Source organism: Peromyscus maniculatus, chromosome 19, assembly GCF_049852395.1.
Source record: "Peromyscus maniculatus bairdii isolate BWxNUB_F1_BW_parent chromosome 19, HU_Pman_BW_mat_3.1, whole genome shotgun sequence".
NCBI lineage: Eukaryota > Metazoa > Chordata > Mammalia > Rodentia > Cricetidae > Peromyscus > Peromyscus maniculatus.
Genome location: NC_134870.1, coordinates 54,010,799 through 54,587,514, shown reverse-complemented (window position 1 = coordinate 54,587,514; position 576,716 = coordinate 54,010,799). Strand labels below are relative to the sequence as shown.

The 576,716-nt window shown below is 42.9% G+C and overlaps 3 protein-coding genes across 9 annotated transcripts; 1 reads left to right on the top strand and 2 right to left on the bottom strand.

Moving 5' to 3' along the window:
* The first annotated feature begins 95,058 nt into the window (after positions 1-95,058).
* Piezo2 (piezo type mechanosensitive ion channel component 2) lies at positions 95,059-476,038 on the top strand. 7 transcript variants are annotated; one of them, XM_076555359.1, is made up of 54 exons: positions 95,059-96,041; positions 170,290-170,385; positions 248,533-248,658; positions 302,136-302,178; positions 325,516-325,678; positions 336,566-336,776; positions 338,715-338,928; positions 362,825-362,987; positions 366,286-366,405; positions 368,607-368,645; positions 369,854-369,992; positions 372,323-372,471; positions 377,063-377,293; positions 380,552-380,675; positions 382,491-382,783; positions 384,307-384,455; positions 386,239-386,412; positions 395,225-395,439; positions 397,360-397,520; positions 401,474-401,650; positions 401,946-402,071; positions 403,340-403,540; positions 404,200-404,404; positions 404,519-404,620; positions 406,153-406,318; positions 408,929-409,172; positions 412,010-412,106; positions 413,129-413,288; positions 417,070-417,159; positions 418,848-418,969; positions 420,049-420,120; positions 424,554-424,660; positions 426,265-426,363; positions 429,765-429,879; positions 432,312-432,371; positions 436,809-436,975; positions 439,271-439,437; positions 444,739-444,906; positions 447,404-447,811; positions 448,625-448,883; positions 451,010-451,192; positions 453,546-453,798; positions 454,980-455,112; positions 456,222-456,369; positions 456,478-456,692; positions 458,844-459,002; positions 460,852-460,999; positions 465,783-465,971; positions 466,565-466,657; positions 467,887-468,059; positions 469,721-469,849; positions 471,412-471,491; positions 473,711-473,894; positions 474,511-476,038. In XM_076555359.1, the coding sequence occupies exons 1-54, from the start codon at positions 95,978-95,980 to the stop codon at positions 474,761-474,763; spliced, it is 8,526 nt and encodes a 2,841-aa protein (XP_076411474.1). In that variant the 5' UTR covers positions 95,059-95,977; the 3' UTR covers positions 474,764-476,038. The 7 variants fall into 7 exon arrangements, 6 of the variants coding, with proteins under 6 accessions (XP_076411474.1, XP_042119787.1, XP_076411472.1 ...); XM_042263853.2 differs by lacking the exon at positions 426,265-426,363; XM_076555357.1 differs by lacking the exons at positions 420,049-420,120; positions 426,265-426,363.
* A 13,871-nt stretch (positions 476,039-489,909) lies between these two features.
* Positions 489,910-513,316, bottom strand: Napg (NSF attachment protein gamma). The gene is made up of 12 exons (XM_006985171.4): positions 513,160-513,316; positions 510,336-510,403; positions 508,309-508,393; positions 507,620-507,637; positions 506,808-506,838; positions 505,686-505,795; positions 505,518-505,584; positions 505,182-505,252; positions 497,111-497,189; positions 495,416-495,495; positions 494,702-494,831; positions 489,910-492,785 (listed from the first exon to the last, which is right to left on the bottom strand). Exons 1-12 carry the CDS (start codon positions 513,213-513,215, stop codon positions 492,642-492,644), a joined length of 939 nt encoding a protein of 312 aa, XP_006985233.1. The 5' UTR covers positions 513,216-513,316; the 3' UTR covers positions 489,910-492,641.
* A 25,685-nt stretch (positions 513,317-539,001) lies between these two features.
* Apcdd1 (APC down-regulated 1) lies at positions 539,002-571,006 on the bottom strand. Its single transcript, XM_006985170.4, has 5 exons — positions 570,816-571,006; positions 558,832-559,015; positions 555,317-555,848; positions 543,056-543,377; positions 539,002-540,983 (listed from the first exon to the last, which is right to left on the bottom strand). The coding sequence occupies exons 1-5, from the start codon at positions 570,871-570,873 to the stop codon at positions 540,538-540,540; spliced, it is 1,542 nt and encodes a 513-aa protein (XP_006985232.1). The 5' UTR covers positions 570,874-571,006; the 3' UTR covers positions 539,002-540,537.
* Positions 571,007-576,716: the final 5,710 nt, after the last annotated feature.

The window sequence follows — 576,716 nt, the reverse complement described above, 5'->3', positions numbered from 1 at the left end:
TTGCAAATTCTGCTCTTCGCTCAAACTCTCTACCGTGTTTGAAGTACGCTTATCTCCTTCTGTGAGTCCTTGGAGTCCTATCTGTATGCATGAGCTGAAATGTTCTCTGACCTTCTCCAGCTCTCCCTGCGTCCACATGCAACAGATAGGGGGAAAACTCTCTATCGGATTAAGTGACAGGGTATCTACAATATTCTACATGTGCGCATGCGCAGTGCTGGGGATTGAACCCAGGGCCTCACCCTTTAGATAAAGCGGTGTGCTGAACTTCATCCTCTGCATGTTATTATACCTTACCTGGTTAGCAGCCATTTCTTCCTCAACTTTTGGAGTTCACCAACCTCAACTCAAAGCATTTAGCTGACATCTCCCACTCCCTCTTATTAATTTCTTAGGCGCCGCAGTCTTTGTTTTAACCCCTTCCCTACCACCACTTACCTGCCTGTCTCTAAGCCCGATGAGCTAAGTTTAAACTAAGCTTTGCGATTACACGTAAGTTTCCTGCTGCGGATGCGAGCCAAATGTCTATTGAGTTTATTTTAATAGGATGGATAACATTTATCGTCGAAGGGGATGCTTCGGCAGTGAAAGTTAAGTGAACGGGGCTGTAAAGTGAGTTGAGCTGAGCTGAGCTGGATTCATAGGCCTTTGCTTGCTCGTTGGGTAGTGCACATCTGGCTTCATTTTTTCTTTTCCTACAAAATCTGAAAACAGCATTATGAGGCTAATTATTGAGCTTCCTTACACAGATTCTTCATCTTTTCTTGAACTGTTGTAGTTGCTGGAACATCAATGAAGGGTGTACTGCATACCGAGCATGCGCTCTTTCACTGAGCTACACTGTAGGTCTGTTCCTGGCTCTTCCCAGTGTCTCAAAAGTGATTGACATATATGTGTATTGCTAGTCTTTCAAGGATTCTTTAACATAGGTGTTTTGTTATCATCGCCAATTTACAAATGATACAAGTGAGGTTCTGGAGAATGGTTTATCTGTTAAAGCACTGTTGCTCTTGCAGAGCCTGATTCAGTTCCTGGCACCGCATGTTAGCTCACAACTATCTATAACTCCAGTTATAGGGGATTCAACACCCTCTTTTGATCTCCCCAGGCTCTGGGCACACACACGGTGCACACGAATACATGCAGGCAAACATTCATTTGCATAAATCAAATACATTTCTAAAAATGATAAAAGCAAATGAGGAAATCAAGGCACAGTGAGAGTTCATCATACAGACAGTGTGTCAGCTGGAGGAGCTGATGCTTTTTCTCAGAATCTGTGATTGGCTGCAACATTTTCCTGAAGTGCTGTTATTAAGGTATAGCAAAATATGTTTGTATAACATTTGCCATGTAGCAGATATTTCATTATAGTAACAAGCATTATAATTTATAATTATAATTGAATATATCTAAAGATAGTCAATATAATTATGATTGAATCACACAACCTTCACTTTATCTACAATGGGCGTTTGAGCATGGAGATTTTATATGTAGGAAGGGGTTCGTACATCCTCTTTAACTTTCGGCAATGGTGATATTTTGCAGGGCAGAAGATCCCTGTGGCAAAGAAGCAATGAAGACAGATGTCAGAACATCCCACAGCCAGCTGTGACTGAGGTTTCTCTATTCTCAGTTGGGTGCAGTTTACTTGTAGCATATAGGCCATGCACGGGTCAGGCACAGGCTTCCCTCCCAGGGGACAGTACTTCTTTCTCCCCCTGGTGGCAGCCTAAGGGATCTCTGTGCCCTGCAGGTGGGGGTCTTCTCCTTGTTATCGCCAAACAGCTTTCAGAAGTGTTTGTGGAAGATGTAATGCAGGGCCTGCGGCACGGATATAAAGTGCACAAATCAATGAAGAGAAGCGGGAAGCAAATTAAGAATGCAAGAAATCAGCACAGACCTCAGGAAGTGGGGCTTCCTGCTTGGCCGGCACAGTCCAGTGATGGCGAACACAGAGGGAGATCAGAACAGTAGCTCAGGTGTGGAGCTCCTTGTAGCTTCAGAGTGTTCATGATGATTAGGCTATTTCTCGAAAGATGTTTCCCATCTTTGTGCATATGATGCATGTGTGTCTCTCTGTGTGTATGATGTATGTGTGTGTGTGTGTGTGTGTGTGTGCACATGCATGCATGTGTGCGTGCAGGAATGCATGTGCCACAGTGCACATGGGGAGGCCAAAGGACAATCTCAGGTATCCATTATTGTCTTCCACCTTGTTTGTGATCGAGTCTCTTGTTATTCATGGCTGCATAGACGAGACTGGCTGGCCCATGAGCTTCTGGGGATTCTCCTGTCTCTACCTGCCCCACCCCCACCCCATCTCACCATAGGAGTGCTGAGATGACAGATGTGGACTATGCTGTCTGGCATTACATAGGTCCTGAGGATTTGAACTCAGTCTTCATGCCTAATGCAGCAAGTACTTTATCCACTGAGCTATCTCCTCAGCCCTATTTCTTTTTTTTTTCATTTTTCTTTATTAAGAAATTTTCTACTCACTCTACATACTACCCACAGATTCCACCCCCTCCCACCCCCCAGCCCTCTCTCCCAAGCCACCCCACATCCCCACATCCTCCAAATCAAGGTCTCCCATGGGGAGTCAGCAGAGCCCAGTACACTGAGTCTAGGCAGGTCCAAGCCCCTTCCCACTGCACCAAGGCTTTGCAAGGCATCACACCATAGACACCTGATTCCCAAAAGCCTGCCCATGCACCAGGGATGGATACTGATCCCTCTGCCTGGGTGTCCCCCATATAGTTCAAGCCAAACAACCATCTTCCATATCAGGAGGGCCTAGTCCAGTCTCATGGGGGCTCCAAAGCCACTAATCTATAGTTCATGGGCTTCCACTAGTGTGGCCAGTCATCTCTGCACATCTTCCCATCATGATCTTCATGTCTCCCACCTGCAGAATTCCTCCTCTCTCTCATCAACTGGATTTCTGGAGCTCACCCTGGTGCCTGGCCGTGGATCTCTGCATCTGCCTCCATCAGCCACTGGACAAAGGCTCTATGATGACAGTTAGGTTACTCGCTAGACCAGTCACCAGAGTAGACCAGTCCAGGCACCCTCTGAACCACTGCCAGCAGTCCAAGGTGGGGTTATCCTTGTGGATTCCTGTGAGCCTCCCCAGCACCCTGCTTCTTCCTATTCCCATGATGTCCTCATCTATCATGGTATCTCCCTCCCTGCCCTCCACTCTGTCCCTGTTCCAGCTCGACCCTCTCATTTCCCTGTGTTCTCATCCCCCACTCCTCTCTTCTGCCACCCCCAACACACCCAGTCTGCTCATGTCCATCTCATCTACTTCTCCTTCACTGGGTCATCCATGTGTCCCTCCTAGGGTATTACCCTGTTAGCTAGCCTCTCTGGAGTTGTGTGTTGCAGTCTGGCCATCCCTTCCCTCACTTCTAGTATCCACTTATGAGTAAGTACATACTATGCTTGTCCTTCGGAGTCTGGGTTATCTCACTCAGGATGGTATTTTTTTTTGTTCCATCCATTTGCCTGCAAATTTCATGACATCTTTGTTTTTTACTTCAGCCCTATTTCTTAGAAGATTTTTATCCTAAAAATGTTGTCCTACACTTTATTTAACAGATATGCTTCTATCCATTCAGAAATGAGACCAAAGTATCTATCTACAAAGTGTTTGGGGTCACAGTTCATTCCTGGGAACGCCCAAGTTCTTGCTCTCAACCAGTAGGCACTGTGTTTGTTCAGTGGCTGAAAGTCTTTTCACTCACAATCCGGGGCTATTTCCTGTTCGGTCGAGCCTGCCTGAGTATATGTCCTGCATATTGCCTCTTGCTAAGGAGTCTATTTCAGGGTTTTTCTGTTTACACTCTCTTGGATGATGAGGGGACATATTTAGTTATAATAGGGCTACTTCACACCCTTGAGATTGAGGTTAGCCTCTGAGCAACCCACAAAACACCATCAAGACCCTTTCTGAGCCGTCTAAAGGGCCAGACGCAGTCAATAGTCACCAGTATCACTCCACTTACTATTTGTACCTTCCTTTCTTATTATCAGTCTTCTTGCCTGTTCCTTGACTCTAAAAGAAGAGTTAATTTGTGTGACTGAGAACTTGAATAAGGAAAGTTCAGGAAGAGCATAGTAACTATAGAACTGCTGGAATAGTCCTGGATGACAAGGTTGATTGTGAACTGTTTCTTTTGCTCAGTAGGAATCAAGCCAATCAATAAAGTGTCTCCAAATGGCTGTCTAGAAGAAAAGATCTGCTATTTATTTTCTTGTAAAACTCTAGAACTTTAAAGCACGAAAAATAATTATAAAAGGTAATCTTGAACACATTCTTGTGCCTTCCTAGTCTGGGTGAAGATGGGTCCTTGAGGGGCAGAGAGAGGCCTTCGGAATGCTGTATGTTTGTAGGACTGGCCAACAAAGCCTGTCCCTCCGCCTCTCCAGTCTGCAACTATTGGAAGTGGTGGGCCTGAATAATGCATGCTGTGTTCCTGCCCTGCCTGCATCAGCCAGTGTAATGCATATGCATCTAATTCAACTGCTGAGATCTCCTAGACTGAAGTTCCTTCCTGAGCAATATGCAAATGCCTTTGCAACTTGTTTGGGGGGGGGGCATTTTCATTAATTCCTTCAATCTATAAACATCTCTGTCCCTTTTAACTGCATTTATTGCTTCCACAAGGCTGAGGGTGTGAGCTGTGATTCCTGGTGGCTCCTGGAGCTGCTTTCAAGCTGAGGAATGTTATTTCAATGTCCAAATCCCTGGGCTCAGCAGCCTTCCTTGCTGAATGATTCCAGAGAACAAAGGAGCAACTCAGTCACTTGGGGAAAAACAAAACCAAACCCCAAACACTTAGAATGCTTTCAGGGTCAGACAGCATTCTCTGATGAGAGTTAAATTATTAAAATAACAGGAGTTCTGGGAAAGACCTGCCTGTGTTTGCAGGATGACTTGGCTCTGGTCTAAAACCCTTCACCGAGACCAAGTTTATTTGGTGGGAGAGCCTAAGAAATGGGGATTAAAACAGGTCGGGGTGTGAGTCATCATGGGCGAAACCATTGCAGGCTGACATGGTAGCCAATTTCCCAACCAAAGAACCCACAGGAAAGCCAGGATCAGGGTGGAACCCAGGAAGCCAGTTGAAGACCCTAGGTCTGGATACAACTTTCTGGAAGGTCTCTTCTCGTTGACAAATAGTCTAGAATTCTAGTTACATAGCTCAGTTAAAGAAGCTAATTTTGGGGAAAACTTACGAAGTGTGTCCTTCTTATCTCTCTTGCTCTCTTGTAGCTCCTTCCTTCCTGGAGCGTCCCTCCTGTTCCCTAAGACTATTTTTATCATCCCACCTCAGGCACCACTTGTAACTTTAGGTATTTCTAAAGATCTAAAGATCATTTTGAAGGGTTCACAACACGCCCACATGGTTGGGAGTGTTTACATATGCCCGGTGGACCTGGACACTTCCGCCTAGGCAGTTCCAGGTCAAGATAGCCATTTCCGGGTGAGGGTGTCTTGCGTGACGTGGATCCATGACTTTGCATGTTTACATAAGCGCGCAACATAGCCATGTGATCTACTCACATGCGTGGAGTAGTGACGTCGACCTGTGCATGCCCAGCCTTTAAAAGCTGGCGCCATGTTCCCGGTTCTTCTTCTTCTCCACACACGTGTCTCTTCCACAGGCCTGCACACTCTCTGTCCCTTTTATCTTTAATAAAACTCTAATTAGCGGATTTTGTCCTGTTTCGTGACATTTCCTTGCAGGGTAAGAGCACAGTGCTGAAAAATAACTAACACATTTGAGTACAGTTCTCTGATCAAACCAGTCTGTTGGCCATGCAGCATACCAATGGATGGACAGACCAAGGTTTTCAGCGCCTTCCCAGAGGTTAGGTTTGGGGTATTGACAGGACAAAGAAGCAAGGTGATTTAAGGCATGGAGAAAAGTGATTGGAGGTAAAGTCTGCTTGTACACAAGGGTACTGCACGCAGAGTCACAGTGTGTGGCCTCTCTGAACTGCATGTTCGAAAGGTGTCACCATGGTCTGAGATGGAGTTTTTGACCTCCTGATGTGACAAGGTCACCAATCAGACACGTGGGCCCAAAAGAAAAGTCATTAGTTTTAACAACAATTTTCCAGACCCTGAAAAGTAACATAGTCAACAATTATCATCATGATCTGCCCATCAGAGCTAATTGTAGTTGTCTAGAGCAACCAGTGGGAGACTGATAACATAGCTCATCTCTGTGACCTCCAGAGGCAGATGTTCAAGGTCAACTGACAGTGAGTGAGTAACAGAGAAGCAGAAACAACCTAGGGTCAGTTATCGAAAATGGAAGCCAGCTGTCTGTCCTGCGGCTGGTGATGATCACTGTTAGGACTCTGCCCTCAGGAGTCTGGAGACCTAGGTTCTGTTCCTTAGATGATTACATTCCAGAGCATGACTCTCCTCTGGGCCTTGAGGGACTCTCCAAGCAGAAGATCCATCTTTATGATTGTAGGCCCTTCTTTTAGTGAATGCCCGGCAGACGGTTGCAGCCTACGCTGCCAAGACTTGGTTTTCGTTCTTTACATGCCTTGCTTATGAACAAAGAGGACTTGGCAGCTTTCTTTCCTGTTTGGTTTCCCATCAGTTCATCAGAAAACTCAGTTCATCAGCACCCTCCGTCCCCGAAGGCTAGCCGCATCTTTGCTGCGCTCTGCAGAATAAAAACTGAATCATAAAATCCAACCATGCTGCTTTTGTTTTCCCGGTTTTGGTTTTAATCACCAGCTCCTCCGGCCTTCCTGTATGCTGGACCACTGCAGATACTGCTAGCATGTAATTCAACATGGAGAGCGTATTGAAAGCTTACAAAAACGGGGGTGGCAGAAAGCGTGAGAGGGATGGCACCGAGACAGATGAGACCCCCCCTCTCCTTGAAGCACTGGGAGAGTATTAGGTAAGGTCAAGGTCACACTCCTATTAATTATGAGCTCTTTAAGCGCTTATTGTCAGCGCTCCTGCTGTTCACTTTCCTGTGAAGCAGCCAAGGCTTTGGGGATGGGACACTTTGACTTAGTCTTGCAACCATGGGAGTTTCCCTTGTTGCCTCAGTTTTGTAGAAGCACAAGAAAAATGGCTGCCTGGACTCTTGCGACGACAACCGTGGCTGTTCTGAACACTCCATAGACGCCTGGGGAAAGGACACCATACTTGCAGCAGCGTGCTCCAGCTTCTGAAAGTGTCACCTCAGTCAGGGCTGTCTCAAATGTTTTTTTACCTTTTTTGCTCTCACAGACCTCAGTGAACTGTAGATGTCCACGCAACCATTTCCTAGTAGGCCAAAGGAACTGCCAGAGCTGGTTCACATACAAACATTTGTTTGCTTAAGGGCTTTGCTGTGATGGATGCAAACACTCTCCCCTGTCTAATTAAGTAGGCCTTTTGTCTCACTTGAGTGATACCCCCACCACGTTTTGCATTTCCTGGTGCTGCAGCATTAGACCCAAGGAAAAGATTTTAGTCTTTCCTGCTTACTTTTAGTAGTGCAGGCTGAGCTGACTGGTAAGTATTTTGAATCCCTGGTACTAGGTTTCTCTGCAGACGTAGTAAGCCAAACTGAGCTGAATTACAAGGTAAAGGACCAGGTTTAATCTGAGCGAAGCACTGCTGGGTGATCTTGGGGAAAGGGAGGAAGAGAAATCGAATGGCAGATCTGTGGACCGCAGCTTAAATACCCTGTAGGAGAGGTCAGGAGCAGCTCTGGTGGGGTTTCTCTGTGTGTGTGTGGGGGGTGTGTGGAATGGGGGAGGGGGGCTGAGGTGGCGCTTCCAAGGGAACACTGATAACAGAGACAGTAAAGCAGAGGAGTTGCAGCAACAGCAGGCTAGCCGGAGGCAGCAGAGATAGCTGCAGAAAGAAGCAGGACTGCAGGGCTGGTGGCTCACAGCGTCAGAAGCATCAGCAGCCCCAGAGAAGCTGCAGCCGCCCCCTCCCGAATGCCAGTAACTGTGGCAGCCTCCGGAGCGCCAAGAAGTCGCTGAACAGTTCAAGAGAGCCCATGGGTAACGAAAGCAGGGAAGACAAGGAGCAGAGAAAGGACTCAGAGCTGAGGCTGACAGGTGGAAAGCTGTAGATAAGAACCTGCGGGCCCTGGTCGCGTCTTTGGGACTAAGGATCTCAGACAAAACAGGTGTAGACGCTGTAACAATGACATTTGTCATGAACCGAGGAATCATAATTCCCAGGCCTGCTTGGAAGCTGCAGCTCTAGCTGCTGCCAAGGAATAAGAAGTACTGACCTCTCAGGCCGTATACAGAGCTGAGTCCCTTAGCAGAGGCCTCGAGGAGAGTTGTTAACACTAGAGGGCGCCACTTGAGGCTGCTGGCTCCTGCCTACTGGTGGCTTTGCCATTGTAGATTTCTCTTTTGCCTCATCTCCTGGGGACTGCTTGTCTCCTGTAGGGGGGCACAGAGGTCCTCGTGCTCACAGATAAACTCTAGGGAAACCAGAAAAGTTAAAAACACAGGGTTGTCTCTTCAAAGGAAAAGATACATAAACAGTTTTCCACCAAGAAAGTTGGTAACAAAGATGGTCAACAACCCGGTGGTCTTTGAGCTACCAAGACCACTCCGGATCCTTTCCCAGACTTTTAAGATGTCACGTGTCGCTGATCTATAGAACCCATCTTTATGGAAGAGGTCACATGTACTTAACCATGAGTTTTGATGTAGTCATGTGTTAAGCTTTGCTGCACACACAGAATTGAGCTAATTATCACCAGGAAAATTTCCCCTGCCAAATTGTCCAGTGTCTAAATATGCCTGAAATAAACTATGCCTGGTGTCAGACTCTCAACGTTTGAACCAACACTGGCTGCTGAGTCCTGCTGAACTGGATTGCCTTCTGCCTCACACTGCTGTCTGTGGTGTTTGCAGAGACTCCCACAGTCTCCTGGGAAATGAAGGACAAGGGCAAAGAAGGGTGAGCAAATAGGAGAGTTTATAAAGAGGAAGAGGAAGGACAGACAGATCTCAGCTAGTGGGGACGGATGCAAAGCAGATCTCAGCCCAAGGGGTGAGTTTGTATGTTTTGGGGTAAAGAAGATCCAGGTGTATATGTCAATGACATCAACACTCAGAGGCTCTGCCTATGATAACAGAATCAGGCCGTTGTCCTTGAGGGTCACTTAGAAATTGGGGCCTGTAGTTCCACACAGGAGGGGACAAGTTCAGTGTAGGTAAAAAGGTACAGGATTTAACTTGGGCCACATGGCAGTTCGTGGGGTCGTTCCTCCTCAGGACCCCTTTGTCCCCTTCTGTGAATGTGCCACTCTCTTGTTCCTCTGCTAGCTCCTGTCAAACGCCAAGCCATACAAAAGCTGCCAAAGACGAACTCTTGAAGAGCGTCTCTGTGTCTGCCTACAGTGTCCATCATGGTAGAGCACAAGGCTAGACTAGACGTTTGGTCACAGTGTTGCTCTGGCCTGGTCCTTACACAGCAGGTGGAATGGACCTGTACAACACAAGCTGTGTGACATCACTCTTCCCCTTCACAGCCTGTGAATTGTCTCGTGTGAACTGAAAACTGAAAGGTCCCCTCGTGACCTCTGTGACCCTGCCCGCCTCCCCCACTTAGGAGACCACTGCACCTTCAGGTGTTTGGGAACTTGATGCTTCTGCTTCTTCCGCTTGCAGTTTTCTTCCCCAGATATGTGCTTAGCTGGGTCCTTTGTTGACAGTCAGTTTTATTTCTTGTGTTGTTTCCAGAACCCAGACAATGCCCAACACGTGATGAATGCTTAATTCTTGAGAGATGAATAAGTGAATGGATGATTGTGGCTCATGGAATACAAAAGGAATAGAGATGGGAGGAAGGAAGAAATGTTTGCTTGGCTGTTCAGTTGGTTCTACAGCTCCTTGCTATATCATTCATGTGATCAATGGGGTTTTGTTTTGCATATTATTCCCACCTTGACCTTATGAATTAACAGACTGTAACAATGTAACACCAGTGGGGGTTGTCTCAAACAAGCATTTTCAAATTGGAAACATGGCTTTCAAGAAAGCAATAGGCACACAGTGGTGGCCTATTGCCATCACCTTGCTTCCTTGCTTGCGCAGTAAGTATGGGAATCTGGTCTCTGGCCTGGGACTGGTAGGAACCTTTGTACATGATGCTGAAAACCAGCTGGGTGCCAAACCATCCTCCAAATGTTCTCTTCTAGATCACTATTTTAGTTCACAGGTAAGTGACAGGACTCAGGATCAGTCTGTCAGTCCACTGCAGTCAGGACTGCCTTAAGTTATAGACCACATGCTTCTGGTGCTCCTAATGCTTCTGATGCTCTAGGATGCTATTGAGAACAAAACTGTATATATGCTAGTAGTGTGTAGACATGAACAAGACAGAACATTAAGGACTGCAGGAAACAATAGGAAGGGAGGATTTGGGAGAAGAGTTTAGAGTAATGAATTGGAAATGGCCTGGAGGCCTGTACTTAACGTTCAGCACTGGTTGAGAAAGGACAATGTTGTGTCAGACTCCAGGTCTCACCCAAGTCCTCACTGGGCATATGCTGGGCCTCTGCTGGCTCTCCCAGAGGTTGCTACACTAGGGACCTGCTCAAGATACCAGTGGGAAGATGACAACCATGTCGTCTAGCTTTGTCATTGTGGTCAAGCATTTGGTTCTAAAGGGCTATGAAGACAAGAAGCTGAGTCGGGTAAATGCTACAACACAGCATGGTGGACATTCTTTTCTGGGTGTTCATGGGCAACACCAGTTATTTTCATACAGAATCAAAATTCATCATTGATGTTTAAGTGTTACTGGTGGGAGATCGAAAAGGTTGGAAGAAGCCCACAGCGAGGGTATCTGAGGGCAAGCACTGTGCTGGGCTCCATTCACCATCCACACACTTCTCTGGCTAGCACACATAGATTTTCTTTTCTTTTCTAGAAATTGATATTTTTGTTAGTACAAATGAATTACGTTCAATCACAATATTAAACCCCTGTAATAAATTTGGATCAAGGCCTCATGTTGAAGTAAAATTTAGGGATTTTAAAAGTAAAATCAAGTTTAACGTGGTCCAAGGTTTTAGACCACTTACAAAGCAATGTTATTCTCAGACTGATTTATAAGGCACTCTATGTGACTCTAAGACCTGAAAAGCCATGAAGAGTATTTTGAAATATCTGTTTTATAAAACTAAACACATGTATAAGGACAATGGTCATAATCCAAGAGAATCTCTCTCTATATATATCTTTCTTAGTCTCTGTCTGTCTGTCTCTAAGACACACATATACACTCTCACACACTCACATGCACAAACATACACATAAGGTCTTCCTAAGGTAATTCAAACTACTCTTGAACTTGACATCATCCTGCCTTATCCTGTTATGTGCTGAGATTACAGCTGTGTACCAGCATATCTGGGTAGAATTCTATCATCTTTACCCTATTTCAAGGTCCTATGTCACCTTTTACTCTGGGGCTCAGCTAGGACACTGTGGTGTCATAGGTAGAGACATGGGCCTAATGGTTATTAGCAGCATTGTGCTTATGAGAAATTCTTTTTTATAAAATATACTCTCTGAATTTTTGCTTGGGCATGAGATATGCACCTATTATACTAATTCTAATCTTTGAATATATTTTGACTATTTTAAATCATACTAGAAGTTGGTGGCTAGCAGCCATTGAGCCTAGGATTGAGGAATCTGGAGTTTTCCATTTTCCAAAAGGAAAATATTATTCTTTGAGTGTCTTTATCAACATAATTATTTATTCTGTGTGGTCCAGAAATCTAGGATGTTATGGAAGTATAACTATGTCCTCAAGTAGCACTTATCTTGTAAAATTATTCTTGAATAATCCCTATAAAATATTGAAACATTATTGGGTGGGCTGAAGCACCACAGAACTGCCTGCAGAGACCACTGTGCACAGCTAGGCATCTTTGCAGCCTTTGTGGGATGCCACAGTGTCAAAATGTGTGTCTTCTGTTTATAGCTAATCTTTCAAAAGTGACTCATAATCATATTGAATGTATGATGTATTGTGTGAAGTTTCAACACCTGCTTGACTTGTACAATGAACACATCTGAGTTAGTAGAATGTGGGGTTTGAGGAGAAACTGTCAGTGGGATAATACTAAGATTCTAAAGGAGAAATAATTTCTTGTGTTATCTTACACAATAGAATGACTGACTGTGTATTATTTCTAACTATAATTAATGTCATACATTGTGTATAACTATGTAATAGTCTATATTTCATGTCAACTAGTTTAATTTTTAAGCCACGGTGCTATTATTTTTTTCTGTTTCATAGTGCCCCCTGTGAAAGAATGAATTGATGTTGTTGCTTCCCCACTTTGAGGTGACACTGCTTAGGTGTTCTCTTTCTCCTTTGCTCAAAGTTGTGGCCAAGGTGTACTTCTCCTTTTATTCCTTAGCCTTCAAAGCCAAGCCAAGGCTAAGGCAGATTTTCTACGCATCCCTCTGAGAAACACCCATTTCTTACTCCTGTTCAGAACTGTGGCCACACTTCCAAGTATGGCTGCGGGGTAGGCAGTGGTTCCCACAGTCGCGCACAGGCATGTGACACCAGCTTACCCTTTCCTAGCCGGGATGTTTCTGAACTCAAGCCAACATGTCACAGCCTTCATTCTGAATTTTCTTCTGAAGTGCCTCTGTCCTCTTCTGACTGGATTTGTCCCAGGGAAAGAGTCTGCGGTGATGGGATAGGATGTGGGACCGGTGTCTTCATGCTCCTTCAGTGATGATAAAGGAGTGACATTGCAGACTTCAGGTATGAAAACTAGGACAATGGCGTGTACCTGGAACAGATGTCATTTCAGGGTCTGACAGAGCTAATGGGAAGCCTGTTTCTTCCTATGTAAAAGTCCAACTTCCCTTCAGAGGCCTTGTGTCCAGTGAGAGCACCTTGGCTCAGACTCAACTGAAAGTCTACTTTCCACAGGATTCCCTGGCCTCCCCCTTACACACACCAGGGAGAGGATTTCCTAAAGTGAAGAGAATCTCTTCTAAATGACCATAGTCTGCACTTCTGGAAAGTAAGCGGGTGGCTAAGACTCTCTTCTTGTCAAGTTCTGGGGCCTTTGGTTTTATGCAGGCCCCAACACTCTACCCTCCCAGAGATTCGGGGTTCAGCACTGTTTCTCTGGCTTTTTCAGGTGATAAAGGCAAACTAAGAGAGCTCAAGCCATTTACCTGTGATCACAGAGCTCTGGGATTGGAAGCCAGGATTTCTGAGGCAGGCTATCAGCTCCTTAGGTCTACAGGGCAACCCACTCCCCCAACTTTCCTTGTATTAAACATATTTTACAGATCAACTGCTTCTCTTCTGTGGTATGAAAAAAAATCATATGAAGAGTCATGGAAAGAGTAACTATACAGAGTTTGGGAAAAATGTTTAACAGAACAAAATATAAAGACAGGCATTTGTGCCCCTCTCAATAACAACTACTTATAGCTTCAGAGTGGAGCATTTGGATCAATAGAAGCATCTGTGGAGAGAACTAGAGGTTTTCCCATGAGTCAGAAGTCCAAAGTCACTGCCCAAATGTTTATTATTACTAAATTTATTTAACATTTGTTAAATTGTAGAGGAGAGAGACTATACACGTCTAACTATTAGTAGGTCAGAACAGAGCCAAAGGACAATTTTGGTGATATATTTATTTACAATAAAATTGATTTCTTAAAGGTCCACTAAGATTTTGGCATGGGAAGCCCTCATCAGGTGTTGAGTTGAAGATTTTCTAAGTGAAGTATTCTGAATTTGATTTCATGCACCATTTGATATTTACAACACACAGTGTAGGTATCCCTAGGCTTCTCTTCAGGTACAGAAAGAAGCATCTAGATTGTGCTTAGAATACCTGCGACTTCTTGATAGAACCAAAGTCTCAGAGATCTGGTGTGAAAGAGCTTAGAGATGAACCTCAGCCATAAGTCCTAAGTCTTTTCCAGGGTAAGCAATTGAAGAGAGAAGGATTAGAAGGGGGCAAGAAAACCAACTTTTTTTTTTTTTTTTTTTTATCACCACTGTCCCTTCATGTCTGTTTCCTTCACACTGGAATTCAAGATTTGTCTTATTTTTTCAGTCACTATCAATAAAAGCAAAAGAGCCTTCTCCAGTTCCATGTAGGGCCAGAGCTCTGCTCTCCATTCCTTTCACACATTGGACCCCACTTAGCAAGGAAAGACTGTAGGAAGAAGCAATCTTGGGGCGGATTTTACTTCCTCTTCCTGTCCCTACTTCCTCTTATACTCATTGGTCAGTAGAAACTATCTAAGATTCTAGCTAAAGGCTGGTATGAGACCAAGGGATGGCCACTGCTAACCAAAACTAAAACAGTGGAGGAAATAATTTTAATGTCTCCCTAGCCTTTATATCCTCCTCTTCTGGTTAAAAAGACACTGATTTTTTAAATTGATCTGTTCCCTCCAATCCATGCTTTACTTTGTGAACTACTGATCTTATAAGATTCTTCCTTGCACATATTAATTAATTTTTGTTGCTGTGACTCACAACCTATAGAAGATAGAGTTTAATTTAGCTCATAGTTTCAGAGGGAGAACCATAGTGGCAGAGTAGGCATGGCAGCAAGAGGCTGGAGCAGGAACCATGAAAGTCCACACCTTCAACCCCACCAGCTAGTAGAGACAAAGCTACAAACTCTTAAAGCTTAATGACGTATTTCCTCCACCAAGGCCCCACCTCCAAAAGGTTCCATAATTGTTGTGGAATATTAGTTGAAGATGTGTTACATTTATGCTGTTGAACATTTGTTCAATGATATAAAGATGTGTTGCATTCTTTTATGTTGGATTTGTTTAACTCTGTGAAGCTGTGTCTGCTTGCCTATCTAAAACACTGATTGGTCTAATAAAGAGCTGAATGGCCAATAGCTAGGCAGAAAAGGGATAAATGGGCCTGGCATGCAGAGAGAATAAATAGGAGGAGAATCAGGGAGCAAGAAAAAGAGGAGAGGAGGATGCCAGAGGCCAGGCCACCCAGCCAAACAGCTAGATACAGAAAGGAAAGAAAAGATATACAGAAATAGAAAAAGGTAAAAGCCCAGAGGGCATAGGGTAGATGGGATAATTTAAGTTAAGAAAAGCTGGCTAAAAATAAGCCAAGCAAAAGTCAGACATTCATAAGAAACAATAAGTATTCATATGACTATTTGGGAGCTGGGTGGCAGAACTGAGAGTTAAAAACAAAAAACAAAAAACAAAAAAACAAAAAACAAAACAAACAAACAACCTGTAGCTAGAGTTTTCCTGCCTTGCCCACAGTCAGGACAAATCTTTGTCTCTCGCCAGTCCCACAGCCGCTCAGATCCAACCAAGTAAACACAGAGACTTATATTGCTTCAAACTGTATGGCCATGGCAGGCTTCTTGCTAACTGTTCTTATAGCTTAAATTAATCCATTTCCACAAATCTATAACTTGCCATGTGGCTCGTGGCTTACCGGCATTTTCACATGCTGCTTGTCCTGGCAGCGGCTGCAGGCAGTGACTCCTGCCTTCCTGTTCTTTTATTTCTCCTCTCTGTTAGTCCAGCCTATACTTCCTGCCTAGCCACGGCCAATCAGGTTTTATTTATTGACCAATCAGAGCAACACATTTGCCATACAGACCATCCCTCAGCACAGCCAAGTGAAGACCATCTCAGACACCTGCACTCAGGCTCGTGGTCCTAATCATCCTCTATGCGGATCTGCTGGGTAAAGCCACAAGGAACCCAAGAACGGGCTCCCACAGGACATACAGAACATCCCACAGCACAACCAACTACACATAATCTTCCCAAAGAGCACAACCAACTGTAGAGCAAGTGTTCAAATATTTGAGGCTGTGGGGCAGGGGGGTGGGCATTTTTTTTAACTCCAGTCATCACAAAATATAACTAAGGTTATGTTCCTAGAGTCAAAAATAAATGGCTACCCACAATGGAATATCAATTAACTCTTCATTCACCCATGGTTCTGCCACAGTGGCAGACATTCTGCCTCGCTTCTCTCTGATTGTGGTTGGGAAAACTGTGTAGATTTGGTGGCAACTGTTCCAACATTAAAGGAGAAATGAAACAACTAGTCCAGAAAAGACCAGCGCTGTTACCTTTGGGGCTTTTCAGCAAAAGGAATCCTCTGCTAAAGGAATCATGCAATCAGCTCTTTGGTTTGATAAAGACTTAAAGAAATCTCAGACACAATATCTAATTGGTCTACAGATCAAAGGTTACCATTTCCCAATGAACTTCTTTCTTTGGCAGCATTAATGAATTCTTTAATGATAAAAGCTAATAATAATCGAAGGCATGTGCCCTGATCTGCAGTGGGAATGTATGCCTGGCACATCAAGCCATTGAGCTTGTGCATGTGTTTGCTATGAGAAGTAGAGGCTGGTGTAAACTGGGGCCAGGGAAGAAGATAAAATATAACCAACAACACACTTGATTGTGTGTCTAAAACATGCCAGAGTACATTATTTTCTCTTATGCAGATAGACAGCTACTATGATGAAAGGCCAATAGAAATCTATACCTACCCTTCTTCCTAAACTGCCTGTTCCAATGTCTACCCCTTTTTAATTATCTTTTTAATGTTTTTTTATTTATTTAGTGGTTGTTTGTTTGTTTTTTTCTTTTTGAGGCAAGATCTTGTTATGGATCCTAGGATACCCCTGAATTCTGTATACTGGTCAGGCTGGCCTTGAACTCTCAATTATCCTTCCAAGTGCTAGACTCATAGACCTACTCCATACCTTATTTAAGTTTTTAAAAATTATTATTATTGTTGTATGTGTGTATCTTTGCAGATGGAACCCAGTATTTTGTGCATGACAGGCAAGAAGTGATTTACTTCTGATCTATACCACCAGCTCCCACAACCTCTTTATTCTTTTACGGCAGTATAGTAGCTATCATGTTATAAAATAACCCTGGTTATTGTCCATTGGTTCAGGGCTGGGCATCAGTCCCCAAATAGGTTAATAAACCCACCACTTTAGGAATCTTGTGGGGAAAGAAGCACGAGTATCAGTCTATTCTGAGTTCCTCTCAGGGTATTAAGGTCAAAAGCAGGTAATGTTGTAAACAAGGACAAGCAGATAGAGACTATGGAGATGGTGAGCACCTTAAACTTGAAATTAGACAGCAGAGACAAAATCCTAATGCCATGCTCTCTGTTCTCCATTGAGCCTGGAGCCAACTCTTCCCCCACCCAATCTCTGAAGGTCCCAGTGTCTTTGTCCAGAATTTTGCTTTACAGAGTATGGGGTGAGTTTGTGCCATAGTCAAGGTGGGCTTAATGGCAGGAATGCTTAGTGGCATGCACAGGTGATTCTGTCATGTGTGAACATCATTCAATATACTTAGAATGTTTAGAGAGCTCTGATGTCACTAGGTAACAGGACCCGAGGGTACCACCACTGTTTGTGCCTTCTGCCCTTGGCTGGAATATTGATACAAGGCACATAACTGCGTTTAAAAACTAGACTCCTAAATGATGCATGCACTTGAGCAAATAAAAATCACATGAATGTGACTTCACATTTTGACACTGTATGTCCAGGATGACAGCGGATGGGTGTGTATTTTGTGGGAAGTGAAGAACCCCATTTAAACATATGATTGTTGGTACGGGTTGTGCTTGCTTTTGCTCAGTCTGCCATTTGTACAGCTAGGAGCAGAAATGAAACAGACCAGAAATGAAAGAGACCTCAATGAGCTTGTCTGCATGAAAATTCATGGTTTAGAATTGCCAGAAGCCAGTGTAGAGCAGGTTTAAGAGACAGGCCTCCTGTGTGGAGAGTAACCAGGAAGGGGGAGTTAAATGTATGAGGGTGGTGAGTGTTCCATATCTAAGCAGACAGTTGGAACACAAGAACACTGAAAATGCATGATTCTTGGCTGAAGTGTTTCTTAGACCTGACAAGTAGGAATTCCCAAATAGGAATATTTGCCAAGAAAGGAGTATGTCAAATCCCTCATTTGAGACTTCAAATAAGAAACCTCAACACAGAGCTCCCCAAAGAGCCAAGGTAAGAGATGAGTGACAGAAGGAAATTGTCAACAATGTAAAAGGAAGAGTGCCACAATCAGATCTCAGCACAAGAGCAGTGGCTGCCGATAGCGTTGGGGCAAAGTGCAATGGGTTAGACTGATAGTTGAGTCACGTGGTGCGCCATGTATTCCATGGTGCAGAGGCAAACATTTTGCCCATGACACCAAAAGTGTGTGTGTGGGCATGTGATTTGAGTGTATGGGTTAATGTGTGAGAGAATATGAGTGTGTGTGTGTGTGTGTGTGTGTGTGTGTGTGTGTGTGTGTGTGTAGAGTGAATAGTACATGCATGTGGTAGAGTGATATATGTGTGCAAGTGTACGTGTATGTGTATCTGTCTATGTCTGTGTGTCTGTGTACATGTTCATGGAGAAAGCACTAATGTACAGAAGTTGCTGAGCTTGCCTTTTCACTGGATGCTGGATAAATTGCTCAAACCACTCCTTCTGAGTGCTTTTTCATTGCGGGTATAACATGTTGGATTTTTTTTATAACATCTATCAGGTATTTCCCAGTGTACTCATTCCCTCAGTCATTACCCACTTTTTATTTGACCTGTTCATCACTAAAGGCATGCTATTTTTCTTGAACTGAGGACATTATAGCGAAGAACACAGAGAGCTGAGTGCAATCCCAGCACTGCTGTGGGGCTCTGGAGGACACGGCATGCATCTTGTTCTGTGGAGGGTCACAGAAAGGCTCTTTATGGCATTGCAGGGAACAGAGACAGCCTGAGGAGGATCCCGAAGGGTGGAATGGAGTCATCTAGGGTCTAATAAGGAGAGAGAATGGGAGTCACATTTATAAAATGTCAGAGATGTCAGCATGGATGGCCTTTGTTGTCTGTGCTCCAATGCTCAGTTTGGATAATATGAGGACAAAGAGAGAAAAGGAGGGAGAATGTATGAGAACACTTACAAATGTGAAATATGAATGAGAGATGCATGTTCATATGTCCATGCTGGTGTGAGGATTACACCATTACATGGATTGTGTAATATCCATGGTTACTATAGGGTAATGTATGAGCATGATGTGGGATGTGCGAGACTGTACATATGGTGTGAGATGTGTGAGAGTGTACATGTGCTTTGAGATGTGTGGAAATGTGTGTGAGTATAGGTGGAGAATGTAGATGAGACCTGAGATACATGGAAGCGTGTGTGACATTTAAATGTGTACATGTAAAGAAGCCCAAGTCATTGCTTACATGATCTATGGGACATAAAGGAGCCTTCATCAGCTGCCACAGCAGAGGGTCCTAGAGAGCTGAGGTTTTGTCCCAGTTGGCCCAGGTAATGAATCCTGTTCGGTAGCTCTGCAGTAACTGTGAGCATTTTCATAGCTATGAACTCATGAATCTTTTTCATCAAGAACACAAGAAAATACATGGTATTACCATGTATAATGTAGATGTAAAATGCATCTGCATTTTACAGATGCATCCTTGGAAAATCGGGGAGAGGTGCTGACATAACTTAGCATAATTTCATAGTGGATCCATGCTAGAGGGAGGGAGACAGGCTTGGCGTTGAGCCCTTTGAAGAATCTCCTGTCTCAACTGTGCTGATGCCAAGTCACTGCTAGAAGAGATGTTGTAAATGGAAGACACAGTGTTCCTTATTGTCCCCTCTGTCTCCAGGAATTAGATTCCTAGTGAGTTGGGGGAACTGATGAACCCATGAAGGGTGTTTCAAGACAAGGTGAGTTGCTTCCTGGTACCTTAGCAGCATGATGTCGAGTGAAATGCTTAGATCATTAACTTCTATCAGCTAAAACGTGGTGGTGTTTCAGAGAAATGCAGCTGTGTGGTGGGTACCAGAACCAGGGATCCCACCCATGAGGCATTTCAGCTTCCTCTGCCTGGCTTCCTCTCCAACTACTCATACTTTATCCACTCCATCACATTACATCATTTCTACAAGAACTTGTGGTGAGAAAACTTAGAATGACCCATTTGTTCTCTTCTCCAGTGCCTCTTGGATGCAATTAGATGATGTGTACCCCCTGGTTGAAATGTGGACTTTATCCTTATCCCTGCTATACTGATGATCTTCTTTTCTAGCCCACACTCTTCTCCATGTCCACCCCTAGGCATGTACACAGGCTCGTCTGCAGAATTTCCATGGCCACTCCTACATATGTATACATACACTCCTGTGCATGATACAACTGGGGGACAGTGTGGTTCTCTAGTATTCTTGATTACAGAAGGAGAAAACACATAAGAAAACTGTAAGACACCAAGCTTCTAGAGGGACTACAAGTTAAGTTTGACCTTGGACATGTTATTTATTGACTCTGAGCATCACTTTCCCCCTGTGAAGCCGCGAACGTTTGTATTAAATAGTATTTAATTTCCTTTATGGTTCTGTGGAGTTCACATAAGCAAAATAAACTTTGCACCCCAAGGGCAGGAAGAATTTCCATCTGAGGCTTGAAGATGGAGTGCTCCTGCTTTTGTTCTCGCACAGCTGGAGGTAATTAATTGCCAAGAAAAAGTGCTCTCTGGCCCAGTTCTTGAGTTTTGACACACTAGATGGTATTTCCATGAACACTGCAAGATTTACTGCGTACAGAATTACAGACAGTTGGATTTGCCAGATCCAGGCTCAAGGATGGATTGAAGAGTGCGTAGGGAGGCCAGAACCCACCTGGGGAAATGTGGCATGGATTTGTAACAAAGGGCTGGAAATTTCCCTTGTTAGTGCCTTAGCAACACCTATACGGAATGACCCACTGAGCCAAACATTAGGATGTGATTTGTAATTTTACCAGAAACAGAATAAAAACGCCTGAATTTTCAATAGCAGTAGGAATGTTAGTAAGATACACTTGGGTGTTTCCTCCATCATTCTAGATGCAATTTTATCTCCCATCCCACACAGAGAGGGCTTGAAAATGTGCCTAAGCATATGACAGCAGGGCTGTTCGTGCCCGAAAAAAATGTGAGAAATATCCACTCACTGGCGGTGGTGCAGGTGAGCCAGCCCTAAGGCTTTGAGAGCAGTAGAGCTGACCCCACGCCCCCTGAGTCTGTCCTGTCTTGGCATGGGTGAGGAAAAGATCTCCCTGACTCCTGCCCCTTGCTACTTGCCACAGGCAAGAGAGCTGGCCCCGGGGGTCACAAGAGTGGGAGAACTAGCCATACCCCCACCAGCTGCAGCATACAGGAGAGTCCAGTGCATTCCATGAGCCCAGGGCACGCATCTCCCATTGTACAGCAGTTCTCTCCCTCATAACACAGAAAATACACCCACGTGACCTCCTTCCCCATGACTTCCCATAGCTGCTCCAGATCTCAACATCCTTCTGGAGGCTGCGGAGCCTTCCTGACGTCAACTTCTTCCCAGCTTCCTGAGTATCTGCACCCTCGTGTTACTTAGAGTGCTTTTTAATCTCTTAAAAATCACCTGACTAGCATGTTATCACCCCTGTGCTCCAAACCCTCTGTAGCTTACCAAACCACGGAGAGAAAATCAGGTCTCTTCACAACAGCCTTTCCGGGTCCCTGAAATCAAAAAGCTAAAAAAAATCTCTTAAAGTTCTTAAACATATATGCACATAATATTAAGTGCACGGGTATACTCATGGAAGGTTTGTTTAGGATTTCAGTAGTTATGTTAAACTTCTGTGAACTCTAAGACAGTAATAACAGGAAAAATCCCCCAAATTCTTGGAAATTAAACAACACGCCTTTAAAAAAAAGTGTGTCAAAGAGGAAGTCTCAAAGGAGACCAGCATTTGTAACTAAATAAAATGTCCCTTTCTCTTTTGTCTCTTCCAGCAATCTGTACAGAATTGGTGTGGTTACTTTTTTAATAATTTGGCTTTCCTGAGTTGACCTCTGAATAGAGTTTTCCTTTTAATAATTTTTAAGCTACAAATTTGATTTCTTAAGCAGATATGAAATTATTAAGGCTGTCTGTTTCATCTTGGCTGAATTTTGCTTTAATTTTCTAATGTTGCTACTTTTAAGTAAATGTCTCACATTTTTCTAAGTTGTTAAATCCATGTGAAAATTATTGTTGGTAACAATTCCCTTATTCTTTTTCAAAGATTTTGTTTATTTTACTCTGTGTGTGTGTGTGTGTGTGTGTGTGTGTGTGTGTGTGTGTGTGTGTTTGAGTATATGCCACATGTGTGTGGCACCTGAAGACACCAGGCGAGGACACTGGATCACCTGGAATTGGAGTCACAGGCCGTTGTGAGTCACCTATTGTGGGAGCTGGGAATTAAACTCAGGTCCTATGGAAGAGCAGCAGGCATTTCTCAGCACGGAACCATCTGTCCAGCCCAAGGAGTCCCTTTTTTAGGGTGTTGGACCATGTGTTTTGACGACCTGCAGTTCACTGCAGCAGGGGAAGAGACCAAACAGCTCTCAAACAACTCTCACACCATGTTGATGAGACACATATTAGCTCACCAGTCCCAGAAGCCCACAGTAGGGGGAGCAGCCACTGAGCACCACATCAACCACACAAGAGCTGTACAGGGTTGATGAGACACATATTAGTTCACCAGTCCCAGAAGCCCACAGTAGGGGGAGCAGCCACTGAGCACCACATCAACCACACAAGAGCTGTACCGGGCAGCAGAGGTTGGAGGGAGCTGTGGGAGCGAAGTTTATAGTGAAAGGGGGACATGTTTGTGGGGAGATCTTGTGGCTGGGAAGCTTAAGCCCACTGGACTTTGAACTGGGTTGAAAGCAACTCGTCCGGCCTGCAGAGGCATTAGCCTTTGTGGAACTATTCTGGCTGAGTGGGAGTAAGTAGGTATGGTAGAAATTTGGGTTAGACTTTTGGAGTCCTGTTTGGCTCACAGATGCCATATTAGCTTTGGAAATTGAGAAACAATGCTGACCTTGGTTAAGCTAAGTAACCAGGGCCACACAGTACAAGGATTCTTGTTTCTAAGGTGGTAATTCCAATGTAATGCTATAGGGGAAGGTCAGTGGTGGTTGTCAAGTCTGTTTCTTCATAGGGTGGGTTTTGAAGAGGAACGTTTTGTGGATTAGAGAATAGGGAGCTTATGGTGAAAAATATTGCCTTAGATATATCCAACACATCAGCTAAAATGATTGTTAACTAAAATAGTTATTCATTGGGCTAATTCTATCATAAACTCCATGGGGAAAATGAAATGTTATCCCCTGCTTATTAACCAAGGTGAATACCCTTTTGTGTCTTTGCTTGCTTTGACAGCTCCCATTCTCATTTATTTCTTTTAAAGACCATGGCTTCTCTATGAAGTGCTACTCATTACAGAAGAGTGCTATGGTTTCTGAGATCACTCGAGTGTATTCCAATGGGAAGGTGTCGGAGAGTGCTCATATAGACTCATTCAGGGGAACAAAGCCCACAAACAGGAAGTCTCATAGCAACCTCGTGGATTTTTCTTTCTCTTAATACATTCAGAGGAAAACTGAATTGGTGACTGTAACTGTCTGGTGTACATTTAAGATAGTTTTGAGCAAAGTAATATAGAAATCTGCTTATCCACCCATCTCTTCTGACTTACTCCATCTCAGCACACACCAGACATCCCACACCCGAGTTACCATTTGAGTCTAGAATGTTCCCCCACAAGCTCATGTTTTGAGCACGTATTTCCAGGCTGGTGTTACTGTCTGGGGGAGGCTGTGGGAGCTGGAGGGGATCTGGCCCAAGTGGTGGAAGTAAGTTGCGGGCTTTTGAAGACTGGAGCCTGGCCTCTGGATCAAGCTGCTGTTTGCTGCCTGGTCCTGACCTGAGGTGCCTCCCTCATACCCTTGTCCTGCTGTGAACTCAAGCCATGTTTTCCAAGCCACAGATGGGTAAGACTCTGAAATTGTGAGTCAAAGCATTGGGGGCCGGGCAGGGGAAGGTTCCACTTATGGTTCTATAGCTAAGTACCACTTTCTTTTCATTCTTTGCTTTCTGACTAAGGATGTCATGTGACCATGCCTTCCTTCCTTCCCCTGGTGGACTGAATCCCCTGGAGCTATAAACCTTTCCTGACTTAAGTTGCTTGTTGTCAAGTCTTTGCTACAGCAGCAGACAGTATCCAATACACAAAGAAAAGCTTTCTTCCCAAGTTCAATTTCTCTCAAATCACAAAACCAGTGGATATGCCCACACATCAATCAAAGGTAGATGGTAGCTTTATTCTGAAAAGAAGTAAGGTTAAAATTCTCCACAAACACATTTCAGTAAGGGGAGAAATGATGACCTTTGTTTAGTGTTGGGGATGTACAGATTGCAGAATGACTAATCATGCTCAGGATGCCTTCCACAGCACATGCTGAGGCATTGGCTTTGTGGATCTGCTCTTTTCTACCTGGTACCTCAACTAACCCTGCTGTGTTCCCTGCCTGTCTCTTTCCCCTTTGAACATAGGTTAAATTCTGCTTCTCTTTAAGAAGTTAACCTGTGTTTCATTTTCTCTTATAAATTGCTTCTTGATATTTTAATAGATGTCCTCAGGAGCTTTAGTGGTAGACTCAAATTGTCTCCCTATGCTAAGGCCAACGGCTTTGTTTCAGAAACTCGCTTATGACATACAGTTATAGCTAATGTCAGTATCATTTAACATGCAAAATTATGTAAATATAGTTCTGGTAAAATTGTTCCTGTGTTGAATAATGAACACACAAATAACTGGGATTTGCTGTCATTAGTGTACTTTAGGATATAGAACATTTTGATCTATTATATTTTCTCCATTAAAGATTAGAGAATTATGTAGCAGTACAATAAACAGACCATATTCTACTTGATAATAGTGAAGAGTCTTAAATCATTTTTTCTTTGGAAAAATTGTGTGGTGTTCTAAATCCACAAGTAACGTATATTACTATTTTATAACTTATAAAACTAATCCCAACCTAACCCATGCCAGAAAGTAACAGTGTACATCATGGCAGAACAGTGGAAAATCATCACTGCTCAAGCATTAGAACATCCTTTGAAAAAGTAGGGCAGGAAGGAATGACCCCTTGAGGTGCTAAGGGAGCCTTGGGGGTGGGGTAGGGTGTCCAAAGGCAGACACAACCCTGTGAGTCACTCTGTCTAGTCTCAGGACCTTGGGAGATCTTTGCGGTTTCCTACTCCTTTCCCAGGAACTTGGCATTGACCTCCACATTGTCCAAGGGAGTCTCCAGTCCCTAGCCACAAGGCAGGATGAGGACATCATGTCTAAAGGGGCAGGTCCTGTTGACCTCCCACAGATGAGGGAAGATAAGATAATGGCCCCTTAGAGCTCTGAGGGTTCTCTATCCAAAGCCACACAGGGTAAACTTCTGGCAAGAGGGGACTGCTTGATACCTCCCTGTGGAAATGGAGCTGGGAAGCAATGTGGTATGGTTCAGATAAAGTCTCTCTGTGCCAGAGGTCACCTGACTCAACTGGAGCAAGTGTTAGACCACTTTCTGACTTTTAACTTTCTTTCACTAAGATGATGTGACATGTGAGAATTATGGAAAAGACCAATGTCCTGATGTGGCACATAGGGGCCTTATCATTGATCTCTATTTGACTAAGTTCACAGAGTTATGACAACCCCAAGTGACACCAGGTGCTGCCAGGGATACACAGAAGCCCAGAAATGACCCCATCCTCAAGAAGCTACTCTTCCCAGAGAGGGTCAGTCACAAGCAGGTTGGCTCAGATGAGAACTCAGTAATCCCAAGGAAATACCATAAGGGCAAAATGACTCAAAACCATTGGTTATACCTCTGAATAGATTGATTATTCCTCTGTAAGACGTTGGCTAAGACTGTCCTGGAAAATATATAGGCTCCTTGAGTTATAACCAAAGACTCCTTCTTCTAGACCAGGCTGAACCCTTTGATGATGGCTTTCCTGCCACCCTGAGGTCCCCATCATTACCCTCACTGTATTATAAGGAGCTGCTTACTGATGCCACATTTAATTTAAAACTCAATGGGATCAAAACTGTACTCCTTCAGTCTCCTCTTTATCCCAGGTCTGGGTGTGTAGTTGAAGTTTAATAATGATCTGCTGAGTAATTATAACATTAACCGTAAGTGACAACTACATGCGTACGTGATGATGACCCCTATTCTCCTTCTGTTCACTCTCCCTTCCCCCACTCAACCCACTCTCACATCCTCCCCACTTCCCACCCCAACCCCCTGAACAATGTATTTATTTAACCAAATACACGGGCTCCCTCTGACTCAGTCAGACTGATACACAAACTTAGTCACCATATTAACCCATATGTTCAGTGAAGTGTTTTCAAAGAACAAAACCAGTCCATTATGCTTCGCCAGCAGCATCTGAGCCACAGTGTCAGTATCCTTTGCACACATGCATTCATTACTAAAGGTCACCTTTTCTGTTAAGATCTTTCATGTACTTTATCTCTTTCTCTCTATTCAACCTCTTATTTATTCTAATTGTTACCAAATGTTATATATGTATTCATATGTAAATGTATATGTACGTATGCATGCATAATCAGCTCTGAGCATGATTCACTAAACAACAGTGTTCTCTGATAAAAAAAATTTATTTATTCCACAAGCTTTTCAGTATATAGAGCATTGCGGAGTTCCCGTAGACTTCATCTCTGTTGCCTCTTCCTGCAGTTTCTTCTATTATTATTTTTTAAATATCGAGTTTTATTTTGATTTAAGTGTGTGTTGGGTAGGGAGTGAGCATGTGCATTCCACAGTGTATAGATGGAGATTAGAGGACAACCTGGAAGAATCCATCTTCTTATGGTGATATTTTGTTTGTGCTGAAATGTGATTTTATTTGTATGTTAATAAAGTTGTCTGGAGATCAGAGGTCAAAGCGAGCCATAAACAGAGTCAGGTGGTGGTAGCCCACGCCCTGAATCTGATCACATGGCAGGCAGAGTCTCTGTGCGGTCAAGGACACAGCCAAGCGTGGTGACACAAACCTTTAATCCCAGTACCAACCATAGAGACCTGGAGGTCTGTATAGACGGGCAGTGACGAGGAAGTTATGTGGTTGGGTTTAGAGCCAATGAGAAGGCAGGACAGAAAGGCAATAAAAAGACAAGTCAGACAGGAAGAAGCTCTCTCTCTGGGAAGTGACAGTGGTGAGGTGGTAATAGTCGTGACTCTCTGATCTCTTTGGCTATTTACCTCTGTATTTGGCTCTGTGTTTCTTCTTTACTAAGACTGTTCAGAATTTCATCCACATCTTCTCTTCCTACTCAGGTTGTCAGGCTTGGTAGCAAGTGCCTTTCTCTGCTGAGCCATCTCACTGGTCCAGTATACTCTTAGAACTTACTGCCTAGATTGTAGAATCTCCCCAGATAGGTTCACCTGATGATGACCCTGGTAAATCTTGTCTCCAGCATGCTCTGCCAGTGATGAGAATCTGGGAGCTCTTAAGCCTTCGTGTATCTTTTCTTGACTTCCTGACTGAATTGTGTTGATCCTGGCACCTAGTGTGGCTGACTTGTTTTCTCTACATCTTTTTCCTATCTAGTACTTTTATTTTATTACATTTATGCCCACATAGGGATGCTATATTATATATCTTCAGAGCAGCAATGTTTGGAGATTTGGTTTTATGATTTGGCCAATTGATGGTATCCATTGGATTGGAAATTGCAGATGTCTTTGTCAGGTAAGAGATGATAAAGGATATTTTTTTGTTTTTCTTTTTGTCTCATTGCCTATGTCTGAGTTAAAATAGATTAAGAATTTCATGCTTCTTGGGAAGGTGAGTGAGTCTTTGCAACTCAGACTGGAGAGGTTTTGTGTTTTTATATTTACTTTTTAACTACAGTACAAACTATAGAATTAAAATAAAAAAACTGGGAACCAGGCATGGTGGCACATCTTTAATTCCAGCACTTGGGAGGCAGAGGCAGGCAAAACTCTGTGCATTTGAGGCCAGCCTGGTCTACATCGTGAGTTCCAGGACAACCAGAGCTACAATGTGAGACACTGTCTCAAACAAACAAACAAACAACAATAACAAAGAAACAAAAGCAAACAACAAAAACATAAATTTATGAAACCAAAAAACCCAAAAATTAAACCAAAACAAAAAATTCAAAAACTGGCATGCAGGCACAGACCTGAAATACCAGCTACTGTGGAGTTTGCAGTTGGGAGGATTATGAGTTCAAAGCAGCCTGAGCCACTTAGCAAGACTCTTAGCAATAAGCAAAATTACTAAAAAGCTCCCTATAGACGGGTGTGTCCATAATTTGGGGAGGCCTTTAGCAAGCCTTAGGTGAATATTAAATATTTTCTTAGTGTCAGATAGCAGTAATACATTAAATTGCAGTGTCTTTTAAGTCGAGGAAGCTATGTTCTGGTTGTTTTGTTAAAAAAAAAAGCACACATGGACATGAAACAACCAAATACTACAGAAATTTTTTTTAAAGAACTAATACTTTTAGTGTGATATTCTTTGAGAAATTCTAAGAAGTTATTCTTACAACTGCTAGCTCAAAAATGTTTGAACACATTTAAGTATTGGGAAGACACTGTTTCCTTAGAATCAACCATCCCCTTTGGCTCTTAGGGTCTTTCTGCCTCCTCTTCCCTGAGCCTTGAGAGAAGGGGCTTGATGAAAACATCCCATTTATCACTGAGTGCTTCAAAGTCTCTTGCTCTCTGCACATTGTACAGTTGTGGGTCTATGTATTAATTCCCATCTGCTGCAAGAAGAAGCTCCTCTGATGTGGGTTGAGGCAAGATCTATGGGTATAACAGTATGTCTTTAGAAGTCATTTTACTGTTATGTTCCTTTAGCATAATAAGAGTGTTAGGTTTTCCCCTAGGCCTGTGAGACTCAAGTCTTGATTGCTTCAGCAGTGTCAGATATGGATTCCTTCTCTTGGATGAGCCTTCAATCGAATTAAAAAGTGGTTGGTTGCTCCCATAACCTTTGTGCCACTATTGCATTAGTATTTCCTGTAGGCAGGTCATTCTTGTAGGTTACAGGGTTTGTAGCTGGGTGATATTGATGATTACCTTTCTCCTTTGGTAATATGCAGGAGTACCTTTCAGCAGCACCTATATTAGGCAGTATGGGTAAAGCTTCAGGACTAATACATATATTAGCAGTATGCATAAGATCCACACAGGTTCCAGCCAGACTGGGTTTTAGCACTGAGATGGGGAAGAGGACACAGGATCCCGCCCATAACCCAGAGGCTATTGACAATTGACATCTGCTGACAAAGGGAAAATCAGCTTACTTCAGTGGAGCATCACTGGTTGTATTAACCACACTCCAGAACAGACCCCATGGCCAAGAGAAGTTGGCCAACAGAAAAAAACTCAATGGTATTTTTGTGGCACTTTGTTTTATTTTAGTTTGTTTTGGATTTTTGTTTTGTTTTGTTTTATTATTTTTTTGCTTGTTGGTTTTGATTTTTGTAGAGGCTTTTTTGTTTCTTGTTTTCATTTTTGTTTCTTTTGAGAACATAAAGTTGGGTGGATAAGGAGGTGGGAGTTGATCTGGGAGGAGACTGGGGAGGTGGAAACATGATCAAAATATGTTTTTTGAAGGAAGAAATTTTCTAATAAAGGAAATATCTAAGTGGCGGTGATTCTGCTGAGTAAGATTAACATCAGGAAGCACAGGCACAAGTAAGGACTGTGTTCTTGCTTACCTAGCTGATAAGACTGTAGAGGGGCATTGTCTCAAAGCATCGGACTCCTCTGGAGCAGTAGTTCTCAACCTCCCTAAGGCTGCGACCCTTTAATATGTTTCCTCATGCTGTGGTGACCCCCAACCATAAAATTATTTTTGTTGCTCTTCATAACTGCAATTTTACGACTGTTACAAATCATGATGTAAATATCTGATGTGCAGAATATCTAATGTGCCACCCCCGTGAAAGGGTCATTCAATCCTCAAAGGGGTCACAACATACAGGTCAAGAAACACTGCTTTAGAACATGAGCTTAGAGGGCAAAATAGAGCCCAGATGAATACAGAAACTTGCAGGTTTTCAGAAAGAGAACCTCATTCATTTGATTTTTAGTAGCAAATCTGGAAGAGAGTAAAATGCATTCCAATACTTTCAAGTTGGGTTCATTTTTTTTATGGATGGGTTCATAAGTAGGGGGACTTTTTGTGAAACTCTTACTGGCAAATATTATATTAAAGCTTGAATTTGGTTTTCTCTTTGTTGAGATGATAAATTTGTCTTATAATTCTGAATAAGAGGTAATAAAAGCATTTTAAAAAACTTTTTCTATAATCTATTTGATGGGACAATTTCTATATTTCACTAGAGAAATGCTTGCTTTGTCTGTGGTCTTGTTGGACACTTGCCAGTTTTGTATGTGGCCAGCATTCTTTTGTTTGTTTATTCTTAAAGACAAGTTCTCAATCTGCAGCCCAAGCTGGCCTCAGATTCACTCAGGGTAATCCTCCTGCCTCACTTCCTAAGTATTCAGATCAGAGGAGTGAGCCACCATACCCAACCCACATTATTTTTATCATCTGGTCAATGCTTGGCATACTGGGTATTTTTTGAACCATTCGTGACTTCTTACTGGCTCCTTTTTAAATTAATGAGTTAAATAAAAGTCTTCTGTGAATGCTTATTTCATTTTCATAGGAGAAACATTTTTGAAAACTATGCTTTAACATTTTATTACTAATAAAGAATTAACACACTGGTCAAGAAGGACTTAATCCCATAGTCTGGGTGTGGCTCAGTGGTAGAGGGCATACCTAGCAAGTATCAGGCACTGGGTCTCTCAGCCTCCTGCCTCAGTGGTAGGTCACCGGTGAAGCTCCATCTTTCTGGTCCTGCCTTGCATTGGGCAGAGGGTATCAAGGCTCACAGCTTCACAGTCTAGCAGCTTCAGCAGCCAACCAATTGTGGCTAGACTGAGATTGTTAGGGGAGAGCCAGGGGGAGGGATGCTGTGCATGGTACCTCTGACAGAGCTTAAGCATCCTCTGGAGAGCCACCTGCTTCTCCAGTGAAGTCAAGGCCATCAGTAAGGACATGCCACTCACTCCAAACACTCCCAGACCTGCTCACAGGAGTTTCACAGGGGCAGGGACTTTCCTAATGGCTTAGAAGGATACTCCAGAGGAGTTTGTATTTCAATTCACTCCTGTGTTGATGTAATCTACAAAGACTTAGAGCTAAGTAATAAGCACATGGCCACAGTAAGTTCGCTGGTTCACTGAGCTAGACGTATGTGGCCTTGTGTCTTTGGTCTCTTGTCAGTGCCCTATGTGGGGTGAATCTCTATTGGCTCACATCTCCCCTGGAAAAGCCACACAATACCAAGACAGCCTGAGATCTAGTTTCTAATCTGTGTAAAAGTGAGGCTGATCTTCTGATTGTGTCACCGAGCTGTTACAAGGTCCCATGAATACATATGTCCCATGTGCCATACAGTGGTCAGTACTGGCATTTCACTTTTGATGAGTTCAGAAGTGTTCTAGATACTTTTTGGTACAGATGTCATTTAATCCTCACAGGAGTCCATGAATATGGAAAACTACCCCATGATGGTAGATGAGGATGTTACCACAAACCACACAATTTTGTCCTGGTGGAGCCAAGATTAGAACCAGGTGCCCTTCTCCCTATTAATACCAATGGAAGCTGGTCAACATTTTGTGAGGGCTGCCTTGAGTGTGGATAGTACTATTTCCACTGCTACCACTGCCCTCAAGGGAGTACAGAATAACAAGACAATGACATGGCCAATAGCCACACAGATGATGGCACTGAGAGAGTTGAATGTGACCTGTAATCCCCAACTCTTTCTTTTTGGATCACTTTTGATAACATTTATTTTCTGCCATTGGGATTGTGACAATAGACTTTAGAGTCCTTTCTCAAAAGTAATCTTGTATAAAATTGAATGTGTTCTTTCAAAGACAAAGACCACCTGGAGACGTTAACAGATGTCTGGAGAAGGTCTACCTGCAGCTACACATCTTTTCAGGAAGTGCTGACTTAGGTTTGGGGTGATGGTGCTTTGGTTTGGGTGTAATGCACACATCCCCCAAACCTGTCCCCAGGATGGTGCTAGTGGGAGATGCAGTAGTCCTTTAAGAGGTGGGTCCCTAGAGTTCCTTAGTTCACTCAGAGCTCACCTTTACAGGGCATTGTAGGATCCTGATCTCTCAGTCTCTGTCTGCTTCCTGGCTTAAGATGTGAGTACTTGTTCTAACTCATTCTCCTTCTGTGATACACTGTCCTTTCTAGAAGCCCCAAACCATGTGATTGCCTGACCTTGGGGCTGACTCTCTAGAAGCATGAGCTGAGAAAAGTCTCTCTGCTTTATAGGTAGCTGGTATCAGGATTTTGATATAGTGATGGGAAGATGACTAATACAAAGAAGTAAGCAATAATGTGACACATTTTAGAGCAGGCTTGTACTTATGAGCTTACATTGGCAGTTCTTCCCATGTCACTATGCATGAAAAATAGGCATATTTTAGAAAACTCAGACATGGTATGCCTGGTTTGCAAATGGCCCCCAGATGGGAATGTTGGCATTTGAGGAAAGTCTTCATGCTTCATAGTAGAGACATTCCTTATGGCTCTGGAGTGGTGTCTGGCCAGTGCTTCTGGCATATATTTCAGTGATGTGTTGTCAGAAGAGATCTAGAGATGAGGGACACTCTGGCCAGACTGCCTCACGGATGGCCTATAGTGGGTCTAAATGTCACCAAGATGGACAGAGAAGACATCAGTGATCTTGCTACCCAATCTTGGCTTGAGGACTCTGCCTCATGTCAGGGCTTCTGTCTTTATGATGTTAACTTTTCTTTGGCTGAGTCTCTGCATCCCTTTTCTTGTTATACATAAATCATAAACAATTCCTCCTTCTTTAACTCTGAAGCTAGTTAAACTGCCATCTGTTTCCTCCCTAGGACTTTGGAGTCCTTTGCCTTCAGCTGCAGTCTCAATGCCTGCCTCCACTTCCCTTTGTCCTGTATATCCCAGAACAGTGAGCACCATAGAGAGGAAGGACTGCAGTACCTTGACCCACAGTCGGGTCTCTTGAGATTAACTGCTTTCATGGTCATAGGATACACATTAGAGGCTTGCCATTCATCTTAGAAGGAAACCTGGAGTCCTTTTTCTGACTTCATGGGTGCTACACAGGTAGGTTCTGCCTGGTTGGGCCTGGAATAGCTCTCCTGTCTTCACATTAGCCCCTCAATACAGTTCTCTTCTCACACTAGTAGGTCACAAGGCAGACCTACCCTCCACCTCCACCTCTTTGGCCATGCACATCCTCTGACATGTCCCCACTGAGGGTGGGCAGGAGCCTAATGTCATCACTGATCATTGTTCTGAAGGTCTGCTCAGCTTCCTTGTCTCCCCTTTCACAGATGCAGCTGGGCGTCTATTTGCCTGGCTGGCTAATTATATCCTTTCTTTTCCCCAGGTTTAATCAGCCCAAAGAGGATCAGGTGCTGTGGATACTGCTCTATATAAATAAAACACTGATTGGCCAGTGGCCAGGCAGGAAGTATAGGTGGGACAAGGAGAGAGGAGAATTCTGGGAAGTGGAAGGCTGAGTGGGAGAGACCTGCTAGCCACCGCCATGACAAGCAAGATGTAAGGTACCAGTAAGCCATGAGCCACGTGGCAACTTATAGATTAATAGAAATGGGTTAATTTAAGATAGAAGAAGTAGATAACAAGAAGCTTGCCATGGCCATACAGTTTATAAGTATTATAAATGTCTGAGTGATTATTTTATACATGGGTTGTGGGACTGCAGGGCTTGGTGGGACATAGAGAGAAGCTCTCCAGCTACAATCAGGGATCATTTTTTTTTGGCCCTTTGATTTATCTGTACCTGCCACATGTTTAGCAAACAATACACACTTACAAAATGATTGCATCAATTGATGCCAGGTTTTATAGGATCCAAGGAATGCAATACTTGTTCCATTTGGGACCTCTGCTAACTGGTCCTCTGGCAGAGCCCTGACAGACCTGGGGAGCTTGTCAGGGGTAACCACTGAAGTTTGCTGGGTGCCTCGCAATATACTATTCTCTGTCTCACTTGTTTGATGCCCATAGGAAGCTTATGAATTAGGTTCTAATTTTAATCCCTGTTTTCCTCAGCTAGAAACCAAGGGACAGAAAGATCAAATAAATTCCTCCAAAAAGACAGAGCAGTGCTATGGTGTGAATTCTGCCTTGAGAGTTTGTACATCACGCTACCTATTTTCCTTCAGAAATGAGACAGAATAAAACTGGAGAAAAATACAATAAACTTTTGTGGTTAAAAAGATACAATATGAATTATTTAAATAATGGCTCTCTTCATAGATGCATATTTTATGGGGTTTTTACAAAGGTATTTCCTTAACAATAAAAAGTCTGTGTACAAATATTTTATTGTTTCTGGGAACAGCTTCTCATGTGCCTTGCTCTCTTAGCCTTCAGATGATGAGCTGGTTGCTTTCTGGGGCTGTCTGGGTGGGTGCTGGGTACAAAGTGGTCCTTGGTGCTTTCTGCCTTTCCTTTAGTAGGATCATTGTGCTTTTCACATCCCTGCAGTGTGTCCCGATTTCCAATCATGTTCCTCTTGGATTGCTTTTTGTTTTTGTCTTTTCATTTAATGCTGGAGCCACCTTCCACAGACCAGTCTCCTCATAGCTAGGATAATGTGCCACATATGCATTGAAGTGCTTGTGCTCTTAGCCGTGAGTCCCCTGGATCATAGGCCTTAGTAATGTCTTTCAGCTTCTGCTAACATCAATCCAACTGTGAGACCAGGTTACTCAGATGAGCCTCAGAGTCCAAAATATCTTTCCTCCTCTACTTTGAGAAACTCAGAAACAGCAGTAGGACACCATAGGATTCTGCTCTCCGTGGAGCTCTTGATTTCCTCTCCTCCTCAGCTTTGGTCATCTTAGCATAAATGTTGCTTCTTCACTCAGTAATAGGAAGCTACTATTCATTCATCCAGGGAGCTTAATATATGCTATAGAAATGTGTGACTGTGAAGGGTTTGGGTGAAATTTCCATGTTGGTATCTCTTGGCTTGTAAAGCTTGGAAATATAAGTCCCCATTACATGGATTTAGAAATATAGTTCTTGCTAATTCATGGCTCTATATGCACTATCTCTCTTGAATGGAATGCTTACCTTGGTGACCACAGATTGACCTTGTCTAAAGGCTTGTCATATACAGAGCTCAGGAACTCATCTGGACCTGGTAGTGTTGGCCAGTATCAAAACAGATTGAAGGCAGCAGGTGGAACATCATCTCATGCTTACTGGCATGCTGGCCAGGATGTGGCATACTCATCTAACTCTGAGATTAGTGAGGTGAACTGGTCTGGGTATATGATACTTTGACATGGAAATCCAGAGGACTAACTCAGGATGAGTGATTTGAATTATGATATGTCCATCAGACATAGGCATGAGAAACAAAAGTGATATGGTGGTCCTAAGCTCAGAAGACCTCACATCTAACTAGACCAGTGATTTCCAACCTATGGGTAGGGACCCCTTTAGAGGGTCACATATCATATGTCCTGTATATTGAATATTTATATAACAATACTAGCTAAATTACAGTTATGAAATAGCAAAAAAGTAATTTTATAGTTGGGGTCACTACAGCATGAGGAACTGTATTAAAGGGATGCATTAGGAAGGTTGAGAACCACTAAATTAGACAATGCTGATTGTGAGCCATGGGCCCCCAACAAAGTCACAAAAGCATTCTGCTGTCCTTACCCTACCTCCCACACTGGGATTAATGAACAATATCGTATATTTGAAAATATCTAGTTACTTAGACAATTCAAGAAAAATATACAAATACTGAAAAAAGAGCCACAATGTTCTATTGAGCACATTGGTGCAAACCAGTCTTCCATATAGTATGTGTATCAGATGAAGCCTATCATTATAGTAATTTGAAGATATTAATAATTTATATACCCAAGTTCCCTAAGACAGGTTCCAGCTATCTCCATTGACCAAAGTCACTGTGAAGTCTTGATCCACATTTCTTTGCCCTTTTATAACATGATGTATGTAAATGGATGTTTTTCCTTCCTGACCACCCGGTCCCAGTTAAGCATGCAGAGGCTTATATATGAATATAAATGCTCGACCAATAGCTCAAGCCTATTACTAACTAGCTCTTACATTTAAATTAACCCATTTCTATTAATCTATGTATTACCATGTGGCTCATGGCTTTACCTGTCCATTAGCATCTTGCTTCCCCAGTGGCTGGCTAGTGTCTCTCTCTACTTTCCTTTCTTTATCCCAGTCCTCAGTTTGATTGTCCTGACTAACTTTATCCTGCCTTGCTATAGGCCAATCAACTTTATTAATAACCAGTGAGAGTAATATATATTCACAGCATGCAGAAAGATTATTTCACAGCAGATGTGCATCTCAGAAATGTGTTTTTTTTTTAAATAAAGATTTAGTGTGTGCGTACGCTTGAGGGTGGTGTTCATGAACCTCTACATGCATGCAGAGGCTAGAAGATGGACTCAGGTATTCTCTATCACTTGCAATTTATTCCTTTGAAAAAGAGTCTTTCTAAAAACCCGGGGCTGGTGCATTTTCATGGAGGCTGAAGCTTGCAACCCACAGCAATCCTCCTGCCTCTATTCTCATCAGAGCTAAGGATAAAGGTGTGAGGCACTTATTACATGGGTGTTACATGGGTGCTGGGATCCAGATTCCAGTTCCCTTGATCATGCGGTATTTTGGTTTCATTCTGTTGCACTGACAAACACCACCACTAACAGAAACTCGGGAGGAAAAGAGTTTATTTGGCTTACACTTACAGGTCACAATCCATTATAAAGAAAAGTCAGGGAAGGGACTCAAGTAAGAACTGAAGCTGGCTGGCACATTGTCTTAGGCTCAGCTAACTCTCTTATAGCCCAGAACCATCTGTCTAGGGGTGGTACACCCCACAGTGGGATAGACTTCCCCATACCAATTAGTTATCATGACTACACCTGCACAGACATGCTAATCAGCCAATATGATCAAGTAGATTCTTCATATTGAGATTCTCTCTTCCTACCTGACTTTAGGTTATATCAAATTGACAATAAAAACTAACCAGGACATGTAGAAAACACTCTTCCCTTTAGGATCAGAAAAGCTTTAATAATTTGTATTTATAATAATTATTATCAAATTATAAAATATGTTCTGAGTTTGGATATATAGCTCAATTGTAGAGCTTGAAAGACCTAACTCTATCTCTGCTCCCAAGAAAATACACACATACACCATATATTCAACCATATAATATAAATATATGATAAATCATAACAAGTAATATTAATATAGTATATATTGCTATTTAACTTTTAACTTAGTAAAAAAAGTCTGCCTTTGGTTATGTGTCTTACATTTATATTATAGTTTATCTCATATCTTCTGCCTATTTTTCTTTTTTTTCTTTTAGATGAACACTCTTTGAACAACCCCATAATCAGTGGTGGTTAACTGAAAATTGTCAACTTGACATAATCTAGAGTTACCTGAGAAGAGAGTCTCAATGAGGGACAGTCTAGATTGGTTTGGCCTGTGGATGTATTTGTAGAAAATTATGTTAATTAAGTCAATTGATTTAGGAAGATACAGCCCACAGTTTGCAACACCATTCCCTAGGCAGGGGTTCTTGGATTATATATGAATAGAGAACTGAGCACACACAAGCCAACAAGTGACTATGCATGCATTCATGTCCCTTTGTTCCTGACTGTGCTATGATGTGGCTGGATGTCTTAAGACCCTTTCTTGACTTCTCTATAATTAGGGACTGTAACCTGGAATTTCAAGCTGAAACAAATCCATTCCTCCCAAAGTTCCTTTTGTCAAGGTATCTTAACACAACAGCCACAAAATGAAACTAGAACAAGACACCTTATATGTATATGTTTATAGATATGTAAGGGTTTCTGTAGATAAGGCAAGAACAAGTTTGGAGGAAGATGGCTTGGCCATGTTAAGGTAATAGAAACCACCTCAGATTATGTGTCTGTGTTAAATGCTACCTACCAGCAATATCTCAAAGCTGTGAAGTCCTTACATCCTGGCTTGCATCAAAGGTTAAAGATGTTTGTTTTCTCAGTCTGCTAAGTGACAAAAAAAGGGGGGGACCCATCTTGTTTTAGTGAGCATTTCTTCAATAACTGGTGAGTTCAACATGTGCCAGCCACTCTGTTTATTATTATATTGTTTCTTAAGAGGTTGTGTTATCCATATACAGAACCGTTGTTATAGTCAGGTTATTGATTGTCATCTTAAGACTGACCTGAAGATTTCTGTATGAATCCTGATATTCATTTCTGTATGAATCTGTTACTCATGACTCTGCCACTATAATCCTTTTTATGTTCTACTTTCTTTTTATCTTAGACAGAAACAAAAGTAATGCTCTGAAAAAAAATCACGGAGCGGGTCCACTCACAGGGACACACTGACCGATGGACAGATGACAGAAACTCCAGGGAGGGTACAGGCCACTTAGACTCTCTCCCATCACACCCACGGAGAACTGGGCCTATTTCAAAAGAATATGCAGTATGTGGGCCATTCAGATTTCTGTTGATCTCTAAGATCTGGAAGGAGTGGTTAGATCCATGTGAATAATGCATCTGAGATTTAATTGCTTATGAAAACATTTTCAGGATACAAACAAATCGCAATAATAAGACTTTTTAAAGTGCTAAGGTCTGGGGGGCCGTGGTGGCGCACGCCTTCAGTCCCAGCACTTGGGAGGTAGAGCCAGGCAGATCTCTGTGAGTTGGAGGCCAGCCTGGTCTACAGAGCGAGATCCAGGACAGGCACCAAAACGACACAGAGAAACCATGTCTCGAAAAACCAAAAAAAAAAAAAAAAAAAAAAAAAAGCCAAAAGGCAAGGTCTTGGAAACAGGTTAAGTCTTTAAGTTGACTTCATGTATTTGCTGTGCTGGGAAAACATCTGCAGGTGTAGGATAGGGAGAAAAACATCTTCCAGTTACAACTTGGAGGTGAACTTGGTGAGACAGGTGCTCCAGGCAGAAGTGTCCAGTCAATGACACTGAGCACCTGGTCGTTGACTGCAAACATTGCCTCAGAAGCACCCATGAGCCTTTAGAAAAGCAGGTTCTGAGGCCCATTCCTGAGATTCGTGTTTAGAACACATCTGCTTTGTTTTACTTAAAGTCTGTGACCAGCTATCATCTTCTATCCCCATGTCACTGTGTGGCTGGTGAATCAGCAGGGGCACAATGGACTCACTTTTGCAACCAAACAACTTCTTCCAATTCAACTATTAAAAGTCTCATTTTTCTCCTGGGCATCCAGAACAGAACCCTGTGTCGTGTTTACCGGACCTCTTCCACAGCTTCCACAATGCAGTAAGTTCTGGTGATCTTTTCTATAAGATCTTTTGATTCTGTTCCCCCTTTCCATGATTTGCATGCTTAAAAATCTGGTCCTGAGATTGTCTATCTCGAGTCACACTTGCCACAAGCTTGGTTCCTGAAAGTCCAGTCTTAATGTGTCAATAGCTGCTCTAAAACTGCCATTGCTTTCACGTGATTCACATTTGCACCACAAAGTTCAAGTTCTGTGCTTCGAAGTCTGAAGTCTGCTGCACACACCTGAGATAATCTTCCCATCATTGCTTCCCACGCCTCTGTTGCATGTGTCCTTGGCTTTACTTGGTTGTGTGAAGGCTACCTAGTAATTTACTGTTTCATTTTTTATTTTCTTTCTAGTTTGAATTTGATTTTTTCTATCTTTTAGTCATAGTTGAGATCATCTCTTTGATATCTTTATGCTTTTCAAAGTGGCTCTGTAAATCTCCCCTACATTGCTTAAATAATATCTTGTGTATTTTGATATATTTCACATTCATTTGGTTCAAAGTATTTTTCAAATATTCTTTTGATTTCTCCTTTGACTCGTAGTTTACTTAAAAGTGTGTTCTTTCATTTCCCAAATCTGGATATTTTTCAGAGATCTTTCTGTTATTAATTTTTTATTCAGTTCCATTATGGTCACAGAATATTCTTTGTTTGACTTGGATCTGTTCATCCAAATTTATTGAGTCTTATTTTATGACATAAAATGTTGTTTATCTTGGAACATGCCCTAATGGTCTTGTGTGCATGAAAAGAATGTATCCAGCTGCCCTTGGATGGACTGGTCAAGACATGCAAGTTAGGTCGGACTGATTCAGTGTTGTTTAGCTTTTCTATATGCAAACTGATTTTTCTGTTTGTTCCTTCAATTACTGAAAGAAGGGTGGGATATTCTAACTTAAAAATGTAAATTTGCCTTTTTTTCTTGCAGGTTTGAGTTATTGCTCCTTCTATTTCAAAGCTCTAATAGGCATATAAACATTTAGGGTTGTTACATCCTTCTGACGAATTGCCCTTTTCATTTTAATTCAGTTTTTGGTATAAAGCAGATCTGTTTGCATCATCCCTCAAAGCTTTTCAACTTCTATCACGTGGTTCTATTTTATATAACTGTAGTCTGTGGGCCAATGGCGGCTTCCTGTGTTGAAGAATAGACACCTGAGACTCGAAGACTGCTATAACTGCTCTTCCAGAAAGAGACCTGACACAGAAGAGCTAAGTGTTGTGATGAAAACCCCTCGGGAGCACAGGGAGAAAGGAGGAGGACAACATTATTGAGTTTCTATTCTGCTCTGTGCACAGTAGTACACCACCATTCCTTACTGGCAATGACAGGATTCACGAACTCTCATCCTATTTGCCACCTATTGAGACGAGCACTTTACACAGGTGGTGTCATCTAGTTTTGATGACAACGCCATAGACTACATCTTAATTAATTCCAATTTACAACAAGAAAACTCAAAGCTCATTGAACCTAATGGGCTAGCCTAGAGCCATGTGGTTTTCAAGCCAGTTCCACATGCATGATCCTAAACAACGTGCCTTCAGCATTTTATCCCCTCCTATTCCATCAAACACTCTTTCACAGCCTGGAAAGACTTTGAAGATGCAATCGAGATTCCTAAACAGCTGACTTTAGACAGGAAAAGCATGTAGGGATGCCCAGGTAGACCCAAGGTAGTCACAGGATTTCACAGGAATAGAGGAAAAGTAGAAGAAAGAATCTATTACACTAGGCAGAATAACAGAATTATTGACACAAAACTTATTTTTATGCTTATCCAAAGCAGTTGAAAACATATCCATTAAAAATCCTACATGTGTGTTAATGTATGATACTCCCAGTGTGTCCCTGGCTCACGGTTAAGCATTGCCTTCAGCAATCGCTGAAGTTTTATGGATGGTTTTAGAAGAAGAAGCCATAGGCTCCTTAAGCAGTCCCACCACTTCTTCCTGTTTGCTCACTTGTTCATGCTTGATGATCAAATCAAGAGGTTTCCCTAGATGTCTAGCTCACAGTTTTAGAAGGTCATATCTTGGGCGTTTTGAGCTACATTATGCTGATGTATTACCTCTTCCAAGAGGCACAGTCCCATTGCTCTTGGGAGCATCAGTATCTTCTGTTGGAGTAGACAAAAAAAAATCTTGAAGATCATTACAACCATTAAAACCCTTCAACAGAAAGGCACTGTGTTGACTGAACCAGCAACAGGGAGCCTGTACGGGTCTGACCTACGTCCTCTGCATATATGCTATGGTTGTGCAGCTTGGTGTTCTCGTGGGACTCCTAACAGTGGAAGCAGAGGATATCTCAGACTCTTTTGCCTGCTTTTGGGACCCCTTTCCTCCTACTGGGTTGCCATGTCCAGCCTTGAAATGAGGGTATGTGCCTAGTCTTATTGTAACTTGTTACGCCATATTTGGTTGATATCCCTGAAGGGAAATGGAGGAGGAGTGGATTTGGGGGAAAGAGGAGGTGGGAGGAGTGCCTGGGAGGAAAGAAGGGAGGGAAAACTGCAGTCAGGATGTAATATGTGAGAAGAATAAACAAAAAAGAAACAAAACAAAGATGCCTCTGTCTAGATCAACACTGCTGTTGGCTGAAGATTCATCTTCTCAATCAGACGCAGACCCTTGGAGAGGAATACAATCAGAAGGCTCCAGGATCAGCACAGTCAGCTCTGAGTGGGATGGCCAGGGTTTACCAGCAGGTCATAAAAGGGGGACATTGGTATAAAACTCAGTAGTGAAAACATCAGTTTTCAAGTGACTCATCTTTTATACATTTTACTGGAAGTAATTAAATGGATTAGATATTCATGGAAATATTTTTGTCTCCACTGAACTTATTGCTTGTTGGGAGTCATGATTTAAAATAATTTCAAAAGAGATACATATTTTCACAAGGCAAAGGCATCTCCTCCTTCCCATGCAGCCAGGCGGATGAGTGATAGATATAGCACATAGGAGCTTGGGACCTGGCAGTAGACAGTGGCGGGATATCAAACTTCTGGCAAGATGGTGTGTCTGACTGTCAAAATTACAGGAGCAACATAAAACCTCTGGGTCTGGATGTCCTTTGTTTAGACTTTTTTTTGTTCCTTTTGCTTGAGGATGAAAAGAAAGTAAACCCCATTTGAAAATTGTTTAACTCACTTTTGGCAATGAAGTTGGTAGCTCTGTAAACAAAATGATTCCATTCCTATAACCCCAGCCTAATGCGATGTTGAGAGGTATGAGCACTAATGGGAACAAGGTGGTGGAGTAACACTGGACACAAAGGGAAACAAGCTGTGTCCCTTCACTTTTCTCTGTGCTACGGCTGCACCAAGTGACGAACAAAAGGAAACTGGGAAGTTATGGGCTGGGGGAGAAGGAAATTGCAGTCTGCTCTATCCAAAGTGAAATCTGGTACCTTGAGTGCCACAGACAGCAATCTTGCTGAGTCTTCCCATGCTACAGATGCTCAGTGTGGAGTTTCCAGTGGTGGAGTGTCTGTGAAGTGAAGGGACTTTCAGAACAAGACATGATGCTATTCGTCTAGTACATTAGTCATCACTGTGATTGCCATGGCCTTAGATTTTACAATAGAATGTCAATCTCACCTCAGTATGTATGAAACCTCACTCATTACTAATTGCATCACAGTTATTCTTAGTTCTTGTCTTTTTAGTATTCCGTGTGGTGAAATGGGGACTGAGCTGTCACTGACTCAAATAGGATATCCATGCCCTGTGCAGAGATCATTGGATCACCACGGTGCAACTAGTACTTAAAGAACATCTGATTAACATTAATTATTTAGACAAGTCTGGTCTAAAAGTTCTAATGAAATAAAGTCATTCTGTTATTTTTTTAAAGCAATGTTAAGATTAGAAGCTTCAAGTGAATGTTAGCACTTTTGAAACTTTTAAGAGCTACACAATAATTTTTCAATATTTAAGAATTTATGGTGAGATTTGTAGCACAAATAAATATCAGGCATTTTAAATAATGTATAATGAAATGTAGACACATTTATAAAATGAACATAAATCTTTGGGTTGGTGTTCTCCTAATGCTGAAGCCATGATGAAATATAGTCATATAGATATGAGTCTCATAAGTCTCATTCTAAGTCAAAGACAGATTCATGACTTTTGATGAACTAGCAATATTTAATTGCTGTGTTTACATATTCTTCACTGCTGTTAAACTGCAATAATCATTTGTCAGGTTTGAGGTTGAAGAATATCTATAATAATTGGGAAGATTTATTGAAATAATCTTGCTTCCCAAAATATACTACACATCTCCATGAGGCTGGAGTTTCTTCCTATATTTTATCCAAAACAAGATGAAGTCAACCTTCTGTATCTTGAAAGTACACATCTGTGGATTTAACTAAGGGATCAGTAGAGAAACTTAGAAAGAAAACAGATGTGTAGTGGCATTCTGGAGACCAAGGCCAGAGAATTACCATTAGTTCAAGGCTAGCCTGAGTTATATAGTGAGTTCTAGACCAGCCTGTGCTACAGTCCAAGACAGTCTCACAAGCAAAAATGCAACAAAATATATACATACTGAGCATGTATGAATGATTTATATAGCGTTTACATTGCATTGGGCATTACCTAGAAAAGAAATAAAGTATAGAAGAAATAATATGTGTACCAGTAAATGCCATGCCAATTTATAGAAGAGACTTCAATACCTTTGCATTTGGAGAGTCCTGAAAGTTCTAGAACCAAGGCCCTGTAGATTCCAAAGGACAACTATATTGCCATCTACTGACTGGGTGCAGATATGAGTCCAATTTCTCCTTATTGTACTTGGTGGCTGCCCAGAGAAGAAGCACCCCAGGTGGTCATGAGGAATGATGTGATCAAAGAGCTGGGAGGTCAAAGCATCTAGACTTCACAGGGAAACAGTATCCAGACAAAGGAGTTTTACATGGCATCAGTACAGATGTTCACCCTGAAGTTCTGCTCAGTCCTAGTAAGTGCAAGCACATAAGGACTAGCTATCTGCCCTTGAACTCTCTATTGAGCACCAACCACTATGTGCATGTGAGGAAACTACTAAAGGTTGGGAAAGAACCACCCAAAGAAGAAAAGAGGAAATCCAGGTGGCGCTCACAGCAGGTGGGAGCATTTCCTATTCTCAGTAGCCAGAATGGAACACCTCATCACTCATGGGCATTGGGTAGAGTTCTCAGAAGACCACATAGAATATTTGCCAAGACTGACCATATTCTGGGCCATGAAATAAATCTTCCAAATTTTGAAGGATCCAAGTCATGAAAAACAGGATTTTGGAAAGTAAGTTGAAAGTCACTAGCAGAAAAAAAAATCTGGAAAATCCTCCAAATGTTGGAAACGAAGTAGAATAATGAATAGCCTGTGGGAAGAAGAGGAGGGATCAGGAAGCATTTTCAAGCATTGAACAAAAGTTGACAGCCATTTATTGAGACTCATAAGGGGAAAAAAGAAGGTGTGTAGTATTTGCCCATGTGAGAAATAGGCTTGAGAAAAATTTAAGAACAATTTTTGACAAAATCAATAATGATGGCAAAGTGGGCAATTCTATGAAGAAGAAGACTCAACAAAGCTCCTTCAAGACACTAAGCAACTGAATCCCACTGTTTATTAACATAGTTGAAAAACTTTCCTAAACTCAAATGTTTTTATTGGCTAGTTCTATTACAAATTTTAAAATTTGATATACTTCATTATTTAAAAAAAAACTTGCAAATAAAATGAACATCATACACCAAAACTAACTGGACCTAAAGTCTGTACATCTCAATGAACTTCTATATAGCTAGAACAGCCATTCTGAGGCTGTGGAGCTTCATATTGGATTTTAATTTCATCAAATTTTAAGAGAGAAATAATAATTATAAACAAAATCTTTACAAATTTAAATTAGTATGCTATTTTCTAAATCCTTGTATAACATTAGTATGACTCTTTTGCTTTTAAGACTATGTGCACATGTTTGCCATGTGTGTACCAGTGCCAAAGGAAGCCAGAAGAAGAAGGCATTAGATCCCCTGGAGCTGGAGTTATAGGCAGCTGTGATCTGATAGCCTTGGAGCTTGGATTCTAGGAACTGGAAGAGCAGCAGGCACTCTTAGCCAATGAACCATCTCTCCAGCCCCAAATACAGTTTATCCTTGATTTCAAAACCAAATTATGAAAACAAGAAAGAACCTCAGGCAAATATCCCTCATAGATACAAATGCAAAACATGGGAGGGAAGGTGGGGGGGGATCTCAGAGGAGTTGGTGAAGGAGAAACCATAATCAGAAAATATTGCATCAAAAAAATCTATTTTCAATTAAAAAGAAACATCAAAATTCTAGTAAATAGGATTCAACTATATATAAAACAATAGTGCATACCACAAAATTTTGTATACATGGAGAATTATCTGAAAAGTGTTTGCAAGAACTATGTATCAAAAGCTTCAAGACCATCACTGAGAGAAACTTAAGACATAAATGTATGGGTAGACTTGTGAGGTCACAGCTCAAGAAACAGTATGACTCAGACACCAATTCTTTCTACACTAATCTATAAATTCAATACAATCCTGGCCAGAATCCTAGAATACTCATCGGTAGAAATAAAATAGCTGATTTTAAAATTTATGTGTAAAGGCAAAAACCTAGGACAGACAATTTTTTTTTTAAAAAAAGCACAATACTCAGGACTTTAAAATCTAATTAAAAAGCTGTAGTACTCAATTTACTATATGATAGAGTAACAGAATTGAATACAGTCCCGAAAGAGCTGTGTATGTGTTCAATTGATTTTTAATAAAAATTACCAAGGCAGATTGTTGAGAAAAGAATAGTTTACTTGACAAATGGTGCTAGAAAAATTGGATATCTTCATAAAAAACTGTTATCCCCAATCTACACATTAAACAAATATTAACCTAAAATGAACAGTAGACATAAACATACAGCCTACAACTAAATCTTTTAAGATAAAACAAAAGATAAGCCCTGTGACTTCCACTTAGGTGGAGGTTTGTGTAAGCATAGGTCACTCACTGTCTTTGGAGTAAATGCCTAGGAAGATGTCTGGCAGCTCATATGTGATAGTTAATTTTAAACAATGATCTCATAATGCCATAAACCTAGAAATTTACACAGTTGGTTTGTGTCACTCTGATTAATGCACCGAGAGCCTTGTCTTTATGGCATGCCACCATGCTCTGTTGGAGTTCTGTGGTCTGTTGGGGCTGTTCTCAAGTCCTCAACAGAGCACAGTTAATGCAGACCTGAGAGGAAGCTGTCTTTGACTAAACTAGAACCATGCAGATGAAGAATCCAAACAAAAGAAGAATCTAAGTGACAATCCCCTCAGTTTACAAAAGCCAGGGATCGCTCCTGTTCCAGTCAGCCTGAGCAGAAAGCTCAAGGAGACAGGAGGTTTCATGGGATTTTTTTTTTTATCTCCCAAATACCTCAGAGTAGGAGCTGAAGAGGACCAATTCAACATTACTGAGCAGCTGAGATAAACACACCACAAAAGCTGGGTGTGGTGGTACATGTCTTTAATTCTTGCAGACTGAGGCAGGTGTATTTCTGTGAGTTTGAGGTCAGCCTAGTCTACATAGTGAGTTCCAGGTCAGTCAAGACCACATAGAGAGACCCTGTCTCAGAAAACCAAACAACTACAATAAAAGACATGCGAATTCTACCTTCTCCAGAACAAAATTAAACATGGCAGCAATGAACGGTTTAGCACACATCACACAGTCTGAATGCCAGAGAGGGAAGCAAAAGATGATAGGGCTGTGAAAGTATTTAAATTAATAATGGCAGCAAGCTTCCAAAACTATTCAAAAGATATAATTTATACATAGCCCACAGACTCAAGGAACTGAATAAAACCAGCATAAGGTAATTCTTGAGAGATCCACATGAAAATACAACATAACTAGACTTCTGAAAACTCAACAGAAGGCAGAGAAAAAAAATGACACGCTAGTAAGAGATCAGCAACGTGGGTGGGAGTGGCTAACACACTGGAGAGAGAGATCCAGGAGCTGGCAAGTGTGTCTCAAGGGCTGCCAGGAGGTCCTGCCAACTGTACATTCTGGACCCAGGGCTGTGGTTTGGATGTGGCTTCTCCCTCACAGGCTGGTATCCAAGATGTTTGGTTCCCACTGTGGCTGTATTGAGGAGGTGGGACCTAATGGAAGGCGGTCAGATGGAGGTCAACATCCATGATGGTATCAGTGCTTTCTCAGTAAAGTGGACTAGTTCTGGATAGTTCTCATGAGAGTGGTTGTCATAAAGCAAGGGATCTTCGGTGTAGTCCTTTCTCCAAATATCCAGTTTCTTTCCATCTTCCCCATCATAGTGCAATTCACCAGGAGTTGCTCTCCAGAAGCCAAATAGATGCAGTTAATGACCCTTGAATGTTTAGCTTCGAAAACAGAGAACATAGTGAAACTTCTTCAGGTATATGCTTATAGCAACAGCGAATGGATGAATACATCCAGCAATGCTATCCTTCATGAACTAAGGGAAATAAATACGTTTTCAGACAAAGTAAAGGTATGAGAATTTTTTAGTAACTTATCTAACCAAAGGAAGTTTTTGAACACAAAGTTACGTAAGAAGCCTTGGACTCTCAAGAGGGGAAAAATAGTACATTAGAAAACATTGGTGAATACAATGGAAACTACTTATGAATTTCTGAGCCAGGTTTAATGATTGGAGCAAAATTGCAATGATATTTTACATTGGGCTTGAAATGTATAGTGGAAACACTTGAAAGGAGTTGAACGTACTTTTAAACAGTGGGAATGAAGTAGATGTGAGGTTTTCACCCTTCATTCAAGAGTGGGAAGGGCACCAGTGCCTAAAGCCTGTGGTAAATTTTCTGAATACATTGCCACCCACAGAGAAACCAGTAAGAAAATAGTACAAGCAATTCACTCTGAGACAGTGAAACAGGAGGGAATCTTTCAAGATTAGCGCAAGAAGCCACAGAAATGAGGATAAAACAGAAAACAGAAACAAATAGGACATGACAAGTGAGATTGAAGACATAATACTTCATACCTCCGTAACTAATCTAAGCAAGTCAGGAGGATGACAGAGCTCAACCCATCACATTAAAAACATCCCAAGGTTAAAAGTCTTGCTGTGTGCACTGAAGTCACTTCCTCAGGACACAAGAGGGTTGAAAGCAAATGAGAAGATACATAAGGAGTTGTGTGACTATAAGGAACACATGGATCTGAGAGGTACGTGTGAAGGATCTCTCCACCCCAAGTCACAGAATACATAGGGTTTTATGTACCCGAGATAGTCATCATGGGAGCTTATAGCCCAGAACCTAAACTGAAGTTCACTGACTCAGACAAGAGTTAATGTTTGCCAAGGTGGGCAATTGTTGGGCTTCATGTAGTAGTGTGGAGGGATGGAACTGTTGGTAGAGAGTTAATGTTTCAAGTGTTCCTGACTAAGGAATGTGGATGAAAGGATGAAAAGGGTGATTCATCAAAAAGGAGAAATGCAAGGGAGTTGGCACATAGCTGGTCGATCCAGGAACAGTGGACAAATGTGTGCCAAAGGCTCATTTAGTTAGGAAAAGAACCAGAGAAAATACCATAGGTGAGGAAAGTTCTAGAAAGAACGGGGAAGGGTGTGAACCCTGGACATTCCCAGGGATGAAAATGATTTGGTACGTGAAGGTGTTTGGACTGATGTCGGGGAGGTTGAGGGCAGCTGCGAACCCTGTACCTTACAGTGGCTACTCATGGAGATGATGGTTTGTGAATGTTTGAGACCTAAGGTAAGGTTCTAGTCAGTGTCCGAACTGGCCACTCTCCACACGCTGGAAGGTCCTATATATGACAGCCCCATGGTTTTCCATTACACCTCAGAACAAAGTCTTCCTAAAATAAGATCACCTGCATTTAATACAATCCTCACTGAAGACATCAACACTCAGGGAGTTATTACTAAAAACTGAACTGGAATTCAGGAAGAACTTTGTGAACATGGTGTCTAAAAACCACAAATATCACTTCACCTAGGAAAAATATCATTGCAAGGAACACTAATTATAAAAATGTATTTTTAAAAATCTATATACAGATTTATTTGACATGCATATATTCAACACGCAGGTTTCAGTTTCAAGGCTAAACTGATAATGAAGCTTCCTTTATCCATGGCTTTGCCGGCCTTTTTATAACAGATTAGCAGGCTGCTTGAATTAAAGACGAGCATTACAGACAAGTTAGTGTCAGTCTTAGTTACTTTGCCTGTTGCGGTGAAATGATGAAGGCAGCTTTCAGAAACAGAAGAAAGGTTTATTGTATTTCACAGTTAGAGTCTAGAGTTCATCATCACAAGGAACTATGGTGGCAGGAACTTTTGGAGGCAGCTTGTCACCAAGCATTCACAGTCAAGATGTAGTGAGCAGTGGGTACTTGTACTCATCTCATTGTCTCCTCTTTATACTGTACAGAATCCCAGTCCAGGGAGCGGTGCCACCCACAGTGGGCAGATACTTGCACCCCAGTTAACCTAATCAAGATAAATCCTCATAGATCTCTCATGAGGCCCATCTCGTAGATGTCTCTAGATGTCATACAATTCACATTTGAGATGAACCATCCTAATGTCAAAGATTAGGATGTCTAAAGCTGGGAACGTGCAGCTCAGTTGGTAGGGTGGTTGCCTAGCATGCGGGAAGTCCAGAGTTTGACCCATAATATCACATAAAATTAGGCATGATGGTACACATCTGAGATCCCAGCATTCAGGGAGTGAGTTAGAAGGACCCAAAGTTCAAGGTCCTGCCAGCAACATGAGAACTTGTTTCAAAAAATGTTTAGTATGATGGATATCTGAGTTCCATGGGGAGGGGAGAGGGCTAAAGTGAAAAGGGAGAGGGGGAAAGAGAAAGAGAGGGAAGGAAGAAAGGAGAGGGAGAGGGAGAGGGGGGAGAGGGAGAGGGAGAGGGAGGAGAGGGAGAGGGAGAGGGAGGAAAGGGAGAGGGAGAGGGAGAGGGAGAGGGAGAGGGAGAGGGAGAGGGAGAGGGAGGAGAGGGAGAGGGAGGAGAGGGAGAGGGAGAGGGAGAGGGAGGAAAGGGAGAGGGAGGAGAGGGAGAGGGAGAGGGAGAGGGAGAGGGAGAGAGAGAAGAGGGAGAGGGAGGAGAGGGAGAGGGAGAGGGAGAGGGAGAGGGAGAGGGAGAGGGAGAGGGAGGAGAGCGCTTTCCTCATCATGCATTTTCTTTAGCCCTGTGCAGCTTTGTGGCTGCTGACAAGGCTGCATTTGGCTCTTTTATTCTTCTCATCTTCTAGAGTTACTGCAGTTGAGCTGTGGACTTGAACACTAAAAGCCTCTTTCCTTATTTTTTTTTCATAATCACCTTATAATATAATATTCTTTCTTTCCCAACAAGATGAGGTAAGCAATGGCTGCCATTTGTAATTCTCTGATGCAAACATTTTGGAAGTAGGCATCACATACAAGACAGATGTGCGTTCCTAACACCTTCACACTATCTGCAGAGCTGACATTTTCAGTACCAAAGGTGTTGATCCCAGGGTCTTATCTCCCCTCCCATCACACTCTGCTCTTAAGATCCTTTGGCAAAAAGGACTTGAGGCTTCTTCACCCCCCATTAGCCCAGATATGCACATGGACAAGCATCAAAATGAAATCCCCTCTCTTTCTCCATGCTATTAGGAGTTTGCACATCTCCCATTAATATACACTATTTTCCCCCAAAGATAAATATGAAGTTAGACATTTTTTTTCTCCTTTCTTGGCTGAAAATTTTTGGGCATCTAGAGCAATTTTTATCTATATGTGCATCCATATGCATACTTTATAAGAAGGAAGTTAGCCATCAAAAAATACAGACATTCCTTTTTACAAGTAGAATCGCTTCAGATAGATTATGTAAGCCCTGGATCCTGGTGGAGGAGCCGTGCTGCTGGGTACATGTGTAGCTCAGCAGTTTCCAGGGAGGGGAGCTGAGAAGTCACTGGTATATACTGTGATTTCCCCCCATTTAAAATGCTTCAGGTTCTGTCACTTCTTAGCTCTGGGAAGTGACCATTTGGAGGAAAAAGTCATATCCAGGAAGTTCCTCTTCCTTTTCAAATACAGACACCCAAGCTCTTGGTAATTTGTTAATTAGAAAGATAGTCTGCCTCTGACCATTGTCCAGCCCAGAGATTTCATTGATTTATCAAAATCACTTTGTAAATAAAACTTCAGCAAAAAAAAACAACTAAGTTTCATGGTGTGTTGTGATGTGATTCTCAAAGGTGCAAAAAAAAAAAAAAGAATTCTGAATACATTCGTTTAAAGATTTTTGTATTTTTTGAAATTAAAATATAACTACATCTCTCCCCTTTAGTTTCCTCCCTCCAACATTTTCATGTACTCCCTTGCTCTTTTTCAAACCCATGGACTCTTTTTCTTTCATTGTTGGTACATAGGGGAAGAGGAAATCTCATGGGTCATGGAGCCTCCACCCTAGACAAGGACCACAGGCAACTAAGAAGTGCTGGAAACATGGGGAGATAGTCTTCCCCAGGAAAGAGTCCCCAAAACTGGTTGTTTGATAACAAGCAGTCATCCCTGAAGTCACTTACATTCAAATAATATTATGTGGACTGAGCAGGTTGTAGTTGAAGGTTTTGGGGTATATGTACACACATATAAATGCATTCTTAAAGATAATCTTTCATGAAAAGTTCCGTTGCTTTAGTTAAAAAAAAGGATTGAGTCTGATAAAATTATGTTTAGCAGATATACCTACTAAATCCTTAAAATTATGACATGTAGTTACCACAAATTACTTTGGAATAAAAGTTGATCCAGATAAGTATTACCATATTATAATATTTTAATCTTAAAAATCTTTGCTCACATGTGAGCTGTGGTGAAAGGCAGAAACCTGTCAAGCCAAAATGCTCTGTTATTATGACGAAAGCTGGGGGAAGAACAAAGGCAGTGACTTTGGCCAAGTTAACATTTGCTACAGGCATGCAACCATGCTTTCCACCAACCGATGTCCTTTCTGCTGGGAACCTGTAGTGTGGTCTAAGGTCAGCTTCTCTGGTATGTTTTGAACATTACAATACTAAGAAACTTGACCTCCTGGATGCATGTAGAATCTCCCCACTGGACTGTTTCCCTTCTCACTTCTAAGGAGCAATACAGTCATGTTCTGAGCTCAGATGACATTCAACAGTGACAAGTTTGCTGTGAATGTTCAGAGGACACACGGAGACCACAGTAATGAGAGCAACACTCAGGAGTGCAAATGTCACTTGTCCTCATGGACAATCCTCCTGGCATCTGAACCCTATGTTCTCCTGGCCTTCCTGGATTAAGCAGCCTAAGACTCATCTGTTAAATACTGGGTTCTACTAACTGAATGGGTCTAATATTTCATGATGTTTGGCATTTGCAGGGCTCCAGCAGTACCAATGAAGCTGATTTATTTGTTAGAAAATAGAATTCAGTCACAAACTGTTTTGTAATTTTCACCTCCAGAAGGAGTTACTGCTTGGGTTCGTTGTTTACTGCTGCTATAACAAACTATTACGAGCATGATGGGGTTAAACCAGAAAAGGCTAATTAGCTAGCTCACAGTTGTACAGTCAGACACCCTCATGGGTCTACCTGCAATAAAACTATGGTGTCCAGAGGGTACCATGACCCTGATTCTTTTCTTTTTAATTAAATCTATTCGTTTCTTTTCTTTTTAATTAAATTTATTCATTTATTTTATATCTCGACTGAAGTTTTCCCCATCCCCTCCCCTCATCTCTTCCCCCACCTCCTCTCTGCCACTCCCAATCCACCCCCAATCCATTCCTCCTCTTTTTCTGCTCAGAAAGGGGCAGGCCTCCGATGGGTGTCAACAAAGCATGGCATATCGAGTTGAGGCAGGACCAAGCTCCTCCCCTTGTATCAAGGCTGAGCAAGGTGACCCAGCATGAGGAATATGCTCTCAAAAGCCAGCCAACGCATTAGGAATCAGCCCTGCTCCCACTGCCAGGAGTCCCACTAGTAGATAGACTAAGCTACATGACTGTCACACATTTGCAGAGGGCCCAAGTTGGTCCCATGCAGGCTCTTTAGCTGTTGGTTCATAGTCTGTGAACTCCTGTGAGCCCAGGTTAGTTGTTTCTGCGGTTTCCCATGTGATGACCTTGACCCTTCCACCCCTCCACCCCAGCTTGTACAATTCTTCTTCCCTCTCCTCAAGAAGATTCCCTGAGCTTGGCTGTGGATCTCTGCATTCTGTTTCCAGATATTACTGTTACTGGATGAATGCTCTCTGATGACAACTAGGGCAGCCACCAATCTGATCACAGGAGATGGCCAGTCCAGACTATCCACCTATCATTGCCAGGGGTCTTAGTTGGGGTCATCCTTGTATATTCATGGGAGTCTCCCCTGCATCAGGCTTCTACCTGACCCCAAAATGCCCCCACTATCAAGACATCTCTTTCATTACTCTCTCCCACCATCCACCTCCAACCTAATCCCTCATGTTCTCATCCCCACTTACCCCCAGTATACTCAGGAGATCTCTTCTATTTCCCCCTCCCAGGGAGATCTATGCATCCCCCTTGGGTCTTCCTTCTTACCTAGCTTCTCTGAGGCTGTGGATTGTAATCTGATTATCCTTTACTTTACAGCTAATATCCACTTATGAGTGAGTGAGTACATACCTTGTTTCTCAACCTCACTCAGGATGGTTTTTCTAGTTCCATACATTTGCCTGCAAATTTCATGATGTCATTGTTTTTGATAATAACACTCCACTGTGTAAATGTACCACATTTTCTTTATCTATTCTTCAGTTGAGGAGCATCTAGGTTGTTTTCATGTTCAAAGCTATGAACATTGTTGAGCAAGTGTCCTTGTGGTATGATTCAGCATCCTTTGGGTATATGCCCAAGAGTGGTGTAGCTTGGTATTGGGGTGTGTTGATTCCCAATTTTCTAAGACATCACCATATTGATTTCCAAAGTGGCTGTACAAGTTTGCACTCCCACCAGCAATGGAGGAGTGTTCCCCTTACTCCACATCCTCACCAGCATAAGCTGTCACTAGTGCTTTTGATGTTAGCTATTCTGACTGGTGTAAGATGAACAACAGTATGACCTAGATTCTAATAGTCTCTTTTTTGGCTGGTGGCCACTGCTTCAAGTTGCAAGTCTAACAACACATGACATCTTTACAACTCTATTCAGCCAACATTTCACCTTTGACATGCTCCTTCTGTCTATCTCTCTTACTTGATAAGGTCTTATGCAACCCAGGCTGGCCTCAAACTCACTTATGTAACCAATGGTGATTTCTGACCTTCCCACCTCTACCTCCCAAGTGATAGGATTCCAGTATGCTGCCACATCCAGTTTATATGATGTCAGAGATTGAACCCAGGCCTCACTGTATGTGAGCTAAGCACTCTGCCAATTGAGCTGCGCCCCCAGCCTTTCTTCCACTTTTAAGGACCCTTGAGAGTGCCTTGAACCTACCCAATAATCTCATTATTTTAAGGTCAGTCAATAATAAACTTTGATTTATGCTTTGTCATATGACATTATATGTTCACACATTTGAGAAATTAGGAAATAGACAATGTGAGAGGCCCTTATTCTTCCAGGTAATCAAGATTTTGGAGGTAGGGTTCTGACTCTAAATCTAATGATTCCTCAACTACATTACTAAATATGAATGAAGTATTTTCTCAGTGTATTTTAGTAGTTACAAGTAATTGTAGCCCATAGTTAATATAGCATATCTGTAGGTATTAACAAGGAAGGAAAACACACACATGTGAAGTGGAGCAATGCATCTCAACAATTTGTGGGCTTCTCATGGGGCCACTGTACTTAGATTCAATGACTATAGCAGACTGAGCTCTATCCTATTTGTCCTTTATGCCAGAAAATGCCACTGCCTGTACTGTACAAGCCTACCCTTAGTCATGTTGGCACAGCTCTGAAGAGCAGCCATCCCCAAAATCAGTGAAGTAAAAGCCTACACATTTTTGTTTGTTTTCTTATAATTTTTTTGATTCTTCTCGCTTATATTACATCTTGATGGCAGTTTTTTCTCTCTCTCCATTCCACCCAGTCCCTCCTGCTGTCTTTCTTCTTCCTTCAGATCCACTGCTCCTCCATTTCCCTTCAAAAAAAGAGCAGGTCTCCTAGGATATCAACCAAACATGGCTTAACAAGTTACAACAAGACTAGGCATTAACCCTCAGAATCAAGGCTGCATGAGGCAACCCAGTAGGAGGGAAAGGGTCTTGAGAGTAGGCAAAAGAGTGAGAGACAACCCCATGCCCACTGTTAAGAGTCCCACAACAACACCAAGCTACATAACTATAACTAACTATAACATGTATGCAGAGGACCTAGCTCAGACCCATACTCACTTCAATGAGCCCCTATGAGACCTGTTTAGTTGATTCTGTGGGCCACTCTCCTGGTGTCCCAAACCCCTTTGGGTCCTACAAGCCTTCTTCCTCCTCTCCCGGGGGAGGGCTTTCCCTGGCTCTGCCTAGTGTTTGGTTGTGAGTCTCTGAATCTGCTTCCATCAGTTGCTAAATGATGCCTTGGTACAAAGGCAGTTAGTCAACAGCTTAGGAGTCTCACAAAATGATAAGTTAATATAAAGAGGAAGAATATATAAAGAGTGATTTAAAATGCTCAACTGTACTCTTTTTCCTATCTTCTTATATAATGAAACTCAGGACTTTCCCATTAGTTTCCCTGTATAAACCAAGTATAGGACTATATTAATATTGTGTGTTAGTACCAGTTTAGGGGGCACATCATTAAATATAATAATGTTGGTTTCCAAGATATTATATCAGTGTTTTCATTAGGAAAGAAATCAAGCACAGTCTATTTATCTAATGGGTTCCTTCTAATACATATCCCTCTGTGCTTTCTGCCTAAGGAAGGAAGGAAACATTTCTTAGATTACTGAGTATTCCTTCCTCATTCTCATCACCCCTGTTCCCAGACACATGGCTCCACAGAACTGGATGCTACATTACTTTGCTGACCTTGTAGAGGTCTATAGAGAAAACTGGCACAGGCTAAGAAATCTTCATCGAACAAAGGCAATATATTTTTATGTATTGACTTTTGTGTGATTCAATTTGCAGTGAGCATAAAAGTAACCTTTATAAACTGCCCTGTGAACTTAAAAGCAAGTTTGCATTTTGTGGTTAACTTTTTTCTTACTGTATGACTTCCAAAATGATGACCCAGCTCATTGGGTCTCCTGAAACCTTTTAGCCAAGTAATGAAAATGAACAGTTTTCTGCACACAGAGAATTCTCAATTTAAAGGATGGACAGAGACTTTTAGGAAGGCTGACTCTGTGCTTTTATAGTCTTAATAAAGTTAGATGAAAGATGAATGTTACTTGGTTTGTAGAGGGAGGCAGTGAATGTGTGATTTTTAAACTGGTCATTCTATTTGGTTGGCTTATGAATTTTGTATATATTTATAGGATGCTATGTAGATGCCTGATTATGATAGGCTTGTAAAGTGATGGATTTGTTCATTTGAGAAGGTGGCCTACTTAGTAAATGCTTGCTGCATGAGGACAAGGACCTGAGTTCAGATCCCCAGCATCCATGTAAAAGCTGGGCCTGTTGGAACTTCTAGACAACTGGAGACAGGCAGATGCCTGGAACTCCCTAGGCTAGACAGTCCAGCCAATGGATGAGAGAACTTCTGAGGGAAAAAAATAGATGTGGAAAGTGATAGAGGAAGGCGCTGGACATCAATCCCTCCCTGGCCATCACATAGACACGCAGACTTGTATGCTTAGGTGCATACACATTTGAAGAACTTGCATTAATCATTCAAAACATGGTGCTTTGTTCTTCTTTTCGCCTCTCTGTCAATGTATAAAGTTTTACACACATGTTCAACAGATTATTAAGCACTATTCCAAGTGTACTCCGAGTCAACTTTTCCTCTGTTCTAAGTTGTGAGTTGCACTGGGAATAGCGAGTGCTTACTCTGCGCTTTTAGCTATAGTACTTCTTTTTCTTACAGCTGTTCCTGCCGACCTGTCATGGATTTATTTGGAAATTGTGAGACATTTCTTACTGCTTTATTATTTTCATAGCTGATGAGGCTGTTCTTTTTTTCTGCGTTAGCCTTCAGGGCCAGAATTGATTGAATCAGTTGTGTTCTGTTGCCCACTTTCCGACTTCTTGACTAGATAGCATTTCCACCAGTTTTCTCTCTGGAAAGCAATGGAATATTTTTCCTGTAAAGTCAAGTGACTTTTTAGTTGGATATGGAGAGATGCTGATTTAATATCACAATATGTTTGGAGTTCTGGTGTGATGACTAAGAGAGGAACCCGGGACAAATGTGAGTTATGGGAGGCATGGAGGTTCTTGTGTCCACAGACAAGCTCTATGGGAACCAAGAATGATAAACACACAAGGTTGTCTCTTCAAAGGAAGAGATGTATAACCTTCTAAAAAAGTTCATCTTTGTTGAACATGTATAGGCTTTATCTTGGCATTACTCCCCAAATGAGAGGGTGTAAGGATTTACATAGGGTCTGGACTTCATGGAGCATTATTGGTCATGATTTGAAGCATACAGGAGGCTGTGTGATGGTTGTATGTCAATGTTGTACCATTCCACACAGGGGGCTTGAACATCTGTGGATGTTTGTGTGGGTGCTGAGTCTTGAACCCACTCCGAGTGGGTGCTGATGGAGACAGATATTAAGTTTCATTTCATATCTGATGTTCTTCCAAACTGCCTGCCTCAGTGCCCTTCATTATCCATGTGATTCATGTCATGACACATGCAAATGACTAAAATGTAAAGACCAGGCTTATGTCTCTCAGGCTCCATCAGAAGATAATGAGAAGCTAAACCCTCATGTAGGTTCCCTGAGGCACACCCCAGACATTTGGGTGAGGGGAAATTGGGCAAGAAATTTGCCTTAAGAATTCCAGTGAGGCCGGGCGGTGGTGGCGCACGCCTTTAATCCCAGCACTCGGGAGGCAGAGCCAGGCAGATCTCTGTGAGTTCGAGGCCAGCCTGGGCTACCAAGTGAGCTCCAGGAAAGGCGCAAAGCTACACAGAGAAACCCTGTCTCAAAAACAAAAACAAAAACAACAACAAAAAAAAAAAAAAAAAAAAAAAGAATTCCAGTGAGTACAATGAGGTAAATGATGCATATGAAGGGCAGAGGTGATGATTACAGGGAACAATGTGGGGTAAGCCCACACTTAAGGTGGAGCTTCTCTCTCCTAAGTCCATTCATGGGTCAGACCCCAAATAAAACACTATTCAATAAACAAGAAAACAGCAACAAATCAACTACATCACATTCAGTAAGGATAAATACTATACAGTCAGAGCTCATCTGTGTTTTCGTGTGTGTGTGTGTGTGTGTGTGTGTGTGTGTGTGTGTGTGTGATGTGTTGGAAATAAGAAGTATTTCCTACAGTGGTTTGTAGTTTAAAATGATTGAGAGTGATTATAACAGAGCTTCATGACAATTCATGGACCTGTGATCCATTTTAGTAATGTGCATGAGCCCCACTTAGGTTGGTATAGTGGCTACTGTTTCAATAAGCTCCTACTTATAAGATTAAGACAATTTACTCTTGCAGAATTGATTGAGATAGGGTTGTAATTAGGGAATAGGGTAAAAAAAAAGAAGAAGAAGAGGAAGAAGAAGAAGAAGAAGAAGAAGAAGAAGAAGAAGAAGAAGAAGAAGAAGAAGAAGAAGAAGAAGAAAGGGAGGAAGGGAGGGAGGGAGGGAGGGAGGGAGGGAGGGAGGGAGGGAGGGAGGGAGGAAGGAAGGAAGGAAGGAAGGAAGGAAGGAAGGAAGGAAGGAAGGAAGGAAGGAAGGAAGGAAGGAAGGAAGAAATGATTCCCAAACTCTTGGTCTCCTTTGTTCTGATTCTCGAGCAATGGTCTCTCAGAACCCAGCCAGAGGGGATGATGCCACCTGCTGATCCCTTTGTTTGACTCTAGTTGGTCTTCAGCAAGGACTGGACCTTTCAGAACAGTGCACATCTGTGTAAGCCTGGTTCATGCAGCAGCACATCTGAAAGCCCAGACTTTTCTAACAGGACATGAACTGCATCAACACAGAGTTGAGGGTTAGTAAAGAGCAAACAAAGCCTTCCGTAAGGAGGTCCCTTTCAGAGGTATTTTTTGAGAAACCGCTGCAACTGCTCCTAGGGAGGGATGTTCCACCCATCAGCTGGGCCTGGGATGTAGGAGCTATTGATACCTTAAGTATATTCTTGGCACTCTCAGACCCCTGGGTATCTCACAGTGTCACGAAAAGCACTATTTAGAGGTCTATTATGTGTATGAGCACATGTTTGTACAAGTTTCACCTATGAAGCATTCCAAGACTTTGTTATTCTTCATATATGAAAAGGTGGTGAGATTCGATGGTGATTTTTCCAAAGGCAGACGAAAACTGACAAATTAGTCTTAAGATCCATTGTTATAAACCACACCCATTGATTTAACAGTTTTTTTCCATACATTTCATTAATCCAGACCCATAGTATGCTAAGGGTTTGTGCAGATGGACAGGAAAAAGGAAATCAGGGAGGGTCCCTTGCCATCCTTGAACTTCAAGTCCTGTGGAAACTAAAAGGATTTGATAAATAATTATACTTACTTAATTAATTAGCTCAGTAAGGGGGAAATACAAATTCACTTCCCACTTCCCACTTCCATTTTGTCAACTATTTAGCAGGTTCCTGTGAGAAGAAGGAAGTGAGACAGGGTGGATGTGATGAGGGGCCTCTGCTCGCTCAGCCCACAGCCTGGCTCTTGCTGCTTCCGGTCTCCCTCAGTTCTAGGTCCCCAAACCCAGGACATCTCCAAACCAGCTGCTTGTCTTACTGACCAAAGGTGCTGAGTGTGAAAGGTCATCTCTAGAAGGTGCCTTCTGGAAATCTGTCATCCGTGTTGTGACTGTCATGGACCGGGGACCCTACCCCCCGTATCCTAAATTGAAACCTGAATCTCTTTTCTGCAGAAATGATGCTTTAACTGGTGGTTAGATTTGAAAGCACTGTAATTGAGTTGTATAATGGATTCAGTGATGCTGAATCAGTTCTTCTCATCATTGGTGTAGCTAGAATCCTCTTCGTCCTGTTCTGAATTTAAAGTATGAGTGACTGATGCATTCCTAAGCTGTTTGAAGCTCACATCCTTTTGTTGACATGCCTGAGATGCTCCAGGTAGATGACCCTCAAGGTGACTTTTACTAATGGTGAGAGGTGCATGTGTGTGTGATAGACTTAGGACTGTGACTTCAGATGAGTCTCAGAGTCCTTAAGGACTTTCAGGCTAGGGCATGTGTAGGTAGTGGACCACTCTAGCATGCACAGATTCTAAGTTCTCTACTAAACATCATGCACGTGTGCGTGCGCATGCACACACACACACACACACACACAGAAAGAGAGGGAGGGAGAAAGACTCACACATGTACATACATACTCACACAAGCACACACAGCAGCATGCACACATACACATGCTTACACACACACAAACACAAGCATGTGCATATGCATAGATAATATGCTATGTCTATGAGCTTCTATGTTTTGCTAAGCCTTAAAAAATAAAATGAAGAAAAGCTGTTATCTTTTGAAAACGAAATTGTTTTTTCCTCAAAATGAGCATGTCTGGATCATAAATGAGCTAGAAATGATATTTAGAGCATGTAATTTACTTTATTTCCTGTTATTTAAAATAAACTCAGAGAGGAACAAGAACATAGGAATTTTCTGTCATAGGCTCTGTTGGCCTCAACAAAGAATCCCTGTGAGTACACAGTGATGGCAGGGGGTGTCTGAGAGCCAGCCACCCCCTGCCTGGTATGCAGTGACAATAACTTATGTCCGAGTACTGCAGAAGCTGCTGAGGGCTTGACAGGTCCATAAATCATCACACTCACTAGGTTTGGACCCCTGCTGAGTCACCCACATGAGGTTGAAGCTTTCCATAGAGACTCCTGCTTTATAAACCAAACCAGAAGTGCTGTGTGGTGTTCAGCCGGGACTTTCTTGCCCACCCATGTCATGTTACCATGGATTCTGTAGGGATGCTCCCTGGGTGTCATGTTCTGTATGCCCCTGGTGTGGTGGCATGAAGGGCTTTTCTGTGTGGAAGTTGGCCCCACTCATTGTCTTACTTTAGATAAAAGGAAAGAAGTATGGTTGCCAAATGAAAACAGAGACATGGATGGAGTGGCCAAGCCTTACCAAAAAACAACAACAAAACCTTATTCTTTTCTTTCTCCTTCAATTCACAACGTCTTCCATCCTTTGGCCTTGTCAACAATGGGCCACAAATGGTCCTATGGGTTGTTTGCTCCTCCACTGACACTTTAGTGTGGGGTGCTTCACACTCTTGTCTAGAACAATGCACGTTGGAGATTTGTGCTGTTGTTGATCCAAAGTCGATGCTAAAAAGAGACTGAAAGGTGACCAGGTGTCCCCTGGGCTGTACTAGATGCTGTTTTAATCAGGCTCCTGTGCTGGGGCAGCAAAGGGATCCTGATAGGGGGCGCTACTCTAGAGATGCAAACAAGACTGTGTTGAACTCAGTGTGTAACTCATTTCCTCTGCTGACGAGCTCCCCACCTCTACACTCACCTCTTCCTCACATCCCCAAGTCCTGGGCAAACATTCTCTCATGCTTCTCACATTCAAAGGCTCTTACCCAGGAAAGCTCCTGCAAGGAGCTCCATGTGACAAGGAAGTGTGTAGCCCACATGTGTCCCCTGCTGGGTCACAGCATAGCACGAGCCCTGACTGCAGTCTGTGGCCGTCCTCTGTGTCTCTCCTCCAAGTTAACCCAACCCAAGGGAAATCATGATGAAATGACAAGGGACAGCTAGTGCTTCCGAACATGAACTTGAGTACCTAGTCTCCCAGGGCTTGAAGCCCTCTTCTGCTTCTCTTTGCTTAAAGATGTTGCCCCTGTCACTTCTCTTGGCCCTCCATGTCGTAGCCACTCATCTTCCCAGTTTACCTAGATTTTTCTTTGTGTCTTCAGGGTCCACAACATATGACTGCCACAAGAATCCCCATGAACGGCAAGTCAGATGGGCTCCTCCCTCTCTGTAACCCTCTTGGTAGCCCTGGTGGCTCTGGGCATTAGCTGGTCTGCCTTTGGAGGCAGCCTGACCTTCAGCCAAGAGTGGCTTTTGTTACCTGTGTGACTTGTTATGTGTTTGCTCGCCATGCACTTTTGCTACACCCCCTCTTTGCCCTTCACAACTCCTGAACATTGCCCTTCACAACTCCTGAACATTGCCCGGTTCTCTCCCTTCCCTCCCCATAATGATCAATGATCAGCTCCACCGTGGTCTTCAAAAATCTGAGTGACATATGTCCCCTTACACCTTTTCTCTTGGAGCTCCCTGAGGACAGTGGAGGGAACACCCAAATATCAGCAGGATGGGGTTCTGTTCTGTGGGCAGCCATGCCCATTGATGGAGTCTCATTCTCTCTGAAAAGATTCCTCTCCCCATCATAGATCAGAGAACTTCCCTTGCAGAGCTACTGTTAGGATTAGAGGAAACCTCATAAACACCCCTTGGAACACAGTGCTGGTCACAAGGCAGCTGCTCTGAAATGATTTCCATGCTCAGTGCCTGCAAAGTCCTTCACGGAACACTCATTATTCAACCATGACTTGTTGAGTGCCTACTGTATGCTAAAGCCCCTGCATTCATGTCTATGGGATGGCATGAGTGCTCACAGGGGAGCCACCTGCCATTAACTACTAAGCTTGGGGAGGAACAGAAAAAAAAACGCTCAGGACTCCCTTCTGATGCTGCAGCTGCTTTAATCAAAGAGCAGGACAGGAGGGAGGAGCAGGCCTGCTTACGGCTCTACGGTCTTGCTACCTTTCCAGTTCCTCCTTGGGGGCAAGCCAGCTTTTCTATTTTTCAAGTTGCAGTGCCTGTTGGATGCTTCCACGGGGAATTGCCTGACCCGGACAAGTAAGAGGGTATTTCAGGACTGCTAATCCAAGGAAAATGCGCTATCACCTGATGGTTCTCTTGAGCTTTCTTCAACTTTGGGCGGCCTTCTGATGTGTTTTGCAGGAGCTGAGGGACCAAGGGATGGTCTGAGTCACACGGAATCGCTTCAGATGCTGCTCTGGAGAGCCTACGGGAGAGGCAGGCAAGTTTTCCCAAATCATTATGGAATTTACCAAGTGGCAGAGCTTGAGAAACACAAACATTCCAGGGGACACTTAATAATAACTACTCTGGATTAGGAGGCTCTTGCCAAGATAAGTCTCAGACCCAGTTGTAAATCATGAGTTGCTATTGCAGGTGTGAGTTATTATGAAAAGAGAGCCTGTGTTCCAGCAGTTGCATTACAGACCTCTAAGGCCCATGTGGCAGGAATTCATTGTCTCATGCCCTCCGTCTCTTTTGAACTGCTAACAGGGCTACAGTGCAAATTTTGCTTTGCAGTTGATATGCATCAGAATTTTCCCTGGGGCCTGCCCTGAGAAAAATCTCTCCCAGGGTCCTGAGGAAGACACTACATTCAGGGTGTGGAGTTATCTGAGGGAAAGGAATCTATATATACCATGCTCTTATCTCCATCAACATTATTTCTCTAAGACAAGATTCTATCTATACAGCTTCAGTTCCGTCCTGACTCTCAATTCCTCTGTGTCCCTTCTTTTTCTATCCCCTCATAGCCTAGTAATAAATGAGCTTTTATGCTTTCAATCTCATCTTCATCCCCTGTTCCTTCATCCTCCATCTTTCCTCCCTCTTCTCCTCTCCTGACCTAATTCACCTACAATTTACAACAACAACAACAACAACAACAGTAACAACAACAACAACAACAAAACCCTCTTCCTTGCTCCCCACTCATCGGCCTGAGCCAGTCTTCCTTACCATCTACAGAAACCCTGCCTTCTCTTCTCCCCAGCCACACAGCTCTGCCCCTCCCAGGAATTCCACTCCAGTCCTTGCTGCACCTGGTTATGTAAAAATCCTTATTCTCCTGAATCAATAGCTCTGCCATGCTATTAGGCCTGAAGGTGAGGGGTGATCTGAGCTTCATTTGCACAAGAAACAAAGCTATGCATTTACAGTCTGTCTGTCTCCTAGGCTCTGCAGGGGTGTTTACCTAGTGGATCAGCTTCTGAGAAGCATAACTGTTTGCCATATGGCCTAGTAGTATATGAACACACAAGAATTTCATAGCAGAAGACAGCTGAAATATATTAAAAGCAAAACAACACCAAATATTCCTTGATAAATGGCTTTCCTCTAGAAAAATCCCTTGACTTTTCTAGGTATAGCTGTAATATATAGCTGAATCTCTATAATGTATTCCTGCGACCCGCTGCAGATGTGTGTGAGTATAAGAGTAACTATGGGTGATACTGGTTTCTGGATGCTTTATGTATGCATCTGTTTCTAAATCTAGAACTAGGGGGAATTTGGGGGACATTTCAGTTTCAAAGATTTCTTCATGCCTGAGGTTTCTATGCTGGTCACTGTCTAAAGCTAAGTAAACCCACAGCCTTGAAGGAGAAAAAACAGAGCCAACAGAGAAATGGTCTTCCATTTGACTATCTATGATGTGTCCCTTGGTGGCATGTTGCTGTGCACAATTAGCCGAGAATGGCAGAGGCAGTATGGAGTTCCTCAAGATATCATACAAGGAGCCATCATATGAGCCAGCAATCTGACCACTGACTAGTAGCTGAAGAAAATGAAGTCAGCCAGTCAATTAAACAACTACATTTCCATGTTTGTTGCAACACATTTACTGAATTAAGAGATGAGGGAGCAAAGATGAAATTTTGTCATTTGTGACACCCTGGATGACCTCAGAGGATAACTTAGACACAGAAAGACAGATTGTATCATTCACGTTGTGTTACAGTTTGGATCTGGAGTGTTCTTCAAAGCCCCATGAACTGATGGCTTGGTCCCCAGCTGGTGTGTGTTTGACAGGTCTGGAAATTCAAGGAGGTAGAACCTAGTTGGAAGAAGCATGTCACTGGGGGTGTGCCTATGAACACCCTGGGCTCTGGGCTCCAATTTCCCCCTTCTTCTTTCTTCTCTAGCCTTTCCTGTCCTGGCCATGACAGGGTGAGCAACTTGCTTTACCACACATTGCCTGCCCCACCATAGGCCCAGAAATAATGGAGCCTCATGTCCAGGGACTCTGAAACCAGGAGCTGAGATGACTCATTCCTTTTTAAGTCTATTTAGCTCAAGTGCTTTGTCATGTAGTGGAAAGCCAACTAACCCACGAAGAATATATGAAGATTTATCTTAAATTCACAGATTTAGCTTGTGTTACCAGAGGTTTGGGGGTAGGGCTACAGAGAGATAAATTCTGGTGTACTAGAATATGTAATACGGGTAACACGATTGTACTGTATATTTTAGAGACTAAGTGATTCTCAACCTCCCTAATGCTGTGACCCTGTGATATAGTTCCTCATGCTGTGGTGACCCCAACCATAAAAGCATTTTGTTGCCACCTCATAACTGTAATTTTACTACTGTTGTGAATTGTAATATAGGTATCTGATACGCAGAGTATCTGATATGTGACTCCTGAGGGAGTCACAACCTGTAGGTTGATAACCACTGGACTAGAGTGTTCTCATCCCAGAGAAATGGCAAATGCAAAAAGCAACAGATGAGTTTAATCCCCTGATTTAATCATTACATTTTGTTTACACTTATTGAAACATTATACTGTACCTGTAACTCTGCAGAACTATTATGTGAAAAATTAAAAGTTAAAATTTATAAAAAGAAAAAAGTGATAGATAATGAGGCCATGAAAGAGGGAGAGACAGGCATGGAAGAAGGAGAGGTAGGGATGGAGCATCAGAGGGTGTGGATGGAGTAAGTCCTCACTCTAGTGTGTGGTGTAGGGATGGAGCATCAGAGGGCGTGGATGGAGTTTGTCCTCACTCTAGTTTGTGGTGTAGGGATGGAGCATCAGAGGGCGTGGATGGAGTGAATCCTCACTCTGGTCTGTGTGGTGGGGAAAAGGACTAGGCTGAACATCCTACCGCTGAAATCTGTGTGTGCCAGGCTCTACCACTGAGCTAAATCCTCAACCCAAAATACTTATTTCTATGTGCTTTGTTCATGGCACAATTTCTATGACTTTTATCTGCCCTGTACCCACTTGTGAAGATGCTTCGAAGAGACTGACTGTAAATAAAATCAGTTGTGAATGAAAAGAGAAGAGGAGAAAAGGTAGCAGTGTGATTCCAGAATATGATACCCGTCACAGCCAGGCAGTCTCAGGGCCAAGACAGCCTACTGTCTCCATTCATTTGAGTATAGAGACTGATGCTAAATTACTACAATGGTTTTTGTGTTGTACTTTTGCCTTTTTTCCTAGGGAAGAAAAAACATAGATGAAAAACGCTTTACTAGGTTTCATCTTGGCTGCAGAACAGCATAAAACAATTATGGAATTGTAAAAATATGTCATTAAATACCACATCTCTGCAATTACCAAACCAAAATACGAGGCACGTCCAAGCTGCGGACTCACAGAACAGTACAAATCACACCAACTTCACCAAGCTTTCCAAAAGAGCCTTTGCCTCCTTGCCTTTAGAAAGCGTGGAAAACCAGCCTTCCCCAGATTATGGCTGAGACATAGGAGCCGTTTTAAATCTTAAAAACATTTTGAATGCATCTATATAGGAGACGCAGAATGAAAATGACAGACAGCTTTGTTTGCTGTCCTTCACATGTCTCACTCCAAACTTTTATGGGTCAGATTATCCTCAGAAAATTGAATCCCATAAATAGTTTATCATTCGCCTATTACTGACTTGAAAGGAAATAGCCCTACGTGTGGACTTTTAAAGATTGGTAGACTGTTTCCATTGTGTTTGAAGCAAAAGTATTGTTTTAGAATGATTTAGTTCCTAAAGGAAAAATTTAAGTTTTTACAAGCTTAAAAAAAAATCTTTGTGCAGAAAAATGTTGACAATATAGTAAACCCTTATCCAAGTAGACTCAAATAGTAACGTGTTTATTTCTTCTAGGTGATTCACACATTCCTTTTGTTTATATGTATAAACACAGGTATGTGCATATACACATGCATATTAAAAACACTTTGCTGTTATTAAACATTTGAAAATAAATAGCAAATATTAAGAGACTTTCTCCTCACCAGGTGGTGGTGACGCACACCTTTAATCCTAGTACTCGGGAGGGAGAGGTAGGCAGATCTCTGTGAGTTCCAGGCCAGCCTGGGCTACAGAGTGAGTTCTAGGAAAGGCACAACGCTATACAGAGAAACCCTGTCTAGAAAAAGCAAAAAAAAAAAAAAAAAAAAAAAAAAAAAAGATAAAGAAAAACTTTCTCCTCATTTCCTGAGAATAAGGCCATTTGGATCAGTATGTTGGCTCATGCTTGTAAACCCAGCACTCTGGAAACTGAGTGGGAGGATTAGGGATTTGACGCCAGCCTAAGCAACATAGTGAAACCCTGTCTCAAAATAAATAAACACATTTTAAAAATGAAGAAGACTCTTCTAGATCTTCACAACTGAAGCTAATAAAGTTTAATTTTTAAATGTCTACTATCCACTCTGTATTCAATTTTTCTACAAAGCCCCAAGAATGTCTTTGTATAGCCTTGGAATCAAGTTTCTGGTGTTGTATTTGTTTACTTAGTCTCTTTTAATCAGAATCTGTGTCTGAAGGTCCTAGCCCTAGAACAGAACCTGCTGTTGTTTTCCTAAATGGACACATTGTCACATTGCCTTCTAAATTCTTATCTTAAAGCCACAGAGCAGTGCTGCTCTTAGCCCTCATCACAGAAGCTTGTTTCTGCAGTGGGCAGTGGTTAATGCAGAGACTCACAACTGCTCAGTGTGTGGAGACTAAATGAATACAGTGCTCCCCCCAAACCAGGCATCTATTTCACTCTCTCTGCCACGGTTTAAGGAATGCCACGGGAAAGAGCCACAAAGAATGGAAGAGTCAGAGTTTTGGGGAGGATGGGGAGAAAATAGTGTCTTCAAGATATAACACAGCCATCGAGTGTATGAATTCACTGCAGCTGTGGTTATGTGCACAAGACCTACACACAGTATTGGGCCAATAACCATTTCATCATGCATGAGGGAGGAGATTGTGAGGCCTCATCCTTCACCGAGGGTCTAAGTGGGAAGGTAAGAGGTGCTAGGGGACATGGTATCATTTTCCACAGTGGTGTAGCCACTGATAAGCTGTCCACATTTCAGGAAATATCCCTTCACTCATGCTCATGAAAGCAACCTTAATCAAACTTAGTGAATAATAATAATAATAATAATAATGCCAAAACTCTTAACACATCAAAATAGGAGGGGGATTATTGAGAAGAATTTTAGAGAGAGAGCTAGGGAATGAGAGAGGGTAGTGAGGGACACAAATACCCTGAACTCAGATGTGCATGTATGAAATAGAGCTAAGTATCAGATATGTAATTCTTTGACAGGACAGATGAAAGTAAAAGGGAGATGACTTGAGAAAAGGGAAAAAGAAGGGACTCCCAAGAGGGGTAAGGGATGACCAGAGAGGGTAATGGGGGAATGAATAAGATCAAAATAGATTACATAAGTCCATGACAATGTCATTGTTTTGTACAATTAATACTAATTGCTAATGAAGAACAATTAGTTAACAATAAAAAACAGGCAGCTGAAGGTGAAATCTCTAAAACGCCCAGAGGCCCTTGTGAACACTGATAGATGATGGATGCCCTTACTGGGTGGGGTCTCTGTACTCGCTAGTTTTGGGTCAACTGGACAGAGGTTCGAGTCATCAGAGAGAAAGGAGCCTCAGTTGAGGAAAGGCCTCCATGAGATCCAGCTGTAAGGCATTGTCTCAATTAGTGATCAATGGGAGAGTACCCAGCCCACGGTGGGTGGCACCATCCCTGGGCTAGTGGTCCTGGGTTCTATAAGAAAGCAGGCTGAGCAAGCCATGGAAGCAAGCCAGTAAGCAGCACCCCTCCATATCAACTCCTGCCTCTGGGTTCCTGCCTTGACTGCCTTTGGTGATGAACAGCAATGCTGAAGTGTAAGCCAAATAAACCTTTCCTCCCCAACTTGTGTTTGGTCATGGTGCTTCTTCATAGCAATAGAAGCCTAATTGAGACAGTCTCCAAACCCATTGGCCTCCTCACTGTAGCATCCCTCTCAGAAATATCTTCCTCCATTCTATGACACCTGAGTTTCATGTTGGGGCGGGGTAACTCTACAATGTGATTTACCTTCCAACTGTGCATTCCCCACCTATATACTGAATTTGAGAATACTATGCATATTTTTTCTTATTCTTTTTTTTTTTTTGTCTTTTTAAAAAACATGTTCTTTGAGAATTTCCCACAGTGTATTGTAATCTATAACCTGGAAAACCAGCATAACTTGATGACACCATGTTTTTCTCCCAGGTCACGATGCAGCCAGATCCCTTTGGACCACACCTGAAGTGGCCTCCTGTAGTTGGAGAGCTTCTCTCTATCTCCCGCCAAGCTCAGACAGTCCTGCAGCCCACTTATAAAATAAGCACACAGACTCTTATATTATTTAAACTATTTGGCCTAATGGGTCAGGCTTCTAGCGATTTAGTTCTTACATCTTAAATTAACCTATTTCTATAAATCTATACCTTGCCACATGGCTCGTGGCTTACCAGTGTCTTACATGTTGGTACTCATGGTGGCGGCTGGCAGAGTCTTCTGACTCAGCCTTCCTGTTCCCAGAAATCTCTTCTCTACTTGTCCTGCCTATACTTCCTGCCTGGCTACTGGCCAATCAGCATTTTATTTGTACAGAGCGATATCCACAGCACTTCCCCTTTTCTTTTTTCTTTTTTTTCAAAAAGGAAGGTTTTAACTTTCACATAGTAAAATTACATATAACAAAACAATTATCAAGCAAGAAGTACAGTTACAGTATCTAGTCTATTTATAATATCTAGTCTATTTGTATTTGGTAAAATTAAAGAAGATATCCTATCTATCCTATATTTGTGAGTCTAAGGTTTTATATCATAACTAGGGAAATTATAACTATCTAGTCTTCAACTACATCAAAGACCTCAGAAAGATATAATATTACCTGAGAAATGGGAGAAGGACGCAAGCAACTTTCAGGAGTCGTGCAAGAGTAGACAGAGACTGTTGGCAGCCTGGACAGTCACCTAATGTTCCTTTGTAAAGTTGGGGTATTTGTCTTCAGCCCACAGGCCTAGAGTCTCTCAGTCACTTTTCTCTGTGTCCTGTAGAATGTCTGGCAGTTTCCTCTGTGAAGCAGGAACCTGAAGGGCCATTTTATCAAGCAAAGTTCAGTGGTCACCTTCCTATGGGTCCTGCATGTCCAGTTGATACATTTTTTCAAGCAGTCCAGGCGAGAACAGTTTCTTGCCCAAATGGCTATTTTGTCAAGAAGAAGATAAACTCCATATAGAGTGTCTTCAATGCCCATTCTTCTCTCTGAGGTAAATCAGTGCTGCCAGGAGCAGACATATCTCATTGTCCAGAAAGTCTAAATATTTTTAAAACATTTTAAATGCCATATTTTGTAGGTCTTTGAATTGTTTGAAGATTACCTATGAAATATATGAAATATATCTATGTATACCTAGAAAACTTAACATGACTATATCATAGAAGACTAATTGTTCCATTACAATTTAAATGAGTTGTATAAACATAATACCTTAAACATGAGTAAAAATATACATACAGTATAACAAAATTAACTTTAAATTTGTATCAATAAACTAAAATCCATAGCAATGTAAAACATTTTAAACAAGTTGCTCTTTAAAAGTAGATTCAATAATTTACCCTTTCATCCTATCATATCTTTATCAGCCTCCTGGGACCTGCACAGTCAGTCTGTAGAAGACAGGTCCTGTCTTACTTAGTGTTCTATTACTGTGAAGAGACACCATGACCAAGACAGCTTATGAAACAGAACATTTATTTGGGGGATTGCTTGTAGTTTCTGAAGGTTAGTCCATGATCATCACGGCAGAAAGCATGGAGGCAGGTAGACAGGCATGGCCCTGGAACATTAACTGTGAGCTCACATCTGACCTTCAAGTTTCCTGAAGAGAAAGTGAGGCTGGGCCTGTCATGGCTTCTGAAACCTCAAAGTCCACCCCCAGTGGCACACCTCTTCCAAGAAGGCCACATCTCTTAATCCTTCTGAAACAGTCCACCATCTAGAAACCAGACATTCAAACATATGAGCCTATGGGGGCCATTCTCATCCAAACCACCACACTTTCTAAGCTATTATTTTTGGAGCAAGGTTCCCTAAGGTGCTCTCTTCTCAAGCATTGCCCTTTTAAAGGAAAATCTTTCACGTAGTTTGCTTTTCGACTACACAGACTCTTCACAGGGCAGGGTCTTGTTCTAGAGGCAAGTTACTATCTCCCTGAATGGGTCTAGGTTCATTCTTTTCCATTAATAACCTAGTTTTCCCAGCTTCTTTTGTTAGAGGCTGCATTCTCTTCAACATTCATGTTTGACAGATTTGGCCAAAAATGGTGTGTCTGTAACTGTGTAGACTTATTTCCGCACCCTCTGTTCATTACAGTGGCCCATACATATGTTGCGGGCTGTGTCAGCCCCACGATGATTGGTGATTAGGCTCTAACACAATTTGAGGTCATATGTTCAGATGTCTTTAGCATTCCTTTTTTTTGGTAAAGGATGACTTTAACTATTTAGAGTCTTCAGTGCTTCCATATAAAATTTACGATTTTGTTTTCTGGTTCTATGAAGAATAACATTGGGATACTTTTTTTTCAGTTCCCTTGGTCACCATAGATTGCTTTCCATGTTTGACTCTCAATGTGTGAGCACCTTTACCAACAAGGTGTTTTTCTTGGAGACAACAGAGCGTTGGACCTAGTTTTTTAATCCAGTCAGCCAATCTGTGTCTGTTCTTTGGGGAGTTGAGGCCATTTACATTTCAGGTTTTATAGAGAGATGTTTAATAGTTCCTGCAACTTTATTGCTGTCCGGTTGGTTGGCTTATTGATTGCTTTTCACTTTCTCCCTGTTAGGATCACATATTTGCTGGCTTAGTGTCTTGGACATGATGAATTACCCCCTAGCTCTCCTTTGTTTATACCTTCCTCTCATGAAATTTGTTCTTTTCTGTGGTCTCATTATTGAGAGCACTTTTTTCTGCCTCCTGTGTATATAGTATTACTCTAAGTATCTTCTGCAATGCTGGCTTTGTGGTCATGAGCTGCCTTTGTCTGTGCTTGTTTGAGATGTCTATTTCTCCATGAATATAGCTTTGCTGATTATAGCAATCTTAGCTGACATTTATTTACTTTTATGCCTTGAAATTTAATAATCTATCTTTCCTGGCTTTGAGGGTTGCTGATGAGAGTTATGATATTTCAGCCTTTCTAGGGATTTTTCCATTATAGCTTTTGATATTCTCTTTGCTTTATCTTTTTGACATCTTGATCATAATTTAGTGAAGAGGTTCTTCTATGATCGTGTCTATTTGAGAATCTTAATACCCGATGTGTTTGAATGTCTATTTGTTTCTCTAGATTTGGGGAATGTGCTATAATCCCACTGACTAGGTTCTCTATGCCGTTAACATTATCTCAGCACCTTCCTCTGGCTCATGGACCTTTGGTTTGGGTTCTGGTTTGTATCCTAGAGTTCTCGGACACTGTGGGCATACTTGGTTAATATTTTCTTTATTGATACGTGACCGTAGTTTTTCACCTTGGTCTGTCTACCATCCCTGATATTCTCGCTTCTGCTTGATCTGCTGTTGATTCTTTCCACTCTGCTCTTTATTTCAACCACCGAGGTTTTCCACATTTCTCTTCCTTTCTTTTTCAAAATATCATTTCCCTTGCTGACTTTTCTTCTGTGTTGCTGCTTTTTTTCACCCATTGTGCTCATTTTATCACCCAGCTTGCTGACTCTCTCTTCTATTTTACCAGCTTGCCTCTCTAGGTCCTGGATGAAATCCCTCGGCTTGTGTCGACCCTCCTATAGGTCGTTATCATTTCTACCAGAAAACTTGAAATCTCTACCGACTTTTCACCTGTTTCAGTTTGAAGTTTAGTAGTGGAGGAATTACGATTTTGAGGAGGGGGAATGTGTTGCCTTGCTATTCCATGTTTCTTTGTTCCAATGGTGCCTCTGTTGGTTTGGGTTGCTCTTTTGTTTTAGGGGAGTAGAGGATGTTCATTTTATGCAGCCTCTCTTGAATGCTGACTCTTTAGAACCACTTTTTAATTTACTGTTTGCCACTCCCGCCCAGGGACCTGTGTGGCTGAGGTTATGTTGGGATTACTTCTCTGTATTGTGCCAGTGACCTTTTCTTTCTTTCTTTTTTTTGGGGGGTGGGGGGTTTCAAGACAAGGTTTCTCTGTAGCTTTGGAGCCTGTCCTAGACTAGCTCTGTAGACCAGGCTGGCCTCCAACTCACAGAGATCCGCCTGTCTCTGCCTCCGGAGTGCTGGGATTACAGGCATGCGCCGTCGCCACCACCACCCGGCACTAGTGACCTATTTTAATGACCTTACTCTTAATTCCACGCTTCTGTATTGCTTTTCTTGTTGCTGTCAAGGGTTTTACCTGACACATGCAACCTAATGGGTGCAGGATTTATTTTGGTTCATGACTCCATGTCAGAAGTGGCTGAGCCTTAGGAGGAAGGAGTGTGCGGCTTCTGCTCTTCCCATTATGTGTGACCAGGAAGCAGCAAACAGGACTAAAAGCAGAGACTGTACCCCCTCCAAGGCCCTCACCTCTGCCTGCCGTGCTTCCTTTTACAAGGGTTCCACCGATGCAGGGATCTTTCTGGAATAAGCACTCTAACACTAACAAGAGTGGAAGAGAGGAGATGTCACAGAGGACCGAAACCAGGAGAGCTCCTGAAAGCCTTTAATACTGGGTCCAGTTTGTGTTCTCATTTTATGCTCTAAAACCACAAGCAAGGTAGGGCAGGCAAGCAAGGTAGGACAGGCAGGCAATCGAGTTATCAGGTAGGGGCAACTGCCCATTGTTTTCAGCCATTTCTCTGGGTCATTCTGATCCAGGTAGGAAGTGAAGACATGCCTGGCAAATAGTCAGTACAAGTAGTGCTCTAAGTAAATAATTAAATAAATCAGCATCTAATAATTGGCCTTTTTGACCTTATTCCACTTCACCACAATATCTCTGAAACAGCTGGGGACCAAGTGTGGAAACATATGAACCTGCAGACAGACCCTAATTCTGCCCATTTCATAGCAATACCGTCACATAATTTGTAATCTCTTTAGTCTGGTGTCTTTCCCTTACCCTAGTATTATTAAGATCCATTCACTATATAGTACATATTAACATTTTTTCTTCAGTAGCTAGATAATATCTGACTCCAAGGATATACCATTTTATTTCTTAATAATGAATTGGTGGACAGATGGGCTGTTTCCTACCAAATGAGGAACATTGGGACCGTTACACATAAAACTTCTATCAATGTTCAAGTACCAGTTTTTAAGATAAGTGTTTCATTCTTTTTGAACACATACCTAGGACAATTGCTTGTTCCTGTAGCAGCTTGCGTTTAGCACTTAAGGAAATTACAAACTGTTTTTCAGAATAGGCACTGTCTACTTTTCTAATAGGTAATATTCAAGAGATCATATTTCCTCATAGCTCCCCCAATACTTGTTACTATCCATCTTTTAAATACAGCCATGCCAAGGAGTTGGAAGAAGCATCTCATTGGAGTTTGAATTTTATTTCCAAACAACTTATGGTGCAGATGACTTTCTCATATGCACACTGGCGCTATCTTCTGTGTGAAAAGGTCTATCCAGGTCAGTTGCTATTCTCCAATTTGATTACTTGTCTTTTTATCTTTGGGTTCTTCTGCATCAATTGATAATCAAGATAACCTCCTACAGACATGCCAATATAGTCTAGGCAGTTCCTCAAGGGAGGCGTTCCCCTCAGATGACTCCAGGTTGTTGTGAAGTTGACCTTAGAGCTAACTAGGATACTATTTTTATTTTCTTTGTTGATGCACTTACTCTTCTGCATACTATTAAAAATGCCACCATTTTCCTAATTTCATTCATTCTTTCTTTATGGCTAGTGTTTAAAAGGGTAATTGAATTTTGTGTGTTGATCTTGTATTAACTCTCGTAGTTTCTTAAGGAGCTCCTTGGTAGCTCATACTATCTGCAGCAGAGATCATTTTGTACCATCCTTTTCAATTAGGGTGTCTTTTTAAATTATCTAAACTAGAACCTTCAACTGAGTTGGAATTTAAGGTTTTTTTTTCCTGATTAGAGAAAGAGTGTGATTAGCATCTTATGGTAAGTACAATGCTACTTGTAGCATTTTCATAGAACTTTTATTAATCAGTTGGAAAAAGTCCCTTTATATTCTTGATCTTTGCAAATTTTTAAACATGAAAGGATGCTGGGTTCTGTCAAATGTCTTCTCTGTGTCTATTTACATGAGGATGGTTTTTGTACTTTACTCATATGGTATTTTATATGGACTATTTTTTTAAATGCCAAGTCCACCTGTGGTTCATGACATAACTCTTATGTGGTCATGTAGTGGGCTCCATTGATAATTAATCCATTAATATGATACTGGGTTCAGTTTTCTAGAATTTTAATAAACATTTCATTTTCTCTTTTTTGTCATGTATATAATTTTTTATTATTATTAAATTTTTAAATTTACTTTACATACCAAACACAGTTCCCCCCCCTCCTCTGCTCCTGTTCCCTCCCCCACCTCCTTTCTATACTGCCCCCATACACTCTTCAGAAAGGGTAAAGCCTCCCATGGAAGTCAGCAATGCATGGCATATCAAGTTGAGGCAGGAATCCCACCATAGAGAATAGGTTCCTACAAGCCAGCTTATGTGCCAGGAACAGATCCTGGTTCCACCACTAGGGGCCCCACAAACAGATCAAGATACACAACTGTTACCCACCTGCAGAGGGCCTAGGTGAGTCCCATGCAAGGTCCCTAGCTCTCGGTCTAGAGTCCATGAACTCCCAGGAGCTTGGGTCAGCTGTCTCTGTGGGTTTTCAGTCGTGATCTTGACCCCCCTGGCTCCCACAGTCCTTCCTCCCTCTCTTCAACAGGACTCCTGGAGCTCAGCTCAATGTTAGGCTGCAAATCTCTGCTTCTGTTTCCATCAATTACTGGATGAAGGTTCTATGATGACAATTAGGGTAGTCACCACTCTGATTACAGGAGAAGGCAGCTCCTAGAGGCACAAAGCACCATTTGCACCATTTGGAACAAGATGTGAGGGACTGGTCTCCCAACTAAACTGCCCCAATCCCTAGGCCCTAAGCCCCAAGGCACATCCCCATGTCCCTCCCCCTCCCATCCCAGCCCCAGCGGCCAACCAGCAGGTGAGAGCTCTGCAGGCAGGTCATTATGCCACCTCTGCCACCCATTGGACCACCTAACCTGCAAGACCCACTCCAGAGCAGCTGGCCAGCAACTAAGAGTCCTATGGGTAGGCAGGTCCGTCACTGAAGTCATCCATTGCATTCTGTAGCATTTCATTTCCTTATGGTATCCCGTGGGTGGCTTTACTACCAGAATGACACTGGCCCTTTAGATTCACGTAGGAAGCACTTTTTCCTCTTTAATTCCACGGAAGGCTGTGAAAGGACTGGTACTAATCAGTTCGTTAAGCTCCTTGGTAGGATTCACAAATGAAACCATCTGATTCTGAACTTGTCTTGGCTACAAATTTTTGGCTGGCGATCCAGTCACTTACTTGAGTCTTTTCATTGAAAAACAGCTGCTGAGAGTAACTGATCTAAAGTCTGTGTTTACCCTGACATCATCACTTTCATGGCAAGCTCTGTTTCCACTGGGCTGCCGTTTCTCTTGATATTGTACCAGATTTCACGGCTCTGTTTTACATCTAGGATTTTCATAGCTTACTAGATATTTTGACCCTTCCCTTGTTGAATGCTGGTTTTGTGTTTGACCTTCCGAAAGTGTTGAACTTTGGTTCAGATAGTGAAGTTACTTACCAGGGGACTTGATTCTTTCCAGAACGGTGATGATGCCTGTTGGTACCACTCCAGCGTGACCATGGCACAGGCTAACCTACTGCTTAGTCATGCTCTCTGGAGTCTCACTCTTCACCGTGGCTAATCAGTGTCTAAATGTCTCCTTCATCAGCTCTGATGGCTGTTCACCCTCATGGAATATGTTGTCTTCTGTCTATGTGGTTAGCGGTCAGCAGGAGACTCACACATGCAGATTTCTGGAGGTTTTTTTGCAGCTAATTTTTTCCAGTTTTCTGGCCCTCATAAACCATTGGTCTCATTCTACATGAATTCTTTTTTCTTCATGTGCTATATTCTCCTTGTGGATCTCTAGAAAGTGTCATCAGAGGGACACAGGGTCATCCCAGGACTTATTCCGATTTTCCCTCTTGTTTTATCCCTCTAGTTACTGCAAGACTTTGGCTGTTTAGTTTACTCAGACAATAAAGCTGTGTCTCCCTTTTATACTGTGTGTCTGTTACTGATTAACTGAAGTCTATATTGTATCCCTCAGAGAATGGTGCTAACCTAGAAGACATCAGGAACACCACTGAAGGTCACAAAGAAGGAAGCGGGATTGTGCAAGCTTTTACAAGTCACCCGATGGGCTGCCTAGAAGTACACACATCATTCTTTCTAAGACTTGACTCACAACCCATTGGCCAGAACAAAGTTGAACAACCTGCACAACTACCAGGAAGTGCAACCCTACCACACGCCCTGAAAAGAAAGTGGCACGTGATCAGTATGTCGGATTGGGACAACTTTGATACAAGTGGCAGTTTGTAACAGCTCAGGCCTGATAGGGTCTAGATGATATAGCCAAGAGATCAGGGAGTTTTAAATCCTGCGGATCTCTGTTCAGACACTAGTTTTCCTCTTTGATACAGGTACAACTCAGACATTCCATACCTTCCGTTGGATTTCTTTTTTTTGTTATCGGGAGCACAAGGATGCGAGTGCTTGTGCCCTGGTGTCTGCAGTGACCGAGTGAGCACAGACACAGGGGAAGAACTGAACACGGAGTTAGCACACGTGTTTGGTAAACTGTGGCTGCTGTCCCCTTCATTCCACTTACCGTTCAAAGGAGAGTCACTCCTTTCACTTCTTAGGTGAGTACCGGTGCTCAGGTCTTCATGGTTCTCACCAAGGGCTCAACATCTGCCTAAAGGTTTCCATGTTAAATACGAAATCAGAGTGCCTTTCTGTTCCATGTGGGCCTGGGATGGATGAGATTGAAACATTAAGAATTTATTTGTTTAAGCATTTTCTCTTTTTAAAGTTTCATTAGTATATGTTGATTATGCACAGTGATGGGTCTCATTATGGCATTTTCAGACGTGTACACAGTATGTTTTGACCGGATTCACTTATCTGCCTTTGGCCCCTCCCATTCCTGTTGACCCTGTCTTGCCTTTCAACTAGCCAACAAGCTTCCCTTCCAGAGCATGAGCAATTCACCATGTGGCTATACCCCTGATTGTCTTCCTTTTATGACCTGACCAATGAAAGTAAGTCTTACCTGTTTTTTAGCTAAGAGGAGAAGGAATGGAAAAAGGCATTAAAATGGGTACAAAGAGTGCCACAGTGTCCTTGCTTTCCGAAGTGGCTGGTGCCTCCCTTTGTTTCTTCTGTCTCTCAAAGCCTGGTCGTTTTAACCAGTTTGAAATTCTCTCCCCAACTGCTTCCCTGTATGGGTGCCCTGGGTTGGTCTTCTCTCTGTAAAGGAGCCAGGCTGAGGTAGCTGTCAATCAATGTTTTGTTTTGTTCTTTTCAGAGCAGACTTAAAGAGCTTATTGACCTGCTGTTCTCAGCCCTGGTACAGTGTGTGTCACACAGTTGCAACACCGTAATTGGAACTCTTTGCAGACTTAAGGAACTTAATTTGATGATTTGCTTTCAGGAGCTCTGTGTTTGCTAAAGTCACTAGAATGGATGAAAGGAAAAAGACAGACGAAACATCACTTTGTCTTCAGCTATATTTTGATGTAGTGAGAGAAACAGGCGCTCAGTTATGCAAGGATAAACACTGTTGATCCAGAGCCAGGCATACAGCCTATGCAACAACTAACTCAACTCTGCCGTTACAGCAGTATGTCCACCGTGAGCTGGCTGTGTCCCAGTAAACCTTTTTTGATGACAAAAGCAGCAGACTGGACTCAACTTGGCCCAGAGGCTATAGTTTTCTCAATCTGATCTAGACACCTGACTTTTTCTTCTTTATCCAATAAAGGAGAAAGACAGAAGGACCTTGTAAGAGAGTGTGGGGCGGGGCACTGTATGCAGAAAGAAGGTAAGCACTCAGAGAAGACTAGAATTGGTAGGGAAGAAAGCAAGGGACTCAGAGGCTAGAGAAATGGGCCTGACTCAGAGCCAGTCTTGAATTTCCCTCAAGGTTTCTTTGTTGATCTGTGATCAAACTCTAGACAAAGCTGCCTAAGCTCATAAGTCAGCCCCAGTTCTGCCTTGATATCCCTGCAGTCAGTGTGGGAGACTCTCCTGCTCTGTGCACACCCTTTCCGTGGGCGGGACCTACAAGATTCTTCCCAGAGATGCCTGTTGTTCACCTGCTCTGCAAACATAAATCCTTAGCACTTTACTCTAATGGCATGCTTCTCTCTCTCTCTCTCTCTCTCTCTCTCTCTCTCTCTCTCTCTCTCTCTCTCTCTCTCTCACACACACACACACACACACACACACACACACACATACACACACACACACACACACCCCTAAGGTAGTGATTAAAGAATGAGTGGCCTCCTCAGCCCAGGGACTTTACTTGAGTTTCACTAATATTGAAGTTCAAAAACACTTCCCTTCAGATCAAGAATCGAAGCTCGGCCCTATCTTAAGTTTAGGGAAATCTTTTATGAAGACAAACTGGTCTACTTAAGCAAATATCTTTAATGATTTTAGCGTGAGCAAATTCTCTCACATTTTCTGTTTGGCAGAAGACCACTTAGTTTGAGTCTCATTTGATTTCACAAATGGTAAATATGTGTGGACAGGAATATTTTTCTTTTGTGTCTCCAATAAATGTTATTTTTCCTTTGTGATATATACGACTACATTCGACTTCTAGTGTCTTTTCTTTGCCTGTGCGCAATTGCTTGGAATGCTTCCCTGTTTGTGAGGGTCCAGACAAAGGAAAAATGCCTAGGATTGTAGACAGGAGTAACTCCCACGCATACGCATCTGCTTGTGCATGCGCAATAGGGACTGGGCAGCATTGAGCTGTGGCATCTGCAATGCGCGCATTGAGGATTCTCAGAGTCACTGTTCTACACTAGGAGATCTCAGAGTCAGTGTTCTCTACTCCCTCACGGATGGTGCCACTTTGTGGAGCTTGGGTGAGAAGGCCCAGTGACTGCTTCCTGTGGGTAGTCATTCCCTGGCAGTTTCACGCTTCTCTACCTGCCCTACCCTTGAGCCAAGCTTTCAAGAGAAGCGCCTTGCATTCGTACCTGCTGTATGCTAAGTGCGAATCTAAGCCCTTTCTGTAAACTTGCCTGTTTAAATATCAGAGCAACACAAAAAACAGCGGGGCTATGAACATTCGTATGATACCGATGAGAAAGCATCGAGGCTTAGGAGATTGAAGACCACAAAGCTAAAAAATGGTACTCCAGGATTAACTCCCAGGGAGTCTAATTCGCCTCCATTCTTAACCACCGCCCACGCCTCCTCCTAAATTTGCAGTGAGGATGTATTCCTTGCCGGACATTGTACTGTGAATACAAATTAGGAACAACAACACAAACCACCACCAACAACAAAGAAACAAAAACAAAAAAACATGTTTGCAGCCCTCGGGGCTTCTGATCTAGTATGACAGACCTGTAGAAACACATGAGTGTACATACACACACACATACATGCACACACACACACACACACACACACACACACACACACACACACACACTAAAATGGATGGACAATGACTTACAGTTTGTGTGCTGGAAGCTAGGTTCAAGCATGGTGTTGTCAAAAGTGGTGGGGCCTTTAAGAGTAAGGAGTAGTGGCATTGTCCCCTAAAGACCGTGTTAGCATAATTTTCCTGAGAACCCCTGTGAGTCCTCAATTTCTTTTGGGTCTCATGCCTTGCCATGTAATCTTACTCTCCCGCATACTCCTGCCATGATGGTGCCATCCTCCAGGTGATGATGGGTCCCTTATCAGAGGAGCGTTGTGTATTCTTTAAGTCTTCACAAGTGTGAGCTAAATAACCCTTAAAAGAAAGAAAATTAGCACCTAGTCTCACACATGTCATTACAGTGAGAGAAGAATGGACCGAAGCAGCATCATGTGTATGAAACAAGAGAACAAGTGAGGTCATTGCCGGAGGATCCACTCTGGATGTGTCCAGAGGTCAGACGGAAGACAAAGACTATGGGAGGAAAGAGCTGCTGGGCAGAGAAACTAGCGGTGTGCAGTCGGATGTCCACAAGAATGTGGTGTTTTGAGTGAGACCAAAGTCACTGACCCGACGACATGATGTTGCCAAACACTGAGAGCCTTTGGCATACAAAGGCTCCTGGTGCCTGGCCTTGTCCCCTTGCCAGGTCACTGATTGATGTGTAGCTTGTGGCTGCGGCTGTACCCCTTCCTGGAGAGGTGCTTGTTGTGGGGCAGTGGGACCTCTCCAGGAAGCCGCAACCCCAGTACACATCCTGTGCAGCTTGTGGCAGGCGACCCTGTAACCAAAGGACAGCACGCTCCCCATTCCTCTCTTCTCACCTGCCCTTCCTATACCATTGCTCCTCCAGGAACCGCCCTCATTTGTTCAAAATTCCTCATGGATCTTCCTCTAGGGCTACTGACCTGGGAATGCAGGCCTCCTAACCCTGTGGCAGTTGCCTTGCTTGCTGTCTGGCTGACCCTCATCCCAGTGACTTTTCTCTGACTGTCTAAGAAATCCATGTTACAACCTTGTTCTTGTGTCTGCCTGGAGATAAGGGTCAATGGAAACGTTTCCTCCAGGAACCGCATTGGAAACGGGAGTAGACATTGACTCGGCACTGATTCACTCTCCTTTCAGCCACACAGGGTCTGGTCCTTGGTAGACATTGTTTCATTCTTTCAATACTTTAGTTGTAGATGGCATATTCTTTTTTTTAAGCAGGTCTTCAGTTGGGGTAGTCAGACTGATTATTAATTCACAACACACCCCCAGGGTTGGGCATGGTCGCGTATGCCCAGCAGGACCTTGTCATTTCCGCCCAGTCATTTCCAGGTCAAACATCTCCTGTGACCCAGGACTATGGCTTTAGGCGGTTGTGTAAAGCACGCAATGCAACCATGCGATCTATGCGCATGCGTAGAATAGCCACATGGGCCTGTGTGTGCAGGGGCAGCCCAGCCCTTATAAGCCGGCGCCATGATTCCCAGGCCCACTTTACTCACGTGTCTTTCTGCAGGCCTGTGCACATCTGTCCCTCTCCTTTATCTTAATAAAACTCTTGTTAGTGGATTCTGTTGTGTTTCGTGACTTTTCCTCGCAGGGTAAGAGCGCTGCAAAAAACCAACACAGACCACATTGACTCTGTGCCTTGCTCGATTACAATTATGTCAAGCAACATGGCACACCTCTGACCTCCTAATCATGAAGTTCCAGTGACTCTAGAACCACGTATCCCAACATGAACACATGAGGGGGACTAAATCCAAGAGTAGATCCCAGTTTCCTTGGTGACTCACCTCACCTTTGAGAGGGCCCCCTCGCCCCATGCCACTCAAACACTTTCCTTTTTGTAAAGAGATCCAGGACTAAAGTTATGTATTATTTTAAAAGCACGAGGAATCAGCAGTGCATCTCCTGAGTTGGCAACTTCGAGACCAGTGTTGTCTGGACAGAAGTTTGCCAACTTGCAGAGAGTCTTTCCCTCTTTGGCTCTGAGTGAAGTGGGAAGCTGGAACCCTTCCTCTGGCTGCATGCCTGCCTACCTAACTCCCAGGAATGATTTGCATATTAATGAGATAATGTCTGAGAAGTGCTCTTAAGAGAAAGGAAGCAGATAAAGGCCGGACATCGCCATGGCTGCTCTGCAGCTTGACCTTAGTGCTGCTGGGAAACTGAGGAGCTGCTTTTCCCTTCCCCATTCCTTTACTCAAGTGGCTGGATGGATCCTTGCTCTCCAGAGAGACTGGAAGTTCACCGTTCCCTCTGGCCACACGCCACCATCTTTATTCTAAGGAAAACAAAATACGAAATTTAAGTGATTCACCTAAGGTCATCCAGTTTCTGAGCGCCCAGACTGGGATTTAAACACAGGACTCTAAGACAGAGTTCCCTGGAACCCCATACTGTCCCACTGTACAAAGTACAATATAGGCTCTTCAGTGGCCCCGACTACACAGTGAGGGCGATCTAGACTCTAGAATCTAGAGGAAGCTAATGGGTCAAATATGACCATGAGTCCAGCCGTGGCAGGTGGAAGGGATTCTGCACCAAGCATCCAGAGTCATTCCTGGGGTTTTCTTTTCTTTTTTTCCCCCATTCCCAAAACTCTGTGCACAACAAGCCAGGTGTGGTACTTTAATCTCAGCACTTGGGAGCAGAGTCAGAGGTGGGTGGAACTATACAAGTTCGAGGACATCCTAATCCAAATAGCAAATTCCAGGACAGCCAAGGTTACATGGTGAGATCTGTCTCCAGAAATTAAAAATTAATTAATAGCAAAAAACCCCCTCTGTGCTCAAGAACCCCTGTATAAATATGGGTTGGTATTAATGTATATTGTTGGATGGGGGTGCTCCACAGTTCATCTCCCTTACAGGACATGATCAGTTCCTACAAAGGACACATTTCCTGCAGTTCTGGAGGCACTGTGGGACAATGGAAAGACTTCCTTTAGAGTCTGTCCTTAACTTTGCCTTCATACTAGCAGTGAGACTGTGACTAAACCATGAGCCTCCATGATGTATACAATGCTAATTGGGGATAAAGAGAAGTAATCTGAAGGGAAAGAATGACAGCCTAATAACCCAAGCCTTCTCCCAGAATGCACCTGGAGCTCCCCTGCCACTGTGTTCAAAAAGGTAGGATCAAAGACAGAGCTGATACCTTGCATACATTCAAGTCACAGTGAAGAAGAATTTAGTGGCTCATAATGGATACAGTTATCCCTCAGCATTCCTGAGGATTGATCTTAGCCCCTCCTGCAGTCCTGTGGGTACCAAAATCCACAAAGGCTCGGGTACCTCATATGACAAGGCAAAATGACTGAATGTCACTGAGATGGGACTTCCATGCAGTCCATATCATCTCACTGCTACTTCTAGTATGCACATCATTATATGCTCTGTGCAAACAGTTGCCATAATGTGATGTTTAGACAGTGATGGCCACATGAAGATTAACATATGTTCAGCTCCCAGGCAATTTATTTTTCAAGTGTGGTCGGTTGAATCAGTAGCTACAGAACTATAGACTGGTGCTGGGGGTGTTAGAGTGTTGCTGTACCAACCTGGATGCCCATTCTGGACCCTCAGCGTGAGGAAAATGCATGGCTGTTTGGTTAAGCCACTGTAGAAAGGTTTCCATAACGATAATTATTTCACCAGATCACACAACAATGAATAAAATATTCTCAAAGGCCAGGATGCAGTGGTGCACACCTTTTAATCCCAGCACTCCAGAGGCAGAACCAGGCAGATCTCTGTGAGTTTGAGACCAGCCTGGGCTACAGAGCAAGATCCAGGACAGGCACCAAAACTACACAGAGAAACCCTGTCTTGAAAGACAAACAAAAAACAAAACAAAACAAATCCACGAAGTGATTAAAATATGGCTCATCAGTGATGGCCCTCATGCTAAGTTGTAGTGTGACTTCATTGATTAGGTAAGATACTTTTATGCACATGTGGTTAAAACATATGTGCATAATTATTATCAAATTCAGATAAATTATAGAACCTCTGCAAATGACCTATAACTTGACAGTTATTCATATGTTGGAGTAGAGGCACAAAATGACTCCGAATCTGTGTGATTTTTATAAAGATGGGATGAGATTTTAGTGCAACCACTGTGGGCACCAAAATAATCAGATGTTCAAGTTCTCTGGATATTTTGTATTTCCCCTTTGAACCAGAATCCCCTCAAATGCAGAACAGGAGTCGGGGGTGTTCCTCAGAAGAATCATGGCCTCTCACCTACTGCTGACCTCCTTAGCTAGCTACTGACGTCACAAGCAAAGAAAGAGGGGGCAACAACCGGGTCTAGTCCTACTTTCTTTCAGCCCTTTCTTATCAGTAACTGAGACTGGAGAAGTCAGAGTGTGACCCTATCAGGAAGCAGACGACATATTTCAGTTAACACACTGGTTATTTGTTGAGAACAAAGTATACATGTGTGTATATACCAGCTACACAGTACACACTGATTTCTTTATGCACTGGCGTGAATAAGAATGGCCCTCTTAGTTCACAAATTTAAATGCTCAGGGAGCGGCACTGTTTGAAAGGATTAGGAATTATGGCCTTGTTGGAGGAAGTGTGTCACTAGGGGTGGGCTTTGGGGGTTTCAAAAGCCCAAGTCAGCCTCAGTGGCTCTCTTTCTTAGCTGCCTGTAGATCCAGATGTAGAACTCTCAGTTTTTTTCTCCAGTACCATGTCTGCTTGCACGCCACCATGCTTCTTGCCATGCTGATAATGGACTAAAAGCTCCGAAATTGTAAGCAATACTGTGCCATTGTATGTTGGAAGTATGTGATCTATTTTTTTATTTTGATTTTACAGGGAGTTACAATTAAGAGATTGCATGTGTCTCAAGAAAAGACTTTGGATTTTGGACTTTTTTTTTTTTTTTCCTGGTTTTTCTGAGCCAGGGTTTCTCTGTGTAGCTTTGTGCCTTTCCTGGATCTCGCTCTGTAGACCAGGCTCTCCTCGAACTCACAAAGATCCTCCTGCCTCTGCCTCCCGAGTGCTGGGGTTAAAGGCGTGCGCCACCACCGCCCAGCTGGAGTTTGGACTTTTAAACAGTGTTGAGACTGTGATAGACTATGGGGACTTTGGAAGGTGGACTAAATACGTTTTTGCATTTTGATATGGCTACAAGCATATGGGAGTCAGGGAGTAAAATGTGGTGCTTTGAGTCCCATAAATTCAAAGTGCTTAGGGAGCGGCATTATTTGAAAAGATTAAGAATTGTGACCATGTTGGAGGAAGTGTGTCAGTGGAGGGGGGAGGGCTTTGGGGTTTTAAAAGCCTAAGCCAGGCCCAGTGGCTCTCTCTTCCTGCTGCCTGCATATCCATGTGCAGAACTCTCAGCTCCTTCTCCAGCACCATGTCTGTCTGCACGCCACCATGTTTCCTGCCACGATGATAATGGACTAGACCTCTGAAACTGTAAGCCAGCCCCAATTATATGCTTTCCTTTGTAAGAGTTTCTATAGTCATGGTGTCTCTTCACAGCAGTAGAACATTGGCTAAGTCACTTCATGTGAGTCAAACTATCTTATATTTGTATTTAAAGTTGGCATTTTGGACTACCAAAGTGCATGGTGAAACTCATGCTAAATTTAAGTACTTAGAAAAATGTCAAAATGATATGACAATTTAAGATGGACAGAGAGTTAGAGAGAGAGAAAGAGCAAACGAGTGAGAAAGAGAGAGACGCTGTGGGAAATCTGTGGGGAAAAAGTGAGATGGCTTCTATTTTAGGACTCCTAGCTACACTTTCATTCCTTTTATTTGAACAAAAGGCCCACATTTTATTTTGCAGCAGGGACTGCAAATTATGTAGCCTCCTGGACTCAACTGAGATAGGATAACAAATATCTGACAGTGACTCTGACATTGTCAGTGTTTTGGGGACATGTAACATTAGAAACTCAAGATTCAGCAAAGACCACAGACCGGAGTTAAAGAAGTTAATACCACTCTTACACCGAAGATTCTGCAGGTTGACAGAGACTGACCAGAACTCTGTGCCTGAGACAGTTGCAATGTTGCAGAGCCAAGGCTGAAGGGGCGCAGTGGTGGTGCTCATGGCTGGGGCGGCTATCGCAGCTGCTGAGGTTTGGTCGGCACTGAATACCGCAGGTATAGAGGCGGTGGCGGAAGAATCGCAAGCCATGGTTACCTTTTCAGAGTTTTATTAGGAGGAAGGAGAGAGAGAGAAAGAGAGAGAGAGAGAGACAGAGACAGACAGAGAGAGAGACAGAGAGACCGTGCGGAAGGGAAGTACAGAGAGTATGCGGAGAGAGGGCGCGTGGGAGGGCACGTCCGCTTTTTAGGCTGGGACACTGTTGCAGGCTGATGACGTAATAAGGACAGACTCCTTACAAAGGCTCTCTTTAGTACCCCAATAGTGACTCATGGCTCACCTCTGTGTCTGATCTAGTGTCTTTTTGACTCCAGAGTAGAACCTTTGAGATGCATTCTCAGCAGACCACTAGTTTTCACCAGCCTGCAAGTGAGAAAGGTCATCAAAGGCCTAAACCTTCCAGTGCTCTGCTGTAACCTGCCCATCTGATGCTCCCAGTGCATTTGGAAAATGCCTTGATTTATGACTCCTTTTGGCTTCTGTAAAAGCTACATGGGACCACCTCTTTGTTGGATGATATTATTTGCAGGAACCTGAATCCATGTGTCCAGGTCACGGTCATCGTCTCTGGTTCAAAGATAAACTTTCCTTTAAGCCCTTTGAGGCAAGAGCTGTGTTTTATGTCCCAGATGGGTCATTAGTTTTGATGTTGTAGCACATTGTATTTTTACATGCTCAGGTTTTCCAACTCTGTTAGTAGGATATAAGTAAAAGCAATTTGTCTCACACTGGAAATGGGTCCAAATGATCCTTGGAGCTGCTGATGGCAATAATGCAAGGAAGACAGGGTACAGGGACTATTGCCTGCTGAGGGAAGTAGGGCATGAGACCCTTTCCTGCTGAACAAGGAGGGCCATGAGACCTTTGTCTAACAAGGGATTCTGATCTGGGAGATTTTACCATAAACTTGGGGAAAGGAGACTGGTGTTTATGTTTACTTTAGTGATAGGCCAGTTGCCCACATCCCAATAGAAATAAGAAAAGCACTTTCTTGTGGAGGGTGAACCGAATCTTGGAGAAGCCAATAATGCCTGTCCTATTATTGTACAAACTGAGGAAAGTCTGACACTGACCATGGAGAAGCCATATTGGATCTTCCCTTTTCAATGTCCATCCACACTCAGCTTTGTCTGTTTGTCCAGGATGGCCAAACTTTACTCATGATCCTTTAAGCCTCCCACCCCTGAGAGTGAGAGGGCAACATGAATGTCTTCATACCTATGAAGGAACACTCACTGGGTGTGGTGTTGCTGGAGGCCAGAGGACAAGTGGTTATGCTGGTCTTTGATCAGAGATACAAAGTTCTTACAGATAGCCCAGTAGTGGGAGGAAACATACATAAGTCTGAAAGGTCACATGATCTATGTAGAGTCTTGTCAACAAGAAGTTGCCAGAGATGAAGGGGTACAGGTCTCTCAGCATTCCCTGTATGAACTATGACCTCTCTTCAGTCTTTCTCTGTGTCTCTCTGTGTCTCTGTCTCTGTCTCTGTCTCTGTCTCTGTCTGTCTCTCTCTCTCTCTCTCTCTCTCTCTCTCTCTCTCTCCACTATAAAGAATGGGGAGTAAGAAGCTTCCGGTCGATCATGTCTGCCATTATCACCAGGGCAGGTCTGCCTGTGTCAAGTACCCTGCTTGTGTTTAATTTGTGCCCACTACTTTTACAACTTAAGAGTAAAGAAAACAACCTGTGACTTGGAAACCATATGTCCTGACACATTAAGCTGCATAGAGTCTGTAGGTGACAGAATGGAGCCTCTGTGGCCTCTGGGGTGTTGTCTGTTCCTTCTTTGTGGAATGATGTTCTTTGTCTCCTGATCTAGACAAACTCTTTATCTATTTAACAAATATTCATGGTCTACTCTAGACCCTATCCTGTTTTAAGTTCCTGGGGGATGATGAGGAACAGGGCACAGTGTGGGCGCTCATGGAGCAACAACACTCTGATAATGTCATAGTTGCTCTGCAAGATGCAAGAAGCATCACCTTCTCCAGAGACTGGACTCCTCCACTCCCACTCTGGTTGGTTACACTTCCCCTTAATGTCTAATACTTTTTGCATACAGGTTTTGCTTACTTAATTATTTACACTTACTGGTAGATGCCTGTCTGTCCTTAATGAATGGCCACTTTAAGAAGGCAGGGCCTCGTTGATTCTGCCCACTGCTATATTCCAGAGCCCATCCGCCCGTTTTTTTGGCTTCCATGAATGCTCGCTGAGTGTATCTAGTTGCATACTTTCCCTAAAGGTGGGAGAATTTGAAAATATTTCAGCCAAAAGGTGGCACTGTAGGGAAGTAAAAGAAGCTTCTAACTGGCCAACTCCACAGTTCCTGAGGGTTCTTGCTGGTCCTGGTCACAGGCTAATGTTAGTGTAGTTATTAACCAGGAGTAAGACATTCCTGGCCTTGTAGATGCTTTTATGCTGACATATAGCTGAAATCTCTTAAGAGGATCAATGAATGTAAAGATCTTGCATTTACTAGGAATATTAACATTTCTGTGACTATTAAAGGGGTCCAGACAGACTTTCAAATTGATATACCTGGAATCCTAATTACTCTGAAGCATGTATTTATTAACCATTACTAGGACTAATCTAATAGGATAAGGGCATGTAGGATTTTCCTGTTTCTGTGGTTGTATAGAAAATGAAAAATATGAAATTATTACATTTCGCTGCTAAATTATTTCCCAAATTCCAGCACCTTCTTATGAAACATTCTCAGAGTTTGCTAAGCTCTTCAGGACAAAAATGATGTAATAACTGACAGCCTCTTCAAAGGCTTCAGGAGCAAAGTCACAGAGTGTAGCCAGGCAACCCCAAGATAAAATCTACTCATGATGCAGGCCATAAATAATGAATGGTGGTTTTCATATTTTAGCGTAGGCCACCTGGGTGCCTGTGGTGCCCAAGGCTAGTCACCAACTTTAGCACTGTACCTCCCCCACAAATTCATGATCTTTTCCCCCCTATGTGTTTATTTTACGACAAAACAAATGTATATTTTCTGTTATTTTCATATGAAATCTCACCTTTGCGTGTGCATGCATTTGCATGTGTGTGTGTGTGTGTGTGTGTGTGATGGGAGGATGCTGGTAAAATACAATTCATTTGAAAGCAGTATTTGTTTTGTAGTCCACTTTACAGATGAAATACGGGGCCATTGCCTTGAGGTCTACTAACTAGTTGGAAAGATACTGTACACACCTGTTGGGTGGCTGGCTTTTGAAAGTTCTCGAGGAGCAGACACCAAATCAGCAATCACCTTCCGATTTGGGATCCGTATTATATCATACATTATAATAAAGGCCATGATGTGAATTTTCTGCAGACCCAACAGAAAGTTTGAACAGATGTCAGAGAGAGTGGATTTCATCGCTGATTATTCCGTGGAGACTTTCTGGGGTGACTTCCTAGCAGAAAAGAACAAAAGTACGTCTCCTACAAATCCTTAGAGACTGTCTGGGTCTTTAAAGTTTGAGGGCCTGGAAAATACTGCAGCTGTAAATTTTAAATTGTTAGTCTTAAAAAACTTGTAGCCTCATAATCCTGAGTGACCTCTTGGTAGTTAGTTATAGAAGGCTGGCTCTAAGCACCACCCATGCATACCAAAATCTGAGGGCCTCCAAACGCTTTATAGAAAAAAGCACAGTACTTGCATGTGACCTATTCACATTTTCTTGCCTTAATTTCAAAATTACTTCTCATATCTAAAATGCTACAAATCATACATATTATATTGCATTATTTAAAAATAATGACAAGCAAGAAGCTTGTACCTATTCAGTGCAGACATAATTCTCTTTAAAATAAAATTTAAAAATGCAACTGGTGGTTTTTAGCTATAGGTGCTTTGATCCCGTCCCCATGTTTTCTTAAGTATAAAAGCCAGATCCTGTGTGGCCCTTAACAGAATTAGTTTACAGATGGGTACTTCCCCTTAAAGAAACAATGACAATTATTATGAGAACACAGCAATGTATGCTTCAAAATACAACACCAGCACACAGTAAGGAAAACACATCATCAGCGTGAGAAGGCATCCACTTTCCCTTGGCAAGGGGCGCCACATTCTCCACAGGCTGAGTGGCGCCAATGGATTTTGGCAAGATTCACTGGAGGAAGAAAATGCCAGGTTGACAACTTTCATTTTCCCCTGTGGAGACACCACTCTGTAAAGTTAGCTTGTGGACAATAGCTGCCCTGAACACCCTTTAAAGATGCTCACAGAACACCTGAGGGGTGGGGCTGAAAGAGAGCAGTGCCTCTTGGGTTGATAGAGGAAATTAACATTCGGGATGGAGATTATTTTTCTCTTTACAGATGCTAACACATATAGATATATACATATAGACTAACATATAGATACACACATAAAACACACACACATAACATATATATGTGTGTGTCAAGTAGTATATCCCATGCTATTGCCAGCATATCCTGTGAAAGAGAAGCTCATGATAATTCAGAGATGGGTGCTGATGACTAACAGACGTTTTATAGTGTGCACGTGCTGGAGTGGGGCGTCTGGAAGGCTTGCCTTTAGCTATCTTGAATATTTGCTAGTCCATGAGAGGTGATTTGGGAAAGTGCTGAAAGAGCATTTGACGTCAGAAAGGAGCAGACCCTCTGGAGTCTGAAGAGACAGACAATTGAAGATGCTCCAGTCAGGGGCGGGGGAGGGGGTGGGTGGGTCATGCTGAGCTTTGTGTCTGTGGGAGTGCTTTCAGATGTTGAACCTACCCTCCTGCCATAGCAACGAATCCCTTCTTCCTAGTGGACAGTGGGAGAAGCAGGTATGATGTCCTGGAAGCTGGCTGACTCTGTGGTTCCCGGATCCCCAAAATAGTGGTTTTTTTTTTCTGAATGACATTGTCAATCAATTGCAGCACTAAACCAGATTCAAAAAATATGCAATGTGGCTGAAGAGATGGCTCAGCAGTTAGGAGCACTTGCTACTTTTTCAGAAGACCCAGGTTTGGTTTCCAGCACACATATAACAGCTTACAACCTCTCATAACATTCGTTCCAATGGGTGTGGTGCCATCTTCTAGCCTTCTCGGGCACCAGGCATGCACGTGGTACACATACATACATGCAGCAAAATGCTCATATACCTAAAATAAAAAATAAAAATAAATCTTTACACACACACACACACACACACACACACACACACACACACACACAAGCTACGAATCCTGGTTTCTTTAAGCACTGTGTATACATTTTCTTTATGCAGGTAGCACTCTGTATTAGGTGGGTTTTACTATTTTACTTTTTTTCCCCTAACTGAAACAGTCAAAATCCAAAATCATCAGTAATAATCAGATGAAGGCAGCATTCACCAGTCAAGGTCCAGACATGATCTTCCTCCCTTCTTTGTGCTAAACTTGCAGCCGAGGAGCATGAGTATATGACTGGGAGTGCTGTGTAAGGTTAATCTTCTCAGCGTGGAAATCCAGGGGCACAGGGGGAAAAAGCCACCAGGCAACTGAGATCTTGAAGAAGGAATCCTAAGTCCTTGAAAAATAAGCTGGTCTAGACAACAGGTCCTACTCCTCAAGGACCTGGGAGATGATGAGTGAAAAGGGCACTTGTAAAAATAGTTTTACTGGCTATTGATATTTATGTACCAGCCCATCTATGTGGCAATTCAGCCCCAGAGGGCAGATCTGGTTTGGTGATGATGGTGTGCAATATCCCTTTGGATGCATGTTTTCTGGGTTCTGATATATAAATGAAGTCAGTGAATGGCTCTCTAACTTGACTGTATACCTAAGCACCTGAGAACTTTAAAACTATATGTAGTATTGACCCATACCAGACTAATTAAGTCAAGGTTTCTGGGAGTGTGGAAATGCCTACTAGGATTTTCACAAAGCTCTCCAGGCAGTTCCAACTGTAGCCAGGATGGATTACCTCTATCAGACCTTGTCTAGAGTCCTGGAACTTGCTCTTCAGGGCAGATGTGGGAAGTCTAGTTGGTAGTCACTGTGGCAGAGAAAGCAGGAAGTGTATTTGGTAAGACCCCTGCCGGCCCTGCTGAGTCTCTGTAGGCATCTCAAAGTAGTGATTTCGAGGAAATATAGGCAGTGGTTGGTACAAATGTAGACAGTGGTTGGTAAGGTAAAGCCATAAGGAACATGGAAAATATTCAGAGAAAAAAAGATGCCTACCTTGACACAAAGTTATTTAAAACTAGGGATGCTTCTTTCTTCCTTTCTTAGGATCTAAGAACACAGTATATCACAGCACAATGCCCAGAGCATTTCTTGGTAGTGAAGTAGCTTTTCCTTTTCTCGGGCCTTACTTTGGGGCTCTTGCCTGTATGTGATGTTTCCTTATGATGCCAGCTCATCCAGATGGTCTAAGCTATCAGGCATCTTCTCAGGCTTTCCACTGTTTTTAAATTTCTCTGTATTAGGGAGTTGATGAAGGCATCTGAACTCAAGTTGGAACCTTACTGTGTCTCCAAAGAGACAGAACCGTTTATGCGGTTGAAGTGACAGATGTTATTCAAGAACCAAGAACTGCCGGCTTCCCGTTGATCCACCCCATTGGTCGACCCTTGCAACCTTTACAACCACCACAGGCGGTAAGTATTGCTGGGGAGAGGAAGTCAAATGCTTCCTACCACTGGGATCTAACAGTCCTGAGTGGTCCTCAATCAACATATTCATATCCATGATCACCTCTCTCCTGGTCCCGAGAGCTCTCCAGCACACGCAGCAAAGACTCCATTCTTAAATGTGAAACCAGAGACTAGGTCACACAGGTGTCTCCCATCTAGAACCAGATTTGACTAGGTCTTATCTCTCAAGAGAATACCAATAAGCAAGAAACAAAGCCATGATAAAACCATAGCTCCCTGAAGTACCCAACATAGGTGCAAATCTGAATCTCCACGCTCACTCTGAAAAAAGACCCAAGATCACCCAGAACCTGTTCAGAGTGGCAACTTCTCATTAGGTCAGACGTGGGCAAGGTTCTGGATGAATCTGGCTTCTAGGTCAACACCAGCGAGTAGTGTCAACACAGCCGAGGTGATATACCCGCCAAGGCATCCAAGCTCTTAGCTCTTCTGCCAGGTTTGTACATTTTCCCTTAGGTGTTAAGTATTAGGCTCATGGCCACTGCGCGAGGATGGGATGGCAAGACGCACATGCAGCGACTGTGTGAAGAGCTGCTGGTCTGCGAGGCCAACAGCTGCAGTGGCGTCCAGCGCTAGTCCAGTGCGAGCCAAGACCACACAGCCCACCCGGCGGGGCCTCCTGCTGAGCGCAGGGTGCTGCGGGGACGCGCCCCATGCCTGCGAGCTGCGCCTACTTCTCCAGGCACGCAGGGGCGGGCTCGGCGCTGCTCGGAGCTGCCTTCTCATTGGTCCAGGGACATGCCGGTCCGGGAGTGAGCGTTTGCAAAGTTTCATTGAAGGAGGAGAAGCGCGCGCCCTCCGGGGAGCCGGGGCTGCGTGGCTCCGGAGAGGCTGCTCCATCGCGGGTTGGGGACGCGGGGGTATCTGCACGGCTCCTGAGCTTTCTTTTCTCACTGAAGTCGCGGCTGTGGCGCCGCGCACTGCGTGACTGGGTCTTGGTTCCTGTCCAGGCTCGCGCGGGCGGTTCCTCGCGGTGAGGATTGGACTCGCATCCCCGCAGGCTGGCAGCGCGACCCCGGCGTGTCGGGGATGGTTCTGCGCGCCCCGCAGCTGGCTCCCGGCTCTCCCTGGCCTGAAGCTGGGGGGCGCTGAGGCTGAGCGGAGCAGCGGCTCAGCTATCCGCCCCGAGGCCCGGGCTGGAGGACGCGGCTTCCAGAGCACCCGGCCGTCTTTAGCGCACCGGGAGCGCCGCGGTCCGTGTGGACATCAGAGACCCGGCTGCGCCGCCCAGACACGCTGGCTTCGGAGGGACTCGGCAAAAACTCCTGGCCATCCTTGAACGCCGCCTCCTGAGTAGGCAGAGGACAGCTAGCTTCCTTCATCCCCGCTCCTCGCCGCCCCCATCCCTCACCACTCCCAGAGTGTCCCTCCCTTGGCTCCTTCCCAGGCGACCCCTGAAGCAGCTGCGGCTGGATTGCACACTTCATGGGCGGGCCGCAGGGGCTCGGGCGCCTGGCTAGGTGGCTGCCGAGAGCCCCGTGAGCCGCGGGTCCAGCCCGTCGAGCGCGCCCTCGGGGCGGAGAGCGCCGCGCCAGCCGAGGCGATGCCAGGGTGGCTACGAGCCGCCGGCCTCACGAGGCCCTAGGCAGGCATGGGCCTGACATCCCAACTCTAGGGGACCCCCGAGCTTCGCCCCACTGCTCGGACTAGCAAGGACCCACGACACGATGGCTTCGGAAGTGGTGTGCGGACTGGTCTTCAGGCTGCTGCTCCCCATCTGCCTGGCAGTAGGTGAGTGTGGTGTGCTCACGGAGGTGACTAAAGAAGACGGAGGGGGTCCAGAGGTCTGGGATTCAGTTCTGAGAGCCGGCTGCGCAGTCTGTGTGGCAGAGGCTTCAAGATATGCGCTGTCTGGAGTGTGACAGCCCTGCGCTCTAACTTGGCGATCTAGGGCGCAGGATCAGGGTCTTTTTTAGACAGTTGGGGTAGCCAGGATTGGCACTCAGTGGGGACCCGTTCAGTTGAATTTAGTCTCTCGTGGACTTCCTGTAGAGGAGTACTGACGTGTGTATAAAGGATGATGGTGGGGCTGGGAAGTGATTGTAGACAAACGATTGAACTTTGTTAGAACACTACCCCCACCACCAGCACCGCCAGCACCGCCCGCACCAGCAGCTCCAGCACCAGCATCACCACCCTCCCGAGCGTCCCCAGACGCTCAGCACATTGTGCAACCAGAAGGGGCTCAGGACGTCTCTCCTTCAGCCCTATGCTCCAGCAACCAAATAGGAAGAAGTGAACGATTCCAATAGCAGTAAAAAGAAAAGGCAGGAGGAGCTGCCTTGATGATTCTCTATGCTACCTCCACAACAGCCTCTATTTACAAGGAAAGGGGCTGGATTCTGAGGCTGTAGAGTACCACCAGACCAAACCCCATACTTGCCTTGCCAGCTTTCTCCAGATGTTTGAAGGATTAGAAAATGGGATCTAAAGTCACTCATTGGGACAGACCAGATTAAGAAAGTCCCTTGGGGAGCCTCAGTGATTCTCCCAGGGAGCACCTCCTCCTTCTCCCAGGTGCCTCTAGGGAGTTAGGAGAAGGTGTCAGGTCTGAAGATCACCGCAGCTGTAGGAGGGCAGGAGTCTGCAAGTTTTTGCACTGAGTGTCACATTCAATCCTGGTGCTAACGATGACAGAACTCCAAAGCCCAGGCTTTCTCTCTACCCCTACCAGAGCTAGAAAATACAATGCAATACCAAGCTGTGTTTACAAAGAGATCCTTGCCTTCCCACAAAAGGCAACTGGCTTTTTGTTTGTTGGGTTTGTTTTTGTATCTTGACAAGAGTTAGGGGACTGGGAATTACATTGATGTTATCTGTTCAGGTCATTGAAAGGGAGTTCTGGAGTTTGGATGTCTACAGGAGTCACAGCTTTAGTTAGCCAGAAGCCTCCGGGACACTTAGGTGCCAGAAACCAGGGCTCTGGGGGAGGAGTAAGCAGAAAGAGGCATAGCACCAGGTGATTCTAGAAGAGAAGCAGACAGGCCGACAGGCTGGCATTGACCTGGACTGTGAATTTCCAGGTTCCAAGCAGGGCCATTTGGGCAGTCATCATTATTCCGGTGTGCCGGAGGAGTGTGGCTTTCTGGAAGACCACGGGAACTTCTCTCTCTCTCTCCTAGTTTTGAAAGCAATTCTGAAAAGGTTTCTTTAGGAGCAAGGCACACAGGTGGTGCCACTGTCTCCGTCTCCTGTCTTGATGTCCCTCGCTAGCACCTTGCGGGTTGGGTTTGTTCATTGGGAATAAGTTAGGTCTCAAGTTCACCAGGCACTTTTAGTTTGTTAAGGGGAGGCTCCTCCCCCCCCCAGTGCATAGCCTTTTCGACTCCCCCGGTGCACACTCCCAGCTCCATCTCTGTCTTCACCTACTGCTCTGGGTTGTCTAAGCCCTTGCCTGGGGCAGCAGTTTTGCAGTGACTGTTGGAAGAATTAAACAGGTGGCCATCTACAGCCCTCTGGGGCCACTGTGTGAAGTGACAGCAGGGAGTGGTCCCTCAACTGACTGTCATCTTATCCAGGGTTGGGGCTTCTGTAGGACTCCGATCACTGCTCCTCTTTCTCCAAGTCACAGTGGCTGTGTAGGAGCATTTCCTCTAGACACTGATGATGCACTACTGAAGCCCTTTAGAGGGACAGATGCACTCAGCCATCTAGAGGGAAGTACTATGAGTCCAGAGGCTCCAGGGGGCCTGGGGCAAAGCAAGGGCCCTGCTCCAAAGCTGTGGTCCCAGCTCCATCATGCCTATTGCTTCCACAGCCCCTCCCTGCAGTGCCCCTATGTGTAAGCTTGAGCCAAGGGGTTGGCTCCATCTCAGGATGCAGATGGAGTCTGCTCCGAGGTTGGGACTTTCTTGGGAGGAGCTGGACTTGCAGGGCCACAGGAATAGGATCCCTGGCCCCATCCCGCTTCCTTGCAAGTTTCCTGGACAGCTGAGTCAGTCCAAGGGACTATGGGGGGGGCACCTCCCCTGTTTTACTCTGCACTCCCACACCTCTGTGAGTTAAGGAGATGTGGGAGCATGCTGATGTATTGTGGGTATATGAGTATGTAAGAGTGTATGCTTAGTGTGTGAATACACATGGATAGGTGTTGTGTGAGAGTGTCAGATAATATGAATTAACCCCCCTCTCTGTGTGTGTGTGTGTGTGTGTGTGTGTGTGTGTGTGTGTGTGTGTGTGTGTTTGGTATTAGGTATTGGTGCACTCAGGTTAGCCTATAGTGTGTGACTTCTGCCAGCCTCCCAAAGTCTAATGTTGGAAGAGGGGAGAGAAGTCACTCGATGGAGAGAGAAGAGCTTCTGGGGAGGCTCACACCACGAATCCCTTGCTCGTTGGCTGTTATTTAGGAAAGATGACCCAGGTCCTGAGATGCATGGTACCTTGAATCACTGCCCTCTTAGGAAAATTGGGTAGAAATCACCTTATTTCAACACTTGGTTTCCTTCTACAGGAAATCGAGATTTTCAAGGTTATTGAGAGTTTTTAGGTCTACTTGTTCCCAAGGTGCCACTAAATCAAATGTTCAGATTTCCCTAATATCCTGGGCATGGAGATCACAGTGACCTGCTTGCCATTAGAATCGATTTTGCATTTTCTCCATCTATTTTTATATCTGGGCAAGGCAGCCTTCAAAGCCGAACCTTTATAGACACTCACATATATTTCCGTTAAACCTTTTTCTTTCACAGGATGTTGACATTTTCCTGTAAAAGTGCCCTACCCTTTTCAACTAATGAGTGATATTGAAAATGAACTGCCTTTGTGTTTAGCCCCATGATAAGTTTTTATTTTTTTAAATTGAAGGAATTAAAAGGAAAGTGGTAAGTGATGACGGGTTTCTTGTGTGCAGGTGTTGTATGTTAGCGAATAAACCAGACTATACTAGAATATGCTGTTTGCCATCCACAATGAACCTCTGTTGATAGATGTGTCCATCTCCATAGTCACCGGACATGTCAGATATTTCCAGAATAATCTATGACCACTTGCTAGCCACTTGATTTCTTTTATTTGCATAATATAAAAAAAGAACAACCAAACTCTTTTATAATACACAATCTATAGTAATTGTAGTAATAGCTGAGCATTGACGAGTCCTTTACATATATATTTTATGCTTATTTTCTTTCAGTATGATTCCAATTTCCAACTTAAGCCTTTTATTTTCCTTCTGGTAGTGAAGACTGTTTCCAGGGCCTTGCATATTCTAAGTGCTGAAGTACTGTGCTATATACTTTAGCCTTCTCACTTACCTTGAGGTAGATGACTTGAGGTTATCCCAAGATCAGGAGGGATTAGGATGTGGCCTACTTTGGTTTCTGTTACTGTGATAAACTCCATGACCCAATGCAACTTGGAGGTGGAAAGGGTTTATTTGGCTTATAGGTTAAAATCTGTCGTAGAAGGAAGTCAAGACAAGAACCCAAAACGAGAACCTAGAAGTAGGAACTGAATCAGAGACCACGGAGGAACAATTCTTACTGTCTTGTGCCCACTGGCTTGCTTAGCTACCTTTCTTAGACAGCCCAGGCTCACCTGTTCTGGGGATGGTACCACCCACAGTGGGCTGGACCTTTCCAAATTAGTTAGCAATTACAAAAATATCTCACAGACAAGGCATAAATTAGCCATTAAGAAAATGCATCACAGACAAGGCCACAAGCCAGTCTGGTAGAGGCAAATCCCTTTCCCCAGGTGTATCTAGATTTGTGTTAAGTCGACAAAAACTAACAGCTGGATTAAATCTGGGGCTCCTTTTGATATATGTGTATCTATGGTTTTTAAGGTTTCTTTCTACAGCAAATTTTCACTGTTAGACATCGTTTTGAAATCACACTGTACATAGTCCAAAAATTGGAAAAGAAGCTATTTTTTTATTTGATCTTTAGGAGTCTTTTATGTGATTCATACTGGTCTACTGATTGCTGCTATCATAGCCCTCAGGGGCAGCGAGTTTTAGCTGCTGAAGGATTCATCAAAAGCATTTAAAATACTTTTGATTTTGGTCACATCTTCTCAGCCTGTTTATTATTGTTAATTACTCCTAGAAATAAAAGAGCTTAGATCAGTGATTTTCAACCTTCGTAATGCTGTGACCCTTTAATACAGTCCCTCATGCTGTGGTGACTCCCAGCCATAAAATTATCTTCATTGCTACTTGAAGATATATTACTTCATAACTGTAATTTTGCTACTGCGATGAATCTTATTGTAAGTATCTATGTTTTCCAGTGGTCTCAGGAGACTGCTGTGAAGGGGTCATTCAATTCTCATGGGTCGAAACCCACAGGTTGAGACCCACTGGCTTTGACACTTGCAGTTAATTCTAGAACAAAATATTTCAACTCAGATGAGCATGAGTGACTGTCACTGGAGATGTGGGGGCTGGAGTTCCGTGTAGGTACCTTGCTTTGCAGGAAGTGTGTTTAGTCATAGATTGAGACTAGCATATTGCCTTGGACTGCACTTTTGGTTGAGGACATGTTGCCAGCTGATCATGCCCAGCCTGTGGCCTTTCTATATGATTCTAGGATCATTTTTGTTGTTTTTACTGGTTTCTTCCTCTCTCTTCCTACAAACCAGAGTCGGGAGTACTGCCTTCTGGGTGAGAGTACCTGTACCATGCCTAATAAACTAAGGATGCTGCATTGCATTTGTGAAGCCAGTCAGGAGAACTGGCCTGCCTACTAAGAACTTCCAGACCAGCAGGTAGTGGTCTGGGCCACAGGGAGGCCACAGGAAGATTAGGATTCAGAGCAAAGCAACATAGCCCCTTTGTATCATCTATCATCAAGCCACAAAGATTAGTGTGTTTGTGACAGGCAGTTTTTTTTTTTTTTTTTTTTAATAACCAGGGTTTTCTCAACACAGTAATATAGTGTTTTAGATACCGATCCTCTTATTAAGTAATATAGTCTCTCTGTGATTGTTTTTGGTTATTTTTGTCTTCATGGCCATATGTTCACAGTCCACTTGATGTGATTTTATTTTATTTTATTTTTTTAGTGTGACTCTTTCATTTGTGGTCTTTGAAGTTACATAGTGGTAATGTGTATATTATTATAAATTTTTGCATAAATATTCAGGAGAACTTAGCATGAGCATATCTAGACATTTAAGAGTAATTGATAGAGGCTGAAGAGATAATTCTGTGTTTAAGAGCACTTGCTGATCTTTTAGGGAACTAGAATTTGGTTCCTAGCACCCACATGGGCAGTTCACAACCACCTGTAAATACAGCTTCAGGGAGACCCGATACCCTCTTCTGGACTCCATGGGCACTGACACTCACTTGCGCGCGCGCACACACACACACACACACACACACACACACACACACACACACACACACACACACAAATAATTAAGAAGAAAATAAACCTTAGAAAAAGAGCAAGTCGTAACAATATGAGGAAACTATGTGTGCAATGTATGAGGCAACATTAAATTTTGTAAGATTTGCAGATTAATGTGGGATCAAGCAAATAACATAAAGAAAATGTTCTATTTGGGTGAAGGCTAAAATGTGTTGGAAAAAAATTAAGATTTTTTTTGGGAGGGGTTGGGGGGCTGGGAGTGATTGTTCAGTGATTCAGAACACTTACTGCTCTTCCAGAGGATTGGAATTTGGTCGCCAGCTCCCACATCAGGTGGCTTACAACCACAGTAACTCAAGCTACAAGGGGCCCAAGACCCTCTGCTAGCCTCCTCAGGCACACAGGCGTAGGCCCTGTGCACACAGATACATTTTTAAAAAATGTAAGTTTTGAAAAAAGAAATATCTGACTATCAGTATTGGTGTTTCTTACATTTCTCCCTGTCCACATGGTCATCAAATCCCTCATGACAAGGTACAATCAAATAGAGGAGACCCAAGCATAAGCAGCCTGTGGGGAGAGACACTGACTCGGGGCTTTGAACACTTCCAGACATCCTAAACTGTCCAGTGATTAAGGGGCCCACACGTTTTGCTCAGCCTTGTGTCAATATTTTGTGAGGCTAAGGTCTGCACCAGTTGAACATGTACTCCACCCCTGAGCCACACCTCTAGTCTTTGCTATTAATAAATTATTTTTAAAATTTTAGAGCCATAACGCGTTTTTTAAATTTTTTTTTCAAAGAGTTTTGCAACTGTGTTAGTTAGCTTCCTGTCTCACCTGAAATGACAAACTCACTTGGATTCTGTTTCCTGTCCTTGTTCAGCTGTTCCTGTGGCAGCAGGAAGCGTGGGCTGTCACATGATGCTCATCTCATGGTGGCTAGGAAACAAAGAGAGGGAGAGGGAGGAGCAGGGTTCCTGTATCCCTCACAAAGACATGGTCCCAGTGACCTAACTTCCTCCAACTAGGCCCACACCTCTTACGTATCCTTCTACCGCCTCCAGTTATTCCACAGGCTGGGGGGCCAAGCCATCAATATCTAGACCTTTGGGGGAACATTCTAGAACCAAAGTGTAGTATAGTACACAGTTTACTAGTTTAAGGTGTCTTCATTGTCTCCTCCGTGATACCCAGTTCTTTCCCTTCCCTTTGTGGTAGGATGGTAAAGCTTTGTGGTTATTACCTGCTGGCTTGAAAATTCTGCATTGGAAACAGACCTGCATGAAAGTAGGATTCTGCGATGGATGGACACAGTGGCATGTTCTTGTATATGAATTTTCAAATCTGAAGTACATTTTATAAGAAAGAATTAAGCAAGTGTGTGTGTGTGTGTGTGTGTGTGTGTGTGTGTGTGTGTGTGTATTTTCAGCTGGTGAGTGCCTGGTGTGATTCTATCAGTCATCTGGGGGTTAAGAACTTTTCTAATACTTCCCTTAGGAAGTTATTGATTCCATGACTCAAACTGAGGTGACTGTTGGTCCCCCCGCCCCCCCCCCCCACACACTCTCTGGCCCGTGTTGTTTCAAACTTGAAAGAGTCCATCTTGGCTAACACCGAGCATTCCCCCTGATCCTGCAGGCTTCTCTGCTGTGCGCATGTTCTAGAGCAAGTGGGCAATTCCAGGTGGCTCTTGGCTCCTTACCAGAGCATTTACAAAGAGCCTGTTGTCACTACTGCTTGGCAAACGCAAATCCCACCCACCAAGTGCCTGGATCAGAAGTGTTGTTTAGGCGTGCCATCCATCACTGTTTACATCCTGGTCCACAGGTGTGAACTACTCTGCATCCTCTAAGTCCTGCTGCAGCAGGCAGAGCCTCAAACTCTCTTAGCCTTCCCCTATCTTTACCATGTGTAGAGCTGATGTATATATATCCCATGAATTACCCAAAGTCCTCCAGTTGCCATTCTCCAGAGGAGCAGATTTGCAACTTCTCTTGGGGCTCGGGTCTACTTTTGCCTGAACCGTAGTCAAATCAGGCGGATCACTGCTGTTTTCCCCACCTCCAGCATGGCTGTCCTGTGAGCCCCGGAAACTCTCACTCCTGCCCTTACTGACCAGGCTCTTTTCTCTGGTTGACAGGCTGTCCTTTTGCTTCTGTTCCTCTGACGTCCTTGTGTCCAACGGGTTTCCCAGTGTAATGGGGCTTATCCGAAGCCAGCATTATTCCTCTCAAATGGGAATGGAGAAGTCTGGAGTAGATAACAAACTTGGAAGACATAGGACCCCATTTCACATCAAGGGTCCAGGGCTTGTACTTCTGTACACCACAAATTAGAGAGGGAGTGATTGACTCTGAGTTGGGGACGCTTCACTGTATCAGGCACTGTTGGGTCCAGGGGGCAGGGCCAAAAGGCCGCACTTAGCCACGCAAGGCCAGGTGCATTATTTCTGTTGATGGAGAATCGGAGGCAAATGGGAATGGGGGACAGAGGTCTACAGCAGCCATTGGTCATGGTGTCTTCTAAGTGAATTAGACAGATATCTTCTGAATCTTGACTTGGTCTGTATTAAGGGGAGGATATCTTGTTCACGTGAGAAGTCTAGCTTCTTTGAATCACAAAAACAGAGTCAGAGCTGCAGCCAGTTCCCAGGCATGAGTGATTCACACATCCAAAACTGCTTAAAGGGCTAGGAGGGATCTTGCTGGGAGCCAGTTACAATTGCATTTTGCCTTTCTTACCTTTAAAAAAGAGCTCTCTTCATTTCGAGGGCAAATGTTTGTTCAGTGATGAAATGACTACTCGTTGTCCGTATATCAGTGTGAGTTATTTCCTTTCTATCACCTGGATGCACTTCAGATGAGTGGGGTAAGAGAGGTCTAAGAGGTGAATATGGGATAATTTATGTATCAGGGCACTATTGGGGGTCAGTATATTACTGGGGCTCATTATGAAGACCTCCAGCAGAGAAAGTGGCAAACCTAGGGCTGCATCTACATTCAGGAAATCAAACACATGAGCCATTATTGCACATGGTTTCTGACTTTTATCAGAATTTCAGATTTCTTTGAAATTATTCTGCATAGGCTAAAAGGCTGGGTTGTATGACCACACATCTGGCTTTTTCATGCAGATGTGTGACCTTAATCAAGTTATGGGACATCTCTGCTCTTTGGATATTTTGTCTGCAAAATGAACGGATGATAACTGTAACACGAATTGCTAAATGTTCTTATTAATAAAAAAAAAGTGGACCCAGGTATTGGGGGTGTAAGCTGAAAGATCAGAGAAACAGAACAAGCCACAGCCAACCTCACTTCACCAACTCCTCAGCCTATCCTGTTTCCATGAATCCTCAGACTGAAAGCCTCTGAGTCCTCACCCCTGAGGGTCTTAGTTGAACTGCTTGCTGCTCAGCTCCTGTCTCCTCCTGCCTTATATACTGTTCTCCACCCAGCCATGCCACTTCCTGGGATTAAAGGTGTGTGTGTGCTTTCCAAGTAAAGGCATGAGATCTCAAGTGCTGGGATTAAAGGCATGTGCCACCACTGCCTGACTCTGTTCCCAGTATGTCCTTGAACTCACAGAGATCCAGACGGATCTCTGCCTCCCAAGTAATAGGATTAAGGGTGTGTGCCACCACTGTCTGGCCTCTATGTCTAATCTAGTGTCTAGCTGTCCTCTGATCCCCAAGTAAGTTTATTAGGGAACACAATATATCAGCACAGATAACAGCATTAAGCTCCTAGGAATGCTTCAAGTTTTTGATGGCACTGAATGTCAAGGGCTTTGAATGGTGCCCTCATGTAATGGCTCTTAATATTCTAGACTGAAGCGAGTCATTGTTAAAAGTTAAGGAAATGTGTTGGCTGGTTTGAAGACCTGCTCCCCAAGAGCAATGCAGTTTCATGGGCAGACAACTTAGAGTTCCAGTCAACATTTATGACAGTTACAAAGCATAAACAAAGTTTGGAACATAGGCTATTGAAAGTTGAGCCTGGTGCTGGCCCATACCCGCTCCCAGTAAGATTCACTGGAAGATCCCATGGCTTTGTTCATTGTTACCTTGGATACAATGTGGCAACGGTAACATCCTTTTCTCTTTCTTTAAAACTCCCAGACAAAACACATTACATGGTCCCCACGGCCTCCCCTGGTGCGTTCCTTGTTCACATTCATTACAGTGTTGTGTTTTTAGAACTATACTTTCATGCACCGTCAAGTTCAAGGACTTGTGGTCCTTGTTAGCATCCGGGTATTAAATGACCTAATATGTAGCAGACATTTAGGCTGTCTTTTGAGTTGTAGCTTTAATAACTGAAAAGATTATGTGAGATTATACCCAGGCAGCTGGCCATCAAGGGCTCTAAGAGAGTGGACCCTCAGTCTCATTTTATTTCTCTTGCCTATATCCAAAATATGGATCTAGAGATATAGTCTAGCATCTCCTACTTAATAGTTTCTGAGTTCCTGACTATAAAATTCACAACAGGCTAATTTATGTTCTGTATCTTTCATAAATGAGAATATTATTGTGGTGGCAACTAATATCTGCTACCTCCTGTGCAATAGACAGAGAAGGAAAAACCCAGCTGATAACGTGAAGTTTGACCGGAGTAGCATCCTTGAAGTGCATATTATTTTTTAAAATGCTTTCAGCTCTTCTGGATCCACATACATCGATCTGTTTTCTCTTGTGGTCAAATCCTTTCGGTCAGCAGTTTTGGCCGCAGGTAGAGAAAAGGAGGAAGAAGGCAGAGTTTTAACAAGCTGGTGATTTTTTTTATTAAAACCAAAACACAATGGAAATGAGTTATAATTATGTGCAAGACTGAATGGTCTCACCTCTTTTTTTCTGCTTCCCCAGACTGCACCTGCTTGCTTCCTGCATCTGGCTCTGACGTTGCTGAGGGAATGCAGTCCTTGGGGAAGGGTCCTGCTTGGGTGGTCTAATGAGCAAGTCTGGATCTGGTTAATAGTGAGCCATGTGACTTTGTTCCCTACTCCTCAATGGCTTCGTCTATGGATTATGTTCATGAGTCTCACAGTATTATTTCTGCTCAGCACTTTGGAATGGGAAGGGTGTGGCTAGAAATTACCATTCCCGCTTCAGTTCAAGTGGTTCTGTTCTGTTAAGGGCCATCTTACCTTCACTGCCCTTAAAGCAAGGATGGGGACAGCTGGTGATTTATTTTTAATCATGTAGCTACTTGAGCGAGGATTTTACAGATCCGTTTCTAAAGGAGAGACATTCTGGTTTCGGCTTTTAGTTTTGATGGTCTTGAGTCATGTGGCTTATGCGTTACCAATAATGGCTGAACGTGCAACAAACTGCAGGAACACCTTTGATTTTAAATCAGTAGCATGCATCTTTGCAGACGAAAAGGACTTTCACCATCCACAGCTAGGGTTATACAAAGAAAAAACCAAACTGTTGTAGCAGTAACTGAGGCTGAGTGATCTTGTAGAGGTAGACTTATCTAAGAAAGACTTGAATGAAGAAAGGATATTTTTGAGTAAAATTCGGGATTTAATCAATGTGACATATAACAATGACACCACAGACTTTGAGATCTTTGCTAGGTAAGTCTGTCACCCTAGAAGTGTTGCGAAGGCTACACAGACTCTGCAGAAGTGTCTGGAGTGTGAGCTCTCTGTCCTTTAAAGCCCCACCTCCCTTCCCTCCCCACTTTCAAACTAAATTTAAGCACTCGCTCACACTGGGCTCATCTGTACTTCTCCCATCGGATTTGATGCCCAAAGTCTATCTATCTAGCTGCTAAGCAGCAAAACCTTCATAACTGTGCCAGTACTGCCACTTGCCTGCCTGGCAGCCCTGCTGTGGCACACGGCTCTGGTCACCCATTTTCAGCCAGGAGAGAGGATTACAGATCAGATTACAAGAGTGTGGAAAGAGGGCTTGCCAGAACATGGAGATGTTTTCTTGTGAATCGGTATTTTCCTGAGATCTCCAGTTCCCTAGGACTGTTCATTACTAACCTCAAACCCATTTAGTAATAAATAATATTTAAAGCAGCATCACCTTGGCTCTTGCATTTCTTCGGAGCCACATTGATGGCTTTCATCAGTGGTGTTCCTGCCTAACTACACTCTCCTCACCCAGCTCTTCCCTGGACTTCAGTTAGAAATGTTTGATGCTATTTTCACACCAGCCACACTCAGCTGGTTGTATCTCAATACCCAGGAGGCTGAGGTAGGATGGTGGTGGATTCAAGACCAGTCCGAGTTAGACAGTATATCTTGTCTCACTTACACACACAGACATATACTGTATATACTGTACACATACATATGGGCTGAGGATGCACCTCTGTGGTAGAATACTACCTGTCCACCATGTGCAAGAGACTAACCTTGATAGCCCGAACTGCAAACAAATAAGCAAACCAAAACCAAACCAAACACGAATGTTGATATACCAGGTTTTTTTTTTCTTTTTCTTTCTTTCTTTTTTTTTTTCTATATTGTTTGTTTGAAAGGATGGGACCCAGTCCTTACAAGTGTTTGTTAAGTTGGATACAAGCCTGGTGCAGTGGCATGTACCCATAGTCCTAACCCTTGGTAGGGAGAGGCAGGATGATCGGGAATTCAATACTGTTACATGGGGGGGGATGAATCTCAGATATGATCTGACCATTGCAACACTGGAATGTTCAAGCCAATATAGCCCTACTTGGATTTTCGGGTTAGATGTAGTTCTGAAATGTATATTTTAGACGTAGTGCTGCTCTTTGGAGGAGGAATGCTGGCCATGCAAACCCTGGAGAGTCTGAAGTGCGAGTCGCACTCTCACAGCCCTTAGTCAGTTTTAATATGCGTGGGACGTATTTTCTTAATCAAAATGTAATTGAAGTGAAGTTTGAATAGTCCGTCGGTAGTTTTGTTTCCTTGTACCATTTTTAAAAATCATCCTCCGGTCTGAATCAATTGTCCCTTCCCCCTCCTGAGATCTCTATACGTTTCCCGGCAGTCATCAAAAGCCTGCAGTAATGGGAGACTGCATGCGCCCAGCGCTTGCCTTAAATAGCATTTGCTTTTGTTTACTTCAGATGTCAAAGGAAAGGCATGCCTGACTTTTTCTTGATCCCTACCTCTCTCTTACCTTGGATGTTCCTGCTTTCTAGGTTTCTTTTCTGGCTGCCACCCCAAAAGGGTTGAACAATTTCGGAAAACTTCATGGGAACGTCTCTAAGTGTGATTACATTTCTCATTTGTGTATTTCCACTTTAGTTATTGGCACTTCATTTTCATCTCCCTCCTTAATAGAACCATAAGAGATGGCTTCGTTTGCCTAATTTTATTTTAATTTTTTCTCTTGGAAAGTTAAACCGCAGACGGGGATCAGTTTGAAACAGTGCTTATATAATTCTGTCTGTGGAGTCCATAGCCTAGTGCTGATCCTAGTAGCCTAGCAGTGCCCCAGGTGTGTGTAGCCCAGTACTGACCCAGGAGTTAGTAGCTCAGTATTGATCCCTTTGGGTCAGCTATTGGCCATTCCTCCTGAGCAACTATTGTTAAGGACTCTGAAATTTATAATGTTTGGAAGTGTTTTTCCTTTGTGTAGACTTTCAATATCTCCCTTAAATTAAAAGAAAAGCTTGCTGACAACTCCCTACGTGTATATAATGTATTTTGGTGCTATCCACCCTGTTTATAATGTATTTTGATGCTATCCACCCTGTTTATAATGTATTTTGATGCTATCCACCCCGTTTATAATGTATTTTGATGCTATCCACCCCGTTGCCCCTCTTCTTTGCCTTCTATGCCTGTTGCTTCCTTCCTTCCCCTCCTCCTGCTCTCCTGTATCTTTTTTATATGTTGTCCACTGAGTTTAATTAGGATTACTTACATGAGCTTGGGTGAAAGGTTATTTACTGGGGCACGGGCAATTTACCACTGCTTACACCCCTGTCAGAAATGACTCTCGCTTCCTAAAGAACCATGGCCTGCCAATAGCCCCCCAGCTATGGGTAGGGCCTCATGAACCCCCTGACCACCAATGATAGAATGTTGACCGGCTCCATCTTGTTCAGGTCCTATAGATAATCACTGCTGCTGTGAGGTTATGAGTACAGTGTCAGTGTCATGTCCAGAAGACAGCATTTCCCAGGGCCCCTCTCGGTCTTCTAGCTCCTGATGCTTTATGTCCCCTCTTCTGAGGTGGTCTCTGAAACTCAGAGGGTATGCTGTAGATGCTCCATTTAGGGATGAACATTCAATAGATGTTTATTCCCAGCACTCTGACTAGTTAAGACTTTCTGCATTAACTACCATGCACTGTATAAAGAAACTTCTCTGACTAAAATAGAAAGCAACACTGATCTGTAAATTCAAACAGAAAAAAACTTATAAGGAAGCTTGATAATATGTTCATTTAGCATAATAACAGTAATATTTCCCCTTAGAACCTATAATATCCCCAATCATGAGCCTTTGACCAGGATTATAGTAACAGGTATGAGTTCCTGTGGTGTGGGCCTCAAATCCAGGCAGAAAGTAGTTGGTTACCCTGACAACAGTCATGCCACTATTACCTCGGTGGGCACATCTTGCCTGGCAGGTCAGTGTTATAGCATACAGGGCACAAGACCAGGTACCACTGCTGGTGATGACCAGAGGCCTGCTTCCCACCATATGGAACTTTGAAAGCTAGCCAGCAGAGACGAAGCTTCTAGTTCAGTTCCAGCTTTATTTCTCTTCACTCTGTAAATAAAACGTGTGGTGTCTTTAGCATAGGGTCCTACAACTTAGTTTTGGCAAGTAGCCAGGAACGACGGCAATAGCATGAATTGTTTTAGGGGCTCTAGGACCTCTCTAACAACTCATGAGGAGGTATCTCGTAAGTGGTCCTGGAATTTTCATGTCATAACCCATAGCTTCTTTGGAGTAGTATTATACACCTACCTAGTCAGGGTACCACCATTACGATTCTTTTAAAAAAATTAGATTACAAAATACTAGGCCCCACATATTGCCTTTTTATAGATTCTTAGGTTGGTTAACCTACCCCAGTTCTCTCCTCTGCCCAATATCCCCACACCCTTCCCACTTAAACATTTTCACCACTGGTAGGTAATACGATAGAGGTCCCAGACATAAGTTCATACAACTGTGCCATCTGATTTGTTTTGACAATAATTCTAGAATTATTCTTTGGAGAAAAGATAACCCTGCAAAAAAGTGGTGCTGTGAAAATGGGATGTGTACAGATAGAAATATTTAAGCTAGATCTATATCTCTCATCCTGAACAAAAATCAACTCCAAATGGGTCAATGGCCTCAACATAAAACCTCAGACTCTGAAACTGCTAGAAAAAAAAGAGGAATGCACTTTAAAATACAAGTGTAAGTAAGGACTTTCTGAATAGGACTCTATTCAGAAATTAAGACCAACAGTTGACAAATGGACCCAACGACATTAAAAAGCTTCTGTGCATCAAAACAAACTGTTAATCCAGTGAAGAGTCATCCTGTATAACATTGGAGAAAGTCTTAGCCAACTCTAAATCTGACAGAGGATTAATATCTAGAGTTTACGAAGAAATCAAAACACAAAATACTGAAAAAAACTCAGGCAACTCAATCAAAACTTGTGCTATGAAACTGATCAAAGAGTTCTTAAAAGGATAATCACAAGTGGCTAATAAATGTCCTAAAAAGGGTTCAACATCCTTATCCACCAGAGAAATACAGATGAAAATTACTTTGATATCTCACTTTACCTCAGAATGGTTGTCATGAAGAGAACAAATGATAGTCAGTGCTGGCGAGGTTGTGGAGAGAGACGACCCCTCATTCACTGTTCCTGGGGATGCAGACTGAAGCAGTCACCCGGGAAACCAGTGTGGTGCTTTCTCAGAAAGCCAAATGTAGAACTGCCCTATGACCCCGCTGTACTGCACCTGGACGTATTATCTCATATGGATTCTGTGTTGTCCTGCTACAGTGGTATTTGAACTCTATGTTCCTTCCTGCTCTGTTCACAAGGGCCAGGAAGTGGAGTTAGCTTAGTGTTGTGAGCTAGTGGATAACTGAGAATGAGAATGTGGTCCGTATACACAATGGGACTTCATGCGTATGTAAGGAAAAATGGAATTAAGACATTTTCAGGAAAATGAATGGAACTGGAGAAGATACTAAGTGAGGTCACACAGCCCCTGAAAGATAAACATTTCATATTCTCTCCCATGTGTGGATCCCGGCTGAGAATTTTTAGATTTGTGTAGAGGCTAGGGAGCTTAAAAGGTATCATGAGAGTTGGGGAAGGGAGATGATGCTTTAACAGGGACAGGAGAGGGGAACACCTGTGACTCTCAGTGTCCCGAGCTGTCACTTACGACGTCATTGGGAGAAGCAAAAAGTTTTATGATTACACATTTTGAAACGTGTCGGGGCTCATCATTCAGGGCCTAGGGCTCCGAAACCTGTTCACCAGCTGCTTGTTCTGACTAGAGCTCTGCCATGGGGTTTATATAAATACTGGGTGAACTAGCACCATCAAAGCTTAGTGTCCAGGTTACTAGGTTCTAAGAGGCATGTCCTGTTTTCTCAAACCTGTCTGACCATAGAAGTCCCATTTGTTGCCCTTGGGACTCCTGTTTTAGGATCACCTACTGAAAAACTCTGGTCTTCTGGAATTGTGGGTAACTGGGAGGCCAATGAAATGGTCTTTCAGAAAAGCCCCAAATCTCTTGTGGCATGAATACGAAGCTGACTGACTTTGATTGATGGTCACTGTCATAGAGACCAGAAGAAAAAAAATATTTTGTCATTTTCTAATCCTGTTTGCTGACTTATTAGTATGATTTTTTTTTCTTATCTTAAAAAACCAAACAGATTGGTCAGAAAGGGAGAGACTGTTTTACGAAGGAGGTATCCAACAACTCTAGAGTGCCTGGAAATGCCTGGGATGGGTATGATTCAACATCTGTAGGGTGCCTGAAGTGTCTGGGGTGGGTGTGAATGCAACATCTGTAAAGTGCTTGTAAGTGCCTGGGATGGGTGTGAATTCAACAATGTAAGTGCCTGGGATGGGTGTCATCAGTTCAACAGCTGTAGAGTGCCTGTAAGGGCCTGTGATGAGTGTGACAAATCTACATCTAGGAAGCATGGATGGACCAAACAGCAAGAATTAAACTGAGTCTGACTGCCGTGGCCCTGGACTCTGCAGGGCCCTCCCGGGGGCTTTTCTTTTAGTCATCTATGTAATTCACCTCTGAATGCAGGCTTCAGGGATCGTTGTGTCAGTTAAGTCAGGTGTCATTCTTACGTCTTAAACCCTCCAGGATTTTCTCACTGCATCTAAGAAAACACTGCGTTGCTTTTGTGACTCCGATATGGAGACTTTTGCTTTGTCTGTTTGTTCTGATCATCAGCCTACTAGAGTTTTTGCTGAAATGTCACCCCAGCTTCCAGGCCTGCCTTTGCACTACCCCAATACCAATCACTCTACTCACTCACAGTCCCAGCCTCTTCAGCACACATCTTGCCCTATTTCACCTGTCTCATTTCCTTCATACCCATGGGGTTACTTGTTGCTGTCTGCCTTCCTTTTCTTTTTTTTCCCCAGGCTAATGTGTTTGTTGCTGGACTCCCAGAATCCAGTTTGTCTGCCCCCTGCTGTGTCTACAGCATGGCATGTGGGCCCAGGCAACAGTAAACACTCAACTCCTCAATTCAGTGCCTTTCATGCTCACACAGTAACGATGGAAATGGTACCTTCCTGGTCATTCCTCCCCTTCATTTAATTGAGGCTGAGGGTTTTTTCCCACTTACAAAATAGAGGTGATAATACTATTTAAATTGTATGGTAGCTGGAGAGTTCTAAAAACAGTGTAGGGCTGGGGTAGTAGAAAAATTGCCCAACATGTCTTCAAGGTCTTCAGCATTACAAAAATGAATGAACTAACTAATGTATTTACTAATGTAACACTAACGTGTTTTAATGTGTTTATGTGTTTTTCTGTTAAACAGTACCTGGCATATAGTATGAATTTACTAAATACAGATCCTGTGAGGTTGACATTTAATTTAAGCAATATTTGATGTATGAAGAATGGTGTCTGGCTCTCTGATTGTTCCAGGCATGTCTGCTCCCTTTTTTATTTTTTTTAAAGATTTATTTTTATTTATTATGTATACAATGTTCTGCCTGCATGTATGTCTACAGGCCAGAAGAGGGCACCAGCTCTCATTACAGATGATTGTGAGCCACCATGTGGGTGCTGGGAATTTAACTCAGGACCTCTGGAAGAGCAGTCAGTGTTCTTAACCTCTGAGCCATCTCTCCAGCCCCATGTCTGCTCCTTTGAAGTTGTTATCTATGGAGTTCAGACTTGAGAACTACACAACTGAGTTACCAAAAAAAAAAAAAAAAAAAAAAACCACAAAAAGTTTTATATTGTTTTAAGTAAGTTCATGATTTTGTGTATGACCAAATTTATAAGTACCATTGATCACTTGCAGTCCGCAGGCCATGGATTGGACATGTCTGTCTGTCATAAATCTCATCCCAGACTGTGTCATGCTCAGAGTGGTGACTGCTGATGGTGGTCATTGCACGAGTTAGAAGTGTTGTGGGGGATGGGACAAAGCGACCAGAGACTCAGGTTGGCTATGAGATGAAGCTCTCCTGTTGTATGGTAAGAGGATGTTTGATAGGCTGAGGGAGGGTAGGATGTCAGTCACCGTACTGGCTCCAGGAGCTCTGTCTGCTGCAATACAATGGCATGATCCTACTGGAGAACAAGATAGAGCAAAAGCCATACTGAGCAGGGGCAGAGTACCCCTTAACTCTCCAAACGCCATCAGAAATGATTCAGTAGATAAAACTGTGCCCCCTAACCAGTGTTGACACCTCTGGGAATATCAAAACATGGGGACAAATATTCTAAACAAGAGTGGCCTGTGTTTGGGTGGACGGCTATTTGGGTCAGTTTCTTATTGCTATCCCCCTGCGGTGGGTAGGGACACCGAGAAAATGAAGCTGTCACTTACCCATGCTCAATGTCTCAAGCACTTGACTGCTAAATTCAAGAGTAGTACAGGGCCTCGGGGGTAGTTCAGTGGCAGAGCAAGAGAACATGTGTGATTGGCATGTACCAGGCAGACGCTTGCAACGTGCAGCTCATACAGTGCAACCATGTGTGGCCAGATAGAGCCATGGGGTGCCACAGCCCAGCCCAAAATCATGAATTAACTTAAAACATTATGTTTTCTTCTCCCATTTGCTTGTGCGACTTGACCGAATAGTACTTGAGCGTGAGCTTTGAAGAGGACCATGTTGTGTTGTCATGTCAAAGTCAGACATGCCTCCTCCAGGGATTGGATTTTATTCCTAGCCATAAACCCTAAAATTAAAAATTAAAAAAAAGTGTAAGTAGAGTTCAAAAATAAATACAGACTGAAATATGTTTGGGGGTAAATAACCAGGCTTGTCCCACAGACATGGACAGCAGCTGGTCATGTACGTGTCTGCTCATCTTCCAGGAGGCTATACTGTCCTTTGCAGCTGTGTGTGAGAATTACATGGGAAGCCCCTGAATCAGGGATGTGAAGAACGCTCCTTCTGTGGCTCTTGGCTTATCTTATCACACACTTCATTCAGTCAAGCAGATGAGAGCCAATGCTGGCAGGGACATTGCAACACTTGGTGAAAATTGGCAGTGCTGAAACAGAGAATCCCAAGTTACAGTCGGCTGGGGCTAGAATGTGGTCCTCTCCTAGGCTCTAGGCTCGTTCTCTGGCAGACAGCTTTTAACTCTTGCTTCGAAGTTTCTTCCTTTCTTTCACGATGGTTGCAACATGACTTCCTTATGTCAGATTGCTCTTCCCTGAAGGCCAGTCCTTTACTGAGAATGGAAAGTGTCTTGGTTCCCTCAGGTACGTTGAGGGGGCAGTTCCAAGTTAATGGAACGTGCTGCTCTGGGAAGTAAGCAGGCAACTTGTCAGGTAAACAGTTATTCAGGTGTATATGGGATAGGAATGACTTGTTTCCTTCCTCGAGCATCTTGAGATGTGGAAGTACCATGTTCAGCGTTATAACACTGTGCTGCTGGGATGATGCTCATGACTTGGAAGGAGCTGCTTGTATGTGCTGGACCCTGTTGATATTAATACCTTTTTCCATGACAAGTTCAAGAAGGTTGAGGTTGATACTGTCTCATTACACAGTCTTTCTACCTCCTCTCTGGATGCCTGTAAGCTGTAGGGCTGGGCAGTGTGTGTGTGTGTGTGTGTGTGTGTGTGTGTGTGTGTGTGTGTGTGTGTAGGGGAGAATTATTTATTTACTGCCAACAATCTGTGAAATAAACACACTTCTTTTGAATTCACATGTGAGGAAACGGAATGAGAAAATAGGCTTTACAGGACTCAGAGATATTTTTATTGTGTGATCACACATGGGGAAGAGGTGGGCCAGGACATGGACTTCAGATATTAGTTTTTCATTTTGAATCCAGGCTACATTTGGCAACCAATATATTACCCTCAAGTGCTAGCTCTGAGTCTTGTAAAAGCCTCTCATCTGGAATGTCCAATCTACTTCCTCCATTTCTGCCAGAATGACCTTTTAAAGTAGAAAAACGGACTATGCCTCTTAGCAGAGTCCAGTGCTTAAAACTGAGCCTTTGTGTTTGGACTCACGTGTTTCATCCACTCTGAGGAGAAGATAAGGGCTTGGGTCCTTTTTTTTTTTTTGTGACTTCTCTACCTGGAAGGACACTTCCTTGTCTCTCCAAGGGCTCTTCCTGGAACTTCACTTGAGCAAAGCTCTGCCAGGATCCAGAGGGAAGGCAGTGAGGGTAGGTGACCCTCCACTTCTAGGGACCCATATAAAGGACCTCTAGGGGTTAAGTAACTAACTGTTATGCTCATTTCTGTAGAGATTTGTGTGGTGAGGTGTCATACCTTGTAGGTAGTTTCAACTGGCATTTTTGGATTCTGGTCTGTTGCAAAGGGCATTGTACCAGATGGCCTAACACAAAAGATGGTGACATAAAGAAATGCTGCAAATTCTGAAAGAACTTGGAAGCAACTGCTTAAGACATTGTCCTCATTCCTTCTGGGACTCTATCAAGTAGCTTCATGACTCCGGAGGAAGGGGAATAGTCATATGATTGGATCTAAGGTGGCTCCGTCAGGCAGGCCCACGTTGAGTAACTCACAGTTTCAACTGCAGCTCAGGCTGAAATATCCCCTCTTGGAATACCATTCATCCAGTCATCCAGCAATTATGTGCCAAGTACAATACTACATATGCTTACCTGAGCTCTGAATGGTGTATCTTTTTTTATTCATTAAAGAAGCAAAACTTAAATACACATAATGTTTTAGAATATATATCAATTGCTAAGTGGCTAAATCATTTCACATTACACAAGATGAAAGACTTCGACATGGTGCAGAGATTAACAACACCTTTTTTTGTTCTTGAAAATGAAAAAAACATGCACTCTTAAGTCTTCTAGTGAATCAAATTGAGTGACATTTCACTAAAATGTAGGAATTTCCAAGCTCATGATTGCTGTTAGAGTCGGAATGTCTTTATTTCATTGGCCAGGATCAGCAGCAACTGGAGTGTCTGCTCTGCCTGCTGTGTTTCAAGTTACTACATTATTGGCTATGAAAGCAAAATGTGGTTATTTATGTCTGGAAAGACAGTGTTCCATTTGGTGCATATGAAACCACATGCACAACCCAAAGTGAGCACATATAAGTTGTTAAACCTATATTTTGACTCTCTTGGAAGAAGATCTATCTTACAGAGAGAGAGAGAGAGAGAGAGAGAGAGAGAGAGAGAGAGAGAGAGAGAGAGAGAGAGAGAGAGAGCAACATTTTTAAAGAATTTTGGTAGCTTCAGATGTGTTCAGTCCAATAGATTATTTAATTGCAGTGCTTGGTTAAAACAACATTGGATGGATAAATAGACAGATAGATAGGTAGATGAGATAGATAGATAGATAGATAGATAGATAGATAGATAGATAGATAGATAGATAGATAGATTATAGATTGACCAACTAACTCTCAGAGAATTGAATGAATACAACAGGTCATGCTGATTTCTATTCTGCACTCTATCTCCTTCCATAGTATTTCATTATGTGAATAACCGACCAGGGCCCAAATAGCTTTTAACAGTGAAAATCTCAAGGACAGTTCTTTTAAAGCATAATTAAAGCACAGATTATTTTAAACCAAGTCATAATAAGTCAGTGTACTAGCAATCATATGCAAATGTTTTTTTTTTTTTTTTTTTTTTTTGTGGTTGTTGCTTTTCCATCGTTTACCCAAAGAATTGCTGTCTTTATCTTCTGAATGCATGTCAGTGAGAAGTAGGGTTGATGTTTCCACTTTCCTCCTCTTCCCAACCCGGTTGCATCCAAAGGTTCAAACAGACAAACTGCAAGGGCATTGCTATAAGACAGGATACAAGTGTCCCTAGGGAGAATTCAAAATTCTTGGATAGATTAGCATTTGTATTTCTTGTCCTGGGTTGAACTCTGCCTAACATTCAAGATATTGCAAAGTCCCTCTACAAAACCAAGGGGTTAAGCCTCTTTGGGGCCTAATTAGCCTGACCTAAGAGATAAATGATTTTTTGTTTTGGACTGATTCACACATTGAGTTAAACCTAGTGTAAAACAATGTAACAAATCAAATTTATATTAGTGAAGTATCCTGAGGAAATTATTTTACAATAAAATCAGTACACAGCACGGGTGAGAAATTTCTCGTACTACCTTTCACTCCTCTGCTTGAAGATGTTTTTCCCTCCGGCATTATTTCTGTTCAGAAACACTCCAGCATAGTTGGGATTTCAGTGCAGTCCAAAGGTGAGGTGTGACCGATCATGTCTTCCTATTTTGTCTGATGTTCTGGTGCTGTTTGAAATAGTTTGTTCTCCTCTTAGAAGTAATCCTAACACATCTTAGAGTTTTCTCTCTGGGCATTTCAAACAATTTGTCCAACATACTGAAAAAGAAACAGTGTGCAAGAGTAGCCGAGACAATACCTGCATGCCCCGAGCCCCCCACCCCGAGGCACAGTGTAAGAGACAGCTGGTCAGGTAGAGGAGGGTACTAATATGAGTTGGCTTGGGCTGTGTTTCAGATGTCATTGACTCCAGTACAGTGTGTAGATGATGACTTTACCAAGGTGAAAACAAATGTCACCTCTGGGGAATGAGGCAAGAAGTTTAGGGGAATTAAAAGGAATATGGGCATTATTATTATACATGTGCTGACAACATGAACTTTTAGCCATCCAGAGGTAAGTAAGAGAAGGCTTAGTATTTTTAATGAAAGGGAGAGAAGCCGAGCTGTCGATCTCAGGAAAGTCGTTAAACACCGCCACTATGTCCACTCAGTGGCTTTGGAGCAGCTATGTTGGGGTGCCAATATCCTTGGAGAATTTGGTGTGTTGGAAGCAGAGGGCACTGGCTTTGTGTCTCTCTGCCAGGTCTGTTGATGCCCCTGGTCAAGACTGATAAGTAAAGAGAACCCTGTTGATTCTGCAACTCCCGTAATGCTAGCCTTTTAGAAATGATAGGTCTTTCAGGTAGATGCCACTTTTTTTTTCATTTTATAATTTAATTTCATTTTACATATCAGCCACGGATTCCCCTGTTCTCCCCACCCCCCAAATGGTCGAGAGAAAGCCCAAACTGATCTGCTCTGGTGATAGGATGGCCAAACACCCTAACTGTCATGCTAGAACTCTCATCCAGTGACTGATGGAAGCAGATGCAGAGATCCACGGCCAGGCCCCAGGTGGAGCTCCAGGAGTCCAATCGGTGAGAAAGAGGAGGGATTATATGATTGAGAATTGTTGAGACCATGATTGGAAAAAGCACAGGGATGCCACATTTTGATTCCATGAACAGGCATCAAAAGGCAAACTTACTGTGTATCAACCACAAATGTTCAAAATCTGAGAATGTTAAGACTGACTGATATAGGTGACAGGTGGTATTTAGGGAAAACATTTCTAGAAACATGTTACCTTGAACATAGTACATGTCATCCTCTTCTTCCAGAGTAAAGCTGCAGCTAATGCTGTGATCTAAGTCTTCAGTTCAGGAATTCAGTGACTAATTTAAAATGGTGATGGGCAGTGGAGAGTTCCCAAAGACCACAACACGTATGTATCCACCAGCTGGGTGTATACATGGTGTTTGTTATATGTGAATCTAATTGTGAAATATGTGTACTGAAATACGATGAATCATTTTAGGACCCATGGCCTGTGATGCTGGGTGCTCAGTTAAATCACATCACATACAACTTTAACCATGGTGATTCCTTCATGTAATTAGGTATATCACAGCCCCCAAACCTCAAATTTGGTGATGTCTTGTGATTTAACCAGAGTGCCCTTAACTCTGAGAATCCTATTTTGCTTCTATCCAGGAAATAATTTTCAACTCGGTATCACTTATAGCAGGAAAAATAAGTTTTCAGATTTTATTTATGTCAAGGAACAAAGCAACCCGGCTTCATGAAGCTCCATTCACACACTTCTTGGAAGCCACTTTCTCAAGGATACTGTGTACATTTCCTATTAATGTCTCTGGGATTCAGAAAAATCTCTCCCTTTTATAGAAACCCCACATCTTTATACATTTTTAAAATAATATACCAGATAGGATTTGTAAGGGATAATGAAAGCATTGGATGCACTCTGGACAATAGCCATATGTTCAATTTCTTAAAATCTCTTATTTCCTAAAAATCTTCCTGCTGTGCCGACTGTTGGAAAATTACAGCTATTTTGCATATTCTATGCATATTTTATTAGGGAACCTTCTATGGCTTCATCTGCTGAGATTCTCCCCCTTAAAATAGGTCTGGGTAGCTCATCTAAAGCCAAGCGGAAAGCGAAACTCTCCATTGGTACTTAGACCATTGTCAAGATGACCATGTAATTGTATTTTATCATTTTGAAGATCAAAGCTTCTCTTTATAGTTTTTGTTGTTCATCATTTCTCTTGCCCTGGGTGGGGAAAGACCGAAACTTGTTCAGTTAAATACAGCACTTAAATATTCAGAATGGTAGCTTTATCGCAAACATTTTTATCTGATGTTATTAAATAAAATGCAAAACTCCCACTTAAATTTAAAGTTTTCATATAAGCAATGTACTTTCCTTTTAATATAATATGCATTTTGCAGGCTTTTGGATAGTTAAGATTACATACAGTGTGCTTCACATTCCCATATTTTAGGCATAACCGTGACTTCATATGTGTGTAAATTTTATTATTCTTTGCTAATATGACACCACAATGACTTTTCTATCTTGCTACATGCTAATATTTATTATTTCAGTGGCTATATACTATTATCATGAGATAAATTCTGACCTTATGAACACATTTATTTAGACATTTTAGCTATCTCAAATATTCTTATTTAAACATTAATTTAGTACTTATCTTTCTTGACATCAAAAAGATTTACACAGTATAATGGGAACAGAGAGAAATCAAAACAGAGACTTTCATTCTTTGAAGTGTTATTTTGTTGCAGCCTGTTTTAATCTTAATATCCATTTGTAAAACTCAATTTTTAGTTAGTGGTCATTTAGTAAGTGAGCATATTTAGTTTTGTTTCAGACTTTTGAATTGGGAGCATTTATTTCCATAATTTCAGAGGTCATGAATACTGTGTAAGAAACATTTGGTTAACCTATTCTCGTTATCTCTGGTGAAGACAGAAGAGTAAATTACAAGATAGCTTAGTGATTATGAATTTTATGTCTGCTCTGATTTATTATTAGGTTTAGGAAATAGCAACGTTCCTGGTCATTTAACTTCATAGTCACGAACTCCTCCTCCACTATCCATTTGTAGGATGTTAAAAGCTAAGTCAGTGGAAGTGCCAACATACTCAGCAAGGTGGGCAAAGCTCTTTGAGCATCTTGGGTGCCCTCTAGCCTTACTTCATTCTTCGTGACATACTGTGATTTGACGAGAAAAATTTTCTTTATTAAGTCCTGACAAGTGTAACCTAGCTGTGGGACATGGGCTGTCTTTTCCAGCCACTCTGGGAGGTTATATTACCCCCCATCTGCCCTGATTAGAATGGTATCAGGTGGACCTCCCCATGTGATATAAACATGACTTCATATCTATGTAAAAGACATGAGTTGAGGAGTACTAGGTGTCTTTTCCAGTTACTTGGAAAGAAAGAAACAACACCCCTACCAACTCTTAAGATACATCCCAAAATCCTGGAGGTTTTCAGGCACAGGGAATAGTGGCTGTCAACACTGGTCCAGCAGCATCCCCTCCAAGCTATCAGCTGTACAATTCCTCAGACTAAGCCAGGCCCACTTAGTGTCTGAGAGTTGAACTAGGTACCCATGCCTTCCCAAGGACCCCAAGTGAGTTGAGAACCATCTCATTAAGATCACAAAGCCAACTTTTTCTTATCTTGATTGGGGACTATTTAAATGGGCATATGAAGTGTCATGGGCTTGCCATCTTGGGTGACTGTGACTGTGTGGGGGCAATGAAGGGCAGGGGTACATGGACTTTCATCCTGGAAATGAATCTGTGCGTTGGTTCTTAGAAAAAAAGTACTAGGATCATTTTTTTTTCATCATCTCATCTGACGCTCATGCCACTCCTGAGTATAAGCAGTTCCACAGCCTTCCCAACAAATCAGATTTTGATTCCTCCTTAGGCAGAGGCAAAACTGTGCCTCCACTGTGTATAGACAAAACTCCCAGACATCTGCCAGTACTCTACACATGGTGTCCAAATGACCGGATTGCATTCTGTCCTTGGGAGTTGCCGCATGGGCACTATGCTGAGGGGTGTTGAGCTCTTTTCTGGGCTACCCATGAGGGCTGCTGGCATTGTAATTGAAAGTCTGTGGCTATAAAAGCAATTCCTATGAAATTTCATTTTCTCCAGTAGCCTGAGGAGCATACCACAGTGGCATGCCTCTCCCTTGTAATTGTCCAAAACCCTACTGCCGAATGAAAAGTGAATGTCCCGTGAATAAGGCTGAGGCATTGTAGTTTGAGTAGTTATTTCTGAGGCCCCTGAGTGCTCAGCTATAGAATTTGGAAATTGTTGTAAGAGTCAACAATCATTCTAGAGATAGCCTCCCTTAATCTTAAAATTCCTGATGTCTTTATTTTAAGGACACACAATAAAACCAGAGTAGTTTCAGTGTTCACTAGAAGTCATATCATTTTTTTGAAGATTAGCCATGAAAGGGATGTTTGACTACTTAGAGCATACACTACACTAAAATAATAAGTCCCACTCTACATCAGCCAGGTTGTTAGTCTTGGCTTAGCTGGGGCTGTTAGCACCCATGAATATTTATTCATTAGAATCAGGGTAGTAGCGTGCTGAACACTGAAGAGGTGCAGAGTAAAAACTTATGTCTGAAAGGGTTGTGCTGTCATTCACATGACAAGAAAGTCAGATGACAAATTTTGTCTCTTCGCTTTCTCTCTCTCTCTTTCTTTTCTTTCTTTTCTTTCTTTCTTTCTTTCTTTCTTTCTTTCTTTCTTTCTTTCTTTCTTTCTTTCTTTCTTTCTTTCTTTCTTTCTTTCTTTCTTTCTTTCTTTCTTTCTTTCTTTCTTTCTTTTTTTCTTTCTTTCCTTCCTTCCTTCCTTCCTTCCTTCCTTCCTTCCTTCCTTCCTTCCTTCCTTCCTTCCTTCCTTTCTTTCTTTCTTTCTTTTTCTTTTGGTTTTTTGAGACAGGGTTTCTCTGTGTAGCTTGCTCCTTTCCTAGATCTCACTTGGTAGACCAGGCTGGCCTCGGACTCACAGAGATCTGCCTGCCTCTGCCTCCCAAGTGCTGGGATGAAAGGCGTGTGCCACCACTGCCTGGCGTCTCTTCTCTTTCTGATCTTTCCCCCTTGACACCTTGTGGGGGCAGAAGGGGCGGCCTCCTGTGCTTCCATGTACAGAGAATGTGCTAAGGGGTAGATAGCCTATCTGACAGTCTCCCGGTAGTTCCTTTAGTCAAATAAAATATTTGGTCAAGGGCTGGAGAGATGGATCAGTGACTAAAAGCATTTGTAGCTCTTGTAGAGGATCCAGGTTCAGTTCCTAGAACCCACATAGTGGTTCACAGCCCTCTTTAACTCCAGTCCCAGCAGATCTGACCTCTTCTTCTCACCCCCTACGAGCACCAGACATGCACATGGTACACATACACACATGCAGAAACTCACACAAATAAAGCATAAGCAAACACATCTTTAAAAATTATACTTGCTCAAGTAATTTATGAGCTGAAGATCAGTGCTTGGAGGCCAGGTCTGCTCTGCATTGGTGAATTTGTTGTTTGTGAATGACTCCCCTAAGTTGCCTTGTGGGGAAGGGGCCCTTTAGTTACTTCACTGTTTCTTGGGAGACAGAAGTGAGGTGGGGAAGAAGGGTGCTGTTTTCTTGATGCACAGGGCACAGCCCCCCCTCCCCCAACCCTACCCCCTTCCCCTGGCAAATGACAAAATTGGTTTTGTCATTTTGTGAATCCAGGCGGCTCAAGTCAAGTGTTCATGTATGCTAACCCTGGGTGGGGCCCCACGTTAGATACAAAAATGAGTGAGTAAAATGGCTTGCATCCCTAGAGGTCTAAACACAGAGATCTGCTTCTGAGGTGACAATGGGTGGAAGTTAGAAATGCAGTGGTCCAGAGGCTGTACTTGACAATGCCAGGCACAGAACTGCCCTCTGCGTGCGGCACATCCTTTAGTCTGCCTCAGTGCTGTCTTCATAGGAGACAAGAGTCAGGCTTCCCAGCAAACCCAAGATTTCATGCATTTTACAGGAGAAGGTATAATGCCATATCCATCATCTCCAGGAATTATTTAGATTCATTTCTGTAGTCAGTTTGGCAAAAAGTAATTTTATGACTGAGTATGTGGCTTTTTTATCCCAATAGTGAGATCCTGCCCATGAGTTGCTACCATGGTTTCTATAGCTGCAGCAAGGCCAATCCATGAGAACTCAGGGGATGTGCAGAGGATACAGGTCACATTGGGATGCTTGGGTCTCAATACTACTACATGCTCAAATGCTGGGGTTGGGATATGTGTTGAGGTCATGACACCTATATTCTGGTGGTTTGGGCCTGTTTGACTAAAGCGTTGTTGGCTTTTCTTCAGAGGAGTTCCAGTCAGCCAGTGTGGTTGTGTCAAGAAGTGCTGTCATTGATTTTGAGCTCAAAGGATCTTTCCAATATCCCAAACCCAAATGAACAAGAAAGTGCAGTTAAAAAGCCACCTTTAACTTTGCAAATATCCAAATACTTGATGCTATAGCTGTGCAGTATAGAGGCAATCAGTTGAGCTAGAACTGCATACATAAATATGGAGCTGGAAAGAGGCCTCCCAGGTTAAGAGCACTGGTTGCTCTTCCAGAAAACCCTGGGTCCCATTCCCACCACCCACATGGCTGATCCCCAAAGTCTGTAACTCCAGTTCCAGGGGATCCAACACCTTCTTCTGGATGCCACAGGTACCAACATGCATGTGATGCACAGACATCCATGCAGGTGAAACGCTTATACACATAAAAATAAACATAATAAATAAACATGCTTAAATGTGAACAATCTTTGGAAGCCTAGTCTTCCTTTTCTTCTCTCTTTAATCCCTCCTCCACCCTTTTCTTGTTCTGTGGTACAGGGGACTGAGCAGAGGACTTCATTCATTCTAGGCAAGTGGTTTGCCACTGAATTATATCCCCAGACCTGTTTTGGTTTTTGACATATGGTCCTAGTGTATAGCCTAGCTGGCTCAAACTTTGAAGGACTGTTCATGCACCTCCAAAAGTAGCAGCCTACTCCTGCCATGTACCATAGAAGCCTGATTCTGCTAGGTGGTATAAATTATTATTATTATTTTAAAAGAGGAAATCTAGATTTTTTTTATAAGAACTCTTCTCATGTCAGTCAGTTCAGGTCTTGGTCAGGAAAACAAAAGCCTCTTTGCATATTCCAAACATAGAGGGCCAATATGGGGTGCTGCTGCTGGGAGTTTCCTCCTCTGTGCACAGGGAAGGTCTCCCAGATCCCAGAGATCTCTAGCCCAGGTGCCCAGCATGGCTCCCTGTAGGCCCAGGGCTCAGGGGTCCGTGGGAGCTGCTGTTGGCTGTCTTGGTTGAGACATCACTGTGGGCAATGCCGAGGTACACAGGCACATGGAGACCTTCCCAGCAGGCGTCTGACCTGGTGGCCACCAAACCCATTTACAACTCCCCTACAGGTAGCTCAGCTGTTCCTCCTTCCCAGATCGACAAGGTGCCGTTCTCTTCAGATTGACAGATCAAGTAGAAGAAACGGATCTGGAGATACCGAAGGCCTTGGAGTGGGCACAGGAGCAGGGGAGGAGCACAGAGCAGCACACTCACAGACTTTGATATTCTGGTAATTAATCTAAATTTAAAGCTATCCTCTAGCCAACACTCTGTGTTCCAGAGAAAATGCCTCTGTAGCACAGAGTAGCCTGTGGTCCACTAGACAAGAAAAAATCCAGGATGCCCAGGACCAGCCATCAGGAGGCAGGGAGGCAGCCTTGGTGGACTACATCATCTGGTCAGGAGTCAACATACTGAATCTGCTTACTCTTTCCCACTCAGGCCAGCATCTCCTGGAAACAGGAAACAACAATCATTTTCCTTATTGCTGTAAGCTCTGATTTGAAGAGAGGTCAGGACCCTGAAATGGACCAATCAGTGGACTGAAATCCCATGAGATTTTACTTGATTTAAACAAATTTGTGGCTGTTTCAGCGTGCGTCCTAACGTCCTGGCAGCAGCCACAGTGTTGTGGTGGTCAGGGCTTCACATGGAGTGATGTTCTTTATAGAAAATGTATTTGTTGTTGTTGGTGGTGGTGGTGGGGTATGAGGTGTGTGTGTGTGTGTATGTGTGTGTGTGTGTGTGTGTGTGTGTGTATGTGTTTGGTGTGTTGGTGTATGTGCACACATGCCACAGCACATATGTGGAAGTCAGAGCACAACTTTGGGGCATTAGGTCTCTCTCTTTCACCTTTGAGTGGATTCTGAGGATCAAACTCAGGTTAGTTTCCATGTCAAAGGCTTTTTCCTCCTGAACCATCTTGCCAGGCTAGTCTTTAATTTCTCATTCTGAACACAAGGATTTGTTTTGTCTAGAAATGAATTCATATGAGATCTGTCCTTTTAGGATATTCACCTGCATGCTTCTTAGGAAAGTATAGAGAGAAGACAGTCATTTCCAAACCGTGTTCCCGGGGACTGGTCACTGTCCACCTACCATGCCATGGTGGCAAGTGGGACGTTATTTCCTCTATATGTGTTGTAAAAGTGATAGATCTGTCTCAATTCTTTCTCTCTACCTTACTTCCTGACTAATAACTTTTGTTCCACATTATATACCTATAAAGTCAGCTCTAACTTGAAATTTCAGCCAAAGAAATCCGAGAAAGTAAAATACCTATAAATCAAAGTGTCAGCATTTTACTTTTTTATCAAGAACTGGCTGATCCTTGCCCACAGCAGCTTGCTTCTGCTATGCATTGGCTCATGCACCCAATTCTGAGTCTTAAACTTGTTCTGTCTGTGCAAAGAGACTTCTCCTCACCTAATAAATAGCCAAAGGAACAGGGCCACTCAAGCACGGGCCAATTAAGAATGCCTTTAGTCTTACAGAGGGTTGCTAAGACAGTTTGTTACCATAGTGCCTTTAGCCAAAGAATCCTTTCACCTCCTCCCTCACTGACCACATGGACCATAAAATGCTAGTGAAAGCCCAGCTGCACTTCTGTTGGGCTGTGGGGATGCATGGTTTAGACTGCTCTCACTGTTGACCCAGTGCATTAAGAGAGGTGTGCATGACACTCCTCCTCTGACGTCACCCTTCCCTGGTCCCCAGAGACAGAGGTGCCTCTGGTCCCTGTGGAGGTGCTAGGTTTCACCCACCACCTTGGTAGAGAAGGTGTGATGGGGTATGAGTTCTGCCTGGGGAAAGGGGACCTTGTTACTGTATAAGATGGAACCCACGTGACTCACTCAGACTTCCTTCGGTGTTAGGTGTATTTCACTGATGTATTTGAATGGCAGTATGCCAGAGCAGCAGGAGGTTGGTCCTCCTGGCCCTGTGATCTGTTATTAGCCAGCTGTGACATGTACATGTACCCTCAGTGCTCACACCTATATTCAGAACAGGGCGAGCAATACCCGCTGGATCTTGGTGATGGAGTAAACCTAAGTGGTGGACAGTTGGCCTTCTGAAGGCTCCTCCTCTGGAGGTCAGATGGCCACAGTTGGAGACCACTCTTTACATTTGCATCAGAAATGAATATGTATGAACCCTCCTCATCACTTCATTTAAACATGGAGTTTAATGTAACAGCGTTGGCATTGTAGACCGTATTACAAGCCATCTAGACATGGGAATTTGGGGAGGATGTGCACTGGTTGTGAGCAAAAGTACTGTATTATATAAGGGACCTGCACATCCTTGGTTTGCTCTCACCGGAGTCTCCTGGGACTGATTCCCTGTAAAGACCAAAGGAGGACTGCACATGGAATTCTTTTAAACTAAGGTGAGGTGCCCTTTCTGCTCTTAATAAACTTTCTGTTCAAGAGTATTTTTCTAATCGTATTTTTTTCCTTGTGAAATTTTGCACATGAAATCTAGCTGTGGTTCAATTGAAAATACCGTGTCTTTTACTTGAGGCATATTTTAGGTGATTCACATTTTTCCCTGAACAAATGCATAGCTTATGAGTACTGTTCACTGGATATAGATTCCATGAGAACTTTAAGTTATTTTAGGGGCAGACAGGCCCTAAGGCTTTTAGCAAGTGAGTATTCTACTTTCTTTTCTGTTTTGCTTTCTTTGCTTTTTTCTTTTTCTTTTCCCCAGAGCTGAGGACCGAACCCAGGGCCTTGCGCTTGCTAGGCAAGTGCTCTACCATTGAACTAAATCCCCAACCCCTTTCTTTGCTTTTTTGAGACAAGGTTTCCCTGAGAGGCAATCCTTGCTGTCCTGGAACTTACTCTGTAGACCAGGCTGGCTTTGAACTCACAGAGATCCACCTGCCTTTGCCTCACGAGTGCTGGGATTAAAGACATGTGCCACCACAGCCTGGCAAGTATTCTAACTTCATCAGAGGAAATTTTAACCCCTCTAGCCATTTTGTCTGGAGCCAGAGAATCTCTGATCATCTCTCAAATCTATGGTGCTCTAGGTTTAGAGCAAATTGATAGAAAAAATGTAAGTTTACTCAGGCACATTGTTCCTTGAAGTCACTGTCAGGCCACACGCATGCATTCTGACTTCCCCCTGGTCTGTAGCAACCAGGAACAGGGGTAAGGGGAGCATTGGTTTTTGCTGTGGGTTTTAGTATTGGCCCTTTGTGATTCTCCCCACTTGTAACCTAATGTAAAGTTAAGATTTAGCAATATATGAAGGGAAACCACCAGGATTTTTAGTGATATTATTAATTCCATTACAAAGTTTAAACAGGGCTGATGTTTTGATTTCTGTGTCATTAAACATGAATTTCAGTTGTCTGGGGTATAATAAATGGTACTTTACAGAACAGCTATAGCAAAATCTGTTCTGTTGCCCATAGAATAGTAACCACAGCATTCCAAGATGTCTTTTGCAAAAATGAACACAATTGAGTGATTTACTTTGAAGAGAAGCAGTAAAGTGTTCTAGAGGGTAGGTGTTAGATTGCTATTCATTATTACATCCAAATACTTACCTTTACCTGCTTATTTTAAGTTCCCCATTTTCCCCCTGACCCCAATTTCTAATGTTCAGCAATAAAATACAGCCCAGCATATTTGAGTTTTATATATAAGGAAGTTTATATACTACATCAAGGTAAAATGCTGAGGACAACAAGCATGCTGAGTGCATTTGTAAGCATGTGTCTCATTCTCACTACCCATCAGGGCAATGATATTGACTTACATCCCTTCTCTCAATAGACATGTGTTCTGTCTTCAAAAGATTTTAGATATGTTTGTAATCTGCCGCATATATATCCATAAACTCCAAAAGGAGCCTACAGAGCTGCTGTAATTGAGGTCAGGGGAAAGGCACACTTGAAAGTCAGTCAGTTAAAAATGTTCTTTATTGAACTAGCACCCTGTCCAATTCTCAGTCAGGACCTCTACGTAGGGGTCCCTATTCTTGTGATTAGGGCATTGTCTGAGGTGATTTGCCTCTGAGCTGAATTGTGTTAACTCTTTCCAGTGCCCTGGAATCACAGCATTTCCTGGAGGTCATTTGAGTGTGTGGGAGCTGCCCACTCTGAAGCCTGCTCCTTGGCCATCCATCCTGAGGCAGTGCTCTCTGTGAAACGATTTTCTCCTATGAAGGCATTTAGTCTCCCTCCTTGTACTGAGGACAAACAGAGAGACTACTGTCATAGCTCATGAAAGGAGGACCTGTTGAGAGAAGTGACCGACCATGTCATGTTCATTTTAGGCTAACATGGCATTTTTTTAATGTTTCTAGGCACAGTGGGTAAAGAGAAAGTTAAAATGCATTCAGGAATACTTTTCCATTTTATCTGTTGAAAAGTAAATCTTGAATGTCTTAAGGAAATAGGTTATCATGCCTCCCATAAACTCCCAGACTCATATCAATTAAATAATCCTGCTAAAGAGTGACTAGATTATATGGGAATAGATGTAGTTCACTGGGTCACTGTTTTTTTCCAGATGAATCTTTCCTGGAGAGAGGGTTAATCTAATTGTGTTTCAGGGCTTTCAGGGCTTATAAATGAGCAGAAGACATATGAGAACTGGAGTTGCCTGTCTAGTGGTGGATGGACCCCAACATGGAAGTGTGTTGTGAGATGAAGGCTTTAAAAGCCGAAATGGGTTTTTAAGACAAGCCATCATTCCCTATCCATCAACTTGCATCAAGAATGATGCCCTCCCTTTTAAATAAGTTTAGAATAGTTTCCTTCTGTGACCTGTAAACCAAAGAAATAAGTTTGATCTTCAAGTTCATTTCCAGCCCAAATGGAATGTGGGTCAATATTGATTTATATGTTTGTGTGTGGTAACTGTGGTTTTTGGTTACAGCTTACAGAAACAAAACTAAATCTTGGTTAAAGGAAATAGGTTAGGTAATTAGTACTCCTTCTATCATGGCAATGTCCAGGCATGTAGACTTCACATCTCTCCCTTCCCTGGCCCTATTTTTTTCTGTGTTATGATTATTCTTTACAAAGCCATTTCTTGCCACATGGCAACAAGAAGACGTCATTAATAGACAGAATCCCCATGAAGAGTATTTATCCTTTCCATCGCTCTGTTGACAACTTGAAGAGGACATGCCATGGCTCTTCTGGGACTCCTGTTCCAACCACTATGCTTGTGAAGGGGCTGCATTGGCTGAGTGAGGTCAAACCTAGGGCATCGGATCTGGTCTCCACATCCAAGTTTTAGACCAAGTGGGTGGAAGATCCCTGAGAGAATACACCACTCATGATTTTAGTGATTTGCAACATCAAGGTTGATTTCTTACCTGGCCTGCTTGTTTGTGGCAACATGGTGGAAGCCCTGCCATGAAGCCTCTTTGATGAAGGTGGGCTGATGGGCAGCATGTCATTGAGACCTTCCAGAGAAAAGAAAGCTCCCAACTACTCCATAGTGCTGAAAATGTGATTGTCCTATGCTAGGAGGGCTGTGTGTGTGTGTGGGGGGGGCCTGGTGGTGGTGGTGGTGGTGGTGGTGGTGGCTATAGCTATGAGCATGAACAATCTCCCAAATGTTTGCCAACAGTGTGACAGGTGAAGTCCTCAAGCGTCTGTCAGAAGCCTTGCCATGCTCCCTGAGGCATTGCTGGCTTGGATGGCAGACACACAGCAGGTTCTCCCTCAACAGACACCCTATCACGTTCATGCCTGGGGTCAAACCCTGGGGACAAAGACTCAGTGAGGCATGTTAGCTATGACAGTGAAGGCATATTGAATCTTGAGCAACTGTAGGCACAGTGAGCAGGATGAAGGAGAGATGATTATACTTCTTAATCTTTCATCTATCAGAGCTTCCAGAACCAATAGGGACCTGCTGAATCTTCTGAGACTGATACAAAAGATTTGGGCTAAGTGATCAGAAAAAAAAGCAGGGAGATTTTGCCTCAATCAAAGAAGATGCTTTTTACTATTTTAAACTATATGATCCTTGGTGTTTCCATAGTTCCATCTTCTCAGAGTAGTATGATGGGTAGAAGGAGTTTAGGGATAATGTGAGAAGCTGATAAACTGAGGCCTATTAGGGGTCCTCTCATTCTGAGACTCTTGGACTTGGATTCTTAGTAATAAGTTCATTATTCAGCTATATAAGGCTAGAAAAGATTTTTTAGGATGTGAGCCTGTTATCACAAAGTCTGTTTCCCATGCCTCTGAAAATGCTAATCAATGAACCTTTACTCCAGACCATAGTTCTGAATTTACTATTCCTTGAACTCTTCTGCCAAAGTCTCCAGAGTTCCTCATGGGGAAGGAGTTGTCAGGGAAGTCTTTTCACATAGCATGAATGTTTGCTGAAAATGTTCTTTTCAACACTGGGAAATGTTGACACTGCTCCCTTCAGATCATGGTAGTTTGAGTCTTTAAAAATTCCCTAGGGAGGTACCGTGCAAACAGAACAATGAAAATCTGGCCATGGCTTTGGAGGTTATCTACTGGAACGTGCCTGTTCTAGATCAGGATGTAGACTCCTAAGACTGATGAAACTGGTTAGTTTTAACTCCCTGGTTGACTCTGGAGCCGGTCTAGACCCTCAGCCGATTGACCTCAGGTCTGTGACCATCTAGAGATGCTAGGTACAGGTTTAGTCTATAAATCATCAAGTCAAAAGTCACTACTTGTGTGAATCTGAATCCCATGTCTAGTTCAATAGGAATAGTCTAGGTGTGTATAGAGTCCCAAGGTCATTATATGAATTATTTAAACCACCTCTCTCTTCTTATTGTATAGAACAAGAACATGAAGTTCATTTTTTTTCCACACATAAACCCAAAGGGCCTCTTGATTCTAAGTCACTAGTTTAGACAAAGAAAAGAAAATTCGAGAATATTAATATGACTTATAGTCAGGAATTCTGGGTGTCCCTTTTCTTTCCCTGCTGTTTCTTACCCATCTCTGTATCCTGTCAGCCTTCTTCCTTCCCAAGTTTCTATGAGTTCTAGGGTTTAGCATCTCCCTGCATTGCTACTGAATCCATTTCCTCACCTGTATCCATTTCAGCCTCCTCCTCAGGAAGGACTCTGATGGGTGATTTGCCATCAGTTATCTACCCAGGCCAATGACCCTGGGTTCTGATACGAGCATCAGAACAATCACTAAGAAAAAAGTATCAAGGGAAGGCCGTGGGGAAATGTTCCCCAAAGACAAATGTGTTGATGATGGAAGATGGGAAGGGAGACGTGAGACTATAAATTTGTACTGTGAGGCTGTCTTTATTTAACTGATTCTGGGCAGAGAGGCTGTGTGCTCTATAAGCTGTAGACTTAGTAATCGATGTTCAACTTACTTAGAAATTTCAGACATTTTAGTATGAAGTTTCTTTAAGAATTATTTTAAAGAATTAACACATTCTTTAAGAATTTTTTAAAAAAGGATTTTATTTTTATTTTACGTGTACGGGTGTTTTGCCTGCGTGTTGGTAAGTGCACCACATGTGTGCAGCGTTGTTGGCATTTTCTCTGGGCCACCAATCAGCTCCCAAATAAAGACTTGGAGACTGATTATTAGTTATGAATGGTCGGCCTTAGCTTAGGCTTGTCCCATTAGCTCTTTTAACTTAATTTAACCTGTTTCTATTCACCTACGTTTTGCCACAGAGCTTTTTACCTTTCTTTCATTCTGTATGTCCTACTTTCCTACTTACTCCATGTCTGTCTGTCTGGCTCCTGGCATCTTTTTTGGAGTCTCTTTTCTTTCTTTCTCAAGCCTAAATTCCTCCTCTTACTTAATCTCTCTGCCTGGAATTCTCACCTATACCTCCTCCCTTGCTTTTGGCCATTCAGTTTTTTACTAGACCAATCAGGTGCCTTAGGCAGGTAAGGTAAAACAGCAATACATCTTTGCATAATTGAACAAATGCAACACATCTTTACATAGTTAAACAAATATTCTGCAACATAAGCAAATGCAGCACATCTTTGCATAGTTAAATAAATATTCCAAAACAGTGCAGTACTCATGGAGGCCAGAAGAGGGCGTCAGATCCTCTGGAAGTGATGTTACAGAAGGTTGTTAGCCACCACCTGGGTGCTGGGAACTGAAACCACCACTGAGCCATTTCTTTGGCCCTTGACTCATATATGAAATAGCTTAATTTGATTAACCCATTTATTGAGTGTGGGTTTTGGGTTTTGGGGGGGCACGGAGAGGAGTGGGGCAGCATCTTCCTATATAGCTCGGGATGACCTCTAGCTCAGGATCATCCTTCCTCTGTCTCCTGAGCACTGAGATCAAAGGCTTGAGTCAACACAATCATTTAAAAAGTTTTGTTTTAGGGCCAGTGAGATGGGTCAGTGGGTATATGTGCCTGCTGCCAAACCTGACATCATCCTGAGTTTGATCCCTGGGATCAACAAGATAGGAGAAAACAGACTCTTACTAGTTGTCTAGCCTCTTGTTTGTACCCTCCAAACACACACAAATTAAAATGTTGAACAAAATTAAGTTTTGTTTTAAATATCGAATGGATTTTTATTTTTGTTAAGAATAATGAAGCTTGTAGGATCCATTTGCTTAAGACCTTCTACTGTTAAACAAGATACAATTTGAAATCAAAGATTCTTTATCAACAGTATTAGGCACAAAATAGTTTCATTTTATAATGGATATTGTCTGTATGAAATGGTACTTTATAAACACAGTTACTTTTATATTATCCTACAACTGAAGAGACCTCGTTCATTTCTGTTCTCTGCCTCCCCGACCCTCAAGAACACATCATGAGACCAGTGTGAGTCATTGTGGGGACTTGCATGTAGTTTCAGTCTCTGATAACCTTATGAGTTCTGGATTCTTAAGGAAATTAGGATTTTTCAGGAATATTCTTGAAGACTAGAGAGGGTTGGCAAAGGGTTTGAGCTGGCTCATTTAGGGCACCATGAGGGAACTTGAGTGGGATGAATATAGAATAGTGTGGGCTTCCATTTAGCTGGGTCTGGCTTACAAAGGGTCTGTACTCTGCTCCGAATCTAGGAACCCCTAGGGCTTACCATTAGAGCTGTACTTCCCATGGGAATACCTCCTCACCCACTAGGAACTCCTCAAGTTAATTCATTGTCTTTCTTCTTTGCTGTTTGACCCACAGTTCTCCAGGCTGTCACTGAAGTAGCCTGAAAGGGTAAATACAGTGAGCATGACTTGGGAAAGAGTCAAAGTGGGTGTCTTAGTTAGAGTTCCTATTGCTGTAAGAGACAGCATGAACACCACAACTCTTATAAGGAAAGCATTTAGATGGAGTGGCTTGCTTACAGTTTCAGAAGTTCAGTCCATTATCATGGTGGCGAGCATGGTGGCATGCAGGCAGAGATGGTGCTGTAGCTGTTGCTGAGAGTCTTACATCTTGCAGGCAACAGGAAGTTGACTGAGACATGGGGTGATATCTTGAGCATAGGAAACCTTAAAGCCCACCCCCACAGTGACACACTTCCTCTAAAAGGTCATACCCATTCCAACAAATCCACACCTCCTAGTAGGGCCACTCCTTGTGAGCTTCTGGGGGCCAATTACATTCAGACTACCACAGTGGATATCACGGAGTAGAGTGCAATGCCTCTCGATATGGTGTGAACTGCAGTTCTTAGTGGGTAGGCAGGCTCTTAACATGTGGTTGACCTTCTTCTGGCATTGGCTGAGTTCCAATGCTCTCATCATCTTAACCATCAATTAGTTTCATGACTTTTGCCTCCACTTCTTGAACATTTTTGTGGTAATTAATTCCATTGCTTTTTAAAATGCCTTCAAATGGGAGGGAAAAAAAACCAAATGGAATAATTTGTTGAAACCAATTATTTTAGTAGAAGAATCAAATTATTGTGGATTCAGAGCCCTGGATCTATTCAATTAAAAACCTCATTCTGTGCATAATTGCAGAAAACCTCTTCCAACTCTAAATTTCTTCCCCAGTCTTCTCTGCAGAGAATGACACAGCTTCATATACATTTATTGAGGAGGCAGGACCAGCATGTAAGTGTTTTAGCATCCCTTTTCATCTGAAATTGTTGATTGCTTCCTTGCATTTTAAAATATCCCAACTTAATATAAGAACAACAAAAATGTATAGAGATTGTCAATAAGTTACAGAAAAAGAAAATAAACCTTACTAAAAATGTAAATTAAAATGGTATAAGATAGAAGATGGTATATCTTGTCTTTCAGAAAATAAATAGCAAAACCAAATGGGTTGAGTTGGTGTCAGTGAGGGTCTATTTGACAAGAGGCTTCTTTCTTGGTTTTATTTATTTTTATTAGGTTTTTAATTAGCACACAAAGTAATGTGTTTCATTATGATATTTGCCAAGACTTCTGTATGGAGCATGTGTTTTCTGACTGGTTTTGGAGGGTAGTGTGGTATTTTCTATTAAAATGTTAAAATATGTCCATTTTATGATGCAGTAGGAGGTTGACCAGCAGATATAAACACAGGTGTGAGATATGGGCATAAGACTGATGAATGCAGGACTCAAAACAGGCTGGTGAAATGTCAGGCCAGGCATAGGAGATTGGTTAAATAAATCATAGTAACTACGGAAACTATTCAGTCTTTTAAAATAATTTATTAACACACACACATGCATGATGAAATACTAGATCATTTAACTTAAAATGCACGTTAAGCTTTGCATGCAGCATAATTTTACTCTTGCCCAAGGAACCTGTCTTGGAAGGGTCTACACTGAAATCCAAGTTAAGGACTTGTAGAGAGAGAATGGAATCGATGTTGACTGTGGGAGGGAAACTTTCCTGTGTGAATTTTTTAATTTTGGAATATTTAGTAGAGAATGTTAATTTGTACGGAAAAATCTGAATATTGAAAAATAAGGAGGAAGCATAGGAAGAAATATATAATTCTAATACCCAAGTATAACCATTATTAACATTTTGAGATTCTAAATGTGTGTATATGTCAGTTTGTGTGTGTGTGTGTGTGTGTGTGTGTGTGTGAGAGAGAGAGAGAGAGAGAGAGAGAGAGATCCACCACTAATCACTGTGACATTCATTAATCTACATTGTTGATTATTGGTTTGCTCATAATTTTTAAGTGTTGTAAATAATGCTGATATTAACATTCTTGGTACATGATATTTACCATTGTCTCTACTTATTCCTTAAAATGGATTTCTAGGAGTATATACACTGGAAGACAGTTTTATAATGACTTCATCCTTGTGATAAAATGAGCATATTATAATTAATGCATCATAATAAAATGATGTAACATTAATTATAATTGGCATGGTGTTAAAAATCATCACAGAGGACTAGGGGGTGAGGAAAATAAGAGCCTCATGTTTCTTCTTTGTTGTCCACAAATAAGGCAGAGAATGAAAGAGCATAGAAAACATCTAGGTGGGTTTTGCTTTGTGTCTGTCTTCCATATCACAAGGTTTCAATGCACTTAACTATCTTACTGAGAAAACAATAAGAATGCAGTGTTAAAGGGATTGAAATAGATTTGTGATGAAAAGAAAATACAGAAGAAGCCATTGGGTGATGGTGAATTATTGTGTAGTGGGGTGAGAAGGTCTCCTGTCCTTCCCATGCAGCTTCTGGTCTCTTTACACTGTGCAGCGTGTGTGACCACACCCCATGCTTTCTTGGCAAAGGGCTGGCGCCTTGGTATCTTCTCTGTAGTACACTCTTGATGTGGGCCAGGTGCATCTGGGCCTAGTTCACGCTCTCTGTGAGGAAAAGACTGGAGTGTAACACTGCTCCTCTGTTGTAGCCTCCAGCCACACTCCTTGGCTGCTACAGTGAACGAGCTGCCAAAAAACATTCCTGAAAGGTACGCTCAAAATAAACTAGCTTGATGGACGTTGAAAACTTGACTTCTAAGCTGTGTAAGAGTCTTGTTTTGAGCTCCCCTCCCCCCAAACTAAAGAGTGTGGTAATACTGGTGCAACAGCTCTTCTATCCTCAAGGGCAGAAACTGGTGAGCTCTTTTGCTGACACTTGTCCCTAGAAAATGGAGTTGGGACAGTTGGCATGTCAGGATTATATATGAAAGAACTGTCTTGCAAGGGAGCCAGGCTGCTAGTTACTTTTGTTTCACAGTGTCTTATCACAGAGAAATTAATCATCAAGACTCTTGGTTGGCTTAAGATATTTGAAACTTTTCTGTCATAGTTTTAGTGAACTCTTCCTTGCAGCTCCCCTTCACAGGTAAGGTTGCAGATCCAGGGGCAGGCATCTGGAAGGTCAAGTTTTTCTGATTTCTCTTATAATGGAATGCATGAAGAATGGGGCTTTTGATGGCTTTTTTCATTTTCCCGGGCTTCACAGGTGACTTGCTGTGCCCTCCCATGTTGTCATGTCTTAGCCATCTTCAGTTTTGAGATGTGTCTTGTTTGAAAGACAGAAGGGGAGTGCCTGTGTTTGTGTCTGTAGGTGATGGGGCTAAAGGAGAAGAAATAAACCATAAATATGAGGAATTTAAAGGTCTACCACTTCCTGCTTCTCATGGGGATCCTTATAGAGAGGGACCAGTGTGGTCACAACAAAATCCTTAGTAAAAGTTCTTGATTTTGTCACATAGGGACTGAGACCTCAGCCCAGTGAGGCATTTGTCCCAGCGACTCCCAGGTATGACGCCGAGTAAGGCCCTTGCAAGCTCCTTTGGCTTCTGCATGTGTGCATCCTGCCTTGGGCTGAGCATTCACAACAAGCAAACAGCACAGACACCAAATGTTTTTTAACATGGAACCGAAAGTCTGGGGACAGTAGGGTCCTTTGGAGACTGCTGATCTGGCCCAGGGAATGAGGCTCTCTCCTGAGGTTTCTTCCCTTTAGGGCTCTGTGGAGACTATGCATTGCCACATGGAAGCTGTAAGCCTGGTGTGGGAACTCATACTGGCTGGCCTGGCTTTGAGTTGTGCCACTTCAGGCCAGTCTGTGTGCTCCGCGGTCCCTTCCAGTCAGTGGAACACGGAGTCAAAGCCACACTGCACCCAGAGCCTTTCATCCGGCAACAACACAAGAAAGGTTTCTCAGTGTTAGACTTGGAAGGGTGGACCATTCTCCCTCATGGCATCTGAATTTAGTTTATAATCTTCTACTTGAACTACCTACAAATAAACGACCAGCTGGGCCAGAGTATTATTTTTGGAAGTCAAGGAGACCAGTGGGGGCAAGAAGGGGAGCTCAGTTCATTTGATGGCCCCCTTGTCTGCTGCTGGGCTATTTAGATAAAACGTTCCTGATGGGTCCAGATTTAGGATTCAGGCGTTCCGTGGAGGGGGTTCAAGTGGAGGGTATCCAGCTCGAGAAACCACAAAACAGGTTGTGCCTACTTCTTTCCCTTTCGTGGTTCTTTCTTGGTATGAGTAAAACAATTTTTATTCATAGGCTGTGAGTTTCCTACGGCTCACACGTTGTTCAGAAATATTGTTGGCTGCATGAATTCATTCTGAAGAGGAAAGGCGAAGCAGGGCTGTGATCTGGTCTCTAGTTGAGCCCAGATCAGGGGTGGATTGCTTCCATTTGCTGAGTGTCAGCGTTATCACTGAAAAACTGAAAGCTAGGTTTCCAGGACCAGGCATGATTTCCCTGTGTTGAGTGGGTAGGAGGGAAACCACAGAGCCTCAACCCTACACAAAGAGTTACCGGCAGGCAACTGAGGAATGCTGCCAGTGGTAGAAATGGTCTTCACCGGGGAGGAGCCACCAATGTGGTTATTCATTACCAAATAATCAGCCCTGAAAGCACACATACAAGCAAAATTATAAAGACTGAGAAGGTTATATGTGTGGGTGTATGTATGGGTATACATATGTGCATGTAACAACAATTAATGGAAAAAAGAGGCCATGGACTGGAAAGAGAGCACAGAGGATTTGGAGGGAAGGAAGGAAAGGGGTAATGATATAACTATGTTATAATGTCAAAAATAAAGAAATAATATAAAAATCTGGAAGTTAGGTCAGGGTGGGGTATACAGCTTTTCCTTGTTCAGCTACTCCATGATACCAAAGCCCAGAGTCATGGAGATTTTCCTTCAAAGTAGCTCCTGCCATCATTTGACAAGGAAGGGACATTATTATTTTTTTTTAAATTTCTCACTGGATTAAAAAGAATAAAAGGAAGGAAGCCAATGTCTAGACATCAACTTTGTGCTTTTATTTCTGATCTACATGTGGAAGGCAGATGGCTTACTCGGTGAGTCTCAGTGGTTAGTGGCTCATTTAGCTGACTCCCCGTGGCAAACACCCATCATAGGAACATACACAATGTCCCCTCCACGTGCAAGAGAGACTTTGGATGGTGGGGGAGCATTGGCACTGGCCTCCTAGACTGGAGGTGGTGTAGGGTTGGTGGCACACAAATCATGGTTCTGAGATTTAGATTTTCAGATACGTATTAGAGCTGGGGAGGTCCTTATGGATGTTTTATTAAGTACTTCTAAATTTGCACGCTAATGTTTACAAGGCAGAGACATTTTGATCTCAGCAATGCTGAAAGATATTTTATGATTTATGCAGAATAATCAGCTCTTTACCTAGCTGCTGAGAGCATGCCTTGCTCACCTTCATGGCACTTAGCCTGGAGAAGACTGTGGTGTAGCCTGATAGATAATGCTAAAGGGTGCAACAGATTCTTCTAAGATAGTTTAAGACGTTGAGTGGACAGATTAGATGCCAAAGAAAATTCAATCTTCTGACTACTTTGAACCTGGGAAAGAAAACTTTTATAGAAGACTCTATCCAGAATGCCCATCATATGATCTCATCAGTACAACCTGTTCCCTTCTTGTTGGATTTTCATAGTCGGAAAATTATGGCAAATAAGTGAATCATATTTAGTTATTGTTTGTTTATTTAATCGTGAACACTGGCAGAAAGTGATCCTCCCTCCTTCCCTCCCTCCCTCCCTCCTCTTCCCCGTCCCTCCCCTTCCCCCCTCCCCCCCTCTCTCTTTCTTTCTGGTTGGGCCTGGTCTAGGATCCAAGGAATCCTCCTGCCTCAGCCTTTTAGGTTGCTGGAGCCACAAGAGTGTGCTTATTAAGTGATTTTAGGTATCCATCAAGATTATTATCAATATTTGTCACGGGGAGAGTGTTGGTTGTACTAGCCCATCCTCTGAATTAACTGCTCTGTCTTACTCAGGAGACTCAGGGCTTCTGTAAATGTCAGGATAATGTCTGTGAGGCACCTAAACATCTACTCCACACATTCTGTGAGTGTTGTCTTTGGGAGTGTGAGGCCTTAAATGATACTGGCCCTCAGAGACTCATATACTTGTGTAGCCGGAAGGTTCTCCGGTCCCACCAAGACTCCGAATTTCTGTGGCCCGCTTATAAAATAATCACTCAGAGGCTTATATTAATTATAACTGCTGGGCCATTAGCTCAGGCTGACTACTGACTAGCTCTTACACTTAAATTAACCCATAACTCTTGTTTATGTTTAGCCACGTGGCTTGGTACCTTTTCTCAGTTCTGTCTTCACATCTTGCTTCCTCTGTGTCTGGCTGGCGACTCCTGACTCAGCCTTCCTGTTCCCAGAATTCTCCTCATCTGCTTATCCCACCTATACTTCCTGCCTGGCTACTGGCCAATCGGTGTTTTATTTATCAACCAATCAGAGAAACACACATTTACAGTGTACAGAAAGACATTTCCCCATCATTCTGTGAGTGCTGTCATTGGGGCTGTGGTGGCTTGAATGACGCAGGCCCCCCGAGACTCATATTCGTGAATATTTGGTACCAAGTTGGTGGACTGTTTAGGGAGGATTAGGAAGTACGACCTTTCTGTAGGAGTTGTGTGTGCCGCTGGGGCTGGGCTCTTTGAGGTTTTGGAAGCCCATGGCAGGTGGTTTCTCTTGCTCTCTGCCTGTTCCTTGTGGATCAGATGTAAGCTCTCAGCTGCTGCTCAGTGCTTTGCCTGCCTGCCTGCCGCTATGCTTCCCACCATGCTGGTCATGGACTCACCCTCTCAAACTGTAAGCAAGCCTGCAATTAGATGTTCCTTCCTTCCTTCCTTCCTTCCTTCCTTCCTTCCTTCCTTCCTTCCTTCCTTTCTCTCTCTCTCTCTCTTTCTTTTTCTTTTCTTTTTTTTTTTTTTGAGACAGGGTTTCTCTGTGTCGCTTTGCATCTTTCCTGGATCTCACTCTGTAGACCCAGCTGGCCTTGAACTCACAAAGATCCGCCTGCCTCTACGTCCCAAGTGCTGGGATTAAAGGCATGCACCACCACCACCCGGCCTAGATGTTTCTTTTATAAGTCACCTTGGACATGGTGTCTCTTCCCAGCAAGGCAACTGTAACAAAGAATGTGTAAGTAAAACTCCTAAAGCCACAAGGCTGCTAGAAACCATTTGGTTTGAAAATTATCTGATAATCAAATTCTCTCTGGCTTGCTGGGACTTGGGCTAGCAAGGGTGTTTTGGTTAAGAGGATAATTTATTCACATAGACACATTTTTTTGTGTGTGTGTGAGCAGATTTTGATGGGGAGAAGGCTGAGAGGTGAGCTCTGTTATTCCTTCAGTGCACAGGAATGCAAACTGTGAATAGAAAGGTGGGCTCTGAGGACCACATTTTCTCAATATCCGCCTTGTCATACATGACCTGCTGAAAGGCAGGACTAAACCTCATTTGTTAGCCTCTTTCCTGGGCTTAGGAACTCAGCTCAGTTTCTTCTAAGTTCAACTCACATTGCCCTTCCTGGTTACATTTATTCTTGGTTGGGTAAAATATGTTTTTGTTTTTTTTTTCTTCACGGAAACTAATAACAAATTTAAATTAAGGACTCTCATCCTGGCTTTGAAAATAATTATGTTAATTCTAGGGAATACAAATATAGGCCTGGATCTATAAATACGTAATGCAAATCAATTGTTTTTTGTACAGCGGAGTGGTGATAACTACCAGTATTTTAAAGTGTCCTTACTTGTGCTTTTATCAAAAATCTTAGCAAAGTTGAAGTGTATACTAGGTAGTGCTCTGTAATTTACTGTATTTACTGAACAACCCGTCTGTAAATATCTTAATCTGATCTCTCATGGATGCACAGTGTGCTTTCAGCGTGGCTTTCCTTCATAGGCCCTCAGCCATTTCCTCGTGGTTACTTCTGGTTCCAGTGCCTGTGGTGATGTATGTGCTCTTGATCCTGTAATCAAATATGTGCTGCAATCCCCATTCTTGGATCTATCTCTATGGACCAGGTGTACCTGACACTCTTGAAAATACCACATTAAGCATCTTTCCGAGTGAAATAAAGCCTTGCATCAAAAGCTCTCCAAGAGTCTTTTATCAGGACACTTACTATGTTTCCTAGTAGCCCAGAGAGGCCACAGATGGACCTCTTACCTAGGTGAAATCATAAGCTGCAGGTTTGAGAGATGCAAGATAGTTCTTGGTGTGGTGTCCACACGGTGACTGAGAAGTGAGGTTGCTTCATGACTTGAGTTGGGACTGTTGCCACTGGAAATATGGGTGCAGTTGCTAGCCCCTAATTTGGGGAGCAGACTACTGAGAACTGGAACCTAACAGGTCTGTAGTCCTTAGTGTTGTGAGACTGAGCCCTTCTGTGGTGTTCACAGTGGACTAGCCCTGTGCCAGCCACACTCACACCACCTTCCTAACTCCTCTGTGTCCCTCCGTAGCTTTCTTATTTCTGTTTTGTTGACAACAGTGTCAGAAGCAGTCACAACAAGATGAGTTGCTGCTGAATGACTTGTTCATTAAATCATTTCTGCCTTGGAGTAATTTTCCCATGTTAAAAAAAAATCAGGTGTTAATGACCAAACATACTATTCTTGTAGCTTCATTATTCTTTCCATCTGTTTAATAGAGAAGACTTCTTCTGTTTCAGACAGAGGCTGAGGTGGTAGCATCCCATGCACATCAGCATCTGGTCCCCAAAAGCCCATGTACGCGGCTTTCTCAGCAGCATGGTTTTTCTTCAAATGCAAATGCGCAGTGCTCACTCTTTCTTGTTTTAAGAGTGATGTGCCCTGCACCTACCCTGAGAGGAAGTGGGGGTGTGCTTGTGAAACCCTGATTGGAAAGATAAAGAGGTTGCGCTTCTATTTTCTGCCTGTATTTATACTTTTAACTTATTGGGCAGCTTGCCTAGAAGTAATTGACTTCCGTGCCCTCTCCTTTCCTGTGACTTCCTCACCCTTCAGGTCGGAAATAGATCTCCAAAGCATTTGTGCAGTCTGGCCTGTGGATGTTGGAAAGCCATTAGGTTCTGTCAAATGGTGCCTCTTGTCTTGAGCCTTCTTGCTCATTTACATTTCTAAGATGGAAGCCAAGTATGAAAAGTATCTTTCTCCCCTTCCCTCCCCTTCTCCCTCTCCTTTCCTTTCCTCCCTTCCTGTCTGTGAGATTGAACCTACATCCTCATGCACATCAGTCAAGGGCCCTACCGCTGATCTATACCTCCAGCCCCTCATTATTTTTGCAAATCAGTTATTGTTTCCCTCCCTCCTTCTCGTCCTTCCTTCTTATTTCCCCATCTTTGACTCCTCCCTCCCCTCTCTCCCACTTACCCTTCTTCCTTGGTATGTACTCCGCTAGTGGAGATCTGTCAGTGGATCCTGTAAGGTCCACGTTTCTGTCCCATCTGTTCCAGGAAATGGTGGTGACCAAATGCAGGATCCATGACACCGAGGCACTGTGGCTGCTGAGCTCCTCTAGAGGCTACAGCGACAGAACCATGGCGTCAAGATGCTGAAGCTTCCTGCGACCTATCCCTCCTTCTTTCACAAGAACACTGGCTGACAGGTCCATTCCATGAGGCCCAGTTTCAGAATTCCCATTGTGACTCTTCTACATGCTAGTGAGGAGAGGAGTTGGAAGGTTTTGCCATCTCTGTTGTGACTTCTGGTTGTCTCTTAAGAGAACGTCATTCATGGGATCAGATGATTCTTCTCACAGGACTGCTAATGTTCTTATTTTTTTTTAATTGAAAACATTTCTTTTTATGTAATATGATCTGATCATGGTTTCCTGTTCTCCAACTCTTCCCAGATTCTCCTCACCTCCCCACACACCCAACTCTATTCCCTTTCTTTTTCTCTTTAGAAATAAAACAGGTAAACAAATAAACAACCCTAAAGAAACAAGAGTAAACAATAAGAAAAAACCATGAACACATACACAAACAAACAAACAAACAAAACCCAAAAACTCTACCCAAATCCATAAAAACACAAAATTGGAAATCCTAATATACAGGCATACGACCAGTAAGACAAAAAAAAATACCCAAAGTGATATGAAACAAAAAGTCTATTAAAATACCATTGATTTTGTTTTGTGTTGGCCATTTACTATTGGACATGGGCCTACCCTGAAGTGTGGAGAAAAGTTTTTCTTTTGCAAGTAAATGGTGTTGGTCTTTGATCAGAGTTCAGGTATGTGGATGGGTGCCGGGAGGGATTGAACAGAGCTGGGAGGGATTTACTTGCCACTTTACACCCTGGAGAGCTGCAGGGAGTCTCCTTTTCTAACTCCAGAGGGCACATTGGAGGACATACATTGTCCATCCTTCTGCATCCATGTCCTGCAGTTCAGTAATCCATGCGCTATCACTGGAGTGCACATAGTGAGTGTACAGATGTGCTGGTCCCTGGTGGGGGACTGTGACCACCCTGTAACTCATTCAGGAGCCAATGAGATGGGTCAACAGGTAAGGTGCTTGCTGCCAAGTATGATATCCTGAGTTTGAGCCTCAGGACTCACCCACGTGGTAGAAGGAGAGAACCAACTCTTGTAATTTGTCTCTAACCTTCACGTAAGTACCATGATGTGCTCATGTGTGTACACAACACATACATGTACAACAAATAGATAAATGTTTACAAATATCAAATCACCCCATTTAAAAGGGTTTCCCAGTCAAATTATTATGTGCTATCTTTTTTTCACTCTTTCTGAAGTCCTGGGACAGGAATGCATCTTGGGAGCTTAGGTGGCCCCTTGGTAATTCAACTCAAGGGCAGCCGTCACCACTTGGATGCTCATCTCTTGGGGAAGTGAATAATTTCTTTATTTCAATCATATCTTTTTCTATTGAAAATGTTTGACTGTACATTGTATTCTCCAGTTTTAGCTCAATCTAACATGATTTTAACTAGGTAACTAACTTCTCTCTGATCTTGCTAAGCATTCTTGGTTAGAGACAAATGAAAATGAATTGTACTTGGAGAGACAATAGAGGTAGTGGACAACCATCATATTGCTGGAAATATTCCAGATCCATACATAATCCTTGAAGTTCATGACAGAGCAATACAAATTAAGCTCTGAGAGCTTCAGGAGCAATCACCGACGACCTACTGTTCGCCTTCTCTTCTGATGTTCTATTTAGCTTTTCCTAATTCTAGATCAAACCAGTCAGTGTGGTCCCCTCTTTTCAGTTATCCAGTGCAAGTTTATCTCCTGTGTTCTATTAGGTTGCAATTGCCTCCTTTATTTGTACCTAAGAAATATTATCATTGGTAAAGAAAACAATGGATAAATTGATTTTGTTATGGGATCAAAGAATAAGACATTTGGAGCACAGAAAAATGAACCAGTAAATTCAATCAGAGCACGCTTTCCCCTTTAGCATCCTTCTTAACCTGCATTGCTGAGGGGAGGTATTGACTGATAAAGAAATCCAAAGAGCAGAAAGCCATAGGGAATTTTCTGAATTTCTCACTTGAAGATGTGTGTTGTGTACCTTGCTTCACCTAGATCCCCCAAACCAGGATTTGAAGAACAGTATCAAAGTGGGAGGTGTCCCTTCTCCTTCGGGATCCAGTATTCTATTTCCTGGCATTCATTTCAGGTTTTTCTCTCTGGTTGTGAGGAAACAAGAGTGGAATGAACAATTTTCTGTCTCCACGTGCTTCCAGTTGGTAGAGGAAAAGCCTGAGCTAAGTTTTGGAAGTCTGTAGAGTTCTGTCCAAATTCATGGAGGACCCAGGCAGGGAAATGGCTTCTGGTGGTGACTCCCAGCAGGAGATACTGGAATGACTCCTACAGGAAGCACAGGGAGCAACATCCCTTCTAGGAAGACCAAGAGAGAGGCAGAAGCGGGACACTCAGGCAGGTGGCAGAGCCACAGTTGCAGGGGGGATTAAGAAACTCAGAGTGAGAGATGGTAGGCAAAGCAAGAGGAAAAACATCCTGGGGGTGTCTTGGTTGTTACACCTTGACTAAGATGCAGGAATGGGCTCCTAGGGAGAAAGGTGATGCCTTTACCTGGAGAGGCAGGAGTGGAGGTGAGACCCTCCTGGAGAGTTTTAATCCGTTCTTGACAAGAATCTGTGAAAAGGACAATGGGGTTATAAAAGAGAAGTGTGGTAAGATTGGGGATTGTTGGAGGCAGATCAACAAACTGGGGACCAGGCATGTCTATGTTAACAGAGTGCACCAGAGTATCAAGCTGGTCTCCCCAACACCCGAGGAGACCCTGTTGAACAACACACTCTGAAATCTTACTTATTTACAGAAGGAACATATGGTTACCATCAAGAGTCAGATATGTGAATTTAGATGAGATAAACAAAGCCCTGGATCGCAGCGGAGTGGGGATGGCAAGGTGTGGAGACAGTGGATGGCTCTGTGCCAACACACCTAAGCTCCAAAAGTGCTTGGGCTCCGTGGGGCGCTGAAGGCCATGCTGTCCTCTGTGGTGGCTGCTATATTCAAATTTCATAGAAGAGTATCTTGTAAACAATGGATTTTTTTTTCTTCACAAAACTTTTGAAAAATCTAAGACCAAAGCACCAGCAAATTGTCTAATGAGGACTGATTTCCCAGTTCATAGATGGCATGCTCACATGGTGGAGCAGGGGAATCCTCCAGGGTGCTTCGGTAAGGCACTAATCTTACTTAGGAGGGTTGCATCCTTGTAGCCTAACCACCCCTCAAATACTCCAGGTAGTGCTATTATCACTTTGAAGGTTATGACTCAGTAAATGTATTTTGTGGTAGGGGATGTAGACATCCAGACCCTGGGAAAAGGTTTTGGGTAATTTCCTATCAAGCACCTTTCTAGAGGGATGCCCCAGTTTTAGTTCTTTTGTGGTCAAGTGACCTCCCCCGTCCTCTGTTTCCTTTCTCCACAAGAAGAATGAGCAGAGTCCCTACCTCACAGGACTTAACTTGGATTTCTGTGGGTGAGTGCTGAAATCATCATGGTTCCCAGGATGGCCCATGTCAGTGTCCACAGGTCTGTTCCTCTTACGAACTTCAAGTCTCTCTCTCTCATCACTCTGTGCTGTCTCTACTTTTGAAGCCACAGACATTATGATCTCCTTGAGCAGAGCATTCCTGCGCTTGCCTGAATTTCTTGAGATCATTCACTGTACCTGAAGAGTTTATCTGAGGCAACAACCAAACAAATACAGTTCCCTTTTAAAGAGAAATTCTGACCCTAGCTGTGGCGTGATGAAATGGGTCTGTCTTGCAAAAAAAGCACCGTGAAGCTGGACATGAAATAAACATGGAAGTTGTTCCGCCTGATGGTCTCCATCTCTGACATCCTCATGCGTATCTGAGCCAGAAGACAGTCCATAGGGCAGGCAGCTGTTGGTAAGGTATGAAGAGGCAAGATCAGCATGCAACCCAGGGGGAGCCTAGCTTGTGTGTGGAGTGAGAGAGCTTGGCAAACCCTGAGACTTCTGAAGAGCAAAGTTGCATCCGTCCACAGAGTGTCTGTCTGATTGTGTCACCGTGCTGTGGATGGTCCTAATCAAGTGCGTTGGCCATTCCTCCAGTCTCTGTGTTTAATATGGCTTACTAGAATCTGTTGTTAGGTTCTCCATCTAACATCTGGAACACGTTAATTTTTGTTGCTGATTACCTGGAATGGCAACTTCAAAAGGAAAAGCAAGTCCTTTGAGTTGGCCTTAGAAATACACTCAGAGGCTCCCTCAAAGTCTCTTCTCAGGCCCTCTCCACGACTATAATTCCAGGCAATCTGCAACAAAAATAATGTGTTCCAGATGATATCAGAAGAAAAAACAAGACAAGGAAAAGCAGCCCTGTCGTTTTCTGAGGGGGGAAAAAAAAGAAGAGGAATGTTTGCTCTGTAGGTTTCATTTCTCCACTGGAAGGGCTAGCCAAACTAAAGCAAGGTGAAGCAGCCTCAAAACAGCATCTGTCCTGATGGAAGAAGCTCAGAAGTCACAGTATCACATCTCCCGCCCTTTGCTGTGACTAATGTGAAATCTCCAGGAGATTGCTCCATTTGATTTCTCACTGACAAAGTAGCTAGATGAAATTTACTAAAATTGTCTAGTTTTGAGAGATTTTTAACTAAAATGAAGACGAAGCTGGAGGTCCTGAAGGAGGGTGTGCTACCCTCTCTCTCTCACATGTGAACAGCGACAGCTTTGCACTCAGAGCCCAGCAATTCTCTTGCTTTTTGCATATAGAATAATCTATTTCCAGGCACCCAAGACGAATGTCTGAGCCTTGCTCACGTCTGCAAAAATCTTCCATGTGTTAATCTTTCCATGTTAATAGTCTAAATATGCTAATGTTTATCAGACTGTGTCTGATGCCATTCTAGTCTGCGCTCTATGGCTGTGATAAACACCATGACCAAAATCAATTTGGGGAGGAAAGGGTTTATTTTATCTTACACCTGACAGTCCATCATTAAGGGAAGCCATGGCAGGAACTCCAGGCTGGAGTTGAAGCAGAAACCATGGCAGAAAGCTTGTTAACTGGCTCGCTTCCAGGTTCACATTCAGCTAGCTTTTTTACATAGCCCAGCCACACCTGCCTACGGGTGATACAGCCCACAGTAGACCGAGCCCTTCTGCTATCAAGAAAATGCCTAAATGCTCCCCCCAAAAGACCACAGGCCAATCTGATGGAGGCTGATCCTGAATCAGAATTCCTTCTCAGGTGTGCCACATTGGTAATCACCGATGGATTCTTAGAAAGAAAGTGGTAGAGGAGAGGAAGGACAAGTAGGGACTATAGAGCCAGTCTGACTGGGATTAACTGTACTTTTGCCTTGATACTGAGTGAATTAAATATTGTTTCTGAGCCTTCATTTCCTTTAAATGGGGAATATTCATGGTGTCTACGTCATAGACCTGCTGTGTGATATACAACTTTGCAATCTCCTTTATTTCAGTTTTTTGTGTGGCTATGTTTCCATGTCCCTTTCCATGGCAACAGCCATCCTCTGCAACTGTTGCCCCGAGTTCCGTTAAATGGCAATCCTTGCTGAATCATCCCCATGAAGCTAGACATAGAGACTTTAAAAACAAAAAACAAAAACCAGAAAAAACAAAACAGCACAACAAACTGAGAAAACATTTTATGGAAGTTCTGAGGGCTTTTCTTGAAGAGACAAACACCTGAGCTGGTATGAATTTGTGACATATTGTTGGGCAGAGGATAAGTCCAGGCCAGACAAGAAAGAAATTAGAGGGCAAGAATTTATTTAAACTTAAGTAAATATTTACTGAATGCTTATTATGTGCAGGGACTGGAATAGAAACTGGAAATAAGAGTCATAAACAGGAAACAGCCCCTCTTCCAAGTGGCTGAAAGCTTAGTGAGTTGTATGTCTGGGGAAGAGGTTACAAATGGAGCTGGCTGGAATTGGGGAGGTGGGGATTGTTGTTGCTTGGTTTTTATAGATGATAGTCCAAGAATTGCAGGGCTGGGTGACTTCTGCTCTGGAGAAAGCTTGTCAGGTGGCCTAGCCTAGGTATTTGTTGGGGGTAACCCAATCTCTATGCAGTTTTCATAGAATCGATACAGCTGAGTCTCAATGGCTTGTGTGTTGTACCTGCTTTTTGGAAGAACACTTTTTTGTTTTGGGCTTTTGAGACAAGGGTTTCTCTATTTAACAGCCCTAGCTGTCCTGAAACTAGCTCTGTAGACCAGGCTGGCCTTGAACTCACAGAGATCCACCTGCTTCTACCTTCCAAATGCTGAGATCAAAGGCATGCGCCACCACAAAATCAACCTCTCAGGGAAAGCTCTGAAGCATTCTGCACCAGTTAGTAAAAGAGAAGCCACAGAAATGGGCCAAGAAGCAGAAAACATCATGGGTGTCTGCAAACATAGGCGATCGAAGCATCGTTAGTTTACCAGTTAAGGGTGAAAAACCAAACCAAACCAAAACAAAAAACTCGATTTTTAGCCCAGGAATTGATGTGAACCTGTGCTGGGCCAAAAATGTGGATGCCATCCACATTTTAATGTTTCAAGGTGGAAGAATATGGCGTATAGTGCAAGGAAAAGGGGTCACACAAATTCACAAGGCTGAGGCAGCCTAGGACATGGGGTGATGTTAGATGGGTAAGCTAAAGACCCATTGCATTGCTCCATGTGAGGGGTCCCTTTCCCTACCCCACTGTCAGTTAAGACACATGGTGTGCCACCTGAGTGGACACAGATGAAAGGTGCTAGTTGACAATAAGCTATCTTGTCTTGATGTATGATGGATTTTCTACTCAGTCTCCCCTGGGTGCTTTCCGCACCCTCTTCCCAGGTTATGGCTACAAATCCCTAGACCCTGTGCCCCTGGCATACAGAACATGCTGCTTTGCAAAGGAAAGAACAAGGTGGAGGGGAGAGATGTGTTTCTCATAACAACAATATTAACAAGAACCCATAAGAATTCATTCAGTAACCTGATAGGGCTAGTCTACAGGGCAGGGGCTATGAATGAATTCTCTCTGCATCTGCAGCATCAAGTACAATGTCCTGGCAATAGAGTATCTGCCAACACATATGCTACAACTAACTTAAAAATTATATTTATGATATTATATACAGATCCTTAATTGACTACCAATATGCCAATAATGGGGGAGAAAATTCATTCTATTATCTCTGAGATCATCTTTCCTCCATCTTCAGCGTATAGCACTACCCAACCCTATATTTTCTTTAGAGATTCAAATGGCTGCAGCCTGTAGAAATCACTGCTTTACCTTACAGTTTACTGCAGCGTGGTGCCTACTACTTCCTTGGGGTACCCTAGTATCCCAAGCAGCTATTACTTCCAACTCTTTCTGCTGTTCACACCCTCTTTATGTGTGAACTCAGCCTTCATCTCCACCTGCTCTTGCCATGGTACAAAAGAAAAACAACCTCTGGACTGTGAGGAGCCTTGCTCCCAAAAACGACAATGAACTGGACAAATGCCTCAAAACTGGCTTCTCTGCCGGGTCTCTTCCATTCCCTTCGAATGTCTTGGGCAAAACCTAGAACCAAGCCAAGCCCATTTGTTAGCCCCAGCCCTTTAAGATCCTGCTCCTGCCTTGGAGGAGGGGGTGGTCTCCAGACACACACACAGCTGTTTGGTTTTGTCTTTTCCACTGCTATACACATCAGTCCACAGAGGGTGCTGCCAACAACAATACAGAGCATTCTAAAGCCTGCAGCAGAAGCTTCTCCAAACTCTTGTTTTTACTGAGTCCTTGGAAGATGAACACAGCAGGGGACCATAAATGAATCCCTATACTGAAATCCCATGGCTGTTTAGAGAAAGCCTGTGGAAGGGAACCTGCCTGACCTCTGCCAGCACTGTTCTCCACAGCTGTCTGAAGTGCTCCTGGGTGAACATGTGGCAGGCATCCATCTGGACATGAGCAATCAAACAGGATTAATAGGGATTTCTCATTGCTGAAAGTGAAAATGCCCTGTACTTTCTGCTGTTTAGTGGTGCAGTGGGCAAGTTCTACTTTATTTTAAGCTAAGTCATGTGAGATTGCAAATATTCAGATGTTTTCCACACAAAAACTATGGAATCCAGTCATTCGACCTGTTAGGCTAAATTAGGTTGGGGAATACAAGTTCCAAACGTGGACTTTCTTTGCATTTATGAAGTTGAACTTTGAAACAGAATGTGACATGAAGAGATGTGCAGAAGCAGAAGGCATAGACCTTTGCCATGTTACCCAGGCCCTAAGGCTATGCCTTGGGTTTTGTAGTAAACCACTGATGTAAAAATCACATTAGAGTAAATTTAGAGTACAGTAACTCATATGTCTGGCGAAAAAAAGGACAAGTTTTGGGGCAAAGTACAGAAGAGCAATTAAAAATAAGTTGTAGTTAATAATAAAAACTAATTTAATTAAAAAACTTGGGAAACAAATTTAAAAGTTGTAAAACTAAACTTATTTACTAGGGCTGGAGAAATGGTTCAGATAGTTGAGAGAGCTCACTGCTCTTCCAGAGGATGAGTTCAATTACCAGCACCCTTGGGTGGTTCACAACCCCCTGCTCCAGGGGATCTGGTACTTTCTTCTGCCTTACTCAGGCATCGCCACTCATGTGGCATACACTCACATATAAGACACATCACGTGAACACTAATCAAAGTAAATCTTTTTTTAAAAAAGTAAATTTACTTAGACTTTCTTACCATATTTTTTTTTTTACCTAAGGGGAATAGGTTTTAAATCAGTGGTTCTCAACCTGTGGATCATGACCCCTTTGGGGTTCACATAGCAGATAGCCTGAATATCACATATTTATATTACAATTCATTACAGTAGCAATATTACAGTTATGAAGTAGCAACAAAATGATTTTATGGTTGGGGGTCACCACAACGTGAGGAGTTGTATTAAAGGGTTGCAGCATAAGGAAGGTTGAGAATGCTTTAAACTGTTATGCTTTCCATTGAGCTATAACAATTGTATACTTTCTGGGGTATAGTGTGGTGATTTGACCCATGCATTCCGTATGCACAAATCTACTCCTGGTGGTGAGCATTTCCACTTCTTCACTCAAAGGTGGTGCTGGAGAATTGCCCGCCATGCAGAACAACAGAATATGATCCTTTGTTCTGACGGCACACAAATGCCAACTCAGAATGTGCACCAGATTGGAAAGTGGGACATTACTACCAGAAAACACAGGGGAAACACTTGAAGACGCTGGTGTAGGTAGTGACTGCTGCTTAGGTAGGATCCCAAAGGCACAGTAAGATCCACAAATGAGACTACATCAAAAGCACTTCTGGAGGGTAACGGAGCAGCAGACATGAAAGACATCTACAGGTGGAAGAAAATGTTCACAACTATTCATCTGATGGGATTAATATCCAGACTATCTAAAGAACTCAAGCTTTGGAAACCAAAAAATGTCCAAAGAAGACAAAGACCCAAGTACACATAAGTATTCTTCAGCATAATGGCTCTGTACGGATCATACCCTGTTATAATTGATAGTTAGAAACCAAAGGAAGTTCTCCATTCTGGTGGAGAGGCATGCAGATTGTTCTGTGAATTGTCGAACTCTATGAAAGTTAGGACAGAGTGGAATTCTTCAAGTGAGAATAAACATGTACCCTAAGATGGCTAGTGATTTCTGTGTTGGTGAATGAACCTAGCAGACATTAACCTACAGTCTCCTGGGCTGTGAACATGGACTCAGCTGCTCAACAGAGAAGAAATGGCCAAGATAAGGAGGAGAGAAGCAGGTATAGGCTGCACCTTATCTCAGCCTGGCCTCTTGCTAAGTCTCTGTCCTGGTGATATGGGAGCAGGTTTTGTCTTGGTAAACCCAGGAGCTATGGGTTTCAGTGCAGGGTTTTTATTGTAAAATAAACTGCTTTCCTCCCACTCTCCTTTTTTTCTTTCCACCATTTTTTTTTCTTTTTGGCATTAGGGATCAAACCCAGGGCTTTGTAGAGACTAAACCCATGCTCTGCCAACCCCTCCAATCTCTAGTACATTTTCCACATAGTTTGATAAAGTAGATATTAGAATGTGTGTTATTTGTTCAGTTGCAATCACAAGGGGTAATCAATAGTTTTATTCTTTCAAGTCAGACAATTATGCTGCATAAATATAGTTAAACTTCAATATAAGGTTTTGGATTTAAATTTTAAAATGGGGGTATACATGTACAGAAGTGCATTTATGCAAATTATTCAGTTAGTCATGAGGCACTCAGAAATTTTTAGCATGAACACACCCATATGAAGTAGAAAATAAAATCCTACATTTTTGTATTCATTTAAAAAACAAGGTCCTAGTTTGATAATTCCCCAACAACATAAAAAAAAAACAAAAAAAAACAAATTAAGTAAATATAACAAAAGAAAAAATGTGAAATGTTAACAAAATGAACAAGAGACACTGAGTTTTTAAACCTATGACCAACCACCCACAATCAAATTGTTCTACTATTAGTCTGTTCTGTTTTCCACCATCTGTATTACCAATAGCGTGTCAAGTTGTTTTGAAAAAGTAAAGCTTTTTCAAATACTTTTTCTTTTATATGTAGGAAGTTTTTACCTGGCTTTTCTTTAAATCATTTAATTGTTTTTAGTAGTCTGGGTAGTGGCTCTATTTTTCTCGTACAGTGAGGCCACTGACATTTGTTTCCTATAGATTGTGTCTGTCCTTGAGGCTTTTCCTTAAAATATCATTTGCTAAACTGATTTCTTTAATGAACTTTAGTATACTACAATATGTCTAATTTTTGAAGCCCAAATGTGCATGGCTGATTCAGTGTCCTGTTGACGACCTTATTATGACTCCGACAGCTGTCATCTATCCTGGATTAAGATGTAAAGATATTCTAAACAGGATGCCCAAGCATGAGAGCACATTCTTCTCTGAACATATTTCTGTCAGTCTTTTGTGTCACATATCTGAATATGTTGGGGTGTGCATAATGCATCCGATAGATGACAACAATAATTGGTGAGCCTGTGGCTCTGTCCTGCTGAATGAATAAGAGTTAAGAGCGGACCAGCTTTTGTGTGAAGAAGTAGCCATTTTTGTAATGGCCTGGAGGAAGCGCTGGGGCTAACCTGTCATGGCTGTGGAGTCAGTTGGAGGCAGAGGAGTGCACCCTGGTCTGAACCTTCCCAGAGCATCCCTTTTTGAGAGACTTGTAGTTTGCACCGGACGCATCATGGGGAAAAGACTTTCACACAAACAGACAATGAATTAGGTGACATAACAGCCCCTTTCCTGTCTCTCATTTCTTTGATAGTTTGGCTTCCTCAGGGGGGAAAAAAAAATCTACGATTGTTTAATTCGTTTCCTGTTTCATTGTGTATACTTTGCAGCTGTTCCCCCCTCTTCTTAAGAATTTTTTTTTTTAAATCACCAAATTTTGAGAGGACAGCCTTCAAAAGGCTGAGCTGACTGAACTGTTTTGTCACTCGAGACCGATATTTGCTTTTTCTAATGCTGTGCGCCTGTGCCTTGTGCGCCTGTGCCCTGCACTGGCGACTGCTGAAGTAAGCAAGCCCCCCGGTGCATGAAGGGTATTTAGAAGACATGCAGCGGAATACAGGTGCTAAGCATGTGAGACTCTGTTTCCTGGGCCATTGGTGGGATGTCATTTGGCCTTTGCTGCAGGGAGGGCCAGGGGAAAGCTCTGGGCTCTGAGAGCCAAACACTGAGCCTTAACAGCACAGCCCAAAAGGATGGTTTTGAACTACTGTAGAAGGCTGGCTTAAAGTGTGCACAGACTTCTTGTTGCCCTAGTTTATTAATAGGGAAATTATCATCCATGCATGGCAGCATGAATGTTTTTATAAACGTGTGCAGCCATCTAAACAACTCCATATTTGCAAGAGATTTTTCACCTTTCTGTACTGATAAATTATCCGAGTAAAATCTGCCCTTTTGTTTTCTCCTTATAAACTGTTTTTTACAACCAAGTGCTAACTTTTATTTTTAGAAAATAAAATGTATTAATGAGGCAAGTTGAAATATTTATGGTACAAGGGGGAAGATGGGTGTTTATAGGGCACTTCTCTTCACTCATTAGCTGCTTTTTAATCATGCGTGCTCTAAGCCTGACAAAAATCTTGTGTAAAATAAGAAATTACTATCACCTGTCATAATCTTTCTGAAGAAACCTTCTTATCATTTTGGATAGTTAAAACCAGCTAGGGAGGCAGGAGAGCAGATGACATTCTTACCCAAAAATGATTGTTTCTTTCCTTTGGGCACTTTGATCTGTGTTTTTAACTGCTCTGTCCACAAAAACATTCTTGAGGCAGGAACAGGCCTACAGGGGCCTGGATGGGCCCTTGAGAGGATGGGGTGCGGGGAGCACACTGTGCAGCCACAGTGTGAGAGCTCATTAGTGCTAACAAATGAGCCTCGTCTCTAAGTCCCAAGGACAGGCACATCACATCACTCTTGATAAAGGAGATGGCTTTACCTTCTAAGGCTTTTCTAACTTGAATGTGCCCTATTGCCAAATTCAAAGGCATATTTTGCCCTAGATGGAGATCACTCACTTCGATATGGCATCTCATGCCTTCACAAGCTGGGATCACTCCTGAGATGCCACCTCACACATGCGGAGTAAAGAGGTACATCTAACAATTTGGCTGCTATCATATTCAAATGTGATTATTTCATATTCGTAAATGGGTTTCGTTTGTTTGCTTTTGCTCTTTGAATTTAGTTATTAGTTAGATATTGCTGCATAGACATTAGTGAGTGCTTAAAACGACAAGTCCAGTGTCACCTTTCTTGGATGCAGGCAGGATTCAGAGGATCTGCCCTGGGTCGTCTGGTTCAGTGTCTGTAGCCAGCTCTGCTGTCAGGACAGACAGTACTGAACTACAAACTACAGCTGGACTTTTGGTGGGTGAGGCTGGCAGTTGCTGGGAGCATTGCTTCCTTACCAAACATGAGCCTCCCTCTAGGCAACTCACCATAGGGCAGTTGGCTTCCTTCTGAGTGAACCAGAGATGAGCAGCCAAGGAGATGCCAAAGTCACAGCCAAAATCCTTTTGCATCTCAACAAGAAATCCCAGGATTTTTACTCTATTCATTGGGAGTACATTCAGGCAAGCCTGCCCTCAGGAGGAGGGGTAAGACACCCCATAACAGGCATAGTGGGGCTTGCCAGGATCGGCTTTAAAACCTCGTTTCTTCACTCAACTGGGCTGTCCTAATTTTCTTCCTGAGCTCTTTGGACTGCACTGTAAATAATGGTAATTGATGGATACTTTTATGTCAATGTAGCACAAGCTACATCCGTTTGAGAGGCGGGACCCTCAATGAAGAATGCCTCCATAAGCTCAGGCTGTATGCATGCCTGTAGGGCATTTTTTTTTTTTTTTAAATTAGTGATTGGCATGAGAGGACTCAACCCACTCACCCTTGGATAGTGGTCCTTGGTTCTATTAGAAAGCAGGCCGAGCAAACCATAGGGAGCAAACCAGTAAGCCATACACCTCCATGGCCTCTTCATCAGCTCCTGCCTCCAGGATCCTGCCTTGTTTGAGTCCCTGTCCTGACTTCATTTGTTGATAAACAGTGATGTGGAAGGGTAAGCCAAACCCTTTCCTCCCCAACTCGCTTGTGGGTCATGGTGTTTCATCAAAGCAGTAGAAACACTGACTAAGACTGGAGGATGTGAAGTGGGAAGCCTAAAAGAGGCTTTTAAAAAAAAAATCTCCTGAATGAATCATGGGAAGCTTTGTCAGCACGCATACTTCAGCTGTGAATGCTATAGAATGCTGCAGGTTGAGGCTGTGAAACGCCCACAGCACATTCGCTGTCATGTTCTGAGAAGGGCCAGTGTGGAGAACAGAGGGTGTGTGGAGGGGTCTAGAGCTTCACTAGGGCCTTGACATTTAACCAAGAGAAAGCTATGCACAGTATGGACATGGGTATGGTGCCAAGGTCAACACTTGCTGATGACTCAAACTAGATCACTGGCCACAAACCCACTGGCTGCTCTGCCCACAGCGTCACGTGTGTGAGAGAAGAGCAGGCTCTGTTACAGAGAAAACTGCTCTATAGGCGGTGTGCAGACCAGGGCTTGACAGGGTGAGCGAGCTGCTGCAAGTTTCTGCAAAGACAGATAGGTTAAGTGCACTGTGGATGGATATTAAAGTGGAGTCACATGGGTGACTTCCATTTCTCTCTTGACCCAAACTTTTATAGAATTCAGTAATATGGCTATGTGGTGTGCACTAACATTGAACAACAAAAAAAAAATGTAAGGGCCTTGGGGGCGGGGGTAGGTCAGTTGGTGAAGAACTTCCTTCATTAGCTTGAGGATTCCCAGCACCCACATGAAAAAGCCAGCTGCCACAGCACACGTCTGTAACCCCAGTGTTGGATGTTACAATGGGATCCCTGACACTCATTCTCATTGGCCATCTATTCTAATTGAAGTGACGAGTTTCAGGATCAGTGAGAGACCTGTCTCAAAAATAAACATAGAGCATTAATCAAGGAAAGACACCTGACCTAGACCCCCAGCTTACATATGCCCACATACATGTTCACACGCCCACTGACATGTATCACACACAACACACTACATACAATATTTTTTTAAGAAATAATTTTCTTTCTCTTCTCTTTCGCTGACTCTTCCCTGACTGTCTTAAAACCCTACCAACCCCTCTGTTGGTTTGTAAGGGTTTTAAGCAGCCCACACTGATGTGAGGCTTCCTTGTGGACTGCTTCCATTCAAGTATATCAGCTTTAGGCTTCTGGCTGTATTTTAATAAGTTAGCTTTATTTTCAATTGGAAAGTAAAAATTGCATATGGCAGGTGTGCTGTTTTAAAATATGTATGTGTAGGCTCAGTGGTCAAGTGTTTGCCTTCCATGCTCTGGAAAAAAAATGTGTATGTTACAGAATATCCAGAAAAAAAATGTATGTATGCTAAGGAGTACCTCATGTGAGCTAATTACCATATGGATTACATCACATGCTTAGTTTTTGTGATGAGAACACTTCACAATTATTCAAGGTACAGGGCACTATGCTGGTAAAGGCGTCTTTTAATGCATTCCTTCTAAGAGAATTTTGTGTGCTTGGATTGAAATTTCCACATTTCCCCGCCTTCAGCTCCCGAGAAACACCATCCAACATCCTACTTTTATTATTTCATTTTTATTTTAGGTTCTACATATACATGACCTCATGCAGTGTTTATTTTTCTCTGCCTGATTGACTTCTCTCAATGTCCCCCCTCTCATCCATGCTGTTACAAGTGACAGAATTTTCCTCATTTTAAAAGCAAAATAGTATTCTACACCATTTTTTTTAAAATCAATTCATTTGTTGCTGTGCACACAGTCGTTTGAACCTGTATCTTCACTGTTGGGAATAGTTCTCAGTAAGCATGGGAGATGTCCTGACTCACTGATTTCATTTACTTTTGATTCATGCCCAGTATTGGAATTGCTATACAGTAGATGTAATTTTTGTTTTTTGTGGAGCCTCCACATCATTTTCCATAGGGCTCTGTTGGTTTAGAGTCCCACCACTGGGTACCAAGTTTGACTTTTCCCTGTATGTTCACCAGTATTTTTTTTTTCAGGGGGAGGGACTAGAGGAATTGGGGTTAAGATAGGATCTCATGTAGCCCAGGTTGGCTTCAAACTCATTATATAGCCTAGGCTACCCTTGAATTCCTTACCCTCCTTCCCCCACCTCCCAAATGCTGGGATTACAGGTGTGAGCCGTTATGGCCAACTCTCTTTATTTTTTTGGTAATAGATGTTCTAATGGGTGTGAAATGATATTATTTTAATTTCATTTCTCTAATGATTTGTAATGTTGTTCATTTTGTTGTTGTTGTTATTAGTTTTGTATCTGTTGACCATGTGTGTTTTCTTGGGAGAAATTTCTGTTTGGCTCCTTTGCCTCATTTTTACTTTGTTGCCTGTATTTGGGGGGGGGGGTCATATTTAAGATACTATTGCAGCCCAACACCATGGAACATGAGCTCTGGATTCTTCTGGTAGGTTACAGTTTCAGGCCTCCTTCATAAAATCTTCATCCATGTTAAACTGGTGTGTATGTGTTAGTTTCCCCATTATCCCTGAGGTATACATTTCAACCCCTGCCTCAGTGGATACCTGAAACTGGGGGCAGTGCCAGATCCCCATAGATGAGCACTGTGATGTTATGTTGTCAGTTTGATAGCTGAGGTACCAGTAAGTGACTGTGGGCTGGTAGTCTATACTTGTGGATCCCCAGGGCAGAGGCTGATTCATATCTTAAGTGGGATCATGCTGGGTGCCATGCAGTTTTACCGTGTTACTGAGGATGGAACACGATTTAAAGCTTTTAAATTACTTTTGGAATTTTCCATTTCATATTTTCACACCATAGTTGACCACAGGGAACTAAACCACGCAAAGCTGAAGGCAAACACTGGCACACAACTGTCGAAGCTTTGAGATTAAGATCCAGTAGGTCCAGTTTTATCCACACATGGACATTTGTGGCTTTGACGCCTGTCTAAAATAACGTGTGTGGATTCCTTCCTGGGTTCTCTCTTCTGGCTCATTGGCCAATGTGTTTGTTTTTATGTCAGCACAGTACTGTTTAGATTGCCTTAGCATTATGGGATATCTTTAAGTCAGGTCTGGGATGAATTTAGGCTCTTTGATTATTTCATAAAATGCAGTTTTTTTAAATTTTATTTTTAAATTATTATTATTATTATTATTATTATTATTATTATTATTATTTTGGTTTTTCAAGACAGGGTTTCTCTGTGTAGCTTCGCACCTTTCCTGGAACTCACTCTGTAGCCCATGTTGGCCTTGAACTCACAGAAATCTGACTGCCTTTGCCTCCCGAGTGCTGGGTGTAGGCCACCACTGTCCAGCTAAAATGCAGGTTTTTAAAAAAATTTAATTTCTTTAAAAAATGTCATAAGAATTTGATAGGAATAATATTAAATACACTGATGATTTATACTTCTATAGAAATGTTATAGTTTTCCTATGTTGATTGGTTATTATTTATCTTAACTGAATTTTGTAATTAGTTCTAATATTTTGGTGCCATCTTTAGGCTTTTCTATACATACAACCATGTATGTATTTTCAAACAGAGACAATTTTATTTCTTTCTGAGGTTGATACCTCATCCCCCCCCTCCCCCGTTATAACTAGTTTCTCGCATCTTGACACAAACCTAGACATGCTTAGGAAGGGGAAAGTTCAACTGAGGAATTGTTTCCATCATATGGACTAGTAGACATGTCTGTGGGGCACGCTCATCATTCGTGACTGGTGTGGGAAGGCCTGGTCCACTGCGGTACCATCCCTGGGCAGGTGGGCCTGGATGTAAGAGAGGGAACAGGGAAAACCAGTGACTAAGCAATGTTTCTCTGTCATTCATTCTCCAACTTTCTACCTCCAGGCTCCTGACGGGGGCTTCCTTTGACAATGAACCTGTAACCCGTAAGCCAAATAAACCCTTTCCTCCCCAACTCGTTTTTGACCAGTGTTTCATCACAAGAGCAGCAAAGCAGACCAGGACACTTGCCTCATCTCTCTGGCTCAGACCAAGAGTGGTGTATTGAGGAGAATCGGCAGAGGGGCCATATTTGTCTTAGTCTTCACTTAGAGGAAGTGTTTTCAATTCTTTAATAGCTGAATTTGTTATTAATTATGAGATATTTTTACAAATGTGTAGCGGTACATTCCATTTAGACTTTCTTTGTTGGTAGATTTTTTTCTCCAACATAATATTTTTATTGATTATTTGGGAATTTCATAAAATGCACCCTGATCACACTCACTTCCCATTCCTCCCAGGTCCACCCTCCCATCCTTGTGCGCCTCCCCACACTCCCTGCAAATACACCCAGTACCATTGTGTTGTTCATACATTCATTGAGTACAGTCAAACTCCCAGTAGTAGCCAGCCTCTCAAAGAGTCAGCCCCTTTAAAGATAACTGAGTCCTTTGCCATTCCCCCACCAGAGGCCACCAAATGTGAAGAGCTACACCTCAGCATCCTTATCACAGTTTTTAAGGACTCTCTTTTGGGGAGGGGGTAGATTGTTTCAGAAGCCTTGAATAGCTCTCATTTTCAATTATGAGTCTAGAGTCATTAATACCATTGCAACAGAAGCTTCCTTGCCCATAACAGCCAGAGCAGCATAGATCATGGACTTCCACATGGTTTCCCGTAGCTGCACACGCCATGGACATCCACATGGTCTCCAGTGAGATCATGGACAATGGACCTCATCATGGCCTCCAGACCATGTGCTGCTGCTGGACCTTGGACAACCCCCCCCCCCACCCCCCGCAGCATGAATCACAGGCATCAACATGATGATCCTTGGTGGCAGGATCTTCATTGACAGTTTTGATCATAGAACAGTTGAATTTTTGTTAAAGACTTTTTTCTGTATGATGATCATATGATTCTCTCCATCATTCTGTTACTATGGTGTGTCACTTACAAAGACCATATAATCTCAGAACAATCCACTTGGACTTTCTGAAAGATCCCTAACTTGCTGTTGAATTCAGTTTGCTCTTATCTTATGGAGCACTTTAGTGCCTAGGATAGTCAGCAATGTGGGAGTGCAATTTAACATATATTTTCCTCATCTAGCATCAGGATCAAGGCAATGCTGTCTTCATAAAATAAATTTGGAAGTGTTTTCTTTCAATTTTTAGGAGAATTAATATATCTTTGAGTATTCAATGAATCTAGAACTGAAGCTATCAGGCCCTGGACTTTCCCATAATGGGCAAGTTGTATGATTCACCCAGTCTCCTTCCTCATTTCTAGTTGGTTCAGAGTTTTTATTTCTTCATTACCCTGCCTTGGTTATCAGCTAAACACAGCTTAAAGTCATCTGAGAGATCAGATTGGCTGATGGGCATATTGATGGGATATTTGTATCGACACAAGAGGACCTAGCTCACTGAGGTTCATACCATCCCTAAGCAGGTGGTCTTGGGCTATATAAGGAAGCAATCTTAGCATAAGCCCAGGAGTGATCTATCTAGAAAGCAGTACTCACCCACGGTTTCTGCTGTACTTCCCTGGCTGTGAGTGAGTTCCCCAGTCAGGAGTTGTGTGGAATAACAAGCCATGCCACCTTCGGCTTCCTGTCCTGAGTCCTGCCCTGACTTCCCTCACTAATGGACTGTAACCTGGCAGTATAAGATGAAACAAGCCCTTTGTTCCTCAGGTTGCTTTGGGACAGAGTGTTTTTATCACAGAAATGGAAAGGGAACTCGGATAGCATCTCAATGTTTTGTGTGTGTGTGTGTGTGTGTGTGTGTGTGTGTGTGTGTGTGTGTGTGTGTGTAGGAACTTTCCACTTTCACTGTGAAAGTTTGGCAAACATTGTTCACAGTAGCCTGCCACACTCCCCAATATTTCTCTGGTGTAAATGATGTTGTGTCTGCTTTCATTTCTGATTTTAGTTTTGAATCTTCGCTCTGATTTTTTTTTAGTGAAGGTTTTTTTTTTTAATCACTTTTGGTTATCTTTATAAGAAAACTAACTCTTAGATTTAATATTCTGTTGTTTTTCTAATCTTGTTTCATTGCTGTTCCAATCTTTAGTATTTCCTATCTTCTATTAACTTTAGGTTTAATTTCTTGGTATTCTTCAGTTTCTTAAAGTATATATTGTTAGTGTGAGATCTTCTTTTTGTGTTTACTTTTCTTATAATTACTTTTGCTGCATCCTGTCAGCATTGGTATGAATTCTGTCCCTTTCATCTCAACATATTTTTACATCTCCCCTTTGTCTTCTTCTTTGATTTATTGGTTGTTCAGGGGTACAGTTTTGATGTTCTTCTTTTCAATTTCATTGTTTCCAATAATTTTTCCGAAATTCCTGTTAGCAATTTTGAGTGTTATAACTCTATGGTAAGTAATGATACATGATGAAAGTCCAGTCTTGTTCAAGCTTTTAAGCCTGGTTCTGTGGCATGAGAAGTGTTCTTTTCTGGAGACTCCTTTCTGTGTGCTCGAGAAGAACATATATTTTGCTGTTAGGTGGAGTAGTCTGTCCATGGATAGTAGGTTTGTTTAGTCTACAGTCAGTTTACATCAGATGTTTCATTATTGATTTTCTGTCTAAATGATTTGTCTTTGATGAAACTTGGGTACCAGACTCTTACTGTTATTGTGTTATAATCTCTCTCCTTTATACCTGTCAGTATTTATGTATTTAGGTGTTCCTATATTGGACACAGACACACTTAAAACTGTTATAACCTCTTGATGACAGCCTCATTGTCACTATATAATGACCTTTGTTGCCTTATCTTACAATTTTTGTAAGTCTATTTTATGTGCTGTAGGTATACGTACTCCTGTTTTCATTTCTATTGGCGTATCTTTCCCCATCCTTTCACCCCAAACCCATCTTTCATGTTTTGAATGGCTGAGTAATATCCCATTGTGTAAATGTACCACATTTTTTTAAACCATTCCTCTGCTGAGAGACCTCTAGGTTATTTCCAATTTTTGTTTATTAAGAATAGAGCAGCAGCCGTGTGGTGGTGGCACACACCTTTAATCCCAGCACTCGGGAGGCAGAGCCAGACAGATCTCTGTGAGTTCGAGGCCAGCCTGGTCTACAGAGTGAGATCCAGGAAAGGTGCAAAGCTACACAGAGAAACCCTGTCTCGAAAAAACAAAAAAAAAAAAAAGAAAGAAAGGAAGGAAGGAAGGAAGGAAGGAAGGAAGGAAGGAAGGAAGGAAGGAAGGAAGGAAGGAAGGAAGAAAAGAAAAGAATATAGCAGCAATGAACATGGTTGAGCAAGTGCCTCTGCGGTAGGAGGAAGTGACCTTTGGGGTATATGCTCAAAAGTGGTGTAGCTGAATCTTGAGGTAGATCGATTCCCTTTTTCTGAGGAACTGCCATACTGATGTACATAGTGACTGTACAATTTTGCATTCCCGCCAGTAATGGATACTATTCACCTTATTCTATAACCTTTCCAGCATAAGCTGTTATTTATTTTATTGATCTTAGCCATTCTGATGGATATAAGATTAATTCTCAAAGTAGTTTTGATTTAAATTTCCCTGATGGCTAAGGATATTAAACATTTCAAGTGTTTTTCAGCCTTCTGAGTTTCATCTATTGAGAATTCTCTCTTTAAATCTGTACCCCATTTTTTTAATTAGGTTGTTTCCTTGATACCTAGTTTATTGAGTTCTTTATGTATTTTGTATAATAGCCCTCTATCAGATATGTTGTTGGTAAAAATCATTTTCCATTCTGTAGGCTGTCACTTTGTCTGAATGACAGTGTCCTTTGCCTTACAGAAACTTTTCAGTTTCATGAGGTCCTATTTATTAAGTGTTGATCTTAGTGCCTGTGCTAATGGTGTTCTGTTAATAAAGTCTTTCCTGTGCCAATGAGTTTAAGGCTATTCCCAACTTTCTCTTCTATCAGGTTCAATGTATCTGATTTTATGTTGAGGTCTTTGATCCACTTAGAATTGAGTTTTGTGCAGAGTGATTAGTATGGATCAATTTTCGTTCTTCTACATGCAGCCATCCAGTTTAATCAGCACCATTTGTTGAAAGTACCATCTTTTTTTTTTTTCTAGACTTCTTCATCAATAATCAGGTGTCCATAGATGTGTGGATTTATGCCTAGGTCTTCAATTAGATTCTATTTTTCAACATGTCTGTTTTTATGCCAATACTATGCTGTTTCTATTAATATAGCTCTAGCACAATTTGAGGTTGGAGATGGTGCTACCTCCACCAGTTCAATTATTTAGGATTGTTTTAGCTATCTTATATTTTTTTGTGTTTTATTATGAAGTTGAAAACTGTCCTTTCAAGATCTGTGAAGAATTTTGTTGGAATTTTGATAGGGATTGCATTGAATCTGTAGATTGCTTTTGATAGGCTGGCCATTTTTACTATATTAATCCCACTGACCATGAGCATGGGAAACCTTTCCACCTTCTGATATCTTCTTAAGTTTCTCTAGTGTCTTAAAGTTTTTATCATACAAGTCTTTCACTTGTTTGGTTAAAGTTACTTCAAGATATTTTATATTTTTTGAGGCTATTGTGAAGGTGTTGTTTCCTGTTTTTTTTTTTTTTTTTGCATTCCATTTTCCATTTATATATAGGAAGGACGCTTATATTTGTGAGTTAATTTTCTATCCAGCTACTTTTCTGAAAGTGTTTATCAGCTGTAGGAATTTCACAGTGGAAGTTTTAGAGTCACTTGTGTATACTATCACATCATTCACAAATAAAGATACTGCAACTTCTTCCCTTCTAATTTGTACCCCCTTTATCGCCTTCAGTTGTCTTATTGCTCTAGCTAAGACTTCAAATTCTATATTGAATAGGTATGGAGGGAGTGGACAGCCTTGTCTTGCTCCTGATTTTAGTGGAATTTCTTTGAGTTTGTGTCCATTTAAGTTGATGTTGGCTATGGGCTTGCTGTAAGCTGCCTTTGTTAGGTTGAGGTATGTCCCTTGTATCACTAATCTCTCCAGGACTTTTATCATGAAGGGGTTTTGGATTTTGTCAAAGGCCTTTTCTGCATCTAATGAAATGATTAAGTAGTTTTGTCTTTCAGTTTGTTTATACGTTGGATAGTATTTATTGGTTACATGTGTTGAATCGTCCCTGCATCTCTGGGATGAAGCCTATTTGATCCCAGTGTATGATATTTTTGTTGTGTTCTTGGATTCAGCTTGCAAGTATTTTATTGACTATTTTTTTTGTATCTATGTTGATAAAGGAAATTGGTCTGTAATTCTCTTTCTTTGTTGGATCTTTATGTGGTTTGGTTTATAACCAGCATTTCTCTGTTTAATCTTTGTCTATATGACCTTTCTGTTGGTAAGAATGAAATATTAAAGTCTTCCACTATCAGCATGTGAGGATCAATATGTCATTTTAGCTTTAGTAGTGTTTCTTTTATGAACTTGGTTTCCCTTTGTTTGTTGCATAGATGTTAAGAATTTCAGTGTTCTCTTGATGGATTTTTCCTCTGATGAGTATGTAGTGTCCTTCCCTATCTCTTATGATTAGTTTTGGTTTGGCCTAATTTGTCAGATGTTAAAATGGTCACATCAGCTTGCTTCTTAGGTCCATTTGCTTGTAATATCATTTTACATCCTTTTACCCTAAGGTGATGTCTACCCTTGATGTCAAGATGTGTTTATTGGATGCACCAAAAGGATATTGTGTTGCCTCCATTAGGTCAGTGAGTATCTTTTTATTGGAGAAATGAGACCATTGATGTTGACAGCTATCAATGAGCAGTGTTTGTTGATTCCTGTTATTTTGTGTTATTTTTTGTTGGGGGTAGTGGTAGGTTTTGTGTGTGTGTGTGTGTGTGTGTGTGTATGTGTGTGTGTTCTCCTCTCTTGATTCACTGGCCTAGGATTATTTATTGCTTGTGTTTTCTTGGATGTGGTTAACCTCTTTAGGCTAGAATTTTCCTTCTAGCACCTTGTGTAGGGCTTATTGGTATTATCATGGAATATTTTATTTTCTCTATCAATTGTGGTTGAATGATTTGCTAGGTATAGTGGTCTTGGCTTGCATCTGTGGTCCCTTACAGAGTCTACAGCACATCTGTCTAGGCCCTTCTGGCTTTTTAGAGTCTCCGCTGAGAAGTCAGATATTATTCTAATAGGTGTGCCTTTATATGTTACTTGGTCTTTTCCCCTTGTAGCTTTTAATATTTTCTTTGTCCTGTACATTTAATCTTTTGACTTTTATGTATCAGGGAATTTCTTTCCCTGTCCAGTCTATTTGGTTTCCTGTATGATTCTTATACTTTGATAGTCCTTTCCTTCTTTAGGTTAGGGGAATTTTTCTATGATTTTGTTGAAAATATTTTCTGTACCTTTGATATGGGTTTCTTCTTTCTCTATTCCTATTATTCTTAGATTTGGTCTTTTCATAGTGTTCCAGATTTCTTTGATGTTTTATGCTAGGATTTTTTTTTTTTAGATTACTATGTTCTTTGACTGAGGTATTCATTTCTTCTATCGTGTCTTCAATGCCTGAGATTCTCTCTTCCTTCTCTTTTATTATGTTGGTGAAAATTGCCTCCGAGGTTTCTGTTCAATTACCTAATTTTTTTCATTTCCCGATTTCCCTCTTCAAAGCTCAATTTTAAGTTTTCCTTTCTGATTCTATTTCTACTTTCAGGTCAGGTCTTGAACTGTTTTATTCATTTCCTTCCACTGTTTGCTTGTGTTTTTACAGATTTCTTTAAGGGATTTATTAATTTCCTCTTTAAAGACCTCTGTCATGTCCATAAAGGCTATTTTAAGGTTTTTGCCTGTTCTTTCGCTATGTTGCAATTCTCAGGGCCTACTGTGGTAGTTTGCAGAGCTCTGATGGCAATATATTGTCCTGGGTGTCATTGATTGTGTTTTTACATTGATGTCCAGGCATCCGACTATAATTCTAGGTGCCGATGTCTGGTCTTGTCTTTGTTGGGTTGTGGTTTTGTTCCTTGATTTCTGTCATCAGTCACCCTCTTTATTTATAAGGAGCATGTGGTGGGTGTGTGTCCCTTGGTAGGGAACTCTTCTAGGATTCTGCTAGGTGTGGCCACTGGGGGTTCCTGGTAAAATGTGTTTCTATGTTTTGGGAGCTGACAATTAGGAATGGGGATGGCCTAGGAAAGGGGACTGAGGTGAAAAGCAGGTTGTTCCACCAGGATGTACTTAGTTCCATGGGAATGGGGGGAGAGAGTGAGGAGAGGCCAGAACAGGTGGTCTATCATGGAGCTGGGCATGAGATTTGGGATTGGATTTGGAGGAGCTGAGGGAGAGTGAAGAGCTTTCCTAGCTAGAGTGGCCTGTGGTTCCCAGGGAATGCCTCTGGAACTGTGGCTGGGATAAAGAAATGAATGTAGGGAAGGAAGGTTGAGGAAGAAGAGCTGTATGATCCATCTGAGATATGGGCTGAGAGAAAGGGGAGGTCGCGCAGCAGGTGGTCTGTAACAGAGTTGAAGGTGAGACTGGGGGATTAGATTAGGAGGAGAGGAGAGGTGGACATCTGAAGGTCACCTACATGCTCCTTCCCTTATACATCATACCTCCATCTGTCTATAACCACTGCCCTCTATCTTTTGCCCAGAGAATTTAATGCACTGATGTCTAAGGTGATTGTTGATAGGTAAGACTTAATGTTGCTATTTTGTTCATTGTTTTCTGGTTGTTTTAGAGAGCCTTTTGTTCTTTCATCCACTCTTACTGTCTTTTGTGATTTGATCATTTTTCTTTGATCTTTTCATGTTTTTCTTTTCCCCTTTGGCAAATACACTATAGGTTTTGCTTTATGGGTACAATTAAATTCATGGAAAACATCTTATAGTGTAACAGTCAATTTTAAGCCTGATAACAATATGACTTCTTTTGTTTATAAAACTTCTTCCTCTCAACATGTTCTGTTTTTTTTTTACATATTTTGATATTGTGTACTTATTAATACGTTATTTTTACTAATTTGAATGGAGTTATTCTGTTAAATCTAAGTTCATTCTTAGAATTTAAGGGCAAAGACCAGGTATTTTCACTTTTCTGTTTCCCATCATACTCAATGCAATGGTGAACACAGAACACTATTCATTGCTTTGAGATTGACTTATCTGCTTAGAGAGAGAAACCATGTGATTTTTGATACCATTGCCCATGCTGCTATTGGGTTAGCCCGTGCTTGTTAATGACATTCTCCTCTCTTCTCTCTTCCCAATCACAGCATGTGCATTCCGATACAATGGGCTCTCCTTCGTCTACCTTATCTACCTCTTGCTCATTCCTCTGTTCTCGGAACCAACCAAAACAACGATGCAAGGTAAGATATTTTACGACTCCATAGCAGAGTTACACGCCTTGGATACGCTTCTGGACTTCCGGGTTTGTCTTTCTTCAGTGAGGAGGATAATATCTCGGCAGCAGGGGGTAGGTTGTCCAGCGTTGTAATCCCTATCAGGTAGAGTAGAACAAATTTGTTTTGGATGTACATGTCTTTGTGACTTACACAGCCATTCTCCCTATGTGAGCTTGTAGGAGGACTTTTCTTTCCCACCCACCAGTTCCCAAGTAGCTGACAAGGAGACTTAATATTAATTATAAATGCTCAGCCATAGTTCAGGCTTATTACTAGCTCTTACAACTTAAATTAACCCACTTATATTAATCTACATTCAGTCACATGGCATCACTTCTCTTTCATCTTGCACCTCCTGTTTCTTCTCCATGTCTAGCTAGCCACTCCTCTGACTCCACCTTTCTTCTTCCCAGTGGCCTTAGTTTGGTTTTCCAGCCTAACCTCGACCTGTCCAGCTATTGACCAGTCAGATTCTTTATTAAACCAATCACAGAGACATATATTCACACAATGTAAAGGACTATTCCATGTAAGTTCCTTACTGAGTAGACCTTACTAAGAAAATCTGGTTTCTGTGTTTAATGACAACTGAGAGAACTGTCAATAAAAATAAGGCACATGGTATGGCAAAATTGGCACATACACTTGAATAATGTGTTGTTGGGGATAACATGGTCATTGAAAAGAGCAGAGCAACATCTGACACATTGAAGACTTTTCCTGGGAGAATTAGGTGTTGTTTTTTTGTTTGTTTGTTTGTTTTGTTTTGTTTTTTTTTGCAATTCCTTGCTTGTTCATCAGTTGAGCTTTTGGTTTTTGTTTTTGTTTTTTCCATATGCCTCAAGTACACAGCAAAAGCAAAGCTGTGTTGCAGATAGTATCCAAAGCAGGTTTTATGAGGCTTTTGATCCTTGTTAATTGTTCTGCAAGGCAGAGAAAAGAATAGTGAGTGTTTTCCGGGGGTCTAGTGAGGTAGTGCATTCTGGTTTCTGATCACACTTAATTGAAGATCTTCCACAAATATGAAAATGAAGCTCCCTCAAGCTGGATAAAATAGACTGTTTTTGTGACATGTTGCCATTAGAAGAAATAAGGACCATGCCAAATGTTGTAGGTGAATGAACCAACTGTGTATTTCCATGACAGGAAAAGGAAATTAGGTTTGTCCCGACCTTCAGTGGCGTGGGAAAGGCCATTGGTGGTGACTGCCTTTTTAGTGATGGGCTCTTTGGGAGGAACAGCAAAGACCACGGTTGGGCAAAGGACAGCAAACAGCTTCATCTGTCTCTTCCTCTCTGATTATGGAATTTAGGTAATGCTTTGCACATTCATTCTGGTGGTTGGAGCTATAGATGTTACACCTGTTTTCCTGACCCCAAAAGAATATCGACATTCATGATAGCTCTGAATTACTCATGTGCTTAATAGACCAAATTAACAAAAGCTGTAGAAACAGAAGTTTATGCAAATCCTTATCAAACAACAGTGTTTATGGAACTCCATCCACTGTAACCTTGCTCTAAAGAGTTCAACATAGGATTTCTGGCCTCAGAAAGAAGATTATAATGTACAGGTAACTCCTGTTCCAGGGCTTGAATGCATGCTGCAAAGGGAGATTTTGTGAGCCTTCAGAACACAGTGCTTTTAAAGAGAGTGCTTTTATATATTCAGCTGAATTATGTGTTGCTTCTATTCTATATAGTGTAGGCTCCTGTTCTATCTGGAGGTCAGGTAACCAGAATTTCCTCCACACTTTTGTGACAGCCCTTGGATTGTCCTCCCCTTCCCCAGTCATTAATCATGAATCTGCAGCTATTTTGGAGGTGTTCATTGGGCTAAGCCCAGAACCCTGGCCTCAGTACATTGTTGGGAAGATGGTATATACGACATAGAATAAAAAAACCACAAATCCTTGGCATGTGCAGACATATCCTGTGAAGGAAAAGTTACAAGGTCAGTGCACAAAGAAGAATGCAGGCGTCTGCAGACTCTGGTCTTCTCAGAAGAGAATGGCAGGACAGGTTGGTTAGGAAATCCCTACACCAGCATCCGGAAGCAGCATCCTGGTGTTTCATCTTCCTCTTTCCTGCATCTCAGCACCAGGAAACATGACTGATGTTAACATAACCTCATCTTTTTGTTTGTTTATATAATCTACATGATTTTATTTTCTGATCTGTAAGACTCAAAATCTATGCATTTCTAGTGACTGTGTGTAAAGGCAGAGTGGGTAGACATTTTTAGGTGGTATGAGGTCCTGCATGGAGACCATGTACTCAAGCTATGTACCTGTCACAGAGGAGCAACATGGCCTTTCAGGGCAGACGTAGACCCCAATGCACTGAGCTGTGAAAGTTTGGGTTCATATCCACATCTCAGGAATTAGCTGCCAGGTGCATTAAACGGTTCTCAGCAAGCTCTGCAGTGTGCTTCCCCAGAAAGTCCATGTCCAATCCATATGTAAATTTGAGTTGGCCCCAGGAGCTGATGCAGGAATTATTCCTTGTCAGGATACTGTATTATTAATACAGACACACCGAGCTAGAACACATACAGCAACTACCCCTGAATGCTCTGTCTCTCTACTTGTGTGGATGGACATCCTTGCTGGTGTGATTGGGCTTCCTCTCACTGTGCTTACAGAGATGCCTGTTGTGTGGGAAACATCAGTGTTCTAAGCTAGAGTGTACATTCTTTGATGTAGTCCTTGGACTTACCCCAAATGGAAAATTTAAATTGTTTAGGTTAGAAACATTCACCTGTCTTGACCTTGGTGCCATCAGCAGGATGAAGAAGACTATTTGAATAGGGATGATGCTTTCCCGGTGTCTGGGTTATAAACTGTACTGATGAGGAAGGAGGGTGATCTAAAATCAGTCATATCCTAAAACATTAAAACTTCTGTTTTTAAAAACTAGTTAGGGGCTGGATCCCACAATCCCCTTTGAGGACTTGCTCTCAATTACTCAGTGAAGAGAGCTTTCCTATCACATGTGATGTCATACATTGAGCCCAGGACTACCCTTCCATACACCCAAGTGCCAGGGCAATAAAATTGCCCAGAGACACATTGTACACAACACATGGGGTTATATGATTAGGGAGAAAGGTAATTTATACAGTCAGAGAATTCTTGAGTTGAAATAAAGAGCTTTTAGGGGTGGTGAAGTCCATTTCAGCAGCTAGTAGGGGAACCCTCTGCAACATGTGGTCCTTTACATGCTGGTGGTCCTGGGAGCTCCCGTTTTCTTGGGAACTCTAAAGCAGTGGTTCTCAACCTGTGAGTCATAACCCCTTTGGAGGCCAAATGATCCTTTCACAGGGGTCACTTGTCAGATATCCTGCATATCATATATTTACATTATGATTCATAACAGTAGAAAGATTACAGTTATGAAGTTGCAACAAAATAATTTTATGGTGGTAGGGGGTGGTCACCGCAACATGGGGAACTGTATTAAAGGGTCACATCATTAGGAGGGCTGAGAACCACTGCTCTAAAGTATTGTCAGATAGTCTCAAAACAGACTGAACTGTACTTTCCTGCACTTCCTGGGCATGTTTCCTGCCTAAAGCAACAATGAGTTAAAAGAGATCAGGGGTCACCTTCCAATAATATTGTGAAGGGCTTGTGGAAGGCTAGGCACTTCATTCATTAAATGGCTGAGATCTTTAGATGTGCCATTATCTCCATAGGGCTGAGTCTTTTGGGGTTCTTTCCTAAATCAGGAATGGCTTTAGGTATTTTAAAAAGGAAAATTTAATATAAGAAATTCACTAAAAGTGAAAGGAAAACCAAGAACCCAGGCAGAATGTTGAAGCAACATAGTACTATCAGGCAAGGTGTGTATGTGGTGGTGGGGGAGCCACGTTAGTGGACTTCAGTAACAGAACCATCGGAAGCCGCTAGAATTGCAGAAGCCAGACAATGTGTCCATATGTAAATCAGCATTACAGCCCTCCTCACCATGAGATGTGTCACTCAAGTGCAGCTGTCCCCAGAAAGGGCTCCTGGTATCTAATGTCTGCTGGCACACAGGCTTAGGGATAATGATTCTCAACGTCATCCATTTTTAACTTGGCTGGATATGCCTAGTTCCTCTAGGATGTGAGTTCTCAACTGGTCTTGCAGAATGACCCCCTCTGGAGGCCTCTGGCTGTGTCAGATTCTCCTCTGAAATGCCTTGCATAGTGGGTACTTTGTTCTAAATGAGTTTTCCCCGTCTCAGAGGGCAGACCCCCTTCCCTTGCTATCTGGGGGCTTTTCTGGGGCAGTGCCCAGCAGTCTCTTCTTAGTGGTGCTGATGTCTATCCATGTTCATCAGCTCTCTGCTACTATAACCAAACCCAAGGATAGCTAGTTTACAAGGAGGAAGGGCTTACAGATATGCTTAGTATTTTAGACATTTTAGTCAATGGCCAGAGGACTCATTGCATTTGGTCCTGTAGAGAGGCAGCCTATTGGGACAGGGAGTGTGGTGGAGTCAACTGTTGACTTCATGGCTGAGATGCAAGAAAAAGAGAGCAAGAGATGAGCCTGGGATCTCAGTCCCCTCTGAGGACATGTGCCCAATTGCCTGATGACCTGCCACTAGATCCCCACCCCTCAGAAGTATCCACACCTCCTCCAAATAGTGCCTACCAGGACTATACCTCAACACACAGGCTCACTGGGGACCTTTAAGCCCTTTGAGATGGCTTACATAGACTTCTCCCCATGAACAGGGCAGCCTGGATCCAACAGTCATCCAGTATGTGTTTCAGGGTCCTTAAGGATGGGTAGTCTCTTGGGGCCATGGCAGCTCCAGTCCATCCCTGTCCAATCCCCCTCTCTGTGCATTTCTGTTTTCCCTGCTCCCTGTCAGGTGTGGCTTCAGGTGCACTGTCAAGTCATTCTCTCGCTGTCCCAGATAAACTGGGCCTCAGGTTCTGGGTATATTGTTGCAGATGTTCACTTAGCTTAGGCTGGAAGGCTGGGAGCTTAGTAGAGGAATCCACATGGGAGCTTAGGATTAGATATGAGGATGACCCCAGCACTGAAGTCTAAAGGTGGCAGACACTAGTGCATGACCCAGCCTCTGATGAACTCAACTGGATATCAGTTCATATGGCTCTTTCCCCCTTAACAAATAGGTATCCACATTGGTTGGGGTTATTCGGCTCTTTGAGGACCTATGAGGAGACAGAAGTTTAAATGAAGTGCAAATCCATTCCACAGACAGTAGTTAGCTCTAGAACCCCTGTAGTTCATTTTTATTTTTAATTTGGAAAAAAGAGTTATTTATTTCATTCTAAGAGTATAAGTGTTTTTGCCTGCATGTATGTATGTGCTGTATGTGCATGCTTTATGCCTATGGAGACCAGAAGTAATCAGAACCCCTGGAACTGGAGTTTGGGGTGGTTTTGAGGTGCTCTGTGGGTTCTGGAAATTGAACCCAGGTCCACTGCAGAAGTAAGTGCTCTTAACCACTGAGCCAAATAGGTTTCTTTATACATTACTTGGACTTGGATACTTGGTTATAGCTGCACAGAATTCACTAAGAGTGAGCGCACAGCTATTTCCCTCTACAGCCACCAGCCAGTTCTGTTGACCCTGTTTCTCACCCTGGATTTCTCCAACAACAGCTCTTTGCCGTCTAGTGTGTCCTGCACATTCATGGGCCTTCCCATCGAAGCCCCTTCCCCTATATCAAACTCTTGCAGCTTCTCTGGCATGATTTTTGTATTGTCCACCAAGTTTAAAAAAAAAAACACAGCTTGCAAATAAACATCCTTTGCCATGAGGTTCACTGTAGACTGAGCAAGCATTAGGCATGAAGGCCACCTGGACTTTTAGATCTTATCCTAGGTTTCTGTAGAGTGCTTTTGCTCTCTTTTGCATAAACATCAAGGTAGCAGGGATATACTGATATGTGTACTTTTGTGCCTGGGCTATAGGCAACCAGACAATGTTTATAGAATGAGTGAATTTACCTCAGAGTCTAGTGCTCATGATCATTTGTGAACATAACCACAATCTCTAACAGCAAAATCATACAATAGTTTATTGTATACACAGGTCCTCTGGAGACAGAAGCTTAGGGTACAAAAGGCCATAGGATTCTGCTGTTTTCAATTTAATTAGGATCAGACAGTCATGAGTAATTGAAGACATCAAGTCTGTTGAAATGTTTTATGTGTTCAATTACAATGATGGGCATTTTATTTAAGAATGTAATAGTGAAGGAGAGGAAATGAGGGTTTTCTTGCTGTTCATAAACAGAGTGCTTTGGGTTCAGGATTGAGACAGGCCTCCATTAAATTCTTTAATAGTATGTAATTAATTAAGAGTAGTAACACATGGCCCAGTGTTTCAAATTTAGAAGGCACTAGGTTCTTGACCCAGGCACACAATAGGTGTCTTATATTGTGTATTCCGAGGACAATGTATTGGTCAACATGGTTTGTATTTTGTTCAGATGGGAGAGAAGTGCTAAAACGTATGTGGTTTGAAAGAAGGCAGCAGCCAGTGCTCACTAAACACAGTTTTATGAAGTTCAGCAGTATTTGTAACATTCTCAGGTAATGCTAGATCCAAACATCTGGCATGTAGAAATATTTCTCATTTGCTAATCTTCACGATAACACTATATTAGTTCTTTCTAAATAATGGCAAAGAATTAAGTAATTTCCAAGATTCTTTAATGTTTTGCTCCTAGATATCTAATGATATTTAGGCTAATTGGCCTATTAATAGAGAGCCATTAGCACGGTCTAGTAAGTGCATCTTATTATTTACATGCTTCAGTTAATTGAATTCTCACACTGAAATCTTGAGGGATATATTGTTTTATTAAAATATTATTACATGGTACTGGAGAGGAGGTTCAGCCATTGAGAGCACTTGTCCTTGCAAAGGACCTGAGTTCAGTTCCCAGCATGGTGGTTCAGTTACCACAGGGTGGGTAACAACCATCCATAACTTGAGTTCCAGGGGATCTGATACCCTCTTCTGACTGCTGAGGGTGCCAGGCACATAAATAGTTCACATATATGTATGTGGGCAAAAAGTTCATACATATAATAAAATAAAATAAATAAGTTAAAAAAAACCCTACAATTACTATGGATCTATATTGCCAGTGAAGGCTGAGTTCCAGGCGGGCTGACAGCAAGCCCGGAACACTGAGTGCATGGTCTGGCCATTGGCCTCTATGGTGTTCTGACTCATGCTTTGGGCAGGGCTAAGTCCTCTGGGGTTTTGAAAGGGGAGAAGGAAGCCTGGGCAGTTAGTGAAGACTTTTGGCTGATAGCTTGTTTGGCTCTGAGCACACAGGTCTGGAAAGACACTATAAGCCTACTTATGGGAGGCGTTGTAACAGATATTGGTGTGGACTGACGACATATATGTATGCTCCATAAGACAACACATTAAGTGGGGCTGGTTTTGCCTTTCAACAGATGTTAATCAAGAGACTGTCCTTCACAAGGCACTGTGTTGTGTCTTGTGGAGGATGAAGTGGTTGAGTCTTGTGGAGGATGAAGAGGAAAGAGTGGCATTTCACTGAAGCAGCCTTTTCACACCCTGGGTTTTATGCAGCTGGCTGAGTGCTAGCTTTCCCAGTATAACTGTTTTTTTGGAAACTGCCTACTTAACCCCAGCTCTGCCGTTACTTTTCTATGGTGATTTCAGGGTGCCCCTTTGCACTTGTCTAGAGACAGGGGGATGAAAACAGTGATGGCGAACCGCTGTCCCAGGGAGATGAATCTGAGTTGGTAGCATTCGGAGCAGATGTGGACAAAACCGGTTATTCAACGAATTCTGTTGATTTCAGAAGAAAAGGATAGAATGCTTAGTACAAAGTGGTGTCCAGAGGTTGCTGCTCACTGTGAAGGAGGCAGTTCAATGTTGACTTGAATGAGAGCCATCGTGCTGATATACATGACAAATGCATGTACTGTCATGATGCTCGTGTGGATGGATACATGTGACCTCACAGGTTATCAGGTGGGATGCCCAGGTGGGAAGGCAGCATCCTGAGGCAACAGTTGATCCCAGAACCACTAAAAGACAAGCAGCCCTGTCCTCCGGGCCCAGGTCAGATCTTCGTGTGGACAGGTGTTCTCCTGGAGGATGTTAGTGAGTGGCATGGTCAGCTTTCATTGCCATTTGCTATGCGCCGGACACCCTTGACTAATAAGTGAGAGTTCCAGTACTGTCAGCGACGTGTGTGCCCGCCGTCTGGCGACACACATCCACCTGCCGTGTGACATTAGCAGTACACTGGGAATTGCCGTCTGCTTGCGTAGCTCTCCAGGAAGTCACTTTTGTTCACCTGTGTTCTCACTGCCTGAAGTGAGGGACGGCTTTTTATTCATTCTTTTTGGAGGAGATTCATTTCTCTTTGGGGGGGCATCCCGTTAAAAAGAGATGCTTCCAATGAAGGAACTGTCATGTTCTAGACAGCATCAGCTGGTTTCTGCTGAGAGGACATCTTAGAAGCATCATGTGATGAATTCACGTATCCAGTGGGTATGTCCCACACAGTGAGTGCTAAGGGACAGTGCTGGCCATTGCTGAAGGTAGCTCTAAGAACACAGCTGTCTTCTTGAGCAGGCCCATACTCACGGTGACAGCATGGGCATCTGTGTTATGTTTGGGGCTGGGAGCTGGACTGGCCATGCCCATCTCCTGCAGCCGCTCTCCCACTATAATCACAGCTGCTATAAAGGAAACGAGAACCTCCCTACCTAGAGCCGGCCAGGGAATCTTTGGTCCTCTAACAGAATCTCAAAGGTGTGTGGATTCCGGGAGAATAGTGGGATCCCTGATTCTTCCCCAAGGAAGTTTTTGGAAGTCGAGTTGTCGGACACTGAGACATCAGAGGGCTAAGGATATCACATAACTGTCTGGGCACTGGGTTCCTCTTAACGGAATGTGCTGCCCCTCCTCATTTTCCCATATCCTCTGATTCACACTTTAGCAAGATTCCCTTCCCTAGAACGAGGTACCCCTGCCCCATGCTGCCAGTATGGGATCAGAGACAGGCAGGCTACAAACATGAACCTCCCTTTCCGGTGAAACTTCTAAGAAGGGATCCTATCCATGTCACATGGGCAGTCTTCAACTCTCCTCAGAGCCCTACCACGCTGTTTGTCTGTCTGTCTACATCATTAATACCTCTTCGAACACATCTCTTACCCAAGAGGACAGTGAACCCCAAACCTGAAACCTTTCCATAAGAACCTCATGCCCAGAGGTGGATGACAGACAGGGACTTCTGATGCCTTGTGTGGAGCAGGGTGTGTGTGGGGGGGGACTTGAGGAGCCCAGTTCTTTGCTGATGCCAGCAGCATTGCCAAGGGGATAACCCAAGAACTGCGCATTTGCCAGCTTTTGCAGGCTGTACCTGAAGAGATTTTTTTTTTTAAATGTGTGCCTTACAGTGGTTTTGTTTACCTTCTTTTTTGGAATACTTCCAAATAGCTTTTCTTTTTTGTTATTTGGACCAAGACAGCAGTTCCTCTGATTCATTTACTCACATTTACACCCTGACATTATTACTGATGTATATTTTTTCCTGCTTGGTGGGATCTCTTGCAGCATTTGAGAAGGCAGGGGTAGAGAGGCATAGAAAATGAAGGGCTTTGTTGTGTTCTGTTGACAACCATAAGCAGGCGGAATTTTCAGCAGGCCTGGCTAACACTTGTAAACTTTTGCCAGAATTATCTTAGAATGATCAAAAAGAGAAGTATATTTTATTTAATGCAACTCTAAATAGGAGCCCTATGTCAGCAGGAAGTTGTATTAATCTTACAAATTATCCCCCCCCTACACACACACATACACCAACAGTATCTTATCCCAAGGTTCTGACCCAGGCTACACTTAGCCAGAATACTAACAGCACCCTGAAAAAAAGAAAAATGGTGTTCAGTTTCCCTACTTAAAGAGGCAAAGAGGTCTGTAACTTGTAAAGCTGTGTTTAGACGTCAGAACGGAAATAGTAGCAGATATTTTAAAACACTCCTGCATCTGGTTTTTGTTATAAATAGTCTTTAGGACATTAGGCTTATTATTACAATGTTTTACTATGTCATAATAAACCAAAAGGCAAGAAAATATTTAATTGGATAAATGACTTGGTAAGTGTTTCATTGCCAATAAGATCAGCCCTCCACCAAAAGAAATGCTAACCAAACTAGTTAGAAGGTCATGTCTCCATTTTCAAAACCAATTATAGGATGTTTAGGTTTTTCTGTCCTTTTGTAGGATGGGGCAGGTTATTATCCCATTATTGTTGTGAATTTGGCATGCTGGAAATCAGAGGGACTTTCAGGCAACATTAATTCTTGGTTCAGGAAACAGAAGGTCATGTTATTGCTTGACTACAGAAAAGATTCCCAGAGCCCCAAATATTTCTTTATTTGGCTCAAATGGTATCTATGAAACAAACCCACCATTTTGATCACAGTGTATTATTCATTTGAACTGATTTCAGTATGTTGATCTGTCCTTCAAATTATGATGCTTTGGCTGTTGACAGACATTTCCTATCAGCTCCCTGGTCAGGCCATGCGTGAAACCACACAACATGCAATGGTGAGCAGGACACAGCTCGGTTACCTGTTGGCTCTGCACTGTTGGGCAAGCTACTGAAATTTTCAGCTTCCTGTATTCAATTCTGCTGAGAGCTTGGCATGTCCCTTGGTAGAGTTGCTAAGACACTGTTCACAGGTAACTGCGAGCCAAGGCTGTGATGTGTGCTCAGGAGATGGGGAAGTAGCTGTAGATAAGTCCTTTGATTCCCTGTTGTGGTGACCAAATACCTGAAAGAAATATTTTAAAAGAGGAAAGCTTTCTCTTGCCTCATGGTTTCTGGGCTTTTCTATCCATGGTCTGTTGGATTCATTGTTTTGTGCCCGGAGTAAGGCAGAGTGTCACAGGGTGGAAGTTACGGCAGAAGGAGGTATTTATTTCTTGGAGGCCAGTAGGGGCTTTAAGATACAACCTACAAAGACTCTCGGTGGGTAATTCCTTCAAGTGGATCCCACCTCCTAATTCCCCATTGACAAAGTTAACCTATAATCATTTTTCAATCCCTTTGGTGAGGGGCACTTCCAATCTAAACCAAGGAAGGAACTGTGGCTGTCCTCTGACTTTAAAAATCCAGTTTCCATTTAAGAATATTCTACTAAATGTGCTTCACTTACATATTTTTTTGGTCTTTTCTTTCAGCTTTGAAACTAGCTTGCTTCAAAGCCTGCAAAAGACTAAGTTTGAATTTGTTCCTTAGCCAGGATGGATGGGTTAATTGTGCAAGCTCTCGTGAACATATCCATGTACCTAGATTTGGACAGAGGGATGTGATATAACCTTTCAAGATAAAACCTTACATTGAACTCTCAGACAAGGCTAACTATAATCACAGGAGGGACAAACAGGCGGCAAGGTGCTTGCTAGAACCCAGGCAAGTATTCTACACAGTCCTTACACACCTTCACAGAGTCTGCTGAATAATGCTGGAAACTGGCAGTATAAAAGTTGATCCATCGAGGAGTGCTTCTAATATGAACAATTCAGTGACAGAGATCCATGTAGGTACTTCATCGCCATACTGCACGCTCCTATGAACAAACAGTAAAAATTCGTGCAGACATTATTCATGCCCTCTCCTTGCATTAGAACACACAAATAGGCAATGATTGAACTCTAAACAGCTATTTCGTAGAAGTTTTCAGTATTAAGCAGGTGTAGATGCTGATATAAAGCATGTATTTGTTTGTTTTTGGCTCATTGGATGTTGAGCATCTGAAGTGCGTTGTGCAGGTGACTTGGTAGTGGAGCCACCGTCCTTTCAATCTGAGAGCTCTGGAGCGAGACCCTCCTTCTCTTCTTTCCTTCATCCAGTTCTTAATTTTGCTTATATTCATTTTCCACACTTGAGTTTGCCGACGCTATGCGCTCTGTGAAGTATGTGGGAACAGGTCGCCATAGTCCCGTCTGACAACCCAGAGCAAGGGCTGTCACATTTTAAAAGGTGACATGTGATATTCATCATGATGGCTTCTGTCACGTTAGCTTCCTGTCATTGTGATAAAATACCTGAGATAATCAGCTTACAGTCAGTAAAGGGTTATCTTGGCTCATGTTTTCAGCTCAGGGCTTTGTTTCTCTTGGGCCTGGGATGATGCAGCATGCCATGGTGGGAGAGTGTGGTAGAAGAAACTGCTCACTAATGAAAGCCAGGGGGAAAGAGGAAGACAGGTAAGATAGGGACCCTGGACCTAACTTCCATCAACTAGACCCCCACCTCCTAAAGTTTCTACAAACTCCAGATAGTACTGTGGACCAGAGACCAAACATTTAACAGGTAGGCCCCTGGAAGACACTAATCCAAACTGTAATATCTGTATAATCAGAGTTAACAGTTGCTACCATGAGAGTTCTCCAGGACTCCCATTCCAGGCTCCCAGACCTTTCAGGAACAAGATCTAAGTATGGGGGATGTGCACTCAGGACTACATGCTGGCTTCAGTCTTTGGGATATCTTTCTTTCTTTCTTCCATAGCAGTCTGTCCAGCCCTCGTCTGGACTCCTTTGGGAATTTATAAATGAATGTCACCATCAAATATCAACTTCTTCACCATTGTCACAGCATTTCTGGGGACATATGATATCTGCAAAATTCTTCTCCAGTCGGTGGTGGGGATGTCCTCACTCTTACTGTAGTGGATGCTTGTCCAGATCCCTCACTATTTAAGAATCAGGCATTGGCCCTCCCCCTACCTGGGATATTGGCAGCAGAAGGCTCATCTGTGTGTGCATTGCAACTGAAAAGGTCTACCTCATCCCAGGCTCTCCCTTTCTGCTCGTGGGTATGGCTCATATCCCCATGAATGGTCACTGTAGGTCCCCTCATATCCCTTGCCCAATTCCGGGACAGCTCTATATAGTTCCACTCTAGAGTTTTCTATGAGATCATCTGGTACTTCTGCCACATGTATTAACACCTACATTACCTTTCCTCTGTTCATACTGACTTCCCTCCAATTCCTGGTCCTGAACATATGCTTATTAAAGCACTGATTTCCAACTCTGTGTCTTGAGAGGTCTCTTTTCATGGTTAGATTGGTAATTTAGTAGCTTTTGCATGCTAACATCCTTCTTCTGATGCCAAGGACAAGTAGTAGTAGAGGATTCCTGGGCACCCTGTCAGGGAAGCGTGACAACACAGGTCACACTCTCCATAGAGCCCTATCCAGAGGGTGGGTGAAGGCTGAATTCTGACTCTTGTTTTGCTGACCAAAGATGAATATTCTAGCTTAGAATTGCATGACCTAGGATATTAAAGAGTCCAGTCATAAGAAGATTGGACCATGCAGAAAAGAGCAGAGTGTTTTAGGAGTATATGTTAGTGATAAACAATTTCTGAAAGAAGTTGCCTACCTGTGTCTAATGACCCTGTAAGGGACCCTCTTCGCCTTTCTCAAGGCCCCTTGTGCTGCCTCTCACACTTCTCCATGGGAAAGTTCCTTCCACTTTCCTCAGAAGACCCTTCCTTCCCACCTTCTTCATCCTTCTTGAGTGTTTTCCCCTTCAGTTCACACAGCCGGCATCATCATGGCTGGATCAGTGTAGCAGATCCGGTTGCACACCAGTGTCTGGGAGGATGCCGGCTGCATTGATCTCCGTGGAGCATCTGGTCCATATAGGACTAAGTGGTTGAGATGAGCCATAGCTGTCGCCTCCTGTACTGAAAGCTAGAAGGAGGCCAGGTCTGCCTCTTAGAGCATTAGAGATGGAATAAGGTAGCAGAAGTGCTCCGTGAAGAGGCATAGCCAGGGCAAACTCTCATCAGAGCCAGTGGGGGTGGGGACCACCTGCTTTGCTGCTGCATGGCACCACATGCTCTTCCTCCTTCCGTGGTGATTTTCTAGCTGTTTACAGTACCGGCTAGTTATTTATTTATTACCGGACTCCTGTAACAGCGAGGCATGGTCAGGAAGGAAAGTTGCACTATCAGCTTTTTCATGAAAATAACACTTGTCAGCACTTGCCCAGTCCATCTTAGGAAACACAGAGCACTGCCAAGGTGCTGTCTGGGCTGCAAATGGCAGGAGTAGGTCTATCACTGAAGCATATGCTATTCATCAAATATTCAGCAACTGGGGCTTTTACAATTCTCTGTATAGGCCAGCACATGTACTGCAGGGAATGAGGAACCTAGCTTCTGAAAACTGGGTGTGGCAGGTCTTTGTGCTGGGAAAGGGGAGGCTGGCTAGTTGGAAGGATGAGTGATTGGTGAGTGGTTGCCTGGGAAATTTAAAAATATTTGTGGTCCAGAGGTTTGCTCACTTTTTGATGTTGTGTATAATATTCTGATACAAATTAAGTGTGTACAAAGCCCTGGAAATTCATCTACATGACGATTTAGCACAAGAAGATAGGAATATATTAATTAGTGGAGCTGGATACAATGTCAGTTTATTCATTATCTGACTAATATGTTTGAGGCATCTACATTTTCCAACTAACATGTGGGGAACTAAAAATGTAACAATAATAAAAAAGAAATAGAAGTAGCCATCATAATCTATAAATTCACTGTGTAATGAGTGACCTTGGGGTGTAAGTTTAACTATAGAATACACTTTGAAGTCTAAATACAGCTAAATTATAATTATTCACAGATTCTGTATATATGAATTCATCTCCCTGCTAAATTTAGATTGTAACCTTCAAATCAATGTTCAAAGTGTCTTCAGAGTCACTTCCAGGTGTGCCTACACCACAGAAATTTGAGTTGCCTGATGCCTTTGCTGGGAAATGGGGGGCTGGCTAAGTGGAAGGAGAGAAGAGATGGGGAATGGTTGCCTAGGAAATTAAAAATATTTGTGGTATTGATGAGGTGCTACAAGGTGAAACCCCACTTTCTTAAATGCCACCTTCTTTACATTGTGTATTCTTTTTAGATAATTTCATATTTTAAGATGACTCCTCTATGAGGTACCGATGCCCATGGCTATCCTTCACTGATTTACCTTTGTTTCCAGCATGCAAAACAATGCTGTTGGCTATAAGCCAACTGATGTCATTGAATCAACGATGTGCATTAAATAAGGTTCCTTTAAGCAAAGGCACACAATAACCACATTTTAAGTATTGACAGGTCAGTGAAATATAGCCAGAGGCCTGTGAGAACTAGCTTCCCTCTAAGCAACAATTGAGTTTTCTCTAAGTCTGTTCACAGTAGCCCATGAGCATCTGTGCACATTGTAAGTCAGCTGGACTTGTTTTCTGCTAGAAGATGAAAGTCAGTTAAATTCAAAAGACAGAAGAGGGAGAGAGAAACTTCATGTTACTTGACAAATGTGTGGAATTTTCTCCAAAATGAGGTGTGTTATAGCAATGTGGAGAGTAACATGTTTTAGTAGACCCTCCATCTAATGTTACTTGCTTCCTATTTAGTGATGAATTCTATTTTTGCATTTAGTAGTATCTTCTAAGATTACATAATAGAAGTTTCAAATGTTAAACTCAAGAATCAGGTCTAATTGAAGTATCATCACAGAGTTGACATGTACAGCAATTTGATAAGGAACTTTGAAAGAAACATTCCTTTATCTTTTTATTGTATTTACTTTTCTTCTTACTTTCAATATCTATCTATCTATCTATCTATCTATCTATCTATCTATCTATCTATCTATCTATCTATCATCTATCTATCTATCTATCTATCTATCTATCTATCTATCTATCTATCTATCTATCTATCTATCTATCTGGTATGTGGCTTTGTAAGGGAATTCTTTCCCACAAGTACACATTGGAGGTTATAGTAGTGACGTTCCCATTGCTGTGATAAAAGACTATAACCAAGGCAACTTGTAAAAGAAAGAGTTTAATGAGGCTATGGTCCTAGAGGGGTATAGTTTTTGATAGCAGCGTGACGGCATGGTGGTGTAGGGCTGGAACTGCGCTGAGAGGCCACACCTTAATCCACAAACAGGAAGCAGACAGCATGATGGGAATGGTGTGGGCTTTGGAAACCTCAAGGCTGCCCCTAGTGACATGCTTCCTCCAATAAGGCCACACCTTTTAATCTTTCCCAAACAGTTCCATCAACTAATGACCAAGTATTCAAATACACAAGCCTATCGGGCCAGTTTCATTTAAATTGAAGTACAGGTGTCCCTCATCACCCACCTTAATCTTTTCCCCTCTTCCTTTTCATTCATCCTGTGAATGCCCCTCTACACTGTTGCTTCTGCATTCATATCATATATACATATGTGAATTTGTGTATCTAAAAATCTATGAACCATAAATAAGAGAAAATATGTACTAAATGTCTGCAGAGGTCTCTGCCGCCTTCACTGACAGCAGAGTTATGAGCTACAGGAGGTAAGAAGGAAGTTTGTCACAGCATGACTCAGTAGCTAGTGTTGGTTCAAACTTTGGGAGTCTGATGCCAAGTGGTTTATTTTATGCATATTTAAACATAGCACAATTTGTTGGAAATTATTCTGGCAATGATGAATTCAACCCCACCTGCACAACAAAGCAAACATAAATCTCCTTGAGGAGCAAAGGAAGCTAAATACAGACCAGATGTGATGACATCAAAACTCTTTGTAAAGTAAATAAAAATAGGTTCTATAGATTGACTGAGAAAAAACAGATTTACAATTGACTGGAAAAAAAATTTACAATAAGGATCTGAAGGAAGGTCCAGGGCCAAAAAAGGCACTAGGCACACAGTGCCAAGGTCACCATGCTAGAAAGCATATCTCCTCTAACCTTCTGGACAGAAACCAGGTTTTGCCTTCCTCCTGTGCACTTAACATCCCAGGTTCCCCTGGTGCATGTCAGTGAGCACAAAGACTGCTGGGCCCCCTACGCATGCCTTTCTGAGACTGACTTAATTCACCTAATATGATTATCTCCAGTTGCACCCATTTTCCTACAAATGACATTCCTTCATTCTTCTTTATGGCTGAAAAAACCCTATTGTGTGTTTATGATGTCACATTTTCCTTGTCCATCCCTGTCATTGGATATCTAGGTTGTGAACAGTGCTGCAAGAAATGCTCATGTGCAGTGTCTTTGTAACAAGCTGACTTGGAGTCCTTTGGTAAATACTACAGAATCATAAATGTGCTTTCAGTACCTTAAGGAACAACCATACTAGTTTCCACGGTGGCTGGACTGGCTGACATACCCACCGGTAGTGTCTAAGCTTCATTTTTTACACACCCACCGCAGCATTTCTTATATTTATTTTGTTAATGACTTCTGTTGTAGATGGATTGATGTGGAATCACAATGTAGTTTTAATTCACATTTCTCTGATGTCTAATGAGGTAGAACAATTTCTCACAAGCTTATTGGATATTTTCATTTCATCTGAGAATATTCTGTTCATGTCATTTGCCTATTTCTTGACTGGGTTGTTTGAATCACGTTATAAAGACCCATTTGTCATTTTTTGGTCCTTATTTCCTGAGCAATCATTATCATATTCAGAAAGTCCTTGTATACACCTTTCTCTTGAAGTGTTCTTCTTATCTTCTCCTTGAATAGTTTAAGAGGTTCAGGTCTTGCATTTAGGTTTTTGTTACCTTTGGAATCGATTTTTGTGCAGAATGAGAAATAAGGACCTGGCTTCATTCTTCTGCATTTAGACATCCAGTTTCCCAGCACCATTTGTTGAAGATGCTGTCCTTTCTCCAATGTGTATTCATGCCATTCTTGTTTTTTAAAAAGTGGCTATAATTGCATGGGTTTGTATCTGGGTTCCTTCTTTGTTCTGTTGATCTATATGTTTGTTTTTACACCAGCACCATGCTGTTTCAACCACCATGGTTTGGTAGTATACCTTGGGATAAAGAACTACATTTTTTCATTTTATTCAACAGTATTTGGCTATCTGGGACTCCTTTTTTCCCTATGAATTTTAATTTTTTTTCCTGTTTCTGTAAGGGATGGCACTGGGATTTTGATGAGGATTGACTTGAATTTACAGATCAAGTGATTTTCACAATTTTAACTCTTCTAATCCATCAGTAAGGGAATGCTTTTGATCTTCTGGTATCTTCTTCTGTTTCTTCCATGTTTCAAAGTTGTCCTAATAGAGGTCTTTTACTTCCTTGAATAAGTTTATTCCAATGTAATTTTTTTTAAAGATTTATTTATTTATTTTGTATACAGCATGTATGACTACAGGTCAGAAGAGGACACCAGATCTCATTACAGATGGTTGTGAGCCACCATATGGTTGCTGGGAATTGAACTCAGGACCTCTGGAAGAGTAGTCAGTGCTCTTAACCTCTGAGCCATCTCTCCAGCCCCCTATTCCAATGTAATTTTAATGAATCAAGAATTCCATGTGTGTGCATGTACTGTTTTGTTTAAGCCCTATTCTCTGCCCCTCCAAATTCTCCCTTATCCTTCCTACTACTATTCCCTCACAATTCATGTGGGTTTTTTTCTTAGATCCATTGAGCCCACTTAGTGCTTCCAGTATGTTGTGCGTATAGGGCCATCTACTGTACAGTGGTCATCTCTCAGGGCCTGTATCCTTGAAGGAAGATGAGTCAGTCTTCCTCTTCAGTGGTCATAAGCTGACAGTACCTCCTTAGTTGGGGTGGGATTTCCTGATCACTTCCCTCCTCCATGTTGGGATTTAGAATGGTGTTGTCTTGTACAGATCTTGTGCATGCTGTCATAACCACTGAAAGTTTATTTGTATCTGGAAAACACTGTTCACTATATTCACCTACTGCCTCTGGTTCTTACCATTTTTCTTCTTCCTTCTTCTTCAGTGACTCCTGAGCCTTGGGAATATGGGGTATGACATAGATGTCCCATTTGTTTTAAGGTATTTAAGGCAATTTGAGTGAGGTTGATCCTCTGATTTCTTTCTTGGCTTTCTTATTTTTTATCTACAGGAAGGCTATTGATTATTACTATGATTTCTATCTCAGCATTCTTGTTACTGATATATAGGAAGGCATTGTCTTTTGTACGTCAGTTTTATAGCATCCCACTTTGCTAAATGTGTTTATTAGATCAAGAGTCTTTTGGTGGAGCCTTTAAGGGTGTATATAAAGTTTTCTCATCTGTAAATACAGGTTCTTTGATTTCTTCATTTCCAATTGTACCTCCTTTCTCCCCATTCTCTTATTGTTTAGCTAAAAATTGAAGCACTATATTGGATAAGAGTGAAAAGATATATACCTTATCTTGTTGCTCATTTTGGCAGAAATGCTTGGAGTTTTTCCCCATTTAGTAGAATGCTAGCTATAGGTTTTTTGGATATAGAATTTATTATGCTGAGATACACTTTCTCTAGTCCTAGAGGGATTTTATCACAATGAGATGATAGGTTTTTAATCAAAAAATATTTTCTGTACTTATTGAGAAGATCATATGATTTCTATCCTTGAATCTATTTCTATCATGTATTAATATTAAATTTATGAATTTGTTTGTGCTGAACCATACCTGTGTCTCTGGAATGAAGCCAATATGATCATGATTAATGAATGTTGTTGAATATTCTTGAATTTGGTTTGCAAGTACTAAGAATTTTTGCATCTATATTCATCAGGAAGGTCATGTTTAGTTTTTTTCATGTCTTTATCTGGTTTTGGTATTGGGGTAATAATCAAAATAGGTTGGTAGTATTCTTTCCCTTTCTGTCTTATGGAGTAATTTGAGACTCACCAGTATTTTTCTTTAAAGATTTGGTGGAATTCAACAGTGAGTCCACTGGGTCTGGGCTTTTTCTATTGTTGCAGATATTTTTATTACTACATCAATGTTGCTTGTTGTATATCTGCTTAAACTGTTTGTCTCATCTTGGTTTAGTTTTTGTTAGTCAGATGCATTCAAATATTCACCCATTTGACTTAGGTTTTCCAATTAAGTAGGCTATGTCCTTAAGGTGTGTCTTAATAATTGTCTGGATTTCACTAGTATCTGTGGTAATATTTCCCTTTTTCACTTCAGATTTTACCTTGGATCTTCCCTCTCTTGCTTAGTGTGGTTAAGAGTTCATGGCTTTTTAAAAAAATCTTTTTAAAAATCCAACTCTGTTTTATCAATTCTTTTTTAAAAATTTAATTTCTGGTTCATTAATTTTTGCCCTGTTCTTAAGGGTTTCTGTCTACTGATTTTGAGATGGTTTATTCTTGAGTTTTCAAGGCTTCTACGGTACATCATTATTTGTGTTTTTGTCTGATTTTTTTTAATGTAGGCACTTGCAGTTAACTTTCCATTTAGCATTACTTTTACTGTATGTCAGGGCTTTTGGTATGCTGTATTTTAATTTATATTGGATTGGGTAATTTTAAAATTGTTTTTTAAACACTTTTGAGTGATCTATTCATCAGTTAATAGTGTACTTTTCAATTTCTTCAAGTTTGTATATTTTTTGTAGTTATTTTGTTTTTTTTTTAAATTTCTATTCTATTGTTGTCATATAGAAAACAAGAAACTATTTCAGCTTTTCTATATTTGCTAAGACTTGCTTTGTGTCCTATTATGTGATATATTTTTAGAGAAAATCCATGGGCTGCTGAGAAGAATGTGTATTCTTCAGTGTTTGGACAAATTGTCACGTTGATATCTGTTAAGCTTCTTTGATCAAACTGTCATTTAATTCAAATGTTTCTGTTTATTTTTTGTTGTTGGAGTGACCTTCCTATTTGTGAGAGTAGAGTACTGAATTTACCTGTTATTGTGTTGGTGTTAATCTGTGTTGTTGCATCTAAGAGTATATATTTTATAAAATTGTGTGCATATGTTTAGAATTGTAAATGTCCTTTTCAGGCCTGTTCTTTTAATCACCATGAAGTGACCTTTATCTCTTTTGACTCATTTTCATCTGAAGTCCATTTTGTCATACTGAAACAGTGATGCCTGCCTGTGTCCTAATTCCATTTGCTTAGATACTTCCCCCCATATTTTACCCCTAAGACTGTGTCTGTTTCTGATAGTGAAGTGCATTTCTTGGAGACTAATCTGTGTCTTTTGATCAGGGGATTTAGTTCCTTAATATTCAGAGTTATTATTGGAAGGTATGTGTTAATTCCTCTGATTTTGTTGTGCTTAGTGTTTTCCAATTCCTTACTTGCTTAGCTACTGTCCTAGTGTTTTTTTGTTTTAATGTAGACTCATGGTTGTGTTTTTCTTTGACTTCAGTCTGAAGAGTGTCTTCAGGTATCTTCTGTAGAGCTGGTTTTGTTGTCATACATTCTTTTATCTTGTTTTTCCTGTGAAGAAAACTCTTTCTCCTTTAGTTATGATGGATAGTTTTGCTGTATGTCATTGTAGTCTTCATCGGAAGTTGTGTTTCCAAGGATGAGTACATCGTTCCAAGCTCTCCTGAGTTTTAAAGTTTCCATTGAGACAGGCACTGTTTTATATTTGTGACTTGACATTTCTCTTTTGAAACATACCAGTATACTTTTCTTCAATCTATTTAATTTATTTCAATATACCACCATGTGGATCAGTTCTGTTTTCTATGTTCTATATGCTCCCCGTACCTCTTTTCCAAGATTTGGAAAAAATTCTGCTATGAGCCGGGCGGTGGTGGCGCACGCCTTTAATCCCAGCACTCAGGAGGCAGAGCCAGGTGGATCTCTGTGAGTTCGAGGCCAGCCTGGTCTCCAAAGCGAGTTCCAGGAAAGGCGCAAAGCTACACAGAGAAACCCTGTCTCGAAAAACAAAAAACAAAAAAAAAAAATTCTGCTATGACTTTATTGAAAATATTGACGGTTTTAGCATGAAGTTCTACTTCTATGCCCACAATGTGTGGTGATCTATTGTGTCCCCCAATATATTGTGCACCCTAATAAACTTATCTGGGGTCAGAGAACAGAACAGCCACTAGATAGACATAGAGGCCAGAAAATGGTGGCACACACAGCTTTAATCCTAGCATTCTGGAGGCAGAGATCCATCGGGATCTCTGTGAGTTCAAAGCCACACTGGAAACAGCCAGGCATGGTGACTCATACCTTTAGTCTCAGGAAGTGATAGCAAGAAGCAGAAAGGTATGTAAGATGTGAGGACCAGGAACTAGAGTCTTTTTAAGCTTTTAGGCTTTTAGCAGCACTTCAGCTGAGACCCATTTGGATGAGGACACAGAGGCTTCCAGTCGGAGGAAACAGGATCAGCTGAGAAGGTGGCAAGGTGAGGTTGGATGTGGCTTGTTCTGTTTCTCTGATCTTTTAGCATTCACCCCAATACCTGGCTCTGGGTTTGTTTTTATTAATAAGACCTTTTAAGATTCGTGCTACAACGATGCATAGATTTGGTCTTTTAATCACATCACACAGATCTGAAATGTCCTCTTTGTGCCTTCTTACTTATTATACCATCACATGAATATTCTAACTCCTTGCCTTTGCTTAAAGTCCTGATATTCTGTCCTTCTTTCTCATGGTCAGACTAGCTGCCATGCTTTTAAATATATATATTTATCTTTATGTGTATGAGTGTTTTGCCTGAATATTTGCCTGGGCACCACATGCATGCCTCATTCCTACAGAGGCCAGAAGAGGGCTTCAGATCCCTTGGGACTAGAATTACGATCAGTTGAGAGCTGCCATGTGGCTACTGGGAATTGAACCAGGCCCTCTGGAATATCAGCCAATGCTCTTAACTGTGGAGCTGTCTCTTAAGACCCTGTCCCTGGACTTTTAAATTTTAATTTAATTTTTCATTTCCAGTATTTTTTTCAGTATTTCTCTCCATGAATTCCATTTTCTTGTCCTGAATAGACTTTCTTATTTTATTTAGCCATTTGTTTGTATTGCTTTAGGGGTTTTTTTTCCCCCCAGGACAGAGTTTCTCTGTATAACAGCCTTGGCTGTCCTGGAACTCTATTTGTACATCAGGCTGGCCTTGAACTCACTGAGAGGCAGCCTGCCTCTGCCTCCCGAGGGCTGGGATTAAAGGTGTTCGCTACCACCACCCAGCTGGCTTTAAATTCTTTTAGGAATTTGTGTCTTTGATTTTTTTTTTTTTGAACACATTTGTAATCATTCATTTGAGTTCTTTGTCTGGAATTTCATTCAATTCACTTTCATTGAATGCTATTACCATGTCATTAGTAATTTTGTTTGATTATTTGAGAATCTCATGTCATCTCCCCCTATTGGGCTCACCTCCCGGTCTTCCCATGTCCACCCCCTTCCCCATGATTCCCCCAAAACAACAACAACAACAACAACAACAACAACAACAACAACAACAAAAACAAAAACAAAAACAAAAACCAAGTCCATTTTTGTGGTCCATATATTCACTGGAGCATGGTCAAATTCCTAATGTCCAGCCCTCCAAAGGAAGAGGAGTCTTTCTCTGCCTACATCCATGCCAAAAGCCATCAGCTAAGGGGAGCCTTGCAGTGGTCAGAGTAGGAAGAGGATAGATTGCACTAGTCTTCCCGAGATGAACCGTATTCCTCATGTTCTGCTTCTTAAATCTTCATCTTTCACTTCACTGTCAGACTAAAGATTTTTATCCAACTTTCCTCAGTTTATTCTCTGGAGATTTTAGTAGCTCTTATCTGCCATCCATCATCTTGGATCTCCTACTTGCTCTTATGGTTTTAATGTATAAATTATTATTAATTCAATGCTAATGAGATTGTGTTGGTTTAAATGGGAATGGCCCCAATAGGCGCGTGCATTTGAATATTTGGTTCCCAATTGATGGAAGTGTTTGGGAAGGATTAGGAGGTGTGGCCTTGTTGGAGGAAGAGGTGTGTCACTGGGGGCAGGTTTGAGGTTTCAAAAGACTCATGTCATTCCCAGTTAGCTTTCTGCGGCATCTTTGGGTATTAAGATGTGAGCTCTCAGCCACTGCTCCAGTGCCATGCCTGCCTGCCTGCCTGTTGCCATGCTCCCCACCATGATGGTCACGGACTCTAATCCCTTGGAATTGTAAGACCCAAATAAATTGTTTGGTCTATAAATTGCCATGGTCGTGGTATCTTCTCACAGCAATAGAAAGGTATCTAAGGCAGAGTATTATTTTTTACATTCCACAAAGATGATTTGCTTTCACTATTTCTTATAATATGCAACAGTACCCTAAAGAGTGGAAGCCTACCTAGGTACAGTTTTCCCCTACATTTCTGTATCTTTGTTGTTGTTATAGTCTTCAAGATACTTAAGTGACCTACCACTGAGGTATGGCCCTAGCCCACCTTTTCACTTTTTATTTTGAGACAATGTCTACTAAATTACCTATGCTACCCTTGGATTTGCAATTCTCCTCCATCAGCCTCCCAATTAGCTAGAATTACAGGTCTGTACCATCAGGCCCAGCTCCAATTTTGAATTATAAAGTATGAAAAGACTTGAAAGGAATGTTAGCAGGACTCTTGGAAAACATCAATATTAATATACTGGTGAGGTCATTTTTACTTATAGTAAGGTTCTGTTCAGGAAGTGTATGCAGTATACTGGTTGGTTTCTGGAGAAAATGGATACTTCTATCCAGTGAATTTCATGACATTTTTTATGTTCAATTCTTGTTTACTCTATAGATTCAATCTTTCTCAATCATTTTTATCTCTTAAGTACAGAAAAAAACTCCAAAAATAGCTCATAAATTATACAGTCTGTAGTACAGGTTTCTACTTAATAATTAAGATGGCCAGATAAAATAGTGTATGGTCAACTAAACTTGAGGTTTGGATTTCAAACTATTAACTTCTAGTGTATTGATGTCACAAATGTCATAGAGCATATTTATACTAAAATATGAAATTATTCATTTTTAGATTAGATGCCCTATATTTTCTCTCTGATCTCTCTTCATGTGTATGTGTATGTGTGTATATGTGTGTGTATGTGTGTGTATGTGTGTGTATATGTGTGTGTGTATGTGTGTGTGTGTGTGTGTGTGTATGTGTGTGTATGTGTATGTGTGCGTGTGCGTGTGCGTGTGCGTGTGCGTGTGTGTGTGTGTGTGTGTGTGTGTGTGTGTGTGTTTGTGTTCGTGCACGCGTGCATGCATGCATAGGGGAAAGAGGCTCCCTCATTTTCAAATCATCATTTGTTTGGCTTAGTTTGGGCTTCAGGAGAGAAGCATTTGCAAGCATCGCTCCCCAACCCGGCACAAGATACCTGTCCAGACGAGCAGGTGTTCATTTGACAGATACCATATGCCAGCTACAGAGCACACTAAGACGGTTAGATCAGGCTGGGTGATACTTAGCTCATTAAACTTGTATCAGACCATCCTCTCCCTGCTGTTTATGCTAAAACAGTGCTTTAGCTAAACTATTTTAGGTGTCAGAGTTTACTGATAAAACTTTTTATTTATTGATGGATTCTTCCTTGAAGGAGTGCTTTCTATTTCTCATTTAACTTAGCTTGTCTTAGGAGGTTGGTAGGTCCCTCAGATACTTGATAAGCCTGAAGTACTTAGTGGCATGTGCCAAAGTATTGAGAATTTTAGGGGTTTTATTTGCAGCATCTGTATGCTCTGCACAGCTGAGCAAATTACCTGTCAATCAGGCTTGTTCTAGGGGTGATAACAGCTGTGCTTCGAGTGGACAGATAGCCTCTTGCTGGACAACTGATGAAATGTCACCCAGCCAAGCATGGCATCCCGCCTCAAGTTGCAGTCCTGCCTCCTGCCTCATCCTGAGCTAGTTAGCCTTGGGCAGGTTTGCTCAGGCATCGTTGTTCTGTAGGTGGGGCACTGACCTTGTGTTCATCCTTTTGTGAGCCTTAGGATGCTTACATTGGCGGCAAATCAGCAAAAACTTCCTCTGCCCGTGCTGGCTGTCTCAGACATGGCTGCCAGAGTCAGTAGGATTCTATGTAAAGCGTGCCTATGGCCAGGCCCCAGCCAGCAGGAATGCAAGTGTGGGATGCTGACCCTGCCTCTGGGAGCATGCACATGCCTCCTCAGCTCAGGGGATGGGGGATGGACTGAGACCTAGAGTCTGTCCTCCTGGGGGTCATACCCCAATACCGCTCTCAGGCAGGGCTACAGTTATGCTTGGTTGACTTTAATTCCTAATTCTGAGGGAAGGTGGCTTGAACACATCCATTATTACCTTCCTCAGACTGCTGTGGAGGGCTGGCACCTTTCGTGGAGAGGTCTTAAACAGTGAGTAGTGGTGTCAAATAAGAGCAGTTGGTTACAAATGCCGGTGACTCAGCAGCTCAGGGAATGGCTCTCTCGACAGCAGCTGGGTCCTGACTGTTGTGGGCCAAGTCAATGCCACGCTCTGCTCAGTCTTCCTAACAGTTTTAATGTAGCTTGATGATGCATTATCGTGGTTATTAAGTGAATGGATGCTATGATTTTGGAGAATTGAGTTAAAAAAATAACAATTAATTAATTAATTACTAATTCCTTATAGATGGCTTCATTCAGCTTTCCAAATTAGTGTAGTACTTACATTTTTAAATAAGAAGTTGTAAGGCAACAGTAGTTTGTTGTATTTTCCCACATTAAGACAACCCATACCATTGACACAGAAGAACAACCGGAGCAGATTTAGTCTAAACACCGAAGACCACAGATGTGGGGAGATAATGTGCTAAGATAAACAATGACTAACATCGCTGTTTCCTCCAGTCCCGGCCATTGAGTTTAAAACCCACTGACCTTTGTGAAAACAATGGACGTGGCTGTCTGGCACACAGGATGGATTCCATAATGCTGCTTTTGCTTTGAAATCGTGTCTTTGTCTATTCATGATCTCAGGGCCACACTGCCAAGGTCATTCTCTGCTCTGATCTGCAAGGACTTCCACAGCCTCTGAGCCTGGCCTTTGATGGTGATTTCTCTTTCGTGTTATGGTTTGTGGATGGATTTGGAGACATCAGCAGTCACGCTGTACAATCTACCTGTGGCCGGGGAGGAGCATCTCTGGATTCCAGACCTTGTGTGTATTTGGTACACCTCACTGTTTGGGGTCTCAGGCAGGTTGCTCTAAAATGTTGGCTGGTTCTTCTAACAGGGAGACTGGAAGCCAAACCATTCAGGAATTCAGATGTAAGCCGTTCCGTTCTCCTACCTGTCTGGGTCTTGGTGCTCTGCTTCCTGCTGACTCCTTTCTTAGGCAAAGGATTTCGTCTCCACCAGAGGGAGCCATTTTGTCCAAAATAGTTAAACTGTGGTGTTTCAAGATCCCCAACAGGCCTTTTATCCACTATCCCTTTTACTTTTCTCCTGCATAATTGTTTAGGAAGAAAAGAAATACTTTTAAATGACCCTTTATCGTGGGCATCATCTAGGGTTGTGATTGTGAAGAAGAAAGATTTTTTTTTAAAGGAAACAAATAGATTCAGTTTTCTGAAAAGCCATTTATTGGAAAGAAAAGTGGTTCTTCTGCCAGAAGTGACTTAATGGTGAACTGAAAATGTGGGAGAATGGAGGGAAGAACTCAGGGGGGATGACCGCTCTCATTGTATTAACAAGTGACTAGATGTGGAGATGCCCAGATGATATTGAACTATGTGTTTTCTAGATGAACGATCCCCAGAAATGATACAACATCCCAGGCCCCCAAATTGTCACATTGCCAAGGAATAGCCAGAAAACTACTGCTTACTTAACTCATTTAATCACAACCTGGAAATGCTTTGTAATGCCGAAGATGCCTGTTTTGTCTTAATTATCATCTCATAAAGAGGCTCATCACCTTCTCAACCTGTATTGGAGGGCTTTGTAAGTGGCATCTTGGGACGTACCATATCTTATGTTTAGAATGTCCCCAAAGGCTTCACTGAGGCCTGGCGGCTAGCCTGGGACAGTGTTAAAAAGTAACAGAACTTTAGCAGGTGGGGCCTAGTGGGAAAAAGTTAAGTCACCTGGGTGAGACTGTGAAGGAATACTGGGCACCCAGTCTGCTACTTTAGCTTCCGGGTGGCCACTTCAGTTTCTTATCTATCCCCTCCTGTGTGTGCCGCCTCACCACCCACCCTGGAACCACCCGCCACAAGACGAAGCCTCTGAAACCATGAGACAAACGTAAACCTTTCCTTCCCATGAATTGATTTGTCTTAGGTACTCAGTGACAGTAACAGTGGCCTAACTTGCACAGGACATAAAGGAACATAATAAAACACACCAAATATCTGTAAACTAAAAAAAAAAAATCAACAGTCCAAGTATGATGTTATACTTAACATAATGCTAAGTGAATGAGTAAAATGTTTCAGCCACAATAAGAGCATAAATAGCTAAAATGTGTTGATTTATAGCGAGGAGAAGGATTTGCCATGAATGTTGAGGAGCCGGTGAGAAAGTATAGATTTGGTTTGGCATAGTTCATAGGAAGACCTTGTTTTAGATTGTATACAGTGAACAGCCGCTCCGGATGTGTTCTCAGACTCCCACGTGGGTGTCATCTGTGCGCATTAGACTTGATGGAATACAGTTGATGTAAAGCCAGTTCCAGCTCTCGGTTAAAGAGCAGCCTTTGTGTCTGTGCATGGAGGGAGCTTTTGAAATAATAATTTATCAGGGAGTGATATCCTGAGGTGGGTCTTAGCATAGTCAATATTTTATTTTACTTTAATAGGCTTTTGGTCCTGAGGGTGCTGATGGCAAGAAAGGAAGAGAGAGGGGGCAGAGGGCATCATTAAATCTAACTGAAGGAGTGGGATTAGGCAGGTGAAGGGAGAGGTGAGGAAATTAAGAGAATTCAGACAGTTTCTGAAATGCTGGAAAAGAGACACGCACCACTGAAACACTGTAACCCAAACCTTCCTCCGGGTAGATGGCTTTCAGAAGAAACCTGCTCAAATGACGTCTCTAACACCTTGGCTGGTGGCCTTTTCCCTCTCTCTCTTTAATGGCCAGCGTGTCACTGGCCGCCGAAAATGTGCTGCTGTAGCCTGGACATTTCTCCAGCACAGCACCAGGCGAATGAATTCCTATTTATTATTTCACTGCCTTCCCCCTTCTTTCCTTCTCCCCTTCCCTCCCCTTCCCCCATCCTTTCCCCTCCCTTCCTCTCCTCTCCTCTCACCTCCTCTCCCCTTCCTCCCTCCCTCCCTGCCTGCCTTCATCTCTCCCCTCCCCTCCACTCTTCTTTTAGGTTCAGTAAAGGAGGCAGTGTCTTTGGTTGTTGAAACTGATTTTGTAAATCAGGTCTGCCATGAACACCCCCCCCCCTTTACTCAGTTATTTGGTTTAAAGACACATCTAACCCCCACTCAGTTATTTGGCTTGGCTTAAAGACACATCTGGCCCCCGAACCCGGTCAAGGCTACAGTGGCTTTGAAGCCCCAATTCCCACTGTCTTCCTTTTTTGTCTTTGTATGGAGCTAATTTTGTTTGTGCTTGTTATTTTATTTACATTTGCATTTTTACCAGGGAAGAGACTGTAGTCCTGGTCATTAGTATAATCTTCCTGAGGTCACATGATAAGCAAGCAGCACAACAGTGTGGAGCTCCAACTGCCCCTGTTCTAACTCAGTGTTCTTTCCTAACCACCACGCTGCTTCCTGCTACCCTGTGTGAGCACCCACCTGCCGCGGTGGTGGTCAGTATGTGCACCAGAAGTTTGTGTGGGGACTTCTTACTCACAGATCCCACTGGGTACTGTACAAAGGATGAGTAAACAGAAGGGCTTGCCTTGGACCTAGAACTCTGCAATGGCTAGAATTCCTTAAGTAAGGGTTCCTGACTTACACTTGGCAGGGGAAAACTTCCTTTTAACTTCCTGCCATTGAGTGATCTCAGCTAAAACATTAAGGAAGGAAAATTCAACTTAGAAATAAAATTGCTCAGCTAAGCAATTTGAAGGCTGTGGCTTTCTCCTGCAAGCAGTTCACATAGTGCAAATAGAATATAGTGACTATGTGGATAGCTGTCATTTATAGTGGTGCTGGTAACGGAGTCCAGAGAAAGTCACAGACACTCTGATTTTGCTTACGTATGTTTAAGAGCATTCAGCATCTAATGAGAGATAAGTATGACAGGGTTACTATCACAGCTTGCTTAGATGTCTCTCTCTCTCTCTCTCTCTCTCTCTCTCTCTCTCTCTGTGTGTGTGTGTGTGTGTGTGTGTGTGTGTGCACTTGTGTGCTCGCACGGTATGCATTATTGAACACATGCAATATGTGTGTGTTCATTTGTCCACATGCCTAATAAGAGGACGTTTATTGACTTGGAGAAACTCCGACTTGGAAGCAAACTTTTTATTTTTTTTGTGAAAACAACTAATGTTTAACAAGCTTATTTGGATGGGAATGTCCAAAGCTTTGCGTGCCCTATCACATCTAAGAAACTGCTATCTAGTTATTTTTTTTGAAGGCTTTCATGTTCTAATCCAGAACTGGATCCTGGAAGAAACCCACAAAGGCCAGCAACCTTTTCTTGTCTTTCTCAATGCCACGCTGGCCCGACGGCTTGGGGAGGGACCTGCTGTTTCCAGTGCACTTATGAGCAGAGGATCTTTGGAAGGAGGCCTAGAAGAGAGGAGCCTTTCAGAAACAAACAAAAAAAAGGGACAGTTAAACTCTTTGTCCAATTCCCTCTCCTTCAAGTCCATTACAAGTTGTCCCAGCCTCTGGAGGACAAAAGATCCCACTTCGTTCCCAGCCGAGCACTCATAACCCAGCCCTGATTGCTCAGTTTTTATTAAGTGTGGATTGTATCTCTCAAGACTGCATGCCCTCTTTATACGTTGTGGCGGGACAGCCTAGTAATGGCTTTTCAGTTGAAGCGGTTTGCAGACTGATAAATTACCAATAAAACCTTCGTCTCTGCTTCCTGTTCCCTCTTGTTTGTCCTGTTTTCTAGGACACAGTCTTTAAATAGACACGGTGAGTTGTAGTATACATCTAACTGCTCTGTGAGAAGAGTGAAGTCCAGAGCACAAGGTTTTAGTTTGTAAGCTAAAGGCCAGCAATGTTTCTAAACGTTTGGACTCTTGACAATAGCTTCTACTTACTGTAATACGATTATAAGATTTTTGAGTCATCTTTCTCAATTGTCAGGGATAGGACAGAGCAGTGCCTTGACTTGCAGATACTCGTTTTTCTTATAATCTCAAGGAACTGTCAAATGAGTTCAGTTTTATTTTTGTCCTAATGAACCTTTTTGCCTTGAGTAAGATTAGCCCCAGTTCCCGACAGTTTTATCTGAGGTGGGTCCACAGAAACTGTAAGTGTTTTAGCAGCCAAGGCAAAGAAGGATGGGTGATGCACAGAATTCTGGGTAGTGAGGATAAAAGCATTAATCAGGTTTCTCAGGAATGCGGTGAGTCTCAGTGCTCTCACGATCCCTCTTATTCATTCCCAGGAAGAGTCTGTGTTCTTACAACACCTGCTGTAAGCAGGCAAAACGGGATTTTGTTTTTGTTTTCACTTTTTGTTACCCTTGGCATCAACAGAATTTAAGGCCTTCTGAGAGAACAAAGAGCATTTTGTTGATGATGGCCAAGGTTCTCTTTCCCTGTGGGCTTGTGGTAGTGATCATGAACTTTGACCTGGACCTCCAGTTTGATCAGAGTCCCTGCATGAGAGGTAGAGAATTCCCTTATTCCAGAAGACCCTGTGTGATTCCAGTGTGCAGCAGGCTAAGTGCCCTTGCATGTGGGCCAGCTTGCCTCAGCCACTGGACTTTCTCCAAAGGGCATGAACAAAAAGTACCAGGGGTTTGGAGTTTATGTCCCACTATATTTGGGCACCCCTAAAACTCATTTAGAAACTTCATCCCTACCATGACTTATGAAGCAGTGGGACCAATGAATGAGGCCACTAAGGCATTGTCTTCATGAGCGAATTAAGCCTTTCCAGTGGTGACTGGATGCAGTGCATCTTCAACTAAGAAGTTTCAGCAGGATGGCTTTCCCCAGATGCAGCTCCTCAACCTTGAACCAGACCAGGGGCCAAAATAAACCTTTTTGTTTATAACTTGTCCAGTCTGGGACTTTGTGCTATTAGCAGCAGAAAACAGACCAAGACAAGCCCTCTGACAAACATTTGGAGCCTGAGTATTAATTGATGCTCATTAGAGGAAGGTTGTCTGGTCTCTTGGGGTCAGAATACCCTGCTCATTTTGGGTTTGGCTTGTTTACTGTTGTGTGTACCATCTATTTAGCACATCTTTTCCAAAGACAATTTTGTAGAACAGTGATTTAATCATCAGAATATTAGTTTCCAGTGATCTATGGACATTTTCTTCAGAAGTAAAAGAGACTTCCTCTTTCTACTCGAGGTATTTGCTCTACTGGGTCATCTTACTAAGAGGCCTATGAACTCCCCTCTCTGAGGGGAGCAGTGTGTGTCCACTTATAGCCTTAGCAGCCCCAAGAAGTATCCCCATCATGCAGGCATGACTGCACTGTTTTCTAGAGCAGTGGTTCGGGGACCAGCCTGACCTGTTGAACAGTCCTTGCAGGGGAGGAGTAAAGATTAATAAATAATATATGAAAAATATAGATGTAGACGAAGAAAAGACAGAGACACAGGATATCTTTGGGAGGGCTCTGAGACAATACCACAGTTGCCTCAAAGTTAATTCCTAATGGGCTTTTTATATACCAGCAAGGGGAGAGGCAAAAGACCTACGCCTTTCAAGGTCAAGGTACAAAATACAAACAAGTGTCGACCCTTCCTTGATTTCCAAAACACCTGGTAATCATGCCTTATGGCAAAGCATCTTGTAATTAGACCTTGAAGCATAAGATACCTGGTAACCATGCCTTTGGCCAAAGCATCCTGTTATGCAGCCTTGAAGGGCAAAGCAAACTCGGACTCTCACACCCTCAGTCGAGATGAAATAAGGCCTCGCTATGGAGTCTCTGTGCGCCCCCCCCCCCACTGTGTGTCATGACCCCTTTGGGAGTTGCTTATCAGATATCCTACATATTAGATATTTACACAGCTTATAACAGTAGCAAAATTACAGTTATGAAGTAACAACAAAATAATTTTATGGCTCCAGGTCACCACAACATGAAGAACCACATTAAAGGTGGTTCTCAGTGTTAAGTGGATTGAGAGCCGCTGTTCTAGAGTGAATGGTCTTGGTGTGCAACTAAGTGGGGGGCACTTGCTCTGCTCCCTGGGATTATAAAGGTGTTGTCTTCCTTTCCAACTTATCTTTGGTGCTGGTGAGAAAGAAACCTTCGACTCCGCTGTTCTGGTAGAGGACATGTGCTTGGCCACCAGTGGCAGAATCCCTCAGGAGTTTTCATACCCAGCATCGAGGAAAAGGAGACCCCTGACAAACAAAGCACCATGGGAACTACTCAATTTTTAAAGTTTCCAAATAAAAGGGATACGAACATTTTCCCTTTTGGTTCAACTCAGCAAAGTGCTGGTGCTGGGGGATATCTTTCTGTATGCTGTGAATATAGGTTGTTCCTATTGGTTAATAAATAAGCTGCTTTGGCCTACGGCAAGGCAGCTCAGAGGCAGGTGGGAAATCGGAGAGAGACAGGAAAGAGAGAGGTGGAGTCTAGGGAGATGCTGCTAGCCATCACCGGGAGAAGCAATATGTAAAGTACCAGTAAGCCACAAGCCACGTGGCAACGTATAGATTTATTGAAATGGGTTAATTTAAGATATAAGAGCTAGCTAGTGAGAAGCTTGCCATGGCTGTAGTTTGAAAATAATATGTGTTTCTGTGCATTTATTTGGGTCTGAGCAGCTGCGGGACCTGGCAGGACACAGGAAAACTTACAGCTGCATGATAGCTTCAGTTTATCAGTTGCTCAATTATAACTCTGCAGGGTAAAAGGCTGCAGATGGTATCTATGGTAAGATGTTGGGAAGAAATGCACCAATGTCAGGCTTGAACATTTTCAACATTCAGTGACAATATGTGGTGTTACAGGGTGCAGCCTAAGCCCATTGAGGCCCCATCAAGTGATACATAAACTTGAAATCAATATTTGACTTCCGCCGGGTGATGGTGGCGCACACCTTTAATCTCAGCACTTGGGAGGCAGAAAAAGGTGGATCTCTGTGAGTTCGAGGCCAGCCTGGGCTGCAGAGTGAGTTCCAGGAAAGGTGCAAAGCTACCCAGAGAAAACCTATCTCGAAAAAAAATTTTTTTTGGACATCCTTGGAGAGCAACTAGAGCAGTGTGACCAGCTTGCATGACAGAAAGGGTTTCATCTTCAGCGTGGGGCTCTTCGTGTATGACTCTCATACAGTGTATGTTTTGAGACCAATTTCTTGTTATTTTGACATTAAGCGTCTGAGACAGTTTCCAGCAGTCAACCATTTGTCATGGGAAGTGTTTCTACAGTGGACTGTCAAAAACCGTAGCCAGATGTCACTTTCTCCGAGCCAACATTCTGCTCACTTAGATGATAATCATACTCTAAATGCAAACATAGAGCAGAGAGAAGTCACGTGGACCTCTGCTGTGTCTGTGGCAGGGGCAGGAGAAGCCTTCTCCTCTCACAGAGGCTCCGCCACTACTAGCCAGAAGCCTGTCTTGAAACCCTGGTGATTTTAGGTTTTCAGTGAACCCAGAGTCAAACCCTGAAGGGCTGTGGTAAGTCACTTTGTGCCTCTAAACAGAGACTTGCTTATCCGTAAAATGAAGCTAGAATGCCTCGCACCCCCGTGACATGGAGAGAGGGTTCAATTCTCTGCTGTGCTGGCTTCATACAGGACATCCCCCAAATAGCCACCATTGTTATTCCCCCTCTTCCCACTTGCCCATGTATGACCAAGAGGAAGAGGAAATACCTATTGGCCACTGGTTCCTCAATCCCTTGTCCCCATGTTCTTGACCTTCCAGAGAGGGAGGCAGCACCAGCACCATCCACGTTCTATGCCTGGCACTGCTTCTAGTTAGAAGGCCCCTGCTATCACTCTCTGCCCTCTCTGTGGGTGGTCCAAATAATCCACTTCTTCTGCCACTTAAGGAAGAGGCAGAGTCCAGCAAGAGGTCTTAGTTATTTGAGTTGAAGTCATCTGGGAGGAGTAATAGTCTACCTCAGATTGCTCTAGATCTGTACATACACACACACACACAGACACACACAGACACACATACACACACACTCCACAGACACACACACACTCACACACTCCACAGACACACACAGACACACACACACACTCACACACACAGGTACAGGGATATAGATCTGTTGTACAAACAACACCTTTAAAATTGGCCTCTACTATCCTGGGAGAGGAGAAAGTGTGCTTGGTGGAGCCATGTGCAAAAAAAAAAAAGGTACCAATGGCCAAATCCCTCAGGAATTTTCACAGCTGCTTTCTTGCTTGGAGTCTGTTATCCCTGTCAAACAAGTGAAAACCCATCTTTTATATTTCAGAATCATTCCAGAAGTATTTGTATTTATCCCTTGTACTTTTAAGACCCAGGTTGTTAGAATTCTAGGTCATTGGCCATGTGCCAGTCATAGTGGCCAAGAGCTGTTGAAGAACCTCTGCTCTGTGAGGCAGCCAGTGGGTGGAACCCCACGTCTGTATTCTCAGGTGATGGAGAACAGAAGGGGAAGCCATATATATCTTCATCCGCGTACACGACAGTGAGTTGGCCAGCAGCAGAGCCAACGCCATTTACACCTTTGCAGATATTTCTGTGACCTAGTTAAGAGGCCGCCCAGCCTCAGTTGTTCCTTCTACAGCCCCAAGTTATGGAGGTCAGAGGGCTGTGAGCCAGTGGGTGACGTAGGCTGTCTACTGTGCTCATCTGAGGTTTTACTTCCTGCCACAGAAGCATCTCACTGCCTCAGGGAGTCACACAAATGAAATAAGATAATCGGCAACCCATGCACAAAAACACAAGCTTTGACACATGGCCGGTCATCGGTGATGGTAATGCTTATCGGTATTACTCCCGCCATCATTATTAGAGTCCACTGTGTGTGTGTGTGTGTGTGTGTGTGTGTGTGTGTGTGTGTGTGTGTGTGTGTGTGAGAGAGAGAGAGAGAGAGAGAGAGAGAGAGAGAGAGAGAGAGAGAGAGAGCTTGACATTCAGCTGCCATGTACCTACTAAGCCAAACAGATTATAAGACATTAAAATCGACACATGGGTTGATAGTAGTCTAGAGCTAACACCTCAGTGTGCTGGTTCTCACTCCTCCCTGAACCATAGCTTACAAACTGCAGTGGAAAGAAGACTCCTGACTCCTCTCAAAGCCTGACACACTGTGCTTAGCGTTTGTGGAGTTTTGGTGTCTTTGCCAGTCTGGTGGCTAAGTGCTTTAACTTTATTTTTGGATACAAATTAAAATATGCAAATAACATCAATTTAAGTATCACCTCTATCAGCATTGTTAAAATATCAGAGTGGTGTAAATTTTAGCGCTATATAATTTAGCTATTTTTAAGAAATTATGGACTCAAAATAAAACAAGCAACGTTCAAGCTGTGTTCACTCCTTTTTAAAAAAAATCATACAAAATGTCAGAATTAAGTATGAAGATTAGTTTGAAGAGTCATAATGTGTGAATTTATTTTACTTTTGGGGACAAAATGCAACTTTGCATTAGGTCCTGATGGGCCAATGGAGGAAGAGTGAGAGAAGCAAGCTGTCCTCTCATTGTTTTAGTCCCCATGAGCTTGCTCCCTAGAGTTTCCTAAAAGCAGAAATAATACATGTTACAGGCGGCTGGCGCATTAACTGGAGTAATAATGATACTGGAGTGTTATTTTTAAAAATGATTATTAAGTGAAATACTTTTTTCTAGGTGTTTGTCTTCATAGACAGACGAGGTAACTACAGGTGTCATCCTGAATGTGCCAGGCCTGGATTAGGTGTCCTCAGGAATCAAAAAGAGCACAGTGCCTTGAAAAGCCAGGTCCTCTTGACATGTCAAGAGGCTTTTAGAGCTCTCTGGACATCAAGGAATTGCCAAGGTGGAGCCAAAGTGAAGAAGGGCAGAGAAGCCTGTCCCTAAATAGTGAAGATCCTGAGGTCTTGTGGAGGAGAGGGGATTGCTACTTAGGGAGAGGCAAGGGCAGTCTCTGGGAAGAAGGGCTGAGAGAGCTAGAGTGTGGAGGGACAAGAAGGAGGAAGCACCCTGCAGTGGAAAGCAAAACCTTCAGCTTTTGTCCCTGTTCCCTAAATGTTACCTATTTAGTGTCTTTTCAATAGCTAACATAATCCATATAATCCTGGGGCATGTTTGCGGGGGTGGTACAGACAGACGACTTGATGTCTGTCTCAATGTGTAAGACCCAAATCAGGCTGATGAACATTCTCTTTAAATGTTTATTTATTTTTATTTTTTATTTTGGGCTGGTGTTCCAGGGGTCTCTTGGTCCTCGTCTTTTTTTTTTTTTTTTTTTTTTTTTTTTTTTTTTTTTTTTTTTTTTTTTTTTTTTTTTGGTTTTTCGAGACAGGGTTTCTCTGTGTAGCTTTGCGCCTTTCCTGGAGCTCACTTGGTAGCCCAGGCTGGCCTCGAACTCACAGAGATCCGCCTGCCTCTGCCTCCCGAGTGCTGGGATTAAAGGCGTGCGCCACCAACGCCCGGCGGTCCTCGTCTTTTTGAAGGCAAGAATTCAGTTGAGAGACGCAGAGATTTTAAGCAGAAGTTTCCAAGTTTCTTGAGTGACACATTAACCAAGCATCCCCAAAGAGAGATTGGAATGGAGCAGACTGCTTAGCGATGAGGAGAAGTCCAGCAGGTCCTTTGAGAATCCAGACCCTGTGGTCGAACACATGTGTGAATATGTCCTGGCCTCTTAGAGGAAACCGTGTTTGCGGCTTCAAGCATGTTCACGGCTCTGTCACCATCAAGAGACCGCAGTGCTGTGACCCAGTGGCAATGCTCTGGCCTCTCCTAACTCCTCTGGGACACTGCCCACTGTCCCCCATGGGTCTCGCAGCTGTCTGTTGACTAAGACATTTTGCTGCCCCAGAGTTAAGACATCTCATTAGTTTTGATACTGAGCCCTAATCCTAAAAGCTAGGGTTGGGTTTTCTGATTACTTGTCAGGCTGTTCACATAGAAACGGGGCTTGTGCTATCTTCTAGAACCCTCTCTTTCAACTCTACCCTCACCTGTCTCCTCCCTGATCCTGGGAAACTTAAGATTCCTCTCCCCTAGTTTTTCATAAACTCTATAATACAATTCTGTGACCATAGTCACCTCTGTGCTGTAGACTAGCACCTTCTACGTTTTCTCCTGTGGTCCAGGGTATTTAAGTCTATAAAATAAATACTGGAAATCAAGTGTTTAGTGATAAAGAAAATTATTTTAAAAGGATTCTTTGGCACACACATAATTTTATAATCTACTAAAAGAAAAAAAGCACATTTGCATTCTGATGACATGTATGTGCTTATTTACTTTTACATAAAAAATTAAATCTTGGCTAAATATTTGATGTGGAGCATCTTCAGTGTTTTTCAGAATTGATCAGTGTTTTGATTTCATAATCATGAGTGCTGAGGATGCTGTTTTGCATACATAATTACATAGTACAAAATAGCCCAAGTATGTTAATAGCCATTTCAGAAATTATTGGAAATTCTGGCCTAATTCCACATGAAAAGGAAAGATTTTCTAATGAAACAGGTCTGCAAGCCAAAGGGCAGCTTCAGGTGTCAGACGTCCAACAGTACAATCTGAAGGTCGACCGATTTGGTACGTGCTGAGAAGTGACAGTGGGAAAACATTCAAAGTCTTAGTTTTCTGTGACGGAACCATTATGTTTCTGCAGAAACAGAAAACTTGCTGTACAGCAGGACACTGTAATTCACAGCATACAGTAGTCCCCAGCGGGAGCTGAGTGTCTCACCCAGCATCCGTGGGTATTGAATGAGGGCGTGTCCAGTGCGTCCTGTTGCATGTTCAGAACCAAGGGCTGCGTGGAGTCCTGGCCATACAGCCCAGGCTAGGGCTTCCAGAGACACCTCAGTTTTGTTATGTATTTCTTCTGAATTAATGTGTAGCTATTGTACATTCAGAATCATTTCCCCCTGTCCAAGTTATCATGACTTCCACCTTTCATTGAACACCCCAAGACTCACTCCTCCACTGAGCCTGCTACTTGCTTCCCTCTGACCCCCTCTTCTCCCTTTCCCAGCCTCCAGTAAACACAAGTCTGTGTTTTGCTTCTATAACATCAACCTTTATGGCTTGAGTGAAAACTTGTGGTATTTGCATCCCGGTGACTGGCTCCTTTCACTTTACATAATTCCCCCTCTAGTTCCGTCCACATTGCCACAAGTGGCAGCTTTTACTCCTCTTTTGTTGACTTTAGCCTTCATTCCAAGTGCAATAGAGAGTCATTTAAAAAGCTGTTCACAGTGGGAGTGGAGAAGGTCTGGCTTGCTGGTTGTAAGTGTATCTGAGGGGTTGGAGAGATGCTTAATGGTTAAGAGCAGGTACTACTTTGGCAGGTGATCTGAGTTTGGTTCCAGTGGCTAGTACCTATGTCAGGTGTCCCAAAGCCACCTGTAACTGCAGCTCCAGAGAGACACAGGACCTCTAGCCTGTGTGGGCACGTGGGCACCTGCACTTGTGTGCACACATCCCTACACGCAGAAACATAATTTAAAATTTTTATCTTTTTTTAAGCATGCATCTGAAGTGTGTGTCTGTGTGTGTGTGCACGCGCACATGCATGCGTGCATGAGTGCATATGTACATGTGCATGCATGAGCTTGTGATATTTAGGAGACCCCTGGAGCGAGGAACCCGATAGAACCAGTACAGAGAAAAAGGAACACACATTCCAAATCCATTTTAGAAGAGAAACCATCAGCTTTACAGATGGATTTGATATGGTAGGTGGCAGGGAGAAACTGTGGGCATTGGGGGAAGGCCCTTGGTTTCAGGTTTTAGCAGCTGGCTTGGAGGCAGTGCACACTGACTCAGTCTGGGAGTTCAGCTGGAGCAGGGCTGCTGGAAGAAAAGCCAGAGCTCCCTCTTGGATATGATGTGCTTGACTTGGCAGGAAATCTGCCCAGTGGGGCTGCTATGTGAGCCAAGTTCAGATCAGTCTCAGAGTGAATACAAAGCAGGTCTACACCAAATTTTAACCATGACTGTGAAAAATCAATGTAATTCCCAGTTAATTTGAGGTTATTACACGTTAACACGATTTTCACAGCTAATACAATGCTCCTGCGGTTATTTAAATAAGTGATTATCAAGCTCATGGTTGATGGTGCTTTAGAAGCCAGGTACCATGCTGCCTGGCACCTTATCAAAAATGTTTTCAGCTTTACTCCTGATACCAAACACGTTCTTGGCACCAGGACGTTGGATGCGTATTTTCTGAAGAAGTGAATGAGTAGGTGTTGGTTGGTGATGGTTAATGCTATCAAGGTGACAGGATCTAAAATTGCCTACAAGACAAATCTCAAGTATACCTGTGAGGAAAGTTTTAGTCTAGGTTAATGGAGATGGGGAAAAGTGACCTTGACTACAGGTAGTGCATTCTATGGGGTGTGTGATTCTAGACTGAATAGAAAGAGACTTGAGCACAAGAACTTATCTCCGTGTACTTCCTGACTGCAGACACAGTGTGACTAACTTCCTTAAGCTCCTGTCTCTATGCTTTCTCTGCCTTTCATGAAGGACCTTGCCCTCAAACTGTGAGCCATGAATAGCACGTCTTCATATTCTGTAGAAGCATTCTCAGACATTTTGACAGAAAGACTATTCTTGTCAAACTCTTCATTTTAAATTTAAGGAGGCATTATATTTGGAACATTTTAATTCCCCTCTCTCAAATCTATGATTTACTCCATGCCCACAAAACTTGGTGTTCTTATCATCTCTTTTAGCACCATCAAGTCCCATTAGGGCTGACTGTAGGCTTTTAGATGTGTGACCATCCACTGGAACATGTTAAACCCGCCAGGGGACATACCCTTAAAGAGAACCAACTTTCTCCTGGTAGCAGCTATCAATTGCCTCATGTAGGAGGAAGAATTCATCCTCTTCTGTCCTACTCCACGAATTTATTTGGTCTGGCTTGACCTTGTGCAGATCTCGCGTGTGCTGTCACAACTATGGTGAGTTCATACGTGCAACTGGTTTGCTGTGTCCAGAAAACACCTTTCCTTGTTGTTATCCATCGTTTCTGGCTCTTACAATCTTTCTGCTCCCTCTCCTATAATGACTCCTGAGCCTTGGGAGGAAGGAGCTGTGCACAAAACTCAGCTCCAAATGGATCAAGGCCATCGACATAAGAACTGAAGCTGATAGAGGAGAAAGGAAGGAATAGAATTGAACTCATAGACACAGGAAAGGACTTGGTGAACAGGACCCTGGTAACAGGGATTAAGACCAACTGTTGAAAAATGGGGCCACTTGAAACTGAAAAGCTTCTGAACAACAGTAAACACCACCATTGAAGAGACAGCCTACAGAATGGGAAAAAAGAAATCTTTGCAACCATGTACCTGACAGGGTTAATATCTCACTAAACTCTTATTGGCATATTTAATGATTATATTTAAGTCTATTCTGCTATTTTTAAAAAAAATATAAAATGCAAACCCCTGAAATGGAAAAAGCACTTACCCAGCCATAAGCTGTAATTTCAGCATTGAGCTGGCGCCTAAATGATCTGTGAAGGTCTCATAGTGCTGGAGTCATTGTGAATGGCCATTTTCAGCTAATGTTAATGATTGTTACAGTTATTTGCACAGCATAATTGTGAAAGGAGACCCCAAGTGGAACTTGAACCCCACCGTACTCCCATTTACCCAGATACCCATTACCTAAGACCATTGTTTAAATTCAATTTTCTCCCGTTAAAAAAAACACAGAAAAGAAAATCATCCAAATAAAATATGAAGCCAAAGACAAAGCCAGATGACTCTCAGGGACATCTCTCATGCAAGGCCTGTATTATTTCAAAAATTAAATTATAAATGACATTTCCTGTTTTATTGCCAGTTTAATTCCCTTTTCCCCCTATAACCTCTTGCACCTTGCACCCCAGAACCCCCACCCCCCGACACACACAGTGGCATGCACCCTTTGCTCTGACTGGGCAGTCCCCGTATTAGTCAGCGGCTGAAGAATTTTTGCAGCTTCTTGCTTATGGGCAGTAGGTAGAGGCCAGCCCAGAGCTCTGGCTTGCTCACAGCATCATTAGTCACGCCAGCCACCCACCCTCACTCATCTCCAAGTTTTACCTTCACCTAGAGGCGCTCACTTTCTGTCCCCAAGCCCTGTGAACCGACACCTACTTTTCTTGGTCCCAATTGCTGTGTGCTCTCATTGCAACCAATCTTGCACCCGTGCTTACACAGTCCAGCCTCTGGCTTCTCTACGTCATTCTCTGTGTTGGTTTATAAGATAGTTCCCTGCAGAGCCACCCCTAACACGAGTCCTGTGCAAGACTGGGGGGAGGGGGGCGTGTGCTCATTGGCTTATGTGCTGCCTGGAGATATACTGGTTATTTCTCTCCTTTTCCTCCTCATCTTTCTGTGTGTCTTGGGTCACACAGAGACATTAAATGCCTCTCTCGCTCTTCCTGTTTAGGAGCTGAGCTCACAGAAATGTATGCAATCAGCTTTATTTCCTAAGGCAGTTATAGCCAGTTAGGGAGAGAGATGGGTTGACAGGGCCACTTGGCACATAATACAGATAAAAAAGCAATAGAATTTTGAAAAAGGTGTGCAGAAGGTGCTGGGTGACGATAGCGGGACATTTTAGCCTGATCTGCATATCAAGTATCAGGACAGCCAGGACTACGTGGAGAGATCCTGTTCAAAACCAAACCAAACCAAGACAATACTACCAAAAAGAAAATTACCAGAAGTCTGTGGCAAAACCAGGTTTTTCGTGACATGGAATTTTTCCATGTATGTCATCTTTCCAAAGCTTGAAAGTTTTCCCATTTTGAGCACTTTGGACATCGGAGACATTCAGCGTTGCGTTAACTGTGGCTTCTGGACTAACTCTAAGGCACACTTACAAGGCAGCTGGCCTCACCATCTGGTCTTTCCACCTGTTCATGGGAACATAGTACCTCTGTCACTTCCTCTTTCTTACTCAGCTAAGTGGCTCCATAAAGTACCTTCCACCCCCTACCCTACTCCCACCCCACCCCACCCCACTCCCCCACCCCACTCCTGGGACCAGGACTCATGCAGCACAGGTTGTGGATCGTTAAGCAGCTCAAAGTTACTGTGGAATTCAGCAAGGTCATTCTCTTCCAAGTCAATGAACAGACTGTAGGACCAGGAGCCTCCAAGTCTTCATAGAGGATGTGATATGGAGTATCTTTAGTGTCCGGAAAATTGCCTCTGTGATGTTGAGTGACTTAAGAAACAAACCCTGTCTTATACTGTAACAGCAGATCCTTTCTCGTTGTGTGGGTGTTCAGGAAATGTCAGTGCAAAAAACAGAATTTGGGGGTTCCAGAAAAGCACAAAGTGTATCTGTCCTGTGGGAGGGGCAGAATTCCCTGAGTTCCTTTGCCCAGGTAAGATTGTCCAGAGTGGGGAATAGGGTGACCAGCATTCAGTACAGCGGCCCCTATGCAGCCCTCTGTATCACCCAGGAAGCCTGAATTCTCGCCCAAGTCTCATCAGAAACTGTCTTAACCCCTAAACCTATTATATAAAGCAATTGGTATTGATATCTGCTTTACTTGCCTTCCATAAGCTCTAGGAAGGCCAAAAGTAACAGAGTTGGGGAGGTGGCAGGATGGCTCAATGAGTATAGCATTTGGTGCACAAGCTTGATGACCCATGTTCAATGACTGGAACCCACATCAAGGTGGAAGGAGATAACCAGCTCCACAAAGTCATCCTCTGACCTCCACACAGGTGCTCCCCACACGTATCATGCATGTGCATATGCACACACATACTCACATGCACTCAATATTAATAATTATTATTTTAATATTAGTTAAATAATTTTTAGAGGTGCTGTAGACATGGCTCATTGGGTAAAAGCACTTGCTGCACAATTGTGAGGACCTGAGTTGGAATCTCCAGAGCCCCTGTAAAAGCTGTATGCAAAGAGTGAGTGTCTAGAATCAGCCTGCCTGTGGGGAGATGAGTGGTGGATGGAGGAGAACACCCAGAAGCCGAAAGTTCCATCTAGCACCACACACATGACAAAGAGTTGACAAGGAAACTGCCACAACCAAGGCAGAAGGTGAGGACTGACACCAAGTGTGTTCTCTGACCTCAGCACATGCACCTGGTACACAAGTTTCTCAGGTCATTGGGGGTGAGAGAGAGTGGGGCCCCATTCTTTTCTTCTTCCTGTTGCTTCCTGGTTCACGAGGTGAGCAGCATGTTTTGCTACATGCTCTTCTCCATTACTGCTCGGACATCCTTCCTTCCAGAGGCCAGATGGAGATGAGCGGATCTTCCTGGTCTGAAACTTTCAGAACTGTGAAGCAGAAGAAACCTGTGCTCTTCCTAAGTGGGTTTCTGGGATGTTTTTGTACAGTGACAAAAACTGATTGGCTCAGAAAGAATCATGTCCACAGTCACATGTCTACAGTAGGGTAGAACATTGTAGCAGACAGTTTTCTTTGCATAAGAGCTTGACTGCATGCCAATCACTACATTGTTTCAAATTAACAAATGGAGTTTTCAGTGTTCTTGCCACAAAGAAGCACTGAACATATGAGCTGAAATATAGAGTTTATCTAGTGCATTCTTTTACACATAATGTCTGCATCAAAGCACCAAGCATTGCCTCATAAATATGTCCAATTTCAGAACAAAATGTTTCAAAACCAGTAATTAGAAGGTAAGTCAGTGTCTGGAACCTCCTGTCAATAGTTAGAAGAACTGGGGCTGGAGAGATGGCTCAGCAGTTAAGCACACTTGTTGCCCTTGTGGAAGGGTCTAGGTTCAGTTCCCAGTACTACATGGTGGCTCAGAACCATCTATAACCCCAGTTTCAGGGGATCGGATGCCACCTTCTGAGCTCTGTGGGCACCAGGCACATATGTAGTGTGCATACAAACATACAAAGTAGTCACACATGTAATAAATAAATCTAATTTTAAAAATAAAAAACAGAAGAATGGAGATTCCTGGAGGCTGGGCATTTCCCATATCCACATCATGGCTTAGTGTTGAGGAATCCCAAGTGTTCAAGCACATATAGCAAATTAAATGCATTCCTGAAGAGAGAATGGAAAGCATATGGTTTCCTAATTTATCCTGTGGGCACAGGTTCAACACAGAGGCGGTATTGGACCCATGAGGCTTACAAGGAAAGGACCCTTTCTGGAAGACCTCAACTGGATGCTCTCATTCAAGAATTAAGAACATATAATAAGAACTGGGCAGAGTGGTACATGCCTTTCATCTGTACACTCGGGAGGTAGAAGCAGGCAGATCTCCATGAGTTTAAAGCCAGCCTGGGCTACAAAGCAAGTTCTAGGCAAATGAGGACACTGAGATCCTGTTTCAAGTAAATAAATAAGAAAGAAAGGAAGACACAGAGAGAGAAAGAGTGAAAGAAAGAAAGAAAGAAACAAACAAACAAACACAATGATGAACACAGTCAGACTCCTTTCAAAAAAACAGAACACAGGATCAAGCCCAGAAGTTGTCTCAGGAGGCCAGAGCATCAGGCTTCCTTGGAGAAGGTCAACTCCCATCCCACCACCACTATGAACAGAGTTCTCTCGTGAAGCCTTTGAGAGGAGAAGAGAGTCATTCAGCAACTCTCATGCATGGTCTCCATCCGCAGGAGGCTTTTGTTGAAGGGGATGAAATGAATTCTCCAGAATGGAAGAGACAGGAACCTGGGAGTTAGAGTACCACACAGACACCACACCCACGACAACTGGGTGGATTATTCCCCAGGGACTAGCCACATCTCCAGCCTGTGGCCCACCACCACAGAGGCAGACTGTGACATTGAGGGAGCAAGTGTAGTTCGGGAGACAGGTAGAGAGCAATGGCGTTTCTTTCCTTATGGTCCTGGAGACAACTGTGCTCCAGCGCCATGGGTCCTGGGGTTTGGTTTGTCTCCCTCACTCCAGACAAGCTATTTCCTCCTGTGGCGCCACAAATGTCTGCTTCTCTGCTGAGCAGGGTGCCGGCTTCAGGTAATGGAGTAGCTCTTTCTCCCGCCGGCTTCTTTCCTTACCTTTTCACCTTCTGTGTTCCTTTGATTTTTTTTCCCCCTTCAGGTTTATGTTTATGCTTTGAGTTTTCTAGTTTGGAAGCAGACCAGGAATACCTTAAGGGGAAAGGGCAAGAGGGTATAGAGTAGCAGGAAAGTAACTTCCTTGTAAAACAGCCAATACTGGGTATTCTGAAAATTGCCTGCAAGGCCTCGGGTTTCAACAAAGGAGTTTATGAGAGAGACCAGTTAATTGCTTAGAAAAATAAATGCTCACTTTGTGAAGTATAAAATGTCATTTATCCCGTGCCTTTAAGCTAACTTATATTTAAGTGGTTAGCCAGTGGCTAGAGACTACAAATTTTAATGTCTTCAGAACTGTACTCTGCAATTACTGGGTACTTTGAACAACAGTTGCTCACCATGATCTCGTTCATAACCCTAAGAGTTGTGAGAGTTTATTAAAATACAGTAATTCATCTGTGCCAGAGGCAGGCGAGCAAATGACTAGTCTGTACATGTGCAAGTCAAGAATACCTAATTTTGCATTTTGACTTAGACTAATGATGGGAAATGGCTGCATTCCGCATGCCAATTCCCTGTCAGCCGAGCAAAATGGTTCTTGTGGGGAGTCTGGTGAAGACCTCTGGAGCCAGAAAAAGAACTAGAGCCTTGGAGCTGTGGTGGTGACTTGAAGATGTTAATGCAGCCCATCAGAGGAGTGCTGAGGTCAGATATTAGAAATCACAGAACTGCTTAAAACATAATTAGAAGCCACAGTCTCATCTTTTAAAAGTGACCTCTCCTATACTGTCTTTTCTTGCCAAGGGCCAGGTGTGCTGTGACTTGCCTTCTTCAAATGACTTGTTTTCTTCGATGTCCAAACTTTAAAATTGGGAGATTCAAGTTGAACTTTGTTATTTCTTTCATGGAAGCCTCTTTGAAAAGAAAAACAAGGTTTGGGGGTGCTGCTCAGTGGCAGAGCATTTGTCTAGCATGTGTAAGGCCATGGATTCCATTCCCACCACAGAACAAAGAAAAGAAGGGAAGAGGAATGGAAAGAAGACTGTACTGGGCCAGATGAAGAACAGATAAAATCAGCCCCAGAAGGCCCTTAACCTTGTGTGCCAATCATACAAACACTTGCTGTACCAGTGTGTAGCACGAATCTGAAATGGTCTTATTAATAAGAGCAAACCCGGAGCCAGGTATGGGGTGAATGCTGGAAGATCAGAGAAGCAGAACAAGCCACAGACACCTCACCTTGCCAGTTCCTCAGCTGATCCTGTTTCCTCAGACTGGAAGCCTCCGAGTCCTTATCCGAATGCATCTCAGGTGAACTGCTGCTCAAAAGCCTACAAGCTTAACCAGCCCGAGTTCCTGGTTTTCACGACTTATATACCTTTCTGCCTTCACTTCCTGGGATTAAAGGCTCTTGTTACCACGCCTGGCTGTTTCCAGTGTGGCCTTGAACTTACAGAAATCCAGACAGATCTCTGCCTTTGGAATGCTAGGATTAAAGGTGTGTGTGCCACCATTTTCTGGCCTCTATATTTAGTGGGTGTTCTGTTCTCTGAGCCAAGATAAGTTTATTAGGGTGCACAATATTTTGGGAAACACAATACCACCACACCAGTGCAAGGTACAACCAGGTCAGGGACTGGGGAGCTAGTGCTGATGAACTTCCTGTTTCATGATACTGCTCCCTAGTGAGCCTCAGTAAACAAAGCTGTATGGAATAGTCGTAACATCCTGAGGGAGACAGAAATAAAAGTCCTGGCTCATATATGTGTCTACAGACAGTGTATCAAGTGCTGTCCTCTCCACGGGACACACTGCAAGAGTGTCCTCATGAAACCTGCAGGAGAGTCCAGGGCAGAACCACACAGTCTGCCATGAGAAAAGCTAGAGGAATGTTTGCCAGAAGCAGGTCTCTCTGAGAAGGAGACATCCAAGCTGAAACCCAGAGTGGCAGACCAGCCACTCATGCTGAGAGTCAGGGTATGAAGTTAGCTCACGGGAAGTATGTAAGTCCCAGGCAGTAGATAGAAAAAGACTAACCCGACGATCTAGAGAGATGCTGAAAGAATATAGCGAGTGTAAGCTGAGGTCAAGTCAGAGCATGTGAGCCTCACAGGACTTGGGGGAATTTTTATTCCATTTCTGTGGCGGAGAAGCCTTGAAGAGTTTGATATACGGAGTTTTGCAGCAAGATTCCTGCCTCCAAAGAGCTTTATGGTTCCTGTGTGAAAAGTGTTTGTTAAGGAAGGAAAGGTGTCAACAAGGAGGGTCCTTGGAAGGCTGTGGCCTTCCCTGATCCCTATCTAATGGTGAAGAAGAGAGTAGGAATGGGTACAAGTGTAGCATGGAGTCGAAAACCAGCAAGGTTGGCTGTGAGCTCCAAAGTACAGAAAAAAATCAGGGGCCCTTCCTGAATTTTTGGACGTGGATGGGTGTGGTTACATGAGGAAGTGCTTGGGAATAGAATGAATAGATTTATTTTAGATACTGTGTTTGAGGTTTCTGTTATGGGTTACACTGTGCCCATCAAAAAAAGATTTTGAAGACTCAGCTTTCAGGACATTTGAATGGGACTTTGTTGGGAAATAGAGTCTCTTCAGATGAGCTGAAATGAACACTGTGGTAGCTGTTCCCTTAATCCAATATGAAGGCTCTGCTTTCAAGAAGAGAGAGTGGATATGAATGTGTGCATATGAGCACACATGGAATGTACCAGATGGTGACCATGTCAGAGAAAACCAAGGCCTGCCTGCAACCACCAGAAACTAGGAGAAACAGGCAATTGTAACATGAATCTTAAAAGGTCTTATTAATAGAAAACCTGGAGCCAGATATTGGGGTGAAAGCTGAAAGATCAGAGAAGCAGAACAGCCAGCCACTAGCTTATTTCTAGGAAATCCTCAGCCTCAAGAGAGCAAGTTCCTGTTTTGGGTTGTTAATGCAAATTAGGATAGAAGGTGAATTAGACACAATCCTTTGGATTCACAAAGAGAGGATAGATAATGGAGTATTTTCTCTGATTTTGTCAAACGCAAGTAAACTAGACATTGTTGATGTATTTATCGCCTGTATATATTGTATACACTTAATGTATATAGTTTTTCTTATATTAGTTATAACCTTCTTTTATTATTTTAGACAAAAAAGGGGGAATATGGTGATATATTGTGTACTCCAATAAAGCTTATTTGCAGATCAGAGGACAGAGCCAGCCACTAAATTAGACACAGAGGTTAGGCAGTGGTGGCACATACCTTTAATCCTATGACTCAGGAGGCAAAGATCTAGAGTCTAGATCTTTGTGAGTCCAAGGCCACCCTGGGCTACGTGAGAGAAACAGAACCAGGTAGTGGTGACACATGCCTTTAATCTTAAGAAGTAATATGGCAGGACATAGAAAGGTATATAAGGCGTGAGGAAACAGGAACTCTCACTCTCGAGGCTGAGGATTTTGTAGAGGTAAGCTAGTGGCTGGCTGTTCTGCTTCTCTGATCTTTCAGCTATCACCCCAATATCTGGCTGTGGGTTTTTTTTTATTATAAGCCCTTTTAAGATTCATGTTAGAGGCAATGACCAAGCTGTCCTAGTTAGGATTACCATTGCTGTGATGAAATAACATGACCCAAAACAACTTTTGTCAACTTTGGAGGAAAGCATTTATTTTGCTCACAGTTCCATATAACAGTTCATTATCCAAAGCAGTCAGGGCAGGAACTGAAGGAGGGCAGGAACCTGGAGGCAGGAACTGATACAGAGACCATGGAGGGGTGCTGCTTAACTGGCTTGTTCTTCATGGCTTGCTCATGCTGCTTTCTTATCGAACCCAGGACCACAAAGGGGTGGCCCTCCCACATCAACCACTAATTAAGAAAATGCCCTACAGCCTGACCTTATGGAGACATTTCCTCAACTAAGGTTCCCTTCTCTCAGATGACCCTAGTTTATGTCAAGTCGACATAAAACTAGTCACCACACAAGCCTTCTGAGAGAGAATGACTCCTACTGATAACTGCAGACTTACAGCCTGTAAGAATAATGAGGCAGTCAATCATTTTATTTTGATACACCCAGTTTATGCATTGTTACAGCAGCCACAAGAAACTCCTATCGGGCCAAAACCAGTGGAGTAGTACTATGGCCTGAGAATGATAGCCAGATCTGGCGTAGAAGGAAAGAAATCCATGAAGGCCATGCTGAGGAGGGATGTTCCAGGCAGAGGAAAGAGTCACCCTGTTTGTAGCATGCTAGTCCATTAGGATGCTGATGACTCATCCTGCAGTCCAACCAGCATAAACACCATGAGAAGAAGTGAGTAAGATGTTTACAGCAAGCTTCCTAGCCCTGGAAGGACAGAGACAGGCATTGCATGCATCTATTAAGGGATAAACTGCACTGAACATACCAAGTGGAAAAGCATTCCTGCTTCCCTAATGACTTGATGGTAATAAATACATTATGATGAGAATCAGTTGTCCTTGGAGATTAGTAACATCAGATATTTGGTTGTGTATGATACCAAGAGGCTTTTCCTGAAGAACTCTCTTGTTGATGGTTGGATTTTCTGTACTCTGCCTTCATAATAACCCTTCTTCCACTAGTGATATCAAGGATACAATGGCTTCCAGGGCAGACCATCTAGTTAATTTAAAAAATTTTTAATGTTAGAATTCTTAAGCACGGGGGTAAAAAAAAAAATCATATCCTTCACAATCTGGAGAGCCTTTCAGATGATTGACTATTCCCATGTGCTTGTCATGTGATTCTGTCTACACATGAATACCCAGAATCTTGCATTTTTCTAACCTTGACTGATCAACCTTGTGGCCTCTTCTGAGGCTTTCCTTCAGCTTCTCAGGGTGTGTTGGTTTGTGTTTCTGTGAGAGACATCTCAGACTATCACTTCAGGATGAAGAAAGCTTTATTTGGGCTCCTGGCTGTGGAAGTCCATGGACGAGGCTCTCTTTCTTTGGAGCCTGTGGTGAGAAGCAAATCATAGTGGGGTGCATGTAGAACAAATCTTGTTTCTAGGGGGAGAGAAAAAGAGAGGGGGAGGAGGGAGAGAGGAGAGGAGAGGCTAGGGGAGAGAGAGAGAGAGAGAGAGAGAGAGAGAGAGAGAGAGAGAGAGAGAGAGAGAGAGAAGGGCCTGGATCCCCACATGTCACTGAGTGCACACCCCACCTGACCTAAGACCTTCCACTAGGAGTCACCTCTTAAAGGTTCCATCACTTCTGGGAGCTCCCTGGCCAGGGGAGTTAAACCTTCAACATCTGGATGGGTCTTTTGGGGACTCTTATGCAAACCATAGCACAACATCTTCCCATCCCAGTCTTTGCTTAAGCATCAGAAGGAAAACAAATCTATATGTTTTTGAAAAGTGAGGAAAAACTGTAGATGTAACCAACTGTCTTATTAAATAAGAAACACAGAACCAATGTAAAAGAGAAAGCCAAAGAGGTCAGAGCTCAGAGCTAAAATCTTACTCTTCCTCCTGCGAGCTCCTAGCTTCCCGAAAGAGACCTATTTCCTGTGTGTAAGTCGTTTCATAGTCTTTTGTTCTGCCTTCTCATTGGTTGTAAACCCAAACACGTGACTGCCTCGTCACTGTCTGTATGTACAGCCCCCCAGGTCTTAAAGGCATATGTCTCCAATGCTGGTTGTATCCCTGAACACACAGAGATCTACCTAGCTCTTCTACCAAGTATTGGGATTAAAGGCGTGTGCCACCACCGCCACACTCTTGCTATGGCTCTAATAGCTCTGACCCCCGGGCAACTTTATTTATTAACATACAATCAAAATCATATTTCAGTACAATTAGAATACCACCACAAAAAACAGAAGTAACATTCAATGTTGAGAATGAAAAGACTAGCTGCTTGCAATGGTGACTTTAAGACGAAGCTCGGTGAATGTGTGTGATCTGCATGTGTGTGGACAAAGGAAGACACTGTTCTCGTTAAAAGTGGTGTCCTCTGGGTTGGCGGTATGGCTCAGTGGTTAAGAACATGCACTGCTCTTGTAGAGGACCTGAGTTCGGTTCCCAGAGCACATATCCTGAAGCTCAAAACCACCTGTGCCTTCAGCTCCAGGGGATCTAATGCCCTATTTTGGCCTCTGCAAGCATCCACACACATGTGGCATATACTCAAAAGGATATACACACAATAATATAAATCTTTACAGAGGTGACATCTTTGTTACCATGTGTCTTTTAAATGCACTTTTGCCTTTTCCAGAGCTCCATTCATAATTACGGCTTGTATGACTTTTCCCATTACCCAGTCTGGTGGTTTGAATGAGAATGCCCTGCCCCTCCCATAGGATCATATATTTGCATACTTAATCCCCAGTTGGTGATTTGTTTGGAACGATTAGGAGGTGTGTCCTTGTTGAAGTAGATGTGTTCTTGCTGGAGGAGGTGTGTCCCTAAGGGTGCCATGCCATGCCCAGTCTTGTTCCCCACCTCTGTTGCCTGAGAATTAGAATGTAAAGTTCTCAGCTTCTCTGCATGCCTGCATGCCACCAAGCTCCTCACCATGATGATAAGGGATAGTCTTCTGAAACTGTAAGCAAGCTCACAATTACATGCTTTCCTTTATAAGAGTTGCTTTCACAGGGGTGCAGGTGGTGCATGCCTTTAATCCCATCACTTGGGAGGCAGAGGCAGGTGCATCTCTGTGAGTTCAAGGCCAGCCTGGTTTACAAAGGGAGTTCCAGGACAGACTCTAAAGCTATACAGAGAAACTCTGTCTCGAAAAACCAAAAAATAAATAAATAAATAAAATTAAAAAAAGGTTGCTCTCATCATTATATCTTTTCATGGAAATAGAACAGTGGCTAAGATACCTAGAGACATCACTTGTTTAAATAACCAACTTGTTAATATTCTTTCTTTTTTTTTAGAATTACATATAATGCATTTTGATTATATTCATCCCCTTCCCCAAACTCTCCCATATCCACTTCTACCTCCCCATCCCCTCACACTAAATTCTCTCTCTCTCAACAAAAAAAGAAAAACAAACCCAAAAAACAATAACAAAAACACAAGTTCAATTTGTGTTGCCCGTCTGTTATTGGTATGGGGTCTGCCCAGTAGTGTGGTAGTCTGGGAGTCATTCCATTAAAAAAACTGACTCTCCCTCTCCCAGCAGCTACCAGATGATGATATCTCCCGAGCTAGTGGGGTTTCATGCCCACTTTCCCTGCTCCATGGTGGAACTTTTGTCGGGCTTATGCTTATGTAGGTCTTGTGCATGCTGTTGCGATCAACGTGAGTTCATGTAGGCAACTGCCCTGTTGTGTCCAGAAAACACTGCTTCTTTAGAATCATCCACCACATCTGCCTCTTAACAATGTTTCTGTCCCCTCTTCCAAGAAGGTCTGTGAGCCAGAGGGGGAAAGGTGTGTTATAGACATACTGCTTAGATATGAGCACTCTCAAGTCTCCTGTTTTCAGTTTGTTGCCCAGCTACATGTCTCTGTGTTAACTGCCATCTCTCAAGAAGCAAGAAGCTTTTATGACGAGAGATGAGCAATTCACTAATCTATAGGTATAGCCATCAATCATCAGGATTTATTTTAGTACTGTTACCATTTAGCAGAATAATAATAGTGACTTCTCCCCTATGACCTATGACCTATGACCTATGGGTTCCATCTCATGGAGCTATCCTCAGATCCAGGCAGAAAATGATTGGTTACTCCTATAACATTCATGCTACTATTGAACTGATGGGCATGTCTTGCCAGACCAGTCATTATTATAGCTTCTAGGTTGTACAGCTGAGTAAACATAGTAATTACCTTTCTCCTCTGGTAGCATGCATAGACTCTCTGAGCACTGTGAAAACTAGATCATAGGAATGAAGATTCCTAATTGACACTCACTTGCTATCTCTGTGTTTATCAAGAATGTGGTATCTTGAGCAATAAGGTCTTACCATTGAGTCCAGGAGGATAACCAAGAGTCGTGACAATATCCTGTGATGTGTGGTGCTCTACAGGACTCCATTTGGCCAAATTTAAAAAGAGATAGCCCATTCTGAGTACTGGGATTTTTGTTTGCTAGCATGTGATATCTAGTTGAAGTATTGTCCCTGATTATAGGATAACTCCATTTAAGTTGTATGTGTGTGTGTGTGTGTGTGTGTGTGTGTGTGTGTGTATGTTGGTTTGAATGAGAATGCACCCCACATATGCTCATATATTTGCATGCTTAGTCCCCAGTTCATGATTTGTTTGGAAGGATCAGGAGGTATGTCCTTGTTGAAGTAGGTGTGAATACACACACATACACACACACACACACACACACACACACACGTTTCTATTAAATCCAGTCTCAATATGAAGTTGAGTATGGATTCAAGTGATCAGTTCTCATTTAAATAGTGTCTTAAAGGTGTTTTAATGTGTGTGTGTGTGTCAGTATTTTTTTATTCTAGGAGAAATTTGAATCTTCTGCAGAATACAATACCACACAAAGAAATAGAAGTCAAGTATGAATACCAGGGTTATAGAAATTGCTTTTGCTTTGTAGCTGAGGACATGGAGATATACTGCCACCACCCCACCCCACCCCACCCTGCCAGGGTGAACCAAGGAAGTGAGCCAAGCATGGTGGCAAGAGTCCACTGCCTCTGACCTGAGCTTGGAGCTCTGCATTCGTTACCCCGGCACCCGGTTAGAACATCATAACTCAGTTCTCACATTTTCAGATAAAACCGTCTGTTCTTTGCTAATCCCTAGAACTTTTCAGCATTATCTTATGGGGAAAAAGGACTTTACAAATGTCACTGTGTTGGTTGGAACTGACTTTTCACGGTCCTCCGTAGATGTACTCTCTTGTGATTCTCACGAAGTCAGGAAGGTTTGGGGTTGTACATAGGTGAGAGGCAACAGGCACACCAGCCCTCCGTGATGAGGCTCTGCTAGGCCTTTGAGGGTGCAGAATGGACCCACAGGTCTCTGTCTTGTGGATATCACCAAGCACCTGAGGGTGACGGTACTCAGTGGAGAAGCCGAAGGTCACCCCAGGAAGTGGGCACGTGCTCCCTCTGAGCCTAGAAGCCACCATCTTACCTCTTTGTTCCACTGTCTTCAAATGACCCACGTTGTCCTGAAGTCCCGTCAGCTCTTTGCTGTAAAACTTTGACCAATGACCTTGGAACTGTTTTTGAGTATGACATCTGTTTTGGAAGGAAGCACACCTTTGAGGATAGGAAGAGCTTTCAGCCCCACTCTGGCTCCTTAACAGCGTTTTTGACACGTTTCTCCTAGTGTTCAGGTCTCCCCTGTCACCACTTGAAAGGACAGTTTGGTTCTAATTAGCTTCCACATCAGCTCACCCAGGGGGACTGTCACTGCTCCTAATGAATTAGGAGGCGACAGCTCCCATTTCCAACCGTCGGTGTTCTATCTGCTCTGCTCACCACTTCCCAAATGCTTTTTTAAAAAATGCATATTTTCCTGGTATGTGGCTAACTTTTGACTAAATTTAAGAGAACAATAAAATCAAGATCAGATGTTGGTAAACCACTGATAAACGAGTTGTTATACTCACTTCCTAATGCTGCTGCAACAGACCGTGACTTTAGTCACGTAAGTCCTGGCAGATGTGTTGTGTGACAGCTCTTTCTAGGTGTGCAGTTGAAATGGTCTACACCCAGGAACTGTGGTCCTTCCTGGAGGAGATCACAAGAGGATGTGATTTCTTGGCTTCCAGAAGCCGCTTACACTTAAGGCTCTCACTCCTCTGGCTTCCTCTGCCTTCCAAGTCAGTGGTGAATGGTCTAGTCTTCCTCAGGTGGGAACCAGTTACTTGCCTTCCTCTATAAGCATCCTATGTTTTCAGTTGACCTCCTGGGTAGCCTTGGCAGATCTCCCCACCACTGAATCACACCATCAGAGTACAGTGGGTTTTTGTTTGTTTGTTTTTTGTGAAGAAACGTATTCACAGGCTCCAGGAATTACATAAATGATGAAATGAAAGGTTCCATCTGGAAAATTTTAGAATATATAAAATAGTTGATATCTTGAAAGAATGCTTTGGAGCTGAGGGTAGTGTATGTCTACAAGACCAGCACTAGAGAGGCTGAGGCAGAAGGATGCTGACCTTGAGGCCAACCTGAATTACATAATAAAAACCTGTCAGAAGCAGGAAGAGAGGCAAGGAGGCTTGCCTTCATAATCGGTACTAAACCAAAGACCCCATTGGTCTATAAACATAAAGAATACGTAGCCTATTTTCTGGCTTAAAGATGCCACATGTAAGGCTGAGAGACAATGCAGTGGTTAAGAGCATAAGGAGGCTAATGTGTACACCTACGCCCAGGTAATAAGCTGGGAATAGTCTTGGCTCCTGTATCTATAACCACAGCACTGTAGTAAGATAGAGACAGGAGGATCTCTGAGGCTTGCTGGCTACCAGCCTAACCAAAATCCTGATGTTCCAGGTTCAAAGAGAAACCCTGACTCAAAGGAATAAAATACTGATGCCTTCCTTGCTTCTGGGTGCACACAGGTGCATGCATCTAAACCTACAGGTGAACATGCACTATACGAATGTATATACACACAGTGATGCTGTATTTCATACTGTCATATAATCAGCTCCAAAACTGTACTGAAATCACTGCCTTGGGTGGTATCCAAGAATGTAGAAGGAAAATCAGACACATTTCCCACACAAGTATCGATATCTATTTAATTATTAAATGAAATAAAGTGTAGTGGAGCACTGTTAAAGGCTTTGCACATTGACTCTGTGGAGATGAGATGTGATCATAAAGGGCGACAGTGCTACATGTCATATGTGCTTGGCATACAGGGACAGCTCCTGATTCTCATTTTAAGCGCATCCCTTTAGTTCATGGAAGTGTTATACTTGAGGGCAGTTCTCTTTACTGCTTAAAACACCTGCTCATTAGACATTGTAGGCAAACACTTCAGCTGATGTTTAGAATGAAACTCTCAGGAAGTTGGAGAGGCTGTTAAAAATGATTTTTGAACACTCTCAATAAAAACCACCCAAGCACAAATAGCTAATTTCTACCCCCCAAACTCATTTTCCTGTCAGAAGGACAAGGACAATAAACACGCTTGTTGGTGAGCTACTTGTCCTCAGCAGTGTAGATGCATATTTTTGGACTGAATGTACATAAAAAAGGGTTATGAAAGACGGGAATGTTCTTAGAAACTTCAAGTCCAAGTGCAGCTATTGACATTGCTAAGGGGCTGTTTCTGTTAACGATGTGGAAGGGGCTTTCCAGGCTGGGTCTTAGGAAGTCATAGTGTTTGAGTGTTAGGAAATGACTGTGACACAAAAAGGCATGTCCATAATCATAGCAGAGTCTTGTACTCGTTTTAAGATAAAGTGGAAGCTTAATTGTATGTAAGATATTAAGATAAAATTATTTAGCATATTAAATATATGAACACTGTTTAACTGTATGTGTTAATAATATTTTATTTGAATGGGTTATGGAAAGTAACCCATTCTCTCAATTAAAATGTACATTTGTATTTCACTTCATAGGTGAGGAAATAGACTATTATAGTCTATTTTGATTGCCAGTTTTAGCTAATTTTATGCTGATATGTGTGTGTGTGTGTGTGTGTGTGTGTGTGTGTGTGTGTGTAATCTTAGACTCATTAAATTTAAATTTAAAGTAACTTAATGGAATTAGGACCCTTTCCATGTGATCTAATGGAAGGGTTAGCCACAGCATCCCAAGTGCCTGTGACTAGTGGGTGTTCAGTCCACAATGACTGAACAAAAGAAACCAGCCCTTTGATATGTTCTTGTTGGTGATTTACTAAGAAGGAAAATCTTGAGAATTTAGAAATTGTTTTATAATTACCACTTGCTTTTTGTGTAGTTCCTGTCCACATATCCTCTGCTCTGCTGTAATAAAAATGCCTTAAACTTGGTGATAAACACATTTATTTTTGCATGACTCTGCAGCTGGCATCTGAGAGCCAGGAGTCTGCATTTTGGGCTCTGCTGAAACCCCTGGTCCTCAGTCTGTGTCAGCAGACCCCTGTCCTCATCTCTTCTTAGAAGGGCAACATGGATGATAGAATGGAAGTCTTCACAGGACCTCCTGTGGCCTTAACTGCCTCTCCAAATATTGCCTCATTCTAAGGTCCCAGCATTAGGATGTGTTCTAGATATATTGTTACTCTGTTTGAATATCAAAGAAGTTATTTTAAAAGTCAGGCCTATGTAGATTGTCAATAAAAAATAAAGCATCATGCTTTTCTGCTTGCCTGCTGACCCAGGCCTGTCCTTCCATCGCACAGAAACTCTCATCCCTAGCTCACCCCAGAACTACTTGAGGAGCCTTTGTAATGTACACATGATTTGACTGACCCAGAGCAATGGATCAGAACATCTGGGCTGGAATCTGAACAGCCTGTTTTAAAAGATCTCCAGGCTACTTAAGCCCTGTACTCATTAGAGACTGAGCAGTCAGTCAATAACTATTTGATAAGAACCCTTCTTTACACTGTCCAGTTAAATAATAGTAACACTCACAACAGTGTCCACATTGAGACAATTTCTAGTTTAAGGAGCAAGGGATTGGCAAAGATTCTGAAGGATTTAGACAAAACCCACATAAGTAGTTAAATAGCAGAATTCAGTCTTGAACACAAAGGCTGGAAGAGAAGTTAACAAAAGCAATGTTCATGAAAATGTTTATTTCCTGACTGAATTCATCATCTGGAAGATCATACCAGATGATACTCCAAATATGATCTTTAATTGCTACTGTACACACACACACACACACACACACACACACACACACACACACACACACACACACACTTTGAATGCCCAGCCACCCTTCCTCTCCTTACCTCTCTGAGACATCAGCACTTCACTGTTGCCTCATCCCATGGCCATGGCACCCAACATAACTATGGCACAGAGACCGCAGTTAACAAGTGTTAGAATGGATAAGGAAATGGCTAAGAGACGTGTGAGCATGGGACTTGAGGCTACAAAGGCAATTTGGAATGTACATGATCAGGGTGAGAGGTCTGCCAGCGTCCATCACCCAGGGCAAAAGCTGAAATGCATGTGCAAGCTAGTGAGCTAAACGGAAGAGTGAGTCAGGCCTGTGAGCAGCCGAAGGCAGACATGTATGCAAAGTGGGAGTTGGAAAACTGTTGTCGAGCCAGGAAACACACAGGAAGCTAGGCTGTCACAGCCAAGTCGTACTGATAATGCAAGCTAATGCAGACAAGGGCATGTGGTTGGGATTTGCTTTGCTGTTTCTGGGGCTCTTGGCTCTTTTTTCAGATACAGAGACAACATCTTGAGGCCTCCATGCTAGGTCACTGCTGTGGTGGGAAGACAAATCACAGAAGTTGGCAGAAGTAGTCTGGTCATTGTATAGCCAACCCAGCAAACTCATCCTATTTAGTGAGGAAATCTCCAACTCAAAGGAGTTTGCTGCCTGCTAAGTAAGTGACTGATGGGAATTCTTCATAGAAGAGGTACTCAGTTTATCTGCTCTCATATATATATATATACATACATACATACATACATACATATACATGTGCAGGCCCAGCATCCTTAATCTGATGTTATGCTCAAGCAGTTTTAGAGTTTGGAATGTTTCAGATTAGATAGAGGTGTTTAACTGAAAGAGTCTATGTAAAAACTTCCAGATCTAAGAGACTAAAAATATCTCAAATACTTATAGCCCCGTGTTTTTAGATAAGTAATTCTCAGCATGTATTGGTCACAGAAACACAGCATCTGCCAGTGAGGGAAAAAGTGTGCTGGGCAGAGCATCCAAGAGCCAGTGGGATGCTTTGTAGCTGTGAACATTTCTGTATGCCATGCCTAGATTCATTTTCCTTCCTGCAGAGTAGATTGGCATTTACTGTGACTTTCTGTTACATTCCTGGCTGGGCAGCTCTGGTGATGCAGTTGCGATCAGTTTTTGGGGGGGGGGGGGTGTGAGTTACGCTACAGACAAAATGCCAGTTGAAATCCCCGTTCTTGTAGCTTCAGCACTTCAGTATGTGGTCCCAGGGTCTGCTGGATTCCTTGGTTAGGATGATGTTTGGTGTGTCTTCCCTCTGTTAGGGAAATATCTCCTTTGGCATATTCCTTTTGCATGCTAAGTTTCTTCTCTTTTGAGACATTTGGGAGCTTACCCATGGCCTCCTGGAGTGGTATTCCTGTGTGCTTGTTCTGTCAGGGTTCACTGAACCTTGGTCTCCAGCAGAGTGAGGGATGAGTGAAGGAGCCCATAAAGAGCATCCTGAGTAGTGCCAAGGTCCATGCTTCCGTCCTCAGGGTGAGTTCTCAGGTTCACACACTTGCTAAGACCCACTGGATTGTGCACTGAAGATCTGTGCCATCATATTATTTCTTCTGTATTTTACCCAAGACAATGAAATTTCATGGCATTGAGGAGTATGAATCTTATTAACAAATGAGTCTATTTTGACTAAATCTGGGGATTTTACTTAACAGTTTGTTTCAAGGACACTTTTTCAATCTCTCACATATTTTTATTTATTTCATAACTACTTAAGGTCCCAGTTAAAAGATAAAATAAACTATAGATAACATAGATAATATAATTTAAAGATACTTGAATATGAATTACTCACACAAATAGATAAATAGATAGATAGGTAGGTAGATAAATTGATGGATGGATGGACAGGGGAGGGGCACCTCTGGCTGGTCTGGAACTTGCTGGGTAGACCAAGTTGACTTCAAACTCAGTCTACCTCTAGAGTGCTGGTATTAAAGGTGTGTGCCATTATGCCTAGCTCAATTATATATTATTAAGGAGGGAGTTTCATTATAAGAATATACCCAAAAGCCAAGTCATAAACCTGATGGAAAGGACTGCATATTGACATACATGTACAAAGAAGGAGAGGGAGGAATCAAAGGAAGGGAAAATCATGGAAGAAAGGATGGACTTGAATATCGTGGGATAGAGGACCCATGTTCTTCAGCTACTTTGATTCCCAGCAGTATAAAAGTGTGACATCGAGGCTAATTGGCCAATACAATACTAGACAGAAATCTAAGCTCATGCAGTTAGCATCGTTGAGGCAAGTATTACCTCCTCCCTTCCCTGCCACACACTACCATGCTTACTTGTCCTGATGGCAGTTGAAGATCTTACCTTGTGTGCTCCAAGCTCCCAGTACACATCCCATGCTGATTCATATATCACTTATGAGGTTCTCCAGAGGCTTACACACTCATCCATTCAACCATTAATTATCATGTGCTTTCAGCTAAATACTTTTCTATGAGTTGAGCAAGAACTTCAAATCATGAATATTACATTTAAGAGAGAGATTCAGATAAAAAATGATGAGAATAAGAGAAAGTAGAAGAATAAGAATAAAAAAGAGTAGTAGTAGAAGAAAAAGGAGGAGGAGGTGGAGGAGAAGGAGGAAAAGGAGGAGGAGAAGTAGGAGGAGAAGAAGGAGGAAGAAGTGGAAGGAGGAGGAGAAGAAGGAAGAAAAAGGAAGAGCAGCAGCAACAGCTCTTTCAGAATGGGGAACTGGGATCCAGCACATGGGCGAGGGTGTCCAGCTCACCTTGGTAGCTATGGAAAGTCTTTCTTAAAGGAGGGCATCTAATCTTAGACCTATGCAAAGAACAGAGAGGCACTGAAGATCTGGAAGCAGAAACTGAATTGTCTTCTTGCCAGCATCACTAATAGATGGAAACATCACTATAGCAATGGACCCATTAATTAAAAGTTGCTTTCCTGAGGCATGATGGAGAGAAGCTGGGGACCATCTGTCTTCCCGGGAGACTCCCTGGCAGATGAGTCATCGTCCAGCTGTTTGGGAGCACACACAAGGGACAGAACACAGTGGTGGCCAGCAGCTGCCCTGAACTGGCTTGCACGGCACAAGAGGAAAATCCAGGGTCAGTGAAAATAAACACAATTGGTCCTAAGGCAGTTAGTCATAGTAACCTGGTGTGTGTTCCCTGTGGGAAAATCAAGCAGAAAGTCCCTTCTCTTGGCTAGTGAAGCTGTCATGTCATCATGGTGAACATGTATGTGAAGGTGCTGGTGAAGATGGCAGTGCCCAAGACCAAGATCCATCTTCCTTGGACAGGCAGTGTTTTGAACTGGATCCTGGAACCCCAGCACACCTTCATGCAGCTCTCAATTGGGGCCCCTGGTCCTGGTTCGCATGAAACTGAAGGTATACATTCTTCATTATGTAAAGTGTTGTGCCTGGCAAGTGGTCAACACTGAACCAGTGCTCTCAAAAGATAAGTGAAAGAAGGAGAAAAAAAGAGAGAGCTAATGCTATACCTGGCCTAAGAGAAGGATGTACAGCAGAGGGAGAAACTTTTTCAGGGTCCAAGTCATTGTTTTCCCGAAGGGACTTCAAGACAATGCTGTGCAGTGCACATCTGCTAATTGCTGTGTAAATGTACCACAGGGAACAAGCCCTGCTGAGAAAGGAAGAGATTTCTAATTGTCTACTGCCCATTCGTTTTCATTTGTAGGTCCCTTGGCATAGGACTTGGCAAATGTGGCTTAATGAAATAACCAGAAAGATGAGCTCTTCTTGTTGGCTTAATGTGACACATCCTTGCCAACACATACTGTAATCAGCACACAGGGACCACTTTTCCTCCTGTATGTGATCTTCAATTCTTATTATGTCCCTTCAGGAACATTTAATGGGATCCCTTAAGTGCAGAGCACTGTGATAGAAATGTCCAGAGGGGTGCCCAGGGTTCCTCCCTCAAGGAGCTCACAGGATGACCACTTCAGGAAATGCACAAATTGGCTCTCATGATTCAAATGCCTTTTTTTTTTAAGTAATGAATTTGATTCCATCAACAGAGCAAACTTGTCTCACTGTTTTACTCTACAGGTTCTTCCTTCTCCTTAGCCTGGATGCCCAAGGCAACTAAGGACATTGACCCATATGTCTCATCTTCTAAGCCATCCAAAAAATGACTACAGCCTCTTATTCTCTAGTGGCCCCTCTCTTCAATACGAGTGCTGTGAACTCTGTAAAGGAGATATATAGGGGGCAGAAGGTCTGGGCTATTTGTAAAATCCCAATATCAGAGGTGAGGTAAGGCCAGCTCTCCAATTTGGGAATTTCAAAACTGTGCCTAGTAAACACCCAAGTTACTTCTTCTTCATCTTTCTGGGTGAAGTTCCTCCATGAGAATGTACAAGGAAAGCCATTATATTTTGGTGCTTGGAAATAGATCATCCAGTTTGACTTGCTTTTCATAGCTTGTCTTTTCAGAAATCTAAAGTATGCTTACACAGGTTGTGTGCATTGATGCATTTATATCCAGATGCCCTTCTGCACCCTCTAGTATATCTCCACAAAATATCTAACCATCTGGGAATGTTAAAACTTCAGCATATCTTTGAGAACTGACTTCTAATATTTGACCTTAGTTTTCTTCTGCACCTAGTGAAATTAGAGGTGGTGCAAAGTCATTTTCAGGGACCTGAGCAGTGTGGGCACAAACAGAAACATGGGTGTTAATGACCTGATTAAATGAGATAACCTACAGAGAACAGGAGCATTATCATGGAATCAGTGGGGTGCCATCTAGGAAGTTGCTTGAGTATTAAAATACAGACCTTTCTGTGTATTCTCATAAACATTTTGATTTCAAATGTTCTTTCTTCTGTTAGCACAGGGGTCTGCAAATGGCAACCACCAATCCAAGGCTTCCTACATCCACAAATATTTTTGTGTTTAAAGAATTAAATGTTTTGAAAAATATTTTGTGACATGGAAGCATCTTGAAGATTTTATTGAACCCCAGCTCTGCCATCTTTTCTGTGGTTCTTAACAAAATGTATCAGATAGTTATGATATAAAGACAAAAGGGATTTCTAGTTCACGGTTTTGATTGATAGGTCCAGTTGCTTGGGGCTGTTGTGAAGTAACACATCACGACAGGAAAGTGTACTGGTGAAAAATCAAAGTGAAGAAAAGGAAGGGGATAGGGTCCTTCTACTGCCTTCATGAGCACCCACTCTTACAGTGACCTAATGACCTTTCAGATTCCACAATGTAAGAGCTCCAAAGCCTCCCATTAGCTTCTCCCTGGGACATTTTCAACATTTGGAACATTGGAACATTTCCAACAACAAGCCCTTGGGGGACATTCAAAATCCAAATGATAGTAACAGCCAGAAGCAACATGCCCATGCATTGGTTGTAATTCCCTTTAATTTTACAAGCCCAGCACTGAGCAGCATCAACAGAATGTATCCCACAAAGCCTAAAACGCTTCTGGCCCTCAGAGCTAAGGACCTAGAACGTCCATCTCTGTGGTGAGTTTTGGCTTCTTCAGTCTGCACACACTCAACATGTGTATGTTTTACAAGAGCTCTTCCTGATCATCTGAGGCAACAGTGCCATGTCTAGTTCCTAAATGTCACTGGCGCACTTAGCCTTTGCTCTGATATCAGGCTACATGGTCTTGCTCCATGCTAGAAACAGCATAGTCTGAAGTGTAAAATGCCCAGTACGTGGTAGTTATAAAGCAATTATTTATACCATGAACTAATTATCAGATAAACAATTAGAAGGTCAAGATTTTTTTCCATTGTTTTTGCTGCTTTCCTGGAATTCTCAAATGGTTGACAGAATTTTCTCATTCTCTCCTCTTAAGTATTATTTTAAATTTAAGACTTAAGTCTCTTAAGTATTATTTTAAATTTATCTTTGTTGCTATGTTCTGTGTTTTGGATGAACAACTTAGCAATACCAAGTTCACTAAATTTATCTAGCTAATCTGGGGCTTAGTTTATACAGTGATCAGCTTAAATAATGAAATGAAAATATTTTTATGACTGTGACTCATCTTTTAATGGAATGCCATATTTCTATTTATAAAGAAATGTCTTGTTCACAGGTTAGGATGTGATTTATTTATGGTTTTTTTTTTGAGAATTTCACAGAACTCAGCTTAAATTTATTTCAGTATTTGTCTTAGACTGTTTTCCATTGCTGTAACAGAGTATCTGAAGCTGGGGGCTGTATGTAAGGAGTGGTGGTGTCTTAATTAGGGTTTTATTGCTGTGTAAAAACACCATGACCATGGCAACTCTCATAAAGGAAAACAATTGGGGCTGGCTTGCAGTTTAGAGGTTTAGTCCATTATTGTCATGGTAGGAAGCATGGTTGGCACACAGGCAGATTTGGTGCTAGAGAAGTAGTTGAGAGTTCTACATCGGGATCAGCAGGCAGCAGGAAGAGGGAGGGGGACTGCTCCAGCTTATATGACTTTAACATTTGGTTTCTCCTGGGTCAGAGCTGTTCCTCACTATCCTACATGGGTCACTCTGCCTCTCAGTATTGGGTATCCAGGGCATCTCTGTCAGAGACAAAGAGACAAAGAACCAAGATACCAGTAGCCTCTTGCTCAGCCTCGGGATGACAGTTTAGATTATACACAAACAGGTGTCGATGTTTGCATGGGTCAATGGCAGGAAGTATAGATGTCTACCAGAAACTTCTGCACTCACATCTCTGTCTCAGTGCTGTTTCCAGGTAACCCAACCCAGGACAGCAGCTAATATTACAGGGACATATCCCCACGTGTCAGAATCCCACCAATCTTATTCACTTCAAGAGGCTAGAAGAGTCCCCTGGGGTCAATTTGTAAGGAAGGATGTGGCAGAATCAAGACTAAGTCACAAGTAGTCATCTTGGAGAAGGGGAAGTGTGGAAACATGATGTTGCAGGTTTCGGTCCCCTTCCCATGGTCCTTGACCATCACTGCACTCTACATCAAGAGTACTGTTTGTATTCCTTGCGTTGAGCAACAGATTTTGGAAGAGATTCTAACACTTTAAAAGTTACTAAGGGATTAGTGAGATGGCTCAGGGGTTACAGGCATTTGTTGCTTTTGCAGAGGACCCAGGCTTAGTTCCTAGCACCCATATGGTGGCTCACAAGCATCTGGAACTCCAGAGGAACTCTAGTTTCAGGGGCTCTGACACCCTCTGCGAGCACCAGACACACACGTGGTACACATACGGATATGCAGGCAAATAAAATGAAAAAAGTCTAATTTTTTAAGTTACTAAATAACAAGGCATAAAAGGAGAGGAGGGGAGAACAACTTACTTTTCCTTTTCTCTAATCATATACCAAGAAAATAAAATTCAGAGTCCATCCTGGAGTGGTACTAAGGAGGCTTGAGAGCTAGGGGGCGTGGCGGGGATTCCATGGCTGGGTTGCAGGCATGCCTTGGGAACTCTGCCCTCTCAGGAAGGTGGGGAGAACTGGAGAAATGAGGTTGCCACCCCCTGCCTCTCTTCGCTCTTGCGCTGTTCACAGCAGCTTTCCCACGATTCATTCTTCTCACCAAAAAAGGTTTGGATGTGTGCTGAAGGGTGGCCTCAGTGAGCTGAAGATGGAGCGAAGGGTTCTCTCTCCCCATTTCTGTCAACTTAGTCCCAATGGAACCTCCATCATTTGAAACCAAAGAAAGTGCCGCCAGCTTCACTTGCTTGCCCTAGAAGCTTGGCAGCTTAGTCTACGGCATCTTCTTCCAGCTAGAGGGTATCCACGTCCCATCTCATGCCCAGCTTAAGGAGAACCTTCAGTTTGGTGTCAACACATTTCTCATGTGTCTCTTTATACAGCGTGGTATGAAAAGTTCTTTAAATATAAATGACTTGTTTCTCAAGATATTTTCTCTAAACATTGGTTATCTAATTGAATCGTCATTCCTTATGGCTTTTCTGATCAAGCTGTCAATAAATCGTAAAAATAGCACTTTTAGAATGAGCCACAGAAGATTCCAGATTCTCGAAACTCCAATTTTCGGCAGATTTTGCCTTGGGTTCATCATTGTACCTGGAAACCCATGACAATGAAAATACTGCAGTTTTTATTTTCTTATGAAGGAAAGTGGCCACAAGGTCCACGGCTTCCCTTTAAAAAGTTCCGAGATGTTGGCTTGGATGGCGTCATGAGTGGAAAATTTCAAAGTCGGCTTCAGGGAGCTGCAGCCATCTGGAGAGCCTTGGGTCTTCCATGTTGTGTTCACCACATCAAGTCACCCGGAAGCCAGAGAACTGGAGTGTTGGCAAAGGCAACGAGAAGTTAAATAATAAAAAAAAAATGTTTTAGTATTTTATGTTTTTTAATTGCAAAAAAATTGTATTCAATATATTTTGGTCACATTTCCCCCTCTCCCAATTCCTCCCAGTCATCACACTCATCTCAGGTCTGTATATATATATATATATATATATATATATATATATATATATATATATATATATATATATTGTATATATATCCCAAACAAAGAAAAATTAGAATTGACAAAAATACCAATTATTACATTTTGTGTTGATCAGCTAGTCCTATGTATGGGGCCTGTTCTGGAATGTGGTTAACATGCCCAGTGAGACCCCATTGAAGACAACTGATTTTGTCAGTTGCAAATAGCTTCTGGTTTAGGGATGTGAGCTTGTGTCCACTTCTGCCTTTCACTGCTGGGATCCTCTTTGGCTTGAATGTATGTAGCAGGTGTTATTCATGCTGCTGCGGTCTCTATGAATTCATATGGGCATTATATGAATTCTATGTTATTCCTGGAAGACAATGTTTCCTTGGAATCACCCAGTCTCTCTGGCTCTTACACTCCTTCCACCTAGATCCCTGAGCCCTGAGGGGACAGATTTGGTGAAGACGTCCTATTTATGTCTGAGAGCTCCAACGTCTCTCATTATCTGCACATTTTCAGTTGTGAGTCTCAGGGTTAGTTCCCATCGATGGCAAGAGGAAGCTTCTCTGATGAGGGCTGAGTGATGCAGTGATCTATGGGTATAGCGGTATGTCATTAAGAGCCATGTTGTTTTTCTGTTTCTTTAGTAGAATAATAGTAGTAGGTTTTCCCTAGGCTCATGACCTATGTAATCTCAGGTTCTTGACTTTAGCAGTGTCAGGCCTGTGTTCCATCTCATGGAGTGGGCCTTAAATCCAATCAGAAAGTGTTTTTAAAAACCCAGTTCCTGAATGGAACCTATGGAACAACAATAGTTTTGGGTTGTTTTGTTTTATTTTGTTTAGAGCTCCATTTTAGGAAATTTAATATAAATAAGCAAAACTCTGTTTAAAACTCAAGATAAAATTTATTTAGAAACACTCCACTCTCCTTCTTAGCTACTTAGCCCCTTTGTTAGTTTTGAATTTCTTCTTTTTTGGCATCCAGATGGCTGGGGAAGCAGTGTGCACATAAGGAGTGTCTCGTCTCAGCCATGGGTTACTGACTTTGTCTCTCTGTGGGCTCAGTCACTTTTGGAAATTATCTTGAAGTTACATCTGTTGCTTGTCCTTGTATATATGCCCCATTTCTTCATGTTCCTATGAGTTGACATATTGGATAATTCCAGATTTAAGGCACATTCTTATCAAAAGAAATTGCTGAATGCTTAATATCAATAAGAAAAGTTGAATAAAAACCCATCATTTCAACTGATGCAGTGATAGCATTTGGCAAAATACACTCTGAAACTGTGAATAAACATAAAATTTCTTATCAGGATTAAGAGCCTGTATGGAAGGCCACAACTAACATTATGCTTAATAGTAAGAGACTGAAGACTTTCCATTTAACATCAGAAATAAGATGTGGATTTCCACTGTTTGGAGCTGAATTATATTCTTCCAAAACCTGTATTTTGATGCTTTATTTCTGCTACATCAGAATATGACTTCCATAGGGGGAAAGGCCAACACTCATAAGTTTAACATAAATTAAAATTAGGTCATTAGAGTGGATCCTTAATCCAGCCTCAATGGTGCCCTTATAAGAGGAGGAAATTTAGAGTCATGCAGACACTAGGGATGTGCCTGTTCAGGATGCTCATGATATGAAAGTGGCCAGGCACAGCCCAGGATATAGGCCTTTGATGAAGATCCTCTGAGAACAGCTTGATCTGATGCTCTATTTTTCAAAGCTGCAAGAAAATAAGTTTTTTGTTTAACCATCAGTATGGCTTGGGATGGTTCAGTCAGTAAGTGCCGGCTGCTCAGGTGTGAGGACCTGAGTTTGAAACCCCAGTACTCATGTGTAGTTGAAACTTTCTTTGGGCTACCAACCAGCTCCGAAATAAAGAAACGGAGACTTAATATTAATTATGAATGCTTGGCCTTAGCTTAGGCTTGTCCCACTAGCTCTTTTAACTTAATTTAACCTGTTTCTGTTCATCTACATTTTGCCTCAGGGCTTTTTACCTTTCTTTCATTGTGTATGTCCTATTTCCCTGCTTCCTCTGTGTCTGGCTGACTGGCCCCTGGCATCTCCCTGATGTCTTCTTTTCTTTCTTCTTTGAGCCTGAATTCCTCCCACTACTTATTCTCCCTGCCTGGAAGTCCTGCCTATACCTCCTCTCTTGCAATTAGCCATTCAGCTTTTTACTAGACCAGTCAGGTGCCTTAGGTAGGCAAGGTATAACAGCAACACATCTTAACATAATTAAACAAATGCAACACATCTTTACATAGTTAAACAAATGCAACACATCTTTACATAGTTAAACAAATATTCCACAACATAAACAAATGTAACACATTTTTACATAGTTAAACAAATAAATGCAACATATCTTTACATAGTTAAACACATATTCCACAACACTTATGGAAGAAGCCAGTGGTGGTAGCATGATCCTGTAGAGCTGGTGCTGGGAGGTGCAGAGACAGGTGGATCCCTGAAGTTTATTGACCAGCTAGCCTAGCTAAACAAGGGAGCTGCAAGTTTGGTGAGAGGCTCTGCTTCAAAGAAAATTGAGGAGGAAAGCAATCTAGGGAAGACCTCAAGATCATCTTGGGTCTCTATACACATTTGCACCTTCATGTACATGGGTACATACCAACACTAACAAGTATAGACATATTGACAACTCAGGAAGGCACAAAAATAAGGTAACTTCCTGTTGGGTTTGACCAGAAGCTAGCCCAAATTTGAATTTTCCACTTCTTTTGATCTTCCATTTGTCCCTAATGAAGGGCTTTGCTCTATGTTGTTGGACAGCACAGAAACCATGGCATGGGAAAGGAATGGGGAAGTCTCTACGAGAAATCTTTAAGAGAAGTTTACAAGGGATGAAGCCACCTTTCTGATTCCAACTGACATAGAAAAAGCAAACAAAACCACACAGAGATGTTATCAACCTACATTCACACGTTGCTTCCAGTGTTTGTGAGATATTTGTTGTTTAGGGTTGTTTTTCAATCTATGGGCTGCTTTTTAGCAAATGATTACCACAACACTCACGTACACACATACGTTATTCTGGTTCAGGGTCAAGGAAGAGTGGATAACTTAAGATTCAAGTTACGCATATTTATCTTGGGTTATAACAGCTGAATGAGAAATCCAAGGCACAGTAAGGTTACCTACATTGTTCCCTTAAAGTGAGGTTGAATTTGAACAGGCTGAGCACACAGTAGGACAGCAGGATCATAGTTTTAAATGATCCCAAGGTGGCAAGAGCTGAAAAAAGCCAAGTCCCCGAATGCAAGCAATATTTTCAGAAAAGCACATCATCCCAAGGTAGAAGCCACAAGATGTTTGTGAGATGCATGTTTTTCAGAAAGCTTAAAGTGCCCTGAAGAGACTTGGTGAAGACGAGGTTTCAAGGTGCTTTGGTTGAAGTGTCAGAGACTTTAGAACACATCGCTGTCAACAGGAGGGAAGGGGGTTCCCCTTAAAAAGTGAATGGTGTCCTAATGTTTTGTAGCTGGGAGAACTTGCGAGTTGCAGATAAGCAGGGGAGATTTCTAACCAAAATGTTGAAGGTGTGGCCAGGTTTCTCCTGACGGCTTATAGTAAAAATGCAATAGAAGAGTGATACACAGGGTTAGGGGTGACTCCCTGAAGAAGGGATTGCTGAAGACAAAGGAACCAGAACTTTAATGACTTGTGCAATCCCCATCCAACTATCATTACAAAAACAAGAATGAGGAGAGACCCACACCTGAGACCCCAGCACATGGGGGTCAGAGGCAGGAGGGTCAGGAGGTCAGATTAGACCATATAAGGAAGTTCTGTCTCACAGCACAAACAAACAGGGAACAGATGCTCTGGACAACTGTGGGTTTTGAACAAATATTTAATGAAATCATCACTGTGTGACTTACACACTCAACCAACTATCATAGCAGAAAAACTGCCAGCTTAGAGTTTTAAGGCACAGAGATGGGGCAGAATTAAGGAAGAACATTATTCTTCTGGGATTGTAAGTGAGTTCTTCAGGTTTGGACTTTAAGAAAAGGGGAGATGACCCTAACATCATAACTGATACTGTCACTATAAGCCCCTGGGACACAGGTCTAGAAGACAGGAATGACTCTGTCACTTCAGAGGACAGGGCCACCTCCTTAATTTCAGTGTGCCAGTATGCTACCACCAAGGGCCTTGAGGGGGTGCTGTAGCTTAGGGACTTGGGGGCTGCATTCAAGGCCTCAGGGTAAAACTGCCATGCCCTATCCCATGGTCTGAAGAGCTGGGTACTGATTGAGCCAGAGATGATCTTCTATCCTTTAGCTCTACTGGAATCTTCTACACCAGGTTCTAAGCTTATTGCAAATACATGATTTCTTACATTTTATTTCTTTTAGCTGGGAATATTTGTATTATTTTATCCTGCTGATGCATTTTGGGAGGAAATAACTGTTTTCAATGTGTGCCTGAGGTTCCAAATTTACCTCACTATGGATGGCATATTGGGCTTCGCTCATAGCTGAGTAAGAGTATATTGAGATGAAATTTGAGGCTGAGACTTGATGCTGATCTGGGTTAAAACTTTGGACTGAGCTGAACCTGTGCTGCCAGTGAGGAGGACAGGGGCTTTGAGCATCCAGGGCACAGAATATTAGGGGCTGAATTATGCCCTTTGTGTTAGTCACCTTTCTATTACTGTGACAAATAGTTGGGATGATCAACTTATAAAGACAAATAATTTACCTTGCCTTACTGTTTGGGGGCTCCTGTTCATGATCAGTTGGCAAACTTCTTTGGGACCTGTGACAAGGCAGTGCATTTTACTTATTGTCCAGGATGCCAAAGCACAGACCAATAAAACAAAATTTTATTCTTCATAGAAAATATGTAAGTGTCCAAGAAACACATGATCATATGCTCAACCTCCTTAGGCATTAGGGAAATGCAAGCCAAAGCTACAATGGGATACCACTTGCTACCCAATAGGACAGCAATACTAAAAGTATAATCTAGAGAAGATACCAGCAAGTGTTGGCAGAGATAGGAAGAAACTGGAGTCTCATACATGGCTGGTGAGAATGTGGAGTGCACACATGCTTGCTAGGAAAACTTTGCTGATTCCTCAAAAAAAAAAAAAAAAAAAAAAAAAAAAGTCTACATCTAATTGTTGTATGTTCTAACAACCCCTCTTCTAGGAATCTACATAAAATATATTCAAGCAGATATCAAATCTGTGTGTTTATGTGTGTGTTTGTGTGTGTGTGTGTGTGTTTGCATATTCATTATAGCACTGGTCATAACAGTTAAAGGCCCAGTGCACAAAGGCGGGAGAATGGACAGGTAGACTCTCGTTGAAGAATTGATGGTGCTACTGTGCAGACAAACCTGCAAACATCCTGCCAAGCAGTCATAAAATACCATGTGTGGATGACGAGATCCACTGAGAGTATCTACAGAGTCACGGCGCTGACGCATGAAAGCCAGGTGAGGGAGGGGGAGGAGGAGATATTTGTCTGATTGATGTGGAAGATGAAATCAACGGAGAGTCTGTTTGCACAATGTTGCGAGTGTACTGAATATTATTGAATTTGTCATGAGAATTTTACCTCAATTAGTAATATGTATAAGAAGAGGCATTTGCTGTGTTGAGCCTTACTTCCCTACAGTAAAAATGATTAAAATGACGGTGGAACTGAGAACAAAGCCAAAGGCTATTTCTGTCCGATTTCTGCTTCTATAGATTTTGAGCTTTTGATTATCTCAGGGCTAATCAAATTCAGTTTCATTTATCTGAGTTTTCACTTCCGTGGCTAATCACATTCCCACATGGTATTGGTCCAAGAGTTAGGAAACATAAAGCTGATGCATTATAGAATGGAAAACAAAACCTGCCTTTGGTTTTCTTTATTTATGATGCTTTGGATCTTAAAGTATCATTTCCGATGGCAGTTCCCTGTGTTTATCTGAGGACTGGCCCCTGTGCCCAGGTGTGCTTCAGCAGAATGCCATGTTCTCAGACAAGGTCACAGAGTCCCTGAGGAGAAGGATACAGGAGGGAAGGGGGCACAAGAACGGAAATAAACTGATGGGCTGTGATCGATGACTTTCTTCAGTTCCTGTTTGTTGACTAAGGGTGTAAGAAATACTCGTTTGTGGTAGCTCAGTGTTTTAAGTGAACTTTGATACTTGGTTATATCTGCTGGTGGTGCTCACTCTGGTTTTTGGTTTTTTTTTTCTCTATTTCTTTTGGATCTATTTATTTTATTTTATGTGGATCAGTGTTTTGCTTGTGTATACATGTGTGGCCACATGCATGCTGGTGTCTGAAGAGGTCAGAAGAGGGCCTCAGATTCCCCTGGAACTGTAATTACAGATGGTTGTAAGCCATCATGAACATGCTAGGAAATGAAGCTGGATTCACCAAAAGAGAAGAACCTGGGTCCCCTGGAAGAGCAATAAGTGCTCTTAACCACTGAGCCATCTCTCCAGCCCTCAGTTTTCATTTTGTGATTACCATGAAACTTACATAAAGAATCTTATACTTAAAATAATCTATTGTATATCAATCACAATTTTGTTTCAATCACATAGAAAAGCTATACTTCGACTTGATATTCTATCCTGTATTATTTGTCATGACTTATGTCTTTATAAATTGATGTACTTTAACTCATTATTGCAGTTATACTTACTTTGAATGTTTCCTGCTTTAACTTTTAATATTAATGGGAGTTAAGTTTGATTTGCATACCACCATGACAGCATTACACGTATTCTCAATTTGGCTATAGACCTATCTATGCCTGTGGGGTTTATGGCTTCCTATGCTTTCAAGGAATATTGGTCAGCATCTTTTCATTCCTTTAGAGGAGACAACTTTAGCATTCCATGAAGGTAAGGTCTATACATTCCCTCAATTTTTGGTTACCTGGAGAAGTCTCTGCCTTTCCTTAAGTTTTCACTCTCAGCTTTCCAGGGTATAGTGTTCTTAGTCGGTAGTTTTCTATCCACACTTGGAGTGTGTCATTCAGGTGCCTTGTGGTTTCTGATGAGAAATCTGTCAACAGTCTTCTAGTGTATGAAAAGCTACTTTTCTCTGCTGCTTTCAAACTGTTGTCATTGGTGTTTTTTGGGTTGTTGTTTATTTTTGACAGTTTGAAATATAATATTTTCCTGTAATGACTTTACTCTCAACCACATTTTGGTTCTTTGGGTGTTTTGAATCTGCATGCTCATTTAAATCTCTGTTCTCAGGCCCTTTGTGCCATTGTTTCTTCCAATATTCCTGCCCAGTTCTCTTTCCCTGCTCCTTCTTGGCATCATGAGTCACTTGCTGATAGCTGACAGGTCCCATGGATTTTCCTCACTCTTGTTAATGCTTTTCTATTTCTATTCCTCTATTGGATAACTTGAAATTATTTATTTTCTAGTTTTCTGATGCTGTTGCTTAATCTGATCTGCTGTGGAAGCTCTCTGCTGGGTTTTCTTTCCATGCATTCTGTTCTAGTCTCTATTTGTTTTTCCTTATTCATGCCTCTTTATCGCATGTCTCATTGTCAGTTACTTTTTAATTACTATGACAAAATACCATGACCAAGACAGCTTACAAAAGAAAGTGTTTAGTTTGGGACTCATGGTTTCCAGAAGGTTAGAGTCCATGACCACCTTGGCGGGGAGTGTGGCAGCAGACAGGCAGGCATGGTTCAGGAGCAGTAGCTGAGAGCTCACTTCTCAGTCTACAAACATAGAGAGCGAGCTGCTTTTGTTTGGTTATCTTTCTATTTTTTTTCTTGTAGCTCATTGACCTGCTTGATATTTTTGCATTCTTTGTTAGGAATTTTCAATCTCCATTTATTTGGTGTCTGACACTGGAGCTATGTTTTTTTCTTTTTTTTTTTTTTTTTTTTTTTCCTCCTTGATTATTTGTATTCTTTGAAGCTTGTTAAGTTAACACTTCAGGGAGTGGTCACCTCCCCCCAGCCTTCATTGACAGGTTTCAAGGAAAACAAAAACCACAAACAAGCCAAACAAGAAACACTATGGAGAGTGAGCTGGTTCTGTAGCCTTTAAACCTTCGATGTAGGAGGACCTGCTCACTCTGCTTGTTCCTTCTTTAGATTCTGGGGCTGTCTCTGTCCCTCAGCCAGGTTTGGTCCTGACAGTCTCTCATGTGTTTCCAGAGTGCAGAGTTCCAGCATACTCAAAGTTTCATACCTTATCTGTAGCCAGTACAGACTAATTTCTGAGATATGCATCTGCTGCTGGGGTCGACATGTTTTCTATAGAAGCTGGTGCAGGCCATTGCGCAAGAAGGTACAAGGAGCTGACCTGGAAGGGAGGGTAGGCAACCCAGGGGAGGCATCAGCTGGTTGTGGGCATACTCGGGTGAGTCACACTGCTGGGCTCCCTGGTATGTCTCTTAGTGGAGTCTTCAGGCTGGTTTTTGGGGCCAGCGGCTGGCAATAGAGAGCCACAGGTGAGATGAAGGGCAGCCCCTCCTCTTCTCCCCGATCTTACCTGTTTCTGGCTGGTTTCCATTGGCGTGTTACTTCACTGCTCTCGATGAGGTGAGAGAGAAGCGAGCTGTCCCAGCTAGAACCCTGCAGGACTGTGGAAACTGGGAGCTCACGCCATTCTCGGTTTTTTCAGGGGGAGAAAGTACCAACCCATCCGTTCTCTCCTGTACCAAGCTCGGTTAACTATGGGAGAAGCAGGGACAACCGGAGTGAAGTGAAGCTGACCCTCTCACCCTTTTCATTGTGTTCCCATCTGACTCCTCTCTTCCAGTGGGAAGGTGGAAACAAAGCCACTGGGGCTTCCACAAAAATAGTCCTAAGCGTGGCTTCCGAAGTGGCGTTTCTGTGGGAGGCGACCACAAAGGACCCAATATGGTGCCTTCTTCCCATCCTCCTTATCATTGTCTATTGGTTTGTTGGATCAACATAGAAATGTGTGTAGTTAATAAAAATAAGTTGGTTTGTTTTTTTGAGCAATGTTATTCCATCTGTTTTTTTAACTTTCTCCATAAGGAATGTGAGAATTTGTTTGTTTGATTTTACAGAGGTTTATAGTGTATCTTAATAACCATAAGGGCTCACTGGCCTCATTCACCTTATTTCTCAAGACTAACAGAAGTGATATTATTTTACTCTTAAATATATATTTAAAATGTTTATTGAAAACCTCATAACATCCTTTCTTGTATATATTGAAATCTGATTTTTGAAAGTTTAGTTTTCTTCTGGTATTTTATTTGAAATTTCATTGAACTTACAGATCAAATTTAAGGCAAATTTGTATCTTTTATCATGCATGATGTCTTTTGTGAATGTAAATTATCCCTTTATTCATCCAGATAATTTTTATACTCCCATAAAAGCCTTATACATTCTTTGTTAACTCTTAAATATTTTTATTAACCAAGTTTCAACCAGAGAGTAGTAATGCCATAGGAAATTGATGAACATTTGATTCACATATTTCCCTGCATTTGATTTATTGGCTTATGGAATTTCTTGTATGGACCAGCTGAGAAAGTCCACAATCCTTAGGTAGGTCATCAAAGAGAGGTGATGAGCAGCTCAAATTTATGGACCTTGATCTGAAGCTCAGCTCCACAGGAAGAGTTTCTGTACATACCTTTTGTTACTTAGCCAGACTAGCTGAGGTAGGGCTGTCCCTGATAAAGACTATCCTCTGTGTTGCCTTGGTTTACTATGGACTTTGTAAACTCTTATCAGGACCCAGATTAGTGTTTAATCAAATAAATGTGTTCCCTGTCTGGGCCAGGTTGACATGTTCACAAAATCATTACAAAACAGCTTTGATTGCTAACTAACTTGCATTCTGATTTTGTACCTTGCAATTGCTGATATTGAGGGTGTGTATTGGTTTTTATAAGATGATCTTGTATCTGAATGCCTTCTTGATATTACATGTTTGTTGTCACAGTTGGTCCATAGGCTCAGCTGGATGGTCTGTACTGATACTCAGCATCTGGAAAATGATCTCTTTGATCATACTATCAGCATGTTATCCTTGTCATGGAGACTCAACAGTTTTTTTTTTCCTCATGGCACTGCTTGCCCCTGTAGTGATGGCATTTAGAATTCTCACTCATTCTCTTGACAGTCATGGGTTGATGACTAAATGTCCATCATAAACAGGATGCTTGTATAGTTGCGATGTATTCAACATTTAAAGACAGTTCCTTGCCTTCTTAGGTTTTTTTTAGCTATTTCTTTAAAATCATTAATGCTTTTGTGCTTTTGTATGTTATAGAATGTTTCTTTTGTGGTACCTAGAAAACTAGTATGAGTCCATTAGTAGGTACATTTCACATGGATTTCTCATGTTCAATCTACTTGCTATGCACTCTGATAAACATTACAAGCTATATTTTACTCTATTTCAATGATCAACATTCTTTATTATTTATATCTATGCTCACAGGTGAAATTAATTTATAGTTTTCTTCCTTATCCTTATTTGTTTTTGAAATTGAAGTCACCATAACTTTATAAAATGTCTTGGGTTACTTTCTTGTTTTTGCTTTCTCAAACTACCTTTATAAGAAGATTATGGGTCCCTTCTATGCTGGGGTATGTTTCTGTGCAATTTTATGATCCAGTACTTGTTTCCAATCCATCGTAGTACGCCATATAACAAACAGGAAAGCAAGAATTCCTTTAGGGTGAATTTTCATATGTAAAGACAGTGATATAATAGAAATAAGACGTCTTTGTTTCTGTAGGTATATAATTAAGATAAGAATTACGTTGCCTCCATGTGGGTGGCGTGTGAGCACTCCCTCACGCTCTGATGCTTCCTCCCCAGGGCACACAGGGCGCTTGCTACAGTCCCTGTGCATCACCAGCCTCTCCTTCCTGCTGCTGCACATCATTTTCCACATCACGCTGGCCAGCCTGGAAGCTCAGCACCGCATCGCACCTGCCTACAACTGTGAGTACCCGCCTCGGCTTTCCCCTCAGGTGTGCGCGTAATGGAGCTTACCTATCACCACACACATAGGCATCTGAGACGTGCTTGCACTGTGGAATTCATTCTAATTTTGGTCATCTGCTAATCTAGTATAGAAGAATGTATGTGTGTATGCATCTCTCTCTCTATATATATATATATATATGTATATATATACATATATATATGTATATATACACACATATATATATATAAACTAACTGTCTGTTTTGGACTCTGTCTGGGTATTTCTGTATTTACTTGCAGTGAAGCTTTGCAACAATTCTACGAAGATAGAAAATGCACCATGATATGACAATACAACTTTCTCTTCTCTACATTTATAGAAGTGTTTACTTTGTATATGTTTTCTCATGAAGGTTAGGTAGACAACTTCACACACACACACACACACACACACACACACACACACACAAATATATATATATGATTTGCCATGGAATATGAGGTCATGAGTCAAACAATGGGTCTCCAACTTAGATTAGATATTGAGATCTTATATGATTGTAAAACATGGTCATTGGTCTTAATCTAAAATCAGGATTTGCATAGATCCCTTGGAACTCATCTGTAGGACAAGAACATCCAATCTGTGAGGATAGTATAGAAACTTAGCGGTGTTATGTGATTTGATTATGATGGGCACAGTGTAGCGTTTGTGATGTCTATGAGAAATGGCATAATGCATACCATTTATTTTCAAACTGCGAGTTTTTCACTTGATATTTATGAGGAAGCAAATTGTCTTACTCAGTGTGAACTTATGATACAAGAAAGTCAATATATTTACTCTTTGTTCAGCTGTTATCATCCCAAAGTAAATCATTCTTCAGTTTCAGTAGAATTTGTGTTTGTCTCTTGAAAAAATAAGCACTTCAAGTAGATGGGCTCCAATCCATGTGTTTTCAGTTAAAACTAGAGAGACCCTGAGATATTTGAAATAGACTCTAATAGCAGTTTTGACTTGTCAGTTTTTCTTTGAGGAACCCATTTGTGGCTTTGAAATTTCCTGGACTTTCATGAGCACAAGTATAAGGAATAGGAAGTAAACATACCTTCCCTGTAAAATAAAAAGATCAGAATTCTTCATGTACCAAAGGGCGCTAAGTTAAATACAGTGTAGGATTTTGTGATGGATTTTACAGTCATAAATTATTCATTAGCCTTCTCTGTGCAACTTTTGGACATTTGCAGAACTAAAGATTTATTAGGTTCAAAATTCCTTTAATAGCAATTCCTGCCCAAATCGTATTTTTATTTTAAATCTATATTTTAAGATATGGCGGTTTTTCTTTAAACTGTTATGTAGTGTATACATCATAAATCTGCCCAACTTAAATATATATAACTCAGAGGATCTTTTAGCATATTCAAAAATTCAGGCAATTGTTCAGAATACTAATTAAAAACATAGTCTTTATCCCTAAAGACATCATATACCTATGGAGAGATATCTTCCAAAGTCCTTTTCCAGATGGTGTCATGGCCTTGAAAGACATACAAGACCCACCAGGTGCATCAGCTTAGGAGATAAAACTGACTGTCTGTTTTGGACTCTGTCTGGGTATTTCTGCATTTACCTGCAGTGAAGCTTTTTAACAATTCTACAAAGATAGAAAATGCACCGTGAAATGACAATACAACTTTCTCTTCTCTACACATTTATAAATGTGTTTACTTTGTATATGTCCTTTCATGAAGGATAGGTAGACAACTTCACACACACATACACACACACACACACACACACACACACACACACACACACACACACACACACACGTTTGTTCTCGCTTTGGCTCTTCTTTCCTAGGCAAGGCTGCTTCAAGTAAGACTGTAGTGACATCGATCTGTGCCCCTATTTCTGAGGGCTTGGGAGAACACCTCTTCGATGTTGTGAGGACAGACCTCTTTCCTCTCATTTTTCTGTGTTTCTTGCCCACCCATTCTTGTGGGTTACAGCTGCCTCTCACATCACTTCCCAAGTATTTGGCTTCTCGGTACCAGGCTGTTCCCATGTCCGCGTTGGAGGCATTTGCTGCTCGTGTGTAAGCCACACTGCAGTGTAACCCGCACATGAGTCTAGTGAGACCCTCCCTTCACTTTCCTTCATATTCCCAGATGGGACTCCCCTTTGCATGAATCAACACATGGAAGTCTGAATAGCAAACTTCAGTTTCAAGAAACCAAATTCCAACTTGAAGTTTGTTTGGATCCATGTCAGTGTTCCGTTTTGAAGTTGCAGTGCTTTTGATGAAGTAACCAGTAGAAAGGCACTCAGTTAAAAACTGAGGTTTGAAAACTCGACTTAGTTCTTTCCAGCCATAGGCACCTTGAAGGTGAATTTATAGACGTCATAAATTTCTTCTGAAAAATCTTGCTGCTTCCTGGGCCAGTGCTGGCTCATTGGGCGCTGCAGGTTTGTGTTGGTCCAGTTTCCTGTGGAACATTAATATTAATGCATTCTTGAAAAGGGATTAAAGAGGAATACCAGCTTCAGAGCCTTGCAGCTCGTTTCGTGTCCAGGGTCAGCACAGATGAGGTGAAAGTCTAGAGAATGTTTAATGGTCACATTACAGGAATTCCTGAAGATGGTGTGAGGCTGGGAGATGGGGACACTGGCCTTTCATTCAGAGTTGGCTTTCCATCCTGACATGATTGTTTGCCTAGCAGATGGAGTGATGGTTTCACCGTCAGGGCTGCAAACACAAAGTCTTTAATTTAAACATCCATATTTTAAACGAAAAGACAAACACCTTCCTGGTCATCAATGTTATACACCATGGACACTTTCCCCGTCTTCAAGATGTTAGTAAATGAGAGGAAAATGTCTCCAGCAAGCGGTGTTCAAATCCCAGACCACCGAGTGCTCACTTGGGTGTTTAAACTCTGTTTCTTAATGACTTGCTTCTCTACTTTAAACCCATGCCCTCACCCCATTATGGTAGAAAGCTCTCCCCACTTCTCTCAGGAATCCAGGACGCGTGGTCGGGGGACAGCAGTAGCATTTATAAATATTGAGCCCTCCAAAGCCCTCCTTCCCCCTGAGTCCTGTGAATATTAACTGGAAGCAGTGAAGAGTTTTGTTTTTCTTTAAACCACCACCATTTAGTTTTTTACTGGTTGGCAGATTTCTTAAAGGTGCCATTGTGCAGAACTGAAACATAATATTCTCTCTCCCTCCCTCCCTCCTCTCCCATCTCTCTCTCTCTTTCCCTCCTCCCCCACCTCTTCTCCCTCCCTCTCTTCTCCCCCATCTCTCTCTCTCTCCCTCCTCCCCCATCTCTTCTCTCTCTTTCTCCCTCCCTCTCCCCATACCAAACAGTGCTCCTATAGGTAAGTGAGGAATCAGTGGGACAGAGGAGATGTCTGTAAATCCCCCCCCCACACACACACAGAGTGTTGCGCCACAAACTAAAATATTTTCATTCTGTCAGAACCGTGCTACTTAAATAAATGTGAATCTGGTTTCGATTATGTCACTACCGGGTACACAAAAGTGCTGTGTCTGACTCTGTGGTAGATATGTAGCCATGTCAGGGAAATTTCCAAGCCAGACCGGTCTGGATTCCTGTGCTATACAAAAGCAAAAGCATGCGCTTGATTGAAAGAAACATTCTAGGTTCAAAGCTATGCCAGAGAAATTTCTGATGATGAAAATTGCATATGGAAGCTTACCCACACTATACTAAGACACTAGAGAGCACAGTATTTTCGTTCCAGGTACTACTGTTTTTACTCACTGCAGAGAGGATTTGCTCTTCTCCAGGGAGGGCATTCCAGGGGTCCTGTGTCTTTCAGGACTAGCAGGGCTGTCTATCTGGACAGCTGTGGTCTTTGAAGGCATCTGCAGCAACTGAGGCGGTGAGTGGAGCTTTCATTCCAGGATCTTCCCTAGCCAGGAGGGCTGTCAAGTCATCCTATCCATAGAATGGCAGGTCTGGTTAGCTGGCCAGGCATTGCCCTGTGAGGCTGTTTATTCTACTTCCTTCTCTGAGGATGTCTTTTTCTTGTATAAACACAAAGCTAAGTGTGCAATAATCACTGAGGCAGGGACTGTAATGATGAAAAACCAGGCTCTGTGAGGACAGGAGAGCTGTGGGAAGCCATTGTACATCTGAGCGGCAAGCCCCGCCCTAGCACCTGCTCACCCCCCACACATAACAAAACCTAGTTGCACCCCCAGACCTACCACCTACTCCCTCACAGATACATCACACATCTTAGCTGTACACTCAGCCCTAGCCCCTACTCACTCATACACACAGCACCTACTCACTCACACACATATCACACCTCTGAGCAGCACACACCCAGACCAGCACCTATTCCCCAACCCTGTGCTGAGGTATGAAACCAAGGCCTCACACTGCTAGGCAAGTGCTCACCACTGACTGTGTGTTTGAGCTGGAATCTTGAGTACTCATCGGTTGAGGCCTCTGCTCTCCCCTGTCTTTTTTGGAACTCCCTATTTACCAGGCATTTGGGACGGTTTCTTCCTGTCAAACCTCCAGTGAGACTTTGGATTTTTCTAGTCTCAAAGGACTTAAGTGTCTGGAGTTCATTCCACAGTTCTCTCTTATTCTTATTCTATATCTGGCTTCACAACTCAGCGACTCTTTCCTTGGGGTCTTTTAATGGCAGCATTTATAGTTGTATCTGCTGTCCCCTAATGGTTAGACACCTCAGATCATCTGTGGATTGATGGATACCTAAGGTCTGTCTTCCCTGTTCGAAGAGGACATGCTACTTGGCCCACAGGCAAGCAGCTAATAAAGGCCTCAGCAGTGTTTTCCTCTCAGGATCTTCCATCCCAACAACATGGTCAGCATGGAGACCCAACTGATGAAGCACCTGTTTATATAAGACTGGTGGGATGATGAGGGTCAGTGACATCATCCAATCCTGCTGGCAGTGACATCATCCCATTCTGCTGGTAGTGACATCATCCCATTCTGCTGGCAGTGACATCATCCCATCCTGCTGATTGTGAGTTGGGGGATGGAGGAGCCTCTGTGTCTATATGCAGCTCCACATACCAGTCTGCACTGACGTCATACAATGATGTAGTTACAGACTTCACCTGGGCTCCGCTAATCATTAATCATGTTAGTTGCACCTGGACTCTTGGATTTGTGGTTATCTGATGGGTCTGTCCTGATAAAAAATAACTATCACCAAAGGAACTTTTTTTTTATTTTTATATGTGTGAATAATGTGGGTGAAAGAGCTAATATGGGTGAAATAGGAGGTCAAGTACAGAGAAAGTCACGTACCATGCTTGTTTTAAGTCAGAATAGGCTTTAGGGAAGGGATTGGATCCTGTGGGTTCAGATCAAGTCAATGGGTCAGTCTCTGGGTGGATTCACAACACAGTGGTACCACTGGGAGGTGCGAAGAGGTGTGGCCTCATTGGTGGAAGAAGATGCTCAGGGCTTGCTCTGGAAACATGGGTCTTGTCTCCTCTCCTCTTTCTTTTCCTTCTCTTTGCTTTTTGACTCCTGTGAGGTGAACAGCTTTCTTTTGCTATGTCTTTCTGGCATGGAGCTCTGCCTCATGATGGCCTAGAAGCAAGGAAGTCACCTAACCATGGACCAAAGCCGCCGAAACGGGAAGCAGATTAAATCATCCTTCCCCTTCAGTGGTTATTTCACCGACAGTGACACAATGACAGTGTTACAATCTGTCGCACCCATTAAAAAAACTTGTTGTGTGTTAAATCATACAGACTTTTAAAAATGAAACCATCATGTTTAATTCCTGATAGAACCTTTCTTTAGGTCTCCAAAGGCAGAGATGTCCTAACTTGGATTCGAGTTTGGGTTCTGCCTAGACACAAGATCTCTTTCCTTGAATGTCATCACCCACCCTGAAGTAAGGTGACATTGAAGAGTTTCAACACAGATTGATGCTCCAGTAGGCCTTGTTTCCTTAGCTCTTACGCTGCCTCATGTTTCCTCATACCCAGCACTCTCCTCCTCCCTCCCAAATCCCTGCTCTGTCTGCATGCATGTGTGTGAACACCATGCATGCATGTGTTTGTAAAACATCTTTTAAATGCTAAGCTTTGCTCTAAACCAACATGGCAATCCTGCCCATGTATGATTGCTCACTGTATTCCAGGTGTATTTTATTTGCATCTCAGTTTTATGGTCTGGTCTTACAGCATCTTCGCTGTTGTCCTCATTTACAGACAGCTGTTGAGTCGCAGGAAGAGATTTGCGTTGTCATTAGCTGTTTTTACAAAGGACACATAGATGGATGGTGAGAATGTGATGTGGCCAAGGGACCTGTCCCACACAGCTGCATGCCTGTAGGCCAAGGGCTCCTTGAGAACCTGTGTTTCTGTGTCTCTCTCCACCTGTGGCTGTCTTATCCAGGTTCCCACCACCCAGTCCAGCATGCTCTGAATTTCAGTTTCATACCTCTGTGCCCATCTGTGTTTTGTCCCTGTGTCCACCCTTCACATCATGTGGCCATTCCTTCTCCAGGACACTTCAACAGTCCCTCAGGCAGATAAGCACAGATGCCTGTAGGGTCCCCAAACATTCTAAGTACCAGTCATCAAACTTGCCCTGTCTGAGCACTGATGGCCTGTTCTCCCACTAGAACGCTATTGAATCGAGGACCCAGACTCTCATGCTTTATTCAGTTTTGGTAACCTGAGCTGCTACAGTGGCTGGCGCTTAATGTTACATCAGTTATTGTACAAGAGTGAACCAACAAACTGAAATCAACCCAGTGGGAAATGAACTTGCTAAAAGGTGAGCTTTAGTGACTTTCTTAAAAAGCTGTGCAGTGCTGGCATTGAACCTGTGACCTTGTGCACATGAGGGTAGACTGATATTGCCAAGCCTTGTTTTTACTATTAGTTTTGAGACCATTTCACTGCGCTGCTTAGGACAATCCTCCTCCCGCCTCAGCCTCCCAAGGACTTGGGATTTGCCAGGCCTGGATCCCATGCTTTGTTTGGTGACCTGGTTTTGGTGATATCCTTATCACCCAGGCTTAACTCTGAGCTATGGGCGAGAGCAGTTGCTGCAGACCAAACTCTGTCCCTAAGCACTTTACTCTCAAGTTGGCCTCTGCCCTTCCCATAGTTCCTTTTCTCCTCTTTTTAGGTCAGGAGGAAATAGGTGCTTGGCATATTTTATTTTTTCAGAAGTATCAGATTAAGTTACTCAGTATTCATTTCCTTTGCATAAAGGAAATTCGGTTGCCATTTTGGTCTGGGCAAAACAAGGAGAGGAAGACTATCCTGGGGGAAGACAAGTGTCAGCAAGGAGGTCCGTGAGTTTGGAGGGTGGGGATGCTCGCAATGTGTGTCAGTCATCCCCAGGACTCATCGGCCCCCACATCAAGCCCACCAGTTCTCGTCAGATAAGTCAGAGGACTTGAAGTCCAAAGTGATTCGGGATTGATTTTGTTTGCTTAAATAACAATTTCCCTGACCTCAGTTTCATGATTCAGCATTTCTGGTGTAAATTATTTACAATAAAAGCACTAAGGCAAGTCTGTGTGGTATGGGAGTAAACTCAAACTCAAATTATAGACAGAGGGCACAAAACCATAACTGTATGGTTTTCCAATTTACCGTACAGTTGAAGGACGTTTCAAGGGCATTATGGAAGCCATAAGATTGAACTAAGTACAGTCACGATGTTCCAGAAAGTGTTCACAAGTGTAAGTGTTCTTCAGCCTTACTTATAGACCAGTGTGGGTCCTCAGATGAGACCACTTTCCACAAGCAGGAGTTTGGCAATTTAGACAGACAGTTCTCTTGTTTTTGTGTTTTAGGGGTCAAGAAGACTTACTTGTTCAATTCACATTTTACATTCATTTTCAGAGACATTTAATTGTTCCTTGGTGATTCTTATGCAGAACTTGAAAACATGTAAAATTATATGAAAATATTACTGCAAAATTGCTACATGCATGTATACAAATGACTTTCCACAGACTGGCTTAACATTTAAGTGTTTGTGCACATGCAGGACAGGACACTATTGATGATTGTTGCCTCAAACTTCTTTACCTTCTGCTGCTCTTTAATACACTGTTTGGAATCCCAGATTTCTAAAAGGACACTTTCAGGAGGGGCTTAGTTTTAGAAGTTGGTTTATAGCTGGAGCTGAGGTCTGGCATTGTGAGCCTGTGTCGTCACACCTGCCAGGGAAACCATTCTCCAAGAGCCCAGGAAACAACTCAGTGGGTGACAGAATGTAGTGGGTAGCCATTCCAACCTTGATCTGGAAGTTCCAACCTCCATTGAGGCTTCAGTAACTGTCACGCCTACAAGGCAGGGCCAAGAGAGGACTCTGAAGACCCAAGATCCGGGTGTGCAGATGTGCAGGCTCTCTTGGTTCCTGGACCCTGGATGCTGGAGGTAGAACGACCAGAGTTCTCCAGAGAACACCGCCGGACTGCGACAACCTTTCCCAGACCCTGCAACCTATCTATCCCTTCACTTGTAAGTTACGTCACTAAATAAACCTTCCTTTTAACTACGTGGAGTGGCCTTAATAACTTCACCAATACAGAACCTGCCCGTCTTCACGTGGGATTTCCATCTTCTTCCTGTGAACAGACTACAATAAGAACAAAGCATCTGTGATCTAAACCACAGGTATTCTAATTGGGATAAAAACACATGGAATTTCTTCTGAGAAGTCGACTTGCTTGACAACGTTTATGTTTGCATACTACATTTCACACATCTTAAAAAAATCATTTATTGGTTTCTTTTACATGTATACAATGCATTTTGATCATATCTATCCCACTACCCCATTCCAGCCCCCCCACCTTTATCATGACAAATGAATTTTGTTTTTTACATGTGATCTTGAATTTAGTTTGCCAGTATTTCATTGTGTTTTTTTTTTTTTTTTGGTCTAGATTCATCTGCAAATTTCTTTTTGTGCATATCATTGTCTAGTGTTGGTGTCAGAGTAATGCAGGCTTCATGAAAGGAGTGTGGAGACCGACTTTCCTATGTTTTTTTGTGGACTAATTTGAGTATTATTGTTGGTAATCCTTCTTTGAAGGTCTGGTAAGATTCTGCAGTACGCTTCTCTGGGCCTGGGTTTTTGGTTTTCACTAGGAGAGCTTTTATGACTGTTTCAGTCTTGTTTCAGAGTATAGGTCTGCCTTAGTTAATTTTCTATTGCTGGGATAAAACACCATGGCCAAAAGCAACTTGAAGAGGAAAGGGTTTCTTTCACTTTATAAAACTCAGGTCATACTCCATCATCCAGGGAAGTCAGGGCAGGAACTTCAGCCAGGAAGCTGGAGGTGGAAGCTCAGGTAGAGGCCATGGATGTGTGCTGTTTACTGGCTTGCTTTCCATGGCTTTTCTAGCTTGCTTTCCTATAGCATTCAGGACCACAAGCACATATATGGCACCACCCACAGTGAGCTGGACCCTCCCGCATCAATCATCCACCGATGGCTTGCTCATAGGGCAGTCTGGTTGTGGGCATTTTCTTAATTAAAATTCCTTTTTCTAACATGACTGTGGCTTGTATCAAGCTGACATGAACTTTCCAGCACAAGGTCTGTTAAAACTATTTAATTCATCATGGGTTAATTTTGGTAGATCATATGCATCTAGAAACTCATCCATTTTTTTTGTAGGTTTTTCAGTTTAGTGGAAGAGAAGTGTTTTATTTTTATTTTTTTTTAATAGGCTTCATTGGTATCTGTTGCAATATCTATTTTTGTCTTTTGTTTTAACTTGGATCTTTTCTCTTTCTTTCATTGGTATCTGTTGCAATATCTATTTTTTTTTTAACTTGGATCTTTTCTCTTTCTTTTGGTAAATTCGGTTAAATGTTCATTCTGTCTACCTTTTCAAAGAACCTACTTCATTTCTGTTCTGGTCTTAATCATTTCTCCCTATCAATTGCTTTGAAGTTTGATTTATTATTGTTTGTCCACGGCAATAAAGTGAATCACTCAGCTATTTGAGATTTCTCAAAGTATTTGATGTAGGAAATTACAATGATGAATGCTCCCCATAGAACTGCCTTCATTCTGTCCCATAGTAGAATTTGCTATGTTCTATTGTCATTGTCATTAAGTCCTTTTATTCCTTCCTAAGTTTTCACCTTTCATTGTTTAATCTTTGTGAATTTGCCTGCTCTCTCTAGTTTCTCATTTTGACGATATCTAACTGCATTGCATTGTGTTCAGATAGAATACAAGATATTATTTAAATGTTTCTAGATTTGCTGAGGCTTCCTATATGTCATAATATGTGGTTCATTTGGAGAAAATCCAGGAGCTGCTGAGAAGAGCAGGTATTTTGTAGTGTTTAGGTGCAATGTTCTGTAGATGCCTGTTAGGTCCATTTCACTTATGGTTTTGCTTATCTCTGATGTTTCTCTGCTGTTATTTTTTTTCTGGATGCTGTTATTATTATTTTTGGTGACTGTGGGGCTGAAATCTCCCACTCTTGCTGTGTTGGATTCACATCTAGAAATATTTGCTTTATGAAAATGAGTGTACCTGTGTTTGGTGCATACATGGTTAGAACTGTCATATCATCTTAAGTGTGATGTGAACTTCATTTCTTCTGACTAGTTTTAGTTAAAAATCTAATTTGTTTGGTATTAGAATAGCTGCACCAACTTGTTTCCTAGTTCCATTTGCTAGGGGCACCCTTTCCCATCCATCCTGTGGCTATTATCTATCTTTGAAAGTAAGCTGTGTTTCTCAGTGATAGCAGAAAAGTTGGATCCTGCTTTTTATATCCAATCTGAATCTGTGTCTTCTTATTGGTGAACTGAAATCAGACTCATTAAAAAATATGTATTGATTTTCATAATTTTGTTCATTTTATGGTTTTTCTTAGGCTTGTTTTGATGAACTGCTCTGGTATTGTGTATTTTCCACCTGTTGCCTCGTTGGAGTGTTTAATCCTTTTTTTTCAGTCTGAAGCATTCCTTCCAGTATCCTCTGTAGAGCTGACTTCCTGGTAATGTATTCCTTTAGTCTGTTTTTGTAATAGAAAGGTTTTATTTCTCTTTCACTTTTAATAGATAGTTTCATTGGTATAATAGTCTGAGTTCGGCAGTTGTGCCTTTGCAGAACATGTAATACCTCCTTCCAAACCTTTGGATTTAACAGTTTCCATGGTTAGTTCTGATGGGTTTGCCTTTCACATGACTTGGCCCTTTTCTTTTGCAGCTTTCAGTCACCTTTCTTTCTGCCCCCATCATATATATATATATATATATATATATGTGTGTGTGTGTGTGTGTGTGTGTGTGTGTGTGTGTGTGTGTGTGTGAAAGTTGAGATTCTTCTTGGAAAAGATTCTGATTAAGATTGTAAAACCCACAGCCAAGTAGCAAATGGAGGTCTTAGGTGAATTCAAATGCCAAGAACAGCACCATGAGCTAGCATCTAGAGGTGAGGACAGTCACCTTCAGTTTAGAGCAAGTCATGGTACCTATGTGTGGCTTAGTAACAAACTGTAAAGCTAACTAACTTCTGCCAAGGTAGTAGTATGCTATTTACTTCTTGACTTGGTTTAATTTCAATTTATAAGTCTTTTGATGATCTTTGTTTTGAGATGAATTAAGTCACTGTGAAAATATATCCGAGCACACACCATAACCCTTGTTATTTCTAGAGTATGTGTTCTGATGTGTCCATACACAGCTCCAGGGATTGACCTGATTCTCCATTGTGAGAATGGAGAAAAGAGAAACACATGGACACATAGGAAAGCTGTTGGATTCTGATGGCAAAGCCTCAACAGCCTAGATGCTCAGCATGCTTATTGTGTGTAGTTGAACAGGGTGGACAGGTTACTGCATACAGCAGAACAGGAGGCAGGTTTAGCTAGTTTCCATAGGAACTGTCTCTGTTGGGGAGTAGTCTCCAGGCAGAAAAACACTGTGGCAGTATGGGAAGAGAACTATGGTAGACATGTTCTGCATGTACTATCAACATTTACTTTAGGACCAGGAGATAAGACTTGTCATTTTTCTGAGCTACTCTGGGAAGGGTTTTGCTGTTCCCATGAGTCTGAGGCTTTCGTCCTTGATATGGTCATGCCCGTGTCAACAACACACGTTCACTTGGGACTGCACTCATTTCCAGAGTGTTCTAAGAACCTCAGAGGATGTCTGAAGCCACAGATAGTACTAAATTCTGTGTTTGCTGCTTTTAACCTACATGCACATAGTCTTTATAAAATTTAACTAACAAATTAGGCACAGTAGGAGATCATCAATTATGACTAACGATAAAAAAGAGCCATGATCACAATAGTCTGCAGTAAAATAGCCAGTATCATTACTCTTTTTCTTTGAGGCCATTATTTAGTAAAATAAAGGAATTTGAAAATGAGCCATGTGATGGCGTAACGGCCAGTCTGATGACAGAGGGCAGCTGTATATCTCGTAGGTGCCTAATGTACTGCATGGACATGCTGGTTAAAGAGGTGGTTCATGGTCAAAAGGGCAGAGCAAGATGGTATGACATCACATTACTCAGAACATGGTATATTTTAAAGCCTCTGAATGGTTCATTTCAGGAATTTTCCATTTAACTTTTTCATCTGGCAGTTGACTACAGGTAACTGCATTATGGGCTGTAGATCTGTGGTTAAGAGGGGCTGCTGCATTGCTCCCGACTTTGGGGGCGGGATCAGTGCCTGAGAGGAATTCTGTTCCTCCTCCTCCTCATCTTCTTTTTTAAACACATTTTCTAGATGTTATATGTCAGATAAATCTCTCGATTCTGAGTTTAATGTGTATTTAGCAAACAACTTAAAGTAGATGCAGAAATGTTGCTTTTGGTCCAAAGGGAAAATGCCACTGTTTAAAAAGCTATCAATTTATCAAATTAGCCTTTCTCTTTTTAATGATATTGTTGTTTAATCTTACCCAGAAAGAAGTTTCTGAGCATATGTTTAGCCCAGATACAATTCTAATATTTTAAGACTTTATAAATGGTAGGAGTATATGTTTTTCATGCTTGAATGAAGCATTCATGATTTAAAACAAATAACTAACAGTTTTTTGGTCAGTGAAGGAAAAAAATCTTGTATTGCTGACATGGTCACATAGAACATAAGAATGGAGAGGTTGAAAAGCACTTTAAGAAGTATGACCTTTCCATGCAAATAGGTCACATGACTATATATATCTTGATGATGAAAGTATAAGTACCGCAAGACACTGAAATGATGACTAATGTCTCAGAGGGATGGCTGAGAATTTGTTCATGAAGGCAGTAGCTTCTTCGTAAAGAGAGAAGCAGACAAGAGCGTGAAATAGAACACAGTTGGACAAAGCAGAAGAGATGGGCTCCAGCATATTACAAACTCACCAGAAGTGATGGAAAGATCGACTGTAAAACACTGAAACTGTAAACACTTTGTGATCATTGACCATGAGACCCAGACTGAGGAGCCACACAAGACCTGGTGTGCAGCTCCTGTATGAAACACCTCTGCATTAGTAGATAGGACACTGTGGAAACTTGGAAAAGCTTAGAAAGGAAACACCATATCTGATTCAGCTGCAATTTGGGTGATTAATGTTGTCCCATAATGTAAGAGGGTTGATGTCTAACTCCTGTAGTTAGTTGTTTAGTCCTGAGTCCCTGTGGATATATGAGAATGTAATGTGTGTTTTGATGACCTACCACAGTCTACATTGCTCACCCACAGCTGTACCCACCCTCCAGAGAAAGCCAACATGATTGGAAGCTGATATTATGATATTGTGAGAATATCCCCAGATATTTTCATTAATGGATTCTGTAAGAGAATACCCTGTGGCTTCCTTCTTTGTTTTTGTTGAAGTTTATTTCCCTTTAGACACAATAGCTGTCTAGCTGTGGACCTTTACACTTCAGGTTGGAAGAGTACGGCCTGTGTCATTCATGAGCAAATCCTTTCCCACTGAACTGGAATTTTCTTTGTTGGGTCACCAGCATAGAAGCAAAGTTTCAGGTTGCGTTTGTCATTACTGTCTTAGCATGATCCATGGGAAGAGCATGTTCAATAAGAATCTCCTGAGAATTACGTCATACATAAGCTCCCTTGCTTTGAAATTTCTATACACTCAGCATAATGAACTCTTCCACTAAACAGAACAGTACTCATGGTGATCCATGAGTTTGTTCTTTATCATTTTAGGAATAAGGAAAAATCACAGTCATGACTGTAAAAGATTGTACCAAAATTATCTGGTTGGCTAACATTCATCTAATGATATTACGGATAATATAATTTTAAAATTAGAATTGGAATACTTTTTATAGCCTTTTAGTAAAAGTCTGAAAAGTTAACCCAGCTATATAGTTCATTAAAAAAGAAAATGCATGATTATCATGTATTTATAAAAATGTATTTATTGTATTATAATAGCTGCTTGATAACACCAAAGACTGTGTTTTATAAGTGGTGCATATTAAGATCTACTAGAATATCTCTTTCGTTTTTAGTACTTTTAGAGGTTGAGTGAAGAGAGTTGAGACTTTAGGAACAATAGCCTTCAGACAGAATTAGTGTTGATGATGACATAAGACGCTTTGCTTCTTGTTTTCACCAAGCGAGTCCTTAAGTTACATTCAGAATGCTTTAAATAAATTCCAGACAAATTGTTGGAATAAAACCAAGGCTAATATTGAATGTGCATACTAAATCAAGATGGCATGTTTAGGATATAACTTTCATATAAAGAAGAGCAATTACATTTCTACAATACCAAGCACAGAGCCTTATGATGGAAACTATTCCAAAGTAGATGAAAAGCTTGATTTACCCCAATTTCATCATTACCATTATTCCTACCCATACCCTTAATTTCTCATGTCTATGTCATCTACAATGTATTATCCATGTGTGATCTTTTGACATAGATTGATGAACATGTAACATTTCTTTCAATGCAAATAATTAACCCAACATAACACTGTTATTGAAGAATCTTGATTATTGTTCCTTGAAATAAAGACAGACAGTCCAGGTAGCAATGGAATATCTATAGCATCATTTAGGTTTTTCTGTTGATTCGGGTGTAGTAAGGAAGCCTTTGTAGCAGGAAGACTTTGAAAATGAAACAAGACAGGCGCACTTGCCATTTGGAACAACTGAGCCGTAGCACGCACCTTAAATATTGAGTCAGTGTGCTGGAGAGATGTGTCTTACTGAGACATCTCACTAATAAGAGCAATTAGCAGAGTTTGTTGGTAGAATGTGATCAGTTCTTTCCTCTATGGCATAGTCAACAGTACTTGGCATTTATTTTACATTTAGAATTATAGATTTTGTCTTTGAGTCATGGAAGTAAAATTTTCATTAATGACAAAATTTCATATATATTATGCTTTGGTGATGGAATTAATGGTATTTTGTACTCAACCATATACAATACTCATGGGGTACATAGTTTTGTTTACATTTTAAAGTTTCAGTGACTAACTTTATATCTCAGACTATGTCTATATTTTTAAATGGTACATATATGTGCTTCTGGGTAAAGCAGAATTTTTGTTTCTCTTAGGATGAAACAAATGTATTTACTTTTTTCATAAACAGTGTCTTAGGATGCCCAGCCTGACTTTGAGCTTTTTGTGTATCAGGATGACTTTGAATTCCTGGTTATCCTCCCTGTATTTCAAGTGCTGGAGTTATTCTTCTGGTATTTTTAAAATTACCAAATAATTGTGTGTACTTACAGGGTACAATGGAATATTTTGATCTGTGGATACATCATACACCAATTAATCAGAATTCTAACATACCCATCACTTCACCTGCTTAGGTTTAGTGATAAGAACTGCTAAAAATCTTTTAGCAACTTGAAATAAAGAACAATCTTTTTTAACATGTAGTTATCACGTAGTACAGTAGCTCTAACATGGATTCTTCCTGTCTAACTTTAACTGTATCCTCTGCCCTTTTCCCCATCCTATCCTACCCCTCTAGCCCTAGTTGTGAGATCTTTTCAATATCCCACATCTTTAAGGAATCTTTGTGTCTAATTTACTTCAGTTGGCTTAGTGCCTTCCAGATGTATTCATGTTGTCAGAATTTACTTCCTTTCAAAAACCAAATAGTGTTCTTTCTGCAGTGTGTGTGAGCTGGGGACTTTCTCCACTCATCCACTGATGGACACTTAGGTTGCTTCCATAGCCTGACTTTTGTGAACAGTGCTGGGAAGAACTTGAGATTAAAGATATGTAGCTGCATGCCAGTAGTGGAGGGGATTTGTGGGTCATCCAGTAGCTCTGATTGTCCCTCATTCTCCTTGCCCTCTCTGAGAAGCCTGCATTGTTTTCTGAAAGGACTGTACTAGTTTTCACTCTGACCAGCAATGTCCCAGGATTCTCTTTTCTCCAAACATTTAACCACTCACCTTTTGATAACAGATATTTAGTAAGATGTGAAGTGATGCCCCTTTTTTGTTTTAATTTGCCTTGCCATGATAGGTACATATGTTGAAGTGTTCTTTCTTTCAAAGGCATTGCCCATCTGTATCTCTTTTGAAAAATATGAGTTTATCAGATGTATGATTTGCAAATATTTTCTCCTAATCTGTAGGCTGTCAATTCACTGTTAGTTGTTTCATTTAAATCTATGTATTGTTATAGATAGCATAGATATTTTTATTAAGAACAATTGTAATTTATTAAAGTGGATTTTAACATATATTTAAGCATGGGTAGTTAATAAAAAGGCACTCAGGGAAGGAATACAGTTCCTCAAAATGTGTGAGTGTGGACTTCTCGTAGGAGAGTCACAGCCAGTATGGGCATTTTGGTGGTTAATATTGAGTGTCAGTTTGACAAGATGGAGAATCATCTAGATGATAAACTTCTGGGCATGTCTTAAGGGAGTTTCTAGATTGGATTAATTGAAGCAAAGAGATCTAACCTAAATATGGGTAGCATAATTTCCTGGGTGAAAACAACCAAAAAGAAAGTGAGCTGGGCACCAGCCTTCAGCTCTCTGTGCTTTCTGAGTGAGGATGAAACGTGACCAGCTGCACCATGCCTTCCCTGCTGTGGGGGACCTTCCCTCAAACTGTGAGCCAAACAAGCCTTTCCTTCCTTCCGTTCATTTTGCCAGCCACTTTGTCACAAGGAAAAGAAAAGCAGCTGTCTCAGTCACTGTCCTGTTGCTGGGAAGAGACGCCATGACCAAGGCAATTTTTATCAGTGCCAACATTTAGTTGGAGCTTGCTTACAGTTTCAGAGGCTGAGTCCATTATCATCAAGGCAGGAGTATGGGAGGCATGGTCCTGGGGAAGTTGACAGCTACATCCTGATCCACAGGCAGAGAAAGAAAGAGACACGGGGCCTTGCATGGGCTTTTGAAACCTCAAAGTCCACCCCTAGTGACACACTTCTCCAACAAGGCCACACGTCCTAATCCTTTTAGTCCTTTCAAATAGTGCCACTCCATGGTGACTGAGTATTCTAACATATGAGTCTACCAGGGCCGTTCTTATTCAAACCACCACAGTAACCAATGCAGGCATCTTAACAGCATTAATGCTTATCAACTGATGAACATGAAATATCTTCATTATTTGTAAAATCGGTTGGTCTTCAACTTTTATGAGTATTTGGTAGTTTACAGTGTACATATCTTTATCCTCCTTGATTAAATTTACTACTAAGTATGTTCAATTTGAGGTTATTTTAAATTGGATTCTTTACTTAATTTCTGTTTCAGATAGTTTGTTATTGATGTATAAAAGGCCACAGTGGTTTTGATATGTTGATCTTGTAACATGTAACCAAGGAGTATTATTATTAGATGTTGAGGCTGAGTAGAATCATGGAACTGGATTATGAAAAGGCTTTTCACAGGATAATATATTCCCAGATGGCTCAGTTAAGTTAAGCCTCATATCTGAATCTACAGAATAATGATAGAAACTGAATTTGAAAAGAGAAAGTATCCCCCACACACAAAGGATATCAAACAGCCATGAGAAGTACCGCTCACAGTTATTCAGTTATAATCTGCTGATTACTCACTAAATCCTCTGTGCCATTCCAAATGTGGTCAACATGGAAGCTCAAAAAGAATATCATCAAGAACATAAATCCCTACCTATGATGGGACACCTCATGCAGCCTTGTGGCAGGGGAAGGGCTTGGACTCACCTCTACTGGATGTGCCTCCCCCTGGGAGGCCTTGACTTCTTGTCAGGGGCAATGGGGGGAATGGGAGGTTGGTTGGGGGGCAAGGCTGTGGGTGGGAGGAGGGGGGAGGGGGATCTCTGATTGGTGTGTAAAATGAAAAAAAATTCTTAATTAAAAAAAATGAAAAAAATAAATCCTTGTTCTCAAGGAGCTGATGTTCTGTAATACTGAAGATGTATAAAAATGGGCTTTATAATATTTTAATGTTAATAATTACTGTGGTGGTTTGAATTGAAAATGATCCCCATAGGTTCTCATAGAGAGTGATACCATTAGGAAGCATAGCCTTGTTGGAGTTAGGTGTGGCTTTGATGGAGGAAGTTCACTGGGGACAGGCTTTGAGGTTTCAGATGCCCAGTCTTTCTCTCTTTTCTTGCTGCCTGTTGATCCAGTTGTAAATAGAACTCCCAGCTGCTTCCCCAGCACCATGTCTGCCTGCATGCCACCATGCTTCTCTCCATGATGATAATGGACTAACCCTCTGAACTATAAACCAGCCCCAATTAAATGTTTTCCTTTATAAGGGTTGCCATGGTCATGCTGTCTCTTCACAGCAATAGAAACCACAACTAAGACACTTACTAAGAAAAATATCTGGAAAAGTAGAAAATTGAAATATCAGTGTCAAGCACAATTAGATCTTCTTATAGGGAGGCCATAGAAACAGGTACAAGGAAGCAGAGGTCTTCCTCACATGGTGCCTCTGTCTGTGCAGACCTCTCCCTCGCACAAGGTGCTGTTTATGTTCAGTTTACTTCCAAACCCCACACTCTGTAATGTCATTTACACAGAGAAGGAATGTTAAGTAAAATGAAGGAAAATCTGAAGTAGGATTGCCGCCACGCTACTGACTGTGGGCTCGCACCCTCCTCACCTCAGAGTTCTCAGGTGACAGGTAACAAGAGAAGTAGCATCCAGGCAAGACTAAATGACCTCCATAGAGCTTTTGAAACAGGGGCCGCCAGGCCATGCAGGGGAACTGTTTCAGTGACTTCCTTCTTTATAGTCCTTGTAACTACCAAAGCCCAGACATTCCTCTTCCCCAAGGCCCGTTTATCAGTGGGTACAAATGCTGGCCTGGGGCTGAAGCAATTTGGCTCTATTTCTTTATTCAGTTTTCTGTTTCTGCCTGCATATTTCAATTCCCTTGAAATACAGTCAAGGGGCTTTTGTTCTCTGCAATAAGCTCCTCAAGTTCTCTCCCAGCTCTCTCTTTCATCCTCTTCCTCCATTTTGACATCCTTCCTTTCTTCTACACTTTCTTTCCTCTGTTCCCCTCTTCCCTTCCTTTTCTCCTCTCTTTGTAGAATAGTCATTGTATTCGGAGCATAAACTAAAACACCACAATAATTTTAATGAACTCAGTACATTTATTAAATCTTATATGTTTGTGCAAATCAAAAGGAGAACCAGATAACCAGTAAAACTTGAAAGGAACATGTAGATGTGTTCTTAGAATCTCGTACTAAAATTATTATGCTCATGCACACATAGTTAACTGTTGATGTTTTCCAACCAAAGTTACTTATTAAAGTGTCTTTGTATGGTAGGATAAGCAGGTGAGAGAGAGAGCTCAGTGGTTAAGAGCATGGGCCAGCCCTGCAGAGGGCCTGGGTTGGGTTTCCAGGACTTAGATGGCAGCTACCGGCTATCCTCAGCTCTCGTTCTGGGGGACCTGACACTCTCATCTGACCTCTACAGGCACCAGGCACACAGGTGGCGCATGTACACACATGTAGGCAAAACGCCCACATACACAAAAACCATTTTTTTAAAGTGAGTTTCATGTGTAAATTGTAGGGAATCAGTAAAATGCTTCTAAAGAAATTAGGGATTGGGCTGGGGAGATGATGGCTCAGTGATTAAGAGTACTTGCTGCTCTTACAGAAAAACTTGGATTGGTTCCTAGCACCCACTCTGGGTACCTCAAAACTTCCTGTAACTCCAGCACAAGAGGCTCTAGCACCCTCTTCTGGCCAATGTGAGCATCTGCATTTACATGTACAAACAAATCTGTTTGTACAGACACATGACACACACACATATAATTAAAAATAAAATCTTTTAAAGAAATATCGATGACAATAGTGTGGGAACTAATTGGAGGTTTCCTGACTGTTTACTATGGCTTTGGTGGATAAGAGAGGTTAAAAAAAAAAAAAGAGATTCTGGTCTGCCTTTGTCATTGAACCAACTGAAAGTTCTCAAGGTCCTGATTATTTTCCCCAGACTCTCATGAAGGTCAAGTTAAATCTTGTTTTTTGAAACAGTTTTAACAATGTAAGAAGTCTCACTATATTAAGTGGAAATGGCCACTCGGTGGTGTTTTAAGGTGATCTATGGTTTAGGAAAACATAGCTTAGGAGCTACACCTGCAGCTTGGGGGGAGAACCCTTTGCTAGCTTGTGTGATACCCTAGGTTTGATCCCCAGGACCACAAACTATAAGAATAATTACAACGGGCATCTCCTTAAAGACACAGACCTGGATCCTGTCAACAGAAGGGTAACAGATTACATTGTACATACGGAGAACTGCCCCTTTCCCAGTTGAGGAAATGGCAGAGGACATAAGCAATATGTCCCTGGTGACCAGAGATTTCAGCTGAAATGACAGAAGATAGTGAGATAGTTTCTGCCACTCTCTCTTGTCCTCAGTCCTTGTTTTCCTACCCATCATTCAAGCTTGTGTTTTGTCTGTTTCTATGGCGCCCCTTCCTCCAGAGAAGTATATGTCTCTCTCATTTCCCTATGACTTCTGCTTCAAGCACGGTGCCTTGCTTGTGGAACACACTTAGCTTTTTCAGTTACAAAGTGACCGGTATGCTACCTATTGTCCCAATTTAATTAGCTAGACCACACTAATTCACAACACACAAATGAATGTGTGTTGCTTTCTGCCTCTCTGGCTCTAGTTAAGCACAACTAGCCACCTCTTCCCGATATTAACGCTCACTAAAACAAGTGGGCACGACCAGCATCATTAGAAATCCCCACCAATGTAAATAGAGCGAGTTCAGTCATGGTTTAGTAATTTTTTAAAGTTACATTTATTTCCTTTAACTTTCATAAGATTTGATTAAAGGAAAGCATCTCAACTGCTTCAATCTTTTTAATCTAATATGAAACCCTTGGGAATGCATTTCTTCCTTTTCAAGGACTCTGTGGGAAAGCTGCTTGCCTTTGCTTATTAGGTTCATTATCAGTGACAGTCATTTGGGAGGTTGTAAACTGAGGACTGAAAGAGACATCGCAGACCACATCAGTGTCAGTGCCCTGAAAGCATCTTCCTTCCTGTTAGTAAATCTGCAGTGATTTCCAGGTCTGGGGCCGAGGAGAAGATGCCACACTCCAGCCTCTGACTGTTCATTTGGTTTTGCTGTCCATGCTGAGCAGGGTGCTCAGAGTCATGGCCAGGTTCACGATTTTCTGAAATCTTTTTTGTCTGGATGCAACAGGACAAGGAGGGGCAGTGTTGATGCTGCTGGTTCCTGGGAGGGAAATGGAGTCCTGTTATGTCTGCCTCCCTTCTCTACTCGTGGACTAAGGAGAGTAGGAATGGGGGCGGGGCTTAGAGCCCTTCTGTCACCCCTGAGTTGTGAAACACAGTCCTTAGATGGTCACTAGGAAAAGCATTTAAGAACCAGAGCATTTTCAGCCGATCCTCTTTTCCTTGAGCATTATTTGAGCACAGTGCGGGTGGTACTTATGAGATTGGAGCTTGTTGCGCTGCTGTTCTACAGGGCAGATGGGCAGTCGATTCATCCCTCATAGCCTGCACTAGCGTTCTTTAAACAGATACAAAATTCAGGAAATGAGGGTGAAATGTTGATTTTTCAATTATAAGCCAATTAAAATATCCAAAATTTAATCATTACTTTCTTGGATCTTTTATCTCAAAATGGTTGTAACTACATTTTCTACTACCCAATAAGGGACTATCTATGTGTGAGTACTCAGAATTTTAATAGGGAACCTTCTTTTAAGGGCTTATGGCTTTGGATGAGCAAGATCCATTCCCTCTATTTTCTGGAGTAGGTAATAGGTGAATTTCATCAAAGTGACACTCTTACCAATGGTGACTGTTACTGACAGGTTATGACATCTTACCCTCTCTTCCCATGCCTTCCTGTGAGTGTGAGGGTGTGACTGAGTGTGTATCCCTGTAGTAACATGCCACTTATCTGCATATTTTGTATTATTATCCTTCACTTAAGTTATAGCAGCCATCTAAGGTCAGCTACTTTGGTAGTGCACTGGACCAGAGACTCCTGTCTTTATGAATTGTTAGTAAGAACCACTCTGAAGTGTAAAGAAGGAACCAACCATGGGTTTGTAGCCACTTGCAGACCATTTTGCCAAGGGTTTAATCTGAGTGTATTTTTTCAAAGCACTTGGTAAAGATTTCTACTCTCTCCCAAACCACTCTCTGGCATTCCTCATCCTCAGTAATGAGCACAAGGACCCCGAGCACCCATTCAAATCTATCAGCTTACAAACCTCACCACCAACACAACAAATTAAGAACCTGTCACTTCAGTAGCAATATTTGGCAAAGATTACAATAAGCCAAAGAAATTCATTTTTTTGAGAATTCATACCACATATTTACAATAAATGTTAATGTGATAAAATTAATTATATATAGTGAATAAGATTTGATAAAGAGTTTGGGGTCAGAAAATAAAAGAATTCAATTTTATATAATTGAGTGTAATAATATTATCATGTGATTGCATTAATACTCACATATATTTTAATTGTAGTACCCTGACGTCCAAACACATGCTGTGGCATGCATGTGCCCATCCACCACTCACACAAACAAATACACATTTTTTAACATATGTATATGTTGACACTATGGCTGAATAGTTACCCACATCCTCAAATCTCAGTGTGCCCCTCTGCAGTCTTGAGCACTTAATGTGTGATCTTTGGTGCTGCATTCATTAGGGTTTCTATTGCTGTGATAAAACACCATGACCAAAAGTAACTTGGGGAGGAAAGGGTTTATTTTATCTTGTAGTTCATAAGTCCATGACTGAGAGAAGTCAGGGAAGAAACCCGGAAGCAAAGGCTAATACGGAGGATTTTGGAGAGCTGCTGTTTACTGGCCTGCTATGATGGCTTGCATCAACCTCTTTCTTCTCGTACCAGGACCACTGACCCACGGGCAGCCCTGTCCACAGGGAGCTGAGTCCTTCCATATCATTCACCAATTAAAGAAAATGAAGGAAAGAAATGTTCCACAGGCCAGTCTAGTAAGGGCATTTTCTCAATTGATATTTCCCTTTTCCAAAATGATTCTTCATGTTGCCATGAAATTAACTATCACTGATGTGGCTAAATTTCTGTCATCCATATTTTGTTTTCTATTCATGCCATCTGTGGTGTTTTCCCTTTTATTCCTTTTTTCTCTATTTTTAAATAATTTTATCTCATTTATTGGTTTATTATCTAAAACTGTTTCATTGTTAAATGGTTTTCTGGAACAATTTTCTGTTCATCTTTAACTTATTGTCTGCCTTCCCATGAAACTGAAGCATTTTCCTCAGTGAGAACCGTGAGATGGTGTCCTCATGCTTATTCCCTTTCTTGCCTTTCTGTTATTATTATCATATTTGTTTGTCTATGTTATAAAGACTATGATGCATGGCTATTGTATGATGTGGGCAAGCCTGTGGAACATTTCTTTTTTTCATTTTTTTTTTAAACTGGTGAGTGATGTGGAAGGACCCAGCTCATTGTGGACAGTCAGCTTTCAAGAGGGTCCTAAAATAGGTGAAATCTCTGCTGGCCCACATGATCACCATGGCCCAACACACCTTCTGCCTCTTACAGCCTCATGTTTTCATTTAGCATGAATTTTCTTCTATCTATAGGACTTCTGTAAATTTTCTATGAGGGTCTGCTTGTGAGTTTATATTACCTTATTTTATGTCTGAAGAAAGTTTGCTTCTCTTTGGTGCATGCACACATGCGTGTGTCTGTGTGTGTGTCTGTGTGCATGTAGGTCAACGTCAAGTATCTTTCTGAATCACTCCCCACGTTATTTTTTGATAGAGTCTCTTGTTGAATCCAGAGCTCATCAGTTCGCAGGATTGGCTGACCAAGAAGCCCCAGGGATCCTCCTGTCTCTGCCTCCCCAGCACAAGGGTTCTATACATGCACTACCATGCTTTTCTGGTGGGTGCTGAGGATCCAGACTCAAGTCCTCACGCTTGCTCTATAAGCCCTTGATCGCCAGAGCCATCTCTCCAGTCCTCCAGCTTAGATTTGATTAATATTTTTGTGGTATACTCTTGGCATTTTTACCTGCAATATCTTTATTTTACTTTCATTTGCAAATTATATTTTTACCAGACATAGAAGTCATAGAAATCACATCTGAAGACTTTTTCTTCCTATTACTCAGCCCTTGGAAAATATTTTGTTGCTTCCCTGTGTCCACCATGGTTTGAGATGAAATACTTGTTATTTGAAGTGGTGTACTCTTTATATATGATGACCCTGTTTCCTTGGTTGCTTTTAGTTTCTTCTTTCTCCCAAAGATGATTCATCATGAGAGAGAACCTGTTTATTTAGTTTTACTTACTTATCCACTCTATTTATTGCTCTGCTTTTCAGATGAATTAAATTCTATTAGTTTTTCCTTCATGCTTATCATGAGGACTCAGTATCCTCTTTTCCTTTCAAGCCCCATTTTTTTTAAATGACTTCTAATTCTTTGTTGGTATTTTGTATTATTTCATTTGATATTATTCAAATTTGATGATTATTCAAAGTAATTCATAATTGCCTTTGGAAGCAGATCATGATGCTTTAAGATTATTGTGAGCTACACCCAACAAGTGGTGCAGCTTTGCATTGGTGTACTGATCGTCATTCATTCTTGAAATTATTGTTCTCCCATTTTATATAGAATGAGTGGTTTTAATTGTATCATGGAGATTTTGGATCCCATATTTGAGACTCTGTATATTTTAATATTTCTCCTTTTTTAACCAAGAAGAACATCTGTTAAGTGTAGTATGAGAGGGCTATGTATTCAGCTTCCCAGTGAACACTGCCCACACCACCTCAGCACACCAGAGCTCCACCTTGCTTGTGACCGACAGGCAGGTAGATGTTCAGTATTCCCTGGGACTCTGCTCATAGTGTCTTAATGAATATGAGGCATCATCTCATTCCATCCCATTACCCCCCAGTGTGATGTAAATTTGGTCCCTTGCTGATACCAGGAAGGAAACTGGACACCTTCCTCACACTGTAGGTAGAGGAATTAGAGATGAAGTTATAGTTTGCAAGTAATGTGCTTTCTTTCCATCTTTACCTAGATATAGGGTCATATAGCCAAGGCTGGCCTTTCACACACAATCCTTAACTCCTGAGTGCTGGCATTACAAGTAGGTACCGCCATATCCAGGTTTACCTTTTGTCTTCAAAGATATTCTTATTGGCCTTAAACTCACAAGGTGACAAGTTTTAAATATTTCCTCTAGTTCCTTAAAAATACTGTTTTATTGTCTTCTTATTTCATTGCCTCTGATTAATAACCTGCTCATGGTCTTCACATTATCCCTTTATGTAGCGCCCCCTCTGGATGCTTTTCAAGATCCAACTAATTTTCATTGACTTGAAGCATAATGTGATATGAGGCAGGGTCATTTTCTTCCTTTTTTTATACCTTTTTTTATTGAGCTTGGGAACCTATATGTTTATAGCCTCATCATATTTGGACAATGCTGGGCTCTTATTTTGGGGTCAAATCCTCCAGCTTCTGTGACACTCTGCTGCTCAGATCTCAGTGGTGCAACTTTACTCTTTATTGGTTGTTTCCTTCCTTGCTATGTCTCATTGTGGATAGTTCCTGCCATGATATCTTCTCATTTGCTTACCTGTTATCTTGCGAATTCTAATCTGATGTTAATCCCATCTGGTATTTCTTTTCATGGCAGAGGCTAATAGTTTGTGTCCTAAGTTTGTCTTCTTATATCTTGTCTCTGGCTACTTAACTTTTTGAGTGTGGCGAGGGGATGCATTCACAATAAACCATTTTGATTTTCTTATCTGCTCATCTGAACCCCTTAGAAAGTTCTGCAATTTTGGTTGACTGTTTGCTAAGGAGTCATGCTTTTCTGTTTCCTTCTATGCATGATAACTTCCACTGGATGCCCACTTCGTGTAGTTCTCTCTCTTAGTGGGGGATGCTATTGTGTCCTGGGCATACTCTTAAGCTTTATTTGGAAAGCTACTTTCAAGAGACATTTTAACTCTTTGAAGTCTTGCTTTTAAAAGTCCTAAGCTGGTAGCAATGAAGCATTGCTTGCCCTGTCAGTTGGGTGGGTGCGCTGCTGGGTGATCTCTTCAAGGCTTTTGTGATAGTTTGAATAGGAATGGCCCCATAGATTCCTGTGTTTGAATGTTTGGCCCATAGGGAGTAGCACTATTAGGAGGTGTGGCCTTGTTGGAGTAGGTGTGGCCTTGTTGGAGGAAGTGAGTCACTGTGGAGGAGGGCTTTAAGGTCTCATATGCTCAAGCTATGCCCAATGTAACACACAGTCTCCTTCTGCTGCCTGCAGATCAAGATGTAGAACTCTCAGCTCCTTCTCCAGCATTATGTCTGCCTGCATTTTACCATGCTTCTTGCCATGACAATAATGGACTAAACCTCTAAAACTGTAAGCTAGCCCCAACTAAACGATTTCCTTTGTAAGAGTTGCCATAGTTATAGTGTCTCTTCCCAGCAATAGAAACCCTAACTAAGACAGCTCATTCTTCAGGTTCAGCCGTTTCCTGTCATGTGTGCTTGGTCAAATATATAGGTCTCTGGGCCTTTCTGCATTGCCCACGACATGCTGACACTCATCCCTGTGCAGTGTAATTTCCTTGGTTCCCCTGGATTCTCTGTTTGGCGCCCTTGAAGTACTGAGGAAGCCTTCTAGGCACTGCTTGGCTTCCCTCACCTCCTTACCTCCCACACGGGTGTCCTTCTGTGACAGGAAACAGGCCTATGCTAAACTTGCTCTGTTTGCTGTCTTTAATCTCAGGAACCACCATCATTTGTGGCTCAAGAGCCACTGTTTTAAAAAAATATTTCATATTTTCCTCTTTGCTGGTTAATTTTGTATTGTTAAAGTGAGAGGGTGAGTCTGCATTCTCTAACTACCCTTTGCCTGGATATGGACATTCTCAATGATTTTAAAGTTAACATCCCATCTACTCTTGCCTCTGGGGTTGTGTTCTGCATAATTGTTCTGCCTTTTTCCATAGTCTGATTTTTCTCTCAGGCTAATTTAAAGATACTTTGTCTTTAGTGATCATGACTTTCACTCTGATGCCTGGATCTGTGCCCATTTCTTTTCACTCATTCTTGTTTCTGTTTCATTGAACTATTATAGTAACACTAAACAATGAACATCTCTAGTCAAAGCTGAAAAATATGTACGTAGTATCTGTTTGAGTAATACTTTGATTTGGGACTCTGACAAAGGATTTTGTCCTTCGTGCTTTGATAATTTCTTTTGGTCTTCGATTTGCTAGTCACCTATTCCTTCATGCCCAAAACATGTTGATGATATCGACTATGATATTTAACTATTTATATTTTCATATTCTTCTTGGACTTTTTCTTCTTTGATTCTTTTAAAGGTCCATTGTCATTTTAACCTTTTTTCCCTACTTACACTTATATAAATATGTAAAAGCAACAAATTTCTTACATCATATGTTGTAATTCCAGTGACTAGAGCCTTAGTGGGTACTTTTGACTTCCAGGTGTATTACTTGAGATTCTTGAGTGTTTTGCTATTTTTGCTTTCACCTTTCATTTTGAGAAACTCATCATAGAGAAATATGCAGCCTTCGGAGGACTTTTCTAAAATAATATCTTGGTGTATAGAAAACACCCAGCAGTCTGGGTCTACCTTATTGTCAACCACCAGCCATTCAGACTATGTATGTTGTGTGGATTCTTGGAGCAAATTTGTGTTTGGACATGAGTTCCTGGGCATGATGTTTTCTTCCTTCTGCTAGGCAATTGCCTTGCAGTTTCTTTCATGGTGGCTTCATTTTGAGGGGAACATTGTAGGTAGGTTGAGACCTACCCTTTCGGCTTCCAACTCCATTTAGCTGTCTCCATTTGGACTCCCTGATTTGGGTAGGACCTGGGGTGAGTAAGCATTACAGGAACAGTATTTGGCTATTTATCATTATAAGAGCAAGGCAGGTATTTCTAGAGTCTACTCAGGTTTGGGCATTCACAGATGTTTGACTTTCTTTTCAGGTAATTGATGCATTTATATGACCTCTCAAAATACTGTACTTAACATTTTTTTTTAATGTGAGATTATTGTTTAGGGAATCCAGTTGGATACAATGCCTCTAAATGTGTTGATGTTTAAATTAAAAGATAATTGGTGTATTTCAATTAGTTTTGTAGTGTTGCAGATCCAAGAAATCCAGTCATGTATAACTATTAGGTTATTTTTTAGTAGCTGGCAAAATCTCTTGAATTTTAAAGAAAATTTCAGTGCATGTGTTTTCTTTCTACAACCCCGCTCCGATGAAGCAATAAAAACACATCTCTTTGGATATATGAGCATTGCTGACAGGCACAAGGAAATAAGGAGCCCTGCCCTGTGGTCTTCATAAAATCCCAGACTTCACATTTATCCCCCATGAAGTGCTTGTGGGGAACACCAAAGCCTTCTACTGGCAAATTTGGCACACATGTCTTGGCGTCCTTGAAGCACTGAGGCTAGACCCAGTGACCTTGCAGAACTGCATTGCTCGGTTGCTAATGATCCAGTCTACTGGGGAGAGCACACTGGAGATGTAGTACTAGTTCATTGCCAGGTCTCTGCCATGTGCTTATTAATCCGTACATCTTCAGTACCACACAGGCCACCAATCAACTCTCATTTAAGCATTTCTTGTAATGGATTAAAAACCTTCGTGTTTGTGACAAAGCTAGGGAAAACACCAATATTTCCTTAAGAGTGTGGTGTCTTCCTACGAAATGCTGGCCAGCCCCTCCTGGAATTTTGTATTGCTGAGGCAGACAGCTGGCTGGTCTTGATGAAAATTAGAAAACACATATGTCGCTCACACTGCCTTTGCCCGAACTGTTACAGTTAGAGACTCCAATGTGTATATCCTTCTCATTACACATGGACTCATGGGATGGAGCAGAAATTCCTTTAGTGTTGTCCTCACTGGTTTTAGCTAATCTCTTGGAACAAATGCGTGCAAAGCCATGAGGTAAGCAGTGGTTCAGATTAAAAATTTCAATAGCACATAAAATAAAGGTCGTCAAAGCTCCCAGTTTCTGGCATCTTCTCTTGCAACCATCCTAAGGATGTGAGCTCATCTTAAAATATGAATCGCTGTCGCCTCATTGTCTCTTTCATGCTTTGCAAACTTGCTTTATGGAAAATCTTTATTGTTCAAAGCCAATCGCTGCTTAAGCTCACCCACAATTCTTTTTCTGATCATGGAGATTCAAAGATGTTTATTGCCATCTTCCAGAACAATAGTTTGCTCTTTGTAGATAAACCCTAAATAACTAATTTTTAGTATTCTTTGGGATTGTTCAAAACTAATTAAAACCCAAAGTTAAAAATATAAAATCTGCACCAACTTCCTCAAGTGGCTTCTCAAGGAGACTGATTTACGAGCCCTTCCTTCCTCTGTCTGGCCCTGGATGTTGGCAGAAGTCAGTGCTTAAAATAGGTGTTAGCTTGTGGTCAGACCTTGCTTCTATTAATACCTAATAATGTCTAGTGTATGAAGGTCTTTGTGTTTTATGTTTCTGCAGATCTTTACAAAGCAGCCTCCGCACTATCATTTCAGTTTAGCTGAGAACAGTTGGGTGTGAGGATGCTCTAGGAAAGCCACTGTCGAGAAGAAGAAGAAGGGCCAGGCTTGCAGCCACCATCTCAGCTAGTATATGTGTTAAATTACAGTTTGGCCACATGTCCTCTGATCTCCAACTTGGCCCTCTTCCTGTTAGTCCATGGCTGCTTTACTTCCTATTTGGGGGGAGTTAAGAAGTTTAACTCCTTGTAAAACGGGACCTTTGCATGCAGTTTCTAGTGCTAACTTCTTTATTAGAAGGAAAGCATGGCCTGTGCATGTAAGACCTATTTGTTACTCATCAATAGAACTGCCCATGGGAAGCCATTTTTCTTATCTCTGGTCTTCTCTCTGAAAGGCACTGTTTGTGTTACTACCAACAGTAGCAAAGCAGTTCTTAAAGGACTGCTTTAATGTGCCTTTACTTACCACCGTCCAAACAACGCCTTTGAGAGAGAGGAGTGTCACTCGGCCACATGGCCAGTAGTCAAAACCCAACCACATCCTCCCTATGCAAATCTCCCAACAATTGTGATTGGCTGAAGATAGGTATTGTCACGGGAACAGGCTGCCCCAAAAGTACAATCTCCAAGAGGCTTAGAGTGCCCTAGTTAAGATGCAAGGCCCCAAATCGGAAGGGAGTTTCTCAGGCTTCCTCATGCATATGGTAAGCACTAACCATGGAGGTCACCTTTCATTCATCCTCATAGGATCCTGGCTCCATTGGGGTGTTCCAAGGAGGAGTGTTTAACTCTGCACCATCCCCTGGTCATTACATGTAATTTTCTAGTAAACAGTTTATTCTTCATCAACTAAATACCCATCTCTCTTTGTGATAGTGACCTGGATCGTGTGCTTTAGAAGTCGTCACTGTGTATGAAACAGCACACATTGAAATAAAACTGTAACCAAGGTTAGGGCCTGCCCACCTCTCTGGGCTAGTCGGGGGAAAAAGCGGTAGACAGAATCCAGGTGTGGTGGCTGCACACTTGTGGTCCCAGTACTGAGGACGCTGTGAGGCAGGAGCATTGGAAGTTTGAGACCAGCCGACTAGGCTACATAGCAAGTTCCAGGACAGCCTTGGCTGCATAGCAAGACCTTGTCTCAGCAAAGATAACTAAAATATTTGAAAAAAAAAAAAAAGATAAATAAACGAATCTGGAGATCAGGCTAATGGTGGACTCACAGGGAGGAAGAAACCGGGTGGTGCTCAGAAGCTGGGGAGCTCTCCCTGCAGGCTCCCCAGAGAAGCTGCCCTGCTGGAAGAGATGCTTGCTGTCTTTGTCTGCCTTTGGGACTTCAGAGCAGAACCTAGTAGGACATAATCTCTCTCTCTCTCTCTCTCTCTCTCTCTCTCTCTCTCTCTCTCTCTTTTCTATTTCTAGCAAAGATACATTCCAATGGTTTTGCTATTGGTCACTTGTCCTATAATGATGACATCCGGCTCTTTTCTTCCTGCATTCAAGCATGGCATTCTAATTTAGGCAAAACCTTTACAACTTACCTTTGTGCCTTCAGCTTTCTCTGGCCGGGGGAAGTTAGCTGAGCTGTACTTTAATGGAATGAAGGGTTGCCTATGGTACGGATGTTCTTCCTAGAAACGTCATTGTATTACAAGCTTGCTACTGTCTGCTTTCTTGTAATCCACTAACCCCCAGAGGTGTTCTGAGACTTCCTTTCATCCCCTGCCCCCGAAAGCAAGTTAAACCTTTCAAGAATATGTTGGAAAGAAATCTCAGTGAGTCCGTTCTCCAGGACTCATTGCTAAGCAAGCGCTGCCTTTGTGAGTTCAGTGAAGGGTTATAAGCGATAAAGTTTGCTTTGCCTTCAAAAATGGAAGGGAATGGTGAGGCTGCAGTTTCTGAACTCTCTGAGGCCAGATCCACTCTGGCAAAAAGACCCCAGGGCGAGGCACTCGTGCTTTAAGAGAGAAGTAGCACTCTGGGTTCTCGAAAACCTTGGGGTGACAGATACAGTCCAGCAGGTTGAGTCACGGCCGCAGATCGTCAACTCCCTTGCTCTGAAAAGTGAGTGGAATTGTGGATCCTCTGCAGCGACTTCCCATGTTGTTCCCGAAGATCCTAACCGGTGACAGCACACAGAAGAGAGAGGTGTCGGCTTAGCAGTTTAAGTGGATTACTTCCTATTATCACCACCTGCAAAGCCTTTCTCAGACGGCACAGGAAAGAGAGTAGCGAAGAGTCCAAGCTCCTTCAAGGTCAGGCCCAGCCTGCCTGGCCCTGGTGGATTCTGTTAGCTCTTCTGAAGGGAGCATGTCTAGTTCTTGTCCTTTCCTTCCATGTCTCCTAAGGCTGCCCATGAGTGGCTAGCAGCAGACCCCTCCTCTGCACTATGTTCTCTGAGAACAGCACCCCCTTCCTTCCTCTTCACGTATTGCAAGAGAAACAGAACAGGTTTCTTGCCAGCAACAGAATATCATCTGTGAGCTTGTGGATCTGACAAGAAACATCTTTGAGAGTCCAGAGCACCTGCTGTTCCCCAGGAGAAAACCAGCAAATCTGCCCTATTAATCTCTCCAGATGCAGAAAAAGTACACCTCCAAAAGTAATATCTATGTACAGCTCATCAGAGATTGGTAAGGACTCAATCCTAAACAGTTTGACCAGAGAAGTTAAAAAAGTGTCCAATAGTGGTTAGAGTGCGGATTAGAGCCACACTTCTTGCCTTGGAATTTTGGCTCCCTCGCTTAATACTGTAGGAAACTGGCCAAGTTAATCAGTGGCTCTCTGGCCTCAGTTCCCATGTCTGCAAAATGGATAGAGTGATACTCTCTATCTTGTAGACAGGCTTGGATATTAAACTCAGGCTTTGATTGGTGCCCGACACATAGTGTCATGTGACTACTTTTATTTATGGCTGTTTGTTTTCTTTGTGGTTCTGAGGACTGAGCCCAGGGCTCTCATATATGCTCAGCAAGTACTTTCAGTAAGATCCAGCTCCAGCTGTATGGCCACTTGCTAAATAAAAAGTAAATAAAGGAAAAAGGAAAGTTACTTAAGATAAAAAAAAAAAAGACTCTCTACTTTTTTAGAAGGTACCTTGGAACAGTTAAAGAACGGGGTCCTTGTCACCGCAGGCACCTTCTGAGGGATCTGAATAAGCCACTGGCTCTATGTAATTATTTGCTGGTTCTCTTGGCTATGTCCAGAGGGTATGCCTCCCACTTTTCTCTCCCCCTCTCCTTCTCCTTCTCTGTCTCTGTCTCTCTCTCCTCCTCTCTCTCTCACACACAATATTGGTGATGTACAACACTCATTTCTGATTCTTTGCACAAGACTTATATTGCCAAAAAAAGTCATTCAGAATTCCTTAGGATATTAACAAGTATTCTCAGCCATTTACAAATGGAATTTGAAATGGATTTCCTGCCTGACTTAGGGTGTGATTGAACTCACAAAGCCCCTTTCTCATGCCTCCTGCTGTGATATACTTGCCATAAGAACCAGTTGACACTGAGCACTCACCTGGGACCCACTGTGGTGTGCTTGCCCTGAGAGCCATGTGGCCTCTGAACCTTCACCTGGGTCTCAGGCACAGTTCTGGAGCCTGGCCTTTGACCCAGGTCTGCTCTGTTCCAGGACTCAGCAGTGAGAACTCAACCCTGCTCTTTGAAACAAGGGGGGACAACATCCACTCTCCCTCCCTCGTGCACTAGACCAATCACAAGAGTTACTCCACTGTCACAACCGTAGAGCATGAGTTTTAAAAGAGCGCTCAGTTTCTCTTAGAAAAAACGCTTTGCTGGAACCTCAATAATGTGAGCGATTTTAACAGGCAGAGCTTACTTGAGATTTTGAACAATTGCATGATCCTATATGGTCACTTTAATTACAGCACATTGAAATATGTCTTCATGTGATGTATCTGTGTGACAGTGGTTCTGTATAAGTCACAAAAACACAATTCAAAGGAATGGAAAAGAGTTGGTGTTCTTGGGATAGTGGGACCCTGTAGTATGCAGTGCAACGTGTGTGTGTGTGTGTGTGTGTGTGTGTGTGTGTGTGTATGTTTACCTGTCTGTTAAATACATACACACACACATGCACGCACACATATGCATGCACACGCACATGCGCATGCGCACATGCACATGCGCGCGCGTACACACACACATTAACCTGTCAAGAGGCAAATAACATTTAAAGCTGATAAACACATTACAAAATAAATGAAAAAGTATTAGTAATCTAATTATATTCATAGAAAGTCATAAAGGATACTCTGATAGAATCATGAAAATATTAAAAACAGGCAACTGCAAAGAAGTTTTCATAAATTTTTTTCCAAATTTTCATTTTAATTTAAAAGATCAATAGATACACAGGAAATATAAAGTTGTAAATTTTAATGGGATATAGCATAGTATCTGTACATATAAATATTATGCAATGTTTGATTCAGGTTAAAAAGTTTGTCTCATTTATCATTTCTTTAGTGGAGGCTTTCAAAGTCTTTCCCCCAGCTTTTTAAACTGTACTATTAACTGAAGTCACCAGGCTGCTGTGTAGCTTCTCAGAGCATTCACCCTACATGTGACATGATAACCAGCAATCGACCTCAAGGAAGTTCAAACAGCAAATATAATGTGAAAATACAAAAGAAAAAGCTTGGTTTAATAACGTTGCAACAAAAGATATCAATAGTTAATGGGGAAATGAGATGTTCTTAGCCTACAAAATAAACAGATAAAGTTAACTCTGTTTCTGCAATCTCCAGCCTTGTGGCCCTGATCCCTGGCTACAGTTTCCCCCACAGTTTGACCTTTTCTTTGTGAGTTCTTACAAGAAATGGCTGGCCACTTTGCCTCCAAGGTCCTCACCTAATACTCCCTCTACCTAGACTGTCTTTGCCCACCTATGACTTGTGCATACAAACCCTTCCCTAGTTCTCGCCGACCTAGACTACTTCTTTTCTTTTACTTTCTAGAACTTTCTGCAGCTCATAGGGGACTGTTTGTCTCCTCAGCATCTCTTCTCTGTTGGAAGGTACTCATAGAGGGCGGCACTGGGCATGGTTTGCTCATCATGAGCCCACATGGATGCTCAGCCTGGGCACTTGCTTCATATTTACAAACGGGAATGTATGAATGGCTTTATCATGATATGCGGTGAAAGACTCTTCAAAAGTAATGTGATGTGTATAGTCTGTTGAGTCTTGTGGAATTGTTTTTATGGGCAGATATGATCAAATGCCTCCAGATAGCAAAGGTTCAACTTAGAGGGTGAATGCAGCTTTCAAATGGTATGTGTGGCTCTACAGAAGCTATTCACACAACCACACACATTCTGTGTCTAGTGATTAGTGTGAGTTGTGTTTAAGGACACATAGTAGGACTGTAGCACTCAGGACTGTTTCCAACCTCAAGAAGGAATTAAGAGAGAGTAGGAGAGGCAGGAAGGGAAGAGAAGGTAGAAATAGCCCAAGCACCCCACTCAGAGGAAGTAGCAAATTCAATTAAGGTACAGCCACACGGTGAAACGCTTTGTGGTTGTTAAAACACTGCACCTAACAGATTCAGCACATGAAGCTAAAAGAAGTTTGTTACATATAGGACATGTGAACTCTTTGTTCCCCCTCCTCCATCCTTTACACACACACACACACACACACACACACACACACACACACACATCAGAAAGAGAAAGAACAAAAAATAAATAAATAAAAGTCCAAAGGGACACTGAGTGGTTAAATTCTAAATTGGCAGGATTAATTATTATCTAAATTAATGTACATTATTTTTACAAAAGAAAAAAAAAGCTGTTGAAAATAGGAAATCCCAGAACCTTTTACAATTACAGACACATGCATATTCAGATAACTATGTGACACACAAGTAGAGATTAGAACAGTTACTGTTTAGGGTCACCCCCACCCCAGACAGAGATGAGAACAGTTGCCAATGGTGGCCATCCACATCTCAGATTCTCACAGGTCATTGGCAGCTTGAGCTTTGGAGAGCTGTGTATCAAGAGTTCATAGTTTTATCATTACAGTCTAGTTCAGAGGATGTAAGATGTCTTGGTTTCATTTATTCTAAACTAAAGGGTCTGCAAGACATCAAAAGAAGTACCCTTGAGCTACTTGCAAGGAAACCCAGTAAACATTTGTCCTTTAAGTCAGAACTTTTAAAACTCATGTCTTTAATAGCCACACACAGTAGTTATTCTCCTATTATCCAATTTCATTTTTGTATTTTCAGTCAATATGCTTCAAAGATACTAAATAGAAAATTAAAGGAAGAAATAATTTATAAGTTTTAAATTGTGAAACTTTCTAGAGGCATGAAGAAATCTCATACCATAATGCCTGATGTTGCCCAAGGCACAAACAATCCCTCTGTCTAGTGTGTCCACACTATATAACCTACCTACTCAATAATCACTTAGCAGCTTTCATCTAGGTCATCAGATGGAATGTCTGCTACTGCAATGCAATATTCAGATAAGCCTTATTTTGCTTGGCAATGGCCCTAAAGCACAAGAACCGTGATGCTGACAATTTTGTTACAGGATGTTGTTATTAATTGTTTCATTTTATTACTTGTATTGGTTGGTTTTGTGTGTCAACTTGATACAAGCTAGAGTCATCAGAGAGGAAAGAGCCTCATTTGAGGAAATGACTTCATAAGATCTAGCTGTAAGGCATATTTTCAATTAGTGATCAATGAGGGAAGGCCCAGCCCATCATGGGTGATGCCATCCAGGGCTGGTGGACCTGGGTTCTACAAGAAAGCAAGCTGAGCAAACCATGTGAAGCAAGCCAGTAAGCAGCACCCCTCCATGGCCTCTGTATCAGTTCCTGCCTCCAGGATCCTGCCCTATTTGACTTCCTGTCCTGAATTCCTTCAATGATGAACAGCAACATGGAAGTATAAGCTGAATAAACCCTTTCCTTCCCAACTTGCTTTTTAGTCATGGTGTTTCAGTACAGCAATGGAAACCCTAGTGTTGCAACCTGTGAGACTAGCTCTCAGGACTGCTCCAGGGTAGTAAGAAGAAATGCCAACAGAGTAGTGGGAATTAGGAACAATTCTTATCTATCTGAGGGAATAAGACTCACACATATACTGAGGGTCATTTGCTTTATTTCTCTCCAGCTGTATTCATTCACTCTTTGTTCTACACAGCTCTTTACATACATTCAATGGAAAGCTTCTGGCAATATAAAAAAAAAGGTTACATCTGAGGGTCACAAATTGCATTCCTTGAGTAAATGATAAGGAGCAGAGCCATTCTGATAACATGAAGTTAATCTGCCAGCCTTCTGATTAGTGGTGCAGCTGCGTCTATGAAGGGGGATTTGGCTGTTTTGCTATCTCCTAAGGAGATAGACTATAAAGGGTTACAAAAGGCTAAACTATTTGAGAAGTCTAAGGAAGAAATTTTTAAAGTGTAACTAACAATAGGCTAACGTTTCATAGTTTACAGACATAAATGTTGACTATTCCCAGGATAGGATTTTTTAAGTTGAAAGGGAGAGTACTGTGCTGATGCAGAATGCTGCCCATGAGGCTGGGAATGGGTAACTATGGCAACACTCAGCTGTTGGTCAGGCTCCCTGGTGTGCAGGCTGTAAAGCAAAGGTGGAGGTATGGTGCTCTGGGTTTCCTGATGGACAGCGACATTGGAAGTGTCCCAGAACTAAAAATATAGTCTCCTATCCCTCCTGCAACTCCAGATCACAAGGAAGAAAACTTGTAACTCTTTATTCAAGGCTACAAAATTACATCATCCTCTGCAGCTCTGGCTAATTGTAAAAACTTTTTTCCGTGGTTTAGCTGGATGTAGAGCTGTTTCTCTCTGGACTTGGTTAGTTGATTGATTGCTATTTTGTCACCCATGTAAATTTTAGGACCTAAACAATAAACAGTTAGTTAGCTGAACCTTGTGTATTGTATCATAAAACTGATATTAAGAGTTCCTGCAGCAAGTTAATTGCTAAGGAATTTGTGCACAAGTTGTCTTATATTATCAGCCAGACTTTTAGCAAGCAAGGGGGAAACTGGCACCAAAGTTGCCTTATGCCCGACCTTGGTTCAACAGTCAGACACCTGGGAATTTGTCCTTGTGCATTTTCTGTGAAGGTTTAACTTATGAGGCACTTAGTCTAGTTTGAATTTGCTCTGAGGTTTTAAATCAGCTAATTGTATGTAATTGTCTTGTCAGCTTGAGCTAATGATATAAAACAGATTTCTAAGTTTCTCACAGTTTCCATGGAACAAAGTCCTGGCTGTGAAAGTATATTTTATTCACCCAAATTATACAATGTAAGAAGGAATCATTTTTTTTGTCAATTCACAGGAATAAGTGTGCCCAATAAATGGAAAACATACTACCAAATGGCTATGGGAATAATCCCATAGCTCTTTTAAGGGAGAATTGTGGTAGCACACAAGAAAATTACAGACAAAAGCAGACAGCATTTATAGTCTGTGGCTCTGTATGCCCTGCTTGATGGAGTTTCTCCATCAGAGAGTTATTTATTTGGTGGGTTGACCTTATAAATATCAGTTGTCATCTGCTGCATATTCTTAGGGCCTCTGGCACCTTAACTAGGACATTACTATTGTTTTAAATTTGACATTGAGTCTAATTTGTAAAATGAACTTTGTCATAGGCATGTGTATATAGAGAGAAACACAGCATTCACAGGGTTAAGGGCCATCTGTAGTTTCAGAAATCCATCGGGAGGATCTTGGGCTGTGTCTCTATGGACAAGGGGAGACAACAATATTCAGTTTTGACAGAATTTTTTCATTTGCCATTTTCTCTAGAAGAGAAAAAGAGACCCCTCTACAGCAACTCTGGTTATGTCATGTAGCTCCATGGTGACAGGAGGGCCCTCTGAGTACTGCCCATCTGCCATGGGCTGAGGTAGAACCCCTGCCTTCTGTAAATTCATGGTCTCACTTGGGGGAAGCTTGTACATTGGAATACTTGATCTGCATGTGCTATTGTATCCCTTAAACACAAGGAAGAGTTTGAAAACTAGGGGTGTTAGCAGTGTTTGCCCTGAGAGATAGCAGTGATGGAGTAGAGAGGGTAGAAATTTAGGACGCTTGTAATGACCTCATTTCCTGTCCTTCAAAGACTGTAGGACAGCTTCCTGCCTAAACCTTATAGACATGGTCCCCAGTGCAATTTCTGAAATACAAAACTGTTTAGATTAATTTTGTTGGAAGAAAGTTTCTCTTGTTTAAACATCCCGGTATCTCTTGAAGATGGAAGAAAAAGACTTTCCATCTGGCTACAATACTTTGGAATTGACAGTATGATGTCCCCTTCATCCAGTACTATGTATGTCTTGGTGTCTGTGGGCATCTGCAGTTTACTCATTCATCACCCCCACTACTTTTCATTTCATTAATTTCTGCATTTTAGTCGGGTAGTGGGATCAAGTGTTCGTGCTCATCACATACACACAGATATTCTCTGCACTGTAATCTATACAGCAGCTGTAGTAAGTACTGTGTTTACATAAAGACCAATGTGCAGATGATACCTTTTCACTGCAACTGGAAGACTACAGTTAGCTAAAAGCTTAGTGTGGGGTTGTAAATCTCTTTGAGTGAGCACAGAGACAAACAATGCACCCTTTCTGTATCTTGCTGCTAATGCGTCTGAATTAAATCATCAGGCAAGGAGGAAGGTGAAGTCCTGTTAATGATTTTGCATGAATGGGCCAGAGGAATGTTTGGCTTTGAGATACCATGCCTGGCTTTGCATTCCCCTGCACTGCTTATCCCACCTTCCCAGGCCAGCCTTGCATGTCCCTCTGCTCTGAGTTATAGCCCAGGAAGACACACGCTGGCCAGTAAGATGGGAAGAAATAACTGCTTAAAAGAAAGTAGTCACAAATCTTTTTAGGTCACCAATAAATAAGGGGGACTTTTGGCTAATACAAGGCTGGATCCCAAAAGTCTGCTGGAACTAAAATGGATTTGTGGAATGTGCGGAGATAGGATGAAGGCCTGAGACATACATGACTAAATCATGTGGTCTGGTCTTGGGAAATTTATTCATGAACAACAAACATTTGCATTTGCTTCATTTATGGCCTGTGAGGACTTGGGATTGAAAACACGAGGAGAAACTCTGCCCCCCCTCTCCCTTTCAGAGTAGAAGTGAGCAGCAATGGGTGGAACCGAGAACCCATGTAATGGATCAAGTGTATGTCACAGAGTCCCTTCCCAAAGACTCTGCACTGCTGACTGTTTGGCACACAGAAGGGAAGGGTTTGTTTTGTTTCATGCCACACTAGACCCCTGAGTTGGAATTCACCAGTGATCTTCGATGTGAAGGCCTCTGGGTTTTTTCCTCTTAGTTCAATCTCTCCTCTCCCTATCTGGGACTGGAAAACATGGATCAAAGAATCTGTCCTCACCTTCTTAATGGCCTTTGTGTGAAAGACTGCAGGTTGCTTCCATGGAACATCAGATCTGAAAGTCAGAGTGAGTGTGCCACTGTGTGGTGTTCTCATGAAGGAAGTACAGGGTCATGAAAGTGTTAATCTTCTGTCAACTAAATGCACTAATCCCCATTTTAAGTTTTTGAGGCTTGGGCAAGTGGTCTCTTCATATGCATTTTATGCCTCTAAAGATGCAGTTTTATATTTTTGATGTGACTTGAAACATAGAAGGTAAAATGAAATAAAAAGAGCCCCTTGTCAATGATCCCTGTCCAAATGCCTATGAGCTGTAGCTGGCTCCTGACTGCTGCAAATCCAGAGGGAGGACAGGAAAGCTTACCGGCCATCTCGCTTCTACTTAATACCTCATGTTTGAAAATATTCACTCTGTATGTATAGGCTTTTTTTTAAAGTCACTTGGAAGCATGCTTCGGTCTTTGAGTATGTATTGATTGCTTCTCGGCTGCTTCAGATTTAAATCTCAGGGATCCTGCTGTGTGCCGAGAGATGAGTCAGACATTCTTGTGTGTGGATGTAATATTCCCAGTATTAATCAGTAGAAAGCATGGTTCTGGAGAAAAGGCTCGTCTGTTGCAAGCTCTGTTGTGTTACATCAGTCCTGCCCCAGTGACCTGGCGGCACCCTCCCCATCTCTGGCTGTTCCACGGGTAGCTGGTTCCCAGGAAACCACTCTTCAGTTATTGCTCTCTCTAGCCTAAGTCAGAGTCCCCCTGGATGTTTTAGGGGGCCAACAACATAAGAGGTCTTAGTTTTAAAAGAGACGTTAGGAAAATCTGTGGCCTCTGAGAAGGTTGGAAGGTGAGTGGGATGGCCGTGCTGGGGAAAGCAGCCGCTGTGTCTAGAGAGAGCGGTAGCAACAAAGGAAAGACATCCCGGAAGTGTGCAGCCTGCCTCTTGTGCCTGTGTGTGTGACCCGGTGACCTGTGTGAGGCTTCTCCTTCCTTCTGACTCCTTCCGACTCCTGCGTGGAAAAATAGCAACATTTAAATGCTGGCATTCCTTCACACAAACGGTTTGGAAGAGGGCTGAATGGCAAGGAGTGAATTTTTGTCTCTTCTCCTCACCCCATTTTCCTTCCCCTTCTCCCCCTTCCGCTTTCACTGAGACAGGAGGTCAGTATATTGTCTTTGAATTCCTCAGCTCAGCTGTTCCTCCTGCCTCGGCTTCTCCAGTGGCCCAAGTGCACCACGGCAGCCAGCTGGGATAGGCGCCTTCAGCCATCATGCTGTGTGGTGTCCTAGTCATGGGCAGTGAAGCCTGCAGGGGGAGGACCCTGTTCAGCGGTGTTCCTTTCACATTGCTCCTGGTCGTTTGCCTGGTGTCGAAAGAAAACTATCCTCTGCTATCCTGGTCCTCCTGTTGGCTCTGCAGGTCCGCAGGAACTGCCGGAGAGACGACGGGGTAGGGATGGGTGGATTGCTGGACATGAAGAAAGAGTCAATTCAGATTGTCAGATGGTAGTCCATCCCTCATCTTAAGGAGAGAGAGAGACAGCAGACAGACAGACAGACAGACAGACAATGTTTACCAACATACCCGAGCTTCCTTTTTTATAAACTATTATCTTTACTGCCCCATTGTTCATCTCTTGTATATATATATATGTGTGTGTGTGTGTGTGTGTGTGTGTGTGTGTGTGTGTGTGTGTGTGTGTGTGTGTATGTATCACTGATGATTGTGTTGAAAATTTCCCTAGCAAACGTTAAGACTGACATTCATGGCTGCGTTCCCATGAGTTATATGATACAAGATTGTTAACTGTGGCTGTCCTCTTAACCAATCTCTCCCATCCCTGCCTCTCTCTCCTCTTTCCCCATGTCTTCGTACCACGCTCCTGCCCTCTCTGTCTGTCACCTCAGCTTGTTTAGATTCCACATATGAGTGAGATCATGAAGAATTTGTCTTCCTGTGCCTTGATTTATTTCACTTGGTGGTACTCTCCACGTTTATTCACAGCAAATGACATTTCATTCTTTGTGTGGTTGCTTTGTGTTCCACTGTGCAAACCCACCACGTGTCCCCTATCCATCGTTGGACGCCTCTGCTGATTCAGCAAAGCATCACTGTCCACAATAGTCCTTAACTTTTCACTCAGTGATAATACCCAACTCCTAACAGCAAAGCTAACTAAGATAATTATAGAATTAAGCATTGAGAAAGGGGCAGTGCTCTCAGGACATTGTTTAAATGTGTGATGTACAGTAAGATGAGATTTTTCTACACACAGTTAATTAATACATTGATTTACTATTATCAGTTACATTAAAATTGAAGACCTGTAAAGCATCTGGTGCCTCCATTTGACAGTTCAGAACAGAGATGTTCTGTCTGAATTTGACTCATGTGGAGAAAGTAAAAACGAAGCTGCTACTGCATGTCAAAACTATACTCATGAGTTTTTGTTTTTCGTAACATTTCCGGGTGTCTCCTGGGTTTCCCCATTTGGTTTTTGTTAGTGAACATTATGTGATGCTTGCTACTGGCAGTATGGAATTTGGGCTTCATGTAAAGATAGTCACAGCCATACAAGATAACTGTCACACTGTGAAAGATGCCTTAAGGGGTGTTAATGAAGACATCCTTACCTGATCAAAACCCCAGAACCCACCCCCACTGAGCTCTGCAAAAGTGGACAAATAAGAAAAGTGAAAATCCTTTTATTCTGCTTTCTTCTTCTCTCAGAAGGATGTAAGCGCACTTGGATTGAGCAGATATGATTATTCTCTCAGGCACATCAGCCAACCTTGCCTCCGCTGGCTTTCTCGGTGTCCCCTCCATTGGCACACATGGAAAGCTGGCAGAGTAGAACTTCTTCTGGTATCTGCAGAAATGACAGGATCTCCAAGATTTGATTCATGTTCTTGTGTGAGGGACGACCTCATGAACACCAGCCTGAGTGCTTTTGTAAGCGTGATGGGCTCTCTATGAAGAACTTACATTGAAATGAATGATATGTTTATGGATGTGACCTTGTGAGACTTTCTGTGCATTTCCCGTAATACATCTTAGGAGAGTTTTGGCAAACACACACTGAAAAGGAAAAGTTTATGACACAGTGTGGATTAACTGAAGCTGCCAAGCATAGTGATTTGCTAAAATACAAATAAATTATGACAAAGTTGTTTTTTTTTAAATCCAAGCCTTGATAAATGGCTTTGCTTAAGAATGTGGTGTGTGTGTGTGTGTGTGTGTGTGTGTGTGTGTGTGTGTGTGTGTGTTTTACTGTTTACAATGCAGGACTGAGAGAGGAAATTGGACTGCAGTTATCTTAAACAATTAGTGTCCCAAGGTTGTGATCACTAACCATATTGCAGTGCTATCCACTTAAAATACTAGATGAGAGCTAGAGAGAGCTCTCAGCAATTAGGAGCACTCTTACAGAAGCTCAAGGTTTGGTTCCCAGCACCCATACGACAGCTTGAAGCTATCTGTAACTCCAGTTACAGGAGATCTGACTCCTTCTAGTCTCCCTGGGCACCAGGCACATGTGCAGTGCATGGCATGCAGCAGGCAAAACATTCGTACATATAAAATAAAAATTAACAAGTCTTTAAAAAATACTAGCTGAGGGGGCTGGAGAGATTGTTCAGCTGTTAAAAATGCCTGATGGTTTTTTTTTGTTTTTTGTTTTTTTTTTGCTGTTATTTAATGTAGTTCTCAGGACCCACGCCAGGCAGCTCACAACCACCTATAACTTCAGCTCCAGGGGATTTGACATTCTTTTCTGGTTTCCATAGGTTCCAGAACACATGGGACATACCAACACAGGCATACACACACACATACATACATACACACACACACACACACACACACACACACACACACACACACACACACACACACAAAATAAAAATAAACATTTAAGAATTACTATCCAGGAACCTTGTATTAGTGGCTTTGTCTCGCTAGCCTATTTGTGTGAGATACCACGTAGACATTTTGGTTGTAGTTGTTCAAAGATGGCGCTGACCTCCTTTTTAGGAATGCCTTGACCAACTTGTGGACCTGTAGTGTGTACCCCAATATGATAGCCGACTCGTAGCAAGGTGTGGCATGCGAATGCAAAGCCAAATTAATTTTCCACAGGAGCTGAATCATTGTCATCTATCCTGCCAGAATTCCTGAACTTGACTTCATTAATGACTTTGAGAGAACATTGGTACCAAAACAGAGGGTGTCAACTTCATCTTGTAATTGCCTCAAGACATATGCAGCCACAAACTAGCAAAGGGAGTATAAATGAAATCTGTGTCACTAATGACCTCTGAAAAGTTTTATATTGAGGCCTAAAAATAATAAGATGCTGTGTCATATAAGATCAACACTGAAAGTTTCCTGATGTCCATCATAGAAATTTCTCCCACTGAGTCCAACCTTCCTTTTGATAGACTGGATAGCTCATGTTGCTCATGAGTTTTTGGGGTGCTATGACCTGCCTGCATTCCTGAAAGCACATCTGCAAAGAACAGTCAGGGGAAGGTGATAATTCACACTGTCTAGTGTTCTCACCTCTTAAGTTCTTTGCCCATCTGTTTTTAGCTCATTAAAATTTTTCATCACAAGTCATCTCATAGAGTTCACATGAGATCAAGCATGTTAGAGCCTCAGGCAGGCACTGTAGAATTCCAGGTCTGCTTGAGAACTCATACACCATATGGTAAGTGTGGCAAAAGCCTGAAGCCAGTTTTCTGAACGTGTGTAATACTTGAGAGACTTATCAAACTCCCATGCACCTGGCTTTGAAATGAGTGGAATTACGGTTACTGGAAATGTCTTCTGAAGTCAGTTTTCATTAGAAACAGGCAGAAGGCAAACCTACAAGGGATATCAGAAGTTGATTTTTTTTAAGGTAGCTTTTAGAATGTCCCATGGAGGCAGAGCAGGAGCAGCCAAGCATGCTAAGTTTAAACGATAAAGATATGCTTAGGCATCTATGTCATCTGAAGCATGACTTACTTTGCCTTATCTTGGTTCTCTATATATCATAGTTCCCTGGAAAGAGTAATCAGCGTGTAGATTTTGTGTAACAGTTTAAATGTGCGATCCACCAGAGGCTTTTTTCATTGTTCTACATGAACAGTCTCAACTCCCTTCCTATCCTTTGCTGCAGTTGCACTATTATAGTGTAGTACATGTTACCATAATCATCCTCCTCTGTTCCCTCTGAGAGTCCCCTCTCTAAGGCATAACAAGTCTGACCTCTCTCTACTGATGAGAAACTGGGACTTCCCTTCCTCTCCGACTCTTCAGCCTCTGTTCAGTCTTCTCTGTTTCCTTTGATCAGTGAAGGTACCCACATATCACATCTGAAGGCCCACGTTGCCCGTTATCCCTGCTCACATTTCAGGGGTCCCACCAACTCCTTGCTTGTCCCGTCATCCTTCTATACCTCTGTCAAAATTGATCTTCAAAATAGAAATCTGTCCTTGTTTCCTCCCCCAACTCTGCTTCTCTCTCAAAACCATTCTTTCAGACTATGTTCTCCATCATCCCACTGAAATTTACTTCGTTTCATTTTGGAACCGGGAGATGGAACCCAGAGAGTCGGTTGCTCCATCAGTGGCTGATCTACCGGAGAGTCACTTCCTGGCCTCTTCCTAAACTTCTTGGAGTCACTAGCCTCTCCCAGAGGCCCCAGAGACACGAACACCTCTCCCTAAACTTGGCCTCTCATTCCTGAAAACCTCCTCCCATCACATGCTTGGGCCTCCCTTTTAAAAACTGAGTTTCCTCTCTGGTCTGGCTTTCTCAATGTTGTGGATTTTCTCCAGTTTCTATTTTTAAACATCTTGTGATAAAAGAAATGTAAACATTCTTGCTGAAGCAGATGCATAAAGAATAGAAAGCCCCAAGTCATGGGAACGTCATGGGCTTGAATAGGTCGTGACAACATGTCAACTATAATTTTACTTATCATATGAAGACTGAAGGTCTCAGTTTTCCCATTGCTCTGTGTCAACATAAAACTGTAAATTACATGCTAGCCACTGCACTCAAATTGTGCGTTTACACTCTTGTACTGGACGCTCATTTAGGTTGTTTCCATTCTTCATGTTGGGGAGTTGCCAGAAATTATCAGTCCACAACCTTTCCTATAACTTCTTTATTGGCCAGTCCATTATTTCTCAAAAGATGCAATCCCATGGGGGTCCCCCTGCCCATCAGCCCCCAATCATGCTCCCCTCTTATTACCTAATTGTGTCTGGGTGTGTGATTGGATGTGAAAAGGCGGTGAACAGAGAAGGTCAAGGGAAGAAAGGGTGATGATGATGAGATTGGTGTGAAACGTATGCGCCTGCCTCAACACAAAACATCTATGGAAGAAGGTCATTAGCCTGTTCCTTACAGAATAGTCACCGCTTCTAAATTAGAGGAAGACATGGGGGGGGGGAAGGGAAGAAATACCTTTGTACATTCTTTAAGGGCACTGGATTTGCTCAGTTTTTGTGGGAGACATACAAAGAATACTAGAATTTGAGCTGCATGGTTCAGTGAAATCAATGTTCTGGTAGATAGTCTATGGTTCTTGAAAATAGATGCATACCCCTCCCCCCTTCTCTTTCTCTCTCTCTCTCTCTCTCTCTCTCTCTCTCTCTCTCTCTCTCTCTCTCTCTCTCTGTTTTCCATATGTGTATAACTACTTCAGTGGAAAGCCTTTCAGACTGCCAGTTGAATTCTACTTTAAACCAGAAGTCAAAGATTATTTCTAATCCATTATTTAATGAGGGGATTTGTATCTCATTGTGGAATACTTTGAATGTTACTGTTGGTCAAATGAAAGAAAAATCTACTTTTCCCCTACAATTCTATATTCTATTCATGGTTAAATCTTGCCTTTTTTTTTTAAACAACTAGGTTTAAAAATCTTTTCCTTCCAAGAGTTAAAAAATGATGTAAATGAAGCCTCTGGCAGAGACTGTATGTGGATAATTTTTGATAATTGAGCTCTTTCTCACTAAGTTCTGTGCCAGGCGGCATGTCTGCCTACTTGAAAGCTCCTATGGTATATGAAAATACTCCTGTTTTATAGGAATATGCTGGCAAAACCCATCACTTTGTGGATTATTGCCCCTTTTCTGCTAGTTATATTTCAAAAAGAGCAGAGACGGGCCTAAGTTCAAATCATTTCAGTGTCTGAGACACACTTGGTATAAAACCATTCAACTTGAAGAAGTATATGCTTTCTTTGTCTGACGCTGTTTTTTCTCTATTACATCTTGAAACGGTTCCTTTTTCCTGCAGTTTGAATGTGAAATTGGTTAAAAGCATGGCAGATGAAAAGAATCAGTGCGGAGACACAGTAACGAAGAGAGCTCCCATCGCGTTGCGAAGATGGAGACTTTTGCTTTTCTGACAGTAACATTCATGAAAAAGCAAAAATGCATTGAAATCCTCTGAGCATCATATCAGAGAGCAGGAGCCATGAGTGACTTGTCTGAGGAAAGAAAGACAGGCAGAAACAGAGTGGTCAGTAGAAGGCCCATGCCTCTCTTCAAATAAAGTTCTACCGCTCCAAATTGACACCACAGAAACAAAGAAAAAATGCTCACTCACCCTGGTTCCATCCTGTCCATATTTGACCTTTTACTGACATTTCTTTATATGCTTGAAACCTTGTTATGCATTTTGAATATTTAACAAAATTAAGGAAACGCACAGGAATGATGAGAGATAGCTGCAACTTACCCACTCCTGTGTGTCTGGGATTAATAATCAGATCCCGAGGGCAAAAGGACGTGAAAGACTGAATCCCGTACTGTAGCCAGACCAAGTGGGAGACAGTGATGGGAGGGGGAATGACGAGCAAGCAGTTGCTGCAACTGAATACCCCAGACTGGGTAACGAAAGACCAGAAGCTTAACCAGCTCCTGCAGCTGGAATCCAGTGGCATGGTGCAGCCTCTGTTGAGAGCCTTCCGCTGCATCACAGCATCGTGGAGATATACTGAGGTACCAGCTCAAGTCTCTCTTTTTCAATAGCCAGCAATGCCATAGAGGAACCACACTCACATGGCCTTATCAATTTTAATAAGCTCCTTAAGACCCAACCTCCAAGTGCCACGAATAATATGAATTTAGGGTTAGTTAGCAACAAGTGGATTCTGGGACAAGCACCCAACCTGTCAAAGAAGGCGATACCTGAACATAGTGCCTAATGTTAGACAAAGCAGAGTGAAATCAGCACTAATCTGAACCTCAGTTTTCTCAACTGAGTGTAGGATAGAATAGTAGTAGTGACCTCATTAAATGTTCAAGGGAATTTACTAAGCTAATACGTGTAGGCTAGTGCCTTGTAAGGGTTTAATGATATGAGCTGTTTTGTTGTTAATTTGCAGGAAAACAAATACTGTGGAGAATGGTGAAGGCATTTTAAAGGATTTCTAGCAATTTTTAAGAATGTTTCAAATCAGAACTTAACATGTCAATTAAAAGTTCAATACAATGACTCCTAACAACATTTGGCTATGTTCATAGATCAGTGACTTACTCAGCCACCACCATCCTTCTGCAGCAGATGGTAACAGATATAGAGACTCATAGCCAGACAATGTGCAAAGACTGAGAGACCTCGGAACACTCAACCCGAAGTGGGATGTCTCCATCAAATCCCTCTTCTCAGGGCTCAGGGAACTCTGTGGAAGAGAGGACAGAAAGTGTGTAAGAGTCAGAATGGATGGACAAAGCTAAGGAAATAAGGCCTTCTTAATACAGCTGGACTGATGGACATAGGAGCTCACAGACTGTGGCAGTATGCACAGGGCCTGTACAGGTCTAAGCCAGATGAGGTCCCAGTGCTGAGAGGGGAAGTCCACAAAAGCTCCCAGCCCCGGCCCAGAAGCTATCTTCAACTGATTACCCCGCTCACAAAGGAAAACTTAATTTTTTCCAACAGGGTGAGTGTCACCGGGGATACAAACCACACTTAGGGCAAAGCCCTATGCCTAGCAGTAGGTGGCCAACACAAAATGAACTCAATGGTAGTTTTGGAAGTTTTTTCTTTTTTCTTTTCTTTTTAAGCTTACAAGTCCGTTTTGTTTTTATGGGTTTTCTGTATATGTAAATGTGTATGTCTCAGAGTCTGTATGTGTTTCTTGTGGTTTTCCTTTGGCTCCCTTTTTCCTGTTTATCATTTTGTCCAATTCTGGTTTGCTTGTTTTAATTTTACTATTATTGTTGTTGTTTCAGATGCCTGTTTGTTTGTATTCTTTTTTTTTTGTTTTTTTTTGGGGGGTTTTTTATTGTTGTTGTTTGTTTTCTTGTTTTTCGAGACAGGGTTTCTCTGTAGCCCAGGCTGGCCTCGAACTCACAGAGATCCACTTGGCTCTGCCTTTCAAGTGCTGGGATTAAAGGTGTGCGCCGCCACCACCGCCGCCGCGCCGCCGCTGCCGCCGCCACCACCCGGCTGCCTGTTTGTATTCTAATGGAAGAAAGAAAGGGTGTGGGTTTGGATGGGTGGGGAAGTAGGGAGGATCTGAGAGGAGTTGGAGGAGGGGAAACCAAAATCAAAATTTACTGTTAGAAAAAAAAATCTATTAAAAAATAAAACCTCGAGAATAAGGGGTTGGTAAAATGGCTCAGCAGGTAAAAGCAATTGCCACTAAACCTGAAGACTGGAGTTTGATCCCTAGCATCCACGTTTTGGGAGGAGAGAACCAACTCCACAAGTTGTCCACTGACCTCTGCATATGCACTGTGGTATGACATGCACACTCGTGCATGTGCATGCATGTGCACGTGCATGCACGCGCACGTGCGCGTGCACACACACAAATAAATTGATATAATTTTTACAAAGCTAATAAGCAGACAGAGCTGTAAGATGAGAATCAAGAGATAGAGCACTCTTTACGTGTGAGGAACAGTTGCTGACAAGTCTGGGGAGACCTCATGGCTGTTACCTGGGAGTCGGCTTAGAGGTGCTCTGGAGTATTGTCACCCTGGAAATACCCAGGCTAGACATTGGAACTTCCTTCTCAAGGGAATGTTGACACACTCCAGCGCGTCTCCATCTGCACTCTACTGTCTTCTACTCTAGATTACGATTCTGTTGAATAGGAGGCTGGTGCACTAACTGGCAGTTTTTAAAAGTGAAGAATCCTAATTCATGGCCAAGATTGGAAAGGGGGAAAAAAAAACTCTGTTAGGAATTTTTTCATCCCTTTCTGTATGCTAGGAGTTTTGTTCTCTTGCTTGCCTTCTCCTGGAAAATATGGCCTGTTGTAGACTCCTCTGTAGAGTGCAGCGATCCTCCTCAACTGCGGGGGTGGGGGTGGGGGGACACATATTCCAAGACTCCCAGTGGCTGCTAAAATGAGAATAGCACAAAGCCCTACAAATTATGTGTTTTCTCTTATATACACCCTTATGATAAAGTGTTGCTTCTACACGCGACTCAATAAGGTTAATGACAATAACAGCTCATAAAGTAGAACAATTATGGCAATCTACTGTAATGAAAGTCATTTAAAACTCGTGAGCCATTTACTTCTGGAATTTTCCATTTAATATTTTAGCCCACAGATGACTGTGGGTTCCTGGTACTAGAGCATGGAAAACCACAGGTGAGGGACCCCTGTAAATCTCATTTGAAAAGCGTTCAATCGAGGAAGTCGGCCATGTGCTTTTGTTTTCTCTGCTGTTTTTGACATGAGGGTCTGCATTGGCAAAGGCGAATAATATCAGCTTACCGCCGTAGATCACGGCTAATGGCTTTAAAAGGGTTCTTCAGCAACTGCATAATGAGCTGCCAAAAATACCCTCTGTGCCAAAGGATCTGGGTATGTCTGTTCCATTTATTGAGAATTTCTTGTTTTATCATGACTAAGTGCTCACCAAGGACATAAAAACTCAAACCTCTAATGTATTTGGGGCTTAAGGGCAGAAACCATATTGTAATGTTCCCAGACGCATCTAGCACATGCAGATGGTAAGCAAATTCCAGCAGCAAGAGTGGATGAGCCTGTGATGTGAAAGACATCAAGATGCTGCAGAACCGACAGAAGAGGCATTCTGCTGTCTCCATGGTACATGGACCAGTGGCTTAACCACATTTATTTCAAAGAGTGTCGGACATCTTGAGCCAAAAATTATGATTTTTTTTCTTGCTTGTTTGATTGAATTTACATTTTTCAGAAATCACTTAGGCCCTGTTTCTTAAGTGAAAGCTACATGTTCAAAATCATTTATATTTTAATTTTACCTTGACAATAAATGAAATTGGTTAGGGAAAAGGTTTGCTTAGAATTAAAAGAAGAAGAAGAAACTGAGAAAACGTTGAAAAGATCTGAAAAAAATGATGGAAATGGAGGAAAATTAAGGTGTTTTGAGTTTCACCGGAAGCAGAAGTCAGGAAGACCAGCATCAAGCCCTCTCACTGTCCCCTGACCACACCCCACCCTTGCTCTGTTCCTGACCACAGATTTACCCTCTGACAGGAATCTTCATTCCCACCTCATAATGTGGTCCAGGTGGCGGCCAGCTCAAGTACCTGGCTTCTACCCACAGGCATGTGTTCACCGTTGTCTGAACTGGTAGGGCTTCTGGAGTAGATCCTTCTCTTCAAAGAATTCTTGAGATAAGGATGCTCCATTGTCTTGCACGACATTCACAGAAAGGAAGATCTTTATACGCAGGCCACTTCTCCGGGCTGGGGGCCAAGAGAAATTCCTGACCTAGTTAGATTTAAGTTACATTCCCAAAGCAAATTGGAATTCAGCTGCATCCTAGTGATGTCATCCCAGAAAACACCTCTGAATTTGGTTTAAATGAGTATGCCATTCATCTCTGAAATTTAGTCTTTTGAACTATCTAAAACACTCTACTGTGACCAGTTAACATAGACCCAACCTCCTGGTGAAGCACTGTCTTATGGTCCCTCAAGACTAATTCAGCCTCTCTTGAGATTAGTCCAGACAACCTCTGGGGTTCCTTGGTCCTGTGTAATCCCCTGTCCTCCAGGAAGCCCACCTGCCCCTGGACATCTCTGTGGCAATTTGGGGATCGAGCATGTGGGGCAGAATTCTCAAGAAAGTGAGGCCAGTATCAGCATAGTTTCCTTGGACTTGTGAACATCTTCTTAGCTGGAGATTGCAGGTTGAACTCTCCACTTGTGCTTACAAAATAAGCCACCGGTAAATAACAGGAAGTGATCTATTGTGGTTATCAGCTGGTGCATACACAACTTCCAGACTGAGGGTCAGATGGGGGACTATTTGCCAGAGTGACGAAAATAAAAATGTAAAAATACTGTGAGTTATCACAAACCCTTAACATCAGCACATGCACAATCGCCACCAGAATAGTATTTAATAAAAGCTGGCACTTTTGTGGGTTGTGTGGATCCCATCTCAGGTCCCCATGTGTGCCCAGCAAATACTTCAAGGATTTAGCCATCTTCTCAAGCCTCATTACATTATTTTTAGTGAGAATGGGGCTCACCTTTTTCTCCGCTGGACACACTGAGGTGTCTGGAGTGCGGTAGCTTACCAACTTCAGTCTGATGTAATTCCACTTGTCTGATTTTGCTTTTGTAACATTTGTGGCATCTAGAAAAGCTTATCTCATGGAAGAAGAGTAAAATGGTGTTCCTAGAAGCTGGAGAGGGTGTGGAGGGGAGCGTGGTCAAGTACAAAATTACAATCTGATGGAAGAGATAAACTCTGTTGTTGTATTGTGCAATATTAAATTCAACTGAACAATAAGTTACTGTGTTTTTGAATGTTTGCATTACAAAGGGATGATGAATATTTGATATGATGAATCTAATTATCTTTTTATCACTGTATTATTAATTAAGCATGAAATGAAAGGAAAAACAAAACTGTACAAAGGCCATCTGCAGACTGGATGTGGGAGTGATGACTGAGGGAAAAAAGTCATTTCACAGAAAGCAGCAGGGTAAAACTGAGTCCATGAGTGTGCTGACTGTGGTCTCCTTACCTTGCAGGCTCAACATGGGAAAAGACCTTCCGGCAGATTGGCTTTGAAAGGTAAGCAGGGATGAGCACAGCGCTGCGCACGCCGCTCCCCCCCCCCCCCCCCCCCCCGTTAGCCACCACTGTCCCATTCTAAGTGGATTTTCCCCTGGGGAATTGATAGCCTTGGCATCACTGCTCTGACCATGTGACCTTGGGCATGACATCATTTTATGTCTCTGAGCCTCGCTTTCTCTGTAAAATTAGAGCTTTGTTTTATAAAAATCCTTGCCTAATAATCTTAACACCTACGAGATGGAGGCAGGAAAATTGGTAGTTCAAGGCCTGCCTCAGCTATATGGGGAGTTTGAGGCCAGTCTGGATTACATGAGACCTTGTCTCAAAAAAAAAAAGATTACAAATAAGATAAAAATCCCCGCCTCTATAGAGAGGAGAAATACAGAAGAAATTGAGCACTGTTGTGAGAATGCTTCTTGGACCAGAAAATAGTCTGAAAGATGAGCTCTATAATTACAGAACTCTATCAAGTAGAGTTGACCTTCTCTTGCCTTCATCACCTTGTTTTAGATCCTGTCACTCATCCCTAAGCATCTCCACACTGACATTTCCCCAAAAGAAAAGGAGATGACTCCCAGTAGCATCAGGAAGGTGGTAGCCATGTCTGGTCAGTGCTGGCCCTTTGAGCTACCTGCACTTGGAACTGAAGGGGGCAGACACAGCAAATGGCTTTCTCCCAGAGGCATGTGACACCCCACATAGGACCTTCAATATGGACGTAGCCATTGAACCAGAGAGAAGTAATTCTAATTTTATTTGGTTTCAAAAGAATATTTTTAGTAGGTCATTTTATTTAAAATTTGATTTATTGAGCCAGCAGAGTACTTGAAACATACAAAAGAAATAAGAGTGTGCTTAAAAACACTTCCTTTTTTTTCAGTAGTGATAGAAGACAATCTTCACCAGGCCCACCATCACAGCATCAACTTTACCATGTTCCTAAGCAGATACAAAGCCTTGTTTATTTCCCTATACACAAGTCTCCTCTCCCAGAACCATCAAAGTTCGGTTTTCTGTAACTTTTCATAGATAGTTCCTCAGGATATTAAAGAGGCGAGTCTAAGGATATTGGGGTGGAGGATGGCCAACCCCACAAAGAATAAGGAAGGCTGCAGTGTGGAGTCTCTGCATGAATCTTCCTTTCAATCCTTCCTTCATGTTATAAAAACTTTGAGACACATATAAAGCAGGGAAAATAGCAACATAGACGTCCTATCTCCACCTTTCAGCTTCAGTAAGACTTAGCCATGTTTTCTACTCTCTCTCTGTCTCTCTCTGTCTCTCTCTCTCTGTCTCTCTCTCTCTCCCTCTCCGTCTCTCTGTCTCTGTCTCTCTCTCTCTCTCTCTCTCTCTCTCTCTCTCTCTCTCTCTCTCTCTCTCTCTCTCTCTCATATATTAAAGGAAGTCTCAAGCAATGTGCTGTTTCTTTTGTGTAGGTCAACAATCGCAAAGGACATTTTCCTCCAGAACTATACTGTCGTTACCATGCCTAAGGCTGCAAACAGTAGTGAGTCTTGGGATGACTGAAGGCCCAGTCGATATTTCAATTTCCTGATCCCATCAAAAATGTCACTTTTCTTGGTTTGAATAGCTTCTTTATTTAGATCAGTATCCCACAACTCTTCCTGGCTTCTTTTCTTCATCATCGACCTTTGGAGAAGCTGGATTTGTTAGTTGTCTTAAAGAGTGCAGAATGTTAAGTATTCTGGATCTTTCTGCAAGGTGGACCAACTTCTTATTCTACTCACTATGTCCTATAAATTTAGGCAACTTCATTTTTAGCATTTGGGGACAATTTCACATCATCTTCATGTTTTCTGACAGACCCATGGAGCTTTATGGTCTCTGTCACAGTGAGCTGTCTCATGTCAGCCCATGGCATAGTCATCTTTCCCTCTAAAGAGCCTCTCTCTCCTGAGGAATGGTGCTTTGAAACTATATCTAAACTCTATAGATGTGCCACAATTCTGGTATAACATTGCTTCTGCATACTGCCAGTAGCTGGAGCTAGGGAACATACTTTCTAAGAAAAATAAATGCTGAATTTAGAATCTTTCTTATTCAAGTGTAGCCTTAGCAAATTATTTAACCTCTCTGATTAGTGACTTTCATCTTCTTTTGTACTGCAAATACCAACTCTTAAACTCATTTGTTTAATTTCCAAATGCATATTTTATTTTCAAGAGAATACCAGCAAGATAGCAATAATTATACTATGAGATCTACTTTTAAGAATTTGCATATCCTTATTTTACATTCCATTGATATGTATGATTAAAAGACTGTAAAGTACTGCTATTTTTAATTGTGTTCTTCTCTTTAAATAATGATATGTAAAATTTTGTTTATGATTTGGTATCATTTCAGTGGTTTAACTTATCTTTGAACATATAATACTTCCAGTCTTTTACTCCTAGAAACTGGCTCAGTTTCTTTTCAACATAAGCAATTTAAGTGAAAAATTATTTATTCTATCTCATGGTTCAAGGATAGCCCTTTTGGAGAGGTCAAGGAAGCAAATGCTTGGGGGAGCTGACTACATCAAATCTACCATCACGAAAGAGGAAGATGGATGCCTGTGGTCCGCCTGCTTTCTCCTTTTTATTCAGGCCATAACTGGAGACCCAGTAGATAAGGATATTGCCCAATTTTAGCCTGGGTCTTCCCACCTTAGTTAACAAAATTAAGGTAATTACTCATGGGCATGGCCAGAGACTATTCTTTCAGATGAATATGGGTTCATCAAGTCGGTCAGTAATACTATCACACACACACACACATACACACACACACACACACACACACACACACACACACACACACGTTGGGAAAAACGTATGCGTAGCCTTACATACATTTATTTTTGCCATATATCTTGGAGATAGACTCACAAGTACAACGAGGAAGCAAATCCACACAGAAATTCGGTAAATCTACCAAATTCTCCCTGTAAGTCAGTGGCATCACTCCCATCAGCCATGTACATCAGTTCCCCAGTGTCAGAGTATGCTGTCACTCTTGAGATTTTTTTTCCAATATGGTAAGAAATGGTATTGCTATATCCTTATATAGCACTTACCTTGGACCAATTTTCCATAAAGAACAAGTTGAGTCTTCAGTGTCACTCAAGAAAAACACTTTGTGGGAGAGCTTCCCCTAAGATGCTTCCACATGATTTCACAACTGAAAACAAGCTTGATTCCTGGCCTACAGGACATCAACTCTTACTTGAGTAATGGATGATTCAGTGACAAGAGATGCCATGCACCAAACACTTGCCGAACCATTTCTAGTTCATAGGTGAGGATTTGGCAAAGTTCTACTATAAAGGGACAGATAACACACCTCTTAGGGTTTTGCATTCCAAGACTAAGATCCTTCTTGCAACTTTTCAATGTTGCTGTTGGACTACATTTTAGCTAGAGATAGTGGGTTTAGCTATATTCTAAGAAAACTTTATTTATTTACTAAAACAGGCAACTAGCAGGTTTGGATGATAGTCATCACTTCTGGACTCCCATTATGGACTATCTGTGGTCTCACATGTAACAAAGATTCAAATAAACTATGCAGGTTACTCCATCCAGGCACAGCCCTCATGTTAACTTGTGTTAATCCCTGGAGTTTTGGGTTCCCAACACTAGGGTGTAGCTAGAGTTTTTTTTCTCCGGGTCCCACCAAGCCCTGGCAGTCCTGTAGCCCACTTATAAAATAAACACATAGACGCTTATATTATTTAAACTGCTTGGTGCTCAGGCCTACCATTGTCTAGCTCTTACTCTTATATTCAGCCCATTTCTGTGAATCTGTATGTCGCCATGTGTTTCGTGGCTTTTCCTGCTGCCTTTACATGATGCTCCCTGGACGGCAGGCTGGCATCTTCTCCAGACTTCCACCTCCCAGCCTCTCCATTTGTCCTGCCTATTCCATACTTCCTGGCAGGCTGCTGGCCAATCAGTGTTTTATTTATTTTCAGAGCTGAATGTTGACCTACACAGAAGAAACAGCACAATGCTTGAGACTTTCTTTAATGTATTTGAGAGAGAGGGAGAGAAAGAGAAAGAGTGAGTGTGTGTGTGTGTGTGTGTGTGAGAGAGAGAGAGAGAGAGAGAGAGAGAGAGAGAGAGAGAGAGAGAGAGAGAGAGAGAGAGAGAGAGAACATCAGGACTTCATTACAGAAGTGTGCTATGCCCTAAAAGGAGAGAGAGTGGGTTCCTTCATTTTTTGGCCCCTCCAACATATTACAACATTAATATTCACCCAACAAGAGCCAACTCTATTTGTTAACATAGAAGAGACATGCTTAAACTATTTAGATTTCATTCAGACACCTCCCTTTCTGTACAAATTTTCAGAGTTTATGATTGTAAATGTCCATCTGCTGGCCTCTTCACAGTTTTGCTAGACAGGTCTGACAGTGTAAAGTCACTGGCACTCTTCCTGTTCTGAGTAAGAGTTCTGAACTAGGATGGCCCAAATTCTCAGTGGCTTAACAGCAAAGGTTAGGTTCTCATTTGGACACAATGTGATGAAGACCCTGAAACTCTGCAGGCCAGTGTGCATCTGTGTCTAGTGTCAATGGTAGCACATGTTGCTTCAGTAAGGTCCAATGTGCCTGGAGAACTGTGCACTGGATTTTAAATGCTTCCACCTGCATTTGCCACTGCGCCTCACACTCCATAGGCAGCATTTGGGATAAAGGCAGAAAGGTGATAGAATGCTAGCAAAATGCACCACAATAGAATCAAAATGGGGGCTAGACATGGTTTCTCCTTCCAAAGTGAGCTGCAGGTTTCATCTGAGAAAAAAATTCATCAGGTAATTAGCCTGGAGCCCAGCAGCCTGCCCACAGAATGACAGGTTCCTGCTTTCAGGTCAAGCTGGCTGCTGCCTGTTTAAAAATAACAGGCTTTTACTGATCTCTTGCCCATTTTCACTTCCAAAGCCAAGACTTTATCCTCGGTAAATGTGTGTTATCGCTTCTAGACTCAGATGACATCACTGTTAAGCGCAATTGTATGTGTCTTATGCGATGCTTTCTTATGATTGAGGAATGCAACACCTTGTCACGCCAAAGGACATCTTAAAATGTAAAATGAAACACCAAAAAGAGCCTGTTCTCCTGATCACACGTTCTCCTAGAATTGTTCCCAATGTAGGGAGACATGATTCAGAGGCTTGGCTCTGTCTCTGGGGAGACTACAGCTTCCTGCCGCCTTCTGTGCGTTGTTCGGTTTGCTGCACCCACTATGGAGAAACAACCACCCATCGGGCCCATCTTAATCTGCACCGACTGCTTGCTAGGCCTTTCCTGACCTTTATGCCCAGACTTCCCCATGACAACTGTCAAGTTCTCCTGTTATGAGATGTAACGCACCGTCTGGAAACTCATGTCTATGTGTCTCCTCTTTTAAATAGGAAAGTCCTTAACCATCTAAGATAGACTGATCTTCATTTCCCAGTACCCACATGGGCCAGTTAGTCAGATGGACATAGAATGAATGAAGGGCTTCCTGACAGGGCTGCACAGGGTGTTGGGCTACAGTGTTTAGAGAGGGGGGCTTCAACAGGACCAGAAGGGATCTAGCATTTTCTCACCATTACCACACAGCACCTTGCCGGATGATGAGGCCACCTGTGGCTGGGGCAGGCCACATCTATTGTGCAGGGAAGATGGTGTGGCTTTATTCTTTGTGTCTCTGTGCAAAATCCCTTCATTCCCCTGATCGTCCATCAACTGTTTCCTGCTCTGTTTCTAAGTTTCCTTCCTGCAGCTACCAAGTTGTCACAATAAGAGGGGATCCCTGTCTGCTTTGTTGGTGGAACACCTTGTATTCCATCTGCCTTGATGAGCCAAGTTAACTGATGAGAGATACAGGAAATAAATCAGTTTCTTATGATACTGTAGCTCAGTCCAGGAAGGCCATGCTGTTCCTTTTACCTTACAGTGTGATTCAGACCTACTTTGAGGGTTTCCAAAAGGTCCATGTGTTGGAGGCTTGGGTCTCCAGGTTGGCTATATTAGTAGGTGGTAATAGGTGCTACCTTCAAGAAGGACTGAGGTACTTCTGGTGACAGCAGATTATAATACAGTCAGAGTTTATCCCCATGTGCCTGCCCCTCTAGCTCTCTGAAGGGCTTTTTCCATGTACTCCTTCAGCCTACACATATCTCTGTCATCGCCATCTGCCATGATGTTGTCTTCCACCACTAGGCACTTGACGGAGGACAAGCCAGCAGAGCCACTCATGTGTGGGCTTTGAAGCCCTAAAACTAAACACACTTTCTCTTTATAAGGTAGCCTGTCCCCTGTGTCTTCTTATGGTTGTAGAAAGCTGACTGATGCTCTCATTCTCAGCCATGTTTCCAGCCCTACTTTGTGATTCTAAGACACTCCAGTCATTCATGCCCATCCACTTCCGGTCAGAAGTCTCTTAAATGTTTCTCTCCTGTTTTCCAACACTGCCTGTCTGCCTCTAGGATCCAACAATGTTTGATGTTTATAGTGATGTGTGTACCATATAGTCCATCCTTGCCTTTGGGTCTTAGCATTATCCCAAGCTTCCTGGGAAAAATTCCCCTTGTCACCTCACAGCCCTTTGTTCAGGCCACAGGATAGGGAAATAAGGGACATCAAATAGATGCTTGATAAACAGGTAACATTTTAAATAATTATTAGGGTCATTGACACAGACCCTGGCTTTTGTGGAATTTGCCCTTCTCAATACATTTTAGTTACTATCAGCTTTGCCTTTGGAGAAGGAGTAAGTCCTTTGAGAATTTCAGGCCAAATTTAAAAGGTTTTTATCCTCCAACTTTACAACTTAGTAACTGGGTGATGGAATTTAACATCACTTCTTCAGTTGATGTTATGCACAGTATTTAGAAATAACAGAAATGCAGGCCCTAAGGATGATGGTCTCATGGCATGTTCTTCCATGCTTAGACCTGAGAATTGAGAGATATTCACTGAGAAAAATAAAGATTTGTACTTTCAAAGTGACTTGTTTTCTGAAATTTCAAACTGGGGTCCTAAGTCAGTGCACTACAATGTATAAAATGAAACAATCATCTATATCAAGGTGGGTATTTCTTTGTCTTGCCTCTCTGAGGAGCCTCCAGAAAGGAAAAACACGAACCTCAAATTTCCTCGTTGCTTTAATCATGTCTACACAATCAGGAGGGGTGGCCTCAACTAGAACTTAGCCGTATAGTTTATAAGCCAACAATAATTTTCACACAGGGGTATGCAAGTACAGATATTTTTGTTAAATAGTTCATCCTGTCAGCTATCTTTCAATAAAAATGAAAATCTCTGTTGTAATAAAAGCACTTGTTGGAGTAACTGTCTTAACCTAATGCTGGGGATGCTGTGAATGTGTTGCTCTAATTGATTGATAAACAAAACGCTGATTGGCCAGCAGGAAGTATAGGCTAGGTGGGACAAGCAGAGAAGAGAATGCTGGGAGGTGGAAGGCTGAATCAGGAGACGCCAGCCTGCCGTCCAGGGAGCAACATGTAAAGGCAACAGGTAAAGCCATGAAACACGTGGCGACATGTAGATTAAAGAAATGGGTTAATTTAAGATATAAGAACTAGATACCAAGAAGCCTGCCATGGACATTCAGTTTATAAGTAATATAAGAATCTATATGTGTTTAATTGGGTCTGAGCGGCTGCAGGAGCCAGGTGGACACATGAATACACCAGCTACAGCCTAACTTCATGATGTTTTTATTTGTGAGTTCATTACAATAAATGTTGGCCTTCTGGAAGAAGGGCCTCTAAATTCTTTCACACGGTGAGTATATAAACATTCCTGAAAAGTTTAGTAACCTATTTTAAAATTAAAAAAGTTGTCAAAGTAAGGGGCTAGAGCAGGGGGTTAGGCCAATGGTTCAATGGGTTAGAGGACTTCTTTGCCAGCGTGGGGGACCTATAAAAGGCCCCAGCAGGCAGGTACAGCATGGAGGGTGGGTGGGGATGAGGTAAGGAAAGCGAAACCTGAGAGCTCAACCATCCAGCATCCTAACTGAAGCATTGAGCTTGGGATTTAGTGGGAGACTCTGTTCAGGAAATGGGTGAGGGGGGGGGGAGGGAGGGAGGGAGGGAGGGAAGGAGGGTAAAAGGGAGAGGGAGAGAATATTCTGCTTTGTTTCGTGTATATGTGTCCATCTCTGAATGTGTGTGGACGGGTGTGGTATGAGTGTGTTTGTGTGTTGAACGTGTGTGAATATGGGTGTGATGTGTGAGTGTGGTGTGTGTATGTTGAATGTGTGTGAATGTGTGTAATGTGAGTGTGTTTGCATGCTCGTGTGTGTGTGTGTGTGTGTGTGTGTGTGTGTGTGTGTGTGTGTATGTGTGTGTGTGTGTAAAATCAATGCAGGTGATTTACACTTTTCAACTGTTGAGTTTTACCTAGAGCTTTAGTTTCCAGCTGTTGAAATAATCAACTTGACCTTCACTCGTCCCAGCAGTGGTATCACTTAATAGGCATCTTGGAAAATGATCTGTTTTTCTTTAGGAAAGAAAAATATAATCCTTAATTAAAACTTTTGTTTCAAACCATGACTGAAAGAAAGCATTTCCTGGTTTATAAGCCTTATCTTCATCAAACTGGGTCATTGTAGCTCAGGGTCCTGGAGGCAATAAATGGCAGTGGTGAGAACCAAAGCAGGGTTCCGGGTGTTTCCATTGGCACCGTGATCTGGCCTGGATATACCCCCGTGGTGGTTTAGGTTTCACTAGGAGTGTGAACAGACAAGCTGTAGAACATATCCCTGAGGGAGTTCAAGTCTGGGTGTTAGCAGCGTGCTGGAAAACATGAGATGGCAAGCCATGCTGTGTGATGCAGGCTAGAACTGAAGCGTGGGATCTATGAAAGGCAGTGCTTGAGAGAGCTCTGTTAATACGTGCATATCTACAAGCTTGGTGTTTGTGTTTGTATTGATCTGCATTCTATGCATATTCTGAAATCAGTTCCTTCATAGCTTTCATCAACATGAACAAGTTTTTCTTTGCCTCCATCAGTGACACACCTTGGCTGGGGACAAAGACATTTTGCTCAGATAAATGGCAGCTTCTAGGAAGCAGATTTAATAGGAACTATCAGTTTTCCTTTAGGATCATGGGAAATGCTCCACCCCTCAGACACATACTCACACTTTCATATAAACCTTCCTAAATGTACACAGACTACCTAACCAACAATTACATCATCAGATCTGTGGCTGTGCGGCTTCCTGGCATAGGTAGTGGGTAGAGGAGACAGAGAGACCTTCCCTGATTACTAAATACCGTGTTTCCTTCCTGTCTTCTCTGCTGTCCACCGCGGCTCCTGCTCTCTCGGTGGTTAGAAGACCCAAGGAAACTTCAGCAGGCAGGAGTCCCAGAGTGTGGGATTGGCATACTTCCTACCCACCGTGGCCATCACTCCTGTTCTACGTTGCTTATCATTCTTGGGGGAGAACACTCTCCTATGTCTGCAGGACTCCAGCTCATGGGCCCTTCTTTCTACACACCTGCTCTTATTATTACCACATAAGACCAGGCCCTTCTTCCCTGGAAACATCATGTAGCCTTTCCTTGCTCAAGAGGGAATGTTCCTCATCCCATTATTTTTAGAGAGGAAAAGTGAAATGCTGCTGTATGTGGGTCCTTTACTTGCCTGTGGAATTAATTCCAAGTCTCCATGTGCAGAGTCAAGCCTGGCTCCAGGGAGAGACCTGATTTGGGCAGTGAGGCAATGGAGACAGGACGGAAACAGACAGAAAGCAGGGATCCCATGATTTTTGTTTGGCTCCCACCACCCAGCTCAGCCTGTTTATTGTTTAGAGTGAACAGAGACAGGGGTTGTTGCACATAGCTGAATCACAGAGGCAGGGTTATTACTTACCCACCAGTAAACAAAGGGCTTATGGAGTCCAGATGGACATGGGGACAGATTGAGCTAATCTGAGTAGGCACACAGTCTTTGTAGGGGATCAGGCTGTAGACACCCAGGAGGGAGGAAGCTATGGCAACATTTCTGCATATACGGTCAACATCCATATATGGACCAGAAGGGAAGGTTTTGCCATTTCCCCCTGAACTTCACTTCTGAGGAGAAGGCTTTTTTATCTTTCTATCCTTCTGGGACTCTGGGGCCCTTGACATGGTTAACTTGTGTCAACATACACGTTCACTTGGGACTTCATTCACTTAGGGCTTCCTCTGCTTTCTCCAGCTAGTCTAATTTTAATTCAAGGCCTTCTGTTCAACTTCTCCAGTAAATTCTTCTCCCTTTATCACTTCCTGCTCTTACTCTATCCCTTCTCATCCCAGTTTCTGCCTCCAGCACCCAGCCTCCATGGCATACTGTAATATAATCCTTGTATCAGCTCATCCTTGAAGCCTTTAAGAAACAACTCTGGTTGTGTGTGTGTGTGTGTGTGTGTGTGTGTGTGTGTGTGTGTGTGTGAGATTTTTATCAAAACTGATTTTACTTTATAATACTTCTTTTAAATAAACTTGTTACCTCCCCCATATGTGCTTTGTGAAATATCATAATACAAAGGGCATGCAAAACAACCTATAAACTAGACCGTTATGGAATTTTTTTTTAGTACTCAGAAGTATGTGTAGAGTTTGGATAAATCTCAGGAAGCATCATCTATACCAGTTATAATCTTTAAAGATGGAAGATTTGAGCTAGGTAGTGGTGATACACACCTTCAATTTCAGCACTTAGGAGGCAGGGTCAGGTCGACCTCTGTGAGTTTGAGCCCAGCCTGGTCTACAAAGCGAGATCCAGGACAGCCAGGGCTGTTACACAGAGAAATTCTGTCTCAAAACCAAACCAAAACAACAACAACAAAAAGAAGATAGAGGATTTCACTGATTGACCATTTGGTTAAGGAATTATGCCGGTCTAGCAAAGTGTGGGTAGTAAATTCTTTTCCAAGGTCTGTGACCCCACTTTCCCCCCAAAACAGGCTAGGTTTCCAGTACCAGGCATAATTTCCCTCCTACTTACTGAGCTTTAAATCCAGTTAGATAGCTATTGGTTGCCACCAACATGTGAGTACCACTATTACACCTTTATGCATTGTCTTGCCATGCTGGTACTTGCCGTGGTTTGTAGATGTTGCTGCTGAGTAGGACTGTTCACTTGCTTCCCTCTCTAGACATTCTGCATAGTAGTTTCTGGAACCTGGAAGCTAGATCACAGGAAAGAGACTTTCAGATCAGATCCAGCTCAGATCATCCAAGTTCTGCGTCCTATGTGTGTGGTGTCTTTGGCAATAAGAACTTACCCTCAATTCTTGAGAGGCAACCAAGAGCTTTATCTATAATCTATATTGTTTTGGCAGTCACTTGAAATGCCTGACCAGTCATTTAAAAGGAGGTTTCCTGTGTGCCTTCTTCTGTTTTTTTTTTTTTTGTTGTTGTTAATCTATAGTTCTTGTGGGGAGCATTGTTAGTGCAAGTGGCTTAGCTTCCTTCAAGATATGTGTGTTTGTGTGTATATATACATATATAAACATATACACATGTGTACTATGTATAATTTTAGATAAATATAAAATAACATTCTTTGAGGCTTTATCAAACAGCCTTGGTGTTATTTGTTCCTTGTTCCTCCTTTGTTGTGGAATATTAATTTATGGAGTGTTACATTCATTTATGCTGTAGAACATTTGTTTGGTGATGCAAAGATGTGTTGCATTCTTTTATGTTATATTCGTTTAACTCTGTGAAGCTGTGTTACTTTGCCTGCCTAAAACACCTGATTGGTCTAATAAAGAGCTGAACGACCACTAGCTAGGCAGGAGAAAGGATAGATGGTGCTGGCAGGCAGAGAGAATAAATAGAAGGAAAAAACAGAAGAAAAGGGAGACAGAGAAAGGATGCCAGAGCCAGCTACCCAGCCACACATCTAGCCATTGAGAAAGAGTGAAAGTAAGATATACAGAAGTAAGAAAGGTAAAAAGCCGAGAGGCAAAATGTGGAAGAAGAGATACAGGATAATTTAATTTAGAAAAGCTAGCTATAAATAAGCTAAGCTAAATCTGGGCAATTATAAGTAATAATAAGTCTCTGTGTATTTATTTGGGAGCTGAGTGGCGGGCACCCAAAGAGCAAACAGTGAAAAAAATCCAACTACACTCCTCCTTCAGTATCATGTCCCTCTTCCTCTCCAGTTGGAGGCCCCTCTCCATTATTCCATTTCCCACTTCACATCAACTGTATCCAGCTGTCTCCATCCAACCCCCAACCTTGGTCCCCTTATACTCTGATGATTTCTGTGGTTGGTCCATCTTGCATATTCACATCTAAGGATTTGGAGTTAAAAACTGATGATGCGCCGGGCGGTGGTGGCGCACGCCTTTAATCCCAGCACTTGGGAGGCAGAGCCAGGTGGATCTCTGTGAGTTCGAGGCCAGCCTGGGCTACCAAGTGAGTCCCAGGAAAGGCGCAAAGCTACACAGGGAAACCCTGTCTCGGAAAAAACCAAAAAAAAAAAAAAAAAAAAAAACTGATGATGCAAGAGACCATGCAACATTTGTCTTTCTGGGCCTGGGTTACCTCACTCAATATAATATTTTCCAGGTCCACCCATTTACTTACAAATTTCATGACTTATTGATTGCTTGATCAGTTTGGGTGGTGCTGGGATTTGAATCAGGTTTTATACATGCTAGCCAACTGCCCTACCGTCAAGCTGCACCCACAGTCTATGGAGGATTTTAAGGCCAAGTAATCATCTTTAATGAAAATAAATGAATATTTAAATTATTTTCTTGCATAAAGAGTTGTTCCCATTTTAGGGGCATCATGTAAAAGGATTATAATCTGTTGGTAACAGGCTATGTTTCCCTGTAAACTTCTTAGTATAATTCTAGGAGTTATACATTTTCCTTTTCAAAATATTACTAGAGTTACTAGAATCTAACAAGCCATCAATCGTATTCTAGCAGCAAAGGTTTTGGCATCTGTAGTTGAAGGAGGAGGTAGTGATATTTAGTATTTTTAAATTTTTACATAAGAATCTTAGCATTCAATGAATCTCCCCATATTCAAAGTGCTTCAGATCACACATGTTTAATACTTCAACATTTTAAAAAATTGAAATATTTTAATATACATAATGAAATAGTTTGAAGATTGCACCCAATCTTAACCTGAAATCCATTCATGTTCCATATACATTTACCCTGTAGGTAACTTTGTAGGATTTTTATATATATATAATTTCATGCATGAAGCAAACTTTTACTTTTTCACTTAGATCTCTGTTGACCCAAAAAGTTGTAGAATCTTGAACACTTTGGATTTGGGGTTTTTCAGACTGATGATCCTCATCATTGGGGAGCAACAGAACAAAATCTAAGTGTAGCCTGCTCCCTTCAGGACATGCACCCAGCACAGTAGAGCCCTAAGCCAGATCTCCCATCTGCTGTGTGAGTAGTGAGAGGCCTGGGAGAGCAGCGTTCAGGGAGCAGATGGGAAACACCAATAGGTACACACGCCAGTGGCACAGAGAAGGTAAGCATTGAGCTGAGATACAGCCGAGCCTCACACAGCTGCAAAGGGCTTGTGTCAGATGAACATATTGATCTGCTTGCCATAAAGGGAGAAAAGATTGTTTTCACTGGGGCCATCGTGAGAAACACTTGGGTTTGAAATCCTCTGCACTCTGTTCTGACCAGTTAAATTTATCTACTTAGAACTCCACAAAGATAATCGAATTCCACATGGGGTAGAAGGCAATTGCAATGAATTTACAAACATTTTTGCATTGGAACACTAATGGACACAGACCACAATGCAAGGAGAATGAGAAAACCTTGGCCCTTGGAGATGTGAAATTGAGAGCTCAGGGTTTGCCCCAGGCTGCTGGATGGTCGTCAGCACTTTCATAAAACAGGTGTTTAACTTCTTGAAGAAAAATGTTGGTAGGCAGTGTTAATGCCTACCAACATTTGGCTCATTCACTCTTTCTGGGACATACAGTTAGAGCGTCTATTGCTTTTGACCGGGAGGGATGTTGGCATGTTTTTTTAGTTATCCATTTATGGCAGGAGTGGGGGGAGGAGAATACAAATAGCAAAACCAATTCCATTTGTTACCTAGAAGTTAGGGGAGAAGTCTCCAGGACAGTGGAGTCTACTCATTCCCAGTGAAAGAGTGGTGAGATCTAGTCTTCCTCTGCATGAGGCAGGCATTGTCACAATCTGTCCCATAGCCATGCTGCTGTGCTGCTCTGCCTGCTCCTGAGTGGCACCAAGCAGCAGTGTCTCCTGCTACCCTGTCCTAGTTAGAATCTCTGATACAGTCGCTGAGTGGGACCTCAAGGTCACTGACTTGCTCCGTCCATCAAGCCAGAAGGAACCTGTAGCCCATGGTCCATAAACACACCTCAGGGACCCATGTTTCTGAGCCAAGAAAAGCCATCTGAGGTATCTGAGGGAAGAAGCAACCATGCAGAAGCAGTAGTTCAAATCCTGTCTCTTAGGGAATCCAGAGAAATCCACTGTACTATTAGGGGCATGTAAGAGGACAGGGCAGGGTACCCACCATTGAGCTGAAATCACTAAGGGCCATGACAACAAAGCAGAGTTGGGTGGGAATCAAGGGACAGAACTCAGGAAGTGGTTTGCATCTCGGTGAACTGGGAAGGTTCCTATTTTCACTGGGGAAGAGATGAATATGCAGGGGCTGCAAGAGTGAATCACAAGATGAGCGTGACTTGACCTGTGTGAGGAAGAATGTGGCTGGGAAATGTGGCCCAGCTGAAGCAGTTATTACCATCTTCGAAATATATGGGATTCAAAGATAAAGGCACATAAATGGCAATAGCCATGGCTCATTCTAGGGGTGCTTATCTTTTATTAATTTATGAAAATAACAAACATTTGTTTAGAAAAAAAGTCTCTCAATACCTTAGCCACAAACCCATAATTCAGTCCTTTTGCCATTGACCTTGAACTGCTAAAGCATAATTTTCCAGAATTCCAAATAAAATGATTCACAAAAGCAGTAGTTCCCACTGCCTCCAGCTTTGTTAATTTTATCCTTGGCATAAACTTTGTGAGTAGGGAAATCCCCGGGGAGAGAGCCAGCAGCAGCTTCTGCTGAGATGTTGGGGAAGGCTCCCGGGCCGCTGGGCTTTCTTTCTTTGTGACAAGTGACTTTTCGACTGTGGCCATAAAGCTATTCCTATGCTTTCTAAAATTTCAATGTTATTTTCAACAGGTTCACATCACAGCTTAGGTCTGTCTAAGAGCTCCCATTTCTACCGAGGCCTTGTTAGGTTTGGACGGTTAGTGTTCATTCACTTTTCAGTTCCACCTTGTCTCGATCCTCTTCCTTCTTATCCCTTCTGTGTGACTTTCTCCTGCCCTCCAAAGCCACTCATCAGAGTTGGGTTTTGGTGGCTTTGCTGTTTTGCTCTGCTCCTCTGTGAGCAGAAGAATGGACTTTGACCTTTATATTCCTTCACAAACTCGTGTTTCGAGGCTTCCCTGGGAGCTCAGGAGGATCTGCACAGATTCCCTGGAAATGACAATGTTTCCTGAAAGTGTGCATGTTTGTGGCAGGGGAGATCTCTGACCCCAAACAACTAGGAGCCAATGTTGTTTTCATCTTCCAGAGTCTAAACCCTAGTGTTTTTTTTTTATTAAGGCATATTTAAACACAGAACAATCTGGTTAAAAGTATTCTTGTGATGATTAACTTAACTCAGCCCCACATGCACAACAAATCACACCCAAATCTCTTCCAGAAGCAAAGTAAGCTAAATATAGAGCAGGCATGATTTACAATGAAACTCTGTAAAGTACATGTGACACCTTCCATAAAGATAGGTCCTATAGATTGACTGAGGAAAATAAATTTACGAGAAGTGTCTGGAAGAGGGTCAGGCACTGGAAAATCTCCGGCTGCCCGCTTGCACAAAGTCATCAGGCTAGAAAGCATGTCCACTCCAGCCTTCTGGGTGGAAAACAGGCTCTTCATTCCTTCTCTTGAAGGACAAGCCTTTGTCTTCACATTCCATTCCAGGTTCCCCTAGTACCTGTCTGTGAGCACAAAGGCCTCCATGTCTCCTACATCTCCCTGCTTCTTGGTTTTTAAAGAGAAAATTGTAGCTCTAATTGTTCATTTGTAGCACTTTGTTCATTTTGTGGAAGGAGATGATCATAACCTGGCCCTGATATAAAAACACCTGGCTCTATTCATTGACTAGTTTCTAGGTCTTTCCATTGAATATATACATTTGGCTGTGTCTCCTTTAGGGCAAAAATGCTTGCTTTGGGGCTGCAGAAGAAGCCTTATCCTTTAAAGTGAAAAAATTTAAAGAAAACATGGCTAAAGATAGCTTAGTATGTGGAGATTTAGGTGGGTGTATATAACTTTTTTTTTTTTTTTTTTTTTTTTTTTTTTTTTTTTTTTGGTTTTTCAAGACAGGGTTTCTCTGTGTAGCTTTGCACCTTTCCTGGAGCTCACTTGGTAGCCCAGGCTGGCCTCGAACTCACAGAGATCCGCCTGCCTCCGCCTCCCGAGTGCTGGGATTAAAGGCGTGCGCCACCAACGCCCGGCTGTATATAACTTTTTTATTTTTGAAATTTGTAATTTAATTGTTTGATCTTGTCATTTCACAAAAGCTTGACCTTGTGGATTGTAGAGGATTCCAGTAATGTGATTAATATTCCATAAATTGCAAGCTTCCTTAAAGTGTTTGCTGGTATAAACAGGACCATTATCGGTTCTTAGTTGTAATAGAAATCTAAAAAAGAAGACAAGCATAATACCTGTTTGCCAAATGGCATTAGATTTTAACCCTCATGGATTAATCCCCATTAAAGGAAATCTTTAGGATAATGATTATCTATAGATCATGAGTAACATGCTAATGCTATTTGCCAGTTGTTATCAGTGTGAAACAAATAATCAACCTGTATTTTCCTTAACAACACAATGATTTCTGTATTGTCCAGTGCCGCCCTTTTCTTACCTTGATAATTAAAACATCAAGGAGTTTTCCAGTCATAGGCTACTGTTTTATTCCTTTTCTGGTATCAATTATATTTTTACAGCTTATTACTCATTAGTTATAATTAACTTAGGTGCAGATTTTGATATCCTTCACCTGCAAGTTCAAAATTCAAATGAAAACTAGGAGATTTGTCCTTATTTTTGATGGCAAATCAGACCTGAACCAAAGTCACCTGCCAGTTTAGGGGAGACTGTTTCAGTCAGTATGGATGTCTTCTCCATGTGCTTGAGAGAGAAAACAATATCCTGATGTCTACCTCCCATGCTACATCATACTCATAACACATGCCTTTGGAGATTTGAGAAGTATGCCTCATGAAATACATTTAGTTCTTAGAAATTTGAACATGGATGTTGTATTATCTTCATGTCTTCCCTCCAGGGCCTTCCTCCTATTAGGAATGTTTCCCCAGAGAATGGCTTTCAAACTTACTTTTTTTTACTATGACTACTCCAAGAAGTACACTCTGTGTCTTGCTCTAAAACAACACATGTTTAGTTTGAATGTTTTCAAAAATACGTAATCATAAAGACCCGAATTGGATCTCCAGTAACCTTGTGGAAGCTGGGTGCAACAATACACATCTGTCACCACAGTGGTGATGGTGTGGTGGCTGAGACGAGTGGATCCTGAGGGCCTGTTTACCAGGGATGTAACTAAATAGCAAGCACTAGGTTAATTAAATGAGAGACTCTCTCAAAAAATAAAGTGGACATGATATAGGAAACATTTGATGTTGCCCTCTGAGCACCTGCACAAACACTGCAGTATATTATGTACACACACACACACACACACACACACACACACACACACACGCGTGTGCACATACATGCATGCACACACACATGCACACACACTCTTGAACACACACGTGCACACACATGCACACACACACACACGCGCACACACACTCATGCACACACACACATGCGCACACACATACATGCATGCACACACACACACACACACCCTTCCTGTACCTTTTAAGCATTCCTCTCAGGCTCCCCTGGTCTGGAAAAGCAAGTGTCTTCCTCCCCACAGTCAGTGCAGGGCCTGCCACAAATCTCGTAATGTGGCAGACATTCGCACACATTTGTTGAGTTAATTCAGCAGGAATCGGGTTCATTTGGAGGTCTTGTGTTCCAAAGTTCATGCTGATGGTTTTATTCATTGTTATATTGGAGTCACACACAAAGACTCTTAGTTTTTCTGGCCCAGGGTTTATGAGGAGAATAAATGCCCACCCCTGCTGCTGCTCCCCCTACACACCCACTGTGTGTCTCAGCAAAATTAATTTCACCTTTTCCAAGCTGGTCAATGCACCAGTCTAAGCAAAGGAGGATATCTGAGATGCCAATGTGTTTATTACTAGTGTGTTTGAACGAATGAGATTTCTTATTTTTAATTTCTTTTTCAGTATTTTTTTGTTTTCCGTGTATGGATGTTGGGCCCTGCATGTATGTCTGTGCGCCTTGTGCATGTCTGGTGCCCACAGAGGCCAGAAGAAAGAAGCAGATCTCCTGGAACTGAAGTTGCAGGAGGTTGTGAGCCACCATGTGGGGGCTGGGAAACGAACCCAGGTCCTTGGGAAGGGCAGCCAGTGTTCTTGACACAGTACCATCTCTCCAACCCTAAGACTGACATTTCTGATTACCATCAGCATTGCCCTTACAAGCCTCCCTCCAATGGGCCTGGCATCTTCACCGGTTAGACAATCACTGATAAAATGTGACAGTTTTATCAGTCACCGATAAAAGGTGTCAAAGAACCTCCAGGGAGCAGACAGTTCCGAGAAGCTGCAAGGGTAGCTGGAGGATACAGATATGGGCGGCGGGGGTGGGGTGGGGGTGTGGGGGGGTGGGGGGGTGGGGGGTGTCCTGAGATAGGGTCTAGGGCCCTAGAGGGGGCTCTGAGTTGGTGATGCTGGCCCCAGGGCATGGATCAGGATGTTACTGAGACAGACATAAGGTAAAGGGAGTGTGTGAGTTTGAGTCTGTCAGTAGCAGTGATGTGCTGTTAAATGTGCGCTGCTGGTCACACCTGGAAACAGTACAGTGATCAGCAGTCCCTATGATGAGCTGCCCTCACAGGGTTCCTGGGAAGCTGGCAGTGGTCTAGGAGAATGTTCTCAGGGGCCATTGAGAGGGCAAGCTCCAGCATAGTCCAGAAGAGCAGCACTCACACAAGCAAGGCAACAGCCATGCTCTGAGCCCTACATCTGCCTCTCCCCTGGGGAACCAGCTCCTTTGAGCCGAGGCTTCCTAAATGACCTGTGACAATCCCGCAGCACACGGGTGTAAGAGTGAAGTGTCCTCACAGTGGAACTGTGACAGAGCTGAGAGGATTGAAATGTTTAAGTAGCCTTGTAGCTTTATAGGGTACAAATCCAGGAACTAATTGGGGGATTTCGACACAAACTACCCCCTGTAACAATTAGAACCCTGAGCTTGACTGTGGGAGAAGAGGGCTTAGTTTCAATTTCACAGCAACAAAGCCATCCTTGCTTTTTAAAAATGAATCATTAATTACAGAAGCCCTTGACATGAATACTGAAAGAAATTGTAAATCTAATTTAAGAATTTCCCCATTCAGATCAAATACATTATTCTGCTACATGTGAGTTGGCTATCTGTGGGGAGATGAATATTAAATTAAAAAACAGAATTGTGTGTGTGTGTGTGTGTGTGTGTGTGTGTGTGTGTGTGTGTGTGTGTAGGAGCAGGAATCAGGTTTGTAAGTTTTTCTAATCATATCTGCAGTCACTTTATTGCGCTCTGATGTCACTGAAAGCCACTCAGTGGTGGCACATACCATACAGATTCCTATTTAAGGTAAACAATGGGACACTAACAATTCATAGTATGTGAGCTTCAGAAACCACCAGAAAACTCTGTGAAAGCATTTTGCTAGCTCTCATTTGTTTAATGGCTGGCCATGTGGTATTTTAATTGTGTTACCACAATTCCCTTGCAGTTGACCTTTCTGCTAGGCCTGTACAAGAGGATTTGCTCCCCTGAGAAGAGTTGTGTGGAATGGAATTGATCTTTGTGGGTTTTTTTTTTTCTATGTCGGGGATGGAACCCAGGGCGTGGCACAGTGTTCAGTAAGTCCTCACAGCTCCACCCTGGTCACCCCGACCATCTCTGTAGGGTGCCCTTCCCTGGATGCTGGGACGCCACTTCTCTTTTGTCTGTTCTGTTCCTGTCTATATTTCCTTTCTTCTTCCTTGTGGGTTTTCATAGTCAAAGCACATTTTAGAGTTAGGAAGACCATAAAAAGTCATTTTATGAGGTAAGAAAATAAAGCCTATGAGCACTACCTGTGCTTTCTCTCTGGGTGTGGACAGGAGAGTGGAATCTGATGCGAGAGTCAGTCAGTCAGTCAGATCAAATGCCATCGTGCTCAGTGTAAGTTGATCATTGACCTTCCAAGTCAAAGTAGCCAACTGAATGTCTTCCAGATGTGGTCTACACAGGGAGTTCTCAGGAGCAGAAATAGCACAGTATGTTAAAGACATGCCTGAAGAAAAACTTGGATGAGGGTCTCACTATGTAGTCCTAATAGCCCTACATATTATTATGTAGGATCAGGCTGGCCACAAATTTGCAGATCCCACTGTATCTGCCTCCAGAGTGTTTGGATTGAAGGCATGTGCCACCACACACAGCCTGAAGATAGGCTTTTCTGTCAACCACAGTTTATAACAGGCTTAAGACCTTAAAATACTCACTTGTCATTCATTCTAGCCTGTTTGTCGTGAATGTGTAAACACTTGGCATTTTGTACACCTGCTATACCTTTTTTGACCACCATTTTATTTGTGAGACATATTCAGATTCATAGATGTAGACATTTGCATTCACTGATGGTTTTATAGTACATTTTCTGAACATGCCATAATTTAATTTGCCCTACTGTTTATGAAGATTAGTCTCAATTGACAGCTTTTTAAAATTCCTTTCTCAGAGGTATAATTCTCTATGAAGAAATGAGATCACTGTGACCCTAAAAATATTGGAAAGGAAATACTTTGCTATTTAAGATGGTGAACTAAATAGTCATTTTCATATGTAAAATGTATCATTGGCGTGTATTCTGGAAAAAGCATGATTTTAGGCTAACATTTTCTTTGTATATGTACATTCATCTCACTGACTTATGCGAACAGGATGTCTGTAAACATGTGTGGGTTATATGTGGATACCACATAGTTTTACATAGGAGACTGGAATTCACGGATTCCAATATCCACAAACATCCAATCGAACATGGAAGAGTCTCCTGTGCCTATCAAGGGATGGATATTTGAATCACATATACCATTATGCAATATGCAAATCCATCAGCCTACCTTTTGCTTCATGTTTCTTTTGTTTCATGTTTTATCTCTTGTTAATGTCTTCAAAGACCTAATTTGCCTTTGAAACTTCCACTTTTTTATTTAAGTTTTTTTTTTCATTTTACATACCAACCACAGTTCCTCCTCCCTCCCCTTCTCCCTCTCCCCACCCCCATCCATCCCCATCCAGTTCTCATAGGGAGTAAGGCCTCCCTTGAGTAGTCAACACAGGCTGGCACACCAAGTTGAGGCAGGACCAAGCCCCTCCTCTCTGCATCAAGGCTGAGCAAGGCATCCTCCCACTATGGGGAATGGGCTCTAAAAATCCAGTTCATGTACCTGGGATAAGTCCTGGTCTCACTACCAGGGGCCCCACAAACAGGTCAAGCCACACAACTGTCAAGAGAAGTTAGGTAAAGAGGAGAACCCTAAGAGGGACACACATGGATCACCCCAGGAAGGAGAAATGGTTAAGATCTACTGGGTAAACTGGGAGGGGGCAAAGGGGAGGGGAGGGGGGGTGAGAACATGAGGGATCAAGATGGCCAAGTTGGGGGAAACTTCCACTTTTAATGACTCCACCGAACATCACACTTGCTCCATTGACAGTGTCTCAGCTTCTCTGTGTGTAACTCTCTGGCTCTCCTCTTGGAGATCTAGTTATCTCTTTAGTTCTCCTTACATACTTTCTCCCTTAACAGTGGGGTGGTCAGAGCACTGTAGGATGTGTTCCTAGTCTAGTGTTGTATCATGCCTGCATAGTGATGGGAGTATGCTGCTCTTATTCTCCATTCCCCTGGAAGGCTAGCCTGGCCTGTGGCATGTGCTAAACAGCGTGGCCAGTTTGTCAGCGGCTGTTGACCTCAATTGTTTCACAGAACAGTGCAGGATTTTGTAGACACATTTTAGCTGAAGCATCTGCTGGCCAGCTGAGCCAGCATCTCAGTATGCCACTTTCTAGTCCTGTATTCACTGCCCTTGGACATGTGCCAAGGTCATAGCATCTGGATGGCCCTCCTGGACTGACTCTTCCTCCTCTTCCAACTGAAGCCCCTTCTCCTCATCTCTACAGCCTATCCATTTCAGAATCTCAGTTATGGCCACACATGCTGTGTAAGCCTGAGGATTATTAAATACCAGTTAATATTGCTATCTCAAAATATAAGACTTCGGTGAAAAGGAGTTTTATATTTTACAAAACCAAATCCACAATTATTTGATACATATGTGTCCATGTTTATTTTTCTAAAGTCACGACCTAGTATCTCATTTCACTGAAATGTGATAAGGAAGTCAAGTGGTGTAATGTCTTTGGCACAGAAAAGGAGTAGGGGATTGTGGGAATTTGCAAAGCAGCTGTCTCTTGTCAGGCTTGGGCTTGACCCTAAATCTCCTCCTTCTCTGTTGAACATCATTTCTCTGTGATTAAAAAAAGAAAATAAACACACTAGATCAACCTTTCTTGGAGCAATGTGGAAGACAAAAATCGGTTAAGCCCAAAAATAATTACAAGATTTTGGATTAAGAAGATTCTTGGGGTGTTTCTTCTATTTTCCCCCTAGCTTTGACTTGTATTTACATTACACTGTCTTCTTCTAGCAGTTATTGCATATTGGTTTTAAGTGGCTTCATCCTGATAACTAACGAAGGCATCATGGCTCACAGGTGTAATATCAGTCTGGTTTATTTGCATGCTTGGAGGGGTCCATTTGGGTTGCCTGAACCACCAAAGCTCCTCTGTTCTTTGTAGCTCTAAAACCCTCAGGAAGCTTTAGGGTCCGCCCACACTTCAGTAGATTTGAGAAGACTCTCAAGTCAGTGTAGAGCTTTCTGGTGACCATTAGGCAGATATGAGCATCTCTGATTTTTAAATCCCTAAGAAGACTGAAGTATGCAGTAAGGTGTTTAAGTGTACAGATTCGAGCTAACTCCCTCCGTCTGCTTCCTTCCATAGCTTGAAGGGAGCTGATGCTGGCAATGGCATCAGGGTGTTTGTGCCGGACATTGGGATGTTCATTGCCAGCCTGACCATCTGGCTGGTCTGCAGAAACATTGTTAAGAAGCCAGACACGGACGAAGTAGCCCAGTTTAATCCTGACTGTGAAAATGAAGAACTGGTAAGTGTGACCGTTGGCGTCTTTCTTCTTCGGGCCCCAGGACCTCCCCTCTGAGACTGTGTGGAGTCCATGTGCAGAAAGCTGTGAGGCTCCCTGTGAGGGAGGCCCAAGTGAGCACTGTCGCTGTACAGAGCAGCCTGTGGGTGTACACTCACCCCCACACCTTGGTGATGAGGACATAGGTGATGGGCATGTGAGTGCCGTCTTTCCTCAGGGCCTCACAGTGGAGTTAGGAGCAGCCTGCTTGAGCGTTCCTCACCTCAGCTGACCATCTGGCCTCACGGTGCCTTAGTGCTGTATCAGATGGCCAAGCCTGAAAGGTTGTCCCCAGCATTACAGCCCACTTGCTCCACAGCTCACTATTACAGAATGTTTTGAGAAGCAGCACACAGAAACTTTTGAAGACAAATGGTGCTAATTACCCCACCCTCTGAACTTTCCAGCCCATGTGGCTTCACCCTGAGGTGTGGCTGTGTAACTGTGTACTTTTCCCTCCAACTTTTTGTGTTAGCCCAGAGTATTTGAGTCCAGCAATTTAATAGTGCTCCAGAAGGAGCAAAGATTTTAGTAAGAAAAGTAAGGGAATGTTTAAAAGTAATATAACAAATGAAGATGTTTCAGGAGCACCTGTTAGATGAGGAGCATGTTAGAGGTTGTGTCTCGGGTGGATACATGCCACAGGCCCCACCACACTCCCTTCTGACCCACACCAGAGCACAGCCATGTTCTAAAGACTGCATGTTGTCCCAGCAGTGGCACCAATTTAAAGAAGTAGTTGACATTTTTAGAGAAAAAGATAAAACTTCCAAAGAAAAGAGCTACTCGGAAGTACATGATTTGTACACTTGGCACACAGTATATGCCAGGTGGTTTAGTCATAAACTCTGGCAGGAAGTTTTGCACACATTAGGAGCATTCAACATGCATGCATCAGGAATTGCATGCATTAGGAACATTCACCATGCATGCATCAAAGAAGGAGAATCCTCGATTATGGTGAAGTGTTTATCTACTTCACATATAAGCAGAAAATTGCCACAAGTACTATGTCAAAACAAAATACTATGGAGGAAATATAATTCTATAGTGTGAAAATTAGAATTTATATTATGCCTAAAATCTTATGAATTAAAGGCAATCTATATTCTGATATTTTAGGGCAAAAAAGGATACAAAGTATAAAAAGTATTTACAGCAGAGTGGCTGTTAAAGAAACCCAAAACTGGATATAATTTGGAAACATTTTTCTTCCTGTTGATGGTGTGATTTTAAGAGGGAATGTTGATAGAGTATGTTTTTATATTGCACTATTAGTTTAGAATGTTTACAGTTTTGAAAACATTTTGATTAAATAATCATTGGCCAAAAGTGTCCTAGTTAGTGGCAGGAAGACCACTAACTGAAATTTTGCACATAGGATTTTCTTTATTATTATCTGTGAAGACAAGACTGTGCTTTGGTGCTCTCCCACTGTGCGTGCGGCCTAAGGGGTATTTGTTGGATATTGGTCTTTGAGAGCAGACATGGAGGCTAACACACACTGGCTGAGTAATATTGGAGACGATTATTGTCTTTATGAAGTGGGACTAGTAGACTGGAGGTATAGCTCAGTAGACAAGAATGTGCTTACCATTTCTGAGGCCCTGGGCTCAATCAGGAGCACCAAAAAATATGAGTGGTACATTATGTATTTGTTGCAACTATAAAAACAGTAGCACATAGCACAATGTATACGTAATTTGGGGGTGCTTAATAAGTTACTGCTTCCTTTCCCTATTTTGTTTTCTGATTTGAGAATTACAGAAAACTAATATTCAAGGTGCTAAATCAACCAACCCAACTCAGTGGAAAAAAAATCTTTCTGTGACACTAATAACTCAACATGGCTGAGTTTAAAAGTCATTAAAAGAGGACCACGTGCAGCCATCAATGCAGGGGTGGCCTGTAGTTAAGGGTAGGGTACCTCTGATAAAGAAGAGAGAATAAGACAAACACATGTATTAATTCTAAGGTCACACTTCCATCCTGGTCTCACCCCATTTTCACACTTACACCTGTGACAACTCTGTCCTGTTTGAAATTGACTTGAATAGATATACAAGATATATATAGATATATAGATATATATTTAAATCCTTTTATTCAAAGATAACACAGTGGATATCACAAACAGCCCTTAAGAGACTACTACTTGTATCAATTGTTAGGGGGTTCTTTTCTATTTCAGTTGAATTTGTTTAGGACTGTTTCAGATATTAATGCTCATTCTCTCTGCTCATTCCAGCCAAGTGGGTAGGCCAGGGGAAGGGTGGTGAGTGAATTCTGGAGAATTCACTATCAGGGAAATACTTCTGACTTGACAATCTGGAGTCAGTCTGAGAGGAACTGGAACACATAGCCAAAATAAGCAGAGACATTTATTTCACTTCTGAAGGGCCCTGCATACTTCCTGCTACTTCCAAATCTTGGCTTTTGCACTCTAAAATGTTTAGTTCTGACGATGTAAAAGAATAGTGCTTGCTGGTGTTCTTTTTTCCTTATTTTTCTCAGTGGAGAAATGGTGAGATTAATCTCCTGGTGCCTGGGAGAATTCCTTTTCAAACACGGCCCCATTTCCAAGAAGCAATGAGGCCTTTCTTGATCCACTAATGAGGCTGACATTTGCTATTTGGAAGCATTCGCCCATCCAGGGGTTCTCCTAAGAGATTGCTGGGGAAGTGGGGGTGTGGTGTGTTATCTGGGCCTGGCTTAGAGGTCATACTCCTCACATGCAGGAAAGGCACCCTGGGGGGAGGTGTCTGAGGTCTTGTTTGTGTGTTCATTTTTATTTAAAAGCAGATCTGCTAATCAGCATTGGGAGAAAGATTCTCACTCTGGAATCTTAAAAAATAAGAGATGCATCGTGAAAAGCAAATTGTATAGAAAAGCTTATCTGTGCAATGCGACAGCATATGGCATCACTAAAATACACCTACCTGTTTATTTCTGTACTTATAACTATTACTCCATATTTCGTAAGGTTTGAGACCGTGCTTTTAAGCAAATAATATTTCCAAGTAATGCTCTGAGAGAAACTTTTTCAAATAGAAAGTGCAACCATAATTTGGCCTGTGTAAAGAGGCATACTTAATAAATAGAGTGTATAGAGTATAAATGAATATTCCAGTCAGGCGTGTGTGATGGTGCATGCCTATAATGACAGCACTTGGGAGATGGAGGCAGGAGGATCAGGAGGGGTTCAAGGCCAGCCTCAGCTACATGAGACCTTGTCTCAAAAAGGAAGGGAAAAAAAAAACAAAATGGGAGGAGAAAAGGATGGAAGTGGAAGGAAGGGAGGAAGGAAGGAAAGAAGAGGAAGAAAAGAAGGAAGAAAGGGAGGGGAAGGAAGGAAAGAAGGGATAAATTATATCCCAGTAAAAGCCACTGAAAATTTAGGGTGCATCTCTTAGCTCTTGCGATGTATTTTGGAAATACATCCCTAAACTCAAAACTTGCACTTTGCTTTCTAGCACCCGTCATTCCTCAGGCTACCGTGACACTAGAGTTTTGGCAGACAGAATGATCACCTGAGCTATGCCTTCACCAGAAGGCTGTGAAGTTTAGAGCATGCTTTTTTTTTTCCAGAGCAAGAAACAAAGAATAGGAGAAATCAATCATTCTCCTGGCACCTTCTAATTAGACACTTGGCATTTGCTCATTTCTAACCTGAGATTTAATCCAAAGTCACTGGTATTAAATTTCCTAGACCCTGAGTTTTCTAGCAGACATTTGCCACGTGGAGCTGTTCTGAGTGGCAAGAAGTTGGGCAGCTGCCCAGACACCTGCAAACCTCACACCCGGTGACTTATAGTGAGAGAAATGTCCTGTCTGTGGCTGTCCCAGACACACAATGCTGCCGCTCCTGGTGGTACAGCGGGAGACTCTTTTCACAGCTCCTGAAGGACACAATCAGGGATTTGGGGAAATCCCCATCCTCTGAGCCTCAGGGTATGGCATGCTCACAGGGAAGCTTGGGCAGAGTGGTCCAGAGCGTAAGGCCGGGGGAGCCAAGCACCCAAGGCAAGCCTTGGGCCAGAACTAGTTGCACAAACTTGTGTCTTCTCATACTTAGGGCTTTGACTCATGGTAGGATGGACCTAGATGTAAGCAGTCTATCTTGAATGATTGCTTTGCTGGGGATGACGATGAAGATGCTTGTCCCAAAGTCACATTCACCTGCCATACCTTTTACCGTGTGCCAGCATGTTGTATGAATAATATCCAACAAGCATTGGCTTTCGTCTTCTGCTTTGCTTCTCAAGAATTGGTTCTTTCTAATCATGTCCACTGGATGTCTCAGGCAGTGAATCCTCTTTCCTCTCATTACGCTCAGGATCTTATATTCCAATTTTATAAAGTTTTATCTACCTGGTTCATGCACACACACACACACACACACACACACACACACACACACACACGCACGCACGCACGCACACACACTCATAACTACTGAGTATCTCATGGCAGGTTCTCTGCTGCATCCCATGCCACACATAACATGGGGCATGGTAACAAGGTGCTTGGTAGAATAAGGAATGGATAGATGAGTGGATGGATGGATGGAGGCACTGAGGATGAGGAGGGTGTGTGTGTGTGTGTGTATACAGATGAGAACTAAAGGAAATCTGTTGGTTCCAAAGCAAGCCCAGCCCTGCTTGGCCTTGTGACACATTCATAGCTAAGACCAAACGATGTTTACTTGGTTTGCGTTTTAGACCACATGTTGTTCTGTGGGTTCCAAGAAGGAATCATGTATCCTCAAAGTGCTGCTTCTGCCATCATCCCTCAGTGCCCTGGGGTTTGCATTTAGAGCTATCCTTAGCAGATCCCCAGAAGAGGGAATAGGCAAGGTTGTCAGTAATAATACATGACACCAAAGATACACCGAGTGGTCCTCATGGTGTGTGTGTAAGGATTCCCGTCTCTGTACCTAAAGAATGGCTTAGTGTTAGGGTGCTCTAGTAAGTGACATCTTAAAGGAAAATCCCTTTAAAATAAATGGCCAATCTGATTTAGTGCATCTTCATTTCTCTTTCAAATGATGTCATGTCATTCTTAGAGGCCATTGCCCTCTCTAACTTGGTAGTTTAACCTGGAAATCTTTCTCTCCCAGGGTCAGAAATGTTCCAGAGATACTGAGTCTCAGGACCAGAACTATCTGTAGACTCCCACAGATCCACAGTCTGCTACCTGACTGGCCTCTGTCCTGTGCCTCAGTTGTCCTTGTATCTTGAGTAAACTGCCAGAGCTCTTTGGAGAGGGCCGCAAGCAACATCTGCACCCACTTTCCAAATGAGATAGAAGATGTATATTGCTTTTACTAAGTGGGAAAATAATGTTCCCAAAGCAAGGCCAGCAACAGAATAAAAAGATTTGTGTGTCAAGTGCTGACACTGACAGAGACGGACCCAGCATGCATGATGGCACCCCAGCCTCTCTGTCCTTGCCTCTCCTTGCTTTGACAGGAAAGATTATTTGTCCTCTGCGATGAGTCCCAGCACTTTCCCCTCCCATCTCTGGACTCTTCTGTGGGATGAACCCATTTTGTTAAGATAAATTGTTAACTTTAAAAAGTAAATAATGCATAAACAAGGGTGACACTTGGGAAAATGTTCCCTTTGACTCTCAGACCTTTGGACTTAGTCCATGTGACTTTGACAGACATCCATAGAAATGCCTTTGGAAGCGTGCTTTTCACCACAGAGATGAAGGGGTTCAGCTGCAGCTGAAGCTCAGGTTTGGGGTTTAAGATTTCAGTGAAACCCGAGGAAGTACCAGAGACACATTTCTTCAATGTATTTTGCAGAGAATAGAATAAAAAAAAATGTTTACACTGTCAAACATCCTTGCCAGTAGCTCCCTAACAGCCAGGATATGGAGCCAAGATGGCTGTCTAGAATTGCTGTGAGGGGACCTTTGATCGTGCCTGCCAGGAACTTCCAGATTCTAACTCATTGAGTCTGAGGTGGAGCCTGGCAAGCTCTTGGTCTGATGTTCCCCGGATAGGCTTGGGTTTTATGCCCTTAGACAGAGTTATATGGTGTTGAGGGTAAGAAATATGGATGTTCGGGTCCTATCAAAAGTAGTTCTATATCTTTGTCAAAATCTATGGGAAAGGACAGCCTGTGGGATATGCCACCTCAGGTGCAGAAATCAGATGTCCTGGGAGGAGACCGTGTCCACAGCACTGAAAGATACACCCTAACATGTTGCATCTACATCTAAAACCAGGGACTTTTTTTTCAGTAGTACTGTTATACCTTATTTGCAGTTTACATATAATATCTGCAGTTATTTATATGTAAAACAATATGGTGTTTTAATAGATGGATAATTTGTAGAATGATCAAATTATACAATTGAATACATCTATTACTATGACTACATCTTTGTGTTGAGGATACTTCAATTTCTCCTGTATGCGTTTTAAAAAAGTTATTAGTTAATACTATAGACACTCTGGTGTACCGTAGATCACCAAAGCACATTCTTGCTGAACAGAACCTTACACCCTCTGGCCAGGGACTTCCCTACACCTGCCCACCTGGCCAGCACCTATGGCAACTGATATCCTCACTCTCCACTCTGAAGTTTGGCTTCTAGAATCCATAAACAAGTGACATCATGTCACATTGTTCTTTCTGGACTGAACATGTTCCATGGAGCACAATGTCCTAGAAGTCCATCCCTGTTGTCACAGGGGATAAGGACTTCCTGTCAAAATCAACATCTTTTAAAGAGACAGAGTAAAGGACATAAAAGTCTAAATAAGTTTATGTTTGACAAAAATAATAATTCTATGAGAGATTTTATTATACTGGTAAAGGTTAACCTCTCGTTTGAATTCTGAGGTGGCTTAGGAATCACAGGAATTAAATCTTTGTTTTCAATTGCTCCTTGTTTGCTCAAGACAGAGTTCAAGTAGTGTTCCTATGAGGTGCCAGAATTCTCCAGCAAGCAAGGCTGCTTGCTAGTAAGTGTAATTCTCTACTCCTGCCAAAGCCCAGCATGTATAGGTCAGCAGAAGAATCTTCGATGGGGAAAGGGCCTGTCTGTTAATATGCCACCTAAGGTGACTAGTGGCAGATCTGACCCTGGCTGAATGAATAGGACAGTGAGGCTCACAGACACAGACCCACCTGCTATCAGTTTGGCAGGCTTGAAACACATTTTACATCTGAGGGCCTCGGGGAAGCTGGTGTGAAAACACCTAGAGAATCTAGAGCCACAAAGTGCAATGGCATGCTCTTAAACCTCCCACACCGCTTTCCTGTCTCTGAGAGGTCAAGCAAAGGAAGGCATTTGTGTAACCTCACCAAGGCTTGTGAGCAGAGAGTACTGTGATTGAATCAACATCTGTAGCCATTCTCTAATGAAATAATGGGTCCTCTATCATGCAAGTTATGAATGCGTTTCTTCCTGTTACTCAGGAGGTCCCTACCATGTTTTCACTTTTCAAGTATAGTAAGATTTTTGCTACACTTCCTTCCAGGGGCTGGGGTGGTGGCAACGGTGTTGGTGATGGTGGTGGTGGTGATGGGGTGGTGATGATGAGGGACCTGCTCACCTGATGTCAGGAGGGAAACTGCTTTTCTGGGATCGTTAAGGGTGGCATCTTCTTGTAGCTGCACAGGATGGATTCTGCTTGTCGAGTGATGGAGTTAGAGGAAGGGCTAGCATGGGAGCCACACCTGCTGGAGTAGAGAAGAGGTCCCATAGCCTGGAGATAGTATGCCCACAAGGAAAAGCGATAAAGAGAACCTGTGGGTTCTGGTTCCAAAGCTGATCCCTGCATAACATGCTCCTAGGCAAACCATATGGATATGAGTGGAAAGGCAGGCCTAGGTGAGCAGCATCTGAAAGATGAGCCTTCTCTGAATTATTCTGAGGGTATCCTTCAGCTGGGTTCCAATGATCCCAGATTGACCTTCTGAGTTTCTACTTTCACTTTCAACTTGTGCAAGCTGCCTGCTTAGCATCTTGGAGCTGAACTTGAAAAGGAGGCATGGTGTCCTGAGGAACATTTGCTTTCTTCCTAGATGTCCCTTCTCTTCACTAAAGATAAACGTCCAAAGCTGCCTGTCACTCTCCCCTGTCTGTCCCCCTCCTCCCCGTCCCAGCTCACATTTCCCAATGAGTTCTGTGGCCTGGGCCATGGACATCCACTCATACAACAAGACAAACTCAAAGTCAACTTACACCTTCTGACTTCCACCCGTTTATTCCCAGGCAGCAACCAGAATCACTCTGTAAAACACACAGTACCGTGCTCCTTATTTAGAGAGACAGGCGAGAGGACCAAGTCCAGTTAGAACCGATCGATTAAAGAGGAATTAGGTATGGAAACGTGGAATGGATTCTGGCTAAATCTTACCAAGGCTCCACCTTGGGTGGCCAATACAGGTGGGAGGGATACATTATTCTAAGACTACAGTGCAGAATGAATTAGCTCATTGGGGGTGATCTGAAAGGCATGGGGCACATTGTGATGTGAGGTCCACAAGAGAATGACTGGCTGAGCAATGGATCGCCGTGACTGGAGCACAGAAGGAGAACAGAGTGAGTGTATCACAGGCAGACTGCAGAGAGGTTATCTGAGGGATCCCATGCAGTTTGCAGACCTCCAGTCTGTAAACTAGAATGTAAAGTCATGTGTGAGAATGAGAAAGAAAGGAAAGAGGCCGTGGACTGGGGACACTGCTTCCTGTCACTCTCTCTGTCCCCTTGCATAGAGCCTTTGAACGATTCTTCCCTCTGCCCAGGGTGCTCTTTCCTGGGACTTTCACATGGCTGGTGACTCTTGGGCATTTACATCTTTGTCTAAATGTCACCTCTTCAGAGAGGGTCTCCTTGACTTCAGAATCTACTATAGCCAACCCCCTTCAGTCACAGCTACATCCCACTTGACCTCTCTGAAGAGCCCTTATTATGGGATGTGTAGCTTGCTCATTGGTTTACTAGCTTCTGTGTGTGTATTACTGGGTCTCTCACTAGAACCCTCAGACACACTGGGTCTTGGATGGATAAAGCATGTTCACGAAAAAGTGCAGACTCCTCTTTCTGCCCTGGGAAAGACATAAACACACTCATCTATTGGCTTCCATGAGAGGTCTGATCCAGGAACCCTGAAGATAACTAAATTCACACTTGTCGAAGTCCCTTTTAGAAGAGCTACATAGTGTCAGGACCTGTGCACATCTTCCCAACCAAATGCCAATGCTTAAGGATAATGGCCAGAGAAGAGGCTGCACATTCAACACAACCTCAATTTTTCAGATGTTACTCATCTGACTGTTGAATCTGCACATGCAGAACCCATGGGTATGTCGTGATGAACTGCAAAGAACCTCGTTTACATGTACAGACTTTAGTCAGTCCAGGATTAAATCCTGTTGGGGAGAGGGGTACATATGTTTGTGGGAGGGATGTATTTGTGTGTGTGTGCATATGTATAAGTACAAAGGTGTGTGCATGTATGCTCATGTGTATGGATATATACATGGCTGTGCATGGGTTTGTACAAGTGCATAATTGCATGTATATAGGCATATGCAAGGTTGTTTGGGAAGTGTGTATGTGTGTATGTGGATAAATACATGTATGTTCATGGGTATGTGTATGCACCTGTGTTGTTGGACCAGGTTAGGTGGAGGAGTGTCTTCAGCCGTTTTTACACACTGGCTAACTCAAGGCCCTTATGGTCTACCCCCTCCTTGCTAACAAATGTCTTTGAATCCTCCAAGCCCTCGGAATGTCCTTACCTTGACACCAGCCCTTCAGGGCCTATCTTCCTCAGTGAACTCAGCCTACTGAAAACCAGACCCTATGAAGGAGTGTTGTGATTCTCTGAGCTGAGCGTCTCAAGAAGGAACCTGTGGCGTGAAGAACAGAGAATCCAGACTTCACTGGTTTTTCCAGAGGTGTAGCCCAGGCTGAGAGTCTCTCTGGCCCCTAGCCAGATGCTCTCCTCATCCAGGCCAATTATATGCAGCCTGTCAGCCTCGGGACAAATGTGGTGTCCCTCATCTTGGCCAGACACTTTTTGTCTTTGGAGATAGCTTCTATGTGTGATTCCTTTCAAAAATTCCAAACCCTTTAAAGAGTGATTCTAATGAGAAAAATAAAATCCTTATTTAGTCTTTAAAAACAGCCAGAACCCCCTTTACAGTCTCAGTTTAAAATAGTGCCTGGAGATATGTATTTTTTTCTGCCTCCTGCTTCTCCTTCCATCCCTAATGAGACAGTACCAAGGCACTGAATTCTACAAGATCCAATCAGCATAGCATCCTCTTAAAGGACCTGACAGGAAGCTGCAGCACTGTTGGCCAAGCAGCCCAAGACCACTGTCCTGGTCAGGAAATCCTGTGATGACCAGCAAACATAAACTTAAGAAGGAAGAGAGACGCCAATGCTCTGAGCATTACCCATCCCCACCTCTGCCCTAGCTTCCTTCAATGGTTCTATAAAACCAGCCAGCAGATGAACAGACTAGAGTTGAGACAAAAACAAAAAACAAAAAACAGCAACAATTCAAACAAACCACGGTGAAGATTGTAAATGGCTGTGGGAGTTTCCTTCTACCTGTAAAAGAATGGGTGCATGTAGGGAGCACAGGACAGAGTACATCTAAGAAACAGGGTATGCCACTGGGACTCCAAGGTTGGGGCTATTGTCTGTGTTCTCCTTCAGGGAAGATCAGAGTAGCTTGGACTCACTGCCAAGAGACCCGGGGGCTGGTCATTTTACTGATTGGTGAAGCTGACCCCAGGGACTGACCCACAGATTAGGAACCCCGGGGCCACAGGAGTATGAACCGCTGCTGCCTTCTGCTTTTCAATTCTTTAGGCTGGAGGAGAGAAGATGGATTCAGAGGAGGCACTGATCTATGAGGAGGACTTAGATGGAGAGGAAGGCATGGAAGGCGAGCTGGAAGAAAGCACAAAGTTAAAAATGTTCCGCAGGCTCGCCTCCGTGGCCTCCAAGCTGAAGGAGTTCATTGGCAACATGATAACCACAGCAGGCAAGGTCGTGGTGACCATCCTGCTGGGCTCCTCAGGTGAGTGTACCCCGTGGTGGCTTCCCCCAGAGAAAGTCACAGGCCAAGATGGGCACAGCAAAAGACAGGATCAAAGGGAAAGAAGATGACGGTGGACCCAGGGCCTCAGCATACCACGGTGACCTTGTAGAGCCAGCCACTTGGGTAACCACCTTGGCTTCCTTGCTCCATTTCTAGCCTCGAGGCTTTCAAAAAGACTGCTAATCTCTGTCCAATCATCGTTTCCACATCCAAGTGATCTCATTTTAATATGTTTAGATTAAAATAAGAGCTAGTTCTCTTCCCAGAAACTTTGAACTCTGATCTGTTGGCAATTCGTTATTTGAGTGTGTACAGAGCCAACCCTATCTTTACATCATGGAGTATTTGAAATCTTAATTTAACTCCCCAGGATATACAGTTTTTCTTCCCAAGTTAGATTGCAATCTCCCTCCACAGACAGTAACTTCCTTTAAATGTTGGCCACATTCTGCTTGTTCCATAATAATGTCATCGAATGCTGTCTCAACCTTTCCCCTCCTGCCTTCCCTCTGCCTACCGCACTGGGAACTTTTTAAAGTGGACTCACTCAGACTAAAGTCACAAAGGTGAAATAACTTCCTTTTCGTAGGAAAAATACAACAAGAAGGGAGTAGAACTTTCTGCAAATAAAACCCAATATTTTAATGAGAAGTCTATTCAAACTCCCTGATAAACTTGCTTTAAGCCATATATAAATGAGTTGCCTCATCAGGTAGAGCAAAATTGTAATGAGACTATAGCATCTACTATATACATACATATATATGTGTATGTATGTATATAGTAGATGCTATATATATGTATATATACATACACACACACAGACACACACGTGTGTGTGTGTGTGTGTGTGTGTGTGTGTGTGTGTGTGTGTGTGTGTTTCTATAAATCTTAACTGGAAAAAAGTCCAATACCATGGTCACACAACAGCCCTGGTTAAACCCAGCAGATGATCTTGGTCGTAAAGCAAAACCAAGGGGCTGGAGAGGTGGCTTAGTGCTTAAAAGCCCTTGCTGCTCTTCCGGAGGACCCAAGTTGGGTTCCTAGAACCCATGTCAGGTAGAGGTAGCTCATAACCACCTATAGCACCAGTTGCCCTTATTTAGTGCCTTCTTCTGACCTCTGTAGACACCTGCAGGCATGTGAGTGAGGACATACAAATGATATGCACACACACACAAAAAAAAACACCCTAAAACAGGCACATATAGACATGTGAGATATGAGACACACATACACACGTACACATGCATGCATGCACACACACTAAAATCAATCTTTAAAAAGTAATATACATGAATGTAAGAAAGAAATTTGTTGGGAGGAGGAGAGGAAGCAGTAGGTGGGGGAGGGCTGGGATGAGAGTGGTCAGAATGTGTTATGCACAAGTGTGAAATTGTCAAAGAAAATTTTACTTAATAATTTTGGTTAAAAAATAAATTTTTTAATAAAATTAATGTCCTAAATATTATAAAAAATAAAAAATTGTGGTTAAAAAAAATGAAACAAAACAAACTGTTATAGAGAAAAGTTGGAATGGGTGTACATATATTCCTGTAACTTGGAGGATAAGTTAGAAACAGAAAACCTTGAGGTGCATGTTCAGTTCTCCTGGTGAGAGAAGGAAGTGTTTCCTCAGCTCAAACGCTGGGGCGGGGGGGGGGGGGGTCCTTCATGACTTGTCTTAAATAAGCTCATACCATTACTCCCTCCAGGTGTGGCTTCTTCCTACAGTGGGTAGAGCGTTTAGGATTCTGATGATATTGACAGATTATGATGAATAGCATTGAAATCTCAGTCACGATCTAAAGTACATGAAGGAAATTTACATCCTTTCCAGCCAGTACACTCACTGATGGGCAAGTAAACATCTGGTCCTGTCCCCTGGTCATGGCTGCGTTGTTTTCTTCTCCTTAGGCATGATGCTGCCGTCTTTGACGTCAGCTGTGTACTTCTTCGTGTTCCTGGGTCTGTGCACCTGGTGGTCCTGGTGCCGGACTTTTGACCCGCTGCTGTTCGGCTGCCTCTGTGTCCTGTTGGCCATCTTCACGGCTGGGCACCTGATTGGACTTTATCTCTACCAGTTTCAGTTCTTCCAAGAAGCAGTTCCACCCAACGACTACTATGCAAGGTAGGAGAGACCATCCGTATGTCCGAAGAAGCCCACATCCCTTCGCCAATCCTTGTTAATCTGCCAGTGGGTGCATTAAGCAAGGATTTGGCATGGCGGGGAAGCAGTCCTAATCCTGTAGTTTCATTGAGAACACAGTCTAGAAAGAACGGGAAGGTCTTCTGAGAGGAAGGTGCTGCTGGCATTGGGGACAGGAGGGACTGCTGTCTGGAGCAGACAGGGGAGACACAAGATCTGAGCAGAGGACACAAAAACATGTTATAGCATGTTATAGCTAGACAGAGCTCTCACAGGCCACACGTGTAATGGCAAACTGTGCATCAGAAACAATAACAAATTGACCGTAGAAACACGCGAAACTAAAAATACCGGAATCCAGGATTTTAGAGAACGTGAAATGTGTAACTATTTGCCTGAGTTGAGCATGGTTATTATGCCAACTCATTTTTGTGCAAATGGAAATTAGAGAACTTAGAACTTACTTTAGCTTTCGGGGGAAATTCTAGGCCGTTGGCAGTTCAAAGGGGGAGCTCCTCCGCACAGGACAGTGGCAGCTGGTGAAATGGAAAGGAATAGAAGGATTAGAAAGCTACTCTGTATCCTTGCAAGTGAACTGTTGGATTCCGGCCACAGCCTGAAATCTTTCCTTGAGTGTTGTAGGGATGAAGCCATCTGCACAGCTGCCTCCCTGATGTCTCCCACTGCCAAGGGAACCGCTTACACAGTGCTTCCCGCCTTCATGAATGGACCAACGTTGATATGCCTGACACCAGGAGACCTGCGTGTGTTGGAGACACACAGTGTCCTGGTATCCAGCGATTAGACGTGACCTCCAAACTACAAGTTATGGAAAACTCAGAAATAATTCAAATTGCCCCAGATGAAAACAGCCAGAAAAACCCAGAATGTAGTCTCCTATATTCTCTCTTCAAAAATCAGTTTAAAAAAAAACAAAAAAAAAGAGCCGGGCGGTGGTGGCGCACGCCTTTAATCCCAGCACTCGGGAGGCAGAGCCAGGCGGATCTCTGTGAGTTCAAGGCCAGCCTGGGCTACCAAGTGAGTCCCAGGAAAGGCACAAAGCTACACAGAGAAACCCTGTCTTGAAAAAAAAATCAGTTTAATTTTTTTTAAAAATGATAGTATTTTGAGTGTGGAAAGAACAAGGCTGGTTTGAAGGATAACTGGACACCCAGACGCATGTGCAGGACATCTCTATGCTGAGCCAACAGCAAGTCCCTCAAAGATGCTGGGCTAAGTGAGGGACACTGAGGTTAGGGATATTAAGGGAATATGGCTAATTTCTTAGATTTATTGCAAATTTCTTTATTTGTGAGCACAAGGCTGTCATTATTCTAGGAGCTACATCTAAGGATGAAGTGTTGTGATAAAATTTGAACATCACAAATTTCTGTTATGATGGTTTCACCACAAAAATGATAGATTATGAAAAAAAAAGACTCAGGGAGTAGACAGTATTATTTGCATGCTATGTATGGAGTTATCTATCATCTTGTCCATATGTTCTTTGTCTATCAAAAGCTCACAATTCAAAGTTACAGAAAGAAAAGGGAACACAAAAGGTGTTCGAGAGCATGAGTGGGAGGAGCCAAAATTCCTGTCTCTGCCACACCCCTGCAAAGTGGCTCAGTGTTGTTCTCTCATTGAGAAATGAGGAGCCTGTCTCGGAAAAGACCATGGATGATATGACCATCTCAGGAACAGAGGTCTGCAACCCAGTCTGGTTGTTACATGGTGGTAACTATGAAGAAGAGTATATGGTCTCATTGATTCATATATAAAAAGAATGCCAGTTTGAGTTTATGTCCCTACACTACTAACACATATTAACCCTAATACCATTTAAATTCAGTTAAAACAGAGTTGATCACACACACACACACACACACACACACACACACACACACACTACACACACACACACACACACACACACACACACACACACACACATGTGCACTCCAGTAATGACAATCCCAATTGGCTCAACTGATGGTATTCACTTGTAAACTTAAGAACTGTAATTCAGTTTAATAGGAGAAGCATGCAATATAGACACATTAAAACTTAGGAGTTTCTTTAATGGTGCATATTGCATAATATTTGTTTTGGGTGGGAGTGAATAAATGCTCAACCTTAGTACAGACATTAGCAGTGAGCTAAATGAATCATTCAGTTTCTTTTAGGCATTTAATTTTTTGGTTTATTAAACATATATAAGACTACTCTGTACTGTTGGAAGGGCTGACTTTTTCGGCAATGACTTAATTGGAAATGTAAACATCCTCTGTGGGCCGGCAGCTTCCCTTCCTCCTAGTTTAGGCTCTTTTCTGCCATCTGCAGGCTGATGGTGGGAAACAGATTACTTAGACCCATCATGAAAACACGTCTAGGTCCTTTTCTCTCTGTAAAGGGTCAGTTCATGTTCTATGGGTCATGAATTCTGTCACAGTTATATGGAGAAGTTGTCCTCTGGGGACATAACCAGATGGAAGGCACCAACAGGACCACATCCTAGCAAAACTTAGTGTCAGGATGCTGAAATTTCAATTTCGTGTTATTTTAATGTTGCTTAAGATATTTTTTTTCTTTTGAGTTTCTCCAACAATTTACAATGTATAAACAATATTAAACCAGACATGAAGCAGAACAGGTGGTCGACTAGGTGTGGCCAATGGGCCATGGTTTGCTATCCTATGGCAAAATATAACAGGAGTGCCACAGGGTACCATAGTTATTTGTTCAAACTGCCATAGAATTCAAATTATGCTTTATTTCAGAAACTTTGTAAATAGGTCTGTCATTCTCAGCTCTTATAGCAACCAGCAGTAAGTTATGTTGCTCACCAGCATATGAAAAGACAAGGCATAGCCACAGTTAACTCCCTTGAAGGAATGTTTGCTCCCAATTTGATGATCATGTTACATTGTATCGTTTGGATACTGAAATTTAGGACATTAATTTTCCCAAAAAATAATTCCAATGCATTGCTGTTAACCCTAAATTTATAACATCTAAGTAGAAGAAATCAAACTAGAGACTAATGATGATAGTAAGATAGATGGATGGATGGATAGAGATAGATAGATAGATAGATAGATAGATAGATAGATAGATAGATAGATAGATAGATAGATAGATAGATGGATGATGGGTACATGAATGGATGGATGATGATGATAGATGATAGATAGATAGATAGATAGATAGATAGATAGATAGATAGATAGATAGATAGATAGATAGATAGATGATGGATACATGGATGGATGGATGATGATAGACAGACAGACAGACAGACAGATAGATAGATGTCATCTTGCATGGGCATTGTCACTGTTTTTTGTAACTACCAAGACCCATACGCTTGTATCCACCTTCCAGATAAGTTGGTTCTAGAATCAGAAAGCAGTTTTTATCTTCTTTTAAGTTTTAAAGTGGACAATCTGGTAGTAATCATTCTTATTCCCAGAAGAAAATTAATGGAAGTTTTTGTCATGGTATGATACACAACTTTATTGGTGAATATTTGAAAAAAAAATGGAATAAGTAATAAGTACTTTTTTTGAAATGGAATTTTAACTCTCGAAAATAAATTCTGCTGATTTTTTTGCCCTGTATCTTTCAGTGGTCTTCATGTGCATATAAATACAGTTTCAAAAAACAAACTTTAAATCCTGTCCATATGTTTTGTAACATACCATACTTATTGCTTGTTATTTTCCTGGTTAGGTAACACTCTCCTAAAATGGACTTTTTGTAGACTGCAACATGCTTGGCTGCGTGGCTTTTACGTCTTGGTCCATCCCTGAGCTTTGACCATAAGGGTTGTTCCTCATTTTTGCTGTCATAAATGATGCAAGTGGTGGTGGGCATCACTTAGCTTTCACTCTAAGCCAAACTCATGGGGAACAGCTGCAACCCTGGTCCTCTTGATTGTGAAAGAGCTTCTGCAGAACTATGAAGTGCTTAATCCTGCTGAAACGTCCAGAACTTTCCATAGTCTGGGGCCAGAGCTATGTTAATCTACAGAACTATGATGCTCTCATCATGTATGTGCTGTGTGGAAATCCATGCCTATGTGTAGCATAGTTTGGAAATCCCATTCCTCTTTAGGTAACTCTGTCATTTAGCCCTGTGATCCCAAGGAATTGCTAGATTCCTTATAGGCTCATGCAGTTTATGGTGGAAATTCCCATTTCTTTTACCCAGCAGAAAGTACAGAAGAGATTGTTGGGATGTATGGGAAAGACCAGGGTTGATGGGGAAGTTTGATATGGTATTCAGTTAGGAGAGAGGTGGAGGTCACTTTCATGTGTACATTCAGTGGTGGCATGACCAAGTTTTCCAAAGCAAAGTTCAGGACTCATTATTTGGCAGTTATGAACATATTTATAATGAGCAAAATAATGCTTCAAACATGTATCATCTTAATGGAGTACAAAATGATATAGAGTGTTTGGAATGATGTGTTACTAGTAGAGTCCCATTATACCTATTAGCCTGACTACAGAAATTTCTTATGAAAATAAAATAGCTTGTGAGGAATAACACTATATGAGCAAAGACCTTCTGCTTTTTGAGATGAGCAAAAGGAGAAGAACCCAAATGGTGGGGCTGATGTCGAGTTCAGCTGCATATGTGCAGAGATACCCCAGCATCTCCCAGTGAGAAGATGACCAAGCTTAGGAATCTGGGAGTGCAGGACCACTTCTGTCCAATGGGGACCCTGCATTTGGAGTATGAAAGCATAGAGCAGGAGACAGGGATGCAGGTGGGAGAACCTGTGTGTGCTGCTGTGCTGTGGCGATCAGGGAGCTTGATCAGTGCGTTGTGCACTGGCTTGCACAGAGCTTTATTTCTCTGTACTTGCTGATGACACGTATTGAAAGCCAAGTTTGATGATTTGCTAACATGGCTTTGAACTACATTTCCCTGGAAGATCATCCCTAAAGGAAGCTGGGCTAAAAACAGCCTGGGTGTGACATTGGACTGGCCTCTTGCTCATTTATCCGAGTTATCTAGAGAGGGTCAAGATAGGTGAGGGTGTTGGGCAGGGGAGTGGGCTAAACTAACTGCTTCCGTCCTCCCAGAACCCATGTCTTCTCTTCTTGTTCCTCTTCATGAGCATCCCATTCATGGGAAGCACCAACTGCACTCTAGGGTCCCCCCCCCCATTTCTGTATAACTTATTCCAACCCCCTAAACTTTCTCTAGCTTGTTTACAGACTCACTAGAAAAGTGGGGCTTTTTTGCTCAAATTCCTGTTTTCATTTTGTTATTTTTTTTTTACCCTAAACTACAATTGAAAATGAAACAGTAGAAGCAACAGGAGAGATCCCTGGGTCATCCTCATGAAAACACACTATTAAATGAACCCAGAATGATGACTTATGCTGTTGCTCTTTATCTGCTAGCTCAATAAATCACGATCAGAAAATGAATCATGTTTGATGAAGGGAAAGCCCTTGTTAATTTCAGCATGAAAGCTGTGTAAATAAAAGAAACAACAAATTCTGAAATGCCAACATTGCAAACTTGGATTAAATGCTGTGACAAAGAAGAAACAATTTAAAGGACAAACATTTCAAAGTTCACTGTCATTTGTGCTCTTTATCCTGTTGTGGGGTAGTTGTGGAACAGCTTTATGTGAAAGGAGAAATAGAGATCCCAGGGTTCCCATCTTCCTCTCCTGGTGTAAAGGAAGTAGCACACACTCAGAAAGGTAAGGAATGTTACGTTATGTGTCTCTTTGCTAGGATCCTGCACTTTTGCTTTGCTTAGAGGGTCCAGGTTTTCTCAGAGGCAGTTGGCATCCCTGGGTATGCCTGGCTTGCGTTCCATGGGTCTGAGGGTCAGTATACTGAATCAGCAAATAAAGGCTCGGTTGCACCTCATTTTTCAATTTGGCAAAAACTTTATGTGAAAAGAGCCCAGTGAGTTTGGGGGGAAAATCAATGTAGAGTATTTCATTTTAATGCTAGGGAATGTCGACTTGAACCCAAGGCTGTTAGCACTTCTTTGTCCCTTTATGACAACAGTCACCATGTCCTGGAGCTGATCTGTCTAAAGCCTTGTTTCACTGGCAGTTTTGGGAGGGAGGGAGAGACACCATTATAAGCAAACACTAATATCATTGCATGGAGACTCTTAATGGTTAAGTGACTTAGTCAATAGGTCCCAGGCAATGCTTGTGTGTGTTCATCACAAAGATGAACAATGGGAGCCAAAGGAATATGAATTACATTCTCCACAGATGAATGGAAGTTTACAAGTTTATAAGTCTATGGGACCTAAGCATGGGGACCCCCCCCCAATTCTGTCTGGACAACTTATGTTCAGCTGGTATGCTGTAGACTCCAATCCTCAGGCAGTGAGATATCCTACCAGCCATGACACCTGCAGCTACAGCTTCTAACTGGTTACAGGACCTTTGTTTGGGCTGCTTACTCAGTCTGGTGACCTCCATCTTCCCCAGCTCATCTTCCAGATCTTAGGCTTGGATTAAATGCTGTGGACATTTTTTTTTTCTCCATTTGCCTACGGAAGGCATCTCTTAGGCAGGATTTTAGGGAGAAGATGTTTTATGTTCTGCAGAGACAACTAGAATTTTTTGAGTTGGTCAGACTATGTAACTCATTCAACGGAGTCCATAACTATGACATCAACTAACCTGAAGGCACTCGACCACAAGTCGTGACCTTCTGTCCGTCAGTTCTCATCTCTGCCACCAAGGACTACATGGGCCCCACAGTCTCAAAAATATAACAGTAAGAGCGTGATGCTAACGCTTCACAGCTTATGGATCTAGAATCCTGGTCTTGCTATTTCCTGGGCAGATCATCTGTACTCTGAACCTATTTTCCTTTTATTAAATAGGTGTGGAAATGCAGCCTAGAAAAAGTGGGATTATTTTTTTAACAGGATAACATATTTCAAGTGCATGGTGATATGCAGATACTAAGTTTACTAAAAACAAAACAGAGCAAAACAGAAACCCTCTAATGTTTACAGTTAAAGTCAGACTCACAGTGTGAACCCTACATCCCATTGCAGTTTTGAGGTCCTGAGCTCCTAAAGCTGGACTGCTTCATCACAGGAAAGATTCTCCCCCTCCATACTTCTCACTGGCTCCTTCTCTTCCCTCAAAGCCTAGCTTGGATATTTCCTTCTAGAACCTTTTATCCTCCTTTTGTGAGTAAAAACTATTGCCCTCTGCTGAGTTCCCCTCTGAAAACTTTTTTCTTGGCTTTTGCTACAGTGGGCCTTTGTAACTCAGTATGCCCCTGGGTCCTGATTCTTTGGGGCTGTGAAAAGACCCCTGGGTCCTGGAAGGTTACACACTGGGCTCCCAGCTCTTGGCTCAGCCTTTTTTTTCTCTCAGTGTCTGTGCCCCTCCTAACCCTTGTATTTTAACCCTTTATACGTGAGCAGACACAAACCTAGATTTCCAGAACTCCAGACCCCAAAGGCAACCATGGTAAGATAAGATGATACATGGGGAAATGATTTCCTAAGAAAGATCACTGTCAATTTTAAAATACCTGCTGACCCCTGACCCTTTATGGTCCATGTCTGAGAGTTTCTGTATACCGAGGACAGCTAAGAAACCAAGCAACATTGTGATCGAAACAAGGGCGTTCTCTAAGTGCGATATTGGTAAATAACATAGTTTTCCCCATTTAAAATGATTTAGGGTAGACATGGTAGTGCATTCATAGAAGCTCAGCACTCGGGATAATGAGGATTGAGAACTCAAGGCACAGTATATGCAAAAATTTAACAGTATTCATAATAGACATCGCTGTATCATTTCCTATTATTAGCTTGTCTTTTTCTGGCATGGATATCCAAGTAGTGGTAACCTCGTAAAGTGAATTGAGAACACTAACCTTATGAAATGACTTGAGAATTATTTTCTCTTCTTTAATGATTAGCATTGCTGTTATCTTTTAAAAATTTTTTGATCTGATTCACTAGTGGAAAGCATTTGGATTTCATATTTTCTATATTGGATATATTTATAATGCCCCCCCCCACTCAGTTTCTGTTATGGTTGTAAGACTTTTGAGTTTCAGTCATTTGTGTCTTTCAAGGAATTTGTTTTCGTGTGTATTTTCGAATGCATTGGTGTGAAGTTGCTGGTGACACTTTGTGTGGGGTCCTAACTTGAAGCCAGGAGACCTGACTCACCACTTGCGACCTTCTCGGTCACTGAGCTTCGAAGCTGCATGTGTTCTAGCAATAATGCTGATGTTTTGCTGGGCTATTGTGAGACACTCAGACAGCTCCTATTGGAGAAGCACACTGCATGCCTTCCAGTTTGCATATTACGATGATCCAGACTCAAGGACTTGAAAATGAAGTACTTCAGCTCATACTGACATTACAGCCCGTTCAGAGAAATTTTATCTGTAACAGAAATGCCTACAAATCCTGCCTCTTGTCAGGTGTCCCCTAGAAGACACAAGGATTATTATCACAAAAGATAGCACAAGAGCATGGAAGGTCAAGGTTCCCCAGCGTCCCGCTCCTCACTCACTTCTCACGTTTTCCACATGGTGAGATGCATCCCGGCAAGAGAAGGAAGCCCTAGGTTTAAAATACCCTCACCAAGTGTAAACACTAGTCTGCGTCCTAGATGTGACATCAGAGAAATAATGCCTGTAAGAGTTACAGAGGAAACATTCCAAATGGCCTCAATTTGTTCACAGTAATCACAGTCCTGAATATGGGACATTTCTGCCAGGTACAAAATTGCCCCTCGGACACAATGCTGTTGTAAAGCAGTGTTCCACAACTACAGCATAAAGCTCAATTACAGCAAATTGGAGAATAGTGAAGACGTATGTGCCTTTAAAAACTTCAAAGGAATGATGTAGATCCCAGAGGACTCTGTGTAAAGTTTTTCCAAGCTTACAAAAACAGTGTAGTGTGAAATCTGTCAGATTAACATTTTCTCACACACATGGAAACATGTTTAAAGTTTAAGTAAGAAACTAATGAAAAAGGAAGGTTCGGTCTTGGCTGTGTTTTCCATATGATGCAATGTAGGGCAATGGGGAGGGGAGGGCCTGGAGGCCAAAGTACCAAAAGCTCAAATGGGAAAGGCAGAACTGCACTCAGATCAATGGGGTGCCGTGGAACTTGAGAGAATTCTTCTAGCAAGATTCCTTAAAAGTGTTTCCCATCTGGTTCCGACTGAGCCATTTGCCTACCATGGAGGAAATTTCATAAGATGGTTGGAAGCAGAAACGTGCCTTTCTGTGAATGTCTGAATAGTCCCTGGTTTTCTGAAACTGGATCCTTGATTTCATTCATAATTACGAGTTCATTCTGTGGCACTCACCAGCAATCAGGTTTTTGGCCTTTTGTTTGTTCCCCAGAATTTTGGATTGAAGAGGCTTTGACAGCCCCCACCACTGGTTCTGAAAGGATCTAAAAGGAAGGCCTCATGCCTGGTGGTGACAACTGATAGTCCTTCCCAATTACTCCTTTGCCACTCATTCTGGCATTTCAAAGGTGACGGGGGTCTCTGCAAACTAGATCAAAGTTGGGTGCCGCTGAGAGAATTCCTAGAGTCTCCCACTTTGCACTTGGAACTTCCCTGAGTCCCAAGCCCATCCCTGCTCTAGACTTGGATAACTGTCATGTAAGGTTATAAGGTCAAACCTTGCCACAGTACCATTTCTCAGTTTCCCTGTCTGCCCATGAGATAGATGGAATGTCCTCTCTGTGTCCCTTTCCGCTTGGCATTGGAAGCTGCAGGCCTTTCTGCATTTAATGTAAGAAATGGACATACATATTCTGAAGGGCTGGGAGTACTTAGTAGCAGAAGACTATATAGGTTTGGCTGAAATCTGTCTGCAGCTGTGAGCACGCTCAGTAGCCACTTTGTCCTTTCCTTGAATGTAGTGACAAGATGAAAGTAACATACTTTGGTGAACAGCCCGATATTAACAGTAAGACATAATTACAGTGCTCATAACTCTACACATTATCCCAAACTTCCCACTGGGTGCCACATCTCAGCATCTCTGTAAAGACATTATGACGAGACATATATGAAAGCATATATATGGAGAGACATATAATCCCTGTGTGGGAGAGTATAGTTCAAATTCATCTTAAATGGGACCCATATAAGCTCTTGTTTACCAGTGCCAGCGTAAGCCAAGCTCATGTCATACCTCACAGCAATAATACTTATAATGGCAGTAGCCAGAATTTTTGGAACACACATTGTATATCAGGTCCTGTGGTATTACTCTCTGTACATGACATCATATAATTTACCAACAAAGAAACAATAGAAATTACCAACAAAGTATGGAGATTAACCACAGATGAACCATAGTTTTCAAATGAGCTGCTTTCTAGTTCCTGGTGTTTTCCTCCATGTATGTGATCTTGAGTAACTTGTATCTTGGCAAGAAAAGTACGGAAGGTTGTCAGGTAGAGTTTGGAGACGCAAGGTAGAGATAAGTGACAGCTTATGTTCTTTTCAGCTCATATACGTGATCTGAAGTAGATCATAAGCCTTAAAGTCAGCCATCCAGCAAGCATGGCAGGATGTTGTTTGCCTACTGGGCAATGGCTTTACTATTCCCTGTTGAGATTCGGCATTATACATCCCAGCAATAACCATAAGAAAAGGAGCACAGCCAGGATGCTGAGGAGAGTGAGTCCAGGGGCCATGGATTGGCTGAGAGGGCTCCTCTGCTTGGTGGGGATTTGTGAACGCAATACCTAAGTGGGAAACCCATCACAGACCATTCATTAAATCTGAAGTTCACTTTTCAATTCCGACTGGGAGAAATGGAAATGGAAAATGACCCTGACAGATTAAGCCTACTTGTATGACTTTCTAATATTGCACCACCAGAGTAAACAAATGATTTTTACAATGGAAACTCATACAAAGACTCCTGCTGGCTCTCTGAAATGGAGCATTTTTTGAAGATGCTGTTCATAATTGAGCTTCGGTGAAAATTACTAGAATGTAAGTGATCCGTGGAATAACTGGGTTAGGAGTTTCACTGTGTAGCTAAGTTTAGCCATAGGCATGTTGCCAGCATAACATTATGTTCATTTTTTAATGAAACAAAGGCATAAAGAATGCTAGAAATATGGAGAACAGATATCTGGAAGGCCTCTCTGGCTTGATAGCTACATCTGTTTTGTATTTGATGACAAACACCTTAGTGGCTTCTTGCTCAATATTCTAAATCTGGAATGTCCGTTTCTCCTCCTGTCTTCTACCTCCTCACCAAAACACAGGAGGCTCATTTGTGTAGCCTCAGAGCAAGGAGAGCTTTTTAGTCCATCTGAGATGCCATATAACAGAAATACTAGACTAGAGGACTTATACACAAGCTAGTCTCACAGGTCCTGAGACTGGGGAGTCAAAGTTGAAGGGACTGTGGGCTTGGAATAGGGTGATGTGCAGTGTCTGAGATCATAAGTGGTTGACTTCTTATGGTATACTCCCATGGCAGGGGGGCCAGAGGGCCTCACTTGTAAGAGCAGGTGAGCTGAAGGCAAAAATGTAATCTGTGGCTACAGAATTGTGAGCAATGAGTCTGTACCTAATGTTGATAAATTGTTGTTGTTAGAGCAGTAGAAATGGACTAGAAGAGACACAGTACTGTACCCCGTTGTCATCAACACAGAATGAGAGACTCGGCTTCTCCAAACCCTCTGGAATTTGTCCTCACCCTCTTCTGTGTTACCCACTCTGCTATGTATAGTGCCACCTCATGGCTTTAACTTGCATTCCTCTAATGTGGATGTTGAACATCCTTTTATCCTAGTTGGATGTTTTGTTTGTTTGTTTGTTTGTTTGTTTTTGTCAACTTGACACAAGCCAGAGTCAAAATGGAAGAGGAAACTCAACTCCAATAATGATGATGATGATGATGATGATGATGATGATGATGATGATGATGATGCCTCCATCAAATTGTAGGCAAGCCTGTGGGGGCATTTTCTTGATTTCTAATTGGTAGAGGAGGGTTTAGTCCACTGGGGTAGAGTGGCACCCCTGGGCAGGTGGTCCTGAACGATACATGAAATTGGACTGAGCAAGCCATAAGGAGCAAACTAGTAAGCAGCACTCCTCATGGCCTCTGCTTCAGCTCCAGCCTCTAGTTCCTTTAGTTCCTGCCCTGACTTTCCTCAGTGAGGGACTGTTACCTGGAACTATAAGATAAAATAAGCCCATTCTTTCCCTAGTTGCTTTTGATCATGCTGTTTATCCTAGCAATAAAAACCTTACTAAGACACCTTTGTATTAGTGGCAAAAGAATATATTCAAATGCAATCTCATGTGTGTGTGTGTGTGTGTGTGTGTGTGTGTGTGTGTGTGTGTGTATGTGTGTAGTTAAATACATATAAAATTCATATGCATTATCATGAATGCGCAATAATTACCTATGTAACTATTACTTAAAAATATGCATGCAGCAAAACTAAGATAAATGTCTATGAGCATGATATGCCAACCTCCCGATCTCAGGGCAATGCCCAGGAAGAAGGAAGAGAGGGAGAGAGTAATGGCAAGAGGTAGCTATGTCCCTGAGCTTCTTTTTCTTAATGCTGCCAGTGGAATCGAATGTGGAAAGAGCTAGGATCAAGCTAGTCTGGGCCGTGTGCAGCTCTGTGAGCATCTGCTGACACATAGTGTACCTATTGTCACATCACCTTAAATTTTAAATCCACTCACTTGTCTTGTCTGTTCAGTTCCTGACATGGTTGGCAAGTCTCTTTGGGGTCTTCCAATACTTGGGTACAGTGTTGCTCGCCCACAGTTGTTGGGTGCACTTAAATGTTTCTCCCTTTCCCCCTTCTCTCCCCACACTCTGCTTTCAATATTGGGTTACTACAACTTTAGCGAGCCATGAAAAAGGACTCAACCTGGCTCAAGGGAAAAATGATTCTCTCGAGTTTCTCCAGAATAATGGGCCATTCTGTAACTTCTGTGTGCCACATTACTAGGTAGCAGATGGCATTTCCATGCCATTAAGAGTGTGTGAGAATTCAAAGGCATAGATAGTGATTCTCTCAAATCTCTCATTTTTGAGTAGACAGTTTAAGGACACATAGTGGTTATGAAGGTAATAAAAAGCTTTATTACAGTAGTTTTGCTAGAAATCTCCAGAATGTGAAATAATTCGACCCCATTTATATGGCCAAATATTCCTTCCTTTTCAAAGCCAGGTAATATGAAAATTCGATACAATTATTTTAAGTAATTAAAATTACTTAAAATTTTACACACACACAGAGATAGAGATAGAGATAGAGATAGAGATAGAGATAGAGAGAGAGAGAGAGAGAGAGAGAGAGAGAGAGAGAGAGAGATGCTAAGACATAAATTATCAGGCCCTTTTGTCTTTTTTTAATCTTATTTTACAATATAATTTAATTCTACATATCAACCACGGATTCCCTTGTTCTCCCCCCTTCTGCTGCCCTCCTCCCCTTCACCCCAGCCCACCCCCCATTCCCATCTCCTCCAGGGCAAAGACTCCCCCGAGGATTGAAATCAACCTGGTAGACTCAGTCCAGGCAGATCCAGTCCCCTCCTCCCAGGCTGAGCCAAGCGTCCCTGCATAAGCCCTAGGTTTCAAACAGCCAACTCATGCACTGAGCACAGGACCTGGTCCCACTGCCTGGATGCCTCCCAAACAGATCAAGCCAATCAACTGTCTCACCTATTCAGAGGACCTGATCCAGTTGGGGGCCCCTCAGCCATTGGTTCATAGTTCATGTGTTTCCATTCGTTTGGCTATTTGTCCCTGTGCTTTATCCAACCTTGGTCTCAACAATTCTCACTCATACAATCCCTCCTCTTTCTTGCCATTTGGACTCCTGGAGCTCCACCCGGGGCCTGGCTGTGGATCTCTGCATCCGGTTCCCTCAGTCATTGGATGGGGTTTCTAGCATGACAGTTACGGTGTTTGGCCATCCTATCACCAGAGTAGGTCAGTTCGGGCTGTCTCTCAACCATTGCCAGCAGTCTATTGTGGGGGCATCTTTGTGGATTTCTGTGGGCCTCTCTAGCACTTTGCCTCTTCCTATTAAAAGCACAGTTTCAAAGACTACAGATGATTCAGTTACTAAGGGCATGATTTGCTCTTACAGAGTTTAATTCATAGCATCCACATCTGGAGGCTCACAAACACCTGTAACTCCAGCTGCAGTGGAACCAATTCTCTCTTCTGGCCTCAGGGGATATGGTAATAATATGCACATACTTACACAGAGATACACAAATGTAATTAAAAATAAAATAAATCTTTTTAAAGAAAGAAACCAAAGTTTCAGAGGGCTGGTATGGATTCTTATAAAGCCCATTTCTGTGTGGAACTCTTGTTGTTGAATGAATGTTCCTAACAATGACTATGAGCTCATGACATATCCTAACTGCTTTTGGGATCCTAACAAGTTATAGCACCTTTAAATTATTCTAATATTAAGATATAAACTCTATATTTTAAAAAAAAACTTATTTCATATCTAAAAACATTCACAGATTTTTCAGCTAGCTAAATTTCAAAATATTTTTTAAACTGCTAATTTATCCAGGTTTAGATGTCAATATTAGTTCCCAAGTTCAATTTGTGCATATTAGTTTAATCCAAGCTTATTAGGCTTACAGTTGCTGGTTGTCTCCTGGCTTATGTAATACTTCCTTCTAGAAATCAGAAGGCAGACAAGCATGGGAAGCTGAGCCAGCCTAACATATGATGCCAAATACACCTACAGGAAGCAGGGAGAAGATGCCAGAAATTGCTTAGAGTCTCTCCATCTTCTCCATGATACCTGATTCTGTTAGACCAGCAACCCCTGGTCTTCCCATGCTTCTTGGAGACTCAAGGGAAGGATGGAGAGGAAGGCATTAACAAGAGACTTCCAAACCCAGCCTCACTGGGACTTGTAGATTCTTCCAAGTCACTGCTGCTTACAGTGGTAGGTCAACGCTGGCCCACGTGTTCAAAACAGTTTTTCCACAAGTTAAGCACAGAAATAGGGAAAGCGTGTAAAGACTACATGACAGTATGGGATCTCTGGTGCCAGTGCAGTGTCCTAATATGCAGCAGTGTTTCTACTGACCATTTAGTTATATTTTACAAACGTATCAGGACAGAGTGACAAGACTGGTTAAAAACCAGCCTCTGGGACAGCTCTGGAAACAAACTCTAGAAGGTGGCAGAAGGTTGCCATTTATCTCTTTTCAGTGTGAACTGTTGGCACAAACCAAAGACATTTGAGAGGAGAGCATCGCAATTAAGAAAATACCCTTATAAGATCTGTCTGCAGGCAAGCCTGCAGAGTATTTTCTTAATTAGTGATTGATGGGGGAGGGCCAAGCCCGTTTTCGGTGATGCCATCCCTGGCCTTCTGGTCCTGGGTTCTATAAGAAATCAGGCTGAGCAAGCCATTGGGAGAAACCCAGCAAGCAGCACCCCTCCATGGCCTCTGTATTAGCTCCTGCCTCCAGGATCCTGCCCTGCTTGAGTTCCTGTCCTGACTTCCTTTGATGAACTGTGAGGGGAAAGTGGGAGTCAAATAAACCCCTTTGCTCCCTAACTTGTTTGGGGTCCTGGTGTCTCATCACAGCAATAGTGACCCTAACTAAGACAACTGTGGAGCTTTTATTTACCCAGACACAAACCCACACTATCACCTTGTATATATGATCCCCTGCTTTATGGTTTACAAACGACACAAAAAGAGAGCTAACAGAGAAGAATGGCTTCCCCTGAGGTTCTCAGGTAAGGGCTCAGGAAAGACGGACAGGTGGAACAAAAGAAAAACAGATGCATGTTTATGTGGGGTGTATACTCAATGACAAGAGGCAAGAAACAGAAAAGGGTGACCTTTGTGCAAAAATCAGTGATAAAAAATAGTTAGTGGTAATATATGATTGATATTTCCTGATACCAGAATCATAGAAAACCTTATAAATGATACAAGAGATAAAAATGAGGAAAAATAATGTAATTATTAGTTATATATATATATGTATATATATATATTTACATAAATATCTCTGTTTCCAAATCAGGTGATATTACCATGTTGTATTTATGTAGCTAAGCAGATGATAAACATTTCTGCTAAGCAGTCCAACCAGCATCTAGGCAGGTAAGTAGGACGTCAGCATCACTGTAAGTCATGCATATTAGTGAGATGGGTGCTAAAGGCATATGGAACATACTGTACCACCCTGCTACCACAATCAGAAAGGAAGCTATGCATGAATAGGTGTTGTCATACAGGGAACATCAGACTTGCAGGACTGTAATGCCTGAGAGCTGGGAACAAGCAGGATCAGAACACCCATCCTTCCAACTCTACCAGGCAGCACATGTTATATACCTCATCAGAAAGGGGATCACGAGGTTCCTCCTGGGCAGGAGAAGTGGAAATCAGAGTGTGGAGAGGCTGAGAAGGAGCTCCGGATGTTTTACTGGGTCACCCCCGGACATCAGCTGAACCCTTGGCTCTGCTCTTGGCTCCCTGAGGCCAGGCAAAGTAAAACTCCAGGGAAAAGAGCAAATAACAAGGAACCGTAAACTCAACTGCTGCAGACCTATCGTGAAAAAAACTGTAGATCAAGCCTGATGAGATACATTTGAGGGATGAGTAACTTACCTTCTTGTCTAAATAAAGTCAACACCTTTTTAAGAAGGACAACAAAATTCAGACTACCACAAAAGATACGCCACACTAGCTTTACGCCTTTATGGATGAGAGAAATTAATTCAAGAGAGAAACTAATGTCTAGTGTGTTAAAAACTTAACCATCTTGTTTGAAACACAAAATAATTTTCCATGATTCAGTCCCCCAAACCTTTGTTCAGGCATCATCTAGCAGCCAATGGAGGCAGATGCAGAGACCCACAGACAAACATTAGGTAGTGTTTGGGAATCCTGTGGAGGAGAAGGAGAAAGGAATGTAGGAGCCAGAGGGGTCAAGGACACCACAAAAAGGCTCACACAGTCTATTAGCCTGGGCTTATAGGAGCTTGCAGAGACTAAACTAACAACCAGGGAGCCTGCATGAGACTGACCTAGACCCTGCATATATGTTATGATTGTGTAGCTTGGTCCTCTTATGGGACTCCTAACAGTGGGAACAGGGCCTGGCTCCACCTCTTTTACTGGCTTTTGGGACCCTACTTCTCATACTGGGTCACCTTGCCCAGCCTTAACACCTAGGAGGTGCTTAGTCTTTTTGCAACTTGATATGCCATGCTTTATTGATACTCATAGGAGACCTGCCCTTTCCTGGATGGAGAGGGAAGAGGAGGCCGTTGGAGGATGAGGGAGGATTGAGGGAGAAGGACTGAGAGGGGAGGATGGGGGCAGGGCTGCAGCTTATATGTAAAATAAATAGATGAATCAAAAAAACAAAAAAGAATTCTACCGCAACCTTTCAGAAGCATACGGTGACCATGTCTAATTCTCACGATACCTCTGGAGTGTAGTTACTAGTTTCATTTGCTGGATGAGAAAGTTGAGGCTTCCAATGACAAAAGGCCTCATTCCAGACTAGATGACTGAGAGCACAGGTAGGATTTTAATTCATATCAGACAATGCAAGAAGTGGCATCCTGTTCGCACGGTCAGCCAAACCGAGGGCCCTCTCCTCCAGGTTTGTTCTCTGTCCTGCAGCCTGGATGGGCTGCTACTGTCTCTCCTCCGCTGCTTCTCTCCCTCCCTCCCTCCCTCCAGTTTTCCTGTGATTTCAAAAGTTGGGGGCTTGGAATGAGATTAATACATGTTTCCTTCGGAGGATTAGTTGTCCCCAAATAATCATTTTCTGCTGGTTGGAAAGACTGTTCTTCCTGGCTTCATGAGAGGATTTAGCACTTGCCTTAGATTTTTTTATCATCCCATTACACACTTGCTCATTCTAGTGAGCTAAGGCTCACTTAATTAAAGAATATGGCTTCCCATGAGAGACTAGGTCATAAAGAGCTCTGGACTTTTGAAAAGAAAAAGGTAAATTAAAAGTGTAGTGTTTTACTTTTCACACCCACCAGCATGGATACTCTCAACACTCACAGAGAGAGGGAGAGAGAGAGAGAGAGAGAGAGAGAGAGAGAGAGAGAGAGAGAGAGAGAGAGAGGAGAGGGAGAGGGAGAGGGAGAGGGAGAGGGAGAGGGAGAGGGAGAGGGAGAGGGAGAGGGAGAGGGAGAGGGAGAGGGAGAGGGAGAGGGAGAGGGAGAGGGAGAGGGAGAGGGAGAGGGAGAGGGAGAGAGAGAGAGAGAGAGAGAGAGAGAGAGAGAGAGAGAGAGAGAGAGAGAGAGAGAAGAGTGCAGACTTTGAAATCCTTTGCATTGCTGATGGGAATGAAAATGGTACAGCCACTTTGGAAGACTGTACTGAGGGTCCTCAAAATGGTACACATAGAATAACCATGTGATCTAACTGTTCCACTTCAAGCTTGAAACATTAACAGCATTGAAATCAAATTAGATCCTTCTTGACTGAATCTAGTTACATAGACCAAAAAGTAGAATAGTGGAATCCAGGGACTGGGGAAGAGACAAAAGGGGATTGGTGATTGGCTAGAGTTCCAGATTTACAGGATGAAAACATTCTGGGTATTAATTGCCCAAGGATATTAATAAATTCGTGTTTCTGGACTATGTCTGTAAACACAGTTAACATGGGAGTATATGTTAGTATCTTTCACAGTTATAGTTACTTTCAAAACAGGGGGATAGATACAACACTAGTATTTCTTGCATGTTGCTGGGCTCCAGTGGAGACAGAGCAGATGTCTGAATGAACCTGAAAACAGGTGGTGGCTTACCTATAAATCTGCCAACATGTGCAAGTATAAACAAACATCCTGTCAGGTCATCAGCAATGTGTTGTCAGATGCTAGAGTGCTTCGGAGGGAGAGCGAGCAAAATAACTTCTCCATGGGATGAGGAGACATCTGGAACAAAGCCTTGCAGAGCATGAGGACCAGCTGCAAGGATGTGGGGCCTAGGGAGGAAGGCAGATCAAAAGAATGTGATGAGAGAGTCTGCTTGTTCCTGTGATACATTACAAAGAGTGAACGAGTTTTGTACATAGCGCTCTGAGCAAAGTGTCCTTGTGCGCTCTTGAGAGGATCGGCCAGGTGGCCTCATACTTTAACTCTCTTGGATATTTGAATCTGTCAGTGTTTCTTTATCTTAAACTAGGTGAATTGGTTTTTCATTATTATAACAGAACACCCAAAGCATGCTATTTAGGAAGAAAGGAGGCCATGTGTTGGTCACAGTTCTAGAAAGGGAAGGGCATGGTGTCAGCAATGGCTTGGCTTCAGAGGACTGATGGCAGATGGCAGAATGTGGGAGATGTGGGAGAGATCACATCAACAAAGAAGCCAGCAGGAGATGAAGAGTCCCACAGTCCCAACTGAGGGATCAACCTTCGAACATCATCACACTGTAAGAGTCAATACCCCAGTGCACAAAACTCCAAGGAACGAGCCACCTCCAACTCACAGCACCTGGGCTCTCAGATATTCTCAAGCAGTACTGACTCTTAACACATACATTTACTTATTCATTCAGATGGTGGCATGTAAGACTCTTGTTTGCAGCCTGAAGAGTAGTAGTGAATATCTACTCTATGTGACCCAAGATGCATGTTAGATAAATGACAGTGGATTCTTTGATAGTTGTGTTATACATTTATTCTGAATGTTTTTAGTTTCCAAACAAAGATGATGAAAGTCATGGATGTAGCAGTGATATTTCTCTGAATACTGCTGTGGGAATCCTTAACATCCTTCCTTCCTTTTTTTTTCAAGAGGAGAAACATTACCATCCCTTAGTCTTGACTTCTCCCACAACCATGATCACATCCATGTTTTAAGTTATTCTTAGTGTCTTATTTCAGTTAAATATGTTTGCATACAACACCTTCTTTACTTGAGGCAAGTCCTGAAGACAAGATGACAAGAAATTAGAGTTTGACGGAGTAGCAAAACAAAGTCCACACACTAAAACTAAAAATTAAGATTATGACTACAAATGAAATTGTTCTGGGGCTCAGGGAACTCTACTCTGGAGATACAGGCACTCCTGAGAATCCTGTTAGGATAAGATCAGGCTCAGCAACACCCAGTGGCACATCAGTAGTCAGCTGGAGTCTTGGGGTTCATGCCATCATCTCTGTCTTCCCATCCCCACCTCAACACCTCTTCAAGCTGCACCAGTTTTCAGGATCTCTCTTCTCTAACATGCCCATCTCCTCTTACGGACTACCTGCTCCAGCACTGTACAGCCTTCCCACTGCCTGCCCTTGACACTCAAACACAGGGCGGGCTTCACACCACCTTCTGCTGGAGTGCCTGAATGAGTCTCTGAATGCAGGGTCTACACAGTCACTTTCCTTTTGGTGGTCAGGATCTAGATGAACTCCTGGTAAGGGAAAAGCTAAGCAGATTATCTAATGGCTAACACTTTATAGACTTCTAGAATTCCAACACTAGAAAGGATGGGAAATTTCAACCACGAATGTCCTATCTTACATACAAACATTTACTACAGTATATAACCCTTGTGTGTTGAAGGGTGGGAGTGTGTGTGTGTGTATATGAGAAAGAGAGAGAGAGAATTGGTCTTAACACTATTTACCCTGTTAAAAAACGAAATTCTAATAATGGATAATTAATGGCCAGCCTGTGGCCATATATTTTAGTTTGAGTTTGATACAACCATAACATATGTTTGAACACATAGTCTCCTGATGGTGGCAGTATTTAGGGAGTTATAAACCTTAGGGACATGTGACCCAGATGGTGAGTATAGACTCCTGGAGATGAGGGTTCTACTCCAGGCCCACTTCTGGCTAGAGCCTGCCATTTCCTGATCCACCCCGATGTGAGGGGTTGGGGCCATGGCACTCATGTCCTCACCATACCTACCCACAGAGATAGACTATATACTCTGAAACATAACCCACAATTAATCCTTCCTCCCGGAAGTTGTTTCTGTCAGGTTTTGGAACAATGATGAGAACAGTTAGAGAGGCCGTTCTGTAGCTTTTGCCCATTTGTTGAGACCCATGTACTACAGATCAAACTGCAGGTCTGATTCTTCAGTGTTGGTGTAGAAATGTGCAAATTCAGTCTGGAGTCAGCCACGGTATTGTTCAGAAGGGATGAAATACTGGTTGTGATATGAAATAGTTTGGTTTTTTTTTTTGTGAGTACCTGTGGGGAGTTATTACCAAATTTCTTCTAATGGAGCCAAACTAGGTCTAAGGTAATGATGACAAGGCCTCTTCAGTTGAAGGATGGGGCCTCAGAAGTTGAAACCTCCTGCTCCGATTAACCCTCCTGCTCAGATTAAAATATTCAGTTTATCCAATGAGCATTTCATTCCATGTACTCTATATAGAAATCTGTATTGTCATCTAGAGCTGCAAAAGCATTTTCAGGAGGTTTTAGGATTCTCAAAGGAGTTCAATACTTCATTCTCCTTTGATTTTTTTATATTTTATTTTCCTTTTGATTGACATGTATTAATTGTATATGTTAATGTAGTAAAGAGTTTCTTATATGTTTTACTTTTCTCTTAGTATGTGTTAATTGTACATGTTGATGTAAGCCAATATGATCTTTCAATACTGACTTCAATATGTTTTTTATTTCAAACCTAATTTCAATAAAAAGTTCTTACTGAGCTTAAGAAAAAAAAAGACCTGTAATAAAGCAAGTTTATTATAGGAAGTGATAATTCAGTTTTCAACTGTTTTCTTTTTGCTTTCTTTGAAATCCAAGTTCAGCAGTGCACTTACACTGCCCTTCATGGTTATAGAAAATGCAGCACTGGGCAGTTTATAAGAGAAGACCGTGTGATCTTTGATGACCTTACACCTGAATGGAGCATGCTTGATTAAAATGAAAGGACTTATGCTGGGCATGGTGTTGCCCATGAGAGGCAGGGGCAGGTGGATTTCGGTCTTCAAAGCTAGTCAACGTAGGGAGTTCTGGGTTATATAGTGAAATCTGTTTGAAAAAAAAAAGAAGAAAGAGAAGGAGGGAAAAGTGGAGGAGAAGGAAGGAAAGAAGGAAAGAAAATTAGTAATTTCTTTAAAAAAAATGGGGCTGGAGAGATGGTTCAGTGGTTGAGAGCACTAGCTGCTCTTGCAGAGGACCCCATTTTGATACCCAGCTCCCACATGGTGCCTTCACAACTGTCTGTAACTCCAATCCCAGGGGATGATCCAATGCCCCCTTTTGGCCTCCCTGGGTACCAGACATGCATATAGTGCACAAACATACATGCAGGCAAAACACTCATACACAAAATAAACAAATGTTTCAAAAGAATCAGCACAAACAATAGAAAGAGGCAGAGCTCATCCACATAGAAAAACTTGATCATTTATTAGCATCATTTCTCAGAAAACTGTGTGGGAAGATGACTTTCTTAATATGTCACATTTTCAACATTTTTTTTAACAAATCATATTTTGCATACTTTCCCATTATGTAATCAGGAACATCCAGGCTACATAGGAGAAATTAGCACTAGCATAAACCGTTTCAAATTTTAACAAGCACCATAAAAGTAAGCCATCCTTTCAAAGTAAGTGATTCATTACCAAGCTTTGAAAAACTCAAATTGCCCATAAATGAAATTTAGCAGAAATAAATTTTGCAGAAATTCTACTACATAACATTTGGCTTTTATATCCGAGCTGTAGAACTCTGACCAAGTTCAATATTTACTCCCATAATATTGGCACTGAGTAATTATTCGTGCTAAGTCTGACCTGAAATGAAACATTTGCTCATTTGGTTGGTCTTTTGAATCAGCATAGAGGTCCTGTGGCTAATGCGATGTCAAATTTGTATCCGTCCTCATGTGACAAGGTAGGTTCTAAGCACCAGAAGCATGTCTCTGGAAACTGTGTACTTTCAGTCCTGAAAACCTTCTCCTTCCTTCCTTCCTTCCTTCCTTCCTTCCTTCCTTCCTTCCTTCCTTCCTTCCTTCCTTCCTTCCTTCCTTCCTTCCTCCCTCCCTCCCTCCCTCTCTCTCTTCTTTTCTTCATTCTCCCCATCCCCTTTGAAGTTTTGTTCTACGTATATGGGTGTTTTTGGTTGGTTTTGGTTTTGATTTTGTTTTCTGAATGTACATCTGTGCACTGCATGGATGCAGTACCTATGAAGGCCAGAAGAGGGCATTGGATCCCCTGGAAATGGAGTTGCAAATGGTTGTGATTGGCTATGTGGGTGTTAGGAATTGAACGCAGGTTCTCTGGAAGAGAAGCCAGTGCTCTTAACTGCTGAGCCATCTCTCTAGCCCAGCTTCCTTTATTAGCAGGAGCATTAACACCATTCAGTCTCTATTCTACTGTAATCACTCAATCCTTGGTGTGCTTGCTTCAATTACATATGCTTGCACAGGAAACCTTTCCTATACTAAGCATATCCTGAAAGCAAGATGACAAGATACAGTCCCTGCTCAGAAGAACTTAAAATTTAACTAGCACCAAAGAAACGAATAAAAATTCAAGTTATGATACAAATAAAATTGTTGTGGAACACAAGGAAAATACCACTTTGGAGCTATGGGAAGTCTTGAGGGTTCCAAGGAGATAGAACGAGGTGGTAAGATGGAGTCTGTGTTCTCACTTTATCATTTCTGAGTTTCTTCCCAGCCCAGCTTCTCAACCTGGCAAAATCCTAAAGGTTCTTCAGATCTCTCATCTCCCTCCTACTTATCTAAGGATGCATGAATAGTATATATCTCAGTATATATTATATAATGTGTAGCTTTATGTCTACTTTCTAATGTGCTAACCTGCCACGGTTGACTACAGCTATCCACACTTCTTTGTTTTTGAACAGGTTGTTTGGAATCAAATCTGTTATTCAGACAGACTGCTCCAGCACCTGGAAGATCATAGTAAATCCAGAGCTGTCCTGGTATCACCATGCCAACCCCATTCTCCTGCTGGTGATGTACTACACGTTGGCCACGCTGATCCGCATCTGGCTGCAAGAGCCCCTTGTAAGGATCTGCAAACATTTCCTAACCTTATCTGCAAAGTGCCTGGGATCTCTGGGAGGTGTAGCTGTCACTACCAACCATCTACTCAACACTCTTTCAGCACAACTGTAGTGTTTTATACATATCGGTATAATTCTATGAGTACTGAGTGAGGGTAAATGCTACCTGCCCAGATGCCAGCTCCTCTTCGCTAGCACCAGTGTGTGCCACCACAAATGGCAGTTGGTGACAATAATGAAAGATTAATTTTTACTTGGCACTCACTAAGCCAAGAGGCCATGTGCTGGCCGTTTTTGTGTATCCTTCTTTCCATGCATTAAACAACTAAAGAAATGAGTATTGTGCTTGTCTCATAGGTGAGGGAAGTGAACTGTGAGAGATGAGTGTTCTGACATTACAACACCTACTGGATGGTACAGACTGGCTTTGAGTCTAAGCACGACAGTGTAGTCTTAGAGACCATACAACCCTGTATTCCAGTGTTCTCTGACACCTCTGGCCCATGAGGATAGAAGCCGTCATAGGATCTCAACTCCCACTGGTACCCACGGCTCCCATGGTGAGGCATGGGAATTAGGACATTGCTTTCAAGCACCATGGAGCGCTATCTTTTTCCCTCTAGGAATACTAACAAGGGCTTGACACTTGGGACAGGAAGATCAATGCTTATGTGGTTTCCCTTTTCTTTTGCCTTTAGTCCTTTTCACGCCTTTAGTCTCCTGTTGTAAGGCAGGGAAGGTATAGGCACACAGAAGAAGCGCCTTTCTCCTTTCCACCTGCAGGGGGCACTGCGCATGTCCTCGGAATCTGGGCCAAGATGTAGAACTGCTGCTAGTCTTGGGCCTGGGAACAATTTTCACTTTTCTCTTTCCTGCTCTCACTCCTGCTGAATGTGCTAGAACTACTGCTACTATTACCAGTTGCAGGAGACCCATCTTGAAGGCCAGATGTGTAATGGACTCACTCAAGGGTCAGTATGACATAACAACAGGCAAGACCCATAGTCCCTAAAGCTACGCTTTCTACAAAATAAACAAACAAAAACCAGCTCCCCCAGCTAGGCGGTGGTGGCTCACGCCTTTAATCCCAGCACTTGGGAGACAGAACCAGGCGGATCTCTGTGAGTTCGAGGCCAGCCTGGGCTACCAAGTGAGTTCCAGGAAAAGGCGCAAAGCTACACAGAGAAACCCTGTCTCGAAAAACCAAAAAAAAAAAAAAAAACAGCTCCCCCAAAAGTAAGTGCAGTCCAAATTAAATGGTGTCAATGAAACTGCATGAGGCACGTGGCTCCTTCTATCCCCGGCAGAACCGCCACCTGCAGAAGTGAGAGTTTATCTCCCTCCTGCATGGTACTCAGTTCCCACATCACACGTGCAGGGTAGCAGTAATTAATACTAGAGTCTCAGAGCCTATCCTTGCTAGTTCCTTTTGCACGGATGTCTTCCTGTTGGGGCCCAAGGAATGGATGCAAAGCAGCAAAGTAACAGATGATTTGTGAGGTCAGAAGGAAGGAGTCATCTTGAGTTGCACCTTTCTCCAATTCCCTTTTTTAACTGACCCTGCTAATAAAAGCCTTTAAGATTTTTATTGTTAGCTTCCTCCATAAACACATGAGTATGTATATATGTGTACATATCATCAATAAAATTTTCACACAAAACTTAAAATGTATGAAGGGAGGGAACTACTTCTGAATAATGTCATGTGCATTACAGAAATTAAAACCCTTCAAGTTATTAAGAATTCCCAGGGTGTTTATCTATTCCCATGGCATTCCATGTAGCCATCCAGGTAATGCAGTAGCTTGGTGAGAGCTCTGTGATTACTTCAGCTTTGTGTGATCCTCTGGTGTTTACGTCATGGACCGTCTCTGGAGCTGGGGAGGTAGAGAAAGCTGTGAAGGCGGTCATCTGAGCTGTAGGCTCTGCAGGCCACAGTAGTGTTCAAACCAGTGCCTATCAGGGGCAAGTGGAACACAGCACACAGAACAAGTACCAAGCATTGCAATCTGCAATGTAAATGGGCTGAGGCGGGAAAGTTTCTCATTGAGGCAATGTGAGAAGACGAGAGACTAATCATACCATAGTTTCAGAAGCTCTGGCACATTCAAAGAATGCCAGCCATCAGATGTGAGTGCTGAGGTGGAAGTCTATCAAACATGTAAGGAGCGGGGAGGCAGGAAGAAGAGGGGGAGAGCATTTCAGGAGTTAAATATCAGAAGGATGCTCCTCATTGCACAATAGGGTTACTTCTCACTGAACTTATCCTAACTTGAAAATACTCTGGTCAAGTCTGCATTTATAATGCACCTGACCTGCTGACAGCCATAATCTATCACCAACTGCTTTAAACATACTCAGAATACTCAGCCTGCAGTTGCCAAAGTCATATATTGCAAAGACTACTTTGTAATAGTGTTGAATATCATGTGTCATTTATTATATATAGTACAGTGAATGTTAAAACGTGATATGAGTGTTCACCTTTAACTGAACATCCTTGTCAGTTAAAGTACCATTTCTACTGACTGCATATCACTTGAAATCATTGTGAAGTGAAAAATGACTAGGTTGGCTCATCACAAGTTGGGACGATGTGTATGTAGCTGCTATCTGGCCTCTGGGAGGTAGGATGCTTCCCTGGGTGCTCTGCTGCACACTGGACCCCAAGATTGAGCAGTGAGCTCAAATCCACACCTTCTACTTGGATATGAGTTACACTTTAATTCCCTTTTTCCAGGTACACCTTTGCTGGAAAGACATCCTAGTCCACTCAGTCCATTCTGTTCCTTAGTACTGTGTGAAAGCTCCAGATGAATCTGTATTTACTAAATGTCATCTTGCTGGACATGGTGACACATGTCTATGTTCCTAGCCCTCTGGAGGTTAAGTCATGGGAGTTGTGAGTTTGAGGCCAGCCTGGGCTACATAGCAAAACCCTGGGTTTAAAAAAATTTTAATGAAAGATTCACCAGTGGGTGCCTTACACTGTTAACTATGTACTCTTTTAGGAGTACTTGCCCTAAGAACCAGTTGCATTAATATTTTCTGGTACAGTTTAGAATACACATAGAGAAGCCGCGGTATTTAATGTCTGTAACATGTGAAGCTTTAACAGAATCAGACAACAATCCATAGTGATGTTCGTATGAAGCACATGACAGTATTTTGTTGTTTTCAGAGAGTGTTGATCAAATCCTATCTATGTCATACGCTAACTTTGAACACATGGGGCAAAGTGCAGTGGTTTGTGGATCTGCTTTGGGAAGCAGAGCTGCTCCCATGATTCTGTGTTTCAGGTGCAGGACGAGATGGCGAAGGAAGAGGAGGGCACCCTGGACTGCAGCTCCAATCAGAACACAGCAGAGAGGAGGCGGAGCCTGTGGTATGCAACCCAGTACCCAACGGACGAGAGGAAAGTAAGGCACACAGCAAGAACTCTAGGCGCCCCGCTTAGTTTTCTGCATCTGTATTTTGCTGTTAACTGTGGGGTTCAATAGCAGTGGTCAGCTCACATTGCTTCTGGCTTGTAGAAATAATATGTCTTGGGTGGCTATTTCCAAAACCCTCTATCAGAGCCAAACCTGGGGCTTTTAAAGGAAGTATGTGCTCCCATTCAACCCCAGAAGAGAACACTTTTATATATCCATCACTTTGACTAAAATCTATTAATCCTATTTTAAAAATCCTGATTTTGTAATTAAAATATTTAAAACAAAGGAAATAAACTGTTGGCACTGAGAGACGGAGGTTTAAAGGTGGGCTACACTACAGCAGGGTTGTTCACTGTGTAGCTGAGTAACTGGCCATATTGGTAACTCCATAACCGACTGGGGAAGGCCCAGGCTCTGCCTGTGTATGCTTATGGGCCTCTTGGTCTTTCAGGCACAGGCTGAGAGAGTGTTGGTTCACATAACTCTTGTAATGTGCAAGTTACATGTAATATTTCACTATTGCCAGTCAGCTTGAATTCATTCTGGCTTGTGCTATACCAACTTAAGAGCCCATTTGCAAAGCCATCGAGACAGGTATTCTAGTCCTGGATAGGGCTGGCAAGTCAATCCTAGCACTTTAGAGAACCCAGGAGACTCCGATACATTCAATGGCAGATGAGTTTCTCCAAGACACACAGCCCAGTTCTCAGAGTCAGTGTCTTGTGCTGAGAAGGGGTGAGAAACAGAAGAGCTACTGTAAGGAAGGACAGCACCGTGGGGCAGGTGGGGTGCATCATGGGGCAGGTGGGATGCCTCATGGCTCAGGTGTGGTGCACCATGGGACAGGCATCATGCCTGAGATACCTGAGGGTTTTCCCTTGCCTCCCAAGTGTTATCTTCTCTATTTCACCAAATAACAGTGACAGGATAGCCAGACAGTATGCAAATTAAGTCCAATGGGGTTTTGAGGGCCCCAAGACCCTGTCAAGGGAGAAAAGGTTACAATTATTTCCATTCATATGTTGATCTTTGCATAATGGCTGAGAAGCCATGGTGCCTGAGTGGAAATCAAACCCCAAACCCCAAATAGAGCCGTGATTGTAGGCCTACCACCACCACCAATGCTGGGCATACACAGAAAACAAAATAAAAGCCAGTTTCTCCTAAGAACATCCTTGACGAACCAGGATGAACAAGCACCAGGCACATTATGATGGCCCACATACTGGACATTGGTCTTATACAATTGCAGTGACCTCAGAAATTCCTATAGCCTGTGATGTAGTATCACAGCAGAAACATGGTTGATATATTAAGATCACACTGTTGAAATAACTCTGGTACAGCCTAAGTGTGCAGCATTTATGGAATCCACAAAAGGTGCAGTTACATGCTAGCACATCACATCTGTTTATTGCTCCCTGCTGACTCTCTTAAAGCCATCTCTAGTCCTTGAAACTCCATTCACAGCAAGTGCCCCTTAAAGGTGGAGTGCCTTTACCTTTTATACCATATTTTTATAGCACCTTTTCTAACTTTAGATGTATGATCTTTGTGTTTCCACTGGGGCTAGTCTTCAGTGTGGGAGCATGCTCTCAAGTTTGCAGCTTAGGAATGGTAGTCTTTGCCCTGTGGCCTGGTAGTGGAGCAGGCTGTATGTACCTTTGAGGTTGATGTAATTATAGTATCACACAAAAGTGAGGTTGCCCAATGATGCAGTCCACAGAATGTGCCTAGTCATTAAGCAGCATATGACTATGCTTGTTTTCTTAAATATTAACCTTGAATTACGTGCTTTTTTTTTTTTTTGAACATTCTGCAAGACAGAACAGGACATCTGACTAGCATGCCATATACAAAGTCTGGGCAAAGTCTTGATGAGGAGCACAGAGTGTTCTAAAGTCACTGTAGGGCAGAGCTCACTGTGTTCATAAAAGTGTTTATAATCTCGTGGCTTATGATTGCTTATTTGTTTGTATAACTGAAAAATCAGAGTTGGGAAATGGTTACGATAAAGGATGCTATCCAGTTCAATGGTCTGCTGTGTTTTGCATGGCCCTTCTAACATACTAGCATCCAGCTAGTTAGAGGCTAGGTTTGCCCATAGAAACATGTACAAATGAAGATGTACTTCAGACTGCTTTCAGCTTACCAATTAACATGCTGTCCTGCCTTGCTTTTTGCAGCTTTTATCCATGACCCAAGATGACTACAAACCATCTGATGTTAGTATATCCTTAGAATTGTCCTTTGTGCTTATGTAAGTGACTTAAAAGTGGCAAGTGGAGTTAGAGCCTTTACGTATATTTGAACTATCTGTAAATTTTCATAAACTTTTCATGTTTTTTTTTCAGAAGCTGTATCAGCTTTATTACTCTAAAAAATTCTGACTTATGTACTATGGGACTGACTATAATACACAAAACATATTTATATTTTGATAAAGCCCTATTTGGAGCATTGTTCTTTTTTGGTGTGGTGTGTATGTGTATGCGCCTGTTTGTGTATGTGTGGGTGCACACATGTGTAAGTGCATGTATGTGTAGGTAAATGTGCGCATGTGTGTGTGAGTATGGAAGCCAGAGGACAACCTTGGGTGCCATTTCTCAGGAGCTGTCCCCAGACTGGTTTTTGTTGTAGTTGTTGTTTGTTTTGTTTTGTTTTTTATACCAGTGTCTCTCACTAGCCTGAAACTTTCTGTAGTCTATTCCAGCTGGTCAGTGAGCCTGTTTCTGCCTTCCTAGCTCTGAGACTACACGGGCATGCCACCGTGCCTGGCTTTCTTTGCATATATCATGGGAACCCAGTTCAGGCCCCCTGTTCTTGAAAAGCAGGCACCATACTGACCAAGTTATTGTCCCTAGCCCTATTGACAAGTCTGTCTCTAAGACAATCCCATTTGTAGCTGTGCTAGTTATTACATAAATGGAAAGTATATTTATGTTTGTCTCACATAATGCCCGAGTGATGAGAAGAAAAGAACACCCAAGTGAAGTGGGAGACCTGGAGAACATTGGCTTAGCCGTGTGCAGAGTAGGGTATGGAAAAAGACCAGGGTGGAGAGCCAGGGAAGGTATGGAGGACCACATAGCCAGATGTCTGGAAGATGTGCAGTAGAGAGAGTAGACCTTGATCAGGGAGGGTCCCACAAGCCTGTCACAGGAGTTTGTATTTATAGTGAGGACAGTCTGTCCCATGGTTTGTAGCAGGAGTGCAGAAAGATCGGGGATGCATTTTACTGTCACTAGTCTAAGGAGACCAAATTTGGAGACAGCACACAGGATCCATCTTGATAAAAATATTTGGGGATTTATTACATGGCTCTAATCAGCTTTTCATCCTGGGTTATGCGTGGACTTTGGGAAAAAAGAGGTGTGACTGCAGAGAGGCCAGACAGCAATCACTGCTATCCTCTTTCCTGCTCCCCTGGCAGGGTCTGCTGGTGACCGTGAATGGCAACCCTGTGGACTACCACACCATCCACCCGAGTCTGCCCTTAGAGAATGGTCCCGCCAAGACTGACCTGTACACCACTCCCCAGTACCGATGGGATGCCTCGGAGGAGTCCTCAGGTAATGCCCCACAGTGAAGTGAGCAGACTTGATCAGGGTTGTGCTCCACTCTCTTTCGTTCAGAAAGTTGATGCCACTTCTGTCGTTCCGTGTATAATTCGGTTCTTGATTCTCCAACAGCCTCTGTTTTTAAACAGAGATATTGTTGTCCATGATCAGTAAAATTAGGCCCATTTCTTTAGAGCTGTATTTACACCACCATGCTTTTATTCATGTTTGACTCTTGCACACAAAATCAGTGGCGTGGGATGGGGCAGGGCAGGGGACTTTGAAAAATAAAATGTGAGAAAAAAAATTGAGGGTGCTAACTTTTGTGAAATAGGTTCTTGCTATGTAGCCCTGCTTGACTGGCATGTAGACCAGGCTAGCCTCAGACTTCCCTTGCCTATACCTCCCAAGGGCTGCGATTGCAAGCAAGAGTAAATTCACCTGGCAACATGTTAACTTTTTATAGCATTAAACCTATGTGTAAGTGTTTTATACACACACACACACACACACACACACACACACACACACACACAGATACATATGTCCATATCTATCCATCTATCCATGTACATGCTGGTTTTTCTACTAGTTAATATGAAGGCCAATAGTTTTTCTAGTTAATCTCTTAAGACTTTTTTTAAGAGGATGCTTTTTTAAGTTCAGTAAAAGTTAGAGAAAGCTAGGCAATTTTCCCCCATCCCTGGTGAGAGGAGCCATAGCATAAAATAGAGAATCTCAGAACATTGGCACAGTGCCCAGTAACAGGCATTTTAAAGGTGGGGGTCCAAGGAAGGGGGACAAATGTCTCCTACATCAGTGAGAGGAAGGAGAGAGCAGGGAAAACAACCCTCCTTAGCAACCACCAGAGCGCTGGGAAGAGGCCATTTATAGATGAACCCTGAGCTCTGATCGGGCTGCTTGTTGGCCATAGATGCTCTCTCTGACAACCCAGAGCAAGTGCCGTGGAACTACATGCTGAAACCTGGGCAGCAGAACATCTGTAGACTGTAGAGAAGGAATTTTAAATCTGAACCGTACAGTATTCAGTAAGGAACAAACTTGGTCAGAGGAAAGGTCTCCAAGGGAATACAAACTAAGATTCCAGGAGCATGTGACTCACATTAGGAAGGACCACACAGGGGAGGGGCCTACACTGACAGCTAAGCCTGTGAAGGTCCAGTGAGAGAAGTGACTATCATCTACAACACACACACACACACACACACACACACACACACACACACACACACACACACACACACACCATATCATACCAAGAACTTAGCATGCTGGAAATTCTTAGATCCATTTGATTTATCCTTTTATTGCTGGGCATGATTCATGAATTTTACTATAAACCCTAGTCTCAACCAATTGTAATGTTGGAGAAAGAAAAGAGACACTGGACTAGTGTCCAAAAAGCCTTACTACCTGTGTAGAAGAAACTGAGTAACCACTGTTCTGTGAGTGGGTTTGTTCTTCTTCACGTGGTATAACTCTGTTACACCTTATTAATATGTGTCACAGTTAGTTAAGCTAGAAAGCCAAAAGGAACATCTTGCTGGCATATCAATATTTAGTACTATCCCTGGGTCAGGTATCTGGGTGTGACAAGGCTGGATTCTCTGACTTGAGGTCCATCATCAGTTTCTGGTCATTCTTACGGCTGAAATCTGATTTGGAGACTTACCCGGGGCAGAATCTATCTAACCCCGCTATGGAGCTACTGCTGATCGGAGACTTGGCCACTGATGGCCAGCTCGATGCATCAGCCTCTGGCTACCTCCGTCTCTCCATTGGGAAGTTACAACATGGTAGCTGGTTTCTCTCTAGAAGCAAGACAGTGGTTGGTTGAGAGAAGATGCATGAAGTGAAAGCCACATTCCTTTCAAACTGAATCTGGTTGGTCTGGGAATGTAGCTCAGTGGCAGACATTTGCCTAGTTTACATTCAACCCTAGGTGCATTCCCCAATACCAAAAACAAGCAAACAAAAAAAAAAGTGAATCTGGGAAGTGACAGTTCATCTCTTCAAGAGTGTTCTATTCAAGGGTCAAGATAGACAGCCATGAATACCAGAGGATGGACTCTTTGGAGACCATCCTAGAGGGATCTCTCTATACTTTCTTCAGTGGAAACTCTTCTCAGCATCCCTGGGCCATTATCTCCACCAAGCAGAACTCACTGCATCTGTTTCACTTCTAGACGCTGTATTAGTTGGAAACACTTCCTATACCAAAAGACTCTGCCCAAACCCCACATGATGTAGTGTGGAGGTTGACACTGAGATAGATATCAACCACATGCATGCTTAGTCATATGAAGTATTTGTCTATCTAGAAAAGAAAGAGGAAGATGAGGACAAGAAAGAAGATTCAGAAGGGGAGGGAAGCCAGGAGGAAAAGAGGAGTGTGCGAATCCACGCCATGGTCACCGTGTTCCAGTTCATCATGAAGCAAAGTTACATCTGTGCCCTCATTGCTATGATGGTAAGTACTTGCAGCAGCCTCCAGGGCACAGTAGGTACAGACCCCAAGCCTCTCACCAGGATAGGAACTTCAGTCTTCCCCAGGCTATGGCAGACATTGGTTGGATATGTAACTTTTTCGTGGATTACAAAATTATATCATCTTCACTTACCTTCTTTTCAAATGTTAATATGTTTGTCTCAGATTGACTTATCAGGTTTAACTGGCTCCTATTTTGCTAACTAAAGAGGGCACACAGGATAGCTTTTCTGGAAGATATTAAGGGTCTTTAAGACTGTGGACTGTCTTTTTTATTATCTCTCATAGAAGGGAGTGGCCACATGTTATCTTAGAATTGGATGAGAATTTGTCCTTATTCACTACAGTAATATTCTTACTGGGGCAGTTATCCAACTGCCATGGTTCCCAAGAGCTTCTTGGCATGCTTTCCATTTATACATGTTTCTGCTCACCTCCATCTCCAAATCTCCATCTCCAGCTTCAAAGTGGTTCTTTGGTTTATACATGGAGGAAAAAGGATGCTCCAACCTCCCTCCTTCCCTTAAAACAAACTATCTTGAAAGAGAAAGGATTTGTTTTGAGAAGCATAGTATCCCTATTTAAAGTATAATTCCTCCAAATCCTGTGGCCAGTGGTGAGACTCTGTACTCCTGATGGTGATAACAAGAGGTGGTGGGGTGGGGGGCAGAGAGGAGGGAGAGACAGAGACAGAGATTGAGGGTGTTGAGCCAGGTCTGGGTGGAACACAGGCAGGAGGATTGAAAGTTCTAGCCTGCCTGCAATGCAGAGATGCAGACCCTGAGTAGAGCTGGAAATAGGGCTGAGGAGTAAGCATTGGTAGAAGGCTGGACCTAGCTCCTGGACACTTTAGTCGGATACTCAGTGCTGGCCCTTCCTACATGAGCTTGTGTGTAAGTCAGTTTCAGATTCTAGCAAGGACATGGCCACATGTGGCTGGAAGGGATTAAAAAAACAACAATTCTTCCAAATTAAAGATGACCATTGGGAGGTTCCCAACCCCATTCTTTGAACGGAATTACTTCTGCCCCCCTCTGATTGTTTTCCTCCATTTCCTACACATCCATCTTTAAACCTTAGCAAGTTGGGGATTGTTAACTATCAAACGTGTTAGGAATGCAACTGACAATTCTGATTTTGAACCCATACAAGCAGTTTTGGTTTTTTTTCTCTAAGCTAGGCAATTTTGTGCTTTTTCCTAAAGAAGTACAGCTCAAAATGCAATCACTTTGAGTATAATATTTTTTTCTTAATAGAAAAGTGACCCATTGTCAAAACAACAGTACTGCCTTCAAGACTTGCTTTCACCTGGTGCTTTCCCACTGTCTTAAAGGAGCCACAGTATTAATGTGTTAGAAGCACCTGCCCACCAGGGAAGTCCCCTATTTCTGGACTTTTAATCACAGGCAAAAACAGGGACCCAAGGAGTCCCATTTACACAAAACTACACTTGTGTTTTTGATCTTAGCCATTGTGACAGGTGTAAGATGGAATCTCACAGTTGTTTTGATTTGCATTTCCTTGATAGCTAAGGATGTTAAACATTTCTTTGTTTCTCTGCCATTTGATATTCCTCTGTTGAAAATTCTCTGTATATGTCTGTACCTAATTTTTTTAATTGGAGTATTTGGTTTGTTGATGTCTAGTTTCTTGAATTCTTTATATATTTTGGAAATTAGCCCTCTGTCAGATGTGGAGTTGGTGAAGATCTTTTCCCATTCTGTAGGCTGCTATTTTGTCTCATTGATGGTGTCCTTTGTTTTACAGAAGCTTTTCAATTTCATGAGGTCCCATTTATTAAGTGTTGATTTTAGCATCTGTGCTATTGGTGTCTTGTGCCAAAGAGTTCAAAGATATTTCCCACTTTCTCTTCTATCAGGTTTAGTGTATCTGGATTTATGTTGAGGTCTTTGATCCACTTGGATTTGAGTTTTGTGCAGGGCGATAGATACAGATCTATTTGCAATCTTCTACATGCCAACATCCAGTTATGCCAGCACCATTTGTTGAAGATGCTTTCTTTTTTCCATTGTATAATTTTGGCTTTTTTGTCAAAAATCAGTTGTCCACAGGTGTGTGGATTTATGTCTGGGTCTTCAATTCAATTCTATTGATCCACCTGTCTGTTTTTATACCAATACCATGCAGTTTTTATTACTATAGCTCTGTGGTAGAACTTGAAATCAGGGATGGTGATACATCCAGTGGTTTCTTTTTATTGTACCGAACTGTTTTAGCTATCCTGGATTTTTTGTTTTTACATATGAAGTTGAGTTTTGTTCTTTCAAGGTTTGTACAGAATTGTATTGGGATTTTAATGGGGATTGCATTGAATATGTAGATTGCTTTTGGTAGGATTTTTTTAAACTGTGTTGGTAGATTGCTTTTGGTAGGATTTTTAACTATGTTGATCCTACCAATCCATGAGCATGGGAGATCTCTCCATCTTCTAATATCTTCTCTAATTTCTGTCTTCAAAGACTTGAAGTTCTTGTCATACAAGTCTTTCGCTTGCTTGGTTAAAGTTACACCAAGATATTGTATACTATTTAAGACTATTGTAAAGGGTGTTGTTTCCCTGATTTCTTTCTCAGCCCTAATTTGTATATAGTAAAGCTACTGACTTTTTAAAATTAATCTTGTATCCAGCCACTTGACTAAAGGTATTTATCAGCTGCAAGAGTTCCCTGGTAGAATTTTTGGGGTTGCTTTTGTATACTAATGTATAATCTGTGAATAATGATACTTTGACTTCTTCCTTTCCGATTTGTATTCTCTTGATATCCTTCAGTTATTACTCTACTAGAACTTCAATTGCTATATTGAATAGATATAGAAATAGTGGACAACCTTGTCTTGTTCCTGATTTTAGTGAAATTGCTTTGAGTTTCTTTTCATTTAAATTGATGTTTGCTATAGGTTTGCTGTATTTTGCTTTTTATTATGCTTAGGTATATCCCTTATATCCCTGATCTCTCCAAGACTTTTATCATGAAGGGAAATTGAATTTTGTCAAAGGCTTTTTCAGCATCTAATGGGATGATCGTGTGATTTTTTTCCCTTCAGTTTGCTTATATGGTGGATTACATTGACAGATTTTTATATTTTGAACTATCCCTGGGTCTCTGGGATGATGCCTACTTGATCATGGTGGATGATCTTTTTAATATGTTTTTGGATTCAGTTTGAATGTTCATGAATGGTCTGTAATTCTCTTTCTTTGTTGTGTCTTTGTGTGGTTTGAGTATCAGGGTGACTGCGGCCTCAAAGAATTTGGCAATGTTCCTTCTGTTTATAATTTGTGGAATAATTTGAGGAGTATTGGTGTTTTCTCTTCTTTGAAAATCTGATAGAATTGTACATTAAAACCACCTTTTTTTGCTGGAAGACTTTTAATGGCTGCTTCTGTTTTCTTAGGGATTATAGATCTGTCCTGTTTAAATTATTTGTCTGATCTTGATTTAACTTTGATAAGTGGCACCTATTAAGAACTTTCAGATTTTCCAATTTTGTGAACTACAGGTTTTTGAAATATGACCTAATGATTCTTTGGATTTCCTCAGAGTCTGTTTTTATTCCCTTTTTGTTTCTGATTTTGTTAATTTGGGTATTCTCTCTGCCTTTTAGTTGGTTTGGATAAAAATTTATCTAGTTTGTTGATTTTCCTGAAAAACCAACTCTTTGTTTCGTTGACTCTTTGTATTGTTCTCTTTGTTTCTACTTTGTTGATTTCAGCTCTCAGATTGATAACTTCCTGCCATCTACACCTCTTGGGTGTGGCTGCTTCTCTTTGTTCTAGAGCTTTCAGGTGTGCTGTTAGTCACTGGTTTGAGGGTTCTCTAATTTCTTCATGAAGGCACTTAGTGCTATATACTTTCCTCTTAGCACTGCTTTCATTGTGTCCCTTAAGTTTGGGTATGATGTGTATTCATGTTCATTGAATTCTAGGCAGTCTTTAATTTCTTTTTTTACTTCTTCCTTGACATTGTGGTAAAGTTCTTTGAGAACTTTGTGGCAACAAGGAAAATACATCATTTGCCCATAGAATCTGACCACTATTTTGTCCTTATAGGATGGAAGCTGAGGTCGGCCTTTGTCAACTTGCCCTCATTGTTCAGTGTTTAGATGCCTAACGTGCAGTTTCTTCAAGTAAAATTTCTAATTTCTATCGTGTATGTCTGTCTACTTGACGTGAGTGCTTAATCTCAACTTCTGGTCCTCAGAATTCCCTTTTCTCGCCCAGCTGTAGCCCACACTCATTCAGGAGCACAACTAATCACCAACTCCAGATTATTGGGGAAAACAAAGTTGTTTTCATATCACAAAGTAGGGTAAAGATAAAGAGATTTGGGCTAAAAGGCCTTTGACTACCCTAAAGGAAGCACAAGGCCAATGTCATGTTCAGCCATCTCCCCTCCCGTCCTCCCTTCCCTGTCCACAGCCTGGGATCTCTCCATTATCCACATACCAGTCTCTCGTCATCTAAATGCCACTACCTTGTCTGTGTCGAGAACTCTGAACTCCCCAGAGTGTGCTGCTCTGACAGCTGTCCTTTGTCCCCATGGTACTGCAGGCGTGGAGCATCACCTACCACAGCTGGCTGACGTTCGTGCTGTTGATTTGGTCCTGCACTCTTTGGATGATACGCAACAGGAGGAAATACGCCATGATCAGCTCTCCTTTCATGGTTGTCTATGCCAATCTGCTGCTGGTACTGCAGTACATATGGAGCTTTGAGCTTCCTGAAATTAAGAAGGTCCCGGGATTTCTAGAAAAAAAAGAGCCAGGAGAACTTGCTTCGAAGGTAAATGAATGAGGAGACAGGAAAGAAAGAACAGCAATAATGATCACAGTCACCACAAGCAAATTTTCATGAAAGTAGCCTCTAAATGATTTGGCAATTAAAAATACCAGAGACCTAGAAGTAGATTACATTGTTTAGACACCTCTCTTTTTATTCAGAACTGGAGAAGAACCCCAATGATATCACCATTGGGCTACCATCTCCGGCCCTTGTTTTGCTTTTTATTTTGTGACTGAGCACTGCCATTGCCCAGTTTGGGCTGAACTCACTCTGGAGCCCAAGCAAGGCTTGAACTTACAATCCTGCTTCAGCCTCCTGGATAGCTGGGGTCAAAAGCCCATCAGGCTTAACTTAGACAACATGTATGACACCATGCTTTTAGTTTTGACTTAGAAATGACAGCCTTTCTACTGAAAAAAAAAGATTATAGTATGAATTATTTTTGTAATTTGAAATGTAATAGTAATTATGTATAGTCTGTATAACTTAGTATTTCCTAAGTTTATTAGTAAATTCTTTATAGCATCAATTATACTACTTCAGGTTTCTGCTGTATCAGTAGATGTGGAAAGAGGATCAGATAATGTGAAATAGAAAACACAACATAAAATATATGGAGAAATTGGAGAATTGTTTTGACAGGTTGACAGTTTATAACATTCAGTTTCTTTGCATATGCCATCACAGACAATAATTTGCTGTGGACAATATTTTCCCAATTATGTTCTAAGAGCACTTTTATTACTAGAAATGATAACACTTACTTTTTATTTCTTTTGCTGTCCAGACTTCATCTACAGTAAAAACTTGCAATCATTTCATTGCCTATTTATTTTCTTGAATCATTTTAATGGTTTCCATTTCAGAAGATTAAATAGCACAGCTTACTAAGTGCTTTGCACATAAAGTCCAAACACACATTCCCTACATGTTGACAACATTAGGACAATAAAAATCAATCACCATATACATTGAATAAACATTCAATTTTTTATCATCACTGGACATATAGGAAACTTCATATCTCAAAAAGACACAATCATATAATGTGAAACAGTCTCTTTCTAGAAGCTGCCATTTATGGGTGTCCAGGCATCCCACACACATTTATTGAGTAGGCTAAGCAGAAGATGTTTCCTCAGAGCAGACCGAATGCTGGGGCCAGGCATGGTGTCAAGTGCCCTTAATCCCAGCACTTGGAAGGCAGAGACAGGCAGATCTCTGTGAGTTTGAGGCCAGCCTGGGCTACAGAGTGAGTTCCAGGACAGCCAGCACTCTTTCACAGAGAACCCTGTCTCAGAAAAAAATAGGAGGTGAATGTCACAGCCCTCTCTTACCAGACAATGAAAATCTCATTCATCAGAGCAGCTCCTAGGCCTGCCCAACATCTGCTCATCTGCCCAGATGTGCCTCCTGCTGAAAACTCCTGATGATGATGTCACTGACTGGTTACCTCTACCTGACAACAGAAACTGTCATACGAGAAATTCAAACTTATATAAGAGAAATTCAAACTACACCTTTTCAGCCGTGTTGATCCATTGCAGCCTAACCCAAAACACCAGAGAGATATTGAAAAAAAAAATGTGTCAGCTAAATTGTAGGATTAAAGCCTGTGTAATCTAAAGATATTAATTCTTGGAAAGAATATTTTATTTTGGAAATAAATCTATGACCTTTTTTTTTTTGAGAACTTATTGTTGGAGACAAGGTCTCTCTTTAGATAACTGAACTTACAAAATCTCCCACATAATGGTTTCATTTGTCTCTGTGTGGTTATCAGGATTCATTATCGCCAATGATAAGGCATATGACTTAGTGAAGTGGGCAAAGATGCAAAGCAACATCACTCGTTCTTAGCTTTTAAATTTTCTTCTTTCTATTTTTTGGCAAATATTTACTGAAAACCTTTCCTGAACCACAAGATAACAAGTCATATCCATGAAGAGGTCCAGGATCAACAAAGACAGACAAATGTTACTGAGACATGGGGACACCGGGACTGTCACCCACTGCTGACCGGGGGTGGGGGTGGGGGTGGAAATTCGTGCAGCAGCTTTTGAAAACGTACATTTGTTGGTTCCTCCAAAACTTAAACACACAGCACAGATGGGCAGTGCCAGTTGTAGCTTTGTATACTTATCCAGCACAGATGGAAACACAGAGACATGGGAAAACTTATATGAACTTGTAATGTTACCCATTGTAGCCAAGGAAGCAATTTAAGTGTTCTCAACTGATGTGTACATAAGCAAATGCCTGCATCTTTATAAAATGATACGCTGTTCCCTAGTAAAAAAGCAAAACAAGAATGAAGTACTATATACATATTATAGTATGATTAAACCTATTATGCTAAGTAAATAAGTCATTTACAAAAGAGTGTGTATTATGTAATTCCACATTGTGTAGATAAGTACAGACAAAAAGAAAATTAATCATTGGCTAGAACTAATATAGGAAAGAAAGGCATGGCAGAAATTGTGCTGCTGTGGGGGACAAATGAAAAGATGTTAAAACAGATGGCAGTAATGGTTGTGTGACCCTGGAAGTCGACTGAAACCCACTAAGTAGACACTTCTCAGGAGATTCTTGGACTCTAATCCGTAGCCTCATGCATTATCATGCTGAGCATTCAGCCTACCTGTATATACCACGTATGAAACGTACTCTTGAAATGAGTAAATTGTGTGGTATGTGAATTATATTTCAGTAATACTATTACCAAAACCAAAAATGTCCCTACTATGTGCTGGGCAGCATATTCTCTAGAGAAAGGAGCTCCTTGTGTCAGGAAGTTTTTCCCCAGCCCCAAGAGAATGTCAACATAGACATGAGTGAGCTTAGAATTATTTCTCAGCCATTGCTAGATGAACAGGAATAACGTCAGTATATTTTCTGGCATGAAAAATTCTTTTCCATATCTATGGAATCTTCAGAATAAGGGGTACTGAAGAGTCAAAGCGTTGTTATACAAGACACACCAAACTCTATCGGGCCCTGACTGTCAAGAGGAAATCAGTCTCTCATACTGACCTTGAAAGAATCCAGTTGCTGATGTTGGTTTCTTGTTAAGTAGAAATTGTTCATCTTCCTGAGACCTTTAACGATGCTACCTATGACCATAGCATGTGGGTGATGCTAATAGCATGCGGGGAGATTGCTAAATAGGAAGGCTTGTACACTGTGCTCCCACAACCATGGGGAGAAAGCGCCTCAAATGATGCTGAACCCCCACATCACCTGTTCTGCTTTCAGATTCTCTTCACCATCACATTTTGGCTGCTCCTGAGACAGCACCTTACAGAGCAAAAGGCCCTTCAGGAAAAGGAAGCACTTTTGTCGGAAGTCAAAATTGGAAGTCAAGAACTTGAAGAAAGGGGTAAGTGAGGGGACTGGTATGATGGTAGTTAAGAGCACTAGCTGCTCTTCTAAGGTCACAGGTTCGATTCCCAGCACCATGTGGTGGCTCACCAACATCTGTAACTCTAGTTCCAGGGGATCTGATGCCTCCCCTGGCCTCTTCAGACAGAAAGAAACTTCTAGAGCACACATGTGAGCCCATAGGGAACTTTAAAAACTGTGTTGTTTGACTTTCAAAAAGGTGATTCCCAGTGGAAGACAACATTAATTTTAAGAGAAAATTTCTCTGAAGACATACTTCTGGTGAGAATTGGAACCAATGAATTAACTCAAATCTTTTTAATTTAAATTTTTGGCTTTTATAAAATAGGAAAGAAAAGAAGCAGGAGGGAATGGAGGAAAGGGAGGAGGGAGAGAGGGAGAAAGGGAGGGGTAGTGATTTGTTCACACATCTTTAGCTTTAGTCTTTCTGTACAGACAAATGAAAACTTGCTCTCTAATTCCCAAGGCAGATGAATAAGTATGTCTATAAAATGGATCAGATGATATTAAAGAAGTATGAAGACTGGAAAGATAGCTCATTGGTTAGGATCACATTAGGCTTCTGCAGAGGACATGAGTTCAATTCCCAGCCCCTATATTCGGCAACTCTTAACTGTCTGTCACTCCAGCTCTGGGGGACCTACTGCCCTCTTCTGGCCTCTACCAGCATCTGCAATTCATGCACACATGCCCTGCTCTATCATGTTCACAAATAAATAAAAATAGACTAAATTTTTAGAAGAAGAAGAAGAAGAAGAAGAAGAAGAAGAAGAAGAAGAAGAAGAAGAAGAAGAAGAAGAAGAAGAAGAAGAAGAAGAAGAAGAGGAAGAAGAAGAAGAAGAAGAGGAAGAAGAAGAAGAAGAGGAAGAAGAAGTTAAGTAGCACCATATGAAAAGGGAGGAACCAGTACATAGAACAGCTGGGTTGGCAACCCTAATTCAGTAAACCACGAGAAACCCAGCATGGAGCAGCTAATAGTGTTTTGTTGTTGTTTTATTTTGTTTTGTTTTAGTTCTTATGAAGCCCAGTCTTTGATTCTCGTTTCAGCAACAGCACTCTATAACATTTAAACTTGCCTTTCTGAGCTTGAACGTCTGTTCAGCACAATGATTAACTATTCAAGTTTAGTAAAAAAAAATGGTTAATTTAGCATAAACAGTCTAAGCTCCATTTTAGTTTTACTCCCCTTGCTCTGGGAATCCATTGGTTTCTTGAATAAACTTAGGTAGCATTGGAAAGATAATGCAGGTAACTTTTGACACAATTTCCTGGATACTGACCTATTTTAAATCAAGATGAGATTTTTCTTTCATTCCAAGCTGTTAAATCACTTCAGATTAATCTTAATAGTAATTACAGTTTAAACTTAATTTAAACTAAATTGTATTTGGCCTTAACTATTATGCTTTTAGTTAGTTGAGTCCTTGGGTTCAGACAACTAGCATCAGTCACAATCTTATCCTGCTTATGTTGTCTAGAGCCACGAAACAACTAGAAAGAGAAGTGACGTCCTGGTGTGATTTTAACTATTATTACACATTTATCTTTCTACTTTCTGACCTCCAATACTGAAAATGGAAAAAGGGCTACAGAGGGATTAGCATAAGATATTCTCTTAGATACTCCATTTCAGGAAAGTAATAAAAACTATCAATTGGTTGTCAGTGGTGCTGTCTATATTAGAACCATCTAAAGTCATTTAATAACTCCGAAAACACATGCTTCCATGTCCACATACATCATAGCCAAAGCATGGCTGTAGCCAGGACTAACAACACAATCTTCTGTTTAGAAGACGAGGAGCTCCAAGATATACAAGTGGAAGGAGAGCCCACAGAGAAGGCAGAAGAAGAGGAGATAAAGGAAGAAAGGCATGAGCTAAAGAAGGAAGAGGAAGAGGAAGTGGAAGAAGATGATGACCAGGACATCATGAAGGTGCTGGGCAATCTGGTGGTGGCCCTGTTCATTAAGTACTGGATCTACGTCTGTGGGGGCATGTTCTTTTTCGTCAGCTTCGAGGGGAAAATCGTCATGTACAAAATCATCTACATGGTGCTGTTCCTGTTCTGTGTGGCCTTGTACCAGGTAGGTAAACACCTGTGCCCAAGTTTTTAGTTCTCACACCTGACCTTCGAGAAGAGATGAGTTCTCTCCATAAAGATAACCATATTCTAGAAACTGATTGATGACACTCAGAATCCTAAAGTCAAGAATGACTTAGAATCAATGTATTCTCTCTCTCTCTCTCTTTTTTAAAATTTCTATTTGTTCAGTGTTCATAACCTTTGTCCCACAGCAATATATTTAAAATAATATTTTAGGCACTTAAGTATATCAATTGTTTATTCTATAACTGATAGTTCAAACCCTTGAATAATAGTTATAAACTTTATTGTAAAGAACTAACATAAAAATAACACACCAATATTTTTAAAAAACAAACCCAAAGTCTATATATCTCAGTGAACTTCCATGCAGTTAAAACAGTCATTCTGAAGCTATGGCACTTCATATTAGATGTTTACACATCCATTATCAAGTATTATCTTTTATACATGAAAAACCCGTGACAGCGTTAAAACAAGAACTATCTTAGGCGTTTTTATTTTAAAATTTGAGATTCTTTAAAACTTAGAAATAAAATTCATGTTTTCCAAAAAGTCTTGATTTGAAAAACAATCTTTATATTTCGATCATATTTTTAACATTTAATAATTTAAGAGCAATGCTGGATAATCTTAAGTAGTTAAGGATTCTCCAGCTTGTTCATATTGTAGGCTTTGTGATCACGAAACTGTTGGTACATGTGTGAGTGTGTCTATGTGTATGTGTGTGTGTGTGAGAGAGAGACAGAGAGAGCAAGAGCTTTAGTAGCATGAAATAATCATATTAGAATGAGTTAGCCTTTTCACAAACTTAATTTTGACTGATATTAGAAGGGAGTCCAATGATACAGACTAGAATAACAGTACAATATTCTTTGGGGTGTCCAACAGAATACCTAAAGCAATGACAGTAGTTCTTTATATGTGAAAATGAGAGTTTGAAAATGTTCTCAGCAGAAATTGATGAACTCTTGAATACCTCTAAGGTATGAGAGATGTCCTCTAATGAATATTTCACACTTTTGTTTATTAAATACAATATTGAATGTCAAATGGGTGTAGTTTTCTGTAAATGCAAAACCCACGATGGCCACCATACCTTGATCTCCTAGAGATGAGATGTGTTGAGAGGTTTCTGGATACTATCTGGGAACTCTGCAAAACATGTGCTCATGGAGGAGAAGCTGGAAGCAGTGAGGTCTAGCAACTTATGCAAAGACACAGTTAGCCATGGCCAGTTCAACTGGAATTCTAACATCTATCAGGACAATTAAACTGCAAAAAAGAACCTTCAAGAACCTAAAATTAAAATCAATGTCATGTCAAAGATTCACACACACACACACACACACACACACACACACACACACACACACACACACACACATTCACTGCCTTGCTTAATTAAGCCAGCTACCTAGATGAGCCTTTTTTTTTCTTTTTTCCCCAACCATTTTTCCATTTTCTCTTCGTTTCCTTTGCTTTTCGATGTCTGGTTTGCAGGTGCATTATGAATGGTGGAGAAAAATTCTGAAATACTTCTGGATGTCAGTGGTCATTTACACCATGCTGGTGCTCATCTTTATATACACTTACCAGTTTGAAAACTTCCCAGGCCTGTGGCAAAACATGACTGGCTTAAAGAAAGAAAAGTAAGTGATTTGTGCCTGGGATGAGATGGTAGCGGGGAGGAAAAACATGTTGACGCTCTTAATGCATATTGTTCCTGAAAACTCAGTGAACAATTTTAGTAAATTTACTAAAACATGATGCTGGTCTTCTATGTTCCCTCTGTAAAATGATGAGCTTGAAATGTGCTCATGATTCCATGATGGATGGCTAGCAAAATTTTTTTCAGCCCCATTTTAATGAAAGATGATTTCTGGTGTCCATCCCATGTAAATAAAACACAGCTGCCATGCTTTCTGCCCCTCAGATCAGTGCAGTTTTCCAGCCCATGGGAAGCTCGTGGATTCACTTACCTCTTCCCTAGGCTTAGACTCTGTGGAATAGTTGGTGCCACAGGGAAAGACATTCCTGCTGTGCTGTTGCCCAAGAGTGATGTAATTGCACACTGCTGCATGCAGCCGAGTTCTCTCTTTCTGACTTTCTCTTAGAAGTCTCCCTAATTAGTTTAGAAATCCAGCTATATCTGGGTCTTGGTCTGAAATGCAGAGGTGTCAAGGAGAAAGAAAAAAAAAGAAAAAGTTTATGTATTATTAGAAAAATAGACCCACAGGGATTCATTGTAGATGTTTGTTGAGTACTTGTCCTGTGCTGGGGATGTGACAGGAAACAAGAAAGAGAGTTGAAGTCCGGGCAGCCAAAAAACAATCTACCTTGATGCATGTAAGCCATTAACACTTAGGTTAATCTGTGAAGGAAACACTGGACTGCTAGAGGGCTATAGGGAGCAGGAAACGGGGTGGTGCTCTCAGAATTCTTTGTAGAGGTGTCCTTTCAATTCTACCTGAGGCACAGAAACACAACTTTTCTTAGGAAAATGGGATTGTGACTGTAGGATGTGGGAGAGCATCCTAGGCAGAAAGAACAACAGATGCAAAGGCCCTGCAGCAAGATGGAGCTGGCCGTGGGTAGAGGAGGGATGGGAGGAAGTTCACCTTCTGAGAGCAAGAGAGAAACAGTAAGAGAGGCGGGGAAGCATAACAAAGGCCCAGGCCATGGTGCAGCAAGTAGTTTGTGTTTTATTCGTGTTGGAATTGTCTTCAATTCTTGGAAGATCTCTTGAGTAGCTAAGGAAATGTGATTTGTGGGGAACAAACAAAATCGCATGGCATGCACTTAGCAACTGCCCTGTGAGAAAGACAAGCTCTTCCTCAGACAGAGTAGAAGGAGGAGGCAGATAATGGTTACGTGTGCATTGGGTGGGGGGATTGTCAGAGGCACTTGGGGGGTGAAACAAACATGTAGGAGTAGTATAGGAACCAGGGATGCTTCCTGGTGTCTAAACTTTGCACAAGACAGATGTCTGCACCATTTAGTGGTTCAGGAGAGGCCAGAGTGGAGAATGGCTTTGCCAAAGAAAAGAGGGAAGCCAAGGCCACTGTTGCATCTGGAGTCAATGCTGAGCAGCTGGTTTCCAGTAGAAATGTGGGTCTGGTTGCACAGGAAATCGTGGTGCCGTTAGTAAGCGGGGCCAAAGAGAAGACCAGAGATGTGTGATGCTTTGATCCTGAAACTATTAGAAGGGGACTAATGCTCAATTGAAGTAAGGATAGAGATACGGATACTGAATTCAGCTACAATGAGTTGTTACTGACTGCTGTGAAGACAGGCTAGCTGGATTGGTGCGAATAGCAGGGAAAGAGTTATACACTGCAAAAGCAAACAGAATGGCTGTTGGGGCTTGTGAGAGGGAGGCTGGTCAGTAGTGCCTCAGAAGGCTCCCTGCTTTTCCCCTGTCTTCTTTGACAGGCTTGAGGATCTCGGCCTGAAGCAGTTTACTGTGGCGGAACTGTTCACACGCATATTCATCCCCACCTCCTTTCTGCTGGTGTGCATCCTACACCTCCACTACTTCCATGACCGGTTCCTGGAACTCACAGACCTCAAGTCCATCCCCAGCAAAGAAGACAACACCATCTACAGGTGAGCAAAGGAAAGAAGCCTCGGCTCTCCTGTTCCTGGAATGTCTGCCCTGGTACCCTACTTCAGTGGGAAGCCAAATCCAGCACTCTAACTTAGGCTTTCAACCTTGAATTTCTCACTGGTGTGTGTGTGTGTGTGTGTGTGTGTGTGTGTGTGTGTGTGTGTGTGTGTGTGTGTGTGTGTGTCCACTGCTGGTTCCTTCAATAATGATCACTGCTTGAAAATGAGCAGTTGTTAGAACTGAAGGGATTCCACAGGCAACTTGATGGACGGAAAATGACCCTGAGTGACACTTGTCAATTGTTAGAAAATATCACAACTTGACCATTTTTGACATGGTTGTGATACCTACAGCTAAAACTATTTACTATTGAATTCCAACAGTATACATGGTTAGTTTAAGTATACTCAACAAATTTTTAAAAATCATATTCAAATAATTTGGAAACATATTTTAAGCTTGGCATGGGTGACACATGGTATTCCCATCACTAGGGAGACTGACAAAGGAGGATGTGTAACCCCAAGTTCAAAGCCAACCTAGAGTACAAAGTGAATTAAAACCAAATCACAAACAAAAACGGCTTGGGGGAATAAAGAAATCTTTCATTTGTGAGATTTAACTGTTGATCATTGCTAAGGATGACTTAAATTTTTTTTGTTCCTGAAGCTCTCTCTTCCCTTCAATGAATATTTTCTTCTCTTTAAAATTTCTTCCTGTTAGTAGAAGCTTTCTGTCACTGTTACCTTCATTGCTGTGAGTCTGGGTTTTCTGATATATAATCAAAGTGGATAAAGGATATAATTTATACAGAAGAGGAAATATTTTTAGGACCATAGTTTTACAGAAGATAAAAGGCTCAACAAAGATTTTCCCAGACTAATCATCTGGCTTGTTTTCTGTCAACTTGACACAAGCTAGAGTCATCAGAGAGGAGGGAGCCTCCATTGAGAGAATGCCTCCATAAGATCAGACTGCATGCAAGCCTGTAGGGCATTTTCTTAATTAGTAATTGATGGGGAGGGGCCCAGGCCATTGTGCGTGGGACCATCCCTGGGTTGGTGGTCCTGGGTTCTATAAGAAAGCAGGCTGAGCAAACCATGGGGAGCCAGTTAAGTAGCACCCCCATCCCACCATGGCTGCTGCATCAGCTCCTGCATCCTGGTTCCTGCCCTGCTTGAGTTCCTGCCCACACTGATTTTAATGATGAATTCTTACATGGGACTGTGAGTTACATAAACCCTTTTCTCCCCACGTTGTGTTTGGTTATAGTGATTCATCCCAGCAATAGTCACCCTAACTAAGACACCACCTGAATAAGACTGAAACTGAGTATGTATGTGAAACCTGAATTTAGCCCAGAGTTCCCTTGAAGTAGAAGTGAACTGCCATGCCAATTATACAGATTCTGGGAAGGGTTACTGCCTGGCACAAGTGTGTGCTGTCTCCTTTCTACAGCTATAGCAGTAAAACACTTGCTTGTCAGTTCACTTAGAGACGGCAGGCTAAATGATTTAACCCCTTCTCCGTCACTGCTTCCTTTATTCCTGAGCGTGGCTCAGCCCTGAGCATTCCTGGAGTGGTGACTTTTCCAAGAAAACCTAAGAGCATGAGAAAAGGGGAGGTGTTGAAAACTTACGTGGGATTTCACTTTCAGGTCTGAAAAAAAAATCAGTTCTAGATCCTTAGGGAAGTTAAATAACTTCATTGTTATGAGGTTTTTCTGTAAGAGTGTTCTATAAAAGTGACAAAATTTGAATTTGAATATTTGCTACGTGTATCATCTTTTTAAAATTCTCTCTGACTATATTTTTCTTATGGATAATGTTCACCTCCCAGTAGGGTTTTGTTCTGAGTTCTAATCGATGGCTTCATTAAAATCCAAATGATGAGGAAAAATGAATATGCTCAGAGTTGGGATTGACTTCCCTGCTGTCTTTCTCTCATCTCTTTGCTTTGGAGAGCTTTATGAAAACTGATTTCAGATGGGGAATAATGGACTCGTTGTACTGATTAAATTGATTTCGGCACTCTGATTTCTATTGATATCCCACTGGGCTTTCCCTGTCTTGTACGACTCTGGGGTGTGTGTGTTCGCATGCACACATGCAGTGTAGGCAAGCATCATTTGTATATGAAGTACAATTTACTGTATTTATCCTTACAGGAAGTACCGTTAGAATTATGAAAAGAATTTATATTCATACATAAGAAAAACTTACAATTTCTCAATAGGCAATCTCAGAAATGTCATTTTACGTAACTGATAACACATAACAGAACAATAATGCACGTTACATAATAACAATTTTCTAAGAGCCATCTTAATTACTTTGATATCATTGCAAATTATCTATGGTTCATGTTAGAAAATACTAAATAGATTTTAACTTAAGATTTAAAGACGATAAAGAAAATATATTGACTTAAAACTTCTTTAGATCCGAAAAAGGAGCAGTCATTAATCCTTTAGATTCTATTTTTTGCTTTGATAATGTGTATCAAAAGCATCACTTCTTTTTTAATAGAGTACGTGAGGTGGGAGAAAGGAGGTAGAAGGGGCATGTGATCCTTGAGCATTTTTCCTGTGTGTGTCTGACTTCATGTTGCTCCTGAGTCTTACTGCCTGGACTCTTCTTCTTCAAGGCACCGAATCTCTGAGGGATGATACACCTGCCTAAGCTCAAGGGACGGTCTACTCCACTGCCTCCGCCTAACTGTCTTCTCTCTCTCTCTCTCTTCTGTCTCCCACTGCATCCTTGCGTTTCCTTCTCCTCGGGCAGCCATGCCAAAGTCAATGGTCGCGTGTATCTAATAATAAATAGGTGGGTATGCTAACATTTTCTCTCTTCTTTTTGTTTAAAAAAATGTTCCTTCATATGTTAAACCTTTTACTGCTTTGTAAATGAAAAGTGGTGTCCTCAGATAGTGGACTGTGGTCTCAGGTATGCTCATGGATGCACTTTGCAAACCAAGCCATTTTGGTGGTGATACCAAATGGTGCTGCAGGAGTGGCTGTGGAGGTGGTCCAGGGTCTTCAGCTGGTGCTCAGTATTTGGTTTTGGTCCCGACTTACACATCCCATTGACTTTGTTCTTTGGTAGAATTTGCTCAAGGCTTGTCAGAGGGTTTGACACCTCACTGATCATAAAATTAAGAGCTCAGCTTAAGAACTGCCTCCTCCACACAATCCCATCAATGCCAACATGCTGCTGACACTTGTCTGCCCTCCCTTCAGATTCCTGCAGCATTTTCTCAGGCTTTCCTTCCAGAACCCTGCTTGTCTTACCTCCCTTGCTAGAGGCATAAGCTCCTAGGGTCTGGATGTCCTGTGCCGCACACAGGAGATACCCCATCACTGAACCCTCAGCCCTACTCATTAATTGACATTTGGTAGGTACTTCCTGAATGAAAAAAAAAAATGGCCACAGTATGTGGTTTTAAAAAATCGATTTCCAAATACAATTCTAATAGAAAGATCAAAATATTAAAGAGGGGTCATTTACAACCCTAGATGTCACAGTGTGTCCCCACACCACAGGAAATACAAATAAAGTAACTAGATATAGTCCTTCCTTATGGTGGGTGTCACCTGAGCAAATAAAAGCATTGAGCAAGGGCTGTCTGGCCTCTGCTGGAAGCCAGGGTGAGAAAATCCCAGCTCAGGAATTTAGCTGCTGGGTAGAGAAGAAGACTATACTCTAGTTGGGAATCTTCCCCGGCTACTTAAATCCCCTGTGTCCCAACGAAAGACAACTCTCTGCTTGTTCTTTTTCATAAAGCATCTATCACTTGTTTAATTAGGAGATATATATATATATATATATATATATATATATATATATATATAGAGAGAGAGAGAGAGAGAGAGAGAGAGAGAGAGATATTCAGACTCACCCCAAATAATTAAAATCCCCAAATATTCCAGCTTTACACTACCGTCTTTCAGTGAAATCTTTCACTCGTGGAGAATGCCAGAAGGGCTGGCATACCCACCAAGGAAACATTAGTCAAACACACTTGACTCTCATTCCAAAACCTGTGCTTCCTGTTGTCTTTAAAGTGTGTCCAAATTTTAATAGAACCACCTACTCAATTAGAATGGTAGAATGAGCATGGTTTTCAAGTCTGATGCTGTTTTATAAGGAGAAAAATGTGATGCGAAAAGTGAGTTTGTAAATTTGAAAAAAAAAAGAGAGAGAGAGAGAGAGATACCTACATATAGAACACCAGGCAGATATTACCTTAACCAAAATGTGTAGTAAACGAAGGTAGCATGCACTGGGCCACTTGGAAAAGATGTGGAATGATGTCTGGAAAATTGCCAAAACATAAAGTTGAATATTTTCTCAGGGATGAGTTGATTCTTTCCATGGTGTAGAAGCAGAGATAAGTGCAACCTCTCTGGATTCTATTCAGAGAAATCAGTACCATACATGTAAGATGTAATACCATACATGTAGGATGTGATGCTAAATTCACAGATGAGCTGTTTCTATGTGAAGACAATCTTCTTGAAGTTGTATTAGTTCCGTAAACACTTCCAACATCACTAATGTTGTGAACACTGCAGATCTGCACTGCGCGGCCTTTCCTAGCTTCAGGCATGTCTTACATCTGTGAAAGGGGTGAGTGCAATGTGTAGTTCACACACACCCCAATTAGGATAGTTCCAACTCATAGACTTTAAACTAAGGGATTCTACCATGGCCAGTTTTCTATCTTTCCTTCTTGGAAACTAGCTTACGATACAGCTTCTCAAAGCCAAGTCCCGAGACTAAATTGAACCTCCTTGGCTTTCACGTCACATATTGTGTGTCATTGAAGAAGGTGTTTCCAGTGCACAGAAGGTGTCTCTGGTGCACAGAGTGCCCTTACTAAAGTTCACTGAATTGTAGTGTGAAAATGCACACAACAGAGGAGATGACTGGTATAGGACACTGAGTCCTCAAAGGAAAGAGTTGGATTAATAAACGAAGAGATGAAAGTCATCTGCCTCATTAGGGTGTGAAGGGCAAAAACATTTTTATTCCAGAATTAATAATAAGAAGCCAATAGCTCAGAGTGTTAATCTCACAACCCCCCCCTCTCTCTCTCTCTCTCTTTCACACACACACACACACACACACACACACACACACACACACACACACACGCGCGCAAGCGCGCGCGCGGATGAATGGACACAAGGACACAAAGACAACTAAAGAAAAAAAAAGAAAGAAAGAAAACGTAAAGAGGTTAAAATGAACTTTTTCTGGAGACAGATGTGTAAAATGGTTTGATGTCAGAAACTAGAAGGAAGACTTCCCAAAATCATCCACATCTCTCTGGTGTCCCAGATAAAAGCTTGTCCTCTGGACATGAAAGACTTTATGAGGTCGGTAAAGAAGGACAAGCATTATAAGCTCTGCAGCCTGAAACTTCAGGGAATGTCTCCCTGGAGTGGGCTTTTCCAGCTGAAAGTGACATTGGCTTTTCTGGAGACTGATCCAGCTGCTGTGTGTAGCCGAGGTCAGTTCCTTCAGTGCTGAGCCCTGTGATCACATGATTAAGAGCTGCGCACAGAACAGTGAGCAAGCCTGAAGAACAGATTCCCTAGAGAAACACTGGGCATTTTCCTTGAGAGAGATTTTCTTTTTCTTTTTTGGTTTTTTTGAGACAGGGTTTCTCTGTGTTGTTTGGTGCCTCTCCTGGATCTCGCTCTGTAGACCAGGCAGGCCTTGAACTCACAGAGATCCTCCTAGCTCTGCCTCCCGAGTGCTGAGATTAAAGGCATGCACCACCACCACCACCACCACCACCACCACCACCACCACCACCACCACCCAGCGAGAAAGATTTTCTTAAATGTACAAACTGGCAGGCGGCAGAATCACCCCCCATGTTTAGCATCTTTTCCGCAGCCCTTCACTGAGTGGACCCCTGCAAGAGCACATGCTGAACCCTGATTTTTTCCGAGGATGAACTTACAATGCAGGTGACCACACCCAAGCTGAAAAAAATCTCTTCTTAGAAGGTTTTTTGTTTTGCCTTAAATTTTTCCTGTGTGACTACTCCTGATATGAACCATTCACAGAAACCACCCTAATATTCCAAATATCCTGTAAAGAGGGCCCAATTGTTTCCATCCCACAGGTTAACAGATTGAAGCTAAGGAAGCAGGCCCAGTACTTTGCCAAGCCATGTAGATAGAGTCTCTTCCCAATGGGGATTCTGCTCCAGGCTTCCTGTCTCCTGAACCCCAGGCTTTTGGCATTCTCCTTGATCATATTCTCAAAAAATGGTATGATAAAGATAAAAACGAGAGAGCTGGAAAGATTACACAGTGTTTTTAAAACAACGTGCTCCAAACATTGTGCATTTAAAATATTTTCATTATGTGTGTCTCATGTGCACATGTTTTCCTGAATGTATAATGAAAGAAAACAGCCAGTGAAATTCGCAGAGGATTAAAAAGCTCCGGTACATGTCTCTTCTCTTTTCCTTTTTTGTTACCCATCCTAAGACATGAAGTTACATTGCTCCAGAGGCTACCTGGATGTGCCTCTGTCCTTCCTCATGAATTAAATCAGAGCATAGTAAACATGACTTGTGGTGCCCAGAGATCTAGTACTCTCAACTTTGCCTGGCCCAGAGCACTTATAAAGAAGTGTCAGAAGTCAGTGTAGAACCACTTCCAAGAGTTTCGTTCCAGCATCTTCTTCTGCTTCCTTCATTTACCTAGTGTCACCAGTATGTCCTAGCTGTGCAAACAGTTGGGGGACATCTTCACTGAAGACATTTTGTTATGTGGTCCTAATAGTGACTCTAGAATCAGCCTCATGACTAGGAGTGTCATTCCCCAAAGAGCGGGGATTATTAGAAAGTTGTCTCGTCAGTTCAGAGTCTATGCTGTCTTTAAAATGTAATCCAAGATCACAGTTCCATAGGATAAGTGACCAAAGTCTTTGTCCTAACACAGGTACCCTCCTACTAAATAGTGCAGGCCTGCAACAATTTCAGAGCGTCTACTGGTAACTGTGACACCAGACTGCTGCTGCACCCAGAGGCATCTCACACAGCCCTGGAAAACTGGTCCGCAGATGTTCTCAATGATGTGAATGCACAGTGTTGCTGTGGGAAGAAAAAAAAAGTGATTGTTGCAGTTTTAAAACTAAACTTCCCATAAACTGAGAAGATAAGATAACTAGCTTAAGGCAGGGGTAGGATGTCCACATAACCCCCATCCCAAGCCAAATTCCTACCCATCCCCAACCACACCCCCATCCCAGCCACACCCCCATCCCAGCCACACCCCCATCCCAGCCACACCCCCTTCCATCCACAGCCACTCCCCCATCCCAGCCACACCCTCATTCATCCACAGCCATGCCCCCATCCCCAGCCACAGATTAACCAAATTTCAGGAAAGCTAAATAATTTTTTGAGGTTCAACGATCCTGTTATATAACCAGGTTGAAATGTATGGAATAATTCCTACAAATGGAAAAGATGATTAGCATTTCCAGAATACATGTTTGTAAAATGCACTGTGTGTATTATCTACAATGTTTTTTTTTATATAACATTCACCTAAATAGAATTAAAGAGCTTTCCAGTTTTGTTGTTGTTGTTGTTGTTTTTGTTTTTTTTTGTTTTTTTTGTTTTTTGAGGCAATTAGGAAATTAGGCACATGGTCCATTCCCACAACCCTAAGTAAGGGAGGATTGTTTGGTCTGGTAGTTTTGAGGGCAGCCTGAGCAACATAACATTCCATCTCAAAAATACAGTGTGGGACAGAGTCCTCACGGGTGCCGTCTGCTATGAAGTAAGCTGTGGGACCCAGCGGCTGTCAGGGCGGTAAATCCCCACCTCCACTCCTGCATTCTGGCTCTGGCTCTGGCTCCTACAGGGTCTCCTGCAGCTTTCCGCCCACAGTTCACATCAATGGTCCACAGACGGGATGTGATGCAGATGTCGTAACCACTCCCAGAAGTGTGTGGCTCTCCTTGCACATGCTTTAGCAGCTGGTAGCATGAGATTAGCCAATGCCAAGGCTGACTAAGCGCATACATTATTTAATAACTTGAAAAGACTTCAGTAACCTGTGAATGACATGATTCCTGCAAGATGGTCTGAAACCTTACCAAATGAGCGTGATGTGGTTTGACCGGGGAGCCTATCTATCCTCTCCCCTACAAACCAGCCATCCCGTCCACTCAGATCAGTTGCTGAGCCTAGATTCCCAGTGAAAGCGCACTACTGGTTCCATTCTGGAATGCACTTGGCATTAGGCCGTCACTGCACCTGGCATACCCCGATGTGATAGTGGATGATATATAGCATGATATGTGATCTCTGACATCCTTATAACTCCTCTGTTCTCATCTCCTTTTTTTCCTTTCTACTTCAATTACTTTGAGCAGCATCAAGAAAAAATTACCAATCCACCAGAATGAGTAAGTCCCCCTGTGAAGCCATGAAATGCTTGCTCTACATGATGCCATTTCATGCTTCTACACCCTAAACTCTGATCATTTTCTCCTCCAGGAGAAAATGTCAAGTTTAGGTGTCAATAGCTCTCATTCCCGACCAATCACTAGAACCTGAATAAGAAAATCTAGCAAAACTGAGTGGACAGTTTGTTTTTAGAAAGAACTTCAAACAAACAAACAAACCAACAAAATGTGGCGGCGAGAAGCCAACGCCCACGGCGCAAGGTCTTTGTACACGTGCCCATTTGTCTTGGTTTGGCCTCCATTACTTACCCCTTGACTGCAGCCTCCTGGCACACTTTCCTCTTCTCACTCAGCTGCTCTCTGCCCACAGATTGGCCCACCCCGAAGGAAGCCTCCCAGACCTAGCCATTATGAATATGACCGCCAGCCTGGATAAGCCTGAGGGGCAGAAGTTGGTGGAGCCTGGGGAGGAGAGGCCAGAAGAATGTGCCAAGAAGGCAGAGAAGGGCGAGCCAGGAAAGGACAGTGATGAGTCTGAGGAGGAGGAAGATGAGGAAGAGGAATCGGAGGAGGAAGAAACTTCAGGTAACCAGCCCCTCTCATCAGCTGCCCTAACAGCACAAATGACAAGAGAGTCTTGCTTCGAAGGACCTGTCTGTGATTCTGTCTAATAGACGTTGAAGGATAGTTTTGGTTGCTATAGTGATAATATTTATATTCCAATTACTGCAACCGAAAGGGAAGAGAGCAGATAGTTGGCTAACAGCCCATGATGATAGACAGACAGTCCATGAGGAGACCCAGAGGGGTGTGTTCTGGTCTCTGCTGCTTGTGGGAACCTCTCACAGGGCCTGTCCTACTGTAGGCCCCTGCACAGAACCACTGACAATTCCTGATGTCAGCTTCAAAGACTCGATCTTGGGAAAGGCATTCTGAGGCTCATGAAAGAGAGTGGTAATTATGAATACATTGCTAGTTCTGGTCCAGCATTTAGGAGTGTGAGAACTAGAGGTGGTGTGCAATTGCATGGTTGTCTTTTTAGGCTAGTGCCCTGCAGTGTTTTGGACAGCACTGACTTAAGGGCTCCATCTTTAGCCAGTAGATGTCTCTTCCCCAGCTTTCTTCCCAGAACTGTAATAACCAGGAATGAGTGGGGTAGAATGGCCATGGTTGTTGAAAAACGTTATCTGACAGAGGATGCGAAAGGCAGAGAGTTTGGTCCCTGTCATAATGCTCAGAAATGGGGAGAGTGCAGCCTCCGGAGCAGAAGGGAGATGCTGTACATGTCTTAGCTGGGTCTCTACTGTACAAAAGCAGAAAATCAAAATGCCATAAGGAGGAAAATTACTCTTAAAGACATGCCCTGCGTCCTTGTTAACTTCTCCAAGTCATCTCAGAAGACCCAAGGCAAGGACCAGATGCCTTTTCCACATCTGGATTGCAGTCCCCCCCCCTCCCCCCCGACTGTGAGGCAGGGGACAATTCTGCCAGAGAAGTAGTTAAGGCTAGGATTTCATTGTACTACTTTAATGAGGACTTTGGACTTGACTAAAAGGGTCCTATCAAAATCCCTCCACACCCTTACTGTTATGTTGTACAAGCCTCTGGTTTGTTTATTTCTCTTGACTGCCTGAGTCATAAGCATTTTTCAATGTTACTAAAGCCTTAGTGAATGTTCAGAGTCAAGGACAGTCACATTACAGCTACCTCTGACAGGTTGACACAATCCAGAACTGAAATGTGAAAAGACAAAACCGTCCTGTGTGGCTTTCAGTGGGGTTGACCAGTACAGGGCTAGATTGGTGTGAGCCCCTCAGATAGAAAATATGCAATGATTTACTTGATTAAGAAGATGATTAGAAGGACTGGGGAAATGACTCAGATGTTTAGAGCACTGGCTGCTCTTCCAGAGATCCTGAGTTCAATTCCCAGCAACCACAAAGTGGCTCACAACCATCTAAAATGAGAATCAGTGCCCTCTTCTGGCCTGCAGGCAGACATGCAGGCAGAACACTGTATACATAATAAATACATAAATCTTAAGAAAAAAAAGAGGATGATTAGAATGAAGTTTACCACACTTTATGAAACCATACTGATTCTGAGAACAAACTGTCTCCACCCACAGCTGACCTGATAGGCATGCTTATTAAAGGAGATTGAAGAGCCTTAACCATTTATTTATCACTTGTGCTTGATGAAAAAGATGTTATTTATAGAGAGCTCAGGTCATTTAACACAGTCTTAAAAGTAAATCAAGACAAATCTTTGTACTGGTTTAATTATAAGGCTATTATAGTAACATGGCCCCTTGTATTCAACTTACATGCATAATCAGCAGCATGGCATGGGGAGGTGGGGTCTTGGGTACTTCCTCTCCAGGTTCATAGCATTCATCCACTAACCATTGGGCAGCTTCTCATTCCATCCTGAGAGTTACAAGATATGCACTGGTTAATAATACAAACGGTGATCATGCTCCGGGCTGTATTTACTGCCTTGCAGATCTAAGGAACAAGTGGCTCCTGGTGATTGACCGCCTCACTGTGCTCTTCCTAAAATTCTTGGAGTATTTTCACAAGTTGCAGGTGTTTATGTGGTGGATCTTGGAGCTGCACATCATCAAAATCGTCTCATCGTACATTATCTGGGTTACTGTGAAAGAGGCAAGTGTTCTTTTGCTGTACTACCAGACTGAACAGAGTGTGGAAGGTCCTCATTTCCTCTGTCCAAGCTCCCATGGCATTCATGTTATAATGCCCCTGGCATTCAGGGATCAAGACATATACGAATGTATAGGCTTTGTTATACCGAGCACCCAAGCTTAATGGAGTGAGCAGAGAAGGGAAAGAGAAAGGGGGAGAAAGCCCTATGGCTTAGTTTCCACTTAGCTTGGCCATATAGCAAAGGCTGCTTTCTGAAGTGTGTGCCATGAGCTGGTTTTCTGCACCATACGGGACTATATCTCCCAAAGTTCTCTTTGAGGAAAGGAGTAAGATTCCAGTTTCTGTTGCCAAGGAGTAGACCCGAGTTCCAAAACATAATGAAGCCTTTACTAGAGTTCATTTCACTTGCTGGCTCTATAAGGTATGACATTGACAGTACACTTGATTTATACTTCTGTCTTACTTCTTGGGAAAGAAAGGGATCATCATTCTGTCAACAGCTCCTTCATGTTCGCTGTGGAGAAACGACCTTTCCTTCAATTTATTCATCAAATAGTTTTTGAATACTTCTACACATGACATCATCCAAGGATGAGTCATTTTTCGCAGACCTCTAATTTTCCTGGATGGCTTTTCTCAGATGGTTACAATTCAGAATCTTTACCCTTAAACCCAGGTCAAAAACCTACTGCCTAAAACTTATTTAAAGAGTTCAACCACGACACTCCAAGCAAAGCTGCTTGGCACATAAGACCAACGGAGGATGGGCTTTGTGCAGAGGACATTATGGTATCAAATTCTTGCCCCCTGTCCCTGGATAATCAGAATCTTGTTACACACAGGGATGAGCAGTGTTTCTCTGGAAATTTCGCTTCATCTGGCTTGTTTGCAGACCAAATATTTTATTTTTTTATTATTATTGATTTTTATATATTTTTCTTAATTAGCATACAAAAAAGCAAGTTTCCTTATGGCATTTTCATACATATTTTGACAGCTCTCCCAAACCCCATTTCTCCTCATATGTCCCTGGCCTCCATTCCCATTGTACCATTCTCTCCCAGTATTATCCCTTCTATGTTCATGTCGCACATACTCTAGTCCCTCCTCAACCCCTCCTTAAAGCTCCTTTTTTCCTATCTCACTGGTCTCCTTCTAGTTTGCTGCCCTCTAACTACACTCGCTGGCACGTACACACATATGTAACATGGATTCATTTTAGGGGAACACTCCGTTAGACTCTTGTGCTCAAGGAGATGGCGAGTTCACAGCCTCCTTAGACCATGATGCTGCAGGAGAACAGGAGTTTGGAGTGAGGTGCATGGTACTTGCGCCAACTTGGTGTTGAAAGAAGTAGCTCAACATGATGAACCCGTTTCCCTATTTGTGAGATTATAACAATAAAAATATCTTCCCTGGAAAGACTCCTCACCCCTGTCCTCCTTCGCCAGGCACTGGTGACCATGTCCTGTGATGCACATCTTGCCCTCTCTCCTGGCCCTTCCCCTTCTCTGTCTCTTCCCTGTGTCCCCCTTTGGCTGTAGGCCCTGTATACAACCTACTCTGCCTATCCCCCACCTGGAGGGTAAATGTATATGCTCCTGAAGCCCAGTGACTGCCCATCTACATCCACAAATGATGAGCATTGATCTGTTTGCAACCAACTACTTTCGTTGATGGGTAGTACATAACCTCACTCCTTGTGTGCCCCCAAAGAACTCCTGCCAGTGAGCCCTAGAACTCAACTCATTGCCCACATCATCGCTCCCTTTAGATAACTAAGAGATACGCAGCTTTTCACTCAGCTTTGTTGCAACTTGACATTCTTCCCAGGGTGTGAATGGGATCATATCAGACCTCTCTACCTAAAATGTTGTCATGGATATCTCTTATTCTTATACTCACATGGAGTAAGAACCTCAAAATGTGGCCCAGACCACTTTAGGAGTGCCATTCCTGGCCTGTCTGGGAGATTCGGGGTTCAAAACACATATGCGTCTTATTAGATCGCTTGCTTCTCCGGGAATGCAGCCCATGTTTCCCTCATCTATAAGGCCTTGTGCCTGCAATTCCCCTGCTCACCTCACGCCTGTTTAGATACTTCTGTTCTCAGCTCAGATTGCTGGCAGCGGAGCCATCTTTCTCCCCAGGAGTTAGGCTAAGACAAGAGCCCCCTTCACCGCACGGCTCACCCAGGCAGCATGCTTGTTGTATGGCTTTGTCGGGGACATTTATGCACTGAGTGTTTTCTACACGCTCCCTGAGGGCAATGTTCCTGTCCTCAGGACTTTTGTTACCTTGAACCTGGTTAGGAATCAAGACTTACTATCTTTGCCTACTGCTTAGAAAATGAAAAGTTCTGTGCAAAATACGTGTACTGCTTTTATACCAAGAGCCTTATAAATTGTAAGAAAAGAAATATGAGGCTTACTTTGTAGTAAATACCTTTAATACAATTTGCTTTGTAACATTCAAATTGACCCTACCTTTGGCTAAGGGAGAAGAGTCAATTCATAGGTAAAAGCATTTTGATAAAACACCACATTCAGTTTGTGTCCAAGAACTTTCTGGGTTACTGAATGCTCCTGTGAACAGCATCTCTTTCTTCCTTAGTTAATTTAGGGCAGCATCTTTTTGTACCTTACCATTGCAGCACCACGTTCTCAGAGACAGCCTTTGCCTTCAGTAGTGATAATCAGGTAAGGAGAAGAGTAGCAAGCAACACACTGTGTACATGCTGTTTATCACTGTTCACGTTTTCTCATTTTTCATTTTTTTAAAGCCAGAGCTGGGTGCCTGGTGCATAGTCAGTGTTATAGTGAGCACATGCTGTAATTTTCATCCACAAGTATTGGAAGTATTAGTAGCCCTGCGAGAATATCAAAATTAATATGTTTCATGGCTGAATAAGACAATGGTGCTTCTGTATTCTTCAAGAAACCGTGAGCTATGGAGACTGGCTAGACCCGGGGACATCTGTCTGCTTGATAAGTACATGTGCAGCCCATAGCTGACAGTCAAGATGAACTCATCGGCCTTGCCCTTAACTCAGCACATTATTGGTATTTCAAATCTCCACAGTGATACTTCACCCATTCAGACTTCCCAAAATAACTTCGTGTCATGTCTCATACTTTCTCCACTTAACCTACCATGGTCAAACTAGTTGGCCACCAAGTCAAGCTAATTTTACTTCCTACTCCAATCCAGTACAGGTATTTTTTAGCCGATCACAGAACCACATGCTTCCGTGCAACCATGGAATCCCTAACTCCACACTTCTGCAGCTCCCGTAGGTCTGGGCTCTGGCCTCTAGCCTAGCCCTTACATTTTACCCCCGCCCCCTTACTTCTGTGGTACTTATCTCAATATGTTGCAAATCTTCCCTTAAAACCCTCTGACTTAAGGCTCATTTCCAGCAGAGTGAGTTCATGTGCTATTTCATGGTTCAAAAGGGACAAGTCAAAGCTTGACTTGCAGCTTACTCCATCCTTGATTTGCTGCATCTCCATCCTCATCTCTGACTAGCCCTAAAATTTCCCGTTGTCCAATGGCCTAGCCTCACCATGCTCTCTCATGCCTTCATCCTTTGCTTCTGTATCCTTGACCTTGAGTGTGCTTTGCATCTTCACAGCCTGTGTTAGATTTTTGTCAATCCCCTCTTTGGGCTGAGGACCCTTCAGGATGCTTTTTAGGAGCCCAGACACATCTATAACTTAGCTGCTATTATATTATATTGATGCTACCCGATTGTATGTCTGTCTGCCTTATGAGATAGAGAATCTTCAGGACCGCAGCACCTCTATATGCTTGGAATGCCTAGCACCTAAGACAGTGCCCTTATACATAAAGACTCGGCCAACTTTTGCTGAACTGGAATCACATTGTCCTGTCTTGTGAATGTCGTACCATGCCATGTATCTTTGTCCCCATTTCTGATTTTGTGTTTTCAGGTGTCTCTGTTCAACTATGTATTTTTGATTTCTTGGGCATTTGCTCTGCCATATGCCAAACTCCGCCGCGTGGCTTCTAGTGTCTGCACTGTCTGGACATGTGTGATCATCGTCTGCAAAATGTTGTACCAGCTGCAAACCATTAAGCCTGAGAACTTTTCTGTCAACTGCTCCTTGGTGAGCCTCAAAGTCGGGGGTCCTTCCTCAGTGACCTTAAGAGGATCAGGGGAGATATTTGGGGGAGTCTGCACACCAAGAGCATTCTGTTCAGCTTAAGTCACCTCACCCACATTAGATCTGTTCTGGCCCCTTAATGGACCTAAAACTGCTCTTAACGTGAGACTCCTCCCCACTTGAAATGGGTCCTCACCTCCCTACCCCACAGAGCTCCCTCTGATCAAAGCTGAAGGGGAGCACTCCGAACACCATCAATCTCACAAGCTGTTGTCACCCCACTTTCTCTTCTTTTTAGCCCAATGAAAATCAAACCAACATACCCCTGAATGAGTTGAACAAGTCTCTTCTCTACAGTGCCCCTGTTGATCCCACCGAGTGGGTCGGCCTGAGGAAGTCCTCCCCTTTGCTCGTCTACCTGAGGGTAAGGCTTTGTTGTGCCTCATCTGGGCCTCAGCACAGCTATAGTTTGTAATCTTCCACCATGAGATGCTTATTAGCCCCTCCAATGGTAACTTGGTCTTCTTAGGTGACATCTAAAATGACTAGATATTACAATCAGTATTATATTGTGCTGAAGAGAAATTGACTTAGCAGCCTGACCTTGGTTCACTAAAATACACCAATAACTTCACTAGCTCCTCATGTAACTGTTAAAGTGTAAACAGAAGGGAGTCCAAAGGATATTGTTAAATGTTTGAAAAAGGAAAATTTGTAACACTGTTCACAGTGTTACCTTTTCTGGACACAAAGAAAAACACTAAATAAAAATCTATCAGATTGTCAATAGTGAATATTTCTGAGAAGAAGGCATAACAACAATTATTAAGAAATATTTGTTATTAATTTTTATTTCTTGAATGTTTAATAAAGAATACATATTTATAATATAAAATAATACAGCATATTTTGATTGAAAATAACCATAGAGACTTAGTGAAAACAAAACCATTTAGATTCTTGTTCATTCTTATACATTTTACTTTGGTGAATAATTCAAGCAACCTTAATCATTGTCCTAATTGCTGACAAGACACTTAACGATGAAATCTTTGCACTCAGCTCCTGAGAGTTTTCAATGTACTAAACATACCTTTCTGTAATTTCTAGGTCTTCTATAATAGTTACTGTCCAAGCAGCTGTCAAAAAAAAATGATATTTGGAAAGTCTGAGAGATGGTCTCTGCCGCCCGTCTCCATATGTCAACTCTCTTGTCCTGACTATTGTTAGGATTAGGACTTTTCCATCATGAGCTTGCTTCTCAGGTGTTAAGTTCACTATCTAACTGGCATGCTGTCTCCCAGCTCAGTGACTTTCCCAGATATCCTTGTGCTACTTTGCATTTAAGGGTTGCAAACAACAAAAGACAGCCCTCTAGGCTCTGGGTGCTGCCCCCTTGGCATGTGGCATGTACTTACCAAGAAAGTAGAAAAAGCAACCGCAGTCTTATACCCAGGCAGGCTGGATTCTGTTGCCACAGCAGTTAGCCCCATCTCCACAATGAAGGCCGATCCTCAGCAAATAAGACAGATAAATAGACTCAATACTACATTGAGTACAGGTGAGATCTAATATAACATTGCTTTTTAGACATCTAGAATTAAATACAGTGATTTACTATAGTTGCTCAGAAGTACCAAATCACAAGGCCCTTAGGATACATAGATGTGCTTTTTTGCTTTCTGTTTGTAGAATAACCTCCTGATGTTGGCAATTTTGGCCTTTGAAGTCACCATTTATCGCCATCAGGAGTACTATCGAGGCCGAAACAACCTGACCGCTCCAGTGTCCAAGACTATCTTTCATGATATCACAAGGTTACATCTAGATGATGGACTTATCAATTGTGCCAAATATTTTATAAACTACTTCTTCTACAAGTTTGGCCTAGAGGTGAGTTTTCTTATTCGTGTGTTTGATTTCTTCTCATGAAAATTTAAATAGTTTCTTTGGGCTGGTTGGTCACTGAAGGTTCGTTACATGTCCCCATTCACAATTCACAAAGCCACTGAAGCTGATTGGTCAGCTTAGCTTAAGTTGGAGTTTTCAAAGGCCAGGAGCCAGTACCCTACTCCATAGCAGTGTGCATGGTCCCTAGGTGTCCCGAGCCATCTAAACACATCTGTACTATCATCTCAATTTCTTATTAAGAATAGAATAGAGTTTTGTTCTTGGTGTGCATTTTGAACATGTAAAGTGTGAGGGGAACTCTTGTGGCCTGAAATGGTGATGACAGGATAGTAATAAAGTGAGTGGAATAGTGAAATTCTATTAATAGTAATCTATAACGGAATTCATGGAACGAATTTGCAATGGTGATATTTTCACGAGGACATCATAGCTGTCACCCTTGCCCCTGTTGAAGCAGGTACTAGGAAAGGCACAGTCAGGTGTCTCAGCAGTAACCATACAGCATTTCTATTTTTATGATAAAAGACACTCAACAGTGTCCTCAGGGACCTGTGCAGATAGACTGAGAAGTACTGGTCTCTGATGTCACTTTCCTTTCTGATAAACCCAATCTTTCTTATCTCTTAACCGTCCTTATACAGACCTGTTTCCTAATGTCAGTGAATGTAATTGGACAGCGAATGGATTTCTATGCCATGGTTCATGCCTGTTGGCTGATTGGTGTCTTGTATCGACGCAGAAGAAAAGCCATCGCTGAGGTCTGGCCCAAGTACTGCTGTTTCCTGGCTTGTATCATCACCTTCCAGTACTTCGTCTGCATTGGCATCCCGCCTGCCCCCTGCAGAGGTGAGCACTCTGCCTAGAGAATCTGCTGTTAGCACAGCCATCGCCAGTGGCCGACTGAGAAGGCGGAGATGCACCAGGGAATTGATTGTGCCTGTTCATCCCTGCCCCTTGCAGATTACCCATGGAGATTCAAGGGTGCCAACTTCAATGATAACATCATCAAGTGGCTGTACTTCCCAGATTTCATTGTGCGCCCCAACCCTGTGTTTCTTGTCTGTAAGTCTTTCGGCTGTGGGACCATAGGATGTAGGTATCTGGGCTTATATTTGTTCATTTTTATTCATGTGTTAGACGTCGCCTTTAGTTCCTCCACTGAACTTCCTAAGTGGGTGGTGCTTGTCTCGTGTACTAATATGTTAAGTCACCAATAGCTTCTACTTGCTCACTTCCATTTGCAAAGTGAATAAATCAACCCTGAAGTAATTCATTCTCTTCCCAACACCTCTCCCTTTCAAAGACAGACTAGAGAGGGAGCTTTACAAGCTGACTCCATTTCCAGCCACCATGGCAGGAAGACCAAAATGAGAGACAGGGCTGTGGCAGCAATGGGGACCCCACAGGTGACAGTCACAGGAGAGCGCTGCATGCAAGGCCTTCCAGGACAACCGGAAACGGAGGGTTGGAGCAGTAGTTCCAAAACACTAAGGAGTTGCAGTGCTTTGGAGAATTCCACAGTGACTGCCCTACTGTAGAAGATCCAGTGTGGATTTTTTTAACAACAAGGAAGCCACCTCTGCCTTGGGAGCAGCCCAGAGACCTGACAAGGAGGTTTGTTCTGGACAGCTCAAGGCCAGGTCCATGTTCTTTTATGAGCTGTCTATTTCCTTTGCCACCTGCTCTTGATTATCCTCAGTGTGAGCTCTGAGAAAAGTCTGGTTACTAATGCAGAGGGACTGCTGAGAGTCAAGAACAGAAATGCCTATATCTAGCTCTTGTGAAAGGATGAGCCAGTGTTCCTGTGGCTTCCTCAGCACTGGTAAGTGTGGTGATATTGTGTTCCCCAAAATATTGTGTACCCTAATAAACTTATCTGGGGTCAGAGAACAGAACAGCCACTAGATATAGAGGCTACAAAATGGTGGCACTCACACGCCTTTAATCCTAGCATTCCAGAGGCAGAGATCCGTCTGGATCTCTGTGAGTTCTAAGCCACACTGGAAACAGCCAGGCGTGGTAACAAGAGCCTTTAATCCCAGGAAGTAATGGCAGGAAGCAGAAAGGTATTTAAGGCATGAGGACCAGGAACTAGGTTGGTTCAGCTTTTAGGCTTTTGAGCAGCACAGTTCAGCTGAGATTCATTTGGATGAGGACACAGAGGCTTCCAGTCTGAGGAAACGAGATCAGCTGAGGAATTGGCAAGGTGAGGAAGCTGTGGCTTGTTCTGCTTCTCTGATCTTCCAGCATTCACCCCAATATCTGGCTCCAGGTTTGTTTTTATTAATAAGACCTTTTAAGATCTGTGCTACAGGTAGGTGAAAACGCACCACGCCCCAAGACTCATGGAGGCAGGCACCTAGCATTTTGACATGACAGCATCCAGATGCCACCATTGCCAGCCCTCCAGACGTCATGCTCCCTCTGCTGTCTCCCTGCTGGCATCAGGAAATAATGGGGGCTTGGTCCCAACCTTAGACGCTAGTATGCTTTCTGGGGACCCAGCCCACTTAGGACTTAAGATTCACACATGCATTGTGGTGACTGTGTGTGGCCTTTTAGAACCTGAGGAGTGGCTGCTTCTGTCTTGCCAGATGACTTCATGCTGCTCCTGTGTGCCTCCTTGCAACGACAGATCTTTGAGGATGAAAACAAGGCAGCGGTGCGCATCATGGCCGGGGACAATGTGGAGATTTGCATGAACCTCGATGCAGCCTCATTCAGCCAGCATAACCCTGTACCGGATTTCATTCATTGCAGGTAACGGCAGCCTCGCCTCTTTGTGGGTGAGCTTTGTGTGCAATGTCTTTCAGATGGCCCCTTGACTGTGGTTTTGTCAGAGTAGCACTAGGGAAGCAGATCAACCACCGAGTTGCAGCCTTGCGTCCCTCTTGTCCCTGCAGAATGCCTTGTATGGACCCAGTCTCTTTTTCAACAGAAACTGCCTTAGGCCGACCAAACCAGCAGGCAGCTCTCCAGCGAGAACACTCTCCAGTCCTCATCTGCCTTCTCTCCTCCTCCTTCTCTATCCATCTTCTTACCCCTCTCCCTCCTTTATTCTCTCCATCTTCTTGACCCCTCATCTGCCCTCTCTCTCCCCACCTCTCTTATTTACTACTTCTCTCTTTTTATCTCCAGTCTCTCTCATCCCTGCTGGCCTTCCTCATCCTTGCCCCTCCTCAGCACCTCCTCATCTCTTGTCTTTATCACCCCTGTCCCTCCTAATGGACCCCCCTCCTTATCCCCGCCCCTGCTCACCGCCCCTCCTCATTTTTATCTTCATCACCTCTCACCCTGTCCCTTGACCCCCCCACCCTGTCTTTCCCCTTCCTCACCTGTGTGTTCAGGAGCCTAAAGAGTGCAGTCCCCCGAGCTGGCCTGTGTGGGTCTGTCCTTATGTCCTGTCTCCCTGAGCCCTGTGTGGGTTCCCGTTACAGCTCTCTGTCTGCCCCCCTCCTCCTCCTTCCCAGTCAGGTGACACTCAGCCTTGCCTTCCTTAGCTTCTCCTTGGGAGCTTTGACATAAGCCCAGCTCAGTCTCTGGTGGTGCATTCTTTCTGTATCTTGGGTTTTCCAGACTTGGTTTCATCCAGAGGCCTGCCTGGTGTCAGGCTCTCCAGCTGTCCTCATCCTGGACAGCCTTGTAGACTCACCCAGCCATGGTGTAGCAACCTAACAGCGGTGCTGTGGGATCTGGCTAGGCCTGGCCCTCCAGCCTCTGGGGCTCATGGGTTAGCGTCTGCCCTCTCCCATTGCTGGGAAGATGTGGGCAGAGGCAGACAAGCTGCACAGAGAGAGTACACAGGGCACCTGTGCGGGGCATCCCAACTTCCGGCTCCAGAGAACAGTGACATGCCATCACCAACTCCCTGGCACTGTCATTTTAAGAACCTGTCTTGTCTGCTTTTCTAAAGTGCAAGCATAAAGGGGCAAAGGCCCTTCTAACTGAGTTCTGTTTTCATTTTTGTTCACGTTTCCCACTTGCATAGTCCTGAGTCTGTATAGTACATGCATAACTTAACTAGCTTCCATTAACTAGTCGTTTTGGGCACCAGACTCCATTCCAAATGCTTTACTAATATTGAGCCGTACCAAAGAGTGACATGTCCAGCCACCTCTGGAGGGGCACAAACTGTCACATTCTACCGTATCTGTAAGAAACCAGCAGATTTGCTCATCTCAAGCATGGCTCTCCTGCTTTCTTTAGAAAATTAAAGAAGGGTTATAATTATAATTGCAGAAAAAAATATAGTATTTTTTTCTGTTTTACTCTTAAAAGCAATACATTAAGACACATCTTGTTTCCCAGTACTTCTGGCAAGGCCAAGGACAGAGCATGCTTTATGGAGATTGTTTATTAACCTCCTGCAGAATTGCAGCCCATTGAACAAAGAGCGAATCCAGAATTTCTTCTCTGAGCTTTTTCCTAAAACCCAAAAGGAAAAGCTTCCGGAGCAAGCCCTCAGAGGAGCTGTGGTCAGGCAGGGGTGAGCACTGGCAGCTGCTGTACCACTTCCTGCCTGCAGAATGACCAGGCTCTGGGAGCTGCCACAGCTACTCATTATTGTAGAAAAAATTTGGGCCCCATACTTCAGTCTCACTTTTCATCGCTAAAGCCACTGCGGATGGACAATGCCCCAAAGAGCCCTGCATCGACCCAGCAACATCCAGAGAACATGAGAATTATTCTTCCATCTATGAGGAAGAGTTGTTTTTACTTCTAGTGAAATCTTTGTATGTAGCATGTATCTTTTGCAATGTGATAATATAAATTTCTACTTCCTTGAAAGTAACCCATTGCTAACTTTCTTGCTTGGCAGGAGGCACCTATATCTTGGAGTGTTATTTTGCCATATAATTATTCATGCCACCCATAGAAAGACAAAGAGAATTTTAAATATTCAAGTAGTAGGCATAAAATGTTCTTTTCGTGGGGAAGGGAGTTTTCCAGACAGGGTTTCTCTGTTTAACAGTCCTGGCTGTCCTAGAACTCACTATGTAGACCAGGCTGGCCTCAAACTCCCAGATATTCACCTGCCTCTGTCTCTTGAGTGCTGGGGTTAAAGGCATGCACTACCACCATCACCCAGCCTGGAAAATGTTCTTATTTTGTGAGAAATTAGCCACAAATGAGATGATGATAAGCATACTTATACATGGTGTTTTCTCAACTTACCTATTTGTCTAATACTGCTTATGTAGGGTTTCCTACATGGCAGGCAGTGGTATGCACAGACCTCAACACACATTTTTGCAAAATGCTTTGGTGGATAGTCCAATGTTGAATATGAGGTTTCCTCCTGTTAAGGAGGAGTTCTTGATTTTCTTTGCATCACAATTACCTTTGTATTGCTTGGGGTGTGTTTTCCAGATCTTACTTGGACATGTCCAAAGTGATCATCTTCAGCTACCTCTTCTGGTTTGTCCTCACCATCATCTTCATCACAGGAACAACCAGAATCAGCATATTTTGCATGGGTTACTTGGTGGCCTGTTTCTATTTCCTGCTCTTTGGGGGTGATTTGCTGCTGAAACCCATCAAGAGCATCCTACGCTACTGGGACTGGCTGATTGCATACAACGTGTTTGTGATTACCATGAAAAATATACTGTCAGTAAGTGACTCCCGCTACATAACACACTTGTGGTTTCAGTGTAAGAATAAATAGTCCACTCAGTGTTTCTCTAAAAGCCTTGGCCTCTCACGTGACTCTTGAAAAGGCCAGGCAAGACACTGCCAGTTCAGGTTTCAGTGCCTGCTTGCCACTCCTGATTTTGCCGTGTTACGCAGAATCTTTTCCATTCCTTTCTCCCATTTCAGTGTCACACGATGAAAGGTGATGCATACAATAAATAAAATCTAAAATGGTTTACTACTTAAAATCTCATCCTTCCCCAGGAACAAGCTTCCATCTCTCATAGTGTTACTGTGAAGTAGCCCTTTTTATGACTGAGTTGGGGTCACTAGATGTCTTATCATGTTCATCAAAAAGGAACTCTCTTGCCTAGAAAGAATTGTGGAATGTGAGATGAATTGAGATGTTCCCTGTCACGTGAGAAATAAGGTAGAAAGGGTGTTTAGATGAAGAAACATTTTATGTGCCCCAAAGATGTGAGAGAAAATTCAGCATTAGGTTATTTCTGAGTGTAGACATCCAGATGAGAACGTGGTGGAAACCATGTGGGGTGAGTGAATAGTGTATACTGCTTGCTGAGGTCAGGTGTAACTTATACTCTAATGTTACAGATAATTCATACCACACAGAGAGAACGCTAACATTGCACCCATTAATTAGGCTACCACTGGAGTCATTTAGTGCTGTAGGGAATTTAATCAACAGCTGTAATAAGCTGGAGGAATTAATGCCTCTCCACTAGGCTGTAGCTAATGAGCCTTGTGCCTGCTTCTCCTGGCTGTGACTGGTCATGCATTAGTGAGACAGTGCTATAACAGTCCCTGCTTCTTCTCTTCCTACCTTCTTATGGAGGAACTCACAAGGCATTCACATGTCCAACTACTGGGTTGTTTCTTTTAACAGATTTTTTTCATGTGGGTCAATATGTTTAGAGGTCTAGGAAAGTGTGTATAGCCATAAATAGCTGAATTATTTATTTTTTGCATAACCTATTGAAGGATTAGTTTTCTTATTGACAATAAACTGACTTTATTTTAGCATTTTAGCTTCCTAACACAAATTTTCATGGGGTGTGATGTTGGGAATAGTGGCAGGGGTGTGAGACAGGACAGCAGCATGCTGGCTCACTCTGAAGGTGATCTCATGGGGAGAAATCTTAATAGGCTGATCCTGGAAAATGCATGGCTACAAAGTCTTCTTTACCCATATAGCCATCCACACCTGTATCCATCCATCTACACCCATCTGTTCAGCTTAGTACATCTACCCATCCATCTGTCCATCCATCCATCTATCTACTCACCCATCATTGATCAGACAGTTTATCCATTCATATCTGTATCCATCCATCCATCCATCCATCCATCCATCCATCCATCCATCCATTCATCTGTCCACCAGTCTATTCATTCTACAAATGTACATTGTAGACTAGATCTTTGCTAAGCAGTTTTACATTTTAAAGATCCAGATTTCAGCAGGACTCAGATATTACCCTTGAGGTAACGTTCTGAATGATCATATTCAGTAAAGGAAAATAGCCTTTATTATAAATAACAATGCAATCATTGGTAACAATGGTTACAATGTTGAGGGGGGTGAACAGAAAATGGTTGTCTACCATCTTTCTTAGAAAACTTAGGAAGAACTTTCGGGAGGCAAACAAACACACAAACAAAACAAAACAAACAGATTGAAAGTTTCTAGAGACTAAGCAGAGGTCAGTTCCTGCTCAGACGAAAAGAAGACAAAAAATTTCTGGCATGGGATTAGAGCTTAGGTTGAAATATTTCTGGTCAGGGCTGCAGACCCCAAGCTGAATAACTACTCTTTGGGGAATGATGCTCTTTGAGTATCCTGGGCCATGTGCACAGCTTCCCCAATAGCATTTATGTGCTGATCTGTAGTGGTTACTGTTTATTTACACTTCCTAGCTCGGAGTTGGAACTCAGTGTAAGAAATTTGTTACTATGAAAGGACTACATGCCAATCAACAGAAAAGACTTCTTTATTCAGAGGATTGATCAGACAGGTTTCAAAGCACATAGACCTCTTGATTTCTCTTAAGGATTTTTTCAGAACTTCTATGAACTCCAAAACCTTCAGATGCTCAGCTGCCTTGTATTGCACAGTGTTTGTGTAGAGCCCATCCTCTTGTGTGTTTTACATCTTCTCTAGATAACTTATAAATACATACTACAAGTACCTGATACACAAATGATTGCCCTCCTACACTGTTTAGGGGATAGTGACAGTGAAAAGTGTGTCTAGATTTGATACAGGTCCTCCCCCACACCAAATATCCTCTCTCCATGGTTGGTTAAATCCAAGGATGTTGGATGGACCTGTGAGGGTGAGGGCCATGTATCATCTGTACTGGCCCTAAGAACTCTACTCTTCTTCAGTTTATATCTGGAGTGGCCTTCTGGGGATCAGTATATGTTTGAGTCATGTGACCTCTGAGAAAATACCCCTACCCAATTCAAAGCCCTTGTCTTTGTGCATACCCAAAGGGTCATGTCCTATAGTACTCCAGTTTTCTTTGTGAAGAACAGTGCTTCCAAGTGCAGAAGCATCACACTAGAGACCCTTTCCATTCCCGCTGAGAGGAATTCCCCCTGAACTACCATTGTTCTCTGTGTAGCTAATAATTCCTATATGCATTAGATGTGGAGACTGGTGTTTTAGACACCACAGGCCCCTTACGGAATCATTGGCATTGGTTCTAGTGAATTCTTGCACATTGGGGTTGGTAGACATCAGACCTGTTTTCTGGATTCAGAGCCTGAGGTTTGCCTTCCTCCTTTCATTTTCAGATAGGAGCCTGTGGATACATCGGTGCATTAGTGAGAAACAGCTGCTGGTTGATCCAAGCGTTCAGCCTGGCCTGCACGGTGAAAGGCTATAAAATGCGTAAGTATGAGAGGACCCTTTGGGAGAAGAAATGTGGAAAAGGAAGAGCAGCTATGTTGTTCTGACTTAAAACCTAAAGGGAAACACACACACACACACACACACACACACACACACACACACACACACACAAATGAGATAAAGGTAGGAGTCAATGCCACCCTGAGATGGAGAAACTATGAAGCTATACTGTTTGATGCATTACTTATCACAGAAGGTGCTCCCCAACACCCTGCCACAGTGGTGCAGTACAGGTGCCTCCACGCACTTTTTCCAATGGGATTCAAAACAATTCCAGCCACCTTCTCAGGGTCGCAGTTGCTCCATTTAGAATGGTCAGTCCTCAGGGTACCTCAGACTTCCAGACCTTCTCTCTTCAAGGTGCTGGGGTTTGGGGGGCTTCCGGTTCAGAAAACCAACTGGGAAGAGTCCTGGGCTATCTGGGATGATCTTCCCCACAGAGACAATGGGAAATGCTATTTCTGCCATCTGCCTCTAGCTCAGAATCACAAGTCTTATCACCTATGTGCTTCCATGATGCTCAAAAGGCTACTTAAATCCAATGCACTCATTGGCTGTGGTTTCTAATTCAGGCTGTACTTAGCAGAGGATTGAGCTATTATCTGGAAATTGCTACTTGGTATAAATGTGCTGCCGTGCCCTGCTAGTAGAATAGCCTGTGTTCATGGTCAAGCCAGTGGACCCTGCTAGGACTTTTCTATATTAGAGCATTTCATCTACCATTGAGCCATTGTTTCTCCATAGTCCTTGTTGGGGAGTCCTTGAAGAAAGAATGTTCAGAGTTTCCCTGTGCCTCACAGTTTCAGCAGCTCACTGGGGCCCCTTCATGCTGTTACCAGACTGGAGGCATAAAGTTTTGCTTGTGAAGGGCTCAGCTCATAAATCAGTCAGCCCATTGGAATTCCACTCTTGTGCCTGTGGGATTTCCCAAGCCTGGCTCTGTAGACTTCATACAACAGTGATGCAAACAGGTATTCATTTCCCCTGCTTTAATGCCACAGCTGAAGATGACTCCAAATGCAAGCTGCCCAGTGGGGAGGCGGGGATCATCTGGGACAGCATCTGCTTTGCCTTCCTCCTACTTCAGAGAAGAGTCTTCATGAGTTATTATTTCCTGCATGTTGTGGCTGACATCAAAGCTTCCCAGATCCTGGCATCCAGGTGGGTCAGACTACTTTCACCAACAACTGACCTGTAATAATGCTCAATATTTTCTGACATTGCTCAGAGAACCCAAAAGAAATTTTAAGGTTACTTTTAGAAAAATCATTCCCCCAAAGCCCCTGACACGCATCCTTTTACATCTGAGATAGAGTTTTAACAAGAAACTCTGTCACCATGACATACACAATGGGCAAATGGTCTGAGTAGATGTATCAGAAGAGAAAACATATGAGTGGGGATTGGGATGTAACTCAATGGTAGAGCACATTTGACCTTCCACATTGCAAAAAGGGGGGGGGGAGGGTGCAAAGAAAGAATATACACCAATGTCCTAAAAGTATCTGAACTAGCAATTAATATCACAATTCATCAACAAAATGCAAATGAGAATATTACAGTTTGGCATCATTCCACTCCTATGAGAATGCCCACAATTGAAAAACCAAAAACTCAGTGCAAGTGAGGATGTGGTAAGAAGGAACCCTTACACACTTATTAGTGAGGATGTACATTAATATAGCCATTCTGAGAGCAGTATAGTAATTCCCCCAGAAAGCTCAGATGCTGACCATGGGACCTAACACCTCTCTCTTCCTCTACCCCACCCTGCCTTACTCCTCCCTCCTTTTACTTTCTTCCACACCTCCCTTGATTTTCTTCTCTGGACAACTTCACATCGCCACATTTTTCTCCTTGGACTCCATCCTTCCTCAGTTTTTGCCCTTCTCTTTAGATTTAGAAAAGACTATGATGAGTACTGGCCACTGACAGGCATGCCACTGCATGGAAGGGGCAGTTGCTGAGTATGCATGCGTTTGTCTGAAGCAGCAAGCCTTGCTCAGATAGCACAGGATCCATCATGCTCACTATCTGGGAACATTAGGTTAATGTCCCATAGGAAATTGCCAACTTCTGTCTTTGAACTTGAGGTTCATACATACACACATAGGTAATTATGACACCAATTTCTCTAGATTTTGTCTCCTCCCCCTGCCAGGAAGTTCATTTCTATGAATGTGATCCCAGGCTTTGTCACCTAGGTTGGAGTCACATAGAGAAAGGACACGGTGGGGCCCTACCTTAAATTCAAGGAGCCTTGTAGAGTGTTCTACCCTCATTATATAGATGAACAGTGACTTTGTTTAGCTTTAAATATTAATCCTGCAATTTATGAGTATAGTTACTATTTACTGACCAGGACATCATTTTCAGAAATGGCAGAATGGGATATAATTGTCTTAGACTTTGGGGGCTGCCATGACAAAAGCAAGGTATGGCAGAGATTGCACATACCATAAATACATCCCTCACCATTCTGGAAGCTGGAAGACAAGGGTTGAGATGCCATGAAATTGCATGTCTAGTGAGAAACTGTAGCCAGGGTAGAAAGGATAAGAGCCTTCCTGGGCCTTATCTAAGGCATTCATCCTGTTCTTAACTTAGTCATCTTGCAAGACCCTACTTCCCAGTGCTTGACTTGGGCATAAGAGTTTGAACATGATACAGTTATTCAGACAATAGTGAATATGGTATAGGAAACATTGGGGAGGCCATGAGAGCCAAGGGTCTATTAGCAATTTCATGCATGAGTTGGGCTGCCTTCCATTCCAAGAAGCGATCTAAAGAATGAACAGAGGGTTAGGGAAAGAAAGAAGGGTAGGGAAACAGCCCCAATGACATCACTATAGAAGATTTCTATTTGACCCTGCCTGGGCAGTGGTGACTGGGTGTACAGAGGAAAACATGGGGTGAGCCTGACGCCTTTGTCATTTGTGCGTTTAGTGCATTTGTCAGTTTGCAGTCAGAATGCCTGTGGGTGGAGAGATGCCCAGTGAGTTAAGTGCTTGCTGCACAAGCATGAGAACCTGAGTCCAGATCCACAGCATCCATCTAAAAATGCCGGTGTGGCATTGTGCACCTGTAACCCTGGCCCTGGAGGTTGGAGAAAGGCAGAACTCCATCCATTGCTGTCCATCCAATCTAGCCAAAATGACAGATTCACATTAGTGAGAGACCCTGTCTCAATGAGAAAATAAATGTGAAGGATCTAGAGAAACGAGGGCCTAATAATTAAAAGCTTATACTGCTCTTACAGAGGACCCAAGTTCAATTCCCTGTACTCATGTCAATTGACTCACAACTGCCTATAAATCTAGAGGGATCTGGCATCTCTGTCCCTTCATAGACAACTATATTCACAGACATGCATAAAAGCCACATATAATTACATTCAAATAAATATTTTAAAGAAATAATGGGGGCTGGAGAGATGGTTCAGAGGTTAAGAGCACGGACTGCTCTTCCAGAGGTCCTGAGTTCAATTCCCAGCACCCACATGGTGGCTCACAACCATCTGTAATGAGATCTGGTGCCCTCTTCTGGCCTGCAGTCATACATGCTGTATACATAATAAATAAATAAACATTAAAAAAAGAAAGAAATAATGTGGAAGCATGATTAGGGAAAATATCCAAATATCAATATCAATCTTTGGCCTCCACATGCACCCACATGGGCAAGTGCATCTGCACAAATATATGCGTGCAGCACACACATGCAGAGAGAGAGAGGAAGGAGAGAGGGGGAGGGAGAGAACACTTGTAGCAATAGAAATGTGAAAAATGCATAAATTCCTCAGGCTTCAGGCAAGGCAAGGAAGGAACCTCAATGCTGCAGAACAATTCTTTTCTACACTATGAATATGTATTACTCTTATTGGTTAATAAAAAGTTGACAGGCTGATAGCTGACCAGGAAGTTAGACAGGAAAGCCAAACTGAGAATGATGGGAAGAGGGAGGGCAGAGTTGGGAAGTCAAGAGAGACACTAGCCAGCTGCTGAACAAGCAAGATGTGTCAAAAAAAAAATGAGGTAACAAGTCATGAGTCATTTGGCAAAGCATAGATAGAAATATGGGGTAATGTAAGTGTAAGAGCTAGTAACAAGCCTGAGCTATTGGCTGAGCATTTATCATTCATATTCAGCCTCTGAGTCGGTTATTTGGGACTAGGCAATCTGGACAGGAAATGTCTGTTTATACCCCAAGCACAAAGCATGCCATTTACAAGAGGACTGTGTTCTTCTCCCTGTCATGCAAAATAATGATGATGATGATGATGATGATGATGATGACGACGACAACAACAACGACAGTAGAAGGATATGTGTGAGAAGATGAGCAACTTCTTGCATTGTGACTAATAGCCCGCTAGGACAGTGGTTCTCAACCTGTGGGTCACGACTCTTTGGGGTTTGAACAACTTTTTCATAGGAGTCGCCTAAGACTGTCTTGCATCAGATATTTACGATTCATAACAGTGGCAAATTTACACTTACAAAGCAGCAACAAAAATAATTTTATGGCCGGGAGTCACCATAACGTAATGAACTGTGCTAAATGATCCCAGCATTAGGAAGGCTGAGAACCACTGCTCTAGGACTCTAGAAGCTTGAAGCTAGCTCCTTTACTAGAAATGAAAGTCACTTGATAAATGTTGTGTGACACAGAGCTGAAGTCACTTAGTGTTTGAAAAAAAAAACATTTTCTTTCCACTGGCCTCCCAAAATGGCAGACAACCCACTTACTCCCAAGGGGCTATTCCTTCCTTGTTCAGGCACTCATAAGGGGCATCCAGAAAGAGTGGGTGACTTCAGCCAGGAAAACTCTGTCATCCCCAGAAAAGGGATGCCATGACCTCTGATCTGTAATGATCATTTTCAGGAAAAGGAGAACAGCTGCCTGAATACTGATTTGTTCTCTGTTCCCAATTTTATTTTAGAGGGGCCGAACTTTTCCAGGCTACAATTGTGAAAGCTGTAAAGGCAAGAATTGAGGAAGAGAAAAAGTCCATGGACCAGCTCAAGAGACAGTAAGGACTCTCTCTACTCTGGATCTCTGCCTTCTTCCCAGTTTGTATCAGTATAGTCAACCGAGTCTTCACTCTTATGAATTTCAGACTCCTGAAAAATGCATCCTTTTTCACAGTGAGGGGGATTTCTAAGGCCTGGTACTTGGCTGTATTTTGAGTGTTGATTACTCCATCAGGTCAGGCACTAACACTGCTTACTGAAGATGAAAGCAGTTTAACAGGATGGGAGCTCCAGGATGTGGGAAGGGCACCATCTTGAAAAGGAGCAGGGAGCTGCCCACAAATTCAGTTGTTTTGTGCAGAGTCCTGAGCTGGACGTTTAAGTTCTCTGAAGCTCCATTTGGTATCATTCGGTTAGGGCACAGAGTTGTCCCTCCCGAGCTTTTAGAAGGATTAATAAACTAGTGAAAGAAGCTTGGCTCGGAGCCAAGTACCAGGAGTAGGTTCACTGCATTTCTGGATCCAAGAAAGAAATATGGAGTCAGCTTCAGAAGCATCCTTTAAAACATGCTCTGGAGAATGAATGAGCTCTGACATGCAGGGTTCATAGTCACTAGAAGCAGCACTGGCTTGTCTAGCACTTCCCAATTTGACTCAATGCTTTTCCTACCACCCCATCCAGATGGGACAGGGACAGGCAGACAGGATGCGGGAGATTTAAGAATTCAATTGCAAAGAATTTTCTTGGAACGAAATTTCTAACAGTGAAACTTCTAAGGACTGTCACACAGCTGTATTTTAAGTATTAGTGTTTAGAATATAATAGCCATAGAATTTGAATCCTAGACACCTTTAGGGAAAGTGGAAGCCCTGTCCCACCCTCCCAGGAAAGTCCCCTAAATTTGGAAGAGCGGCTTCATTCCCTCATGATCTCAGTTCTTAATTTCCTTCCCTTAAAGGGTATTTCCATGTGTAAATTCGAGTATTCCATGGCATGAAGTGTTGGCACAAAGACCAAAGGTGTATATGCAAATTGCAGTGCACATGGTGTGCTGCAACTGTTGTTATTCTTCCTAGCTCAGACACAGGGAAGAACAAATTCAGGGCCACACTTGGAATGGGCTCCCACTCCCCTTAAGTGAGACCTGACACTTCCTATTTGGTTAAGAATGCAAAGCTGGGGCAGGAGAGCTGGCTAAATAGTTAAGAGTACTGGCTGATCTTCCAGAGGACCTAGGATAGATTCCCAGCACCCATCTATACTCCAGCCCCGAGGAATCCACTACCTTTTTCTAGCCTCTGCAGTCTCCAGGCATGTACATGGTGTACATACATGCATGCATGGAGACAAAAACACCCATTCACATAAAATAAACAAAATATAAAAAATGATGTAAAGCCTTTGGTTATAATATGCTATGATCAGACTAGCTATGATACAAAATAAGAACAGATATCAAGGACTTCATGCTAAACCTTAGCATAATGACTATTGATCATATTACTAACTTCAGTATCTATGAACCACAGAGTACTATGGACTCGTGCGTACGTATGTGCTTGCGTCCGTGCGTGTATGAGGTTTTTTTGCTACTAAGCAATGATCTCCTAATCCTCAAGTACTTGAAAGTAAGCTGACCACTTTGCTCATGGATTCAGATATTTGGGTAACAACTTGAGTCCACAATGCTGACCACAGCATAACTGTGCATGCGCTCTTATTATCACTAATGCTGCCATGTTTCTAGGATGGACCGCATCAAAGCCCGGCAGCAAAAGTACAAAAAGGGTAAGGAGAGGATGCTGAGCTTGACCCAGGAGTCAGGGGAAGGTCAGGACATCCAGAAACTCTCAGAAGAAGATGACGAAAGTATGTTGCATTTTCCTCCATTCGAGTGCTTTGCTGTCTGTTAAGAGCATGCTATTGGTAGAGCTGTAAAACACCATTCATTTTCATCCTGTTAGGAGTCTCATGGTGCTCACTCTCCCATTGTGAATGGATATGTTTGTTCCCTTAGTGCATATTTAGTGAATGAATGATTTTGCAAGCATCTGCTCTTCAATGTGATATGAACAATGAACCCAGTCTGGTTTAGTTCACAGACATGTTCCTGAAAATAATTGACATGATTTTTGCTTAATTTCTCCCTTTAGGGGAGAAGTTTTTAGATATGCTGCCTTTGGTTACTGTAAATTTAATATGAAAATTAAATATGCATGCATGTCACTTGTACATATTCATAGTTCAAATTTCAGCTGTTACTCATTCCAATGAAATTTACTGTGAAACATACAACTTATTATATTTAATTATAGATTTATCCAATTATAGCTCTAATAGTCTTATTGTGGGAGCCTGCATGTTTTCTTACTTAAGGGAATAGAAAAATAATGCATGGTCTCTTTCCAGTTCCTAGAATCTCTTCATTAGCAATAACTATCTTCCAATCATGTACTAAACTAATCAAATGGAAAAGTCCTATTCCTTGTTCTTGGTACATTTAAATGACTTATTTACCACTAAGTGGTTCTTTAAAATGAGCAATGATTCTCTCATGCTAATTTATGAAAAAAATTCAGTGTAAGATACATTGTTGACAAGGAACACTTCCTTTTAAATATTTCTTTACATATGCCCTCAGATCCTAGGAAGAAAGTGAGCATGTAACGTACTGTTAAGAACATTGCATGTTTACCATTGCAGTGGACTGTTAGTACTTGAGTACGTTTATGTGAGCATGTAACATACTGTTAAGAACATTCCGTGTTTACCATTGCAGCGGACTATTAGTACATGTGTACTTTTATAGTTAGTAGACTTCCTTTTCCTGACCTCTGATGTGTTTTTTGCAATTTATCTAGATTTGGCAATTGAGTTTTTAAAACGTGGTTTTCAAATCTTGTGTGCTCACTTCCTGAGAATTAATATCTGGACATATTTCATTTTAGGAGAAGCAGACAAACAGAAAGCCAAGGGCAAAAAAAAGCAGTGGTGGCGGCCTTGGGTTGATCATGCTTCCAGTAGGTTCTCTTGATCCTCTTCCAATCTCATCAATTCTAACCCTTATATCCTTGACCAGAATTCAGGCTCCCCATGACCTGTGTGCCCCATGCATGGTTTGACCCTTGTGACTTGATAGGGGGTCAGAGTGTAAGATCACTGCAGTGCTAATGAGTCTCTAGCCCCCCATGTAACAGAGAAATTAGCATGTTGGCTCAGGAGAGCCAAAGTTGTGGTGTAGAGAGTTTTATTACCTCAGCAAGCCAAGAACGGAGTGCGTTTATCTAAATCGGCAGCCCAGAGTTCTGCTCCTACCCGCTATGTGGTTTAAAGCCCTTAAGGATGATTTTGTCCCCTCCCAGGACTCCAAAGGATGCTTGCTGTGTCCTGTGTCTGTGACCCTCTTTGTTAGGCACTTGGCATGGCTGTCAACCAGTCTCTCTCCATGTCTTCCCAGAGCTTTGATTTCATTTGCATTTAAGAGTTTTTAGAAGCGTGTTTAATACAAAGATGAGGGTTAACCTAAAATACGTTTGCTTTGTACTTTAACCCCTCCCCACCTCAAAATGTCTCTGCAACAATCCCCAAATAATACCCCAAACACCCAAGCCCAGAATGCAGAACAGCCTCAGATGTGGCCAACTAACAGCAAAAAACAACCAGGAAAACAGAGTCTACTAGCCACATAAACTACATTTCCCTCATAATGATAAAAGTGAATGTGTAGTTACAGATACCACTGGCTATATTTGTTATGCTTAGTTTTTTTTCATTTTTTTTTTAAAGATTGGTACTAGCCAATGGCTTTATAATAGAATGACCCACTATAATCTCGTCCTTAAATGTGGTAGAAGAGTGAATGATTATATATATATATATATTATTTTATTTTATTTTATTTTACAATACAATTCAGTTCTACATATCACGGATTCCCTTGTTCTCCCCCCTCCCCCCCTCCCCTTCTTCCCAGCCTACCCCCCATTCCCACCTCCTCCAGGGCAAAGCCTCCCCCAAGGACTGAGACCAACCTGGTAGACTCAGTCCAGGCAGGTCCAGTCCCCTCCTCCCAGGCCGAGCCAAGCGACCCTGCATAAGCCTCAGGTTTCAAATGGCCAACTCCAATGAGCACAGGACCTGGTCCCACTGCCTGGATGCCTCCCAAACAGATCAAGCCAATCGACTATCTCACCCATTCAGAGGGCCTGGTCCAGTTGGGGGCCCCTTTAAAATAACGTGTAGTATCTTCAGCCTTTTTTGTCTCATACTGTACATCCAGAACTACAACTCGTCTGATCAAAGAAAATCATGCATGGCTGAGAACAACCCTGCTAGTCAGAAACTTTTAGAAAACTAAGGAAATCTCAGTTTCCAGCTGAATTAGGAGTGTCACAGTGACCTTCAATTGGCCTCTCTCCCTCCAGAAGTCACTTTCTAAATGGCATGAAAATTGAAATTTGCTTAATATCTTTAAATTTAATTAGATTTCATCCTTAATATTGAATTTCAACAGTGTGGTTAAAAATAAGAGAAGGAGTTACAAAGAATTTCATTTTCTTTTCTGCTCAAGTTCAAAGACAAGGGTAAAAGTTGAAATCCAGTATGGCTCCTCTGTGGTTCACTGACACATTAGTCAGGTTAACAACATGTTAACAGCACTGAATGCCTGTTCTATCAAGTCACAAGTAAACTATGCCTACTTTTCTGTTTTTAAAGGGCCTTTGCTGGTTTAGAGTGACCTATCCATTTCAGAAATCACATCATATTGAATGTCCTTCAGCAGGGTAAATTCCCACTACAGTCGCTGTGGTGGTTTCTCCCTTTTGGCATCTAAATCATTTCAAAAGAACTGGATATGGTCGTTGATAATCACTGTACACATTGATAACAACTTAATTCCCTCTGATGGTCGATGGCCTTAGATTTTTCTGATTCATTTTCACCCTCATTATATCAGATTCTTCTGGTATTCAACTCCATGTGCCTTGTTACAACATGTTACAGTGCAATAATGCAGGGCTGTCTGTAACACATGGTTTGGACTCATGTTCTGACTGTGGTACTAAGTTTCTACTGTGTAACATATTTCCTTTTCCAAGTTTGAAAGGAACAAAAGGGAAAGAATGTGTCCTTGGCTGTTTTTATTCTTTGATGCTCCAGGACTTATCTTTAGATCTGGAAGAATGTTATTAGGAGCCCTTGTTCTGATCTGTTAAATGACTGGGCTGGGTTTTCAAATAGTTTCTGAGATGCTGAGTTTGAGTGCAGTTTCAGTGTCTAGTGATGATGATGCTTGTTGATACCATTGATCAGCAGCAAAGATGTCAACGTAAGCTATGGTGACAGATTTGCTAGTTCCAAACCTATGCACGCACACAGGACTGCATTATTGCTATTCAATGATACCTTCCTTCCCACTGTAGTGTCTCTGTATCAGTTCCATATGACCTTAGTCAGGACCTAACCTTGCTTTGTTGATAAATATCTGAAGAGCCATGTTTCTGTGGACATGAGTGGTGAGATTCTAAAAGTTAGTTTCATACTAAGTAATTTATCAGTGACACCAGCATCTGTGATTTGTGTCTGCACACAGCCTGAAGGCAGCATCTCCATCTGCACTAATGTACGTGGAAGAACTATTTAAATTATCATTAGCAGCACACACTAAAGCAAGCAATCTTTCTAGCTTTGCTTCAACAATGCTTTATGAACTAAAAAACTTGAAAAAAAAATTTTTCATCTTTTCAAATGTACCAGTTACACTTGTTCACATAATAAACTGGTGATATTATTAATGATAAAATCAATGCTTAAGATTAAAAAATTATTTGGGCTCAACAATATGAATAAAAGTGATAGAAGGTATGATTGAATACAACTTCAGCTATCGTTGATCTTAGTGCCTATAATGAGGGTAAAATGTTCCATCTTCTAATGCCCTGTGTTTATCCCAAATGACCATGTGATGTAGAATCCACAAAACTTCCCTGCAAAATCTCTCAGCTTAAGTGAAGGCATTACTTTAATGGTCTTCCCCACTGTCAAATGTAATGCTGTAACTTTGGTTTGTTCTTGCTTATTATTACCTTATGTTGTATTGCACTGATTCCCTCAGGCCTGGACCCAATACTCTGGGCCTGGTTTTTTTTTCTTCAAAACATGAGTAACAAATCAACAGTGCTTCTGTTCAAGGATATAAGGCCCAATTCGTTCACTCCGCATCTTCTCGAATGAAGCCTCAGAGTCATCTGATACTGTAGACAAAATTGTTCAACTTTTGACCACAGCTAGTGACATTATTGCAACTGGTTTTAAGCAAGCCAAGGTTTCCTATTACCCTGTGGGATATAAGTGCAAATCATAACTTAAGACATCACATTATCTCACCACCCCTGAGATGCCTCCGCACTTCGAAATCCCAAATACAATTAGAAAACATGAGTATGGTTTCCCACAATGATGGTACAGTTCTTGTAGCATCAGAAGTGAGTCTCCTTTTCTCTATTAAATTTAAAAGTTTTCAAACACACGAAGATTGAATTTCCTAAATGCCTCTAAGTCTCTAGACATCTCTGATTCCTCTGTTCCTATTCCTGACACAGACAGTATGTTCTTGCAGGGCAAGTGTTAGATGAGGCAGAAGCAGGCCATACTGTTTGTGCTTGGTTTCTGATGGTCATTATAGTTCTCCTTGGGTTTTCTTCTGCTCCCAGGGAATGGCTTGTTGACCAGAAGCACGGCAGAGCCAAACCCTATGGACCAAGGCTGCTGTTCCTCAGTCAGTTCCAAAGCTATACATAGAAGCAGTCAGAATAGGTGTTGTTGTCTTGTTTTTGTTTTTGATGTTACCTACCCTTTTCCTCCTTATGGCACTGTTTGTTGTTGTTTGTTGTTGTTGTTTATTTTATTTTGTTTCTCTTTAACTCTTTCAAATGTCTTGTCTTACGTTGCCTCGTGTGTCGCGTGTGGAGAAACCAGGTCTGCATAGTATAAAGTGAAATGGAGGCTGGTGGCACTGATCTCCATCCTGTGTCACCCCCGGTGGGTTTGTCTGTGACAGACCATGCCAAATCTTCCACTTCACTTTGGCCTTTGTCTTGGTGACCAAAACTGATGAATTGTGAAGCAAGAGTTTTCAGGTGTTTTGGCATCTCCACAACAAATGGATTCAGCCTTATAAAACAGTGAAGATGGGAGAAATTGCCAGGTCAACCCCATAGTGGCCAATCTCATAAATGTCACAGACAAGGCCTCATGCTCTGTAGACCCAGCCATGCCAGTACCATATAGCACTAGATAAAATCGGTTCTTTTCATCTGTTTTCTCCTGCTAACATCTCTGGCTGTGGTCCTCTTGAGGACCATCTGTGTCTTTAGGGGGGACATTTCATGAATACACCCCCGGGTTTCTCATGTCTCTTTCAAGAAGTAAGCAAATATTTTGTTTTGCTTAGTGGTCAGGAGTGGAGACTATTATTTATTTGAAACGGATAGTGAAGAGGAGGAAGAAGAGGAACTCAAGAAGGAAGATGAAGAACCTCCACGGAAGTCAGCATTCCAGGTAATTAGAGGGATGTGGACAGTGATGCCCTTTGCTAGTTAGAAACACTTTGGTTGGTTGGTTGGTTGTTTTAATTGACTACTCTTACTTGCAGGCCTAAGTGACCTCCTCTGTAGTCCTGTGGTACAGCTCTCAGAGTCTTCTGATGGACATCTGAAATTGTCTATTTATAGTTCAACTATGGCACTGCTCCCTCTCAGGAACATTGTAACTACCACATCATGTGAATAGGATGTGGGTCAGGGCTTCATCCCTGACATCAAAGCATTTTTTGATGCCCTAAACAAAAGATTTTTCTCTTGCAAGTAGACAGCTTCCTCAGCGTTGCTTCGGATTGCTTGACTGTTGGGCTCACAGCTCCCTGTGTGAAAGAATTGATTGTGTAAATAAAGCACATGCTCTTCTTTTTGAAATGATCGCTGAAATGTTGCATTGGATTTTGAAAATCGGCTTCGTTTGTATGGCTAATGATACCAGAATCTATTTAAATAATAACTGTAATCATCCATCCCAGTTCTGCTCTTTTTCAGCTCAGTTTTCTCTGTTCAAGAACCTGCTGTCCCAACCCAAGCTCTGACCCACCAGTCAACACAGTGTTAGTGGGGGCAGGGTGCAATCTATCCTTTCTGAAGATGAGCCCTTGTCAGAGCCCAGGGCATGAACTCTTTATACATGCTTATCTTATCTCTGGACCACAGGCTGGAACGGTTATATCCTATTTGTCATAGTACAGAGCATATAGAAAGGTTTCCACAAAACTTCATGATTTTGCCCCTGATAAGGCCATGCACCTTAGACATGCTCCTTAGACAGGCCCTCATAAATGGACAAGGTCAGGTCTTCTGTGGGAGCCCATTTTCAGGTTCCTAGTAGCTTTACCCAGCAGGTCTGCATCGAGAGGATGATTGGATCATGGGCCTGAGTGCAGGTGTCTGAGATGGTCTGCACTTGGCTGTGCTAGGGGGAGGTCTTTTGTTCCACCCCTTGGCATTTCTATAAATACCTTAGGGCAAAGACAGAGGGCCCATGGGCATAGGTTCCAGACCCTCTTGAGGCTATCCTGTATTTTCTGTCTATCTCCACAATCTAATTCCTTCTATCTAATATTTCCTGCTGCTCGCACTCAAGAAAACTCTGGGGAACTGTGGAGTTGGTGGGTAAATGCCCTGCCGTCTTCCTGATAGCATTGAAGAACCAAGTGATTTGTGGGGGTTCTTGGGCGGGGTGCTGCCTCCCTACATCCATTGCTCCTCTGTGTGCTTGGGAACATATTTGTGTGCATGACAGGGTACTTGTCACTACTAATGACTCAACAGCCTTACTTTTTATTTTTAGCTAATGAATTTTATGCTAACCACCACTCATCATACAACAAAGAAGAGAACGTGGAGCATCCTTACTGTGTTATTAACTGAGTGCTATGACTAAATGTGGTCTTTTTCCTAACTTACAAGCCCAGCACATTTTATTCTAGCTTCAGTGACTGGCATGCTTTAACCTCAGTGTTGATTATAGAAATGAGCTCATGCGACATCATATATTAAATTGTTAACTGTTGTTGGTTTTTTTCCTACTAATTATTCTTGCTTTGTCCTTCTTTGTAGAGAGCTATTGGGAAGTTTGCCTCAGCCATTTTAGCCTTGCCAAAGTCTATCATTAAACTTCCCAAAACTATTCTTCAGTATTTAATCAGAGCTGCAAAGGTATTTCATGCTTTACTGATGTGTAGTGTGTGACTCTCTGCTCCATAGAACTTTAGTAAAACATCCCTATATCTACATTTTCTCTATTCTATGAATCATACAATGGAAGTATCATATGGATGTAAAACATTAAGTTTTCCAAAAAAGAGTTCTTAGGAACCAGACTTCTTATCATTTTACTACTTTTAAAAGTAGACACAGAGAATATAAAAAATAGAAAGAGAAAATGCAGATATACGTGTACTTTCTCTCCTCATAGTTTTCTGTGAGTTACATCTCATTTTAAACGGGTGACATCTGGTTGCATGGATCAGTTTATAATGAGTAAAACATATATAATAATTTTTTTCTCAGAAAGCTGGTAAGAAATTCCAAATCAATCTGTGAAAGACTCCTCTGGTTCTGAACCCTTTTCAGCTTCTTGTTACTCTCCAGCTTCCTAATTTGGATCCAGTTGTCTAATTCCTGCATCCAACATATCTCCTTTCCCAGCTGCTCACTCCCAGAGCACAACAGTGCTTCTCAATAAACTTTAACAATGTACTAGTTCATTCGTCTAATACATAGTGGATGTCAGTCAACTGCCTAGACCATACTCACTTCATTATTAGAAGCCACAAAGAAGAAATTATCCTTCTTGTATTTTGTAGCATGCTTTTCCTTCCAAACTCAAGCAGGAGTGAGCTCTAAAACTCTTGGGTCATTATGATATGATGGTCCTTGAGTTCAAGCAAACAGTTGGGATAGTGACAGAGACCAGCGTACCTTGCCTTTGTCCTGTGGTCTCATTTTCATGCTTATTCCAGTTCCACTGGTCATACAGGACCTGAAATTCAGAGTGTCTGTGAAGCTCCCAGGTGAGGCCATATTTCTGGTCTACCTAGAGCTACAGAGCCCAACCCTCCAACTGTCTTTCATTCTAAATTCCAGAAGGCTGACTTTAATTAATAGTCACTGTTGCTGTTTCTGCAAGGGACTTTATCGTTCATCTCTATGAATGTGTGTTTCTCAACTCATAATTTTAAAATTATTGAAGTGAAAGATTGCAATTTATTCACCCCTTTTGTTACTTAAAGTGAATATGATTAAATGATGATGGAGGTGTAAAGGAACTTCTGGGTCCCAGTCTAGTTAGAGGACAAATTATAAAATGGTGGAGCTAAGGATTTCCACTCCAATGAAACTCTCTCTGTTTAAAAGAATATATATATTGATGACCTTTTGGTAAAAGTGAATCTCATTCCCCTAATAATAAAGATAAACTTTAAGGTAAAGTCAGAGATGTATACTCATGCAGTGACTATTAACTAAACCTTCAGACTTTTTATGTATACTTTCAAGCACTTTCTCCTTCTGGCTGATGTACTTCCAGCCTGGCTCCCTAGACAAGCCACCAAGTGGGTGAAAGTTAGAGCTATGGTGTCATAATTTGAGAGGACAGCAAAAATCTTCTTCCATTCTTGACTCAGTAAGGATCAGAACCCTTTTCTGAAATAGCAGAAGGCAAAACTGCCCTTCAGTTAAGTGTTTGAAACCTTAAAATTCTTATTTTTCAAAATGGCAATCTTAAGATAACTTTGCCTGAGAATAAGGACTCAACGACTCACAGTGTGGTTGTTCCCTCTTGCTTCCTGTCCTTGCATGACGAGAATGTTCCACAAGAAGACACTGATGGGTTTCATCCCTGGGGACCAACATAGAGTTAGGAGTTCCCCTCACCGTGCCACATGATCGAGGGTCCCTTCCTTGCCCTTCTTAAAGTTTGCTAATCCTGCCCCTCTCAGCCCTCCTCTCTCCCTCCCAGCTGTTTGCTTTTCTCTTCAGAACAAAGGATGTCCTGCAATCGTGTACCTGCTACACTCACAAATTATTACCTTTTAATTTATGTTTGGGATTCTTTATTTTTATAAAACAATAGTAGTATGGCACTTTTCTTGAAGGAAATGTCATCCTACACTGTTCTTAAACCCGAAGACTTATTTATTAGTGCAATTTCTTTTAAAACAAACTATGTTATGCAAATTTGCCTTTTAATGTCCTGAACCTGAGAGATAAGTGGCTAGACTCCCAAACTGACATGTTCAGTAAAGATCCACCAGTCCCTGCTTTGATGCTTTTGAGCATCAGTTTATCTCCTAATTTCATAAAGAACATTTTAACATAACATGAGATGCCTATCTCCTGGGTTTGTTATCCAGAAATAAAACCAGTTTTACATTTGTGTGTATTACCCATACAATTCAGATTTCCGCCACTGAGGAAAAAGGACGTGTTATTTCTTGGACCCTGTGCCCTGACATTTCCATATGTGGAAGAGTTTAATCATAACTTTCTAGTGACACGAGAAGACCAATCTGTTTATGTTGTGTTCTCCAAATTTTTCTGAAATAGAAAATGATCTAGGATGAAATGACAATATATGGGCTTACAACTACCCCTTATGTGCACGTATCTTAATCATGAGAATGGAAAACCCAGCTTCCCTGAGACCCGGGTGTTGCATGTGAAGCATGCCTGCCTAGTTTTATGATTTCTAGAAGGCTGATTTTATGTCTTGGTTTTGTTGTCTTTGCATGCTTCTGGGGATGGGGAGGGTGGGCTGTTGCCAACTGCTCCTTCTTGGTTATTGGTTGTAAAATGTTGATGTGACTGTCTTCAGCTCTTGAATGCAACTGACAAAGGGCAGCCCGAGGCACCAGTTTTCCCTCCCTGCCTTCCCGGAAGAGCTCACTCCCACACTGACATGGTTCTCCCTTTAACATACTCATCCATCTGCAGAGCCTCCTTTTCTAGTTCTAGTTACTCATAACTGCTATTAGGAGAGAATTGAAGATGCAAAACCTAATCACTCCCCCCAAGCAAGTAAGAATATTAGAGATGGCATTTTCCTTTGACTAAAAAGTTTGTGGTAGGACAGACTCCTCTAATGCTACTTATCAAGAGCTCCCGGCTTCAGCTTGTTGTGTGCAAAGCAAAAATTCCGTAATGGAGGATCACAAATGGTGGTGGTGTTTCAGAGAAGTGACGGTTTGTTTTTACCCAAGTTTGTGTCATGCATGATCACCTTTGACACCAAGTGAAGAATGTTCCCACTTATGGTAGCAAATGAAGAGCAATAAGATGGCGGTGGTGGTGCATGCCTTTAATTCCTGCACTTAGGAGGCAGAAGCAGACAGAGCTACAAAGCAAGTTCTAAGCCAGCCAGGGTAATATAATGAGACCCTGTCTCAAACAAGCAAGAAGAAAGAATCTAGACCAGGAGAAGTCACCTTAGCATAAGAAACAGGGAAAGGAACACTTATAAGAGAAAAAATTCTTACATCAAAGAAGCTTGGCTTTGGTCCATTTTCATTTTAAGTTATTTTTAAAAGTCAGAAAATAATCAGACTTTCTTCTTTCAGTTCGTCTATCAGGCCTGGATTACTGATCCTAAAACAGCACTCCGTCAGAGGAGGAAAGAGAAAAAGAAGTTGGCAAGAGAAGAGCAGAAAGGAAGACGCAAAGGATCTGGGGAAGGTGAGTGCTGGGCAGGAAGCAGGCCCAGCCTCTGCACCACAGACACCGGATGCCAAGAAATAGGACTTTCAATCCAATGAGTTGAACATTTCTAAGAGATTCTGTTACCAAACATGATAGAATACTCTCTTAATTAGTTTTCTATTCAGTGATAAAGACCATGACCAAAACCAACTTGTAGCAGAAAGGACTTATTTTACATTGCAGCTTGTGGAAAAGCTGGGGAAGGAAGCCAGGGCATGAACTTGGAGAAGGAAGTAGGAGGCAGGAGCTGCAGAGACCATGAAGGAATGCTGCTTACTGCCTTGCTCCCCCTGCCAAGGGGTGGCACTGCCCCACAGTGATCTGGGCCCTCCTACATCAATTATCACTAGAGAAAATGTACAGCAGGCTTGACCCCAGGCCAACCTGGTGAAGGCATTTTTCTCAGTTAATGTTCTCTTTTCCAAAATGACTCTAGCTTGTGTCAAAATGGCATAAAATTAGTCTGTACAAATACTATTCGGTAGGTTCTTGACATATTATTTAAGTGAAAAACAACATTTTTCAAAATAGCAGGCACTTATTGAAACCACTAACTGAAACAAAGTACTTCAACCCAGTATTTTACATTTTAAACCGGTATGTATCCTAGTGTTTAAATGTAAGAGAAGGATTTAAAAAAAAAAAACACCTTAGTGTATTAATAACAGTGGCTGCTTTTTAGGAGAGTGGAGGTTAAATGATGTGACTAAAGGGACCCCTGGGTTTATCTGCTATAGTTTGATTCTGTACAAAGATAATGTAATCATGGATTCCTTATGAACTTAAGAAGGTCAAAGAATCAAAACTTCTCATGTAACTAATTATACATTTTGTTCATTTTTACCTTCCTTCTCCCAGTATGTACTGGGTGGCTTTAACTGTATTTTATTGATGTGTTTACAAAGATAAATTTAATCTACACCCAATATAACAAGCCAAATGGTAGAGGGAGATTCAGCAGATGGAGATGCATGCGTGCGCACACACACACACACACACACACACACACACACACACACACACACACACAATCAGCCTCCAGGAATGATGCATCCTATCCAGATGGGGCATTGGCCTTCTCTCCTTCTGCAAGTGCATATTATTTGTTCCTTAGCTTTTCAGAATTGAGTTCATGTACACAAAGGCATCTTGTACTTTCATTAGTAATGTATCATGAACATTTCTCCAATTAACTATTCATGAAACTGCTGGGCTTTTTTAATGGCTATAAAAGGTTCCATAGTACAGATATGCATAATTTATTCAATCATTTAACCATTAATGGACAAAAAGATTGCTTCCTGATTTTACCACAGCAAACAATGCTATATAATAGGTATCCTTGCAAAAAATTTCACATGGAGTTATGTACATGGATGAATTTAAAAGTATGGTAGAGGTTAAGAGTAACATGCACTCTCACAGAGTAGAGTCCCAAAAGTAGGAAGACTGGGCTAAATGATAAGCTTCATACATTTTAACAGTTTTTCCCCACAAGCATTTAGTAATTTATACTCCAATATGTCAAATAAAGGAAGGTACATTTCTTATACCTTCATACCAAGGTCCTCACTGCTCTTTTTATCATTTTTTTCTGAGGGATGACAGATGACTTATATTTTCAGTGGAATTTCGTCTAATTCATAACTAATGATACTGGGCATGTTTACTTTATATTGTCTATTTAATCTGTACTTCCAAGTTTAAGGTCCAAATACAGCTATAATTGTCCTCTGCCATTCTATTGGAATATTTCTTCTTTTCTTATTAATTAGGATGGCTTGTATATCAAGCATATTGCTTCCTTTGGTGTGTTATAAATCACACTTTCTTGTTCAATGCTTGTATTCAGTTTGTGATACACGACTATCTAAACAATGTGAAATCAGCTTGATATCAAAACATTCTGGTACTTTTAAAGCCAACATCTCACTAAAGAAAGCCTCTGCCCTCCAATATTAAACAAATGTTGTCCTATATTTCCTCCTGGTTTTACTTGCATCTTGATTTTTTTTATTACTCTGTGCAGTAGAGATATATTTTCATATAATTACATAGATGAGTAATGATGACAAGCCCTACTTATTTTAAAAGTCTTCCTTTTGTGTTAGAAATAAGCAGTAGTCAGTCACTGGCTTCTATTTTGGCTTAGAAATGACTTGGGAGTGTATTCTGAATCATTTCTGTTGTCAGGCTCTGGATCACTGTTACATGCTTTTGCATTTCATAGCCATGGGGTTAGTTTTAATATTTAATGAGGCAAACTCCCCCCACTATCATTGCTTTATTCAATGTTGTATTTGGTATTCTCAGGTGTGTGTTCTGCCAAAAATTTTTGAATATTCTTTAGCCATAAAAATGGCACAAGACTCTATATAATGAAATATCTTTTATTATATATAACACAGGTCCCGTGGAATGGGAAGATCGAGAAGATGGGCCAATCAAAAAGAAGTCTGATGGACCAGGTAACCTGATAGAGACATAGTTGAGCTTTGAGCATTTGAAAATGGCACTGCCCCGTGTGGTAAGGAAGGCTGCTGCAAAGTAATGAAGCCCAACAGTGAGTCTGGACCACAGCTGAATAATCACAATCCTGCCCCTTGAAACCTCATCTCTGCTGAGGCGGAGAAGGACTCCTGAGAGCAGATCCAGCCTCTCTCCCCCTGGATGACATGTGGGGTTCTTATCTGGTTGTAAAGTCGTTGATTCATGTGCCTGGGTGAGCATGACAAATGCTGGTGCCGGATAGAAGCCACCAGAATACGAGAATGAAAAAAAAAAATGCTTGAAATTTTTCTTCTTTCTTTTGTAAATAGAACTTTTTAAAATTTACCTTTTTAACTGAGGTAGACTAGTGAGACACCTACACATTTTGAAAAACATTTACAATGTAGGATCATGACATCAGGTTAATGGATGTTTCCATAATCTCAAACATTTGTCAATTGTGTTAAAAACACTTAGAATCCTCTCCATTAGATATTTTAAATATACCATAAATTATTATAAAGCAAATATAGAAATAAGTAATTACAACAACTAAGAACTTTTACTTGTAGGAAAGTAATTGTGAATGGATATTGGTGAAATTATTAAGGCCACTCCACATGTTAAAAGGGAGGTTTATTTTGTGGGGATAGGTAACAGGGTCTGGGAAAGGTGTAGCACACTCCAGCGGTGTTCTCTGGTGAACTCTGCTCAGTCTAGCTCCAGCATCCAGGGTCCAGGAACCAAGAGAGCCCGTGCATCAGATCTCAGGTCTTCAGGGTCCTCTCTCAGCCCCGCCTTGTAGGTGTGACAGTTACTGAAGCCTCACTGGGGGTTGGAACTTCCAGGTCAAAGCTGGAATGGCTACCCTCTACAAATGGGAGAAAAAATAAGAATAAGTTGTCAAAAGCCTAAGTCCTGCTGGAGTATATTGGTGACTCTTGCTCTAAGTCTTTCAGCCTACAGGGCCAAACTTCCCTTTTATGTCTGTGAAAGCAGCTTGAGGTCTTCTCCAAATAGGTGTGGGCATCACATGCCTTGGTCTAGAGTTCCTTCAATGGAAATAAGGGAGGATGGAGAGATGGCATGAAGGTTAGGAACTCGTGTTGCATAATCATGAGGACTGGAGTTCAGATCCCTCACCCATATAACAAGACAGAAATCCTGCACAGGCCTGCAACTCCAGTTCCAAGGTGAGGGTTGGCTGGGGAGACCGGAGGATTGCTAGGACTTTCTGGCCTCCAGCCTAGTCAAGAAAACATGAGCCCTAGGTTCAAGGAGAGAACTTGCCCCAACGAAAGACAGGGAGTGGTACAGGAGAGCACTGGATGCCCTCTTCTGGCCTCCACACATAGACACAGACACATATGCACACACAAAATAAACAAATAATCAACTAAATAGGAGACCAGCAATGAGGAGAAAAATGGAGGCATCTGTGGAGTCTCTTACTTGAAATCACTCTTCTGTGGGATCAGTGGATATCCTTCATCCCACTTCATGAGGCCATTCATCTCCACCTTTGCTACTTTGCTCAGCAAAGGACCCTCTGTTCTTCCTCACCTCCTAAGACCTGTGGAAGACCAAGAGAGGCCACAGCCAGAAAAGTCCTGAGGGGCAGCACAGGTGGTAGCCACACAGGCAGGAAATGTTTCCATGGGGACATCAGACATCAAGATTCTGGCCCCAAACCAAGCTAGTGGGAACTCATGAATGTTAGGCCAACAGCTACAGAGTCTGTGTGGGACTGGACTAGGCCCTCTGCATAAATCAGACAAGTATGTAGCTTGGTCTGTTTGAGGGGCCCCTGGCAATGGGATCAAGCTCTATCCCTGGTGCATGAGCTGGCTTTTTAGAGCCCATTACCTATGGTGGGACACCTTGCACAGCCTTGATGCAGGGGGAAGGGGCTTGAACCTGCCTCAACTGAGTGTACCAGGCTTCGCTGACTCTTCATGGGAGGCCTTACCTTTTTGGAGAGGGGATGCAGGGTAGGTTGGGTAGGGGGAGTGGGAGGAGGGATGAGAGGGGATCTGTGGTTAGTATGCAAAATGAATTTAAAAAATCTTAATAAAGAAAAAAAGATTCTAGCCCCAATTGGTCCTCACATGTTGCTATCTGCCTCCTCCCACCTCGTCCCCCATCAGGTATGGCATTCACTCGGAGGCTCCAATCCTTGTTTGACCCTTGAAAAGAGCAAAATTTTACTAGAAGTAAGCTTGTCCTTCCTCCTAGACCGCTTGGTTCAGAGCAGTTGTGTTCCTTCATCATAAAGCCAAACTCCGATTCACACTGTAGCCTTTCAGTCAGAGAGGAGATTAGTGGGGAGCAAAGACAAGCCCTTCAGTTGTCACATCTGATCCCAGTAGACAGGGATGGCATGTGATTGAGAGACCATCAGCTTACCTAAGTGACTGAGACAGACAGACAGAACTATATAGTCCTTCTGTTCAGATTCTTCCTCACTGTATATAGTAAGAGGCATTTAACATGTTGTTTCATTATACCTGTGCATAGCAAAGTGACTGCTGTAGACCAGTAGATAAACCTGTCTGTCCACTTCCTCACCATAGTTGGAACACCTTAGGTCTACTTGTTGGAAATCCCAGCATAATACAGAATTACTAATTACCACCCCCAGTCATCTGTAGACCTCTAGATAGAACTCTCCCGTGTAACTACAACCTTACCTTGAACCACTTCTTCCCAGTCTTTCCCTTCCCTGGCCATGTATTCTCTGTTTCATGGCTCTCCTCTCTGTTTCTGTGAGTATCACTAGTTTGGATCCCAAATGTAAGTGGTATCATCTGGTGTGTGTTTTTCCACACCTGGTTTATTTTAGTGCGACACCATGTCCTCTGTGGTCATCCATGTTGTTCCTAGTTTCCCATCTTTTTAAAAGGTGAGTGAGGCTCCGAAGGGTGAGGTCACCGGTTGTGAAACCTCCTCCAATCTTTCTGAGCATTCAAGGGCCTTAGACATAGCCTCTAGAGAGTGCTGGGAGATGTGTGTGCATGGTGTCAACATTTTGAACACAACTGGACCCTGAGCTGAGCTGAGCTGCTGTGTAGACGGCTCTCCAGGATCTCCAGTCACGGCTACAGTCCAGGACAAAACTCACTCACACCAGCCATCCCAGGGCCTCTGCTGACTGGAGATGATGGCTCCCATGTACAGAGTTTTGTGGTTGACATAAAATTGTGTTAGGGAGATGGCTCAGTAGCAATGAGCACACGCAGCCCGTGAAGTGAGCTTTGCAAACGATAAGCTGGTTTGGCTGAGGTATGAGTGCAAGGACAATAAACAGGTCCCGCCAATGATCCCTAAGATGCTTGTAGAAAAGCAGTAAAGGGCCCCATGAGACAGGCAGGGGCCCTGTCTAGTCTTGAGTTAATACTAGGTGAACCTATGGATTGCAATCTCTACTTTACTAAACCTCTTCCATTCAGGCCTCTAGATGGGTAGATTCCATATGCCACAGGCTCATCCAACCACATACCAAAATGTTTGGTGGGGGAAATGCATCTGTACTGAGTATATATGGGCCTTTTTTTTTCTGTCTTCCCCTAAATAATGCAGTGTAACAACCACTTTTATAGAGTGTACCTAATGGCAAATATTAAAAGTAATATAGAGATGGCTCAAACTATGAGGGCAAGTATATAGAGATTCTATATAGATAGTATAGTTAGTTTCACATATGTAAGGCACTTAACCATCCACAGAACTTGATATTTTCAGGGGTCCTGTGTAGCTAGAGTTTTTCTGGTCCTGCCACAGTCAGGACAAATCTTTCCTCTGCCAGTCCCACAGCTGCTCAGACCCAATCAAGTAAACACACAGAGACTTATATTGCTTACAAACTGTATGGCCGTGGCAAGCTTCTTGCTAACTGTTCTTATATCTTAAATAAACCCATTTCTATTCATCTATAAGTTGCCACGTGGCTCGTGGCTGACCAGTACCTTACATCTCGCTTTTCATGGCAGTGGCTCACAGCGTCTCTCTGCCTCAACCTTCCACTTCCCAGAATTCTCTTCTCTGATTGTCTCGCCTATACTTCCTACCTGGCTACTGGCCAATCAGTGTTTTATTTATACAGAGCAATATCCACAGCAGTCCTGTTAGCCCCCAGGGACCCTGAGTGACTGACGTCTGGAAACCTGTTATGGTGGACATGACAAATCCCACCTGAGTCTGGCTTAGTCCTGCCGTTGCATGTGTGGAGAACTGCACAGGTGCTTGGGCCTCAGTCCCCCTCTGCCTCTCAGTGGAAGGAGCCCAGCCCACACTAGGGACATCCTGCAAAACCCAGATCTGGGGGTGCTATACCTCACAGTGTCACAACAGCATGGCCCTTGGTAATGCGGTGGTGTTCCCTGCCTTTGAAATTGTGTCACGCTTCTTCTGCCCAGATAACATCATCAAGAGGATATTTAATATTCTGAAGTTCACCTGGGTCCTATTCCTGGCCACGGTGGATAGTTTCACCACTTGGCTCAACTCCATCTCAAGGGAACACATCGACATATCCACCGTTCTGAGGATTGAAAGGTGCATGCTGACCCGAGAGATTAAGAAGGTAATGCTGTGGGCCACCTTCCTTTCGCTACTTTCAAAGAGCCGTCAAGTCCACGTGGGTTGGACATCCCAGCCCAGAATGCATGGGACAAGAGGGGTTTCAATTTTCTAAATTTTGGGTTTGGATTTTGAAATATTTTCACCTACATCATGGAACACCTTGGGGAGGGAACCCAAATACCAACATGAAATTTGACTTCTGTTTCATCATCTACGTGGCCTGAAGGTAATTCTGTAGACCATTTCAAGTGTGCTTGTGTTTTAACTGTGACTGTACAGGAGCGCTTGTGCAGAATTTTCCACCTGTTGGCATCACAACAGCACCCAAGGGGGTTCAAACACAGGGACATTCAGAGTTCAGATTGTCAGCCTGTGTCCTGGTTAGTTGTTTTGTTGTTCCTGTTGCTCATTTTGTTTTGTTTTCCCCCAACTTAGCATAAGTCAGAGGCATTTGGGAAGAGGAGGCAGGTCAGGATGACATTTTCCTGATCAATGATTGGTGTGGGAGGGCCCCATCACATCACACGGAGGGTGATGCCACTCCAGGGTCAATGATTCTGGGTGGTGTGAGAAAGAAGACTGAGAAGCCATGGGAGCAAGCCAGTGAGCAGCACTCCTCTGTGGTCTCTGCTGTTGCTCCTGCCTCCAGGTGGCTGCCTTGAGCTCCTGCCTGGCTTCCTTCAGTGATGCATTATAAACTGTAAAATTAAATAAACTCTTTCCCACCAAGTTACCTTTGGACATGTTTAGCATGTCAGTAAAAACCCAACTAGACAGCCTTATCTAAAACTCTAAAATAAAATCCTTTCTTCCTAGCCGGCTGTTACATGACCACTTTGTTCTGTGTGTTGAGATCTATCCCAGGCTTATAAACAACATGAACGCACTTGCACACACATACACATGCACTCACACACATGCACATGCTCACCAGGAGTCCTTGGACTATCCCCAGTTTATTCATTTTATCTCTTCTATTAGAGTTCCTAGGTTAGCTGTGCCCCATAAAGGATTATAGTTTTAATCTGGGAATTTTGATCTGAAACCTCCAGAAAAAAATGTAGGATATAAGAAGAGCTAACAAAATATACAAATGTTACATATGGTTTTTAGATTGTATTTAAAGGTAAGTATTTTCACACATATAGTTTTGTCAATTATACCTTAATTGGGTTGGGGACATTTTTAAAATATATAAAAATAAAATAAAAATTAATAATGAACATAAATCACCTAGCTGAAATTAATGTAATCGAAAGCATATTTGATAATTTTCTCCGCTAAGTTTGAGCCAACTTCTGGAAAAGTGGCTACTGTATCGTACAGCAAAATTCTTCTCATATAAAAATTATACCCAATGTATTATTACCTTACTTTTTGTTGTGGTAAACGATCTGGGAAAAGCAATTAAAAAGTGGAAGGAGGGTTGTCTCACAGCTTGAAGGGCTATAGTGTGCCCTGGTGATGGCAGGGAAGACATGGCAATGGGAAAGTATGGCATGGTCACATTGCATCCACAGGCAGGAAGCTGAGACAGAGATGAATGCTGCTACTCTGCTGGTCTCTTAGTGAAGGATACTATCGATGTGATGAAACACCAGACCAAAGCAACTTGGGGAGAAAAGGGTTTATTTGGCTTATGCTTCCACAGCACTATTCATCATCCAAGGAAGTCAGGACAGGAACTCAGGCGGGGAAGGAACCTGGAGGCAGGAGCTGAGGCAGAGGCCATGGAGGGGTGCTGCTCTGCTGACTGGCATGCTCCCTTTGTCTTGCTCACCCTACTTTATTATAGAGTCCAGGATCACCAACCCAGGGATAGCACTACCCACAATAGGCTGGGCCCTTCTCTACCAATCAGTAATTAAATGCTTGTGTAGAGCCTGATTTTATGGAGGCATTTTCTTAATTGAGGTTCCCTCCTCTCTGATGACTATATCTTGTGTTAAATTGACAAAAAAACTATCCAGCATTGCTGGATTCCTCTATATTCAGTTTTTATTCAGCCTAGGAGTCCAGCCCATGGAATGATGTTGCCAACATTCACAACTGGTTCACCTTCCTCAGTTAGAAGTATGTCCTAAATGGTTCTGAATCTAGTCAGGTTTACAGTGAGGATCAACCATCACATCTAATAATATTGACTAACACTAATGACCATAAAAGACCTGACATTAGTCCCTAAATTAACTAGCATCTCATCAGTCCTTACTGTGTGTGTAAGTGCTAAGAACTGTCAATATTGAGAACTGCTGGCATTGTTCAAACAAGTGCTTTGTGATCCCCTTTTCTACAGGGCAATGTTCCAACACGGGAAAGTATCCACATGTACTACCAGAACCACATCATGAACCTTTCCAGAGAATCAGGACTGGACACAATTGACGAGCACCCTGGAGCTGATTCCAGGGCCCAGGCAGCTCACAGGATGGATAGCTTAGATTCCCATGACAGTATCTCCAGGTATTTTACTTTCTAAACAATTGGTTTGTTTTTGACAAAGTGAATGAGGTAGATGTCAGAAATGTGAGAAGTGATTACATGAAGTGAAAGTTAACCAAAAACATGGATGGTGTCCTAGGCCCTGCACATCCATACAACAACGTTGAAGGAATATTGTCCTGCTTTAGGCTGAGCTGGATAAAATCAGACACCAACAGTGAACAGCTTGAAGTACTCATCTACACAACTGGCACAGTCTGGAGGTTTATAAGATTTGGATTTTACTCATTACTATTTATGTAGGGGCTAGATCTCGACTGCCTTTCAAAATGGCTGTTTCACAAACTATCTTTGTTCTAGCATTTTCTACCTTCTGCTTATATCACTGACCTTTTCCTTTTCAGAACTGTTACTTCAAAGTTTAGAATAAAAATTTCAGAAATAATTCTGTTAGCCTCCCTCTTCTCTAGGTTTATGGTCGCGCATGCGTTGTTCACAGGAGGACAACAGTTGACTCAATGCTAATGGTAGTGGCACATTGAGTACATGGTGTAGCCAGCCTTGTTTCATCCTTAAAACCATATAAAATTCTCTGTGCCATTATTATCCATATTTTCCCAAGACAAAATTCATTTACAGATAGTAATTCATTACAGACAAAATTCATTACAGTGGCTAAAAGGTATGGTCTAAGTCTGTAAAAGCAGACCCAGAGTCTGGTATTCAGAACCCAAGTTTTGGACCACCACTGTGTGTTATACTGTCTTTTAATGTCTCTCCCTTCTTCCCAAGCAAGTGTAATGTCCACCCAGGAAAGCCCTGGGGACCACTGCAACATGGTGTTCTAATCACTGATGTCCATTGCGTAGGGCTGGCTAATCCCAGCTCACTATCTTGGGAAGAAAATTGGCAGTGCCCAGGGGGACCATCTGACTGGGTGAACTGCACCATGCAATTATCTTATAGGCCAAGAACCATGACTCTGAAGATAGTTATATATATTTTTTTGTATAACAGCTAAAATAATCCCCTATGCTAGGCCAAGCCCTGAACTCAATTCTAGAACAAGAGTATAGAAATAAGAGTCATCCCCTGAGTGGTTTCATCTGAGGAGGCTCTGGGACACAAGGTTGTTGGCTTCCTCTACCTGCTGAGGGAGGGCAGGAGACCGTGCAGGTAGCCCCAGACTCATACTTCATACACCAGTAGGCACAATGGCTGTTGACCATACTTTTCCTTCACAAATACTGGCTATACATTTCATTCTGGATGAAAGGGGGGTAGAAAAGATATCACTTTATTGATACCAAACTCAAAAGTAGAAATTAAAAAAATCAAAGGGACTGAGGATGTAGTTCAGTTGACATTTACTTACCAAACCCATGCAAGGCCCAGGATTTAATCACCAGCACCAGAGATTAAAAAGAAAAAAACAAACAAACAAACAAACAAACAAAAATCCTGAAAATCAGAATTATACTCATTGAAGAGTAGTTAAATAGAGAATTTCTTACCTTGAAGTATAGTTTTCTATCTGTTGCTGAATTATTGTCTTTGAGTTGACCAAGTAAAGAAATTCAAATACAACAAGCCACCATATTTGCCTTTGATACAGATCCAAATCTACTGATATGGAAAAAGAATTTGTTTTGTTTACACAAATACATAACACACACACACACACACACACACGCATAAATTATATATGTTATATATGCATATGTAAATATGTAAAAACCTCAAGTTTTAAAATAGATTACTTCATTTAAAAATATATATACATATACATTTGCCTATATTGATTTTGTGTAGAAAAAAATCTATTCATGGAAATAACTCTTTCTCTCTTCCCAAATAGATACTCTTTTAAGGTCTTTTCAGGAATAGTAAAAGGGTTATATTTTCCTCAACTTGGGAATACTCCAGTTATTTTTAAGCTGTAAAATCATAAATATTTCAGCTAATATGGTCTTCATGAAAAGAAGAAATAGTTGGGCTAGATTCCTCTTAGGGTTTCAAGGTCAACCATATTTTCCTAATTGAGATGATGTTTAAGATGCCTTTTAATTCTAGAATAAAATAATTGTTAGAAGACAAAGTGCCCTAGTGGTAACATTTGTTTTCCATTCTCTTTCTGCCCACACTTTTGTACTTTTCTCAGACATAATTTCTGAAACTAGTAGTAATAGCAGCAGCTATAAAGAGGAAATGTCAATGAAGGCTCTCAATCCATTCCTAGCACTTGGTGTGTCTTGTGAGACCATCCCGTGGTCTTTGTGAAAGGGAAGCTTTACTCCTCTTCTCTCACAGGTTTTAATGAAGCACAAACTCACTGTTTATTTTATAGCTCATTTAGACTTTTTGCAAACCATGACTTCTGTCCTGGGTAGAGGGTAGAAATCCTCTTATTTGATGGTGTTCCAACAAGTCTCTCTACATCTAGAAATCAAAGCATTTAAATGCAATCATCCTCTCACTAATTAATTTCTGTGTCATGAATTAAAATCCATTTCACCCCCATTCTTAAGTGCTTACCTATTTCAGCCTAGCTCACAGTTTCTCCTCCCTTCATCAGGGAAGAGTGGGCTAAGGACCTGGCTTAGTGATACAATGCAGGTCAGTGTGGTGTGAGACACTAGGTTTAACCCCAGCTGCCCTAATAGTAACAGGGATGATGATGCTAAGTGAAGACTGCAGGGCAGATATGCACAAGTGTGCAGTTGTGTGCAGCCTGACAGGGATGAGATGGAGGAGGTAGGCATGTGTGGATGCCCTGGACACTCTCAATGTTGACTAATGCTGCTTCTTATGCAGGGGTACATGAAGGTAAGTAAAAGAATCTTTGTTTCCAAATATACCTGCTTTAGAACCAAATGATAACCAAACCACCATTAAAAAAAATCATGGGAACAATAGGGTGAGCAGAACATTGAAATTCTCTCGAGACATTTCCAGATGGCTTCTATCCATCACCAGCCCGTCTGCCAGTCAGTCATGTTTCATAATACTTGTAAATGTTCCTCAGCTTCAGACCACACCTCTCTACATATGTGCATCTAATACAAACTGTATTTTTATTGTTTTTGATTCCAAAAAGAGTTTCAGACCAATCTGATTTACTAGTACAAAAGTCACACTCATATTCAACTATAGTTATTCCCACGCACACAGTGAAGAATATAGTTATATGCATGTACATTATTTAACTTATTAAACCCTTTCATTTTTCCTTCGTCAAGAGATGTTGTCCTTTAATGTGACTTGTAATGTTTCTTCAATGCCTCCTTCTTACCTCCTTTTTTACTTATTATCTAATAAAGAGGTGTTTTGGTACCTGAATCCCAAAGTCTGACAACTGAAAAGAAAGGTAAATAACGATGTTCATGTCTTTTGACATTTGAAGAAGTCCTCTGTCATCTCCCAAAAGGAATATACAAGAATACATTTTCCCACAGAACTTAAGATTCTTATAGACTCCCTTAATGTCATGCATGGGCCTGTTTTAGGATAGCTGCTTTAGAAGCAAACCCCAAAAAAAGGAATAAAAAAGATTAATAAAATATAAAGTAAAAATAAATGTACTGACAGACACGATTCCTAGTTGTGTGATTTTTAATTACATAACAATTTATAATATGTTCAACTAAGAAATTAAATAATTGTAAATCAAAACTTAGGAGGTTACAGAGAAAAAAGACCAGTTCAAAAAAAAAAACCAAGCAACTGCCTTTAAATATAACCGAAATAGAAAACCACGACCAGAATGAAAAATTAGGAGTCATGAGCTATCACACTTATATATCACACTTTTAGAAGACAATGTTAAATATGTTAAAATATGTGCAAAATTATAAAGCTGTAATAAATAAGAAGCCAGGAATCATTATAAATAGCCTGTAATATATTTTGATTTTCATTTTTAACATGAAATAAAAGGAAATGCTAGGTTCACTTTGTGAAAAGTTCATGAATCAACAAATTTGCCCTTCATAGTGGCTGAGCAACATTCCCAGTGTTTTCAAACAGAATCCATCTCCACTGAGGTCTCAGGGACCCCGTACCCTGGGGAGAGGTAGCACGTCACTCAGAGGATTCTTCAGATACCTGCACATGTGGGGCAGACAGGTCTGGTGACCATATGGCCAGCCTCCTCCAGTAAGAATGACCACAGTGTGTCCTGTTCCCTTTACAGCTTCTGTTCCCAACATCCGTGTCACAAAAATTTCACATAAGACAACAGTAGATGGACTCAGAATGGGAATTTAGCAAATGAATACAGATTTCCTTTGATGGAAATCCTTGAAATCCAGGCTCAGATGGTGAGCTAATTTCTAACAGTTTCTCGTCAAGTTGGGTGTGTGACTTACCATTGCTTCTGTTGCTGCCAGTGCTGATAACTGCTTTCTGAGGATCGTTCCCAGGTATCAAGGGTGGCTGTCACTTGAAATCTGCCACCTGGAAGTTGCCGTGCCCCTTCTATGGAGACATCTCAGTTCTGCTCCACTATGGCTGTTCCCTTGGGTACCAGGAAATGAGGGATTTAGTCATTTAGTCAATGACTTCTCTCCCTTGGGACACCCACCCAAACTTGAAGCATGATTTGTAGTAGAAATTAGTTAAAGTGAAATATTAACAGACAAAATGTGTCTGGCATTGCTAGAATTCCTTTGTTGTTGTTGTTTGGCTCCATTTTAATTTTTTATGTTGGTTGATATCTAGTCACCTATTAGATCAGCATCTCTTCTACATGCAAGGAATCTGGTTTGGCTTAGTCCAGATGAGTCCAGGAAAGGAGGTGGAAGACTCAGTGTGTGGTGGCATTCCTGAGCTTCCAGCTCTCATTTTGAAGAATGTGTTATAAAACTAAAATCTTTTCTACCAACTGCACATGCAGTTATTTCGGCATATGCAATTGAGTTGAGAATTGTTCTCCATGGACTTGGGCTTGCAATTCCAAAGGAAGAATACCCTCTTCAGTCACAAAAGAACCAATCGCACTGCAAAGCGACAAGGATATGAACTCTGTAAGATGACTCCTGGGCCTTGTCCTCACACTGCTTCGTGTCTTGCCCAGAGAGTGCCATTTGGTAGCTTATCCCTAGGCAGTAATTTTTTTTTTTCAATTCCAGTTTCTTCTGTTTATTTATCCCGCCGAACAGGTCCCTCCCCTGTCCTGGAGCCCCCGCTGCCATGATCGTCCTGTTGGTGGCGCTCTTGTGTGTGGTTGCCGCATGGCGGTGTGTTGGTGGTCAGTTGTCCCTGTGTGACTTGGTGCACCACTGGGTTTTAACTCTGTGTTTCTGTAACTGTTTGCGCTGCTAGCTGCTACACTGAAGCAACCCTGCTGATCTCAAGGCAGTCCACCCTTGATGATTTAGATGGACAAGACTCTGTTCCTAAAACAAGCGAGCGCGCTCGGCCTAGGCTCCGTAAAATGGTCAGCATGGACATGTCTTCCTCATCAGCTGACAGTGGCAGTGTAGCATCCAGGTGCTTAACTTGTGCATGCTTTGTTCCGTACCTTCTACCCCTTGCCCGTGGATGTCATTGCCAATAGAAGTTCATGAGATGAATGCATTGTTCTTTTTTTTTTTGCTTTGATTTTAAGAATTTGCATGAGTAACAAAATGCATAAGCATAGCACTTTCTGTGACATAATTGTTTCCAAGACAACACTCCCTGAACTAAACTCTACCTTCATTTTGTCTGTTAGGCATTCCTTTAAAACCCTGATTGGAAATGTCCTCCATTTTACAAATACTTTTCACTTTTCATTTTCAAAGATATATATATCTGATATATATATATAATTATAATTATATATACATACATAATTATAATTATATATACATATCAGATATATATTAGGAAAAAGTTTGTCAAATATAGACATTGTCAGTTAATGCAAAATAAATCCGTCTATATTTGGCATGTATATCCTAAAAGGAAAATTGAATATATTTTACCTTTGGCTTTTGAAAAGAATGTTATGTAGAAACATACATCAACTTTATAGACTACCATCTGCCTTGTTTGGAAAGGATTATTCTGGGCTTATGTTTTCTCATTAAATCTTTCCAGAAAGCAACATTCAGTTAGAAATGAAATTATCTACATAGAACTACAAAACTCTTACCCCACCCCCAACACATATTAGAGTTGTTATCCGGGACTCTGACTATACTGTGTTCATTCTGGCATGAAAATAACCCAAGCCAAAGCCAACTCTATTCTGATCTGGTAGTCTCACACAACAGAGGTATGTCTGCCTTTTGCTAGCAGTTGTCTATGTTAACACTCTGGTATGGCCCACTGGGGCCTGGCGTAGGCAATATGCTTTGCCTTCTGAGACATCCTCTTTCAGGTGCAAGCTTGTTATATCCTTCCACTTTGAAGAGTCCTGAAAGTGCACTCATCTCTAAGATCCTCAGGTGCCCCTAAACCTTGGAGAGCATGCTTATCATCACTTACAGGCACTTTGGAAGTTAGACCTAATGTGGGTCCGACTCCCATGACCTGAACATTCCCTGGGGTGTTGGTCAGTTCGATGGCTTCTTGGGAGGCTGTGTGTTACTGAGATAAGTCTTAGCACAACTTTGGTGAGGGCTTTCTCAGAGCCTTCTGCGGGGTGTGGAGGGTGGTGGGTAACAAACTTAGGACCAAAGCCCTGAGCTTGCTTAGCACCTACATGATCACCCAGTGCTCTTGAGTTACAAGATGCCGCAGATGGTGTGTCAACCATTCATTCACCACTCATTGACATGCCTACACTGGTATCCTGCATTTGAGAATCTCTGTGTTTGTGGAACCTGCTTACTCACAAATGCCAGTGCGACAGCAACATGTGTTTCAGAATCTGACATGCTGTCCTCCTGCATCCACCAGACCCCAAATATCTGTCTCCTCTTCAAGGGCCAAAGAGTTCAGAAAAGGCATGCTATGGGTTTCAGCATGCAGTGAATTCAATATGGCTGCTTTGTTTTCAGTTCTAACCTTTCTTGCATGGGCTTGACTGGGAAAGCTAAGGAAAAGCTAGAAAGGAAATGAGGACCACTGGAGAAAGGCCACAGGGGGCAACCAAAGTAGGGAGAAATAATAAAAGCAGGGAAGTGTACGTAGAGGAAGCAACAAGAAGGTTGTATTTTAAAAAAAGAAAAAAGGGATGAGTGGAAGGAAGAAAAAAGAAAGGAATGGAGAGAGATGTTGGCATGTGAAAATAGGAAAAAGCTCTGAGCTAGAGCAAGCAGCTGAGAAGGTGGCCACCTTAGGAAGAGACAGAGATGGCCCCAAGTACAAGACCAAGAACCCATGAGAACTGTCTGAGAACAGGAGAGAAGGTAAAGGTTCAGTGGGAAAGGTGCTTATACCAAGAAGATAGAGGCAAAGAATGAGGAAAGAAGGAAGAGATCAACATAAGAGAAGGGGGATTTTTAAAGCATGTGCTTGTTGAGTTCAGCCAGTATCTGATGGATTCTGTCACCCTCACTGGCCTAGGCAAGTCCCTTGTGCAGGACTGAGACTAGACCACATCTTGGTCAAACACCTATGAACAGTCAAGCATGGCTTCTCCTTTCCATATGCTCTCTTCTTTAAGGAGTGATGGCGGTAGGTATGCTATGCTCAATGTGTGCTGATTTGGAAATGAACCTGGAGCTCATGGCTGTGAATACTGATCCTGTTTTGAACACTTCTATGCATAGACTGGGTTGCTCCTTGCAGGGTGTGTCACTTGCTCTGGTTTGGAAGGATGCAATGCTAACTTTCCACTTTTGCATCTGGAAGGCTACTGCTTGCAGTTTCTGCAGACTGGGAGTGAATTCTGGAAGAAACAAAGCACATGGGATCCACAAAACGGGGGGCCTTTCCTTTTCTCACGTGCCTGAGGTTTTTACTTGGGAGTTCTGAGGTGGTGTTATAAGGATTGGGACAGGTTCCAAGCTGGTATAAATGCTAAGACAAGCACTCTGCCCATCTTCTTTCCTAACAGCGAGCCCACACAGTGCACCATGCTGTATTCACGCCAAGGAACAACAGAAACCATTGAGGAGGTGGAGGCTGAAGCTGAGGAGGAGGTGGTAGAGGGTCTGGAGTCTGAGCTCCATGATGCAGAAGACAAGGAGTATGTGGCAGATTATGAAGCAGAGGTAGAGGAGGTCAGCCTGACTCCAGACGAGGAGTTGCCTCAGTTCTCCACAGATGATGGGGATGTAGAGGCCCCACCCTCCTACAGCAAGGCTGTCAGCTTTGAGCATCTGTCCTTTGCCTCACAAGATGACTCTGGGGCCAAGAACCACATGGTAGTCAGCCCCGATGACAGCCGTACCGACAAGCTGGAGTCAAGTATCTTACCACCTCTGACTCATGAGCTGACAGCCAGCGAGCTGCTGATGAACAAGTAAGAGAAGGAAGCAGGCCTCCAGCTTTAGCTGGGAACTATCACAAACATGTGTACTCTAGTCACATAAGCACAAAGCCCTAGACATACAAGGCAAACATACAATGCTGGGACAGCACTATGACTTGAGTGACTGACTCAGCAAAAACTATCCAATAACATTTGTATTCATACCTCTTTCTGTAATAAGGTCTCAGATAGGTTGAGCATCCCTAATTTGAAAACCCAAGATACTCTGAAATCCAAAAGAACTCAGAAAGCATCCACACAATACAGGAGATAGATGAATTTATGTCATTAAACTTTGTGCATACATAAAACCATTGGAAAATATTCTGTAAAATGATCTTTAGACTGTATGAATATGGTAAATATAAGGCATAAATTAGTTGCACATTGAAATTTAATTTCCATATCTAAGATTTTTCATTATGTAATTTAATAATCCAAGATATGAAGGCCTTCAATGCCTCAGACACTTTCCAAGTGTTTTAGACAAAAAATAAGCCGGGCGGTGGTGGCACACACCTTTAATCCCAGCACTTGGGAGGCAGGGGCAGGCAGATCTCTGTGAGTTTGAGGTCTACAGAGTGAGTTCCAGGAAAGGCACAAAGCTACACAGGGAAACCCTGTCTCAAAAAACCAAAAAAAAAAAAAAAAAAGCAACCTGTATGAGGTTGTCTTATTATATTCCTATGGATAAACACACACAGAGAAGGATGTGTAGATGCACAACCCAAGAGATCATCATCAATGCAAGTCATTGATTTGGAAAAGGTGGAGGCAAGTGTCCAATTGTGCTCATTCCAACAGGATGTTCCATGATGATGAGCTTGAAGAATCTGAGAAATTCTATGTGGACCAGCCCCGGTTCTTGTTGCTGTTCTATGCCATGTACAACACTCTGGTAGCCCGCTCAGAAATGGTGTGCTATTTCGTGATCATCCTTAACCATATGATCTCTGCCTCCATCATCACCCTCCTGCTGCCCATCCTCATCTTCCTCTGGGCCATGCTCTCTGTCCCCAGGCCCAGCCGGCGCTTCTGGATGATGGCCATCGTCTATACTGAGGTAGGCCATTCTGTTGCATGGCCAACTTAGATTAACAATCGTTATCAGCAATAGTGGCCTAGGGCTGGCAATTTATACACCTTTTCAGACCTCCCATCTTACAAAAGGCAGGTTCTGGTGTCGTTCCCTATTAAAACACACAAGGAGACAGCTTCAGTGGGGTTCAGTAATTGATCAAAGGTTGCAAAATTGTTGGAGACAGGGCTTTGGAAGCCCTTCCTGTGAGACCTGGGATATTAACCACTGTCACATAACAGTCTTTTGCCAGATCAAGCAGAGTGTCCTGTATCTGTTTATATCTAAATCATGGGCCCAGAATTAAACAAATGGCAAAGCACCTTGAATACAGTCTGATGCAGTGGCACACATGTTTTCCATCTTGCAACCTAAAGTCACTTTCCATGCATCCCAGCACGAACACTTGAAAACCTAAATGGCAGGAGGACATGTTGGAGATGAGGGAGATACATAGGACCTTGTTTTCCATCTTTCCTGTGAAATACAGAAGATTGCAAAGTTTCATAAGAACTCCACCCCGGGGCAGGGAGGTGAGGCTCACAGGTACTGTGCCCAAGCTTCCGTAGTGTTTGGAGTTGTGGCATTTATGATGAAGACCAACTTTCCTCCCAGACTCAGAAGGGAAAGTTTACTCTGAATAGCATTGTGATGAATGCTTACAGTACAGTGCTCATGAAAGATGCACCATTTTAATTCAAGTCAGATGGAAACATTTTATAGCAAATGGTCTCAAAACTGTGTGGATTAAGTATTGGTGGTATGTATGTCATAGCTGTGATTTAAAAGAATGAGTGAGTGATTCACAGATAAGTGCATGTCCATTACTTTCACCTGTCCCTCACAGTCTGGCCAAAATAACCATTCCTGAACATCACTTCCATTACATCCCTCCAGGACATAGATGAATGACTCTGCTAAGGGAGAGGGTGCCATTCTGTGGACCGAACTCCACCATGTGGGAGAGCTTTCTTAGATCCCTGTTCTTAGCTAAGTGAGTCACAGAGGACAACAGGGAGTAGAAATGGGGCAAGAAATACATGGCTTTCATGTTGAAAATATTCTTGCTTAAGTAGGGATTTCTAATATTCTGTCTCAGAATGAAGTAAATGAGAGATCTGGTTATGTAAGTGACATTGCTTCCATGTATAATGTCAACTGTGTGACGAAGCCCAAGAACCATTTTGCACACGATAGAAGAAGTAGGGACAAATCTTTCTGTTTTCCAGTGGTCCGAAGAGGGATATGGAAGGAAATACAGTGGAGAAAAGTCAATGCTGCATGCATCAGACCTTCCTGGTGTAGAGCTGAGGAGTGTTTTTCTAGCACACACAAGCTCTGGTTCCGTCCTCAGCACCATAGAAACCAGGCGTGATAGCCCGAGCCTGTAATCACAGTGCTCAGAGAGGCAGAGCTCTGGGTTCCTCTGCACCATATAAACCAGGAGTGGTGACCCTGTGCCTGTAAGCACAACGCTCTGAGAGGCAGAGGCACCTGGAAAAGAAATTCAGGGTCCCTTTGGAGTTTAATGTTCTAAAACTCCCTGTCTCAACTAACTAACTAAAAAACTAACAAAAGAAAAGAAAAATGATGTCTGACTACATTATAGCAGTCCCCTCAACACCAAAATAAATTAACAAAACCTCATCAAGTCTCCACTCCCAAGTGCATGGTATTTCAGAAAAATTTATAAATTAAAGCTTTATATAATATATAAATATGTCTATATTCAAGTTTGTCCTAACTTCCATATTTTAATACCTGGATAATTAAATGTATAATTAAGTCAACATAAAAACTGCCTCTTCAAAAACAGAAAATGACCAGTCATTCCGGTGGCAACAGGAGTGATCCAGTGGCTTTGTTTCACCATAGTTGATACTTTTAGTAATACAGTATTGCTCTTATTCTGGAGATGAGAAACATGCTACCAACACTTTAAACCCAATAGTTTTAAGATCATCATACATGGTAATAATCCATTACTCCACATAGAGCATTTCTACCACTACAACTGTGCAGCAGCCATGTTTTTCTTAATTCTTACGTCACTATTTCTCATGTACTATTCCTAGAAGGGATGATTTTTTATTTCTTTCATCCATATGTAGGTGGCGATTGTGGTAAAATATTTCTTCCAGTTCGGCTTCTTTCCTTGGAATAAGGAGTTGGAATTGAACAAGGACAAACCCTACTTTCCACCGAACATCATAGGAGTGGAGAAGAAAGAGGGCTATGTTCTTTATGACCTCATTCAGCTGCTGGCTCTGTTCTTCCATCGCTCCATTCTGAAGGTACCTAGTGTTAACAGTTCATTAACCCCATGTTGATAAGTTTTGTCTGCAACAGAGCTGAAGATCCTAAGCATTGGGCCCATTATTGGCAGTCGGGCCGATGGCAGGGTTGAGCATTTACCAGCATTTGCAGAGCATTCCTTGAGGGAGATTCAGCATCATTTCAGCACTAGTTTAAGTCAGAGCATAAGAGAACACTCAGAGACAACACCTTGCCTCTCTTCCCCATCACCTCTGCCCATCTTCTAGTGATACTGCTTTTACCAGGCAGTCTCTTATCATGAAGCTACAGCTGTGAGGAAGAGGCACCTCAGGGTGAGTCCCGGACTACTGTGCCTATAAAATCTCATTGTTGAGGAGGCTGTTGGCCCCATGGCCTGAAGAAGACCTGTGCAAAGCAATGCATCCCAAACACAGCCCCAGTCACTCTTACCCTTTTATTTTATGTACATACATCCCCAACACACACATACATTATATATGTATATAATATACATATGTATTATACATATATGTTCCCTTTTATTAAACATAGATTATTTTCTCATACAATGTAATCTGAATGCAGTTTCCCTCCCTCTACTCCTTCCAGTTCGTCCCCATCTCCCCTCCCATCTGCCCATCTGCATTCACTCCCTTTCTGTCTCTCATTAGAAAAGAACAGACTTCTAAGAGATAACAACAAAACATAACAAAGTAAAACAGCTGAAATGAAAACCATCATATTGAAGTTGGACAAGATAAGTCAACAGAAAAAATAAAAGAGCCTCAAGAGAAGGCACAAGAATCAGAGACCCACTCATTCACACTTTCAGAAGTCTCGTAAAAATACTAAACCAAAAGCTATAATACATATGCATAAGTGCAGGCCTGTGTAGGTCCAATGATTGCTGCCTCAGTCTCTGTGAGCTTATATGTACTTTGCTTAGCTATTTTAGAGGGTCTTTTTCTCCTGGTGTCCTCTGTCTCCTCTGTATCCTCCATTCCTGCCTCCTCTTCTGAGTGTTTCCCTGAGCTCTGAGAAGAGGGATTTGATGGAGACATCTTGTTTTGAGCCATGTGTTCCAAGGTCTCTCTAGAGCATAATGTCTGGCTATGGGTCTCTATATTTGTTCCCATCTGCTGCTGTTTTTTTAACAATCATGTGGATGTTTTCTCTCACACACTGCAAGTTGTAAACAGAGAATCTATTAACAGAAACAAGCCAGTCCACTATAACTATGTACAAATCACTATACAGCTTATTTCAAAGCTGCTGTGCCTGCTGTCATGGTCTTGCTTTTTTCTACCTTGCCTCCTTTTCCAAAATATTTTAAGTTTATAATTTATTTAATCAAATCATGCCTTTGTCAGCCCTTATCAGATCCTTTTTAGAATAAAACTTTGAGCTTTGCTTTTCTGTTTGTTTTGTTTTCATTTTTAATCTATCCAGGGCTTTGCTCAGCATCCAAACTTGGCCCAGAACTCATTATGTAGGCCAGGCTGTTATCAAAGTTATGATCCTCCTGCCTCAGCCTCCTGAATTATAGTGTGACAGGCATGTACCACTATGCTCAGCTTTCTTGTTCTTTTAACTATGACTCGCAGGGAGGAACAGGCCAAGGTTGAGGAATAAATGTAAAGACAGAGCATCTGGGGCACAGGGGAGGATGAAGTGATTCACTGAAGTGATTCACACACAGCTGGGCCACATTACATGCAGGTCATGTGTGGTCCAAACAGGATCTCTTCTCTCTCCAGCAAAACCCAGGGGTTCTCAGACTCTTGATCTGTACATTCTTTCCCTCTTTAAAAGCTCTTTATTCCCTTTTCTTACAGCATAAATCAGGATCTGCAGTAGGTACCAGAATCTTTGCCTCATACCTGGTCAACCAACTTTGAGTAGAATATTGGCAGTTTTGTTGAGTCTTGAGTAAGCCAAGGCTCAGCTCACCATGTGGGCTGGGAGAAGGACAGAATCATCCTCCAAAGTGGAGGAGACACTTGTAATATGGGATGCTAAGGTTGAGTTCACCTGTGGATAGTAAGCGAGCCAAGGCTATTTCTAGTGAGTACTCTGATATGTTCCAGAAGGTTCTAACACATCAAGAAGCTATCATTTCATCCTTACTCTATCTGCCTAACTTTACCTACCTTGTCTTAGCTAATTATACAAACTCTCTTCACCAACAACCATCTCCACTCTCCTAGGACACTCACACAGTTCTGTACAAGCTTCCTGAGACGCACCTCCCTTGGATTTCCAATTTCAAGGGATTGAATGTTGGAATCGATACTGTAAGAACGACAGCCATTTGCCCCCCCCCCCCCCCCCGAGATGCTAGCCTCAGCTGTCACCTTCTCTGTTTCTCAGTGTCATGGCTTATGGGATGAGGATGATGTCGTTGACAGCGGTACAGACAAGGAGGAGTCTGATGATGAACTCTCCATGGATCACAGCAGAAGAGGCTCCTCAGACTCACTGAAGTCCATCAACCTGGCTGCCTCTGTGGAGTCTGTGCATGTGACCTTCCCAGAGCAGCCAGGGGCCATCCGGAGAAAGCGTTCCTGCAGCAGCTCCCAGATCTCCCCACAGTCCAGCTTCTCTTCAAATAGGTCCAAAAGAGGTATCACTTATATGGCCTGTAGGCTGAAATAAGCCCCAGACAGTCTTCTTTTTCTGGTGCCTCTGCATCTGGGGAGGGAAGTAGGTGGGTGCTATCAAGAGAAGCTATTGTAATATGGAAGAATCATGCTTTGGCATCAGACAGGCCCAAGTTCGGATCCTGTTTCAGCTATGTAGCTTCCTTCATTGGTCAAGATGTGTGAGTCCATCCAGGGACCAGGGCTTCAGGTAATAGAGGAAGACAGCCCACACACAGCCTAATGTGTAGCAACGTGAGGCATATGATAATTTATTCATCAACTATAAAACCTCTACTGGGTATGATATAAGTCATAACAGATTTTGAAAGTGGATTTAAAATTTATCAATGGAGATTTGGGAGGGAGATACTGGGGACTGAACCCAGAGTCTCTCTCACTTTGTATTAGGCAAGTGCACCGTCACTGGGCTCTATCCCTACCTCTTTCTGTTTTACTAGTTTGTATTCTGAGTTTTGTCTCCCTTCCTTCCTTCCACTGGCTGGCTTTGAACTCTGTAGCCTAGGTGGGTCTTGAACTCTCAAATCCTCCAACTTCAACCTCCCAGATAGCTATAATTATAAGCATATGCCACAAGGATCAGCTTCAGTTGGGGACTTTTAACAAAACTGTGCGGTTATTTCCTAGGCTAGCTATTGATATCTTACTGAACACTGAGTGTGATCAGAAAGTTACTGTTTGGAAGTACTTGGGCCTTGGTAGTCATGGGCTCGTGTCTGATGCTTCTTCAGGACCCATGCATTTATCTTCAAAACCTGCTTTTGAGGCACATACTGGGAGACCAAGTCATATTTGTTTTACAGTTGGAGAAATTAGGATACAAAAATAAGTCTGAGTCACGCACCCCCATCTGGAAAAGCCAAGACCTAAAGCACTACTGAACACAAGTAAAATTATTCCCCTACATGTTTCTTCCTGAATCATGCAGAGAAGACCCACCAGGCATGAACCCACATATCTATTCCAGCCTCATGGCAGCATAGAGGTTCACTTTCTAAACACTCAGTAGTCACTCTTAAAGCCACATGTGCCTTGCACCCTCTAGTTCAGGCCAAGCCAACCCTATGCCCAAATGGATTTCTGTTGACAGATCCACTAGGAACCTTTAAGCTGTGGTTTCTCTTCTTTTTCCTGCTCTTTCTAGGTAGCACAAGCACCCGAAACAGTAGCCAGAGAGGAAGCAGTGTTTTGAGCATTAAACAGAAGAGCAAAAGAGAACTTTACATGGAGAAGCTTCAGGAGCATTTAATCAAGGCAAAGGCATTTACCATAAAGAAGTAAGTGAGTAGAAACGTGTGGGCTGTGCACTTTGACTGAGCTGGGGAACTGGTGCCAATGGCTTCCGATAAACCAGAGGTGAAGAACTCAGTGAAGGGCCGTGACGACAGGATAAAGTGATGCATGGTTACATTGCTTTAAGAACATCTGTTAGTAAGTGCCTAAGTCTTTCAGGCTTTGCTTCTAAAAGCCCAGTGAGGCAGAGAGGAACATGAGGTTCACATTGGATGGGAGCCATGATGCCGTCTTTCCTCCAGAGGTGGAGCTGGACGGCATGGGGCCAGGCTACTTAGTATCCAACAGCTAGTCCCTAGCCTTCTTCACGGGTCCCTCTACTTGCTGGTGATTCACAGAGGCAATGTCCAAGCACCAGCATGGAGGAAGACAGAACAGAGCTGGGATTGTGATGTGAACCAAGCAAGGGCCAGCCCTCACTATAGATAGGCTCAGACCTGGAGAGCCTGCGGCACTTAAATGGGGCTCTGATTTAAATGCAGAACCCAAATCACAGCGAAGGTGTGGTAGGGGCTTGAAGGACAAGCCATAGACATGTGGGCACAGTGGTTATGGCAGAGAAAGTAAACAAAAGCCAAGAGCAGCAGAGAGACACCAAGAGCAGCAAAGAGACACCAAGATGGGCATACGACTCCAAATCAGAAGAGGCAGAAGCCATAGTTGCTCAGATCCGGACCTCCAGGTCTCACACCCTCACGGGCTCCTTCACTTTATCCTCCTCTGGCCTCAGCCATAGTGTCACCCCAAATTTTACATAAAACAAGGGTAAAATATAGAGAATTCTGCAGCACAGGCTCATAGAGTGAATAGCCAGACCCAGGCAGCCATATACCCAGTACCTGGCTTGTAGGGCTTTATGCAACTCTGTTACGCTTCAAGTAAAGGAAGAGTCACGGCACCCTCCCGGTCATACCCGCTTTGGCAACAAGCTCATCTGTACTCCTTGAGCAGGGGTCTCTCCCGGGGATTCTGCCTAAGCCTAGCTCAAAGAAGAAGGTGGGACCTGTACAGAAAGAGGAGCAGAAGTGGAATTAGAGTGGTATCAGTCACTTTCCCCTCCTGCCCTTCTGAAACAAGTGGGCTTGTCTTGCAGGACTCTGCAAATATATGTCCCCATTCGGCAATTTTTCTATGACCTCATCCACCCAGACTACAGTGCTGTAACCGATGTGTATGTGCTGATGTTCCTGGCTGACACTGTGGACTTCATCATCATCGTCTTTGGCTTCTGGGCCTTTGGGGTAGGTTGGGGCAAGGGTCTCCCCTCATTTACTGACTTCCTTTTACCCCCTCATCAATTTCCATCTTGGGAACTGCCACTCAGGCTTAGCCCATTCTTTCCTCCCCAGAAACACTCAGCAGCTGCAGATATCACTTCTTCTCTGTCAGAAGACCAGGTCCCCGGGCCATTCCTGGTGATGGTCCTCATTCAGTTCGGAACCATGGTGGTGGACCGGGCACTCTACCTCAGGAAAACTGTGCTAGGCAAGGTCATCTTCCAGGTCATTCTTGTGTTTGGGATTCACTTCTGGATGTTCTTCATCTTACCCAGCGTGACTGAGAGGTAAGGTCTCCCCTACAGAGATCCAGCAGGACAGTGAAAGGCAAGGATCTCAGTGGGGTTCAGTTCAAATGCAGAGTAGGAGTTGATTCGTCCTCCTTAGTGCTTGAACTGTATTTCATCCCCATTTGCAGAAACAAAGATTTCAGAATAAGAGAAAAGTTGGTCTCGGATCCAGGGCAGACCAAAGATCTTTGAGTTGTGCTTGTCTCTACAACCTAGCTGATGTTGAGAGGCTGAGTTTGGTCTTAGGTGCACCACTCAGAGGGGAAGAGGACATGAGACAATGTCACATGAGAAGCTGATGAGAAATGAGGGTTATTCAGCTGGTTCAAAGACATATTGGGAGATGATGAGGGGAAAGAGATAGTGTCTGCCACAAGTATGATAATGGGGCCTGAAGAGCACATGTAGGGGACCAGGAAGACCCATTATGAAATGATGTTGTTTCTGTCAGGACAGCTATTGCTAATGGTTAAAATAGACTGAGAGTTGGGGTGAGTCTATAAAGGGTAGATTCTACCAAGCAAGCTGGGGTACATGGTAATCCGAGCATTCAGGAGGCCGAAGCAATCATGAGTTTGAGGCCAGCCTAGGTTATACAGCAAGACCATATTTCAAGAATAAGGCAGCCTGAAGGTTAGTAGGGGCAGGGCTTGAAGGTGGCTACTGATTTTCCCCTGACACCTAGAATCAGATATAGATCTCAACTCAACTCAGTAAGTTGAATTCTCCAGTACCTCAAAATCTCTTCCGCTTCTCCCATCTCTGCCCCACCCAGAGTTCTTTCTTCTCTTCTATATGGTCTTGGAAACCCACACTTCCACTGCAAATGAGTCTTGTGATCAAGTTAGTGCTTAGTGTGTGAACAACTCAATCAATGAAAGAAAAACAAAGCGAATTACTGTAAACAGAAAGCATCTATTCTCTCAGGTTATAGAAAAAGCGGTCCATAGAATATGGATGTAGAAGTGTCCAGGTCATGTATCAGGGTTGAGGTTATGACCTACTATGAAATAGGTCAGAATTTATGTATACAGCATGGTGTAGCTCCCTCTACCATTGGCTTGAGCATCTGTGTTCCCAAGCCAATAATGCTATATTCAGAGTCTCCTTCAGAAATGCTTCCTTTAGCTGTGACTTAAATCACCCCAAGCATCCTGAGAAAGTCCTCATGTTTAATAGCAAGTTTGATCTTTCTGACCAAACCTCAGAGTCATCCTTAGTGAACTCATATGAACAATCTATAGATTGGGCTGGCTAGTAATATTTCTGCACCACATAAGGAAATTGCCTCAGATGAAACATCTAGTGAGGAAATCCAAAGTGCCCCTAATAGTGAGTGGCTATAGCTCTCATTGGAGCATCTGGCCTCTGACCCTTTCTGTTTACTCTCACGTTGTTGTATAACAATAACTATGAGGGTATAAATACATTAAAAGGAAAAGGGAATTTTTCTGAATCTCAAGTGAATCTAAATAAACAAGGAACTGTCATCCCGAAGCCACCCAACAGTCCAGGAAAGTCTGTACCCTGCCATGCAGAGAAGGAGAAAATACCTCAGATCACACAATTGAGTAAGGCAAATATTATAGCTGGAAGCATATTGGGAATCTTATTTGTTAGCTTATAATATATAATAAATATTTTCTATAAATATTTAATAATATCTATGCCTTAAACCAATTAGCCAAACTCGATGATCAAGGCAAATGATGAATTTACCCATTTATTTTCTGATACATAAAAGTGTCTCAGAATGCTTTCTCCTACATATTCCAAATTATGGATCCTTTAAAGTTAAAATGTCATTTCTTAAAGAGTTTGCTTTAATTTGAACTACAGTACCCATGTCACATATGTTATACGAAAATGTTTATTAACTAATTCACTTAACAATAATTTAATGTAATCTTAGTATTACCAACTAGATGATAATAATGCTCCATTCACAGAATTAAGAGGTTTATTTTTCTGTTTCGATTGTTAGATTTTCTGACCCCACCTTTTGATTTGGGAGTAATCCACTAGGTAGAGAATTCTTTAGAATTGCCCTTAACTGGCAGAGGGGAAGTTTGTTTTCTGTTCTAAACTGTTGCCTTATGTACAAGAAAAGTATCCCATTCTTTTACCTTCTATAATTTTGCCTTTTAGGAAATTCAGCCAGAACCTGGTGGCTCAGCTTTGGTACTTTGTGAAGTGTGTGTACTTTGGGCTGTCTGCCTATCAAATCCGCTGCGGTTACCCAACGCGAGTACTCGGAAACTTCCTCACTAAGAGCTACAATTATGTCAACCTCTTCCTGTTTCAAGGGTGAGGGCGCTGCCTTGTCTCTGCCTGATGGAGTGGCATCAGCGGGGAGCATTGTGCTTCTTCCACAAGGAGGGAGGAGAGAGAGAAGGCGGGGATGGAAGGCACCCGGAAATTCTGAGTGTCGGCAACACACAATTGCCAGCTTTAAGCACTTTTCCACGTGCAATCACTGAATACCTGCCAGGAAAATGCCCTAGAGTCCTCCACACTGGGTTAATTTTCACGTTAGTAACTTGCCTAGTTACCAGGATAATGTTTGGGGATAAAAATTGGGGACACTCCTCTTCAGGGGTCATTGAAAGAGAGGCTCAGGGGTCATTGAAAGAGAGGGCGCAAGACGATCCTAAGAGCCACAGGCAGTGGAGTGACTGCAACAAAATGGTGTTTTCTGGACACAGCAAGACAGTTGCACCTGTGAACTTAACAACAGTTGAAACAGTACACAAAAGCTGCATAAGGTCAGTCGGTCCAGACCAACTCTTAGAGCAAGCAAGATGTGGTCCCACTAGCTGAATTGCTGTTGGCAATTGATGACTTCTGGGAGACCGAGACTCAGTTTCCTTCAAGGGTGTGGGTCCTGGAAGGCTATCCAGGTTCCCGGTATATGATCCTAAACACATTCTCATGTAGACTGCACTAAGTGGACCCCATGGGTTTAAAAAATATAACAGGAAACATGGAGTTGGGGGAATATATGATGAGACAGATGGAGGAATTACAGGGGAGGAGATGAGAGATGGATTAGATAAAAACACGTTATATGCATGTATGAGATTCTCAAACAATAAAAGGGTAGCAGCGTAAAAATAGATAATATTTAAGTATTAATACATTTTTGGACATGTGTCTGGGATCAGCCATTTCCAGAACACCTCTGGAGTTCTTTGTGTGCAGTGAGTTCATCCATGAAGAAGCCTAGGTGGCATCATGCTGCCCGTTTCTGATACCTCATCAAGCAAGCTCCATTAGTTCTTCCACATGACGATTTCCATGACAACATACCCTGTGTTCCCCAAAAGTTATACCATGTTTTAAGAGACGAGGTGGCTGTAGGCACAGCTGATCCCTCCACAGCACTAGTCCTGAGCCCTGGTGATAGTTCAGAAGAGGTGTTGGGTGCATTCAGATGTTGAGATCCACCACATGTTCCACTACCCTAGGCCTGGGCCTGATGTTTCTTCCAGGTGTTGGCTTACTATTTAATCTGTAGAGCTGAAATAGCCCAAGGAAGGAGTTTTGAGTGATAACAAAACTGCTGTGGGGGATCCTAGAATCAGCCTACTTCCCTAGCCTGGGAAAAAATCTCTATTATTCAAAGAGCTTGGAATATTCCTCAGAGCCTTCTGGAGCATAGGCTAGCCCATTCCCCAAAACAACTGAAAGATGAGGCTTCAGCAGAAGCAGTTAGCCTCATTAACCTAGCAAGCCACTGATCATGAGTCCTCTCTTTGGCTCCAGTGACATTATCTGGTCCCTCTGCGTTCCCCTATTTCCTCTCATCTTTATCAGATGTATACTCTTTACTGACTCGTCCATCAACATAGCCATAGAACTCAACCAACCTTCTGCCTTCTGATTCTTACAGTACAAACACATGTGAAAGAAACAGAATCAACTTTTCATATGAAGTCCCATCAGAGAAAATAGGAATTAAAAAAATATTAACCCGTATACTCAATTTATAGTGTGAAGCAGTTGTGTTCCCAGTTGGACTTTACTGTGAGGATCTCCTTGAGAGTTTTTCTTAGCTCGTGGCATTTTAAACAAATTGTTGCATGAACCCTTGAGGTGAGGTAGATAATGGGTCTACCCTCCAAGTGTCTGCCTGACTAACTGTGGTTCCCGACAGGTTCCGCCTGGTCCCATTTCTGACTGAGCTGCGGGCTGTGATGGACTGGGTGTGGACAGACACGACCTTGAGCCTCTCCAGCTGGATTTGTGTGGAGGACATTTATGCACACATTTTCATCTTAAAGTGCTGGCGAGAGTCGGAAAAGGTAAAGGGGGCAGCAAAGTGCCTCCTGCCTGCCTGCCGCCCTTGAGCACAGGTCGGTTACAAGATTAATGCGGATGCTGCATGTTTTGTGGCCAAGTGGATGGATGGAGGCAGAGGAGAAAACCTGCCAGGGGCTATAAATACAGCATTGATTGCCAACCCACTGGGGTTGAAGGCTTTACATTCACGGCTGCCGTGGTCAGCAGCAGCATCCAGATGTTTTCTTACTTTGGCAACAGTGTTGTAAATGATCTAAAAAAAAGTGATATGTTGCCACATGACCCACTCACCCTTGAACGCTCACAGGGGAGCAGAAGGAACCAAGTGCAGAGAAATTAGGGTTGGTTAGGCAATGTGGACGCATGCTCACCATCTGCTTTCCTCTGGAGGAGGGATGGGTTCTTTAACCGCCCTGTTAAAGGAAATGAAAGACAATGTTATTCTACTAGGTAACTATTAAGTTTAAGTATAGGTTAGCTTTATTGGATATTCTGAAAGTTTATAGTGTAGAAGCAAAGTATCCTGTATAATGGTGACAGAAACGCACAACCAACATTAGCCAAGGAGTGGAAAATGTCCTCCTGTCTTACCTCAGAGACAATCTCTTTCAAAGAGTCTCTTTCTTGTTTGTTTGTTTGCTTGTTGTTTTTTTGTTTGGTTGGTTGGTTTTGGTTTTTTGAGACAGGGTTTCTCTGTATAATAGCCCTGGCTGTCCTGGAACTTGCTTTGTAGATAAGGCTAGCCTAGAACTCACAGAGATCCTGTTACCTCTGCCTCCCAAGAGTCACTTTTACTGTACATAATGTCTAGTGTGCATTCCCAGCTCCCCTTGGCCAGCCAGCTCTACAGTCTGTCAGGAGGCACATGTGCTTCTGAGGTTTATGGAACTGAAGGAGCTGAGACCTGTTAGAGGAGACAGAGACACACTTCCACACTGCCACTGAAGAATTCCTCTAAACATTTAGAGACCTCAGCTCAGACCAAACCAGAATCTGTGGCTTCAGGGCCAAAAAGAATTTCAAGGCTTTGTCATGAAGCAGAGCTGGAGATTTTGTTAGAGGTATTTTAATATAGGCTTAAGCATAAGAGCTAAGATCAAGAAAAGCACTCAGAAGAAAGTTAAAGACACCAGAAGGCACAGATGTGGGCTCCTCCCACATTTGAGCAGCCAGTTACCTTGGCAGTACCCACGAATACTCTTTGGGTGGCTCTCAAGTTGTATCTCAGGAGGCTGCTGTGAATTGTTTTCTTCTTTTCTCTTTCTTGAGTAGTAAGGTTGCAAGCTGGCACCGCTAGGCCTTTGGTGGGACCACACTCTGGTAAACTACAACTGGATGCCCCTAAAACTGCTAGGATCATGCAGGAGTGTGGGACATGTTCTTTTCCTGGAAACAGGGTTTGAGATAAGATTCCCAGGAAACTGCAGGTTTATAGCTGAGACCGTGTTGACAGATCCCCTGGACTGGAGTTCCCTACCAATGGTTGTGAGTCACCATGTGGGTACTGGGAATCGAACCTGGGTCCTCTAGAAGAGCAGCCAGACCACTGAGCCATCTCTTCAGCCTCTTGTCCTTATTTTTAAAGAGCACCAAAACTGGAATGATGAAAGAAAGTCTTAGTCTATTTTTCTTTGTTGCTGTTATTGTTGTTGCTGTAACAAACATCTGAGACTGGGAAATTTATACAGAGAAGAGATTTACTTCGACTCCTGGCCCTACAGGGCAGCCATCTGACTTCCTGCCTCTCTGTGCACGGTGAGAAAGCAGAGAAAGAACCATGCAAGTGTGGTAGAGTAGAAGGGACAGCCTCCTGTGTTAACAAGACCGTTCCACAAGAAAAGTCGAGTTCACTCCTGAAGACTCCTTGCTCAGCCCAAATGCCTTGCAGAGGTCCCACCACATCTCAGTACTGTGTAGAGAATGACTCATTCACTGGTTCTCTGGGGACAAACTACATCCAACCAAGAGGGAATGGGAACACCAAAGGACACAGGGTAGCAACCAGAGTGACAAAGGCCCTAGACATGCTTGCATAGGAGAACCCTAGAAAGGTTGAACCAAGAATCATTTGGTTCACCGGCAAGACATAAGAAGAAGCAGAAATAACAGTTATTTTCAAGTGTGAATTTTTGTAGCTGGAGAATTTTCTCTCTGGTCCCGCCAAGCCCCGGCAGTCCGACAGCCCATTTATAAAATAAACACACAGATGCTTATATTATTTAAACTGTTTGGCCTAATGGCTCAGGCTTCTTGTTAACTGTTCTTATGTCTTAAATTAATCCATTTCTGCAAATCTATACCTTGCTCGTGGCTTACTGGCATCTTCACATGCTGCTTTTCATGGCGGTGGCTGGCAGTGTCTCCCTCCGCCTTCCTGTTCTCTCCATTCTCCTCTCTGTTAGTCCCGCCTATACTTCCTGCCTGGCCACTGGCCAATCAGTGTTTTATTTATTGACCAATCAGAGCAACACATTTGACATACAGACCATCCCACAGACTTTTTTTTTTTGAGAAAAATCATGCGAAACTAGGCTGATATTTGTGAGACATAAACTAACAAAAAAAGACACGTAGGCAAAAGCCCCAATAAATGTCAATAGAAAATAAAGACATTTCTAAGGATCAGTGCTGCTCCATAATGGAGCTGGCTACCTTACAAGGGTAGTTGCCAGGAAATATCCAAGTACACACTGAGGGCCCCCAGAGAAATGTTTGCTCCATCAAGACACTAAGTCTACTTCCATATGTGAGATTCCTGATTCTGTAACTAAACACCTAAGACAAGTCAACTCAAAAAGACAAAAGGTTTGTTTGTGCATTCTTGGGTGAGTTAGAACACACAATAGTACCCACCATTCCCCCTCCTATATATGTAATCTGACAGTGGATGGATGCACAGTAGTGTAGCCTACAGGGAGGGAGGCTGACGGCCTTCCCATATCCTCAGAGAAGCCCAGGCTTCCCATCTTGATGGCCTCACAGCCCATGGGAGTTGGGGATAGAAGTCTGAGAAAGCCTGGGGAACTGAGGCTGAGAGTCTTCTCTCTGTTATATCTGCCATATTCTCTTTCCATGGCAGCCTAGATTCCAGGGCATGGGTAAGTCAATGTGGCTGGAACAACCTGTTACAAAGGGCCATAAATGGAGGAATGGCAATCTGAGGCCTTGGTTTTCAATCTGCCCTACACACTTGCTGAGCACCATCTCTGTGGCCAGAATTCTGCTACAGCATGCAAAGTCCCAAAGCATGGGTCTTTCGGTCCAGTGAAGGTACATGTGGATAACTTGTCTCACAGTAAGCACACATACAATAGGTGCTTTGCCAGAGAGCAGCTTCTAGGAAAACAGACTTGCCAGGAGAAAGGGGGTCTTCACTGAGTGAGTTAGTGGAAAGCCTGAGTTGGCTGGGGACAGAGGGAGCATCTTCTTTTCTGCTTCTCCCCTGCCCCAATCCATGTCTCCTTGCCTCTGCTCCCGCAGGGATTTTGCTGGATGCGTTTAAGGCCTTGGCAACTTTCTTTACTATCTGAAAACTCCTGTTCGATTCTGCTGATCTAAGTCTTTCCCAACCTCAAATGTCAAATTTGACATTTCTTTCTCACAGACCTTCCCTGGCCCCAGATTTGGTCCACATCTTTCCCCCAGGGCCTTCCCAACTCTCTGCATTGCCCATCCGATACTTAGCACACTGAGACCTAAGTGCCTCCTTAGATTTCTCTGTTGGAAGCTCTGTGATAAGATCATCATAATGCACTCTGTGAAGCAAGAACCAATTTCCTGAAAGGCAAAGTTCTGCCATGAACTTAAGAGTGTGAACTGCTCACTCCTGTGCCAACTTTACACTGATTCCCATGTGGCCACTTCCTAACATACTTTGGGAAGCTAATTAGATATCTAACAGGAACAGCACTCTGGCTTTCCAGTCTTCCAACAATAAAGCATTGAGCTCCCAAGGAAGGAATGAGGAAATAGCCAGGGACAAAGAGTTGGCGGAAAGATCTTCACTATAGTCTGTCAGGGAATGCAGATGGGGTAAATTAGGGTCTGGTTCACCATGCACAGGCCCACCTCTAGTAACAGGCCTCTTACTGACAACATCCCCAAGTGGTACATGACATCATATAGAGAGACAAGGAAAACTCAAGAGACCCAGCTGGACTAGTGTTCATAGCAGAACAACTCTCAAGATAACCCTTTACTACATTATCTCCAGATGGGTTCATTCAAGGCTCTGATCACCTCTTTATGTTCTTTGTGGTGATTGACCTTCAACACGAGTATCAGAGGGGACAAACCAGACCCCAACCATAGCATCAGCTAACCTGGGAAGTAACTCTAAAAGGGAGAAAAAGCCTGCACAGTAGTAGCAAGCAAGATCACTCATGTGCCTCCGACCCTGTACCTTCGCAGGCAAAGCCAGCTCCTCCACTCGCCTGCCACACTTGGGAGACACGTACTGAGTCTGTGGTGTGGACAACAGAAGTGTGTGGATACAGCCTGAGCACTGGGCCAGCCCTTGTCCCTCCCTCACGCATTCCTCCTCTCCTCCCACGGGCCATGTCCAGCACTCAGTGGGGCTTTGTCGGCCCCTGGCCACAGAGAGAGCCGTGATGGTACAGCTTCCCCCCTTGATTCCAAGGCTGGGATGAGGTCTCTGACCCGTGTAGAGAGGAATCAAGAACCATGTTCTCCAGTGCCATGAGGGAAACACTCCCCCTTGTGTGTCCCTGCCTCCTTCCCCCTTTCTCAAGCCCTGCTGATTCTTTCTAAATCCTTGTATTATAGAGATACCCTCAGCCCCGGGGCCAGAAGAAGAAGAAAGCGGTGAAATATGGCATGGGTGGCATGATCATTGTCCTGCTCATCTGTATCGTGTGGTTTCCACTGCTCTTCATGTCTTTGATCAAATCTGTCGCAGGGGTTATCAACCAGCCTCTGGATGTGTCCGTCACAATCACCCTGGGAGGGTATCAGGTAATCTAGCTTCCCCCATGTTTTGGAACCTCTCCTCAAGCAGTATTTTTGCGTCCGAGCACTGATTAGGGAGTGTAGCGATGGTTCCCGATGCCAGCTTTATTTCTTGTGTTGTTGTTCACTTCGAGACAGGATTTCTCTACGTAGCCCTGGCTGCCCTGGGACTCGCTTTGTAGACCAGGCTGGCCTTGAACTCACAGAGATCCGCCTGCCTCTGCCTCCCAAGTGCTGGGACTAAAGGTGTGCGCCACCACTGCCCAGCTGATGCCAGAGTTTTAGCTAAATGTTCACTGATCAGCAGACACATGACGTATGAACGGAAGTGTAAGTACTCAATGATAGAGTAGTTCTGATGCTGAGGATGTGCAAGAGCCTGGGTTTGATCCCCAGTCCTGCAAATAGTAACAACAACAAAAATAATAATAAACAGTTCATTGGTTTTGAGCATAAGACTATTCAGTGCAAAAAGAGATCTCCGAGGCCAACTGCCTTCAGGGAATCAGTAGTTCATAACTATGAAATGTTTTTATTTTAACCCAAATGTGAGGAAGTACCAGGTAGTGCTAACTGGGCCATGTACCTTCATTTTCCAGCCTATCTTCACAATGAGTGCTCAGCAAAGCCAGCTGAAAATTATGGATGGTGCAAAATATAAAGCATTCCTAAAGTCTTTCGCCACCAACACCGTAAGTAAATGTGTGCAGAACTCAATGAAGACTGCCATGTAGGCTCCCTTGCTGGTCATCAGGCAGCTAGATAGCTCTGCTGTGCCCTCTGGTGAAAAGAAATTTTTCCAAAATCATCAGTTGCATTTGGCACCCGACAACTAGCCACCAGCTACTTGGATAAACTAAGAAATATAAGTGATAGCAAACACAAGTTTAATCTGGAACATTTTAATAAAAGATCAACAGAGTTTTACTCATTTAAACACATGCATATGGTTTTTAAACTGGTGATATTGATCTTTGATTGGCCTACCTGTTCTGAGAACCTTGAATTAAGAAATCAATTCAAAATATGGGAAAGTAACAGGTGAGTACTTGCTTAAACACACATTGTTTTTGACAGTAGAAGCTGAAGTGATTTGAGTGCTTTAAAGAAAACTGATTGGTAAAGGAAATCATACCAAATACATTGCATAAATCTGGTCAGCACTGGTTCACCCAGCAGTCATCCTGAAAGAAAAGATCTGCACTTCTGACCATATTTATGTTACTTGCTTTATAATCTGAAGTGACAATTTCCTAAGCAATTTCTCTGGTAATAAAAATGTCTTTAAGAATCCTATGACTTTCATGACAAGTCCTCAAATAAAACATAGATGGAAAAAGAATCAGACAATTGTATTTTTAAATGCCATCCCAAATGAAATGTGTCCCTTACTACAGAAGACCATTGTAGTATGCTGAGAGTGGAATTGTAGCTGATGTTGCTCATGTCTCTATCATTCATATTCCAGTAATTATGATAACACGTTTTTCGTCATAAAACAGATTTCACAAATAATAGTTTCAATTTATAGAAACAGATGCTTTTCTTTAAAATCATCGTTGAAAGTTTATACCTGCAGAACTAACCTCAACATCAGCATCAATTAGGACAGGGTCTGTTTGGGTGGTTTAAATCCTATCCCCCTGGGAGGAGGACATACTTCCATAGTGCACGGATTGCTTGGCAATAGGGAAACATGATGTGAATTATGAGGTTCTCCTTTACTGATGGGTAGGAATGGTTGGGCATGTGACGGGAGCTGCCATGTTCATGCTCTGGAAACCTCAAACCTGGGCACCAGGTAAGCATTCCTTTCTAGGGAGACCATCTCTGTGAAGTCGGTTAAAAGAAAGATCAGCTGCTTCCTGGGTGAGCATCGTGAGTAGAATCCACTTACACGTGTGTATTTGTGTGCATGCAGGGTGCTATGCAATTTCTGGAGAATTATGAAAAAGAAGACATAACAGTAGCCGAACTGGAAGGAAACTCAAATTCTTTGTGGACCATCAGCCCTCCCAGTAAGCAGAAAATGATACAGGAGCTCACCGACCCCAGTAGTTCCTTCTCTGTTGTTTTTTCATGGAGTATTCAGAGGTAGTTACTGTGTTTCCATGCATCCTTCCTTAACCCTAATCTTACCTCAGGCTGGGGGAGCAAACAGTAGCACCATTTGGTACGATCTTGTTACACTCGGTCACTTTCCTTTGATGCTAAAGCTCACATTTTATTTATGAAACATGGCTTTCCTCAGAACCAATGACCAGCCTAAGAATGGCTTAGTTTTGTTTGTTTGTTTGTTTGTTTGTTTGTTTGTTTTTGTGTTTGTGTTTTTAAGAGAGGCCAGCAATGAATTCAGTGAGCAAGACAGAAAAGAAGAGAAAGAAGGGAAAGGGTGGTTTAGAAATAGAGTCAGGGTGCACGGCTAAGATCTCCAGGAGTGATAGAAATCTGCAGAGTTTGCATGAAGTCTTGGGGGACCAGGGGCCTCCCTGAATGACTGGAGAAGCCTTGGGAAGTCTGTTCTGTGGGTGTGAGGTTTGGGGGTACCTTAGTCGCAGAAGCAGGAGAACCAGCTGAGGTTCTTCCCCTACCCCACCAGAGCCAAGCCTGACTTTGCCCTTGTTTGGAAAAACTAAGTGTGTCTTACTAAAAGTTCCTGCATCTTAGACATGTCACCCAGTGCTTTAGTCATGCGCATTTAGGGACTCAGAACAACAGATCATGGTTACCTAGTTTCCTAGGTTACCTAATTTGTCACAGTCTTGAGGACCAGAACCTCAAGAAGCCCACTAGCAGGCTCATTTGAAGCTACAGCTTGAACTTCCTGGCTCTTAAGAAACCATAAGATGCCTGGCGGTGGTGGCACATGCCTTTAATTCCAGCACTCAGGAGGCAGAGGCAGGTGGATCTTTGTGAGTTTGAAGCCAGCCTGGGCTACAGAGCAAGATCCAGGGAAGGCGCAAAGCTACACAGAGAAACCCTGTCTCAGGGAAAAAAAAAAAAAAAGAAGAAATCATAAGAGCTCACACCTGTAATTTGAGAACTCAGAAAGCTGAGGCAGGAGAATCAGAGTGAGTTGGAGGGTAGCCTAAACAACACAGCTAGCCTGGGCTTACAGGGTGAAATATTATATGAAACCACTAAACAGCAAAATGAAGGAATCATGATAAGTCCTGAGGAAATCTTAGACTCTAAAGTGAACTCACAGGAAAATTGGAAAATGCCCTTTCAAAAAGGTCTTTTAGAGTCCTTCCCGTAATCTTATCTTCTCCTTAATGTCTCCAATTCCATAATTCCAAAAATTTGTACCAGAGGCCAAAAGCTTGGCTTCTGTCCTTTGCGTCGAAGAGCCACCAAACTATAGCAAGAAGAAAAGCAACTTCTGGTTAAACATTGTTTTTTAAATACCGGGTCTGCTGGTTACTATGGAGACTGACATCGTTGGTTTTATCTGAGAATGTCTCTGAGATTCCTATGAGCTCATCATGACAGTTGCTGCTGGGCCAGCAGGCTCTAATTCCTCTAATCTGTCTTAGAGTGTTGAAGTCTCCCTCAGTTATTAATTTGACTGTTTAAGAGGGTGGAAATGGAGGTGGGGTGACCAGGAAGGTTGGGAGGGAAAAAAAATCTAGACTCACTGAAAACTCGGTGAGATACAAATGTGAGTCAAGTGTATATGAATCTCTCTTCCAGACTTGAGAGCAATCACTAACGTTAAGCTTTCTTTTCTTCTTTTCTTATTCCTTCCTTCACAGAAATATGACTCTGGGTGCAAAGGCAGAAATAGCAACCGATAAGCTTTCTTTTCCTCTTGCAAGTGAAACACGAAATAATATAGCGAAGATGATCGCCGGCAACGATACAGAAAGTTCAAACACGCCCGTGTGAGTTGTGTGACCCCGTGAATACAGCTTTCATCAGAATGTGACGTTAGCACCAAGTTTCTCTGTTGAGGCTTAGAAAGGAATTCACCTTGTTTGAGAATGCAAGTGAACCTTGATTGACAGGTCCCATTTTGCTAGCTGGAAGACAGTTCTTGGTCCCAGGATTCTGTCTCCACTTTGCCTGTAGTTATGCATCCATTGTTAGTGACAGTTACTATGGGGTGGCTCCAGGGACACTCTCCATCCATGGTGCTGTCTTTCTGTTCTTCCACCAGGAGGCACACTGTTCTCCCACTCTCTGTGACCAATGCCTGCTGCAAGGCAGCTCTCTCACACAGTGCCTAGTCCCCATTCTCCATCCACTGAGGTGTCACTGTGATGATCCCCACATGTCAGAGGTACAGAAACTCCTCAGGTGCTCCTAGATCTACCTATCCATCATAATTGGGCCCAGTGTTTGCTGTGTCCCCCTGCCAGAAAGGTCACTGCCTTAAAGGCGTAGGACAAGGACTTCACTTCAGTGATCCAGGCTTTCTGTGATCCTGTCTACCACCTGACCTAGGTACCCAGTGAGACCATTCACCTTCAAAGGGAGGAATCAGGCCGGACATGGCTTTATAGATTGCTTCCAGGGTTGAAACCTGCCCTTCCCTGACTCTGACTCCCAGCCTAGCATACACTGACGTTATCTCTGAGTAACAAACCTTGCTCCTAACGGGCACTAATCAACAGCCAAGGACAGACCCCTTCCTCCTATGAATGTCACACTGGCTGAATGGGTTGGGAAGACAGACAGGAAGACAACAGGGAACAGAAAATTGGTGGAGGGAAAAACAGGCTGTGTTTCAAACTGACATAAGATAAATAAGAAGAGAGGAAAGATATATATATATATATATCCAAAACTGATACCATGTGTCCACTGGCAGTTTTCCTAGCTTTTTACTGCAGGCTGTCATGGCCTCATGCTGATGCATTGAACATGAAGATTACTAGGACACAGCCATTTGACCTAGGACACTTAGCTCCTCCTTAACTTCATGAATCCCTGATGTTCAGGGGCTCTTAAAGATCATCAGTGCCTCACTCTCCATCATTTCCAGATGAGAGAACACAGAGTCAAGCAACTGCTGTGAGACAAACAAAACTTAGGGTCCAGGTCACGTGCTCTGTCCTCAGGCTCATTCTCCACCAGAAAATCCTCTTAACTGTAGGTATTTTTGAAATACAAAAAAAAAATTAATCATTGCTAAAGATAATTGTTAAAATATACTAGTCAGAGGGAAAAAAGTCTTTTTTTCAGTAACAGGTCACAAATGTAAGAAAGGCCAGCAGCTACTTTCAAACTATATGTATCATGACTTACATGTATGTTTGGATATAATGGATTGAATCTCAGCTTTGGTGAGCTGTGGTTCCCATAAATTAAGATGTTTTTATGTTGTATTGTGGTATGAGGACTTTCATCTTTGTTTTTTGTAAGGTTTTAAAAAAGCAACAAAAGCATCCATTTTAGGTGTGGAAATGACTAAAGTTCATCTCTTTTGTTTCTTAATGTGCAGGACAATAGAAAGGATCTACCCATACTATGTGAAGGCACCCAGTGATTCAAACTCAAAGCCTATAAAGCAACTTCTATCTGGTAAGAATGGGAAGCCATTTCAGAACTGTGCATATCTTACCTTCATTCAAATTTAGAGGTCTGTGTTTTGAACATTTAGCAATCTACCTTCTAGTTCTAATCTTATCCTGTCTTACAAGAACCATAAAAACTCTGCCTTCTCCATCCGAGAGGAGTCATTGACTACCTGTGAGACACGTTCTTCATTTTCTTCTTCTCATTGATCAAAATTCCCGAGTGATCCATATGCATGTTTTATGACTTTGTTTACTGTTCTCTGAGCCACCAGATTGCTTACAGAGAATTGCCTCATGCAGTGGTAAGCATGATGGTTTCTCTCACTAAAGACAATTAAAAAAAGCATGAGATGTGCTTGACTGAACCTCAGGGTCAGTACACACCAATAGTGTATTTTAGTTATTGGGTTATTCCAGCACAAGAGTGATAGAAGGAGGCCGTTGTTTTGAGTGACAGCTATATGCCCCATGATACTTCTGTCAACCACAGACTACGTCCCTCTATAACATTTATGCATAGCAGTGTACACCACTGAACCTGGTTACCAGCAAACATTGCATCAGGGTTTATGTGACTATGATGCTGGCACAACGACAGCTTTTTGTATCAGGCCATATCCTGTTGCCGAATGACTGCATTTTACTTATAGAAACTGTCACTTCCTGAAGTCACTGATCCTTTGGATAATGGTGAAATATAATGCAGGTACCCAGTGTGTACCCATTCACCATCCTAAATGAAGCGCTCTGCACTAGGCACCATGATAGGTACTGGAGACGAGGCTCCATGATGCTCATATTCAGCTAGTGAGCAGTTACAGGCTCACACGGAGATGGCCACAGTGAGTCATGAGGACCAATGCAAGGCCAAGTCCATCTCTGCCTGTTGGTCTTCATCAACAATAAACAAGCATGCTTTTATAAGTAACTTCCAAGTGCATGGGGGAAATTCTATATTTCCTTTTATAGCAGAAATAACTGTAGGACTGTTTAGCCCGAGAAAACAAATAGATCCTTCTGAAAAAAAACTGTGTGAGTTTTCAAGCTTTTCCTGGCCACCATTTCAGCAGATGGCCTTCCCACTGGCTGACAAAGCAGATTAAATACAGCCCAGTAGCTGCTGCTGACATACCTTCTATCTCCTTGTAAAGCATCTTATTCCACAAGACCCTTCTTCCGTCCACGTAGGTTTGAAGAGCGCTGTGCCCTCTCTCTACTTTCAAGGCCAGTCTCGCCCCAAGCCCCGCTCCCAGGTCTCTTGGTCTTCCATCCTACAGTGTCATGGAATTCCCTCCTTCCTTACAGCTCCTTCCAGTCCCCACACTCAACGATGTCAGCACAGACGTATGTAGCATAAGCTGATGGTTGTCTCCAGTTTACATGCAAATAGACTGATACCTTAGGCGTGGATGGCCCAGATGAGCACATCCACAGTGGAACTAGCTCCAAACCTAAAACTCTCTGGACTCAGGGCCAGATGGTCCCGTGTGACTGTCTCTGGTCTCGAGAACCATAGTTATTACTATACCCCAAAGTCCTAAGTTAATAATAATAGGTGGCATTGTTTTGAAGAACTTCTTGCTATCAGCCCTTCCTAAAGTGAATGTCTCTTTTCACTTCCTCCACATACCGGAGCCAGCAAAACTTGGCACTCATTGCCATTTCCTCTTTTAGCTGTTCCAGATTCCATCAGTCGGAAGTGGTTCTCTCCAAGGAAATAGACCTTGAGGATGCTGGCCTTATACTAGGTGCCACATGACCATAATTGTGTACATAGTCTTTTCCCATTAATATACAGAACATTATTACATGCCATTCTATGACCCCCTCAACGCCTGATAGAGTGCCTTCCTTCTGGAGAGATTCTTGCTAAGTGCTGGCAATATAAATGAATCGACCAGTTGCATCAAGGGTTGATGGTGAGGGTTTTGTGTGCAGTCAGTTCCCTGGATGATCAGCACAGCTACTTAGGGGGTGGACCCTCCATCACTCTGTGGTCTGGCTCTTTCACGTATGTGTAGCAGTGACAAAGCTCTCATTGAAGCGGTGCCGAGTGGGTGCTCACTTCCTCTCCGCTTGCCTGTCATGTCTCCGTGTCTTTCACATTCTGGAATTAGGTATTACTACGTGTGTGGACTGGGTTTGGCCATCTGGGACCTTCTAATTGGCATCAAATCCCGAGACTCTCATGCTGCCTTCATTTTGTTTTTCCTCCTCTTCCAGAAAGTAATTTCATGAATATCACCATCATTTTGTTCAGAGACAATGTCACTAAATCCAACAGTGAGTGGTGGGTTCTCAACCTGACCGGAAACAGGATATACAATCAAGGGTCCCAAGCCTTGGAGCTGATTATCTTCAATGACAAAGTCAGCCCCCCGAGTCTGGGCTTCTTGGCTGGCTATGGGTAAGGACACGTAATGATTAATAGTTATAATGTCTGAATGTTGTGAGGTTGGAATAGCAGCGTTTTTCCTCCTAGGAGTTGAGTTGTGTCTCTACACTATTAAAAGTCACAACACCATGCCCTTTTATTTCAAAACACAGGGACAAGAGGTCCAACGACATCAAAATGCCCTTTGTGCCTCCTTATTATGGCACAGTTTCATGCAATTCGGTAGAGTGTTAGCACTGTTTCTCTTAGTTGCTTTCTGGCCCTGAGCAAATGGATCCAATAGTCACCAGAGTTTTGAACAATCTGGACCACTTCTTCGCCTTCTGGTGCTTCAATATCACAATCCTATACAATATAATCCATTCTCCTCATGAAGGTGCAAGCACAGCATGTTATATTTTTCAAAATTAACCTTATTTTAAAAAAAAAAAAACCTTTTCATCCAGCGTTTCACAATTTAAAACAGACCTCCAGACATGATTGTTAAAGGCAAAAGAGCTACTTTCAAAAAAGTACATGCAATGCCATTGTGTTCCTACCCAATATGCTGCATTTTATCCCAGTATAAACATGTGTTCCTAACCATATTAATTGTTGGGGGACTATTTCTCCTTGCTATCTCTTTCAGTATCATGGGATTATACGCGTCAGTTGTCCTTGTAATTGGGAAATTTGTTCGTGAATTCTTCAGTGGGATCTCTCACTCTATCATGTTTGAAGAGCTTCCAAATGTGGATCGAATTTTGAAGTTGTGCACAGACATATTTTTAGTCCGGGAGACAGGGGAACTGGAGCTGGAAGAAGATCTCTATGCCAAATTGATATTCCTGTACCGATCACCAGAAACAATGATCAAATGGACTAGAGAAAAAACAAACTGATTCCTGAAGAGCCAGACTGCAAATGGAGTTATCATTTGAATTTTCTTTTTAATTAAGAAAAAGCACAACACTCTTGGAAGAGCTAAGCATTTCTGGTCTGGCAGCAACCGTTTCTCTCTGGCAGGTGGCTGAAAGAAGTTGGTTTTTTCCGTCATGGAAAGCCATCCTGCACAAGAGGGCACGTTGAAGTTCTTTGTACCCCCATTTCTCTGAAATCAGGGCTCTTTGCTTTAGAGTTTTCTCTGTCAACAGTGTCTTGCATCCTTATCGGTTATGGGAAAGGTTCATGTAGGGTCCCCTTCCCTCAGAGAGAAGGGGAAGGCACACCTGTGTCTTACTCTCTGGGGAACCTCACCTTTCCTGATATCATGGTCAAAGTGCAACACATAGCTCTTCCCACCGCTGGGGGCACTGCTGAGCAGAGACCCCCATGAGCCCTCAGCACACTCCAGAAGGGCAGCAGCAATAGGAGGCAGCAGCACTGCCCATGTTTTCCAGAGGAGAGACGGACCATGACCCAGAAGATGGTGGTAGATGGTCAAGCCTCATTCTAAGCAAAAAGATAACATTAGTGATACTCCTACTGCCTTATTTCAACTGAAGACTAGTAAGAAATCTTTCTATTGAACACCAGTGACTTCTCAGGAAAAAAAAAAAAAAAAAAAAACACTCAGCAAAGCAACTACGTGGACTCCTGCTTTGAGGTCGGGTGGTAACCACCCCCAGGTAGCGGTGACCATTCTGCTTCAGATGGCTCCTGTTTACAGGAAACAGAAGGACAACAGTGGTCAGCCCAGCCTGATGGGGACACCTCGGCTTTGTAACTCCAGTGACAAAGGCCACAGGGCTCTTCTGCCTCCCCCCACCCCACCCCCTCACATGCTTTCTCCCATTTTTCCGTGATTTAAGGCAGTGGTCTTTCCAGGATGACGTTTTCCTTGCTGTTTTTCAGGCATATCAGAGTTTACATATTCCAATTCACATTTTTACATCTAAGACGGGTTTTTTTAAGTTCATTATTATGAAAGAAATATGTATATTGAGCTTGGGGAAAATAAAAAATGGCCTTTTCTTAAATTATTATCATTGGAAACACAACCTCTTCATGAATTAGCAATGTAGCATGAAAATTTATGATTGAAATATAGTTTTCATTCAATATTACAAATAAAGTTTCTGAGAAGAACCATTGAATGGGCTAGACTCTGTCAAAAACCACTCCTGTGTACTTTGGGTTCGGGACCGACTTAAAATAAAGCACATCTTGCAAAGTCACCTGAGGAGTGTTCTATTTATGTATTCATTATCTATCTGTTTGTGCTTTTTGTGGAAGAGGAAAGTAGTTGTTTTCCATATAGCATACCAAGAATTAAAAATAAGGTAAGAACGTACTTCTTGTTAATTTCCTTTGTCCCTTGGGTGCTCTGCGTGGACAATATTAACAGGAAACAAAGAAATTCACAAAGGGGAAGCAATGATAGTTGATATGGAACTTTTTAAGTAGCAGATCTCAAATAATTTCTAGTATTTTCTGGAGAACAGAGTAGTACAGGTTTGTTCTACAGCGTGCCTTGGCCTGACAACATAAACTGTTATAATCAGTCATTGCAGCCATAAAAATCAAGTCACTTAGTCGCAGAACTCTCCGATGACACCAGGCAACTAGAATTAGCAGCTCGCCAAGTGGGCCACCCATGAGAGTTCACAAACCCAGCAGTCCCTTCAGACATGCCTAGTTCCTGCCTTCATCCACTAATGAGAATGCATATAACCCTGCTCGTCCCCAAAGGTTGCTGCATGTGTGGCCCAGCCTGATACCTGCTAACGGTCTATGCAACTGTATTCCCCTCCTGCACATGGGGTAGTTCTGTATGTCATGGTGTGGGATATAGGTTTTAGAGGGAAGAATGGGGCATAGGGAATGGTGATACCTTGGGCGCTAGGCTGTATGCCCTTGGCCTGTCCAGAAGTCCTCTACACAGTCTTTAACCCTGGCATCGAACAGAAGACTATATTCCAGTTCAGAGTGAGTTCACTGCTTTCCTGGGCAACATAGTTAGACTCTGTCTAACTCTCAAAGTAAAAAAAAAAAAGAAGAAGAAGAAGAAGAAGCTTCAAAATAGGGCTCAGTGGTAGAATGAGAGGCCCTATTCCAGTACTGGATATCAATATTCATCTTCATCTATGTGCAAAGAGAAGCATCTTTGATGAAGGTTGAGAGCTGCACTAATCTAGGGGTATAAAGATAAGAACTTTAGGGGTCAGTTTAATAAATGCACATTTATCAGAGTAATATTTTTGAGTTCTCCCTTAGGGCCTGTGACCTCACTAGTTATAGGTTTTTGGCTCAGTTAACAAAAAGTACCAGGCATAAGCTCCATCTTGTGGAATGGTCCTTAAATCCAATCAGAAAGTAAGTGGTGGGTGACTCCCATAAGATTCATGCCACTGTTGTAGCAGTGGGTATATCTTGCCAGGCTATTCCCAAACAGCAATTCTTTTGTGTAGGATAGATTATTGATAAAAATTAAAGTCAACCACATAGATACAGAGATGTACTTGATCAAAACACCTTGCATAAATACCCACTTGGCTAAAACCTCTCCTAGAAAGTATTGTATTATAAGCTCCACATGGAATGTGTGTATTACACTTGCCTGGGTGCTGATGAGGGTTGAAATTGTTCTCTAAAACCTTCATCACTATTACATGTCTTCCTTGAATAAAGTGGCATGCCGGTATTCATACTGAATGGAATGTGTTGTTTTGACAAAGTTATGTACAAACCAAAGGCAAAATGGCCATTATTCTCCAGATTCACAGATTAGTCAGGGTTCCCTAGAGAAACAGACTAAAAGAATGAATATAGATTGAAAGGGGATTTATTAGATTGGCTTAAATAGTGCTGTCTGGAGACCCCAACAGTGGCTGTCTTCACACGGGACAGGCTGAGAATTTGGGAGCTTCTCAGCCTATAAGCATGGATGTGCTAGCAGTCCCACCCTGGTGCTGAGGGCCTGAAGGATCTCTGGAGAGCTGCTATTCTTAAGTCACACTGAAGCCTGAAGAAAAATGGGCTTTGATATCAGTCAGCAAGAGCATGTGGCAGCAGTGGCAGCGTTAAGGTAGATGAACTCACCAGTAAGACATGTAAGCAATAGGTTAAAAAGCAAAGCTTTTCCCTCAGACCTCCTTTGATCTGGGGTGGCACAGGAAGATGCCACCCACATTTTCAGGTGGGTCTTCCCACTTCAAATAACTTGATCATAGAAATCCACACCACAGGTGTGCCCATAGCTTATCTCTTAATTGGTTCCTAACCCAGTCAAGCTGACAGCCACGATTAACCACCACAGTGTAGTTAAAAGAAAGCCTCCTGTTTCAGACCAAGAAAACGTGGCGTTACTGCCTATCCCCCCAGGGAAAGAGAACAGGCACCACCAGTGGAATTACCTTCCTCTCAGCCTCCCGTCATCTGTTTCGGCTTTATCACCTGAAGTTTGAGTTGTTTCTGTTGAAGGCTATCTTCTTTTCTTTCTTCCCAAAGAGGAGCTGTAGGAGAGGGAGGGTGGAGCCTGCTCCTCAGTGACCAGACAGAGAGGGTGGAGCCTGGTTGTCTCTTCCTCTAATCAGAATAAAGAAGGATGAGGCCACACACATAAGAAAGCCCTTTCTGGGGAAGATGCAATGAAAACAGATGGTATGCTATGTGGTTGAACCTCTATGAACAAACGGAATTTTGTTCTCTTTCTATGAACAAAAGAAGTCAGACCAACCCGGGTGTGGAATAGTGCTATGGCTCTGAAATAAGTGAGAACGCAGGAGCAGATCTTGACAGGCCTTCTTCAGGACTGCGAGCTCAGACGCATGGCATCTTCCCTTGCTAAACTCATTCAGCATCTTTCTGTGGAGTTTTAGAAAACACTCACCTGTTTCTATAGGGAGTTCTCCCTAGCCCTAGTGAATTAGATTGGAGTTATCTGCCTCCAGGTCTTTCCTAACGCCATGGGAAGATGTCCTCCCTCTCGGGCTGCCATACAAACACACTTCCCATGCTTGTGTCGTAAATGTTACATCCCATGGAAACCCAGACTGGATCCCAAGGCCAATACTGTCACCTATTCCTGCATGATTTGTTTCCCCTCGAGCACGAGACAGTGTGAAGCCGCCAGATAGCACTTCTATGTTTAAGGTTAGATGAAGGTCGAAAGGGTGGAAGTGAGGAGCTCTCTCCTGAAAGGTAGAATTACTGCAGAATTGTGTCATTAAGAAGCACCTTTGCTTTACATGCTTGAGAGGCTGGAGGACCACATGGTTAGCCCACTTACCAGTCATTCTCTAGGGTGGGAGAAGGTCTCACTCATCAGACCTGGTGTTATTGGGGCAAAATGGGTTATTGGAGTCTAGGAAAGGAAGTGCCTATAGTCTACTCAGGGGATGGGACAACGACCTTGCTTCTGACCCTTTGAGCCTGTGCCTCAAAGTAGGGAGTGGGTAGAGTAGGAGCCGAGCGAATTGTTTTTACTGGGTAATTTGTGAGAAGCCGAGTCCCAAAGTGACGCTATTTTAGGGACCAAAATCAGACACCATTTGGAGTAGCACATAAAACATGTGCTGGTTACAGGATTCGATGGAGCAAATCACTCCAGAGGGAGGGATCTTAAGACACCATCGATTCTCCCCGTGCTCGTGGTTCAAGAACTTAGCTTGGTCAGCTTGGTGGGTGGTCCTGGTTCGGAGTTTCTGATGGACTCTCTGGAGCTTCAGGCCTGAAGACCCCATTGCAGATGCAGGCCTCACTCGTTCACACAGCAAGCAGCAAGCATGGGCTGTGGCGGAGCCAGCGGCTGCTCTCCCTCAGAACATTATCTCCAGGAAGAAACGTAAGTGTCTTGGCCAAGTGGTGGCTCACGAACCCTAGGAACTAAGGCTAGAGCAGAAATGCTCCTGGTCACCTTGCCCCAGCAGACAGGGAAGTTCCTTCAGAGGTCTCCTATGGGGTCCATGGGTCTGCCATATTCACTGAAAGGAATCTGTGAGGATGTAAGTACCAAAAGGCAAGGCAATGACGGACCATGGAAGCCAGCTGCCGCGATGGAGAACCCAGAGCTGTTTTGACAGTTTTGAAATGAACAGAAATAATGGTAGGGTGCAAGAATAGTTGAAGAAAGTCCTAAGGTTTAGCTCCTGAGGTCATGCTGGCTTGGACATGTGGTGTCATTTATATCTCAAAGCAAGAGAGTGCTGAGGAGGAGCTGTTTCCACAAGTTCGAACTCAGCCTCCACCAGATCATGAGTTCCTCGGGTGCAGACTTCATGCCACCTATCCGTGTACTGGCTGAAATATGGGAAGCGGCTGAAGGAACAGAAGGTCCTGAAACTGCGCTTCCTCATGGGTACCACTGGCCGAAGCAGAGATGGGGAGAACCTCATACCTGGCTTCAGGGGGGCTCTAACCACCAGCATCTTTCACAGCCACCCCTGTAAGCCCTTGCTGATAGGTTTGCCATCCTGGAAAGCAGAGGAGATTGATGTCTGGGATAAACTCAAAGTTTAATTATATATAAACCTGGTGATGCAGATGTTCAGAATTAGACTTGCTCATCTTGCCTCCCTCAATATCCTTATATATTGGTAAATAGTAGCTATGGCAGGGAAATGAGGAGAGGGGGTCACCATTGCATGGATCTGTATTCTTCTAGTGAGGATGGAAATGCTTATGTTTTGGTGTGTGTGTGTGTGTGTGTGTGTGTGTGTGTGTGTGTGTGTGTGATGGTGTATGTGCAGGTGCACATGCTTATACATATAGAGGCCAGAAGGGAATGTTAGGTGTCTGTGTCCTGGTCTATTCTTCTCTTCTTAATCTGATGAGACAGCATTGAGCCTGGATCTAGGCTGGTGGCCAGCATCCTCAGTGACCCTCCTGTCTCTGCTTCTGATAACACTGGGGGTACAGGCATATGCGGGTGGCCATGCCCATATCTTCTTCTAAATGCAAGTGCTAGAATGTGAACTTACGTCCTCGCGCCTGCACACATGCACTTCCCCAATGACCCGCTAGGCCAACCTCCCAGCTCCAAAAGTTCTTTCTTCCTTCCTTTATTTTTTTCCCCTAGCACTACTTTTTTGGATTTGCTTTTTTTAAAAAAATTAGTTCTTTTATTTTTTGAGATGATAAGATAATGACATCACTCATCCTTTCCCTGCCTTCCTCCACACGCTCCTATAAAAGCTTTTGCAGCAGCAGTAGCCTCGTGTGCCAAGGTTAAACATGATTGGGATCAACCAAGCCATCAAGCTGAGAAGTACATCTTCTAGGCCCCTGAGTGTGCGGGGGGGGGGGGGGGGGGGGGGGGGGGCAATAAGGGCTGTAAGGGTCTCTATGCACAGGACCCACTACCCAACAGAGAAGCCCGAGTGCTGTCTATATGGTGCTGGTCCTGCTGGAGGCGGGTCAGACAGCCGGCATGATTAAGACACTAGCCAAACAGATGCAGGTGGGGCTGGAGATAACTCGTTCATTGACTCCTCTCGTACGGCAGATGGCTGGGTATGAGGCAGATCCTTTTGTCTCTGCAGAGCTTCAGCTTGTATCTTACTATAGTAGCACTGCATCCCAGGGAGAGAAAAGGGAACGGTTAGGGCCAAGTGCCCAGGGGTCCCTATAGCCCTGGGTGCTGAGGGGCATCTTCCAGAGGGAATATGCATAGGCCACCTGGCTTGGGCAAGGACATGGAATGTGGGGACAGAGAGTGAACTGCAGGTATAGGGAACTGTAGCAGGAATCTTAAAAGTTCTTATTAATAAAATCAAACCCGAGGCGAGTTATTGGGGTCAATGCTGGTAGATCAGAGAGACAGAACAAGCCACAGCTATCTCACCTTGCTGGATCCTCAGCTGGTCTTGTCTCCTCAGACTGGAGGCCTCCGAGTCCTCATCCGGAATGGGTCTCAGCTGAATTACTGCTCAAAAGCCTGAAGCTTAACCAGGCCAAATGCTTAACCAGCCAAATGCTTCTAGTTTCTGGTCCTCACGCCTTATATATCTTTCTGCTTTCTACCACCACTCCCTGGGATTAAAGGCTGGCTTTCTGGGATTAAAGGTGTGTGTCACCATGCTTGGCTATTTCCAATGTGGCCTTGAACTCATAGAGATCCAGAGGGATTTCTATCTCTGGAATGCTAGGATTAAAGGTGTGAGTGTCACCATTTTCTAGCCTTTGTATCTAGTGGCTGTCTGTTCTCTGACCCCAGATAAATTTATTAGAGTATACAATATTTTGGGGAACACAATACCACCACATTTCCTCTCTTTTTGTCTAAAATTTAAAAAAGCTTATAACTAATACAAGAAAAACTATCTTCAATAAGTATATGCAATATACAGTCAAGATTACATTAACAATGTCTAGTCCATTAACATTTGACAGATCCAGACAAAAAACTCCATTATATATATTAACAATGTCCAGTCCAGTAACATCTGATAAACTCAGACCAAAAAATTTTCATTACTTATCTTATTTAAAACAAGTAGTTCCTTTTTAAAAGTAGATTCCATAGGGAACCTATGCACTTGTCCTCCACCCTCAGAGTCTCCTTGTTCTTGACCTTACTGAAAAGTCCATGGCAGAGTGCCAGTGGTTCCTGAGGGATGCAGCCCCACCCAACTTGCCACACCCAGTTCTCCACTAAACCAAGATGGTGGGGGGGTACACTGACCTCTGGGCCTGCATATGCTGGGGGCCCAGGCAGGGAACAAAGTGCAGAATCCTGTTGGTCTTTGCCTAGTTTTGCAGCCACATGCTGGCTTTTCTCTCCTGGTGAACCAATATGGACAAATGGTCCCAAAAGGTGTCAGAGATCCATTCTTGTCCTGGAGGTACAAGTGTGTAAGGGACAGTTGCCCTGATCTCCCCTGGAGGCCCCAGTCCTCACAGAACTGTTCTCTCCATGTTCTGGGAAGCCACTGCCTGACCCCATCTCTTGAAACTGCAGATGTTTGACATATGCATCTGGGTTTTTTAAAGTCTCATTTGGGATGGTAGGTCATGCCTGCTTTTCTTTCCTACTTCACACTCGGAAACAAAGTGTACACAAGACCAAGGTCCATGGTTTGGCTCCAGTGCAGGTGTATGCTGGGAGCTTCAGGTAGCCTTGATGTTTCCACATATAGCTCTGCTCTAGATCCTTGCTGGCCCTAGGCTCCCAGGGAAGCCTGGCTCTTCCTGCCCAGGCCTCTAGTAGACCTCCTGAGCTCCCACATTTACACCTAGCAGGTCTTTCCGGACCTCTATGCAGGGTGGAAAGCTACAGGTCCAGAGAGCAGCACAGGTCTTGCTTCTGGAGGACCTGAAGCTCATACAAGTTGAACAATATCCTTCTTCATGAAAACTAGGAAAGCAAGAATACAAATTAGATATGAAGCATATTATTTCAGTCAGGAGAAAAGAAACCACATTTGGACATTTAAAAAAGCTGGTAAATACTATAAAAAGTCATAAAATCCAGAGAAAAGACTTTAAATTGACTTACTTCATTACAATGGCATACGTTTCATACTTTCTGATCTTTTCATAAGAGGACAGCGTTTTGACACTTTTCTAGAGACAGAGTACACACTTACACTTCTTTCTACGGCTCCTGTATTAAAACGAGAACAAGGCAGAGTTTAGCACAGTCCTGTGCAAAGATGCCACACAAGCTCATAAAGTGTCCCGTATTGTAAGAACTAAATTGACTTTTCAATGTGTATAAAAAGAGAATCTATACCTCAGTCTTTGGCCCAAATTTAGTTTTTGGTCATTTAAAGTCCTTTTCTTACGAATAACATCTCATTGTTGGTTAGAAAAAAGTTTATAAAATCTGAGGCAATATTTATCATGTTTCTCTCAATGCAAGATGCAAGGACATTAGCGTTTCCTTACCCTGTGGGCAATAATAAACATATTTAAAGTCAACAGCGCTGGAGTAACTATGCCACGATGCTCTCTCATGGGATGGTGCACAAAGCTCATAATAAACCTTACGTTGTCACCTGTGATGTCCGTGGCATAGAAAATTCAAATCATTTCAAGTGTGCTAATATGCTTCACTGCCCCGTGCTCAGAGGCGCCCCCTCTCCTCTGCCTCCTCACTCCCTCTCAGGTGTTTGCTGCCCGGCAGCCACCCATATGAACCTCCTGCACAGGGTGGCTTTCTGACTCATAGGCCACGTCCAGACAACACCCCCAGGATATGGAACCTCAGAAAGCAGCCCTGTATCAAAATAGGGTCTTCATGGATGTCAATTGTTAAGATCTTCAAAACTTCTGGTTGGCTTTAGTGACTGTCCTTCCACGGACAGCAGCAGCAACATGTGAGGAAGAGGTTGCAAGTGAGCATCCAAAAAGCATGTGCCCCTCTTGGTTTGTCCTTAGGGTCCATTACAGCGGGTTTGGAATCTTTCCAGGTGAAAGTGATCCTGATAATATTTGCTCAGCAGCTCCATCTTGTGGTTTGAAGTTTTCTGATCCTAGAGCACAAAAGGTCTATTTTCCTTCAAAAGCCTAAATTATGTATTACACCCGCCCCCCCAAAGGGATCTGGAAATAAACAACAAATCAAGGTGTTTATCCCATTCCAAAGTCATTCTCAGGTGATAAAATTATGAGCTGCCTGTTTCAAGGCAAGGCCTCCTGGGCACAAACTCGAGCCAGTAGGAGGAGGCAGGGAGATACATTACAAAGTTCTGAGTCGAGGTCGTAAGACAGCAGAGGAAGGAGCAGAGTGAACAACCTGCCTTCTACTAGGTGGAAGAAAGCCCTTTACTGAGGCTATCTGTGGGTGCCATCTCTTGAAAACCAGCGGCCTGCCAAAGTAACATGTGATGCAAAGACCTGAAAAACTCAAGCTACACACACACAGGTGCCGCTTATGAATAAATGACTCGGGGTGACTAGGGGTGGGTGGCAGAGACACTAGCATGTGCCCAAGAGAAGAGCAATCACACAGAGAACGCAGGGGAATGGGTTGATGGTTTAAGGACAGTTTACAGAACCCCTGTGACAGGGAGGTAACCTTAAGGCCACCTGCCAGTGACTAGTGAGACTGCTGTGGACTTCCTGAAGCTCTGTCCCACTCTCCAGTCAGGCTCAACCGGAATAGTCTGAGCACATCCCACATTTCTGCAGGGTGGAGAACCTAATTCTCAGATAACCAGAAGCCTATAGGGATGATACAACCGTGGGAGTGACCTACAGGGTCGGGGACACAGTTGGAGCATGACTTCAGGGACCCCACCACCCACTGAAAGGAAGTTTACTTTCCAGAAAGAAAGGAACGAGCTGGTGGACTGTTACCATTGTACCAGCTGTGATCTAAGGCAGGCAGATGCCCGCATCCAAGGAACCAGAGCATCCAAGAATGCAGACAGCAGTCCAGGAAAGGGAAGGACTGAGGCACAGACCCTGAGGGAAGGGTACCCACACTCATGGGTTGTGCTGCTCTTAACGACTGACTGTTCACATTCCTTTTTAAGAATGAAACCCAAAGCTCCAACTCCAAGTGGTTCTCATGAATAAATAAATAAAGAACCAAGTGGTTCTTTATTTCACATAGATGATAGCGAACAAGAAGACAGCATTGGCGATGTCACCTTGTAGAAACTTCTGTGTTACCAGAGTTCTTGGTAAATTTCTGGCTCCAGGAGTTCCAAAGGCTCAGCTGACCACTGCAGTTCATTGAGTAAAGAGACAAGTGATGGGAAAACACTAAAGAGATTTCCTGAAGGTGAGCGCTGGGAAGAGGAAGATACAAGGGCCCAGGGACCCTCTTCAGGGCACTCACATGAGCCTGACATTTAAATAAGGAAGCAGTCAGAGCAGGGACGAGAGGTAGGCATAACTGAAGTAAAAGCCAGGGAATGTGTGTGTTTAGCTATGAATCACTGCTATTCGAAAGCTTTCTTCCCAGACACTCCACTGCCCGTGTGGCTGTAAAGCATTTATCTATTCTTTATCAATAAAAAATTGGGAGTCAGATATCGGGATAAGCACCGGAATGATCAGAGAAGCAGCGGAGAAGCTACCAGTGACCTCCTCTCTCTTCCGTTCCTCAGTCCAAAAGGCTTGAGGTTCTCTCTCTCTCTCTCTCTCTCTCTCTCTCTCTCTCTCTCTCTCTCTCTCTCTCTCTCTCTCTCTCTCTCTCTCTCTCTCAGCCCTACTTTACTACTTCCTGTCTCCTATCTGTCCTCAGTCCTTCAAGACCTCTATGGTTAATTTTGGTCAGTTAGTGGCTAGCTCTGCCCTCTGACTCAAAGCAAATGTTACTGTCAGAATGCGATCAAAATATCACACAACATGGCTATGTGATCTGTCTCAGCGTGGACTCTCCCAGGAAATTTTGTTTATTGTTTAAAGCCGTGTCTCATTATAGTCTCACTATAGAGCCTTGGCTGGCCTGGAACTCACTATATAGACCAGGCTGGCCCAGGAAACTTTTAACCTTCAGGTCCCATGCTTTGTTAGAAAACCAGAGTGGCAGGTTTGGAGATGTAAAAGCTGACATCAGGAAATGAGATTTATTAGGAAAAGGTGGCCTTGAAACCAGGATCAGGCCTCAAGTTAAGAGGGGATGCATTAGACAGAAAAGAGGAAAATCTACAAACATAAACGAGGCCTTAAAGGGACAGGAAGGCTCCCCTTAAAACCTGGAGAGGAACTGCATTAAACGTGACAATGGGGGAGGGCCGGGAGACAGACTCCTTTAAAAAAAGGAAAAAGAAAAAAATACCACTATGACCTTCAGAGAAATCCCCAAAGGGTGTACTTGACTATTATAATCTTTCAGGGGTTATAGGTTTTATATCACATGATTACATGATTTTAGTTCAACATAGCATACAAGCAAATGTTGTATGGAAGAGCATGGAAGAGCCAGGTAAGGTTAGGGCCATAAGTTAGGAGCTGCAGAATCCATGGAATAGCTTCCTACTCTCACCAAAGGTGAGCTTCAGAGAGGAGTGGCCTGATCTCTTCAGACTGTGGGATCTGAATCTTCAGACAGACCGCTGTCTTAAAGGGGCAGGCCCATGTTCTAACACCATACTGCTACATTATCACTGAAACATTCAGAATATCAATTCCCCTGGATCTGTCTAGTCACCTAAAATGGGGATAAAATGGGGATAAAAGAATGAGTAAACATGAGGACGTGTAGAATCACTCTGTTGCAGTAAAATTCCATGAGGGTTAGGAAAGATCAACTCTAATTGATCACACATGCTTCAAGACCCTGGTAGATTGTGTAGTCCTTACTATACTGGCTCTCCTTTCTATGCTCACAGCCAGTTGACCACTGGCCCTTCCTGATCAGATGAGGGATGCAATTCAGGTGCATCTTAGTTTCTTTTCTATTGCTGTGATAAGGCACCGTGACTACTTATAAAAGGAAGCGTTTAATTGAGCTGACAGTTTCAGAGGGCTAGAGTCCATGATGGTGGAGCAAAGGCATGGGAGCAAGAACAGCTGAGAGTTCATATCCTGATCCACAAACAGGAAGCAGAGAGCGCTAACTCGAGATACCCTGCCCCAGGTGACATACTTCCTCCAGCAATGCCACACCTCCTTCTCCTCCCTAAAGAGCCACCAACCGAAGACCAAGTATTCAAATGTATGAGCCTATGGGGGGCATTCACATACAAACAACCACAGGTGTCTCACTTCTGAAACAACTTGCTGCTGGTACAAGATGTATTTCAGGTTCCCATTTCTTTGGCCCTATGACTCACAGTGTTCACTTGCCCTGCCTCAAGAGCAGAACTCCCAGGTGACCTGTGGCAGACACATGGCATGAATAAGAATCTTGATCACATTAAACCGGAGTTGGGAATTATTACTGCAGAATAACATGGTCCCCTCCTGATGGTGTATTTTTTTTTTTAATGAAGCCTGCCTTCATAAAATGTGATAAAATGTGACTATCACATGGTGGGGCAGCTGTTCTATAAGTAGATCAACGCAGTGCCTACTGGATTGAGTTTATCAATGACTACTTAAAATTCATTAAGTATGAAAAGATGCAAAAAACAGCTAGGCAATAAAGCTATTTCAAACTATGTATTGAGAAATTGCCATCTGTTCTGTACAGAACCTTGTTCTTCCAAATTTAACTACACAGCATTGATTATAGAAAATATAAACAAAAAAACCTAAGGGAAAAGGTATTAATACACCATGGCCCAATGCACTCTGAAACTGAAGTTAGAACTGGGGTCTAACTCTAAAAAGACAGCGTTCACTTTTAAAAGGCTGAATACTGCAACCTGGAGATCGAGCCATATCTTTCCCATAGCTCTCCGAGAATTAAGCAGCTGTCTATGCTGTGGTCTTAGATCAGCCCCTAAACAGCACATCAGTCCACCATGTAATATATGCTAAGTAGAACTAAACCACGTATGTGACAGGAAGCTTCCTGCCATCTCTCAAAGGCTTTATAACAGTCAAATCTTCCCTTGGTTCTGAGGATTGATCCAGAGGTTCCTCAGGGGGATCTGCTTGGGGAGGGACTCTCGGGGCTGCTCTCTGAAGAGGCTCCTCGGGCCTTCCCACCCCTCTGCCATCCCTCTCAAGTCATTCTTTCTCTCCCTGTCTTTTATTTTCTCAAAGAAGCTCCCCTCCAGGTTTTAAATGGAAGCTCTCCTTCCCGTTAAGGTCCCATCATATATGGCTTACCATTTATTGAATTATTTGTTTAATGTTCTCCCTCCCATGGCCTTGAGGCCTATTCATTTTAATCCACCTCACTTCTGAAGGGAATTATATCAGCTTCCTCTCTGGACCCCCTGGGGTTTGGTATTCCCTGTCGACGTGTGGCCCGAAAGTACAAGTGACCAAAGGTCCTGTGTTCCCATGAGGATGTGCAGTCAGCCTGCAGCGGCTCCCACAGGAGGTGCCACACCCTCATCTCTGACTGTTGTCTGCCCAGCAGCATTCTTAAACTCACAAGGGTGTGCATTCTTCGTATTTGGCTAAATTTAATGACTTAAACCTAAATAGGTACAAAAATATGCATTTCATATTGATAAAGCAGGTCAAGTTCAATGCTAATATTGCTTTCTAGTGTCGGGAATGGACTTTGTAATCATTTTGATGATCTATCCTTGAGAATTTAAGCTCAGGTTTTGAAAATCTGGCATCTCAAATTTCCTACATGTGAGGTGGAGGTGTTAATGTCACAGGTTAGTTAGGTGTTTACTGATTTGAAACTTGAGTTTTAAGACTACACCTTAGATCCACTGATATTTGGGGATACAAAATGAAAGGCTTAAACCTTAAACTTTATAATTAAATCTGTATATGTAACTCTCCAATTCTAACATCTGGAATATAAGAATCCATCTAAATTCTTTCAGTCTGAAAGTTCTGCCAGTTATACACTCAAATCACGCGTGCACATGTTTTGGAGGACTGCTTCCCATTTTTAAAATCAGTATTTGTCTTTTTTTTTTTTTTTCTTTCAAGTCAGTATGTCTTTAAATCATCAAGTCACAGTCAGTCTGTGACACTTACTGGTACTAGCCACATAAGAACAATGACCATCCATTATCTTTCAGCCACTTCATGGGACTACAAATGCTTTAGTGACCAAAGAGCAACTTGAACACTTCACTGAATCCTGAGAAACACAAAAGCAGAGTCCAAGAATCTCTCTGGATTAGTTCTTTTTACTACAACTTGTCCTAAACTGAAATATCAAATTATATTATCAATTTCCACTCGGAGCTGGGGATAATGCTGAATAGCAAGTGTCTCATTGATTGTAGGTGAAACTTGATTAGAAACTTGCATTCTAATTAAGTCTAACTGCAAAACCCTTCCCATTCACCTCATCTGACCCTGTGGTGAACTCTTCTTTTGGATGATATATTTAATAGTCTTCAACCTCCCCAGGCAGCAGTCCTTATAGCAATATGCTAGGAGATAAAGGACCGATATTTTTAAAGGCTCAACTAATATACAGTAACTCCCACAAGGCTCCTAAAGAGCAAAAACCAATTGAAGACATAAAATACTGTTGTTCTTCTAAAAGATAACTAAAATAATGTAAGTAATTAAGAAAATGTATCTTTGAAGAGAATGAACAAGCAAATAAAACTAAAAGCATTCATATAGTCTTAGGTTTTATTTTCATAATTATCGTCCTTCAATTAGCAATCATCTAATTTCCATTAACAACATATTAATATTTTACTCACCAAAAAAGCTGGAAAAATATGATAATGCACAGATTCCATACACAAATACCATACTCTGCATATTTACAAATTCAATATATTAAATGTGTTCTGAAGACTGACTTCACTTACTATATAATAACTAAACACTAGATGATTCTAGCATATTCATGCAGACTTCCACTTTCATAGGGAGGGTACTAGAGTTCTGGAAAACAATTCTTGTTGTAAACACTAAGTTTTCCATGTCTAAGAACAAAGACTTAATGCAGGTAGAAAAATAAAATGTGTACATGTGGAACAAATGCTCCTTCTGAGACTCCACACAGAAGAACCGACATAAAACCTGCACACCTGTTCTTAATTAAGGGCAGGAGGTGTACAACTGTGTAAACCCCTATTGTTTTAAAACTGAGCTGCAATGATGATCCACAATGCACTCATGATTTTGTTTGTTTGTTTGTTTACGGTGTCTATGAGTAAAACTGACCTCCTTCAAGGTTTTATTGAATAACATGGGCCATACAATAGTCTAAAGTAACTTTTGAGTACTGCCAAATCTATTTTTAAAAAGTGTAAATTTGCTCCAATAAGCACTAATGTTTCTGGTCAGATCTAAAGGTAAATACAACATTGATGCCATCTTTGAAATACCAATTTTCTCTTTAAATAAAAATAACAGCTTTATTCATCATCTCAATACAATTAAAGATAACGACCTGGTAAGCCAGACAACTATGCAGGTGACTTAGGGGGAAATAAAAACTTTTGCTAGTGTTTTGCATCAGACCTGTAATCTGTGCAGGGCCTGTACAGTGACACCCACCCACTCAAGCACACCTGGAAGAGGATGCTAGTCTGTTTACCATCTCCCATGAGGACGAGCAGCATAAAGATGCTTTTCCTAGATTTTGGAAATCTAGCAAAACTAAGCATACTATATTCAAATAAGGTAGGTTATAAAGAGACAGCGATGGAGCATGGTGACAGGAATTATTCCAGTCAGGTCTGCTGCCTAGTGCACACTGCTGCTGTTTACAATCTCTTCAGTTCACACGAATTATGAGATGGGCCTAATCATACAGGGCAAAAAGAGGAATGCTTCAAAACTATTAGGAGATAACCATGGAAAGTCTTTGAGGTATGAAAAGATTAGTAACCCAGTCCTAAATGTATGTCTTTCAAAAGCATTTTTTTCCCTTTTGGCTTTTTACTTTTTGCACAACTCACATTAAATTATTGAACTCCAGCCGGGCGGTGGTGGCGCACGCCTTTAATCCCAGCACTCGGGAGGCAGAGGCAGGCGGATCTCTGTGAGTTCGAGGCCAGCCTGGGCTACCAAGTGAGTTCCAGGAAAGGCGCAAAGCTACACAGAGAAACCCTGTCTCGAAAAAACAAAAAAAACAAAAAAAAAAAAAAAAAAAATTATTGAACTCCAAATTAAAATTATTTTGGAAGTAAGAAATGCATACATACTAGATTGACAGGAACATTACTTGTCATTCTGGACATATGTAAATGGTCTTAATTAGTCCCATTTTTGGTAAAGAGCCAAGTATGCTTGAACACAGCCATCTTTTTTATTGTTAAGAAAAAAAGAAACACCAATACTTTGGGGAGGGCTGATGATAATGTTACCTTTTACATTTTGTAGTCACATATTGAGTTAAATATTTTAAAGCTTTTGTCCCAAGCTTGTCTCTGAAAAGATTCAATAATTTAAATGTATCTAATATGGTGATGGATAAATTTCCTTTTCAAATTGAGACAGGCCCTCCCTCCACTGAAGCATTTTTTTCTACATATGTTTTAGATCCCTAGAAAGAGAATCCCAGGTTTTTCCCTCCATGTTTTTGTCCTGCTTCTTCATGGTCCACAATGCCAGCTGAGGCTGTTGGTACAAGGCACCCAAACTGACAGGATGGGAAGGTAACTGTGCCATTTCTAGGTCTTTAAGAAGTGCATCTGATCTGGGGCTGATACCCCACAACTGGTTAACCCACCTGTGAGGGTGACAACTATGTTCCCAGCTCTGTGATCATCAATGATCATCAGCCGTGTGAGGCGTAGTTATGTGTAAGGTGTAACCATGCACCATCACCACAGTCAGAGACTGGATGACAACTCTGGAGTACCGCTGCTGAGGACCTGCTGTCTGCCTCTCTTCTGGGCATTGCAGATGCTTTTGAGAACCTTCTCCAGAACATGCATGGGTATCATGTGACAACATGGAAAGATGCTGGGAAGAACCAGACCAGTTTTGAAATAATTATTTTCACCAAAAGAAAATAAGTCACATTTAGAAGTAACATTAAATAAAATGCAATAAAAATTATTTAACAATAAATTACAAGAACCCAAGAGAAAAGAGTAGTACGTCTACTTCCTGCCTTGCTTATGATATGTCTAGAATTTGTCTATACATTTGAAAATGAATTATTAAAATATGACTGTATTCTCTGCTGTTTCGCTCTTACAATGGACAGAACAATGCTCCCAGGTAGTAGATCCAATGGCTAAGTTGGTGAAATGGCAAACTAAACTTCACATATTTTAACACTCAACATCATAATCTCTGTGAAGCAAAGATGCCCGCAGATGAGTCTTAATCCCATGAACATGGCTTGTCAGGATTTCCCATCTTCTCATCTCTGCAGACCGGGTACTAGCATAGGCCTCCTGAGTACTCGTCTTCCTCCTCCTCAGCCGCTGTGCTGGCAGCTCCATCTGGCTTGGCCTGGGGTGTGGCTGGAGATTTCTTCTTGATTCCCCCTCCTGGGACCACTAAGCTTAGGCCCAGCTTAGCATACTGTCAACAGTAAGACATGTTATTAAAACGGGGAAACTAGAATCCTGATACACAGTGTCTTAGCATCAGTTAACTGTTAAAAGGATGGGAGCAGGGGTGAGGGTGGGTATGGGAATGGAGATGGCTCAGTAGTCAGAAGGACTTGCTGCTTTCGCAGAGGACCTGAGTTCGGTTCCCAGGCTCACACAGTGACTCACAACCATCTTTAACTCCAGGTCTGGGAGAGCCAACACTCTTCTGACTTCTGCAGGTACCAGGCACACATGTGGTGTGATACATGCAGGTAAACACTCATACACACAAAAATAAAAATAAATCTTTTAGAGAGAAGAAGAGTGTGTGTATGAGGTCAGCTCAGTGGGGAGAAGTGTTTGCCACACAAGCTTAACAACCTAAATTCAATCCCCAGAACCCACAGGATAGAAGGAAAAGCAACTTGGCAAAGATGTCCTGACCTCCACACGTGTGCCGTGGCACCTGTGCCCATACACACTTCATACATGCAGCACAGAGTAATAAACACAAGTTTAAAAGACCAGAACCTAACCATCCACCCTCATGAACTAGCATTTGGGGAGAAATGCCCTGGCATCAGACCACGATGCGACCTGCTGACAGTTGTAGATGTATCAACTGTGTACCTAACTTGGGAACTGGAGATAATATGGACACACTCAATAATACTTCTAGCAGTTATGAAGAAAAAAACCTACTGAGTAAATGAGAGTATAAACTAGGGACAAATTAAAAAACAAATACAAACTCAGAGCTGGGAAGAGAATTCGGTTAGTAAAGGTCTTGCTTGTCAAGCCTGAAGACCTGAGTTTGACGCCCAGAACCCTCACTTGAAACACTGGCATGGAGGTGGGGAGACGGCTAAGTTGGCAGAGTGCCTGCTATGTAACCAAAGGGACTCGGGCCATGCCCAGCATCCACACAAAACACAACTGCAGTGACAAAAGCCTATAACCTAGCACTGGGGAGGCAGAGCCAGGAGGATCCCGGGCTTGCTGGCCAGCCAGCTAACCAAATCAAGGAGCTGCAGATTCAGACTGTCCCAAAACAAGGTGGACAGTATTGGGGAAGATACCATATATACATTATTATGACACACACGTTTTCAAAAGCATATAAGAAGCCTGGTAGAATGATGTACACTTGTACTTCCAGCACTTAGGAGGCTGAGGCAGGAAGGCTGTAAATTCAAGGTGAGGTAGTACTACTATATAGTCGTGAGACCTTGTCTCAAAAAGAAAAAAGAAAAGTGTGTGTAAGAATTTACCTAGAATAAAAAAAAAAATATTTCTCTACCTCTACCACTATAAGAAAATTCAAGATCTTAAATTAATGTGACAGTGTGACAGGACTCTAAAATTAGCAATCAGATAACATACAGGAGGAGGACTAAGAAAGAGTGATTCACAGCTGTGGCTCACTCAAGTTGAGGCTATTTCTTACAGAAGAACATTGGATTCTTCACAACAGTCTAGGACACAAACTGAAGTCTTCCACTTTATAGGTAAGGCTTGAAGATGATTGTTAATGGCCTGTTTCACATAGCCCTCACAGACATGGGATGCCCACAGGCTTGCATAATTACAACAGCTCCACATGCCGGGCCTCTTGCAGGTAGGAAGCCTAACAGCAAATAGATAAAGCAAGAGCCAGGGCAGCAGAGGCGGTGAGAAATGAGGCTGAGTTTATAATACGCACATGACAGTACAGCTAAGAAGCAAGTAAGCAGTCACGACTGCATAGGGTACATACATTACCCAAATGCAGTAAAGTTCAAATGGATTGGCTGGTTCCTTTATGAGCAGTTCGACGTGAAAAATGCAGGTATAGAGGTAGAAAATCCACAAGTCTGCAGGGGAAACCACTTGCAGAGGCAGAAAGTTAACCAAAGGCCCACTTACGTCATTGTCCATGTACTTGAAAAGGGGTGAGTTGCAGACCTCGGACACTTGATCTTGGTCTTGCTGGTCATATCCTTCCAGGAGCTGTTCAAGTGCAGCGCAGTCCTCACTGCCATTAAACCCTGGTATGCTACGGGAAGCACAAACCACACATGAGCTCTTCCTTAAGACGCCTGTACCAGGGATAACTGCCCCCAGCAAAAGCAGGAGAAGATCTGCAGCCATTCTGATTGCTGCAGGTGTTGGGGTGCTATTGTCAACCAGCAGGTGGTGACCAAGGAACCCTATAGTGCACAAGACACTCCCACAGTAATAAGTTACCAACACTCATTCAACAAGAAAATGCCTCAATCTGATTTGCAACATCATACAGTCATTCTCCTTTCATCCTTGCTGTCATTTAAAAGGCAAAGATAATAAAGTAACTAAAATCATTCAGAGAAAACATAAGCAAAAAGGCAACTTGTAAAACTGGCCCTCTAACAGCTGAGTGATAGACTCTAAGTGGGAGCCGAGCTGGAGCCGAGCTCTGTAGTAAGGGTTTGCTCAGCACACCCACGCAACTCAACAAAACAAAAGAACCCTGCAACGGCAGTCTTAGCTCTTGGAAGATCTGGAAACCTTTCACGGATAAAAACAAAACTTGTCTAAGTAGTGATGTTAATTCAAGAAAAGGAATGTCAACACTGGTCCGTGAAAACAGCCAAACCTCACCTGTAGCTCTCCCTGACACACCTCTCTGCAGCCACATAATCATTTCTGTGTAGATGAACCAGGACCTGAGCAATTGTTTTCTGAAATGAGAGGGAAGGCAAGGATGCAAACTGAAACTTATTTTCATAGTCACCTTCTTGGAGTACTTAAAACAAGAATTTAACTTTCAGAGTACCAGTTCACACATGACTCTACAATAACATCCACAGGACACCTGGGAGGAAAGAGCCTGGAATACTAAGTCAGAATCAAACGGTGTACAGAGCACAAGGGTTGGGGAGCCTAAAAGGGGAGCAGGTCTGAGCCTTTCTGCTCTAACAAGAAGCAGCTGACACTGGCACTAATGGCCCCAGGACAACCTTTTTACCACACAGCATAAGAATGTAGCCAGTGTAAGTTTACAGAATGTCTTTCAAATATCTATATTCAACTAATGTTGAAAAAGGAAAAAAACAGAGAAAACCTGTAACTCTACAAGTCCACAATTGAAATTTTTAGATACTAGGAAAAGATACTAGAGAAAAAAAAAACTCTAGATACCAGAAACAATGGCACCACTTAAAAGATCAAAGACAGGACACCCAGTAACATCTTACCAGGAGAAGAGCTCTTCATAGAGTGTTTTACCTTTTGGTTTTTAACTATTTTTTTTGGTTTTTCGAGACAGGGTTTCTCTGTGTAGCTTTGCACCTATCCTGGAACTCACTCTGTAGCCCAGGCTGGTCTCAAACTCACAGAGTGCTGGGATTAAAGGTGTGCGCAACCACCGCCCAGAGTGTGGAAGGAGGGAATCCCTCTGTGTGTGTGTGTGTGTGTGTGTGTGTGTGTGTGTGTGTGTGTGTGTGTGTGTGGCGTAAAGCTACACAGAGATCCCTAGTCTCTGGCTGGAAGAATAGACAAGGGGAGCCAATTTCTGTTTTCTCTTATCCCTTGCCCTGAGAGATGCCCCTAGTCATGTTACTAGGCAGGAGAGACTGTAACAAAACCTCTAAAGAGACCTCCTCCCTGAAACTGGAGGCATTAGGGAGAACTGCCTCCCCCCAACCCCCCCCCCCCCCCCACACACACACCTTGGTTTAGGTTGAGCTCCAGTGGTCATGGAGTTGCAGCTAATGTGGCACCAATGGATCCCTAGTCTGTGGCTGGAAGAATAGACAAGGGGAGCCAAGAGAGTAGGGACAGATCCCAGAGAGCAGAGTGTGGGAGGAGGGAATCCGTGTGTGTGTGTGTGTGTGTGTGTGTGTGTGTGTGTGTGTGTGTGTGTGTGTGTGTGTGTGTGTGTGTGTGTGGCGTAAAGCTACACAGAGAAATCCTGTCTGGAAAAACCAAAAAAAATGTATACTCTGAACTCCACATATACTGTATACACACATCTCTCAGGGCAAGGGACAAGAGAAAACAGAAATTCCCAGGGATGCCCTCTCCTGAGGTAGTGGCTTCTCCAAGCACTCAGTGCCCTCTACAGGCCATCCATTTTTATGTACTGTCCAGAGTTTAATGTAAATGCTTTTTTTATTTTGTTGATATTGCTATTGTAAGAAAGGTAGGTTAGGAGGGCTTTCTCTGTCATGGTCAGAAGCACAAGACCATAAATTACTATTTTATAGAAACAGACAAATATCCACAGAATGTTAGCTTAAGTATTCATACCAATGTGTAAAGTTAAAGTAAAGCCAAACCAGACATATTCAATACCTTATAACAAGTTGGGTAATTCTCAATTTCCTTATAAATGTTTTTTTCCTTCTGAATAGAGAGTGCAGCCTCATCGAACCTAGAGACAAAAGAAAGGAACATCAAACAGGGCAGGTGTGAACCCTCTGCAGAGGCCTCTGCTACACTGCCCTTATCACAGACTTTGGAGGACAGGGTTCTGCCAGCTGCTCCACAGCAGTGTTCCCACTGGCTCTGCTCATCAGACTTCTCTCTCAAAAGCCTGACTCCCCTCCGAGGCATCAAGGCAACGCAAAGGAAGTGAAGGGTCAGCACACAGACGTTTTTAAGTTTGGTAAAAACCGCCCATTAATGCGTTCCTAACTACCTCAATAAGTAGCTCGGAAAAACCCACTAGACAATCAGTCTAGACTGCATCACCCAGGCTTCCTTCTGTCCACGTGAAGGAATGTCAAGGTGCCCTGACCACTCCCTTACTCTGCCTGTGTCCTCACCCTCTCCACTGCTTCTCAGGGATCCTAGCAAGCTAAGCCAGCCTTTCTGCAGCGTTGATCTCAACACCCATGCTTTCTATCCTCTCTTACACTCATTCCTGTGCCAGCCAATGGTGGAGTGAAAAGGAAGGGGTGCCAAACACTTCCCCCAGACACTCCGTCCCCCATCATTTTCCTTCTATCAAACCCTAACCAGATCATCATTTCCCTGAACCATTTTATTATTCTCTGAATCCAAGACTGCTCTGCTGACACCTAACTCATGACTGCATGAATGTGGAGTCTTGGCCCATCTCTCTCATCCCCATGAACAGTTTGAGGTCTGGGCTTAGCTCTGGGAGCTGATATAAGCCAATGGCGGAAAAGGGCAAAGGTTAGACACAGAGGAAGGGTGGTGCTGTGACCTGTTAAAAATACAGCAATATTACACAGTGTACCCTATTTCTCTGCATGTTACCTTCAAAAATACTTTCACACACACCCACACCCCCACACACAGTAGTGTGTTTTACAGTTCTACCTCTATTACATATGTGTATTAGTAAATTTCTGTGGGTTATGTCCTGGCAACTTAGTACCTTATAAATAAAATTCACTGGTGTTTTATTCAAAATTTCCAAAGATAGAGTTGACATTGGCTTTTAGAAGATCATTTATGCATCAGATAAGACAGTAAAATTCCAAGACAAACACTGGAGATTCTCGCCCCTTGTAGGAACTTCCCATATGGGTTCCTCTGAGGAGGACCGGCTATCATTCCTGTGACTGGCTACTTGTCAGGTGACTGGCTACCTGCAGGTGCCGATCTCATCAGACACCCTAAAGGGTGTGGCCAGAATCAGCTGCAAGTATCCTGTTGGGAGCCACTTCTAGGAGTATCCACCCAGGGACTGAAGGGACCTTGTAATGCTGACAGTGCCTTTTGGCTGATGGGCAGCAAATAAACAGGGATCTGTGTCACACAGCTGTAAGAGTCCCTAGCTCTGCCAACAGCTAGGGAGCCTGCCAGAGAACTCAAACCTCAGATGAGCCCGCAGCCCCTCCCACACCTTGATTTCAGCCTGCTGAGACCCCAGTAGAGACTTGTGGCCACAGAATCCATGAGATTACGTGAGTACTACTTTAAAGAGCTGGGGCTGTGGTAGTCTGCCATACAAATAGAAAAAATAAGGAAAGGAGGCCTCCCATGTGCTCATATCTCTCATAATTGTGAATATAAGTTCAGCACAGATCTGTAGAAAATACAATTGCAGAACATTCTGTAAGTATAGGAACCAGATATTTCATTTCTATAGAAATCTCACTACTGGAAGCTTTTCCCATCTTACAAACACAATAGTGCGCCTAAATAAGAACAGCTAACCTTATATTGAGTCATACTCCATCTCTAAACATGTTTGAATATATTTTATAATATGTAGTTGTCGTGAAGGAAAACCTAATTGTCCTGGGAACCGACTGACTGATTCAGTCCTGAATTTCCTGAAAAACGACACCTCTGGCCTTTACCGTCCCGCAGAGGTGGGCAAGTTTAAAACAAGACACGTGTCTGCTGTAAGCCATGCTAACAGACAAGTGGGTGATCACTCCTTCAGTGGGGTGCTGGACTTCTCTTCCTCAGAACTCCCACCCCCAGAGCAGCCCCTATAAACAGCTGTGTAGTGCGACTCTTCCTTTACCTTCTTTCTGTCTCTTCCAGATGCTGGCCAGAACCCACGTTTCTGATACATTGGGCTTTCTTATTCCTTCACTAAAGCCCCTTCTCTTGCCATGACAGTAACTCAAACAGCAAGGCTTTTTGCTTCTCTTTCTCGGCAGCTGCTGAGATTTAAAGCTAGCCTACCCTAGGATTTTTTTTCTTTTAAACTCTAATAATACTGGCCTTGAGTTTAAAACAACAACAACAACAAAACTGGGCTGCCTAAACAAGATCTTAACAATGACAACAACAGTTGACAGGCTTGTGTGTAAGGGGAAACCTCAAAGGCCCCTAGACAAAGAGCTACAGGCCATTCAGGTCCACTGTAGGAGGAAGAATTTCTTCCTCCAAGATGAGTCCCCTAAATGCTTACCCAATACCAACTGGTCAGCTCTAAAGCACATAGGAACACTAAACTCAGCAGAGTGTATTTATTTGCCTGTGTGTGTGTGTGTGTGTGTGTGTGTGTGTGTGTGTGTGTGTGTGTAGAACGATGACAATTAAAGAAAAAGAGGCCAGGAATTTGAGAGGGAACAGAGATGACGATATGGAAGGGGTTGGAGGGAGGAGGGAACGGGGAAATGATGTAATTATATTTTAATTAAATATAAATTTCTTTAAAAAATCTTCAATATTATTAAATGAGAACTTGGTAAATAGACTTTATCAATAATAAAACTTATTTACTAGGCATAAATTAAGGTAAATTAAAAACTAAGGAAAAATTTGGTACAAGTCTAGCTTTTCTACACTTGATCTTAGCCAAAAGGCTGAGAAGTGACTGAGTCTAGCTTTTCTGTATCGAACTATCTGTGCCTTAGATCTATGTCTAAAAAATTCTGCTCTCCCCCTAGCCCATGTCCATTCTTGTGTCACTCTCTACCAGGGACCTCCAGTGGCAGCACCAGGCTGGAACTCTGTCCTTCGCACCCTCCAGTCCAGCCTGTAGACTCACTCTTCGTCCTCCACAGGAGCCCCTCCTACCCCTTCCCTCCATCCCTTGGGACTCCACCTCTTGTTGCAGACCTGAGGTCCCCTAACTCTTTCCCATGGTCCCTCAGACTTTGCTTCTAGCCCATCTCCATTCCTCTGTGACACCTGTCAACCCAGGGTAGATAACAGCACCAAAGAATGGATCACTAACCCAACAAAGAAGAAACACTTCTAACATCTTAACTCCAATTCCAGCACAAAAACCCACACATGACCAGCCAGGAAGTGATGCTCCTCCAGAAGCCAGCAACCATATTGCAATAGGCCCTGCAAAAAGCAATTTAGCTGATGCGTAAGACAAGGACTTCAAAATAGCAGTTAAAAGTATGTCCAAGGATCTAAGGAAGGACATGAATAAATGCCTTAATGAAGACCACAAATACACAAAAAATAATGAAAACATTTCAAGATATCAAAGTTAGAATTAAACAAAGAAATAGAATCACTAAAGAAAATCCAAACTGAAATAAAACTGGAAATGATAAACTTAGAATGTCAAACAAGAGGTCAGCCTCATCAACAAATATAAGACAGAAGAGAGAAAGTCTTAAAGACAAGGTAGAAGCAATGGGTACCTCAATCAAATAAATGCTAACCTAAAAATATCCAGGCACAAAACATCCAGGAAATTGGGGACACTATGAAAAGACCAAACTCACAAATAATAGGGATAGAAGAAGAAATTTAGGTATAAAAAAAAAAAGCACAAAAAATATTTTCAACAAAATCATAGAAAATTTCCCTAACCTAAATAAGGACGTGCCTGTTAAGGTATAAGGAGCATACAGAATACCAACAGACAAGATCAGAAAAGAAATTCTCCATGACACATAGTTAAAACACTAAATGTATAGGGGGAAAAAAAAAAGGAAAGCTGCAAATGGAAAAAGACCAAGCCCCATATAAAGGCAGACCTATTAGAAGAACATCTGACTCTTCAATGGGGACTCTGAAGACTCTGAAAGCCAAAAGGGCCAGGACAGGTAGGTGTTCTACAAGCTCTGAGAGATGCCAGTGAAACTATCAGTCATGTAGAAAAAGAACAACACTCCACAGTAAGATAAAATGTAAGAAATTTCTATCTACCAATCCAGCTCTACAGAAGAGACCAGAAGGAAAACTTCAGCCTGAAGAGGTTAACTACACCCAAGAGGACACAAGGAATAAATAATTCCAGGACATCAACAGTAAATCAAAGTCAAAGGGGGGGGGGGTGCACTACCACAAAAAAAATAACAGGAATCAATAAACTCTGTTCATTAAAAAGTCTCGACCTTAATGGTCTTAATTCCTCCATAAAAAGACACAGACTAGCAGACTGGATTACAAAATGAGGATTCATCTTTCTGTGGCATCCAAGAAACAGACCTCATCATCAAAAAAAATAGATATCCCCTTGGAATTAAAGGATGGGTTATTCTAAACAAATGGACCAAAGAATCAAACAGGTGTAGCCATTTTAGTACCTGACAAAAAAGACTTCAAACCAAAACTAAAGAGAAGAGATAGAGAAAGACATTACATAATTATCAAAGTAGAAATCCAAGAGGATATTACAATTCTAAACATTTATGCACTGAACATATGGGCACCAAGTTCATAAATGAAATACTGCTAGAGCTAAAAACCACGTTAACTCTCACACAGTGATGGTGAGTGAGTTCAATACCCAGCTCTCATCAACAGACAGATCATCTACACAAAAACTAAAAAGAGAAACATGTAGCTAATAATGGCATAAATCAAATGGACCTAACAGACATCTACAGAACATTCCACCCAAACTCTAAAGAATCTACTTTCTCCTCAGCAGCTCATGGAATTTTCCCCAAAATTGACATTATGCTAAGACACAAAGCAAATCTCAACAGATACAAGAAAACTGAAGCAATATCCTACCCATCTGACCACCATAGATTAAAGTTGAGTATCAGTAACAACAGAAACAGCTGACAGTACATAATCTCATGGAAACTCTGGGTCAAGACCGAAATCAAGAAGAAAATTAAAAACTTTTAAGGACTGAATGAAAATGAAAACAGAACATATCCAAACCTAGGCCATAATGAAGGCAGTTCTAAGAGGCAAGTTCATAGTAATAAATACCTACATGAAAAAACTAGATCTCCTATTAGTAACTTAATGGCACACCTGACAACTTTAGAAAAACAAGAAGAAATCATACCCACGAGTAGATAGGAAGAAACAATAAATCTCAGGGCTGAAATCAATGAAACAGAAACAACAACAAAAATACCAATAAAAAGGATCAATGAAAGGAAAAGTTGGTTCTTTGAGAAAAATCAACAAGATTGACAAAACATTAGCCAAATTAACTAAAAGAGACAGAAGATGAAATGAACAAAATTAGACATGAAAAGAGCAACGTTATAACAGAAACTAAGGTAATTCAGAGAATCACGAGGACATACTTTAAAAATCTATTACACCAAACTGTAAAACCTCAAAGAAATGGATGACTATCTTGATACAAATGATCTAACTAAAGTTAAGTCAAGATGATATAAGCAACTGAAGTGAACCCATAACTCCTAGCCATCAGGGAAATGAAAATTGAAACTACTTTAACATTTCCGTTTGTCTGGTCAAAATAGCTAAAGCAAATGGCAGTACATCTGGAGAGGATGTGAGAAAAGGGAAACATTTATTTACTTCTGGTGGGAATACAAACTGATACAACCCTGTGGAAATCAGTGTGGAGGCTCCTCAGGAAGGTGAGAATCAATCTAACTCAGGTTGATTCTCATCAAAGATCCACTATACCATTCTTGGACACACACCCAAAAAAACTCAGCATCCTACTACAGAGATACCTGCTCATCCATGTTCACTGCTGCTCTATAACCAGAAAATGGATAGCCTATATGTCCAGCAACTGATGAATGGATAACAAAAATACGGTGTATTTATACAACTAAATATTATTCAGCAGTTAAGAAAAATTAAAATTATGAAATTTACAGGTAAATGGGTGGAGCCAGAAAAAAAAAATCATCCTGAGTGAGAAAACCCAGAGCTCAAAAGACAAATATTGTATGCTTTCTCTTGTATGTGGATGTTAGAGTTTAAGTTTTGATATGAATGTTACAATCTGGTTAACCCTGGGGTTAGGTACCTAGCAAGGGACTCTGGGGGAGGAGAGGATCTCCCAAGGAAGGAAAAGCAGAATACAGAGCTGTGGAAGGGAAACTAGAATAGGAAGATGAAACAGTGAGGAATGGGGAAGGAGACAGAAGGGGAAAGGAAGTCATATGGGGAGGGACCACTAACACTAAAGGCCATTGGAAAAACCATATGGAAACCTACTACTCTGGAGTTGCCATCAAATAGGGGAGACAACGCCTCAAGTAAAACCTCCAGTGTCAGCAATAGGTGACATCTTGCTGAGTCACTGGCCAAAGGCTCATGGAAACCCCTCCAAATCACAGGCTATTGTCAAAGCTATTGGTTGCTGCTTTCTACAACGTTATGTAAGTAAGGCCCTACTGCTGAAGAAAGCATGTCACTGAAAATAGAAAAGCCAAACTGGTGCCTAATTAGAAGCTTCAACCCTACTGATGGTGTTCATGGTGCTGGAAAGTACTCTGCATGGTGCCAGAGGGAAAAGGTAATGTCAATATCACTCCGGTATAAATCCTGCAACCTAACACAGTGACCTGCCTGCAAGATATACTGGTACAATAGGAGCACAATTTATGGGAGTAACCAACCACTTTATTGGATTTAAGGCCCACTCCATGATATGGCACCCATATCTGACATGGCTAAAGTGGCCAAGAGACTAGATAAGTCATGGACCTAGAGGACAACCTAATACTATTCTCCTACTAATGGAACATAGTAATAAAATGACCCCTAGTGACATATTGTCATAACTATAGATCAGCTCAACCCATATCAGAGAAGCTTCCTGCAATAGATAGGGATTTAACACAAAGACCCAAACTGAACAAAGTGCAGCGTGAGAGACTTTAGAACAGTCTTCATCAAATCCTCCAAGGCTCTCAGATTTATGTGGAAGAAGAGGAAGAAAGACTGTTAAGAGCCAGAGGTAATGGAAGACTCCAAGGAAACAGTTGTCATCCAGACACAATAGGACTGATACACACACAAGCTCACAGAACTGTGGCAGCACACATCAGACCTACAAAGGGCCAGCCAGACCGGGTCCCAGCACTGAGAGGGGGAAGTGAATATGGGGTCCTACCTCTAACCAAGAGCTATCTGAACAGATACCCACTGGCAAAAGCACAATCAGTTGTTACCTCAGGAGTGTCACTGGGTGTATCAACTACACTCCAGAGCAGGCTTTGTGCTCAGGAGTAATTTTGTTTTAGTGTTTTTGTCTTATTGGTCTTTGGTTTGTTTATTTTTATTTTTGTTTTTGTATTGGTTTGGTTTGAAAAGAAGAATGAGAGAAAGAATATAAAGTTGGGTGGTTAAGCAGATGGAGAGGTTCTGGGAGTAGTTGGTAGAGGGGACAATAATCAAAATATGAAAAAAAATTTAAAGAACTATATCTAAAATGGAAAACACTAAATATCCCATTGAATGACATAACTCAAGTATCAAAAGCTGTTGATTTTCATGGGTAATTAGGATACTCTAGCCACTTATTCCAAGAGAGAAACTAAAGTAGTGCAATGGCCGATCTAGAGAACTCTTCCTTCATTCCACTAATTACTGTTAGGCAACAAAAGCACAATACATTTTGGAATTATGATAGAAAAACGGGTTTTAATTCCATGTGCCCACTCTTTAGAAGATGATCATTTTTCACTGTCTGTCCAGGTGTAGACAAACAAGCTACACCCAAGGTTATGTACAGCCCCAAATGTAGACTGCAAACACATGACACACAGGCACACGGTTTTGACAGCCTTACCTCCGTCCTCGTACTAGCAGTCTGGAGGCCTTCCCTAGTAGTTCAACTGCCTGCCGGAGGCGTTCCTCGTTCTGGAGGAATCAAAGAAAAGGGAGTGTCGGCAGAGTTAATGTGGAACTCTTCTTACCCTTCAATAATAACTGCATAAAGCAATGGCCATGGATGGCAGCACCCAAGCTGCTAGCCCATTCACTAACCTCTAGAAGAAAAAAGGAATAGAGTTGGGTTGTGGACATAGAAAAACCTTAAAAAGCATCCACTGCATTTTTCTTTTCCTATATATTATGAATGAAAATATTATGAGTAATTAAAGAAACAAATATAATTCTAACTTACCTCGAACACACTGGCTGTCTGCTGATACAACTGTACAGCCTTCTCTGGATCTATATTTTCTATGAGCCTGAATTAGACAGATAATACAACTTGTGAGAATAAGAAACTTGTTTCTTAAAGAAGTCCTCTGCAAGGCTAGGGCATCCCACAACAGTTGTGTGTACCCACTTTCCAGCTCGCTCCAAGGCCATAGCTGCTGTATCAGGGGTACCATTCTCCAGGTACATCATGCTGGCTTTCTCGATCAGCTGGACGGCCTCAGGCAGTTTCTGCATCTCCTTCAGGAAAAGCATGCAGCATGGGACAGAAAATGTCTCAATTTAACAAATGGAGTTTTAACAATTAGAAATTCAACTGTTTTACCCCCACACATTATTTTTTTGACAAATACAGCAGTACAGAGTAGGTACCATTAAAGATGTAGGTCTAAAAATCAAGAACAAAAAGCCCAACATATGAGATGTGCTTGTAATCTCAGCTCTGGGAAGGTGGAGACAGGTGCAGGACAGGATTACTGGTCAGTCAGTCTAGCCTAATCAGCAAGCACCAGGCCAGAGACCCTACTCAAAAAACTAGGTGGGTGGCTGAAGACATCCAAGGTTGAGCTCTGGCTTATACATACATACACACACACACATACATACATACATACATACATACACACACACACACACACACACACACACACACACACACCATCTCACTACAACTGAAACAGGATAGTAACCCCTAACCTGCCATTAAGAAGCATAAATGTGGCATATTGGTCAAAATATTCCATTATTCCATTCAAAAGGAGTAAGGTAAACAGGCAATAGCTAGTTTGGAATGTTCTTGATTCCAGTCTGACATTTATAAAAACCAAAAAAAATTATAAAGCTAATTTCCTTTCCATAACCTACAAGTAATTTAACGAAACAGACAAACATCCCTGTAAAACTGTACTACATCCAGACACCCTCTAGCACTCAGATGCAGGGAAACCTCTTCATCAGCACCCTCCATGGTGTTGCGGTGCCTAGAGCCTTGCTCTTCTCTGTTCCCTCCAATACATTTCCTTTCACTTGGTACTTTCAATACTCTATCCTAACTGCCACAGGATGCTCACTACAGGTCCAATTAGAGCTACCCTGGGCAAGACATCTTATCATAGCCTTTGCTTCCACTCACACAACCCTCACCCCCTCTTGCTTTACAGTGAAGAAACTTGTCAATTTCATCATTCACTGTACCTTGACAGCTTGCTAATTCACTTTACCTCCACAGCTGTTTTGATCCAGTAATACTAACCTTCAACATCATCCCAGCTTGCTCATAAGCTCTGTAAAGAGAATACAATTTCTCTGATGAGACCTTAATGAAGAGGAAGAAACCTGTGACGGTGGTAGTCAGAACTGACCAACAGAAAGGAGCTCACACACAGCATGTCACTCCAGGCCCTCACTGCCACACTGGAGTTTCATGCTTTTTCTTTTATTCATTTACTTTTTTTTTTTTTTTTTTTTTTGGTTTTTCGAGACAGGGTTTCTCTGTGTAGCTTTGCGCCTTTCCTGGAATTCACTTGGTAGCCCAGGCTGGCCTCGAACTCACAGAGATCCACCTGGCTCTGCCTCCCAAGTGCTGGGATTAAAGGTGTGTGCCACCACCGCCGCCCGGCTTCATTTACTTTTTAGAGCAATGATATCTTAGGAGCATCAAACACTGAGTTGATTTTATTCAGCAAAATTAAGTCAGTCTCAGAAAGGCTAAAAGACAACCCTAATTCTAAGTTTTAAAATAAATACATATGCTCCACAAAAGGAGAAAGCTCACACCTCTTCCATAGGCACTTAGCAACCAATAAATAAAGGAAAAATTCCAAGTCACTTGTATCTTCACAAGCAAAATATTATGCAGTATTTAATTTAAAACCTTTCTTATAATTAGGAGACACTTAGACTTTAAAGTTCGGCTAATGACTAAAACAAATGAAAATAATTATTTTAATTAAATTAATATAAGTATTTGAAAACACAGAGCTTGAGAAAAAGTTCTCAGGCTAGAGCAAAACATCAACTTTTTAAACATCTGCAAACACATAAAAAAGATGAAAAATTACTTACTTGGCAGCATGAAAAAGACTGAATGGATATAACGATGTCAAAATTAAGGAAAAAAGAAGAAATCAATGGTCCCCAGAGATCTACTTTCCAAAGACAGTTAATAAGTCACTGTCCATCTGGTTTAAAAGACAAATCCTATGAGTGAAGCAGTGATTGCCCAGCGCTGCTGCAGATTCTTACACCCAAAACACTCACAAAACCCTGCAAAGGATTTTAAACTACTCTACATCAACAGGGTGAAGTGCAAGAATAGTAAGACTACGTTTTGCATGTCAGATAAAATGGACAATTATACATGATAGCCTTTGAGATACACCAAGAACATTTTGTCCTAGAATGCTTATAAATCTTCAAATACCTAGGGAAGACTATTTATTGTTTTCCCAAAGCAGTCTATGCATTTTCAATAGCTATGTTTTCTTTCTCAGCACAGGCTTAGAAACCTCCCCCCGTTCATCTCAAGTCAAATCCCTGTCAACAAAGCCAGGAGCGGGAGGAAATAACAGGCAAGCATGGCTGCTTGCACCAACATGCACTCAGGGCCACTCACGGAGTGTTCCCACGGGCTTTAAAGCACACACACTGTTCATCCTTTTCTAACTGGAAAGCATTTTACTTCAAACGCTAAAGGAAAAAGGTGTTTCAAAAATCCAGTTCTTCCATTTTTTTTTTAAAGCTAAAAAAGATACGCCCTGTTATTTTCATGGGCAACAGCTTCCCGTAGGCAGGCATCTTTTGCTTGCTCAAATTGTTTGGCGTTTTTAAAAGCAACAGCTGAAACAGGAAAACAAAAAGGGAAAAAAAGTAAGATTTCTATTTCCATCATTAACAGCCCTCAAATGAATCATTACCCAAATCTGGATTGTATGTGAGATATTACAAAATACACTGATTTCAAATAGGGAGCTTCATAAAAGGGTGAAATATTACTTTTATCTAAAGCAAGTTACGATCTTTCTGAGTACACTTTTAGAAGCCTATTATGGTTTTAATTGTTGATTTTTAGCAACACATTGGTGAGGCTTCCACTGACTACCAAGAGCTCCTTCTAGCACACTCCCAGATGCTCTGCCCGAGAGAGGGCCTCACTCCCAGCTTCTCCCCACCAGCTCACTACATGACTGACAACCACAGCTCAATCGACACAGAGATGATCTCTGTAGTTATCTACACTGCTGGAAGAGCTGACCTACACTGCGGCTGCTTTACAGGGGGCTCCCGAGGGTGAGACAGTCAGAAGGCCCTGAAAGACAATGTTACAGTCTTCGGATACTCACCGAGGGTGGGTCATGAAAAAGTAAAAAGCATACTGACTTAAGTGGTGTCTTTGGTTTGTTTTGTCATTCCGAGACAGGGTCTCCATACATGTACCCCCATCAGCTGGAAACAACCTCGCAGCCTAGACTGACCTCTGACTTGAGCAGATCCTCCTGCCTCAGCCTCCCTTGTAGATTGTGTCCTCAACTATTATTTCTTAAAATCACACTCTCAGAGAACTCTTTAACCAAGTGTTGAAAACAAACAAAATACTGCAACTACTCCTATTCCTGCTTGTCCCTATTTTGTTCTTTAAAAATTCCACCACATGGCTATATTCTGCATACATTCCTACGGAAAGCAAACAAAGGGCTCTTTAATAGGAAACCTGATTCAGAATATTTACTTCTGGAAGCAGTACATGGTCCCGGAGATATAAAGCAAAGCTGCTAAATTTCTTGCATAGAGGGAACTTGAGAAATGTATCTCTGGTTTAAAGAAAGACTATAAAATGTCCTCCAAAATCCATATATAAAGCTCAGTTTTAAACAAATTTATCTTTAAATATAAAATACAAGCAATTTGCATAATGCAAGAAACAAAGCTTAACACAATACTTAAATACAGGGCTAAAGACTGCTGTTTTCCTTTTGAATAGAAAATAAACCCTCTACGTAATAATGGTCATTTCAAAGTCAGGCTCACTAACATAGTCACAGACAAAAATATGCTCAAGGAACTTCAAATCTGTGGTGGTTTCAAATTTGTATTAGGCATGCAGAGGGAGGTCAGAGACAACGTGTGGGAGTCAGATCCCTCCATCTGCCATGATGATCCAAACTCAGGTCGTCAGGCTTGGCAGGAAGCACCTTCACTTTGAGTCATCTTACCAGCTTCAAAATTAGGTTTTATTACTTTATACCAAAATGAGAATAGACATTCAGAGCTTTCATATCATCCTTTAATTAACACTAAACTTGTACCGAATTCCCTTTGTTGCATATTTTAGATATTTTATACTTATATACAGGTGAATTTACTGAAATGAGCATACAGCTTAACCCTTCATGAACATGTGTTTCTCAAAATGAAGCTCATAACATTAATGTGGGAAAACACAAGATTTGCAGGTCTCCTCCAATGAGACTAGTTTAAAAAACTAAATTAAAGAAAACCCTTTATTCATCAGCAGGAAGTCTAAGATGGGACTAAGCAACACATATGGATACCCATGAATGGAGATGTGCCCACAGAAGCAACCACGTCTGCTGTCAAGAACATAGACCACGGTCTGCTCAGCACTCACCACACACGCAGAGGCCTGTGCAGTTGTCCCGTTTTGCTTTTCTGTTTTAACTAGTAAAGTCTAACATGAAGCACTGAATTATTACACTAAGACAAAGTTATCAGATTATGTTAACAATACACACAACGGCATCAGGACTCCAGTCACAAATACCTGCTTTTCCATATTCAGAAGCGGCACTGTCATAGTCTGGCTTCCATTTTAAAAAACCAGTTTTCAGGCTAGAATGAAAGAGAGACATTTCTTATTTAAAAAGGTACCAACCATCAGGCACAGGTCCCCGCCTTCTCAACTCTGTCTAGACTTATTCACAATAATTGTACCCTCACCTCTTCCTCCATGCCCGCCCCATCACAAATGCAGTTTTCCTCCTCCTGAAATGCCTACATACCATCCGAACAGAACAAGCATGGTCCCCAGACCAGCAGCGTCCACACTACCCACCCCAGATCTAAACAGCCAGAAACTGTCTGGGTGGGTGCCACAATGTGTGCTTTAACAGGCTTGAGAACCTGAAGTACGCTGTCCTTTGCAGCTGAGAGGCTACCAGGGAGAGTACAGCTAAAGAGCCAGGAGCCCAGCACTCGGGAGGCAGAGCCAGGCGGATCTCTGTGAGTTCGAGGCCAGCCTGGTCTCCAAAGCGAGTTCCAGGAAAGATGCAAAGCTACACAGAGAAACCCTGTCTCGGGGAGAGGAAAAAAAAAAAAAAAAAAAAAAAAAAAAGAGAGCCAGGAGCCTCTGTTATACCAAGATCACAGAGAGCATCCCTGCGGAGTCTGCGGAGACTATGGAACAACATTCAGAGGGAACACAGGGGAGCAAACCTAAGGCTGAGAGTCAGTCCCCACACAGCAGGAGGGGAAGGGGTGAGTATTAGGACAACAGAGAAGTGGTTTTCCAGGACTGACCAACGCAGGCCCAGGAGGCAAAGCAAAGGGTACCCAGTGCTTGGTGTTTGTTTATCTTTCCTGCCCTTTTTTTTTTTTTTTTACCGGCATTTTGTTTTTATTTTAAAAACAATTTCAAACTCACAGTTTAAGCGAATCCAGTGGGTATCAAACTTAGGTGTGCGTAAGAATTGCTGAACACTATCTTACACTCTAAATTTCAGCTCAATTAGTGAAAGCCTGCTTACATATAGCACTGCTTCATATGAATGCAGAGACTACTGAGAGACATGGCCCTGAGAAGTACACCCTTCGAAGGTACACAGAAGTACCTGGGACCCAGGTACCAACTACCCAGAGTCTAACTCTGAAGTCTTTTCTCTGAAAAATTTATTTAGTAGACTTGACATTTAACATACACATACACACTGTAACAAGACTTAACTGTGTACAGATGTTCAAGTTTGCGAAGAATTTCATCTCCCAGAAAAATAAAATCCTTCAACTACACGTAATGCTTAACTCTATAAAATTGAGGAAGTGAGCAGCAAAGCAGAATTCCAACTCTTCGCCCCTTCACGAAAGCAGCCATCACACCCTACTTAACGTGCTTATGGAAGTCTCACCCAAAACAAGACATCATCGTTCAGTGTGCTGGGGAGACTTTAAAAACCGCAGCATCAACCCCAGGCAGCTGAGCACCACCAGGTAGGAGCAAGGAAGGCCCTGCTAATGTCAGCTTGATTTTGTCTAACCTGTTACAAACCTTTGACTGTTTTTGTCCTAAGAGTCAGTAAGAAACTGTCCTAAGGCAAAGTGAGTATGAGAGATATTGCCATCAGAAAATAGAGTAGAATCCTGACTGCCTCTCCTACACTCCTGCCACCCACTGGCTTTTCTCCCCAGAGCAACCTCAAACATCCTTCACACCCGAATCCAATACATCCCCACCGTGGCCACAAGCATGCCCCCTCATCTATGACTCCATCTTGAGTGAAGGCCTCTCCCACCATTCTTCTCCCAGCAGGGACACCTAGGAGCCAATCTCTCAGCTCCAGACACAGCTGCCATTGAGGACTGGTTAAAGCTATTACAGAAGGATGCCAATCCTGGCTCCTACTGGTCCTGTAACTCGGGCGGTCAATCTTAGAAGCTTAATTAGAAGCTCCCTGAAGTTCACATAATGCAACTTTATTATGGCTGAGAGCACATGTTCTGTTCTTTCGTGTTTGTTCCCACCGGCAAAACGGATTCTTGAGATCACCCTCTGAACCGACAGCCGCCTTCCTAGCCACTGTCTGGAGGCCATGCGGTATACAAGAAAAAGCTTGTGGATTTCCACTGAGTAAAACTGGCCCTGTTCTGTTTAGCCGAGCAGTCTTGGACAGGACTCCAGGAAGTTTCTGGCAGCCTCGGTTCCTCTTTTGTAAACTGAGGGACTTCAATTTGGAAAGTTGTTAAGATCCTAGTTTACGATGCACCTAACAGGGTACTAAGAAATTTCTTATAGTCGGTAATCATTAAATATGTATGTTGCAATTCACGGAAGTGGGGGAGAGGGTCATGTCGGTGTCAAAAGGATGAAAGAGAATTCGCAGTTTCCAGTCCTACAGCTGGGTGCCTTCTGCGCCCGGAACCAGATGGTGGTGGCACACCCACAGGACTAAGGAAGCAAAGACCTTGTCCCCCAGGGAATAGGACGTCTAAGGGTGAGAGTTCCCAGAACTAGTCTACACCCCCGCGTGGCACCAGGGTCTCTTTCCCAGCAGTGGCTCTCCACCGGCCGACTTCATCTACGGGGTCACGTCTGGCTGTCATGAAGAGGAAACAAGGAATCCACTCCTCAGCCCGCAACGAACTACTCTGCGAGCAGAGCGGCCGCAACCCCTGGGGACCCGGCGCCGGGCAGACGTGGCCGTGACGCGGGCACCTGCTGCAGAGGCCCAGGCGTAAGCAGGCCCACACCGCCGACTGCAGGGGATTGACCCACAAGGGACGGCGCCGCCCCGGGGCGCGGGCAGCAGCATCCCGGCCCTCCCTCCCTCCCGCTCCGCCCGGCGGGTCACTAGCCCAGCGGCGACTCCACGTACTACTTCTCCGCCTTCGCCAGATGCTCCAGCCCCTCGTTTATCTTCTGGGCTGCCATTGCCGTGCTCGCTGGCTGACGCGGAGAGCGAAGCCGCCCGAAGCCCGCAAACCCCGGGAGCGTCGGCGTGGGAACGCCGCGGAGGAAGCCGGGAAGGGCGCCTACGGGAAGCGGAGAGCTCAAATTTCCTATGGCGAAGCTGGCCGGGCATCAGGGCGGAGTTGGGGGGGGAGGGGGGAGGACAGAGCGCAAGCGCGGTATTGCAAAACTGGCCCTGAAGGAGCTTTAACTCGGGTGTAGTTCTGGTATCTAAAAAGAGTGCGTTCAGTAGAGCGTTTGTTACTGTACTCGACAAATATTTAAGGAGCAACTAATGTATGTCGAGTACTGATCTTGACTGGTCCTGAAAAACAAACAAACAAAAAAAGCACTCTACTCCCTCTCGGAGGCCGGCTTCTTTACGCGGTGAAAATGCTGTAGATTCCTTTTGCCTATTTGGCAATTTATTAGTTTCTCTCGGCTACATCTAGGACAGTATTTGCTCATCATTCATCTTTTATGATTCTCTTTCTTTTCTTTTTTTTTTTTATAAGACAGGGTCTCACTGTGTTTCCTCTTACATCCACTTCTTAGTGGATTAAGTATGCCACCTGTTAACAGCTTTTGAATACTAGTTCTAGTCACGTATCAGTCAATAGTGAAAGCAGATTGCAACCCTTGGTTACTGTCAAATAATGCTTCTTAGATTTCAAGCAGGGCGGTGGTGGCACACGCCTTTAATCCCAGCACTCGGGAGGCAGAGGCAGGCGCATCTTTGTGAGTTCGAGGCCAGCCTGGGCTACCAAGTGAGTTCCAGGAAAGGCGCAAAGCTACACAGAGAAACAAACCCTGTCTCGAAAAACCAAAAATAAATAAATAAATAAATAAATAAATAAATAAATAAATAAATAAATAAATAAATAAATAAATAAATAAATAAAATAAAAATAAAAAAAAAATAGATTTCAAACCGATGGTGAGGAGCCCTTGCAATGACCTGGTAGAGGTGATGACTAATTCAGCGTTTTTGTTGCTCATCAATGGTAGTTTGGGAATCACATCATTGGTTCTCGCAATACCTAGGCAGCCTCCTAGTTTTTCATCTGTAGTGATCTTTTCTTACATTCAGCTCAGCCACTGAGACAGTTGGGACAAGTGTCGTCTGAAGGGGCACTCATTGAAGGTTTGCTCCCAACCTCTAGGTCTAGTGGAACCTTTAGAAGGGCAGACATGGTGGAAGCAAAATAAGCCACTTCAGGCCTTTTATATCCTTGAAAGGTATATAAGGAGCCCAACCCCTCTTCCATCTTCTTCTCCCTGGCCACCATGGGACGAGCCTCTTTGCTCCAACCAGGTTGTACTGTCTTGCTTCATAAACCAAAAAGCTATTGTGGACTGAAACTGTGAAGAAAACATAATTCTTCCACGTAAATGAATGATCTGGGGTGTTTGTAACAATAACAAAAAGCTAATGAGTACACAACCATTTCCATGATAGTGTCTGTGACCTCAATAACTGTATGTTCTTTATGGTGAGAATTTTAGCAACCCACTTTCCTACCTCCTGGCATCTTTTCTCTTACCTCCTAGTGTTGCTATCTCCTGGTCTTCGACAGAGTCTTCCTATTTCCCTGACTTCTGCCTTTTCTCACTCTTTCCATCTTTTCGTAGCCTAAATTCTATGCTCCTTCACGTGGTCACTCCTCCACACATACTCTCAGACTCTTCCCTCCGTCGTTCTTCCCACCTCTTGTAGATCTGCTCTTACAAAAGTGCACACGGCCGGAGGAAACAAACCAGCAGGCTAGCATTACTCACTCCAATGACTGTAAACCTGAGCAGACCTTGGAGAGCCACCTAGCAAAGATGCTACATCCCCCCCCCAGTCAAATGACTTACCCCACTCACTTGGGACAATTCACACTTTTCTCCTCAAACTCTAACATACTCCCTGTGCTTGACTACCAACTCCTACTTCCTCTTTAAATAATAATAATAATAATAATAATAATCGGAAGAGCTTCTCTGAATAGCCTCACTGCTCTATCTACCTATCAACCAGCACATATTGAAAACAATTTTTTCTGGCAGCAATGCTAAACTGGCCTAGGGCCTTGTGATTTCATGAGAATGGCCCTCATGGGTTCATGTTTGAATGCTTAGTCCTCAGTGAAAGTGTTTGGGAAGGATCAGGAGGTGTGGCTTTGTTGAAGGAAGTGTGTCAATGGGGGTGGGCATTGAGGTTTCAAAAGCCCAGGTCAGGCCTAGACTCTCTCTCTCTCTCTCTCTCTCTCTCTCTCTCTCTCTCTCTCTCTCTCTCCCTCCCCCCCCCTCCCTCCCTCCCTCCCCCCCCTCCCTCCCTCCCTCTCTCTCTCTCTCTCTCTCTCTCTCTCTTCCCCTCTCTCCTTCTCTCCCTCCCTTCCTCTCTCCCTCCCTTCCTCCCACCCTCTCTCTTCAGATCAAGATGTAGCTCTCAGCTATTTCTTCAGAGCTATACCTGCCTGCCTGGTGTCATGCTCCCCACCATGATGATCATGGACTAAAGTAGCACAGATCTTAAAAGGTCTTATTAACAAAAACAAACCTGGAGCCAGGTATTGGGGTATATGCTGAAAGATCAGAGAAGCAGAACAAGCCACAGCTACCTCACCTTGCTAATTCCTCAGCTGATCCTGTGTCCTCAGATTGGAATCCTCTGAATCCTCATCCAGAATGAATCTCAGCTGAACTGCTGCTCAAAAGCCTAAAAGCTTAACCAGCTCTAGTTCCTGGCCCTCACACCTTATATACCTTTCTGCTTTCTGCCATCACTTCCTGGGATTAAAGGCGTGAGTCACCATGCCTGGCTGTTTCCAGTGTGGCTTTGAACTCACAGAGATCCGAATGGATCTCTGCCTCTGGAATGCTAGGATTAAAAGTGTGTGTGTGCCACCATTTTCTGGCCTCTATATCTAGTGGCTGTTCTGTCCTCTGACCCCAGAGAAGTTTACTAGGGTGCACAATATTTTGGGGAACACAACATCACCATAGAACCCTCTGAAACTGTGAGCAAGCCCCGCATTAAATGCTCCCCTCTATAAGTTTCCTTGATCGTGGTGTCTCTTTAAAGCAATAGAACAGTAACTAAGACAAGCCTCTTCTCTGCCTCTTCCTATTTCCTTTTTAGTCTGTAGTACTCCCTACATGTGGGACACCTCTGCATTCAATTACGTAGCCTTGCTACCTACATATGAGATGCCCTCTGCATTTGATTATCTAGCCTTAACCACACACATATGAGATACCATCTCTGTTTGACTGTCTAGCCTTGTGTTATATACATATACATGTGCATATACCTACACACATACATACATATGGATATATGGTTTGTGAAGAAATATCTCCCACAAAACCTCATGTATTGAGACTCAGTCCATGGATGGTGACATTACTGCGGGAGGGTTTGGAAACCTGAAGAGATGGGGTCCAGCTAGAGAAAAGTGGGTCATGGGGAGACTATGTCTTGACATGCCCCTTCTCTGCTTCCTGAACCAAGAAGTTAACAGTCTTCTACTTCACACGCTCCTGTCACCATGTCATCCCTCACCATAGACCCAGAATAAACAGCTCCAACATCTGCCCATGAAACTGTGAGCCCAAATAAACCCCACCCTCTTTGACATTGTTTACATCGGGTATGTTGTCATGGTGACAGCTATATGAGGGCGGCATCTCCAGAGGGCGAAAGTCTTAACTAAAGGTTCCATCATGCCCAGGCGCTGGGACCAAGCGACCGTTGCTTCTGCCACATCTTGCCAACCTAGAGGTCAGAAGACAGAAATGCTGCACAATATTTTGTCCCTGGCTTCTGACTCACTGCAGTTCCAGGATGAGTGATTCCAAGAGGACTGTCACTGGTGGCTTAGATCGTCAGTGTCACCAAGGCCTGTGTGCTGATGTCTTGATCTTCAGAGCAATGTTGTCAAGAGGAGGTAGAGCCTTTCGGTGGTGGGGCGTAGTGAGAGGCCGGCAATTATGGAAGGGCAGTCTCAAGGGAAAGAGTGGGAACCCATATTCTCTTTCCTTTCCATTCCAGGCTGTCAACTGAATGGGCTTCCCCACCATGCACTCCTGCCACGGTTTGCTGCCACAGGCCCAAAGGCACAGGGGCTACCTGATTGTGGACTGAACCCTCTAACCTCTTTGAAAGTGTAGCATCTGACTGTCGTTTGATACAGTCATAGAAAGCCGACTGACACATACTCTTAGAATGTGCCCCCAAATTAATGTTAATGAAATGGGGGGAGAGTTAAGGGGGGGTGACTAGGTCAAATGTGATCATGATAGTAGGGTGCTCATCATGCCCTTCATGGTTTTATAAGGAGACAAAGGCTCAGGCTAACGAACACACTGGCCCTGCTCTCCACCTGATACCCTCTGCCCTGTTATGGTGCAGCAGAAAGCCCTCACCAGATGCTGGCCTTATGATCTTGGATCCCAATATCTGAAAACATGAGTGGAGTTAATTTGTATTCTTTATAATTTACGTGGTCCACGGGTATTTTGTTGTAACCAGAAAAGCATGAATTAAGACAAAAGCCTTATTATTTAAAATCACTGGAAGAACCCAAGGATTTTCTGAGCAATCTATAGCTTCCTTTTAACTCTCTCTTATTGGTTCTTTTTAATTAAATTTTTTTTTATTTTGTTATTTCATGTGGATGGGTGTTTTGCCTGCTCATCATGTACATGTAATGCCCATGGAGGCCCAGAGAGGGCGTCAGATCTCCTGGAGCTGGAGTTACAGATACTGACCTATCTCTCCAGCCCCTTTGCACATTTTTAAGTTATTACTTACTATGCCTCAGCTCTGCTCAACTCTGCATTAATCTTGTGCTCCTGAGACACAATTATTAAGCAAGGTGTGTGTTGTGGGCCCTCATGAAGTCTGTGACCTACGAGGGGCAAAATATTCGCAACATTCATATTTCAGTATCAGCAAATACGGAGTGAAAAAGAGAAAGATAGCCATGACAGCCTTTGTATCTTATTCTTATTCCAAAAGATACTGCCTTATTAGAGAAGCTTTATTGACTACATAATAACTCCCATTCACATTGAAGAGAGCAGGGGGTGGCCCGAAGACACTAGTGGAATGATGCGAATATTCCACCTTCTTTCCCGGCTTTCCTTCCTAGAATAATAAGGCAGGGATTGCTGTGGGAGAATTAAGCTACTGTTTGGAAAATTCCTTCAAGGAAAAGAGCAGGGAAGAGACAGATGGCGGTGACGGGCCATATGGTGACGGAAGGGAGGGAGAAGTGTTGACCTTGATGAAGGTCTCAACAGAGTGTGTGAGAATAGGGTGAGAAAATGACACAAAGTTCACAGGCACTGAAGGCTGGAATGACCATCAGTCCATGTGCTGTGACCAAAGGGACCAGGTGTGGATGAGCAGTGGAGTCCAGAGCTGGAGTGGTGGAGCAGGTATTGGACACGTAAGTCTACAAGAAGGAATTCTCCCCATTAACCTCTCTGAGATTCAGGGATTACTATTTAATCAATGTCACCATTGACGCTTCATTAACTTATTAATTACTACTTATAAAAATAATAAATCACAATGGATGGTATTTGTTTTATTTCAACAAAAGCTGAGAACAATTTCCTAACTTCTCATTCCAATCAGAAGAAACTTCCAAATGATAATAAGATTAGCTCCAAATCTTTTTGTGTAAATTTGTTATTTGTTGTGCAGAATCAATTTTCTCAGGGAATTTACATAACAGCTCCTGGTTCAATGCTCGGGTTAAATATTAATTACTTTTGTCTAACTGTGGCCAAAATACCTACCGGAAAAAAGCGTAAGAGCAGGGGAAATTGTTGTAGCTCACAGATTCAGGAAATTCAGGCGGTAGTTCCTTGACTCCACAGGCTTGGGCAGAGTTCTGGGGTCATGGGGGCTGCTACTCAGATTTCTGAAGAAGGCTGGCAATGCCCTGCAGGCAGCCTGGGACAGCATGCTGTGTGGATCTATGAGGATAAAACCGATTACAGGCCCCAGGATGTGGACGGATAGGAAGGCCCTGGGATGTCTGCTGAGAAAATCCCTAAGCACTGAAAAAAATCCAAGCAGCAAGGCCTGGGTGGGGGATGGGCTGGGGAGAGGGTACTGCTTAAACCCATCGTAAACTCATTGCAATGCATGCAACTCCATAGACTCCAGGTACTGCATATAAAGCTACAGAATTCCTGTCTGCCCTGCTGGGCTTTTCAATTCCTTCCCCGTTGTTTCCCTGTGCCTCTCTAACCCGTGTGCCGGAAGGGTACCCTTGGGTGCTGCTTATTTGGTCCTGAAATTTATATGGACGCATAGCTAAGAATTGCAGGAGACTTTGAACTTGGACTTGCAAACAATATTGAAACTGTTGAGACTTGGGGGTGGGGGGTTCTTAGAAACAGATTAAAGACATTTTGCGTTGTGAAATGCCCACAGAAGCTTTGAGGGGTTGGGACAAAACTTTATGGCTTGAATATGAAATGGCCCTTCCCGAGAAGATGGTGCTGTGTGGGGAGGTCCTGGGAGGAAGTGGGGGACGAGCTGGAGGAAGCTGGTGACTAGAGGCATACTGTGGAAGGTTCTGCCTGAGCCCCGCCCCCCCCCTTGCCTCCTGTCCACTATGAACTTAAAAAACGGGGCAAGTGAGAAACAGGGTACATGGGAAAGGCTGTGGGCCGCGAGAAAGACTTTGGACTACAGACTCCTGTTTGTCCTCTCCCCTCAGTAAAGAGGGTCAGACCTGTGTGAGCAAATGGAACCACCCCCAATGCAGCCAGTTCCACGGGGCGTGGAAGCAGCGCTGTGAACTTAGCTGACCCTGAAGACTCCTGATAGAGGCCACCAGTTAAAACCCACGCTGAGGCCGACATGCCGGGGTGGGGGTGGGGGGCACGGGACGCTGGATGGCAAGCCATTTGCCAAGAAGCACTGTAAAGTGCATCAGTAGCAATGCTGTTGCCTCTTTTGACAGAGAGGAAGGCTAAGAAGCTGCGCAGTGTGCTGCAGGTCACACAGCTGATTTGTGAGCTCAACATGCACCTGACTCCGAAATCTATACCTGGCGCATTATAATGGGCTTTAAAATAATCCGTCACTGATTGGTTCACTACACCTCACATACAACCTACTGCTTATTTTCATCGGACCAAGAGTCGATCTTCGAAGTAATTAAAAAAACTAGGATTGGGAGTTTATTATTCATGACCTCAAGTGGCTGAAGAAGCACCCCAATTGACGTCATAAGCAGATAATGCCAGTGAGAGGCCCGGTTTTTCCAAGAGCCCAGCCCCTTCCCCGCTGTCCTCCTTTGCTTATAGTTTTGCATTTCCTGCTAGTGAACACACGGTGGCGCCAGGTGCACACATCTTAAGCCTCCCCAGCAAAAGTGTTCGTGGCTGCTTTGGATGACATCTAGGTTCCGGGACATTGCGAATATGTTACTGGGAATTATTACAAAAAACGATCAGTCTCAGTCTTGACTGGAAAGCTGGAAAGTGCGGGAGCCCTGAGAGTGCGCAGTTACACAGCTCTGTCTCGCATGCACTTTAAGGAACACAGACAATCTCCTCTAGGATAGCACTTTTGAGAAGACAGGGAGCTACTTTACTAGGCCAAACATGTTTTCTGACTTGGCTCCATGAAGTCCTCCTGAATATTTTATTGGGTGATTAATCATAATCCTTTGATTCCCCCCCCATGGGACTACATAGTCACACGATTATATTTATCCATTTGTCAGTTACACAAAGGTGAAATAAATGATTATTCCCACCTCATATAAATGATACTTCAAAAGTAACATTTATCTTCCAAATTAAAACCGCTTCAAGAATGCATCTTTGAATCTGTTGGGAACAGAGCCATGAACTGGGTTCATACAGCCCATTCCTGAGACATCCACTCTGCAGATGTGTGCAGCTGCTCAGGCCTGCAGCTGTACCGGCTCTGGGACATAGTTACAAACACCACAGGCCCAAATACTCACCTGGTTCTCTCCAAGGGGCAGGGGTGGGCTTCTTGCTTGAAAAGGGTTTGGTTGGAGGTGCCTTCAAATAGGAACCACAGTAAGTCCGTATATACAGAATGCTTCAGGGAAGACGTAGCAGGCATGGAGATGTGACGGAGCCTGTGAAGGTGTGGCCGTTTTCCTCACTGGGCAGGGAACAACTTAGGAAAGACCTGAAGGCAGCAATGGCCTGAGCCCTTGAGTTCTCTAGACCATGAGCAAGAGCAGCAGCCTGTGTGCGAGTCTGGAGTGGGAGGGAGGCCGAACCCTCTTGAGAGGTCGCACACACGGGCTCAATGCTAGGAAAGCCCCTCAAGTCCTCCTTTGTCGAGATGGCTCTAACTCGTGTGAGTCTGGTGTTTGGAAGTCTCCTAGCATGCACCGCCATGACATTTTTCCTCCCGGAGATCCTGGGGAACGGAGGAGGAGACAGAACACAGCCATAGGACGCGGGCGGCAAGAGAGACAAGAAGGGTTAAGGACGCCCGGGGCAGTGTGCTAGCTGGCACATGGAGAGACAGCAACCAGCAGAAGCACTTAGTAGGGCCGCGGATCACCACTGCCTAAAAGCTTGAGTCCCTTCCAGCCCGGCCCTCTGGGTGGCGCTCTCAGCCTACAGCTTACAGCGGAGGAGGCTGTGCCTTCAGAACTGCATACAATCTGGGGTAAGGAAAAGATTTAGCATCCCTGGTAAATGAAAGAGACTTCCCAGATCTGGAGAACAGAGGGAAAGAAAAGGCAAAGCAAAGACCCTTCTCCTCTCCAGCCCCAACGCTCCGAAGATGAAAGGTAGCTTCAGCCTGGAAAGCGCTCGAAATGGATGTTTTTCCTTTCGCATTTGCTTATGCAAAGGGTTTTTCTTCCCTGAAAAACAAACCACTAAAATAGCAAGTTGTGTTTTCGTTTATAAATCCTTCTCGAGAGGAAATCTAATAATAACAAGGGCTTCCCATTGGACTCCAGCTTATTTCATAATGTAAATACTTTCCGGTCCTCTGGGGGAAGAAACCTGCCCAGGAGCCAGGTACTTTGCATTTATTCGCATGCTGATTGAGTTTTTACTCTATTTCTGCCTTTCTCTTACCTTGAACAACCTCTCCGACTGAAGAGAAATGCTGGCCGTGTCAGACGGACACTGGCTAGACCACACTCTTCCGTTATTATTACTGGAAGAAGACACCAAAGTGAATCCCTGTGCCTTGTTCTAGGTTCCATCAGAACAGACAGAAATGCTCTCCATGGCTCTTCATAAGCCGAACATGCAGATTTCACAAGAGCGGGCTGTATACCGAAAGAAGACCTTCAGTCAGTCATCTTCCCAATCCTCACCTGAGTTTCTTACAATATACACTGTAAGGGAAATCCATAAGAGTCTGTTTAAGGGGTATTGGATGTATTAAGATATGAAATGGGAAAATACACTCACGAATACAGGATAGGGTAAATCCAATTGCAGAGTCCTTGGAAAGCTGGGGACTGATCACACGCTGCTTCACGCCACCTGATCTGGTCTTCACCATGCAAGAGAGAGCACACCACTGGACTCCCTCCACTCTTTAGGAGTTTAAGGGGTCATGTATGCAGACAGAAAGCCACGGCCTTGGGTTTGTACCCCCAAAGCCATTGGCAGAACGAATTCCCACACTACTTGATTTCTCCATTTCCTTTTTTACAAAATAGCAAGACTAAAATTGACGGCATAGTGGGTTAAGATCAGAAGTTGGGACCCAGAAGGGTCCCCCAAAGGCCCATGTGATGGTGAAGGCTTGGTCTTCAGGGTAGTGCTGTGGGGAGGAATTAGATGCTATTAGGAGGTGAGGCCTGGCAGCAAAAAGTTCATCATTAAGAACATGCTCTTGGAGTGAATCTTGGGGTCCTTACCACTCGTTTTTAGTTCCTCAGCCACCATAAAGTAAGTTGTTCCCTTAGCCAGGTCTCCCCACCCCCCGGAAGTGCTGCTTTACAAGGACCAAAACTTCCAAGACTGTGAACAGAAGTAAACCTTTCCTCTTTATAATTTTACCATCTCTGGTACTTCGTCACAGCAACAGTCAGCTGCTTCAGCTTTGCCTCTGAAACGCCTCCCATTGAGAAACAGAAACTGTATGTGCTATGGTTGAAGGCAGGAGGGTTGCTGACTGACCAGCAGAGCCTGGATGAAGTGATGGTGGTACCCAGGAACCTCACACTGGGAACCTCACACTGGGGCGCGGGCAGGTCCCACTTCCCATCCGGAAACAGAAAACACATGCTCCCAGAACTTTGACTGGTCCTGAAGGCTATAGTTAGCTCATCAGAGAGATCTGGTAACCACCCATCTCCTCAAAACTCAGCCCTCAGCCATACCAGCTGAGGCCCCATACATTTAGCTGATAGCTCTCTTTTGACGTGCCGCATCTGAACTCCTGGTCCACACTGTCATGTGATCAACAAACGTCTGTCTTAAGCCTCTGAGCATTGGGGTTGTTTGCCAAGCCCTGGGTAAACAGGCTAAGTGCCTATCTTTGTGAAGTTTCTGTCAATTTCACAAATCATGCCTCCAGGCACCACAGTGAAAGCAAGTTCCATACCCATCATCACTATTGTTCTTATTTTCCCTACTAGACAAGTGGGTTTTGAATCCTTTTTATACTCACAGGGACATTGAAAGCTCTTGCAGCTGACGTGCAAGTGAGTTCATGGGCTTTGGGATCCCAGATCCTCTCCAGCCTAAGAAAGTCAGGTGCAGGAGAGCCATTAAGATCAGCCACTGCTGGCACGGCCCAGGAACACATGTGACTTAAGCTAACATCGTGCCGTCCCAGCGTTCCAGGGACTCCACAGTGTACATACAAGCCAAAGCCTGTGCTGTTTCTATTTGTCTCCTGTAAATCCCTCTGCCTCCCTAAACTCACTAGGCAACTGAAGGAGCTGAGCTGAAAGCAGGCACGACAGTCTGAGGGATCATAACACACTGCTACTGATGCTGGACACTGTGAGGAAGAGGGGCGGGGAGCAATCGCCAGCCTGTGGAGAAGCTCTCAAGACACCCACTCCTCATGATCCCCAAGCAACCTGATCTTCGAACACAGATTTTTCAGGGAATATTTCTAATGCCAACACCCTGGGCCCCTTGAGATGGTGGTAATACTAGAAGATAAAGTTGCCTGGGTGTGTGAGCTTCGGGAATTCAGACAAGCTAGGATAGTGCGTGCTGATTCTACAGCCTCCCTTGAGTGGATCCAATGACCATCCCGATCCACCAGAGCCTCTTCCGGACCTGCTGGACCGCTGCTTATACTGACCCTTCATGCTGACCCTGGCCTCTGTAACTTCATCATCCTCTCGACAACACAAACTTAAGACACACATGTCCCCATGCCCTCACATCCCTCAGTCATTCTCTGATGGAGCCCTGAGTGCAGCATCCTGCTGTGGCAGGTGAGCTTTTAGAGACAGGACAGGGTAGCCTAAAGGCCAGCGGGGAAGACGAGGGCCATTATTTGCTTCAGGACTTCTTGTAGTCATAATTCGCCGCTGGACCAAGAAGAAGCTTGGAGATCAGTGGGTTACTGAAACACATAGTTTTTGATGGACTGCTGTTTTTAAATCGGTCCCCTGGAACTGTAGAGAAAGGGGGTAGAAGAGATAAAAGCAGAACTTGAAACAGTGGAACCAGGAAGGGGCAAGCCACCCAGATAGACTTCAAGTGCAGAATGGCCACACCCAGCCAGGCACCTGTACTTTGCTTTGTGTCGAAGGAGATAGCTTTGCCTGAGGTCTCCAAGTAGTCACCGGTTCCCACTCAGAAGCTGTCTCTACCTGTCTGTCCATTTTTCATTATTCCAACCCTGATCCGTGTTCTGTACCTCACTTCTTCCAGCCCAAGCCCACTTCACAGTATCTTTAGTATTCCCTCCTGGCCTGGCTTGTTGTTGTTGTTTTGGGTTTTTTTATTTTTTTTTATTTTTTTATTTTTTTATTTTATTTTTTTTGGTTTTTCGAGACAGGGTTTCTCTGTGTAACAGCCCTGGCTGTTATGGAACTCACTTTGTAGATGAGGCTAGCCACAAACTCACAGAGATCTGCCTGCCTCTGCCTCCCAAGAAATGGGATTAAAGGCGTGCGCCGCCGCCACTACCCGCTCCCCAACCCATGAGGCTGGGATTATTTTTTACCTGATTTGGATGTATGGAGCAAGCTCATGTCTGTTCTCCCTGGAAACTCATTAGCTTGAGAGGATTCTTCATCGCTTTTCATTGCCAGCTCGTGGCTTCCAGCTAGCTGCCAAGTTTATTTCTCACGACAATGACAAGTGAGTAGGCAGTTTCCAGCTAACCAAAAGGTGTGCTGTCACCACACGGGACCATCCGGAGCACTCAGGTTTGTGGACTTGTCTAGTAAGCATTTCTACTTTTACGAATTCCTATAACCTCCCCTCTCCCTGTAATCAGCGCTATCCCTGTAGGTGAATGAGAAGCACCCCAACCTTGTGGTGCGGAATGAAGAGCCTGAAGCATCCTGAGCAGGTTTTCCTCATTCAACCTTGGGTTCTTTAAGTTACAGCCTTTGCTACTATAGTCTCAACTGCTGATTTTGATACTGGAGTCCCAAGTTGGACCTACATCTTAGATTAAGAATTCACAAGTCGGGCGGTGGTGGCGCATGCCTTTAATCCCAGCACTCGGGAGGCAGAGCCAGGCGGATGTCTGTGAGTTCGAGGCCAGCCTGGGCTACCAAGTGAGTTACAGGAAAAGGCACAAAGCTACACAGAGAAACCCTGTCTTGAAAAACAAAAAACAAAAAACAAACAAACAAACAAAAAAAAATCACTGAGCAAATGACAGAATACAGCTTTGTTATTCAAGGTAGACTTTCTAGTCAACACTCTGCTTCCTGTTTATTAAAGTATGAGTTTCTGAAAGAGTTCAGCAGCATTTATATTTTCTATGTCCACATTCCTGCTGGAGGTCTTGCCCTGTGAAGACCACTCATCTTGGACTGTTGGACTGGCTCCCTCAGGTCAGCAGAGTCAGCGCCTTTGGCTCTGGGAGGTCAGTTCATAGGTGCAGACCAGTGAACACAAGGCTCTGGGAAGATCTGCTGGCTCTGTGATGCTCACAGTACCTGGAGCCTGGCTCCCTAGCTTGTCAGCGACTCTACATCAAGGACATTGTTGCCGAGACTGTGACATTTTTCCCAGAAGAGATTCTTTTCTCTGGATCTTAAGCAAATGCTGGCACTAAGTAAAGGAAGGGACTTTATAATTTGCTTTGCACCCGACAGTAGTTTTGGATCTAGGATTAAACTAACATTCATATTAGAATAAAACTATGTATTTTTCACAGAATTGAATGTTTTGAGTTGACTTGCAAGATAGTTTTTGAAGTAAAAGCCCTTTAGTTTCATTGCCAGAATTCTGATGAAATCTGTTCATGCTCCATTTCTATTTCATAATATCTTATAACTTTAATTTCATGTACAGCAGTTCTTAATGAACCAGAGCTTTGGGGTTGCTAGGGAACCAGATGGCCTACTGATCATCCCTTTTGAACATCATTCTTTACATGTGGCTTTTGTGAGGAGAGGCTGCATTTTATGGTAAGGAAGGGGACAAAAAGAATCACTTTAAGACTGTTTTGAGTTGATTCCTACATTGCAAATATTTCTAGGAAAGAGTCAGGTGTTGTTTAAAACTTTGGTTAAGAAAGAAAGAAAGAACGAAAGAAAGAAAGAAAGAAAGAAAGAAAGAAAGAAAGAAAGAAAGAAAGAAAGAAAGAAGGAAGGAAGGAAGGAAGGAAGGAAGGAAGGAAGGAAGGAAGGAAGGAAGAAAGAAAGAAAGAAAGAAAGAAAGAAAGAAAGAAAGAAAGAAAGAAAGAAAGAAAGAAAGAAAGAGAGAGAGAAAAAGAAAGAAAGACATACTAGAAGCCCCTGGTAACAGAAGGCTCAGCTCACACAGTAAGGACCCCCCAAAAATGTATAGGTAGCTCTTCAGAGCTTGCTTCCAAATGTAGTGTCTGTGCTTCAGCAGGGGACATCATGGAGAAGGAGTCACCCACTAGACCCTGGATGGGGAACTTAGGTCACTCTACGAATGAAAAGGCCGTAAGAAAGTGCCTGTTCAAACCAACAAGATGAACATACTCTGCACCAACGCATGCATGTGTACACATGCAGAGAAGGAAACATTCACATGCGCACATGCATACACCCCACAGAGACATACACCATACAGCCTCATGTATGCATACACAAACACATACCACAGATACATGTGTGTAGACACATATACAGAGTATACAACCACACACATACATACACCCAGGCCACGAAGACAGTTATATATGCACAAAACTACATAGCGTAAAAACACAAATATATACACACATACATATCAGCCATTCATAGGTATGCACACCCTACATAGACATATATGTGCACATACAGGGGCATACACCATGCAGACATATGCACACGCACACTAGGTATTAATATATGTGCAGACATACTATTGCTGGCACTCACAGAACACATAATCACCACAGGTACACATCTGACGCACACCACAAACATATAAGCCATCTAGATATACACAGATACACACACCATACAGACACACATATTCATACACAAACTGTGGGGAGCAGAGGAAGCCCTGGGTGGATGTGCATTATTGACACGGACCCAATTGTCTCAAATGCATGGGAACTGGAAAAGCGTTCCCAGGTCAGGCTCACGCAATTGGCAAAGCCTTCCTCTGTTCCATGTGTGAATGTTGACAGAGTGTACAGAAAGCATTGACAGCAGCTTCCTCTTCCTGGATGCTGACAGCCTGAGACCACTCCCCTACAGAGACCTCCCACGGAGAGTAGCTAACCCCTCCTCCTGTGCTAAGTAAAAGTGCTAAGTCTTCCAGTTGTTGCACACCGGTGAGTAGATGGAGCGCACTGGACCCCAGTGTCTGTGTGACTGTCCTTTCTTCTTTCCGCCATCGCCTTAGTCCGCTTTCCAAGACCAAGCCATGCTGGATGCAGTGATAAACAAATGGGGACAGAAACACAGATGTACCACACACAGAGACACACAGATACACAGGACATACACAGACCAACACATGCATCAGGAAGACACTAATGCACTTACTCACATAAAACACAGACGTGTATGCACACCTGTATTAGGAGGAGCAGGCATCTCTTTCCCAGAGAAGAGGCTGGTTTAGAGGAAGGACTTTCAACAGTCTCTCTGTGAGCAAAGAAAAGTGCCCCCCAAAACAGGATGGTGTGGGGAGGGAGAAGGACCAAGAGGGCTCTGTCTGCAAGGCTGTCATTTCCTGGGCTCACTGGCAAGGTCTGTGGCTGGTGAAGAAAGAATTCCCACCTCTAATGCTTCTCTGACTCCTGAGGCCACTACATTGAGGTCCACTGCATCTGATCAGGGTTCACTGGCTAGGGGGACAGACACAGGAGGAATGGACAGGAGAAGATGCTTTTGCAAACCCATGCAGGTCCATGGCAGGGCCCCCAGGGATAGCCACATTAGAACCCTATGAAAACAACAACAGGCGGACACTTCCTATCCCCTCCCCAAATAGTCCACCTGAGACTTTCGGTGGGTATTTTTAGAATGGGGGACCCTTCTGCCTGAATACCCCATGGTAAGTGCTTTTGCTGCAAAGAGGGAGAGCAGGTTGGAGCTTTTTAAACCTGAAGCAGCTTAGTCACAACATACTGTCCGGCACAGCATGCAGCAGAGCGCACTCTGCATGCAGATGGCGTCCCGTGGGCATTTATTGACACCTAATAATAGCATGCCCCAGTCACATGAAAGCTCAGAGACAGATAATTAGGCTCTCTGAAGGGAGCGGGACCTCGCCTTTATGACTTGTGCAACCAAGAGACTTGCTCTACCAGTCTGCCTTTTATTAGCACGTAATAACATCTCACTTTATGGGAAGTTCCTTCAGTTGACTTTCCTAATTAGATTTAAGCGAAAGATGAAAGTCAAATTCTACTACACCAAATCCCTGGGAAAGAGCTCCGTGGTGGTGAACACAGTAATTCAACATAAAAGCCACGTACATCAAAGGTGTGCAAAAAGAAGAGAAGGATAGTTTCTAAGGCTCCGTGGGCCAGTGAAGGCTAATTTTGGATGAGCCCAGAGCTGTAAACATCACTGAAAACCTCCATGCTTGGGCTGGACACAGGAAGAGATCCTGATTCCATTTTCCAAAAGTTATGCACCCGTGACCTCTAGGGCAGTGTGTACCCTGAAAAGATCATTTTGCCTCCTTGTCCCTGGATAGGAACGGAACACAACAAGATAAACAAGAGCTCGTTCTTCATTAAATGAGCTCCCTAAGGGAGACGGAGAGACCTCTTCATGCTTTTGGAAACAGTTGCTCTTTTTCCAGAGCAATTGATTTCTTCCAGGCTCATGAAATGTTCAGCCATGCTCCCACTTGACTTCCAGAGAGCTTGGTACTGACCATGGCTCACCTCTAGCTAGAGTTTACTAGTTGACAGCACATCTTGAAGCATACCAAGGCCACATCTGGATTGTTCCTATTTTCCTGGCCTTCCATTCTGGTTGTCCAGATGTACGTAGCTATTTTTATACTGTTTGGTCTTGTTGAGTTGTAGGTATTTCCGTAAGCTGCCTTGAGCCATTTTTGGAATAAAGTCGGATATAAATAAGTAAATAAAGAAACACTGATTACACACTGAAGAGCTCAAGTGATTTAACCACACAGTCTAAGCTACAGCAGGAAGGTGGAAGCCAGAATGCAGGTCATCCATTCAAAGAGGAATACCCAAGCCAGACAAGCAGAAGCTGAATTGACAGCCCACCTCTCGGCTCCAGGTGGAGCCCTTCCCATCAGCCCCGGGTGCTGATCATCAGACTGGGGCGCACAATTCTCAAACCACTTCCTTTCCATGGAAATCAACCCCAGTGTCCCCGGTGCCAGGAACACTCTAAAGATAGCAAACGTCTTTCCTTGCTATCTGGATCATCCACTACAGTAAGTACCTTCTGCAAGCTTCCGTAAGGACTGAGTCTTCCAAAGGTAAAATCGTTTAGTAAACAGCTTCATGCAGTGTGCACTTATTTTGTGGGTTACGAACAATGCACCCCATGCATGCTAGGCATGAGGAGGACAAACTGGCACTGTCTTCAAATAGCCATCATAGCTACACACATGACAGCATAACTACATGCAGGATTTTTTTTCTCTTCATAAAGTTGGAGTCTTCTCAAATTCTTTTTTTTTTTAAGCAAGGAGTGGGGATATGGATATTCTGGGATGGAATGTCCATGCCATGTAAGCGTTCTGCTGCTGAGCCTTCTCCCCCACTGAACCTTCTCAGAGCTTTATACTGAGGGTGAACTCTCACATTTCTATATCACACTGCATGGAAGAGACAACCTCATTTTTTAAGCCTTAACGAAAAAAAAAATGATTTCAAAATGCAATGTCTTATTTTGGAAACAGCCGCTTACTTATTCCAGTTGCATATGCAGGATTGATTCTGCTTCTTTACTCAGAATTGATCCAGTTCAGGAAAAATGTGCGAATCCGCTTTCTCTTACCACTACTTTCAATTTCTCTTACAGCAAATACCCGACATAATCGACTGAAGGAGAGAATTTGTTGCTCGAAGCTTTAGAGATGTCATGGTCAGTGGCCGGTTGCTTTGGCCCTGCAGCAGCCCAGCATTAGCAATGGCACGTGGCAGAGCCAAATTGCTCATTCGCCATCAGGAGGCAAAAGAGATGGAGGAATACCCTGGGTCCCCCCTCCAAGCCTGTCCTTTAAGAACTCCGCTGACCTGACTTGGAGCCTAGTCAGCCCCATTTCCTGAAGATTCCACTACCTCCCGATAGCTCTCTCTGAGGACCAAGGCTTTGCTCCATGGACTTTGGGGCTGTACTTAACAGCTGGACTATACAGGGGAGCGGCATTGCCAACCTACAGTTTTTATACTGCCTCCTGTATGGCACTGGTGGGATATGCCGCACTGTCCGAGAAACTTCCATTTGAGAAACGGGAACCTGAGTGAAAAACAAAAATGGAGCGGGGATCTGAGGCTCTGGTGTCCAAGCGGGATTGGGAAATCGCGAAAGAACGCTGGAAGTTCCACTTTCAAAAGTCTCGGTCTAGGAAGGACAGTCAGTCACTTGAAAGCTAACCAAGTGGAAGAAGAGGCTAATATGTGGACAGAACTAGGGCCATGGGTAAAAACAGACTCATTTCAGCCCAGGAGAAGGAAGAGTTTCTTAATAACTCCCAGTTTCTAAGTGGAATAAGATGCCTTAGAGAGTTGAGTAATGTCCCTGGAAGTGTTGAGCTGGCACTGGTCATCCCCCCATCAGCTACAGTATCAAAAAACCACTACACTGGGTATCAGTAGAAACTGATGGAATCAACGCGTTCTTCCCGTGTACAATCCTTTTTCGTTCCTACCTATTTTCTGCCCTTCAGATGTGAAAGGGTTAAGCCTCCTGGATCAGTTTACTTCGAATTGGCCCTGTGAAAATGAGGAGTGAATAATTGCTGGGATAGACGATTAAACTTGAGAATACTTGGCTTAAGCCATGGCATCTGGGACTCGATTACCTGAACCTTAATTAGCATATCCTCTGGTAAAACATAGGCTTGTAGTTGTAAGTTTTCTCAGGTCCCACCCAGCCTGCAGTCCCACAGCCACTTATAAAATAATCGCTCAGAGGCTTAATATTATTTACAAACTGTATAGCCTATGGCAGGTCTCTTGCTAGCGAGCTCTTATATCTTAAATTAACCCCTTTCCATTAATCTATGTTTTGCCACATGTTCCGTGGCTTTACTGGTCTGTTGGCATGTTGCTCCTTAGGTGGCAGGCTAACGTCTCTCCAGGTTCTGCCTTTCTCTTTCCTGTCTCTCTCCTTGAATTTCCTACCTGCCAAGGCCAAAGCAGCTTATTTATTAACCAATGGGAACAACATATATTCACAGCGTACAGAAAGACATCCCCCCCCCCCATAGGCTTGATGGGTGATTAGCATGAAGGAAAATAGTGGGACTTCACAGACCTAGCAGGTACAGGTGGGGCAACTGTTTTTGCACTTGTGTGCTTAGAAAGTTTTGGAATGAGCATCACCCGTGGAGCTGTGTAATGAAGTTGTAGAATTGCAGGTTGTGACAACACAGTTCCATGTATCAAAAGCAATCTAATGATCATAAAGAGTGATGTCTTGTTCCCAGCAGTTGCCCTTTTGTGACAGACAGAATATTATAAAGTAGAATTAGTTAAAGAAAAAGATCCTAAAATTCATTCAAACCCCCCAAAACTAAAGTTTTTAAGACTCAGTTAAATGGGTGAGCACATCAGGATTTTTTCCTGAGATCAACTCAAGTTACGTTATTCCATACAAAGCAGGGTAAGAGTTCTAGACAAGATAAAATCATATAGAACAGGCAAATCCAGAGACAGAAAGAAGATATCAGGGTAAAAACCTGACTGACCAGAGAAGCAGTGGAGAAGCAATCAGTGACCTCCTCTCTCTCCTTCCAAAAGGGTCCTCCAATCTTCCTTAGCAGCTCCTCCCTACTACTTTCTGTGTCTCTTTATATGTATCCTGGGTCATCCAGAACCTCTATGGCTATTTCTGGTCTGCTAGTCACTAACCCCCCCCCCCCATTCAAAGTAAACTTTATTGGCAGTCTCAGAGTGTCAGTGTGAACAAATATCCCACAACACACCAGGAATCTGGAGTAAGTTCCTCACGGTTGTGCAGCCAGAAAGCTTTTTACCTGCTGGGCCTTCTCTCCAGGCCCCTCATTCTCATTTTGTAAGTGAGGAAGCAGAGTTCAGAGATGCTGACGACTTCCACAAGGGCTCATGGACAGTGGTAGGGAGTACAAATTCACCCAGGTCTTTTAACTCCGCGTCTGTTTCACAGTGTGTGTGTGTGTGTGTGTGTGTGTGTGTGTGTGTGTGTGTGTGTGTGTGTGTGTGTGTATGTGTGTGTGTGTGTGTGTTCACACCATAGTACACCATAGAAGTCAGAGGATAACTCTGCAGAAACCAGTTGGTTCTCTCTTTCCACAACGGGGATAGAACTCAGGTAGGTAGTCAGGCTCAGCTGTGAGTGCCCGGCCCGGCTGGCCCATGCTTGCCTTTACTACTTCTTGCCTAGAAAGCTAAGCTCACGAGCATGAAGGATTCACTACATTAAACGGAGGAACTGGACCCGGCTCTGCCAGATCTTTTCAGAGAGACCAGCCAGGGAAAAACCATTTCCAGAGCAAAGCCTGGGATGCTGCCTCCTCCTTACACATCATGAGGTCAGCTGAAGGCAGGAGCCTTCCCTTGTCCTTAGATGTATCGTCTTGAGCTTCCAACTTTCTATTTAGTTCCTAATTATTCCAATCACTACCATTTTCTCAAAAATCCTGGCGTTTCTCAAGTGAATTGAAACCGAAAAGTTAACATATTGGCCCCACTGTGGTCTGGAAAAATGATCAGAGACAAAGACCATTTAAGCGAAAAATTTGGTCCAGTGTAAGGCCCAATTTTTGTGCCTGTGCTGCTGTTCCCTTGGAGAGAGCTTGCTCAGGAGCAGAAGGGATTCCTGGGTTTAAACCTTGTTGATCGTTTGAATTCATATGCCCTGCTTACTTATGCTGAAAATGCACACAACTTCCTTGGATTTTTGGCTCAAAAATCACTTTGATGTTTTATGTATTGATGCAAAAAAAAAAAAAAAGTGCTTGCCTTTCAAGTGTGTTATCTCTCATTTCAATGGAATTTTTCAAAGTATTAAGACATGAGCTGCACCGTTCTGTCTGCTCAGTTCTAAACTGGCACGAGATTCTGAAGTGTTATTGGTGCCCCTGGGTGTTTCCTGCCATTTAGTTTCAGGCTAATAAGGAAACACAGAGGTTGGCTAAACTTTGCTATGAATACTGGAGTGTGCTGGAACACACTCAAAGGCAGCTCTTCTGAGAATGCATTTTATCATACCAGGGGCTTTGTTTTCTTGGCTATTAAAAGCCTTTGTATGAGAAATCAGGATGATTTCTCATTTTTTAGCAAATCTTTCATGAAGTCTAAACTTCAATGTTTATAAAACCCTCTGTGGCATCATTAAGTGGTTTCCATGATAAATAAATAATAGTCAAGGAAGGGACCAATATAAAATGGCATATATTTTGGAAAGAAATGTCTTTAAAAGTCCTTTATTTATTTTTCTATTATTTGTGCCTTTTACTGCACTCCAAGACATCCCTATTTGTTTGTGTAATCCGGAATCAGTTACTGCAGCTGAATAACGCAGATGTACTCACTTCCCTGCTGAATGCTTCTGGTTCCTTTTTCAGAAACAGGCATCATCCAAAGCATTTTAGCATCTCCTTGTCTTTAACTGTTGCGGCTTGCTGAATCAAAGCTGCTGAATTGGAAACAAGTTCAAGATCATTTCTTTCAAGGGTTCATTCTTCCTTCTGGGCTTGAAAAACAAAACAAGCAATACCTATGTTCATCCAAACCTTGGGCAGCGATGGTACTTTTCATCCAAGACATTTCAGGTTTCCATAATGCAGCCCAGAGTCATGAGCTTGACCATGTTCCACACCTGACTGGACAGTGCATATAACTACAAAGGAGCAGCAGGCGGTTCCTTTTAATTTTCCCATCAGTTGTCAATCTACAGCCTCCTTTCCTTTCTGGGGAGACAACGTTTTGGTCTCTGTCCCCCAATCCCAGGGAAGTTTCTGTCACACCACACCCAGCCTGTGAAAGCCCAACCTGCTTGCTTAGCAGACAGGAAGACAGTTTGTAAAGAACCGCTAGGCATACACCTGCTCACCCTAACTTTGGTTTTCTGAAGACCCACTTTCAGTTGTCTTATTCATTTTGTCCCATTAGCTGCAGAAAGACGAGGCCTTCTGTGCCTAACGTCCTTGCAAACTACAGATTCCTGGTGAATTCTCTGTCATTAATTTTAAAGTATGTACTACTTTATTTATTTATTGTGTGTGGGTGTGTACATACCTTGGCACGTGTGTGGAGGTCAGTTAGTTCTCTTCTTCTACCATATGGGTCCCAGGGTCAAATTCAGGTCATCAAGCTTGGCAGCATGCCCTTAGACTGAGCCGTCTCCCTGGCCCATCAAGTGTTGGCAGTACAATCTCAACTCAGTAGGTACCGGTGGATTTATTTTTTGTGCTAGTGGGGATTGAACCCAGAAGGATTTTATATATGATGGTCAAGCACTTACTACTGAGCTACATCCCTCAGCAGTTCCTTCCTCCCTCCCTCCCTCCCTCCCTCCCTCCCTCCCTCCCTCCCTCCCTCCCTCCCTCCCTCCCTCCCTCCCTTGTTTTTGTTTTTTGTTGTTTTGGTTTTCAAGACAGGGTTTCTTGTGTAGTCCTGACTGTCCTGGTACTCAGTATGTAGACCAGGCTGGCTTCAAACCCACAGAGATGGACCTGCCTCTGCCTCCCCAGTGCAGGCATTAAAGGTGTGTGCCACCATCACCCACTGCTTTATTTCTTGACTGAATGAGAAAACGTCTGAAGCAATTCCCAGTTTGTTGGTGTGGGCAAAAGTGGCCACTGCCCTTGCAGCTTGGGAAGTGAATGCTAAGCTGGTGTCAGGGGTGGCAGAACCAGGGAAGCCAGGATGCTTTCTGGGTCCACGAACTCCCCTGGTGCCAAATCACAGTTTAGTGGCTAAACAGAATGGGTCAAGAACACCCCAGTGGTATTTCAGAGAGTGTAGGGCTATGGAGTCCTACAATAGATCAGAAACAGAGACCAGACAGAGTCCATGGAAATCATAAGTTTGGTTTGGGAAAGAGAAGTCCACAAGCCAGGTCCTCCAACTGCCTTTAAAGAAAAGAGCAGGCTGAAGAGCAGATGTATGGGGTGGGTGTGCTGCATAGTTTTATGTCAACTTGACACAAACTAAAGTCATCTGAGAGGAGGGAACCTCAATTAAGAAACTGCCTCCATAGTATCAGCTGTAGGCAAGCCTGTAGGACATTTTCTTAATTAGTTATTGATAGGGGAGGGCCTAACCCATGATGGGTGGTGCCATCCCTGGGTTAGTGGTCCTGAGCTCTATAAGAAAACAGGCTGAGAAAGCCATGAGGAACAAGCCAGTAAGCAGCACCCCTCCATGGCCTCGGCATCAGCTCCTGCCCCCAGGTTCCTGCCCTGTTTGAGGTCCTGCCCTGACTTCCTTCAATGATGACCAGCAATGTGGAAGTGTAAGCCAGATAAACCCTTTCTCCCCCAACTTGCTTTTCTTTTTGGGCATGGTGTTTCATCCCAGCAACAGCAACCATAACTAAGGCAGTGTGTCTGGGTCCACATCTTCTTCTAGGTTCTTTGGAATTGAACTTGGTATAAAAAGTCAATCTGATCACATCCCAGCGATGGAGAAGTCAGAACCCACAGCTTCCCTTACTTTTTTTCTTTCATTCTTCTTTTTTTCCCCCAAGATAGCATTACTACTTTCCACTGAAGCTTCAAGTAAAAGGGATAATGAGCAGAAAGGAGCTACCTTCATAATCAGTGATAGTCCTGCGGGCTAGCGACAGACACTCTTGGCTCACTGTAGGGAATTTTAGGTCATGTTACTTTATAGGTAAAGAAAGAATGCTCATGAATTTCCTCTAGAATCTAGATGTCTGTAGGGAGCATTTACCCAAACTACTTTTGTTTGTTCTCGTTGCCAACATAGTCTTATGGGAGCTACTTAGACCCGTGAAAAATCAGGCATCTGCATAAAGGCTGTGGGGACTGCATGGGCTCCGCTTGCTCTGTCTCCATCCGATCCCCCTCTCCATCTTCCTTTGGGATAGTGTTCTATGCCTGACTAGATTCCTTCTTGGTTTCTGGGTCTCAGTGCTATATGCCTAGAATCTTGTTGGGATTGGATGTAGCATTCAAAACAAAACATTGCAATGTCTGTGTGGGCTACCATGAAAATCATGCATTCAGGATACGTTGAAAGAGATGGTGGAGGACCAGATGTCTCTTTTACTCAAGCTTCTCCCTCAACTAGAAGCCACAAGACCCACAGGTTGTTTCTGTAGGCCATCATGAACATTCGGGAGTGCCAACAGCACTAATTGTGGCTCTTTATGCTGAGTTGCCCCATGTCTGAGAAAATAGACCCTTTGTTCTGTGGTCTATGAAGGGGAGACTCCAAGTTTCCTTTTTGATCTGGGATGGGGAGCAATTTGAATTTTAGAGTTTGAAATCTTGATTACATCCAAATTTTACTCTCAACTCGAGGGGCTGTTTTCTGACCCTTCCCAGCATGCTCTTCAGTAAAAAAGCGTGGTGCTATGCTTTGACTGTATCTTCTGAATTTATGACTGGGAACCCTAATTCTTCAATGTGGCAGGGTTGGGACGTGGAGCCCAATAAGAGGCATGGGGGGTCAAGAGTGAAGCCATAATGAATGGACTGATTCTGTTCTTCGAAGCTCTCAATCTCATGGAACTGGATTTGTTGCCAGGAGAACAGGTTGGATAAAGCAAGTCCACCTTCATGCTTTGCCTCCAATGCACGTGCTGTCTGCTGCCAAGTCAGAGCTGCAGGGGGCCCTCCTCAGATGCAGCTGTCTGATTTCAGACTTCCCAGTCTCCAGAACCACACGCCAAAATAAACGTGCATTCTTTACAAATCATCCAATCTCATCTTCTGTTCCAGCAATGGCCTGAAGCCTAGTTGCAGCTGACCGGTGAGGTCTGCAAGAACCTTCCATAATATATGACTTTCCCCAGATCTAGAATTTATAAGCAGAATTACCCACCACTGACTGAGAGGGAGACTTTTGAGGCCCTGAGTACCTAACTATGGTATATTTCAAACTTGCTATATAAATGAAACATTCTAGGGTCAGTCATACCTTCCTCAGAAAGCATCTTGTTCCAGGCCAGGCACAGTAGAACTGGCCTGTCATCCCAGCACTTAGAGGGTAGAGGCAAAAGGAGCAGGAATTTAAGGTCAACCTGGGATACACAGTTAAGACACTGTCTTATTAAATGAAACGTGAGCTGGAGGATAAGACTGTTCACTACTCTTGCAGAGGAGCAAAGTTTGGTTCCTCTCACCTACACTGGGTGGCTCACAGCCACCTGTAACTCCATCTCGGCACTCTGTGGGCATCTCTACTCATATGTGCACGTACCCACCTGCTCCATCACATACACATAACTAAAACAAGTAAGTCTAATAAACAAGCAAACAAACAAAGCATCTCGGTCTTGACTTGTCATTTCTGACCCTCAAGCCTGGATGCCCTAGAAATCCATTGTGGTTTCAAGGTCACCGGAAACCACATCACATCAAGATCACCTTGGGTCACATGAGGGACCTTACTCTAGAGATCCTATTGAGGTGAATACGATATAACAAGTCTGAGATGAATGCCCATGGGACATGGAGCGGCGCACTTTAGTGTGCTGGTGAATTGTGAATAAACTGTTATTATTTCTCCGTAAAGATTTATATTACATGAGAAAGTGATGATACAAACCTCACATAGACTCGTCATGTGCACACTGTGTATGTGTTCATATCTATGCATTTGGGGTGGTGTATGTAGCACACTGTTAAAAAAAGTAGAAATAGTTGAGTCTAGAAGGGAGACAATGAACCCAGTGGCTGTGAACCCAACTCTGGGTCAACCTGTGAAGTGCGTCTGAGACTCAGTATAGGTTTTCACTTTGAAGACATATCAGTATGAATTAAATCGACAAATAAGACGTACTTCGTGGGATTACTTCCAAATTCTTTGTTTATTAACTTTAGTAGACATTAAGTTAGTATTTTCATTTTGGATAAAACCCCTCAAGTATGCACCATGACTTAAAATATAATCTAAATATAAAGCACTCTGGTACTCCATGCCATCCTTATAACTTAACACCACACTGAATGCGACAGCTTCATAAAGTGAATTCTTAAAAATACATGACCAACTCTTCTCCTGGATCGTGGTGGTCTCCATGGCTGCTTTCAGTTACATCTAGGCTTTCTGTGTCTCACCACTTGCCCGCATGGGTCTCCGCGAGCAATAGCACTTGGTGTTAATAGCACCAGTGGCGATAACACAAAGGGATGGGCAGCCGCCCCCTCCTCCTTCCTGATGACTGTGAAGCAGTCACCGCTGAATAAGATGGTTCTGGAACTCAGAGCCGCGGCAGGACCATGTAAATGCAGAGAGGACACCGAATCAAGCCAGGATGTCTAACAACAGAGTGACCGCTCATAAAGACTCCATGCTGTACAGAGATAGCATCTAGCGGAGTGGGTCCCCGGTGTGGATGAGTCCCACCCAGTCCTCTTTCCTCCGTAAGCCACTGGAGCGCTGGAAAGCTCTGTCTCCGTGTGTATGAAGATGGCAGAGGGGAGGTGGGGTTCTTCTCCCCATCCCAACCACAGTGTGAGCCAGGACACCGGTGCCCCACCTGGAGAAAACTGCCACAGCCTTGCTTCTCTCTCCTGTGGCACTGACCACATCACAGCTGCCCTTTGCACTGCTGCCCCTGACTGCCTGGAACAGGCAGGCTTTTCTGATTTTCCCAACTGGACCAGTCTACTCCGAGGGTTAAGCAGCAGGCTGTAATCGGAGTCACCACACCAAGCACATGGCACATCTCTTTGCTCAACAAGTGGACACTAGTGCCAGTAAACACAATTTAAATTACTTTGAAGCTTTGCAGACACCTCTCGACTCAACTTTTCCGGAAGTGTTGATCGGCATTAAGGCTGGAGCAATGATTTGGCTGAACCTTGCATCTTCTCTTATGTACACACCAATACCCATATCTTTTCTGTATTGATACACAGGGTCTTGACGGCAGCCCCAAGCCAACTCTTCACTGGATTCCAGTGTAGAAAACTTGGAGTATGGAAGGGGGTTCGGAGAAATAAGAGAAGCCATGGCAGAGAAAGCTGTAGCTTGACATTTTTTTCTCTTTAAAGCTCAGCTCAGAGATACATACAGAAGTGGGGGGACAGAGGTAAGAAGCTAGCGACCACCCTTGCTGCCCCTCCTAAACACACTAGCTCCAACGCTCTGCAGACTTAAAGTGCAATCACTGCTATGAAGTTCTCGGGCCCGGGATCAGGCGGGAAGAAATTCAGAGCTGAAACTTCAAACCCACTGCCCATGACCCGGAGGCTGGAAGAGGGAACAGGGGTAAGGCAATGGCAGATCTCAGGCATTCAAGTGCATCGAAAGAATCCACGTCCTTTCTCTGTGTGAAGAACAGTCATAAACAGTAAAGAGTCTTGGTTTAGAAATTATCTCCTATCGGAGGATGCTCCAATGTGGTAGAGTCCAAAGGCAGGCAAAGGCAGTAAGCAGCAGGGGCCCAGCTGTCCTCCCCGCCGCCCTGCCAAATAGATGGGCTCGACTGTCTTCCAAGTCTTCAGCTCTCGGTGAGGAAGAGGCACACTGAACCAAGGGCATCTGGTAGGATGTTGCCCTCTTCTCGGGCCTGTCTGGGCTGGAGCCATCACTGGGCCTCTGGCCATTGAACAGCAGGTAGCGGCCGCGGGCATCTTGCTCCATTTTGAAGATCTCATATTCCGTGTGAGGTAGTTTGATGCCCAGAGCCACACAGCCATTGGTGTGTGTCACATCCTGTTGAATACCCACTTGCCAGGAGCCCTCAGCCCCACACTCGTTTCCGCTGAAGACATTGAGGAGGGAGGCTGTGGCTGCATCCATGGGAGTGACCTTCATGTGATTCACTGTGTGGAAAAGAGAGATATCCATGACTCTTAGGGAGACAACTTGGGAGGCAGACGCTTCCAGCAAATGCTGGGGGGCACTGTCTCAACAAAGCTTTCATTTCAAAACATGATTAGTAGCGCGCCCACTAACCACAGTAATCACAAGAGCAGGCTTGGGTAAGAAGTTTCACACGCTGATCTGAATGGTCATGGGGAATAGAGGCAGCCAGCTCATAGTATCATGCACCCTGCAGTCACAACTGAACTACACAGCCTAATGGTACTACATTAGGTATCCAAAGTAATCTAGAAATGGTGTAAAAAACAGGGAGTGTGTGTACAGGTTTTGTGCAAGTGTCCTCATTTTACACAAGGAACTAGAGTAACTTCGGATTTGGGTATCTTCAGGGAGTCTAGGAATTAATCCCCCATGAATACAAAGGGATGGTGGTATACTGTAGGTGTGGTCAGAAAACCCGGGTGACAGTTGGTTAGCCCAGTTTGCAGCTGATCCCACCCACGAGTGTGAAATAAAACTATCCCAGCATTCCTACAAACGTGCTCTTTGGGACAAATGACTCCCCAAAAAATATTCAACAAAACTCGAATTTTATTTTTATGGAAAGGTCCTGAAGTATCCAAAAGGTTTCACCTCAAACATGTGTCTGAAATAGCATTTTCACAGATTAATATGGGCCCATCAGCTGGGCATCTCAATGCAGTTAGGCTGCAAATAAGAAAAATATGAAGAAATAAATACAAGCTCCAGCCTTTGTGGACCCTTGGGGCCCTCCTATGGGACTACACTTTGCATATAACCAAGTGGGATTTGGGGTGAGCAGACAGATTTTTCTTGGTTAAGTTTACAAGGTCAGTGCACAAGAGCAACGTTCCCCATTCAAAGGAGGGTAGCCATGCTCAGGGAATCCTTTGAGGCCAGACAGACATGTCACACTAACTGGACCCCAGTGCTACCCTGGAGTGGTCACCCAATGACCCAGCTATGCTCATTATTTGATATGACAGGGTTGGCACCACCTTACAGACACTCAAACTTAAAACTAAAGCAGCAAGGCCTCCCTTGTGGTAGGGGCAGGTGCCTCCCGACCCCTGGCTTCCTTGTCTGGGTGAGCAATGCCCAGCATGGACTTTTCCCCCATGAGGCTCTCGCCTTCAAGCCTGGGACAAGCTCTTGTGTGCAGCCTCAGCTCAGGTTGGAAGTAACAACTCTGAGCATCAAGAAGTAACTATATCAGCTCTGCATTCCTCATTCAGGAAAAGTACCAGGCACACAAACAAGCCTGATGCTACCAGAGAGGCTGTCAGGTTTCACTGCAGTCACATTCTTAACTGTCACATTACAGTGGCCCATGTGATGGTTTGGGTCCTGTGGTAGAATATTATTTTAAGGTGTGTTACTTTTGTTTATGTTGCATTTGTTTAATGCTGTGAAGCTGTGTTATTGTGTGTGTCTAAAACACCTGATGGTCTAATAAAGAGCTGAATGGCAATAGTGAGGCAGGACAAAGAACAGGCAGGTGAGGCTAGCAGACAGAGAGAATATATAGAAGGAGAAATCTGGAAAAGGAGGAAGAAGAAGCCAGAGAAGGAGGAGGACATCAGGGGCCAGCCACCCAGCTACACAACCAGCAACAGAGTAAGAAGGAAAGGTATACAAAAATAGAGAAAGGTAAAAGACCAGAGGCAAAAGACAGACGGGTTAATTTAAAGTGAAGAAAAGCTGGCAAGAAACAAGCCAAGCTAAAGCCAGGCATTTATAAGTAATGATAATGCTCTGTGTGATTTATTTGGGAGCTGGGTGGCGCCCCCCCCCAAAAAAAAGAGCAACAACAAACAACAACAGGGTCCCATTGTACCTAAGTGTCACGTGGATGCCTGGGTCTAGCCTGCTCTGAGCAGAAAGGAGCTCAGATGATGTTTCCAAGGATGCTTTAAGGCAGCCCTGGCTCTAACCTCATCCCTAGCATCTCAAGCAGCAAAGATACCCTTCCTCTGAGGTTCTGCCCTAACAGAAATGTCCCAGAGCTGCCCTTGAGCTGTGCTGTGAGAAGAAGAGGCGGCAGACTTACCTTTGAACACAAACTCTGTGCCACCCATGACCCTTGAGGAGAGCACGCCACGGCTGTAGCGGCCTCGGGCATAGATGGTGAATGTGGGGTGTTTGCAGACGGGGTCCGAGTAGTGGTAGTAATGCCCTTCCCAGGTGTTGTTGTTGTCATGGAAGATGAAGTGGCGGGTGAGGAAGAGGACTTCGGGGCGCACCTCACAGCGCTGGCTCACCCATTCCCCATGTAGGCCAATGGTCAGGTCAGCCTTAGGGGGCAGGATGGGAGGGTGGTGTTCGTCAGAGCGGTAAATGATCCGACAGGCTATGCAGGCATGGTTGTGATTCTGAAGCAAAGAAACAAAGACATGACAGACTTTAGTCTTCCCATGAGCTCAGTCTGCATGTACATCCCTGAAAAATGGGGGTTCATCACGGTTAGGACTGGGCACTCAGGGCACCATCACTTAACCCCCAAAACAAATGAAGCCGGGCTCTGGTACCCAGACAGTGGAGCACAGGGTGTGCCAGAATGTATATTCACACCAGTCTAGCTGTAATAGGACAGGCTGCCTTAATAACAGCTATGGCATGGACTCTTTAGAATCCTGTTTGAGTTTCAGACCATGGGCTGGCGCTCAGTTTTGGAAAGGATGGTAATGCCTCACATTCCATAGATCCAGAGGATATGTGTGGGTGAGGATGTGGGGCAATCCCAATACTTTGGTCCTGTTTTCAGGAACATAAAATGTTAACAGTCTTCATTGACAAGAGTGGTTTGGTTCCTCAAAAGCTTTAACATAGAATTGTTGTATGATCCAGATTTTGCCTCCTCAATACACATCCAAAAGAATTCAAAGCAAGGGCTCTGGCCCACAGTAGCCACAAGGAAAGCAATCCAACTGCACAGCCACAAGGGTATGGTGAAGCACACTATGGTCTGCATATACGTGGGCAGAGATCTCAGCTTTAATAGGGAGGATACCCAGCACAGGCCACAGCACGATGAACCTTGAGGACACTGTGCTAAGTGAAATACGCCAGTCATGCAGACATACACATTAATTCCATTCACTTGAGAGACATGGAGTAGCGAAATCCAGAGACAGGAGGTGGGAGGGTGACTTTGAAGGACGAGAAGGGAGGTAGAGATGGAGAGTCCAGGTATAATGGGCAGAACTTCAGTTTTATAAGGTGAAGAGTTCTGGATATGAACAGTGGTGAAGGCTATTCAATGTTATGAATGTAACTTGTGCTACTTAACTGTACTCTTAAAATGCGTACCCATGACACAGATTTATGAGTATATTTCAGCACAATTATATTTTAAAATAATTTTTAATGTATTTATTTATATTTTATGTATGAGTGCTCTACATGTATTCTGGCATGCCAGAAGAAGGCATCATATCCTATTATAGATGGTTGTGAACCACCATGTGTTTGCTGGGAATTGAACTCAGGACCTCTGGAAGAGCAGTCAGTGCTCTTAACCACTGAGACATCTCTCCAGCTCCACAATTAAATTTTTAAAGGAAGGAACTGCAAAAAACACTAAGGAAAACAAGGCTGTGACTATAGATGAGAGGAATTGCTGGGTTCCTCTGATACAGTGAACACAGGAGGTAGAGGAAGCAGACAGAATGGAGTGGGGAGGCCTCTGGGACATGTGTGCAAGCTGTCCATGTGTGCCTGGAGCCCAGGGTTCAGAGCTTCTTAACTCTTGAAACGCTTGCTTTTCCAACTTTCTGCAGCTTAGGGTCCACAGTAAAGCTGTGCTCTCACTTCCAAGAGGCATGCCCTGGGGAGTGTTTTGGTTGGTGCCCATGTCATAGATGTCAGCTCTGATTACCCTGCTTGCCTTCAGAGCTGGCAACCCAAATCTCTGCCTGGAGAATGGGTCCTGGGCACAACACCATGAGCCTGCCACCTACTCCAACCAACAGGACAACTCTAACCCAGGGGTCTTCTCCATGTTTCTGCTCTCCTCAAAGTTGGAACAAGGCCCAAGGGGGGAACATAGCATGGACCATAGCCTTGGATCTCTGCCCTCTGATCAGGGAGGCATAGCTCACTGGGACATGCAGCCCCACACTCCCAGCCCATATGTATCCAGGCTCACAATCACACCTTCACCCCTCCCAGGGCAGGGAAACACTTGTTCTTATCAAGTCACAATCCACCTCCTTCACCAAGGTAGGCTTGTCCTCATACCTGTGACTTGGGCAATGGTGACAAGCTTGCCTTTCTGGAAGACTGTGGTGAGGATGGGAGGGGAGGTACATCCCCCCTGCTTCTTCCACACCCCCATTAAGGGGGAACCCTGTACTCACTTGACCCTCTTCATCCATTAGATGAGCTTAGTGACAACTTATAGAAGAGGATGCTTCCTCTGTTCCGGTGATATGCGGCTTGTAGATGGTGAGATAAGTAGGGGTGGAGAGTCAAGGGGAAGGAAGGGTCCAGGTGCATTTGCTGGCCTGGGGTTTCCTGCAGAGCACTTCTGGGCATGCGGGAGAATATAAACTGTGTCCAGCCTATGATCAGCAGACCACAGGGAGATAACAGGAACACGGCCCATCAGAACCAGTGCTGATGTAGAGCAGACAAGAGTGGCTCTGGCCAGATCCTGAAGGCCTAAGCTAGCTCCACTGCCTGCCTCACAGCTGGTGGCCATGACAAGTGATTCATTTTTCTCTGCTTCAACGTCCTCACTTACACTGTGGTGACTATTGCATACACGCTTGCCTAACTGCTGCAGGTGAGCAATGGTAGAACAAGGTGGTTCCCACTCAGTGCACCCACTTGAGGAGACCAAGGCAATGGCCTGTCTACCCGCATGTGTCACCGTCCTTTGGGGTCACGATAGGGAGGAAAGTAGAAACTGAAGTAAAGGAGAACCCACGTCCTGAGCTCTCACACGCAATGTCCTCTCAGTAAGCTGCCAGGAGGTGAAGGTTCCACAGCTTTCACCCTAAACGGGTTGCTCTGACATTTAAAGGCCAGGACGGAATGTTTACTTGGCGTCTATAGCTAGGCATACTCCGGGGCTCCTGCACAGAGCAGAGTATGCTAGAATAATTACCACAATCAGCATGAAGCCGATTCACAATGACACTGAGGCCCTGTCCAAGCATGAAAGTCTAAAGCACCAGCAGGTGGCCTGCCACATTCCAGAAAGAAGAGGCACCAGAAGCTGATGTTCAGTCAGGGTCAGAAATATGGACCCACAGGGTCTCCAGTGGTCCACACAGAGCTGGGTCCCCTCCTTGCTGGCATCTCCATAGCAAAGATGCTTGCTGCCTACTGCTCCTGCTCCCCACAAGGTCCTACAAGGCTCTGTGGGCCAAATCACTTCCTTTCATCCATCCCAACCTCCACTTCTTCTCCATCCCACTCTCCATAACTTGAATTTCTACATCTACTGGGAATTTAGGAACATCCACCGTGCATCCTTCACTTCTGGCCATTCTAGGAAGTTAAGTCTCAATCCCCGAAAAGACAAGAGTTCCCCTTCAGCACCAGTACTGGTTCAGGGAAAGCACGATGCTGATGGGAAAACATTAAAGATCAATGCCGTTCAATTCAGCAGGAAAAGGCTGGGCAAGGCAAGGGCAAAGTTGTCACCCAGGCTACCCCACCATGGTACCATGAGTGGTAGGTTGGATGTCCACGAGGAATACTTTTTTTTTTTTTTTTTTTTTTGGTTTTTCAAGACAGGGTTTCTCTGTGTAGCTTTGCGCCTTTCCTGGAACTCACTTGGTAGCCCAGCCTGGCCTCGAACTCACAGAGATTCGCCTGCCTCTGCCTCCCAAGTGCTGGGATTAAAGGCGTGCACCACCACCGCCCGGCTGAGGAATGCTTTTTTAAGAAGAGGAGGTAGGGGTTTCCGGGCTCCAAGATGATTCCACTGGCCTGTTGTCCCTCCAGATGAATGGTGTCCCTAGATAAAAATGGTGTCCCTATAGAAAAGCAGGCTGGGCTTGTTTGAACCAGCAGGCCTATGGGATCTGGGTTTATGTACAGTGACCAAAAGGAACCTGGCTCGTAAGCACTAGTATTACAAATTCTTACACTGGTTGTTTTTGTTTTACTGTGTTTTTTTTTAAAGGTTACAGAACTGATTGTCTTAGTAAATTTTAACTGCACAGTTCTGTGGCATTAAGTATAGTCACATGGTTAGGTGGCCATCACTACTGTCTCTCTAGAACTTTCTCATCTTCCCTAACTGAAATGACCTCCCATCCCTCCCTTTCCTAGCCCCTGGCAACCACCCTTCCACTTTCTGTCTTGGAATATGACTAAGGACCCCCTATAAGGAGACTCATACAGTATTTGCCATTTTGTGACTGGCCAATGTCACTAGAAAATGTATTCTAGGCTCACCCATGTTGTAGCATGTTTCAGAAAGCCCTTTCTTTTAAGGCCTAATCATTCCATGCAGAGACACATTTTGCTTATCAGTTACTCTGCTCATAGACACTTAGACTGCATCCTACCTTTTCCCTGCCATGAACATGGTTGAAGGACTATGGATTTGTATTTCTCTTTCAATCTTTTTGAGTATATACCCGGATGTAAAACAGCTACACCATACAGTAATCCAGTGTTTACTTTTTTGAGGAACAAGCCTGTATTCCACAATAGTTGCACCATTTGACATTTCTATCAGCAAACTATAAGAGCTCCAATTCCCCCACATCCTTGCCAACATTTATTTTCCACTTTTCCCCGCTTTGGTAACAGCTGTCCCCATGGGCAACTTGGTATCCTATTGTGGTTTAAATTTATACTTCCTTAACGATTCGATAAAGAGCATACCTGTTATTTCTAAGAATTCTTTAGAGGAAAGTCTGTTTTGCCCACCCCTATCCTTTCTGAAGCCATTCTGCAGTTACCATTAAGCAACCAAAGATGTCCTAAGCAGAGGCAGTGTTTTTGGCCTCCATGGATGAGGTCAACAAGGTGACAGTTTTAGTCATGGCTGTGTAAGGAGATACTTCTGTTTGTGGATTAAGTTTTAAAAATTGTTTTCTTACATTCTTATATTCTTTGGCATGAATAAAAATTACAGGGACCTATTACAATAATTTCACCAAAGCATGGAGCAAGCAAAGCCTGCACGTTGGATTGCTTATAGCTCCTTTTCTAGGGCGGTTTAATGAGAGAACCTTTAAAGATGAGCGGATGAGAACTACATATGGAGATTTTTTTTTTTCCAATGAAAGTTGATTTGCACCACTGAATAGCATTTGCTTTACCCTTGAGAAATATCCTTTCCTCGGCTCTCCAACCTGGCTGTGTACGGCTCCATTTCCCTCCATGTTGGAAAGGGCTATTTAAAGTCAGGGTTTCTGGGTACACATGATTTCAAAGTTCAAATCAGAGGAGCCAGGAGGTGTTTCCTTGCCGCTATACTTTATACCCACTATAAAAAACAACAACAACTTTAATCTAGGGACCTAGGGTGCTGTGGAGAGGCAGAGTACTTGTCTGGCATGTAATTGACTCTGGTTCCGTGCTCTGCATCAGGGCTAGGGTGTAGACTTAACTCAAGTGGGTTGGAGCTAGAAATAAGCCCCATACAAGTGTTCTCTGAAAAGAAGAACTGGTGTTAAAAATGGAAATTGACCTCGCAGTTCCCAAGTACACAGTGTTGCTGGCAGGGAGCAGGGAGCGGCTTCGTCTGCACACTGCTGCTGGGCAGCAGGTTCAAGAACCGCAGCCTGTGCAGAAGGACATGGAATTCTGAAGCCTTCGAGCACATCCTCTTCTGAAGCTTTCCACCCTCCCAGTGAGAACATCGGCACATTTTCCCGGCTGAGGTAACCAAGGTGCAGAGAGAAAATAACTCAGGCCAGATGATCTCACAACCTTGGGCCTCTAATTTGGTCCTGGGGCTGGTGGAATGCTGCCCTTCATCTTAATTCGGCTCTCAGGCTCGAGGTTCTGCAAACAGCAAATGTCCCCTCAACAAGGGCTCTAGCCCTACGGAAAAGGGCTCTGGGGCTGATGACTGATGGGGGCTCTTCAGGCTTCTCCTGTTTCCGGCCAACATTTATTTCTGGAGGGTTGGTCAACAGCATCTGCCGACAGTGCCCACTTGTTTCCATGGACTTCCCAGAATGGAAGAAATTACTTGAGATCTTGTGAAAGATCAATTGGAGCAGCAGGCTGGACAAAACACAAGCCTTCAAAGCAGCAGTTCTTGGCTAAAAGTTTTGTTCAAGGACAGCAATGGGGGTAGATGATGGAAACTTCCTTTCCTAGGGCTTTGCTCCATAGGATAAAAAAGAAAAAAGGATTCATGATTCTCATACAGAAAAGCCATAAGTGAGCCACAGTAGCTACAAGCCTACGGTGAAAGCTCTCCTTACAAAGGCAATTTGCAGTGTGCTGGGTGACGTTTCTGCTGCACACAACCTCGTGTGAGCACCCTTCCTGGCTTCTGCCAGGCCAATCCTTTCAGGGCAAGACCAGAGAGCTCCCCTTCATGTTTCCCAGGTTACTCAGCAGAATACTGCTGGACCCCATGAAGCTCCCGACGGACAGACGGACAGGGAGAAAGCTGTCACAGGACATATAAGGAGCTGAATAATGGAAGTCACATTTATCTACATGGAGAGATGCTGTCTGTGGGAGGAGCTTCCTGCAGGGCTTCCTGGGTCTGGATTCAGAGTCAGGGACACGGTCAGGGGATAAGGACACATGCTGCCAAGCTCTGGATTTCTCTGTGTGCACACACACACAAAATAAATAAACGTAATGAATAAATTTATATTCAGACTCAGGTAACCCACGACCGATCCCTGGTTCATTTTGATCCCTAAAGGAGCCAAGATGACGCCACTGTCCACAGAGGAAGCTTCTTTGCTTGCTCCCCCTCCTCTCTCCCTAGCTGCTTAGACATACTTTTCAAATGGCCAATTTCCTGCTTCTTGGGGGTTTCACTCTGGCCTTTCAGCATTCTTGCCTTTTAAGGGATGAAATGTTTACCGCTTGCATCGTCCCTGACAACAAATCTTCCCTAGCCTGCTCACTCCTTAAATAAAGCAACCCTGCATGCCTGTTTGTCTGCCAAAAACCCTCCGGAGGAGTCGAGAAATAACGAGATCTGTATCGGCAATCAGGGCACCTCGTCAGCACTGCGGTACAGCCACGGCGTGACATGTCAAACCAAGAAAGAAACCCCAACAGCCGGCTCTCTGTCTGTATATATATATATATATATATATATATATATATATATATATATATATATATATATATATATATATATATACCAGGAAGCATCTGCTGCCTACTGAACACCTTGGCCCAGCAGTGGGAAGCATTTTCTTTAGGAAAATGTACCTAAGAATGGCCTGGGGGAGTATCTCAAGCCATGCCTCTCCAAACCTGCGGTCTTGCACCACGACATCCATCTCCATCATCTCTACAATGTCCTTTCCTTCCCTTCCCCAACTCTGGCAGAGGAGAAAACACACAGGGTCCTTCCACAAGCACCTGGCTCCTTCCCGGAGCCAGTCAGTGTCCTGTCTTCTTACCCAGGAGTCTCACGGCATATGCTCAAGGAGCTAAGGGCCAACCTAGCCAGCAGCAGCAAGGGGCTGGAAAACCCTACTGCCCACAGAACCTGCTCCAGTCCCTCTGATGTCATCAATACCACCAAGTTCACAGATCATGTCTTCTTCATACACCCTTAGCCCTCTCCATGTGTGGTTTTTGGTCTGAGGATACATCCAGATGCAGCCCAAAATACCAAGGGACACACACTGCATCTGTCCTAAACTTACAAGTGTCTCCCCTTGTTGACCCCTGAAGGATACAGTTTATTTATACAGCATTGCACTGTCTCCGATACTGAACATCCACTAGTGATGGTTTAAAGTATCAGGCAGGTATACAGAGCTTCCACACACACACTACCCCATGTCACAGGACTTGAGCTGTCTTTTGATATCTGTGGGGGGATCTTGGAACCAACACCATGTGGACAAAAAGCCAGCGCCTTGTAGAAAGGCACTCTTCTCAGACAAGACTGAATCACAAACTGATGCTGGCTCCCAGCCTGGAGAGGGTGTCAGCGCTCTGGGCCCCTTCTCTTCTGTAGGGGTCAGGTGCTGTGAAGACCTGATGTGGTCCTCCGGCCACCCCCAGGCAACTACATGGTCAGAGTATTTCAGACACACAATGCCTGGGTGTTGCTTTTAGACAGCTCCTTTGATTTATAATCCTGTGGATGAATCCATGGAAGATTTTGGAGGATGATCAATTCCACCTGTTTAAAAGTCTTGCCATTTCTAAGGCTTCTGGTAATTATTTGCTTTTAATAACTACATGAGTCTACCACTGCACTTGAACTTGGGTGTACACTCTAACTACATGGCTCTATCGAATCAAGGCCAAGGGCGGTGCTGTGCTGGGGTTAGACACCCACTCCAGGCATCTTTTTAGGGGTTATTTTAGGCCACCTTGATTTTTCTTAATGAAGAGCAGCCAATTTCCTGCTGAAAGAACTCTTCCACACACCTGAGTCTGCAAACAGCACACTTACTTGCCAAGGGACTCCGAGCCTTACCTCAAAGCTGTATAAAGCCTAGCAAAACAAGTTGACTTGAAGTTTCTATTTTTACATGGTGTCCTGTTTCCACGGGGGCCTAAGACTAGTGGTTTCAAACTCAATTTAGCATTAAACTAATTTTCAGTCAGGTCTCCCTGGACCAGCAATTGGGGGGAGGCAGAGAGTTCAAAGCCAGAGAGTCTAGGGCCCCCAGTACAAAGTGTGTGAACTCTTTGAAGGCACTCACTCTGGGGTGCTTCCTGTCCTGGGCCAGACAGCCACAACCAGCCCAGACAACCTGCTGCTGGAATGTCCCATGGGCACAAGCAACTGGGCTTGACCACATCCAGCGCCTAGAAAGATACTGGCCAAGTCCATTCACTCTTTCTGCTAGCCGTCTTGGGGAAGGATCTACAACCTTCCTGAGGGGCATCCCTGTGCACTGAGAGGCACAAGACAAGGGGAGAACAGGAGGAGAATGGGCCTTTCAGCTGCTCCAGCCTGAGGCCTTTCACAGTCTTGCGACCACCCCGGCTGGGCAGCCACAGTGGTCCCACAGCATAGGTCTTGCTAGGCCCAGGGAAGCCTAAGCCTTTCTCTCAGTGGGCTCCAGCTTTACCCATGGCTTCACCATTCCTTAGACTCCTAGCAGGGCTTTTCTTTCCTTGAATTTTAATTTTGCTTGGCAATGGTGTTTAGCTTCTACAAGACCATGATACAAATTACAGAAGATACCTAAAGGAAACCTCAGTTTCGCCGCCTCCACCCTTCTTCAGAATTCATTGCCGGGTTCCCCTTCCTCCCACCCTCGGCTCCTCCCTTTCTTCAATGATTTGTTCCATACAAATGAGATCACCTTAAACATGCTGGTCTTCCCCGTCCTTATCCCTGTTATGAAGTACAGTCTGGATAAACATCACTTCCTCGAGTTCTTTCCACCCCTCACGTTTCTGGAATCTTGGACCCAGACCTAGGGTTTATAGACTCTGAGTCTTGAGAATCTGGATGAATTCGCCCACAACTGCCTCCACAGAAAGGGAGGAGAAGAGAGGAGGAAGTGTCTCGTGGCAGGCATCAGACAGTGTTTGGACACTCTCCAGCCAGCCATCCTCATTTCTGCAGGAGCCGTCAGCCAGCAGGGCTCCACTCTCCGGTCCAAGGAGACAGGACAGACAGCGTCCTTATAGTTCCTCCACTGGAGAGGAAAGAGGTGCCGGGCCCTAAGGGGTCAGGTAAAGAGAGAGCGCTTGACCCCAGCTGATGCCAGCGAGACAGCTGTGTCCTAGGACTGGCTCCCACTTCCAAAATCCACATGCTTGCCAATTTATCCAGAGTTCAAGAAACTCTTTTAACTCTTTAGAAATAAAAAACGAAAAACAAAAAAAAAAAAAAAAAAAAAAACTCCCCTAGAGAAGGTCAGCATCATGCCTGTCACCCTGAAATCCCATGCCAGGGCTGGATAACTGACTCAGAAGACATTCCTCGCCACCCCCAGGGGCCACAAGCCAGACAGGTTCAACCAGGGAGGAAGACAGACATCAGGGAAGGTCCACCCTGGGCCTGGACGGCAGCCAGTAGGTGAAAGGTTCACTCGGAGACCTCCACACCCTGGAGGTACACCAGAGAAGGTAGGGGGAAGAGATCCAGGTAAGAAAGGTGGGGGTTGGGGAGAGGACAGGAAACAAAAACCAATTCTCCTTCTGGCATTTAAAAGGAGCGTAAGACATCCAAGAGCCTCAGTGGGCACATGCTGGCAAGGAACGAGAACCAGGCCCTGGGCGTGCAAACAGTGGCATGAGGTCAGATGGGGGGGCAGACAGCCTGACCTGACTCTACCTATGCCTCACAACTGATGAGATAGGTTTTGCTGCTGTTACTTTGGATTTTCGCTTGTTTTCAAGATAATGCCTTATACTGCAGCTTAGGCTGGCCTGGGTACTCTGTCTCCCTACATCGCCCAGGCAGACCTCTCAGCTATCCTGCCTCAGCCTCTTGAGTGCTGGGATTAGTCATGAGCCTACACGCTCAGCACACAGCTGTTTCCCTGCTCACTGGTAAGTCCGTGGGAGGGATGGGGTGGGGGGGATGACAATGGCGTTGCGTGCTTGGCAGACTGCCATGGTGGTTTGGAGTAACAGAACAGGCACATGCTCCTGGTTAGGGTGGCGTTAGTGGACAACCCGGACCACTTACAGTCACACTCAATGGAAAGTCAGTTAGCTTCCACTCAAAGGACACCTCACATGTAGCCATGAAATCCCCTTCCCTGCCTCCATTTCTAATCCAATTCTAAGCCTGCGATGCTCAGTGCAGTGTATAGATGATGCTACCAGCCGGCCAGGGTTCAGAACAGAACTGGAAGCCAGCAGTTCTTATCCACTTTTCTAAAAGATCTACTGAAGCCTGGCCTAGAACCACACCTCTAGCAGCAGGCAGCATCCTGTGAAGCACCCCTCCCTGTACCATCTGTCCTGTGGCTCAGACACACTGAAGGGACCGAGCTTCAGGTCCCTTGCTCATCACAGTAAGAGAACACCAGGCATTCCTCAACTACAGGCTGCCCTGGCCTCTTGGGTGCTTCTGAACACTAAGGGTGGAGCACGGTGGACCTGCCTCCTCTTCCATGTGGGAGGAAAGCTGTAGGAGCCCTGCGGAGTCCTACGGGTGAGCTGTCCAAGGCACTGTAGCACAGCCTCAGACTCTTTGGGGGGGGCTCTGGCCCTCCATGCGGCATCACCTTGCACACAGGGCGGAATTTTCAGTTTCAGTCAAGGTGATTATTTAATAAAACTCCATTACACGAGCTTACAATGACAGGCACTGTGCCATCTCCAGCAGAGAAGTACCCGAGACGGCTTGATTAGTGATGAGTAACCTCAGATGAGTTCTATAAAGAAGACTTTAAACAATGAATCAAAGACAACCGGAGCCTCGTGTTTAGACACACCATTCTTAGCTGTTCCTCCGAGGCCGGTGAGCACAGCTGGGGGGCACCATACAGTAACTCCCCTGACCACTCCATCAGGCTTGAGTCTGTCTGCTCCTCCCGGCCCAGAACTTCACAAACATCTCAGTGGAAATGAATGAGTTACACACTGACTGATACGATTGGGAGCTTGGGGGAGGAGATACCTTGTGAATTCCAAATATTACTAGGACATAACTCAAATAATGAGCATGCGAAGGTTTTAACAGCTTCCTGCCCTCCTCAACCCCCGCCCCCCCACTTCTAATCACAGTGGCTTTCCAAGTCATTTAATAAAATGGGAAGAACTCGGGTCTGAATGGAAGAGATCTGGTTCAAGAGTTGGCACTGAAATCCACCAAATGTATGGTGGAGGCACCTGACCCCTGAGAACCTTAGAGGGTCATGACAGCATGTTCTCAGGAGGCCCCTAGTGTTAGGGTGTGTGCTGCTGATGGGAGTCTTTCCCAGCATGGTTGTCATGGTACCCTTCATGTTCCTCATGCTGTCCTCTGGGTTATAAGGCATTTCTGAGATGTTGGAGTTATTTTTCATGAGCATCACAACTACTCCCCAGCCCTGGAACTCCCAGCTACATGTCACTTCCCAGCATTCCACACTTCTCCCTTTACTTTCCAGAAACACCTACATTCCGCAGGTCTCCCCCCGAGGGATCTCTCTGACATGCCTCATGGGCCACCTGTCTTACTTAGTCAAGGGGATGCAGACTCTGCAGGGATCTGTGGCTAGGTGGGTACCTTGGCATTCTGCAGGGGAGGCTGATAGCTGGATGGCCGGTAGAACACCCTCTGGGTAGCATCAGTGTGGATGTCGCCCAGGAAGAGCTCCTCGACCAGGTGGTCCAGGCTGTGGTGGGGATACTGCTTCTCCACACGGATGAGCTGCAGCTCATGCATGGCAAAGTTCACAGCCTTCGTACATTCGTGGCTGCTCTCTTCTTGCCATAGGTCGTAGGCCACGTCCTGTACCCAGAGAGCACCAGGAGCCAGGAAGCCTGGGCAAGTTCGGTTCACTAGTCGGCTGAGCTGTTCAGCCACTGCCTCTGTATGGCAGATGACTTGGACGCCATGAAGCTGGTAGTCAGCCTCGGTGCCCCCACGGATGATCCAGGATGCCTGGCGCAGACGGATCTTGCCTCGGATGATAAGCGTGTAGGTGGGATTTGTGCAGCGGTTGCTGCCATAGTAAAACTGGTAGGCCTTGAAGGTGTTATTGCTGTAGAATCGGTAAGATCTGGTGATGAACTCTGGCCCCGACCTCACTTCACAGCTGTTGAAGAACAGAGCAGGTAAATCTTGAGTAAATCCAATGGCATGTGTGAATTAGGGTAAGCATGTGAAAAGTCACTGCAGTAAGAACAGTGCTGACCAGGCCCTTTACAAACGCTAATCCATCGAATGTTCACAACAACCCAGGCATTGTGCATGATTACCACTCACATCTGAGGAAACTGAGTCAGAAGAAACACGTACAAGATCACAAGAAAGCAAGTGCCAGAGCCTGACCATGAATCTAGGCAATGCGGCCTCAGTGACTGACCCTAACCAGTCTAACCTAAAAGTTTTTCATTCATTGTATGTGATGAGAAACACAGGCCTCACAGGGACATTCCCTTCTCTCTGGATAAGAGGGGACAGTGTGCCTGCCACTGGTCTGGTCTATATAAGGAACTTACCTGGTAGACCAAAAGGATTCATGAACACTTCAAATGATGAACCTTGTCTAAGGTAGTCCTTTGTTCTGATATGGAATCTTGGCAGAAACGGAAGTTTGCCTTTCTATTCACTCTATTATTCTCTCAGTGGGGAAAGATATATATATAAAATAGGAGCAAAGCTAACATAATAAGAGAGAGACCAGGACTCCTTTGGTGTGTATTGGTTGACAAAGGGGACATATCCTTAGGTAAATGCTAGGCTCCCAAGCAAAATATTTCATGGGCTCAGGGACATCCTCACAGGGTTTGCCATCAATCCATATAGACACAGCAGAGCCTGTACCAGTAGAGGGAAGGGATTCCTTGAATCACCGCCCAGAGTTTGTCTATGAAGCTGGCTAGACCCTGGTCTTTCCAGTCATGACTCTTGGCTCATTAGAATTCTACCTCTGCTCCTAAAGAACTCTGAGCTGGGCCGACGGCATGGCTAAATCAAGCACAAACACAGGTGCTTCTTAAAATTGTCCACAATTTAGATTTTGAGTTGGCAGACGGATGAGCAATAACTACGACTTAATACGAGCACTTTTGTTATATCAACATATTCACTGCTGTTGAATAATGCCTTAAAGATGTAAAAGGCATGGTCATTTGAGCACTGATCACTGGAGGCAGAAGAAAGAGGCAAAGTCTACCCTAGGTAGGCTTTTGTCCCAAAGGAACTGGAGTTTAGTGTGAGCTGTGATAGAGGTCAGCAGAGGTAGGAAGACCTCTTCTCTTTCTTTCTTTTTCTCTTAGTCTCAATATCAACCCCTGTGGATTCTACCCTGAACTCAGTGTATCTCAGACCCAGCCATTTCTCCATTGCTCTCCCATCCTTTCCACATAAGCCACCATCAACTCTAGGCAGATGTGTGTAAGGCTCTCAACAGTCATTCCCAGCTTATGCTCCCATACACTTGCCACAAAACAGCTGGAGTGCCCTTTCATAAAGCTGAAACAATCTCATTTTAAGCATGGTCCGGACATGGCACCATTCATTCGCTTTCAAGTTTTCCTAGATTAGAAGACCTATTAGCTGGACACAGCACATACCTGTAGCCCCAGCTATTCCTGAGGCTTAAGCGAGAGGATCACTTGAGCTCCGAGTTCAAGGCTAGCCTGGGCAACACAATGAAATGCTGTCTCAAAAACAAACAAACAAACAAAAAACAATCAAAAAAAAAAATGAAACAACACAACAAGAAAAAAACCTACCCCAGTTCAACAACAATAACCAAAAGGCCTATTTTGCAAGATGCCCAGAGCCACTCTCAGGGAGCTAGGTTGCAGGGCTGGTGCCAGTGAGGTCTCCAGGCTGTCAGGCCATGCTCACCTTATATGCAGCCATAACTTGGCTAGTTTCTCTACATAGATAACTCTTCCTTCAGGAAGAAAGTAGACATTCAGGGTCCATCCTGACCCTAAAATAAGGCTCTCTCCTCCCACACCTGCTATCATCCCCACCGCTGCCTCTCTGTGACCCCCTGCAAAATCTCCGACAATAGGGACCAAGTCTGTCAGAGTCACCACTATATACACAAAATATACCCACAGCAGCCACCGAATAAATGACCATTTTCAGGTATAATTTCATTATAATTTCACATTTAAAATCCATATGCAAGAGATTTATTACAGTTATTTTAAGAGACCCATTTTTAGGAAAAAAAAAATCTCAATGTCATCATTTTACAGGATTTTCTTTTGTCCATACGTGTTTGGTTATTTTTTCCCAAGGTCACTGGAGGCTGCTATCCATATCCCAGGAATTGAGAGGAGGGAGGAGTCATCAGATCCCAGTTAGTCTTGTAAATGCTCAACAATTTAATGGGTAGAAAGAAAATCGCTGATCTGCCTCTAGGCTATTTTTAAAAGCTCTAATGGAGCCGGGCGGTGGTGGCGCACGCCTTTAATCCCAGCACTCGGGAGGCAGAGCCAGGCGGATCTCTGTGAGTTCGAGGCCAGCCTGGGCTACCAAGTGAGCTCCAGGAAAGGCGCAAAGCTAGGCAGAGAAACCCTGTCTCGAAAAACCAAAAAAAAAAAAAAAAAAGCTCTAATGGAAGATAAGCCAGAGCTCAAACTGGGATTAATCTCAGCTTCACAACACAGTAAAGAATCTAAGAACTGGCTAGTGGAGGCAGCTCTTAACTTACTCCCAGCGCCCTGAAGCCATAGATTAAGTTACTAGAATATGGCGAGAATATTTAGACCATAAGAAGCTCTGCAGTCATGTTTCAGGGTTAGTGAAACACAGACGCTTAATTTCACTTGCTAATGGTTTCTCTTTATGTGCAAGTAGTCCCACGGAGTTCAGTAAACAAGGATCTATTCACTCACACTGTGTAGTTAGCAATGCTATGATACCATTGCCGCTTTGGGCATAAGATTTCTACAGCTCTTAGCTCTGCTTAACCAACCCTAGTTTCCAAGAGTTGCCTGGTTCTCAGTTACTGTGTATTCCACAAAGTCAGCATCTAAACCCACCAGAGGGTCTTCCTTAGATCCCATTCCCAGACTGCTCTCTTCCCTTCCTGTCTCAAGGCCAGTTCTTACCCTGTGGACACCCAGTGGCCTTCAATGGTTGGGGGCATCTGCACAGTGATCCGTGCACCATTGTGGAGATGCTTGAGCATATGATGGCACTGTGACTCCTTGAAGGCCCTCCAGGCACTTTTCTCTAAGGACCGAGGATGTGATCTGCTGTCTGGATGAAGGAGGGCAGAACCCTCTCCCAGCCCTGAAAGACAAGAGCAGAAAGTAAGCAAAAGAGGCAGCATCAGGTGTGAGTCAGGTAGACAGCTATGTCTAGAGCTGGGAGTGGCTGCCATGGAAAAGCATGCTTACTCCACCAGGCTGCACATACATAGTGCTCACTGTCTCGGAATTCCCAAGCCAAAGTGGGGAACACTCTTGGAGATCATTTCCCAGGTGGAAAACCGAGGCCTATGAGAATCAGAACCTAGCTTGCTTGGGGCCACCCAGCTAGTTCCTTGCAAAGCCAGGTTTCTTACATCTTCACCTAGGTTTCTTACATCTTCACAAGTACCTGCGTGGTAGAGCCTTGAACAGACCTTACAAGGTCAATTCGGAGAGGCATGTTCTAGAGCAGTGGTTCTCAACCTTCCTAACGCTTGAGACCCTTTAATATAGTTCCTCATGCTGTGGTGACCCCCAACCATGAAATTATTTTTGTTGCTACTTCATAACTGTCATTTTGCTACTGCTATGAACTGTCATGTAGATATCTGTGTTTCCTGATGGTCTTAGGCAACCCCTGTTGGAAGGGGTCTCGACTTACAGGTTGAGAAACACTATTCTAGAGGCACTGAAAAAAAAAAGAGGTGAATTGAAGGGAGGGGGAAAGGGGACCTCAAGAAGGGTGCCTTCACAAACTGGCATGTTTAGGTGAGGAACAGAAAGAGCAAAGAGATCAACACTGGTGAAAACATAGCCTGGAAGATGTAGAAAGAGAAGGGGCCAGGGACAGCTCTAAAGCTTCTGGCTGGGATCTGCTCCTTGGCTAGCCTCCCACATGCGGATACTGAGTCACAGTTTGTCAGGCCACCACAGACTCCAGATGGACGCCCTTGTTGTGGTTTGTCTAAGGGCATATGAATTAGAATCTTGGCTTTCAGATTTGTCTTTAAGAGACGGCCCGACCTTTCAAGAGGTAAAGTCCAACAGGTGGTGTCAAGGCCACTGTGGGTGCCACCCTTGAAACCTGCAGGCTGACTGCTCATATTCAGATTATCTGCTATCAGTGGCTCAGATGCTCAGAGGATGGGATGGATTGTCAGTATACAGTCCCAGCAGTTAGAAGCTACATGTCTCTGCATATGAGCTCTCAGGGTTCCCTTTATAAAATGCTGCACTGTGGTCAGAACAACTGCTTCTCCTTATTAACACTATTCAAACACAGTTGGGAGCCACGAGGAGGAGGCACCTATGGGCACCATTCAGCTAACGAAAACCCGAGTGAGAGACGACTCTTGACCTAAGCTGATGGTGATATGTCATGGTCTGAATGTGCAATGTCTCCCTACAGGCGTACAGTTTGAAATGTTGGTTCCCCAGCTGGTGGCATTATTTTGGGAAGCTGTGGAACCTCCAGGAGGTAAAGCCTAGAGAAATAGGTCACTGAGGGCAGGCATTGGAAGGTTATAGCCTGAGTTCTGCTGCCATTGCCCTTTCTGCCCATTCTGCTTTCTGGTCCAACTTAAAGTGAAAAGCCCCTGTCACATGCTCCCACCACCATGGATTGCATTACTCTACCCTGCCTTCCCTGCCATGACGGATGGAAACTCTGGAAGAAGGAGCCAGAATGAGCATTCTCCTTCACTGTTATCAGATATTGCCATCACAGTGAGGTAGAAGTTACTAGTACAGGTGGTGTGCGATCTAAGGCTAAGACCACTTGCTTTTGGCCTGAGCTGCCTGAAGGCAATAATAAAAGCGGGCAATTGCTGTCCAATGACATCATTATTTATAGTCCTAATTATGGAGCGAGGACTTCCATTTCTAGGTTTTCATGGAGAGAAGGTGCTTCCTCCAGTGATGCTTCGAGCATCACTTTCCATGTCACATGTACTCTCCCGGGTGGGTGGCCTGGGCAGTGGAAGGAGCAGCAAGCTTGCTGAACGCAGACCTTTCTTTCTTTCCCAAACCAGCCTGTTAACAAAAGAGTACACACACACACACACACACACACACACACACACACACACACACAGAGAGAGAGAGAGAGAGAGAGAGACAGACAGACAGACAGACAGACAGACAGACAGAGAGAAGAGCCTGCCCCTGCTGTTGTTCAGTTTGGGCACTGGGCCAGGTAGAAGGTCCGACGAGTCAGGAATGAACTGCTGGCAACTCTGTGATGGACGCCATCTACACGGTGTGCACTCGCGGAGGATTTCTCACAAGTCTAATCATTCAGTCCCTATCTGTCTGACTGACATCCACAGTGATTGCTCATTTGGTTGTGAACTAATACAGGGGACAAATACCTCCACCATACCTCCACCAGCTCCACCAGTTATAATTATCCTGATGACACTAAACATTCTTGCATGTCCCTTGTTAGGCAGTCAAAGAACGAAATGTAATAAAATCTGCTATCTGGTGGGTCAATAATATGATCAATTATAATGTGGCTGGTTTCAAATAGATCTTAATTAAAGTCCTAAGGCATGAGAGCTGGAGAGAATTCTACTTGAAATGTGACTCTAGCATTCAATAAAAATGCCAACATCTCATGACCAAATTATGTTCTAAAATTTGATTTGCAAACTCCTTTGCACTCTATGAATGCTCTCTCATAAACTCCTGGCTAATAAAAGCCAGGAGTGCAAGGGATATGGGTGAAGTCGCCTGAGCTGGGTAGTCTGAGTTTAAAACTGGGTTTGTTGCTTACAGAATTTTATTCAACCCAAGACTTCAATGGTGGTTGAGATGCATCATTATTTTATTACCAGTGACAAAACACTTGCATTTAACAATGACATAATGCTTCAACAATGACCATGAATCATTCACAGCAGCCTCAAATGGCTTTGACATTTATCTGTTCAAGGAGATTTGGAATTTTCCGGGCCTTTGGTGGCAAATGTTTGTTCTTCATGTGTCTTGGTCACAAAACACAAACACAGCCTTATGTTTCTATGGGTATCCTCATTTCCCAGTCACTAAGACATGTTGGGTGAGAAAATATGGAATTGCAGTTATTCTTCCCATGACAATTATTTGCCCCACTGAGGACAAATTAACACTTGTTGGTCTGTTATAAGACCTGTTTACCTTTTACAGTGGTTTTCTTCTCAGGCTCTGAGAGTCATTTATCAGCAGGTTATAGAGAGAAAGCATACATGCTGACTCAGTAATTGACTCTTGATTTTCAAAACCAACCTACTTGCAACTAAACTCAAAACAAGGAGCACAAGATACACACACAGGAAACAAGAGTGGGGAAAAGTTGAATACTTCTGTCCAAGTTGACACAGGCAAAAACAATGTCATGAATCAGGAGTTTAGCTCAGTGGCAGAGCCCACCACACTTTTCTTCACTAATACTTTATAGACCAAAGAGACTGTGACTCCCATCGGTGGTAAGATGCACACTCACCACAAAGATCTTAAAGTGGAAAAAAGAGAGGAAGGGCATCTCCCAATTGGTGAAACATACTTAGGCTGATGAACTCACACAGATTACTCAACCTCTCTGAGCTTCAGCCCACTTATGGGTAATGAGCAGACAAAGTCACTCCTCTTGGGCTTGGTCTAATCCAGCACAATGCATTTCATGCACTGTTAGCGCTACTGTTCCAGGTAATAATAACATTCTTAAGCCAATCTCAAAAACTCTCTCCTAACAAACAGTCAAAGCAATGGTGGCCCAGCACTGGCCACCCTTTGAGTTCTGAGGAGGACCAGGTGCTCAGAATTAAGCCTGGGCTGGCAGACGACAACATTCTATGATTCTGAAGAAGAGAGAGAAGATTGGGGCTGGCAGCCTGTGTTCTATAATGATTCTGAAAAAGAGGAGATCAGGGGGTAGAACACAGAGCACCAGGCACATGGTTGTTGACAAGCTCTGCTCAGCTTAACAAATACCTATGAATTCTTTGTGTATTTTAGAGTCAGGAAGTACAAATATGAATTAAGGTGAGTGTTGTTGACTTGGAGGTCTGGATAGGAAATGGATAGAGACGACCAAGGGAGGCTCTGGGAATAAAGCCAGGGACTCAAAGGCAGAGGCAAGAGTGATAGTTAGTAATTAGACAGGTCATTCAAAGGAATGGACTCACACAGGGAAGGAAAGTTATGGTTGTGTTTTTAACCAGTGGTGAAAAGTAAAGGCCATTATGCAAATTATTGGAAAGTAGGAGACAAATGCCAACCTACTATGTGGCTCCTGGTCATGAACACAGCTAAGCAACCTAGTGAGGTAGCCAGTTCATCCAGGGAACAGGTGACTAGCAGGTGGAGAAGACTCAACAGGTGTGATGGTGAGTTTATAGTGTGTGGGGGATGGGGTGGGGTGGGTGTGTTAATAATTGTATAAATTTAATTCCCATTGTTATAACAAGCTACCTGAGGCTAGAAAAATGTTTAATTATGTTGGTTTTTTAATACAGAGTATAGCATTGATTTTTGCTTGGCTCTGCTGGAGGCTGTAGCTTCTCAAATTGTGCTGGCTCATAGCATGCTTGATGGCATTGTGATAGCAATACACTCAAGAACAGGTAGGGGCTCCATGTGATCTATTACAGCAACTTGCTTTTGAAAGGATGGAACTCACTTCCTGAGACCAGCATTAATTCTCTCCAAGGGCAATGCCTCCAGTGATTTAATCCCTCCCCAATAGGCCTCACCTAAGGTCCCACCTAGCAAAAGAGGAATAGTCCTGGGGACTGATAAAACCTAGAGTTTCGTGCAGGCTTAGATCAAAGTTTTGGGCATACTTAGATCAAACCTAGTACTTGGTGCAAGCTAAGCAAGTACTTGATTACTGAACATCCCCATCCTCAGCCCTCTTCTCATTTTCTTTTTACAGGGTCTCACTAAGTTGCCCAGCCATCCTTAAACTCATTCTGTAGCTCAGGTTGGCCTTGATCTTTTGAGCCTTCAAGAAACTGTGATTATAGGCATGTACCAAGCCTGGCTTAGGCTTCACTTTTTAAAGGTTCCACTACCTGACATCACCACACAGCTTCCTACACATGAACCCCTTGAAGGGCATACCATGTCTTAAGCATATTTGTGTCTGTCTTCTTTCTCTTTGTAGGTGGATAAAACTGTCTCTGGGTTTTTTGGCTGATGTGAAAAATATGGATGGCCTTCTTTCAAGGGCTACTTCTGTTTAAGATCTAGGAATTAGAAGCTCATTTGATGTATCCATTTTAGTTTTGGGAAACACTAAAGCCAATATCCTTATACCTCACCATTTCTTTTTCAAGGCATAGCCTTGATGGGCCAGTTAAGGAGCCCAGCCTTAGACTTCTGGTCAACCAAGGGCCTTTGTGGTCACACACCACTTGACAATTCACTTTTCATGTTGCCTCATTTGGTCAGTCATTAGTTACCACTCAGGCATGGGGACACTGAGGTAAATTTATGAATAGTTGGCCACAGTGCCCACTAACAGGAAAGCTCCCATCACTGTTCTCAGTCCAGGGGAATTCTGAGTAAGTCAGCCATCAAACAACTTCTCCAGCAAATGATCTCAAGCATGGCCTGGACCCAAATAAAATCATTATGGCAAAAGGGTGGTTTCTTTTGAGGGAGTGTGAGGGTAGGAGTAATGTGGAAGTCTGGAAGGAAATTGGTCACCTATTGAAAACAAATTAAGTTCTGTGAGGTTAAGCATTTATAGATTATCGCTTTCCAAATATTACACAGATCCCGGAATTCTGTAGAGACTGCTCATGTGTGTGCACAGGGGCAGATGTGACATGTCACATGAGTGACACACTCCCACAGGTGGGTGAGTTACTGCACCCAGGAATCTTAGACTTTGCTGTGATCTCATCCACCAACATACTCACCCACAACAGTCCGCTTCTCAGTAAGAACACCCAACATCAGCAACTAAAAGCCAGATTTGCTTGAATAAGAGGAAGCACAAGGTTGACTTTCACACTGAAGTTTGTGTTCTAAATAATGAGCCAAGTGCTCAGCTGTTTACATCACTTGAAAGCACAGGTAACGAATGCTCTTGAAGGTGGTACTTAGCAGAGCTTTCAAAAGGATAAAGCTGGGACTCCTACCATCAGCCACACATCTCCTTCCCAGAGCCATGGTGCTCTCAGAAGCAAGCCAGGCTACTGAGAAACCAAAGAAGACCCTTGAAAAGATGGGAAGGGAGAAAGGCAGTGGTTGCTCACCTTCTGAGAGACAACATTCATTTACTCAACAAAGGGCTAAATAAACATCGTGTGTTTGGTTCTTCCTTATGCAAAGTTCATGGTTGACATATGGAAAGTATATGAATCCAAATCCTTGATTTTTTTTCAATAACATTTTAAGAACTAAATTATCTAGATAGGTTCTGGTTTCCACATGCCTAGGTAGACCGACTGGGATGTAAAATCCTCTACGCCATTTTTTAGATAACACAATGCAAAATTCACCAGAAAGCAATACTTTTCAAGCACACTTGGGTAATTTTTGGTCAGACCAGTCTCCAGAGACATACCCTAATACCTAAAATGTAATTTTAAAACGTAAATAAATGTAATGTCAACACATTAGCAATATTGTCTCTGAGCAGAGGGTTTTGAAGGATCCTTTTCTCAAAACTCACTTTGCAGCTTTCCCTACTTGACATAATGTGTGTGCCTTGATAATCAGAGGGGTACAGTATCTCAAGTCAGCACTAGTGCTGATATAGAAAATAAGACTGATTAGCTTAACGACAGGTAATTACTTAGCCATGAAATCGCCCTGCCCAATTAAACGAGCAGTCATTACTGTAAAGCATGCTTTGAAGTGGATATGGGGAGATAAGCTCCAGCATGGCTTCCGGGTTCTGGAATAAGAGCTTGTATGCTGCAGATGGTACCATGCCTGAACACCATCCAGGCCCTGGTGCACACCAGGCTCTTGTGTTTAGTTCCAAGTTTCTTTCCAATGACAAACAGAAATTAAAAGAAATGCTTATACTGTCTGTAAACCTTCATACAGGGAATATGTACTCTTTAGAAAAAAAATAATAAAGTGAAAATTTCACATGTCTGGCTACAATGATTTGATTAGTGGGCATCTTTTAATACCTATAAAGGCCTTTGGGCTGGATATAGGTTGAACTGAGATGGCCAAGTCCTCTGTATGTATGTGGTATATATGTGTGTGTATACTACATATCAATAGTATATGCAAGTGCAGCATATATGTGTGTACTGTGTATGGTATATGGGTATGATATATGTTTGGTATGTCTTTATAATATATGCTCATGTGTAGTGTTTGTGGTGTAGGTGGGTGCTGTTTGTATGTATATCACAGATACCTATGATATTTGTACCATACATACATGTGTGGTATGTATGTCTATGTATCTGTATGTGATATGATCTTTGTGCTGTATATTGTGTTTGTGTATGTACAATATACATGTGTGTTTTATATGCATGAAACATGCTGTGGGAGGGCATGTATGTATAGTGTATATGGTGCATGTATATGTGTGGTATTTGTGGTGTGTGTGTGTGTGTGTGTGTTTGTGTGGTACATGTGTGGGATTCCCAAAAGCAGACTAGAATAATGACTCACAGCAGGCCATCCTGGATCTGGGGTTCTCTGAGTCATTTCTTCATTACCACTAGATATTCTTCAGGAATTCTCAGGAAAAGGGAAAGCCCCTCCTCAGCCCCGCACCTAGGAAGCAGTGGCACACACAGGCAGTGGACTCACAGATCAACTTTTTGAACAATGGCTAGCTGAAGGAATAAAACTGGGTGGGGGGGGCGCTTACAGAACAGGATACACTTACTGATTTCTCATAGAGATCCTTTCTCATAATTAGATACCTACCCCTCCATTCTCCAGAATAATTCACCCTGAAGCTGGGGAGAACCCCCCCCCCCAATAGCCTGCACGCATACAGTCAGGACAGTCGCACCGGGTCCTGGCAGGTGGTGGCAGGTGTTTTTCCTGAGTGTCCTGTGTGATGGCGGCAGATCTGCTGAAGGCACACCTGCTCCACGTGTCCTGTGCCTCTGCACATCACCACCACCACGCCAGCTCCAAACCCTGCTCTCCCATGGCGTATGCTTCACTTGGACCGTATCAGTCGTCACATGCCCCTAAACAGTATGCAGCTACAGGATCCCATCACCCACCGGCGTTTAGTTCTTTTATCTCTTAGGGGGAAAGAACGCACATGAACCATCACAGAACTCCCCGGTCACATGTGATGAGAGTCAGAGTCAGTCTATTTAACAAGAGACTAACATCTGTCCGAGGTCCTTGCCCCCTAGTGTGTACAAATAATTTATGATCCTTTTCAGGATTCCATCTATGACAAAGAAGGGGAAGGGAGAGGGAAGGAAATGTTTGGTTTGTTACGAAAACTACTGTCAGTAAAATGCCGCTTTGAGGATCTCTACTGGGCTCCACTTCAATGTTTTCTGGAAGTTTGTTGGTTAAGCGCTGATTTGGCAATTGGCAGTTTTTAAAAGTCCACCTCCCTCTCCCCACCCACTCTGTGTGTGTGTGTAGGTGTAGGGTCACATGAGTGTATTCCTGTGTGTGAAGGCCAGAGAACAACCTCAGTGTCAGGTCTCAGATACTACAATTTTTTGGGGGGGGGCAGGGATTGGGGTGTGTGTGTAGGGGGGAGGAGACAGGCTCTCACTGGCCCACTATTCAAGTAGGCAAGCCTGGCTGACCAGGCCTATGTCAGCCTCCGCCTTCCCAACACTGGAATTACAAGTATGCTTGTGTAGGTTCTGGGGACCCAACTCAGGTCCTGTTGCTGTAAGGCCAGCCCCTCACTGAGGGAGCCATCTTCCCAGCCCCTAAACATCTGATGGAACAGGTTCAACCAAAGGGAAGAATTGCAAAGGTCCCCACTCCTCTGCGAAGTCCAAGGAGCCTGCAGAAGTAGACAGTGTGTGAGAAACAACCGTCTCCCAACATCCGCTCCACCACGGAAGTGTGCTGCCCGTACTCTCTGTGTCGCCTCACTCATTCTCCACACCTTTGCTGGTCTGTGTCTAGAGCTGAAGGAGTTTTAAAATGTGGCCCGTGAGCGAACGCAACGGCCTTTTCATCTTACGCCAACAGGACGGTGGTGGTAATGGACAGCTGCCAGCTGTGCACCTTTGTGACGCTCAAGAGGCTTCATCTGGATTAAGAAGGGCAGTTGTTTGCAGAATACGAGGGGGGAGGAAAGCAGGCTGATGGGCACACTTCTCTGCACACTTTGAACTTGGGTCTAGAACTACACTTACAGTTGTATAAAAGAGGTTTTTTTTTTTAAGCCCAAAGCCCTGGGTCCCGTGAGAGCTAATTTACTCACTGATAGGATTTGGGGGGGTGATTGATGACTTCTAATGAATTGAAATCGAAGCGGCTAAGAGATTGGGACCAAGACTAGATCCCACACATAATGGCACTGCCACCAGCACCCTCGCTCGAGTCCTTCAGAAAGGACTATGTTTTCCTCATTAACCTCGCTTGTCCCTGCAGCGCATCTGCACAGGCAGTCTGAAACGGTTTAAAGTCGCTACAAGTACATTTAGAGCCACACGACACTTGCTTTTATCTACAAAACTGCTATCATCGTCAAATGGTAAGTGCATCATGCCTACATATCAGGAAAGAAATTGTTAACCCATTTGGGGATTTCCTTCCAACTTGTGTTTTTTACTGAGATACTTGAGCAGGCTCTAGCTTTCGCTACAGAACTTTTTAGACACCCATAAAACACCTATCTCTCAAACGGTTCAGCTCCCCAAGCACTCTCTTGGGTTAAGTTGATTAATACCTGTTTTCAGTTAAAATACTTCAATTACATAAAAATCGGGGCAGGGAGGGATTTCAAATCCTTTCTGGTGCCTTAGACTATCCTAACTAGTTTTTGGCCAACCTTTCTGAGACCATGAGCATTTGTAACTTGAATAACTACTCCTTGTATTGGCTTCTAGCGCCGAACCCACAACCCCCTCCTGGATCTAAGTCGAACTTTGGGCAGCTTTTGTTTTAATAATTGCATCATTGCAATCTGCGTGAAGTGGCATTGCTCTGTGAAAGTTTATCTGGGTTGTCCAATTAAGCTTCTCAAACCTCCCCTTTTATCTTCAGTTCTCGTCATAAACACACATGCGTGCTCTCTGGCCCTGTTCCTATTCACAGCTCAGACTGCCTCTTGCAGTGCCTCCCTCTGTCTTGTTCATCTCCTGGCACCACTGGGGAGACTTCCCCAGATCCCAGGGAGTAATCAGACTCCCGACTTAAATGTGGGAGATTTCTGGCTACATTGGACCAAATGATACACTTGTATATACGGGCTCTTGATATCTGCCAGCGACTCCTATCTCAGTTGGATTGGTAAGTTAGGTAGGCATATCATTACAGCCCGTTTCTCAAGAGGGGGCAAAGGCTCAGAGAGGGGCCATAGTGCATTTGTGAAGATGGTCCCTGAAGCTCAACCGGCCGTGATTTCATGCAAAAAGTCCATGGATGTGAAACTTTTAAGTAACTCTTCATTTGACAGTACTACTATCTTTCCCCAGACATTACAACAGTTTTCTTTTTTAAACAAGGGGGCAATTTTGCCTGTTTCATCCTCTCTTTTTCTTTTTTTCTTGTGTGTGTGGCAGCTGCTGTTTGATCTGTTCATTGGCTCTGATTTGTTTCATGTTTCAGCCAAAGATTAAAACTGCTCTGTAATTCTAAGCAGATGGGCCTAGAAGTCCAACCCTATAATTATACCTTCTCTCTTTTGCCCTGGAACTGCAAGCGTTCCATCCTGACTTTCAAGACACAGGGATGGCTAAGGCTCAGTGTACACCTTGGCAATCAATTGAGCAGGCAGGTTCACAAAGCCTTAGGGGGTACTTCGAAAGCTGTCCTAGCAGGACTACAAAGGAAATAGCACCCCCAGAAGCCTGTAGTTCCTTTCCCTTGATTCTCTTGGGGTCAGGGTCTCCACAGTCCCGGTCCCAACAGGCCAGCTGCAGGTTTGGGTGTCAAGAAAGGAGAGCAGTGAAGTCACTCGGCTGAAACGTCAGGTGTCTGACCACTGCTCTGAACAGAATGACCAATGCCTGTTACAATGATCAACAACCACCTGTCGTAAAAGATGCCTTGTCCACCACCCCAACGCAATTGTCTTATTTTGCACTGTGCAATTTCTGGAACCCCTGTCGAGCGCACATGTCTGGCTAAGGTTTTTTTTTTACAGCCTGGAGAACCAGCGCAAACAGCAGCACAGGAAGACTTGAACCCCCACACCAGCCTGAGGGATCTGGGCGTGCAGCCCCTTCAGTCTGGCTTTCATGACCCGCTACCAAGAACCCCCTTTTGCCCAGAGAACTCAGCAGCACACTAAGCTTCAATGCGGAGCCAAGGTGCGAGCAGACTACAAACGCTGGTCCTCAGACGGCAGACAAACACCCGCGAGACGTGTCCTCCCTATAAACCATCACAGCTTTCTCTTTACAGTCTCGTAAAGGCCAGGACCTCACCGAGAGCCCCTGCTGCGCTCTGACAGCGGTGGAAGGGGACCGCAAAGCCTGCGACTTCGTGACAGTTTACAGCTGGAAAGGCCCACAGAGTGGATAAAAAAGTTTCCCGTCGGCCGTGCAGCTACGGATGTGAGAGATAAAATGTGTCTGGGCGAGGCTCGCATCCTTCCAGAAAGAACACTGCCGCAGCAAAAACCACTGTAAGCGCCGCTGGGGGAAGGGGCTCTGCGCACCGGCTGGACTGGGCAAGTGGGCGCACTGTGTCCCCAGCGACGGATCGCGACTCCCATCGTAGTCTGTGGGCCGTTGGGAAGACGCGACCCCCCATCCACCCACCCCAGTACTCACCGTGCAACAGGAGGGCTGGGAATAGATATCCGAGCAGGATGCGGAGGACACGCGACATCTCCGGGCTCCTCGGGGCCTCGCTGTCGTCCGTCTCGGTCCCCTCCGCGCGCGTGCTCGGGCCGCTCCGATGCGGGGCGCGCTCGGCTCCTCGGCCGCAGCCCCCGGCGGGCGCCCGCCAGGCCCGGCCTCAGGCGGCCGCGCGCCCCATACCCGGTGGGCGCAGCGCGGGACTGCTGCGGGGCGCGCGCTCCCTCGGCGCCGTCGGGCCCCGGTCCGCGCGGGGTTCCGATCCGCAGCCCGGCCTCTCTGCGTCCCGCCCCGGCCCCTTGGATCCTAGCCCCAGTCCCGAGGCCCTCCGGGGCGCGCACAGCTCGGAGATGCAGTGGCCGCTACTGCCGCCGCGGCAGAGTCTCTTCATATTTGCAGAGCGCCGCGAACGGCTCGGAGGCGGGGCCGGGGAGGGGCGGGGTATCCGTGCGGCCACGCCCACGTCCCGCCCCCTCTCCGGCTCTTCTAGCCCTCCCTGCTGCCTGCGGGCTCCTTGCCTCTCGTCGCTATCTCCTCCCACTCCTCTCCCACTTCCTCCAGGGCTCTTGCCCTTTAGCCGGTCTCTCTCCTCCATCAAGGGCCCGCCTTTCCCCTCTGCCTGAGCACACCTCCACCTCTTCACCCCTTTTTCTGCTCTTCTGCTCCGTAACCGCCCACTCTGTGAAAGCTGAGACCCTTGGGCCAGGGAGCGGGTAGCAGCTTGTGGCACCGCCAGCCACCTTCTAGCTAGGAAGGCAGTGTAATGTGCCGTTCATCCTAGCGGCCTCCAACACGGACAGCTCTGGACCATTCCGCCCCATACCACTTGTAGAAAGCTTTTGCAAGGGATTGGTGAGGAGGGTCTTCAGGACTTAGGTTTACAGTAGGATCTCAGCGAAGCGGACTTTTATCTTGAATGCGAACTTATGAAACAGAGAGGGGAGGAGACTGGGGGGAGTTGAGTTCTGGAAAACTTCTGCAGCTTCTAGGCGCTCTGGAGGACACAGTGTTCTCTGCAAACTATTACCCATCTCTGCCTAGGCGGCTCTGGGAAACACCATAGCCTTGTAGCTGGCCCCTACTTGTCCAGCTCAAGGTTTAGCCTGCAGGAGTCCTTTCTCTTTGCTACCCCTTTTCTGTTAAGCTTGTTGAAACCGGAGAAATTTCACTGAACCTTGCATAGCCCTTTCTGAATCGTTTTCTCTCCCAGGGCAAATAACCACGACTACGAAGCTGCTTTTATCTGTGGCCTGTGGTCTGCTCACGGTTGACATTGAACTTTGTATCCCAGGGCAGGACAGCTTTGTCTTTCAGTCCTCCCATACTGGGCAGTCCTATAGCTGATTTACCTGAGAAGCCTTTCCTGTGCAAAGGTCTTGCCTGGGTCCCCTCTTCTCCCTGGAAAATAACTTGACCAGACCCCAAAGATGACCATCAGGTCACCTCCTCCTCAAATCGGGATGGAGAGCAGACATGAGACCAGATGGAGTGGAAAACATTTCTTGACTCAACTCCACTGGTGTTTTTCCTAAATAAAACACTTCAGCTAAATGCTTGATTTCCCAAGAGGGTTTTCTGCCCCTTTGAACAATGCAATAATTCAACTCCTTAGGCATTAGACTTTCAAAACTAGCTGGATCTTAGCATTAGCAGAACAGAAAACAGATGAGGATGCAGCAGACAGTCCCCACTCTTCCAGGCTCTTTTCCCTGGGCCGGCCACGGGAGTTTTAATGTAATGCTACTGATTGCCTTTGATGTGTGTTCATTCTTGTCATCATTATCTTTCCATCATTAATATGTGATCATGATGCAGAGCAGATGCCCAGTGCACAAGGATCTTGATAGAATTATCAGCGCCACTGTTTGCAAATCTTGAAGATGAAAGAATCTCTGTGTGGGCAGAAATGGAGATCTCAGAAATGGCACCTAAGGAGAGCGAACTGTATTTTGTCTTTCCTGCTCTACTCAGTTTTTCCAGGTTTTGTTCCTGGCTATTGATCACCCTGGTTGCAAGTCTTGAGTAGCCGATAATGACTTTGGAGATATGGATGTTTCCCAAGGATCAATCAGATTTTTGTCTTAAACCTTAACCTTGATGCCTTCATAGTTGTTGGGCAGTTGCAAATGGCATGAACAGTGCACTTATGAAGAATAATGGCCTTGTCACCAAGAACACATAATAGGTAGTGTGGAAATATTCTAAACCTTTTAATTATTTGATGTCTTTTAGTCTACTAGAGAATATTTGAAACAAGCAGGGTGGTGGTGTGTTTTGTGTAAGTGAAATGGTGGAGGTCATTCAACACCTATCAGCAGAAAAATGAGGCAATGCACTGTGCTTCAGTAATGATTTGATTGTATTATTTAAATAAAAAGAAGAATAAAACCAAGAGGCTAGCCGTAATTTGGCATCATTCTGACAGTCAAGTTCTTTCAACTTTTGTTTTCCTAGCTGGTCTTACTGATGTGGCATAAACAAAGCCCAAATGATGTCAGCAGTTTGAAATTTGTTTTGTCAGTTGGTTTTCCCCCATGTACTCTCTGAGATCTAAGTGCTGGACCATCTCAACATGATTATACCCAGAAATGTCCCAATGGGCTCCTGCCTACTGAGATCTAGATCCCTCCCCACAATGGAGCTCATTGTCTTCATTGTCCTCCCTCCTTCCCTCTCTTCCTCCTCCTCCCCTCCTCCCCTGTCTTCCTCCCCCTCCTCTGCCTCTTCTTATTCTTCCCTCCCATCTCCTCTTCCTCCTTTTTTCTCTGAACCATATTGAACAGATTCAATGTGTTGCCCAAGCTGCCTTTGGACTCCTAGAGTCAAATGATCCTCCGGCTTCATCCTCCCACATAACAACTGGTACTGATGTTGCACTACCAGCACTTTGGGTACAGAGTAGCTTTTAACTTTTGTTGTTAGCGTACCTACTTGGAGAGAATAACAATGAAAAAGCATGGTATAAATCTGTCCTGGAGTGATTGTGTTGGGCTCTGTGCCTAGAGGAACACAATTGGGAAAAGCATTGCTAAGGAGATGAAAGGGCAATTGTGGAATCCAGAATCTCCAGAGCAATGAGTGAGAGCCAGGTGGTTCACATCTTGGTAATGATGGAAGAGACCCTGCAACAGGTAGTGGGACAGGATTCTCTAAGTAGAATCAGAAAGTGTGGTAGAATATTTTAGCACCTCCCAAGCTCTTTGAGTCTCTTGACAGAGAAGAAGCTGTGTAAAGAGCTATGTTCTCAGCCACATGGGACACTCCAAATTCCTAGGATTTGTGCAGTTCCCAATACATTCATCAAATGGTCTATTCCGACATCTCCCATCCACTGGGAATTCTGAGCAGGACTTGGTGTTGTAGATGTGGCATTGCCCACCACATTCAGGGATCAATTTGGCTTCATTTGCAGTGGTTGGTTGCCATAAGTCTCTGGTATTTGAATTCTTGGTCCATAGTTGGTAGCTGTATGGAGAGGATTAAGATATGTACCTCTGCTGGAGGGAATATGTCACTGAGGGCAAGATGGGAGGCTTCAAAAGACTCCAAGCATTTCCAGCTTGTGTTCTGCTTCCTGTTTGTAGTCTGAGGTGTGAGTTTTCAGCTGCTCCAGCCACCTGCCACCTGTTATGTCCACTCTGACATCATGGACTCTAACCCTATGGAACCATAAGCCACAAATAAACCATTCTCTCTAGAAAGTTGTATTGGCCATGGTGTTTTATCATAACAATGGAAAAGTAACTAATATGTTTGTACAGGATGTGCCACAGCTTTTAGGAACCACGAAACAATATATATATATATAGGGGTCCCCTATGCCACTACTTGGCATTTTCCAATACAGTTCTTACAAAAATCAAGTGAAGAGTGTGTAATCATGTGAGCCATTAGTTGTTCCAAGGATTCTGGGCTCTCTGTTTTCAAAGAAACTGATATATTTAAGTGAGGGCAAAGAAATGAAAAGCATACATTCCAAAGCATGCTCAATAATAGACACATTTGAAAGCACTTGGCAACCTCTGTTCTCAGAGGCTGGAAGATGTCACCAGGAATAGATCTCCGCACAACATGCTGCGTGTCTGAGGCAGGCTTGTGACTTGAGTCGATTCCTAAAGACTGGAAGCAAGGAAGGCTGACAATGACTGTCTTGGCTTCTGTCCTCTCAGCCCGGAGCCAGGGTATCCTTAGAAAGGATTCTATTAGGAGTTGTGTTTCTAAAAACTTGCTAACTAGATCAAACTCTACTTAAAGTAATAAAATACAGATTAAATGTAACTCTGAGCGGCACAAACTCAGACCTTAATCAATTACAAGTCACACCACATTTCGGATGCTGGGGCCTTCCAGAGGAAATTGATGAAAGGCTTGAGAGGGCAGTATTCTTCTGCTTAGAAGTTCATTCATGGTGTGTGCCCATCCCAGTATGCAGGCCAGCTGCAGAGAGCCAAGCACATCCAAAAGTGTGTACATGTGAGAATGATACAGTGTGGCCTGCCATTCACCTTCTGTCACTAGTTTGGTGACTCATGGGAAGACGCAAAACTTGAACATTTGGGGCCATGCCACAATGCCCATCTTTGGGAGATTTGTGACTCTGTGACTCCTAAAATTATCATTCTTGTAGGCCAGTCCTCTGCCTGTCTAAAAGCTTGGCCTGCTCAGCTAGAGCTTTTGGCTCTTTGAAGGTAGGAAGAAAGTGAGTTTTGTCTGTTGGTTTGTTTTGTTTCTCTGCCTGTGGTGTCTTCGAAAGTCCTTCAAAATGTGGACTGTTGGCTGGGTACATGAAGCAGGATAAGCCTAGACAATCAGTGCAAGGTCTTAGGAAGGCCAGGAATACCCCAAGCCTCTGAAAAGACATACCATGGCAGCCACAGGAAGACACAAGAACACTGGTACTCACCAGGATCTGCCAGAGGGTGTTACGACATACATACATAGATACATACATACATACATACGTACATACATAGTAACACTCAGATATGGCTGGACCAGCAATATTGCTCAGTGGTCAAGCATTATTTAGCATGTGCAACACCATGGGTTTTATCCCCAGCAATGCAGGCAACAACCACAATGACAACAACCCATGGAGATAAAGAACATCCCACATACTAAGGAGCCAGGTCATTTGGCTCCATCCTCGTGGCTCTGTGACTTTGGGCATGTTACCCTGACTAGCCTGCAATATATTCCTATTTGACCAGATGCCTGCATATAGTTAAGCATTACATAAATGGATTGTAAAACATAACTCCTGACAAGAGTGAATTTAGATTATACCATGTCTTCTCAACCAATGCAAAATCACCCCCCAGAGGGTGAAATGCTGCTTTGCTATTCATTGTTATTTATAACTCTTGAAGAGCATTTTGTTTGCTACTGTGGGTCATAAAATATTAACAATTCAATATGAACTATAATTATGATGTGTCCTAGAATCCATTGTTTTAGTCTGGCATTATATAAATTTTCATCAACACAGGCTTGGCTTGAGAAGGACATAATTCTGAAGGCTGTAAAGAGATCTAGGTAATGAACATTATTTATATTTGTACTGGTCGCTAATATGATTCATATTTAATAAACTAGAAACTTAAGTTTATGGACGATTAAAATCATTTTCTTATTCCTTAAGCTCAGCACCCTGCACATGCCATAAGCAAATACAGCTTGAGAACACTTGGCAGAATTTCAACATATTTATATGAAGGAAATATTTATTTGAAGATAAATTTAGGGAGCTGAATGCTGACATTCAGACAGAATAAATCCAATGCCATGATCTGTTCTTGCTGCATTAGTTATACTGAATCCTTATGTGAAAATACAGTTCTTGATTCCACGTAATATCTGATTTTCCAGAGACAC

Bases quoted from the DNA above. Each gene is read 5' to 3' on its own strand.
- Apcdd1 (XM_006985170.4), bottom strand. From the start codon at position 570,873: ATGTCGCGTGTCCTCCGCATCCTGCTCGGATATCTATTCCCAGCCCTC. The intron at 559,016-570,815 runs GTGAGTACTGGG...CTTGTCTTTCAG, and splicing joins CCCAGCCCTCCTGTTGCACG to GGCTGGGAGAGGGTTCTGCC. The intron at 555,849-558,831 runs GTAAGAACTGGC...GTTCTTCAACAG, and splicing joins GGCCACTGGGTGTCCACAGG to CTGTGAAGTGAGGTCGGGGC.
- Napg (XM_006985171.4), bottom strand. From the start codon at position 513,215: ATGGCAGCCCAGAAGATAAACGAGGGGCTGGAGCATCTGGCGAAGGCG. The intron at 505,585-505,685 runs GTGGGTACACAC...TGTCTAATTCAG, and splicing joins GCCTTGGAGCGAGCTGGAAA to GCTCATAGAAAATATAGATC. The intron at 495,496-497,110 runs GTATTGAATATG...CTCTCATTTCAG, and splicing joins ATTACCCAACTTGTTATAAG to AAAACAATTGCTCAGGTCCT.
- Piezo2 (XM_076555359.1), top strand. From the start codon at position 95,978: ATGGCTTCGGAAGTGGTGTGCGGACTGGTCTTCAGGCTGCTGCTCCCC. The intron at 404,405-404,518 runs GTGAGCACTCTG...TGCCCCTTGCAG, and splicing joins CCCGCCTGCCCCCTGCAGAG to ATTACCCATGGAGATTCAAG. The intron at 456,370-456,477 runs GTAGGTTGGGGC...TTTCCTCCCCAG, and splicing joins TTGGCTTCTGGGCCTTTGGG to AAACACTCAGCAGCTGCAGA.